The sequence below is a fragment of the Bufo gargarizans genome, chromosome 4 (assembly GCF_014858855.1).
Source record: "Bufo gargarizans isolate SCDJY-AF-19 chromosome 4, ASM1485885v1, whole genome shotgun sequence".
Classification (NCBI taxonomy): Eukaryota; Metazoa; Chordata; class Amphibia; order Anura; family Bufonidae; genus Bufo; species Bufo gargarizans.
Window position 1 is genome coordinate 77,635,732 of NC_058083.1, and position 576,716 is coordinate 78,212,447.

Here is a 576,716-nt window from a genome sequence, read left to right on the forward strand (position 1 = left end):
AAGAAGGGTTCGTATTAAACAGAAGTATCTTTGGCTGGCAGAGCCGGATGGTGGTCTTGTGCTGCATTTTTTCCAAGGATATTTTTTATGTGCAGTTGCAGTGGTGTATTAATGTTGCACCTAATTATTTGATGCAATCTCAGTATCACATTTAGTTTTTTTAGGGGAAAATATTTTCACTTTTTTGAGTTGGGACAGTTGCAGATAAAGGAGAAATGCCCCATGGGGAAGATGTTATTTAAAGTGTGGAATAAGGTCACATTTTTTTTATGCAGGCTACATCTGCTCTTCACTCCCCTCCCTTGTGGGATAATGCTTATTAAAACAAATTTTTGACGTTACCAGATAAGAATTACTGGATCCACAGGGATATCACGAAGGTAAATCACTTAACTAATTTAGGAGGATTTAAAAGGCATCACAGACTTTACAGGATTCAGAAATAATGTTTTTGGCCAGTGTTCATTATTTTCAATTAAGGCTCCATTCATACATCCGTAATGTGTTTCGCAGATCCACAAAACGCGGACAGCGGCAATGTGCATTCAGCATTTTGCAGACCGCACATTGCCAGCAGTAATAGAAATACCTATTCTTGTCCGCAATTGCACAATTTGCGGGTCCACAATTCCATATCTGGGCAGCACATCATGCTGCCCCATAGAAATGAATTGACCCACAATTCCGAACAAAATTTCACATCAGTAGGTACTAGTCTTAAACTTTCACTTATTTATGCACAATTTCATCAATTTTTAGGTAGTATAACCACGTTAAAGGGAACCTGTCACCTGGATTTTGTGTATAGAGCTGAGGACATGGGTTAATAGATGGCCACTAGCACATCCACAATACCCAGTCCCCATAGCTCTGTGTGCTTTTATTGTGTGTAAAAAAAAACAAAACATACATATGCAAGTTAACAAGTCATATCTTACTTGTGTGACCAAAGTGTCATATTTTCAAGCTCTGACTCCCTTTAAATAATGGAAAAAAAGTGGCAGATTGAACTGGGGAAGTTAGACCCATTACCTTGGGGTGGGATTTATTGCAACATTGTGAAGGCCTCATTAGTTACTCAACATCAGTTGATTCAATTTAAAGTTGTACATCAACTTTATTACACTCGCAGATGTTTGTCTAGGATATAGCCTGGAGAGAGGAGCAAACTGTTGTTGGACGTGCAGTTCTCCTGATGCAGGCTATGTTCATTGCTTCTGGAGTGCAGTGTTAGAACTAGAGAGGAAAAACTATAGATAACCCTTCACTCGAAGCAGTTTTCTGATTTTCCTATGTATGTTGGAAAGTCAAATAAACCAATACATCCTCTTTGTAATAAAAAAAAAATTATATATATATAAAAAAAAGGGGGGGTATGTTAGGTAAAGTATTGATTGTGAGAAAATGGGGCTCGGCAACCTGCCCCGCTCTGTTGGAATGGAAGAATTTTATGACTATGAAGCTATTAGGGCGAGAAGTGGAGGTGGCTCTGGGAGTTGACCTGGGGGTGACTGGTAGGGGAGGCTTTCCCCTCTCCTGCCAGACTGTGGTGCCCTACTCTGACAGCCTGGGGTTGGGAGGGTATTAAAGACATTTGTGTTTTAAATGTGTTATATTTTGTTATATCATATTACAGAAATGTTTGTATGAATATAAAAAAAAACAACATGATGGTGATGATCATGTGATGAGTGCAGTGATGTCACCACAGGTCCTTTTCCTCCCGGGCATCAAAGACGACAAAAGGGAAGCCGGGCTGCATGAACAAGTGTATGAGGAGAGTTAATTTTATTTTTTTAACCCCCTCCATCCCCATTTTACTAAGCATTCTGTATTAAGAATGCTATTATTTTCCCTTATAACCATGGCATAAGGCAAATAGAATCTACAGAACACCTAACCCAATCTTCTGTGAAGTCCAGGTTTGGGTACCAAACATGCCAATTTTTCTTTTTTGGCTAGTTTCACACTAGCTATACACCTGCCAGGCCGTTTCAGCAGGGAACAGCTTGTCAGATGTCTTTGCATTCTGGCATTACCAGAAGTTTGGAAATCTCCGTCCGGCCTCATTAAACTACACTGGGGAACAGCAGAGATTAAGCCGTATTCCAGCAAATATGCTGAGAATCGGACAGAATAAAAACAGATGTGATGTAGGTTGTGGCTAGATCTCAGTTAATGGGGCCAAGAGAGGATTTACAAACTTCCGGCAATGCAAAGACATCCGGCAGGCTGTTCCCTGCAGGATGGATAGGCTAGCCTTACTGAAAAGGACCTGGAGACAGTAGAAGTGTCTTAACAATTACACTATAGAACCAGAGGAATAGACCTGCCGACTTATGCCAAAAAAACAAAAACAAAAAAACAACTCATGACCATGTACAAAGTAACGTGTTTTATTCAAACCTGCAATTTTATTTTTTTATTTTTGAAGTCTTCATTTTTAGGTTTGTAAATTCTTAAACCACTGAAGCAAAAGGAACTCAAATCAGTGCAGCCAACAAGAACAATTAGTATAACAGTGTCTTCAGAAAACATTACTACAAAAACATGGTTAACCATTGAACCACACAATGCAGAAATAAAGTGCTTATTTTCTTGACCCTTTTCTTGCTCCTCGCCTAGCCAGCCGGTCTGCCTTTTCATTTCCTGGGTTGCCACGGTGTCCTTGCACTTGTGTCTATGAAAAATTAAATAGTCTTTAACCCCTTCAGAACCTTGCCATTTTTCACCTTAAGGACCAGGGCATTTTTTGCATATCTGACATGTCACTATGTGGTAACTTTTAAAATCGCTTTTACTTATCCAGACCATTCTGAGAATGTTTTCTCGTCACATATTGTACTTTATTACATTGGTAAAATGTCAAAATATTTTATTTATAAATGCAAATTTTTCAAAGTTTTTGGTAAATTTGGTAATTTTCTAAACTTCAATTTCCCTGCTTTTAAAGGATAACTGTCACATTTAGACCCTAGTTTCAATTTTCATATATGTAGTTACTAACATGATATTCCAGAATCAGTTACTATTAGACGGACTTACCCCATATTTAATAAGATTCAGCCCTTAGCAACCAGTCTGCATAAAACTGCAATTTCACTATTCCGTTAAGATGGCCGCCACTGCCCTCACCCTGAGGCTAATCCCGCCTGCCCTCACTAGCCAGTAACAATAGCCCCCCAAAAGGTGTCAGTAACCAGAGCCCTCCCCCCCTAAAGGGTTAATCTCCTGCAGCACAAAGGGGTCCTCTTACCACATGTTGCTTTCATTTATACACTGAGCAGATGGCAGATCTCCCGTCCCTGTTGTGCACTGGTTTAACTCTGCATTGTCCAGCTCTGCCGAGTGAGGCAGCGTCTGCCAAGCGCAGGGACAGGGAGAAGTGCACACAGCCCAGGCACTGTTATCAGCTGCTGGGGAGGACCTGGCTTTACCGACAGCCAAGGACTGTAAGTAATGTGACCCTGCACGCAGAAGCATCTGCGTCCTCAGTCCTTCAGATAGACGGACCATGCCTAGCAACCCCATTTTAAGCACAGGTTAAAAAAAAAACAAAAAAAAACCCACACGTTATACTTTAAAACAGCTATTGATACCTCCTAAAATAATTACTCTACATTCCGCATAGGTCTACTTCATGTTGGGTCATTTTGTAAGTGACATTCTTATTTTGGGGACGTTAGAAGGCTTAAACATTTTAAGACTTGCTTCTAAACTTCTAAGGAGGTTTCCAAAACCCAATTTTTAAGAACCAGTTCAGGTCTAAAGTCACTTTGTGGGGCTTACATAATAAGCCCTATTTTAGAACCTACACCCTCAAGGTATTCAAAACGGATTTTACAAACTTTGGTAACCCTTTAGGTGTTCCACAAGAATTAAAGGAAAATGTAGATGAAATTTCCGAATCACTTTTTTGGCAGATTTTTCATTTTAATAAAAATGAAATTCCGCAAAAAAAAAAAAAAAAAAAAAAGCAAGGGTTAAGAGCCAAACTAAACAATATTTATTGCCCCGATTCTGTAGTTTACAGAAACACCCCATATGTGGTCAAAAACTGCACATGGCAGGGCGCAGAAGTAAAGGAATGCCATATGGTTTTGGGGGGCAGATTTCACTGGGATAATTTTAAGTTGCCATGTCACATTTGAAGACCCCCTGATGCACCCCTAGAGTAGAAACTTAAAAATAATGGAGTATTCTGAAAGCCATATTTTTATTTTATTTTTCATTTTTTGGGCGATTGTCTTATGTAGGGGCTCATTTTTTTTTTTTGCAGGATGAGATGATGTTTGATTGGTATTATTTTGGGGTGTGTACGACTGATCGCTTGGTAATACAGTTTGGGATGCAAGATGAAAAAATAAAATAAATTGTTTTAGCAGTTTATTTTTTCCTACGTGCTCAGGTGAGGGGGTGGATCATGTGATATTTTTGTAGAGCCGGTTGTTATGCGGATGCGGCAATACCAAATATATGCGTTTTAGTTTGGGAATTTTTCTCCTTTTTATTATAAAAAGCACTTTACTTTTTATTTTTGTCCCACTCTGGGACTTCAACTTCTGGGGTCTGATCTCCTCCGCTTATGCATTACAATACAACCTGTATTGTAACGCATTGGCTGTCAGCTTTAATGCCGAGAGCCTGCCTGTGAGACCCAGCCTAAAGGCTGGATCTCATAGGCTTCCGAACGCAAGCGTCGATGCCTATTGAAGGCATTGGGCTAGCCTTTTCCCATCGGGTCCCTGCCACTGTAGCGCGGGGACCCAATGGGGAAGGCACATGTACCTTCCCCTAACCCTCTGCATACCGCGGTCAGCTTTGACCACAGCATACAAGGGGTTAACACGCTGGCATCTGTGTTCACCGATACTGGCGTATGCATGTGCCCGATCAGCTGGCCCTACATGTATAGCACGGGCCCTTAAACTGTATAACTGTAAAACCATTGTTATAGAAGAAGCATCCAATGAAGTCTACATGTCCCTTGTGTCCACCATTCAATAAGTTCTTAGAGGGAGGAGGCCAGGCTCCTGTCTGTTTATTGCACATTTTGCAATAGGATTTCAAGTTCTTACTACATAATAAACCTACAGCTTCACTACTAAAGAGTTTGTCATGTAACTGGTGGTTGGCTGGCATCAGAGTATCACCTTCATAGAGGCCTTCATTCAACTTTAGGCTACTTTCACACTAGCGTTCGGGGCTCTTTTGTGAGTTCCGCTTGAAGGCCCTCACAAGCGGCCCCGAACGGATCCGTACAGCCCTAATGCATTGAGTGGATGCGGATCCGCTCAGAATGCCTCAGTCTGGCACCGTCTGTCCCCCAGCTCCGCTCAGCAGGCGCACACCTAAATGGATCTGTCCAGACTTACAATGCAAGTCAATGGGGGCGGATCCGTTTGAAGTTGACACAATATGGCTCTTTTTTTTAAACGGATCCGTCCCCCATTGACTTTCAATGTAAATTCTGGACGGATCCGTCTGAGCCACTTTTAACACTTAGATTTTTTTCTAAACTATAATGCAGACGGATCCGTTCTAAACGGATCCCATTGTCTGCATTATAGGAGCGGATCCGTCTGTGCAGACACCAGACGGATCCGCTCTGAACGCAAGAGTGAAAGTAGCCTTACAAAAAAAAAAAAAAAGGCAGATTATTTTTTTTCATAAACTACTAGTTATATAAATTCTTATATGTAATTGCAAATTTCCATGCACATTTAACATTGAGAACCTTGTAAGTTAATGTGACGAAGTGGGGCAGAAAATCCACATGAAGATTTCAAAGTCACATCGAGAAGGGAAATTGAGGTGGATATCCACATGCAGATTAAGCCACTATAGAACACACCACACCCTTTTAAAGGGAATGTCACCTACTTTTACCATTTTAAGCTGGCACCATCGCTATGTTGACTAAAGTACCTTATTTCTAGCAGTCTTTACTTAATTTCGTTTTGTAGTTTTGATATAAAAGCGATGTTTTTATGTTATGCTAATTAGGGTCCAAGGTGCCCAGAGGGGCATTTTTTTCACTCTGGTGCCCAGTGACTCCCCCCTGCAGTGCCCAAGATGCTCATCAAATAACCTCCCACAGCCCGGAAAACTGTTCCGCCCCCTCCCCACGTCATAGTCTACCTTATAGAAATGCCCCGTCCTCCTTCCTGTCTGCGGCTAGAAAACTTGCACAGGCGCAGTACCGCCTGCGCGATCATCAACGTCCTGAGGGCAACAGCGCTAAGGTCACATCACTGGGCTCGGCGCATGCCCAGTGAGACTTAAGGCTGTTGCCCTCAGGAGGTTGATGATCGCACAGGCGGTACTGCGCCTGCGCGAGTTTTCTGGCCGCAGACAGGAAGGAGGACGGGGCATTTCTATAAGGTAGACTATGATGTGGGGAGAGGGCGGAACAGTTTGTCGGGCTGTGGGAGGTTATTTGATGATCAGGAGGCATTCTTGGGCACTGCACGGAGGTGTCACTGGGCACCGGAGAGTGTAAGGGGAAAAAAAAAAAAAAACCCTGGGCACCTTGGACCTTAATTAGCATAACAAAAATTAAAAAAAACAAAGAAAAAAATAAAAATCGCTTTTATATCAAAACAAAAATAAGTAGAAAGATTACTGCTGGAAAGCAGGTACTTTAGTCAACATGGCGATGGTGCCAGCTTAAAATGGTAAAAGCAGGTGACAGATTCCCCTATCCAGCTAAGGCAGGGATGTCAAACTCGTGGCCCTCCAGCTGTTGCAAAACTACAACTCCCATCATGCCTGGGCATACTACAGCTATCAGGGAATGATGGGAGTTGTAGTTTTGCAACATCTGGAGGGCCACGAGTTTGACATCCATGAGCTAAGGGCTCTTTCACTTGTGTGGTCCGGATCTGTCGTGTACTCCATTTGCCGGAAGTGCCTGCCGGATCCATAACACTGCAAGTGAACTGAAAGCATTTGAATACTGATCAGTCTTCAAAATGCGTTCAGTGTTACTATGGCAGCCAGGACGCTATTAAAGTCCTGGTTGCCATAGTAGTAGTGGGGAGCAGAATACTCTATGCGATCACGTCATCCATGCGCGTGAGGCACCCTGGCGTCACTCTGGAGCTGCACGGACGGTAAGTAGACTGCTCCCCCGCTCCCCACTACACTTTACCATGGCAAACAGAACTTTAGCGTCCTGGCAGCCATGGTAACCATTCAGAAAAAGCTAAACGTCGAATCCGGTAATGCGCCGAAACAACGTTTAGCTTAAGGCTTGATCCGGATTAATGCCTTTCAATAGGCAAGTGGCAAGTGTTCAAGATTTTTGACCTGAGCAAAAAGTGCAGCATTCTGCGGCATTTTCTCCGGCCAAAAAACTTTCCGGTCCTGAACTGAAGACATCCTGAACGGATTTCTCCATTCAGAACGCATGGGGATAATCCTGATCAGGATTCTTCCGGCAGAGCCTCGACGACGGAACTCTATGCCGGAAAAGAACGCAAGTGTGAAAGAGCCCTAAACTCAGCTCCATCTGTTACAACATATTCCCATCACAGCATTTGCCTACAACCAGGTGACTACTAGATGCAACGGCCCCATATTTACTAATGAAATTAAGCCTAGACCTGGTTGTAAAATTTGTAGATCCAGTGTAAAAAAAATCCACTACATCTAGTTCACGAAGGGGACATCACTTAGTTGGAAAGAGGTGGTCAAAGACACCATTTTGGCACTGAATTCGGTCGCAAAGTAAGGCCTCCGGCACACAACTGTTTTGTTTCTTTTTAAGCCTTTTTTTTTTTACCATAAAGCCCATAACTCTCCCAAATGTCACTTACCCATTGGACATCAAGTTCTTTACACAGATTATCAAGACTTTCAAATTCTTGCTTGTTGACAACTTCTTCTCCATACAAGGTCATCCAGTCATTTTTCTTCCACCTCGGGACCCATTCTGTCATTCCTAAATAGAAGACTGACATTCTGACAAATGCTCAAACTGATGATTTCCATCATAAGTGTAGAGCAGGCAGCAGCAGATATTCTGTGTTACAACATTAAAAAATATAACACTTGCAACGTATTGTCAGAAAAGGACAGGACCAGGCCAATTTTCATTTTTACCTCCCCACCTTTCAAGAGCCATAATTGTAATTTTGCCCATACATTTTGAATGTAACGGGGGCCACAGCACAATGGAGCGGCACCCAGAAATAGTAATAAGTGCAGGGATATCCCCCATGTATGCCCTACATGTCCTGCTACTTAGTTAAAGTATGAACCCATGAATGTGGCAGCGGCACTTGTGTTCTCCCAACCTGATGATCCAGGAGTCGGCAGCATTTCACACTGGCCAATCAGCTTTTCGCAGCGCAAAGATCCTGCTGCTGATTGGCCAGTGTGTAGCTGAAAGGCAGCAGGAGCAGACGCCGCACAAGTTCACACACACCATGGCTACTAGCATTCTCTCAGTCCCTGCGCTCAAGTCTGCCGCCAGGGGACAGAGTGCTTTTCTTAGACAACCCTTTTCACTCCTTGCTGCTGAGTGTGCACAAAGCCACCAATCATATGACACAGGCAGGGGGAGCGATGTGTATGCGGGCTCCTGCCCTGCACTCGTTCAGCTGTGCTAGCATACATATTGTGCCCCGTGTCCACTGTCACGTGCCCACTCTGCTAAAGCCTGATATTGCCCATCTATCCCGGCTTTACCAAAGCAGACAGGCAGGAGCAGTGATGTGTGCTGTGATCGTATTTATTCTATGTATGTGTATGTCACCATGCCCACAGTGTTCCTGTCTTGACCCAGCTGCATCAGGACATTCTGTGCGGGGGAAGGAGGAGGCAGCGCCACCAGCATGTAGTCCCGTGGGAGAGAGACAGGGAGGCACACTAACCACATGATCTACACTAGTGTTATCTGTGGTTTTACATAGGACAGCAGGTAACACCACTACATTTTTGGTAATCACAGAGCTATCACTGTTATCTGTATTCAGAGTTACTGTTATTTGTAATGTTACATAGGACTGCAGATAAAACTTATGCAATATCCACAGGACTCCCATAGATTCAGATACCACAGGGTTTTGTTCCTAGGGCATTCCCTTTGCCACAAAACTGCCCCTTGCCTTTCATTCTCCGGGTCAGTACGAACGCACATAAATTACTTTATTAGAAAATGGGTGTGTGGCAGGGGAGGAGCCAGGACAGGAGGTGGGGTGGACCAGGGGTGTGTAGTGGGCCCAATTCAGATTCTTGCTATGGGGCCCGGTGATTTATATGTATGACCCTGGCTTGGAGCATTATGTGCCTTTGCTGGCTCTCCATCTTCTCACCTCCAATGACAGTTATTGGGCTTTGCCTACTGTGCCAGACTTCATGCAGACCTGCCCATATTCCTACTTCCAACTAGGACCATTATAGGGATTTCCAGTTGTGCCATACCACCATAGACCACACACAGTGTAGCTTGGCCCATTTTCTCACTCAATTAGGAGCATTATGGACCTTTGCTGGCCGCCCCTCTTCTGACCTGAAACTAGAATCATTGGGCTTTGCTTGACTGCCAGACCCAAGTTCCCAGGAGCACTGTAGGCCTTGCTGGAGTGCCAGACATACTGCCCATCTTCCATAGTATGGACGTTAGCTAAGGGGCCGACTTTAGAACAGAATTGTATGCTTCTAACTCTCAACTAGAAGCAACACTAGCCTTTTTCAGCATCCAAATCCAGCATAAAAAAGTGGACAGACAGGAAACGCAGTCAAACACACAACCACAGGCAGAGGAACAAGCAGGCAGAAATTAGGCTGGGTCCACAAAGTTTATTGAATACAAAACATATATGATTTACTCACAAGAGCAGGCTATGTAGTCACTTACATAGCTTGTTCTTGTGAGATGTACCAAGAACAGCATGTCTTCTCCCTGGCTGTGGAGCGGTCCCCTGCAATTGGACAGTAACAGCCAGGGAGAAGGAGACACCCACTGAAGTCTCCTACTCCCTGTACCAGTGATACTAATTTACATATTTGATACCAGCAGGCAGATGTCATAAGGTAGTAGGCTTTATATAATATAAAAAAACGAGATTTTTGTATAACTTACCAGTAAAATCTCTTTCTCGCTCTTTCCTTGGGGGACACAGAAGACCTTGGGTATAGCTCATCTCCATAGGAGGCGTGACACTAAGTGAAAACTGTTAAGCCCCTCCTCCACAGCTATACCCTCAGCCTGGAGAGAGAGAGACTGCCAGTTGCGTGTCCAAGCAGTGAGAAAAGGCAAAGACCAACAAGGAACCAAAAAGCCAACTACCCAACGGGTAACAAAAACTCGGAAAACGCACAGAGAAAAAACAATGAATGGGTGGGTGCTGTGTCCCCCAAGGAAAGAGCGAGAAAGATTTTACTGGTAAGTTATACAAAAATCTAGTTTTCTCGCCCAGTTTCCTTGGGGGACACAGAAGACCTTGGGACGTTCAAAAGCAGTCCAAAAGGGGGAGGGACCACAGCACCAAGGTGAAGCACCCGAAAGGCATCAATGAACCGCCGCCTGTAAACCCAGGCGGGGTAAGGCAGCATCCGCCAAGTCAGAGTATGCACCCTGTAGAAACTCAGTAAGGCGTGCAAGGCAGACCTGTGGCCGCCGTGCCCAAATGCCCAGCCGAAGCCCAATGCCTCCGGCCCAGGAGGCACCGACCGCTCTGGTGAAAGGCAACGGTGACACCAAAGACAGAATCCTGCCCTAGGTGCGGTAACCTCAGCAATAGCCAATCTGATCAAGCGGAGGAAAACCACCCTGGAGTCTGTCAACCCTATGCACAGACCTCCTGGAAACCCAAGAGGCCGAACGTCTGCAAGAGTCGGAGATCTCCAAGTAAAAACGGCAAGGCCCAAACAACGTCCAAATAGGTGAGGTGATGAAGCGAAAGGCAAACACCACCTTCGGAAGGAAGGAAGGAAGGAAGAAACGGGATGCAGAACAGCTCTGTCCTGGAAAAGACAGAAAGCTCGTAACAAAAAAAGGGGCCATTCCGGCACCCGTCAGAGACACGACTGATACGGAACACAACCGTACAGGACAGAAGGGAGAGAGAGAACTCCTGTAACGGCTCCAAGGACAAGATTGGAGCGCCGAGAGCTCAGAATACAGTCCCCAGGGCGGTACCGAAGGACAGCACAGAGGAACCAAAGAGCCACTCCGAGGAAGAAGGTCTTGGCAGGCCAGAGGGCCGGGAACGCTGGAAGAGGAAGAACAGCGCCGACACTTGACACCTCAAGGAAAAGACAGAACCTGGGGGAAAGAACTTCAGAGTGGGGAATGCACAGCTTCCCACAGAACCCCAGACAAAAAACCCTAAGTCTTACGACAGATCCTGGACGAAACACAGCCAGGAGTGGACAGTCGCCTGGCAAGCAGGCGAAAACCCAATGTGATCAGGCGCAGACCAGTAACACGGGCAGAAGGGTCGACAAAACTAGCCCCGCCGGCCCTCGAACAACGTTGTCCCGTATCCACCCGAGTGGAGGAGCAGAGGACAGAGGGAAAGAACCCAAAGGATCCGCCAGACGCCAGGGGAAGGCAGGCTAAAGTCCATGCTGATGCAACCACGTTGTACAGTCCCGGTGAGGGAGATCAAAGGACAATCTGGACCGAGGTAGTCCCCCCAAGTTATCGAGAAAAGCAAGTCTACATCAGGACCATCGTCTTAGAACGGGCCACGCAATCTGCACTCAGTGGGGGGACAGAACGCGGTAGACTCGGTAAATAGGCACACAGCTAATACAGCCAGCGTGAACAAGGGAGACGGTACGAGGCCAAAAGGAACACCGGAACCATCCACATGAACAATCATGCTCTCCCCAGAGGGGAGGACAGTGAAAATACAGCCTCCGAAGGCTGGCGAGAAGCCACATCGGAGTGATTCGTATAGAGCGGGAGCCGAACAAAGCCGGCGAGATAAGGCCGTCGAGACAGAGGCCGACAAAACACCCTCCAACCGAAAGGAGGAGGAGTGGGCAACAGGGAAGCCATAGGACTCAAAAGCAGAACCCGCTACACTGTGAGACGCCCGGTCCACCGTCTCGCAGAAGGCGAATACCTTGAAGAACCCAAGGCGGAGGTCCCCGGACCTGGGTAATCCAGCACCCAAGAGAAGTCGGGTGACCTTCCCGAGAAGAGCAGCCCGAACCCGGTAGCAGATCAGACAGAAGCGTAGAGGCGCCAAGAGGACGGACTCATACCACACTGCATCCGAAGAGGAGGAAATTGCAGCAGGCAAGGGAACCGCAGTCCTGCCAGAGCCAACGAAGAATTCGAGAGGCGCTGCAGACCACAGCACTCTCGACCATGTGACCACTAGCGCAGGGAAGTAATGCCGCAGATGGACGCATGGGCATGCATCTAGGACCCACGAACACTCCCTGGCAGCTCGGTGCAGCAGAGAGCAAAAGAGTCTGTCCGGTCAGGAGGACAGAATGAACTCCCTAGGGACGAGTGCAAGGCTGGCGGCAAGCATAGTCTCCCAAGAAACAGATATGCCGCAGGAAGCAGGTGAGGCATACGTACGAGCAGCCCCGTAAGCAGCGAGAAGGCCAACCCACCTAGAAAAAAGGGGGGGGGCTCGTCCCAGAGTGCCACAGCATGTACGGAATTGCAAAGTGCAACCTGAAAGGGAGTTATGCACAAACCTAGCATAGCATGCGAAGGAACGCAATCAGTCCACCCTGAAAGGGGGGAAATTGTACCTGGCCAACAGCAGTTGGCAAGAGTGCAAAGACCCATCCCAAAAGGGAGTGATGCCTAAGGCCGTACCTACTTCAGAGAAGCAGGACATTACCCTATAAACCAGCAGGAACGCAGGAGGTCCACCTAGCGAAAGGGGAACATGCACAGGGATATCCTAGCATTAAATGAGTGTGCAACAATACACCCAACACTGAACTCACTGAGAGTGCAACTACTCTGCCAACGAAGGGGGACATGTACAAGTCCAGCACAGCCATATAAGGACAGCCGTGAATCTCATGAGCGTGCCAAATTCTGCCCTTGAAGTGAGAGGAGGTCACGCACAAGGCCAGCACCGTAACCAATGGAAGTGCAAGCGTTCCACCCATGTTAGAGGGCCATTCTCATGGCCAGCAATGTATCCGGTGAGAGTGTAGCACAACGCCCAGAAAAAGGGAGGGTAAAGCACATGGCCAGCATCTCATCCAGGGAGAGTGCGAGCACACTGCCATGCATGGGAGTCATACACATGGCCAGCAATGTATCGGCAAGAGACAAACACAGTCACTAAGGATGCGTGCATGTCGCCTGAGGAAGGAAGGCATGTCCCGGGCCGGCAGAGAATCCAGCAAGAGTGCGTACACCGCCTACGGAAGAGGGGCCATGCATATGGCCGACAGCGGATCCAGCGAGAGTGCAAGCACCCTGCCATGTATGGGGTACATGCACGTGGCCAGCAACGTACCTGCGAGGAAACAACCAACGACAGAGGGATGTATGTATGCTGCCTGAGGGAAGGAGGCATACCTAAGGCCGGCAGGGAATCCAACAAGGGTGCAGCATACCGCCTAAGAAATGGCCGGCAGCGAAACCAGTGAGAGTGCAGCACAATAACATAGTACATAAGTACATCATAGCACATCAGCGAGAGTGCAGCATCCCGCCAATGGAAGGGGGACGTGCACATAGCCAGTACCGTATCCGGTGAGAGTGCAGTATTCCGCCTAAAAAAGGGGGTCATGCACATGATCGGCAACAGATCCAGTGAGAGTGCTGCGTTCCGCCCAGGAAGGGGGTCACGCACATGGCCGGCAGCGAATCCAGTGAGTGCTGCGTTCCGCCCAGGAAGGGGGTCCCGCACATGGCCGGCAGCAAATCCAGAGAGTGCAGCGTTCCGCTTATGGAAGGGGGTCATGCACATGGCCAGCCAGGGAGAGTGCAGTAGCCCGCCTAGGAGGGGGGGGAATGCACATGGCAGGCACCATAACTGGAGAGACGATGAATGCTGCCTACAGAAGGTCCGAATGCACTTGGCCAGCGCCGTATCCTGGAAGAGGCAAGAAAAAACCGCCTAAAAGGGGAAATGCCCTAGCAGCGACGCAGGCTCGGAGCGCAACACCATGCCGCCTGTGGAAAGAGGTCATGCAGACATGCAGCATTACTGATGAGGCTGCAGCGTCCTGCGCAGCCCAATAGAAATCATGATGTATTATTAATTATTTTATCATTATAAAAAAAAATAATTTTTTTTTTTTTTTTAAATTTCATTTAAACCCAGCTTCTGAGGCTAAAGGGGAGCCACTATATAGGAGCCCCGAGAGACCAGGAGAAAAAAAGGGGGGCCAACTACACAGACCCATTTGTGGGAGCCGGCCTGCACCCAAAGGGTTAACAGGGATCCGGCCTGGAGGGCGGCGTGCGATCCCCTGAGGGCGGAGGAACCTCCAGGCGGGAAAAAAATCGCGCCTGGAGAAGTTCCCGCCCCCTCCACCAGAGACCGGAAAATTGCGGCCTAGTAGGCCGCGAAGCCGGGGGCTAAATTTGCGGAGTCCGGCCCGTCATACCGCCGGGACCTGAGGCGGAATGGCGGTTCAAACCGGCCGCGGGAGCCCACCCCGCGGGCCGGTCGGGATTGCGGCCCAGCAGGCCGCGAAGCCTGGGACCAATTAGCGGAGCCCCGCCGACCGGCACCTGCTGGGGCATAGTCAAGCCCAATGCCGGCCGCGGGAGCCCACCCCGCCGGCCGAAAGAGACAGGGGCCCGGAGTGGCGGTTTTGCCGGCCGCGGAGCCCACCCGGCCGGCCGAGGCAGGGGCCGGAATGCGGTTTTGCCGGTCGCGGGAGCCCACCCCGCCGGCCGGAAGATACAGGGGCCCGGAGTGGCGGTTCTGCCGGCCGCGAGAGCCCACCCGGCCGGCCGGAAAAGACAGGGGCCGGAATGCAGTTTTGCCGGCCGCGGGAGCCCACCCCGCCGCCAGAAGAGACAGGAGGGCCGGAATGGCGGCTCGCTGGCCGCGGGAGCCCACCCCGCCGGCCGGAAGAGTAAGGGGTCCTCCTTACTCCACTGCAGCGTCCTGCCCCTCCGGTAAGCCCAATGTGATTAGGCGAGAAGGGGGGAAGCGCAGATGCCAGGGGGGGACCCATCAGGATATAGTCCCCTCACTAGCAGCATGTCCTATGAGGCCAGGAGAAAAGGGGAGCAGATTGCCGCACAGCGGCACCCCAGGGGCCAGCCTATGTCCAGCAGGGGAAGGGTCCAGAGGCCCAGTATGGGGGTCAGGCACGCAGGAGACCATTGGGTGGGGGACGTAGGGCTGGAGAAGCCACTCTTACCACAGCCGTCTTCACCCTCGGTCCATTCCAGCAGGGTTGGCCCTTCAGCTACTGGCACCGTAGTGGCAGGACGCTGGAAGAGGGGCTTGGCGTGCGGGCGACCCTTGCGCTGGCGGGATGCAGGGGAGCTGGGCTGCCCTGATCCACCTTGCCTTCTGTGGGGGAGGCAGCAGTGCGGTGACCGGCACTGGCGCAGCTCAACCCCGGGAGAAACAGAGGTCTAGTGCGTCTCTGTTGTCCCTGATGATCTGGAACAAAAAAGAAAGAAAAAAGTAAAAATCTAAAATTTAAACAAGGAGAAAACAGCCCTGCAGAGCAGGGAGTGTCTTGCCTCCTTGGACACTAAGCTAAAAACTGGCAGTCTCTCTCTCCAGGCTGAGGGTATAGCTGTGGAGGAGGGGCTTAACAGTTTTCACTTAGTGTCACGCCTCCTATGGAGATGAGCTATACCCAAGGTCTTCTGTGTCCCCCAAGGAAACTGGGCGAGAAATAAAAAAAAATAAGAAAAAAGTGATGTGAACCCAACCCTAGAATGTCCAAAAACCCTCTTCCCTGTAATAATCTTGTCTACAATCAAAGTTTGTAACAAGCGGTGCAACAGCTGTCTAGCCCTTTCAAAATCTTCTCCTGCATTAAGGATTGGTTGAGTAGGGTCCAAATGTTTAGGAAGTTCTGGACCTGTAAACATGTAGGTCTTTACTTTTTCTGGAAGAATAACCAACCAACCTTGTCTAGAATTGCCCCAACTCTGGCCACCACTCAAGCAACCAGCTTCTGAGCCTGCGATAATTAGAAGTCTTCTACACATGGTAAAGAGAAAATCCTTGAAGATATGAGGGGCCATGGAGAGCTTGAAACTAAAGATGTGAGAGCACTCCCTGCACATTCATGGCTACTTTGAGAAGCTTTTGATCTCCACGAATAGGCATGTGATCATATGCAACTTGGAGATTACTCACTGACAAAACACTGGGTAAATTCACGTTTGACGTTATAGTCAAAGTCTTGAATTTTTTCAGAACTAAGCCAATTTAATATCTTTATATTTGTAATGGAGTAGAAGGAACCCTCCAGCTTCTTTACCAGAAACAGATGGAAGTACAATCCTCTCTCTATTTAGACTTACGGGTAATTCTGTTTCCTTGAATCCACCATGACGGCCACAATGAGAGAACCCTTGACTTCTGTAGGAGCAGGAATACACACAGTTTAAATTGCTCCCACCCATCCTCCCCCCCTCAGTGCTTTTACAAATTACCCTGTAGGAGAGCAATATTGTGTGTCCCCTTTGAGTATTACTTCATACCAAAATAGAGACTTATATTTGATATATATGCAAAAAAGGGGAAGGGACTATATGGACCGTCACGGTGGATTCAAGGAAACAGAATTATCGGTAAGTCTAATTATGGTTTTCCATTCCATCTACCATGAGAACTAAAATCCTTTAAATCGGGTGGGAAGCCGCCTGCAGAATCTTTCGGCCAAAAACTAAATCTGCAGAGGTGGTAAGATTAAGGCAATAATGTTTTACAAAGCCGTTTAGACTTGACCAGGTAGCCAATCTGATCTAGAGAGACACCAGCTCTTTCTGCCCAAGAAGAGGCAGTAGCCCTGGTAGAATGGGCTTTTATACCTTCCGGACAAGGTTTGTTCTGAAGAGAATTGATTATATGAGACGCACAAAAGTGGATGAGACTACAGACGGAGGTGCTCATAGTAAAGAGGATTCGCCCCTCTAACAAATATAAATAATGAGATAAAAATACTGGGCACGCTATAAGTAGGACCATGCAAAAGACGTGTGCAAAAGGGTGATATTTAATTTATTAACATATAAAAATTACCATTGGATTTATTGACTTATAAAATATTAGCTTAACATATGCAATAGCCTATTTAATACATATAAGATAGTGGAACAACCTAAAAATTGATTCTAGACAAGATATAAAAGACCATGAGTAAACATTAGTGCAACAATGTAGTACTATCCATATATATTTGAGAATGAAACAACCTAAAACTTGAAATTGCAGGACAAAGTATACGTGGCCATGAATAATTGAACGTCAGTGCAACAATATAGTGCTATCCAATCTGCAACTTGTGGCAGTTGGATCTCAATTGCAACTAAAATATTGAGAAAGCCGTTGGACGTTCTTGGGGTCTGATTGTATCCCCTGTATTCACTTCAGAAGTGTGTCTTAATCTCCTGTTAGAAGCAAAGTTCCTGGATCTTTAGGCCTCGTTCACACTTCAGTGTTTGGTCAGTGATTTCCATCAGTGATTTGTGAGCCAAAACCAGAAGTGGAGCCTCCATAGACATTAGGTAGAAGGGAAAGATCTGCTCCTGTTCTATGTTTAGAGCTGCACCTGGTTTTGTCTCACAAATCACTGATGGAAATCACTGACCAAACACTGAAGTGTGAACTAGGCCTTAAACAGATAATTCACGGTGAGTTTTTAGAGCGGCGTCCCGCTATTACTCACTGCTCGATGCTTGCTGTTGACTGCTGAAGATCCGGTCCACTGTAATTGTAGGACTGGAGTAAAGTCCTACAATTACAGTGGACCGGATCTTCATCTTATATGTATTAAATAGGCTATTGCATATTTTAAGCTAATATTTTATATTTTATAAGTCAATAAAGCCAATGGTAATTTTTATATGTAAATTAAATATTAATCACCCTTTTGCACACGTCTTTTGCATGGTCCTACTTATAGAGAGTGCCCAGTATTTTTTACCTCATTGTTCTGAAGAGAGTAGCTACATTCTATAGTGGATCTGATCCACCTAGCGAAAGTTTTTTCCCCTTATTCCAGCCAAACTGGATTAGGAGATTACAGTCTATTCAGAATTTTTTTGTTGTTGCGTCTAGATACCATATTATGGTGTTTCTAACATCCAAGAGTTGCATCTTCTCCTGGGTGGCTGGTGACAGATGGTAATACTATCTCTTGTTCATGATGAAAATTTGAAACCACCTTGGAGAGAAGACCTGGCTCTAGTCTTGGCACAATGCGATCCTTGAAAATTCTAAGATATGGTTCTTTACAGGAGAGTGCTTGCATCTCACTTAGACATCTTGCAGAAGTGATGGCCATCAGGAAAGCGGTTTTGAGAAACATATGTTAGAGATTTCAGATGAGAGAGAAAGGGGGGTTAGTTAGCCCCTCCAATACTGTATTAAAAGGTCCCACTGAGGAATCCTAGATCTTAAGGTTGGCCTTAACCTAGAAGGTGCTCTAATAAATCTCCTTATCCATCTGTGCTCTGCGAAACTAGTATCATAAAAAGGCGCTTAAGGCCGGTATTTGGACTTTAAGGGTACTTGGCCTTAGGCCCATTTTGCAGAAATTCTAGTATTTTATTATTCGGCTGCAAAGTTTTCAGGTGCTCCTCCCCCAGCCAACTGCAAAATCTTTTCCAGACCAAGATAAATGGCCGATGTAATTTTATTCCTACTAGCTTTAAGAGTAAGGATTACTTTGTCTGAAAGGCCTTGTCTTAGTGATTCACCCTCAGGATCCAGACAGCCAAAATTGTAGATCTAGGGGTTTGGGTGGTTTATCGGGCCCTGATGGAGCATATTTTCCATGTAGGGTATTTGCCATGGTTCTTCTAATGCCCACTGTCTTAGGATTGAGAACCAGCTTCTTTTTGGCCAGTGTGGAGCTACCAAGATCATTGTTGTTTCTTTCTGCAGTAAGCGAGGAATCAGCGCAAAGGGTGGAAACGCATAGACTAGGTCCCACTCCCATCTTATTGATAAAGCATCTCTTGGATTTATTAAGCAGAAGCATCGGATTTCCCTGGAGGCAAACAGGTCTTTGGTAGACCCCACCTGGCAGTGATCTCATGAAATATGTTGTTTAATGTCCATTCTCCTGGATCAATTTTTTTTCCCCGACTTAGGAAATCCACCTCTAGGTTCTGACCCTTTTAGATGGACTGCTGTTAAGGAGAGAATATTTGTTTCTGCCCAGGAAAATATGCTTTTTGCTACCTTGTGCCCCTTTGGTGTTTCAGGTACACCACTGTAGTGATGTTGTCCGAGAGGACCTTCAGATGCCTGTTCTTTAATAGGTCTACTGCTTCTGTGAGTGTCATAAGTACTGCATTCAGTTCTCATCTTCCTTTTAGGCTGTTTAGCCAGTCTCCCTGGAAAAAATGGTTGCCTATCTTTGCACCCCAGCCTGAAGAGCTGGCATCGGTTATGAGCCTCCGGGATCTTGAGACATTTTATGCCTTGGAGCAGCTTTTTCCCCTCTTCCTTCCACCAGTTCAGATCTATTTTGACTGTTGATGGTACCTGTATCATCCTGTCTAAGGACATCTGCTTCCTGTCCCATTCTTTCAAGAGCCATGACTGCATGATTCTTATATGGGCCTGACTCCATGGAACAGAGTTTATGCGAGGCTCATTGCCCCCTGAATGGCACACCTGTGGGATTTTTGAAAGCGACTTATTTTGTTTGAGAGATTTTACTTTGTCTTGGGGTAGATAGATTCTGTATCCCAAACAACCTAACTATGCCCAGGAACCTTATTTTTGTAGATGGCGAGTATTGATTTTTTCCCGATTTATCACCCACCCTAAATTTGAAAGGGTACTTAGAACTTCTGTAGTCCTGAAGGTTTCTTCTTTTGAATTGCCACTTATTAGGAAATTGTCTAGGTAGGGTAGGATATTGGTTCCCTTCCTGCGCAGAAAAGCCATCATTTCCACCACCAGTTTGGTAAATGTTCTAGGAGCGGATGAGATACCAAAGGGGAGGGCTATGTACTGAACGTGATGGAGGAGTCTCCCAGGATCTCCTATTGCAAATCTTAGATATTTCTGGGAGGCCTGATGAATTGGTATGGTGATAAAAGTCTTTTAGATCTACTGACGTCATAAAGGCACCCTTTGGAATCAGCTGAATCGTAGATGGGATTGACTCCATCTTGAATCTTTTGTATATTATGGATCTGTTTAAGGGCTTTAGGTTTATTGTGCGGAATGTATTGTCAGGTTTTTTGACTAGAAAGAGACCCAAGTAGAATCCCTTTCTGGAGTCTGGCACTTTTATTACTACTCCTGATCACCCTGACAAAATTGTTTCCCTTACACTTCTGTTTTGGGTGGTAATGGAGAATTTTTCTGGAGGTGTTGAAGAGAATTCTATTCTGTATCCCTGAGCCATGATATTTAGAGCCCATGGGTTTGACGTAACCAGATTCCACTGGGTTAAAAAAAAAAAAAAAAAAAAAAAAAAAAAAACTCTTCAAACTGCCTCCCACTTTGGCATCATTGTTTATTGCTCTGTTTGTTTTGGGGATCAAGAAAGAATCTTCTACCCCTTCCACCTTTTGGGCAACTCCAGCGACCAGTTTTACCTTTACCCCTGTACGGCCTGGATTGTAAAGGGAATTGACGAAAGGGCCTTTATTTCTTTTTCCTCCAGAAACCCCTTTTTAATCAGCCGTCTTTCAGTATTTTATCCAACACTGTCCCAAAAAAAAAATTCCCCTGAGAAGGGAATAGAGCATAGTTTAGACTTGGACGTTTTATCCCCTGACCATGCCTTCATCCATAAAGCTCTTCTAGCTGCATTGGAAAGGGCTGCATCTCTTGCAGCAAAGTGTACCGATTCAGCAAAGGCATCTGATAAAAAAAAAAGCAGTTGCAGATTTTAACAATGGTAAGGAATTTATGATATCTTCTCTGGGGGTTTTGTTCTTTAGGTGATCTTCTAATTCTGATAACCAGAAGTACATGACCCTTGCCACGGATGTAGCAGCAATGTTGTTTACCCCAAATAGATGCCTCCCAAGCCTTCCCTTAGTAACAAATCTGCTTTGCACTCCATTGGATCACTGAGTTGTGATACATCTTCGAATGGTAAGGCAGTCTTTTTGACTACCTTTGCCACCTGAATATCAATTTTAGGTATTGCAAAGATCTTACATTCAGCTTGATCGAATCGTAGTCTGTTCCTGAATTCTTTAGACACCCCTAATCTTTTTTCAGGATCAATCCACTCATCCAATATCATTTCTTTGATATTTTCATTGATGGGAAAAACCCTCGAACATCTCGTCCTGTACTGTACAAGGTTTGGGATTATCCTCTATGCCCATGGTAGACCTAACTGCTTTCAGTAATTCTTCCATTTCATCCGAGGAAAAAAGTATTTTTTTTATCTATAAAACTTCACCCTCAAGTACTCATCTAGAGGCCGAGGTATCCTCAATGTCCTCGGCCTCCGGGGGAGGATTGAATGGATAACCTAGCTTTTCTGGCAGGCAGGATAGGCATACTAAAAGTAGTCAGATGCTAGGGACAATTTAATCTCATCCTGGATAAACGATTTAATCTCGACAGGATAGATGGTTGCCCCTCTTTTAAGACATCAGAAATGCATTGTTTGCACAACTTTTTATAGTTATCAGGAAGTCTACTGGCAGAGGTTGCGCACTTTAGGGATTCAGACTTAGACTTAGTATCTCTTGTTCCCTGATGAGTAAAGGAGAGCAACAAAATATCAGCATATTTATAACATAATATAGAAATAACCATACTCCCCTTAGGCCTCTTTCACACTTGCGTTGTCCGGATCCGGCGTGTACTCCACTTGCCGGAATTACACGCCGGATCCGGAAAAACGCAAGTGTACTGAAAGCATTTGAAGACGGATCCGTCTTCAAAATGCTTTCAGTGTTACTATGGCACCCAGGACGCTATTAAAGTCCTGGTTGCCATAGTAGTAGTGGGGAGCGGGGGAGCTGTATACTTAGTCCGTGCGGCTCCCGGGGCGCTCCAGAATGACGTCAGAGCGCCCCATGCGCATGGATCATGTGATCCATGCGCTTGGGGCGCCCTGACGTCACTCTGGAGCGCCCCGGGAGCCGCACGGACGGTAAGTATACTGCTCCCCCGCTCCCCACTAGTTTACCATGGCTGCCAGGACTTTAGCGTCCCAGCAGCCATGGTAACCATTGAGAAAAAGCTTAACGTCGCATCCGGCAATGCGCCGAAACGACGTTTAGCTTAAGGCCGGATCCGGATCAATGCCTTTCATTCCGGATCCGGCCTTGCGGCAAGTGTTCCGGATTTTTGGCCGGAGCAAAAAGCGCAGCATGCTGCGCTATTTGCTGCGGCCAAAAAACGTTCCGTTACGGAAGACATCCTGATGCATCCTGAAGGACGGACTGTCCATTCAGAATGCATTAGGAAAATCCTGATCAGTATTCTTCCGGCATAGAGCCCCGACGACAGAACTCTATGCCGGAAGACTATAACGCAGGTGTGAAAGAGCCCTTAGGGGAACTCTGAGTAGGAGCAACCGGAGAGGGGTAGGAACCCTCCTGACAGGATGCTGGAGTCTCAGGAGTGGACATAGTTGCGGTGATGCACAGCTCCATGCTGCATGAGCGCCACTTTTTAAACACTTCCTGGTTCATTACATCATCTTGGCACATAATCGGCTCTGCGCCCAGGCTCCGCCTCCCCCCCGCCTGCCAGCCGTAAGATCAGAGAGACGCCCCACATGGATCCGGCATCAGCAGTCTGCTTCCGACACAAAGTGGAAGGGAGACCGTGAAACAGAAAGGAGCATGGGTCCCAGCTTAAGCAGTTGGACTCTTACCTAACCCCATAGTGGCAGAAAAAACACTGAGGGGCATGAGGGGTGGGTGCAATTTAAACGCTGTAATCCTGCTCCTACAGAGGTCAAGGGTTCTCATTGTGGCAGTCATGGTGGATGGAATGGAAAAATAGAACCTGTCCTATTCTGGTCAGTTTTGCAGACAAGAATAGGCATTGTTACAATCAATCCGCTTTTTTTTGCGGATCCACAAAACACATACAGTTGTGTGAATGTAGCCTAATACACTGGTAGTTTGCCTATGAGACCCATAGCCTCATAGGCATCCGTCGCTGCTGGGCCCCAAGGCTGCAGTGACAGGGACTTGATGGATCAGGAGAGGGAGGTTGAATCTTATGAGGGGTTAAATCCACCTGCATTGGTGTTATCAACTATGCTGATGCATGTAGCAGGGGCCTGGCTGTCAGTAACAGCCAGGCCCCTGACACCGCATGTAGGGCAGGAGAAGGACCACAGGACCAGAATGCTCATCCTGGAGCACAAAGTACCGACAATTTAAGACTACCATTCTCATCCTGGGTACTTAAGGTGTTAACTTGGTGAAGGATGGGTCAAAGCAACATGTCAACCAGAAACTGAATAGAAAAAAATAAATAAAAATTAACTGGCATAGCCTTACATCAACTACAGTGATTCCTCAAGATACAATATATTCAACATACAATGGTCTTTTCTGACCCGTCACAAGTTAAAACTACACTCAACATACAAATAGCTGTATTAGTTGCTAGTTAGTAGCTATTCTTGACTGTTATGTTAGGACTTTATTTATCTGTCTTAGTTATCTGTTTATTTTTCTTAAAATATTCATTTTCTCTCATCTTGGATGACATTTTGGGGCTTTGGAAACCATTACTCAACTTACAATGGTTTCAACATTCAATATAAATTGGTTCCAGGACAACAATTGTATCTTGAGGGAGCAATCTTCTTTTAACATTTATAAGTTTAATAAGCTATTAAAAAAAAAAAAGATTATGAATAGCTTGAGAACTTACCCTTTACAGTATACTCGCTGTCAGTACAAACATTAAGTCTGGTAACATTGTGATCCCTGGCCTGCTCTACTGCTCTGCTGGCTGCCTGGTAGTGAAGAGGAGGCGAGTCATTTAGAAATATTAAGCACACTTGTACTTGTTAGGACATTTTTGGATATGGCAACACCAATTCTGCTCATTTTTATTTGTAAAGTTGAGAAAGGGGGACCATTTGAAATATTTTTTTAAATTTTAAAAATGTACTAAATTTTAGCACCCTTAAAGGGAATTGTGCACCTTTGGGGAGGGGATAGTTGGCAAATCAATGACCTGCTCCCTTTGCAACATGTCAAATGGCCACATGATGCAAGGGGGATCAGGTCACCAGTGAGGGCAGCAATTGGCTGCAGCAACACAGATGCCTTCAGCGGCCAAAACACACATGCAACAGGTCAGCTTCATAAATAAAAATCTGCTGACAGATGACCTTTAAAATGAATGAGATGAATAGAAGTGCACATGTGCGACCTGTCACTTCATTCATTCATTGTGAGGATTAAATTGGATTAATAGCATATGCCATATTCTGACATAGTATTTGTCTATTCTGCACCATTGTACCCCATACAAATTCATGTAAAGTAACAGGATTGTTAGTGCTATGAAAAAACGACTACCTCAATTTCAGCCCTCTGATTGGTCTGTCTTCCATACAGTCTTTCTGAAACATTCCTGCAAAAGTAAATCTAATTTAATCAATTTATCCAAATCAATACGAGTCATCAACTGCACACAGCACAAACTAAATGTGCAATAAATGCTGAGAAAGAGGCCACTTCTGTGTATGATGCTATGTATATGTTGTGAGATTCTGTATACTGTATGCCACCATTCTTAAATATGGTCTGTACGTTGGTGCTCAGTCTAACCTTGTGTGTGGAATATGCATCCCCTTGGACGAAATCAAATCACCTGACTGCTAAAAACTGACTTTTTGGGAAGTGGTAATGAGAGGTTTCCTATATTGTACCCGCAAGCCCCATGGAAATGCATGGAAGGGAGACTCCTCAACTCCACCCACTGCAGAAGGGAGATAAAAATTAGGGATTTTGAACTTTGTTGACAATTTGGGAATCCAATACTGATTGGGGTTATATTCCATGTTCTCCTATCCCCGGAACCAGAACAGCTTCTTATCAAGCAATCTGCCAAACCTTTGTTTTTATCCACTTTTAGGGGGGGTCCCCTTATGCCCAGCTCCTCACATTGAATCTGCTTACCTCGCTTCCTGCATGCTCCTGGTCCCTGCACCTCCGCTGCCATTTCGCCCCCGTGCATGGATGAAGACATCCAATTTCCCACAATATCCGGGAGGCTCATCCCAGTCACCGCCTGCCATTGCCCCCCCACCCCCGTTTTCATCCACACATGGGAAGCAGCAGCAAAGGCAGTGCGGATGAAAACAGTTGGGAGGGAGCGAGGCAAGTAGATTCAGTATGAGGGGCCCAGGCACGTGGCCGAATTTTTTTTTTGTCTCGGATAACCCAGTTAATATATTAATGGGGCAGCGTGTTGGGGTGCATGAAGGGCTGTGTCATCTATGTTCAATCTGAGACTTGTGTGTAGGGGCGTGAAATAAATCAACCCTTGGCACTCACACTGGGTCATGTGACAGCAGTCCATGAAAGTGACAAATGCCATCAGTACTTACAATGGATGATTCGGACCCCAATAAACCCCAATGCCGGCTTGGGCTCCATATCTGCCATTGCGAGAACAGCATCCATCTGTATAGACTGTGGCCGATCTTTCTGCTAAGAGAAAACGTTAAACTGCAACTGAAAAAGCACAAAATATAGAATACAAAATAAAATTATACTAAAATGGCCACAGACATGTCCTTAAACAGTACACCTTGCTTTTGCACAAGAGCCCAGAAGCTATTGACATGTTGCAAGAAAAAAGGTGAACCTTTTGGAGCTCCCTGGGTTTCTGCATTGATTAATAAAAAGAATGGTCTCATTGTTGTACAGTCATTATAAGTATAGCTGTGGAAAAAAGGAGATTTTTTTTGTGAAACTCACCTGTAAAGTCTTTTTCTCGTCTTTTCCATTGGGGGACACAGACCATGGGTATAGCTTAGAGGTATTAGTAGGAAGGACACTATGCAAATACAAAAGAGCTCCTCCTTGGGCGCAAATTCCAGTGGAAGAGCGGGCCTTGAGACAGTAGGTCCTCTGTCGGCAAAAGGCTATGGGGCGTCCGTCCGCATCCAAGCCACGTTCGAGAACCATGCGCGGTGAGGCCAATCAGTGACGAGAGCGGTTGGAATCCCTTCTGGCGCGACCCTGCGTAGATGCCTTCGGATCTCGTACGCAAGCCAGGAACTTGCTGTGGAGCCTAGATGCCATTCAGACCACGTCCGGATGGCCCTCATCTGTGGCGGACGACTTAGAAGACATCCAGATGCAGAGACCACTCGCCTGGATCCACCTAGATGCAGCTTAAAAAGTCCACCATCCAGTTGTCTATTCCTGGAATGAACACTGCCGACAATATCGGAACGTGCAACTCTGCCTACAGCAGAATTTCCTTCACCTCCTGCATCACCCTCCAGCTGCGGGTCCCGCCTTGATTAATGATGTAAGCCACAGCCGTGGCATTGTCTGACTGAATCCTCCCCTGGGAGAGGGAGAGGAAAATCGCCCTCAGCTCCAGAATGCTGATCGGTAGGCGGAATTCCGGCGTCGACCGAACCCCTTGACCCGTGCGTGCTTTGAGAACGCCGCCCCAACTCAGAAGGCTGGCATCGGTGGAGACGACCGTCCAGGAGAACAGGAGGAAGGACCTTCGACCTCAGGTTCAACGGGAACAGCCACAAGGAGAGAACTGTCCGAACCCGCAGACAGGCGGGAGCGATCGTCCAGACCCCTAGAGGTCTTGTCCCAGAGGGAAAGTATCTACTGTTGCAGCAACCGAGTGTGAAGCTAGGCATATGGAACGGCCTCGAAGGAGACTACCATAAGATCCAGGATCTGCATGTACTCCCGGATGTAAAGACCCGAAGGGCGGTTGCTAATACGAAATGAAGGGCGATGAACTGATAGAGTCGAGCACCCCCAGCGAAGTGCAGGAATCACTGGTGAAATTCTGTGATCGGGACATGCAGATAGGCATCCTGTGTTGACAGTTTTAGATCCAGGATCTGACGCACCGACCCTTCCTTCTTTGGGACTACAAACAGGTTAGACCAGAACCTGTGCCCTGTTCCCTTGGGGCAACTGGGGAAATAACCCCCAGGTCCAGAAGGGAATAAACTGCCATCAAGAAGACCCCTTCATGCGGAGCACTGCTTAGGAGCAGCTGGGCGGGCTGACTGGGCCTTATAGCGCGAGAAAGGCTGGGGTGTGAAGGAGGACCACTTGCACGAAAGGACTGGTACAGAAGCCAGATGACCTGGTCTGAAAAGTGCTCTTGGACCTTGGTTGGGGGAAGACGAGTGCCCTTGCCCCCAGTGGCGGCAGAGAGGAACCCGTCCAGCAGAGCCCCAGAAGGACTGGAACCCCAAAAGGGAGACCAGACCTCTTTGCGCTGAATGACCAAGATGGCCAACACGTGGGCAAAGAGGGAAGCAATGTCCATAGAAACTTCGCAAAGGAGCTTAGAAGCCTGAGACATCTGGAGAACCATATCCAATGTGTCAGTAGACGCATCTTGTTCTGCCAGATCTTGGTGGTGGCGCTGTAACCACACCGAGAGGGCTCTGGCCACCCCAGCTGAGGCAAAGGCAGGTCGCCGGGACACACCTGCCAGTGAAAAATGGACTTGGAAAGAGAGCCTATGCGCCTGTCTACAGCATCCTGCAAGAAGGAGCTGTCTAAGACAGGGCGAACCATATAATTGGCTAGTCTGGTCACTGGGGGATCCACCTTCGGGGGAGAAGACACCACTCCTCACCGTCAGCAGGGAAAGGATAAAGGTATATCCATGGAGAACCCTGTTAGGACGGCCCCTGATATGACCGTGGAAAATAGACCTCATAGACCGGAAACGCGGTAGCCTTCCGGCTTCCAGGACGGAAAAAGGGAAGAACTCCCGACCAGTGGAAGGAGAATCCCCTTGGAGATTAAAGGTGTCTCAGATAGTCACCACCAAGTCAGCCACATGGTGGAGAGCTTAGGCGAGAGGTCCCTGCTCCATGACCTGGTCCAAGCCGGACAATTCCTCTTCAGACTTGCGCTCCTCTTTTGGGGCAAGAGTCATCCGAGGCTCTTAGTAGCCGGGTGTCCTTTGTGGAAACCACAGAAAAATCTCAAGCCCGAACTGAGATTGAGTGGCTAATTCCCCTTAATTGCCGCCACACACTGTAGTACTTCAGGCCTCCACCAGGAGGCAGACATCCCAGTGACATGGACATCAAGAGGTCAAAAGCCTCTCTGCCTCGCTAACAGGTCCCACCGTTCAGCAATAGCACTGACATCCACCCGAGGCAGAGAGCAGCTCAGAGCTTCACAGGAAGCATGGGGGGAAAAACGCACTAGAGCGAAGCACGAGGCTCTGCCCCCTGGATGAGTCATAGAAGCGCGAAAAAGAGCAAGCCCGCTCCTACTGAAAAAATGCCATCTGGCGCCGGGGGTAAATAAATGTGTCCCCGGTGGAAGACGGCAGCGCCGGCGGCCCTTAGAGTAAAATAGAGGGCCCGCCGCTGGTTGGGAGCTGCATAGGGAAGACTCCGCCCTGACAAGAGGGTTGGAGCTGCAGGTACCAACATAGCAGTGCCGGCGGCCCCTCAGAAGAAAAAGAGGGCCCTCGTTGGTCGGGAGCTGACAGGACCTGAGGATAACTAGTAGCCGCCCAGAGAGGGATCCCAAGGGCCTTCTCTAATCCGGTATAGTGCCTCCAAATGCCCTGACACGTCCATCACCCAACACTCAGTCAGCACATACATTCCCTTATCAGAAAGATCAGCCAGCCGCCGCCAAATCCCATAGGGAGGGAGAGGAGGGCATGGGGAGGGAGGTAAGAGGGGAAGCCATACACTTCTGCAGTCTTCTCCCTCTGTCCTGTACCAGCAGGGTTCACCTCTTCAGACATCCGTCTCACCTGAGATCAGTGCTCTGGATGGAGGGCAGCAGCAGGTGACCCAGGGGCTGGTGGGATGCCAGAGCTAACAGGTCGAGCCCGGATCCACTTGCCTTCTTTGGGGGATAATGGAGGCAGCCAGGCAGCGTCCAAATGACGGCGGCGGGCACTCCAAGGGGAACCAGGAAGGCGCCATGTCGACCTGCGTCCCCATCTAGAAGAAAATAACAAAAAAGGAGACAAATCAGGGAGTCAACCTCCTTCACCAGACACTAAGCAAAGACAGTTCCTCCTGGAGGAGTCGGGGGTATAGCCCGAGGAGGAGCTCTTTTGTATTTGCATAGTGTCCCTCCTACCAATACCTCTACGCTATACCCATCGTCTGTGTCCCCCAATGGAAAAAAAGTACGAGAAAGATAATTCAAGCAGTGATCACCTGCGTTCGGCCACGTCCCGGACCCGGCTGACCTGAATTGTAGACAGAAAATAAGAAATCCAACTTCTGAAAAATGTCACTTCCCCCAATGTTAAAGGTGTTCTGCACTTTCATTTAACAGATTATCTATCCTCTGGATAGATCAGCTTCTGATCAGCAGGGGTCTGACACCCAGGACCCCCGCCGATCAGCTGTTTGAGAAGGCAGCGGCGCTCCAGCAGCGCCGCGGCCTTCTCACCGTTTACTGCCCAGTGACGTCATAACTAGTATCAACTAGCATGGGCGGGGCTAAACTGTTCACTTGAATGGAGCTTAGCCCCGCCCACGCTAGTTGATACTAGTCGTGACGTCACTGGGCCGGCAGTAAACAATGATAAGGCCACGGTGCTGATGCCGCCTTCTCAAACAGCTGATCGGCGGGGTTCCCGGGTGTCAGACCCCAGCTGTTTAGAAGCTGATGATCTATCCAAAGAATAGATCAGTTAAATGCAAGTGCAGAACCCCTTTAAAATCTCCACATACGGTTCTATGTGTTTCAGACCTAAATAAACCTTAAGTATAGCTAGACTGTCTATATAAAATAGTTATACCCGACACCTAGTTTACTGAACAGACTGAATAAACACCTATAGTGCAGAGAAAACATGAGTGAGCCTTCTATCCCCTTCCAGACCTCCTCAGTCTTAGACCTTTTGCACACAGCCATTGTGCTCCCGTGGCCATATGGCGGGCCACATACATGGGGCACCAGCCATGTGCATTCCGCATCATGGATGCGGACCCATTCACTTGAATTGGTCCACAAATCCGGAGATGCAGTGTGGAGCGGAAGCACTACAGAGTGCTTCCATGGGGTTCTGATCTGTGCTTTCGTTCTACAAGAGAAAAAAAATTATATGGAATGGACTGGTCACGGACCCATTCAAGTTGAATGGGTCTGGATCCTACCTGGCCGCTGCATTGGGGACCGGGCAAGTTGCGGTCCCCCAATGCACAGAACGGAACCACAACGGCCGTGTGCAAGAGGCCTTAGGGCTACTTCACACCAGGGTGTATCTTGCAGGAATCAAGCGCCATGTGAGGGATTCTGGGGTCTAGACTACAGAAGAGCACAGTATTATGATAATGCTGTATGCCTCTGCCTGATCTTTCTGTAACAAAACATATGGCAGCACATTATACATGCAAACAGAACTAAGCATTAGGGATTATTCTGGATTTAAGTGGTACTGTACCTACTATGCATGAAAAATTGAATCTCTTTACGCTCATTTGTGACTAAACATGTGTCAGGCCCATCTACAGGCATCAAGGTGGCTTCTCTTGGGCCCTACCTAAGCCTACAATGTTCAGGGTGGTGTAGGAATCAGCTATATTTATACTCTGCTCAGACTCTGCTAGAGTAATTCAGTTAAGTCACTTTGTGGGGCTTACATAATAGAAATCCCTCATTTTAGAAACTACACCCCAAGTTATTCAAATATGATAAAAATGTTTGGGTGTTCAACAAGAATTAAAGTGATAAATTCAAAATTTAACTTTTTGCTGATTTTAATCCATGTTCCCTGCAAGGCAGCAAGGGTTAAAACAGCAAAACCAAACTCAATATATATTACCCTGATTCTGGAGTTCACCTCATATGGGGTTGTAACAAACACCTCATATGGGGTTGTAAACTGCTGTATGGGTACATGGTAGGGCGCAGAAGGGAATGCGCACCATATGGATTGGAGAGCAGAATTTTAAATTGCATCTGAAGACCACCTTGATGCACCAATACAGTAGAAACTCCCAAAGAGTAACTCCATATTGAAAACTATGGGAGCCAAAACTGTTTGGGGAGCTGTGTGACCAGTGAATGTAATTTACAAAATGATCTAAACATGAAGTAGACATATGGGAAATGTAAAGTAAACTATTTTAGGAGGTATCACCATCCGTTTTAAAAGCAGAGAAATGGAAATTTAGAAAATGAATTTTTCAAATTTTGGTAAATTTGGTATTTTTTGTAAATAAATGAAATATTTTGACTCAAATTTACCACTGTCATGAAGTACAATGTGTGATGAGAAAATCTCAGAATGGCCTGGATAAGTGAAAACGTTCCAAAGTTATTACCATATAAAAGGGACACGTCAGATTTGCAAAAAAATGGCCAGGTCCTTAAGGTGAAAAATGGCAGGATCCTTAAGGTTAATAGTTGCCCATTCCCTCTATGCATGTACAGTGTAGTTCATACATCATATGACTGGATATTTTTAATAGGTTCTCTTGTTTTGTCAATTTGACAAAGCATATAAAAAAAATTAAAAAAAAAAAAAGTTAAGTCGTTGTAGAATCCTGAATATAATGGTCTCCATCAAGACTGTCAGACATTCACACACCACATTCACTCGGGCAGCGACCTAAAGACAGTTATGTCTACGGAGTTATTCCGATACAGAGTTTGCACTCAACCACAGGCCCCAAATCTCTTCAAACCTGTCTGGTCTGGCTTCAAAGGTCAATTTGTACATGGGTAAAGTTGCATTGATGAGTTGAGTCCAGTGGGATAAGGAAGGATTCTTTGGAGGTTTTCAATTTAGCAGGATGGACTTCCTAGATTAGAATAGTAGTAACCTGTAAAGAATTGTAGTGCATTTGGTAGGAATAATGTCGTTGACAAGGCTCAGTAAACTAACTTCTGGAGATTTAACTGCCGGGAGACTCAGTCTGGAATTGAGATATCTGTGCACGTTTTCCCAAAAGTCTGCAATAACTGGACACTCCCAATTCATATGCATCAACATTCCCTTGCCAATGCCACATCTAGTACAGATATCTGATAGGAGTTTATATGCAAGCTAGACGCACAGGAGTGAAATACATTGAGTATCCACTTAGCCTGAATCAGCTGATCCCACGGACAAAGTGGGAGTGCAGGCAGCCTTAAGGAAAGCAAGTAGTTGTGCTGAGGGTTTTGCAAGTGATGTAGCTTCAGATAACAGATATAGGGCTCCAGCGATCTGTAATTATGAGGAACAGAGATCCAAGATGGCGTCAACAGATCTCTATGAGAGAGGGAGCTAGATAGAGCAGCCCAGTAGGGACATTTGGTATGGTTGCCAGGTTCTGAGACCAACTGCCCCTTTATCTTAGTCAGGTCCATGTGCTGGCAAGATGGCCACCGCCTGTCTCGGGGCTCCATTGCAGAGTCTGTTTTGACTGGAGCTGCTCCTTCAGAGGTGTCCCTTTCAGCTCTCCAGCAGCGCGACGAGAGGCTTAGCGCAGACAGTGGGAGGTGCACTGTGAGGGTCTGGAATCGCCAACTCACCACTCTCAGCGGGAAAGATGGCCACCCTCTCTGCTGCGTGAGGAAGGAGCATGATTCACCACAGCTGCCGACGCAGGGGGAAGAGCCGCTGGCAGCGGACCAGAGGAGGGCAGACCCTCACGCAGTGCAACACATCTCCGTTGCATAGAGTAGATCAGGTTGTTGATTGTGGCCTGTGGAATGTTGGTCCACTCCTCTTCAATAGCTGCACGAAGTTGCTGAATATTAGCAGGAACTGGAACACTCCATCGTATATGCCGACCCAGAGCATCCCAAACATGCTCAGTGGGCAACATGTAAGATGCCTTTATTGTCACTGTACAATACAATGAAATGTTGTTTGGAGCAATCCTAGATGCCATGGACAGAGGAACAAGAACTGACATTTAAACTAAACCATTACACTAGTAAAAAAAATAATTGCACTAGAAGACATTACTATTCACAGTTCACAGCATATATATAGTAAGAGCAAAGTAGGAAGTGCTTGTGAGTATATATACACACCGATTCAGACACCACTGCAGACAAGAGATCATCATGGGGTCATGAATGCAGCAGTCACTTTCAGTCTGTGGTAGTTTCTATCCTAGGAAGGGGCAATAATCTCCGAGCATTTAGGAGACTGCTTTAGGGTAAAAGCTGTTCTTCAGTCTAGTGGTGCGGGCATGTAGGGCTCTAAGACACCCACCGGGGGGTAGGGGAGTGAAAAGGCTGTGGCCGGGGTGAGTTGGATCCCCGCAGATAATTCTTGCCCTGCTGCTGCAGCGAGCAGTGAAGATGTCATCCAGCGATGGTAACTGAGTACCAGTGATTCTGATGATGCGCTTGAGGGTCTTGTCCTCAGAAGAGCAGCCGGAGTACCACACCGTAATGCAGTATGTGATAACAGATTCTATGGTGCACCTGTAAAAATGGACTAGCAGCTGTTTTGGGAGTTGTGCTTTCTTCAGACTCCTCAGAAAATAAAGCCTCTGAAGGCCTTTCTTGGTAATTTCTGTTGTGTTTTTTATCCATGACAGGTCCTGACTAATATGAACTCCCAAGAATCTGAAACTTTGAACTATCTCCACGTTTCCACCATTAATGCTAATGGAATAGTGTCCATTTCGTTTCTTCTTCCTAAAATCCAGAATTAGCTCCTTTGTTTTCTTAGTATTGAGTAGGAGGTTGTTGTTCTTACTCCATCTCTCTAGGTTCTCAACCCATTTCCTATAGGCTGTTTCAACATTGTTGGAGATTAGGCCTATCACAGTCGTGCCATCTGCAAATTTTATAATGGTATTGGTATTGTGACTAGGTTTAGTCATTTGTGAAGAGGGAGTAAAGGAGAGGGCTCAACACAGCCTTGCGGTACCCCAGTGTTTAGGATGAAGAAAAGTGCTTGCCCATGCGTACGATTTGTGGTCTTTTTGTAAGAAAATCCAGTATCCAGTTGCACAGGTGTGAGCTGAGACCCAAGTTGTTCAGTTTTGTTGCCAACTTGTTGGGAGGGATGGTGTTAAAGGCCGAGCTGTAATCAATGAACAGCATCTGCACATAGCTGTCAGGCGAGTATGCTGGCCATGCAAGAACTGGGATGTTTTCAGCTTCCAGGAATTGTGTACAGATCCAATATGGGGCCATGCATCATCATGCCGCAACATGAGGTGATGGTCGTGGATGAATGGCACAACAATGGGCCTCAGGATCTTGTCATGGTATCTGTGCATTCAAAATGCCATCAATAAAAATGCACCTGTGTTTATTGTCCATAACATACACCTGACCATACCATAACCCCACCGACAACATGGGCCACTTGATCCACAACGTTGACAGCAAGCCGCTCACCCACGCCCTGGTCCAGACCGTGATGAGGACGATGAGCATGCAGATGAGCTTCCCTGAGGTGGTTTCTGACAGTTTGTGCAGAAATTCTTTGGTTATACAAACAGATTGTTGCTGCAGCTGTCCGGGTGGCTGGTCTCAGACAATCATGAAGGTGAAACATGCTGGATGTGGAGGTCCTGGGCTGGTGTGGTTACAAGTGGTCTCCGGTTGGATGTACTGCCAAATTCTCTGAAATGCCTTTGGAGACTGCTTATGGTTTAAAAAAAAAAATTCGAAGTCAAGTTTGCCTTTGAAAGGATAGGAAAAAAAACGGACACGGACGACAATCTTGTGTGCAGCCGTGATTTTTCACTGACCCATTGACTTGAATGGTCCATGAAAAAAATAAAATAACATTTTCAAGGGCTGGAAACACTGATCGCGGATGCCAAACGGAGCATTTTCCGATTTTTCCACTGACCCATTAAAAGTCGGTCGTGTGCATGAGGCCTTACTAATTTTTCTTAAAGGGGTTCTCTGGGAATTAAGAAAATTAAAATACTTAAAATATTAATTTATGATAAATATATTCCCAAATACAGCTGATAAGATCTTCAGCTTAATCTCTGTAAGAACGAAGTTCATGAGGAGACATGAAGTACAGAGAGGAGGGTGTGAATAATGAGAAGCAGCTATTATGTGCAGTCTCCATTACCACAGCCTGTCCTCTGCACTTCATGATCTCCATTCCTACAGAGATTCAGCATAAGATCTCATCTTTGTTCAGGATCATAATCCAACAAGCAGAGTGATTTGAAGCAACTTGTCCTGCTGTTTGACTAGGACAGATTTTGTGTGTTCTAACAGGACGGTGGCCATTTTGTTTCCCTTGATTGCTCCCCAGACAACATGAGCCATTATAAATAGAGGTATTTGGGAATATATTTATTATAAAGTAATATTTAACCACCTCCGGACCGCCTAACGCACATGTGCGTTCCGGAGGTGGCAGGCTGGCGCACAGTCACGCATATATGCGTCATCTCGCGAGACGCGAGATTTCCTGTGAACGCGCGCACGCTCACAGGAACGGAAGGTAAGCGAGTGGATCTCCAGCATGCCAGCGGCGATCGTTCGCTGGCAGGCTGGAGATCCGAATTTTTTAACCCCTAACAGGTATATTAGACGCTGTTTTCATAACAGCGTCTAATATACCTCCTACCTGGTCCTCTGGTGGTCCCTTTTGTTAGGATCGACCACCAGAGGACTCAGGTAGGTCAGTACAGTCGCACCAAACACTACACTACACTACACCCCCCCCCCCCCCCCCGTCACTTATTAACCCCTTATAAACCCATGATCACCCCCGTCAGGCTCCGTTCAGACGTCCGTATGATTTTTACGGATCCACGGATCGGATCCGCAAAAAGCATACGGACGTCTGAATGGAGCCTTACAGGGGGGTGATCAATGACAGGCGGGTGATCACCCATATACACTCCCTGATCACCCCCTGTCATTGATCACTCCCCTGTAAGGCTCCATTCAGACGTCCGCATGCGTTCTGTGGATCCGATACATGTATCCATGGATCCGTAAAAAATCATGCGGATGTCTGAATGGAGCCTTACAGGGGGGGGGTGATCAGTGACAGGGGGGTGATCAGTGACAGGGGGGTGATCACCCTGATTACCCCCTGTCATTGATAACCCCCCTGTAAGGCTCCATTCAGACGTCCGCATGTGTTTTGTGGATCCGATCCATGTATCCATGGATCCGTAAAAAATCATGCGGATGTCTGAATGGAGCCTTACAGGGGGGGGTGATCAATGACAGGGGGGTGATCAGGGAGTCTATATGGGTGATCACCCCCTGTCATTGATCATGATTTTTACGGATCCACGGATACATGGATCGGATCCGCAAAAAGCATACGGACGTCTGAATGGAGCCTTACAGGGGGGTGATCAATGACAGGCGGGTGATCACCCATATACACTCCCTGATCACCCCCTGTCATTGATCACTCCCCTGTAAGGCTCCATTCAGACGTCCGCATGCGTTCTGTGGATCCGATACATGTATCCATGGATCCGTAAAAAATCATGCGGATGTCTGAATGGAGCCTTACAGGGGGGGGTGATCAGTGACAGGGGGGTGATCACCCTGATTACCCCCTGTCATTGATAACCCCCCTGTAAGGCTCCATTCAGACGTCCGCATGTGTTTTGTGGATCCGATCCATGTATCCATGGATCCGTAAAAAATCATGCGGATGTCTGAATGGAGCCTTACAGGGGGGGGTGATCAATGACAGGGGGGTGATCAGGGAGTCTATATGGGTGATCACCCCCCTGTCATTGATCATCTCCTCTCCTCCCCCCCCCCCCGGTAAGGCTCCATTCAGACATTTTTGGCACAAGTTAGCGGAAATTTTTTGTTTGTTTTTGTTTTTTCTTACCAAGTCTCATATTCCACTAACTTGTGTCAAAAAATAAAATCTCACATGGACTCACCATACCCCTCACGGAATCCAAATGCGTAAACATTTTTAGACATTTATATTCCAGACGACTTCTCACGCTTTAGGGCCCCTAAAAAGCCAGGGCAGTATAAATACCCCACATGTGACCCCATTTCGGAAAGAAGACACCCCAAGGTATTCCGTGAGGGGCATATTGAGTCCATGAAAGATTGAGATTTTTGGCCTAAGTTAGCGGAAAGTGAGACTTTGTGAGAAAAAAACAAAAAAAAAAAAATCAATATCCGCTAACTTATGCAAAAAAAAATAAAAAATCTAGGAACTCGCCATGCCCCTCATTGAATACCTTGGGGTGTCTTCTTTCCAAAGTGGGGTCACATGTGGGGTATTTATACTGCCCTGGCTTTTTTAGGGGCCCGAAAGCGTGAGAAGAAGTCTGGGATCCAAATGTCTAAAAATGCCCTCCTAAAAGGAATTTGGGCCCCTTTGCGCATCTAGGCTGCAAAAAAGTGTCACATGTGGTATCGCCGTACTCAGGAGAAGTTGGGGAATGTGTTTTGGGGTGTCATTTTACATATACCCATGCTGGGTGAGAAAAATATCTTGGTCAAATGCCAACTTTGTATAAAAAAAATGGGAAAAGTTGTCTTTTGCCAAGATATTTCTCTCACCCAGCATGGGTATATGTAAAATGACACCCCAAAACACATTGCCCAACTTCTCCTGAGTACGGCGATACCAGATGTGACACTTTTTTGCAGCCAAGGTGGGCAAAGGGGCACATATTCCAAAGTGCACCTTTCGGATTTCGCAGGCCATTTTTTACACATTTTGATTGCAAGGTACTTCTTACACATTTGGGCCCCTAAATTGCCAGGGCAGTATAACTGCCCCACAAGTGACCCCATTTTGGAAAGAAGACACCCCAAGGTATTCCGTGAGGGGCACGGCGAGTTCCTAGAATTTTTTATTTTTTGTCACAAGTTAGCGGAAAATGATGATTTTTCTTTTTTCCTTACAAAGTCTCATATTCCACTAACTTGCGACAAAAAATAAAAAATTCTAGGAACTCGCCATGCCCCTCACGGAATACCTTGGGGTGTCTTCTTTCCAAAATGGGGTCACATGTGGCGTAGTTATACTGCCCTGGCAATTTAGGGGCCCAAATGTGTGAGAAGTACCTTGCAATCAAAATGTGTAAAAAATGGCCTGCAAAATCTGAAAGGTGCACTTTGGAATATGTGCCCCTTTGCCCACCTTGGCAGCAAAAAAGTGTGACACATCTGGTATCGCCGTACTCAGGAGAAGTTGGGGAATGTGTTTTGGGGTGTCATTTTACATATACCCATGCTGGGTGAGAGAAATATCTTGGCAAAAGACAACTTTTCCCATTTTTTTTATACAAAGTTGGCATTTGACCAAGATATTTTTCTCACCCAGCATGGGTATATGTAAAATGACACCCCAAAACACATTCCCCAACTTCTCCTGAGTACGGCGATACCAGATGTGTCACACTTTTTTGCTGCCAAGGTGGGCAAAGGGGCACATATTCCAAAGTGCACCTTTTGGATTTCACCGGTCATTTTTTACACATTTTGATTGCAAGGTACTTCTCACACATTTGGGCCCCTAAATTGCCAGGGCAGTATAACTACCCCACAAGTGACCCCATTTTGGAAAGAAGACACCCCAAGGTATTCCGTGAGGGGCATGGCAAGTTTTTAGAATTTTTTATCGCAAGTTAGTGGAATATGAGACTTTGTAAGAAAAAAAAAAAAAATCAATCATCATCATTTTCCGCTAACTTGTGACAAAAAATAAAAAGTTCTATGAACTCACTATGCCCATCAGCGAATACCTTAGGGTGTCTACTTTCCGAAATGGGGTCATTTGTGGGGGTTTTCTACTGTTTGGGCATTGTAGAACTTCAGGAATCATGACAGGTGCTCAGAAAGTCAGAGCTGTTTCAAAAAGCGGAAATTCACATTTTTGTACCATAGTTTGTAAACGCTATAACTTTTACCCAAACCATTTTTTTTTTTTTTGCCCAAACATTTTTTTTTTATCAAAGACATGTAGAACAATAAATTTGGCGAAAATGTATATATGGATGTCTTTTTTTGCAAAATTTTACAGCTGAAAGTGAAAAATGTCATTTTTTTGCAAAAAAAATAGTTACATTTTGATTAATAACAAAAAAAGTAAAAGTGTCAGCAGCAATAAAATACCACCAAATGAAAGCTCTATTAGTGAGAAGAAAAGGAGGTAAAATTCATTTGGGTGGTAAGTTGCATGACCGAGCGATAAACGGTGAAAGGAGTGTAGTGCCGAAGTGTAAAAAGTGCTCTGGTCATGAAGGGGGTTTCACCTAGCGGGGCTGAAGTGGTTAAGTATTTTCATTTTCTTAATTCCCAGAAAACCCCTTTAAGCAGATCTGCCTGGTTTCCTTGTTATTGGAAGCCACGTCCCCTCCTGTCCTGCTCTCGCAGCAGCCTCCCTCGTCCATCCCTGCACCTGCCATGGAGGAGCTGCCTCATCCATGCCTGAAGCCTGTGCTGCTGTCTGGGTCCTAGAAGCTCTCTGCTTGTATCAGAGGTGTCTTCTGGCACTCATTGCTGGGCAGGGCTGGAGGGGCAGTGATGTATCTCCTGTACCAAGAGGATCCTGCTGTATGTAAGGATGTAGCAGAGCCAGGTGCTGTGGACCAGAAACTGAGGAATTATTATTATTATTATTATTATTTATTATTTAAGCGCCATTCATTCCATAGCGCTGTACATATGATAAGGGGTGCACATACATAATACAGACAATTGCACTAATCAAACAAAATTAGTTACAAACTGGTACAGAAGGAGAGAGGGCCCTGCCCGTGAGGGCTTACAATCTACATGGTATGGGAGAAGGACACAGTAGGTGCGGGTTAAGTTGGTCATGGCGGTATAGAGGCAGCAGGGTCACTGGTTGTAGGCTTGTCTGAAGAGGTGGGTTTTCAGGTTTCTTTTGAAGGATTCCACTGTCGGTGAGAGTCTGATATGTTGGGGTAGCGAGTTCCAGAGTATGGGGGATGCACGGGAGAAATCCTGGAGTCGATTGTGGGAAGAGGCAATAAGAGGAGAGGAGAGAAGGAGGTCTTGTGAGGATCGGAGAGTGCGTGTGGGGGTGTATCGGGAAATTAGCTCAGAGATGTAGGGAGGGGACAGGTTATGGACGGCCTTGTATGTATTTGTAAGTACTTTGAAGTGAATTCGTTGGGCAATGGGGAGCCAGTGAAGGGATTGGCAAAGGGGAGAGGCAGAGGAATAATAGGGTGAGAGGTGGATTAGTCGGGCAGCAGAGTTGAGGATAGATTGGAGGGGTGCGAGAGTGCTAGATGGAAGGCCACAGAGGAGAATGTTGCAGTAGTCTAGGCGGGAGATAATGAGGGCATGTACAAGTATTTTCGCAGATTCAAAGTTAAGGAAAGCGCGGATGCGGGAGATGTTTTTGAGTTGGAGACGGCAGGTGGTGGAAAGGGCTTGGATGTGCGGTCGGAAGGAAAGGGCAGAATCCAAGATCACTCCAAGGCAGCGGGCTTTGTTGACTGGGGATAATGTGCAGCCATTGATCGTGATAGATAGGTCTGTAGGGGGGGTTGAACAAGATGGGGGAAAGATTATGAATTCTGTCTTATCCATGTTAAGTTTAAGAAAGCGAGAGGCGAAGAAGGATGATATAGAAGATAGACATTGTGGGATTCTAGATCGTAAGGTGGTGATGTCTGGACCAGAGAGGTAGATTTGTGTGTGCATAAACAGGAATCAAAGTGTCTGTCCTGTTTATGCCCCCTCTGCTCTGTGGTCTTATCACAGACATGTTTATTACAGCCAGACCAACAGTTCAATATGGCCGAGGTCAGTGATATCAGCTGCATTCACTTGTCTCCCCATCTGTAAATGTGTGCCCTCTCCTTCCTGTACACAGTGTATAGTGATATGTGACTTCCACCACTGTATACAGAGATGTGACCCCCCTGTAGATACCGATATGTGATGCTCACCACTGCATAGAGATCCGTGACCCCATCTATAAATGTGTGACCCCGCCCCCAATTTATTCATTAGAGTCTCCGATCACCCCCTCCCCCAGCTGCCCCTCCCACACAGCCTTTAAGGGAGCTCCTCCAGGGACATGTCATGGTGAACAGGTTAGAAAAATGATATATAGGGACTTCCGGCGCCATCGAGTGAGCAGCATGTGCTAGGAGCTCCGGCACTCGGGGCATAGAGGACACTGAATCGGCACATTACTGGCTGTCGAATTTAAACGGGCGGCCAGGACAATCACCCGGATAGGGAAGAGTCCCAGTATATGGACCGCTTCCTCATACGCATGGGGAACAAATCGAAGAAAAAAAAAAAAAAAAAAAAAAAAAAAAAAAAAAACAGCGAAACCCTGCGCTGATCCCGAGGAGGACAAGATGGCGCTTGCGGCAACGTCCGATCAACAGCTTAACTCCCGAGCGAGTGATGACGGCCCAGAACGTTCGCTGCCTCAGGAGCTGGAAGCACCAGATCTGGACTATAAGCATCTAGCGATTGAGGTGGCTACACGCATTCTCCCGGACCTGCAGGAGTCACTGTCGTCCACTATTGCCCAATCATTTGCTGCAGTACAGGCGGAGGTGTCACTCCACCCCACCAAGATTGGGGAGATAGAGCTAAGAGTCCAGGAGATTGATACTCGGACTTCATCCCTGCAGGCGCAATTGCAGGAATCCATAGCAGAGAATAAAAGGCTATGGGACAAGCTGGATGACCTCGAAAACAGGTCGAGACGCAGCAACTTGCGGATTATTGGTCTCCCTGAGTCTATCCCAGCTAAAGACTTAATTGAGTTATGTGAATTTGAAATTCCTGGGGCTCTAGGCATAAATGGCCGTTGCAAAGTGGAAAGAGCTCACAGAGTGGGCGCGAGCTCTCCCCTCATATCTGACTCTAAACGGTCCTACAGTGCTGTATTGCAGGAGCTGAAGAAAACTAGGCCAAGGCAAGTTATTGTCAAGTACCTTGACTATTCAGAAAAGATGGCTATATTAAGGGCCTATAAACAAAATGGCGGCCAACTCTCTATAAGAAATCAACGCATCCTTATATTTGGAGACTTTTCCGCGGAGGTGGCTCGTCACAGACGAACCTTCGTACCCATTTGCTCCGTCCTGGTCAAGCAAGGGACCCGCTTTGCGCTAATGTTCCCGGCTGTCCTGAAAATCTTCAATCAAGATGGGTCAACCACCACATACCTCGATCCGGAAGAGGCGGCGAAAGAATTGAAGATTTTTTACCCTAAAGCTTCACATTTGCCGGCGCTGACTTTCGGGGAGGCTCCGGAGGCTCCAAGGGAGGCTATGCCTCAACGCAGAGGACCAGATCTTCGCCCAAGACCTCCTAGATCCCCTCGCCCAACGGACAGATTCGCCGCGTCCGCACTGGATAATGCAGTGGGCTGAGGGTTCTACAGCGTGATTTGGATAAGTACTCTGCTATTTTCGCTAGCATTTGAGGGGTGGTAGGGTCTTTATTCCATCTATAGATCCCCCCCTGGTATTGCAGTAGATGTTGACAAGGGATCTTGATCCTTTTATTTGCTACCTTATATGTACCATGACATGGTTTATTAGATTATTGTTCTGATGTTATAACTGTCAATGTACTTTATCAGGGGATAGTGATAAATATAGGGAAGTTGACGCCGGCGGGAAAACTGTATTTGCATTGTAATTCCATACCCTCCTTGCCATCTCCTTAACTCAGCAGTTTCTGTAGAGGTCGGGGGTAGGGGAACAGATGGAATTGGCGCCGGCGGGAAACCGCACCCGCTTTGACGTAGCCTATACTTAACGATTTCTCAGTATGCATACATTGGCAGTGGATTTAATTATCTATCATCTGACTTGATGCAGGTTATTATATTATAATATGCCAGTTATATGTGCTGTTATTTGCTGTGGTCACACTGTATTTGCCGGGGATCTGGGAGATGCGGCTGCCCCTGGCCATGGTTTGGTTTTGACCTGGTGGGGGGCCGTGTGCGTGTCTCGGACCCTCGGGAAACTGGGGTTCCCTCTTCCGGGGATGGGATCTGAGTAATAGTGTCTGATGCCCACGAGTACTGACACACTGTCGAATGAAATATGCGCTCTGAGATGGAAAAAAGTGAAGTAAGAGCTCATTATGATTTGTTCGTGTATTTGGATAGGAGGGTTGTGGTGAAAACTACTACCTCTTCTGCTTCCATTAAGTTAGAGTTTGAGGTTATTGTTCAGGGGTTGGGAGGGGAAGGGTGGGTGGGTTTTTCCTTCAGTGTACCGGGTTATTACGACATATCTCTCTTGAGTACTGGGGATGGCTGACAAAATTAAGGTTGTTTCATGGAATGTCAAGGGCCTCAGATCTCCATGCAAAAGGATGATGATCCTGAAACACCTAAAACGTCTGCATACAGATATTGCGTTATTACAGGAGACCCATTTAACTCTCGCTGACTTTCCATGAATGAAACGTTTATGGGTAGGGGAAGTTTTGGGTTCTCCCGCTGATGGGAAAAAAGCAGGGGTTATTTTACTGAAAAAGGGTCTCACTTATACAGTGGTGAGTCACGATTCTAAAGAGAAGTGTCGGATTTTACATGTACATCTCACATCCCCTACTGGTGACCTGAGTATTTACAATATATATGGCCCAAACACTGTTGATACTGGCTTTTTCTCGGCCATTTCACACCAGATTTTACAAGACCCAATCGCTCTAAAAATTATTGGAGGGGACATGAACACAGTCAAACTATTTGGAAGATAGACAGAGGGGAGGCATCTCTAGCCAAGGAGCAGCTCCTCCAGGAGATGGATGGTTAGCTACTCTTTTGAGCGATACAGGTCTACAGGACCTTTGGAGGTCGTTCCACCCTGAAGGCAGGGAGTATGCCCACGGTTCGTGGTCTCGCATAGATTATATTTTAACAAGTAGGGAACTTGCAGGTCTGTGTTCCCAGCCCAACATAGAGGAGATGGTGATCTCTGATCACACGCCAATCTCGCTTTTAATTCATAAGAGATCCCTTAAAGGCACGGATTTCATCTGGAGATTCCCCTCCTCATTATTCCAGGACGAAAACTTTAGAGATCTTCTTAGGGGATGGTGGCTCGAGTACAAATCGGAGAATGAAACTTCCATTAGCCCACAGCTGCTATGGGATGCAGGAAAAGCGGTTATTAGAGGCCGTATCATGGCATATATGTATAATAAAAAGGCAACCCTGAAAAAAAAAGATCAACCAGTTAAGCGATAATCTTAGCTCAGCATACACAATGTTTAGACACTCCCCCTCACAGCTCTTACTTAAGAACTGGCAAGCAGCCAAGACGGAATATGAAAGTACCCTTAGGAGCTGGGAAATAATAGCCCAATCTAAATGGGAGGCTCATTTATTTAGGCATGGAAATAAATCTGGTAAACTACTAGCCTCCTTGGCAAAAGGGCATAGGCCAGTGACTAATATCACCACTCTTAGAGATAACTCAGGCTTTCTATGTTCGGAACCCAAAGGGATTAACACCATATTGAAGAACTTTTTTTTTAAACTCGTTTTATTGAAGTTTAACAAGAAAGGCATGCTACAATATCACAAGCATAGAGGTAGCAAATCCAGGTTCAATCCCGCGCAGGGGATACAGTACAAGCACAGTAGTACAAGATGGTATTGCATTAGATCCAGTACAGCAAGGAAGTGTACAAGTCAGGTGACGTTTATAGACCATGAGATAGAAGAGGCTAGCACCTCAATAGATATAAACAATATATCACACATCAGCAGCTGAAAACATACAAGCGTTGTGCACAGTCAAAGGAGACGCACACCATTCACCCCACACTTTGTCAAACTTTTGCGGACACTTCCTGTGAATATAGACAACCTTTTCCATGCCTACCGCCTGATTGACCAGCGCCTTCCATTGACCTAGTGTAGGCGCCCTGTCATCCATCCATCTCAGGGCGACGGTCTTTCTGGCAAAAAATAGGGTTTCGCTCAGAAAAATCCTATGATGATGACCCCAAACCTCCTCATCTAGGATGCCGAGTAGGCAGCTCTTAGGGCATAGCGGAACTGTATTTGGAACTATTGCAGATAGCACCCCAACCACAGCTTCCCAGAAGCTCTTTAAGTACGAGCAGTCCCATATGAGATGCCAGAAGTCTGCCCCGTCTTGATGACATCTGTGGCACCTACTATGTGACAATCTGCCCATTTTATGCAATCGGACAGGTGTAAGATAGCTTCTATGCAAAATAAACAGTTGAATCAGCCTATTAGTGACCGACGGGGATACCCGTGTTGGAGACAGCAGTGCCTCATTCCAATCATCCGCTGATAGGGAGGGGATGGAGATTTTCCATTTCCCTTCAACAGCAAGGGGGTTCATCAGCGTCCGGTTGTTGAGCAGGTGCGTATAGAGAACAGAGATGATACCTCTCGGTCCCTGCGACCTGAGGACACCTATCAGGGGATAATTAGAGATTTTGCGACCCCCCGACCCAAACTGTGCCGCCAGCGCGTGCCTTAGCTGTAAATATCTGAAAAGGAAGGAGCGAGGCAATTCAAACTTTTCTTGCAGTTGAGAGGAGGAGCACAAGCTGCCATTAGTGTATAAATCGCTCAATTTGTTAACGCCCTGAAGCTTCCACCATCTGGCTCCCTCCAGATCTTTCAAATGGGCAAACATGGGATTGTCCCACAGAGGAATGTCATCCGGAATGTCTCTGAACGATCTCAGCTTCGCAGCTGACCATACCTGATGGGCCATTCTATGTATGGGAAGCAAGCGCATGGATATGAAACGCGGCCCTTCCAAAACCGGCCACAGAGAGGAAAGGCCCAAGTACTCCCTGAGATAGTGTTCTGCATTGGGCAAGTCCAGCTGCTGAACCCAAGGTATTAGGAACCTCAGCTGCCCAGCCAGGTAATAGAGGAAGAAGTCAGGTAAAGCAGCGCCACCTTCTAGCTTGGGCCTCTGGAGAACCTGAAGAGACAGCTTCCGTCTGGCCCCCCCCCACACAAATTTAGCCACAGACGAATGGATGCGAGCAAAAAAGCCCTGCGGTACCGGGGTGCACGCATGCGCCAGCAGATACAGCCCTTTGGGCAAAAGTGTCATCTTAACCAGATTTAATCTACCCATAATGGAGAGCGGTAGGTTCTGCCATGTCCTGAATTTATCCATAAACAGGGTCTCCAGAGGAGCAATGTTCAGGGAGTACGCCAACTGGGGATCCCTGGTGATCACAATACCTAAATATTTGAAGGAGTCCACAACTGGCAGATTACAATACTGAGGAGGCCACGTGTGCGACCACAGGGGCATGAGTGCCGATTTCGTCCAATTTATGTGCAAGCCCGAGAACCTTCCAAATTCGCCAATTATATCAATCGCTCTAGGGAGTGTCGTCTCGGGCTCGTCCATAAAAAGGAGGAGATCATCCGCATAGAGTCCGACCTTGTCCGTTCTGTCGCCCATAGAGATCCCTTTAAAGACCTGATCCTGCCGAGTTCTCAATATTGAAGAACTTTTATGAAACTTTATATGAGAGTCCGGGCCAGTCAAATGGTAATCCGAGGGGTTGGCTGAATGACATTAATCTCCCCATGCTCTCTGACCAAGACAGAGACTCACTTAATGCCTGCATATCGGTAGAAGAAGTCACCACGGCTATAAAAAAAAAAAAAAAAAAAAAAAACACTTATCCTTGGGTAAGGCTCCCGGACCGGATGGGTACACTGGGGAATTCTTCAGAATTCTATCATTAGATATAGCCCCAATACTATCTCAGGTTTACACGGGATACTTGCAGGGATCCGTTATACCTTTACATACGAACACTGCTCACATAAAGGTATTGCCGAAACCAGGCAAGGATCCTCTCTCAGCGTCGTCGTACCGACCAATATCACTGATTAATGTAGACTTAAAATTAGTATCCAAAATATTGGCTGACCGATTAGCACGTATTATGCCTGCGCTGATTTCTCCAGCTCAGGTGGGTTTTGTACAGGGGAGAGCGGCAGTAACTAATCTGCGTAAGGTATTAGCGGTGTTAGATGAGGTTAAGATGCGTCCCCTAGCGCACCCCTTGGCGGCTATTGTTTCCATAGACGCGGAAAAAGCATTTGACAATGTGAGCTGGGGGTGGCTGGGGGTCGTATTAGACCACATGGGGTTCCGTGGCTCCTTTCGCAATTATATATCAGCGTTATATACGGACCCGCAAGCTAGAATTTACACTCCAGGCTTCCTTTCTCCACCGTTTAGGCTACATAAAAGGGACTAGGCAGGGCTGCCCGCTCTCCCCTTTACTGTTTAACCTTGCTATTGAACCCCTGTCGCGTAAAATCAGTAAGTGCCAAAATATAGAAGGTATCAAGATAGGTAATACATCCATTAAACATTCGCTTTTTGCAGACGATCTATTGATCTTTCTAGAAAAAACGGAAAGGGACTTGGTCAGAGTATTCGAGGTGTTGGAGGATTTCGGAGTAGTATCAGGTTATAAAGTAAATGCCACTAAATCAGAAATCCTCTTAGGAAATAAACATTGTAAGAGAAGTTCCCAACAGCTTGGTGTACCCATTCAAGTAGCCCCTATTTCCATTAAATATTTAGGGATCCATATCGGTAAACAGCCAGAATCTTTGTACCACCTAAATTATCCGTCACTCTTTAAAAAGATACTCTCAGACATTGAGAGGTGGATAAATCTCCCCCTGTCCCTGGGAGGCCAGTGTCAACTTTTAAAAATGATTGCCATTCCAAAACTTTTATACCCTATGCAGACTGTCCCTCTCCTTCTTAAGCATAAGGACATTAAATTTCTGGAAAAAGCTTTTACCAGCTTTTTATGGGGGGGGGAAGAGACCCAGAATAGCACTTTCAAAATTGCAGGTGCCTAAGTTGAAGGGAGGTATGGCGTTCCCAAATCTGCAGTTATATAACCTGGCGAGCCTCATGCGCCACTGCATTGACTGGTTGTTTGATACCAACTTTTACACTAATAGATCACTAGAATCCCAACTTGCGAAACCTTGGTGTTTGAAGGCCCTTTTACACACTAAGTATGCAGCCCAACCTCCATTGATAAGAACAAGCCTGGTAGTTAGAGATACCATTGCAACGTGGAAAGAGATCCGTAAAATTTTCAAACTACCCTTTTCCCTTTCTAAGCTTATGCCTTTGTGGGGTCACCCAGAGTTCCCAGCGGGTATTCACCTCAAGCACTTCAATGCCTGGAGAACGGCGGGTATCGTCAAGACAGCTGATTTGTGGCACCCGCAAGATCAGCGTTTTTATACATACCCTGAATTAAAAGAGAAGTTTCTCTTAAGCAGCCCACAGCATGTTTTTGCTTTTCTCCAGGTCAAAAGCTTTCTATACACTAGGATTCAGAACCCTAAATCAGTGTTCGTCGCGAGCGGTTTTGATAGTCTATTGGGACAGGGGTCAGTTAAAAAAAAAATCATTATCTGAATTACCGTATTTTTCGCCGTATAAGACGCACTTTTTCTTCCCCCAAAATGCGTCTTATACGGCGAATGCAGTCAGTTTTACATCGCTGGCAGCGATTTAAAGAGAGCGAGGACTCGGGGAGGGACTGGGAGGAGGAGCTGGGGCCGGCAATAGCGGCGGGGCGGTGCAGTCACTGTACTAAAGGCCCGCCCCGCCGCTCCGGTGTACTAATAAAATATGTCATATTCAATGAATGGTTATTAAATATGCCCCTTTATGCCTAATAGTACCTTAAATCCTTAGCGCTTCAGTAGTATGCAGGCTGGGCGGGCGGCAGCGTAACTCCCTGATGTCACGTGCCTGCGCCGCCTACTTTATGAATGAAGCAGGCGGCGCAGGCAAGTGACGTCAGTGAGTGACGCGCCGCGCCGGCTGCCCGGCCTGCCGGCATTGTACTGAAGCGCTTCGGATTTAAGGTACTTTTAGGAATAAAGAGGCATATTTAAAAACTATTAATTGAATAAGACATATGATATTAGTATACAGGAGCGGCGGGGGATCTGTGGATGGCACAGTTATGGGCTGGGAGGGTCTGTGGATGACACATGTATAACAGTGCCATCCACAGATCCCCCCCCTGTAACAGTGCCAGCCACAGATCCCCCTGTAACAGTGAAAGCCACAGATCCCCCCATAACAGTGTCTGTCATCCACAGTTCCCCCCTAACAGTGTCCGTCATCCACAGTTCCCCCCTAACAGTGTCCGTCATCCACAGTTCCCCCCCATAACAGTGTCCGTCATCCACAGTTCCCCCCCATAACAGTGTCCGTCATCCACAGATCCCCCCATAACAGTGTCAGTCATCCACAGATCCCCCCATAACAGTGTCAGTCATCCACAGATCCCCCCATAACAGTGTCAGTCATCCACAGATCCCCAGTAATAGTGCCATCCACAGACCACCTAGTTCCAAACCCACAGCACACCTTTTGGTTAAAAATATTTTTTTTCTTATTTTCCTCCCCAAAAACCTAGGTGCGTCTTATACGCCGGTGCGTCTTATACGGCGAAAAATACGGTATATCAGGGAATCTGTGAAACCAGGTATAAACCCCTTGTGGATACTCTCTTCTCATCCTGGAAGAAAGACTTCCCTGAAGTAGATGTACAACTGATAATACAGAAGGGCTGGGAGAAGGTTAGAAGGATAATTTTCAATGAAGGTTGGAGAGAAACGCAGTTTCGTCTATTACACAAAGCAATTTACGGTTTTCGCTTCTCTCCTCAATCTCAAAGGCAAGATAGATTGACAAGCTGCCCAAAATGTCAACTACAGGGTTCAAATATGCTCCACGGGATTTGGTCATGCCCAAATTCGACTAATTTTTGGCACCTAGTGAGACAACAAATTAAAAGACATCTGAATGTCGCCATCCCTGGTACTCCCGAGTGCATCCTGTTTCATGCTCCCCCAGAAAATAAGCACATGCAACCATTAGTTCATATCATTATTCTGGCAGCTAAACGATGTTTGTTAAATAACTGGCTTAGACCTCAGGTACCCTCAATGACAGGTTCTAGAACATGTCAAAAAATGTTTTGATATGGAGAGGATAGAAGCGAATTCCATTAGGGGTAAATGTATCGATAAATTTTTCAAACGATGGGAAGATTTTATGATAATAGTATATTCAGATCTGGAGCTGAAGAACTTGATGACACCATTTGTGTCCTCAGAATGGTATCTGAAACGAAAAATTGCTGGGACATTAGGGAGACTATTGTCTGATTAATGTACACATTGTATGGCGATCCGGTACGCTGAAGGAAAAAGCTCGGGGAGGGGGGAATGAGGGGGTTACCCTTGGTAGGGGGTCTGTTAACTAGCTTTCCAGATCAGAACTAGCAGACGTTAAATATTGGGAATAGAATGATGGCTAGGGTTTAGCTTTTTTCATGACCTTTGTGCAGTATGTGACAGATGTGATGTGTCTATGTCAAACCTTGTCAATTTTTCATGACTCTGACATGCTTTTGGAATGAAAATGGATAAAAGTTAATAAAGATTATATTTAAAAATAAAAAATGATATATAGCCAGTACATGTCACATTATAAAAAAATAAATAAATTATACTCCAGGTGGCCAACCCAAAATTTTGGATACTCAGGGTGGCCAACCCCTTTAAAAAAATAAAAATTCCAGCCTGTGGCAACCAATTTCAGCTCAGTTTTTTCATTCAAACTGTTTTGTATAATTGCAGCCAGTTTAATACGCAAGCATCCTGCATAGGTTGTTTAACCCATAGGATCCCAACGCTGTACATGTGCGGCGCTCTGATCGAGTAGGTGCAGGAGCTGCGCCCGATCGATCAGCAGCAGGATTCCAGCTGTTCCCAACCCGTATATTAGGGCCCCGCTGTTTGCAGGCCACAATACGGGCACACACGCTCACATACATGAGCCCTAACAGCAATTCCATACCTTGTCCACGGGATGAGTTGGAGGGGTAGTCAGCGGCACGTATAAAATGTTGTGCTTGCTCATAAGTTGGGAACTTTTTGTACCTTGCTGACGGATAGCGGTTCACCTGTGTTCTGCATTCATCCCTGCATCAAATAATAAGTTATAAATTAATAAAATAAATGACGTTTTAAATAAGTTCCGAAGTTTCTTATACAGAATTTTTCTAAATCTTACCTTCTCCCAGTTCATGTTCAAATACAGTTAAACAAAATATCCTCACAAAACAGTTTTCACTGGCAGCCTGAGCCAATTCAATACTTCAGACTACAACTAACATTCCCTATACAAAAACTGTTTCCAATTAACATGCGCTCCTTGTGGGTGGAGTTGAGGAAGGATCATGCTAAATACTCTGAATGCCAATTATCTCGAATGGCTCACATCTAAACAGTCAGAAATGCTCTTACTACCCCAAAGTTCTTTACATCCTTAAATGCCTTACTTTTTCTTCTGGGCAGCTGGTGCATCACAATGCCTAAACCGCAAGATGCCAGCAGAGTTGTATCTAACCTCCGATGCACTTTCACATTCTATTCCGGGCTACTCTCCAAATTGCTTGGAGAGGTTTACAGTCAGCCTGGAACAGCAGCAGACGTGTGGTACTGCCAATTGGGTGCTCCATTATGGGCACAGGTTTCACACATGAGGCTTCAGCTTCCCACCGACCACTTAGTTTCTTCCCCCTGGCCTAGCCATTTTGGGTATTTGTATTGCTGCAATCTCTCCCTGTACCAGATGGATTTGGGCACACGTTTTGACTGCCACTTGTAAGGTCATATCTAGGCACTGAAACAGTACTACACTCCAGCCCAGCGACAGCCCTTTTACATTGTACATTGGTTTTGTACTGCTGTCTGAGAAGGTATCAGCACTCCTCACAGTGCTGTACATTGTATAATGGCTGTGCTTGGTATTGCAGCCAAGGTCCATTCACTTTAATGGAGCTAAGCTGCGCCTAGGCCATTTGACCGATCAACACATCATTACTGACCTAGAGAAAGCAGGGAGACTGCCTTGGCGCTTGAGTGCAGCTGATCAGAGGGGGTCCCAGGTGTCAGACCCCCAACGATCCAAAACATGGCAATCTTATTCTGTGGGACAGCACGATCACAGCAATATCAAGTTTATAGTTTTAAAGTGTCTTTTCCATGCCATATTCAGATGCCCATGACCTCTTTCTATTGCCCTCTATAGAGCTGGCTTTTTGAAGGCTGGACTACAGTTTTTCTTGGCACCCTTTTAGGGTACATACAACTTTTCAATCACTTTTTTTTTTAGGGGGTGGGGTGACAAAACAAATCATCTAATTTTACTTCATTAATTTATTCAGGATATTTTTACATTTTAACAGTGCAGACATTTTAGGACAGAACACCAATTTTGAACTGCTGCCTTCACTGCCATACTAACCAATCAGAACCCCTCCCTTTTAGCCGCAGGTGCTCCGACTAGAGGACAGAGGGAGCCCCCTCTTTACGTCTGTATGGCTGACAGCAGATCATTTGTGTGATCAGCCGTGACTATTAAGGATTGGGCCATCAGGTACATGGACGGAATTTCTCTAGGATACGCTGTGTGCACAATGGACAGATGTGTGATCCTAGCACCAACTTCTCATCGGCAGGGGTGCGGGGTGTCAGACCACTCATTCATGTCCTATCCTCAGGCTAGTCAAAGGGGTTGTCTCATCTCGCTGTTACTAAGGTGTGATGAGATAGTCCTGACCACCAGCAGAGTGTTCCATGGCCGTGCACAAGAACTGCGGAAAAAGTAGCACAGCAGGCTAAACAGCTTCCCTTAGGCTACTTCCACACTAGCGTTAATATTTTCTGGTATTGAGATCCATCATAGGGTCTCAATACTGGGGGGGGTTAGGGTGGGGCTCCATTTTGTCCCCATTCATGGTCAATGGGGACAAAACGTAATAGGAGGGAATGCTCAAAAATGCATTCTGCTCAGTTATCATATCGTAGAGCAAACCGCAGCAAAGCAAATCTGTCATCACCCACAATGCAAGTCAATGGGGACGGATCAGTTTTCTCTAACGCAATAGAAAACTGATTCGTCCCCATTGACTTTTAATGGAGTTCATGACGGAGCCATCTTAGCAATGTTAAAGGGGTTCTGCACTTTCATTTAACTGATGATCTATCCTCTGGATAGATCAGCTTTTGATCGGCGGGGGTCCGACACCCAGAACCCCTGCCGATCAGCTGTTTGAGAAGGCAGCAGGGCTGCAGCCTTCTCACTGTTTACGGCCGGCCCAGTGACATCTGACATCACGACTAGTATCAACTAGCGTGGGCGGGGCCAAGTTCTGTTCACTTGAATGGAGCTTAACCCTGCCCAGGATAGTTGATATTAGTCGTGACGTCAGTGGGCCGGCGGTAAACAGTGAGAAGGCCGTGGCACTGCTGCCATCTCAAACAGCAGATCGGCGGGGGTCCCAGGTGTCTGACCCCCCTGATCAGAAGCTGATCTATCCAGAGGATAGATCAGTTAAATTAAAGTGCAGAACCCCTTTAAAAGATTACAACCGGATAACGGATGCAGATGGTTGTATTATCAGTAACGGAGCCAGCAAAAACACTAGTGTGAAAGTAGCCTACTCAGAAACTACTGTGCAATGAGAGCTACTGAAACAGCAAGCACCGGCTGGTGGTCAGGACGGTGTATCAGCGATAAGACAACCCCTTTCATAAATAAAATTAAAAAATCCCTTTAATTTCCCTAGTGATGCAAGTGCCCAGGCATTCACTGCTCACCACTGACGGCTTCAGTGTACAGGACAGCTATACATCAGTATGTAAACACTGGCAGTCTGGGATTTTCAATGAAGAATACAACTACAGCTTGTTAGGTTTGCAATTAGGTTGATTCAAGTTTTTATTTGACTTGCGGCAATATTTATATTGTATAACGTTTCGTCTCACAGGCCTTCTTCAGATACTATGCCGCAGGATAGGAGGAGGAGAATAGGCAGCAGGAAAGCAGACGGAAACCCATGTGTGTAAGGCTACATTCACACGACCGTTGAGTTTTTGCGGTCAGCAAAAAAACATAAGCCGCCCGTGTGCCTTCTGCAATTTGCGGAACGGAAGGCCCATTGTAGAAATGCCTATTCTTGTCAGCAAAACGGACAAGAATAGGACAGGTTATATTTTTTTGGCAGGGCTATGGAACGGAGCAATGGATGCGGACAGCACACGGAGTGCTGTCTGCATGTTTTGCAGCCCCATTGAAGTGAATAGGTCCACACCCGAGCCACAGATACAGACCAAAACAACGGTCGTGTGCATGAGGCCTAAACCACACTAAGGCCTCATGCACACGACCGTTGTGTGCATTCGTGGCCGTTGTGCCGTGTTTTTTTTTCGCGGACTCATTGACTTTCAATGGGTCTGTGGGTGGGAGAAAAAAAATAAAAATAATAAAATCGGAAAATGCACCGTTTTGCAGCCGATACCGCGATCCGTGTATCCTGTCCGTCAAAAAAATACGACCTGTCCTATTTTGTTGACTGACAACGGTTCACGGACCCATTCAAGTCAATGGGTCCGTGAAAGAACACGGATGCACACAAGATTGGAGTCTATGGCCGTAGGTTACTTTCATACAGACGGATCCGAAGATCCGTCTGCATAAAAGCTTTTCAGAGCTGAGTTTTCACTTCGTGAAAACTCAGATCCGACAGTATATGCTAACACAGGCGTTCCCATGGTGATGGGGACGCTTCAGGCAGCAGGGGGCAGTCATGCACGCAGTTTTTTAGTATATTCTAATCTGAAGCATCCCCATCACCATGGGAACGCCTCTGTTAGAATATACTGTCGGATCTGAGTTTCACAATCTAACTCATATCCGACAGTATATTCTAACAGAGGCGTTCCCATGGTGATGGGGACTCTTCAAGTTAAAATATACCATCGGATTGGAGAAAACTCCGATCCGATGGTATAAAAGGGACTCTTGACTTTACATTAAAAGTCAATGGGGGACGAATCCGTTTGCAATTGCACCATATTGTGTCAACGTCAAACGGATCTGTCCCCATTGACTTGCATTCTAATTCAGGACGGATCCGTTTGGCTCCGCACGGCCAGGCGGACACCAAAACGACTTTTTCATGTCCGTGGATCCTCCAAAAATCAATCACGGACCTACGGATCACAGACCCCGTTTTTGCGGACCGTGAAAAAATACTGTCGTGTGCATGAGGCCTCAAGGGAATGAGGAGGCGCCTCACTCACTTTAGTGTGGTTTACACAGTTTCCGTCTGCCTATTCTCCCTCCTCCTATCCTGCGGCATAGTATCTGAAGAAGGCCTGCGTGCCGAAACGTTATACGATATAAATATTGCTACAAGTCAAATAAAGACTTGAATGAACCTAATTGCAAACCTAATAAGCTGTAGTTGTATTCTTTATGGAAAACGGGGTAGGAACCCTACTTACAGTTCCCAACAGTGCGACAGATTTATCTGAGTCTATGGGATTTTGACCGGCACCCTGAGAAAACAGTTTTGGGCTACTTTCACATCTGCGTCAGGGCTCCAGACTAAAAAAATATATGAAGGAGCCATTGGCTCCTAACCTGAAAAATTTAGGAGCCAAATGAAAACTTTAGTCGCCAAATTTAAAATATATATAATATAGCTGGGATGCTTAGGAGCATATAAGCCATCTAATGCCTCATGCACACGAACGTGAATATTCATTCCATGTCCATTCCAGGTTTTTTTTGCGGGCCGTATACGGAACCATTCATTATAATGGGTCCGCAAAATAAGCGGAAGTTACTCCGTGTGCATTCTGTTTCTGCATGTCCGTACTTCTGTTCCGCAAAAAAAAAAAAATATAGAACATGTCCTATTATTGTCCGCATTATGGACAAGGATAGTACTGTTCTATTACAGGCCAGCTGTTACGTTCCGCAAAATACAGACTGCACACGGACGTCATCCATATTTTATGCAGAACCATTTTTTGCAGACCGCACAATGCATACTGTTGTGTGCAAGAGGCCTAAGTCTGAGAGGACACAATAACGCCTTTAAGCAGTGCATGTTGATTAAGTCAGCTGGCACATGCCCAATGAGGCAGGTCTGTGAACAGTACCATACCAGGAGGCCATCAGCACCTGCAATGACTGAAAATAATCTAACACAGCAATCTAACTCCTGTTATAGGTGCCAGAAAAAAAAAAAAAAGTGTCAAGACTGTCCATTAGTGCATGGACAGCTTAAAGGGGACCTTTCACTTGTATAAACTATGTGAACTGAGTATGCTGCCATATAGAGCGGCGCCCGGGGATCTCACTGCACTTACTATTATCCCCGGGCGCCGCTCCGTTCTCCCGTTATAGGCTCCGGTACCGTTGCTCCTTAAGTTATAGTAGGCAGGTCTTCCCTTGTCCTGTGGGCGTCTCCTTCTCCTAGGCTGCAGCGCTGGCCAATCGCAGCGCACAGCTCACAGCCTGGGAGTTTTTTTTCTCTCTATATGGCAGCATACTCCGTTCACATAGTTTATACAAGTGAAAGGTCCTCTTTAAACCAGGAACACACTTGAAATCAGACAGCAACTGTACCGTATGTCATTTAGTGCCGATTTGGAAAAATATTAAAGGAGTTGACAAGGGAGGTAAATTATTTAGTTCAGTGCTCAGGGTGGTTTAAAAATAATCAATACTCACCACCACTGATCCCCTGCCACTCCTATTCCAATGCTTAATGGGTCCCCACTGGTCTCGGCACACAGGAAATGCCAGCTCAGTCAATCACTGGCCGAGAAAAGTATAGCGCCATGGCTAGTGATTGGCTGAGCAGGCTTCTCCTGGCATTTCCTGCTTGTAGACACTGGACCATTAAGTAGAGACCAGTGGAAACCCAGTTGGACCAGGAACATCAGGGATTGAGGGATGGAGAGTTTTGAGTCTTTAAAGGGAACCTGTCACCTGGATTTTGGGTATAGAGTGAGGACATGGGTTGCTAGATGGCCGCTAGCACATCCGCAATACCCAGTCCCCATAGCTCTGTGTGCTTTAATACATATGCAAATTAACCTGAGAAGAGTCCTGTCCCTGACTCATCTCATGTACAGGACTTTACTAAAATTTTGCACTGCACTGGACAATCCCTTTAAACATGTTGTACTCAGTACTTAAAGGGACAGCAATAGATTAGATAATATTTAAACTCTCACTAGTTGAATCCCACATCACTCCTGCACTGATCCTTCCTTATTTTCTGGTGCTGTACATTCACATGATGCGAGTCTATGGTCACCTGCTGCACATGCTGGCATCACCAATGAGGCTAGTAATTGTCTGCAATGGTCACATGGACTTATTCCATGTCATCACTTCAGGAAAGAAAAAAACTGCTGGGGACAACAGCATCAGTCCTGGAGTGGCCGGGAATTAACCAGCGAGCGAGTTTTTTTTTATATTTCCTGCACTTCATTTCTTTAGAATTAAATTTCTTGAAAATCCCTTTAATTACTAATTAACCTGATTTATTTATGCAGTCATGATGGTCCCGAGTACTGATCATGTGCAATCAGCACATCCACCTCCCTTGGCTGTTATCCTTTCTCATGCCAATGGAGGGATTCCCAGCACTGGTTGTGCGATTTCTTGGCTTTGTCCTGCTTCCTCTCCATCATTCTGTGAGGTATCTTCCCCATTATATCTCCAGTAAGAGGTGATCCAGCTCCAGACACTATCACCACGTGACCTACGACTATAAGGTCTCTCAGCCCGAAAGTGACCATTGAACCTGTAGCCCTGTTATTTGCCCTTGGAAAGATCCATTGATTCAGGGTGATTTACTTTGCTGGATGGGTGGGGGAGCCCATCCAGGGGAGAATGTTTGGAGAAGCTCCATTAGGGATCCCAGAGGGAATGTTAGGAGTCTGCACTTTTCAGTGGAGATGCCTCTGGTTCTGTTTGAGGCAGAAGGGTCAATTGATTGAGATAATTTGTCTGTTCTTGGGGGATCAGAAGGTGTGTCTAGAGGAAGGTCAGTATGGACTGGTCCCTAAAAAGGGGGGGCTTTGGGGATGGGGCTGGATTCAAAGGCACTTGAGGTGTTGGAAACCAAGGAACCAGGCAGCGAGGGGATAAGCGGCAAAGTTTGAGACTTGTTAGTCACATCAGTTCATTGTGAGGGAAAACTGGAGTCCAAGGTCTGCTGGGAACTTGACGGGATTTGCGATGTAGGAGTGAGGGTGGGCGTGGCTTGGTTTCCCACATCTTGTGCTTCCAGCAGTCTGCTTCTGAATTCACACGTCCGTGAGATCCCAGCTCGGAGTCCTGCTGAGTGCAGGAGCGCACAGTGTCATTGGTTGCTCTGACGCCGTGCGCTTCCTGCTGCCGCAGTACAGTAATACGGGAACCCAAGCCACGCCCACCCTCTATGCCGAGTAGTGTGAGCGAGCGGATCTTCACCCAGCAGACGGCTGCAGCGTGCGTCTGCTGGATGAAAACCTTTTTTCTTAGAGGCAGAGCAGCGGAGGGTTTAGGCGCAAATGGCGACCATTTTGCAATTCCAAGTCGCATTGGCGACCATTTTGGTCGCCATCTGGAGCCCTGTGCGTTTTTGCTGGATCCGTCATGCATCAGCAAAAACCCTTCTGTCATGATCATACAACCGTCGGCATCCATTCTGAACGGATCCGGTTGTATTATGTCTAAAATGGCCATGACAGATCTGTCTCTAAAAACCTTGTAAGGCTACTTTCACACTTGCGTTCGGGGTTCCGTTTGAAGGCTCTCACAAGCGGCCCCGAATGGATCCGTACAGCCCCAATGCATTCTGAGTGGATGCAGATCCGCTCAGAATGCATCAGTATGGCTCTGTTTCGCCTCCGTCCAGGAGGTGGACACTCGAACGCCGCTTGCAGCGTTTTCGTGTCCGCCTGGCGCCAAACGGATCCGTCCAGACTTACATTGTAAGTCAATGGGGACGGATCCGTTTGACGTTGACACAATATGGTGCAATTTCAAACGGATCCGTCCCCCATTGACTTTCAATGTAAAGTCTGGACGGATCCGTCTGACTAACAATTAGGCTTAGATTTTTTTCAGAAATATAATGCAGACGGATCCGTTCTGAACAGATACCATCGTTTGCATTATAGGAGCGGATCCGTCTGTGCAGACACCAGACGGACCCGCTCCAAACGCAAGTGTGAAAGTAGCCTTAACCGCCTAACGCAGATGTGCGGTCCGGAGGCGGCAGCGCTGCGCACAGTCACGCATATACGCGTCATCTCACGAGACGCGAGATGACGCGAATATGCGCCCGCGCAGTTCCCGCCGGCATTTCGTTCAGGACTATTTCTTCAGCAAACTGCCAGCCGTGATCATTGGCTGGCAGGTTGCTGATTTAAAAAAAACAATCAGAAGCCACATAGCAGATCATATTAGTAAATATGATCTGTTATATGGCTGCCTGCTCCTCTGCTGGTTCTTTTCGTCGGTTGGATCCAGCAGAGGAGCAGGCTACACTGAGTACACCAAACACTACACTTTAGCCCCTGATCACCCCCCTGAACCCCAATTAACCCTTTGATCACCCCTTTGTCAATCACTAGTGAAAGGAAAAAAGTGATCAGTGTAAACTGTCACTTTTTTTCACTGGTATTGACCGTTAGGTTTTAGGTATAGTTTAGGTCCCTTGGTTAGGTAGTTAGCAATCAGTTAGCGCCCAGCCCACCGCACCGCAGTCTGTTATTCGCTGATTAGCGTATCGCTAATCAGCATTTGTACTTTTATAGTATCTGGAAGTGATCAAAACTGATCACGGTCAGATCTATAATAGTACTAGTGTCACTTTAGCTCGCCCTCCACCCAAAACGCAGTGTTTGCCCGATCAGGCCTGATCGGTCGCCCACACGTGCGTTCGCCCACACCCGCCCCACCGCAGTGACAAAAAAAAAATTTTTTTTTGGTTCACTGCACATTCACTTTACACGCACTGCGGCGATAAAAAATAAAATAAAATCAGTTTTGATATTTTTTATCAACCGCAGCGGCCTCCGGTACTTCGCTAGCCTCCCCTTTGTAAGACAGGCTTGCTTTTTTTTTCTTGGGTAGTCTCAGGGAATACCCCTAAATTTAGTTGCCCACATGTCTAACAGGGGGTATTCCTCTGAAGAGGCCTACAGGCTTCTGACCCAGTCGGATGAGGAGTGGGAACCCTCATCTGATGAATCCAGCGGGTCAGAATAAGAACCTGTAGAAAGCAGTGGCTCTCTGACCCAAAGTTCGGACGAGGAGGCTGAGGTCCCCGATACCACCAGGCGTACCCGGCCCGTGTCGCTAGACCGCAGGTTGCGCAGGATCCGCTTCAAGAGCAGCAGTGGGGATGGTGCTGTCGGATTACGTGGTGAGGCATACACCAGCAGCCCAGCCCTTCCTGGACCTAGTACCAGCACTGCCGTACAACCTGGTGAAGTAGCGAGCACCAGAAGGGCAGTTGAAGCTGGTACGGTGGCACGTGCAGTAGTGACCCCGTCGCAGCCACCGCAAAGACGTGCTCGTAGAGCCCCTAGAATCCCAGAGGTGCTGGCGAACCCTGATTGGCAGTCCACAACTTCAGCCGCACCTGTAGTTTTCCCTTTCACTGCCCAGTCTGGAGTTCGGGTTGAGACGGCTCAGATCGGTTCGGCCCTGGGATTTTTTGAGCTGTTCTTGACTGCGGAGCTCTTAGACTTAGTTGTGGCAGAGACAAACCGGTATGCCACACAATTTATCACCGCTAACCCGGGAAGCTTTTATGCCCAGCCTTTCCGGTGGAAACCAGTCCAAGTTTCCGAAATTAACTTTTCTGGGCCTCCTCCTCAACATGGGCCTGACAAAAAAGCATGAATTGCGGTCATATTGGTCCACGAACGCGATTCATCACATGACCATGTTCTCTGCTGCTATGTCCAGGACACGATTTGAGGTCATCCTGCGTTTCCTGCACTTTAGTGACAACACCGCCTCCCGTCCTAGGGGCCACCCTGCTTTTGACCGGCTCCACAAAATTCGGCCCCTCATAGACCATTTCAACCAGAAATTTGCAGATATTTATACCCCAGAGCAAAACATCTGCGTAGACGAGTCCCTTATACATTTTACCGGGCGCCTTGGCTTCAAACAATACATCCCAAGCAAGCACGCCCGGTATGGGGTCAAATTGTATAAGCTCTGTGAAAGGGCCACAGGCTATACCCACAAATTTCGGATCTATGAGGGAAAAGATCAGACCCTGGAGCCGGTCGGTTGCCCTGACTACCTGGGGAGCAGTGGGAAGAGTTTGGGACTTGGTGTCACCCTTATTCGGCAAGGGGTACCATCTTTATGTGGACAATTTTTACACAAGTGTGGCCCTCTTTAGGCATTTGTTTCTAGAACGGATTGGCGCCTGTGGTACCGCGCGAACTAGTCGGGCGGGCTTCCCCCAACGGCTCGTTACCACCCGTCTTGCAAGGGGGCAGAGGGCCGCACTGTGTAACGAAGAACTGCTCACGGTGAAATGGAGAGACAAGCGTGACGTTTACATGCTCTCCTCCATTCACGCAGACACGACAATACAAATTGAGCGAGCAACCCGTGTCATTGAAAAGCCCCTCTCAGTCCACGACTATAACCTCCACATGGGAGGGGTCGACTTCAATGACCAGATGTTGTCTCCGTATTTAGTTTCCCGCAGAACCAGACGCTGGTATAAGAAGGTGTCTGTATATTTAATTCAATTGGCTCTGTACAATAGTTTTGTTCTCTACAGTAAGGCTGGGAGAACTGGATCCTTCCTCAAATTTCAGGAAGAGATCATCGAGAACCTCCTGTACCCAGGAGGTTCCGTGGCCCCATCCACCAGTGTAGTTAGCCGTCTACACGAGCGACATTTCCCCAATGTCGTTCCTGGTACCTCAACCCAACCGTCACCCCGAAAAAGATGTTGTGTCTGTAGCAGGAGTGGAATAAGGCGTGACACCCGCTATTTCTGTCCTGACCACCCTGCCCTATGCTTTGGAGAGTGTTTCCGGAAGTACCACTCACAGGTACACTATTAGCATAGGGATCATCTCACCAGGATAGGCACACAGGGCTATTAGGGCCCATTCACTCACTGCTGCTGCAAATGTCTCCTTTCACATGGGACAAAGTGCATAATGCACTTCGCCACATCTTTGGGCGATTTGCGCTTTGCACATTGACCCATGGGGAAGGAGAGGTTTGTTCTATAAAGGTAAAAAAAAAACAAAAAACACCAGTAAGCAAAAAGGTTAATGTTCAGTTAAAAAGTTAAAGTTACATGTTCTGTTGCAAAGTTAATAAAATTATTGCGTTGCGGCCTGGTTTTTTCTTTTTATTTTTTTGTCTTTTTACCTTCCAGGTGGACCAACCGATCGACCAGCTGCAGCACCGATGTGCATTCTGACAGAAGCATTGCGCTGCTGTCAGATTACACGCAAGTCGGTGTATGCGGCGCTGCAAGACGGGATTTTCTCCTCTGCAGTAACAGATATGTTTGCCGAGGCATACGAGCTGAGGAGGAGGCGGCGTTCCTATGCTTTGGCACATACATACATACTACATAAAAATTCCGGCAATGATTTATTCATCCACATCGATTGATGTGAATGGAGAAATCTGGTTTGCCAGGGCATACGAGCTAAGTGGGTATGGATGTAGGGCGGAGCTCCTATGTCCTGGCAGACGCCTTTCCCCTCCATTTTTTTTGGCAGAGATTTTTTCATCCACATTGATCGATGCGAATGAAGAAATCTGTGCCGTTCATTTTTTTTCATTACCTGTATGCTCAATATAAGGAGAATAGCAGAAACTCCTAATGCTGGCCATACATGTAATGATTGCGGAGACCCTCAAATGCCAGTGCAGTACAAACACCCCACAACTGACCCCATTTTGGAAAGAAGACACCCCAAGGTATTTGCTGAGGGGCATATTGAGTCCATGAAAGATTTAAATTTTTGTCCTAAGTTAAAGGAAAGTGAGACTTTGTGAGAAAAAAATAAAAATAAAAAACAATTTCCGCTAACTTATGCGAAAAAAAAAAAATTCTATGAACTTGCCAGGCCCCTCATTGGATACCTTGGGGTGTCTTCTTTCCAAAGTGGGGTCACATGTGGGGTATTTATACTGCCCTGGCTTTTTAGGGGCCCTAAAGTGTGAGAAGAAGTCTGGGATCCAAATGTCTAAAAGTGCCCTCCTAAAAGGAATTTGGGCACCTTTGCGCATCTAGGCTGCAAAAAAGTGTGACACATCTGGTATCGCCGTACTCAGAAGAAGTTGGGGAATGTGTTTTGGGATGTCATTTTACATATACCCATGCTGGATGAGAGAAATATCTTGGCAAAAGACAACTTTTCCCATTTTTTATACAAAGTTGGCATTTGACCAAGATATTTTTCTCACCCAGCATGGGTATATGTAAAATGACACCCCAAAACACATTCCCCAACTTCTCCTGAGTACGGCGATACCAGATGTGTCACACTTTTTTGCTGCCAAGGTGGGCAAAGGGGCACATATTCCAAAGTGCACCTTTCGGATTTCACCGGTTATTTTTTACACATTTTGATTGCAAAGTTCTTCTCACACATTTGGGCCCCTAAATTGCCAGGGCAGTATAACTACGCCACAAGTGACCCCATTTTGGAAAGAAGACACCCCAAGGTATTCTGTGAGGGGCATGGCGAGTTCCTAGAATTTTTTATCGCAAGTTAGTGGAATATGAGACTTTGTAAGAAAAAAAAAAAACATTTTCCGCTAACTTGTGACAAAAAATAAAAAGTTCTATGAACTCACTATGCCCATCAGCGAATACCTTAGGGTGTCTACTTTCCAAAATGGGGTCATTTGTGGGGGTTTTCTACTGTTTGGGCATTGTAGAACCTCAGGAATCATGACAGGTGCTCAGAAAGTCAGAGCTGTTTCAAAAAGCGGAAATTCACATTTTTGTACCATAGTTTGTAAATGCTATAACTTACCTAAACCATTTTTTTTTGCCCAAATTTATTTTTTTTAATCAGACATGTAGAATAAATTTGGCGAAAAATGTATATATGGATGTCGTTTTTTTGCAAAATTTTACAGCTGAAAGTGAAAAATGTCATTTTTTTGCAAAAAAATCGTTACATTTTGATTAATAAAAAAAGTAAAAACGTCAGCAGCAATAAAATACCACCAAATGAAAGCTCCATTAGTGAGAAGAAAAGGAGGTAAAATTAATTTGGGTGGTAAGTTGCATGACCGAGCGATAAACGGTGAAAGTAGTGTAGTGCCGAAGTGTAAAAAGTGCTCTGGTCATGAAGGGGGTTTCACCTAGCGGGGCTGAAGTGGTTAATCAATGGGGGACAGATCAGATTTTTTTGTGTGTCAAAAAAACAGATCGTCACCATTGAGTTACATAGCTTGTCAAGACTGATCCGTCTTGCTCTACATCCCAGGACGCACTCAAAAACGATGCCTGCCACGTGTTTCTGTCCGGTATTAAAACGCAATAAAACGGAATGCATTCTGGTACACTACGTTCTGTCCCCATTGACAATGAATGGGGACAAAACTGAAGCGTTTTTCCTCCAATACAGAGATCCTATGACAGTTCTCAATAGCGGAAAGCGCATGTGTGACGCTAGCCTTAGTTACCCATAGCAACCAACACACCCACCTTCCATTTTTCAGAGCTCATTTGGGAAATTAAAGGATCAACCTGATGGGTTGCAATGGGCAACTCCTCTATTCCTCACAGTCTACTGGATTTCTCACATGCGGCCATGTGAAACCAGCTGCGCCATTCATTTCAGAGGGTACAGGGCCTCCATTCTCGTGATCAATGGGGCGGAATACCCCTTTAATATATGTAACAGGCAGAATACCGCTTTAATATTGGACTAATTATGTGGGATCACAAGGATTTAAACAGCATGCCATGGGCAGTTTCCCATAGCTTTCTCTATAGGACTGTAAGAATGCCACACAAAAAAAAATTATAAATTATATATGGCTTTATATTTTCTGGCCAGTGTCCTATAGAGATTTCCCTCGAGGATGCCTCTTGCCTCACCCAGCTTGATGCCCAGGACCATCCCGCCATCTTTTCTCCACCAAAACATCCCCCTTTGAGTTTCTCATTACAAGTAGTCTGTGACTGAGAAGCCGGTAACAAACACCAGAAGCCTCATCTCTAAATGGCCGGCGCCCAGCAAGCCCTGCAGCTATAGATTTCCCTGACTCCTCACAGCCCCGGATTACGACACAACTTTCAGAGCCGCCATCTTCCCACTACGCTCACAACATGGCCGCCATGCTCAGCGCGGGCGTTCCTCTGGCTTCCCGCCAAACTGACACAGTTGTAGATTACACGTCCGTGCATTGCCTCAGAGACCAAGGTATATAATAAATGTCCTATGTACGATTCTAGCCGGTATAATACAGACATATACTGCTGCCCCATCTAGAGAACATAACATGGCCTCTCCTCACCAGCTGTAGTAGACGCCGGGCTGGCGGCCGCTGCGCACCGCGTAGTACATGGCGCCTGAGACTAGAGAGGCTTTCTCCTGGCTCCTCAGTGGAGAACACGAGCTCTGGGGAGGAGGCCGCTATTAATACAGTGTGGAGGCGGGAAGTGAGGACACGTGTGGGGGAGGTCTCTCCTAATCCAGCCCCAGTGTAATGTGCGGGTAATGACGCATGAAGAAGCGGTGCGCCGCCATTTTTTTCTCCCCTGTACTTATAGAAATGCACAAAAATAAAATGGGTGAAACTGAGGTGTTATCTTTATAAAACCTTGTCCCCTTTTCCAAGGAGTGCGACAAAATGGTGGACATACATAATGTGGGTGAAAATTAGGTTGGAAATGTATGGCTGCTGGTGAAGCAGGTGTTGTGTCAGTGTCTCTGCGCCATATTCATCAGAAGGTGCACTTTTGTAAACCAAGTATGAAGTCGCATACAATCCCATAGGAAACAGCTTCATAAATCTGTCAGGGCAAAGTGTCATGCAGGATTTAGTGTAATAGTAGTCAATGGCTAATTTTCAGTGTTTTGCCGTTTGTCCGTTTTTCACGGATCCGTTGTTCCGTTTTTTTTTGTTTTCTGTGTATGGCGTATACAGTAATTACATAGAAAAAATTGGGCTGCGCATAACATTTTCAATAGCTGGTTCTGCAAAAACAGAATAGATACGGAAGACATACGGAGTACATTCAGTATGTGTTCCGTTTTTTTGCGGACCCATTGACTTGAATGGAGCCACGGAACGTGATTCGTGGGCAATAATAGGACGTGTTCTATCTTGGAACGGAAATACGTAAACGGAATGCATACGGAGTACATTCCGAACCATTGAAATGAATGGTTCTGTATACAGACCGTATACGGAACGCAAAAAATGGCGCATAAACGGAAAAAAATGGTCGTGTGAAAGAGGCCTTAATGCTCAGCTGGAGGAACCAAGAATAGTGGGGCACAGAGGCCCCGTTCAGATTTCCGTTTTTCACGGACGTGCTGTCCACATTTTCTGTGGACAGCACATGTGCCCACTGATTTCAATGTGTCCGCATATCAGTAGTTTTCTACCGACCGTGGAAAAGTCACAGAGACATGCACTACTGTGGTCCATGATGCCAACCAAACACGCCTGTTATAGACTATGGGTCTGTGAAAAAACATGGAACAACACGGATAACATGCGTGTTCCTTGGTTCGTTGCTAGGAGATGCTCTTGAAGTTAATGTTCAACTGATTTTTAATTTTATTTTTGCATTGCCATATTCTCACCCCCACAACTTTTTTATATATATATTTAGGTCCACAGAACTGTGTGGGAACAAATTTTTATAGGGGGCACTCACATGTCCTATCTTTTTGCGGAACGGGCAGATTGCGGACCCATTAAAGTGAATGGGTCCGCGATCCGCTGCGGCTGCCCCACGTTTGGTGTTCGTGCATTTTACGGGCCACAGCACAACCACGGGGCGCACACGTTCGTGTGCAAGAGGCCTAAGGACCAGACTGATTTTTGCTAATCTGACCAGTGTCACTTTATGTGGTAATAACGTTAAAAAGCTTTTACTTATCCAGGCCATTCTGAGATTATTTTCTTGTCACATATTGTACTTCATGACAGTGGTAAATTTGAGTCAAAATATTTCATTTTTATTTATAAAAAAAAAAAGACCAAATTTACCAAAAATTTGGAAAAATTAGCAAATTTCAATTTCTTTACTTTTATAGTAATAACTCCAAAGTAGTTACTACATTTCCCATATGTCCACTTTATGTTTGGATCATTTTGTGAATGCCATTTTATTTTTGGGGGTTGTTACAAAGCTTAGAAGTTTAGAAGCAAATCTTGAAATTTTTCAGAAAATTTCCAAAACCCACTTTTTAAGGACCAGTTCAGGTCTGAAGTCACTTTGTGAGGCTTACATAATAGAAACCACCCAAATGTAACCCCATTTACCCTGGGTTCACACCTGAGCGTTCTGAAAGGAGCGCTCTGTATGTGCGATTGTACGGGCGTTTGCAATCGCGCATACAGAGACAAGCGAACGCCCATTATCACGCGTTCCCGAAAGTCTATGTACGGGAACGCGCGACAAGACGCCCCAAAGAAGCTCAAGAACTTTTTTGAGCGTAGGGCGGTTTTCAGCGCGTTCAAACGCGCTGTAAAACGCTCAAGTGTGAACCAGGGCCATAGGGAAGCATTGGTTTTCATGTGTTGAGCGTTTTACAGCGCGTTTGAACGCGCTGTAAAACGCTCAGGTGTGAACCCAGCGTTAGTCTACTTTCACACTGGCGTTTTGGCTTTCAGTTTGTGAGATCCGTTCAGGGCTCTCACACGGGGTCCAAAACGGATCAGTTTCCATTCTAATGCATTCTGAATGGAAAAGGATGCGCTCAGAATGCATCAGTTCAGTCTCCATTCCGCTTTGGAGACTTGGTGCCCGTCTGATGAAACTGATCCAAACAGATCCGTCCTGGCACACAATGTAATGGGGGCGGATCTGTTTTCTATGACACAATCTGGCACAATAGAAAACTGATCCGTCCTCCGTTGACTTTCAATGGTGTTCAAGTCGGATCCGTCTTGGCTATGGTAAATATAATACAAACTGATCCATTCTGAACAGATGCAGACGGTTGTATTATCTGAACGGATCTGTCTAAGACGGATCCGCACAAAACGCGATTCTGAAAGTAGCCTTAGAAACTACACCCCTCAAGGTATTAAAAACTGATTTTACAAACGTTGTTAACCCTTTAGGTGTTCCACAAGAATTAATGGAAAATGGAGATGAAATTTCCGAATTTAAAATTTTTGGTAGATTTTCCATTTTAATCATTTTTTTCCCACTAACAAAGCAAAGTTTAACAGCTAAACAAAACTCAATATTTATACAAAAAAAAGAAAAGAAAAGAATCGCACATGCTTTGATCTAATCCTTGCTACTTTAGCAGAAAATAGCGCTAAATATCGCTGTGTACTGCCTCCTATGCTGCATGCTAAATGAGGCATTAGTGTACATTTTGATTTTAATCAGCAGGGTATTTTGCATAAGGGTTTAAATGAACCTACCATGCTCTCAGTTGGAGTTCTTGAGGAGCTTCAGGTAAGGTGAGGTTTGACAACTGTTCACATGGTGTGGTGCTGTTTCTGGCGGGTTGGTGGGGCCCAGTGCTAGGTATGGCATAGTCGGGCAGCAGTGGTGCTGTTTGACTACTGGGTCCCGGCGCCTGCCGGATTGACGCCACAGCGTTGGTGGTCGCCGTGCAGCGTCATGCCAATTTTAGAGTAGGACCCACTTATAGAGGCAACCTTGGCGTGGTGAGTGGGCTTATGTCTTTTGATCAAAATGTACACTAATGCCTCATTTAGCATGTAGCATAGGAGGCGGTACAGATGTGCTATTTAATTTTCTGCTAAAGCAGCAGGGATTAGATCAAAGCATAGCAGCTGGATGCGCAATTCATTTCTTTTCTTTTTTGTATATGTACAGAAAAACTCAATATTTATGGCCCTGATTCTGTTGTTTACAGAAACACCCCATATGTGGTCGTAAACTGCTGTATGGCCACACGGCAGGGCGCAGAAGTAAAAGAACGCCATATGGTTTTTGGAAGGCAGATTTTGATGGACTGTTTTTTTGACGCCATGTCCCATTTGAAGCCCCCCCTGATGCACCCCTAGAGTAGAAACTCCAAAAGGAAAGAAATGCCATAAGGTTTTTGGAAGGCAGATTTCACTGGGATAATTTTAAGTTGCCATGTCACATTTGAAGACCCCCTGATGCTCCCCTAGAGTAGAAACTCCCCAAAAGTGACCCCATTTTGGAAACTACGGGATAAGATGGCAGTTTTGTTGGTACTATTTTAGGGTACAGATGATTTTTGGTTGCTCTATATTTTTATGAGGCAAGGTAAAGAAAAAATAGCTGTTTTGGCACTGTTTTTATTTTTTGTTATTTACAAGGTTCATCTGACAGGTTAGATCATGAGCTATTTTTATAGAGAAGGTTGTTATGGATGCAGCAATACATAAAAGGTATACTTTTTTTTATTTATTTAAAGGGTTTGTCCAGGTTCAGAGCTGAACCCAGACATACCACCGTTTTGATCTTGGCACCCCCCCCCCCCCCCCCTGACATGAGCATCGAGCAGTTTATGCTCCGATGCTCTCCTTTTTTGCGGGTTGGGATGATGGTTTGATTGGTACAATTTTGGGGTGCATATGAAATTTTGATCACTTGCTATTACACTTTTTGTGATGTAAGGTGACAAAATGGCTTTTTGACACCGTTTTTATTTAATTTTTTTACGGTTTTCACCTAATGGGTAAAATCATGTGATATTTTTATAGAGAAGGTTGTTATGGATGCGGCAATACATAAAAGGTATACTTTTTTTTATTTATATAAAGGGTTTGTCCAGGTTCAGAGCTGAACCCGGACATACCACTGTTTTGATCTTGGCACTCCCCCCCCCCCCCCCGACATGAGCATCGAGCAGTTTATGCTCTGATGCTCTCCTTTGCCCTGCGCTAAATCACGCAGGGCAAAGGCATTTTTTGGAGATCCGGTGACGTACCGGGGCTCTCCATGTGGCTGCCAGGAAGCCCAGTCACTTCACCGGCACTGATGGGTGAGATTTAGCGCTGCCCTAGCCAGTAAAACGGCTAGGGCAGCACTAAAGCCCGCCCATCAGAGCCGGTGACGAGCCTGTGCCCTGCGCAATTTAGCGCAGGGCAAGGGAGCGCATCCGAGCATGAGATGCTCCGATGCTAGCCTCAGGGGGGCTGCCTGGGTGAAAATAAAGGTATGTCCGGGTTCGGCCGATTGTCAGGTAGGGTATCGATTTTGCGGGATGAGATTACGGTTTGATTGGAGCTATTTTGGGGTGCATATGACTTTTTGATCGCTTTCTATTATACTTTTTGTGATGCAAGGTGACAAATGGCATTTTTGACCCTTTTTTTTTGTAGTAGTGTTCATCTGAGGGGTTAGGTCATGTAGTATTTGTATACAACAGGTTGTTCCGGACGCGGCGATACCTAATATGTATGATTTTTTTTTTATTTTTTTTACATTTAACACAATAAAAGCATTTTTAAACAAAAAAAAATCATGTTTTAGTGTCTCCATAGTCTGAGAGCCATAGTTTTTTTTATTTTTGGGCGATTGTCCTATGTAGGGTCTCATTTTTTGCGGGATGAGGTGACGGTTAGATTGGTACTATTTTGGGGGGCATATGCCTTTTTGATCACTTGGTGTTGCACTTTTAGTGATGTAAGATGACAATAATGGCTTTTTTTTTTTCCCCATGGTGTCTATCGGATGGGGTGGATCATGTGATATATTTATAGAGCCAGAACGTTACAGACGCGATGATACCCAATATGTGTGTTTTTTTATTTTTATTTTCTATTTTTTATTATAAAATCAGGGAAAAGGGGCGTTTTTTTAATTTTTTAACTTAAAACTTTATTTTGTTTATTGAAAACACTTTCTTTTTTTTTACTTTACATCTGTCCCACTCTGGGACTTTACTTTTGGGGGTCTGATCCCCTCTGCAATGCATTGCAATACATCTGTATTGTAATTCATCGCCTGTTAGTGGATTACACTAAGGCTATATGCACACGAACGTGCCATTTTTTGCAGTCCGCAAACCGCGGATCTGCAAAAAACGGAAGCCGTCCATGTGCCTTCCGCAATTTGCAGAACGGAATGGGTGGCCCATTGTAGAAATGGCTATTCTTGTCTGCAAAATGGACCAGAATAGGACATGTTATATATTTTTTCTGCGGGGCCACGGAACGGCGCAATGGATGCAGACAGCAGACAGAGTGCTGTCCGCATCTATGGCGGCCCCATTGAAGTGAATGGGTCTGCATCCGAGCTGCAAAAACTGCGGTCGTGTGCATGAGGCCTTATACACTAACAGGTTGCCTAGGAGACCAAGTCAGAGGCTGGATCTCCTGGGCACCTGTAGAAGGCCTGCACGGCATCCGGCTGCCTTCTCACACATCGGGTCCCACGCCACAGCAGGGGACCCGATGTGCTCCTTCACCCGCCGCAAACCACTTCTATGTCGTGTTCAGCGCTGACTGCGGCATAGAAGGGATTAATCTGCTGGCATCTCTGTAAACAGCGATGTCGGCGGATACAGCAGGGGCCCGGCTACCAGGGACTGCCGGACCCCTGCAGTGATCGGCCCAGTACAGCTCCTGTACCCGCCCGATCAGCCCACGGTACATGTACGGCGGAATGCGTTCTGGCACAGCTTCCCTTGCTGTACATGCACGGGATTTTGCGTTAAGGAGTTAAACATGTGATTGTCTGACTGCTTCTTCCATAGAGTTATGACTGTGAGAATACAGTGATGCAAAAATAAAGTATTAAAACATAATAGAATGGCTATGCCATCAGTATCCCAGATGGGAAAACCCCAGTATTCTGACTTCCGGTTCGGCGCGCACATGTGAAGACGCGCGGCGGAGGAGCTCCGTATACCCAGCTACATACCAGGGCATTGCTGGGACCAGGGGCCTTACCTCCCCGACCGCTGCCACATGGACAAGTTTTTAGTTCGCAGCGGCTCCCCACAGACGGACTCTCCTCTCCCGCTACGGGATCTGGATCAGCCGCAAGCAGGCAAGATGGCAGGGGGGAAGTGGAGAGCGACTCGCTCCTCTTCTCAGCCCCCCTTCCACCCGATGCTGAAAACTCCAGGGGTGTGCAGGCATCACAGACTCAGCAGCTGCAACAGCTCCAGGAGATGGAGCTCCCAAATAAGGAAATTGCACTGGCAGTCGCACAGATACTAGCCCCTGATATAAAGGCCATGCTAAAATCTACTATTACTGCTACCAAGAAGCAGTTACAACAGGACATCGCACAGAATTCTTCTCACATTCGTGAATTAGAGCAAAGAACAGGGGCCCTGGAAGATGAACTGGGGAAAACTCAAACCCAGGTCAGAGAAATTATGCGCATTAATCAGGCCCTGCAAGAAAAAATGGAGGACCAGGGAGAATTGCTCCCGGAGGAGTAATATCCGGATTATAGGTCTTTCCGAGGACATTCCGGCACATCAGTTGGCTCATTTTTGTTCCTCAGAGCTTCCACAATCGTTGGGGTTTGAATTACCACTTACTGTGGAAAGAGCCCATAGAATCGGCCCGCCCAGAGAGGCATGCTTTGAAGGTCAAACGTCCAGACCGATGCCGGTTATAGCAAAATTCCTAAATTACGCAGATAAGGAATCTATCCTGCTGAAGTACAGACGTTTAAACCAGCCACTTAAAGTAAGAGGACATAAACTTCTGCTGTTTGGAGATTATTCTGTGGAAGTGGCCAAGAAGAGGAGAGCCTTCTCTCAGATATGCACACAGCTGGTGCAAAAGAAAATCCGGTTCACCCTCATTTACCCAGCCATCCAGCGTGTCTTTAGACAAAATGGGAGGACTGACACTTATCTGTCACCAAGAGATGCGATGGCTGCTCTGGAAGACGCATCTCCACGCCGGTCCGGAGAGGCTCTCAGTCAAACATCCAACTCGGACTGGGACTGACTTCCTTTATTTGAGACTACTCAGGCTGGAAGACATTCTTATTGACGGTACCAGGATTTTGTGGATCCTTTGCTGATCTCTGGGACTCCCACAGTCCTTCAAGCCGACTTGTACTATGCTGGTATTTTTGGGACAGTGGGTCGTGCTGGTCTTCCGGGGGAGTGTACAGGTGCGAGTACCTTCTTGTTTAGAGACGGGGGAGCGGGTGGGCGATGGGAGTAATCACTGCTAGGTATCTATGGGTAATAGGGGCAGAAGAAGGATGGGACCGCGTTGGAGGAAATCTGGCGAGGCCAAGTCCGGCTACTCTCGCCAGTTTAGTGCGAAAAAAGTGAAGTCTAGAAAGCCACTGCATGGATCGGCACGATCTACACAGGCGAGACAATTTGTTTTTGTTATTGTTCAAAGGTTGGGGTAAAAGTTGTTAGTTACATGTTCGGTCATGATTCGCAGATGTACTGCTCCTATTGCATGTGATGTGAACAAATGAAAGATGCTTCCTCCTGGTGGCGCTCCCTGTAGGACCCTCTTATTCTTTATTTTATGAAAATAATTACCTGGAATGTAAGGGGTCTCAGGGCCCCGCAGAAAAGATTAATGGTACTTAAACACCTTAAAAAATTAAATGCCAATATTGCATTGCTTCAGGAGACGCACCTGGAGGAAGCTGATCTGTGGCGTATACAACACCTCTGGGTAGGGCGTGTTTTAGGCTCCCCCTCGAGAAGTAGGAAAGCAGGGGTACTGGTTCTCATTCACAAGCGGTGAGACATGATGTCATCTCGGCGGTCTGTGATGATGAAGGCAGAATTTTGAACCTTAAGCTAAACACTGATGTGGGATTATTTAACGTCTTTAATGTTTACGGGCCCAACTCCGGTCAAGCCTCTTTTTTTAGGGACCTGGAAATCGAGATTTAACGGGGTGCGGGTGGCCAGACTCTGTAAATGGGAGACCTTAATGCAAGTGCATGATCTGGCGGAAGACCGTAAGCAATCTCAACCCGCACATCAGACTCAGCAGTCCACTGGAGGGGGGAGGTATTCCTTGGGATCGTTTTTGAGTTTCACAGGGCTGACAGACATATGGAGGTTCTTGAACCCGGTAGAGAGGGAGTTTACTCACTTCTCTCATGCGCACCTGTCGTGGTCTAGGTTGGATTATGCCTTGACCTCGCCGCAGCTCTCAGAGAAAGTTCTGCTGGCAGAGATCACAGACATGGTGGTATCAGACCACGCTCCTGTGTGCATTACACTTGCTGAAAATGCCCCTAGAGGTACTGACCCAATGTGGCGCATGCCTAGCTACCTGATGTCGGATGATGATTTTATAGACAGGTTGAGGGGATGGTGGTGGGAGTTCCTGGATAACAATGCAGTTCATAAAGATAATCACTGCCTTCTCTGGGACACGGCGAAGGCGGTCATCAGAGAGAACATAATTTTCGGCGGCTAAGAAGAGGAAGGTGTGGCTTGGGCTTCAGCGAGCTACGGAAGTAGTTCATGGTGCATACACCTCTTTTCTAGTGAACCCTACTGACCTAAATAAGGTCAAATGGGTCACGGCGAAACACAATTACGATCACAATTTAGAACAACAGATAAAGCTGTACTTGGACTACCACTCAGCTAAATTGTTTAAGTATGGCAATAAAGCAGGGAGAATGCTGGCCAATCTGATAAAAACACAGCGTTATAGCCCTGCCATTAAGGCGATAGTAGATGGGTCGGGGAAAAAACTCACAAATCCGAAGGATATTGTGGAATGCTTTGGGAAATACTATGCAGCGTTGTACTCCCAGGACGGGTATAACCAGGCTAGAGCTGAGGAACTTCTGGCTAAGGTCTCCCTCCCAAAACTCACAGAAGACATGTTGAGTCATCTCAGTAAACCAATTTCAGTTGAGGAGGTCCAAAGTTCTATAAAATCACTTAGAAATGGGAAAGCGCCGGGCCCGGATGGGTTCCCAGCGGAGTTCTTTAAGGCCCAAACAGAGGAAATGTCCCCAACTCTAACAGAGCTATTTAACTCCTGCTTAGCTGGGGGAGATATTATGTCGTCAGGGACATTAGCGCACATAAAGCTTATCCCTAAACCGGGTAAGGATATTGCCCAGATGGGCTCCTACCGTCTGATCTCCCTGATTAATCAGGATTTGAAAATCATGATCAAACTGATGACGAATAGATTAGTGGACTTTATGCCATCCCTGATTGGCCCTCATCAGGTGGGGTTTACTAAGGGGAGAGCGGCTGTCACTAATATTAGGACGGTTTTGGCGGTGCAGGATTACTTTTTCCATGGACAGGACGGGACTGATTGCCCTGCCTTGCTGTCTGTGGATGAGGAAAAAGCCTTTGATAACGTAAACTGGAGGTGGCTCCAGAAGGCACTGGAGGCCTTTGGTCTCAGTGGACCGTTTCGGGCATTCCTTGACGGTGTGTATGCTAGTCCAAGAGCGCAGGTTCATTTACCGGGATTTTTGTTGGCGCCTTTCCGCGTCCACAGGGGCACGAGGCAGGGTTGTCCTCTATCCCCTCTCCTTTTTAATCTGGCCCTGGAGCCATTGGTCCGATTTTTGATACAATCAGATCTGTATCAAGGCATAAAGGTCGGGACTAAAGAAATTAAACTTCAGACGACATTCTGCTTTTAATTAATTCCCCGGCCGCAGATCTAAGAAAAGTTCTGGACTCCTTACTCTACTTTGGGGATGCGACAGGTTACCGAATTAATGTGAGTAAAAGCCAACTGCTATATTTAAGAGGTTTTGCCCGGGATCTTTGTTTACCGCCTATGCCCCAAGCTGTGGAAGTGGTTCCTCAATATTTGACATATCTCGGCATTAAAATAGGCAGAAGCCCGCTATCTCTCTACAAGTTAAACTTTGACCCATTAATCAGGAAGATAGAGGAAGAACTTGAGAAGTGGTTGCATTTACCGCTGTCACTATTTGGGAGAGCCCATCTGTTAAAGATGGTTAGCTTTGCCAGACTGCTTTATCCTATCCAAACCATCCGTCTCCTGTTAAAACATGTAGATGTCAACAGGATTCATGGTGCTTTCTCGCGTTTTCTATGGCGGGGGAAGAGGCCGCGGATTGTGTGCGCCAAATTATGTTTACTTAAGTGGGAGGGTGGACTGCAGATGCCCAATGTCAGGAATTACAATTTGGCATCCCTATGTAGACATCAGGGATTGGCTGAAAGGGTCATCGAATTTCTCAAATACGCCATTAGAAAAGGAACTGACTGCTCCATGGGATCTAGTGGCAATCTTGCATACTAGACTTCAAGACATCCCTCCTCTTTTGCGAAAATATACATTATTGAAAGATACTTTGGCGACACGGAGAGGGATCTGTAAACTCTACCAGTTGCCCATGTATCTCTCTCCGTATATGCCGCTTTGAACCCCCCCCCCCTCCCCCGGCCTTCCCGGCAGGGAGACAATCTGTGATGTTTACCCGATGGAGGGAGAAGGGGATAACCTCCTTGAAACAGCTACTTACCCCCACAGGGACCGAGCTCCAATCATGGCAGGAACTCCAGTCACAGCTCCAATTGCCTCTCTCACACTTTATGCCCTACAATCAATTAAGATCGTTTTGTAGAGCACAAGCCATACAAATGGGACATCAGGAGAGGCTAGCTTGGTTTGATGCCCTGTTAGGAGTCCCGAGCTTTTCCTTGTTAGACTTATACCGGAAAATTCAAAATACTCACTCAATTTCTTTGGAAGCCAAAGTCTTCCAGAAATGGGAAGTTGAGCTCGACGATGGGTCGTTAACCACCAAATTGAGAGAGGGGATGGAGCGAGTGAGGCAGGCTATTAGCAATGAGACATGGAGGGAAATGCATTTTAAAATATTACACAAGGCAACATATGCATTCGACTTATCTTATAAAGATGCCCCAGCGCATTATCTTAGGTGGTGCCCGAAATGTCAATTACAGAAAGCCAATTTGCTACATGGGTTGTGGAACTGCCCTTCCCTGAAACCCCTATGAAAGGGGGTGTTGGAGTACATGAAGCAGATTTGGGGAATAGATGTTCAACTAACCCTGTATTTTTCATTATATTCCTTTTGATGCCAAGGGGGAAATAACCCAGTCCACACAAGTCAAAGGCATTCATTTGTTTTTATTGGCAGTCAAAAAAACTATACTGAGACATTGGATATATCCCACCATCCCAACACTGGAAGAAGTTGTAGGTACACTAAAACAGGTCCTTTATATGGATAGGTTAGAATCGGAGCAAAACAAGGAAAAGTCTACGAAGCCCTTTTTTAGTAAGTGGGGGAAGTTTATTGTTCATGCTCTGACTTCGGTTAAAATACAGGAGCTGATGACACCGTTCTGCCACACTAAGTGGTATCTGGAAGAACAGATAAGAGGGATGTTAGGGAAACTGGGATTGGAGGACATGTGAATGTGAGTTTATATCAGCAGATTAAGAATATAGGGAGCTACATACCTGTCAATAGATGTATAGACCGATAGGATATACAGTCAGGTCCATAAATATTGGGACATCAACACAATTCTAACATTTTTGGCTCTATACACCACCACAATGGATTTGAAATTAAACAAACAAGATGTGCTTTTACTGCAGATTTTATTACAACCAACCCCTTCCCACTGTGCCAGTATAACAGTCCTGGTCTCTGTCAACTCCTCCTCTTTCTTTTGCTCTTCTCACAGATAAGTACAGTTGTCCTTCTTATATCTGTGGGCAGAGGTTTCTGTATTATTACATTAGATTATTATATTGTTTGTTGGTTTAGATTAGTTTCTTTATTGTAGGTTTGAGTGGGGTGTTCCCCCCCCTTTTTTTCGTATTTGATTTATTTTTCTCCCCAGGTATTTTTTCCTTAGGTTTTTCTCCTTAGGTATTCTTTTTCCTTCCTGGGACCTTCCTTGTCTTAGCGCCGCTTATATTAGCTCTTTTCCCCCCTTTTTTCGGGCATTCCGCTGCTTCCTCTGTTAGGTTCTACCTCTTATCTTCCCTCGGCTCTGCTCCGTTCGTCTCCTCATCTTGGCGGCCGAGATCTCGCGTGATTTCGGCCGCCATTTTCCAGTCAGGTCTCCAGTTGTTTCGCGCGTCTCCCTGCTCTCTCCGCTCTGCGCTCGGCGAGATCTCGCGGTAATTCGTGAGATTTCGTCCTTTTCCCCTCAGAGAGCTGCCGGAGTCTCCCCTGCATCCCGCTCGTTACCTGCGGTATCTACCCTCTAGTTTTTTGCCCCACATTCCTGTTTTCTCATCTTCGGGGGTCGATTATTGTTATTATAGGTTCCACTGGCTCATAGGCAGTTTAGGTGTTCTTAAAGTTTAATACTGCCCAATAGATCACTATGTCCAAGGGCAGTATGCGTGGGGGTGAGTCTGCCCCTGAGACTACGGAGGTGCCCTCTAATGCCCTGGAGTCTGGTGCCATGTCTATTGATGCCCAGACTTCAGCGATTCATCGCTCAGTAGCTGCAGCAATCCAAGCTGCTATTGGATCCATGTCCTCAGCCATATCTAATTCTATTTCTGAGGCCCTTATGGCTGGTCCTTCCTCCTCCAAACCTTCGGGGTCCCAGCCATCTGAAAATGTATCATCTGCCTCCAGAACCGTTATGACTGGTGGAGCTGTAGCCACCCAAGATGGCGCGCATCGTTCGCGCAAACGAGCCTACGCCCTCCAGGCAGAAAAGGCGAGGCAATGGAAATGCGCCAGAGCGCAGCATGATAGCGTTTCGAGTTCTGAACTCGACTCAGATGAGGAGGCTCAGTATCGTTCTGTAGATTTTGTGGACTTGGAGGAGGACGATCCTTTGGATTCGGACCTTCCGGGTCCATCCTCAGCATCTGTCGCACCACTTTCTGCATCCATTGAGATTCCTTTGGAATCCTCAGCGATTTTGGATCCTGATGCACTCCATCATCCTAGGTCTGCGGAGTGGCTCCCGTCCTCACATGTAGCAAAATTCCTGGAGGCCCGTGTGCGCCAACCCCTTTCTAAGGAGGCACGTAATAAGCTGAAGGCTGAGTGCCCCAGACCTATTATCCCCAACAAGGTCTGTGAGACACCCATAGTTGACCCGAAGATGTGTCAATTTCTGTCAAAAATCGGGCTGGAACCCTAGAAAGGGCCTTGAGTCGGCCTTAAAGTCCTGTCAGGACAAACTTTTAGACCTGTTGGGCCCACTGACAATTTTTTTTTAACTGGCTGAGTCAGCCAGAACCCAGAATACGCTGGTGGATCCAGAGGAGCTCCGGGGATGGGTTCAACGTGCCGTGTGTATCACGGACAACGTTAATACTTCGCTCTCTATTGAGAGGCGGAATGCAATTCTCTTTAAAATTGAGCCCAAGCTCTCTAATTTAGCCCTGACGGAGGCAGGCAAAGAGGCCCAAGGGTTACTATTCGGAGATTCTTTCATAAAGGACCTGTCACGGTTTGTAGGAGCCTTCACTGCCCTTGAGAAGGCTCAGACATCAATGAAACGTGTCTTCCAGGGACGGGTCTCTAACAGGGCCTGCAGCTCTAGGGGCCGCCTGTCCGGCCGGTCATCCTACCAGACCCGTGGATCGGGTCGAGGCTCCTTCCCTCATCGTTCCTCCATCCAGGAGTTCCGGCAGCCGCCCGCCTTCTTCCCCACCCGCAGATCTTCATGACGTTCACGTGGAGCCAGAGGTTCATCATCCAGACGCCCTTTCGGTAAGTCGAATACCAACGTCTTCTTTGATTCCTTGGGTAGGGGGCAGGCTCCGTCTTTTTTACCATGTTTGGTCAACCATCACTGCCGACCCATGGGTTCTTTCTACTGTACAGGGGTTCCACATAGAACTGATTTGCTCTCAGGTCCAGATCCCTCCCCCTCATCCTGTAGTTCTCCCGTCCTCATCGCGCCTTTTGTTACAATAGGAGTTGACAGCGCTATGTCAGAAGGGTGCCATAGAGTAGGCTCCCTCTTCCTCGGAGGGTATCATAAGCAGTATGTTCCTGGTGGCCAAAAAAGGAGGCCAGATGCGACCCGTGATCAACCTCTGGGCTCTAAACGCCTTCGTGCAGTATCGGCACTTCAAGATGGAGGGCATCCACCTCCTCAGGGATCTGCTCCTCCACGGGGACTGGATGGTCAAACTAGACCTGAAAGATGCCTACCTGACAGTACCGGTGATCGAGTCATCCAGGGATCTCCTTCGTTTCCTCTGGGACTCGGAGGTGTGGAGGTTCACATGTCTACCCTTCGGACTCTCTTCGGCCCCTTGGTGCTTCACCAAGCTTCTGCGACCAGTCATTTCATGTCTCCGCAGTCAGGGGATTCGCCTGATTATCTATCTGTCGGCACCCTTTCCGACCTGTCACCACGATCACTCTGGCCCGCTGGGTGAAGTGGATTATGTCCTTGGCAGGTGTGGATACTGCGGTTTTCACAGCTCATTCCGCTAGAGGGGCTTCGGCGACCTCCATGGCGGTGGCAGGAGCCCGTTTGGAGGACATTAGAATACTAGCGGATTGATCATGTGTATCTACATTTCGTGAATTTTATTTCCGGCCTACGGTCCATGTTTTTTCCTCTGTGGTAAGTCACCTTTTAACTCGCAATAGGAGCCTCCGTGTCATGTAATAAAATTGCATGATTTTCCTATCTTGTGACGTAAAGTCATGATTTTATTAAAGACACGGAGGCGAGTATTGCCCCTCCCATTATTATTGTTCCCCCCCTAGAATTGGGATTTGGTTTACTATTGGTTTAGTAGATTTAGTTTGCATTCGATTGTTATTTTACTATATGTACACTGCAATGGATTACTGAAGATCGTTTTACTTCATTACTTGGACGTTTTCTACCTTTTGTCTTGTTTTATTTTCATAGGATGAATTGCGTTTGAATTCCCAGCTTCGTTCTTCGGTTGAAGAGTCGTGTTCGGTTTCAGTTGTATTTCGGTTTCGGTGGCTGGAGTGTTTTGGTTTTCACACTCAGAGTTCCAGTAGACTGTCATCATCAAAGAAAGAGGAGGAGTTGACAGAGACCAGGACTGTTATACTGGCACAGTGGGGAGGGGTTGGTTGCCATGGTTATCATTTTGATTGCAACGTTTGTTCTTTGCTGCTATATGATTTTAGTAAAGAAAGAGATAGCAATACTCGCCTCCATGTCTTTAATAAAATCATGACTTTACGTCACAAGATAGGAAAATCATGCAATTGTCGGCTTTAATTTGAGGGTATTTACATACAAATCAGGTGAATGGTGTAGGAATTACAACAGTTTGAATATTTGCCTCCTAATTGTTAAGGAACCAAAAGTAATTGGACAATTGGCTTCTCAGCTGTTCCATGGCAAGCTGTGTGTTATTCCCTCCTTATCCCAATTACAATAAGCAGATAAAAGATCCAGAGTTCATTTCAAGTGTGCTATTTGCATTTGGAATCTGTTGCTGTCAACTCTTAAGATGAGATCCAAAGAGCTGTCACTATCAGTGAAGCAAGCCATCATTAGGCTGAAAAAACGAAATAAACCCATCAGAGAGATAGCAAAAACATTAGGCGTGGCCAAAACAACAGTTTGGAACATTCTTGAAAAGAAGGAGCGCATCGGTGAGTTCAGCAACACCAAATGACCCGGAAGACCATGGAAAACAACTGTGGTGGGTGACCGAAGAATTCTTTCCCTGGTGAAGAAAACACCCTTCACAACAGTTGGCCAGATCAATAACACTCTCCAGGAGGTAGGTGTATGTGTGTCTAAGTCAACAATCAAGAGAAGACTTCACCAGAGTAAATACAGAGGGTTCACCACAAGATGCGAACCATTGGTGAGCCTCAAAAACAGGAAGGCCAGATTAGAGTGTGCAAAACGACATCTAAAAAAGCCTTCATAGTTCTGGAACTACATCCTATGGACAGATGAGACCAAGATCAACTTGTACCAGAGTGATGGGAAGAGAAGAGGATGGAGAAGGAAAGGAACTGCTCATGATCCTAAGCATACCACCTCTTCAGTGAAGCATGGTGATGGTAGTGTCATGGCGTGGGCATGTATGGCTGCCAATGGAACTGGTTCTCTTGTATTTATTGATGATGTGACTGCTGACAAAAGCAGCAGGATGAATTCGCAAGTGTTTCGGGCAATATTATCTGCTCATATTCGGCCAAATGCTTCAGAACTCATTGGACGGCGCTTCACAGTGCAGATGGACATTGACCCAAAGCATACTGCAAAAACAACCAAAGGGTTTTTTAAGGGAAAGAAATGGAATGTTATGCAATGGCCAAGTCAATCACCGGACCTGAATCCGATTGAGCATGAATTTCACTTGCTGAAGACAAAACTGAAGGGAAAATGCCCTAAGAACAAGCAGTAACTGAAGACAGTTGCAGTAGAGGCCTGGCAGAGCATCACCAGGGATGAAACCCAGCGTCTGGTGATGTCTATGCTTTCCAGATCTCAGGCTGTAATTGACTGCAAAGGATTTTCAACCAAGTATTAAAAAGTGAAAGTTTGATTTATGATTATTATTCTGTCCCATTACTTTTGTCCCTTAACAAGTGGGAGACAGATATGTAAACTGTTGTAATTAATACACCGTTCACCTGATTTGGATGTAAATACCCTCAAATTAAAGCTGACAGTCTGCAGTTAAAGCACATCTTGTTCGCTTCATTTCAAATACATTGTGGAAGTATATAGAGCCCAAAAATTTTGAATTGTGTCGGTGTCCCAATATTTATGGACCTGACTGTATGTGCGCAGGCATCTTCAATGATGGGGTTGTGACCGATAGTTTTGTTTGTGTTTGGGAAAATTGGTTATAAGTGGGAGGGGGGGGGGGGGGAATGGAAAATGGGGGCTATACCTGTTTTGTGATTAATTCGATATACTACCTGATTCTTTATGATCTCATGTATGTTTATGATGACATCTGTGTCTGCTGTGTATCGCCAACGGCTTTGTATACTGACAAATTGTATTTTCCCTGAATAAAAGTGTGTTTAAAAAATAAGAAAATTCCAGTATTCTGTTCCAGCATAGAAACAGAATGCTGGAATTGCTGGGTAAGGCTACTTTCTCAATAGCGGAAAGGGAAAGCGCAAGTGTGAAAGTAGGCTCAGGTATATGCGTAACACATAATTATCTAAATAATAGACGACAATGGCAATATAAAATCAGCAACAATGAAACAAACAACAATAAACAATGTGTCATAGAAGCATAAAATGGTAGTCAATATATATAATCTAAAAGTGTTGTAAAAAAAAAAGGGGGTGTTCCGATTAAAATGTCCAGTACCACAAAAAACACAAGTTAACACCACATCCAGATTAGGTTCCTAAATCTGCAGGTGTGAGGACTTTCAATAATATCGTGGTGAATAATCGTATAATCTGAGGCCGTCTATGTTAAAACCATTTTGTGGCGTCCCACATTTTAAAATGGTGATAAAAAATCTGCACAGCAGCAATATTCGATGAGTTAGATATAGGAATCTTTACTTATCTTTTACATATAGGAGCTTGTTTGAGGCTTTCTGCTGGTAATCGCTGTAGCAGTGGTCAGGCTGTACACTGTAGGGTATGAAGATTTTGTGTTCGGCGTCCCACGTGTATCAGACTTAACTTTCGGCGTCCCACGTGTCACTACCTTCGGACACGGATTCAGTAATTATCAACCCAGGCACTACGATAATCGAGTCCCCCACATTCGAGGGATCTTTTTCGGGTACAGCAAAAGTAAGTGCTTGCCTCTTCCTCGATCCTGTGAGCGTTCCTCTCCAGGTACTGTGTCTTTCGGGTGATTAAAGTTCGTACTCCGTAGTCTTTTTTCTTCAAATAGATAAGCAAAGTCCAGTTAGTGTGGATTATGATGATATCCCCAGTATGCAAGTCAATAAGTTGAGCACCAAACGCGTTTCGGAGTGTTACTTTACTCCTTCCTCAGTGGTAATGCTTGCATAGGGTGTTCACTGCCTTTATATCCCTCCTTCCTGAGTTCCTTACAAGACGTGGACTGGATTCCAATTCAAAAACGCTTATAGATGAGGTTGCGCTTTTTATGTGTTTTTTTTGTTCAATGCGTTTTTTGGTTGTATGGCCCATAATTGTCCTGTACATCATAACTGATGGGTCATTTTCTATTGCTAATATTGCTTTCACTAAATATAATAAAATTTATAATAAAAATTACATAAAAATATGCTGGAATTAAAGCAAAATACAAATGCACAAAATCTAAGAATATAATACAGATGCACAAAATCTAAGAACATGAAGTATACTTTAATCTTCGACTAATAGTTGGCTTAAATTGTGTTGAGTGCCCTTCTATATATTCCAATCCTGCAACATTCCTAATCTCTTGATTTGGGTGCATCAACTTGAGTTGGAGCACCGTAGAAATCCTAAATCAGGGTGAGCCGCCCCATATACTCTATATTTTTCAATATCACTGCCATTCGCTATAATGGGGTCCAGACACTAATACCAGCATTTGGCTGCCTACTATGGTATTTCATCCCTTTTATCCACTTATAAGTCTGGAGAGTGGGAGAGACCGCAGAGGAAGACTGATAGACTGAATATATAAAAACGACACCATCAGTGGTGTATCTTGGTTTTGTGCTGCCCTAGGCGAGACTAAACTCGGGCACCCCCTAATATAAATTTGACCCACCCCTTCCTGTGAAGGCCAAACCCCTTCCTCTGTAAACCCCACCCCTTCCTCTTTACAATACATTTGTGTTAGAAGTTACGCTTTTTTAATTTTTAGAATAATGATACAGGCAGCCATTTTATTTAATACATTGGTGCTAATTTCTGTGTTGGTTGGAGGGGGGTGAGGAGCAATATTACACAATCTGTATATGTATAAAAAAATATTAAGATTGTGTAATACTGCCCCTCACCCCCCCCCCCCCCAACAGCACAGAAATTAGCACAAATACATTAAATAAAATGGCTGTATCATTATTCTTTTCTTTTTTTAAACTTTCAAGTTTTATTGATTTTCCAACATAAGAATATCAGAAAGTAAATATGTCACTTGTATAAGCCAATATCAATGTTAACATATGTAAAGTACATCCATGACATATTTTTACATGGTCAATCCAAAAACATACTAATACATTTCAATCCAGAACTTGTGATCCTTCTATGAGATATAAATTATTCCAATATCCTAAAATCCAGGTGTGAGTAGTCGTATAGTCGGAATATAGTTCTAAAACGTGTCATTATATAGTTGTTCATTATATAGTTGTTCATCCAACGCTCTCTCCCACTATTGATACTATGCCATCAGTCACTATAGAGCCAAAGAGGAAATTTTTGCTGCTGTATCATTATTCTAAAAATTTTAAAAAGCATAACTTCTGCCTTTGCCTTTGCTATGGAAAGACACACAGCCCTAACTGCCCCCTGTGATCATCCAGTCGCCATATTTATTGCCAATTTAGTATTTATGGGACTCCCATAAATACTAAGTTGGCGATAAATATGGCGACTGGATGATCACAGGGGGCAGTTAGGGCTGTGTGTCTTTCCATAGCAAAGGCAGATTCACAGGCTACCACCCATAAAAGGCCACCCATACACTGCAGGGGGCAGACAGGGCATGATCCACTGTAATGTACGGGCACCCACCTATGTGGTCCATACACTGCAGGGGGCAGACAGGGCATTACCACCACCACTCACCGACTCAGGGCAGCAGGTAGATGAACACGAACAGGATCAGGTCAAACAGGAGGAAGACCCAGATGTTGAACCAGTAAGAGTGCTGAGACAGCGTCAGCATGCAGCCCCGAGCCTCCCTCCTCTGCTCCGCCAGCTCTGCGGACACCGTCTCCTGCCTGCCTTCATTTTGCCGCTGTGCCCACTGTCGAGTGTCCATGCTGTGCTGCATCCGTGTCTCACAGGGCGACGGCGAGTCTTGAGGACAGGGAGGGGTCATGTGACAGAAAGAGGTTACGTTGTCTCTATGGTGAGAACGAGGAGAGTCGCACGTACTGGGCGCGGCATCCTCTCATGCTGCCGCCCCATTGGCAAGTGCCGTCCTAGGCAAATGCCTTGTTTGCCTCGTGATAGATACACCTCTGGACACCATACTGACAATAGTGAAACACAGCTATAATCATGGTGTCTCTCACTAAGGGCGCATTCATGCCACTGCACCGTGTTTTGTGGTCCACAAATTGCATATCCCCAAAACACGGATGCCGCCCATGTGCGTTCTGCAATTTGTGGGACGGAACGAGCGGCCCATTATAGAAATGCCTTTTCTTGTCTGCGATTGCGGACAAGAATAGGACATGCTCTATCTTTCTTGCGGGACAACTATTGCAGAACGGATGCGGACCCTTTCATACAGTCATGTGAACGAGCCCTTGCTTAAAAAGGGCAACATAAACCTTGTATCAGATTCCCTTTAAAGATTACCTTTCACCTGTCCTGACATTACAATATAAGTGCCTGGCACTGTAGGGCATTATCAGTAGATTTCATCGCTGTCATTTTTTTAGATCGGCTGCTGTGTTGCCCCGGTGTGCCCCCCGTTCTGGTTTCGCGCCCTGTTTGCTAATAGACAGCATCTGTATATGGAGGAGCAGACACCAGCTTTTCTCAGGGGGCGTCTCTTTGAAAGAGAAGCCCCCTGAGAAAAGCTGGCGTCTGCTCCTCCCTGTACCGATGCTGTCTATCAGCATACAGTTTAACTCCACTTAGTCCCTTGACTATAGGACGTCTCCGTACACTTGTCAAATAAATTAAGACAACTTTTATTTATGTATTTCTTTTAAACCTTAAACCAACATACTCTGTGAGACTTATTAAAACTCTCAGTCAGTGACAGTATTTTTCCACTAATTATCTGTAATATTTGTGCTGTTGAAATAATTGTCTGTCTCTCACCGTTAGTGATAAAGCAACAAAGTGGCCAGGCCAGCTTGTTGTGTACCATCATTAGTTATAATTGTATCTTATTTACTGATCTTTCCCTGTACTTTCATAATCAGGCTACACTCTGTCTCCTACTGCGCTAAAAACACACACACACATCCTCTGCCTCCCGACATGTTTCGCTGGTAAACCGGCATCTTCAGGGGAGCGGGCAGGTATGACTGTGGGGGTTGGGACCACCTTTTATTAAATAGGTTGGTGATGTAAACCTATGAGGGACCTATGTAAGAGGATCTTTTATCTATCTATAGCGCAGGTGAATGTGCGGCTAGTGTTGATTCGCCACCTCCTCTCTCTGCGCCACCCAACTCACCGCCCGTAGTAACATAACTCCGGCCCTCAGTAGCTGTGCCAGGATCTGGCGCATGCGCCCCAACTTAGACATTTACTTCAGGACTCCGTTGGTACTGCGCATGTCCTAGAACTTGATATTTCTTCTTCATTACTACCCTTATAGGATGATAACAATAACAACTATTTCATATCCATCTACAGCATTACTACTTTTCTTTAAAGGGGTTGTCCGGGATACCATTTTTTTTGTGTACTCACTGTTAACAGGTGATTCTAGGTCCCCCCATATGTTTTAAGGTATTTTCGCCATTTCTACATGGCTCTGACAGTCCCCCACGTGCTGTTTATATCTCTGTTTATTTTTGTCTAACTTCCTGCCGCTCTGCACTGTGGGTTACAGCGCAGCACGGCATCACGTGCTTTCAGATGACTCATCTCCGCCGTGACTCCACCCCCTCATTGTTATTCCGCCTCCTGCCGCACATCCCCACATCCTCCATGCATCCACCCCCCTTGAATCATATTCCGCCTCCTGCCGCACATTTTCCTCCCCTTTAGGTCCGAGTATTGCATTGGAGGCGTTTACTATGCTAATTAGCATAGTTCCCTTGCCTCCTTCATTGTGAACAATACGCCCTGCCCGGTGACATCACTGGAGGGGCGTGGCTTAGTGTGATCTGTTGCTGCCGAGGTACCGCCCCTCCAGGCGCTCTGCATATTTCCTGCGGCTGATGGTGAGGTCACTGGGCTCCCTGCGAAGCGGAAGAAGCGGCTTCGCTCTGCAGAAGGGACCGGTACGTCACTGAATGTGAGAAAAGACTCACTTCCGTCTGAGAATTTGTGTAATGAATACGGGGCATCAGAAAAGTATGGGAAAGGTAGGACAGTCATGTAGGAGATATTTATGTCCTTGTTAGACAATTAAACTAATGTCCCCAATCCCGGACAACCCCTTTAATTATTATTTTTTATTATCTAATGAATGCTATGATCATGATTCTGGCAAGTTAACTTCTATTTAATAATTAACATTAATTGAGAATCTATAATATCATGATTATCTTAATATTAATATATAGTGCCTAATACTACAAATAAAGATAAGTATTAGATTAAATAGAAAATAAAAAATAAGTGAAAGATAATAAATAAATAATAGATAGATAAAGGATAAGAAAATGAAAAATAAATAGAATATAAAAAATAAATAATAAATGGAAAATGAAATAAAATAACAATATTTGTGATAAATGTATTATCTTAAATTAAGTGATGCCCTTATTATATTCTAATTGCTAGAGTTTGATAAATTTAATATTATAGACCATTGGAAAACAAACTTTGTGCTGAAAGTCGTGATACTAATAGCTTCCTATCTATCCACTGAATTCATCAAACCTAGTAAATTGCCAACATTATCAAATTATCCATTAGTATGTCATTATTTCTTAATAGTTTATTTTTATAAATTAATTCAGTTGTAGTAGGGGTCTAAATAGCTAGTAGAAGTCAATTGTTCTGTCCCAGCATCGGGAGATTCATTTCAGTATCATTACAGATCACATCTGCTGTATTTCTGTAGTTATTAGGTTATAGCACCATCTAGCGGTTTTAAAAATATAATACACTTTGTTTTTCTGTTAGTAAAGATTATTGTATTGTCGGAGTGTAATGCATTTTGGGAAAGAGAAGCCCAGTCTCCATGTCATCAGGACACAGTGCAGAGCTGTCCTCCTGCATATCTCCTTAAAGGGACACTGACAGGCCCAAAAAGCATATTTAGGGGTATATATGACAGTATAGGTCTTATAAAGGGTATTAGAATCATCTAAGTATCCCCCCTGTCCACCTCATAAATACAGTAAAAAGAAGTTTTATAACCTGCTTTCCTGGTGTTCAATCTGCCCAAGGGGCGGTGCTTCATATCAACTTGCGCCCAGCCAGCCTCGCCACAAGTTCACAACTGCCGTTTGAAGCGCCGCCCAGCTCATCAATATTCACTGAGCTGGGCGGCTACTCTGAAGCGCTGTACTAGTGTCCCCGGCCATCTTCAGCGCATGCGCCCGGCACCCTCACTGGCCGGGATCGCATCGCGCGTCTGCTTTATGCGCATGCGGGGCGCTGCTGTGCCCGGCGCATGCGCATAAAGCAGACACGCAATGCGATCCCGGCCAGTGAGGGTGCCGGGCGCATGCGCTGAAGATGGCCGGGGACACTAGTACAACGCTTCAGAGTAGCCGCCCAGCTCAGTGAATATTGATGAGCTGGGCGGCGCTTCAAACGGCAGTTGTGGCGAGGCTGGCTGGGCGCAAGTTGATATGAAGCACCGCCCCTTGGGCAGATTGAACACCAGGAAAGCAGGTTATAAAACTTCAGATTACTGTATTTATGAGGTGGACAGGGGGGATACTTAGATGATTCTAATACCTTTTATAAGACCTATACTGTCATATATACCCCTAAATATGCTTTTTGGGCCTGTCAGTGTCCCTTTAAACTCCACAATCCTGGTAAAATCATATCTGGTGAGACAGCTACCTTTGTTTCAGGGACATTATGTTATGCAGAGCTGTTTAGTCAGTTGTAAATGTGTTACTCAGGGAAGCTGTTATTTCTGCTAGTTAGACATGTAGTCTTATGACAGGCAGCCATTTTAGCATGTGCTTCAGTGTTATGCAAATGTTACTGTACATGCCATTCTATATGTATTCTTGTAGTTTTACCAATCGAATACTCCTGTTTTACCAATCAATCAAATAATCATATTCTGCCAATCAAACAACCTGTTGACCAATAAACAAGTTAGATTACTAAGAACAGTCCCCTTATTTGGAAGACTGGAATGGTTTATGTTGAATGTCAGAGTGCACACTGTGTGAATGTGTATGAAAATAGAACATCAATGGTATACAAAAATAGATTTCTATAGGGGTAATATTATTTTTAATTTATATTATTTACAAACCAACATTTTATAATTGTAAGTACCCTCCTATTAATTACATCACTTTTTTTTATTGCATAACACGTGACCTAAAATCTGATTTTAATTATGTTTATATATATTTATTATATATATATTTATTTATTATGGGTTCTTTCAATCTTATAGGTCACATAAACAATATTTTTATTAACATTTTAAAGGTAGTATTCTTCTCACTACAATATTTTTCTGGTATCACTGTTCTAAATTATTCTCATTTCTTTATAAGGGTACTTTCACACTAGCATGTTTCTTTTCCGGTATCGAGTTCCGTCACAGGAGCTCAATACCGCAAAAAAACTGATCAGTTTTATCCTAATGCATTCTGAATGGAGAGCATTCCGTCCAGGATGCATCAGTTCAGTCCCTCTTACGTTTTTTGGCCGGAGAATATACCGCAGCATGCTGCAGTTTTCTCTCTGGCCAAAAATCCTGAACACTTGGCAGGCATTAATTTCCATTGAAATGTATTAGTGCCGGATCCGTAGTTAAGTGTTCTGGCAAAACAGATCCAGTTTTCCGGTCTGCATATGCGCAGACCTTTAAAAATGCAAAAAAAATAAATACCGGATCCGTTTTTCCGGATGACACCAGAGAGACGGATCTGGTATTTCAATGCATTTGTCAGACAGATCCGCATTCGGATCCATCTGACAAATGTCATTCGTTTGCGTCCGGATTGCCATCCTGCCGGAATCCTCTGCTGCAAATGTGAAAGTACCCTAACAACTAAAGTTACCCTAACAACTAAAGTTGCTGTATGACTAATACGTAAAAAAAAACCCAATAATAGAAAACTAAAAAAGATGAAAATGTAAAGCCTTCATTGAGTCCTGACGGTGACGGGGATTTCAGGCGATAAATCCATTTAGTTTCCTCTTGTTTTTTTTTATCAATGTCTCCTTGTCTTGGGCCTGTTTTATCTCGTTGTATTCCCCATACCTTCAAAATAGAGAGATTACCTTGGTGATAGTTCCTTACATGTTTAGAGAGGGGGGTATCATCTTTGGTATTTATACTACTCAGATGTTTCGAGATGTGTCTCCTTAGTTCTTGAACTGTTTTTCCGATATACAATTTGGGGCAGTTACATTAAATGGCGTATACTACACTCATGGTTTTACAATTGATGAAATCTCTTATCTCATATCTTTTCCCATCAACTAGGTTTCTAAATGCTTTTGTAGGACTCATGAGTAGGGTATGACCCCTTGATGGTTAACCATGTCTCAGCTGTTCTTTTCTGTTGGAAGTGACTATGTACCAGCATCTCTTTTAGATTTCTCCCTCTCCTATAGGTGATTGTAGGGTTAGTAGAAATCATTTCTTTCAAATCTCCATCTGATCGCAGGACATGCCAGTGTCATTTCAAAATACTGTAAATCCTTTCATGCTGTACATCATATGTTCATGTATATGGAGACTATTAATTGAGAATAATGAGGAAATGTATATAATTAAACATGCATGATTCAATAATCAACAACATGATCTGCAAACTGTATTTAATAAGGAAAATCGAGAATTTATGGATAAGATTGAGTTTTATAGAATAACTAAATAAAGATAAATAAATTAATGGCCAACTCAGCAGTCTCTAATAGTGTACTAATATTCCCTAATATAAATATATCATGATCAAATCAATAACTGAGTTAAAAACTATAAAAATAAAAACTATAAGTGGACAGATGTTAGTAATAGTGGACAACTTTCCATATTATCTACAATGACCTTCATAGATAAAAAGTAGCAATAAAGAAATTCCTAGACAGGCCGCAGAATAGTTGGTAAATCTAGAGAAAAAAGTCTAGTGACATGCGCAGTGAGTACTAATGAAACGATCTATGCTAAAGTCTGGGATATGTGCAGAGTAAACCTAGAGTGAAGAAACCTAAGTCCAGTGACATGCGCCGTGAGCATTAAGAAAACGATCTATGAAGAAGTCCGGGTTCATGCGTGGGAGCCTGTGGGAGGAAAGAGGCAGTACGTCAGCTGTAAGGAGGGGAGCGAAGGACGGGACCGCTACAATCAGGGCTCCCGTAACTAGCCCCAGGAGTCTACATAAAAACATTGAGGCCAGCGATATGGTGACAATGCAAGTGACGTTAGGATTTAAAAGACCGTTCCCGCCCCTTTCAAACACACTCTGCCCAAATCCCCTGAGGATGCCAGGTTAGGAGCTGGTGAAACATGTCGGGGGGGCAGCGTTTGAACTATTTTAGACAGCAGGTGCACATAGATACAAGAACTTACTAAATCATCTATGAGATTGTCTATTTAGCGCAGGGATAGAAGAAGAGTGAGCATGCAGCAGTGCGCTGAAATGGCTCCCTATATCCCCTCACACTGCGATGTAATACAGATAGACAGAATAACAAAAGTAACTATTTTTTAATAAATGTGCCCTAACATGCCTAGTATCCTACACCATATAATGGAGGCAGTGGCCGTTTCTTGTTTTCAGCAGACGCATGTGGCAGGACACCGGTCCTAGAAATGAAATGGCGGACCACCTGGCAAGGAGTGGAGCAAGAAAATAAGGGTTTTATCTTCTGTTACTAGAGTTCATCTTTATCTCTCTGGTTGCTGATATAATACTAGCAATGCTGTGCTGAAGGCTCATGTCCTGGGCTCACATGCTCGAAGCATTTCAATGTACAACCAAAGCATCTGAGGGGAAAAAAAACTATTTGTATTGTATTTTGTATTTGATTTTTATTTATTTATTTATAACGTTTGTGTTAATAAATGTAAAAAGCACATGACGTGATCCCTCCTTTTGTTCCGCTGTGAACGAAATAGAAATGGTCATATCATAAGAAGAATACACCTGTGTACTAATGATCAGCATGGTCATGGCCCACACAGACTGATGGCTTATCATATGGATTAGGCCATCAATGTAAATGGTATATAACCTAAAATAGTGCAAAAAACCCCCACTAGAATAGGGGTCCCCTGTGTGTGGAGCAGTAACTATGGTGTAACTAGCAGATTTAAATAAAAAATAAATCTGCCTGCATCCACCTGAAAAAAGCTGTGAAGTCCTCCTGTTCACCAAGGGCTTCACTTCCATCTAATTTGCAGTCGACTGCACGTTTCAGGCAAAATCCATCCCTAGTAACAGACACAGAAGACGGCTGAGAGGAAGTGGGAGCGTGTCAGAGGTAGCGGAGATCCTGACAAACTAACTGCTTCTGAAGATCACAGGACCTACTGCCTTTCTGTAAATGTGATTTATCCCTCCTTATACAGTACAGACCAAAAGCTTGGACACACCTTCTCATTCAAAGAGTTTTCTTTATTTTCATGACTATGAAAATTGTAGATTCACACTGAAGGCATCAAAACTATGAATTAACACATGTGGAATTATATACATAACAAAAAAGTGTGAAACAACTGAAAATATGTCATATTCTAGGTTCTTCAAAGTAGCCACCTTTTGCTTTGATTACTGCTTTGCACACTCTTGGCATTCTCTTGATGAGCTTCAAGAGGTAGTCACCTGAAATGTATGTTCTGTGCACTCCGGAGCTGAAAACAAACCTAATGGGAACTGGAAAGCAAGGGAAAGGATGTCACAGCAGTACAGTGCTGGCAGATTTCACAGAAGGGACACAACCCCCCTGCTTGTGAGAGAAATGCATCTAGCTGTGCAGCTGAAGAGGGGGATAATTAGGCATTAAAAAAAGCCCAAAATAGACCTACTCCTTCACCGTTATGATTGTACATAGAAACACAACTATTATACAAACTACAAACAATACACTTGTACAACTGTATATATAGACAAATGGTTACAATCACTGAAAGGAGCACACAAAGTACATGAACGTGTCCCAACTTCTGGTTAGACCAACAGAACCTTCAACATGGTATTGATAATATGTCATTACTACAGGAACATGTACCTATAATGGTACACAGTGATTTTGGGCACTGCCAAGTATCACAGTGTAGCAGGGCAGCCAAAGAAATGAGTGAGGTTGCAGTGTGACTTGAATGTTTGCCGCAACCTCGGAATTACCCAAAATCCAACAGTGTTGTATTTTTTTTAGCGATTCTGAGGTCGCAGCAAGTTCTGTAAATCACTGAAAACTGTTGCACCACAATAATATGCGACTGACCATACTGGCCAGACCCTCACGCTGATGTTAAAAGCTGAGACTTTAGCCAATATCTTCCAGTCAGGAACATATCGGAGCCCTGCGCACACCGTCAAGGTATCTCAGTGTGGCGTGGGTTCCTACCATTAGACTACCTATTGTGTGTGAACACATTCTGATAGGTGCTAAGGACCGACTCACAGCCAAGCTACTACATACCTCCTACTTATCCTAAAAGTGCCAGCACAATATACAACCTGTATACAGAGTATCAATACTGGGGGTACAATACTTCCCAAGGAGCTCCAGGACATTGGAGGAAACATTAAGCTCCTGTGCTTGTTATCTAGTGTTAAAATGCCTGATTTTTGTGCAAGTTCCATTTTCTTGTGCTAAGAATGTGCAACTTTTAGCGGGTCATATATCTGGCACAGATCCTGTCTTACGCCATGGTGCGGCAGAATCTGCGACTTCTTTCCTGCTCATGTCAGGTCTAAAAAAGGGGGTGGGCCAGCAGGACCGTCTCATTTACCATTTTCTACGCCTGGTTTCATTCAGATGAAAAAGTGATTATTCTGATATGCTAATTAAGTCTCAAGGTGCCCAGAGGGGCGTTATTACTCTGCTCTGGTGCCCAGTAACGCCCCCCTGCAGTGTCCAGCCCGCCCTTCTTCCAAGCCCAGCATGCCTCCTAAGAAATAAATGTCCTCCCACATACTTGCCGAACGGTGCTGCCCCCTCCACTACGTCATTTAATTTATTCACCCCACCATCCTTGCGTCCTCCTCTCTTGGCCTCCGAAATCCGGTATCGTTGACTGCCTTCGCCTGTATGATGCTCCTGGGTCCTGAGGCAACAGCGCTCTGATTAAGTCACTGGGCTCGGTGCATGCCCAGTGACACTATTGAGGCTGTTGCCCTCAGGACCAGGAGTATCGTACAGGCGAAGGCAGTCAGCGATAATGCGGATGCGCGGGATTTCGGAGGCCAAGAGAGGAGGACGCAAGGATGGTGGGGTGAATAAATTACATGACGTAGTGGAGGGGGCGGCGCCGTTCGGCAAGGATGTGGGAGGACATTTATTTCTTAGGAGGCATGCTGGGCTTGGAAGAAAGGCGGGCTGGGCACTGCAGGGGGGCGTTACTGGGCACCAACCAGAGCAGAGCAATTACGCCCATCTGGGCACCTGGAGACCTAATTAGCATATCAGAAAAATCGCTTTTTCATCTGAATGAAAAGTTGAATAAAAGAAACAGGACACATGCAGGAATGAAGGTACTTTATTGAACATTGCTATGTTAACAGTTTTATATGCTCAAAATAGGTGACAGATTCCCTTTAATGACCTCCTGGGGGACATATTATGTGCCAAAAATAAATTTAAATCTAAGTTAAAAAAAATAAATAATGTTTTAAAAAAAAAAAGCGAAAATGCTGTTAACCGTCACCATAGTCTAAACCCATTGCATCAATACATTTTTGTGTCAGTATGAAGTAGTGACAGAAATGCAGATGTCAGCGATGTGTCACTCATGAGCTAAAAGTAAGTGGTTGCTGAGAACCAGCATCATAATCATTGCAGCCCAGACCTGGAAAAGAGTCACATCTACCTGAGAAGAGTCCTGGTTATCCATAATCTGCTCTCCCCATCCATCTGCTGATGATTGGCAGTTCTCTCCTAGAGAGAAAGGGAGACAACTAGGTAGAAGACTGTCAGACATCAGCAGGATGTTGGTTCTCAGGAACCACTTATTTTTAACTTTTAAATGACAAACCGCTAAAATCAACTCGCCTGTCACTACTTTATTCTGCCGTTAGAATGGACAGCATAAAGGTAATGACAGGTTCCCTTTAAGAAATAAGCTATAATTAAAATAATGATTTTTTAAATAAGAATTAGCGGTTTTCACCCCAAAATTAAACCTAAAAAAAAACCTATGCTAATAAAAAGTCCTAAGTGTCAAGTAAAAAACATTGCAAACATTATTTTGGTAGTCAAATAAAAAAGTTTGGGTCACTAAACCACCAGGTGCATAAAATCACAAAAATGTGCCTGGTCATGAAAGAGTTAAGACTGTGCCCCTTAGTTTTCTTGTTACAGTCTTCCCAGAATGAGAGCCATTAGGGATATACAAGTGATGTACTGGAGAGAGAACTGCAGGCAGCCTGCTAACACGATAGTAATTGATTCACACGAACCAAGATAACCCATATAATGGCCGTGTAGCTCCTGCACGGCGACACTTCAAAGCACAGCAAGCTGGTAGCCAACAAAATGGCGCCTCCGATCATGAGCGGCGACACTTCCGCTATTACAGTGATTGGAGCTAGTGAAGGGGGCGGGGCGGGTCTCTGAGCCGCTTGTTCTGACTCCCTCCCGGGATCTTCTGTGTGCGACTGGAATTGGATCTGGGGCAAAATGGTGCAGGCCTGGTACATGGATGACTCTGCGGAGGACCAGAGGAAGCCGCACCAGCTGCAGCCGAACCGGCCGGTGTCAGAGCAGGAGCTGCAGCGGCTGGGGGTGCACGCCTACAAGGTGAGAGCTGCGATTGTAGCCCCTAGGGACCCCTGTATGACAAGCGGCTGGTCCGCGGCGACCAATCAGCGCATGATTCGTACACTGTACGAGAAGCACTAAAGCTGACCTCTGATTGGCTGCCTTCTCTGGAAAGGTCCTCATTGGGAAGATTTAGCAAAGAAAAAGAGGCGTTACCCCTAGGAACCAATCAGATTGAGTCTCTCATTCATTCCAAGGCCATTTGGAAAATGAAAGCAATAACTTTATTGGTTGCTATGGGTAATGCCTATGTTTTTTGTCTTCTATGAGCCCCAAACTAATACGTGTGGCGGTCACCTTGTGTCCTATGCAGTATGGGGATTCACTGAGTGATAGCACCCTCCTCAACCATAGTTTCACCTGTTCAGTGGACGGAGCAGGTGGCAGCACCCCTGAATTAAAGTGGGGGGAAGTACTGGGGGTGGTGGACTCTTAGGCTGCTGCCACATGGTCAGTTTTCTTGATATAGTTTTTAAAGCAAAAATCAGAAGTGGATCATAAAAGAAGAAGACGTCCTTCGCTCCTCATTTTGACTTCCAAAACTAAATGTGTGGCAGCACCCTCAAAGGCATTACCTGACATGGGCCGCAATCTTGCGTGGCCGACACTTCCGAGATTATGTGCCGTACATAGGGCACGTGATCCCAGCCTGGGATTACAACCTGCAGCGCAAGCGGGAGTCTGAATCTGTCGCCAAAGCGCTTGCAAGAGATTCAGACTCTCGCGTGCACTGTGGGCTCTAACCCCAGGCTGGGTTCATGTCCCCAATGTACGGCACTGCATCTCCGGTAACCCCTTTAAATATTTTGTAGACACCTGCAGCAGATATCCATTATCTACCAGTTAGACGAGTGGGGGGGTCTGATGGCGGTGACTGCCACCAATTACAATAACAGGGTTTCCGTGACCTCTATTTGAATGGCGCGATGGATGGGCATGCCGGCATAAGCAAGCGCTAGCCGATAGAAGTGATTGGCCATGCTCCACTGCGGGCTCCGTTCATATTGGGGTATTTTGGGGAGGGACATTACAATCATTATGGCAGTGTACGTTGTTCCCAGTACATATGGCAGAACATTGTTACTGGACTGTCCACTCTAAGGGGGTTAATCAGAGGTTTGTGGATTTATCCCTAAAATCATAATCTTGTAAGATACAAAAAAAAAGTGCTGAAAGTTCACTTTCTAATCTACTTGTTAGGGTGGGTTCACGTCACGTTTTATGCCTCCGTTTGACGTACACGTTAGGGGGAAAAAAAGTTACAATGGTAAAAAAAAATATATAGTATAGTTTTTTTTACAATGGAACTCTATGGGGAACGGATGCCATTGTATGTTTTTTGTATATGTTTAACCGACAGGAAAAACATGATGTGAACCCTTAAAGAGTTAAGTCTTAATTTCCCCGCAGCTGCAGTGGCCATAGTACTCACTAGGATGTAGGGCACATACAGCGGGTCTGCAATACACGGGTACCGGCCGTGTGCACCCCGCACCACGGATGCAGACCCATTCAAGTGATCTGGGACAGGCGGTGCGGAACAGAGGCACGGATTGGAAGCCGCGCTTCTGTGGGGTCTCAGTCTGTGCCTCTGCACCGTAAGTGTAGACCGTCGGATGCGGATCGCAGACCTCATTCAAGTGAATGGTTCCGCATGCGGCTGCCCCATGGTCGGTGCCCGTGCAGCACACGGTCGTGTGCCTGAGCCCTAGCAGTCAATTTCCATAAGATTGCATTGTGTTACATAGGATGCCTTGTGGATGAGAGTTCTATAGAGAAAAAAGGGGGATTAAAGTGACGTTTTCTGGCTTGTAATGTGTGATTACAACACACCCCACAGAGATTTCATGGTCTCCCTGTCTGAAGAGACAGCCTTGACCCTTGTCATGTGCTTTAGCTCCAAGCAACATTTTAGTTTAAAAAAAAAAAAAATGCTAAAAGAGCACTGACCTAGAAATGTGCAATGGGGAAAAAAATGCCTAAACGTTACACAACTGCAGCAAAGCAAATCTGTACCTTCATTACGTAGATATATCCAACCTGCCCTATCCTTCTGTCCCCACAGGGCAGAGTCAGGGGCCCGCAGGAACTTTGGATCAGTAGGATAGATGAACTAGAACTAAACAACCACTTTGGCCCCGAGAAGCCGGCACTAGAGCCTCGTGATCTGACTTATTTCCGCTAGGAACCAGCAATGACTGCAGACCCGGTCAGGCCTCATGCACATGACTGTATTATAGCTTTAGGATGTATGGAGCTTTACCAGGATTCCCTTAGGCTACTTTAACATCTGCGTTTTCCTTTTCCGGTATTGGGATCAGTCTTAGGGCTTATTCGGACGGCCGTACGAACGAGTCCGCATCCGTTCTGCAATTTTGTGGAACGGGTGCGGACCCATTCATTTCAATGGGGCTGCAAAAGATGTGGACAGCACAGTCCGCGGCTCCGTGGAAAAGATAGAACATGTCCTGTTCTTGTCTGCAAGCGGACATGAATAGGCATTTTCTATTATGGTTGCAGCCATGTGCAGTTCGCAAATTGCAGAACGCACACTGCCAGTGTCCGTGTTTTGCGGCTATCTCAAAACCTGAGGAAAAACGCTTCAGTCTTGTCCCGATTAATTGTCAATGGGGACGGAATGGAACGGAGTCCACCAGAATGCTTTCCGTTCAGTTTTGTTGAGTTCCCATGGCGGACAGAAAAAAGCTGCAAGCAGTATTTTTGTGTGCGTCATGGGTTACTGATCATGACGGATCTGGCATGAAACACAATGTAAGTCAATAGTGCCGAATCCGTTTTCTTGAACACGAAAAAAAAAACTGGATCCGGCGCCTATTGACTTACAATGAAAGTAGCCTTAGGCCCGTGCAAATTGCGGTCCACAATGCATAGGCACCTACCGTGGGCCAGCCGCATGCGGATCGTGATCTGTCCGTTACGCAAAAAGATAGGACAAGTTCCGTGATTCCATTCTGTTCCACACCACATCTCTGGATTTGCGGACCCGTTCAAGTGAATGTGTCTGCATCTGTGATGTGGAATGCACACGGCCGGTGTCCCGTGTATTGTGGACCCGCCATATGCTGGCCGCAATGCGGCCACGAGGGACACGCGGTCGTGTGCAAGAGACCTTAAGGCCTCTTTCACACTTGCGTTGTCCGGATCCGGCGTGTACTCCACTTGCCGGAATTACACGCCGGATCCGGAAAAACGCAAGTGTACTGAAAGCATTTGAAGACTGATCCGTCTTCAAAATGCTTTCAGTGTTACTATGGCACCCAGGACGCTATTAAAGTCCTGGTTGCCATAGTAGGAGCGGGGAGCGGGGGTGCAGTATACTTACAGTCCGTGCGGCTCCCGGGGCGCTCCAGAGTGACGTCAGAGCGCCCCATGCGCATGATGACGTGCCATGCGATCACGTCATCCATGCGCGTGGGGCGCTCTGACGTCACTCTGGAGCGCCCCGGGAGCCGCACGGACGGTAAGTATGCTGCTCCCCCGCTCCCCGCTACACTTTACCATGGCTACCAGGACTTTAGCGTCCCGGCAGCCATGGTAACCATTGAGAAAAAGCTAAACATCGGATCCGGCAATGCGCCGAAACGACGTTTAGCTTAAGGCCGGATCCGGATCAATGCCTTTCAATGGGCATTAATTCCGGATCTGGCCTTGCGGCAAGTGTTCAGGATTTTTGGCCGGAGCAAAAAGCGCAGCATGCTGCGGTATTTTCTCCGGCCAAAAAACGTTCCGTTCCGGAACTGAAGACATCCTGATGCATCCTGAACGGATTTCACTCCATTCAGAATGCATTAGGATAAAACTGATCAGGATTCTTCCGGCATAGAGCCCCGACGACGGAACTCTATGCCGGAAGAAAAGAACGCAGGTGTGAAAGAGCCGTAAGAAAGTTGCAGTGTATGTTGGAGGTTTAAAGGGAGTCTGTCACCAAAATAGGACATTGTACACCACTTACATGGCTCTCTAGCACACCTATCCATGATTCAAATGGTACCTTCATAATTGTCTTCTGAGTTTCACCAGCAGGAAAAACGCACTTTAATTCATATGCAAATGAGGGTTCGCAAGTGCCCAGGGGCGGAGTTCAGTGTGTAGGTGCCCAGGCTGCTCTGCCTTCTTTTTACATTACTCCTCCCCAGCCTCTTCCTTGGCCCGCCCTGCAAGTCCCTTGCGTCATCCACAGGACCGGCCGATATACCGTGCATGCGCCAGCACAGGCATGAAATCAGTGACTAGAGGGCGGACCAGAAGCAAACAGGACTGGAGGCCGGCGCATGCGCGCTCCATGTAGCGATGCCGTGCCCACAATGGGCATCACAGTGCTCATGCTCGCGCCGGCGGGTAATTGCGCACGCACGGGATATCGGCCGGTCCTGTGGATGACTGCAGTGGTGCGTGACGCCTGTCCTTTCTTGTACCTGCAATCTATTCCTTATACCTTTATGTCTGTAGAGGCTCCAATCCTGGTTTTTGCTCACAGTGATTGATGGAGATCACTGACCAAAACACTGACGTGTGAATGAGGCTTTACTTAGACAGGGTATGTGCACAGAGGGAATCCCAATGTATACCTTTGCGGATGTCTGCCACGTATAGGCATACAGTGGCATGTGTCACCCATAGTCTCCTATGTTAAAAATGTATACTGCAGGATCCAGCTGCCTGCATACAGATCTGATGTAACCCAGCTGTCCCCCTCCCCCAGTAGTCACAGCGGAGTCCTCCATTCCTTTATATAGCAGTAGTAAATGTACGGTCTCTCCCCCATTACACATGAACTAGCAGCAGACCCCCCCTCCCCCTTCTCTCTAATAATAATAGCAGCCCCCTCCCATTTTGCTCAAGACGTTGTGGTGGCATGGTCACCCCTCTTACAGTAATAGTAGTAACCTCAGGGACCTCCCTCTTTATCCCTGGCAGTGTAGTGGTGACAGCATTGTCCCCCTGGTATTATCCTCTGGGACCCCCCTTTCCCCCAGTAGTTGTAGTAGAAGTAACTGCAAACAGCATGATTCCCCACTTCTCCCCCAATGGCCATATATCCCTGTGCTACAAGTGTCGCTCAGTTTCATTGGAGGCCAAATTGATGTAGAAAACCTGAGTAAGGCTACAAACACACAACCGTATATCTGTTTTGCTGTCCGCTAATTGTGGATCCACAAAATAAGGATACATCCGCGTTCTGTCCGCGTTTCTTGAGGCCCCATGGAAAAGAATGGGTCCACACGTGATCAACAAAAGAAATTGGGAAAATTATGTTCATGTCAATGAGGCCTAATAATAATAATAATAATAACAATAATTAATAAAAATAATAATAATAGTCCCACATAAGTGATAAGGGCTTAATATGGAAACAAGAGAATCTGCTTCCAGGTCGGAGAGAGAATCCTTCGTGGAGCGTCTCGGTGATTTATAACGACCGTCTTATTTCAGCCTCAGGATGCAGAGTAATTGACTGTGAACGACCACATTTAATAAATGAATTTGCCTTTGATGCCTCATTAGCTGGAGATACCTGGCATTGTGGTACTGTCGTCATTTACTGCCCAAGTTTTCTCAGCATTTTATGCCCCTTAGGGCTGCAGCTAACAATTATTTGAATAATCGATTAGTTGTCGATAATTTAATCGGTAAAAAAACACCAAAATTACAAAACAAAGAGGTTTATATGATTTTACTTGAAAAATTATGTTCAAAGGCCATATTAAAACAAATTGTGGATGACACTATTGGGGGGGGGATCTGTGGATGACACTATTGGGGGGGGATCTGTGGATGACACTATTGGGGGGGGATCTGTGGATGACACTATTGGGGGGGGGGGATCTGTGGATGACACTATTGGGGGAGGGGGGGGGATCTGTGGATGACACTATTGGGGGGGGGATCTGTGGATGACACTATTGGGGGGGGATCTGTGGATGACACTATTGGGGGGGGGAAATCTGTGGATGACACTATTGGGGGGGAATCTGTGGATGACACTATTGGGGGGGGATCTGTGGATGACACTATTGGGGGGGGGATCTGTGGATGGCGCTGTTATGGGGGGGGATCTGTGGATGGCGCTGTTATGGGGGGGATCTGTGGATGGTGCTGTTATGTGGGGGGGATCTGTGGATGGTGCTGTTATGTGGGGGGGATCTGTGGATGGCGCTGTTATGTGGGGGGGATCTGTGGATGGCGCTGTTATGTGGGGGGGATCTGTGGATGGCGCTGTTATGTGGGGGGGATCTGTGGATGGCGCTGTTATGTGGGGGGGATCTGTGGGTGGCGCTGTTATGTGGGGGGGATCTGTGGGTGGCGCTGTTATGTGGGGGGGATCTGTGGGTGGCGCTGTTATGTGGGGGGGATCTGTGGGTGGCGCTGTTATGTGGGGGGGATCTGTGGGTGGCGCTGTTATGTGGGGGGGATCTGTGGGTGGCGCTGTTATGTGGGGGGGGATCTGTGGGTGGCGCTGTTATGTGGGGGGGGATCTGTGGGTGGCGCTGTTATGTGGGGGGGGATCTGTGGGTGGCGCTGTTATGTGGGGGGGGATCTGTGGGTGGCGCTGTTATGTGGGGGGGGATCTGTGGGTGGCGCTGTTATGTGGGGGGGGATCTGTGGGTGGCGCTGTTATGTGGGGGGGGATCTGTGGGTGGCGCTGTTATGTGGGGGGGGATCTGTGGGTGGCGCTGTTATGTGGGGGGGGATCTGTGGGTGGCGCTGTTATGTGGGGGGGGATCTGTGGGTGCGCTGTTATGTGGGGGGGGATCTGTGGGTGGCGCTGTTATGTGGGGGGGGATCTGTGGGTGGCGCTGTTATGTGGGGGGGGATCTGTGGGTGGCGCTGTTATGTGGGGGGGGATCTGTGGGTGGCGCTGTTATGTGGGGGGGGATCTGTGGGTGGCGCTGTTATGTGGGGGGGGATCTGTGGGTGGCGCTGTTATGTGGGGGGGGATCTGTGGGTGGCGCTGTTATGTGGGGGGGGATCTGTGGGTGGCGCTGTTATGTGGGGGGGGATCTGTGGGTGGCGCTGTTATGTGGGGGGGGATCTGTGGGTGGCGCTGTTATGTGGGGGGGGATCTGTGGGTGGCGCTGTTATGTGGGGGGGGATCTGTGGGTGGCGCTGTTATGTGGGGGGGGATCTGTGGGTGGCGCTGTTATGTGGGGGGGGATCTGTGGGTGGCGCTGTTATGTGGGGGGGGATCTGTGGGTGGCGCTGTTATGTGGGGGGGGATCTGTGGGTGGCGCTGTTATGTGGGGGGGGATCTGTGGGTGGCGCTGTTATGTGGGGGGGGATCTGTGGGTGGCGCTGTTATGTGGGGGGGGATCTGTGGGTGGCGCTGTTATGTGGGGGGGGATCTGTGGGTGGCGCTGTTATGTGGGGGGGATCTGTGGGTGGCGCTGTTATGTGGGGGGGGATCTGTGGGTGGCGCTGTTATGTGGGGGGGGATCTGTGGGTGGCGCTGTTATGTGGGGGGGGATCTGTGGGTGGCGCTGTTATGTGGGGGGGGATCTGTGGGTGGCGCTGTTATGTGGGGGGGGGATCTGTGGGTGGCGCTGTTATGTGGGGGGGGGATCTGTGGGTGGCGCTGTTATGTGGGGGGGGGATCTGTGGGTGGCGCTGTTATGTGGGGGGGGATCTGTGGGTGGCGCTGTTATGTGGGGGGGGATCTGTGGGTGGCGCTGTTATGTGGGGGGGGATCTGTGGGTGGCGCTGTTATGTGGGGGGGGATCTGTGGGTGGCGCTGTTATGTGGGGGGGGGATCTGTGGGTGGCGCTGTTATGTGGGGGGGGGATCTGTGGGTGGCGCTGTTATGTGGGGGGGGGATCTGTGGGTGGCGCTGTTATGTGGGGGGGGGATCTGTGGGTGGCGCTGTTATGTGGGGGGGGATCTATGGATGACACTATTGGGGGGGGAATCTGTGGATGACACTATTGGGGGGGGGAATCTGTGGATGACACTATTGGGGGGGGAATCTGTGGATGACACTATTGGGGGGGGGAATCTGTGGATGACACTATTGGGGGGGGAATCTGTGGATGACACTATTGGGGGGGGGAATCTGTGGATGACACTATTGGGGGGGGGAATCTGTGGATGACACTATTGGGGGGGGGAATCTGTGGATGACACTATTGGGGGGGGAATCTGTGGATGACACTATTGGGGGGGGGAATCTGTGGATGACACTATTGGGGGGGGGAATCTGTGGATGACACTATTGGGGGGGGAATCTGTGGATGACACTATTGGGGGGGGGAATCTGTGGATGACACTATTGGGGGGGGGAATCTGTGGATGACACTATTGGGGGGGGGAATCTGTGGATGACACTATTGGGGGGGGGAATCTGTGGATGACACTATTGGGGGGGGAATCTGTGGATGACACTATTGGGGGGGGAATCTGTGGATGACACTATTGGGGGGGGGGATCTGTGGATGACACTATTGGGGGGGGGGGATCTGTGGATGACACTATTGGGGGGGGGGATCTGTGGATGACACTATTGGGGGGGATCTGTGGATGGCGCTGTTATGGGGGGGATCTGTGGATGGCGCTGTTATGGGGGGGGTCCTGTGGGTGGCACTGTTATGGGCATAACAGTGCACAGGTCCCCCTCCCCATAGCAGTGCCATGCACAGATCCCCCTCCCCATAGCAGCCCCGGCCCCGCTGCTCACAGCAGACTAATCCGGCAGTAACTTTTACTCAGCGTCAGTACATCTTTATTACCTTACATTGAAGCTCAGGTAACAGGCAGAGCAGACGGCAGCATAACGTCACTCACTTACGTGGTGCACCTGCTCCGCCCACTTTATGAATGAAGGAGGCGGAGCAGGCGCATCACATGAGTAAGTGACGTTACGCCGCCATCCGCTCTGCCTGTTACTGGAGCGTCATTGTAAGGTAAAATAAAGATGCAGTGATTTAAAGTAAACCGCCCCCCTGCATAGGGACGATTATTCGATAACTGGATTCGTCGGCAACGAATCCAGGTATCTATTATTATCGATTAATTGTTGCAGCCCTAATGCACCTCCCTCCGGCTGGTTGCTGCCCTTTGTTGAGATGCCAGACTTTTTGGAAACAATAGTTTTGCCCCCCTTCCCCCGCGGTTCTGGTGCAACTGTGGTACGAGAAATTTGCTGTAGTAGTAAATTGCCAAGGACTTATTGAAGGCAACTTTTTTAATTTTTTTTTAAGGCCCTGTTTTCTGAACTCCCAGGGAATTTACACCATGCAGAGTGGGCGCTTATTTTTCCCTCGCTTATGTAGCGAGAAAAATGAAATTTGTATAAAGTAGGTGCTATAAACGTGTACGGCATTGGGACCCAGGCTCGTCAGAGGAGACCTAGACACACGGCACGACCTCTGCTGTTTTTAGGCCTCATGCACATGACTGTATTTTGTATCCGATCCACGTTTTTTTGTGGACTGTACATGGCCCCATTCATTTCCATAGGTCCACAACATCTACAAAAGAATAGCAATTTCTAGTAATGGGAGTTGGAAAATACAGATTGCACACAGAAGGTGTCTGTATTCTGCAGATCCAGGGTTGTCGGACCGTGGACATGTTCACGAGTTATGATACCTTTTCCTAATATGCATATTTAGCCCCAAGCTCCGCTCATTTCTGTGGCTAGGCCCTCCTTCGCTACTTTCATTGAGAGGGTAAGCAACGGATGTTCTGGCAGTAGAAAAGAGTGGAGATTGGGGGCTACAAGAGCAAAGGTGAGGCCCTTGTGACGAAACCAACCTCGCCACTCTGGTGGTGGAGAAGCCTGGCTACCAGCCTCTTGCCCCAGGATTATGGGCCCTCTCATCAGCCAGGCTTCCTTTGTTTACAAAGGACTTTTACTAACGTTTGAACCCCTGGTCTAATTCGTGCCATTTTGGGATATGTTAAATGTCTATGTGTACTGTAAAGGGTGGGACATTGTATATTTGAGTGGTGATGTCTGTCCTATTGTCCCCACATGTGTATTGGCGATTTCCCTTTGTCCTGAGAGATAATTGAATTACGCCTCGGTTGTCTCCAGGACAGAAGGCACTGTGTATTCTCCTGCCTGTGATACAATTGCATCAACCCATTGTGCGGGGTAATTGTTTCACAGGCAGAGGGGAGGATTTTCTGTGGGAGTGTCTGAGTGTATTGTACGTGTTTATTGGTTGTTTTTACAAAACAAGTCAATGCTTGTGTGCTAAATAAAGAGTTTCTGTTTTACCCTTCATCATGTTGAGGCTGGTTTTTGGGTAACTGATCGACACTGGGGATTGCTATACGCTGAAGATTTGCTATACTCCCCGGGCTATACTATTAGCTATTGTAAGAGCTGTTCCTGCTCTCTGGATTTAGGAGAGGTTCACCCACTGGAGCCTGGAGCCTTGGAGGTCCAGGGTGGGTAGGAGACGGCGAGACCTCAACCAAGCTTCGGCGGTTCGTGGGGTCAGCAGCGCTTACGCTGTCAAGTGGAGTGCTTGGAGTCCTCGGGAAGCGCTAGGAGCATCATTCGACGGAGGTACCCGGTCGGGGTGCTAGGAGATCCGTTACAGCCCTCATTGCACCAAACGTCAAATTTGCATATTAAGATATACAGCTATGTGTCTATGCAAAAAATTTGATAGGGAGGTCGCTGGTGACAGATTCCCTTTAAACAGTATATATTCACATGGTCTTTATTTCTGTGCTGATTTCAAAATAGTTTTCTGGGGTTGTTTCTTAAAGCCCCTTTACACTGGTATATTTAGCAGACGATTGTCGGTAGGGAAGTGTTCCTTGCCAACAATTGCCTGCTCGTCGGTGAAGGAGACGTCTGCATTTACAAGCAGTGATCTCCACCACAGTATGGGGAGGATAGATCACTAATGCCATCACTTGTCCCCAAATAGAATCATTATTTGCCGGCAGCAAGGCTGTTTAGACTGCCTGGTCTGCTGCCGGCAAACATAGATTTTGGTGACCGCACTAATGATCTCTTACCGGATGAACGAGTGTTTCGCTCCTTCAACGGGTAATTGGTGGCACCTTTACATATAATCAATAAGGAGCGCTCTGACGAATGCTTGTTAGCAATTATCTGCCCGATTCTTGACCAGTGTAAAAGGACCTTTAGATATGGATGACCTAACCTCCAGATAGGTTATCGGTAACAGATCGATGGGGGTCCAACAACCAGCTGTATTGGGCAGTCGCCAGCACCAGACACTATACAGAGGACAGAGCCCGAAGCAGAAAGCTCCATCCATTGGCGCCAGTGTATTGCAGCTCAGCTGCCATTTACTTGAATGTGAGCTGTGCTGCAGGACCATGGCGCCACATTTCGGGCTCATGCACACAGCCGTATGCAGATCTCTAAAACACGGATGCCGGCTGTGTGCCTTCCACATTTTGTCTGTCCCATAATAGAGCTGTCCTACCCTTGTCCGTAAAACAATTTTTTGTGGGTGCCGTGGAACGAACATACGGATGCGGACAGCACACAGTGTGCTGTCCACCTCTTTTGCGGCCCTATTGAAATGAATTGGTCTGCATCCGACCGGCACAAAATCTGGGTTGGATGCGGGCCAAAAATGTTCATGTGCCTGAGCCCTTACACCGTTGACGGGTCCTCCTGTTTCTGGTGCCGGAGGCCGTCTTGAACAGCTCATCCGTGGAGGTTCTGGGTGTCACTCCCCACTGATCTGATAATGATGACATATCCTGAGAATTGATCATCAATATCTCAGTTCCAGAAAATATAGAATTTGTATGCAGTGTACTATGCTTTTGTTCACGCAAGAATTTGCGGTTGTGCACTTGTTTTACGCTTATTCTAAGCACAGGTGTAGGGGTGTTTGATTGCTGGTGCATGTTTAAAAGTCTTTCAGATAGTTTGAGCCAAAGGGCTATGAGTAAAGGCCAAAGTTAGATCTGAAACGTGTCAGCCAGTGTGTGTTTTTCCATATCATCACCATGACGGCCACAAGGAGATTGACCCATGACCTCTGTGGGGGCAGGAAACAGAGAAGAGGTTAAATTGCCCCCTCCCACCACCACACCTCAGTGTTCCTGTCCCCACTGTGGCCAGGGTCAGAGAAGAGTCTCCCTGCAGACGGGCAGGGAGATGAAGATGGGGAAATCGTCTCCTACACCCTTTTTTATTTTTCCCTTCTCCAGGAGGGTCCGAGGACTGTCTCCAGGAGGGTCCGAGGACGGTCTCCTGGTTACCTGAAGCTCATCGGAGCTCCCCCAGTCCGCCGGCGGCCGCGTTCTTATGCTGGGCTGGGGGGTATCGGGAGGACTCGCTCTGGCTGGTCTGGAGCCTGCTCCCAGGCCGAAAACTTCCTCCTCCTCCTCCCCAGTCGGTCGGGCTGGTAGCGGCCGGCGTGTGCGCACGCCGACGTCTGTGACGTCAGTTCCGGGTTCGGTCATGTGACGCAACCCGGAAGTAAAGCGCAGAAGGCAGAGCAGTTTGAATAAAAGGCGGGACGCTGATCTGAGGTCTTTAAGTACTGTGTATGCGGTTCTACTTCCAGAATATGTCAGGTCCCGAATTGCAAACTGTTATAGAGTCTGATGCTCCCTCTCTGCCTCCTGTAAGTATCCCTCTGGGGGTCCGCTTATTGATAGTACAGAATTTTCTGCTAGGCATATTTTCTGATGCCTCTATTCCATATTTATTTATTTATTTATTTATTTATTTATTTATTTATTTTCAGACTAAAGAGGCTCAAAAAAAGGTTAAAAAAAAATCCTCGCTGCATCTCTTGTGCTAAAAGATTGCCTGATGAATATGGAAAGAAGCTTTGTAAGGAGTGTATTTCTGATGTGATCCAGCAGGAACAATCCTCTCTTATGGATATCAGATCTTTGGTTAAGGAAGAACTTAGGGCCGCTAGAGCTGCTCCATCTGATTCCCAGGGCGAGCCCTCTCGCAAGCGTCCGCGTTCTAAGATCATTACCTCAGGATCTGATGACGCTGACGATAAAGCTTCTACTTCCATGCAAACGAACATATAAGAGAGATGATTTTGGAAGAGTGGTCAGAACCAGAAAAACGACTTGGAGTATCCAAGGAATTTAAAAATCGACTATTGTTCGACCCTTCTCAGTCTAAATTGTTCGACGAGACCCCTAAAATAGACGTGCAGGTGGTGAAAGTTAACAAAAAAACTGCCCTGCCGTTTGAGGATGCCGCTCAATTGAGAGATGCTATGGAGCGGAAGGCAGATACCCTTTTAAGAAAATCTTGGGAGGCCTCAATGTATAACATTAAGACCAACATTGCAGCAACGTCTGTTGCTAGGTCTATGTACTTATGGTTAGGAGAGCTTGAAAACCACCTAAGTAGTAAGACTTCTAGGGAAGAAATCCTGCAGTCCATCCCGCTGCTTAAGTCGGCTACAGGATTCCTGGCAGATGCATCAGCTGAATCTATTAGATTCTGTGCTAAGGAGGCTGGACTTTCCAATGCGGCTCATCAGGCTTTATGGATGAAGTCATGGTCGGGTGATAGATACTAACTTCTGTTTAGAAATTCTATCTCCTTTTCAGGAGAGTATGTATTCGGGCCGGTCCTAGACAAGATACTTGAGAAAGCGGCTGATAAGAAAAAAGGATTCCCTGAGGAAAAGTCCTTTCGAAGGAACCAGTCCTTTCGGTCATACAGTGGACAAAATAAGGCTGTTAGGGGGAAAGGCAAGTCAGGCCGCTGGGCTTATCCCAAGGGGGGTAAAGGAAGAGGTTTCCTTCTTAAGCCCCAATCTAAATTTGAAGATAAACAGTGACGCCATTGTAGGGGGGAGACTGAAGGATTTCCTAGGTCCATGGGCACTAACATCAAAAAATCCTTGGGCCTTGGATATCATTCGGCAAGGTTACAGGATCGAGTTCACCTCTCTCCTCTCTCTAAGATTTGTCGTCAAAAAAGATGCCCGCCAGATCTTCCAACCTGAATATTTTCCAGAGAGTCCAGGACCTGGTGAAGAAGGGAGCAGTAATCCCAGTTCCTGCGTCTCAAAGAGGTCGAGGGTACTATTCAACCCTATTTTTAGTAAGAAGGAAGGAGACTTTCGGACTATTATAAACCTGAAACAACTGAACAAGTTTATTCTTTACAGGAAGTTCAAGATGGAGTCTCTGAAATCCATAGTACCTCTGATAAAGCTAGGAGCATTTATGTGCTCGGTTGACCTGAAAGACGCTTATCTGCATGTCCCCATTCACCCAGATCACCAGAGATACCTAAGGTTTGCGATCCTAGACCCTTCCAATCGGATTCTCCATTTCCAATTCGTAGAGTTACCCTTCAGGATTTCAGCCGCACCAAGGCTGTTCACCAAACTGGTGATAGAAATGATAGCCCCACTCAGACAAGAAGGGTTAAATATAGTGCCGTACCTGGACGACTTTTTAATTATAGCAGACTCAAAAGAGCTCCTACTGTCGGACTTGGAAATATTTTTATCCCGTCTGTCACAGCTAGGATGGATAGTGAACGAGCCCAAGTCAATGTTAGTACCATCCACGAAGGTGAGGTTCCTAGGAGTTACACTAGACTCCGTAACACAGTCGACCTTCCTACCACAGATCAAGATCCAGTCCCTGGTAAACAAGGTGAGGCACTTCCAACACCGGAAGAAATTCTCAGTGAGGGAAGCAATGAGCCTTCTCGGCCTCCTAACCTCCTGTATACCTTCTGTCGAGTGGGTGCAGGCTCACTGTCGAGTAATACAGAACTGGCTATTGTCCCACTGGAACAAGAAGAAAGGCTCTCTGGACTCCAAGCTTTGGATTCCAGGGTCAGTAAAGATATCTCTCTCATGGTGGACGAAGGAGAAGAATCTTTCTTTCCCAGGGGGTTCCATGGATCAAATCGCCTTCAATTACGATCTTCACGGATGCCAGCAAATCTGGATGGGGAGCGAAAATCGACAGAGCTTATTTCCAGGGAACTTGGAAGCATCTCATATCTGTCCAAAATTCAGGGAGCTGTATGCGGTAAGAGAAGCTCTACTTTCAGCCAAACATCTGATAAGAAAACAGCACGTGAAGGTCCTATCGGACAACACGACTGGTCTCCTACTTGAAACACCAGGGAGGTACTCGATCAAGGAGACTCCAGAATATCTCAGAGGAAATTTTCTCCTTTGCAGAGAAAGAGCTAAGATCCATCTCAGCAATGCACCTGAAGGGATCCCAAAATCTAGAAGCGGACTTTTTAAGCAGACAAGTAATAGATCACACAGAGTGGCCACTGAATCTAGAGGTCTTCAATATTCTAACCCAGAAATGGGGGCTTCCTACAATAGACCTGTTTGCATCAAAAAAGAATACGAAAGTACAAACATTCTGCTCCCTAAATGCGGGAGATCATCCCTGGAGAATAGATGCCTTCTCCCTAAAATGGTGTTGAGATCTAGTGTACGCATTCCCTCCATTGCCTCTCATCCCGAGGGTCATTCAGAAGATTCTGGAAGAAAGAACCACAGTAATATTGATCACCCCGTTCTGGCCAAAAAGGAGTTGGTTCGCTCCGCTCCTAAAACTGGCAATAGACGAACCAGTGAGACTCCCACTCAGAGGGGACATCCTATACCAGGGTCCTTTCCTTTGCTACAGCCTCATCCGGAGTTCCTGAAACTCACGGCTTGGATCCTGAGGTCTCCCTCTTAAAATCTTAAGGCCTGTCGGACAAGGTTATAGCCACCTTGAGATGCTCTAGGAAAAAAGTGACATCTGCGATATACCTGAAGATCTGGAAAAGGTTCTGTTCATGGTCAGGTGAAAATAATCCAAATCTTGAAGGGCCTAACATTCAAAAGATTCTGGAATTTCTACAAAAGGGTCTGGATATAGGCCTCTCTCCATCTACCTTAAAGGTTCAAATTTCTGCATTAAGCGCCTTCTTTGATGCCGACCTGGCAGACCATAGATGGATTAAACAATTTATAAGAGCTGCCCGTAGACTTAGACCCACCCTAAGATCCCACACCCCGACCTGGGACTTAAATCTAGTACTCAACAACCTTATGTGTTCCCCATTTGAGCCGTTGGAGAACTGTTAAATTAAATTGCTAACGGCTCAAATGGGGAACACATAAGGTTGTTGAGTACTAGATTTAAGTCCCAGGTCGGGGTGTGGGATCTTAGGGTGGGTCTAAGTCTACGGGCAGCTCTTATAAATTGTTTAATCCATCTATGGTCTGCCAGGTCGGCATCAAAGAAGGCGCTTAATGCAGAAATTTGAACCTTTTAAGGTAGATGGAGAGAGGCCTATATCCAGAATCTTTTGAATGTTAGGCCCTTCAAGATTTGGATTATTTTCACCTGACCATGAACAGAACCTTTTCCAGATCTTCAGGTATATCGCAGATGTCACTTTTTTCCTAGAGCATCTCAAGGTGGCTATAACCTTGTCTGACAGGCCTTAAGATTTTAAGAGGGAGACCTCAGGATCCAAGCCGTGAGTTTCAGGAACTCCGGATGAGGATGTAGCAAAGGAAAGGACCCTGGTATAGGATGTCCCCTCTGAGTGGGAGTCTCACTGGTTCGTCTATTGCCAGTTTTAGGAGCGGAGCGAACCAACTCCTTTTTGTTTTCCAATTTAGATTTTATTGAAATTTTTGGTACAACAAAAATAGAGACGTGTGCACATTCAAACAATGTTAACAGTTCAAACACGATGTCCACAGAACTGTGTTGGGCATACACCCATCATCACACAGTACAGCTCATGAAAGAATATGAGGTAGACATATCCAATGAACACGTAAAATTTCAGTAACATCTAAACATACAAGACGCTGGACAAGGAGGTAGGGGGAAGGAAAGGGGGGGGGGGAGGGTACAATTTCTGCTGAAGCTGCTAAACCTGCGCATCACGAAATGCGGCTGAAGAGCGAAAGGTTTCCCACGGGCCCCAAATCCTCACATATCGTGCAGTGTCTGCGGGCGAAAAGCTAATGAGATCTTCCAACCTCTGATACAGAGAAATTTCGTCAAACCACTCCTCAGGCGAAGGGGGAGAAGGGGATTTCCAATGCCTGGGGATCACCGCCTTTGCCGCCTGAACCATATATTTTAGGAGGGATTTCTTATATGCCGGGACATTCAGGACACTATCGAATAACAAAAGAGCTTCTGGGGCGTTTTGGATAGGGACACCTGTGACCTCTTTAATTATTCTATGAACGAAGTTCCTGAAGGGCCGCAAGCCGCTACAGTTCCACCACACATGGATCATCGTGCCTTCCTCTTTAAGACATCTCCAGCAACGGTCCGATACCGTTGGGAACCATTTGGAACCAACTCCTTTTTGGCCAGAACGGGGTGATCAATATTACTGTGGTTCTTTCTTCCAGAATCTTCTGAATGACCCTCGGGATGAGAGGGATCTATTGTGATCTATTACTTGTCTGCTTAAAAAGTCCGCTTCTAGATTTTGGGATCCCTTCGGGTGCATTGCTGAGATGGATCTTAGCTCTTTCTCTGCAAAGGAGAAAATTTCCTCTGAGATATTCTGGAGTCTCCTTGATCGAGTACCTCCCTGGTGTTTCAAGTAGGAGACCAGAATAGCCCTCTCTATTCGGGAACCATACCTTGCCATCACTGATAAGATTGTGCTTAAATTAGACCCAGGTTTCCTGCCAAAGGTAGCCTCAGACCGCGACAGAGGCCAAGAGATCTTCCTTCCATCTTTTTTCAACAATCCTAAGGATCAGGAGGAGGAGAAATTTCATTCCCTTGATGTTAGGTGTACAGTCCTTAGATACTTAGAAGCCACTAGGGACTTCAGGAAGTCTGACAGCCTGCTTGTCCAATTTGCTGGAAAAAATAAGGGGTCCAGGGTCTCAAAATCCTCCATTGCAAGATGGATAAAGGACACCATTACCCAATGCTATAAGAATCAAAATCTGGAGCCTCCTTCCAATATTAGGGCACATTCTACCAGAGCTGTCTCCACTACTTTTGCTGAAAGAGCAGGGGCCTCCCTGGATGATATATGCAGGGCCGCCTCCTGGTCTAGTATTCACACATTTGTGAAACATTACCGCTTAGATTTATCTGGAACCTCTGGCCTCTCCTTTGGTCGGAAAGTTCTTTAAGCGGTTGCCCCCACCCACAAGAAATAATTTTATAACTCTCTCCTTGTGGCCGTCATGGTGATGATATGGGAAAACCGGAACTAGACTTACCGGTAATTCAGTTTCCTTGAAATCACCATGACGGCCCATATATTCCCTCCCTTTCTTTTGTTTGAAGTTTTTTCACTGGTATTTTTCTGGTATGATGTAATACTGGGAAATACTAATACACTTCTGGCACTTGATATCTTTGGAACACTGAGGTGTGGTGGTGGGAGGGGGAAATTTAACCTCTTCTCTGTTTCCTGCCCCCACAGAGGTCATGGGTCAATCTCCTTGTGGCCGTCATGGTGATTTCATGGAAACGGAATAACCGGTAAGTCTAATTCCGGTTTTTACATCTACCTGTGTGTATGCCATTCCGTTTTTTTTTTTTAAGTTTGGAAGAACAGTAAAGTCTTGAAGTATGGTGCCGGCCTCCGTGCTGCTTTTGGAATCTATATAGACTTGGAGATTGCCAAAGTGATTTGGTAGTAGAAATAATCTTTCGGGTATGGCCTTGATACAAATTCTTTCGGGCTATTGTAAATCTCTTTATCAGACACATCTGCTTAAAAATAAGTGGCCACACACATTAGATAAATGCCACCTGAACCTGCTGATCTAATGTGAGGGGGTTTCCCAACTCTACAGACGGCAGATATAGGGGGAATAATGGAGTCGGCAGTTGAATTTCAATATTCCCAATCCATTTGTTCTCAAGAGAGATAAGGCACCGCCAGTTGTCTGGCAGCCACTTACTCCCCTCTCCATATTGCCAACACAAATGCATAAATACCTGATGCTCCTTACATTAATTAATGGCCGGTCCACCCTGGCGGCTTATCTTCTAGGAAAACAAAAGGATCGGGCTAAAAGATTGTTTGCTCGATCCTTCTGTTCCCAGACATTGTCAGCCAACAATGTACTAAGGCCTCATGCACACGACCGTTGTGTGTTTTGCAGTCCGCAAAACACGGATGGCGTCCATGTGCGTTCTGCAGTTTGCGGGACGGCACGGACAGCCGTTGATAAAGCTGCCTATTCTTGTCCACAAAACGCGGACAAGAATAGGACCGGTTATATTTTTTTGGGCGGCCCCATTGAAGTGAATGGGTCTTCAGCCAAAACTGCGGTTCGGATAACAGTGTATGGGAGCGTTTTCACGTTCATTCTTTCCACAAAAATGAGAAATCCTTATTGTACCAATAAACCTTTGAGCAGTCACAGTGCCAGCCTGATGCAACTATGGAGAAGATGTAATCAGATCCTTGTGATAAAAACAGAGCTGTCTGATCAACCCTAGCAAAACCAGGGGAAAGGCCAAGGAGGTATCTGTGTCTTCCTTGAATATATACAGTATATAAATAAATAAATCCCTGATATAGATAACCTTATATTTAGGCAAATGCAGGAAGAACACATATTGTAATTCCTGTCTGCCTTCACAATTGCCCTAAAAAAAAAAAACTATTCTGTGGATTGTAGCCAAGTGCAGGTATTACATGCTAGCTGAGGTGGAAGAAAGTGCATTAAGATGGAGACCATCACACATTATAGCTTCATCATATTTTAGATAGAGCTGACCTATTTGGGATCAAGATACGCAGGTGTATTAGAGTATGTTCACACGGTGGGGAATACCCTCGTGTTTCAGCTGAGGAAATTCAATTTGTTTGCTTGCTGCTCATCCATCCACGGATTTAGCCACATTCCACGGATCTAATCACCCCTATCACTGTTGATCTTGAGCATTCTTACTCTCCCCCCCCCCCCTCCCCCCTACAATATGGATAAAATCTCCACCGTATGAATTCCCATTTATACTCAATGGGCAGATAATGTTAAGTGTTTTGTGAATTTCAGCATGGAAAAGGCCTCATGACAGTTCCATCTTTTGCAGTCCGCAAATTGCAGATTTGAAAAAACACTGAAGCCGTCCGTGTGCCTTTCGTAATTTGCGGAACGGGCGGCCCATTGTAGAAATTCCTACTCTTGTCCGCAAAACGGACAAGAATAGGACATGTTATATTTTTTGGGCAGGGCCACGGAACGGAGCAACGGATGCGGACAGCACACGGAGTGCTGTCCGCATCTTTTGCGGCCCCATTGAAGTGAATGGGTCCGCACCTGAGCCACAAAAACTGCAGCTCTGGTGCGGACCAAAACAACGGTCGTGTGGATGAGGCCAAAACTTGTCAAACTCCACAGCAAAAAAGCTGCGTGTGAACATACCTTATATAATGCTTACCAGAACATTATATTATGAGAAAATGTAGAAAATCTGGAACTGTACATTAAATCCAGATTTAACAGAATTGGAAAGAAATGTGACAATTCAATCAATGTTTGTGGGGTTTTTGTGTTACTTCTAGAATGGAGATTCCTTTATCATGTTCTTTCTTTGCTCATTTGCCCCCTTCCCCGTAACATCTGTCACCGAGCCGGTTTTTGGACGCGGCGCTCGGTTATGCTCACAGCAGTACATATGTTTGCACTTCTTTTTTCATCTTTTTTTATTTTTTTTCCCCTCTTCTCTTTTTCCACACCAGTTGGATGCTGATAATTATGAGACGGATCCAGAGCTGGCCAAGATTCGCAAAGAAAATAATTACTCTTGGATGGATATAATCACCATACATAAAGACACGCTGCCCAATTATGAGCAGAAGGTAAATTGTTGTCCTTGGCTTCAGTGGAGAGGATGCAGCTTGCAGGTGCAGTGACAACGTGACGCTTCCCGTGCAGCAGACATTAAGGACGAGCCTCAGTTCTTCTGAATCGTTGGCTGTTTTTCTATGTTCTCCATGAGAATAATGACTGATAGATGACTGTGAAGCTGGGGGTAGAACCGCATTATTATCTGAAGCAACATCTTGGAAAGCTGAGTATTTGAGCGCACATCCCTTTAAAATTGAAGAGTCCACAGTAAATATGACCCCGAGATGTTTTCTTCTATTGAGTTGTTGCACATTTATCATAGTGTTATATCAGTACCTGGGAAAGCTGTGTGACAACCAGTAAGGTCACCATTACAGCTGCAGCAAATGTTGTCATCCATCTTTTTCATGGCTCCTGCAGGGTAAACCAACTTTACGTGGTGGCACCGAGGTACCACTGTATAAGCCTTTTGACAAAATGAATGGGGGCCATAATGTTACCCAGTTTGCTGAAATTTCAGTCCATTGTCTTCTGTCAGAGGTTACGTCAGGAGGATATAACCAAGTATGGCAAAAGACTGACACCTTTGCTACTGTATTGGCATACCTTGAAATTAATTGCCTATAGGATCCCATAGAGTAAGACGGAAAAAAAACAACCCCCCTCCCCTAAAATGTATACTGCATGATATATGTTCTTTACTCTTTACTGTATGCTTCTGCTTGGAAAAACATAGGTTGAGGCAGTGTGTATATATGTGTGTATATATGTGTGTGTGTATGTGTATATATATGTGTATGTGTATATATATATATATATATATATATATATATATATATATATATATATATATATATATATATATATATATATAAAGAAAAATGTGTGGCAGCACCAATCTGTACCAAAGAGAGAAAATAGGGTGCTAGGTCCAGGGAATTCACTGCTTACCCTTGTATTTAGACGAAAACGGACAGCAACTCCAGGTAGTACAAAAATGTATAATTTATTGGGCCACAGTGGCACAGAGGCGACGTTTCGGCTCAAAATCCAGAGCCTTTCTCAAGCATCACAATACAAAGGTGAGTGCACATATAAATAGGTGTACACAATTATAACATCACAATCAATTAGATTTCACAATTAATATCAAAAATAACCAATACATCAACGAATAGTGTTAAAAAATATAATGACATACAGAGATGAATCTGGTAATACATGGTAGTGGATGTGATTCATAATAAGTACATGGAAAAAATATAATTCATAGTGTAAACATAAGTGGCTCCAATGTAAATCATCTGTTTCACATCATCTTTAATGAACTATGATTAAAAACAAGGAGGTGCCAGAGAGATAAGGGTGACGTACCACAGAGTTCGCTTGTATCCACATCCTGTTCGCCAGTATCCGTCCCTACAGTATCGCGTCATGTTACGTCCTGCTACGGCGCGCCCGCATCACACCGTACGTCATCAACTACACGTCACTAGCTCAACATCAGTGCGCATGCTCCAGGCGTTCTATGCCGCGCCATATTTGGTTCTGGACGGGTTGCCCATAGTTCCTAAATCTATACTTGAGATGGCTAATGGGAGGCGAGAGTAGGGAAACCATAACCCTCTGTCAGGGGATCATGGTAATCCCATGTAGGGCATGCTTTATGGTCCCGACCGGCACCCCAGTATCGGTCGTGTACCAAGTGCCGCCTCTATCTCGTCACTCATAACCACTCATAAGGGTTCTCCTTGATGTTACATATTCCTAAAGGAAACAGGTATATATAATATGTCGGAACATAATCCGACACCAACACGCAATCCAATCCAGATCAGCCCAACAATGTGGATATCATCGGACGTAGGATATAGCACACTTCTATGTGGAAAAACGACACCCAAAACTTCATGGCTCCTTTCTTTCTATGTTCATTGATCATCTGTAATATAATGACAATGACAATTAATAATATTCAATTGAGAAAGAACAAAGAAAGTTAAATCTCATAATGACCTTTGTATAGGATCGCCACCTACAATACGATGAAAAACATATAACAAATAACACAAGATCTGCCAGGGGCAAACCACCTCTTCAAGTACATACCCCTAAATTAAAATCTACATTAAGACCATTTGGTCTTAAGGTATTTAACCTATGTATCCATAATAATTCTCTCCTTTTTAACAATAAATTCCTATTGCCCCCCCCGTCTGGGCATGGGAATGTGATCAATAATCCAGCATTTAAGTTGGTATTCCGTATGATCCATCTCAACAAAATGTTTAGGGATGGGTAAATCCCGACGTTTTTTTCTTATGGTGGAGCGGTGATTGTTTAGTCTGGTTTTCAGATCAGTGGAAGTCTCACCTATATATAATAAATTACAAGGGCAACTCAAAATGTAAATCACATAGTTGGAACTACAGGTGAGGTAAAAAGGAATAGGGATATTTCACATTGGTCACTGGGTGTATGAAGGTTTTTCCTTTGCAGATATATTTACAATTCACACAGCAGAGACATGGGAAACATCCCATGCTCTGCTGTGTCAATGTTCTCTGTGTTAGACCAGGTCCTGCACCTATATCCGCATGTACCAATTGGTCACGTAAATTTTTAGATCTTTTGTAAGAAAACAATGGGGGGGATTTAAATTCAGGTATTTGACTGAGGCATCCCCCCAAGATGCCCCAGTGTTTGACAATAATACGGTTGATGATACTACTATGTTCTGTGTATTTTGTGATAAAAGGGATTCTATTGTGAGGACCCTTTCTTATCTTCCTCACCAAAGTGTCATCTCTATTTAAGTCATGGACCCGATCTATCTGGGATACTAATAGTTCAGTCGGATAACCCCTATGTTTAAATTTGTCTACCATAGTATCCAATGTTTTCTCTAGTACATCAGGGTCAGAGGTAATCCTCTTGGCCCTGAGGAACTGCGAATAAGGAAGAAATTTCACCATGTTACGTGGATGGCTACTCTGGTAGTGTAAAAGGGTATTCTTATCCGTAGGTTTGGTGAATAACCTAGTTGCTAGACCTCTTTCATCAAACATAACAGTGGTGTCCAAAAATTGGATTTCAGTGTTAGAGTGCACAAGGGTAAATTGTAGTTCTTTATTAACACTGTTCAGATACTCCTGAAACTCCAACAGTTCCAGGCAGTCACCAGTCCATATGAGGAAGATGTCGTCGATGTATCTCCACCACCTCAAGATTTTGTTGCTGTGGTGGGATACATGGACGACATCTTCCTCAAAACACCTCATAAAAATATTTGCGTATGTGGGGGCCACGTGGGACCCCATCGCTACTCCTCTGATTTGTTTATAGAATGTGTCCTGAAACAGAAAATAGTTCTGTCTCAGGATGACATTCAAAAGATCAATCACGAATTCACATGCCTCTATAGTGAGAGGTGACTTCTCCAACATGTGTCTAACTGCTCTAATCCCTAGGTCATGATTAATTGAAGTGTAAAGCGATGTCACATCAAACGACGCCAATATCAGATTGTCATATCCCTCACATTCCACCTCTCGCAGTTTACACAGAAAATCTGTGGTATCCTGGATATAGGATTTCGCTCCACAGGCATAGCTATTCAAAAGTTTGTCTAGAAAGATGGAAATGTTGCTGAATATGGAATCTGAGCCTGACACTATTGGACGACCAGGAGGGTCGACCAAAGATTTGTGTACTTTAGGCAGTACGTAAAGTACCGGTGTTACCGGATGACTCACAGTACAGAAGTCAGCAAGATCACTGTCAATGATGCCAGCCATAACAGCATTATTTAAACACTTTTGGATGATCCTGGCAATATCAAACTTTGGATCAGATTGAAGTGCTAGATACACTTCAGTATCGCTCAGTTGTCGTCTGATCTCCGCAATGTATTTAGCGGTATCTAAGAAGACTATACCACCCCCCTTGTCTGCAGGTTTTACTGTGAGGAGGGGGTCATCCCTCAATTGTTCAATCGCCTCAATTTCCAAGCGAGTGAGATTGGGGTTCTTGAACACATTCACATTACAAGATTGTTTATATTGTAGTATTTCAGATTTTACAGCTGTTATGTATGCATCAACGGCAGACTCGCCAATCACAGGGGTAAAATTACTCTTGAGGTGCAGATCAAAACTACCCAGCGTAAGCTCACTATAGCAATACTAAGTCAAAAAGGCCACTTTACACTGGGTGAATGTGAGCCTGTTCATACAGTTGGTGTATCTGCTGGATGCTTTTCTGGCTCATACACAGAAACAATGTGCGTGGTATAAGAAATTAACGTACGAGCAGTGCCGCAAGTAATGTTATTCCGTGGTGGGTGCTGGTGGACAGGTCTTGTCACATGCCCCTCCATCAGCAGCCATGATGGGACTGGAGTCCCACAAAATTAATCGAGAAGAGCATACTAACAATTGTACGTATGCACACCCTTTGGGGGCATTTTTATTTTAGTATCGCATTCTATGCATTTTGGGCTGCAAATCAATTTTTCAGTTGGTGTTTATTCAAAATTTTCTCTAAAGCTGCTCTGATGACTCAATATGTAGCCCTTATCTCTGAACTCCTGACAGATCATAAACACTTATTTAAAAGGGTTGTCCGGGTTCAGAGCTGAACCCGGACATATCCCCATTTTCAACCGGGCAGTCCCCCTGACTTAAGCATCGGAGCAGTTCGTGCTCCGTTGCTCTCCTTTGCCCTGCGCTGAATCGCGCAGGGCAAAGGCATTTTCTGGATTTCTGGTGACTAACCGGGCTCTCCTTAGGGCTGCCAGGAAGAGTCTTCCGCCCAGCAGTGAGCCCAGTGACATCCCCGGTAAAATGGCTAGGGCAGCGCTAAAGCCTACCCATCAGGGCCTGTGATCTCACTGAACACACTGCTGGGCGGAAGCCTCTGCCAGGCATTGTATTCTTGTAAATAAAAGAGCCCTTGCTCTGCGCTATCCAGCGCAGGGCAAGGGAGAGCATTGGAGCATGAAATGCTCCAATGCTCTTGTCAGGGGGGCTGCCTGGGTAAAATTATGGGTATGTCTGGGTCCAGATCAGAGCTGAACCCGGACATACCCTTATTTTCACCCAGGCAGCCCCCCTGAGGCTAGCATCGGAGCATCTCATGCTCCGATGCGCTCCCTTGCCCTGCGCTAAATCGCGCAGGGCAAGGTCTCTCTCTTGTTTTCAATAACACACTGCCAGGTGTAAACTTCCGCCCGGCAGTGTGTTCGGTGACGTCACTGGCTCTGATGGGCGGGCTTTAGCGCTGCCCTAGCAGTTTTACTGGCTAGGGCAGTGCTTAATCCCGCCCATCAGTGCCAGTGAAGTCACCGGGCTTCCTGGCAGCCCCATGGAGAGCCCCGGTAAGTCACCGGATCTCCAAGAAATGCCTTTGCCCTGAGCGATTTAGCGCAGGGCAAAGAAGAGCATCATAGCATGAACTGCTCCGATGCTCCTATCAGGGGGGCTGCCGGGGTGAAAATGGAGGTATGTCCGGGTTCAGCTCTGAAAGTGGACAACCCCTTTAAGCTAAATTTGTATCAAGCATTAGCTGTAAAGAGTGTTTATGAGCTGTTAGGACCCTATTACCAAGAGCACGAGTGGACTATAAACTTTTCCATTTGCGGATGTTTGTATCAGCCTATTACACAGTCCGATGTAAAGCGAATATGGGTGGATTGATCGCTCCTCCCTTATTCATTTCTAATGATTATTGACAGCTCATCCTTCATTACACATGGAGACATGCTTGCTTGCAATAATCGTGCATCTTTCATCCTGTCATCAGATGACAAACAAGCATTTACTCATTTATCAACTGATTAACCGGCCGGTATAATCGTGCCACCAATGGAAACGAGCATTCCTATGAACACTTGTTCCCGATAATTGGCCTGAAAATTGTGTGTTCAGAACAGCTGTCTGCCAGATTGTGTTAGGCAGAGAGCAACAGCCTGCAAATACACACTGAAAGTGAAATGTGTAGAGGAAAAACTGTTAAAAAAAATATTATTTTTAGCCCAAAATGAGTAGCATGCAATCATAAAAGTCTTTAAAGGGGTTATCCAAGGATTAATGTAAAAAAAAACAACAAAAAAAACAAAAAAAAAAACAAATCAGATCTCATATAGTACATGACAATCTCTAACAAAGCTGGAACCATCCCTGTACCTTACAGCATTGCTCTGCTAGATTTATATAAAGTGACAGCTCAGGGGAGTGTCTTTCCTGCTGCAGCTCAGGGGGCGTGTCCATGCTCTGCCTATTACAGCTCAGGAGGCAGCTGAAGGATGAAACTGAGCATGTGCGGCCTTCTTAGTAAGCAGGTCAAAGAAATCAGAAAAAAGCGCTATACAGATACATTTTATAGAATAACTCACTGGCTGTACTAAATGTTTAATTAAATGCAATTACAAAAGTATTCAGATCCAGGTGTTGGTTTTAAAACTGTAGAAGATTTTTCATGGGACAACCCCTTTAATAAAAAAAAAAAAATGTAAGAAAAAAATTAAAACATCAACAATAGTTTTCTGTTTTGATGCAGCTTGTGTAGGTGTCGAGTGCGAGAAACATTTTCTCTTTCTCCTGTGGTGTTGTGATTGAGCGGTTATAACTGATGGCCTTCCGCTACTGGGGAAGGGGCAAAAAGGGATAATTATTGGCTTTCGTGCCAAGGGTGGCAGTATTTCTGCATTCCCAAACTGTATAAACAACCCAAAAACTTGAACTTCAAGGGGCTATCCGCTTTGAGCAACCTCTTCTTGTTAGTAATGTTTCCAGCTGCTATCACAGTGTTCTGTAACTGGGAACACCAGTAAGGAGCATAATCTGTGAGGGAACCTGTCTGCATGCGCTGCCTGAGGGGACAGGAGGCATTACACGGTTCTTATTGCAGGTCAGTGTAGTACAGGGCCGCGCTGGGGTTCCTTGGCCCCACCAGAGGAAAATCTCTGGGCCCAATCCCTATATCAGTAATAATGTCTAATAGTAACAGACCCTAGTGGTGAGTAATTATCTTCAAAAGCAGCTCCACTTTTTTTATTTTTTTATTTAGAATGTTATCTATACAGAAGAGTAAGGCTACTTTCACATCTGCGCTTTCCCTTTCCGCTATTGAGATGCGTCATAGGATCTCAGTAGCGGGGGAAAACACTTCCATTTTGTCCCCATTCATTGTCAATGGGGACGAAACTGAATGCACCAGAATGCATTCCGTTCTGTTTGGTTGTGTCCCCATCGCGGACAGAATAACGCTCCAAGCAGCATCTTTCTGTCCGTAATCCGTGATCCGTCCCCATTGGATTACAATGGTTTTAGAGACTGATCCGTCTTGGCTATTTTAAGGCTACTTTCACACTGGCGTTTTGGCTTTCCGTTTGTGAGATCCTTTCAGGGCTCTCCCAAGCCGTCCAAAACGGATCGGTTTTGCCCTAATGCATTCTGAATGGATAAGGATCCGCTCAGAATGCATCAGTTTGCCTTCGTTCCACCTCTATTCCGCTTTGGTGTCCGTCTGACGAAACTGAGCCAAACGGATCCGTTCTGAAACACAACGTAAGTCAATGGGGAGGGATCTGTTTTCACTGACACAATTGAAAACTGATCCGTCCTCCACTGACTTTCAATGGTGTTCAAGACTGATCCGTCTTGGCTATGTTAAATATAATACAAACGGATCCATTCTGAACAGATGCAGACGGTTGTATTATCTGAACGGATCCGTCCATGACAGATCCACACCAAATGCGAGTGTGAAAGTAGCCTAAAGATAATACAACCAGATCCGTTCATAACTGATGCAGACGGTTGTATTATCATGACGCATCCAGCAAAAACGCTGGCGTGAAAGTAGCCTTACTTGTCATTGTAATTCTGCTTCTGGTGATGATAATGGCTACTGAGAAGTTACCTATACAGAACAGGAAACCATGACGTATTAGACCTAGTGGCCAGTGCGAAAATTGCAGGATTATCTACATTTTTTAAAATAATAGAATTTTTTATTTTTCCATGTCACTATCTAAAAAATTTTTAGCCTAAAAATGTGATTTAAACGATAGGTCATTTTCTGATGACGCGTTCCCTTTTAAGGCCTCTTGCACACAAACGCAATACACGGGTGCCGTTCTGTGGGCATTCCGCATCACGGATGCGGACCCATTCACTACAGTGGGTCCGCAAAACCGGAGATGCGGAACGGAAGCACGGAATGGAACCCTACGGAAGCACTACGGAGTGCTTCCGTGGGGTTTCGTCCCGTACTTCCGTTTTGGAAAAAGATAGAACATTTCCTATATTTTTGTGAAATGAGTGGATCGCGGACCCATTAAAGTGAATGGGTCCGCGATCTGCTGCAGCTGCCCCACGGACTGTGTTTGTGCATTGCGGCCCGCATTTTGTGGGCCGCAGCACGACCATGGGGCGCACACGTTCGTGTGCAAGAGGCCTAAGGGCTGTTTCACACGAGCGGATGCCGTGCGTGACATCTGCTGCGTGAATGACAGCCAAGACCCGATGCGGATAGCAGAAGCACGGAGCAGAAACATGATTGATGCAGTCTGCATCGGGTCTTGGCTGTCATTCACGCAGCGGATGTCACACACGGCATCCGCTCGTGTGAAACAGCCCTAAGGATGTATAACTTTGCTTTTATCTTCCAGCTGAAGATATTTTATGAAGAACACTTGCACCTGGATGATGAGATCCGCTACATCCTGGAGGGAAGTGGTTACTTTGATGTGCGAGACGAGCAGGAGGGATGGATCAGGATCTCCATGGAGAAGGGAGACATGATCACACTTCCTGCCGGCATCTACCACCGCTTTACATTGGATGAGAAGGTGCGGAGTACTGCTTTATTTTGATGTGTAGTACCTGGAGCAGGGGTCTGCAACCTTCGGCGCTCCATTTAATTCCATGAGAGTTCCGAGAAGAGCATAGGAAGTACACATTCTGGGAGTTGTAGTTTCACAACTGCTGGAGTGCCAGAGGTTGCCTACCCCTGACCTAGAGGCAGGTGCTACTTCATGGTTGGTCGGAACAGGATAGCGCCCGATCCCCAGGTTACTGCTCAGTGTGAAGGTCATGATGCTGTCTTTTGAGTCCTGCTCGTCTGCCTCACTTAAAGGTCCATTACTTGTAGTGAATGAAGTGGTGCATGGTATTAGCCGATCCTTATAGTAAGGCCTTGTCCACATTTCAGTTTTTCACTGACGGCACACGTACCCATTGATTTAAATGTGTCTGTTCATATTTCAGTATTTTTTTATTGACAGTGGGTCAGTAAAAAAATAAATAAAAATCGGACGTGCACTACTTTGATCCGTGATGTGGACCAAGCACCATAGAAGTCTATGGGTTCGTGAAAATCATGGACACAACGCGGATGCTGCGGTGTTGCGTCGGTTTTTCACTGAAGACTGATAGGAGGTTCTTTCGAAATTAAAAGGACACAAGGACCAACCACGGATCCTTCATGGACAACTTCAAGGATGAAACAAGTACGCTCTTCTTCTTTTTTTTTTTTTTTTATATGGTGGTGTCACTGACACGGAAATGTGGACGAGGCCTAACACAAAGATGGAAAGTCTTTTTGGTATCAGTTCTCTATATATACACTGATCAGGGATAGTATGAGTCATGTGCAGTATAGCAGCTCAGACCCATTCAGTGGAAAAAAACTGTTAAAGGGGTTGTCCGGGTTCAGAGCCCGGACATACCTCCATTTTCACCCCGGCAGCCCCCCTTACTTGAGCATTGGAGCAGTTCATGCGCCGATGCTCTCCTTTGCCCTACACTAAATCGCGCAGGGCAAAGGCATTTTTCTGAGATCCGGTGATGTACCGGGGCTCTCAATGAGGAAGCCTGGTGACGTCACCGGCACTGATGGGTGGGATTTAGCGCTGCCCTAGCCAGTAAAACGGCTAGGGCAGCGCTAAAGCCCGCCCATCAGAGCCGGTGACGTCACCAAACACACTGCCGGGTGCAAGTTTCCACCCGGCAGTGTGTTATTGAAAACAAAAGAACCCTTGCCCCGCGCGCGCAGTCCCTGCAAATTCGGAACAGTTGGCAACGATGGTACTCTGACATCTTTATTCTCTTCTTTCTAGAACTACGTGAAAGCCATGAGACTATTCGTCGGAGAACCTGTGTGGACCCCGTATAACCGGCCCGCGGATGACTTTGAGGCTCGCACCAAATATCTTGCATTTTTGTCTCAGACAGCATAACATCTTTGTATAATACGTTTTATATGACTGAGATTGTAAGAATCTTCTTTTTAATCTGAAAATCATAAATGTAAATGCGCTACCTTTCCAGTGCCTTGCCTTTAGGGTTATACTAGTCCTGCAGACAGTATATTTTCTTGTGCTGTGTGCCTTAAAGGGGACATGTCCTCTAAGTGCAGTTCATCTCACTAATGACATGCCTAGGTGATGTGACCGCTTATACACTGGACCATACTGAACGCTAGATCCATGTATCATGTCATCAGGATATGGTGTTAGGAATCGTGTAGAATCGAGGTGACGGCGATATCAGCGGAGGCAGCCATTGGGTGGACCGAATCCATATTGTGAGCAAGCAGTTGGAAACCCATGACGTCACAGGATAAGTGTTTCTTCGACCTATCAGAATCCAGTCCGCATTAAAGGGCAATGGTTCAACAGACTTTGACTGCATAGATTCACCATTGAAATGGAATGGTGTAGCAGAGCTGAGTTTGGCTGATGTATAATAGTGTAAGTGTATGGGCATGACATTCATTCATTAGTAATGGTGGCTGCAGAGAAAGTCTGCAGCTTTTAATGGTCAGCAAGGCAGGCAAGCCATTTTCTCAGAAAAGTACAGTGCCCACCAAAAGACACGTATACATGACCCCCTTTGTGATTTATGTGATTTTATATAACATTAAACCTATTGTGTTAACTCATTCACTAGTCACAATACACAAAAGTGGTTCAAAAACAAATTGTCTCTGCTGCGTTATTAGTACTGGGAAATAAAGCCTGGAAAGGGTTTTTGGCATCAGTTCCCTATATGTACTGTGATCAGGGATAGTATGTCATGTGCAGTATTGCAGCTCAGACCCATTCAGTGGAAAAAACTGTTAAAGGGGTTGTCTCATCACAGACGGTGGAAGCATATCACTAGGATATCGAGAACGGAGCCCCGTAAGTGGTGGAGGGCGCACTGTGGATGCGCAGCCGTCCTCCATTAATTTTCTATGAGGCCACTAAAAATAGCCGAGCACTGGCTCGGCTATTTCCGTCGGACCCATAGAAGTGAATCGGAGCGGTGGCCGCTCATGCGCGGTGTGCTCCCATTCACTTCTATGGGGAGAGCACTTGGTGGTGGGCGGAACGGTGTTCTCCAGCCACCACCTTGCGTGGCTCAGTTCCCGATATAGGCCAGTCCCAGTGGTGGGACCTGCACCTGTAAGACAATGGGGATATGTCCCTATTGTCTGAGATGAGACAACCCCTTTAATTTGTATAATCCCATTCCACACTGTAAAGCAGGAATGCAAAAAATTTCCCTTAAAACATAACATTTATTTATTCTTATTTCTAAAATCCCACTATAACTATAATATATTCAAATCAGATCAAAATATAGGTAGATCGCCCCCATGTGGTTACTCACGGTACTGTTGACCAAGTAATGTCTGCATCAACAGGAATACAGGTCCCAGAGTATGACGGTCTCTCCTTGCAGGATAATGGGTGCAGGACAGGTGTCTGATTTGTTTCTCCTGACTAGTCACACTGGATCTTTATATAGCCAGGCCAGATCAGCTTGTCTTCACATGGGGGTGATATACCTAGATTTTGATCTGATTTAAATATATTATAGTTATAGTGGGATTTTAGTAAGAAGCATAAATGTTATGTTTTAAGGGGAATTTTTTGGCTCAGTGATTTGGTTTTTGATAAACCCCACCAGTATCTTTACTTTGTCAGTGATTTGTAAAGCAGGGTTGCCCAACATGCGGCCCTCCAGCTGCTGTAAAACTACAACTCCCAGCATGCCTGGAAAGCCTACAGCAGGGCATGATGGGAGTTGTAGTTTTACAACAGCTGGAGGGCCACAGGTTGAGCATTCCTGCTGTTAAGCATACCCATTGATTTAAGGGTTTATCCCATAATTAATGTAAAAAGTGCATGTACATTACAGTTGCTTTTTAACCAACTTAGAACCAGTCATATGTACCTATTCATTGCTCTGCTAGATTTATTTCAAGATGGCAGCTTAGTGGGCGTGTCTTTTCTCAGAGGGCGTGTCCTGTCTGCTGCAGCTAGTGGCAGTTGAAGGGTGGAACTGAGCTTGTGCGTCCATCTCAGTGACCAGGACAGAGAAATTAGAAAAACAGCAGGTGTTGCTATACAGACTCATTTTATTGAATTACTCATAGTAAGTTTTTCATTACATGCAGTAACAAAAGTATTCAGATCCATGTGCTACTTTGAAAAAATGTAGATTATTTTTCGTGGGGCATCCCCTTTAAACGGGTTGGCCCATCTCATACATTGAGGGCATATCGCTAGGATATGCTCCCAATGTCTGATAGGTGCAGGTCCTATCTTTAAAACGGAGCCCGCAAATTGAAGGAGAACAGAACGCGCATGCGCAGCCACTCTCCGTTCATTTCTATGGGACTGCTTAGCTATTTTTCGCAAGTCCCATAGAAATGAGAAGTGTACCATGCAAGTGTGGCCATCGCTCCATTCACTTCTATGTGACGGAAATAGCCGAGCCAGTGCTTGGAAGAGGAGCCTGAAAATTTGTGGATCTGAAAATACAAAGATGAAAAGGAGGTCCCCAGGTAAGTGTTCGTTTCTTTCTTCAGTTAATGTGCATTTCATTTCTTGAACTGGAACGTCGCTTTAAAGTGAAGGAGGCTGACATGGTGCTCTTCCTGGTTAAAAGCAGATCCCTTTCCTGATCTTGGACATACCTTTTTCTAGGACACCTGTGATCTCCTCTTGGAAGAGCCAGGATCCTGTTGGCTGTTGACATAAAACGCAAGATGGGATCGTGTGTGCGTAAAGCAGCATGTCGATGGGCCAAATGTGCAGCTCTTGTCAGACAAGTGTTCGATATTTCCTTAAGGCCTCCTTCACACGACCGTATGGCTTTTTCAGTGTTTTACGGTCCGTTTTTCACGGATCCGTTGTGCCATTTTTTGTTTCCGTTGTGTTTCTGTTCCATTTTTCCGTATGGCGTATACAGTAAGTACATCGAAAAAATTGGGCCGGGCATAACATTTTCAATAGATGGTTCCGCAAAAAAACGGAACGGATACGGATGCATTTCCGTACGTGTTCCGTTTTTTGCTGACCCATTGACTTGAATGGAGCCACGGAACGTAATTTGCGGGCGATAATAGGACATGTTCTATCTTTTAACGGAAACGGAATGCATATGGAGTACATTCTGTTTTTTTTGCGGAACCATTGAAATGAATGGTTCTGTATATGGAACGCAAAAAACGGCCCGTAAACGGGAAAAAAAACGGTTGTGTGAAAGAGGCCTAAGGCTAGGCTTGAGCATTAGTTCTGCTAATTTTTCATCTGTTATCAATTTCCATCTGAGATCCGTTATTTGAGGTGGGAAAAAAAGTACTCGACAAAGTATTTATTTATTTTTTGTCCTAAATAATAGATCTCAGGCGGAAATGGTTAAAACAGATACAGAAGGAGCATAACTGAGCTCAAAATAAAGGATCATTTATTTATTTTTTTGGTTTTCTCTTCTGACAGATCAGAAGAACGGAAAATGAAATGGTGATGTGTACACAGTCTAACCCAGATATCAAAGATACGAAGAACAAATCCTAGCTCTTCTGTGCACAGGGACGTGCTTCAGATACTGTTATGGATATAGGATCCTCACCAATTTCTGCAAATAGGAATCTATAAAACCGGGAGAAACCGCTTATTATGATCTGTTCATTATCCAGACACTACTATGCAAGAGAGATCAAGAACTGCAACCGCTTGCCATAGGCTGTAGAGCTCAATCTGCCGTAAATTGCTCTACTCTGTGATGAATCCTCACTTTCCTATACGTCTGTGTTGCAATCAATATCAATTCCCTGACGCTGCATCGGTAGCGGACCGGGCAACTAATCCTGCTGTGATTTGCTAACCACAAAATGATTATAATAAAGGTTATTTTTTTGTCATGTTCATCCATGTTATGGGTATATTCGTTAGTTAAAATGATAAAAAAACACTTCAGTGTTTGAGTGGTGATGCTGGTAGTACGTGAGGCCACTGATTGGCTGCAGCAGCCGCATATGTGAGGAATAGTGTGTTTTTATTACTTTATAACATTTGTGGCTTATTTTTTTTATCTTTATCAACTCCTTTAATCCTGATTGCCTCAGTAAGGCCTCCTACACGAACGTGTGCGCTCCGTGGCCGTATTGCGGATCCGCAAACGACGGGCACCGTTCCGTGTGCATTTCGCATCACGGATGCGGACCCATTCACTTCAGTGGGTCTGCAAATCCCGAGATGCCGAATGGTGTGGAACGGAAGCATTACGGAGTGCTTCCGTGGGGTTTCGTCCCGTACTTCCGTTCTGCAAATAGATAGAACATGTCCTATCTTCTTGCGGAACGGCCAGATCGCGAATCCATTAAAGTGAATGGGTCCGCGATCCTCTGCGGCTGCCCCACGGTGGGTGTTTGTGCATTGTGGCCCGCAGCACGGCCACGGGGCGCACACATTCGTGCACAAGAGGCCTAATGAAGTACAAGGTTTTATATTTTATTCACCAGGAGAGGTTCGGGTCCCATTTTGGCACTAGATACTGTATATCGGTGTCCCTATAACCTGTATTATACATTTGTGTATGCAGCCTTATAGGAAAAGGCCACTTGCAGATGGCCGTAATAATTGGACCTCCTGCGGTTCTGCTAAACCACTCTTGAAGGGATTCTCAGGGCCTGTAACTAAAAAGCAGTTTTCAGCTAACCTGTGAAGATGAAACACTTTGAGCAGCACTTACCCTTCTGTCACTCTGTGATCCCATTAGCACCTGGCTGGCTGCAGGCTCTTCCTCTGATGGTGTGAGCGGATATACTAAATCTCTACCCTACATGAATTTAAAAGAGTTCTCTGACCTTTTACCTAAATAGCCTCTTTCAGCAAACCTGTGGAGCGAATTTTGCGCAGTACTTACCCTTCAGTTGATCTGCTGATTCCTCAATCCTGGCTGGGATCACATGGCCATCCGCCTGCGGGCCTTTCCTCATGACCGGATGTGCTGCTCTTCTTCCTGTTCAGCTGTGTAATGTAGATGTACAGTAGCTGAACAGGAAGAAGGAGGAGTAATCCCAGAAAGACTCAATGATGTTGAGATCAGGGCTCTGTGGACATATTATCACTTCCCATACTCCTCCTTCTTTACAGGGAATCTAGTTATTAACCCATTCCTGATTGCCCGCTGTGTATATACAGTTGCAAGAAAAAGTATGTGAACCCTTTGGAATAATATGGATTTCTGCACAAATTGGTCATAAAATGTGATCTGATCTTCATCACAACAATAGACAATCACAGTCTGCTTAAACTAATAACACACAAATAATTAAATGTTACCATGTTTTTATTGAACACGCCATGTAAACATTCACAGTGCAGGTGGAAAAAGTATGTGAACCCCTAGACTAATGACATCTCCAAGAGCTAATTGGAGTGAGGTGTCAGCCAACTGGAGTCCAATCAATGAGATTAGATTGGAGGTGATGGTTATAGCTGCCCTGCCCTATAAAAAAAAATACCAGTTTTGGGTTTGCTTTTCACAAGAAGCATTGCTTTACATGAATGATGCCCCGCACAAAAGAGCTCTCAGAAGACCTACGATTAAGAATTGTTAACTTGCATAAAGCTGGAAAGAGTTATAAAAGTATCTCCAAAAGCCTTGCTGTTCATCAGTCCACGGTAAGACAAATTGTCTATAAATGGAAAAAGTTCTGCACTGCTGCTACTCTCCCTAGGAGTGGCCGTCCTGTAAAGATGACTGCAAGAGCACAGCGCAGATTGCTCAATGAGGTGAAGAAGAATCCTAGAGTGTCAGCTAAAGACTTACAAAAGTCTCTGGCATATGCTAACATCCCTGTTAGCAAATCTTCGATACGTAAAACACTAAACAAGAATGGATTTCATGGGAGGATACCACAGAGGAAGCCACTGCTGTCCCAAAAAAACAACAACATTGCTGCATGTTTACAGTTTGCACAAGAGCACCTAGATGTTCCACAGAAGTACTGGCAAAATATTCTGTGGACAGATGAAACCAAAGTTGAGTTGTTTGGAAAAAAACACACAACACTATGTGTGGAGAAAAAGAGGCACAGCACCACCATCAAAACCTCATCCCAACTGTGAAGTATAGTGGTGGGAGCATGTTTGGGGATGCTTTGCTGCATCAGGGCCTGGACGGATTGCTATCATCGAAGGAAAAATGAATTCCCAAGTTTATCAAGACATTTTGCAGGAGAACTTAAGGCCATCTTTCCACCAGCTAAAGCTCAACAGAAGATGGGTGTTGCGACAGGACAACGACCCAAAGCATATAAGTAAATCAACAACAGAATGGCTTAAACAGAAGAAAATACACCTTCTGGAGTGGCCCAGTCAGAGTCCTGACCTCAAGAAAGTGATTCACACCAGACATCCCAAGAATATTGCTGAACTGAAACAGTTCTGTAAAGAGGAATAGTCAAGAATTACTCCTGACCGTTGTGCACGTCTGATCTGCAACTACAGGAAACGTTTGGTTGAAGTTATTGCTGCCAAAGGAGGTTCAACCAGTTATTAAATCCAAGGGTTCACATACTTATTCCACCTGCACTGTGAATGTTTACATGGTGTGTTCAATAAAAACATGGTAACATTTAATTCTTTGTGTGTTATTAGTTTAAGCAGACTGTGGTTGTCTATTGTGACTTAGATGAAGATCAGATCACATTTTATGACCAATTTGTGCAGAAATCCATATCATTCCAAAGGGTTCACATACTTTTTCTTGCAATTATATGTCCTATCTGCACATGCTCCGTGCAGATAGCACATATATACACATGCAGGCAGCGCTTTAATCCCAGCGCTGGGATTAAAGCTCCTGCAATCTAGTAGGAGCAGGTCGGGTCCCTGGCTGACAGACACAGCGGGAACCCTGAAGACTTTATTACCGCTTCTGCCTTCTCCTGTGTAGGCACGAAAGCAGTACGCTTCCTCTGTAAGTCCCGGCGGTCACGTGACCGCCGGGGGTGTCTGGGCAGGGCAGGGGCAGAGCTGCAGGGTTGAAGACCCTGATCAGCTCTGCCTGTTTGTCATGCCCCCGCAGTGTGAAGATGAGTCGGTCAGCACTCGCTTGATGCGCAGGATAGGACCGGTTCCACGTGTAGTTGAATGGAAAATCCCAGCAGACGTGACTTAGATGCTCATAGAATTTTATTGCCATATAACAATATGTCCCATATTTTAGGACGCGTTTCGGCTAGACAGCCTTTTTCAACAAGTGTTGAAAAAGGCTGTCTAGCCGAAACGAGTCCTAAAATATGGGACATATTGTTATATGGCAATAAAATTTCTATGAGCATCTAAGTCACGTCTGCTGGGATTTTCCATTCAAATGCCCCCACAGTGGGCTGTTTTCCCCTGTAATGAGCTCCTGTGGATGCCCCAGTTACAGTGGAAACAGTGGGGAAAAAAAAAAAAAAGTCTGTATCCTCCAGAGGTATTTTTAATTACTTCCTGGTGGATATATTGTGTGCCAAAAATAAATTAAAATAGAAGTAAAAAAATAAATATGCAGTCACTAACAAAAACCGTCACCATACTCGCCCTTTTCGCTTAAACCTATACATGTTACATATGAAAACGATCGTCACAAAATAGCGAACCCATTGCAATAATTAATTGTGTCATTTTTAATATTTAAGAAATAAAAAGCTATAATTAAAATAAATACTTTTTAATAATAATTAGCGGTTTTCCTCTAAATTAAACCTAAAAATGGGGAAAAAAAAAATCTTTAAAAAAGACCATTCTAATAAAAAGTCACAATAATTATTTTGGTAGTCAAACAAAAAAAAGCTATGGTCACTAAACCACCACGTGCACAAAATCACAAAAAGTTGCTTGGACATTCAATCCTTTTTTTGGGCCCGGTCATGAAAGGGTTAATGACATTGGCTGTATGTTGTCCTGCTGCAGAATACAGTTGGAACTAATCAGACTCCTCCCTGATGGATAAGTATCTGCCTGTATTTCACAGCATTGAGGACACCATTAATCCTCCTGACCAAATCCCCAACTCTATTTGCTTAAATGTGGCCCCAAACTTGCAAGGTATCTCCATGCTTCACTGCAGACACTCATTATTGTATCACTCTCCAGCCCTTGGGTGAACAAACTTTGTTACAGCCACATATTTACATTTTGACTCATCAGTCCACAACAACTGCTATGTCTTCATGAATAGTTGAGTCGCTTGGCCTTGTTTACATGTTGAAGGTATGGCTTTTCAGCTGCAATTCTTCCATAAAGACCAGACTTCTCTGAACAGTAGTGGGATGTACCTGGGTTCCACTGGTTTCTGCCAATTCTGAGCTGATGGCCCTGCTGGATATCTTTCAATTTCAAAGGGAAGTAAGCATGATGTATCTTCTATCTGCTGTTTTCTTGGCCAAGCACTGTACCTATGGTCCTCAAGGTTGCCCGTTTCTTTGTGCCTATTCAAAAGAGCTTAATACAGTCAGATACAGTGCTGCCCATAATTATTCATACCCCTGGCAAATTTTGACTTAAAGTTACTTTTATTCAAACAGCAAGTAATTTTTTGATAGGAAATTACATAGGTGTTTCCCAAAAGATAATAAGACGATGTACAAGAGGCATTATTGTGGAAAAAAAACAACATTTTTCAGCTTTTATTTACATTTGAGCAAAAAGTGTCCAGTCCAAAATTATTCATACCCTTCACAAACTGTCACAGTCTGTGGGAAAATCAAAAGTTCTATACCATTCCATATAGTCCAAGCTGTTCTAAAGCATCCTAATTACCCTGATTAATTGGGAACAGCTGTTTTAATCAACTCAACCGGTGAAAAACAGCAGCTCTCTGCAGTTGGTTTGTGGACAGTCATGGCTAAGACAAAGGAGCTCAGTGAGGACCTGCGGCTGCGCATTGTGGCAGCTCACAAGTCAGGAAAGGGCTAACAGGCCATTTCTAAATGTTTTCAAGTTCCAGTGGCTACAGTGCAAAGTATTATTAAAAAATACAAGCTTTTCCGCACTGTGGAAAATCTCAGAGGACGTGGTCGGAAGCCAAAAGTGACACCTGTGCTGGCCAGGAGGATAGTTAGAGGTTTGAAAAAGCTCTGCTGGTGGCAATGTCTCAAGGCGGACAATCCAACGGACACTGCACACTGCTGGGTTCCACGGATGCAGACCAAGGAGGACGCCACTTCTCCAGATAAGGCACACAAAAGCTCGCTTAGCCTTTGCAAAAGCTCATCTGGACAAAGAAGACGACTTCTGGTCTTCTGTGTTAGGGTCAGATGAAACAAAAATTGAATTGTTTGGTCACAGATTCCTTCATTTGGCGTAAAAAAGGAGACGCCTTCAACCCAAAGAACACCATCCCCACTGTCAAACAAGGTGGTGGGAACATAATGCTTTGGAGGTGTTTTTCAGCCAATGGACCAGGGAACCTAATCACAGTAAAAGGCACAATGAAAAAAGAGCAATACATGAGGATTCTCAACGACATCAGGCAGTCTGCAGAGAAACTTGGCCTTGGGCACCAGTGGATAATTTCAGCATGACAATGACCCAAAACACATAGCAAAAGTGGTGAAGAAGTGGTTAACAAACAACATTAACGTTTTGGAGTCGCCCAGCCAGAGTCCAGACTTGAATCCAATTGAGAATCTGTGGAGGGAGCTAAAGATCAGGGTGACGACAAGAAGACCCTCCAACCTGAAAGATTTGGAGCTCATTGCTAAAGATGAATGGGCAAAAATACCTGTGGAGACATGCAAAATGCTGGTCTGCAATTATAGGAATTGTTTGATTGCTGTAATAGCCAATAAAGGTTTTTCTATTGACTATTGAGAAGGGTATAAATAATTTTGGACTGGACACTTTTTGCTCAGTAATGCCTCTTGTACATTGTCTTATCTTTTGGGAGACACCTATGTCATTTCCCGTCAAAAAATTACTTGCTGGTTGAATAAAAGTAACTTTAAGTCAAAATTTGCCAGGGGTATGAATAATTATGGGCAGCACTGTACTTATCCATCAAGCAATACCAGCAGGGAAGCGTCTGACTGGCTCCAAATTTTTTCTGCAGCAGGACAGAGACCCCAAACATACAGCCAATGCCATTAAAGAACTAACTTCACTATAAAGAGTCCTTGAAGTGATGATATGGCCCCCACAGCACCCTGATCTCAACATCACCAGCAAGCCTACATCCAAGATCTGTGGTTAGTTCTCCAACATGTCTGGAACAACCTCCCTACCAAGCTCCTCCAAAACTGTGTGCACGTGTACCTTGAAGAATTGATGCTGTTTTGAAGGCAAACGGTGGTCACACCAAATATTGATTGGATTTATATTTCTTGTTTGTTCTTTCACTTTGTATTTTGTTAATTGATAAAGTGTAAACTAACAACACTTCTATTTTTTTAAAAATAATTCTTTCCGCGCCTGCCTACAACTTTTGCACAATACTGTATATCTAGCTTTAAGTGGCAATTAGGTTTTGCATTATATTAGTGCAAATGCATGTCCTTTGTCATCTTGGTTACTATCACAGTAATGCCTCATGCACACGACCGTTGTTTTGGTCCGCATCCGAGCCGATTTTGGAATCCAACGGTATCATACAGTGCAAATCTTTGCAGATAGCGGTGTATGGATATATGCAAGGTTGTAGTACTCCTTTCCTCTATCTTTCCCAAGTCTTTCTTTCTGCAAAATCTAAGGCTGGCAATAAGGTACTTGCAAATTTGTCTGTACAGGGTGAAGATATGACTGGCCAGGACAGTGTCAAAGTGTGGAAGGGTTTTTGCCATTTCATACAGCAGACACCCGAGATTAATGTTTGTGATCGGTGATAACTTCAATTGCAGGCATGTAACCCCTCACATGCAGGGGTCAAATGTGTGAAAAACCTGGAAGTGCTGTACTTCCGGGCCTGGAATGGCTCCCCCACATGGCAATTAGGGAAGCTGTTTGTTAGTTGAAGTCTGGGGCCTGCTAGAGGCTCCAACACCTTTCACAGGTATATTCCAATGTAGGCCTGCAGGTGGCAGCACTACATTGTAACATACTAAATCTTCTATTTATAAATGGATTTGATTCCATTGATAAATAGAATCGGAAATCTGACGATGGCATGCAGTTAGGCCTAAAAAAAAGTTGTAAATGTAAAAAGTTTATAAAAATATATAAAATTCAAAATCACCCCTTCACCAAAATGACAATAATAAAAAAATAAACATCATAGGCATTGCAGCATCTGAAAACGCCTGTACTATTAAAATCTAAAAATATTTATTCCATATGGCGAATTTGGTAATGAAAAAAATATATAAAAATGGCCGATGTAATTTTTTTTGTCACCTCATCTCAAAAAGATTGAAAATAAGTGACAAATTGAATAAAATGTGATCAAAAAGTCATACACACCCCAAATTGGTATCAATAAAAAATACAGATAATTCCACAAAAAATAAGCCCCCCCACACAGCTCTGTAGACATAACTATATAAAAATTATGGGGGTCAGAAAATGGAAAATAAAAAAAAAACATTTTTTCCAATTTTTTATTTTTTCGGTATTAAAACACAAGAAAATATAGATGTGGTATCGTTGTAATTGTACTGACACAGAGAACGAGAGGCAAGTGCCAGTTTTACTGCATACGGAACGATGTTAAAACAAAACCCATACAACTGGCAGAAAATTTTTTTTGTTCCAATTCCATGCATTTGGATTTTTTTTCGTTTTCTCAAGACATCATATGTACTAGTAAATTAGAAAATGCAACTTGTCCTACAAAAATAAGCCTCAGATGGCCATGAAATGCAAAAATAAAAAAGTTATGGCTCCAGGAAGGCAGGGAGTATTAAACGAAAACTAAAAATAAAGTCTTGAAAGGATCAAACCGCAAATACCCTAATGACTGACTCCAGTGCTCGGCCGCCCAGATTCTGGACCTTTTAGTTCTTTCTCTTTGTTTAGTACTGTAGAGATGGTTTTCTCTCTGTGGATCTCTCAGGGATAGTGATTCTCTGGGGTGTAGGCCTAGTCCTCTTAAGGGGAGTTCAAGAGGGGCCTGGGTAATAATATTACAGGTTATAGTTGCTAGATTTCTGGAGAAGGCTCAAATGTTGTTGTTTTTTTTTGTCTTCCTCTGGATCAGCTTGCAGGCTAACAGGCTGAACTGGATGGGCAGGTGTCTTTTTCAGCCTTACAAACTATTGGGGTCATTTATCAAACTGGTGTACAGTAGAACTGGCTTAGTTGCCCATAGCAACCAATCAGATTCCACCTTTCATTTTCCAAAGGAGTGGCTATAGGAAACTAAGCCAGTTTTACTTTACACCCCTCTGATAAATAACCCCCTATGTTTCTATGAGTAAGCACATGTAGCTTTTCTCACTTCCTCAAACTGGCGACGAAAGTCCAACTCCCAGCTTCCTATAGGGACTGAGTCAGAGTTGTTAACCCCAACTAATTCATACAAAGCTATGCAGGTGCAATACAATGCATTGGAACATTAAATAACCTTCAAATGACAAGAACAATTTGCAGATACCCTGTTCTGGGGTACTGCCGCAGCACAACTTCATAATACATGGCACATGGTTTTAATGTTATGACTGACTGATATGGACCTTCGATATAGTGATGTACTTGAAGGCTTATAAATGGAAACATTAGGTTCACTTTTTGGTGTAGAATAGTACAGCACGTGCTATCCTGCAAACATCAGCAAAGTCCTGAGGGTGTCCTCCACACACACAGTGGTACAGTGCCATGTGGCACACTAGTGCTTCATGTATTGGCAGCCTAACACCAGTGTGAACAGCTTCTAACCAATATGCATTACAAATAAAAACTAAATATTTGGGGACAGCTTTTCACTAATGATGGAATAGTTCTGGGATGAAACTGGTAATTATTCTTCACATTGCAATGATCTGGGTAAGGCTGAATCTTAGAGGAGGCAGCTGCTATCTCCTCTGTGGTGCAGCACACACATATATTTGCAGAGGTACAGACACATTTATCAGAACCTTCTGCTGTGATTACTGGCTTTCTCGGCAGGAAACAATGGTGTAATACATCCAGGGATCGTGTGCACACCTGGAAGCGAGCAGGCCGCTGAACTAGAGAGGGAATAATCCATGAATTATAGAAAACGCACTGGGCCCCAGAAGCACAACGTGAAAAAGTCTTCAATATGGAAGCTGCAGTGGGAACATAATCTGTATTCCACCAGCGCACAAGGTGCGAGGATCTCTGAAGTATAGCTTACTAGTCTGATGTATTAATGTGATGTAAGATGCTTCATGTTCAGTGCACAGAGGACGTCGTAGAGGTGGAAGATTTAGACGTTCCTTTGCCAGATAAAAATAAACCTGTTCATGAGCTCATTCAGATATGATCTTCACTACTCTCGTGTAATCCACCTTTAAGGAAGTGATAACCGGGGACAAAAACAAGATGCAATGGGTGTGCCGCTAAGGAGCTATTCTGCAAGGTCCCGTAGATCACAAGCAGATAGTAAACTTTAAAAGAACATGTTCATCTTCCCTTACCATGTCCTCTCAATACCATGTATTTCAGCACTTAAAAACATTAGGACAGGAGAAAAAAGACCACATTGTCCATCCAGTCTGCTGTCCTATTATTTCCTTTTTATTTTTCTGTTAGGATAGACATGTTTATCCCAGTCTACATTCATTTACAGTGATCCTTCAAAGATACAAAGGCCTCAGAATACAATATTTTCAACATACAATGTTCCTTTCTGACCCATCGCAAGTTGAAACTAGACTCAACATACAATGTCTCCAACTCAGATCCAACCAATCAAGGACTCTTCTCCGATATAATAGCTGGATTAGTGGCTAGTTAGCAGCTATTCCTGGACTGTTATATGTAAGGTCTTAGTTATCTGCTTATTTTTATTAAATCTTCATTTTCTCTTATCTCGGATGACATTTTTGGGCTTTGGAACCGATTACTCAACTTACAATGGTTTCAACATACAATGGTCGCCCTGGAACCAATTAATACTTGAGGGACCACTGTACTGTTGACTTTTTCTTGGGTTCTTTCTGGAACAGAATACCAAAACTACAGATTCCTGACACAAGAAGCAGTGGAAGAGAGGAAGGAGGGAGGTAGAGCTCCTGCATAATGAATTAAAATTTCTATGCCGCTCAGTGACAAGCCTCTACAATGTAGTGTCAGCCATAAGTGGTGCTCTCCTAACATCCACTAGAATAAGGGTACATCCACATGGTCAGGATTCCACAACTGCATTTTGGCTTCCACAACTGCACCAGGAAACCTGACCGTGTGGCTGTATCCTAGGGCCTCTTTCACACAATCTTTCTGTCCAGATGCGATACATGTAATGAACGTATAGCATCCAGACTAAATCCTGACCCATTCATTTTAGTTGTTTGGGTCATTTTTTATGCATCATCCTTGCATTCAGGAGAAGAAAAAAAATAAAATAAAAATCGCAGCATATTCTATACTGTGCGCTTTTCAAACAGCTCTGGAAATGAATGGGGCTTGCATGAAAAACTGAAGGGTTCCAGATGCAATGGGTTTTCCACTGATGTAGATTGTTTTCCTTCAGTTTGTCTTCACACACATGAAAAACGCATCTGCCACTTCTCTGCCCAAGCCTGCAATCTATCCAGATCCCTCTGTAATAGTATACTGTCCTCTTCAGTGTAAATTACTTTACACAGTTTAGTGTCATCTGCAAAAATTTATATTTTACTATGCAAGCCTTCTACAAGATCATTAATAAATATATTGAAGAGAATAGGGCCCAATACTGACCACTTAGGTACCCAACTAGTGACAGTGACCCAATCTGAGTGTGTACCACTAATAACCACCCTCTGTTTTCTATCACTCAGCCAGTTACTTACCCACATACAGATGTTTTCTCCCAGTCCGAGCAGTCTCATTTTATATACTAACCTTTTATGTGGTACAGTGTCAAATGCTTTGGAGAAGTCCAGATATACGACATCCATTGATTCGCCGCTGTCAAGTCTAGAACTTACCTCCTCATAGAAACTGATTAATTTAGTTTGGCATGACCGATCCCTCATGAAGCCATGCTGATATGGCGTTATTTGCCTTTTTCCGTTGAGATGCTCTAAGATAGCATCCTTCAAACCGTTTACCCACAACAGATGTTAAAGGGATTCTGTCACCAGGTTTCACCCCTGTCAGCTAAACATATGCTGATGTTCAGGGCCTCATCAGGATTCCTAATGTGGGCTTCTAAATGTGATCCGTAGCCTTATTTTGCTAAGGGGACGTCAAGGGATGCAAGGTGCTGGCCGCACCCACCGCCGTTCGTGCCCATGGCCTCCTAATCCTCTGTGCCGCCTCTCGCTCGCTCTCCCTCCCCCTTCTCCTCCTCCTGCAAGATCTCGCGTGCGCACTTCTCGATTTGGCTTCTTAAAGCGAAGTGCGCATGCGCCGGCACTTCGCTCAACCCAGGTATGACCTGCACTCTGGCGCCAGCCTCTCAGAGCCCTGTGCGAACGCGCACACCTTATTTCTTTGAGTGACAGGTTAATAAAACCTGTTTATTTTTTTTTTAGCAAAAAAGGGCTACGGCTCACATTTAGAAGCCCACATTAGGAATCCTGATGAGGCCCTGAACATCAGCATATGTTTAGCTGACAGGGGTGAAACCTGGCGACAGAATCCCTTTAAACTTACCGGCCTATAGTTTCCAGGCTCTGTTTTTAGACCCTTTTTGAATATTGGCACCACATTTGCTATGCGCCAATCCTGTGGGACATTCCCTGTCAGTATAGAGTCTGCAAATATCAGAAATAAGGGTCTGGCTATGACATTACTTAATTCCCTTAGGATATGGAGGTGTATGCCATCAGGTCCTGGCGATTTGTCTATTTTAATCTGTTTAAGTCGCTGTTGTACTTCTTCCTGGGTCAGACAGGACACTTTTAATGGGGAATTTATTTTTACATTCAGCATTTCATCTGACAGTTTATTTTCCTCAGTGAATACATAAAAAAAATTTAACAGCTTTGCTTTCTCTGTCGCTCTCTGCAACACCCCCCTCATTACGCTTTAAAGGGCCGACACATTCAGATTTATACTTTTTAACATTTATATAATTGAAGAACATTTTAGGGTTAGTTTTACTCTCTTTGGCAATTAATCGCTCGGTCTCTAGTTTGGCCGCTTTTATTTGTTTTTTACATGTTCTATTTTTTTCCTTTTTTTAGTGCTTCCGCGCTACCCTGCTGTTTTAGTGATTTATATGCCTTATTTTTGTTATTTATTGCTCTCTTTACAGTTCTATGATATTTTTGTTCCTCCCTGTAGAAACGCTCTTTTGAATGATAATTGGAAGGTTATTACTTTATGGTCACTATTGCCCAGGTGTCCCCCAACCTGCACGTCTGTTGTTCTGTCAGGCCTATTGGTTAATACTAAGTCAAGTATAGCAGTCCCTCTAGTCGGGTCCTGAACCAGTTGGCAATAACCAAAGACAATTACCTCTCCCAAGAACCTGTTTGTAATGGCTCGGGGGCCCAGTGCAGTCATTGTATTCTATTGCACAGAGCCCCGCTCACTGTACTAATCGTATCTACGGTAACTGCAGGCAATGTTTACCAATAGAATATGTTCGATCCAGCAGGCTGTACTTATGACCATAGCAGGCAGGAGGCTGGCACTGGCAGCGTAACTCACTACGTCACGTGCCCACGCCGCCTGCTTCATTCATAAAGTGGGCGGAGCGGGCACATGATGTAGGAAGTTACGCTGCCAGTGCACGCCCAGCCTCCTGCGGTCGTAAGTACAGGCTGCTGGATCAAACATATTCTATAGTTAAACATTGCCTTGCCTTACCGTAGATACGATTAGTACAGTGAGCGGTGCCCGATGCAATAGAATACAGTGACTGCACAGGGCCCCGCTGCCATTACAAAATTAGATGCCGGCCCCCAGCCCCACCTAGCTGATACACACGACAGCCGTGCCATTTAGACCTGGCGCTTGGGTATTTGTCAGCCCGTTTTCAAAGGTGCCCGGGTGATGGGTGCGGAGCTGCCGCTCTGTCCGGAGGCAGCACAGTTTGAAACAGCTCCGTCACAGCACACAATAGCAGAGCCGCTGGCAGCAGGAAGGGGAGGGGCTCGGGAGGAGTGTAATCTGATCCTAGAGTGGAAGCCGCTTCTGCCAGCCCCTCTCCTCCCCGCCCACCAACCAATCAGAGCTGAGGCAAGGCAAGCACTAGCAGCTTTGAGTCTGAGTCACTGACAAGTACAGGGAGTCTGAGAATCGAATGAGTCACAGGTTAAAAGAATCTAAAGATGTGACTCATTCGATTCTTTGAGTTAAAAGAGCCATGAGTCACTAGAACAGTTCACACTGAGGCTGATGCTTTTGCAGCAGTGATAAGATTAAGGGACTGGAGCAGAGAGACAAGAGAAGGGACAGGACAGTTTAGATTACAGTTTGATCTAACCCTTTAGGATCAAATTGGCTTCTTAAGGAGAGATATATATGTTAAAGGCATCCCTTCTTCTGTCTCATTCAGTAGCTATATAACGAAGGGTACTTTTACACTTGCGGCAGGACGGATCCGGCAGGCTTTTCACCCTGTCGGATCCGTCCTTCCGATGTTTCGCCGGACCACCGCTCCGTCCCCATTGACTATAATAGGGGCGGAGCTCCAGCGCAGCATGGCAGTGCATGGTGAAAGGCCGCCGGACTAAAAGTACTGCATGTCCAACTTTTTAGTCCGGCGGCCTCTCACCGGGAACTGCCGTGCTGCAACGGAGCTCCGCCCCGTTCCCATTATAGTCAATAGGGGACGGAGCGGCGGTATATGCAACATGGTATACAGCATTATTGGGGGGGCTCTATGGAAAAGTGGGGGGGGGGGAGCACTATGGGGGAACCTACTAGGGGCTTTATGACGCGGCTCCGCCTGGATCCTAACTTTTTTAGCTGGCTCCTAGATTCCAAGGAAATTTGTCAAGCCCTGCCCTAGTGGAGATTCTTCTAGCGTAATTATTGTCTGAAGATCTCCAGCTTTTTTAACTTGTTGGTTTCCAATAAAGATTTATATATATTAATCTGTTATTTTTGGTGTGGGTCTATTTGGGAATGCACTTTTTGGTTCTCTTGCTACAAAGGAAACACTGAATGCAATTCCCAGACAAAAAAGTATTCAACTTGTGTGCAAAACAATCAGTTTTATCCTGAACAGATCCTGACAATATTTGTAATCGCTCATGTGAAAGAGGACTAGGAAATATCAAGGCTATGTTCACATGTGACAAATTAGCTGCGGATTTACCATCATGGATGGATCTTTATGGGGCAAAACTGTAGTGTTAAACAGTACCAGCAAAGTGGCATGCTGAGATTCTACCAATTTCAGGAACAAATATGTCTCAGACAGAAGTAAAAATAGAATCATAAATGCAATTTATAATACAGGAGTGGATACTTTTCCATTTGCTGGATTCTCAAAAAACTACCACAAAAATTGCTTGTGTGATTCCAGCCTTGGGTCTTTTTTGATCTTTGCACGTAGGGAACATTTTTTTTTTTACACAAAATTTCTTCCATCCGTTGATCCTTTGTTACAAGATTGCATCCTCTTATTGGTACACCAAAAAAAAAAAAAAAAAGGGGGGAGCATATCTTCTGAACATGATGTATAAGGGTCCCAACTGTGAAGTTGGCACTACAAGGTACATCTCAAGAAGTGTCCGTGTCGGAGATTTTGATGGCTGGTACTGTACCAAGCTTGGCAGCCTCTTCGTTCTAAGAATGATATTCTAAATGTAACTCACGCAGATGAATAATTATTTGCTGCACTAATGGTTTAAAACATGACCCGCTCTGTTTAACCCTTAACCAGAAGGGCTACAAGACAAAACCGCTTAGCACGCAAACACACAAAGACGACATGGTGCAATGTTTATTGAGAAGATTCAGAGTGTAGAAGAAAATCTGAACGTTCATTTACATTCTAGTATTTAACCTCAGAATAACATTTACATTTTCAAGCTGAAATATGTACACGGAATTATTTTGCAGTCTCTTCGCACTGTGAGGAGATGTAGCAGTAAAGGAATTATAGCAGCTTCAGACACTGAGTGTTAAAGCTGTCACCTTCCTTGACAGCTACCGCCTCCAGCAGAGCTTGCTTCTTCTGCATACTGCGGGAGGACTCCAGCTCATACATAGTTGTCAAATTGAAGAGAACACTCTCGTGGAGATAGTGTTTGGGGTCCTGCTGAACCAATCCTTCCAGATGCCTGAGGGAATCCTTTAATTTGCCCAAATAAAGCAGACAGACGGCTGCATTGTTATTTGCCTGGAAAACAACAGTTTGGGAATGAGAGGCAACAATAAAGCAAAGATCGATACCCTCATCAATGATGCTGACTGCAGCACAAGGCTAGATGTCCTTGCTGGCTTTTTCTTCCCACAAAATGATACTTTTTTCCCCTCCATTTATAAAAAGCAAGAAAATTAATAAGGGGATATAAAAAATTCAAAAAATCAACAATAAGAAGGTGCCAAAATAAATTTGCACTGTTCTTCAGGTAATAAAAAATGAAACCAGAACAATAAAAGATGGGATATTTGTGGGCTGCAATACCACCATCTTCCTAAAATAGGCAGTAAAAATTATAGCGCTGCTGCTCAGCTCCGTACAGTATTGAAACAAAGTTTTATGTCAATCGACTTTGGATGTTTCATCCAAAGTTGATTCACTCATCCCTAGTCGTGTACATGAGGCATGATTCGAGTCAATCAGTGGTAAATTCAGTTGATTAGACATGATTTGTAAAGACACATCCTTATCTATATAAGGTCTCACAGCTGACAATGAATATCAAAGCTAAAACCAAGCCATGAGGAGGGAAGAGCTGCCTGTAGAGCTCAGAGACAGGATTGTGTGGAAGCAGGTCTGGAGAAGGGTACAAAAAATTTCTGCTCCACTGACAGTTCCCAAGAGCACACTGGTCTCCATAATTCTTAAAGGGTTTCTGTCATCAGAATTAACCCTATTAAGCTAGCTGACATTAGCGATGTGCTAATGTCAGCTAAACCTAACTAGCCTATTCCTACCTGTATCTATGCCCCCGTTACGCCAGATATCTAACTTTTATAATATGCTAATTAGCCTCTAGGAGCAGGGGGGGGGGGGGGGCGTTGCCCCTGCTCCTAGAAGCTCTGTTCTCCCACCTCTGGACGCGCCCCACTGCACTTAATTGACAGGGCCAGGCAGCCTTGGTCTCCTCCTGCTGGCCGTGTCTGCCTTGTATCTCGTGCCTGCGCCGTCACGTTCCGTGCTCTCTCACTGTGCCTGCGCCGAACACTAAACGGGACCGCGCAGGCGCGAGATACAAGGCAGACACGGTCGGCAGGAGGAGACCAAGGCTGCCTGGCCCTGTCAATCAAGTGCAGTGGGGCGCGTCCAGAGGTGGGAGAACGGTGCTTCTAGGAGCAGGGGCAATGCCCCCCCCCCTGCTCCTTGAAGCCAATTAGCATATTATAAAAGTTAGATTTCTGGCGTAACGGGGGCATAGATATAAGTAGGAATAGGCTAGTTAGGTTCAGCTGACATTAGCACATCGCTAATGTCAGCTAGTTTAATAGGGTTAATTCTGATGACAGAAACCCTTTAAATGGAAGAGGTTTGGAACAACAAGCACTCCTAATTGAGCTGGCCGCCACACCAAACTAAGTAATTAGGAAAAGGGACCTTGCTAAGAGAGGTTACTAAGAATCCAGTGGTCACTTTGCGTGAGCTCCAAAGGATCCTGTATTTGGGAGAAACTTACAGAAGGTCAACCATCACTGCAGATCTTCACCAATCTGGGCTTTATGGCAGAGTGACCGGAGAAAAAAAAACCTGTCTTAAGAAAAGACACATGAAAGCCCGCTAAAGGACTCTCAGACTATAAGAAACAATATTTTCTGGTCTGATGACACCAAGATTATACTTTTTTGCCTCAATTCTAAGCATCATGTCTGGAGGAAACCAGGCACTGTTTATCACCTGCCCAATAATATCCCTATAGTCAAGTATGGTGGTGGCAGCATCATGTTGTGGAGGTTTTTTGTAGCGGCTGGGACAAGTAAACTGGTCAGGGTTGAGGGAAAGCTGAACTGAGTAAAGTACAAAAGATATTCTTAATGAAAACCTGATCCAGAGAGCTCTGGACCTCAGCACACAGACCCTAAGCACACAGACAAGACAACACAACACAGGAGTGGCTTAAGGACAACTCTGTGAAGGTCCATAGCCCTGACTTGAACCCAGTCTAACATCTCTGGAGAGACCTGAAAATGGCTGTCAACCCAAAGTCTCCATCCAATCTGACAGAGCTTGAGAGGATCTGCACAGAAGAATGGCAGAAAAGCTCCAGGTGTGCAAGCTTCATCCCCAAGAAGACTGGAGGCTGTGATCACTGCTAAAAGTGCTTCAGTCGGAATACTTATGTCAATGCAAGATTTTAGTTTTACCTTTTCAATAAATTGGAAAAGATTTAGAACATTTTGGGGCAATTTATTAAGACCAGCGTTTTAGACGCTTTGTAGGCTCCGTTCTAGCGATATGCCCCCAATGTATGAAATGACACAACCCTTTTAATGACCTATGTTCATATACAGTATTGCCTAGAAGTCACTTACCACGGTATTTGTGGGGTCCAACTTCAGAACCTCTGTGAAGAATTTATGAGCTTCTGAAAAGTTATTCTGACCCAGATGTAGAAAAGCTCTGGAAAGGGAAACATATTGTGAACAAGCTGGGACACCGTGCAAATGGATGTGCAGCTATATTATACTCGTATTTCTTTTTAAATACAATGTTTTTTAAGATTTCATTTTTAAAGGGACACTGACAGGCCCAATCAGCATATTTAGGTATATATACGTCAGTACAGGTCTTAAAAAGTCTATTAAAATGATCTAAGTATCCCCCCTGTCCACCTTATAAATACCAAAATATAAAGTTATATAACCTGCTTGTCCGGTCACCAATCTGCCCAAGGGGCGGCGTTTCATCACAAAATGCGCCCAGCCAGCCGCTCCCAACTGCTGTTCTGAAGCCCCGCCCAGCTCATCAATATTCACTTTGCTGGGCGGCGGCTACAACTCTCCGGACTCAAGTGCTGCAGCCTCTGCTTTATGCGCCGGGCACTTGAGTCGGGACAGTTGTAGCCGCCGCCCAGCGAAGTGAATATTGATGAGCTGGGCGGGGCTTCAGAACGGCAGTTGGGAGCGGCTGGCTGGGCGCATTTTGTGATGAAACGCCGCCCCTTTGGCAGATTGGTGACCGGACAAGCAGGTTATATAACTTTATATTTTGGTATTTATAAGGTGGACAGGGGGGAGACTTAGATCATTTTAATAGACTTTATAAGACCTGTACTGACGTATATATACCTAAATATGCTAATTGGGCCTGTCAGTGTCCCTTTAAATACTATAAAAACCCCAGCCCCATCATCCCTTCTCACCGCCTTCCATGCAATATTCATTTCATACCATGCACACATACAGGTCCTTATAGAACATACACAGTGGCCACAGTTACTAACGGAGCTATGCTACTTTTTGTGCTAAAAAGTTGGTGCAAATGTTTTTAGAAACATTTACTAAAGTTCTGGAAGCAGCTGGTGATCCTGAAAATTGTAATCTATGGTGAAGCAGAAATGGACAAGATGTAGGTGCAGAGTGGAGCCGATTCATGGGCCAATGTATTACTTCCCACTATTTAAGGGGTTGTCCCATGATGGCACACTTATCTCCTATCCACAGGATAGGAGATAAGTGTTTTACCAGCAGGGTCTGACTGCTAGGCCCCCCATTACCCATTTTAAATGGAGGCAGACCCACATGTCTCGTGCGCCATTCAACTCTCTGCGATGTCCAAAAATAGCAGAGTACGAACACTTGGTTATCTCCGGCGGTACCATCGAATTGAATGAGGCAATATGGGCCCAGTTTTAGTGATTGGTGGGAAAACCCCAGCAGACGGACGCCCATTCATCAAATATTCCTGTGGACGGTATAAGTTGCTGTCATAGGACAACCCTATTGAAGGGGTTTTGCAGAAAAGAAAAAAAAAAATTGTGGCATTAGGTGAAGAGTGGGTTAAAAAGGAAGCAATACCTCAGCCGCTCCCCCCACCATTCTGTACTTAGCTGCCCAGGTCCCCACTGGTCTCTACTTCCTGGCCTCATTTGGACACACAGGAAATGCTTGGTAATGCTCACTCAGCCAATTACTAGCCAGATTGGAGACTGGCCTCAGCCAGTGACTGGGGAATTTCCTGTGTGCCGACACAGGACCCGGAAGTAGAGACCAGCGGGGACCTGGGCAGCACTGGAAAGGAAGTGGCAGGGGATGGGCAAGTTTCTAACCCACTCTAACCCCACTGTTGGCAATTTTTTATTTTCTGGACAACACCCTAAAGCGACCCTCCAGTTCAAGAAAAAAATAATAATCTTATTAATTGAGGAACGAACAGAACACTTACATGTGACCTCCTTTCCATCTTTTCAGATGAACAGATCCTGACAACATTTGTATCGCTCATGTGAAAGAGGACTAGGACATATCAAGGCTATGTCCACATGCGACAAATTAGCTGCGGATTTACCATCATGGATCTTTACGGGGCAAATCCGTAGTGTTGAACAGTACCAGCAAAGTGGATGAGAATTTAACAAAAAGCACAGTGTGAATTGACCAGCGGTGGATCAGAAATCTGCAGCATGTTAATTTAGGCAGATTTCACCCTTTCCAATGGAGAGGGTGATGTCCGCAGCAAAAAAATGCATGTTATACATGGCTGCACCGCTTCTCAGACTACCTGATGAACACCATTAGGGATGAGCGAATCGACTTCGGATGAAGCTCGCTCTGTACAGTATTAGAATGTATTGGCTCAGATGAGCCGAAGTTATTACTTCGCGAAGTCTCGAGTGACTTCTCGTAATAACTTCATAGATAAATTTTTACTGTAAAAAAACCTTTCCAGAACTCTGGAAACTTCACGAGACTTCACGAAGCAATCATTTTGGCTCATCTGAGTCAATACATTGTAATCCTGTACGGAGCAAGCTAGTATTGGACTGAAGTTTTATGCAAATCAACTTCGGATGTTCCATCCGAAGTCGATTCGCTCATCCCTAAACACTATGCATCGGCAGTCCAAGACTTTTCCTGCTATCCTCGGGTTAACTAGCACTGCTCATATGAGCAGGGCTGGACAAGCAGAAAATTGCCTGGATTATGAAATGCACAGGATGCATCGGGCAGTCTGAGAACCAGTGCGGCATCTTGGATGGCTTAAGAGAAGCCCAAGAATAGGCAGATCTATAAGGTCACCATGTAAGTAAGTGTTTGTTTCCCCAGTTAATATGATTTTTTTTTTTCTTGAACTGGGGGGGGGGGGGGGGGGTCGCTTTAAACATCATCTGCTACTACTGGTCCTACAGAGTCCCAACATCAAACGGAGAACAAGGGGAGAGTCCTGACTATCAAGTGGTAGAAAATCTAAACTAGTGAGAAGACCCCTTGGTTTAGATAACATGTAGAAAGTGGCACACCTGGAGTCAAACCATTTTTATACCCTGGTGAACCCTGTACACAACCCGCACCTACCTGTTCATCAGAATAATAATCTTATTGTGCGTTTCATCTTTATTTACGAGATTCTGGATCACGTTCTCTACATCTTGAAAATACTTCTCAGCAGTTTTTATGTCTCCAACCTGAAAAATGAAGGTCGTTTTAGCATATAAGAGGCCCCCTAATTTAGAAGGCCTTATTAGGGCATTCTGAGATAACAGAGAAGGTCTGCCTTTCAGGACAAACATCTAGTAGATTTGGCTGCAAAGAGCTCGGCCAAGAGAGGACCCAGCCTAGCTCTACAGGCTCTCCTCAAAGATTACAGCTGATTGCAGGAGGTCTCAAAAACCCATCCAGCAGGATTACGGTTTCCTCTGAAAGCAGTCTTTAGACTGGTTTGGGTTGAGGTTTGGTCGAAGCCCCACTGTCAGTGGATCCCATAGAAATTTGTGAAGTCCATATTTTATACCTATGAGCAACTTCAATCTCTCTATGGTGGATGGAGGAGCAGGAAAATCAAACCTCATTTATTTTATTTTAAAGGGAGTCAGTCACCTACTCTGAGTGTTTTAGACCGCTTAGATTGCGTTATAGAACATTTGCCCCCCATTAAATTAGTACATCCGTTGCGTCTGTCCCACGTAGAGATCTTGAAAAAAGTTAATTATAAAGTTATATAAATTGGCTGTCACAAGTGCCCAGGGGTGGAGTTACGGCTGCAAGTGCCCAGGCCCCTCAGCTATGTTCCCAGATAAGCACTCCCCTTGCAGTCCTTTGGCCCGACCTCCTCTTCTACTTCATCCTATTGCTCTGGCTCAGAGATCTCACATGCGCACTGCTCTGCCCACTATGGGCGGAGGCACTGATCTTAACAGTGCGCATGCACAGGTCTCATGGTGACCGGCGCTCGCACGAGGTCTCCAATCCAGAGGAGGATGACGTAGGAGAGGAGGGCGGGCCAATGACTGCAAGGGGAGCAGTTATCTGAGGGGCCTGGGCACTTGTGGCCGTAACTCCACCACTGGGCACTTGCAATAGCTAATTTGCATAACTTTATAAAATACTTTTTTCAGGCTCTGTACGTGGGACAGGCACAAGAGAGGTACTATTTTAATGGGGGGGGGGGGGCAAATGTTCTATAAGGTGATCTGAACGATCTAAGACGCTCAGAGTAGGTAACAGACTACCTTTAGGTTAGAATTTCAATTACCTACTACCTGTCAAATACAGACTCCCACACGGATTAGGGCTCATTAAATCTGGACTCCGATGTTTGATGAGAAATATTTTTGATCATAATCCATATTCATATACAATCGGGGAGAAGGGAGATTTCTACTTTTCTGCACGGTATCTATAATTATGGAGATTTTGAACTAATGCCAAATTACTTTCCCTTTTCCCCATCTAAATGCACAGGTTAACCCAGCAACGTTTAACACCCCTAGATCAAATATAGCAAACTATACAACATAAAAAGAAATTCTATAATTCATCCTGATCTTCCTGGTTCCCAAATACAAAAAAAGAAAAAGAAAACCGTGACCTATAATGCAGGTGTGAGATAGCCTACAGACATGCCGTCTGATTGGCCAGCTCTCTGACATGCCTGTTTTAATAAAGGTTTACATTCACCATGAAATAATGCTAGAGGAGCTTTCCTCAGAAATCTATGCTGCTGTAGCTCTCGGTTATGCCTCCTGGAAATTAATAAATCGAAAACTGGGCATTAGTTTTACCCTTGTCTTTGGGACATGTTCTTACAAAGTCTGACTCTGTGAGCAATGATTTGACACTATCAGGCTGACAGATAAGGAGAATATCAACACCAGGTAGGCTATCATACTATCATATATCTCCAGGAGGAATAACAGAGGAACAGCACAATGCAGAGTGGAATATAACTACCTACTGGATGGCACGCCTGTCTCCATTAAATTCACTGCTAACTGCTAAACAAGGTACAACGCCTTGTTGCTCAGCTACATCCTATTCTTCAGTCTAGCTCAGCTCATTCTGGAGAATAATTGTTTTAATCCATATGCAAATGAGCAGTTAAGTGCACTTAGGGCGGGCCCAAGCCTCTATTTGCACTTTTGCGCCTCCTGCCAACGCCTCCTTCTCCTTGACTGACAGGGCTAGGTTCCTGCATAGTGATCCCGCCTGGCCCTGTCAATCAAGAAAGAAAGAGGGGCTGGCAGAGGAAGTAGGAGGGGCAAGGGTGCACAAAAACGCTTGGGCCAGCCCTAGGTGCACTTAACTGCTCATTTGATTTGCATATGGATTAAATGTAATACGATAACAAAATAAAAGGTATCATTACATTCAGCTGAGCTAGCCCTACAATGCATTGTGCCTGGTTTAACACTCAATTTGCTGGTGACAGTTGGAAAGCTGGGTGATGTACACCATGGGTGCTGACAGTGCTCATCTCCTAAAAGAAATAAAGATGTCTGTGCTACTCCGTGTTTGGCCCTCTATAATGTAATGGCAGCAAGCAATGACCGCCCTGCACGCACATCCATGCATGTACTGCACACAGGTCACACGGCTATGGCAGGAGCTCACATGGAGGCTTCCGTTCAGGGTCTCTGTAATATACCGCCACACAGACTGTATGATTAGACGTCGGCTCTGCTTTCCTTTGGATGGCCAGAGGCCACGGGAGGGAGAAGAATGATTTTTTTTTTTAGACGTCTTTTTTCTTTCTAGCAAGCCAAATGAGATAAGAAATCAGCAATCCCGTTTTCTCTTTCAATCATTTTAGTCTGAATTAGAGAGCAGCAGGAGGGTTACCGCAGAACATCCAGGATTAATGAGCCAATAAGTAGTGCACAAAGTTCTTGTTTCTTCAGATTTCGTGAAAGCCGCAAGCTCAGGACAAGAAAACATGGCTAATAATGAAAGACACTGCGATGCTAGCAGATGGCGGACGCACAGAGTGCCCAAATGATTAGGTCTGATATGTTCCTCGACCCTAGGTGCACATTGTAAGGTAGTCTGATGCATCATCTGCTCGAGATCAATAATTCTGTGCTGAAATCAGCTTTATGATCCTTTGTGCAGAACAGGCTTACAGCTGCAGAGAGGCTTGGATACAACCTCTAACATTGTGTATCTAAACTGTGAAACCCAAAAATTGTGCACAACTTTTAACACAAACATCAGTCTTAAAGGGAACCTGTCGCCGGGATTTTGTGTATAGAGCTAAGGACATGAGTTGCTAGATGGCCGCTAGCACATCCGCAATACCCAGTCCCCATAGCTCTGTGTGCTTTTATTGTGTAAAAAAAACTATTTGATACATATGCAAATTACCCTGAGATGAGTCCTGTATGTGAGATGAGTCAGGGACAGGACTCATCTCAGGTTAATTTGCATATGTATCAAATCGGGTTTTTTTTACACAATAAAAGCACACCGAGCTATGGGGACGGGGTATTGCAGATGTGCTAGCGGCCATCTAGCAACCCATGTCCTTAGCTCTATACACAAAATCCCGGTGACAGGTTCCCTTTAAAGAAGTTGTCTCACTATATCAAACGGCATTTATCATGTAGAGAAAGTTAATACAAGGCACTTACTAATGTACTGTGATTGTCCATATTGCCTCCTTTGCTGGCTGGATTCATTTTTCCATGACAGCTATCCAGTAGCAGTGGTCCTGCTTGCACAGTATAAAAAGCGCGGGCCTCCTGGTGGCCAGGACCCTGGGAGCACACATAGACATGCATGCATGGCAGGTCCCATCCTGGCCACCTCGTATCTGCTCTGGAAATGTGCAGTGTATAATGTGATGGAAAAATGAATCCAGCCAGCAAAGAAGGCAATATGGACAATAACAATACATTATTAAGTGCCTTGTATTAACTTTCTCTACATGATACATGCCATTTGCTGAAGAGAGACGACCCCTTTAATGCTATGTTTTTACGTAGTAGTGAAAAAAAATTATCTATCTATTCTACACACAGCCAGGGCAGAGGGATATGCAGCTCCAGTGTGTTATACCACACCAGCAAAAAGCCCTGCAATTCAAAAAAGGTACGAAGAGAGAAAGCTGCATCTTTTAAAAGGAGGAGGGAGAGAGGGCTGTACTCCTATGCAGCTGATTGGATGCATATAATTCCACTGCTTGACAGTGTGCTAAGAATTCCTGCTGGGAGAAGGGAATAAAGAGCTGCCTCACATTCTGGTAAACTAAAAAGTAAAAAAAGAAAAGAAAAAAAAATGTCAATTTTGTAGGGGCTGATATGCAAAATTTTTTCACATATACATTTTTGGAAGGAGCAGCAGTTTTTATTTTTTTTATACACCCTTTCCTCATTTACCTTGTTAAAACGGGCTCATAGAGCACCATTCTGCAACAACAGTGGAATATATAATTTACAGAGCCAAAATGATAAAAAAAAAAAGCAAGTGATGATATCTACTGTACGAAAATAAAACAATTCTAAGCCGTATCCATCTCATCAGGTTTGGACTGATAGTGCTGACTAGCTGACAGACCTGTGACATATTGCAGTTCTTCCCTGCCAGAATGAGAGATGTGCCTATTTCATTGCAGGAGTTGTCAGCGCTGAAATCTCACAATCTTGTCAGGCTGAACCTGACCACATGCACAGATAGCATAGAACATCCTTTATCCAAGATCCCACAAACACATTCTGTATCTTTTATACAATCCTGATGTATTTTTTCACAATATTAAACTCATTGATGCTTTCAATTCACAGTACCAAACATCTTAAAGTACACTACCCCATAAGTTACTTAAAGGGGTTCTGTAGGATTTTCATATTGATGGTGGTCAGGCTCTAGGCACTCCCCACCGATCAGCAGTTTGAGGAGGCTCCTTCGAGTGCTGCGCCCCCCTCGCAGCTTACCAAGCACAGCGCTGCACATCGGATAGTGGCTGTACTTGGTATTGCAGCTCAAATGAATGGAGCTGCACTTACTCCATGTGACTGATGAACGTGGAGTTGTATGGCCTAGGAAGAGTCCCAGGCCCTGAGCCAAAAGGGGCCCATCCAGTAGGAGGAGGATTAAAGGATTTGGTCAGGGAGCCCTCAACAGTATTACACAATGAAATTATATAACAGTGACAGTATAGACAGTGTATAAAACGGATGGAACAGCTGCCGGGCCTGGTCTGAGAGAGCGATCTTTACTAGCCACAGGAATGGGGGCGGCATGAAAGAAAGGGGTTGCGAAAAAAATTACTGAGGGAGAAGGGCCCCATTCAAAAATTTGCTGTGGGGCCGTCATTTCTAGATACGCCACTGAAGAGTCCTAAGCGCTCATGGAGTGCCGCAGCCTGTTTGTACAGCTGATATCAGCGGGGGTGCCAGGAGTCTGCGGATCTCATATTGATGACCTATCCTGAAAATACCTCATCAGAATGTAAATCCCAGAGAGCTCCAGGATGTACTGGGACCCCAGCCTGACGCGGCAGCCCTATAACCTGCAATCACTAACAGAGAAGAGGTGTTCTCATATCCCAACAGGACATAGATCATGAAAATGTATGCAAGTTTCTACTATACATTAAGGGTATTTATTACACCCCTATGACAGTTTTCTGGTGTCACAAAGTCACTAGTTTTGGTGAAAAGCCCGCCCGCAGAAAAATCGGGTGACTTATTGGTGGTTGTGCCAAGCATGCCACTTTCAAAACAGTGGGTGGCATAGGGCCCAGCTTGGGTAGGCCCACATATTTGTTATTCCTCATTTTCAGGATACTGGTAAAAATCTACTTGAAATATACCGTACTTGAATGGCTGGCACAGATTACATTTTTGGTGCCCGGAAGGCCCAAGATATCCCACAATTATATAACGTGGCACATCTGACGCCAGCTGGACAGAGGTTAAAATACTACTCTTTATAAATGTCTCACTTTGAGTAACCATTTTTTAATTCAAGTAATGGGACACTGGACACATTAGGTGGAAGTTCACCAGGGGGTGCAATAACAGGAATGTATAAGCATTGACTCATTTTAAGGCCCCATGCACACAACCGTATCCGTTTTGTGGTCTGCAAAACACGGATACCAGCAGTGTGCGTTCCACATTTCTCAGTTCCCCACGTCCAGCCCTATGTTAAAAATAGAATAGGACATGTTCTCTCTTTTTTGCAGGATGGACATACCGATGCGGACAGCACACGGTGTGCTGTCTGTATTTTTTGTGTCCCCCTTGAAATGGATCCGCATCCAATCCTTAAAGGGGTTGTCCGGGTTTAGAGCTGAACCCGGACATCCCCTTATTTTCACCCAGGCAGCCCCTCTGAGGCCATCATCGGAGCATCTCATGCTCCGATGCGCTCCCTTGCCCTGCGCTAGATCGCGCAGGGCACGGGCTCTTTTGTTTATCATAACACACTGCTGGGTGGAAGCTTTGTGTTCGTTGACGTCACCGGCTCTGATGGACGGGCTTTAGCGCTGTTTTACTGGCTAGGGCAGCACTAAAGCCTGCCCATCAGTTCCGGTGACGTCACTAGGCTTCCTGGCAGCCCCATGGAGAGCCCTGGTTCGTCACTAGAACTCCTAAAAATGCCTTTGCCCTGTGCAATTTAGCGCAGGGCAAAGGAGAGCATCGGAGCATGAACTGCTCCGATGCTCCTGTCAGGGGGGCTGCCGGGGTGAAAATGGGGATATTTCCGGGGTTCAGCTCTGAACCCGGACAACCCCTTTAAAAAATGTGGATCGGATGCGGACCAAAACTACGGTTGTGTGCATGAGGCCTTAGACCATAGCAAATATGCATTTGGAATCACTTTAACATACACGTCATTCCTGTGCTTTTCTGGATTTTTTGGGGCTGAATTTTCTGCCACGCTTCAAAAACATCACTGATCAGTGATTCTATTACTAAGCCGGTGCTAAAGTATATGTAAGGAAATATGTAAAGAAATGGGCATAGAAAAACCAAAGCAAGTGATAATCCTGGCCAAGACGCAGAACCTGGACTCCTGGGCTGAAGACGGTGGCCTCGTATGGCCCAGTGCAGCCAAGAAGGTCACAGTCAGCTGAAGGCCTATTGCACTCACACGGGAATACGTGATATTCTGGACACCTGTCATGACTGATATGCCAACCAGTGTAAGAAACTAGAATAGCTCTGACAAGGGGATTATAGCGCAGTTTTCTAAGCCTTGGGCTCGCACTTTGCCTCCCCCTCCCCCATTCTCCAGAGGGAGGCTTCTCGCTCCCTACCTGCACAAGATTCTGGCATCCTCACATCATTTTCAGACACCGCTGATCATTACCTAATAATTCTCGTGTCCAGTTAACAGGATGAACACTAAAACAAATGAGGTCCCCTGAGGCTTCACTTTCCCAATATTTCATTTAATGATCTCATAACCAAAAGGAAGGAAAATACATTGGTCGGCTTGTCTGCAATTACCTGAAGAAAAATCCTCCCGATGCCGCTCAGCAACTGCGGCTCCTGCTCGGGATAATACTGGATGACGGTGTGATAGGCATCGACAGCGAGAACGTAGTCCTGGAAGAGGAAACAAGGCGTTAGCACATTACCTACCTCACAGAGGACATGTGCTGGGCAATCTATGGGGAGGCTCTGGAGCCAGCACTGCATCTGAACTCACCCTAAGGACTCATGCATGTGCCGCCTGTTCCGTGCATTGTGGACCGCAACGCACAGGCACAGTCTGCGTGGCTGGCGCAGACTGATGCAGACCCATTCATTCAATTTTTTGGGGCGGTGTGGAGGCATGGACCTAAATGCCACGGAAGCACTCTGTAGAGCTTTAGTGGCTTTCTGCTCCGTGCCACCGCATGGTATCATCCAGATTGCTAGAATGGGTCCGCAACTGTAATATGGAGCGCCCACCGGCTGACAACGGCTTTGTGCATGAGCCCTAAGAGAGTATTTTTCAGGCTCAGTTGATTGCTAAAAGAGGTTATACCAAATTTAAAATGATATAAGAGATAACTAATTTATTGGTAGACCACACTATGGGGCCTGGGAGGCCTACACACAACTTTTCTCTTCGCTGTGTGAAAACACTGAATTTCCACACAGCAGCCACTAGGTGGAGCTCAATGCAAAAAGATAATTACAACTTCCATGGTAGTAATAATTCCTAGTCACCCAGCTCCCTCTAGTGGTGGCTGCAGGCAGCTTTGTAATACAAGACAAAACATGGCGTTCAGAATGAGCACCATATATTTGAAAAACCTGTTCCATTTTTTCTGACACAAAAGTCAGATAAAGTGGGTGACGCCAAAGGCAACTTTTTTAAAATTACAATGTGTATTTAATAAAAATGTGGTCTGCAAAAATGCGGATCAGTTTTTTTGCGGATTAGATGCTGTCCCATTCACTTCTATGGAGCCCTTTTCTTCCATTGCACGGTTCAGCAAAAAACTTGTCAGTGAAAATCAGGACATGGCCCTATTGAACTCTATGGATCAGCAAAAAACGGAATGCAATATGTTTTTTTGCGGACATGATGAACTGTCCGCAAAAAGATGGATCCGCATTTTTGCGGACAGCATACGGCCATCTGAATGAGCCCTTATTGACGCATGTACACTGGGAAACTAGGTCCAGGGGGCACATACAAAGTTTTGCAATGAGATCTGTGTCCACCCCTGGGTGGGGTCTGACTGCTGGGAACTGTTTTTGGAAGACCGCTGTCATGTGTATCTAATCTTAGACAACCCCTTTAAAAGCAATCAGTGAGGCTTTATAAGACTGAATACATTGTAACAAACCTTCATCTGTGAGTACTAGGTCTACATGATTTTGCAGTACCTGGATGTGAATGAAAAATCACAGATCTCTAAAATGGTGAGGAATCGGAGCAAGGTATATTAGAAGGTTGTACAGACAGTATTTTCATTGTACAATGAGCTGGCCTTTTCTCCTGCAAAAACTATAAAGGACACGTTCCAAGGCTTGAAGAGGATGCAAAAGTATCAAGTACGTATATGCGCCAAAGCCATCACCGGCCTGGATCATAAGCTTCTTGGGAAATTGTCACTGGTTGCTTATTGCCCCTGCAGTGCCCACTACAGGGGAGGTGTAGTACTACATGCATACATTCAAATGAATGGCCAGAGTCCGCCAGAGCTTCTGCTTGTTGGTGGCTCACATAAAGGGGAATCCTGATCTGGGGACCCAATCTATAACAATGGATAGCAGTTGTCCTGATAGTACAAGCCTTTTTATGGCCCCATTCACATAAAAAAAAAACTAATATTAGTTCCTATGGAAAAAAAAGCATGCAGTTCCTTGTAAACCCTGACAGCTGCGACCCCCAAAACAATTTTGGTTCAGTGTTCTAAACCCAATACTAGTTATATACTACGCAGCTATTAACTCTACGTGCTGTTGAGCTGCTGTATATCCTTACTACGCATGGGTTGAAAGCGTCCTCAGCTACAACAGACTGAGAAATGTTCCACTGCTCCATAAAGTGTTAGTTAACACATTCAGAGCCAATACATAACCATTGCAGACCCGCATGAAGTGAACATCTGCAATACAACTAACGGCCTCTAGATGGCAACAAACGGCAGAAGTTCAGCAGCAGCAGCAATGCCATATCTGCCCAGACAACAAAAGCCTCCTCCCAGGCCTGCAACTGTCAGAGGAGACTTTCAACTAAACTCACCTTGACTATCACATTAGAGCAGGTCTGAGCTGGGGTGAACTGGACCCAGCACTTCCCAATTCTAAATGACTGGAGTTCAGCATACAAAAGGCTTGAATCCTTATCAGAGAGAATGGCGATCTGACCCTTTCTACTGAAAATGCACGGCTAGCTGTGCTTCCCATCTATTTCAAGCAGTCTCTTTAGGGGATAAAGATGCCATAGGGAACTTTCGATGGTACCGGCATGACACCGTCCCTACAGACCAGTGGCGGGGTAGAGGACTAGTACGTATATTACACTGGGGGTTATCATATAGGATAAGCTCAGTAAGCCATCGAATAGTTTCACACGGCTGTAATACTGCCCTCCTGTGGGTTTACTGAACCAAACCTGTATCAACCACAGGTGTTACCGCCATAAGGTTGCCCTGCACAGATTTCGTTGCAGAAAATTCCCACGACTGAATTCAGTTCCATTCATGTGAATGGGGTTGTTGCGGCAGGAAACGCATGGATTTCTGCAAGCCTCGTTCAGATGAAATGAAATTTTCTGCGACAAAATCTGCCACGTGTGAGGGCTCATGTACACCATTGCATTTTTGGGTCTGTGTCCAATCTGCACTTTTTGCGGCTTGTGCACAGACCCAGTCATTTCTGGGTCCGTTAAGATTAGGCTTTTTTACAGTGGGATGCACAAGGACCACATCTGTAATTTGCAGACCACAAAATCGATATGGTTGTGTACAGGAGGCCTAATACAGATGCTAAAATGCAACCTTATTTACCAGAGTGAGGGGCACATTAAAGGGGCTGTCTGACTTCAGCAAATGACATTTATCATGTAGGGAAAGTTAATACAAGGCACTTACTAATGTATTGTGATTGTCCATATTGCCTCCTTTGCTGGCTGGATTCATTTTTCCATCACATTATACACTGCTTGCATCCAGGGGTTATGACCACCCTGCAATCCATCAGCCGTGGCCGTGCTTGTACGCTATAGGAAAAAGTACCAGCCTATGCTTGCTCCCATGATCTCGGGCCCCCAGAGAGGTCAGCTGGATTGCACGGTGGTCGTAACCCCTGGAAACGAGTAGTGTATAATGATGGTAAAATGAATCCAGCCAGCAAAGGAGGCAATATGGACAATCACAGTACATTAGTAAGTGGCTTGTATTAACTTTCTCTACATGATAAATGCCACTTGCTGAAATGAGACATCTCTTTAAGGTCTTATTCACACAACCGTTGCTGTATTGCGGCACGCATACGGTGGGACCGCAATACACGGGGCACAGGCCGTGTGCATTCCACATCAAATCAGGAGATGCGGTGCGGAACGGAAGCACGGAATGGAACCCCACGGTTCCGTGCCTCCGCACTGCAAAAAGATAGAGCAAATTCTATCTTTCTGTGGAAATGACGGATCGCGGACCCATTCAAGTGAATGGGTCCGCGTTCCACATGCGGCTGGTCCGCGGTCGATTTTTGCGGTCCACAGCATGGAGGGGCAATGGTCGTGTGAACGAGCCATAATGCGGGCTCTTCCCTAGAGGAGCTTATCTGGTTCTAGGTGTACTTACAAAACACAAAGTCAACTTATAAAAAAACAATATGGGACACCACCATCTCTTTTCCTATTGGCAGAATAATCCTGACCACAATGGAGAGGACACGATAAGCCTTCATCCTCATACTCGGGAGCATACACTATCCAATGCTGCAAAACGTATAACAGACTGAAAATACTAAATCCCTGTTTCCAGTGGGTTTCCTCTACACCCCACCCCGTGTCCCTGGCCACCTGACTCCACGCTACCACAGACAGGGGAGGGAAAACCATTCTAGCCCTTTATTAACCACCAACACATCAGACTTTTGCTTCGCTTTTAGAACCACAAAGTAAAAAGAGGTTTCCTGTAAATGAGTGGCGGAATGTAATTTCCTTAGAGTGAACTGAAGATGGACCTCATATCAGGGGATAGCAACCGTCTGATATACACTTATTACAAGCTCGTGTGACAGGCAGATTTGCTGGGGATTTCAATGCCGATTTACGGATGTCCACTGCGGATTCTTCACACAGCATATGGATGAGATCTGTTTCAATCTCACGCACTATAAAATGCTGCGGGTTTTCCTCCTGCAATTGGAAATCTGTCATGGCTGTACGCTTAGGATGCCTGCACATGATCTCATGTACATCATCTGCGGTGTTCAGGAACCCTAACAGATAAGGCTTCAGGTAACATATGGTGAAGGGAATATAGATGTGAAGGTCCAGCTCTATTCTCTATGCTGGTGCCTGTATGAGGGGACTATAAGGCTGAGTTCACACGGGCGAGATTTCCGCGCGGGTGCAATGCAGTAGGTGAACGCATTGCACCTGCACTGAATCCTGACCCATTCATTTCAATGGGGCTGTGCACATGAGCATTTTTTTTCATGCATCACTTCTGCAATGCTTTAAAATCGCAGCATGTTCTATATTCAGCGTTTTTCACGCAGCCCTGGTTCCATAGAAGTGAATGGGGCTGCGTTAATAACGCATTGCATCTGCAAGCAAGTGCGGATGCAATGCGTTTTTCACTGATGGTTGCTAGGAGATGTTGTTTGTAAACCTTCAGTTTTTTATCACGCGCATCAAAACGCATTGCACCCGCGCGGAAAAAACTGAACAACTAAACGCAATTGCAGCCAAAACTGACTGAACTTGCTTGCAAAATGGTGCGAGTTTAACTGAACGCACCCTGAACGCATCCGGACCAAATCTGTCACGCTCGTGTGAACTCAGCCTAAACCATTACCTTCTTCAACTGAATGAACAGTTAGCCATGAATGGGAGACAACCCTATATTTTGAATTTGGGTGGTGTCCAACATGGCGGCTGCCACACTGCTGAGAGGCGGCCAAAACAAAGCCGTAAGTCCAAGTGATCTGCAAACAAAAGAAGTGCTAACTCGTTGCGATTTGTTAATGGCAACGCAGATCTAGGCAAGTTTTATGCTCATTAAACAGCAGCGAGTTAGCACTTCCTTAATCCGTGGGTTTTGACTGTAAGGCGACTGCAGTGTTATAGCTGCAATGACATCACCCTTATGCCTCATTCACATGGCCACATTTTTGGTCCGCATCCAAATTACACACGGATCTATTCATTTCTATCGGTCCGCAAAAAAAATTGATAACCCTGCGTTTGCTTTCCGCATCCCTATGTCCGTTCCCCAGTCGAGCAATAAAAGACAGAACATGTCCTATTCTTGTCCGTTTTGCGGACAAAAATAGGCATGGTTAGATTGGGTCCACCCAAAAAAAAAAAAAAATGGATGCAATTCAGACGTCATCCGTATATTTTGCGAATCCGCATTTTGCAGACCGCTAAATACATACGGTCGTGTGAATGCACCCTTAGACTGGGTTTCCAACCACAGCGGTTTAGAGTGAATTGTAGCGGCTTTGTGTCAAGCACCGGAGAGAATATGGTTTTTATGTACTTCACCTGTATTTGACCCAAAACCACGGCAAATGCCAGTAAACCGCTGCAGATCTGCCGCTCCCCACACTACCTGCCTGCAGCTTTAGAATAAATGCTCATTTATAATATATAATTTGATCTCAATGGCTCTAACGGGCTGTCTATAAGTCTACAGCCCGATTCAGACGGCAGTCATTTCCGTCCGTGTGCGATCCAGGCTGCACCACATAGGGCAAAGACCTACTAACCAGGTAAATGGTACAACTCACACTCCATCTGGGGCACGCACCGTTCTTCTCCGTTTTCCATCCAAGACTCATTCAAACAGATGAACCTCTGGGAAAAAAACCCGGAGACACCTGGAAGCCCAGATACGTCCATGTTTTGCAGATGGAAACCATGGTCGTCCTGGAACCAATTAATATTGCAACTTGAGGGACCACTCTGCACTGGACGTGAAGAACAGAACTTTCACTGTGCAGAATATATTCATCTTGAAACGTTTGTCCCAAAAACAGCAGCGAGCCTTACAGTTCCTAATATAGCAACTACCCAATCAGAGCCAAGCATAATTCCCACTTTTGGAATACATATTAGTGCTACCACAGCTGACCAGTAGAGGTCAGGACAGGATGAGGAAGATGCATATGACTGTCTGGAGGAAGAATACATGTGGAGAATGTGCATTTGGATACACAGAACATCCCATGCCCTCAACTCCTGCCTAAAACTGTTCTGTGTAAGCGGAGAATGGGGCAGGAGCTGTATAGTGCAGGTATACAGAACATAGATATACAAAATGACATGAGAATTGCTGTGGTGGTCACCTGGAAGGGAACACACCTGGTTGCTGAGTGACCAGATAAGTGTAAGGGTACTTTAACACTAGCGGTTTTCTTTTCCGGTGTTGAGATCAGTTTTATCCTAATGCATTCTGAATGGAAAGCAAGCCGTTCAGGATGCATCAGTTCAGTCCTGCTTACGTTTTTTGGCCGGAGAATATACCGCAGCATGCTGCAGTTTTCTCTTTTCTCTCCGGCCAAAAATCCTGAACACTTGCCAGAATGCCGGATCCGGCATTCATTTCCATTGAACTGTATTAGTGCCAGATCCGGCATTAAGTGGACTGGCAAAACGCACAGACCTTTAAAAATGCAAAAAAATAAATAAATACTGGATCGGTTTTTCCAGATAACACCGGAGAGACGGATCCGGTATTTCAATGCATTTGTCCGACGGATCCACATCCAGATCAGTCAGACAAATGCCATCCGTTTGCGTCAGGATTGCCGGATCCGGCAGGCAGTTCCGGCGACGAAACTGCCTGCTGGAATCCTCTGCTGCAAGTGTGAAAGTAGCCTATATTTAAAATATATGCCAAAAGCGGCAGATATGCAAAATCGGTGTCCTTGCTGCTACCAAAATCAAAGGGTCGTCTCACTTCAGCAAACGGCATTTATCATGTAGAGAAAGTTAATACAAGGCACTTACTAATGTATTGTGATTGTCCTTATTGCATCCTTTGCTGGCTGGATTCACTTTTCCATAGCATTATACACGGCTTGTTTCCAGGGGTTACACCCCTGGTACGAGGTGGCTGGGAAGGGAGCTGCTGCCTATGTGTGCTCCACGATCCCAACCACAAGAGAGGCTAGTGCTTTTTCCTATAGTGTGCAAGCACGGCCACTGCTGCTGCATTGCAGGGTGGGCATAACCCCTGGATACGAGCAGTGTATAAGGTGATGGAAAAATGAATCCAGCCAGCAAAGGAAGCAATATGGACAATCACAATACATTAGTAATAGCCTTGTATTAACTTCCTCTACATGATAAATGCCATTGGCTGAAGTGAGACAACCCCTTTAAATGAAAATACAATAGGCTTTCAATAAAAATATTCATTTGTCTCTTTGAAGGGCTCCTGGCCCATAACGGGTGCATGGTGCCCTTTTGTCAGTGCCCATGCCCTTGACTCTGCAGGCAGTGCCCACTGTTTTTGTGCTAAACTTTCCTTGATCTCTTTTTGTGCAGATCAGAATATTACTTTGACTTAAAGGAAACTGAATACAAAGAGCGTCAGATAAATGAAGAATACAAATTTAGCGGTGTACTAGCATAAGCTTAGACTAGATTATATTTTAAAAAAGCGAGTATACTAGGTATAATACAACAGACATAAATGAAGAGAGGAAATCATAGAGAACATTCCGGTTCTGTGCTGCCAGACGGCACCCGCTTGGCATTCTTCTCCGGTATATACGGTAACTCTGCAGTTTGCTGCCGCCCACGTACCTTCATCATTAGCAGACAGTTTGCCATGGAGTACATCACCCGGCCCAGACGTGACCTCCACAGCTGAACAGAGGCTGCAAAATAAGATCAGCTCGTGAATGTGCACAAATAAATTACAGGTTCTTCCTAGCCATCAATCATTGGTCCTATGAATTCTGATTTAAAAGATCCCCCTTGTTAACACTGCTGGGTTTCAGGCTAGAATTTTTAATACTCTGTAGACTGCAAGTCAAGACAAAAGGAGAAGGGGGGGGGGGGGGGTGGAACATTTTTTTTCACCCCGTTTTTCACTATGGGACTGGCTCGAACAGTTCACGGATTAGGAATTCTGCATAAATGACGCAGCCATGCAAAACAATCAGCAACCTTCCCGGCAGAAATGCTAATTATAATGACATTAACCATTATCATGCATATAAGGAAGTGTGCACCAGCTGATCTTCCGAGCATAACAGGATATGTGGATGCTGGTGGCATTTCTGAAGGATTGCAATGCCAGCGCAGACAGAGATGGGGGCGTCTGAGCCATATAGTTGTCAGCTATTGGCAGCGTGAAACCCAAGAGAAACCGCTGAGCTCAACTACATCCCCCTATTGTTCTGTAGCTGGCAGCCTACATACAGCTAAGCATCTGCCAATGGTACAAGATCAAAGAGGCTCACTAATCTTCCTGGTGCTGATGGGACCAGCAACGAACTGGTGCGCGGGATTACAGCGCATCCATCAGACCAGTCACGAGCACATACCTTCACCCCTCGCTGCAGGATCTCTCATTAGACTGGAAGCTCTTGGGGCAAGACGGCTTCCAATGTGTGATCTTATTTGTATCCCTAAGCAGCATTGTTACGGTATATTTTTACGTACACAGTTACTCTGTCAAAACACGGCTCAGGAATATGCATTACTTCGATTTTCACAGGTTTTTAATGTATATTTTAGTTAAGAAATGTGATGTAACCTATAGAAAATGTAAATGAAAACTGACAGGGATTGTATTACAATATCAATTTCCAACCTCTGCCTACAAGTCAAAAATATTAAATTATCTGAAAATTAAAATCCAGACTACAGACTGCTGTAAAAAGCCCAGCACCTACAATCAGAAGTGAGGAGGGGGGCAGGTCGCCTGATACAGCAGCTCAGCCCCATTCCGAGAAAACCAAGTATCAACATCTCATTACAAAGGGGCTTTAAGAAATTTCCTGGTATACAATAAAACAACCTGTAACAGGATTTTAAATAAATGACAGTTCCCCAAAACCAAAAAATATCTGCTTTATTCATAGAAGCGGAGCCATGGCGGTGCACCGGTTGTGCCTGTTCCTCCGGCTGAGCTACAATATCAGACACAGACCGTGGACAGACATGGAGCAGTTTGTGGGGAGAAAAATAGCAAATCCTTTTTTTCTAGTCCTGGATAACACATTTAAAATGGTAGCAAGAGATGTAGAAAGGTTTAAAGGCTTCCTAGATTTTAGACTATGGCTGCCAGGATTCACATCCGTTCAGTTAGGCTACTTTCACACCTGCGTTTACATTTTCCGGTATTGAGACCCGGCAGAGGATCTCAATACCTGAGAAGAACGATTTAGTTTTGTCCCCATTCATTGTCAATGGGGACAAAACTTAACTGAACAGAACGGAATGCACCAGAATACATTCCGTTCAGTTTGGTTGCGTTCCCATACCACTGTTTTCTTTCCGTCATGGGATGTGGAGCAAAACGGATCTGGAATCACCCACAATGCAAGTCAACGGGGACGGATCCATTTACTCTGACAATAGAAAACTGATCCGTCCCCCATTGACTTTCAATGGGGTTCATGATGGATCTGTCATGGCTATATAAGACATAATACAACCGGATCCGTTCATAACGGATGGTGCCGGTTGTATTATCAGTAACAGAAGCGTTTTTGCTGATCTATGAAGTGTGAAAGTAGCCGAGATCAAGGACTGATCTCACTGCTGGACAAAATGCTAAAGGAAAAGAACGTCTTACAAGAATGCCTGGAATATTAACATGTTCGTCTCAAGACACATAATATAGGGGGGAACTATCTGACTGACACTCCCATTCACCTATATGGAGAGAGAAAGTGGCTGAGAGCAAGAATTGAAACCCCCGGGTTATTGGCAATGGTGGGGCTCCCAGTGGTCTGACCCAGCCATCTAGCTTGAAAAGGGGTCATTATTGGACAACCCGCAATATGTGCTTCAAGAGCCTGGTTTTTGCTAGATATTCCCATACTGACAGTTTCCAGGATAATTCTAGCAAAAATGAAATTTGGTAAACCAACTTTTTGGAAAGGTGAAAGTCTCTGACAATGCCAGGCACAACATCCCAGAGCTCTGGCTTATGTTAGCCAATGGAGAATAGTTGTGATGCTTCCTTTTGTGTACTTGGTAGCAATGTCCCAACTCGCTAAAAGAAGAACGATCCACACACTTTTGGCCATGTGGTACATTTTTTGATCAGCAATGGAGTAGGTAACATCTGCAATATACATCTGTAATATTTACATGTACATCACTTTATGAGAATAAAAACCAAAGACAATGATTGCCGTACATTTCATGGAGTCGACACCACTGTCCCCATAAATTTACAGCAAATACAAGAATGGTATATTCACACGGTACAGTAAAAACCACAGCAGAAAGCGGGGTTCACTTCTTACCATTTGGATGTTGTTTTGGTGCATTTTTTGCTCTTGTAGTTTCTTTCTGCTTAGAAGAGTAAGAGTACTGAAAACTCAATTACCAAAAAAAACACACAACCAAACTGCATCCAAATTGTAAAAACTGCATTTTAACCACTTCAGCCCCGCTAGGTGAAACCCCCTTCATGACCAGAGCACTTTTTACACTTCGGCACTACACTACTTTCACCGTTTATCGCTCGGTCATGCAACTTACCACCCAAATGAATTTTACCTCCTTTTCTTCTCACTAATGGAGCTTTCATTTGGTGGTATTTCATTGCTGCTGGCATTTTTACTTTTTTTGTTATTAATCAAAATGTAACGATTTTTTTGCAAAAAAATGACATTTTTCACTTTCAGCTGTAAAATTTTGCAGAAAAAACGACATCCATATATAAATTTTTCGCCAAATTTATTGTTCTACATGTCTTTGATAAAAAAAAAATGTTTGGGCAAAAAAAAAAATGGTTTGGGTAAAAGTTATAGCATTTACAAACTATGGTGCAAAAATGTGAATTTCCGCTTTTTGAAACAGCTCTGACTTTCTGAGCACCTGTCATGTTTCCTGAGGTTCTACAATGCCCAAACAGTAGAAAAACCCCACAAATGACCCCATTTCGGAAAGTAGACACCCTAAGGTATTCGCTGATGGGCATAGCGAGTTCATAGAACTTTTTATTTTTTGTCACAAGTTAGCGGAAAATGATGATGATTTTATTTTTTTTATTTTTTCTTACAAAGTCTCATATTCCACTAACTTGCGACAAAAAATAAAAAATTCTAGGAACTCACCATGCCCCTCACAGAATACCTTGGGGTGTCTTCTTTCCAAAATGGGGTCACTTGTGGGGTAGTTATACTGCCCTGGCAATTTAGGGGCCCAAATGTGTGAGAAGAACTTTGCAATCAAAATGTGTAAAAAATGACCGGTGAAATCCAAAAGGTGCACTTTGGAATATGTGCCCCTTTGCCCACCTTGGCAGCAAAAAAGTGTGACACATCTGGTATCGCCGTACTCAGGAGAAGTTGGGGAATGTGTTTTGGGGTGTCATTTTACATATACCCATGCTGGGTGAGAAAAATATCTTGGTCAAATGCCAACTTTGTATAAAAAAATGGGAAAAGTTGTCTTTTGCCAAGATATTTCTCTCATCCAGCATGGGTATATGTAAAATGACACCCCAAAACACATTCCCCAACTTCTCCTGAGTACGGCGATACCAGATGTGTCACACTTTTTTGCAGCCAAGGTGGGCAAAGGGGCACACATTCCAAAGTGCACCTTTCGGATTTTGCAGGCCATTTTTTACACATTTTGATTGCAAGGTACTTCTCACACATTTGGGCCCCTAAATTGCCAGGGCAGTATAACTACGCCACAAGTGACCCCATTTTGGAAAGAAGACACCCCAAGGTATTCCGTGGGGGGCACGGCGAGTTCCTAGAATTTTTTATTTTTTGTCACAATTTAGCGGAAAATGATGATTTTTCTTTTTTTTTCTTTTTTCCTTACAAAGTCTCATATTCCACTAACTTGCGACAAAAAATAAATTCTAGGAACTCGCCATGCCCCTCACGGAATACCTTGGGGTGTCTTCTTTCCAAAATGGGGTCACTTGTGGGGTAGTTATACTGCCCTGGCAATTTAGGGGCCCAAATGTGTGAGAAGAACTTTGCAATCAAAATGTGTAAAAAATGCCCTGCAAAATCCGAAAGGTGCACTTTGGAATATGTGCCCCTTTGCCCACCTTGGCAGCAAAAAAGTGTGACACATCTGGTATCGCCGTACTCAGGAGAAGTTGGGCAATGTGTTTTGGGGTGTCATTTTACATATACCCATGCTGGGTGAGAAAAATATCTTGGTCAAATGCCAACTTTGTATAAAAAAATGGGAAAAGTTGTCTTTTGCCAAGATATTTCTCTCACCCAGCATGGGTATATGTAAAATGACACCCCAAATCACATTCCCCAACTTCTTCTGAGTACGGCGATACCAGATGTGTGACACTTTTTTGATGCCAAGGTGGGCAAAGGGGCACATATTCCAAAGTGCACCTTTCGGATTTCACCGGTCATTTTTTACAGATTTTGATTGCAAAGTACTTCTCACACATATGGGCCCCTAAATTGCCAGGGCAGTATAACTACGCCACAAGTGACCCCATTTTGGAAAGAAGACACCCCAAGGTATTCCGTGGGGGGCACGGCGAGTTCCTAGAATTTTTTATTTTTTGTCACAAGTTAGCGGAAAATGATGATTTTTTTTTTTCCTCTTTTTTCCTTACAAAGTCTCATATTCCACTAACTTGCGACAAAAAATAAAAAATTCTAGGAACTCGCCATGCCCCTCACGGAATACCTTGGGGTGTCTTCTTTCCAAAATGGGGTCACTTGTGGCGTAGTTATACTGCCCTGGCAATTTAGGGGCCCAAATGTGTAAGAAGTACCTTGCAATCAAAATGTGTAAAAAATGGCCTGCGAAATCCGAAAGGTGCCCCTTTGCCCACCTTGGCTGCAAAAAAGTGTCACACATGTGGTATCGCCGTACTCAGGAGAAGTTGGGCAATGTGTTTTGGGGGGTCATTTTACATATACCCATGCTGGGTGAGAGAAATATCTTGGCAAAAGACAACTTTTCCCATTTTTTTTTATACAAAGTTGGCATTTGACCAAGATATTTCTCTCACCCAGCATGGGTATATGTAAAATGACACCCCAAAACACATTCCCCAACTTCCCCTGAGTACGGCGATACCAGACGTGTGACACTTTTTTGAAGCCTAGATGCGCAAAGGGGCCCAAATTCCTTTTAGGAGGGCATTTTTAGACATTTGGATCCCAGACTTCTTCTCACACTTTCGGGCCCCTAAAAAGCCAGGGCAGTATAAATACCCCACATGTGACCCCACTTTGGAAAGAAGACACCCCAAGGTATTCAATGAGGGGCCTGGCGAGTTCCTAGAAATTTTTTTTTTTTTGCATAAGTTAGCGGATATTGATTTTTTTTTTTGTTTTTTCCTCACAAAGTCTCACTTTCCGCTAACTTAGGACAAAAATTTCAATCTTTCATGGACTCAATATGCCCCTCACGGAATACCTTGGGGTGTCTTCTTTCCGAAATGGGGTCACATGTGGGGTATTTATACTGCCCTGGCTTTTTAGGGGCCCTAAAGCGTGAGAAGAAGTCTGGAATATAAATGTCTAAAAATGTTTACGCATTTGGATTCCGTGAGGGGTATGGTGCGTCCATGTGAGATTTTATTTTTTGACACAAGTTAGTGGAATATGAGACTTTGTAAGAAAAAACTAAAACAAACAAAAAATTTCCGCTAACTTGTGCCAAAAAAAATGTCTGAATGGAGCCTTACCAGGGGGGGGGTGATCAATGACAGGGGGGTGATCAATGACAGGGGGGTGATCACCCATATAGACTCCCTGATCACCCCCCTGTCATTGATCACCCCCCCTGTAAGGCTCCATTCAGACATCCGCATGATTTTTTACGGATCCATGGATACATGGATCGGATCCACAGAACGCATGCGGACGTCTGAATGGAGCCTTACAGGGGGGTGATCAATGACAGGGGGTGATCAGGGTAATCAGGGTGATCACCCCCCTGTCACTGATCACCCCCCCTGTAAGGCTCCATTCAGACATCAGCATGATTTTTTACGGATCCATGGATACATGGATCGGATCCACAGAACGCATGCGGACGTCTGAATGGAGCCTTACAGGGGGGTTATCAATGACAGGGGGTGATCAGGGTGATCACCCCCCTGTCACTGATCACCCCCCCTGTAAGGCTCCATGCAGACATCCGCATGATTTTTTACGGATCCATGGATACATGGATCGGATCCACAGAACGCATGCGGACGTCTGAATGGAGCCTTACAGGGGGGTTATCAATGACAGGGGGTGATCAGGGTAATCAGGGTGATCACCCCCCTGTCACTGATCACCCCCCCTGTAAGGCTCCATTCAGACGTCCGCATGATTTTTACGGATCCATGGATCGGATCCACAGAACGCATGCGGACGTCTGAATGGAGCCTTACAGGGGGGTTATCAATGACAGGGGGTGATCAGGGTAATCAGGGTGATCACCCCCCTGTCACTGATCACCCCCCCTGTAAGGCTCCATTCAGACGTCCGCATGATTTTTACGGATCCATGGATACATGGATCGGATCCGTAAAAATCATGCGGACGTCTAAATGGAGCCTTACAGGGGGGTGATCAATGACAGGGGGGTGATCAATGACAGGGGGTGATCAGGGAGTGTATATGGGTGATCACCCGCCTGTCATTGATCACCCCCCTGGAAGGCTCCATTCAGACGTCCGTATGCTTTTTGCGGATCCGATCCATGTATCCGTGGATCCGTAAAAATCATACGGACGTCTGAACGGAGCCTGACAGGGCGGTGATCAATGACAGGGCGGTGATCAATGACAGGGCGGTGATCAATGACAGGGCGGTGATCAGGGAGTTTATATGGGGTGATCATGGGTGATCAGGGGTTTATAAGGGGTTAATAAGTGACGGGGGGGGGGGGGGGGGTGTAGTGTAGTGTAGTCTGGTGTTTGGTGGGTCTGTACTGACCTTCCTGAGTCCTCTGGTGGTCGATCCTAACAAAAGGGACCACCAGAGGACCAGGTAGGAGGTATATTAGACGCTGTTATGAAAACAGCGTCTAATATACCTGTTAGGGGTTAAAAAATTCGGATCTCCAGCCTGCCAGCGAGCGATCGCCGCTGGCAGGCTGGAGATCCACTCGCTTACCTTCCGTTCCTGTGAGCGTGCGCGCCTGTGCGCGCGCGTTCACAGGAAATCTCGCGTCTCGCGAGAAGACGCGTATATGCGTCCAGGAGGAGTAAAGCAACCACCTCCCGGACGCATATACGCGTACAGCGGTCGGGAGGTGGTTAAAGGCTATGTACACCTTTGGAGGCAGTTTTTGTTCATGACTGCATTTTACTCATTTTTGTCTAAAAATCATATTTTCAATTGGCCTTTATTAAAAATATTGAGCCATTCTGTCACAAAGGGTTAACTGTTTTTCTAACTGTGAGACTGCTACTTTGACTTTCACTCTATGCCGGTTATCTAATAACCCTTATCTCTAAATTACTAAGAGGTCTAAACACTTATTTACTTCTTATCAGTAAGATAAGGATTGAGGCATAATGAGTGTTAATAATGTCAGAGAGCAGAGATAAGGAGCCCGTCAGCTCCCCAACTGACGGAAAAGACAGAAAATCCCCAGGCAGCTGCTAATTGAAAATATGATTTTTAGCTCAAAATAAGTACAATGGAATCATTTAAAAAATTCCCCCAAAGGTATACATAGCCTTTAAGGATAGAAATAAAGTGCTGTCCAATAGGTTTGGAAAAATGATATGAACTCTGTTTTGACTTGAGTGGAAACAGCGTGCTGCATTAGACACCCAATCTCTCGGTGTGTTCTAACATGGCAGACAAGCTGCAGATTATCCACCTAGTTTTCCAGTACTATTAAAGTAAAGACGTTCTCATCCACATGTAGTGACCTAGAGCAGGGAATACTTTGACATTTGCCAATATCCCCTAAGCAAAGTTAAAACTTCTTACTTTATTTCTCTTGAAAGGGTTAACTTATACTGTTTAATACTGTGTACCTGCATTTTATATGTTGTGATATATATCCTGTTCATTATAGCTGTATTTACATGACTCTGTGGAAAGGATTAATGAATACTAAGAGACTGTTAGGGCTTTGATTGAGAAGCTGGTAATTTTCCACAGCTGCCATAGGGTTTAAAGAAAACAATATTTTGGAGGGAAAAAACTCAGAAGATGTTTACCACCAAAAAGCAGACCTTTTAAATGTCCGGTTTACCTCTATTGTTATGTCTGGAAACTTGTTTTTGTCTGGAAAACCTGCTGTGTCATTGCCATTGAGTATCATTGAAGCTCTAATGTAAGTCTATACCAGAAGGGAACTGAAACAATGTCCCTGTTTGTGCTGAGTTTCCCCACTCCAGCCCTCCCACTAGAAGGTTCTAGTCTAGCAAAAACTGTATATAGGGAGAGCAGTCAGAGCCCCTAGGGTGCTGCAGTTAGGTGACAGTGCTTGGAAGAGGAGACTCTGCCAGACAACTGAGTGACCAGAAGAAGACGCTGAGACGGGGATACGCTGCCACAGACCCTGGTTTACCAGCCTTGGTCCAGGGTACCAGCCTTCTGAAGAGAGAGGGACAGCTAGTTCAGGCCTTTCCTTAGCATCAAACACTTCTTCTGCCAGGGAGGAGACTGGAGAAGCCAGCCCTATGCCTCACTTGTATTGTTTTGCACCTGAATCCCTCCAGTAAAGAAGCACCCCGGATTACTGCAGACCCTGACTCTCTGGACTTATTTCCCATTGGGGTGCACCACGCCTTACCATCCCTTCTGGAGAGCAGCAACACATGGTGACACCTCGATGGTGTCCAGGGGACCCAGCGTAGCGTTGGGGCCACCCCAAACCTGGCCACTGCACACACACTGTTGAAATTAAACCGTGCAGCATGTCAATATATGCAGCAGATTTTTATAGTGCATTTCACCCAACACAATGCAAAAGAATGAAATCTCTGTCAAATCAGCAACGTATGGTCCGCTTTTTTTCTGCTGCGGATTTCCTGCAGAAAATCTGCAGCATCTCCGTCACGTGTAGACTTAACCTTGCTGCCACACGGTCAGGTTTTTTTAATGCAGTTTTTGAAGCCAAAATCTGGAGTGGATCATAAAAGGGTAGAAACTATTAAGAACAGATATTATTCTCTATTTTGTAATCCTTTCCTCCTCAATGTTTGGCAGCTTCCTTCTTCCAAGGTCCAACTGCACCTGTTCATTTTCTAGCCAGAGATGAATGTGACAGACAAAACGTTATGGCTCATGCATACAACCGTATTTAGGGCCTGCATCCAATCTGGATTTTTGGTGGATCACACGCGGAACCATTTTCATGGGTCCGCATCCGTGTGATATCCATATTTTGGATATCTGCAGTTTGCAAATCACAAAATACGTATGGTTGTGTGCATGGGGCCTTACAGAAGGGACTACGAATTGACAATTGTGCTTTTACGTTTTGTTCTGGATTTTAGCTTTTTTTTTTTTTTTTGTGTAGCAGGCTATAGCATATGGACATAATTGCAGAGAACAGACTGCAAAAAAAATCCTACATTCTGTTGCTTTGAAAGCATGAACAATTCCATCAGTAAATGGCATGAAATGGTATAAAATAGAGAAATAATCAGTACTTACCCTTTAAATCCCCTGATGCTCCAGCTCTTGCCACTCCTATGGTGCCTGCCTTTCTTGCAGCAATGACGTCACGTACATCACTCACATGACTGCTGTGGTTAATCACCGTCCTCCGTAATCACACGCTGTACCTGCATGCGTCACCGCTGAGGTCACTGATTGGCTGCTGCAGTCACATGAGAGATGCTGGAATGATGGGGACCACAAGAGTGACAAGTGCTGGAACATTAGGGCATTTAACAGGTACTGGTTATTTATTTTATTTTATACTAATTCCTGCCCTTAGACAATTTTCATAAAATTCAGGACAACATAATCTTTCACTCTATCAAAGCAACAGACTGCGGGATGTTGTATGTCTTCCTGTGGTCGGCAACCTAGTCACAGAGTATAGTCTGTAAAAAAAAATTAAATAAATCCAGAACAAAATCTAAAAACACAATCCTCAGTTCTGCAGTCCCCTGTCTGCCATAGCCATGTCTGGCTGGAAAGTGTGAATGGGTGCGGTTCAGCTAATGGGTTGGTCCTTGGATTAGGGTTTCTGCCGCAGCAAGCTGTCTGTCAGCCGAGGTTAGGGTAGTTTCACATTACATCAATTTACAAAACCTCACCTTTCCGTGGTCCCCTCTGGACTGGAAGTGGCTAGGTCCCATGACATCTGCAGCCAATCACTGGCTTTAGCTGTCACATGTGCTATATACGGCGGGGTGGGCAGGTGAGTTATTTTTTTTTATTGACCACAAGTTACCACCATTAAGCCAGACAACCCCCTTAAGTTCTATTCACACTGGTATCATGGCCTCCTACTGTCTGTCGGAGTGAATAAAGTCTTACTGAGTTGAAGGGGCTATCTGGGAATTTGGTACTGATTGTCTACCATAAGGACAGGTCATCAATATCAGATTGGCGGGGATTCATCTCCCGGGACCTCCACTGATCAGCTGTTTGAAGAGGCCGCGGCACTCCTTGAGCGCTTAGACCTCTTCCTAGGCCAGTGACATCACTGTACTTCAGTCACGTGGCCTAGGCGCAGCTCAGTCCCTTACAAGTCTGCAATACCAAGCACAGCCGCTATACAATGTACAGCACTGTGCTTGGTAAGGTGTAAATTGACTGCAGAGCTCACTGGAGGTCTGATAAGAGCAGTGGCCTCTTCAAAAAGCTGATTGGTGGGGGTGCTGGCAATTGGACCTCTGCCGATCTGATACTGATGACCTATATTATGGAAGGGCCATCAATATCAAATTCCTAGATAAGCCCTTTAATTATATTAACGGGATTCCTCAGGACCTTTTAGTTGCTGTGGAAACGATGAAGGAACCTCAGCTCGCCTACGGTATGTATGCTGTGCCCCCTTCATTGTCAACACCGTGCCGAGGAGCTAAAGGGGGCCCAAAGACCCTTGTGGTGCATAAGAAGACACAGGTATTATAGACAGTGCATACAGGTCAAGTGACACCTCTGGCTGGACAAAAGGGGTCAGGACAAGAATTTGTCATGGGGGCAGTTTTAATTTTTGCCTGAGGCAGCATGAAGGCTATGTGCTATATGGGGGCCCAAGCTGAGCCTTCTGCTACGCCCCTGACTGGCACAGCAGTCCAGCCGTGCAGTCAGCCAATGCCTGGCAGCTCAGTCCTATTCAAATGAGCCCCGCAGGTGTGCTGAACAGCAGGATTTCAGGTGGTCACCTACGCAGAAAAAAAACAATAATTCAATGTTAAAACTGCGCGCGGTTTCGCAGTGCAGTTCTGTCAGGTCGGCATACTACTGTGCCTACAGGCGTACACCCAACTGCAAAGTATTTTACGTGAAACTAACACAACGCCAAATGATTGTCTAAGAAAATCAATTGCAGATCAGAACTGTAAAATCTGTATAATATATTGCATCATCCGGTCTGACATATATGCAATGAGTGCACCCGTCCACCGGAGACCCAGTACAAATAGGGGACCGTTTACTATCAAAGCCCGGATCTATATAAACCATAGCAACCAAATATTCCCATTCACTGTCTAAGCAGCTTCATGTCAATCACGGTTAATTACTTGCAGCGCATCTGCACTTTTGCCCGCTAAAATATCCCCCTATGTATTCACCTCCTTTCTCGGGCTCGCAGTGCATGAGGCATGTTGCGGTCAGAAGGCGCCCCGCCACCGGCTATGTCTAGACACTAGCTTATATCTGGAGTCAGGGCCGCGTGCAGATTCCAGGTGCAGGTGCTTGCAAGTAATTGCGAGTGTGACTCTTATCAAATGTTCCAGGCAACGCTGTCACTTTGCTTTTTCCTCTATTTCTACCTTCCCGTAAGGATCCAGGCAGCGGCTTTAACTCCTGCACTGCCTGACAAAACACAGAGAAGAACAGGAGAAGCAGATGCTATGTCGGACCATGGCAGAAATAGGATTTCTTTACCCTCCTGTACAGCTGCTCCATGGTCAGTTCCGATCATGGTTAAGCCGGAAAACCTTCACCATATGAGTTGGACAGGTTTACCGGCTTCCCCATGATAAGACCAAGTCTGTGTCAGCTTCAGAGACTATTTAAAGGGGATTTCTCACCTCACCCCATGAAATAACAATTCTGGAGGATCCTGTCTTAGAACTATGCCATGCTGCCCAATTGTTATTCCTCCTGGTAATTACACAAACGGGTGTTGCAATTCCCTTTGTCATTGACAATCACTGCTCACGGAAACTAAACGGTGCAGGACACCACCTAGGTTTTCAGAAATGGAGATCAGTGAGATATAGGGGATCAGCGTTGCAGTAACTAGGTACGACCACTATACAGTGTATGGTGTGGGAGTCGGATCCTGGCAATTTAAGGCCCCATATGGCTGCCGTGCATGTGTTGTGGACTGCAAACAGCGGGACCGCAATACACGGGGACCAGCAGTGTAAACTCCATGCTGTGGCGTGGACCCAATGACTTGAATGGGTCCAAGATCTGCAACATACGGGAAAGTAAAGCACATGTTCTATCTTTTGCAGTGCGTAGGCACGGACCCGGAAGCCCATGGAAGGGCTTCTGAGTGTTTCCGTGGACTTCCAATTTGTACCTATGCACCTCAAAACATAGGACATGTCCTATGTTTTGCCGTATGTTGCAGATGGCGGATCCATTCATGTCAATGGGCCAGTGCCCGTGTATTGCAGAACCGCTGTTTGCAGGTCGCAACATGGGCACAGCGGCCATACAGTTATCAATACAATGGGAGCAGTGCTGCAGCTACCAGCTCCCTCCATTACCTAATGGTGTGTAGTTCCGGCACAGAAGCGGGGTGCTGGGCCCCAGACGATCTGATATTGATATCCTATCCAGACGATAGGCCATCAATATCAAAATTCTGGACAGCTCCCTTTAGGATTTCAGATTAATTTGCATTATGGACACAGGACTCTGACAGCCAAGATCCGCTGCGGACAGCAGAAGCACGGAGCAGTAACATGATTGATAATGCTCTGTGCATCTCTGTGACCTTTTTACTACAAAATCATAATGACAACTTTATCTCACTGTGAATTTGTAGTAAAAAGATCAGAGAGGCACGGAGCGTTATCAATCATGTTACTGCTCCGTGCTTCTGTCCGCAGCAGGTCTTGGCTGTCATTCACGCAGCGGATGTCACACACGGCATCCGCTCGTGTGAAACAGCCCAAACTCTTTCCTATACACCACTTCTCTGTCTAGTGTCCGCTCCTGCACCAAAACTACACATGGCCTTACAATACTACACGTTCCAGCAACGCTGCTAAGAGCTCATGATAGAAAGACTGGAAATTGAAATGACAGAGACAAAGTGGCGGATTATTCCATAACGCGAAATGAAAAAAATGACATCATTAATGGCAGCTCGCTAAAATCAATTGAAATCTCAAGTGTGCGCCCGACAGCGAGGAGGAAGAACTCTAACAGCATTGATTTTAAATCTGCGGAGAGAGAAGAGAGAGAGGTCTGGAAACGTCCAAGCATTATGCAGAGAAAGCCGTTTCCCAGCCATCAGCTCAGAGGCAGCCAACTGTGCCGTGATGTGTCTGAGAGGTTCTGCCCTCAGCTGCCCCCTCCTTCAGCATGACCTTCCCATCACAGCGTCTCCCTGCAAAATGTCCCTGTCTCACCAGAAGACACTCCACCACTTCAAGCAGCCTTCTAATTAGGTCTATAGAAGAGGAATAGCACAGCAGATCTGGGGCACTGTGCATGCCAGCCACGCATCAACTGCGGAGGTATTTTTACCCGCTCCACACAAGCGCACTCATTCTATTGTTCTGTAATATGGCAAACACGGACCGAATTAAAGGACATCTCCGGGGTTTTATCTAATATAACACATTCCTAGTACAGTCCGGAGCCCAAGAACTGATCGAGCACTGCAGCGGTAGGGGTGAAGGGGGCACTATTTATTCACACAGCCTCAGGGTATTTTCACACTTGTGGCAGAGGATTCCGGCAGGCAGTTCCGGCGACGGAATTGCCTGCTGGATCCGGCAATCTGGACGCAAACTGATGGCATTTGTCCGACGGATCCGTGTGATAAATGCATTGAAATACCGGATCCGTCTCTCCAGTGTCATCCGGAAAAAACGGATCCGGTATAATTATTTTTCTTTGCATTTTTTAAGGTCTGTGCATGCGCAGACCGGAAAGCCAGGACAGTTTTGCCGGAACACTTAATGCTGGATCCGGCACTAATACACTTCAATGTAAATTAATGCCAGCATTCCAGCAAGTGATCAGTATTTTTGGCTGGAGAGAAAGCTGCAGCATGCTGCGGTATTTTCTCCATCCAAAAAACGTAAGAGGGGCTGAATTGATGCATCCTGAATGGAATGCTCTCCATTCAGAATGCATTAGGATAAAACTGATCAGTTTTTTCCGTTATCGAGCTCCTGTGACGGAACTCAATACCGGAAAACAAAAACGCTAGTGTGAAAGTACCCTCACTTGTAAGGGCTCATGCACACAACCGTCTGTGACCCATAAAATACAATGGGGCCATGCCTACATCTGTTTTTTTTTACAGCTCCTTGTGTCCGATCTGCAAAACTCATCGCAGGTCCTATTATCGTCTGTTTTTGAGGATGATGTCGAAGAATGTGGGATATGACTAGAAACATCATCTCCATGTAGGTTATATTTTCTAGCTGTGTCTGTATCAGGCCTCATGCACATGACCGTACGTGTTTTGTAGTCCACAAAACACAGATCCAGTCGTTTTTTTTTTTAACTCCTGTAGAAATTTCCTATCCTTGTATACAAAACAGATAATATTTTTTTTGTGGACTGGCAGAACAGATAAATAGATGCAGAAAGACCCCCCGGAAATGAATGGATGCAGATCAGAGGCGGACCGAAAATACGGTTATGTGCATGGGCCCCTAGAGGTCAGTGAATCGATCCTAATGGACTGAGTTCAGGCTCCTGGAGCACCGAGGGGCTGGTCTCGCTTCTCAAAAGACTACAACCCTTCCCTTAATTGACAGGGCCATACATTTCGCCTGGCCCGGTCAACCTCGTGCTGTCGCAGTTTCTCTGAATATCGTTGAAAGCCCAGAGGTTCTGTTGCTACCTGACAGAGCAGATACTGACTGCACATGCACCACTGACGTCTAGTTACACCCTGAAGCGGATGTGGCAGCTTCGGATGGAGGCGCGCCGCAACTTCCAGGTGTACCCAGATGTCAGTGGCACATACACAGTCGTTATCTGCTCTGTTCAAGTAGTAGCAGTAGATTATCTGAATTTATGCGGATAGTCAGAGCATCGAGACTGACCGGGCCAGAAAAGATGTCTGGCACTATCAATCAAGGAGAGGGGAGTCTCCTGAGTAGAGGGGACTGCCCCTCGCTGCTCCCAAAGGCTGATTTTGAATGAATTGGATACGTTAGAATCTATTTGCTCATCTCTAGTCTGTATCAGTTTGCTGCAGGTATTCCAGTTTTCCACTCACAATGCAAAAACATGTTGATAGGTTAACTGGCTTCCTATTAAACTGCCCTAGAGCGAATGGGGGGCCATTTATCATGAGGGTAATATTTGAAGTTAACTTTGTTTGAGTCTGCGTACGTGAACACAAAGCCCCTATTTTGCGACTTTTTGAAGCCAGAATTCTGGAGTGCAGGGCACGATAAATTTCCCCCATGGTGTTTGAGAAAAGGAAATTAGATTGTGTACCCTTCTACCCCCTAAGACGCATTATGTGAGCATCCAAGCTCACATAAGTTCCCCAAGTTGGACTAAAACAAAATGCTAACGTTTAAAAAAATGTTTAAAAGAGGAAAATGTAAAAAAAAAAAATCTCCAATAAAACTATTTATATCAAGAATATATAAAAAGAAAAACATATGCATAATTATTTTGCAGTTTCCAGAATGACCCAAACTACAAAATGATCACATTATTTAACCTGCACAGTGAGCAGCATTACTGTTTTTTGTTCACCATGTCTGCTAAAACATAAAAGTGATTAAAAAGTCTTAGTTACTCCAACATGGTATCACTAAAACCAGTCAAAAAAGTCATCCAGCAAAAAAAACAAAAAACAAAAAAAACAAGCTCTCAGAAGGCAGGGATGAAAAAAAAAAAAAATAGGCCAAAATATTCCCAAAACGGGAATGTTATCCAAAAGTGTAGAACGACAAGAACAGTACTGACTCCAGATCTCTCATTTATATTTCCATACTCCTCCTCATTCTCCTGGACCCTGCCCTGTAGACGTGATGTTAGTAATGACGCTGTGTGGGATTTTTCCAACAGGGCTTCAAGCAGGTTTGGGCCTGTGACGTTGGAGCTGGGAGGGGAAGGAGGGACCTGATGCTACAGAGACTCCCCCGTGAGTCTTACGCTGGGATAAAACAGGGTGCGGGTCACAGACTGCCATTAGGATGGAGGAGTCAAAATGCACTCAGAACTTCGTCAATCTGACATGTACAATGCAGTAAGGGTGTAAGGTGTTATTCTTTTTTTTTACCAGAAAACCCCTTTAAGATCTGACTTTTTTTTCTGCATGTACCACAGACGCTCGGTCAGATTGATATCTTATTGAATTTGTGGCCAAGTCTACACCTTGAAATTTTTGTTGCGTTTCTTGAGCAATGTTTGCAGTGTGTCAGGATGCATTAAACAGTATTTTCGGTCCGCATCTGATACACATCTTTTGTGCATGCGAACCCATTTGTTTCAATGTGGCTGCAATAGATGCGAACAGCACACCGTATGTCCATTCCATGGCTATGCAACACAGACAGAACATGTCCTATACTTGTCAGTTTTGAAGACAAGAATAGAACATTTCTACAGGAATTTGAACAAGAAAAAAATTAATAAATAGTGGCATGCACACGGCTGCGTTTTGCGGATCTGCGATTTGTGGACTACAAAACAGATACGGTTGTGTGCAGGAGCCCTTATCCTGCTGAAAGAGGACAATGCTGCCATGAAGGTAGGTTCAAACTAGAGATGAGCAAAACGGTTTGTCTCATCAACCAGCGTTCTACACCTTTGTGGGGGGTGTCCCTTCCGCCATGGGCGGACTTGGCCTTAGACCCTACAGGGAAATTTCCCGGTGGGCCGATGCCTCCTTTTGGCCACCAACCATAAAGATCTGATGCTCTCAGCATTGATTATTGCAGGAACATCAGGCACTTATGTACCTGGCCAGCGGCTGCAGGTGCCCTCCAGAATTCAACTGTATTGGTATCCCCTGGACAATGATACAGTTTCAGACGGTGGCGCAGGTGGCAGTAATTTGTGCTGCACTGTGATATCTGGTTCTGCTGGGGCAGTATTTTGTGCTGCACTGTGGTATTGCTGGCCCTGCCTACATCTGTTGTCCCACCTTTTGGCAATTTGGACCCGCCTAATCACGGCGCCACCTTTAGGTTTTTTTCTGGGCCACTTTAAATTCCCAGTCCGCCCCTGCCTGCAGCTAAAGACACTCCTTCTGCCTCTCGCATGTACGGCACATGGCTGCTGAAGCCACTGATTAGCTGCAGCGATGGCGTGGATGTACAGCATGGCACCATCGCAGAAAGTAAACCACCGCAGTCAGTTCAGTGGAGATCTAATAGCCGAGTGTTTTTATCTTATAGCATTTCCCACAGTTGCTTTATTGCTTAAAATTCTTTGACAACTCCTTTCATTTATATCCGAAGATTTTTTTCCCCAGTAAACTCTTGCCCCGCAAGCTGCATCGGTATGTAGCTGCAATCTAAGGAGGTTTGCAGGAACAGCTGAAGTCGGACAGGCCTGCAGTTTCTGATGTATCTCTCTTCGCCTGATATCAGTATGCCGATGGCGTCTCATACTGCGTATGATTTAGAACCCAGCCCAGTCGCTAATGCTCATGTTTCATTCAATAAATCACCTCTAAATTAAAATATCTTTTAGGCAGCCTTCCAACCATCAAATGTTCCCTAAAATGCAGGAGACAATTTTCCCAATTAGACAGAAGAGATATTTGGAAGCGGAAAACCCCAACTCCCTCTCCCCCCCATCCTGCCATTAAACTTTACTATGTTCCTCAGGGATGAGTTGTGAGGAATGATTTAAGTGACGGGTGGCCAAACTGGACCTCGGATAGAAGGATGCTTCAGAATTTATAACCAAACATCGGAGATATATATGCACCGCAGATTTCAATTTTGAAGCTACGCTAAGCCTCTGCTTTACAAGGGGAATACTTGCCTAGAGAATTTATTGACCTTCCATACTTGGCTGACCCAGAACTCATTTTCCGAATCCACAAGTCTTCCAAAATGACTTCCAATCTATTTTGTGACTCTCAGTGGGTGAGACTGTTATTGTAGTTGGCTCTCCGATCTATCATTCTGTGTGCCCTCTCTCGTCCCAGCAGTCCATCTGTATTACACGCTCGCACGGGGGCACGGCACTGTATTATAAATGGTTAATTTTTACCATCTTGTAATCTGCGAAACTACCTAAGAGTAAATGCATTAACAGCTCTGATGGGATTTTGGGGTTTTTGGAGAAACAGAGAGAAAAGTTAATCACAAAAAGGAACATTAAGGTCCTTGCGCTGAAATAACTTAAATGGTCAGAACAGCTCGCTAGAAAAATAAGTCTACAACAAACTGTGTAGCCGGGGACTCATTCTGTCCAAGGGGTTAGTAATAAAGCAAATTTGAGAAACACAAACTTTAAAATAGGTTACATATGTCTTTGTTAGCCTAAAAAAAATAGGGTTTAAGGCAATGATTCGTTGGTTATCTAAACCCGAGATAGAAAATTAGATTCTGAAACTATTTAAACAGGTACTAAAATACTAAAAACTGCTCCATGGTCCAGTTCTGATGCTCATGTGTCCTAGATAGGAACTGTCGGCAGTGGAGGGGTCAGCATGGGGACCCTGACTGGTCTACAACATACTGTGTAGGTAATGCGTCTGATTGATGGTGGTTGCCTGCTTGGGCCCCCAGTGATAACGAAAACTGGTCGTCCATTCTCATAGGGACTCCTGGAACTCCATTTTATTTTTCTGATCACTGAGGGTCCCAGTGGTTGGACCCCCATCGATCAGACGCATTTTCAGTACCCTGTAGATAGAGGATGTGTGGTTAATGGGATAATCCCTTTAAACTTTAGAGTAATTCGATCAGACCAGATGTGCTAGCTTTCGCTCCCCATAAGCATCAATGACCCCTGTGGTCCAATCAGAACAACCAACAACGTGATAACAGGGCCCTTTTGTTAAACACTAGCCACAGCATACCAGGAGTACCCTATAAGACCTTCCATTGACCCAGTCACAATTTGGTCCATGTCACAGTCACTAAGATCCTTATGCTTGCCCATATTTCCTGCTTCTAATACATCAACTTCAAGGACTGTTCCCTTTCTGCCTAATATGGCTCATGGGTAAAGAAGTCTCACTGGTCCCCAGAAAGACTGTACAAGTGCCATCGAGAAGCCCATTTTCTCTCCCCTCCTTTTTAGCAGACCCATTTCCGTATGGGAAGCAGGTTGTTACAGCAGAGATGTGCCCCTATCACAAATGGGAGGCAGACTAGACAAATTTAGGTCCACCCTTCTGGCTACACCCTACATGGAGGAGACGGACCCTTGATTTTAAAAAATAAAAAAATTGAAAAAGTTTACAAAATGTCTTGCAGACTGACAAATCGTCATCAAGATATTTTTGCATTTTTTTTATTTTATTTTTGCCAGCATTGTTTGCATAAAGGGAATCTGTCACCACAATATTGGACTAGTATCTGCAGTAGTATTGCAGATAAGAAATCCAGATCACCATTTTCTAAAAAATTTTCCTACTGCTCCCGTTCCCCCGCTGTCAGGACTGCTGTGCAGGCGCACAGGAGCCTCTCCATTATGATGGCACAGCAGTCTGGACTGAGTTTTTCAGCGCAGCTTTGAGATTTCTCAGCACTGGTACAGGGGGTTATCTGGACTCCTTACGTGCACTGCAATCTATGTAGTACCTCAGATAACAGTCCACAATCCGGGTGACAAATTCCCCTTAAAGGGGTTCTCCAGTACTGCATGATAAGCCATCAATGTTTAGATCGTTGGGGGGCAGACCTCAGGGACACAATGAAGGGGCTGTACAAGCAGCCATGTCAGACCCCCCCCCCCCCCACTTCCCATTCAAAACTCCATAAGCAATTATTACTGCAGCAGCAAAAGCGAAAATACACATACCGCTTCTCTCCCATTCTGTGTGAATATATCCTTATATACAGCACTGATTTAAACAAGTTCAATCAGAGCTAAATACATCCATTTTTTATTCTGCTCCCATGGGGACAAGTCTGTAGAAATTTATTTAACAAATCCATTCTCCACCATTCTAGCCTCAGCTGTCACAGGATCAAGCCACCTCCGGTCCAATGAGGAGCGGAAGTACCCGAAATGGGGCAGTAGTGTGGGAATGGTGAAACTGCAGGCAGGTCAGTGGTTTTATTTTAAATTAGGCACAGGTTCCGACAATTGGGCCATACAATCCCATTTAATAATGTTAATATTTTCTGAGTCACCTTTCCCAGACAAAGGGCCATAGTAAACAGGTCTACAGAGTGAAGATCCTAACAAACAGCACCTGAGATCTCAGCTTCCAGGATCCAGTTGATTATGACTGGGGAAGGGTTTAGTAAACTGAGAATTTTGTAGGTGCTTGAGTCTTCAAAATCACCGCTACCATAGCCTTTGGGGGAATGTCACGTTACAGTATACATATTAGACATATAAAAGGTGAAATCCTACACAATACACTTACCCTGACGGTTACTGCTGGTCAATGTGATCATGCTTCCATCTTCTGCAAAACCTTTTTCTAAATTGTCTAAAATCTGAAAGAGTCATTATACAGAAGAAAATCAACAAGTAGAAGGGATTTTTGTTTTATGAAAAGGGGTATTCTCACCGCAGCCATTTATGGTCCCCAAACCCATACAGACAGCGGCTGCAGCATCCGGCCTGTACTTGAAGGCAGAGGTGGCTGGAGTTATGGACAAAGCTCACCGAACTACGCTGTTGTGAAGTGAGTGGGTGATATGGACACAGAAGTGCACAGCTACCTCTGCTCTCAGCCACCTTCTGGACAGGGCTTACGGGGCCTCCGTTCTCGAGATTCACAGGTAAGACCCTCGTCTGTCAGACCATGTCCTGTCATAAATGTCTGCAGTGAGAATACTCCTTCAAGTAATTTCCTTTAAATATTCAGTCTCAGCCAAGTTCACCAGCTACAAGTTGTACTAACAAATGGCACACTCAAGGAGGCCTACCAGGGTAAAAGGCCTATTACCATGTATTCTAAGAATGAAAAGATTGATTACTAGATAGGTCTCTGTTTCTACATTTTTTTCTGGTAGGTCTACTTTAAAGGGTTATCCCACAAATTCTTTTTTTTACTCACTTTTCTTCCCTTTTCTGTGGGTGGGCAGCAGCTCACCAGACACCTGCATCTCCCAGGATGCACTGCACTTAGTTCTTGTTAAACCCTTCCTCCCCTTCTCAGAAAATAGTCCCTCACATGCAGCATATATACAGGAGATAGGATATGTAATGCCCCACAATTTCCTTCTCAACCGATATAGCTTCAAGGGGTTTTCTGGGATTTTAATATAGATGACCTACCCTCAGGATAGGTCATCAATATCAGATCAGCGGGGGTCCAACACCCGGCACCCCTGTCGATCAGCCGGTTGAAGAGAAGGCCGCACTCTGTGCGAGCGCAACCTTCCCTTCATTGTTTATCTGCTTGCCGTCAACATCTCAGTGGTGAGCAGGTGTAATTACAAGAAACCATCCCATTCATTTCAACGGGAAGGCTCCTTCCTATTCAAGTGTACACTACAGAGCCGTCCCATAGAAGTAATTACACCTGCTCACCGTTGTGCTGTTGACGGCAAGCAGGTAAACAATGAAGGGAAGGCTGCCCTCGCAGGGAAAGCCAGCTGATAATTATGCCCTATTCTGAGGATAATAACCCCTTCCCGACTGCCATACGGCTATATACGTCGTATCTGCACATGCCCCATGCAGATAGCACATATATAAACGTTATGGCAGCTCTTTAATTCAAGCGCTTGGATTAAAGCTTCTGTCCCTGAACTGCTACTGTCACGGACAGTGTACAGTCCAGTAATACCGTCAGAGTGGTCCCTTGCCGACGATCGATCCAATTGGTTAGTCTGTGTAGATTGACCAATCGGACCGCGGCAGTGTAAAAGTGCCTGTTTCAGACTCTGATCTGCACTCTGCAGATGAGAGCCTGAAATCAGGTAGTATGTGCTGTGTGCCCCCGAACTGTGGGCCCCATCTGTGCCCACTGCATTGATTGAAAAATTTTAAAAGTTATGGTTCTTCAATTTGGTGATGCAAAAAATAAAAATAAAAAAAAAGTTTAATAAATAAAAATCAATAAAAAAAAATCATTTTATGATATAAAAGTGGTAGAACATGAATAAAACAATATAAAATTTGGTATCACCTTATAAACCCACAGAATAAAATTATCAAATTTACCACATGGAGAACCTCAAAAAAATAAAAATAAAAAAACACTGGCAGAATTGCAATATTAGCCCATTTCACGTCATAAAAATAAATAAATGAAAAGCGATCAAAAAGTCATATGTACCCAAAAATTATACCATTAAAAATTACATCCCAACCCGCAAAAAATTAGCCCCCACACAGCTCAGTCAGCAATAAAATAAAAACGTTATGGGCCTTAAAATCTATTTCAGCAAATTCCATGTTAGAAAATGCAGATGCCGCTCCTTTCCTTTTGAATTCTGCCGTCTGCTCATACAGCAGTTTACTACCACATATGGGGTGTTGCCGTATTCAGGAGAAAATGGGTGACATCTTATGAGGTGGATTTTCTCCTGTTATCCCTTGTTGAAGTGAAAAATATGGGCTTAAGGGAATTTTTCTTATATAGATTATAAATTTTTCATTTTCACAGCCAAGTGTTTCTAAATATTAGGAAACGCCTCTGGAGGTAAAAGTGGTCATTACACACCTCACTAAATTCTTTCATGGGTGTAGTTTCCAAAATGGAGTCACTTTTTGGGGTTTCTACTGTAGGGGTGCCTATAAAAATATGACCCGACACCTAAGCCATTGCAGCGAAATCTGCCCCCAAAAAACCATGTTGCTTCTTTTCTTCTGAACCCTGCCGTGTGCCCATACAGCTGTTTACGAACATAAATGGGGTGTTTCTGTAAACTAGAATCAAGATAATAAATATTGAGTATTATTTTGCAGCTAACCCTTGCTATGTTATAGGAAAAGATGGATTAAAATTAAAAATCTGTACAAAACTGAAAATTTTAAATTTCCTCTCCATTTTCCTTAAATTCTTGTGGAACTCGGAAAGGGTCATCATAGTTTATATATAACCAGTTCTGAGTAATTTGAGGGGTGTAGTTTTTAAAATGGGGTCATTTATGGATGGTTTCTATTATGTAAGGACCTCAAAATGACTTCAGAACTGAATTGGTCCTTGAAAAAGTCGGCTTTGAAAATTTTATAGAAAATTTGAAAAATTGCTTCTCAAATTCTAAAACTTCTAACGTCCTAAAAAAAAAAAAAAAAAATTTGTAATTTTCAACATGATGCCAAAATAGACATATAGGGAATCTTAACCCCTTAAGGACTCAGCCCTATTTCACCTTAAGGACTTGGCCATTTTTTGCAAATCTGACCAGTGTCACTTTAAGTGCTGATAACTTTAAAACACTTTGACTTATCCAGGCCATTCTGAGATTGTTTTTTCGTCACATATTGTACTTCATGACACTGGTAAAATGAAGTCAAAAAAATTAATTTTTTTGCATAATAAAATAACCTAAATTTACCAAAAAATTTGGAAAAATTTGCAAATTTCAAAGTTTCAGTTTCTCTACTTCTGTAATACATAGTAATACACCCCAAAATTGTGATGACTTTACATTCCCCATATGTCTACTTCATGTTTGAATTATTTTGGGAATGATATTTTATTTTTTGGGGATGTTACAAGGCTTAGAAGTTTAGAAGCAAATCTTGAAATTTTTCTGAAATTTACAAAAACCCACTTTTTAGGGACCACTACAGGTCTGAAGTAACTTTGCGAGGCTTACATAATAGAAAACGCCCAAAAATGACCCCATTCTATAAACTACACCCCTCAAGGTATTCAAAACTGATTTTACAAACTTTGTTAACCCTTTAGGTGTTGCACAAGAGTTATTGGCAAATGGGGATGAAATTTAAGAATTTCATTTTTTTGCCTAATTTTCAATTTTAACCCATTTTTTCCACTAACAAAAGCAAGGGTTAACAGCCAAACAAGACTGTATCTTTATTGCCCTGACTCTGCCGTTTACAGAAACACCCCATATGTGGTCGTAAACTGCTGTACGGGCACACGGCAAGGCGCAGAAGGAAAGGAATGCCATACGGTTTTTGGAAGGCAGAGTTTGCTGGACTGGTTTTTTTGACACCATGTCCCATTTGAAGCCCCCCTGTTGCAACCCTAGAATAGAAACTCCAAAAAAGTGACCCCATTTTAGAAAGCACGGAATAGGGTGGCAGCTTTGTTGGTACTAGTTTAGGGTACATATGATTTTTGGTTGCTCTATATTACACTTTTTGTGCGGCAAGGTGACAAGAAATAGCTTTTTTGGCACGTATTTTTTTTTTGTTATTTACAACATTCATCTGACAGGTTAGATCATGTGGTAATTTTATAGAGCAGGTTGTCACGGACGTGGCGATACCTTATTTATGTAAGTTTTATACAATAACTTCATTTTTAAAACCCAAAAAATGTTTTAGTGTCTCCATAGTCTAAGAGCCATAGTTTTTTCAGTTTTTGGGCGATTATCTTGAGTAGGGTTTCATTTTTTGCGGGATGAGATGACGGTTTGATTGGCACTATTTTGGGGTGCATATGACTTTTTGATCGCTTGCTATTACACTTTTTGTGATCCAAGATGACAAAAAATTGCTTTTTTTACGCCTTTTTTTTTTTACGGTCGTCACCTGAGGGGTTAGGTCATGTGATATTTTTATAGAGCCGGTCGATACGGACGCGGCGATACCTAATATGTATACTTTATTTTTATTTATGTAAGTTTTACACAATGATTTCATTTTTGAAACAAAAAAAAATAATCATGTTTTAGTGTTTCCATAGTCTAAGAGCCATAGTTTTTTTCAGTTTTTGGGTGATTATCACCCAAGTCGAGTCTCATTTTTTGCGGGATGAGATGACGGTTTGATTGGTACTATTTTGGCGTACATGCGACTTTTTTGATCACTTTTATTACCTTTTTTGGGAAGTATGGTGGGCAAAATTTCAATTTTCTCATAGTTTTTATTTTTATGGCGTTCACCGTGCGGGGAAAGTAACATGACCGTTTTATAGATCAGGTCGTTACAGACGCGGCGATACCTAATATGTGTAGTGTATTTAATTTTTATTCAGTGATAAATGTTTTTTTTATTTTATCTTAACTTTTTTCACTTTTTTTTACATTTTTTTTTGACCCAGACCCACTTGGTTCTTGAAGATCCAGTGGGTCTGATGTCTGTATAATATAGTACAGTACAATATATATTGTACTGTATTGTATTTTACTTACACTTTGTCTGAACAGGTCTATGCCTTTAGCATTGATCTGTTAAGCACCATGGACAGCAGGACGCCTGAGAAGGAGTCCTGTTGCCATGGGAACCTTCCCCATCTGCCACAACTTCGCAGACGGGGAAGGGTAAGCACAGGGCTGAGGGGGGCTGTCGGGGGGCTCTCTCCCTCTCCATCGGGGGGCTGCAAAGGCACAGCAGCCCCCCGATGGAGAGAGCTCCCTGACCGATGACAGTTAACCTTTTCCATACCGCGGTCTGTACGGACCGCGGTATGGAAAGGGTTAAACGGCTGACATCTGCACAGATGTCAGCCGTTTATACCAGGGTGTCAGCAATGTGCTGACACTCTGGTATACCCACTAGAAGCCAACGAATTTTCAAGGGGAGGTGGGCGGGGGATCGCGATCCCGCCTGCCGCACCGCCCGCAACGCCCCCACCGCCTGCGACACCCCCCCCCCCCCACACCACACCACCCGCCAGGGGTGTCACATGACCCCCCCCCTGTCGTTGTGACAGGATGCCGGCTGAATGATTTCAGCCGGCATCCTGTTCAGATTAACCCCTGGGGCGCCGGAATCCCGATTTAAAGTTAGGACGTACCGGTACGCCCTGAGTCCTTAAGGACTCGGGAAATAGGGCGTACCGGTACGCCCTGCGTCCTTAAGGGGTTAACTAAAATCTATTTAATGAGGTATCACTGTCTGTCTTTAAGGCGTAGAAATTCAAATTTAGAAAATGAAATTTGTTTTCCAAAATTTTCTGTAAATTTGGGATATTTTATAAAATAAAGGCAAAACTTATCGACCCAAATTTACCCCTAACATCAAATACAAGATGTCACGAGAAAACAATGTCAGAATGGCTTGGATAAATAAAAGCATTCCAAAGTTATTAACGCATAAAATGACACGTCAGATTTGCAAAATTAAGCCTGGTCACGAAAGTGAAAAATGGCTTTGTCTTGAAAGGGTAAATCCCCATCAATATTAAAATCCTGGAAAACCACTTTCATATTTTTAGGAATTTAGAAGTAGGGATGAAATATAGGATAGGGGTCTGTTTGGCTTCATCATGAGAAGGGAAGGGGAAGAGATCAGGGAAGTCACTGAGCATATTAGCCCACCACTGAATGCAGGCAAAGGTGGACCAAAAGAATAAATAGCATGGGCGCTACCAAAGAGGAAAATGTAATGTACATAAAAAAAAACATTTGAAATGCTCCATTCTTTGCATAGTAATACTATTCCTAGAATATCCCCTTTAACATGCTGAATAAATCACTTTTTGGGCACATTAAGGCTCTGTTCACACAACCATTGTTCCCATTGTTGGTCGATAGCTAGTATAGTGCAGCATAGCATGTTGTGCCATTGTATCCAGTAAAACAAGATACCAATAAATATGATGGACCCACAATAAGTCAATGGAGTCTGCCAGTATCAGCTATAAGACAGCATAATGGCATGGCTCATGGGAACACACAATCAGCAACAGTCAATACTTTTCCAAAGGTAAATGGCACCGCTAAAAGTATAAAATGCGTAAATACGTGTACAGCATAGCCATTCTGCTAGGGTCCAGTGAAGGACCATCCCTTTGAGGAGTGGGAAAACTCATTGCGTTATTGGGTGGCACTTTTATATTTAATAGGGTCCTCTGTTATGGTGCAATTGTGCACAGCGGTTCAACATGGATATCTTAACTGCCGACTACAGAATGACAGACACTCCTTTTTCTACAGTAGAGCAGTGCTTGGCTCTTTCCATAAATCCCACAACTTCTATGGAGAGAGAAGGGGAGGCCACATCTCCATTGATTTCAATGGTAAAAGCAGCCACTGACGGATTCTTTGAAGTAAGGCCAAGAGACCCGCAATCTCATAATAGGCGAGGGACCCAGAGGTAGGCTGTACGTATGCTGGATATGCCATTAGATAGGAGCTGTGGCTATCCTGACATATTTATTTTATCTAAAAGGAGTTTTCAAGGACTCCAAAAAATATAGATCAAGCAGGGACTGTTATAAAATAATAAAAGAAGACTTGCTCACCCGTCTTCTCCCCTCTACTCCAACGCTGCTGCTCCAGGGCTTCTCGCTGGTCTTTGTAGTGATAAAATCCACGACTCAACCCCATGTGATCGCTACAGCCAATCACTTTTAAGCAGTCCCTGGCTACCCCATTTAAGCAGCAGTGCAGGAGTGGACAGGTGAGCAAGTCTTTTGTTATTTTAGAATAATCCATGCTTAAATCTAAGCTTTTTGGGGCCTCGGAAAACCCTTTAATTACTTGTATTCCCTATGAACTAACAATTCTGCAAATCCTTTTCTTAGAACTCTAAACTGTAACATCCAGGTGTCATCTAGTCATTGATATTTAAGAAGAATAAGGCCTCATTCACACGTTTGTGTCCATGATGACATCTGTGGCAAGATGGTCAGTGGTCCCTGAAGATGTCCGTGAAGGATCTGTGTTTGGTCCATGAGTCACTTTTCACTGCTAGGCTGAAAACTGGTTTCCAGAGCATCCCTTACCAACGGTCCGTGAAAACCATAGACCAAACATAAATAGCATCCATGTTGTGTCCGTGATTTTCACAGACCCATATAATGCGTGTGAGAGAGCTGTAATCACAAACAAAATAGGGCATACATCCGTGGTGTCACCATGGACCCATGGTCTGCAGAAAACCACTGAAGTGTGAATACACACATTAAAGTCAATGGATACGTATGCTGTCCGTGGAGCCCATGGCCAAAACACGTTCGTGATTCACTGACATGTAACATGTGAAAGAGGCCTAAGGGAGCAACTGTACAACACGAAGTTCTAAGAAAGGATACTCCAAACAGTCCCAATATATGGAACACAGTTATGTACTAAAACAGACAGCCCAGGAGTGACCAGTGCCCCAGAATACTCTAAATGGAAATATTAGAATATTTTTTGAGTTGAATTCCTCTATGCCAGGGATCAGCAACCTTCGGCACTCCAGCTGTTGTAAAACTACAATTCCCAGCACGCTCCATTGATTTCTGTGAGAGCTCTGAGAAGAGCAGAGGCAGTATGCATGCTGGTAGTTGTAGTTTTACAACAGCTGGTGTGCCAGGGGTTACCTACCCCTGCTCTATGCGGTCATGGATAGGGAGAAGCAATGCAACACTCCACAGGCCCCTTTATTTGGGTGCCTCTCCATCCTCCTGCCCACAAAAAGATATCCTACTTTTTCAATCCCAGATGATGAGTTTCATTTGGAATTAAGCAAAGCTAAAGCATTACCATCATGCTAGTGCGTTATCATAAGCACCTGGGGGGCTTTTCAGTCCCCCATTTGTTGTGAGCTCAAGTTGCTCACCTAAACACGTATACCTCTAGAAGACACATTATAGAACTTACCTTTAAACAAATGGTCTTCATACTGTGCAGTCGGTCAAGAGTCTCCTGAGGACACCCAAGGTACTGGCGCAGCTCTGCATGTAAAATCCTCATTGAGAAAGGAACCATGGAGCCTAGAGACAGAAAAATGAATGAATGATTTTTTTACTCAATGGAACGAAAATATAATCAGTTTACAATACTGATTTGTTAGTGTAAACCTTCTAGTTATTATCCTTCAAAGTACAATGTATGTATAACGTATATGGAGACTGACCTCATGGCACAGGCCAAGTCATACAGAGGCGTAAAAACAACTAAGAACTAAAACTGGCAAATGCACAAAAAAAACTTTTGGGCCAATAAGACAATCAGATTTGGGAGTGAGCCATGCGGGGGTGAGATAAATAGTTTACACTGACTCCCCATCTCACCTGTGGCATCAAACTAGGGCACCTCTGGCATGTGATGCAGCGTCACTCTGTCTTCCTGCTTGTGATAGGTTTCTCAATGTCAACTCTTAGAAGCAACAGGCAGGGGAAAGCAGTTGAAGCTGAATTTCATAGGATACACTGATGATTCTGCACACAGCATGCCCAGATAGTTTACAGAGGCGGTGTCAAGGGAGTTTTAGGGTGTCTAAACTTGGCAGATTTTGTTGCAGAAAATGTATGAGATTGGAAATCAGTTTCATGCATCCGAATGGGGTTTCTTTGACATCAAGCACATTGATTTCTGCAAGCCCCATTCAAGTGAACAAAACGGACTTTCAGTTTCAGAAATTTTTCTGCAACAAAATCTGCCACGTGTGAAGGCACCCTTATAACCCTGCAGTTAATCACTGTATATACTCAATATTTATCACAACGGAATAAGGAGGGCAGAGCCGAGTGGGACAGGGAGGTGACAGACCTGCCAGGAGGGACTGGATAAATGATGATGTAATTCTGCAGTTCATAGAAAGTCAGCTACACAGGAGAAAGTGGCATCCTATCACAACAGGAGAGCAAGCTCTGGACAGGTGGTCAGACTGGATTCACATTATTCAACTGCCCATAACGAAAGGGCTTGAAACGTAGGAATTCAACTAAGGCTACTTTCACATTAGCGTTTTTTTTTTTGCGGATCCGTCATGGATGTGCAAAAACGCTTCCGTCACAATAATACAACCGCATGTATCCGTCATGAATGGATCTGGTTGTATTATGTCTTCTATGGCAATGACGGATCCGTCATGAACACCATTGAAAGTCAATGGGAGACGGATCCGTTTTCTATTGCGTCAAATGTCCGCACCACATCGCGGACATAAAAATCCTTCTAGCAGCGTTATTTTGTCCGCGATGGGAGTGCAACCAAACAGAACAGAATGCATTTTGGTTCATTCAGTTCAGTTTTGTCCATATTGACAATGAATGGGGACAAAACTGAAGCGTTTTCTTCTGCTATTGAGATTCTATGACGGATCTCAATATCGGAATTGAAAACGCAGATGTGAAAGTAGCCTAAGCTGGAATGAAACCAATTATACTGCTCAAACACTAATGGAAAATTAGCAGTGAATGTAAAAATAAATAAACGACTGGAGTGCCACTTTAAAAGCGACATTCTCCTTTACAACCAATCTTTTACTTCAGTACATGTACAATAAAAAAAATGAAGTTCAGAAATAATTTCATTTTCATTTTCCCTTCCAATAAATGTATGTTAATAGGAAGTAGGAGACAGATGCAAGAGATTTACATGACTGCAGGATCAGCTGGAATGTTTGTGGTCTGTAACCATGGAGACATATAGGTTTTCATAAGAGTACAGAACTTGGCTATTTCCAGCAGGTCTCATATAGGTGAAAGGAGCAGCAGTGTGTATGCCCAACCTGCTCCAATCAGTTTGAGGGGCCCTGCAGGGTACAGGGACCCCGTTCTCATGATCGGTGGGGGTCCGAGCGGTGGTTATCCTCCACCCGGTGCAAAAGGAAAATCTGAAATATCCCTTTAAAAGGTTAAGCTGCTCTATGTCTTTAGCCCAGAGTAGTGTTCCTTGCTCTACAAACCTCAGGTGATGGCTTTCAGCCACTAGGGGCTGATCTATGCGGGTTGCCTTTTCAGGTCAATAAAAGTCATGTAGAGCCCCTAGTGGTGATAACGGAATTACAATACGGTCTCGTACTGACAAACGTTATGCTGGTAATATCTAGATGTAGTTTTTGTTTTTAAAGGTGACAACATTTAGCGGAGTTAGTTGCCAGTAGGCATAAAACTCCCTACTTCCCTTTGTCTTAACTAAGGAGTAAAACTACTTTTATTTATTTACTATAAATAATTATTGTGCTCATTAAAAAACTGGGCGACACTGGAGGTGCACCTCCGAGATCACCCCCATCTCCTATTTACTGGTTCCCTACCAGTTTATGGTCACTGGTTAGTATTAAGCGACATGCAGCAATGTTGGGTATTAAAATAAGATTACTCAATGCCCCCAACATATTGAGGGTCAGATTGGCAGAAACACGTGGAGGGAACAACATCGCTGCATGTAGATTAACACTAACCAGTGACAAACTGGTAAGTAATCAGTAAATAGGGGTAGGGGGTAATTGCGGGAACACACACCCAGTGATGCCTAGATCTCTCCGTTCATATTCAGACAGAATACAGCGATGTTTGGCTGGGTTTTTAAATGAGCACATACTTGTTTATAGTAAATAAGTAAAAGGGTTTTCTAATATTTTAATACTGATGACCTATTCTATCCCGATCAGCTGTTTGAGAAGGCACCAGCACTCCTGTGCGCGCCGCGGCCTTCTCCGTGCTCCCCAAGCGCAGCGCCGTACATTGTATAGCGGCTGTGCTTGGTATTGCAGATCAACCCCATTCACTACTATGGGGCTGAGCCGTGTCGTGTGACGAGTCGTCACTCATGTTAGGGAAAGCAGAGAGAAGGCCGCGGCGCTACTGCGAGTACTGCTGCCTTCTTGAAGAGCTGGTCGGTGGGGGTCCCGGGTGTCAGACCCCCACCAATCAGACGAGCATAGGTCATCAGTATTAAAAGCTCGGGAAACTCCTTTAAGTTTTACTCCTTGGTTAAAAGGACAAAGGCAAGTAGTGTTTTTTTTATGTCAACCGGCCACCAACAATGTATTAGTAGTCAGGGTCAGTATTTGTTCATAGTGTAAACATTTAATGGGGGGGGGGGGGGGAAGGGGGCATTTCTTAATATAGATGTCCAGACAAATAACAGCACCACCATTTGCTGCAGACACAGAGGATATCACAATCTCCTTGAAGAAGGCTGGAGATCTTATCATAGTCGGTCAGCGGTTAATTAGGGAGCAGCAGAAATCCAGCAGGCATGATAATAGCAGTTCACTTACAATTCAGAAAAAAAAAAAGAAGAATTATGAATAAAAAGCTGAATTTTTCTCGGGTTATTGTCTTACTCCATTTCATAGAGGCAGTGTTGCTACCATGTACCATCAGGTTTCCTTTTCTTACGAATACACATAAAAGGGCAACAGTGGAGACGGGATCGTTCCCCAGTACTCGGAAGATATATTTTTAGAGGCGGTCAGGATAATGCAGCGTGTGTTTAGGGCATGTGAACAGGCTACAAATGCCATCCTGATAAAATGAAGCACAATGGCCTTTCTTATACAAGTACAGAATCAGACCTAACCCAAGGCGGCTAGCAGTCCTGCCACAACCTAGGCATAGCACATCCTAATTAGTGCCCGCAGAAAGGAGCCTGCCATGCAGAACAAGGAGAGATGTGCCACGACAGCTTTATCATAAGAGCTTGTGTGGGACAAAGGTCAGTTTTACATGTCAACGCAGGGACCCTGAACTCAACAAGATGCGAGAACAAAGATACCAGAGGGAACAAAGCAGATGTAGCGGTGGTCTTCTAATCTGAAGTCAGAAAATCCTGCAATTGTTTAGAACTATCAGACACCATAAAATAAAATTCCATGTTTCCAGAAAGGAGACTGCTATAAACCCCTGAACATGCAAGTTTCTTTCAATGGGTGGAGAGGTGTAATCCACTGGCATTGCCTCTAGAAGGGGCCTACCTAGTGCTGAAGCCTAAAGCTTTTTCCAGATGGCAGCTCCTATAAAAACATGAATGATCCAGCTGAAATCAGCTCAAGAGGTTGAACGCTACTTCTTTCTGTCACAGCAGGAGTACATTAGAGATAAGCGGCCATTGCAGTGTCTAGCCATGCCAATTAATACACAGTGCAGTCACATTATTATGACCACCAGCTAATATCCAGCGTAAATCGCCATGTGTAGCACAGACAGCAGCTAGATGGGCTGGGGGTGACTCAATAAGGTCCTGGTAGGTTGTTATAGGTATCTGGAGCCATGATGACTCCCACCACCATGCTTGACTGTGGCCAAGACACACTTGTCTTTGTACTCCTCACCTTTTTGCCACCACACCCGCTTGACACCATCTGAACCAAATAAGTTTATTTTGGTGCATCCCACAGCTGCTGGTGGGTGCGTGGGGGAGGATCCACAGAGAAGAAGATGATCGAGGTGGTCCCACAGACGCTCAGTTGGGTTCGCATCTGGGGAATTAGGGGGCCAGAGTAGTACTTGGAAGTCTTGGTCAAATGTGAATTCGCTCATCCCTAATCATGTTGGATTATTGCCCTGCGGCCCAATTTCCGAAGGGAGGGGATCATGCTCTGCTTCAGTATATGTTGGCCTTCATGGTTCCCTCAATGAACTGTAGCCCCTTACAACTGGCAGAACTCATGCAGCCCCAAACCATGACACTCCCATCACCATGCTTGACTGTGGCCAAGACACACTTGTCTTAGTACTGCTCACCTGGTTGTCCGCCACACCCGCTTGACACCGTCTGAACCAAAAAAGTTTATTTTGGTCTCATCAGACCACAGGGCGCGGTTCCAGTAATCCATGTCCTTAGTCCGCTTGTTTTCAGCAAACTGTTTGCAGGCTTTCTTGTGCATCATGTTTAGAAGAAGCTTCCTTCTGGAACGACAGCCATGCAGACCTATTTGATGCAGTGCGCGTTGTATGGTCTGAGCACTGACAGGCTGACCCCCCACCTCTAACCTTTTCAGCAATGCTGGCAGCACTCATACGTCCATTTTGAAAAGACACCCTCTGGATATGACGCGGAGCTTGTGCATTAAACTTCTTTGGTCGACCATGGCAAGGCCGGTTTTGAGTGGAACCTGTCTTGTTAACCTGCTGTATAGTCTTGGCCACAGTGCTGCAGCTCAGTTTCAGGGTGTTGGCAATCCTATTATAGCTTAGGCCATCTTTATGTAGAGGAACAATTCCTTTTTTCAGATCCTCAGAGAAATCTTTGCCATGAGATGTCATGTTGAACTTCCGGTGACCAATATGAGAGAGTGTGAGAATGATGACACCAAATTTAACACATTTGACCCCCATTCACACCTGAGACCTTGTAACACGAAAGAATCACATGACACTGAGGAGGGAAAATGGCTAATTGGGCACAATTTGGCCATTTTTACTCAGGGGTTTACTCACTTTTGTTGCTAGTGGTTTAGACATGAATGGCTGTGTGTTGAGTTATACAAGCTGTACACTAACTACTTTACATTGTATCAGTGTCATATCTTGTCCCAGGAAAAGATATAATAAAACAATTACAAAAATTTGAGGGGTGTACTCACTTTTGTGAGATACTGTATATGGGTGCACGTGATCTGCAAGGATGGATTTATACCCAAATCAGTTACAAATGCCTTCCACATGGATGAGTGGGCCCAGAGAATGCCACGAAAAACATTCCCCAGACCATAACACTGCCATCAACTTGAGTTCTTCCAGCAATGGTTGCAGAGTGTTCGTTCTCTGATATTTCTTGCCTAACACGCCAATGTCCATCCATTCAATGAAGCAGAAAACGTAACTCAATGGAGAAGGCAACCCTTTGCCAATCAGCGCAGGTCCATTCTCAATAATGGCGCAAAAATGTAAGCCTTTTCTGCCAATGCAACTTCATTAGCAGAGGTGCAATGACCATCCGTCTGCTTCAGAGCCCCATACGCAGTAGGGTTCAGTGAACTGTTGTTTCAGGCACATGTCTAGTAGCCCCTGGTTCATTTTGGAGGTGTGCTGCTCCACTGTAGCGTGTTGGTGTACCTTTGTAGCTGATGTTTACTTCTCACATCAATGGCACAGTGCGATTTGCAGTTTCCATGTAATTTTTTGGGCAATCATGCAATTTGTCACGATACACTTTCTCCAAAGCACAACACGAACAGTTCACAAACTGCCCAGTTTCTGAAATACTGCCATTGACCTGAAAGCCAATAATCATCACTTTTTACACCAAAGATAAATTGTCCCTTTTACCCACGACAGCAACAAGGAATGTGTGTGGAGACAGGCTATCGCACACGTCATATACCCACCAAGCCAGGTCCCCAGCATGGGACTTCCTTCATGAACTACAGGCTACCGACCTCAAAATTAGGAAGTGGTCATAATAATAATAATCGCCTGTGTAGTATTAAATGGGCAATTCAACAAGCCCAATTTATTTCTCCCTCAGACCAGGCATGACAGTGTGTCAGAGAGCCCCTATATGCACATCGATTGTTGATGCGGTGCATGACAACCAAATTATGATCAGTCCCTCTAATTTAAAAGCTTCTCCCTTCACATGGGAAACCACCCTCCTCCAACAAATCTGTGGCTTACAATATATTTTTCTCGTCTATGGACAGTGTCTAATACTGTAGCACATTCTCACGGAGCTCCAACTCCAGACACAGCTCAAAGAAAAAGAGTAGCACGGTTTCGGCATCCTGTGCGTGCTCAGTGTGATTTTAATCAGATATATTTTCCTGTGAAAATTCAAAAAGAAAATTTCACTTTTCGTATTAGGTTCTATTTCAGCTGGAGTGTTGAAAAACCTGCTACTTTCACCTCCAAGACACAGGAAAAATACTAATTTAGGCACTAATTGATGTAACGTCAAAGGAGCTGCCAATAGTCATTGGTCTATCCTAAACTCTTATCCATAATGAATGTGGTTGTCAGTCATCCATCTTGTTCCCCACGGCTGCTGTTCTCTGCCAGTCTATATATTGACTTCCTATCTCCTACAGAACTCGATGCTAAGCTCTACTTTTGACATCGTGATCCGAACTGGAAAAATCGACATATAACCAGGCAGCACTTTCTTACAATAAAATCTCACTTTTAGGATGCAGATTGCACCCCGGCCCTGGTGCATGAGGGTCCCAAACAAATCTGCCATATAAGATGACACCAGATGGCACATGATAGGTGGCGGTGCAGTTACAGATTTTACATCGCGGCCAAGGAGGTTCAAGTTACGCCTCAGCAGAGAAGACATGATCTAAGGATTAGCCTGGAGTTATACACCTGCCATTTACTTATATCTGGGTCTGGGACTAGCCAACCACCAGGCACTATGGCAGCCATTAAAGCCGTCTTAGAGTCTGGCGTGTCATCTGCACCTAGTTACACAGAGGTGCACCCTCCATTCCTGCTATTATGACATCACAATAAACCCCCTCATTCATTAACCACTTAAGGACTGGGACAATTTAAATTTTTGCGTTTTTGTTTTTTCCTTCCCCCTTTTTGAGAGCCATAACTTTTAAAATTTTCTGTTCACGTAGACATATGAGGGCTTATTATTCTGGCACCCTTCAATTTACCATATCTTGCTTTGGTAAATGGGAAAGGAATTAATTTAACCATCTCAGCCCCCCTAGCTTAAACCCCCTTAATGACCAGACCACTTTTTACAATTCTGTACTACACTACTTTCACCGTTTATCGCTCGGTCATACAACTTACCACCCAAATGAATTTTACCTCCTTTTCTTCTCACTAACAGAGCTTTCATTTGGTGGTATTTCATTGCTGCTGACATTTTTACTATCGAAATTTACCGAAATTTTTGCAAAAAAAGAAATTTTTCACTTTCAGTTAGAAACTACATTTCTATCAAAATTTTTCTCTAAATGTATTGTTCTACATGTCTTTGATAAAAAAAAAAAAAATTAAAAAAAAAGAAAAAAGTGTATATTTCTTGGTTTGGGTAAAAGTTATAGCGTTTACAAACTATGGTACAAAAATTTGAATTTCCGCTTCTTGAAGCAGCTCTGACTTTCTGAGCACCTGTTTCCTGAGATTCTACAATGCCCAGACAGTAGTAGAACCCCACAGATGACCCCATTTCGAAAAGTAGACACCCTAAGGTATTCGCTGATGGGCATAGTGAGTTCATAGAACTTTTTATCACAAGTTAGCGGAAAATTATGATTTTTTTTATCTTTTTTTTTTTTTTCCTTACAAAGTCTCATATTCCACTAACTTGTGACAAAAAATAAAAACTTCCATGAACTCACTATGCCCATCACGAAATACCTTGGGGTTTCTTCTTTCCAAAATGCGCGAGAAGTAGTTTGAAATCAAAATGTGTAAAAAATGCCCTGTGAAATCCTAAAGGTGCTCTTTGGAATGTGGGCCCCTTTGCGCATCTAGGCTGCAAAAAAGTGTCACATGTGGTATCGCCGTACTCAGGAGAAGTTGGGCAATGTTTTTTGGGGTGTCTTTTTACACATGCCCATGCTGGGTGAGATAAATATCTCTGTCAAATGACAACTTTGTATAAAAAAAATGGGAAAAGTTGTCTTTTAGAGAGATATTTCTCTCATCCAGCATGGGTATATGTAAAAAAAGACACCCCAAAACACAAGTTAGCAGAAATTGATATTTTTTTGTTTTTTTCTCACAAAGTCTCCCTTTCCGCTAACTTGGGACAAAAAGTTCAATCTTTCATGGACTCAATATGCCCCTCAGCGAATACCTTGGGGTGTCTTCTTTCCGAAATGGGGAATATAAAGTGAGAAGAATTCTGGAATATAAATGTCTAAAAATTTTTACGCATTTAGATTCCGTGAGGGGTATGGTTCATGTGAGATTTTATTTTTTGTCACAAGTTGAGACTTTGTAAGAAAAAAAAAAAAAAAAAAAAAACAATTTCCGCTAACTTGTGCCAAAAAATTGTCTGAATGGAGCCTTACAGGTGGGTGATCAGGGAGTCTATATGGGGTGATCACCCCCCTGTCATTGATCACCCCCCTGTAAGGCTCCATTCAGACGTCCATACGCGCTATGCGGATCCACGGATCGGATCTGCAAAACACATACGGACGTCTGAATGGAGCCTTACAGGGGGGTGATCAATGACAGGGGGGTGATCAGGGAGTCTATATGGGGTGATCACCCCCCTGTAAGGCTCCATTGCAGCGCCTCAAATCCACTAAAGAGCAGGAGATTGCTGGGAAGGAACGCTTCCTTCCCGACAATAGTCTTCTCGTCACCCCCATGTAAATGCAGACTTTAAAAGACCTGCCATTAATTCTGACATGTTTTAGTAAGTACCTGCACTCCACATAAACTAATGCCGGGGCATTGCTTTCTTACGGCACATTTACACTGTGCAGATGAGCAGACAATTGTTGGGCGGGCAGGCAGCGTTCCTTCCCGAAAATTGCCTGCTTATCAGTGGAGGTGAAGAGCTGCATTAGAGGGAATTCACATGCCCATTATTTAAAAAAAATAAATAAAAATAAATGGATCCTGTAAAAAAAATAACGATCCTGCGCATCAGTTATGCACATTTGGCATCCATTTGAGCCATTTCCATGTGAGATCTGTTTTTTAGATCGAAAAAACTTCTGCATGCAATACATTTTTTTGTGTCTTAAAAAACGGATCTCAGACGGATGCCAAATGTGCATAACTGATGCACAGGATCCATATATAATTTTTTTTTTTTACAGGATCCTGTTATTTTCCCCTGTTCTTATGACGGATCAGAAGAATGGAAAATGAAATGGTGATGTGACTCTCCCTTACATCACCTCTTCTGTAGGAGGACAAGCTATGTCTACTGTCATCTCTTGTCCGCATACAAATTTGTTGTTTCTGGACAGCAGATCCCTGTTCACGCAGCACCATCTGCTGCCCAGAAACCATGACAGAGGTCGCTCATACAATCGGCTGATCTGCGGCTCATTTACACGGGCCGATTACCTGGAACATTGGGCCATGTAAACCTGCCTGAGTAACTGTGTTGTGCTATTCCCTGTTTCTCCTGAAAATTAAAGACAAAAATAAAAATAGATGCTGCAGAATAGTTATTTCATGAGGAATACAAGTAATTAAGGTTGTTTTCGATCCCAAAATTTTTATTTGGTTTCAATACCATAAAAAAGTATTGCGATACTCGATACCATGCGAAAAATATAAAACGCCAAAAAAGCTGCGTGCTATCCTACTTTTTGGGGGGACAAGGTGAATAAAAAAAAAAAGGGCGCACTGCACTACCAATGATAATTAACGTTTAATATAAAAATACAGCCGGCGGCCGTGCAGCACCTGTGGGGTTAATTGCCGCGGATCACAGCACCCCATCAGAGGCAGGGTGCCGGCAATGTGTTTCTGCCGCTTGTATTTGTATTAAACTTTAGTTATCACTGGTGGCGCAGTGGCCACAGCCCTCCTCCGCCCCTCTGCGCTCTCATTGGTGGCAGCAGCAGCGACACAGGGGGGAGGGGAGACAGCTTCCTTCTTCCCTGTGCTGCTGAGGGAACATGGCACACGCGGAGAGCCGAGCTCTCATGTTCTCTGACACTGGGCTGTGCAGTAGCACAGCCTAGTATCAATAAAAGGCAAAAGGCAAATCCCGGTATCATATCGATACCGGGACAAAAGTATCGACTTGGTATCGAAAGTTCGATACCCGAAACAACCCTACAAGTATTTACTAAAATGTTCTCTTTAAAGGGGTTATCTCACTTCAGCAAATGGCATTTATCATGGAGAGAAAGTTAAGACAAGGCACTTAACTAATGAATAGTTATTGCCCATTTTGCTGGCTTGATTAATTTTTCCATCGCATTATAACACTTCTTGTTGTCATGATTAGAACCACTATGTAATCCAGCAGTGGTTGTCGTGGTTTCACACTGTAGGAAAAAAACGCTGGCCTATGCTCACGATAGTGGGTCCGGCCACCAGAGAGGCCAGCAATTTTTCCTATAGTGTGCAAGCATGGCCACCTGTCACGGGTAATGGGGAGGGGAAAACACCAGATAACACAGAAGGAAGAAGAAGCTAAGGGAGAGGGATTGTGACCTCCTAGGAATCCCTAGACCTCTCCCCGACTCCTGCCAATATGAGTAGACTCTGAAGGTGGAAATACTCATACACCGGAACCTTAGCCCTAGAGGCCCTGGAAATCCCTAGGAGTGGTGGCAGGGAATGAGACTACTAGTTCCTTCCCAGATGAAGGAACCAGCGTCTCCCTGAGGCCTAGTAAACAACAAACAAAAGCGAACAACAAAATGCAAAACAAGATGCACTTAGCTTAGAAAAGAATGGCGGGACAGGAGATCCAAAGGATCATAACCAAACAACACCACTGCAAGGTGAAAACAGAGAGACTGTCAGATACCCTCACCTGCCGCCAGTCTTTCTGATCTTATCACCCCTGTCATAGGAGGGACAGTGACACAAACGTTGCTGGATTGCAGGGTGGTGGTAAACATGGAAACGAGCATTGTATAGTGTAAAAGGAAAAATGAACCAAGCCAGCAAAATGAACAACAATATTACATTAGTAAATGCCTTGTATTACCTTTCTCAACATAATAAATGCCATTTGCTGAAGAGAGACAACCCTTTTAAGAGAATTAGACACTGGACATCCCTTGCCATGGAGAGACACAACTTTACATGGAGAGAAGTCCACCTCCTGCACCATGTATTCTTCTTGCTGAATGTTTTTTTTTCCATTAACAAGTGATTTGATGTGTAAGTGGATAAATACCTGTGAACCATCAACATCTATATATTCTCCCGTTTAACAATTCCCTCTAATATAAATATAGATATAAAAATCATTAAAATCAAATATAATACTTTATTGTTACAGTAACACAAAAATCTATTAAAACCCATTAAAAACAATAACGGAATTAATGGATTTGTGTGTTATTGTAACAATTTTACACCAGTACGAGGGTTAGTAAGACCACAGAGTGCACCTGTCTTTGTTATAGTATTTTTACTGTTTATCAGATCCACACATTTGCTATTCTGTGTCGGATGTCCATTGTGGTACTTGTGGTCCACTGCAGGCATCCTCCATTGTATGCATTTTTGCTGGGGATTGCCATTAGTAGCGGGTCAGAAGTGCAGGATCTGCCCCCCCCGGTATAGATACATCACTGCATATGGTGTTGAGCACTTCCTGCTATTTAATATCACACCAATCTGTAGTTTGTATATTGAATTTTTTGGAGGTGTATAAACTCCTAGTCTGAATGTTCCTTTATTTCCATCCACAGGCAGCATTCTGGTGCACATGTGAGGCCTGGGCTATATCAGCCAGTCTTGGGTGGGGCTCAGAGCTCTCAACCTTCCTCCCATTGTATGCATGGTCTCATGCTGGAGGTTACTGGGAGATTGCTGCGAGCCCATACGGCCCAGGTAGGTTTAGCGTTAGGTCCCAAGCTACTTGAGGAACCTTGGCGCGGTGCTCGGGCTCAGACATGTCCTCCAAGCAGGATATGTTGGCCAATCTCTCAATTTTACACCAATACGAGGGTTAGTAAGACCGCAGAGTGCACCTGTCTTTGTTATAGTATTTTTATTGTAACAATACAATAATATATTTGATATTGATAACCACATTTTTCTTTCAGATATTAGAGGGATTGGGTATTCGTGAGAACATATAGGTGTCGATTATATTAAGAGTCTCTCTCTGAATAGGAGGGGCATCTGTTATATAGGTATTGACATGTGAACCATCATCTAGCAACAAAGCCCTCAGTCGGTGGGCGACTACCAGAACAGTCGCCGACTATACGCAAAAGCTCTGGATACAGGGGGATACAATTTTATTAAAAAATGTAAACTATATAACACAAACATTTGCTGGTAGCTGTGGCACCAGATAGTTCGCTCTGAAAAATGTCTAGGTCTTTAAAAAAACAAAACAAAAACGTGAGGCAGAAATGACCTGCTGTTTTACCACGCGGCAGGAATGCAGAGCCTTTCAATTGTCAGGAAGAGGAACAGCTGAAGGTTGCACATGAATGAGAAAGAGCAGAAAATCAAATGATTCTTGTGCAGAAGTCGGAAAAAGCAGACAGGGAAAACCAGTAATTATAAGGGAAGGAAGATGCAAATTGAACAAATGAAAAGGCAATGGCTCCCAGACGGGCACTTTAGGTGAAGGAGATTTTCCCCTGCAGTATCAAAGTGACAGAAAGAGGTCTCCCGCTATTATCGAGACTCTCTCACCCATCAGCGAGAGGAATGTGCTAGTGTGCGGAATGCACATTATTCATCTCTCATATCTGCACAGAGAGATGGATACTATGGCAGTTACCATCGTAGGCACACTGAAGGGTTAATTTAAAAAGTTAAACTAAACTGAGAAAAAAAAAAATGATAAAATGAATCGGGAATAAAACCAACTGGCTGTTAAAGGGGTTGTCTGACTTCAGCAAAAGGCATTTATCCTGTAGAGAAAGTTAAATGAAATGCGTTGCCAACATTTTTATCTCCCAGTTAGAACTAGATAGTTAAACATCTTTTTTTATTTACTGATTACACATTTATTTCTTCTATTTCCGGAACATGATTATGGGGTCGACCATCTTGCCTGAGCTGTTCTGAACAGCATTTAGAGAGCATTACAAAATTGCTTTACGGCAGCCCCATGGACCATAGACACAATGGTCTGGAGGGGACCTCACTGACTTCTATGGGGGAGTCTTCTAGGCATGCTCTGTGACCTGAGCAGAGGTCAGGAGGGAGGAGATAAGCTGCGATATCACCTACTGTGACTGGTGGACCCTGTGTTGTCTGTACACGGAGGGGATATAATGAGGCTGTAATGTTAACCAGGTAACTGCAGTAAAGTGATCTGTACAGACCCAGAAGTGGCGCCTAGTATTACGATTAGTGGCCAGGGAGAAAACTGCAGGGTTTTGAAAGCATATATATACCATCATCTTCAGATCAGTGGTGCCAAACGCCTGGGACCCACACGCTTCCGGGGCCACAGCCAGTGATTCCTGGCACAGAATACAGGTACAAGTCTGCACCTAGCCTAAGAAATTATCAGACTACAAAGACAGCAACTCCCTGATATCATTCTAAAATCAAACAAGCTATACTATAAAGGAAAGCTTACAGCAGCCTGTATTCTGTATCTTGCTCTGCACTGTCCTGGCTGAGTTACCACTGATTTGAATGGGCAATTGTAACTTGTATAAGATCTGGACAAAACATATGCTAGGCATGTCTTCTTTTGTATTTTAACGTCCCGTTTTGAGTGTTAAAAGGATTATGTTGGATAAGCTATCGATGACGTATCCTCAGGATAGGTCATCAATAGAGATGAGCGAACTTCTGTTTTAAGTTCGGCGTCTAAAATTCGGCTTCCGGTTAGCGGAGAATCCCGATATGGTTCCCGATATGGATTCCGACTTCCGTTGTGGTCCGTGGTAGCGGAATCAATAATCGTCCATTATTGATTCCGCTACCAGTGACCACAACTGTATTCGGAATCCATATCGGGATTCTCCGCTAACCGGAAGCCGGACTTTAGACGCCGAACATAAAACACAAGTTCGCTCATCTCTAGTCATCAATATCACATCAGCGGGGCTCTGACTCCTAGAACCCCTGCAAAATAGCCGTTTCGGGAAGCTGCGGCTCTGTGGCCTCCCAGCAGCTTACCAGGAACAAAGCCGTACATGGTATAGCCGCTGTGCTTGGTATTGCAGCTCAGCCCTATTGACTTTAATGGAGAGGAGCGGCAACTAGGCCAGGTGACCGATGTACGGTGATGTCACCTGGCCTAAAAAGCGGCTGCAGCAAGCATCTTCAAACAGTTGGTCGGCAGGGGTCCTGGGTGTACTGAGGATAGGTAGTCAATATCTTTTCCTGGATAACCCCTTTAATGTAGTATGAGGACGAGGATTAATAGTATATTGGATTAGAAGTGCTGGGCAGCTCTCCTCTGACTTCCTGTACATGACATTCCCTCACACCTTCCATAACTAACTCTAAGGTCTCGTTCACACTTCAGTAAGTCACAGACCTGTGCTGTTCATGTACTCCGCAGACAGCTCACCTACCCACTGATTTTTATTAGTAGTACCTCCGATTGTGGAGACATGCACTACTTTGGTCCGTGATGCAGACCCTTTTCACGAACCATAGGTAGGAGATGCCCTAGGAATTCATTTTCAGCCTAGCAGTGTCTGTGGAATATGGATGACACACGGAGGGGAAAAAACAGACACACAGATTATTCATCGACATCTTCACAGATGAAACACGGATGGATTTTCCAAGGATGTCATAACTGATACGTAAATGGAAATGAGGCCCAAGTTGACTCCATACTGGGCTCCGAACCAACATTCAGACTGGACAACTGAGAAATAACAAAGCGTCTTACCTCTGCGGCCCGGATAAATGTGAGGGTAATATTCATAGTAAAGATCTGGCTGGTCGAGGTTTTTAAATGGTTCAAACTCCATCTCTGCATTTTGAAAAAGTCCAAGCTTCACCAATAAGGACAACCGGAGAAACCAAAGCTGGAAGACACATCAATATAAGGTTGTCAGCCACTAGTTACTGATACTATGGCTTTACATGGCTGCTGGGTGGCATGTCTGCCCCAAGCCTGAAGGTAGGGCAATTGCCTGCTTGTTTTATGCTTTCCTCTTTTGCCCTGTACAATAATGGGTGTTCCTCCTCAGTCACCTTCTATTAAAAATTCAATTTTGTTACATGGACCATACCCCATACCAAGCTGGATCTATATTAATGGAGTATTAATGGAGTATTTCTGGAATTACTCAGAATTTTAACATATATGCTCATGTACATCTTCTCCGTGCTATTTCTTTTTAAATTTGGACTCTCCTGACCCGTTTCAACCATGTAGACAAAGCCCTTTATTTTCCATCCTGTATGTACCACTTCCTGTTGTTGTATCCAACCAAACCCATGATGCACTTCTCCTTTCTCTGCCACAGCTCCAGCCCGGCCCCCAACACCCAACTAGAGTATAGCTCCTCCCACCAGCTAGTTACAAAGACACTCCCTCATCACTGCCCCTAACACCCAGCTAGTTTATAGCTCCTCCCACCAGCTAGTTACATAGACACTCCCCTATCACTGCCCCTAACACCCAGCTAGTTACAAAGACACTCCCCTATCACTGCCCCTAACACCCAGCTAGTTACATAGACACTCCCCTATCACTGCCCCTAACACCCAGCTAGTTTATAGCTCCTCCCACCAGCTAGTTACATAGACACTCCCCTATTACTGCCCCTAACACCCAGCTAGTTACATAGACACTCCCCTATGACAGCCCCTATCACCCAGCTAGTTTATAGCTCCTCCCACCGGCTAGTTACATAGATACTCCCCTATCACAGCCCCTATCACCCAGCTAGTTTATAGCCCTTCCCACCCAGCTAGTTACATAGACACTCGCCTATCACTGCCCCTAACACCCAGCTAGTTACATAGACACTCCCCTATCACTGCCCCTAACACCCAGCTAGTTTATAGCTCCTCCCACCCAGCTAGTTACATAGATACTCCCCTATCACAGCCCCTATCACCCAGCTAGTTTATAGCTCCTCCCACCAGCTAGTTACATAGATACTCCCCTATCACAGCCCCCATCACCCAGCTAGTTACATAGACACTCCCCTATCACTGCCCCTAACACCCAGCTAGTTACATAGGGGCAGTGATAGGGGAGTGTCTATGTAACTAGCTGGGTGTTAGGGGCAGTGATAGGGGAGTATCTATGTAACTAGCTGGTGGGAGGAGCTATAAACTAGCTGGGTGTTAGGGGCAGTGATAGGGGAGTATCTAACACCCAGCTAGTTTATAGCTCCTCCCACCCAGCTAGTTACATAGACACTCCCCTATTACCCAGCTAGTTTATAGCTCCTCCCACCCAGCTAGTTACAGACACTCCCCTATCACCCAGCTAGTTTATAGCTCCTCCTACCCAGCTAGTTACATAGACACTCCCCTATCACTGCCCCTAACACCCAGCTAGTTTATAGCTCCTCCCACCAGCTAGTTACATAGATACTCCCCTATCACAGCCCCCATCACCCAGCTAGTTTATAGCCCTTCCCACCCAGCTAGTTACATAGACACTCCCCTATCACTGCCCCTAACACCCAGATAGTTACATAGACACTCCCCTATTACCCTAACACCCAGCTAGTTTATAGCTCCTCCCACACAGCTAGTTACATAGACACTCCCCTATCACCCAGCTAGTTTATAGCTCCTCCCACCCAGCTAGTTACATAGACACTCCCCTATCACCCAGCTAGTTTATAGCTCCTCCCACCAGCTAGTTACATATACCCCCCCCCCCCCCCCCATCACTGCCCCTGTTGCTGCTCTAACTGCCCATGGACATGATATCACAGGAAATAAGAAAGAGCTGCATAGACAGCCCAGAATGGAAGATAGGTGCAACAAAATGATGAGAGGATGAGAGATTTACTAACGTAGGTTTGAAAAATATTATAATTGCAGCTTTTTTCATTTTTGAAGGAAAATTAAAGGGGATTTTAGGCTGAGGCTACACAGCAACTTTGGCTGCGATACTTAAAGGGGTTATCCAAGACTATAAAAATGTCCCCCATGTGCCGGGCCCCTCACAATGAATATAATTTACCTGGCTCCCCTCACCACTGTTGGTGCTTCTCCCCGTGCGCGGATGTAAACATTCGGTGTTGGGGGGAGCAGCCAATGGCAGGCGGGGACAGGGAGGAGCCTAACTAGCATCACCTGCGATGCTAGGGAGACTCCTCCCCGCCCCCTCCTGCCATTGGCTGCTCCCCCCAACACCGAATGTTTTCATCCGCGCACGGGGAGAAGCAGCAGCAGCGATGCGGGGACCAGGAGCGGCGCAGGGAGCGAGGCAAGTAGATTCAATGTGAGGGGCCCGGCATATAGGGGACACACTTCATAGTCTAGGATAACCCCTGCAAGTAATTAACCTGATTGGGGTAGTGTTGCAACAAGAAAGTTGCTACAACCCAACACCAACCCCCGCAGGGTTGGATTTCTTGTGACTGTCAGCTTGTGGTAACGTGCTGTATCAATTCCACTGGGCTTTCAAGATCTCCGCTTGCTGTAAACAACCATCATTGTTTATTTCTCTGTGGATAATTATCTGTCTTGGTCAAGTGATTTTTATCCACAGATTCCTACTAAGTGACTGCAAGCAGAGGAGGGAAGAGACCTGTTAATCAAGCAGTGAGGAAAAGCAAGCGGGGAACGCCCAGTTGACACTTCTCCCCATGCCTGCCTCTAATAACAAAAACAAAACAAAAAATAAAATAAAATTCTCCCTCACTACAATCAACTACATTGTCATTCTAACTACACATTTTAAATCCACAGTATATTGATTCATGCTGCAGATTTCACCCTTTGCAATGCATACTGTGAAATTCAAGACAAATCCACATGTAACTATTGCAGATCTGGCCACGAATTTGTAGTGGATTTACACCCTGTGTGGCATGAGATCAGTGGCACTGGTACAATGTATACTGCTAGAAAGTACAAAGGGGTCTTGATCAGGTTTGACAAGGGTAGAGTCACTTAAGAGTATGTTAAAACGGTATTTCATTCTGCAAAATGCTGGTACTCACTCAGGAACCAGATAGACCCCATCATAGTAAATGGGATCTGGCAGACGCCAACGGTGTCTGGCATATGCTGGAACAGAATACCAGACTCAGGCGCCAGTCTGAATCTAGCCTAACACAAAGACAACAACTCCCTGTAATTCTACAATCAAACATCTCCTTCGGCTGTGCTAGCTGTACTATAAGGGAAGGTTACAGCAGCCTGTATTCTGCATGTAAGATATGCAAATTAGGGCTCGCAAGTGCCCAGGGGCGGCGTTACTCTCTTAGGTGCCCTGCTTGCTCAGCCTTTTCATTGCGTCCCCCCGCCCCTTCCTACCCTCCGCCCACCCATCCTTTCCCTCTGACCGCCTTTCTACTAACTCGTTATTCTGCCGATATCCCGCACCTGCGCACTCATTCCTTTGGCCGCTGCATGCGCACTGCGATGCCCATTCCTTGTACGGCATCACAGTAATTAATGCGCATGTGCCGATGGACCGCCTCCTTTGTTGTGTTTTGGCGTCGTTAGCCGGCCAAAGGAATGAGTGCGCAGGCGCGGGATATCGGCAGAATAACAAGTTAGTAGAAAGGCGGTCAGAGGGAAAGGATGGGTGGGCGGAGGGTAGGAAGGGGCGGGGGGGGAAGCAATGAAAAGGCTGAGCCAGCAGGGCACCTAAGAGAGTAATGCCGCCCTGGGCACTTGTGAGCCCTCATTTGCATATCCTATAAAGATCGTTTTTGATGGTTCTATAAGTCCAGGATTGATGCCAGAGGTAACGTTTTTATTAACTGTAAGCATGCTAGGGAGCTGTGGGAAGGGTTAAAAAAGTGAAATGCTGGTGACAGACTCCCTTTAAATCATAATTTTTCTCAGCACTACGAGCACATATGAACATGAGACCAACACAGAGGCCTTCAGCTGCCAAGCGCACATGTAACAGGTCGGCCAATTTCATAGGTACAAATCTGCTGACAGATGCCCTCTAAGTACACTGAGTTTCATGTACTCTGTCAAGGAATTTAGTATGGGGGGGGGGGGGGGGGGGGGGGGGGAGATCCCATATCTGCATCATAGTGGGAAGCGGCTGGTTACCAAGAGTGTCTCTTGCTCTGCAGGTCCTGTCCTGTGCTGTGTTACCATGGATTTGAATGGGCATTGTGTAATACTTTATTTCCACCTTGGTGGCACTTCAGGGAATCGGAGCACTTACTGTTTTCACCTGTTCGCTGGGGTCCCAACGTGAGGACACCTTGTGATCAACATATTGTTAAAGGACCAAAGCGGAGAGCCCCTTTCAGTTATCAGAAAGATAAAAACACTTACCAAGAACATGTCAGCACCATCAAAATGGACCTCATTTATGCAAACCAATGATGGAAAAAAGCCCACCACAAAAATATGACAGCTAAAGCCTAACCGGCTGCTGTAGACAACACCTCCATTATTCTTTGCACAATTAGCGCTTTCCTTCAAGCAATAAACAGCGTTCTCACCTGCAGCGAGTCGGTGGTGTGGTTGGTTGGCTGACCGCTCTTGCCATACCCTTGCCCGTGGGCATTCAGAAGCCTCCCACTCAGGTCAACTGCCGCCCGCCAATTCTTACTATTCTGTGGGAAGAGAACGGAAGATAGTAACTAATAAATGATGCGAATAAAATGCTCAGCTGCTTCATTTGCTTGAAGCGGCTCGATCTAGTCATCAGTAATGATGACAAGGTCAGTAAAGATGGCCAGGAAAGCCGCGATGTCATTTGTCAAAGCTGTACGTATAATTAGGCAGTAAGTGAAGCCAAGCATGAGGCGCTGTTTAGAGCGAGCAGAAGACACCAACAATATTACAAACAGTACACCCCCCTTCATTTTCAGAGCTGTTAATGTCCTACATTTTACCGAGGGTGAAATCAGGAGCAGGCTGCATATATTATGGGGGGGAGGCGCAGCATTTTTCATATGCCTCGGAATGAATTTAATAAAGGAACTGAGCGAACTTAAAGGATAACTATCATATTTTCATTAAAAAAAAAAACAATTTTAGCATATGTTACTGCAGCAGCAGCATTATGCATAAAGCAATCTTTAGTTTCTTCACTTACCACTGTTTTCCTTGAGTTTTCCCCTTCGTTATGGCTGTTTTGAATCCTACATTATGAGGATCTTCTCAAAATGTCTCCTCTGCCAGTTCTCTGAGGCCAAAACTGCATTCCCTCAGGTCACATACAAACTTGCTGTAGCCAGCAGCTTCCTGCCAGCCAATCAGATTGGATTACTGAGAGACACGCCTCCTCACTCTGAAGCCTAATGCAGGCATGCAGTGTGAAGGACCGCCCCTCTGTCTTCCTAGCCAGAGACAGATGAGCCATAGCAACCGTCTTTTAAGGGAGCAGTGGAAAGGGACAGGAGACATTATAGCTGTTATTATAAGGTAATTACAGATCTTTTGGCAATCACTGACAGACTAACTCAGGTATACATGCCTAGCTCTAATAAACTAGCAAAAAAAAAAAAAAAAAAGACAGTTATCCTTTAAGGCATTTTTACTCAATAAATAGCATTATAAATCACTGAGGGACATAACATGACTTTGAAAGACATTCCTCACATACACTGGCCAGCTGTAACCTTAAAGGGATCTCCAGAACTTAGATATTGATTGCCTACCATAGGATAAATGATCACTATCAGATGAGTGGGAGTTAGGCACCTAGTACCCCCACCGATCAAGGTGTTTTGGGCATCCGGAAACTGCAGAGTGGATGGAACCAGAAGGTGCTTCAAGTGAACGAGAGCATAGCTGCAGGAAATTACAGAGTGATTGAGTCTTCTGTCCACTATATACTTTCCAGCAATTGCCCGAAAGAGCTGATCGGTGAGTGAGGTGGACCCCCACCGATCTAATATTGATGACCCATCCTGAAGATAGGCTATCAATATTTAAAACCACTGAAGTGAAGTGAAAAACACTGAAACTTGTGACAATGGCATCTGAAGTGGGAAGGCTGCCTGTACATAATGTAGTCCAGCAGCAGCGCATTGTCTACGCCTACGGGTAGCATTTACAGGGACGGCACAGCAATTAGCAGTGATCTGCAAGCAGATCTTATCGTCTGAGGGCAGATTTCAACAGCAAGTGGACAGTCAATTCTTGAAGTTGATGTTCTGGGCCAAACAAGCAAGTATATGGATTACAGGGCTGAGTTCCAAATATTGATGCTTAGATAACTGGGTCACAGCATGTTTTGTGGGGTGTTCTCGGTATGCAGAGGTTAGTACCTACAAAAAGAAGCCCAAGGGAGGACAACTGGTGAAACGGGGACAGGATAACAGAAATGCTCAATTCCAAAAAGGTTGGGATGCCAAGTAAAAAAGTCTAAATAAAAACCCAATGATTTATAAATCTCATGGACCCATATTTTATTCACAATAGAACACATATCAAAATGCCCCAGCCTGGCTCTCACTTGGAGCCATGGAAGCCACTCCCTTGTCCATAGATTCAATCCCATTACTAAACACTCAAAATCTGGCCGCTAAATATTTGGCCCAATTGATTTCCCCACATCTTACCTTATTACCACTATTGAAAAACCCTCTACTTCCCCCAGGATATGACTCACCAGTATTGTTAAGGTTCAGGACAAATAATGGACTTACTAAGGTCTACCACCTCCTTTCCACTTTTAACCTTCCTACAGAGCTTATTTGAGCTCCCATCTAAGGCTATTTTCACACTTGCGGCAGAGTGATCCGGCAAGTACCCTTAAGAAACTCCCTTAGAACTTTCCTCTTCTGAATTGTACTGACTCTGCCACCCAGATGCTAGGGTCCTTATTACACAAATGTACTCGAACCTAGTGCACACCTCTTATAGAACCCAATTGTCCTATGTTTCCAACTGGGAATCAGATCTAGGCTTAACTCAATTGGATGAGCAATGGAAACAAATTTGGGAATCCACCAGTAGGAGTGCCCAAAACACTAATGCTCGGAGTAGCTTTTAAAGTGCTATTCCGCTGGGATTTAGACCCATCCAGGATAGCCTAATGCAGTACTGGGCTACTCCTCCAACTGTAGAGGCTGTCAATTATTAGGTGATAGGTAACATATATGGTGGGCCTGTCGCAGGTTAATAATACATTGGGGAGATTTATCAAATCTGGTGCAAAGGAAAACAGACTGAGTTGCCCATAGCAACCAGATTCTACCTTACATTTTTTAAAAGAGCTCTGAAAATTTAAAAGGTGGAATCTGATTGGTTGCAATAGACAACTAAGCCAGTTCTAATTTGTACCTTTGGATCTGGGGCTACCTTCTCATCAATTTAGTAACTGGTTATAATCTCTGGAAAGATCCATGGGAAACACTACTTAGGTAGGAGGATCCTGAGAATTCCTGGAGAGTGGGACTGATCGGCTTTTTGTTCCCGTCTACTAAACAGACCCTAGCAGCTGCCTAAAAGAAACACTCTAGATTTTTCAGAAGTTAAGATGATTAGACTTCTATATGATTAACGAAAAAGTAACCTGTATACTGGCAGATTGACAGAATACGATCTTGGAGGTTACTTTTTCGTTAATCATATCGAAGTCTAATCATCTTAACTTCTGAAAAGTGTGTTTCTAGACAGCTGCTATGGTCCGTTTAGTTCTTGGTTCAACTTATGTTTCGCAGACCAACAAAGTGGTTCTCTACTTTCTGTGGGTCGTACACTTATGCCATAGAATGACCAAGTACATCTGCCATCCTGTGAGAACTCCCCCCACCTTTTCTCCCTGGTTTACATTCTGTATAGGCCGTTCATGTTATCTGTCATTCCAGTCTTCCTGTTTTATCCATGTCTACTGGTGAAAGGTGGCCATCCCCCTCCTTACCATTCCTTTTAACACCTATTCTTCTAGTTGGCTGCACCAGCCTCTCTAGGAGGTCTCTACTCCGATTTCCATCATTACAAGACTCTTGCTTTGTACATTGTTTCTTTTACTTATTATGCTAAGACTGACTTACTTCCTGAGACTTGTTTCTTGTCCCTTTTCTCATTTAATACTGTGCTTAAAGGGGTTCGGCACTTTGTTTAAACTGATGATCTATCCTCTGGATAGATCATCAGCATCTGATCGGCGGGGGTCCTACACCTGGGACTCCCGCCGATCAGCTGTTTGAGAAGGCAGCGGCGCTGCTGGAACGCCGCTGCCTTCTCAAACAGCTGATCGGCGGCGGTCCTGGGTTTCGGACCCCCGCTGATCAGATGCGGATGAGGATTCTAGCTGCTGTGGGGTTTCGCTCTAGTAGAAAGGGTAAGCGGGCGCAGTACAGAGGCAAAGTACAAGTTCTTAACTCAAACATCAGTGTTTATTCACACTTAAGGCAATTGCACAAAACAGCACGTAGTTTTGCAGCCTTGGTGTTAATTCACACACAAGTCACTTTGCAGGCAGTTCTGCCTCCAGTAGTCCATGGCAGGCTTTAGGGGGCCTGTTTCTCCAGCATGCAGCTCTCGGCCCTCCAGCATGGCACAAAGCCTCAGATCCCAAAAACAGAGACATCTCTGCTGAGCCCAGCTACCTATTTAAGGACAGCCAGGTGCTGCCAAAACTCTGGTCTGGTATTTGACCTCACCTGGCTGGAAACCAGCCCAGCCACACATGCTGGGAGGAAAATACCTGCCTTGCCAGATACAACCCCTCACTGTGTCACACTGCTCAACAGTCCTGGGTTTTCTTTGACGTTTTTTTCGATACATGATGCACCAAATGTTTTCCGTTGGTGAAAGGTCTGGACTGCAGGCGAGTTTGGTTCAGCATCTGGACTCTTCTTCTGCATAGCCATGCTGTTGTGATGGATTAAGTATGTGGTTTAGTGTTGATAAAGTTGGGTGACACCCAATAATACCAGCTGTAATGCAGCAACAAGGCTGAGTTTACCAGTAGTTGTAGTAAGCCATGAGGCCAATTACCACTAAGTAAAGCCACACGAGTTTTACCATGAATTGCCACGGTTTTGCAATGTGGCTTCTACAGGTAAAACTTGAACGACAATAGGGGAGATTTAAAATTCAAAACGTGCCATAATTCTGGTGCAAATTGCGTAAAAAACGAAACAAAAAAACTAACACACACACATTTATCCGCTGTTGTAGACACTTATTTTTGTGGCTTGTCTGACAAGGGGGAGTGGAGTGGTGTAGCTGCAACATTTTGAGCCAAAATGTGGTGCATTGTTTAGGTAAACTAAGCCAGCAAATGTGTGGCTAGACAGACTAAATATGCCCCAGATTTATCATCCAGCCTCAGCCACTGGGATAAACCTGGCACAGGTTAAGATGGTCTGTCTAAGGCTAGGTTCCCATTGCGGGTTAAGCTCCAGTATTCTGTTCCTGCATGCAGCAGCATATTGTCCAGCAGAATGCAGGTACTAGTGCTGGACCCCTTTATAGTGAATGGGATCCGTTGGGCGCCGGCAGTGTCTAGCATATGCTGGAACCAGCAATTCCAGTATTCTGTTACTATGCTGGAACCAAATATTGGAATTTATACCCTGAACAGTGTTAGGAAATCTGTCCCACTGTACATACCATGTGGCCAAAAACAGTGGGGGTCCTGAATGGGCCCGAGTGGTGCCTAGGCCATGTGACCGATGAACATGGCATCACTCAGCCTAGCGAAAGCAGCGAAAAGACCGCAGCGCTACTGCAGGCGTTGCTGCCTTCTCAAACAGCTTATCGGCAGGGATTCTGGATATCGAACTTTAACCCCTTTAACACAGCGGTACAGAATTAAGAAATGGCTGAACAGACTTTACAGAAGAGGCTGATAAGTTTCCAGTATAGGTGGATCACAGCATGGGGAAGTAGAAATCCGCTATACAATGTACGGTGCTGTGCTTGGCGAGTTGAGAGAAGAACACAGTGCCTTCCCAAACAAGCTGAGCGGAGGAGGTCCCACGTGTCGGACCCCCACAGATCAGACACTGATGAGGATAGGTCATCAATAGTAAAGTCTCGGAAAACCCTTTTAAGCATCCACATGGTAGGTCATCAATATCTGATTGGTGGGGGTCAGAATCCCGGCACCCCTGTCGATCAGCTGACCTATGATGTCACATCCATCAGTCACATGACTTTTCTGCAGCTTAGTCTCATTCAAGCACAAAGGCCTGACCTGCAATAGCAAATACAGACACTATACAAAGTATGGCGCTGTGCTTGGCATGCTGTGAGGAGGCTGCATTGATTGTTTGGGGGAAAAGGAGGTGTCGGTAGTCTGACGCCCCCCAATCTGATACCAATGACCCATCATCAATATTGTACTTCCAGAAAACTGCACATGGCCGGCACTATGATAGAAATGCCTTTTCTTGTTCGTGGCTGCGGACAAGAATAGGACATGTTCTATTTTTTTGTGGGGCTGCGGAACGGAAGTGCGGATGCACAGTGTGCTGTCCAAATCTTTTGCAGGCCCAATTAAAAATGAACGGGTCCGCACCAGTTCCGCAAAATTGTGGAATGGATGCGGCCCATTTTGCAGACGTGTGAATGGACCCTAAAGGGCATCTGTCAGCAGATTTGCACCTATGACACTGGCTTACCTGTTACATGTGCACATGGCAGCTGAAGGCATCTGTGTTGGTCCCATGTTCATATGTGTCCGCATTGCTGAGAAAAGTTATGTTTTATTATGTGCAAATGAGACTCTAGGAGCAACGGGGGCGTTGTCATTACACCTAGAGGCTCTGCTCTCTCTGCAACTGCTGCGCCCTCTGCACTTTGATTGACTTTAGAAGAAGCCAGGGCCAGATGTGATGACATCTACACTGTCTAGCCCTGTCAATCAAAGAGCAGAGGGGGCAGCAGTTGCAGAGAGAGCAGAGCCTCTAGGTGTAACGGTAACGCCCCCGTTGCTCCTAGAGGTTCATTTGGATATATTCTAATATCTTTTTGGAGGTTAGGGTTAGTTTAATTTTACTTTATTTCATGATTATACGCTGGCACTACTATATTACCAGTTACAGAACATGTACGTCATTTTATGGCAGAAATCCTTTTTATTTTTAAATTAGGACAAATTCACATGTTGCATTGGTTTATGTAACGTTCTTTATGTCCCCTAAACGCCCCAACAAGACAAACCCCCCCCCCCGAAAAACATTTCTCGGTAAGGAATGAAAGGCAGAATTACAAACGGCGTTCATTTCTTCCGGCATGGGAACGGCGCATTTTCCACAGACGCTGCTAATAGTACCTGTGAGCTCTCCCTCCCCAGAAACAAAGACTCAAAGGGGGCCATTAACTCTACATGTGACACCATTAAGGTGATTAAAATGTCCTCCTCCAGCAGCCATGACATTCTTCTCCATCATAAATTACGCTTCTACAGCACGCTGGCACAGCTCTGGAAAGTGCATTTATTAACCCTTGCCGAGCTGTCCCTCTTCTACAGTAATGAGAGTGCAGAGATGCTCCATTATACCATTAAAAGCTTTTTAGCAGTCTGCTGCCGCCGTCTATTCCCTGCTCAGCTCCAGCCCGGTAATTGATCCTTCTAAGCTCGACAGATATGTCTACGGGTGATTAACACGTGATATGAAGACGTGTGCTACATCTAAAAGCTTTATAGTCAGGCGCCTCTGTACGAGACTCGAGCACAGGTAATCTCAGGACGTAATCTGAAGGCTCTCCTGCCTTACACCTTCACTCATATCTTAAGGAATGGCATTTACAGCTATTTACATATACTTAGTAGCCAAATGCCCACCAAAGTTATTTCTGCATCGCTAGAGAAGGGGGTGTCATTGCTATCCGACTCGCCTCTACCTTGTGATGACACTTTTGTTGGAGGAAAGCACTTTAAAGGGGTATTCCACCTTTGCTGTGTATTTTTTCAGCCCCCCCTCCCCCCACATGGCCAGTACTGCGGTGGTGAGCATATTTACCTCACTGGTTCCCGGCTCCAACACTTCCCCTTCGTTTGACGCTAGTCCCAGGAGTACCTGCGCCAACATCTGGTTTGACATGGGTCACATGACCACTGCAGCCAATGACTGGCTGCAGCAGTGACGCGTCACGTGACTTCTTTCTAGGCAAACCAGCTAGCTAGTAGGCTTTCATCCAGTTGATCTTAGTGGGGCTGTTCAGGAAACCGACTCCCCTAGACATAAAATACCCATCAGTTCAACAATCTGCCTTCAACTTCCATGTGGCGTTGTCAATAGGCATGTGACCACGAAGGGGAAGGGTAAGTGTCACGAGGGTGTCAAGACCCACGCCTGACTCCGTTATACCCGGGGTCAGGAAGTCGCAGCGGTTGGCTGCGCGCTCTATGTAAGATAGGGCTGTTTCCTTATGGTAGCTTTCTGGGTTTGCTTTGCAACCCTTTTTGGCTCACTCAGGGATCCGTAGCGCCTTCTCCTCAGCTGTTCCTTGTCCAGCACTCCCAACCTCCTTATATTCCCCTCTCACACTTCTCTGGTTGCCAGATATTGAGCTTTCTGCCTGGACTTCTATGCTGACCCACTGGAGCTGTGTTGCTGCGTTCTCTGGTTGTTGGTCCAGAACGTTTCCCTCCGGATCCCTGTTGGACCTTTGTGGTCTGCTGTGGTCGCCCACCTGGGTTTATGCGTTTGTCTGTAGTGTCTGTCCTCTCCCTGGTGTTTCCCTCTTCGTGTCAGTGGTGCGGACTAGCGATCCCACCGGCCCGTTCACTATCTAGGGCTCATTTTAGGGAAAGCCAGGGTTTAGGCACGTGATTGCCGCACGGGTGAGGAACACGTCTAGGGACGTCAGGGCAGTCAGGTGCCAGCCGCAAGGTGAGTCAGGGGTCACCACCTTTCCCTCTCCCTTGGGCAGGGCTTTCCCTTTTCCCTCCCTGTGCGTGACGCTGGTCATTACAGTAAGTCACCTGTCACATTTAACATGGTGTCTGGGCTCCAGGCAGTATGTTATTGAGCGGGAGGAGCTGAGCAGATTGATAGATAGTTTTAAGGGAAAAAGATTCAGTAAAACCTGTAATTCATACATGTAAATTCGTGCTCGTTCTGGGCTGTGAAGTCCAGGAGGCGGTCCTATCAGTGACTGACAGCTGTATACACAGTCATATAGGGGAGGCTGTCCGTGATAGGACCGCCTCCGGGACTTCACAGCCAGGAATTTACATGTATAAAGTACAAGTTTTATCCCAAAAACTGTAAATCAAACGACTTAGCTCCTCCTGCTCTATAACATGCTGCATGCGGATAACTTTGCATTTTCAGGGTGACATGTTCCCTTTAATAGAAAACCCTGCAGCAGGTTACAGAGCAGGAGTCGGTGCACAGTGCATGCTAAAGCTGAGCGGAGCGATATATAGTTTTGTGGGGAAATACTTATTAGGACTTCCTTTAAATCTCTGCCCGTTCTGGGCTTAGCAGTCCAGAATAAAATAAAGTAAAATAGAAAATGTCAGTCCTGTGTCCCAGAACAGGGACAGTTACTTTCGCTGCTGGTTCCGGTGTAGTGTGGTGGGTAATTCACACTCAAGAGTCATATAGTAAACGATTTGAAACCGCGCTGCTTATGATTCAGTCAAACGCTGCACCTGATTCTTTCACCTGTGCAGCGTTTGACTGAATCATAAGCAGTGCGGTTTCAAATCTTTTACTATTAGCAGTCCAGAAGGCGGTCCCACCAGTGACTGCTATGTACACTCATCAGGAAGAGACTGCCAGTCACTGATAGGACCACCAACTGGACTCCGCAGCCCAAAGTGAGCAGAGAGTTAAAGGAACAAATTACAAGTTCTAATAAACATTTTCCCACAAATCTGTATTACTAAATCACTCGGCTCTATGGTGCACTGTGCACAAACCTCACAGCGGTTCCCAGATGACAGGCTTTTTTTTAACCCTTTCCTGTAAAAGGAGATAATGCTACATCCAGATCACTACTAACTTGCCGCATGGTTACGTCATATGGATGGCACGGATTCAGGGCTCAATAGAATTATACAGTATTTATAAAAAAAAAACAAAAAAAAAAAACACATTTATGATAAAAGGCCATCACAAATACAAATGATAAAAATTGATAAAAAATTGATCAAATGGCAAATAAAAACAGTAAGCGATCTCCAAATAGATTAGGCCGTGCTTATATAGTTCTCTGATGGAGAATTACCACCATATATTGTACAGTGTCCTAGCGCATATATTATAGCTTATAATAGTTCATTAGGTGCAGTCTATTATGTGCAATTGATTTTAATATTCAAATGGACGACTGCTTACTGTCCATAATGCTGTAAATGATGTACAGAGTATTGAGATTGAATCACAATCTTAATGCAGGGTAATTGGATATATATCAAGCAGTGTCAAAGCAAAGGTTGGTTATTGTGACTGTTCCGCTTTGTATGATAGTCTCAGACCCCACTGTTCTTGTATATACAGTTAGATGTCCTTGATGGACCCCACTGTTGCGCAGTGTAACTATTACTCACCTCCGTGTCTTCTGCTAGCAACAAATGTTACAACCGCGCTGCTTCCCTGTATGAACCAGGGGATCGATCGGCGTCTCACGTGCTCAATGGGTCCGAAGCCGAACAGCCGGCTGCATGTGTATGTTCTTGGTAGTTGATGCTCCAGATTTTGGAGCGCTCCATTTATTTACACATCATATATGTCCTTATGAGGGTACTTGCATTGGAGGTATTCGCGACCAGACGCGTTTCGGAGCTTTAAACTTGCTTCCTCTTCAGTGGTTATTTCCCCTATGCTCCACATACCCTTAAATACCCTCTCATACGTATGTCATGAAGGTTACATCACAAAATTGGGGTGGCTCTTCCCCATCGACATGGTTCTTCATTTGTTCTATAGCAATCCCGTTATCCATTTCTCATTAATGATTGATGTGGTATTATTTGTAACAACACTATTAGAACAGATTTGTGGGCCAAGGTGGGCACGCAAACACATATTAATCGCATGCATTTTGTGTGCGATTTCTAGTAGAGACCTTTATTCAATAGATCTCTCAGTTATTATGTAGTTTCACAGCTTATATCCATCAGAAGTATTTACTACTGACTGACGCACCATAGACACCACTACTAAAAAATGAAAAATATGAGAAAAATGAATAATGAAAAAAAACAACAAAACAAAAACCATAAATGATAGAACATAATCATACTCATTGACTTCAATTTTATCCACATATATCATATATTATTTTTGCAATTTACATGCGGTATTTGGACGTCTTATGTTTTTCGAAGGGAGATTTTTTTTATTACTGGCAATTTTATGTTTTTGTTTCGTTCACCTATGCCATTTCAAATGATTTATTTATGTTTGTATTTATAGGGAGATCAGTATCAAGGACACTAAATGAGTGGGGGGCACCCACCAAGGAGAGATCAGTACACCAACTGGATAACCCAATATCTTGTTGGTGGAGGGCACCCACCCTTAATCTACAGGAATCCGAAGACTTCAGGTTCGGCATTGAGGCCTGCAGGTAAGAGGGCGTTGAATTCAAAAATCCTTCTAGATTCTAATCTAGACATTCTGATTATATGGTCCCTCCCTCAGTGTCTGTCTACTTTTTCAAGTGCTACAAAAATGAGACCTGTCGGATCTTGATTATGTGCTAATTTGAAATGGTTCGATAAAGTATGTTTGTCATATCCATTCTTGATGTTATTTATGTGTTCTGCAATCCTTTTCTGTCCTTTGTGGCAAGGACACTGAATGATGTGGATAACGTTCGTGGAGTTACACGTTAGGAACTCATTAATGTTTTGTGCATATGAATTAGTGGTTGATGTGATCTTCATAATTTTTCTTGGAAATGAAGTCGTTTTACCATTTTTACATACGCCACACCTATGGAAGCCAGTTAGTCCCACCCACTTTTGAATGCATTGGTCTCCCATTTTAAAAGAAGGTGCTACTTTAAGACCTAAATTGGGAGCCTTTGTGAAGGCCATTTGAGGCGTGGTAGGGACCAACCGGCCTATAGTTTTATCTTTTAAGATGTAGTGCCAGTGTTTTCTGATGATTTGTTGAATTTTTCTATATTAAGTATTAAATGGTAAAATTATTCGCATTGTATCATTTTTTAGATTCATTCGTTACTACAGAATCCTCATTAAAAAATGTTTTTCTGTCCATTCTGCGAACTTTCATTTGGGATCTTTCTACCAAGGTTACTGGATATTATTTCTTTAAAAATTGGTCCTTCATTTTTTGAGCCTCTTTAAATTTGTGTTCGTTGGTACAGTTGCGTTTAATTCGACGAAATTGTCCTAATAGTATGTTTAGAAGCCATCTAGGCAGATGACAGCTTGTATACAAAATGTAACTCTTTCTAGTAACAGGTTTATGATAGGCAATGCGTTTTGGGTAGGACTTCTCTGCTTCACATAAAAACATTATACTCACAAACACAAACTTGTGTACAGCATATCAGACATAGGAGAAAAGGTCATTTCATAGCCTGACCCGAGATCACCTCTGACGAAGCGTGAAAGCGAAACCTGTGTCGGGCTATGAAATGACCTTTTCTACTCTGTCTGATATGCTGTACACAAGTTTGTGAGTATAATGTTTTTATGTGAAGCGGAGAAGTCAGTACATCACTATCAGTGCAACCTTTTTGGTTTCCCATAGGCGGTGTTGGAGGAGGGAAGCCTATTGGTGGAGATCGATTATCCTCTACGTTTTACATCTGCTGTACAAGTTCTTGCTTGCCGTCTTGTAGGAAGGAAGCGTATTGGTGGAGAGTGTCTTCTATGTCCATATCGGCTGATGAAAAAATCCTGTGATATAAAGAAGGTGTCCGGTAATCTTGTAATAGCGTGGTCCTACCCAAAACGCATTATTTGACTGTGTGAACTTGACCCACGTCACCTTTTGGGACCTGCAGCTTTTGGAGTCCAGGCAACGTATGGGGGGTTGTATATATTATTTAGACTAGGTTTATGATAGGGTTTACAGACTAAATTATCTTTTTCTATAGTAATCTGAAGATCTAGGAATTCTATTGAGGAGTTGTAAATATTAGATGTGAATTGTAGAATATATGTGTTTCCTTTTTATATCCTCCAGGAATTGTTAAAGTTCCTTCACTTCATTTTTGCCACATGAAAATTACATCATCTATATAACATTGCCAGAGCACCAGGTCTGCCCCCAGCTTGGGAAGAATGAATTGGTATTTCCATTGTGCCATGAATAAATTGGCATAGCTTGGGGTAAACCTGGTGCCCATGGCAGTACCCTGCGTCTGCAAGTAAAACTCTTGATTCAAAGAAAAAATTATTGTGGGTTAAAATAAACAGAACAACCTCTGCCAAATAATAATTGATTATCCATTTGTAATTGTGCTTTCATTGCTTCTATTCCCCGTTGATGATTGATCATGGTGTATAAAGAATGTACATCTAGCGTACCTATGATCCAATGAGGTTTAAAATCTAAATCTTCCATTGGTCGAATGATTTGTGTAGTGTCTTTAATATATGTTGGTGTTCTTTTCACTGTAGGTTGCACTAATTTGTCTATGTATTGTGACAAATTTGAGGTGAGAGCCTATTCCTGAAATAATTGGATGGCCAGGCGGATCTTGTTGATTTTTACGTAATTTTAGTATACAATAAAAAACAGGTAGCCTTTGTTGTGTATGGAGTATAAACTTGTACTCCTGTTCTGATAAAATACCTTTTTGTAGACCTTTGTTACAATATTCAACCAATTTTAAATAGTATTCTTTAGTAGGATATTTTTTTTTATTTCTTATATGCCATTTCGTCTAATTGTCTTTTGCATTCTTTACTGCAGTGTTTCCCAACCAGTGTGCCTCCAGCTGTTGCAAAACTACAACTCCCAGCATGCCCGCACAACCAAAGGCTGTCCGGGCATGCTGGGAGGCACACTGGTTGGGAAACACTGCTTTACTGTATTTATCTGCTTCCAAAATGACAATTTCTCCGCTCTTATTGGCGGGACGGATGACTGTTTCTGTGTTTGGAGTTGTTTAATAGCTTCTATTTCTTGTTTAGTATTATTATTATTATTATTATTGTTAGGAAGGACCAATTTTTAAAGAAAAAAAATCTACAGTAACCTTGGTAGAAAGATCCCTAATGAAAGTTTGCAGCATGGACAGACAAACATTTTTTTAATGAGGATACTGTAGTAACAAAGGAGTCTAAAAATGATACAATGCAAATAATTTTACCGTTCAATACACAATATAGAAAAATTCAACAAATCATCAGAAAACACTGGGTCTATATCTTAAAAGATAAAACTATAGGCCTGTTGGTCCCTAACACACCTCAAATAGCCTTCACAAAGGCTCCCAATTTAGGTCTTAAAGACCAATCCATTCAAAAGTGGGTGGGGCCAACTGGCTTCTATAGGTGCGGCTTATGTAAAAATTGCTAAATTACTATTTCCAAGAAAAATTAAGAAGATAAAATTATGAAGATAACATCAACCACTATTTGATATACACTATTTTTTTTGGAGTTCCTAACGTGTAACTCCATGAACGTTATCTACATCATTCAGTGCCCTTGCCACAAACAGTATGTAGGCAGGACCAAGAGGACAGAAAAGGATTGCAGAACACGTAAATAACATTCAGAATGGATAGGACAAAAATACTTTCTCAAACCATTTCAAATTATCACAATCAAGATCCGACAGGTCTCATTTTTGTAGCGCTTGAAAAAGTAGACAGACACTGGAGGGAGGGGACCATATAAGCAGAATGTCTAGATTAGAATCTAGAAGGATTTTTTAATTCAACGCCCTCTTACCTGCAGGCCTCAATGCCGAACTTGAAGTCTTCGGATTCCTGTAGATAAAGGGTGGGTGCCCTCCACCGACGAGATATCGGGTCATCCAGTTGGTGTACGGATCTCTCCTCGGTGGGTGGCCCCCACTCATTAGCGTCCTCGATACTGACCTCCATATAAATACAAACATAAATAAATCATTTGAAATGGCGTAGGTGAACGAAACAATCTCTTTTATAGACAAGAAAAAGAAAATTTCCAGTAATAAAAGAATATCTCCCTTCGAAAAACATAAGACATCCAAATACCGCATGTAAATCGCAAATATAATACATGATATATGTGGATAAAATTGATGTCAATGAGTATGATATGTTCTATCATTTGTTTTTTGGATTTTTTCATTGTTTTTATTTTTTTCATTGTCACGATTCATTTTTCTCCTTTTTTAGTAGTGGTGTCTATGGTGCGTCAATCAGTAGTAAATACTTCTTGGATATAAGCTGTGAAACTACATAATAACTGAGAAATCTAACTACTGAATAAAGGTCTCTACTAGAAATCGCACACAAACCGCATGCGATTAATATGCGTTTGCGTGCCCACCTTGGCCCACAAATTAGTTCTAATAGTGTTGTTACAAATAATACCACATCAATCATTAATGAGAAATTGATAACGAGATTGCTATAGAACAAATGAAGAACCATGTGGATGGAGAAGAGCCACCACAATTTTGTGATGTAACCTTCATAATATACGTATGAGAGGGTATTTAAGGGTACGTGGAGCATAGGTGAAATAACCACTGAAGAATGAGCAAGTTCAAAGCTGCGAATACCTCCCAATGCAAGTACCCTCATAAGGACATATATGATGTGTAAATAAATGGAGCGCTCCAAAATCTACATGAACAGGATATGAAGGATCAACTACCAAGAACATAAGCATGTAGCAGGCTGTTCAGCTCCGGACCCATTGAGCATGCGAGACGCCGATCGATCCCCTGGTTCATACAGGGAAGCAGCGCGGTTGTAACATTTGTTACTAGCAGAAGACACGGAGGCAAGATCAGTTTGTGCCGAAAACCACGTGGGACTCCATGGACGGCAATTGACTATCTATTTTTATCTTTTGTATTTGTATTTGTGATGGCCTTTTATCATACATGTGGTTTTTTCCTACAACTACTGCCAGCTTGAGTTGATTCCAGATAGCGCGTGCCCATCATTTACTGTATAATTCTATTTATTAGTGATCGGGTGAGTCACAATTGATTGGTGCACCAGTTCCACATCAGTAGACAGGGGAACCATCTTGATATTAACACACCTATGGATTCAGGGCTCAGTTGCTGCAACTCATTGGAGACAGCAGCAATCCCAGCAGTTTAACCTGCTGGATGCCCAAGTCAATAGCAAATGTGGCATCTAAGTGAATTGACAAAGGAAGGGGGGTCCCTGTGATGTGATTGTGGGGTGCCGATGGTTGCTATAGTGGCCAGAAGCCACACAATGCCCCGGAGGATTTATTTCCTGAACGTGATTAAGGAGGCGGCCATCTTGCCTGAGGTGTTTCTAACAGCATTTAGAGATATGCTTAACAGAAGCCCCACGGGCCATACCATAGACACAATAGTCCAGGAGGGGACCTCATTGACTTCTATGGGAGAGTCTTCTAGGCATGCTCTGTGACCTGTGCAGAGGTCAGGAGGGAGGAGATAAGCTGCGATATCACCTACTGTGAATGGTGGACCATATACAGAAGTGTATAGGTAACACTCACTGATAGGACCACCTCCTGAACTTCAAAGGTCAGAATGAGCAGGAATTTACAGGAATAAAATATAAGTCATGCTGAATCTTTTCCTACTGAATCCATCAATCTGCTCAGCTCCCCCTGCTGGCAGATTTCATTACATCTGCATGGTGACAGATTCCCTTTAAAAACATGTGAGCCAGATAACGGGCACATCACCCCAGAAATCTACTCTCGTTCAGGATTTCAGTTTTAGTGCATAGGTTACCTGACAAGCACCACAATCATTAAAGAGGTGTGTGTCTCTTAATTATTGCGGCAAATCTCACGCCAGGGCAAATTCAAACCGCCATTATGTAATAAATCTCCCCCAACGTCACGACAAAAAAAATAAAAAAAAATATAATAATGAATCTCAGAATCACTTGAATAAATAAAAGCTTTCCAAAGTTTTTACCACATAAAATGACCCGTGTCAGATTTGAAAAATGGGGCTCAGGGTTTGATCCAAAATGGCTTTGGTGGGAAGAGGTTAAATAAAAATAGGTCCAGGTAGTTTTGATTATTTAGATAAAATGGGCAATTCTTGGGGATAGTGGGGGTCATTTATAAAAACTGGTTTTGATATCTCCCTGTGAAGCCTAAGGAGGCGCCATAATTTAAGAGCATCCTCCGGCTGCTCCAGATCATGTACATTTCTGTCATTTACGCCAAAATTAGGAAGATTTGCCTACAATTACCCCAGAACAAATGGCCAGTTTAGGAAATGTATTAAACAAAATCTGCTTCTTCTGTTAAAGGGGTTGTCCGGCAAAAAATATTCTACAGTTTTTAAACCAGCACCTGGATCTGAATACTTTTGTAATTACATGTAATTATAAATGTTGCATAGCCACTGAGTTACTCTATAAAATGTATCTGTAACCACCTAATGTTTTTTTTTTTCTTATTTCTTTGACCTGCTCACTGAGAAGGCCGCACATGCTCAGTTTCATCCTTCAACTGCCTCCTGAGCTGTGATAGGGAGAGCTGAGACACGCCTCCTGAGCTGTGATAGGGAGAGCTGAGACACGCCCCCTGAGCTTCAGCAGAAAAGACACTCCCCTTGAGCTGTCAGCTTGATATAAATCTAGCAGAGCAATGAATGGGGAGATCATACAGATACAGGGCTGGTTCTAGCTTTGTTAGAAAGAGATTGTCATGTACTATATGATGTCTGATTTTAATTTTTTACATTAGTCATGGGATAACCCCCTTTAAGAACAAATCTAAACCTGCTTATCCTTAAACATTACAATGGAAACCGGAACAAGAAAACAGAAAAGTCAAAGTAGCACACAAGTAGTAATGACGGCTGTATTTCAATACATGGTAGAGAAAACGCGGCAGCTGCCTGGGGATTATGGATGAGAGCATAAAACGCAGCGGGACTCGGTGCACACCAGACAAGAGGCGGAAAAATAGGGCAGAGAACAAATAAATGGATGATGTTTATGCACAGCGGTGAGCCTCACACTAATACAGCAAGCATCAAATCCAGGTCACCGTATACCCAGACGCCCTCATGACTCAAAGCAGATTTCTTAATATTTCATAACTCTCCTTATTGCATCCTGTATGTTTCTAGCCCTCTGCATAGCAGCTGAACTCCAGACTGCCTTGTGTGCAACAAAGGACTAAGGGAATAAAGAAATAAACAGTCAATTCCATCTAAAAATCATACAATAAAAAAATAAAAATAAAAAAATGCAAAAACAATGAAAGTCTAGCTTCACTGCAGTAGATGTTTATCTGCAGTCTAATAACCTCTGCTCATTAACCATGATTTCAGAGGGTTATCCTATTCCCTACAGATGGTGATCACCATGAGACTCTCCTGGTTAAAGCTTTACCAGGTCTACAAGACACATCGTAGGGTTGGGTTAGCTAATGGCGCACATCCACCGTATTTTTCAGACAATAAGACGCACAATTAAAAACATAAAAGTAAAAAATAAAATTTTTACAGTTTCTTTCCTATGGGTGAGACAGTCCAGACAGCACAAAAGGCAGTGCCTCATAACACTGCTAGCCAGTCTTCCCAGACACATTGCCCAATCACAGTAGCAGGAATAATGTCCGCTAACTATGCCAGTTGAAGTGCCTCCTGACTATGCCAGCCACAGTGCCAACTGATTATGACAGACACAGTGCCTCATCACGTTAGCATCCATAATGCCCCCCTGACTATGCCAGCCACAGTGTTTTATCACAGTGCTCCCTGACCGAAGGTCGCACTACATTTTTTCCAGAAGAGTAAAAATACTCCTCTTAACAATTTTGAGGAGTATTTTTAGCCGAGGAGGAGTACATATATAATGCATAGGCCCACATACTGTTATGAGGCGGATATCTCTGCAGAGAAACCATTGCTAGTCTCCCGTGCAGAAATAAATGTAGACAACTTTACATCTATCCATCGTAAGGTGTTACACTAAACATAAGACCACTGCTGCCATACACGGCGCCCGCCCGACACTGCCATACACAGCGCCCCCACCCCACAGTATTAACATCATGGGTGGCACAGTGTACCCTCAACCCCACCCCCCAGTATTAAAATCATTGGTGGCACAGTGCGCCCCCCCCCCCCCACTGTTAAAATCATTGGTGGCAGTGGCCACAGGGTCCCCTTCTCCTCATTGGTGGTGCAGTGGCAGCTTCCGATCGGAGTCCCAGCAGTGTAATCTTGGGGCTCCGATCGGTTACCATGTCAGCCAGGATGCTACTGAAGCCCTGGTTGCCATGGTAAGCTCCCTGCTGCTGTGTGTACTATGCACAGGGAGGCAGGGACAGTGTAAAGTCCTATTCACCCTGATAGAGCTCTCTATTAGGATGAATAGATCCCAGGTTCTGGCCCCTAAGGGGGGAAATAGTCATTAAATAAAAAGTACAAAAAAAAAGTTAACCCCCCCCCCCCCCAAAATATTAAGTATAGATCACCGCTTTTCCCAATTTTACATATAAAATATATAAGCAATAAATAAATAAACATATTGCCACGTCCGAAAAGTCCAAACTATAAAAAGATTAAAAAAATAAAATAAAAAAAAAAAAAAAATAAAAATCTCCTATGTGGTGAACACCGTAACAAAATGTGTCATTTTAACGTTATTTGTTGTATTACTGTAATGTCAAAATAATGGTGGCTACACCTGTAGCTCAGGTCCATCTGTGACTACCTACAGTGCAATGCCTACAGGAAGTCTGAGGTAGTCTGAGACACACCTGTCTCATCATTGGTTCAGGCTGCTGCCCCTCCCCTCCCCCTGCAGCTCTGCCTCTTCAGATAGTCTTTATATCCACTTCAGCCCCGCTAGCTAAAACCCCCTTAATGACCAGGCCACTTTTTACACTTCTGCACTACACTACTTTCACCGTTTATCGCTCGGTCATGCAACTTACCACCCAAATGAATTTTACCTCCTTTTCTTCTCACTAATAGAGCTTTCATTTGGTGGTATTTTATTGCTGCTGACATTTTTTTTTTTGTTATTAATCGAAATTTAACGATTTTTTGGCAAAAAAATGACATTTTTCACTTTCAGCTGTAAAATTTTGCAAAAATAACGACATCCATATATAAATTTTTCGCTAAATTTATTGTTCTACATGTCTTTGATAAAAAAAAGTTTGGGCAAAAAAAAATGGTTTGGGTAAAAGTTATAGCGTTTACAAACTATGGTACAAAAATGTGAATTTCCGCTTTTTGAAGCAGCTCTGACTTTCTGAGCACCTGTCATGATTCCTGAGGTTCTACAATGCCCAGACAGTAGAAAAACCCCACAAATGACCCCATTTCGGAAAGTAGACACCCTAAGGTATTCGCTGATGGGCATAGTGAGTTCATAGAACTTTTTATTTTTTGTCACAAGTTAGCGGAAAATGATGATTTTATTTTAATTTTTTTTTTTTCTTACAAAGTCTCATATTCCACTAACTTGCGACAAAAAAAAAAAAAATTCTAGGAACTCGCCATGCCCCTCACGGAATACCTTGGGGTATCTTCTTTCCAAAATGGGGTCACTTGTGGGGTAGTTATACTGCCCTGGCAATTTAGGGGCCCAAATGTGTGAGAAGTACTTTGCAATCAAAATGTGTAAAAAATGGCCTGCGAAATCCGAAAGGTGCACTTTGGAATATGTGCCCCTTTGCCCACCTTGGCTGCAAAAAAGTGTCACACATCTGGTATCGCCGTACTCAGGAGAAGTTGGGGAATGTGTTTTGGGGTGTCATTTTACATATACCCATGCTGGGTGAGAGAAATATCTTGGCAAAAGACAACTTTTCCCATTTTTTTATACAAAGTTGGCATTTGACCAAGATATTTATCTTGGTCAAAAATTTTTTTTTAGCAGAAATTGATTTTTTTTGTTTTTTTTTCTCACAAAGTCTCACTTTCCGCTAACTTAGGACAAAAATTTCAATCTTTCATGGACTCAATATACCCCTCACGGAATACCTTGGGGTGTCTTCTTTCCGAAATGGGGTCACATGTGGGGTATTTATACTGCCCTGGCTTTTTAGGGGCCCTAAAGCGTGAGAAGAAGTCTGGAATATAAATGTCTAAAAATGTTTACGCATTTGGATTCTGTGAGGGGTATGGCGAGTTCATGTGAGATTTTATTTTTTGACACAAGTTAGTGGAATATGAGACTTTGTAAGAAAAAACAAACAAAAAAATATATATATTTCCGCTAACTTGGGCCAAAAAGATGTCTGAATGGAGCCTGACAGGGGGGTGATCAATGACAGGGGGGTGATCAATGACAGGGGGGAGATCAGGGAGTTTAGATGGGGTGATCATGGGTTAATAAGGGGTTAATAAGTGACGGGGGGGGGGGGGGGGGGTGTAGTGTAGTGTTTGGTGCGACTTTACTGACCTACCTGTGTCCTCTGGTGGTCGATCGTAACAAAAGGGACCACCAGAGGACCAGGTAGCAGGTATATTAGACGCTGTTATCAAAACAGCGTCTAATATACCTGTTAGGGGTTAAAAAAAAAATCAGATCTCCAGCCTGCCAGCGAGCGATCGCCGCTGGCAGGCTGGAGATCCACTCGCTTACCTTCCGTTCCTGTGAGCGCGCGCGCCTGTGTGCGCGCGTTCACAGGAAATCCCGACCCTCGCGAGATGACGCATATATGCGTGACTCTGCGCAGGGCCGCCGCCTCCGGACCGCATGTCTGCGTTAGGCAGTCCGGAGGCGGATATACAGCAGCCAATCTCAGGGCCCCAAGGAAGTCACTGCATGGAGAGAGGATTTCTATGAGAACAGGGGCAGAATGATTGTAAAGTGCAGGCTAGTTAGCGATGGGTGAGAATAATACCATTATATAGTAACTGACATGTACAAAATGGAATGGGCTTTAGTATGGGGGAATTTGGAGGAATAAATACTCTGTGGAATCAGTCTTGACAGCTGAGCTGCAGTAACCCCGCATGGCCGCTTCACTTTGACAATAACAGTGTTTCCGAAGATATTGAAATTGCGAGGCTAGTGGGGTTTCCAGGATCAGATACTGATGACCTATCCTGAGGATAGATCCTCCATAACATGAGCCCAGAAAATGCCTTTAAAAATGGGGTTGCCACTTCATAACAATTTTTCATAAATGCCCATGAGCTAACCACACCTCAGTGGCTGGTCCCTGGCTGCCCGTGTATGTAAATATTTCAAAACTGTGGCCTACCCATAAATGGGAAGCAATATGGTGGCGGTCAAGTGATTTAGTCGCATGACCGCTTTCTCAGCTTACAGCATGAAAAGCCAAGAAAGTGCTCATGTGAGTAAATTACATGACAATCTTATTCTACTGCAATACAATCCCAACGTATTTGATACTGCCATAACAAGTATTTTACATGCATTTTGAAAAAATAAAAAAAATGAACAACGTAAAATAAAATGAATGTGAACGATGCAATTTTTTTTTAGTCTGCGTCCTTAAAATAAAATGGCACCATATACATATCCCAAAATGTAATTTTTCAAAAAAACAAAAACACAGGTATTTATTCTCTCCTAATCAGCATGCTTAGTCTTGTATATCAAACAGAGCTAGCACATGCCAGAGCCAGTTGCTGTCACAACCAGACAGATGAGAAGCTCTGACAGAAGCCTTTCAAAACCTCCTCGAGTTTTCTTTGTTGTGGTGTTCAGTTCCTCATCTCGTTAGCCTCTCTCAGCTGTCATGTAGTTGGACCGATTGCTTCCCTTTAAATTCCTCCCCATAATGCATTACTGGGCGGCTTATACTTCTTCCTGGAGTGTGTGTGCATGCTGATCCTATTTCCCAGTCTGCTACTAAGTTAAGTGCTGTATATTTATCTGTTATTTTCTGTTTGCTGGATCCCAGATGACCCTGACTCCCTCCGTGTCTGGTGTAGGTAGCCGGTGGTCGTGTCCCCTCACTATTGTAGGGTGTTCAGGGGTTATATAGTCGAGGTACGTGGATATGCAACCATCCACCTTTGGGATTTTTGCATAGGCTGAGCAGCCAGGGAAAGTGCCAGGTCTTGTGCAGGGGTCTCCCTTTTGGTTCCTTAGCTTTGGATCCAGTGAGTCATATATGCATGTTGCATTGTCTTGTTTCCTGTACACCGTCCGTGACATTATATGCATGTTGCATTGTCTTGTTTCCTGTACACCGTCCGTGACAGTTGCCTTACAATGAGAAATAGGTCTGACCTGATGTTTCCAAGAACATAGGGGCGGGGTAGATTAACTGAATAATCTTCAAGGATACATTATTTTTGTGAATAATAAAAAACGCTTTACGGTGGATTCTATGGTACGGGAATAAATAGGCTTAAACAATGGCTAAGTGAATAAAAGGTTTACTAAACAATGGTAGAAGACATAAAGATACAGATCACATACAACATGAGGGCTTATGCACACAAACGTATATTCTTTCTGTGCCCGTTACGTTTTTTGGGGAAGTTTTGGAAAACGGAAGTTACTCCGTGTGCATTCTGTTTCCGTTTGTCTGTATTTCCGTTCCGCAAAAGAAATAAAAAAATAGAACATGTCCTATTATTGTCTGCATTACGGACAAGGATAGTACTGTTCTATCAGGGGCCAGCTGCTCAGTTCCGCACAATATGGAATGCATCTGGACTTCATCCGTATTTTTTGCGGATCCGTTTTTTGCCGACCGCAAAATACATACGGTCGTGTGCATGAGGCCTAAGGCACATAAATAATAACTTAAGGCCCAGATCACACATTAGTTATTTTCAGCCAAAACCAGTACTGAAGCCTACTCAGAGATAAGGTTTAATGGAAAGATTTGCACCTGTTCTGCGTTTTTGACCTACCTGGTTTTGGATCACAATAACTGATGGAAAAAACTGACCAAGTGTGAACTCAGCCTAACCTGTAATTAATGTGCAAGAGATGAGTAGTTCTTACACAGACGTTTTGCAACTTCATCTCTGTTACATGTACAGATCTTATAAACCTAGACCAGTGCCCACCTAATAAGTCTCCAGGGTGAGTATGCATGTACAATGAGCTCCAGCGGCTGTATTATACCAGACGATTTTTCGGCAGATGATCGCTAACGAGCAAATGCTCATTCATCAGGAAATTTTGATTTTTAAGCATGCTTCAAATAGTTTGCTGACAGCAGATCGTGTTGTTTAATTCCGATCTGCCGCCGGCAATCCACTAGACAGCATGAGGACAAGCGATGGCATAACGATCGTTGCTCCCCATACTGCAGAGATTGCTGCATGTAATAGCAGTGGTCTACTTCGCTAGCTAGCAGATATTTAAAATGTTTCCCTCCCGACAATTGCTTGCTCAATCGGCCTGTGTAATTAAATACAGGCTTTAGGAGTGTGGCCCAGTTATCAGTCCTGGTAACTGTAGAACAATAGGGTCCTGAATCTGCTCACTACACTAACAAGAAATTATTAAAGGGAAAGAACAACGCTGTGGCCTCTTCTTATGCCATCAATGTCACACGTTAATTAGTTGCGTGGTCTGTGTGCAGTTCAGTCCCATTCAAGCGAATGGGGCTGAGCTGCAATACCAAGCACAGCCACTATCTGAAAGGACAACGCTGTGCTTGGTAAGCTGCAGTGCTCACTAGAGCAGCATGGCCTCCTCAAACAGCTGATCGGAGGGAGTGCCGGGTGTTCAACCCCCACCAATCTAATACTGATGACCTAACTAACACCTGGAAAAGTCCTTTACACCAGGCACAATGCCCTGTACGGCTAGCTCAGCTGAATGTGATGATACCATTGCTTCAACCTGGGACAAAAGTACTTTTAAGGGTACTTTTACACTAGTGGCAGGGGACTTCTGCATTCAGTGCTTTTAGTCCGGCCACCTCTCGACGCGTGCTGCCGTACTGCCGCCGGCACTCCGCCCCCATTATAGTCAATAGGGACGGAGCGGTAGTCCGGGGGCATGCGTGAACTAGCGGCAGGACAAAGCCGACAGGCTGTTCACCTGCCGGGACAGCCTGCCAGTCCCCTGCCGCTAATGTGAAACTAGCCTAATACATACGCAAACTCCACTGAGGGTGGGCCCAAGCCACTCTTTGCACCTTGCGCCTCACTCTTCTTGACCGACAGAGTCAGGACCCTGCATAGTCATCTCGCCCGGCCCGGCCCAGGAGGGGCTGGCAGAGAAAGTAGGAGGAGTAAGGGTGCAGAGAATGGCTTGGGTCCACCCCTGCTTAATGGGTCTCTAAATGAAAGCTACCATTACACTCAGCTGAGCAAGTCCTACAAGACATTAGACTTCACCCCGATACAAGCCCTGCCTTTCTGTCCGAGCTGTTCATAACAACAAGACCTACAGTATACTTACAAGAAGCTGTTTCAGTCCCAGGAAGGTCTGTTCTACCGAGTTGGAGGTGAAGACCTGTCTTTTCATGGCGGCTTGTTCACCCAGGAAGCGCAGCATAAGTTCCCTCACCGCATCCCCCTGAAACAGGTAAAGCATATTTAGTGTTCACATAACATAAAAAAACTGTAAGACCAAGCTCAAGAAACCACTTATCATGGGGCCAGTATACATGCTAGACGTATGTCACTGACCCAAAAGGCAGCAGAAAGGGTGCAAGAAGAAAGGGCCCCCAACTGGAGAAGAAGATGGGAGAAGAAGAGAGGAGAAGGAGCCCAGAGAAAAACGATATCCTATCGATTGTATTCTGAGAAAGGAGATGTGGAGACCAGACTTCATGGGTGTGGAAGAAAAGCTGCCAAACCTCTGAAAAGATGACTGACCTGTTCTGTGAAAGCCCCATATTTGGCTGCAGGTTGAAGCGTTCCTTCAGATCAAGAAAATAATTCATATTAGCTGAGGAACGAACAGAACATGTACAAAGTGACCCTCTTTTTCATCTTTTCAGCTGCAGACCCGCCAATTCCATGGCTCCTCTTCTACCATCCAAGATGGCCGCACTGCTTCTCAGACTGCCTGATGAACACTATGAATTTGGTAGCCTAGGACACTTCCTGCTGCCCTTGGATGGGCCAGCACTGCTCATGTGAGAAGTGCTGACCAATCCGAAAGCAGGGACTGATGGGCAGGAAGTGTATTGGACTGCCGATGCACAGTAAGCATCGGGTAGCCTGAGAAGAAGTGCGGCCATCTTGGATGGGCGAAGGAGTCCAGGAATCTGCAGTGGAAAGGATGAAAAGGAGGGCACTGTGTATGTGCTCTGCTTATTCCCCAGTTAAAAGGGTTCTCTGAGTTTTTACTACTGATGAGCTATCCTCTGGATAGGCCTTCTATCCAGCCTGCTCACCAAGCACAGCGCTGTCCATTTGGTAGTGGCTGTGATTGGTATTGCACTCAGCCTCATTCACGTCAATGGTACTTCACTGCGCCTAGGCCATGTGGCTGATCAATGCGTCACATGGCCTAGGAAAAGCTGAGATTAGGCTGCCCAGCTGCTTGCGTCCTATCGCTGCAATGTGTGGACCCTCATGGGGTCATCGCTGCAGTGGTCACTAGTAGCTGTCACACATGAGATGTTATGATGGCGACAAGGCTAAAAAGTCTTGTTACCAGCTGCAAAGTTTAAGGTGCATTGGCGACCGTTTTGGTCGCCAGCCATGGCCGCTTTCTTCCAGAAACAGTGCCACTCCTGTGAATAGGACGTGTCTGGTATTGCACTTGAGTCCTATTGAAGTGAATGGGGCTGAGCAGCAATACTACATACAAGCTGAGGACCAATCATCAACAGCAGATAAGGGTATCCCACTCCTAGGAAGCCTACTAATCAGCCGCTTAAAGGGGCGCATGAGTGCTGCAGCTTCTTCATAGTATGCCAAAGACAGTGCCATACATTATATAGTGGCTGTGCCTGGTAACGCAGCTCGAATCCATTCCATTGAATGGGACTGAGCTGCACAAAGTCCACGTGACCGGTGAATGCAATGTCTCAGGCCAACCCCTTCCGACAACTGATCAGCATGGCGCCGGGACTTGGACTCCCTCTCATCAGATATTGAATGGAGATAGCTCATCAGTATGTAAGTCCCAGAAAACTCCTTTACTTCTGAAGACCCTTTGAATGGCTCCCTAATCTATAGGTAGAGCAATAATAAGAAAATCTTTGGCGTCTTCACCAAAAATGCACAGATATATATGGAATTTCAGCAACTTCTTCCCCTAAATTAAGCAGAATTTCCTGCGAGCGTAGAGTTTGTGCTTTTTCAGTGACAGGTTGTATTGGAAGTTCTGCTGACAGGCACTTTCCTCTCGCTATATAAAGAGTTCAGAGTTTTCCGGTGACAGCATATGACAGGGCTGCAGGATTTCGGGAGGAACAGCTTGGGAAGTGTGAGACAGCCCCTGCCCCCATCAGTTTATCACCGTCACTCAGAATATTACACCTACACAGGGAACGTCTGCAGCCAAATTATCGCTCTAAAAGAGACTGTGAATGTGAATTTCACAAAAATCGGATTATGGTGGACCCCCACTGAGGTGAGGAATGATTGGGCCTGACTGCTGCCAATTGGATGAAGTTCCAAGTCTGAAAAGCAGAGTAAAAAAAGGGGGTTGTCATGTGGAATAATCCTGTATATAAACTAATACCCGCAGAAGTGCCTACAAATAATTACCTACCTCTCCGATCCCCTGACGCGGCTGCAGTCCTTACTGCCGGGCTCCACACACAGGAAACGGCTTGGACTACCCACACAGCTCCATGCAGCGATTGGCTGGGAGGGCAGTCCAATCCAGTTCCTGCGAGTCGAGCCCGGAACCAAGAAGTGGAGAGCAGTGGGGATCGGGGCAGCATCAGATCAGACGTGGTGGGGTGGTTGGTGAGGTGGATAATAAAATGGTACATATTCTATATGGGGTAAAGTCAGCAGCGGGTACCACGAGGATCTGTGCAACCCCAATTCTCTTTAAATGGTTTGTCCCATTTAGAAAACGTATCTCCTATCCACAGGATGGAGAATAAGGGGGAGATTTATCAAACTGGTGTAAAGTAGAACTGGCTTAGTTGCCCATAGCAACCAATCAGATTCCACCTTTCATTTTATGCAGCTCCCTTGGAAAATGAAAGGAAGAATCTGATTGGTTGCTATGGGCAACTAAGCCAGTTTTCCTTTACACCAGTTTGATAAATCTCTCCCTAAGGCTCCATTCACACGTCCGCAATACCGTTCCACATTTTGCGGAACGGAATTGCGGACCCATTTATTTCTATGGGGCCGCACTTCTGGGTCCGCAACTCAGATCCCACAAAAATAGAACATGTCCTATTCTTGTCTGCAATTGCGGACAAGAATAGGCATTTTCCATTAAGTGCCGGCGATGTGTGGTCCGTAAAATGCAGAACGCACATTGCCGGTGTCCGCAAAACACACACGGATGTGTGAATGGACCCTAAGTTTCTGATCGGTAGAGGTCCAACCGCTGGGGTCCCCCGCTCCTCGTTTGAATGTAGCAGCAGATACGACCACCAGTACAAGCGCTCGGCTATCTCCGGCATCATCATAGAGCTGAATGGAGCAGCAGTGCACATGTGTGACCACCACTCCATTCAAACAGAGGAGCAATGGACCCCTGTTCTCATGATAAGCGGGGGGCCCAGTGGTAGGACCTCCAACAATCAGACAAAGGAACAGTATGCAGCCCCTGTAACTGAATTGGGGGGGATGGAATTGTAGAAAGGATGCACTTACTCCGCTATGTCATAAGGAGACATAACATCTATGGTTGGGAACCATCATCCTCAGTCCCAACTAGAGTTGTTGCGATACCAAATTTTTGATTTGGTTTCGATACCATGAAAAAGTATTGCGATACTCGATACCATTCGATACCACACAAAAAAAATAAACAAAAAAAGCCACGTGCATTCCTCATTTTTTAAAAAGGCGAATCGCGCAGTTTTTATTTTATTTTTTCTGTTCCGGCATTCACCACCTAGATTTTTTTTTATATTTTAATAGTTTGGACTTTTCTGACGTGGCGACGTAATATGTTTATTATTTATATATTTTATATGTGAAATTGGGAAAAGGGGGTGATTTATACTTCATATTTTAGTGTTTTTTTTTTTTTTTTTTACACTTTTTATTTAATAACTATTTCCCCCCCTTAGGGGCTAGAACCTGGGATCTTTCATCCCTTTTCCTATTCAGCCTGATAGATCTCTATCAGGGTGAATAGGACTTCACACTGTCCCTGCTGCTCTGTGCTTTGTGCACACAGCATCAGGGATGTTACCATGGCAACCAGGGCTTCTGTAGCGTCCTGGCTGCCATGGTAACCGATCGGAGCCCCAGCATTACACTGCTGGGGCTCCGATCAGAAGCTGCCACTGCACCACCAATGAGGGGAGAGGTCCCTGATTTTAATACTGGGGGGTTGAGATGGGCCGGCGCACTGTGCCACCAATGATTTTAATGGGTTGGGGGGCACACTGCACCACCAATGATAATTACCCCTTTATACAGGAGGCGGGTACTGGCAGATCAGCGGCAGTTAACTGCCGCTGATCGCAGCTCCCTGTCAGGGGCAGGGTGCCGGCAATGCGATTCTGCTGCCAGCACCCGCCTCCTGTATGTGTTAAAGACTGACTACTATATGGGACTCCAGACTTTCACTATCAGGCCACACAGAGCGGCGCCCAGCGATGTCTCAGCACTCACCATTAGTCCTGGGCGCCGCTCCGTTCGCCTGCAGTGCTCCATTACTGTCTCCTCTCCTGCTCCACATGCTGCTGATTACTATTGGAGCGATGGGAGGAGACATCAGCTTCACTAGTGGGCGTTCCTTCTTCCTGGCTGTAGCGCTGTCCAATCGCAGCGCAGGGAGAAGGAACGCCCACTAGTGAAGCTGATGTCTCCTCCCATCGCTCCGATAGTAATCAGCAGCATGTGGAGCAGAAGAGGAGACAGTAATGGGGCACTGCGGGCGAACGGAACGGCGCCCAGGACTAATGGTGAGTGCAGAGACATCGCTGGGCGCCACTCTGTGTGGAAATAAACCTATCATTGGTGGCGCAGTGCGCCCGCCCCTCTCTTCTCATTGCCGCCTTTCCTCCGTGGTGCCGCCCCTCCTCCGCCCCTCTCTTCTCATTGCCGCCCCTCCTCCGCCCCTCTCTTCTCATTGGTGGCAGCGGCAGCAGCACAGGGGGGAGGGAGGACAGCTTCCTTCTCCCCGTGCTGCTGAGAGAACATGAGCGCGCCGATAGCAGCGCGCTCATGTTCAGAGATACTAGACTGCGCAGAAGCGCAGCCCAGTATCGAAAAAACGGAAATCCCGGTATCGTATCGATACCGGGACAAAAGTATCGATTGGGTATCGAAATTTCGATACCCGCAACAACCCTAGTCCCAACTCTCATACCCCGTACAGTCTCTAGACCCACAGCAGGGAGAACACTGCGCAGGACGCTTCCCCTCTATAGGGTGCAATCCCCGATTCTGCTGGTTCAATAACTCAGGAGGTCCAGTGTATAATGACGTATGGCAGCAGTGACAAAACGACTGTGGGGCATACACATATACCCACCTAAGCTGCAAATAGCCTGAGCAATACTCCTGGCGGGCCCGTGGTTACCGCAAGCTATATGACTTGTACAGTAATGACCATGATGAAATGTCCTGACACAATAGAATAATACTGCAGCAAAGGGTTCGGCACTACCATTAATACCTACTGGACCCATACAGGGCTGGCTCATATACAATAAATGGTCTCATCACAGCCCGACATGGCTTTCTCTCTAGTAACATGGTACATTTGTCCATCCAGTTCGACCTGTTATCCTGCAAGTTGACCCAGAGGAAGGCAAAAAAAAAAAAAACCTGTGAGGTAGAAGCCAATTTTCACCACTTTAGGGGAATAAAAAAATTCCTTCCCGACTCCAATCAGGCAATCAGAATAACTCCCTGGATCAGCGACCCCTCTCTAGTAGCTATAGCCTGTAATATTATTACGCTCCAGAAATACATCCAGGCCCCTCTTGAATTCCTTTATTGTACTCACCATCACCACCTCCTCAGGCAGAGAGTTCCATAGTCTCACTGCTCTTACCGAAAAGCAAAAATAATCCCAGCCACGGGGAGCCAGTCTAAAAAAGTATACGGTCTAAATTTGCACCAAATTGATCACATGCTAGGGCTGAATAATAGATTTAGTGCACAGCTAGACACTTTTGTTAAACTTTGGTTGCCTAACCTATTGGATGTTTTTTTTTTTTTGTGCCAAAATTTTGGTGCAATGCCCTCATCTTAGGCCTCATCCCTTTTCCCACAAGCCTACGCCACACTTGGCTATGCCCTTTTGTTGAGCTAAGTGCAGTGGATTTTTCTTTGTGCCGCATTTGATTCATAAATACACCAAAAACTAGATTTTCCAAAATGTGCACATTTTACCGCAAGGTTCAGGCGCAATCAATGTGGAATTGCGACACGACTTCTGCGTGTGCAGGTAATGCCAACCTTTCCCAATGGGTTAGACAGAGTGGAATTTGGTACTGATGCAACTTCAAAAAAGCTGCCGGGTGAATTTCGCAGAGTCCGCCTCCTGTCATTCACGTGGCTGCGTTTTTTTTGCCCTGTCTGCGCTAGAAAAAGGACAGAAAATAATGGGAGGCGGTTTCCGCTCAGCCGCCAGAACCCGAGCCAAATTCTGCCTGCAAAAGACGCCGTGTGAACGGTTCCTTAGACAGTAAGCTTATAGATAAGGAATTACACTACACAGCAACTAATAGTAGAAAACGAGTTTATTGTACAATTACAAAATATAATAAAATACATGTATCGGTGGCTATACAGACACAGGACAAAAAACAAGGACTACTCCCTTGAGGAAGTGACAGCGAAACGCGCGTCGGGGCCTGGACTACGCTGGTCTGTATACAAATGGCAGTTGATTGTCCCTTGGTTACTCTCTCCCTTATGCACTTTATATACCTGTATAGTGAGATTCTCTCTTGCAGGTAGCCTGGGAGTGTTTGGGATTATCTGCAATTATTTATTGACAGAGTTTATGTAGTCCTTGTTTTATGTCCTGTCTGTATAGCCACCTATACATGTATTTTATTATATTTGGTAATTGTACAATAAACTCATTTTCTACTATTAGTAGCGGTGTAGTGTATTTTTAGGGGTTATCTGCTTTGTAGCTACCTCACAGCCATGACTTTAGGGCCAGTGCTCCCATATTGGTGTTTTATACACAAACAGGATGCGCACAGGTCTGAAACATGTCAGAAGGCTGAGCTTCTCCAGGACTGATTTTTCCATATGGACATATAGATACTAGGGACGGAGTTGTGTCAGTGTTGGCTGTCTTATAACAGACTGCATAGCATCTTCTCCTGGTCACATATAGCTCAAAACCTAATGAAAATGGTTCTTTTAGGTTCACCCCTTTATTCTCCACCCTACAACACTGATATTTATTTATTTATTTTTTATCTAAACCCTCAGCATATATTTAAAGGGTAAGGGTAACTGTCATGTTTTCATCAAAAAAAAAACTATTTTAGCATATGCATAAAGCAATCTCTAGTTTCTTCACATACACTGTTTTCCTTGAGTTTTTCCCTTAGTTATGGCTGTTTAAACATTTACAATATGAGGACCTTCTCAAGATGGCTCCTCTGCCAGTTCTCTGAGGCCAAAACTGCTTTCCCTCACTTCCTATACACACTTGCTGTAGCCAGCAGCTCCCTGCCAGCCAATCAGATTGGATTACTGAGAGACACGCCTCTTTACTCTGAAGCCTAATGCAGGTGTTCCGTTAGATTTTTCTACCCCGTGATATTTCCCTACCCTTGTCACCTCCGGCCGCACCGGACATGACGTGAGGAGGTGTGCCGCGCAGGCGCACAACGGGGTAGAGAAATTTTACAGCAGAGTTAACTGGACACCGGCCGACACTGCGCATGCGCAGGGAGCCTCACCAGCGGTTAGGGTAGGGAAAAATTACGGGCCAGTGCGCAGGATGGATGTTCTCAGCTGGACACCGGACGACACTGCGCATGCGCTGGGAGCCTCCTCAGTGGTTAGGGTAGGGAAAAAGCACTGGCCCGTAATTTTTCCCTTCCCTAACGAGGGTAGGGAAATCTAACGGAACACAGGCATGCAGTGTGAAAGACAGACAAGCCCATAGCAACGGTCTTTAAAGTGAGCATTGAAAAGGGACAGGGGACATTAATGAAAGCTGTTATTATAAGGTAATTACCGATCTTTTGACAATCATTGACAGACTAACTCAGGTTTACATGCCTAGCTCTAATAAACTAGCAAATAAAAATAAATATGACAGTTATCCTTTAAAAGGGGTTTTCTGGGGTTTAATATTTATTTCCTATCCCCTGTTCCTAGGCCAGCAATGTCCCTTTCAGTCAAATGCCCTGTGTGCAGCTCAGTCCTATTCAAGAGAATCGGCCTGTGCTGCAGTACTAAATTCAGCCACTATACAATGTACGGCACTGTGCTTGGTAATCTGTGGGGTGGCCACAGCACTGACCGCGGCAATGCAGCCTCTTCAAACAGTTGGGCTGGGTGTCGGACCGCCACAGATGAGATATTAATCACAGGCCATCAAAATTAAACTCCCAGAAAACCATTTTAAAGGGGTTGTCTGGCTCATGCCTTTTCAATGCAAAGTTATAAAATAAATGAACTTACCACGTTACTTATCTCCTGTCTTTCCCACTGTGACACTCTGAGTACTTAGCCAGTCACAGCTAGTGATGGGGTGAACGGTTATTTCCTAAAAGTCGAGCGAGACCACTGAGTAGAAACCAGGGGACTTGAAAGCAGCAGGTCAAGGGACCCTTCTAACAAAAATGGCTCTGTCACCAAGATCAACCCTATTAAACCAGACATACTGCCTGGTAGGGCTCATCATGCTGATTAAAACAATACCTTTATTTTGTCTGTATGCTAAAGCACTGCCGAGATATCTGCTTTTGTATTCATATCAAAATTAGAAGTTAGAGCACCAGGAGGCAGGGCTGAATCCTTTGAGCACTGCTTTGTAACACCCCCTATGCTCTGTACACTCTCCCCTCCACTTGATTGACAGGGCTAAACAGCAGGCTGAGGGCAGAGCTATGTCCTAGAGCTGCCTCCTACTATGTAAATATCAGATCACTATGTACTATAGCTTCACCACACTGAGATCTGCTCAGAAAGCTAATCTATTATTAATATATATATATATATATATATATATATATATATATATATATATATATATATATATATATATATAGCCACCATATTCCACAGCGCTTTACAAATTCAATCTACATATTTACCGCTTGATTCACAGGCACAATATATGATTATAAAGACACCAGTAATATGGGTTGGATTATAAGCATAGAAAAAACATGTATCTCTATGTGGTAATGCTGTAGCTTGGTGGTAAGTGCTTAGCCTTTTATATAGAAATCCTAAATTCAAGTCCCAGGAGAAACTTACATAGACTTTTTTTCTCTCTTATTCAACCTGTAATAAAAGGCTATACTATAATAAAACAATATATAAACCCAAAACCTATTACTGCTTTATTAACAGACACAATATATGATTATAAAGAAACCTGTAATATAGGCTTGTTTCAGGTATCAAACTTTCGATACGATACTGGGATTTGTCTTTTATTGATACTAGGCTGTGCTAGTTCGCGCGCATGCGCACTTCGCTCAACGAGGCAGAATCTAAAAGTCCGCACTGGCGCATCAGGCACAGGCCTGTGCGCACGCACGGGATCTTTGAAAAGGAGGAGGGGGCACTGAGGAGAGCCGGAGGCGGATTTCTTTACATTCAGGCGGCGCTGAAAGGATCAGGGGAGGAGCTGGGCACCAACGGCGGCGGCGAGCGGCAGATTTAGAAACGCCCTGGGCACCTTATCCAGAAGATTGACAGGTTAGATAAAAGCTATTTTTATCAAAACTAGACGGCGGATTTATCTTATAACAACAGCTTTGTAATCACAAGGGCACCATGGAGAGAACAATAGTTTTAAAAGGGGGGGGGTTAGAAACTGGTGACAGAGTCCCTTTAAACCACAAGTTTGCTCAACACTAGTAGGGAATATATACACTCTACAATGTACTGTGCTTGGTAAGCTCACAGGAGCGCCACTGCCTTCTTGAAACAGCTGATTGTGGGGGTCCCGGATGTCGAACCCCCACCGATCAGATACGGATGACCTATCCCGAGGATAGGTCATCAGTATTGAAGTCTTGGAAAACCCTTTTAAATATATATATATATATATATATATATATATATAGAAAAAAGTCCTGAGGGAGCACCACCTTCAATATGGGTGCAAAATCCACAAGGGCAGTGGCAAAGACCCAATATTATAACTGAAGAAAGATTGGACTGCACTCCGGATAAAAGTGAAAATCTGTGAGGCTTTATTCACCCATGGTATGGCAACTTTGCGAAAGTTGCCATACCATGGGTGAATAAAGCCTCACAGATTTTCACTTTTATCCGGAGTGCAGTCCAATCTTTCTTCATATATATATATATATATATATATATATATATATATAGTCCAAAATGGTACCAGTATAAGAATACAACTTGCTCCACATAGAAAAAGCTACATGACTCACATGGCTGAAAAGTTAGGGAAATAGGAACGCATGGTGAAGAAACATAATACTGGGCCCTTATCGATGAGATACTGACAGCCTATCCTGTGTGTAGGCCACCAATATAAACAAAATGCAAACCCCCTTTAATGGACTGTTATTATAAATTTTGCTCAGGGCCACTGGTGTTGAAAACAGACGGCTGTATATAAAGTCTGAGTGCTTTCTGATCTTCTGAATTTTTTTTATAAAATGATGAACAAAAATAAATAAATACACTCCTCTCCAGTCACTTGCTGATCCAGATGTGACGACTGCTACTCACCAGTGGCCTCAGAGGTCATGTGCCTTTCTACTGACATGGCTGTCCTCTGCACAGCAGTGATGCCAGTAGTATAAATCATGTTTGCTGGATCTGCTGCAAGGGACTGGAGAGGTGAGAAATTTATTTATTTTTTTACATTTTCTGCTGTTTATATTTTTTCAAAGTTCAGACAACACTTCAACTGGTGGAGTGCGTTGACAACAGCAGTCAGCTTACCTGAATGTTATCAAATTTCAAGCCTGGCATAGTCAGTTTCTCCTTATCGATGAACACAGGGTTGTACTGCTGAGTAGCTACAGAAATAAGTATGTTCCTCGTCTCCTCCGAGGGCAGCCAAGCATCGTTTCTCCTGTCCATCTCACTCATGTTAAGAGCAGTGGCAAAGGGGTCATCACTTCCGGAAAACACACCATGGATCTGCGAGAACGGCTTAGGGGACTGGGGCACTTCCACTAAAGCCGACGACCCACTTGAATCAAGGGAATTGTTCCCCACAAAGAAGCCGACAGGGTCCTGGGAGGGGCTGGTGTCCGGAGTTATAGGAGCTGGGCTCCGTTCAGGGGCACCTGGGGCTGCATTTGGGTTACTGACAGAGATAAAGGTGGATGAAGTGGTGAAGGAATCGAAAAAGTCTGTTGCTGAAGAATTGTTATTGCCGTTATCTGAGAAGAAGTTGCTTCAGGCTCGGGCTGGGCTGGACGACTTGTGTCTGAGCTTTAACAGCACTTCTAATCTCTGCTCCAAAACTGGGCGATTTGACCAGCTGAGGTTCAAAGCCATCGTTGACTAAAAACGACTGCTGGGAACTGGACTGGCTGAAGATGGTGCAGACTGGAATGGTCTCTTCTGCTAGAAAGGACCTGCTCACTGGAGTAACTAGTTCTTCCTCGTGTTCTCCTTTGGATTGCAGCTTTACCTCCACCTTTTCTTTTTCTACCACCGGTAAATCCTGTTGCTGGAAAAAGTCATTGGTTATAATCAACGTCTCTTCGCCGGAGGCTTCAGGACTGATGTCACGCTCCGTACTGTTCCTACTGTCTGACTCTTCTTCGTACTCTTTATTGGTGACTTGTTCGAGTCCTAAAGTATCGCTGCTCTCTATTTCGTCCACACTGTCTTGTAAGCAGGCGACATCTCCGGCGTCATCTTCACTGATGTTGGGAGAGTCGGAGATGAGGACACTTTCCATCATTTGCTCATTTATTTTGTCTAGCAAGTTGCCCACGTCTTCGGAGAGGGTGACATTTTCCTCAGATTCAAAGGGGTCTTCATCAAGGTCAATGGTTTCATCCTGGAGGAGAATCTCTTCTTGCTCATCGCAGGGGTCGGTTGGTGGGAGCCCTACGACCGCGGTAGAGTCTGATTCGGCTGCATTACTGGAGGAAGTCTTCTCTTTTTCGGGGCTTGTATCAGGGGTTTCCATTTCTCCTGTTTAGGGCAAAACACACAATGATGAAAATGGCACTAAAGCAAGGTGCGTCTAACAAGAACATGTCCTTTTCTTGTCCAGACCTTCTGTTCCGCAAATTGTAGAATGCACACGACCGGTATCAATATTTTGCGGATCTGCAATTTGCGGACCGTAAAACACGGTATGGCCGTGGGCATGAGGACTTAATCTGAAAATACATTTACTACCTTCCTGAGTTTTCACCAAAGAAACTGCTGGCAAGTCCTCTTGACAAGTCTATCTTAGCAAATAATTGTGACAATTCTGGAGCATGCAGTCTCCATGTTGTGCCAATCCTCTATTAATCCTGCCAGAAGTTTATGAAAAAAAAAAAAAACAACAACTGAGAGTTAACATTTGTGGTGTGTCCTGCACAGTCTGACATTGTTCAATCAGTACTGCCAGCGTGAGACAGCGTAGGGCCACTCTCCACCCTTTTAACACCCAGTTGTACCCTTACTCATAACCTTCAAACAGGAATAACAGATGAATGTCCCAGAAATGTTACTGCATGGGAACGCGGGTAGTTACTAAAGCAGACATGTCAGGAGAGGTTACAGATCCTCTTTAAAGGAGTTGTCTCATCTGAGACACTGATGGCATATCACTAGGATATGCCATCAATGTCAGATAAGAGCCGGTCCAAGAGGTGGGACCAGCACCTATCGCCAGGACACGACCCCCGAAGTGAGCGCCAACAGCCTTGCCACCGTTCGTTTCTATTGCACTGCTGAAAATAGTCCCTTAAAAATGTGGGACCAGCACCCATCTGACATTGATGGCCTATCCTTGTGATAGGCCACCAGTGTCTCAGATGAGACAACCCCTTTAAGCGTTGCTGCTCATTCCCAGTTGTACGTGTGTGTACAGAAGAATTGTGTTATGTTTCTAGGTCCCTTCGTTCTAGGGAATGGCGGGGGTCCTGGAGGACCCTCAATAATCATAATGTAATAGCATATCCTAGTGACGAGTCTTCTACTCATTTTAAATCGCATCTCATTCTCTGCTTAACCAGAATTCTAAATTCAGAATTGTGGAGAATTCCCACAGCGCATTGTAAGAGTTCAGCTGTGGAGTACGAATCCGCATACAAATTCTGCATAGCTATAGAGCAGAAATTTTATTTCAATTTTGGGGGAAGAAAATTATGTTCAGTTCAAAATCAGTGCAGGATCAAAAAAAATATGTAATGCCCGGTCCTGTGGGGTCATTCCACCTCCAGCGTCCGATCGGTCAGAACGTTGTAGGCTTGGGTTAGGCAAGTTCTGTTAGTGTTAGGTACCCATCTGCAGAAGCCTCCTTGACGCTAGTAGATGCTTTGACGTTAGTAGAGCTTTGGTTTAGGGATGTTACAGATTTAGGCCTCATTCACACAAGCAGATATTTTCCCCAGGTACTATCTGCGGAGAGCACACTGACCCATTCATTTCTATGGGGCCATGCGCATATATGTATTTTGGGCAGAATATGTCCAATTCTTGGCCGTACTGTGAAATGCCCAGACACAAAACTCAGACATGTCCGTGTGCATATCACGTCTTGGGAGCTGCAGTCATCTAGAGCAGTGATGGCGAACCTATGGCATGGGTGCCAGAGGCGGCACTCAGAGCCCTCTCTGTGGGCACCCACACCCTGGAAAAAGTCTATGGTGTACCAATATGCCTTAGACTTTTCCTGCCATTCAGCAGCGCAGGCGCACTACGAACAGCACAGGCAGCGCATTGAATGTAGGCAGGTTATTATAGATAAATGATAAAGTACATGGAAGATATACTATATTGGACTGTAGTATTCAAGGTAAATTGCTGTGTTGGCACTTTGCGATAAATAAGTGGGTTTATGTTGCAGTTTGGGCACTCGATCTGTAAAAGGTTAGCCATCGCTGATCTAGAGCGTCCCCAGCACCTGTTATCATTGAGCAGGAGTCCAATAGTGATCAACTGGAAATCAAACCTAAAATTCACATCAAATTAAACTAAGATAGGACAGCGAAAAATGAATGACCCAACAGCACCAGGCAATGGTCACCTAGGGGCTGGCGTATATACAGCACCAGTGCCCTGCAGTGATACAGTCATGAGATGGCACGGCCCAGAAGTGTTCAGCTCCCGCTCTGGTGGACTAGTATTACATAGACAGCCGTTCATTTGCACGTCTGCCACATTATGCTCCATTCCCCCTGCGGAGGCCGCTACAGGAAAAATGCCCGACTGGCTGTTGTAAAATCACCTGGGTTTTTTTTTTTTTTTTTTTTTTACTGATGACCTCAATATAATCCTCAGGATACCTGATAGAGGTCCACAGAACAAATGGTGCATGCGGATGGGGACCCGGGCTTGGGGGCTCCCAGTCAATATAAAGCGATTAGAAGGGATCCACAGCACTCATCAATTTAGAATATCTTGTGGTTTATGTAGAAGGCAACAAACATGGCGACGTTTCGATGTGAAGTCTTTATCAAGCAGTCAGATAAAGACTACACGTCGAAACGTTTGTTGCCTTCTAAATAAACCACAAGATATTCTAAATTGACGAGTGCTGTGGATCCCTTTTAATCGCTATCCTCTAGATCAGTGTTTCCCAACCAGTGTGCCTCCAGCTGTTTCAAAACTACAACTCCCAGCATGCCCGCACAGACAAAGGCTGTCCGGGCATGCTGGGAGTTGTAGTTTTGCAACAGCTGGAGGCACACTGGTTGGGAAACACTGCTCTAGATAGGTCTCTGTATCTGATTGTTCAGGGTCCTACACCCGAGATCAGCTGTTTGAGAAGGCAGCGGCGCTCCAGCCTTCTCGCTGTTTACCGCAGGCCCAGTGACGTCACGACTAGTATCAACTAGCCTGGGCGCGGCTAAGCTCCATTCAAGAGAAAAGAGGTTAGCCCTGCCCAGGCCAGCTGATGCTAGTCGTGACGTCACTGGGCCTGCGGTAAACAGTGAGAAGGCCGCAGATGCTGATTATCATTATATTTTTTTTTTTACCGATTTCTCCTGTAACTGTCATATTAATAAGGGCTCCGCAGACTCCCAGCCCCTGGTGGTCACATGACCTCTGGGACTGAAGCCAGAAGCGGTGCTTCCTGATCTGTATGGATAGCGCTCAAGGAGCACTGTATATGCAGCGACCTGAAAGGCAGCGACCAGGGGCGTAGCGATAGGGGAAGTGCTGCTTTCGGGCCCAAGCTCAGAAGAGGCCCGCCTAGGAGTAGGACTAAAAGATTTTATTGTCAGTGCCCCTCAACAGTATTATACAATGACGTTAGATACAGTTACTGAATAACGTACACTATATACGTGTAGGAAATGGACAGAGCAGCTGCCAGACCTGGTCTGAAAGAGCAATCGCCACTAGCCGCAGGAGTGGGGTTTGCAGAAGAAGTTGCTGGGGGGGCTGGTAGGCCCATTCAAAAAGTTTCTGTGGGGCCCAGTCATTTCTAGTTACGCCAATGGCAGGGACGGTAAAAAAACCTCATCCCTGCCTTCTCTAAGGGGTGCCATGCAGTCACAGAGAGCAGGCTGCCAGTGTCCAGCTACGGTCTTTGTGAGGACGTTTTATAACATCCTCGCAGACACGTGTAGTCAAGGGGCAGTCAGCAAGTGGATATGCTATGGCTGATGTAAAAACAAAAATCAGACATCATATAGTCAGGTCAGGGCGCATGTCCTTTCTGCTGCAGCTCGCTCCCCGTCACAGGTCAGGGCGCATGTCCTTTCTGCTGCAGCTCGCTCCCCGTCACAGGTCAGGGCGCATGTCCTTTCTGCTGCAGCTCGCTCCCCGTCACAGGTCAGGGCGCATGTCCTTTCTGCTGCAGCTCGCTCCCCGTCACAGGTCAGGGCGCATGTCCTTTCTGCTGCAGCTCTCTCCCAGTCACAGGTCAGGGCGCATGTCCTTTCTGCTGCAGCTCTCTCCCAGTCACAGGTCAGGGCGCATGTCCTTTCTGCTGCAGCTCTCTCCCCGTCACAGGTCAGGGCGCATGTCCTTTCTGCTGCAGCTCGCTCTCCGTCACAGGTCAGGGCGCATGTCCTTTCTGATGTAGCTCTCTCCCTGTACCTGTCTCAGCTTCTAATAGTAGATATGGCTGCTGGCAGTTGAAGGATAGAACTGAGCATGTGCGACCACCTCATAGGCGGAAATGCACATTAAAGTAATAAGAACATCTCACAACTGGAGTATTTTTGTAAAAGTAACTGGTTTTTCATAGTGAATTCTATTAAAAAACAACACTTCCTGTGGCACAGTTCCATAAATGAAACCTATTAATTATGTAACGTATCAATCATTTTTATGATCTCTGCTTGCAGCCAGCAAACGTCAGAACATTTACAACCATAAACTCCCAACCAGCACACGGCTCCTCAGAATTCAGAGGTTCTATATCCTCAGGGTCCACGTACGGGAAATGGCCACCAGTGTGGGCCCTCTATGGCGGCACATGGAGTACCTACAGATCGCAATGAACTGTAGGTTCTCCATGTGCGGTAACAAGGCTTACATTGGAGCGTGTCACAACTTCTTTTCTCTATGACGTGAGGGGAGAAAAAATAAATCAGAAGCATACAGGGGGAGATTATGGGATGAAGTCAGTCCAATGTGCATGGGGTCTTACTGCCATCTGTCAGCAGATCTGTACCTATGACACTGGCTGACCTGTTACATGTGCTCTTGGCAGCTGAAGGCATCTGTGTTGGTCTCATGTCCATAAATGTCCGCATTGCTGAGAAAAATTATGTTTTACTATATGTAAATGAGCCTCTAGGAGCAACGGGGGCGTTACCATTACACCTAGAGGCTCCGCTCTCTCTGCACTTTGATAGGTGCGATTACAATTTCACTGCTTGGCCCTGTCAAAGTGCAGAAGGTGCGGCAGTTGCAGAGAGAGCAGAGCCTCTAGGTGTAATGGCAACGCCCCCGTTGCTCCCAGAGGCTCATTTACATATACTAAAACATCACTTTTCTCAGCAATGCGGACACATATGAACATGGGGCCAACACAGATGCCTTCAGCTGCCAAGCGCACATGTAACGGGTCAGCCAGTGTCATAGGTACAAATCTGCTGACAGATGCCCTCTAAAGGGGTTCTCCATCCTGTAGATATCCTCAGGATAAGGGCTTGTTCACACGACCGTATGGCTTTTTGAGTATTTTGCGGGCCGTTTTTAACAGATCCGTTTTTCAGTTTTTTTGTCTCCATATGTGTTCTGGTTTTTTTTTGCGGACCCATTCACGTGAATGGAGCCACAAAACGTGATTTGCGGGCAATAATAGGACATGTTCTATCTTTGAACGGAACACTGGAAACAGAACGCATACGGAGTACATTCCATTTTTTTGCTGAACCATTGAAATGAATGGTTCCTGTGAACGAGCCCTAAGTCATTAGTATCCACAGGATGGAAAGCAAGTTTTCAGCCTGTGAATGGAAACACTTCCATTCACTGACAGCAAGCAGACATCTTAACTCATAGTCAAGCATCTGATAGATACTCCACACATTCTACATACGTGTCACCTGAAGAAATCGTCCACACTACAAACACAGAACCCTTCGAGACAACAGACGAACCTGACACCCTGCACCGACCTCGGCCACCTCTGACACCCTCAGATGATACCGGCAATCAATACGCAGGCGTAAACACCTGACAAACCCTACAAGAGGAACGCGCATGCGTCAACTTTCAACCGAGCCCACTGTGCGCAAGCGCAGTGCTAGCAAAAGTCGATTTCACTCAGCTTTATTTACACAAATCAGTAGGTTAGGAAACAGGAAGATGAGTTAATACGTGAGCCGCAGTGAGTCAAAATAGATCATTTGAATGCAACGCAGAGGGGTCTGGTTGACACAGTTTTGACAAGTAGGAGCAGGATGGAGGACGATGCACCTGTTATCTACGGCCTGGAGTTCCAGGTGTGTAGTTCTCCCTTTTTCCATACGTTGTAATGGCGTCAGTTTGATGTGTTTGCTTCATATATGCTATTAGTAAGTCTATACAGTTTGCATACAGATATTTAATATTTAAATCTATGACATTGCATGTCTTTAGTTCATTTGCTGCATCCACAATTCTGCAGGTTGCAGTTGAAAACGTGTAGAGAACTACCATCAAAGAATGCAGGGGGATTTCAGCTCTGAGGGTACTTTCTGCTCACACTTGCAGCAGAGGATTCCGGCAGGCAGTTCCGTCGCCGGATCCGTCAAAACTGATGGCATTTGTCAAACGCATCAGGATCCGGATCCATAAACAAATGCATTGAAATGCCGGATCTGTCTCTCCAGTGTCATCCGGAAAAAAGGATCCGGCATTTTGTTCGGTCCAAGCATGCGCAGACCGCAATGGCGGATCCGTTTTGCCTAAACACTCGGGGCCGGATCCGGCATTAAAATATTTCAATGGGAAAAAATGCCGGATCCAGCATTCCGGAAAGTGTTCCGGAATTTTGGACGGAGATAAATGCAATGAACTGATGCATCCTGAACGGATTTCTCTCCGTTCAGAATGCATGGGGATAAAACTGAACTCTTTTCTGGTATTGAACCCCTAGGACGGAACTCAGTGCCGGAAAAGAACTGATCAGTTTCATCCTAATGCATTCTGAATGGAGAGAAATCCGTTCAGGATGTCTTCAGTTCAGTCTTTTTGCCTTTTCAGGACGGAGATAATACCGCGGTTTTATCGCCGTCTGAAATTCCGGAACACTTGCCGGCATTTTTTCCCATTTTCCCGAGTGTTCTGGCAAAATGGATCCGGCATTGCAGTCTGAGCATGCTCAGACCGCAAAAAATGTGAAAAAATAAATAAAATGCTGGATCCGTTTTTCCGGATGACACCGGAGAGACGGATCCGTCAATTCAATGCATTTGTCAGACGGATCAGAATCCTGATCTGTCTGACAAATGCCATCAGTTTGCATACGTTTTGACGGATCCGGCAGGCAGTTCAAGCGACGGAACTGCCTGCCGGAATCCTCTGCCGCAAGTGTGAAAGTAGCCTTAGGGCTCATGCACATTAATATATTTTTGTCCACATCCGATATGCATTTTTTGCGTGTTGTATGCAGCAGGCAAGCGTCCTTCACTCACTGCGCCTGCGCCTAATACTAAAATGGACAGCGCAGGATTTGCCGGCCACGGAGGAGACCGATGATGTCCCTAGAGGCTCATTTGCATATTATAAAAGTCATTATTTAGCGTGAACGGCGGCAGGGCGATATAAGTCATACAGTTATGTTCTGCTGACATTAGCACATCGCTAATGTCAGCCAGCTACATAACAATTTTTCTGATGACAGAAACCCTTTAAAAGGGTTCTTTAATAATGTTGACCTATCCTCAGGATCGGTCATCAATATCTGATGGACGGGGGTCTGACACCCCTCCGATCAGCTGTATGAAGGGAAGGCGCACACAGTGTGCATGTGCCGTCTTCCTTCTATGTCTATGGCAAAACAGCATTGAGCAGGAAGAGAGACAGGATGTAACAGCGGCTGCTGTGCGCCGCTGTGTTCTGCGGCCGGTGCTTCCCATTCACCGCTGCAGTCCTGGGCTCTGTCTGTGTGGGTGCTGTTGTTCTGGGATTCGCTCCACAGTTTGCTCTCAGTCCTGACCACAGCATGCTTGCTGTTTGTTTCCTGCAGAACTTCCTTAAAGGGATTCTGTCACCTCCCCTCAGCCAAAAAACGATTTAAAAGCAGCCATGCAGCACAGCTTACCTGGATTAGGCTGTGCTCTTTGATCTTGAAATCCGTCCAGCAGTTAGTGCAAAAAACGACTTTGATTGATATGTAAATGTGTCCTGAAGGTGCCCAGAGGGGCGTTTTTTTCTTCTTAGTGAGCCCAGTACCGCCCCTCTTTCAGTGCCCAGCCCGCCTTCCTTGTACTGTCTAACCGCCGCCCCCAGCCTGCCACAGCCTCTCCTCCCCCTCCCTCACGCCGAACGAAGTCTCGCACAGGCGCAGTACCCACTGAGGGCTGCGCCTGTGCGATCATCAGGAGACTGAGGGCGGCAGCTTCATCTTCGTCACTGGGCATGCGCCGAGCCCAGTGACGTCCGATGCTCGCTCTTTCCCTCAGTCAGCCTGGTAGGAAGCGCAGAGGATTGCCGATCGGCTGCTGCACCCTGCGCTTTCTCCAGTCTGCCTGCCTTTACTTAATATAATAATACCTAATTCGCCCCAACAAATACTTATTTCTTTCCTGAAGGGAGGGTGGGGAAAGAAATCGCTGGCCGTCTTCACTGTGGCAGGCAGACTGGAGAAAGCGCAGGGTGCAGCAGCCGATCGGCAATCCTCTGCGCTTCCTACCAGGCTGACTGAGGGAAAGAGCTAACATCGGACGTCACTGGGCTCGGCGCATGCCCAGTGACGAAGATGAAGCTGCCGCCCTCAGTCTCCTGATGATCGCACAGGCGCAGCCCTCAGTGGGTACTGCGCCTGTGCGAGACTTCGTTCGGCAAGAGGGAGGGGGAGGAGAGGAAGGGGAGGCTGTGGCAGGCTGGGGGCGGCGGTTAGGAAGTAAAAGGAAGGCGGGCTGGGCACTGAAAAAGGGGCGGGACTGGGCTCTCTCAGAAGAAAAAAACGCCCCTCTGGGCACCTTCAGGACGCATTTCCTCATTGATCAAACTCGTTTTTTGAACTAACTGCTGGACGGATTTCAAGATTGAACAGCACAGCCTAATCCAGGTAAGCTGTGCTGCATGGCTGCTTTTAAATCGTTTTTTGGCTGAGGGGAGGTGACAGAATCCCTTTAAGGGCCGTCGCACGTCACTTCCTGGGCTTTATGGGTTAGGTCATGTGACCTCACTGACTTATCCTAGTCCTCCTGCGCATATATAAGTGGCTCAGCCCCCTTCCCAGAGGCCTCAGTGTCAAGGTCCTTGTATCCTGTTAAGGTTCCTGGTTTCAGCTTGTGTTCTCGTGTTTCTGACTCTCCTGTTGCCGACTTGGATTGCCTGACCTGTACCTTTGCCTGTACCGCTGCCGCCTGCCCTGACCTTTTGCCTGTTTGACTACGCCTCCTGCCTCATCCTTCGGTCCTGCACCTCTGGTACCTTTCTCAGGTACCTCCTGGTCCAGCTGCCTCGTGAGCCTATCCTCCTCAAGAGGTAGCGACCTGGTGTTCCCCTCGGGAAAGTCTATCCCCACCATCAGGGGTACTGTGAAGATCCAGGGGTTCACTTAGACAACGTCCTTAGAGGAGGTAGGACACGTGGTACAGTGGGTTCACACCCGCTGGTTCGTGACACAGGAGACAGCACATGCACACTGTGCGTGACATCTCCTGCTGGACCGGCGCCGATCTGATATTGATGACCGATCCCGAAGAGAGGTCATCAATATTAAAAGCCTGGAAAACCCTTTTAGAGAGGTTGGCCGAGAAAATAACAAAATGTTATCCTATCCTTACCTTTTCACTGGAGCTGTTCTCTGCGCCGCTGGTCCGGTCCTGCTGCGTGTTTATAGATGTATAAACTATGGGGGTCATTTATCAACACTGGTGTTTAAGACGCTGGTCTTAATAACCCCTTTTGCTGGCGGAGGATCTGCCGAAGTTATGAATAGGTGCCGGCCTCTACATAACTCCAGCTTATCCAGTGTCATTCTAAATTAAAGGCAGCTTACGAGCTGTCTTACATTTAGACCATTAAAGCAGGCATGGAAAATGATGAATGAGACAGGCCTGCTTGTCTGTCCCCGCTCATGCCACGCCCACTTTTTTAGACCTGGCGTAAGCAGGGGAAAGTCGCAGATTGCATCGCAAGTGACCTTTGCGCCGCAATCTGCACCAGAAATACGCCTAATATAGGTGTGTTTCTGCATAGTAAATGACCCCCTATATGTCGGCTGCAGCCAATCGTTGTCCTCCGCGGTCTCACTGTCCTATTATTAGAGTGCTTTTCTGAGATTTTTGGACAACCCCTTTAAGTGCAGGTCTGAACTATAATACAGTTCTAAGGCTGCAACACATTTGGTCATTCTAAGGCCTCATGCACATGACCGTATGTGTTTTGCAAGCCACAAACTACGTATCCGCAAAACTGTCTGTCCCACTTTTTACCATCCCGCTCTATTGTAAAAATACGGACATCTGCATTGTTTGGGGTCTCAGAGAAATGAATGGGTCCGCATGAGTATCGGAAGTGAACCAAAGATATAGTTGTGTGCATGCGGCCTTCGTAAACAATTTTTCCTATATAAGCTGTAAAATGGCGAACTTGCAGGATCTATGCCAGTCACGATGCATTGTGGAAAGGGGACACTGGGGCCTCTTTCTGAAGATGCTGGGGATGGTAGGGATCCAAGTAGTTAAATTTATAAATCCACAAGATATGCCTTAAAGGAGCTGTCCCACAAAGAAGATTTTGTTGTTGAATCCATAATTATGACTACTCTACATTTCATAAAAAATAAAAAAGGGCTAATATCCGCAGATATTCCAGAAATAATGTTGGTATAGCGCGATCTGCAGTTTCTATTGAGCATCGGGTCACCAGACCAGGGATCCCACCACATGCCCGAAAGAGCAAGACTGAGCATGTGTGTCCACCTCAGCATGTTTACTTAGGTGGACAGAGAATGGCTGTTCAATAGAAACAGCAGGTGGCGTTATTTTAGTTTTACTCTCGGAATATCTAGGGATATAAGCACTATAAATAAATGTAACTGTAAGTGCAGAAATAGGTTTAGAATTATGAGCTGCATTTAAAGGGTGACCAACTTTGCATGAATCAATAGTGCAAGCGACTAGGGCTGCAACGATTACTCGATGTAATCGAGTAAAAAAAAAAAATCCTCGCTGCAATTTCCCTGCATCGAGGATTCATTTAAATCACGTGACCACGGACCGCGAAGTGAAGCCTCTCGCTCACCGCTCCGTTGCCTCTGCTGGAGTGTCTGTTGTGGCAGTACCGAGGCTCGGTCGTGGTGCGGGATGAAAAGCGCAGTGTGTGCTGCGATGCTCGGGCTGTAGCGGCTTCCTGTGCTGTGCGGGCACACATACTGTTGGCTCTGTCTGCCGGAGCACCAGGAGGCATTGGCCAGGATCCGCTGTCAGTTGACAGTTTCTATCTCAGCCTAAGTGCTTTATTTGCTACCATACAGGTCAGTACTTCTTTCCTATGTCCATGATCCTAGTGCTGCTCCTGTGAGTAAGGGAAGGTTAGGAAGCAGATTCTCCTCTACTTTCTGTGTATAGTGGATGGGAGGTAGCTAGGTGAATTGCAAGCTAGAGACTGCCTTCAGAAGGGAAACTAATTAAAATGGCAGATACAGGTCATATAATGAACAGAAATTATGTTATTCCTCATGTTCACACACTGTATTATTGAGTAAAGCAAAGTTTCTTGAAAGGTTAGCTAAGCTTTAACTACAATTTTCTTCATAGCACATCCCCTTTAATTTTTTATATATTTTTTATGTCTTCTATGTAGACCTCCGAGCTATATCAGTGGACTGACATCTTTTACAAATTTTTACCAGTTTTTATCATTCATTAATTTTATGTATGGCGTTTATTGCTTATATATTGCTAATAATAAATTAATATAGCTTGACTAACTTTGTGGTCCAGATATAAGAGTGCCCATTCTTTTCTATATTACATCCCCTTTAATTACCTGATAGGTGTAGGACTTTTCTACTTGTTTGAGTCTATCCACTTTTCCCATGGAGGTCAGTGTAGAAGTGGCCAAAGCACTTGCTGTAACTCCCATAGATTTTAATGGAGAGGACCAACTCTTCATAGACTTCTGTGGGCAAAATGTCCATTGCGATTTTTTGAATAGGATCCAATTGGCCACCATTCTCCTGATAGACGAGGACCCATTGCTGCTCAGCAGTTCTGCAGGACCTCCAGTGCCAGAACTACGTAGCTCTATCCATTGTGCTTGAAGCAGCGTCTGTCTGTACACTGCCCACGGTGGCACATGTCACTTTTTGGCGTGGTCGCAGCCCTAAACTGCCACCCGATGAACTGCAATGCTGCCTCCCAATGAAAACAATGGGAGGCAGAAACCAATGTAATTTTGGTGCGGTATCCGTGGCAGATTCCACCATGTGAACATCGGTGAGTTTTCCACGCGGATGCGATGCGTGAGTTGAACGCATTGCACCCACACTGAATCCCGACCCATTCATTTCTGTGGGGCTGTTCACATGAACGGTGATTTTCACGCATCACTTGTGCGTTGCGTGAAAATCGCAGCATGCTCTATTTTGTGCGTTTTTCATGTAGCGCAGGCCCCATAGAAATGAATGGGGTTGCATAAATTGAACTTGCCTTAATCCACTTGATCGCGTAGCCGGCATCTCCTTCTGGCTTCATCTTAGCTGTGTGCAGTAACAGGACCTGTGGTGACGTCACTCCGGTCATCACATGATCTTTTACCATGGTCACGGATCATGTGATGGACCATGTGATGACCGGAGTGATGTCACCACAGGTCCTGTTACTGCACACAGCTAAGAAAGAAGCCAGAAGAGATGCCGGCTGCACGATCAAGTGGATTAAGGCGAGTTAAATTATTATATTTTTTTTTATCCCCTCCAGCGCTATTTTACTATGCATTCTGTATTCAGAATGCTATTATTTTCCCTTATAACCATGTTAAAAGGGAAAATAATACAATCTACAGAACACCGATCTGCACTGTAGTTCACACTGAGCTTTTTTGTTGGTGACTGGTTGGTAATCTGCAGCACAGAGATAATACAGGTGAGGATTTTGCCTGGAAATTACAAGCCGATGCGAGGCCCTACAGCCACATGAAAATCTGCAGCCAAAGGCCTCATGCACACGGCCGTTGTGCGGCCATTCTGTGCATTGGGGACCGCAATTGTGGTCCTCAATGCACGGGCAGCATCCGTGCAGCGGGCCGGACCCATTCAACTTGAATGGGTCCGTGGTCTGTCCGCACTGCAAAAAAATATGACGTCATACTTATTTGCGGTGCGGAACAACGGAAAGAAACACCACAGAAGCACTCCGTACGTGTTCCATTCCGTGACTCCGTTCCGCATCTCCGGAATCAAGTGAATGGGTCCGCATCCGTAATGCGTGGAGCACACGGCCGGCGGCCGTGGATTGCCGACCCACCATTTGCGTGCTGCAATACGTCCACGGCCGCTCAACGGCCAAAACCGAATAGAAAACCGGTGCAGAAAGCATGTGGCACTGTAATGCAGATTCGGCGCTTGATTCATTTATTTATTCTTGCATGCTAATCCGAGAGTGTGCTTATACCCTAAATTGACATGCTGCAGCTTTTAAAGGGAGCCAAACACATCCAAAATTGGTTTCAAAGTAAGCATACTTCCACATAGCATAGCTGCCTCGAAACATAACCATGCCTTTCCAGTGAAAATCCAGTCCTGTAATCCGGAGAAATGCTTAAAATTTTTATGCAAATAAGGGTTTCAGTGCACCTTGGGGCCGCAGCATTTGGCACACAGTATGGCGGGGGCCGCACCATTTGGTGCACCGTCTGTCCCCCAGTAATACTGCCCGGTGCCTCCCCCTCTTATATGAGTGACATTTCCTGAGATTTCAGAGGCGGTAGCGATGACAAAGGGGAAGCCAGGCGCCTGTCCACGGTGCATTGAAAACCTTATTTGCATAAAACTAAAAAGAGGCTTTTTTTCATGACTTGAGGACAAGATTTTAACAAGAAAGGTATGGTTATGTTTCAGGGTACTTACCTTACATGGCAGTATGCTAAGGCAACTTTCACACTAGCGTTTTTGCTGGATCCGGCAGGGTTCAGGAAAAACGTTTCCATTAGGCTACTTTCACACTTGTGGAAGAATGATCCGGCAAGCAGTTCCGTCGCTGGAACTGCCTACCGGATCCGGCAAAACTAGGGCTGCAACGATTAATCGATGTAATCGATTATATTCGATAACTGGATTCGTTGTCGACGAATCCAGTTATCGAATAATCGCCGATTCGTTGCTATTCGGGCGGGCGGGCGGGCGGGCGCTGCATCTTTATTTTACCTTTTTACAATGACGCTCCCGCTCCTGTAACAGCCAGGCAGAGCGGACGGCGGCGTAACGTCACTCAATCACGTGACGCGCCTGCTCCGCCTCCTTCATTCATGAAGTGGGCGGAGCAGGCGCGTCACGTGATTGAGTGACGTTACGCCGCCGTCCGCTCTGCCTGGCTGTTACAGGAGCGGGAGCGTCATTGTAAAAAGGTAAAATAAAGATGCAAGCGCCGGGGCTGTTAGGGGGAAGGGGGGTCTGTGTATAGCACTGCTATGGGGAGGGGGGAGGATCTGTGTATAGCACTGCTATGGGGAGGAGGGGGGGTCTGTGTATGGCACTGCTATGGGAAGGGGGGTCTGTGCACTGTTATGAGGAAAGGGATCTGTGCACTGTTATGCCCATAACAGTGCACATATCCCCCTCTCCATAACTACGCCGTCCACAGATCCCCCATAATAGTGTCGTCCACAGATCCCCCATAAGTGTCGTCCACAGATCCCCCATAAACGCCGTCCACAGATCCCCCATAAACGCCGTCCACAGATCCCCCATAAACGCCGTCCACAGATCCCCCATAAACGCCGTCCACAGATCCCCCATAAACGCCGTCCACAGATCCCCCATAATAGTGTCGTCCACAGATCCCCCATAAACGCCGTCCACAGATCCCCCCATAAGTGTCGTCCACAGATCCCCCCCCATAAGTGTCGTCCACAGATCCCCCCCATAAGTGTCGTCCACAGATCCCCCCATAAGTGTCGTCCACAGATCCCCCCATAAGTGTCGTCCACAGATCCCCCCATAAGTGTCGTCCACAGATCCCCCATAAATGTCGTCCACAGATCCCCCCATAAATGTCGTCCACAGATCCCCCATAAGTGTCGTCCACAGATCCCCCATAAGTGTCGTCCACAGATCCCCCATAAGTGTCGTCCACAGATCCCCCATAAGTGTCGTCCACAGATCCCCCATAAGTGTCGTCCACAGATCCCCCATAAGTGTCGTCCACAGATCCCCCATAAGTGTCGTCCACAGATCCCCCATAAGTGTCGTCCACAGATCCCCCATAAGTGTCGTCCACAGATCCCCCATAAGTGTCGTCCACAGATCCCCCATAAGTGTCGTCCACAGATCCCCCATAAGTGTCGTCCACAGATCCCCCATAAGTGTCGTCCACAATTTGTTTTAATATGGCCTTTGAACATAATTTTTCAAGTAAGATCATATAAACCTCTGTTTTGTAATTTTGTCGTTTTTCCCGATTAATCGATTAATCGTAGAAATTAATCGGCAACTAATCGATTATTCAAATAATCGTTAGCTGCAGCCCTAGGCAAAACGTATGCAAACTGATGGCATTTGTAAGACTGATCAGGATCCAAATGCATTGAAATGCCGGATTCGTCTTTCTGGTGTCATCCGGCAAAACGGATCCGGCATTTTTTATTTATTTTTTTGGTCTGCGCATGACTGATCAGGTATTTTGAATGCCGGATCCGGCACTAATACATTTCTATGGAAAAAAATTCTGCATTCAGGCAAGTCTTCAGTTTTTTGGGCCGGAGATAAAACCGTAGCATGCTGCAGTTTTCTCTTTTGCCTGATCAGTCAAAAAGACTGAACTGAAGACATCCTGAACGTTTAAGGCTACTTTCACGTTTGCGGCAGGACCAATCTGAGGGGGTTAACTGCCACGGATTGCAGCTACCGCTCATAGAGGTCGGGAGCCGGCTATGTGATTCTGCAGCCAGCTCCTGCCTCCTGTATATGAATTAATGAGAGAGTTATCTTCATTATTCATCACGCAGTGCGCCCCCCCCCCCCCACCCAAGCCCCCCCAGTATTAATCATTGGTGGCAGTGGCCACAGGGTCCCCTCTCTCCTCCTCCTCCTCAGTGGCAGTCCCGGTCGGAGCCCCAGCAGTGTAAGCCTGGGGCTCCGATCGGTTACCATGGCAGCCAGGACGCTAGTAAGGCCCAGGCTGGCATGGTAAAGCTCCCTGCTGCTGTGTGCACAAAGCACAGGGCAGCAGGGACAGTGTGAGGTCCTATTCACCCTGATGGATCTCTATCAGGGTGAATAGGACAAGGGTTCTAGTCCCTAAGGGGGCTAATAGTTAGTGTAAAAATAACAAAACAAAAAAACACCAAAATATTAAGTATAAATGAAAAAGAAAGATTTACAAAAAAACTAAAACTACACGTTAACAATAAACATATTCATTTTCAGCAGATTTGTGTAGGAATTTAATTTAATTTTTTTTTTTCAAAAATGAAAATCCACAGAATATCAGTATAAATTATCGGCTATTGGCCTAAAAGTTCACAGATTATCGGTATCGGCTCAAAAAAATCTATATCGGTCGATCCCTAGAAAGTACCCTTACTGATTAACGGATCCAGTTGTTTGTCAGAGAAAACGGATCCGTCCCCGTTGACTTGCATTGTGGGTCATGACGGATCCATCTTGCTCCGCATGCCAGGAAGGAAAGCAAACCGCAGCGTGCTGCTCTCCGGTGTGAGAACGGAATGTTCGGTTCAGTTAGGTTTTGTCCCCATTGACAGAGTCGCATGATATGAGTATAATTACACCACTTCCGACAGGACCCTGCGTCTTCAACATGGCTACGCAAGCAACATGAAGACCAAGGAGCCTGAAGATGAAGCTGTGGAGACGTATAGAGCTGGGATGAGTTATATAAAATCTAGATCTCAGACCAGTGGATAAACTGTGGCATGACGAATGCTGTACACCAACACTACCCATCTAACGCCAAGGAGTTGGATCCGTTTTGCCTGGAACAATGAGCAATAACCCTAGTATCTATAACCCAAGAGACATACGTCTGTGATTGGAATTCCAATCAGCTGTTTTGAGAAGGCACCGGCACTCCTGTGAGCACGGCGGTATTCTCACAGCTCACCAAGCACAGTGCCGTACATTGTATAGCGCAGGGATCAGCAGCCTCTGCACTCCAGGTGTTGTGAAACTACATCTCCCATCATGCACACTTGCTTGGCTGTAATTTGAACTCCCACAGAAGTGAAAGGAGCATGCTGGGAGTTGTAGTTTCACAACAGGTGGAGTGCCGAAGGTTGCTGTTCCCTGGTATAGCGGTATGTATAGCTGCTCCTAGACCACATGACCGATGAACGTGTCGTCACTGGACTAGGAAAAGCTGTGAGAAGGCCGCAGTGCTCACAGGAGCGCCACTGCCTCCTCACACTGACCCCCACTGATCAGGTACTGATCACCCTAGCCAGAGGATAGGTCATCAGTATAAAAATACCAGAAAACCCCATTAATTTCTCCACTCCAGACCCATGTCAGAAGCCTGTCACTGTGCAAACCAGGTCTGTGCCCTGTCCTGATGAAGGGCTGAAGCCGCTGTCTTATGTTGTGGGAAAGACTCTGATTTTGGCTTTTAGCCTAAGTCAGGCATGCTCAACCTGCGGCCTCCAGCTGTTGCAAAACTACAACTCCCAGCATGCCTGAACAGCATACAGCTATCTGCGGAGCATTGTGGGAGTTGTAGTTTTACAACAGCTGGAGGGCCGCAGGTTGAGCATGCCTGGCCTAAGTCATTGTTTCCAGGCCTGTTTAATGGATCAGAGATGGACTTACAGGAGCATTGAAGACCCCGCTTGTGTCCTCTGGGTGAACGCATCTGGTGACCCCTCTACCATATGAGATGTGGCGCTGTGGTCAGAGGAGACTAAATTATTATTATTATTTTTTTTGTCACAACCTAAAATGCTAATGACAGCAGTGGCCCATATGGGTCTTCACCCTGAAAAGCATATGAGTAGTCCATTATTCTACAGTCACACCCCTGCCCCATCTGTTTTATGCTCATGTGAGGAAGCGGGGGCGTTGCACTACCGCGCCTAATAGCTGCCGCCTTTTACATGGGGTTATCGCTCTCCATCAGAGAGTCCGTGTCATTATATTACGGTCTTCAAGTGGTGCTGGACGTAGATCGCTGCAGTTCGTGGACCATATAGAGGAGTACAATCGGCTCTTAGGCCTGGTTCACACTTCAGCTATTTCCATCAGTTATTGTGAGTCAACAAAACAGAACAGGTGCAGATTTGTTCTTTATATCTTTGGGTAGCCTCCACTGGAAATAACTGATGTGTGAACTGGGCCTTACACAGCGGAACATGGCAGATTTTTTTTAATATCGTAAATTATCGGGTATGTTAAAAAAAAATAAAAAATTTTGTCATGCTCCGCTGTGTAAGAGCTGTTCGTATTGAGGAACGCGTGCTTCAGATGCTTCATCCTAAGTTGCTTTGTTCAAAACTTCAGAATAATACTTTGCGCAGATCCTTTTCTGTACAGTATTAGGGTCTATTCACATGTCTGCACTTTGGGTCCGGATCCGTTCCACAATTGGGTCCGCACCCATTCCGCATATTCATTTTCAAGGGGACGAAAAAGATGCGGACAGTGTGCTGTCCGCATCCGCATTTCCAGTCCACGGCCCCGAACTTCCGGTCCACGGCTCCCCAAAAAAATAAAACATGTCCTATTCTTGTCCGCAGCTACGGACAAGAATAGGCATTTCTATTGGGGTACCGGCCCGGTGTTTTGCGGATCCGCAAAACACTGTAGATGTGTGAACGGACCCTTAGAATGTATGGGCTCTGATGAGCCGAAGTTAGTTATAACTTTGGTAGTTGATTTTTAAAGTGGAAAACCACTTTAAAACTTGAAACCGAACTCAGCTGATCGGAGCCCATACATTTTTATCCGTCTCCGTACAGTATGATTCCGAAGTTTTGAACACAGCAAATTCGGATGTAGTATCTGAAGCTCGCTTTCGCTCATCGATAATCGTAATTTAGCTTTGTTGCCCAGAATACAGCTTACATTTTTAGAGTAGATCTAAAAATCAAAGAGGTGATCTGATTGCTAACGTACTTGTATTATACATCATACAACTTTAAATTTCTACGTTAAAGGGAAACGGTCACTGGTATTTTGGGTAAAGAGCTAAGGACATGGGTTGCTGGGCGGCCACTAGCACATCCGCAATACCCAGTCCCCATAGCTCTGTGTGCTTTTATTGTGGAAAAAAGACGATTTGATACATGTGCAAATTACCCTGAGATGAGTCCTGTCCCTGACTCATCTCATGTACAGGACTCACCTCAGGTTAATTTGCATATGTATCAAATAGTTTTTTTCCCATAATAAAAGCACACAGAGCAATGGGGACAGGGTATTGCGGATGTGCTAGCGGCCATCTAGCAACCCATGTCCTCAGCTCTATACCCAAAATCCCGGTGACAGGTTCCCTTTAAAGGGATTCTCCAGCTGTACCAAATTGATGGTCTCTCCCTAGGCCATCAATATCAAATTGATAAGGGTCTGACTCGGAGCATCCTCACCAATCTGCATACTTTTGAACAGGTATTCTGGCATTGAGGCTTTTTTTTTGCTTGAGATTTTTTTTACATTATATTAAATTGTTTTTTTATTTATTTTGTTCCACTATGGGACGGAAACATGTAACCCCTTGATCAATTACATACTAAACTGTGATATATCTGCTCTGCACTGTATTGTGCATGAGGACTATTGTTAGGCCCATTAGGTCACATTGGAGGAGCACTGATGGGGTTACAGAGGAAGCCTTTTCACTTGGTAAAACCACTTAGGTGCTGCAGTCTGCATTGTCTTGACATCTGTGTGGTTAACAGACATAACCGATGTTGGCTCTGTAATCTGTATGTTCCTGCATGTTACTGCTAACCTGCGGATAGCGTGGGCAACACTGAGCTTGTACCATATAAAGAAAAAAACACAGAAAAAACTAAGATAAAAACATCCTGCACGGTATGAGATACAAATCTGCAGATGTCCCTGGCCACATTCATGAAAAAGAAATCACAGAAATAAGATAATAATGCACTTAGTAAAGTAGATGCAAGCACTAAATATAGACCAAGCCCTCACTCTGATATGATAATATCTGAGACACTTAGCCAATATATTTTGATCAAAACACATCTGTGCCCGCCTACCGAACACCAAGGTGGTCTCGGGTCAGGCGGGTCCTACGCTAAACCTGCCTGAGCCGCTGGGCTTCTATGTTCAGGAGTGCAGACCCCGCACATATGGTGTGCTGCTCCTAGTCACCTTCATGTTCATCAAGCAACCAAGGGGAGGAGGAGCAAGCACACCTATATGTACCACCTAAGGCTACTTTCACACTAGCGTTTGGGGTTCCGCTTGTGAGTTCCGTTTGAAGGCTCTCACAAGCGGCCCCGAACGCATCCGTACTGCCCCAATGCATTCTGAGTGGATGCGGATCCGCTCAGAATGCCTCAGTCTGGCAGCGTTTGGCCTCCGCTCAGCAGGCGGACACCCGAACTCTGCTTGCAGCGTTCGGGTGTCCGCCTGGCCGTGCGGAGTCAAACGGATCCGTCCAGACTTACAATGTAAGTCAATAGGGACGGATCCGTTTGAAGTTGACACAATATGGCTCAATTTCAAACGGATCCGTCCCCCATTGACTTTCAATGTAAAGTCTGAACAGATCCGCTCAGGCTACTTTCACACTTAGAATTTTTTCTGAAATATAATGCAGACGGATCCGTTCTTAACGGATTCCATCGTCTGCATTATAGAAGCGGATCCGTCTGTGCAGACACCAGACGCATCCGCTCCGAACACAAGTGTGAAAGTAGCCTAATCAAGGCGCTCTATTGGATAGGAAGGGCAAAAGTGCAGAGGAGGACTTTGTCCATATCAAATGCTTGCATCTATTTTATTAAGTGCATTATTACCTTATTTCAGATTTATTTTATTTTTTTCATGAATGTGGCCAGGGACATCCGCACATTTATTTATCATACCGTGCAGGATGTTTTTATCTTTGTTTTTTCTGTGATTTTTTTTTTTCTGTTTATGTAGTATATGCTTGAGGGAGTGGCACCTTTAAGTGTGAATGCGCTCCTATTTTATCTTGGGAGTAGCATTCCTTTGTACTTTTGCCCTTCCTATCTCATAGAGCGCCTTGATTAGGTGGTACATATAGGTGTGCTTGCTCCTCCTCCCATTGGTTGCTTGATGCACATGGAGGTGACTAGGAGCAGCACACCATATGTGCGGGGTCTGCACTCCTGAACATAGAAGCCCAACGGCTTAGGTAGGTTTAGCGTAGGACCTGCCTGACCTGAGACCACCTTGTCGCTTGGTAGGCGGGCACAGATGTGTTTTGATCAAAATATATTGGCTAAGTGTCTCAGATTTTATTACATCAGAGTGAGGGCTTGGTCCATATATAGTGCTTGCATCTACTTTACTAAGTGCATTATTATGTTATTTCTGTGATTTTTTTTTTAATTTTATTTTTTAAAAATTCTTTTTTTCATCGTGCGTTTTTATTTTTTTCCGTTACGGTTGTATGGGAACCCTTGTCCCATACACCATAATAGAGAACTACTAGGGTGAATGAGATTCTGCTGCTCTGCCTGCTGAGCGGTGCCTCCTGCACTACTTTACAGGCAGATCACCATGACAGGCCTGGGAACCTTCAGCAGGCCCCAGGCTGTCATGGTAACTGATTTGGAGCGCCACAATTTCACTGCAGGGGCTCCGATCGGAAGGCAAGAGGGGAGCTGCCTCCCTCTGTCTAACTCCACAGAAGCTGCTATCGATATTGACCCCGGCATCTGAGGAGTTAAATAAACCGGGTTCGGCGTTATCGCGGCTGGGTGCCAGCTGTATTATCAGTGCAGCAGCCCGCTCCATACATTCCCTCAGCGACTATGACATACAGGTACATCTCGGTGGCTGAATGGGTTAAATATTCTTCTGCCAGTCTGCATTTACAGCCTTTTTGTCTCCATGGTTACAGACTACAAACCAACCCGGTGGGTAGTCTGATCCAGCATTCATGCTCCCCTCTTCTTGTTAACCTACAGAGAATAGAAGAGCTGGCAGATGGAAGAGAGTAAGACGTGACTGCAGGGTGAGACGGCGCACTGAGTTTGCCACCATGGAGACACGGGCAGATTTATCTCTATATGTATACCCCAATGCTATATTTATGAAGCCCCCGCCCCACTATTTCAAACACATGTGGATATGTTTGAGGCAGAGGGTGAGGAGTCCTTCTGAGCACGAGTCAGTTATCTCATTTTTCAATGCCAGGTCCAACCTGTCACAAATCATGATATCGTGCACCCCCATAGGCTTACATTAGAGGCACTGCGTGACCGTGATTGTGGACCGTCGTCCTCATTGTTGCAGTGAAGCCCTGGCCTAAGGTAAAGCTTCACTTTCTAAACCTCATGTTGGATACCATCACGTATGTGTTATATGTAAAGGTCTCTTTACACGGGACGATGCAGCAGGCAATTGTCGGGAAGGAAGCCTGCTCATCAGTGGAGGAGACCATTGTATTTGCATGCAGCGATCTCCTCCACAGTATGGTTAGGAGTGATCACTAATGTCATCGCTCGTCCCCATACAGACTCGTTGTTTGGCTGCACCAGAAAGCTAATTACACAGCACAATCTGCGGCACATTTACACCACCAGATAATCACTAACGAGCGCTCCTACCAACACTCGTTGGCGATTCTCGGCCTGTGAAAAGGGGCCTTAGGCTGCATGACGACATGTGTCGCGTGACAGTTTCTATAATGATGGTCTATGGTGTCGCACTGTGACATACTGCGACACGACAGTCTCAGAAAAATCCATCTTAGATGGATTTTTGCAATTGTCGTGTCGCAGTCACGGTGCGACCCTATGGACTATCATTATAAATATTGTTGCGTGACAGCTGTCACCGTATAGCCCTAGCCTTATGGCCAGGTTCACAGCACAGTTTATTTTTTCAGTTTTTCTGTTCTGTCAGAAGAACAGAATAATAGAGAAAAAATAAAAATAAAATAAATGGATCCTTTATTTTAAAGGGGTTGTCCCATCTAAGACAATGGGGGCATATCGCTAGGCTATGCCCCCATTGTCTGATAGGTGTGGGTCCCACCTCTGAGACCCGCACCTATATCGAGAACAGGGCCTCCGCAAGTGAAGGAGGGCGCACTGTGCATGTGCAGCTGCTCCCCATTTCTAAGGGGCCGCCAAAAATAGCAGAGCGCTGGCTCGGCTATTTCCATCGGCCTCATAGTAATGAATGGGAGCCTGGGCCGCGCATGCGCTGTACGCTCCCATTCACTTCTATGGGAGCAGCGCTTGGTGGTGGACGGACCCTGGGGAATCTGGGGTGCTCTGTTCTCGTTATAGGTGCAGGTCCCAGCGGTGGGACCCGCACCTCTCAGACAATGGGGGCATATTCTAGCGATATGCCCCCATTGTCTTTGATGGGAATACCCCTTTAAGCATCTGTTATGCTCATTTAGCATCCGTTTTAGCCATTTCTGTCTGAGATTCTGCATGTAAGACTTTCTTTTTTTTTTCTTTTTTCTCAGACAGACATGGAGAAAACGGATGTAAAATGTGCATAACAGATGCTTAAAATATAGGATGTATTTATTTTATTTTTTTTCTGTTCTTCTGACAGGGTGATGTGAACACGGCCTTACCTGTACGCCGCCTGCCTTTGTCTTTCCAGCAGAAGCTGTTCTCCTCCTCTCCATGTCACATCGCTCTCCCGACGCTTTAACAGTACTAATTAACTCCAGATTATGGGACCTGCTTGTTAGGCGTCTCACTATATCAAAATACACAGCTCAATGCGGATCAGCTGCTTTCTAAGCAATTATTTTCCCTGGATTCATGTAGGGAAGGCGAAATGATTTCAGGTGGTTTATTAGCATCTTCATTTTTACCTGTGAGATTAATTCTAGAACACCTAGGGTGTAATTTTATCAGTCCCATAACTAAGCCTGTAATAAAATCCCCTTCTCCGCACTGTTGTTTGTGCGTGGCGTGGAGAGGAGCTGTAAAGAAGCCAGACGCTTCCATGCATTAGAGCCTTGGATGGCGGCTTTTTTTAGACACACGATATCATTGTTTTCAATGTCTTGTTTACCGACGATTCCCACTTGACCTGTATCTTTGGGACTAACACTTGGACGGCTTTCTTGTTTAGCAAAGTAGAACTTCTCAAAGTTTGGGGCGATTAAATGTCTGCATCGGGTTCCCTAATTGCTGCCTTTAAAAGGATGAAATATGAAATTTTCTTTCCTTTTATGCCGCACTTGTGTGGCTTGTGTTGCTATATTTTTAATTTCAGTGTCTCATCGGTGACTGTGGGGGATAGGGCGAAATGCCCAGGGCTCCATATTTTGTCATTGATTTGACTTAGATGGTAGTAGAGGGACTGGATATTTTATACTACCGTATTGAACTCTTTGGGGCTGTTAGACCTGACACTATGAACGGGCAGAAGTATTATTTAAGTTAAAGTGGTAGCCGCTGCACTTAGTAAATTGCTCCCATTTGGGGGAGCAGCACGTAAGAATTGCACTTTTTATGGTAAACATCTGAGACGAAGCACAAGGAACAAGTTTTGTAAAGGATTTGTAGAGCCTTAGGATTAGGTCAGTGGTTGTGGACCCTAGGCAAGCCCAAGTCAACTAGAGACCCCACGGCAGAAGCCTAAACGGTTTTCCATATGGACTGTGCTTTGCCGATACATGATGTTCATGTCATCCATGGCGACATCACCTCTGTAGGCTGCAGTTGGTCACCATGGCCAGGTGTCGTCATCAGTATGGACAACACTTGAACCCTGATCCAAAAATGAAGGATGACTTAAACTTTTTTTATTGTTTTGGGGGTCTGTGGAATAAAACTAGCTTTTAAAAGGGTACCCCGGGAACGACTTAAAATGGCTGCCAGTAACCTGTCCTAGATTGTGAGCAGGACCTGTTTCCTCCAGAGCTCCCTGGTGTGTGGGGGGCAGTGAGGAGCAGAACCTTACTGTACTGTACTGTACTCTACACTGCTCTACAATCGATGGTAATGAAGTGATCCTGCCTACGATATGTCATCATGGCTGAGCAGCCTGACAGGAGCACCCACCAATATATAGTACATGCAAGTGCCAGAGCGTAGTGTGTAGTGATGCCCTACCCTTTCACCCCCACTTAGGCAGCTCTGCAAGCGAAGGCAACCAGTCTTGCTTACATTCTAGGATAGATTGTTGACGGCCATTCTAAATCATTCCATCCAAGTGTTCCTCCACACCCCCCCCCCCCATTGAGATTTCTGAAGAAATAAAAAAAAAATTGAGGAGAGAAAAAAAAGTTCATAAATATTGTGCTCATTTTGAGCAACCTGCATAAATACAGTATGTCTCCTGTAAGGGTCCATTCACACGTCCGTAGGTGTTTTGCGGTCCACAAAACATGGACACCGGCAATGTGCATTTGCGGACCGCACATTGCCGGCACTATAATAGGAAATGCCTTGTCTAGAAGACAAGAATAGGACATTGTGGCGAAACCAACCTCGCCACTGGGTTTTGGAGGGGCCTGTTTGCCAGCCTCTTTACCCAGGATTATGGCCCATACTAACTTTGAAGGAGAAGACACACCGGCCGCACAGCTTAAATCTGTGGAACTGTTTTGGGCAGGAAAGCCATGCTTGCGGCCGGCCAAATGTGACTTCCATGGAATTAGGGAACCCCTGCTCGGATCTGGGTGATTTTTGGATATGTTGTTCACCCAGATCAGAGCTATCCATGGATGTACATTATGGGGATATGTCGGGTTTTGAGGTGTTTTCTGTGTTTTGGGAAAAATGTGTGGTTTCTATCTGTGAGTGATTAAGTTAGCCCATTACGTTTGGTAATTTGGTTTTGTGTACAATTGCTGGGAAGGTGTCAATACTGTAAATGCATGTGATTGGCTGTTTTTACAAAACCCTGTGGGTGGTAACCTTGTTGGAAGATGTGTATAAATCAATGCTTGTGTGTCCAAATAAGGAGTTCCCGTTTTACCCTTCACCATGTTGAGGCTGGTGTTTGGGTAACTGATCGACACCGGGGGATTGCTATACGCTGAAGATTTGCTATACTCCCCTGGCATAACTACTAGCTCTTGTAAGAGCTGTTCCTGCTCTCTGGATGTAGGAGAGGTTCACCCACTGGAGCCTTGTCGTAGGTCCAGGGTGGGTAGGAGACGGTGAGACCTCAACCAAGCTTCGGCGGTTCGTGGGGTCTGCATCGCTTACGGTTCAAGTGGAGTGCTTGGAGTCCTCGGGAAGCGCTAGGAGCATCTATCGACAGAGGTACCCGGTCGGCAAAAAAAGGCAAAAATAAACCTGTCAGGTAGAAGTAATTTTTCCCCACTTTAGGCCTCATGCACACAACAGTATTTTTTCACTGTCCGCAAAACGGGGTTCCATTGGTCCGTGATCCGTGACCGTTTTTTTTCGTCCGTGGGTCTTCCTTGACTTTTGGAGGATCCACGGACATGATCGCCTGGCCGTGCGGAGCCAAATGGATCCGTCCTGAATTACAATGCAAGTCAATGGGGACGGATCCGTTTGACATTGACACAATATGGTGCAATTGCAAACGGATCCGTCCCCATTGACTTTCAATGTAAAGTCTGGAGTCCCTTTTAAACCATCGGATCGGAGTTTTCTCCAATCCGATGGTATATTTTACCTTGAAGCGTCCCCATCACCATGGGAACGCCTCTGTTAGAATATACTGTCGGATATGAGTTACATCGTGAAAACTCATATCCGACAGTATATTCTAACACAGAGGCGTTCCCATGGTGATGGGGAAGCTTCTAGTTAGAATATACTACAAACTGTGTGCATGACTGCCCCCTGCTGCGTGGCAGCCCCTGATCTCTTACAGGGGGCCATGATCAGCACAATTAACCCCTCAGGTGCCGCACCTGAAGGGGTTAATTGTGCGTATTATAGCCCCCTGTAAGAGATCAGGGGCTGCCAGGCAGCAGGGGGCAGACCCCCCTCCCCAGTTTGAATATCATTGGTGGCCAGTGTGCGGCCTCCCCCTGCCCCCCTCCCCAGTTTGAATATAATTGGTGGCACAGTGTGCCCGCCCCCCCTCCCTCCCTCCCTCCCTCTATTGCATTAATAACATTGGTGGCAGTGTGCGGCCTCCCCCGGCCCCCCCTCCCTCCCTCTATTGCATTATTAACATTGGTGGCAGTGTGCGGCCCCCCCCTAATGCAATAGAGGGAGGGAGGGGGGGCCGCACACTGCCACCAATGTTAATAATGCAATAGAGGGAGGGAGGGGGGCACACTGTGCCACCAACGTATTAATACAATAGAGGGGGGCGGGGGTGCACACTGTGCCACCAATGTTATTATTATAATAGAAGGAGGGAGGGAGGGGGGCCGCACTGGCCACCAATAAAATTTAAAAATTTAAACTGGGGAGGGAGGAGGGTCTGCCCCGGATCTCTTACAGGGGGCTATGATACGCACAATTAACCCCTTCAGGTGCAGCACCTGAGGGGTTAATTGTACGGATCACAGCCCCCTGTAAGAGATCAGTTTAAATTTCATTGGTGGCCAGTGCGGCCCCCCTCCCTCCCTCTATTATAATAATAACATTGGTGGCACAGTGTGCGCTGCCCCCCCCCCCCCCCCCCCCCCCCCCCCCTTCCTCCCTCTATTGTATTAATACCCATTGAAAGTCAATGGGTCCGCAAAAAAAACGGAAAACGGCACAACGGCCTCGGATGCACACAACGGTCGTGTGCATGAGGCCTTAGGCGAATAAAAAATTCCTTCCCGACTCCAATCAGGCAATCAGAATAACTCCCTGGATCAACGACCCCATCTCTAGTAGCTATAGCCTGTAATATTATTACACTCCAGAAATACATCCAGGCCCCTCTTGAATTCCTTTATTGTACTCACCATCACCACCTCCTCAGGCAGAGAGTTCCATAGTCTCACTGCTCTTACCGTAAAGAATCCTCTTCTATGTTTGTGTACAAACCTTCTTTCCTCCAGACGCAGAGGATGTCCCCTCGTCACAGTCACAGTCACAGTCCTGGGGATAAATAGCTGATGGGATAGATCTCTGTACTGACCCCTGATATATTCATACATAGTAATTAGATCTCCCCTCAGTCGTCTTTTTTCTAAAGTGAATAGCCCTAATTTTGACAATCTTTCATGGTACTGTAGTTGCCCCATTCCAGTTATTACTTTAGTTGCCCTCCTCTGGACCTTCTCCAGCTCTGCTATGTCTGCCTTGTTTACAGGAGCCCAGAACTGTGCACAGTACTCCATGTGTGGTCTGACTAGTGATTTGTAAAGTGGTAGGACTATGTTCTTATCACGGGCATCTATGCCCGTCCCATCTATGACATGTCCTATCATTTGTGGAGCGGAGGCACAGATCACTATGAAGCACTTCCATGCGCTTTCAGGTCCGTGCCTCTGCACCGCAAATGATAAGACATGTCCTATCTTTGGCCATATCTTGCGGACCCATTTAGGTATTTGTAGTCCGCAGCACGGGCATGGAGCCCTTACTTTCGTGTGCATGAGCCCTTATGGAGATTTGAAGGGAGTCTTTCAGCAGTTTTGACCATGCTAACTGCCGACAGCACTAGGTAAGGAGAGCAGTACAAAATACCATATGTGGATCTTTTATTATAAGGAGTGGTATGCATATGAAGGTTTATTTTGCTGTTGCAAATGCACTGGAGGCGGAGCTTCACTGCACTGAGTGCTTCGTAGCCCCTCCCCTCTGCCCTGAGTAACGACTGTAGCACCCAACCCAGAGACCTCTACAGCTGTACACCTGTTAATAAATACTCCACAAAAGCTATGTTTGTACTGCTCTCCCATGCCCCTTCTCAGTGCTGTCCGCACTCAGCATGGTCAAAACTGCTGACAGACTCCCTTTAAAGGATAACTGTCACATTTAGACCCTAATTTCAATTTTCATATATGTTGTTACTAATAACATGATATTCCAGAATCAGTTACTATTAGACTGACTTACCCCATATTTAATAAGATTCAGCCCTTAGCAACCAGTCTGCAAAAACTGCAATCTCACTATTCAGTTAAGATGGCCGCCACTGCCCTCACCCTGAGGCTAATCCCGCCTGCCCTCACTAGCCAGTAACAATAGTCCCCCAAATGTGTCAGTAACCAGAGCCCTCCCCCCTAAAGGGTCAATCTCCTGCAGCACAAAGGGGTCCTCTTACCACATGTTGCTTTCATTTATACACTGAGCAGACGGCAGATCTCCCTTCCCTGCTCTGCGCTGCTTCCACTCTGCATTGTCCCAGTCTGCTGAGTGAGGGAGCGTCTGCCAAGCGCAGGGACAGGGAGAAGTGCACACAGCCCAGGCACTGTTATCAGCTGCTGGGGAGGACCTGGCTTTAACCATTTACTTACAGTCCCTGTCAGTAATGTGACCTTGCACGCAGCGTCCTCCATCCTTCACACATAGACGGACCCTGCCTAGCAACCCTATTTTAAGCACAGGTAAAAGTAGGCAGTACAGAGAACAAAACTGTGGAATTAAGGGGTAATTGAATACACAGTGAAAAGTTGAAATAGGGCCACCAAGGAGATATTAATCGCCACAATCCAATACAGATGTGCAGTGATGTATTTTGGAAGGGATAATAATTCATATATAGCTTGTGTACCCTCCATATGTAGCTCTACTAATGTCTCTGTAAGGCTAGTTTCAGTTCTAGTTGCGGCAGAGGCTACGGCAGGCTGTTCCGGTAGAGAGCAGCCTGCCGGAGTTATCTGGATTGGCTTTGCCGGATAATACTGCCTGTCTGCCAGACCCCAGTGACTATAATGAGGCCTGGCAGAGAGATATATATATATATATATATATATATATATATATTATATAGCCGGTATCTGGCAAATATGGTGAGAATCTCCCGGACAAAAACTTCTGCACGCTGAGCCGGTTCCCTGCATTCTCTGTTGGACTCTGTAATTCCCATTCCACCTCTCTCTTATCCTTTGGTCTCTCTCGAACCCCATCGTAACTCCTACAGCCCTGCTCCATAGATTCCAAGCTACTCAAGTCTGCAGAGGTTTTTTTTTTCCTATTATAAAACATGATGGAGATATATGACTAGGTACCAACTGGATCAGCTGTGCGTGCTAATATATATCTACCCACACTGTACCTTCTGAGAAAAACCGAACCAACTGTAGATGGCTTGTAAATCATCTGTTTCTCTTTGTGGAGATCCAGCTGGTGATGGTGATCTTACAGGCAAGGCTTCCTGGGCAAAAGTATGAAAATTTGCTTTCCTGATCCTCAGCTCCAGTCCCAAGGGTCCACCTGCTGGTCATGTTTTCAGAATTTCTTTAGTATTGAGAGGGTGAATATGATTAGTGTCCATGCATTGGGACTTAACACAGGTATTCATTCTGTGGGAAACTCTCAAATCATGACCGGCAGGTGGGTCCTAAGGACTGGAGTTGAGGAGCTCTGGCCTAAAAGGAAGAAAACTGTCTCTCTAGGGTCACCTATAGAGATCTACCCTAGAAACAGGACTTGGAATATCAGTCCTACCAGAGATACCCTTCTATAGCTGGTCCTGTTTCCACCAGATCCCCACAAGGAGAATCAGTACCTTCCAGAAGCTGCTTCATAGGCCTCTCGCCCAGCCAACCAAGGTTCTACTTTGTTCTCACGAGGAGCACAAACTCCACAACACTGCTGTCTACAGATGAGCTTTTCCACTTTGGTTGACATCATTAGTTGTGTTTCAAGGCTTTTTAATAGGTTGAATATTGGCTTACAGGGTACATACCTGTAGGTGGCACTTTCTTTCAGGGTTTCTGGAATTCTTGACAGTATGCAGAATTATACTCGCAATGAAAAATACTATACCATGAATCAGTGGCGGCCCATCAAAATTTGTCTTCAGCCTTTTTGAAAAAGAACCCATCGGATCTATCACAGCTCTATTAGAAATGGAGGCCATGATGGTGTGAACAGAGCCTAAGATGTAGTAGCAGTTATTTTTCTATGCTGTCTATAACTTTAAAATCGGTAATTACACCATACAAAAAAAACATAACTCCTATAAAAAACGCTTGTGATCAATATTGAAGCAGCTTTCAGTGGAGACCCCTCACTGTGTCTCTGTTCTCTGTGTAGCGTCTGCTGGAGATGCGGACTGAATAATAACATTGAAATCAAGATTTCTCGCACTCCTCCTGCCCTCTGCCTCCAGCATAAACCCAGTGACCCATTAAAGAGAGCTTGCTCGTGTTATTTGTCAAAGAACCATCTATCTATTTGTCTATGGTGAAAACACTTGTTGATTAAGTAGATTTCATACGGTCGTGATTGTGCTGCTTGTGGAGAGGTCAGTGATGTGCCGGAGAATTGATTGAATGGCTTCTTTCCTTGATTAAATTGCATAACAGACTAATATTTGAGATGCTTGCAGGGTTATTGCCATCCCAAATAAAGTTTATGTTGATGGTTTTCCATTGCTATTCTTCAATCATGTTTTCTTGGCTTACTCTTAGTTCATGCTTGCCTCCTTGGCTGTCTTTGTAATCTCTTTTCTTTTAATTTTTCTCATGTTTTTATAGATTTTATTTTTTTTATTTTTTTTTATACACAGAGTAGTGTAGTTTGTGTTAGGTGAAAAGCTTTAGCTAAAAAAGAGTAGCTTGAGAGTATCGTTAAGTGTTCAAAATGGACTCAAATTCTTGGTCTCTGTGCTAGAGTAAAATTTGAAACTGATGACCTTCATTATAGAATACCAGTAAAACTTAAAGAGAACCTTTCATTGGTTTGTAGTGTGTGATATAAATATCTGGACCTGCGGGGTACCCCCCGCTGTGCTGCCACCCTGCCTTTTTTTTTTATAACGCTCCTGCGCCTCGTTATGGCCCCCTGCAAATATCGTGCTCGGTATGCTAATACTGAGCATCGGAACAGGGAGGAGGAGACACCAGGGTTTATCAATGGGCGTCTCCTTCTCCCCTGGCTGTAGCACTGTCCAATTGCAGCACAGAGCGTCACAGCCAGGGAGGTTTTTTCTATCTGGCTGTGACGCTCTGTGCTGTGATTGGACAGTTCTACAGCCAGGGGAGAAGGAGACGCCCATTGAGAAACCCTGGTGTCTCCTCCTCCCTGTTTCGATGCTCAGTATTCGCATACTGAGCGCAACATTTGCAGGGGGCCATAACTGAGCGCTATAAAAAAACAAAAAAAAAACAAAACAAAGAAACAGGCTGGGTGGCAGCACAGTGGTGGGGGGGTACCCCGCAGGTACAGATATTTATATCACACTACAAACCAATGAAAGGTCCTCTTTAACCACTTCAACCCCGCTAGCTAAAACCCCCTTCATGACCAGAGCACTTTTTACACTTCGGCACTACACTACTTTCACCGTTTATCGCTCGGTCATGCAACTTACCACCCAAATTAATTTTACCTCCTTTTCTTCTCGCTAATAGAGCTTTCATTGGGTGGTATTTTATTGCTGCTGACATTTTTACTTTTTTTGTTATTAATCGAAATGTAACGATTTTTTTGCAAAAAAATGACATTTTTCACTTTCAGCTGTAAAATTTTGCAAAAAAAACGACATCCATATATAAATTTTTCGCTAAATTTATAGTTCTACATGTCTTTGATAAAAAAAAAATGTTTGGGTAAAAGTTATAGCGTTTACAAACTATGGTACAAAAATGTGACTTTCCGCTTTTTGAAGCAGCTCTGACTTTCTGAGCACCTGTCATGTTTCCTGAGGTTCTACAATGCCCAGACAGTAGAAAAACTCCACAAATGACCCCATTTCGGAAAGTAGACACCCTAAGGTATTCTCTGATGGGCATAGTGAGTTCATAGAACTTTTTATTTTTTGTCACAAGTTAGCGGAAAATGATGATGATTTTTTATTTTTATTTTTTTCTTACAAAGTCTCATTCCACTAACTTGTGACAAAAAATAAAAAATTCTAGGAACTCGCCATGCCCCTCACGGAATACCTTGGGGTGTCTTCTTTCCAAAATGGGGTCACTTGTGGGGTAGTTATACTGCCCTGGCATTCTAGGGGCCCAGATGTGTGAGAAGAACTTTGCAATCGAAATGTGTAAAAAATGACCGGTGAAATCCGAAAGGTGCACTTTGGAATATGTGCCCCTTTTCCCACCTTGGCTGCAAAAAAGTGTCACACATCTGGTATTGCCGTACTCAGGAGAAGTTGGGGAATGTATTTTGGCGTGCCATTTTACATATAACCATGCTGGGTGAGAGAAATATCTTGGCAAAAGACAACTTTTCCTATTTTTTTTTATACAAAGTTGGCATTTGACCAAGATATTTTTCTCACCCAGCATGGGTATATGTAAAATTACACCCCAAAACACATTCCCCAACTTCTCCTGAGTACGGCGATACCACATGTGTGACACTTTTTTGCAGCCTAGATGCGCAAAGGGGCCCAAATTCCTTTTAGGAGGGCATTTTTAGACATTTGGATCCCAGACTTCTTCTCACACTTTCGGGCCCCTAAAAAGCCAGGGCAGTATAAATACCCCACATGTGACCCCACTTTGGAAAGAAGACACCCCAAGGTATTCAATGAGGGGCCTGGCGAGTTCCTCGAAATTTTTATTTTTTTTGCATAAGTTAGCGGATATTGATTTTTTTTTTGTTTTTTTCTCACAAAGTCTCACTTTCCGCTAACTTAGGACAAAAATTTCAATCTTTCATGGACTCAATATGCCCCTCAGCGAATACCTTGGGGTGTCTTCTTTCCGAAATGGGGTCACATGTGGGATATTTATACTGCCCTGGCTTTTTAGGGGCCCTAAAGCGTGAGAAGAAGTCTGGAATATAAATGTCTAAAAATGTTTACGCATTTGGATTCCGTGAGGGGTATGGTGAGTTCATGTGAGATTTTATTTTTTGACACAAGTTAGTGGAATATGAGACTTAGTAAGAAAAAACAAAAACAAACAAAAAATTTCCGCTAACTTGTGCCAAAAAAAATGTCTGAATGGAGCCTTACCAGGGGGGTGATCAATGACAGGGGGGTGATCACCCATATAGACTCCCTGATCACCCCCCTGTCATTGATCACCCCCCTGGTAAGGCTCCATTCAGACGTCCGTATAATTTTTACGGATCCATGGATCGGATCCGCAAAACACATGCGGACGTCTGAATGGAGCCTTACAGAGGGGTTATCAATGACAGGGGGTGATCACCCTGATCACCCCCCTGTCACTGATCACCCCCCCTGTAAGGCTCCATTCAGACATCCGCATGATTTTTACGGATCCATGGATACATGGATCGGATCCACAAAACACATGCGGACGTCTGAATGGAGCCTTACAGGGGGTGATCAATGACAGGGGGGTGATCAGGGAGTGTATATGGGTGATCACCCGCCTGTCATTGATCACCCCCTGTAAGGCTCCATTCAGACGTCCGCATGTGTTTTGCGGATCCGATCCATGTATCCATGGATCCGTAAAAATCATGCGGACGTCTGAATGGAGCCTGACAGGGGGGTGATCAATGACAGGGGGGTGATCAGGGAGTGTATATGGGTGATCACCCGCCTGTCATTGATCACCCCCCTGTAAGGATCCATTCAGACGTCCGCATGTGTTTTGCGGATCCGATCCATGTATCCGTGGATCCGTAAAAATCATACGGACGTCTGAACGGAGCCTGACAGGGGGGTGATCAATGACGGGGGGTGATCAATGACAGGGGAGTGATCAGGGAGTTTATATGGGGTGATCATGGGTGATCAGGGGTTCATAAAGGGTTAATAAGTGACGGGGGGGGGGGGTGTAGTGTAGTGTAGTGTTTGGTGCGACTTTACTGACCTACCTGTGTCCTCTGGTGGTCGATCCTAACAAAAGGGACCACCAGAGGACCAGGTAGGAGGTATATTAGACGCTGTTATGAAAACAGCGTCTAATATACCTGTTAGGGGTTAAAAAATTTGGATCTCCAGCCTGCCAGCGAGCGATCGCCGCTGGCAGGCTGGAGATCCACTCGCTTACCTTTCGTTCCTGTGAGCGCGCGCTCACAGGAAATCCCGGCCCTCGCGAGATGACGCATATATGCGTGACTCTGCGCAGGGCCGCCACCTCCGGACCGCACATCTGCGTTAGGCGGTCCGGAGGTGGTTAAAGGCTATGCACACCTTTTGGGGGGCATTTTTTATTTATTTTTGCATTGCACTCATTGAGCTAAAATATTTCTTTCAATTGGGCTATATTAAACATTTGGAGTCGTCTTCTCTGTACAGGGCTAAGATTCTCTAGTAGCAAGATCTGAATATTTACTCTGTTCCATCAGGCAGCTCAGCTGACAGCTCCTTATCTCTGGTCTGTGACCTTCTAAACACTTACTACAGCTCAATTCTTACCTTACTAATAAGAATGTGGCTTAAATAAGTGTTTATGACCTTCTTGTACATTATAAATAAGGGTTATTAGATAACCGGCACAAAGTGAAAGTACAATTCACACACCTAGACAAACAGTTAACCCTTTGTGACAGAGCGGCTCAATATTTTAAATAAAGAAATTAATTTAATAATAAAAAAATTCGGCCCAAAATAGATAAAATGCAATCATAAAATAATTGCCCCTGAAAGTGTACATAGCCTTTAAAGGGGTTGTGATTGTCCATATTGCCTCCTTTGCTGTCAGGATTCATTTTTCCATCACATTATACACTGTTTCCAGAGGTTACAACCACCCTGTAATTAAACAGCTGTGGTCATGCTTGTACATAATAGGAAAAAGCGCCAACCTCTCTGGTGGCCAGTACCATGGGAGTGTGAATAGGTGGGCGGTATTTCCTATAGTGTGCAAGCACGACCACTGTTACTGGATTGTGGGGTGGTCGTAACCCCTGGAAATGAGCAGTGTATAATGTGATGGAAAAATTAATCAAGCCAGCAAAGGAAGCAATATGAACAATCAAAGTACATTAGTAAATGCCTTGTATTAACTTTCTCTACATCAGGCATGCTCAACCTTCGCCCCTCCAGCTATGGCAAAACTACAACTCCCAGCATGCCAGAACAGCCTACAGCTATCAGCCTACAGCAGGGCATTGTGGGAGTTGTAGTTTTACAACAGCTGGAGGGCTGTAGGTTGAACATAGCTGCTCTACATGATAACTGCCATTTCTGAAGCGAGACAACCCCTTTAACCCCGGGCCTGTTTTCACCTTCCTGCCCAGGCCATTTTTTGCAAATCTGACGTGTCACTTTATGTGGTAATAACTTTGGAACACTTTTACCTATCAAAGCCATTCTGAGATTGTTTTCTCATGACACATTGTACTTCATGATAAAATATTTCACCTTTTATTTGTGAAAAAAATCCCAAATTTACAAAAAAAATTGAAAAATTCCCAGATTTTCACATTTCAACTTCTCTACTTTTATAATAGATAGTGATAACTATTATATAAGGTATTACTTTTCATTTCCCATATGTCTACTTCATGTTTGGATCATTTTGAAAATGACATTTTATTTTTTGGGGACATTAGAAGAACCCACTTTGTAAGGACCAGTTCAGATCTGAAATCACTTTGTGAGGCCTACATAATAGAAACCAGCCAAAAATGACTCCATTTTAAAAACTAAACCCCTCAAGGTATTCAAAACTGATTTTACAAACTTTGCTACCCTTTAGGTGTTCCACAACAATTAATGGAAAATGGAGATGAAATTTCAGAATTTCACTTTTTTGGCAGATTTTACATTTGAATCCAGCAAGGGTTAACAGCCAAATAAAACTCAATATTTATTACCCTGATTCTGCGGTTTACAGAAACACCCCATATGTGATCGTAAACTGCTGTATGGGTACACGGCAGGGCGCAGTAGGAAAGGAACGCAATATGGTTTTTGGAAGGCAGCTTTAGCTAAATTGGTTTTTAAGATGCCATGTCCCATTTGAAGCCCCCCTGATGCATCCCTACAGTAGAAACTCAAAAAAGTGACCACATTTTGGAAACTACGAGATAAGGTGCCAGTTTTGTTGGTACTATTTTGGGGTACATATGATTTTTAATTGCTCTCTATTACGTTTTTTGTGAGACAAGGTAATGAAAAAAATGGATGTTTTGGCACAGTTTTTATTTTTAACAACATTTATCTGACAGGTTAGATCATGTGCTATTTTTATAGAGCAGGTTGTTACGGACGCAATGATATCAAATATGTCTACATTCTATGATGTTTGTTTCAATTTTACATAATAAAGCCTTTTTGAAAACAAAAATTTGGTTTTTGTATCTCCATTTTCTGAATGCCCTATTTTTTTTTATTTTTCTGCCGATCATCTTGTGGAGGGGCTTGTTTTTTTGCAGGAAGAGTTGACGTTTTTGGGTACATATGATTTTTTGATCATTCATTATTACACTTTATGGGGCAACGGGACCAAAAAATTGGTTGTTTTGGAGCAGTTTCTATTTATTTATTTTTACAGAGCTTACCTGAGGGATTAGGATCAGGTCATGTGACTTTTTTTTATAGAGCAGATAGTTACTGATGTGGCATTACTTTTTCTTACTTATTTAAGTTTTACACAATAATAGCATTTTTGAAACCAAAATAATGATATTTTAGTGTATCCATAGTCTGAGAGCCATAGCTTTTTTATTTTTTGACCGATTTCTCTTAGGTAGGGTCTCATTTTTTGCGGGATGAGGTGACGGTCTGATTGGTACTATTTTGAGGGCATACGCCTATTTGATCACTTGCTGTTGCACTTTTTGTGATGTAAGGTGACAAAACTGGCTTTTTTTTTTACAACGTTTTAATTTATTATTATTTTTTATGGTGTTTATTGGACAGGGTGGATCATGTGATATATTTATAGAGCCGGTCATTACGGACGCAGCAATTGCCTGTATGACACTGAGTCATACACTAACAGGTTGCCTAGGAGACCCAGCCTGAGGCTGGATCTCCTTGGCCTCCGTAGAAGGCAGGTCCTGATGCCGTGCAAGGCATTGGGCAACCTCTGAACTGCATTGGGCTGCCTTGTCACGCATCGGGTCCCCGCCACAGCAGCGCAGTGACTCGATGCAGGCTCGGTCAGCGCGGACCGCGGCATAGAAGGGGTTAACCCGCCGGCATCGTCTTTTGCAGCGATGCTGGCGGATACAGCAGGGGCCTGGCTACCAGGGACTGCCGGGCCCCTGCAGTAATGGCGCGATCACCATGATGTACTATTACATCAAATTGCGGGAACGCAGTGGTTCCCATGACGTAGTAGTAAGTCATGTGTCTGGACGGGGTTATTGGTCTTTTCTGGAAATTAAATATTAATGACTTCTTGTTATGACATCAATATCGGATCAGTGGTGGTCCGACTCTGCTCATTCCCACAGATCAGCTGTTTAAAGGGGCCGCAGTGCTGCGGCCTCTTAATACTGTCCCAAGCATACCACAGTACATTGTATAGCGCCTGTGCTTGGTGTCGCAGCTCAGTCCCATTCACTTAAATGATGCTGAGCTGCACAAAGGCCATGTGATGTCACAAGCCTAGAGTGAACGCCACCGCCTCTTCAAATTGGTTGACAGACGCACTACCACTCTATTGAGACGGGACTTGGGGAACCACCATTCTCGGGATCAGTGGGTGTCTTAGCGGTCGGCAGTGGTGCCAGGAGTCGGACCCCAAAGATCGGGTAGGTCATGAATTATTTTAATCCCTCCTATACACATACGCGCTCGGTTCAGCTGAGCCTGGGCGTGTTTTCAGTTGAGAGAGGAGAAAGCCACTGCCAGTCACCTCTGGTGGCAGCTTGTCTCCGGGAAAGCAATAAGATCTGTTGTTAAAATTCAAAGCGCCCGACATCCTCTGTCAGGGGACGGTCTCGAGCTTCCTGTGTACATCATACGATTGGCAGGTTCTGCATAACTGAGGAACAGCACAACCTACATGCTCCAGAATTGTTATATTGCGACAATACAATTATCTAATAATGCTGTGAGTGAATTGATATGAAGGAATAATATGGTGCTGGTGGTTTGGCGTGCAAAATCCAGGTGACCTGTTCCCTTGAAGAGGTCTTCCAGAACCGCAACTGCAGAAAATACTGCAGCAGTCATTGTGATGTAGGTGCGATATCCGCCGTCTGCACCAATTTCTATTTGCTATAACTTAATGTTTATTATAAACATAAACTCAAAAACGGAGTTTAGCATCTATTAAAGGGGTTGTTCACCTTTTGGGGGTGTTTGGGCAGACTTCTCCTTTTCGCCACACTTGCCTGCTCCACACTACTGGGTCGCGACTCCTTCGCTCTGCCTCGCCCAGGTCCCCCTCTGTCAACACTTGCTTTGATGCCACTGCAGCCAATGCCTGGACGTAATGGTGATCTGCTCCCTTTGCGTCATGTCAATTGGTCACGTCATGCAAGACAACAGGTAACTACTTCAGCCAATCCTTGGCTGCAGCTGCATCAAAGCAAGTGTTGACAGCGGGGGACCTGAGTGAAGCAGCGGCAGCCAGGGCCCACCCATGGAAATACTGCATCTTAGGCCATACCCCAATCAAAGTAAGACACACCGCATTTATGTGAAGTCACACACCCTTCATTGAGAGAGACAGTGGATGTTTCTTTTTGGAGTATTGGTCCATCACATTAGTAAATGTTGCCCCCATTGATCACTACTTTGTCACATATTTACCACAAGGCCTTGGGTTACATGCTTCTTCTTCTTTTTCTGATATTTTTTCACCCGATCCTTTTCCTAAGCGATAAACCGCATTGACAGCGCAGACGTTCTAGCCGAACTAAACGTCTTTCTGTACAGGGAAGTTGGGAGAGAAAGCTGTCGGACGAACGATTGTTGGTCCGACAGCTATTGCATATGCATGACCAGCTTTTGGGACCTTTTTATCATTTTCTTTTACTCATTTTGAGATAAAAAATGTTAATTGGTCTTTATTAAAAATTTCCAACAGTTTTTGTTTTACAGGGTTTCACACTGAACCCAACAGGTTGCTGCTGTGACTTTTTATCAGTTTGATAAGAGTTTAGCTATAATGATTGTTTATGAGCTGTCAGGAATTCAGAGATAAGGGTTATGTGGAGCAGTCACAGCAGCAGCCTGATGGGTGCAGTGTGGACAGACTGAAATGTAACTCTGTAGACCAAAAACTGTTTGAAATTTTTAATAAAGATCCATTGAAAAAAATATATTTAACTATTAAAAATCATTAAAGAAAAATATATATATTAGCCCAAAATGAGTAAAATGCAATGATTAAAAAAAATAAAAATTGCCCCATAAGATGTTCATAGTTATTAAGCGCTGTTCATATCTCCTTCACACTCAATGTATGCTCTTGGAGCGCTCTTATCTCACATTCCTATGGATAGTTCCACAATAACGCTAAACAGCAAGCTGTTACGGTACGGAGTAGCCGGAAACTGCCGCAGCAGCTCCAGGCGACATTGACTACTATGGGATCTTGCCTGTTTCTAGCATTAGTGCTGAGATTCAGCCTGACAAATACCACTGCAAGAGGTGTTTTTTGTCCTGCCGAATCCCAGCACTAATACCGGAAGCTGGCCAGATTCCCAACCAGTCCCATCCATTATAGTCAATGGGCTCCGGTGGGGTCGGGTAGTATCCGGCTATGGTGGATACAATGAACTTCCGCAGGCTGTTCTTCTATTGAACAGCCTGCCGGAACTGTTTAGCGCTAACATCTATAGCCATATGTAAAAGACTTTGAAGGTAAATGTCTGATGGCGCCTAAAGAAATGTGAATGGAGCCTTATTCTTGTAATAAAAAAGTAAAGTGTAAACTTGATGGATCAGCTTTAAATCAATGGGATTCTCCGAAGTTGTCTTGGCTCTATTAATACTGTAATAGAATCCATGATGCTAATGTGAACACAGCCTACTAGTTTGCTTTTTTTTCTTTTTTCTTTTAAAGCCTGTGTGCCTGCTACCAGTTCTGAATTTCTGTGGCGACTGCTGCGATTAACATGCAAATGAAAGAACTCAATCACATCTGCTTAGTCTTTAGATGTCACACTTGACTTGGTAAACCGTTCTGTGAGCCAGTTTGTGAAGTCTCATGTGATTGCCAGGAGTCTGAGTTTGTGCATATTATGTGGAGATATATTTTTAAGTTATTCATTTGCACATGTTTTTCTATTGTCTAATAAAATGAAGAAAAAATAAAATAAAAGTAAAAGCCTTCTAGTGGACCCTTTTTGGTTCCGTTGGAGTTGTATTTATTAGTGTCACTATCTGCTTTCTTTTCTTCACCTTCACTTTTTGTGACGTAATGGTGTGTTGACTGCACAAATGGGGAGCACTGATCTCCATTCTCGTGATCAGCAGGGACCCTAGCGGTCAGACCCCCCTCCAGTCAGACACAGTATAGGGGATAAATTGCCCTAACGGGACAACCCATCGGGAATGATTGCCTTATGTAAACATGCCACCGATCACCCGATAAAGCTCGTTAGTTGGTTGATCTCATCTTTCAAACGGCACCACAATAATTTGTCCTCAGCACATTGTCCCATGTAAATAGGAGATGTGCCGTCAACAGTATGCAAACTGGAAGGAACGTGAACAATTGTGCACCCGAATTTAGTTTGCATCAGGCTTTATAAATCGAGCAGGGATCAACTGGTATATCGTTAATCGGTGCTCAGTCGGGGCAGAAATTTCCCAGTGTAAAAAATCCTTTAGGATTCTTTGTTTCTGGCTGAGAGGTGGAAGAAATCTCCTCCTGGTGCTCACACGCCGACTGATATCAAGCAGAACTATGCCATACCTAGCCCTTTAATTAAACCAAGCCATCATTTTATACATCAGCTGAAACATGGAAAAAGCCAAGGTAGAAAAGTTCCTTGTTTCTACAAGTCTTTTTTTTTTTTTTTTTAAACAACATTCATAAGTTATATGCAGACCATGAAATAGGCAAGTGCTTTCTTTATTTTCGCATTCCATTTTATTTCTAGATTTAGTTTTTTTTTTTCTTCCGTGAGTGCTGACGCATGGACTAGCATTGAATTGTCTGCTGTTCTGCTTTGGCTTCACCACTCTATTCATTTATTATTTTTATTTTATTTTTTAAATAGGGTTTCGAACAATGAAACTCCGTACTAGTTCTTTGCCTGTGACCTTGTGTTGAATAGGTTTACTATGTGTCAGTGATTTTGTGGAATTATTCCTGGTTCTTATCATTGACCTGAATAAACTTGCCTTGGAAAATAATCATTAGGCCACATTTATCATTAAAATACGCCACTTTTGTGGCATGAAAAAGTCACAAACTGCACCTTTTTGCTACTTTTTAAACGTCACTTGCGCAAAAACATTTGCTCAAGTGCTGTTTCTCCACCAGCCTTGCCACTTTCCCAAAATGGGGTGGGATCACATTTATTATCTCCTATACCATTTTTTGGGTGTAGAAGAATACTGAAATCTACCCCAGCCTCTGACTGACGGATGCTGCACATAATTAGGCGCTGCATCCAGCAGTGCGCCTGGTTATCATAGCACGGCGTACGCTTCCGGGCCATGAAAAATCTTCCCATGTCATATGTGACAAGTCCCCTTACCACATATGACATTATTGGTATAGCCTATTTACACATTTATGGTTGTTAGAAGGAGATTTCAAACTAGGCGCACAGACTGCCAAAGGATGCACCTAAAGTATTTTTTCGCTTTATAAGACACACCTAGGTTTTAGAGGGGGACAATAAGAAAAAATCAGACACCCAATGTTAATCAGACCTCATTTGACAGCCCCAATCAGACCCACAATGTTAATAAGACCCTCAATCAGACCCCCAATGTTAATAAGACCCCAGTAAGACCTCCGATCAGCCATTTATCAGCCGCCCCATGTCATCTATCAGCCGCCCCATGTCATCTATCAGCCCCCCCATGTCATCTATCAGCCCCCCCATGTCATCTATCAGCCCCCCCATGTCATCTATCAGCCCCCCCATGTCATCTATCAGCCCCCCCATGTCATCTATCAGCCCCCCCATGTCATCTATCAGCCCCAGTGCCATTTATGAGCCTCCATTATGAGCCCCCATGCAATTTATCAGCTTCCATTATGAGCTCCGCGCCATTTATAAGCCCCCATGCCATTTATGAGCCCCCATGCATCTATAAGCCCCAGTGCCATTTATGAGCCCCCATGCCACAGATCAAATAGCATTAAAAAAACACTTGCCTCTCCTGCTCTGGACTCCGCCGCTCCTTACCTCCAGCGCGCTCTGTCGTCTTCCTGCTGCGGCTGTGCTGTGACCTGACGCGCACAGCGTGAGGTCACAGAGCGCCCTTGCGCTGTGCGCTGCCACAGCACAGCCGAGGACCAGGAAGCGGTGAGTCCAGAGCGTTTACCGCTTCCCGATCCTCCGGTACTGATGAGCGCTTCCATGAAATTTTTATGTTAAATACGTTTTTAAAGAATTCTTGGTGATGTTGTTATATTTAATTTTCCATGCCAGTATCTATATTTAAACAAAAATAATAAAATCTTGCAGTTTTCTCACTGGCCACTAATCGTAATAATAGGCGCCACTTCTGGGTCTGTACAGATCACTTTACTGCAGTTACCTGGTTAACATTACAGCCTCATTATATCACCTCTGTGTACAGACAACACAGGGTCCACCAGTCACAGTAGGCGATATCGCAGCTTATCTCCTCCCTCCTGACCTGTGCTCTCCGCATTTCTGGAGTGCGGCCCTGATCTTCCGGTCCGCAGCTCCGGAAAAAAATAGAACCTGTCCTATTCTTGTCTGCAATTGCGGACAAGAATAGGCAGTTCTATGGGGGTACCGGCCGGGTGTATTGTTGATCCCCAATTTGCGGATCCGCAATACACCACGGATGTGTGAATGGACCCTAAGATGGCTGCCTCCATAATCATGTTCAGGAAATAGAATAAATAAATCTACAATTCACAGGGGCCTGATGGGATACACCCAGAGCTATTAAAAGAGCTCAGAGGTGAACTAGCAAAACCATTAACAGATTTATTTAACCAATGACTGGCAACAGGAGTTGTCCCAGAAGATTGGAAATTAGCAAATGTTGTGCCGATTCACAAGAAAGGTAGTAGGGAGGAATCGGGCAACTATAGGCCAGTAAGCCTGACATCAATAGTGGGGAAATTAATGGAAACCATAGTTAAGGAGAGGATTGTGGACCATCTAAAATCCTATGGATTGAAAGATGAAAAACAGCATGGGTTTACTTCAGGGAGATCATGTCAAACTAATCTTATCGATTTTTTTGATTGGGTGACTAAAACAATAGATGGCGGAGGTGCAGTAGACATCGCTTATCTAGATTTTAGTAAGGCTTTCGATACTGTCCCACATAGAAGGCTTATCAATAAATTGCAGTCTTTGGGCTTGGACTCCCATATTGTTGAATGGATTAGGCAGTGGCTGAGGGACAGGCAACAGAGGGTTGTAGTCAATGGAGTATATTCAGACCATGGTCTTGTTACCAGTGGGGTACCTCAGGGATCAGTTCTGGGACCCATATTGTTTAATATCTTTATCAGCGAAATTGCAGAAGGCCTCAATGGTAAGGTGTGTCTTTTTGCTGACGACACAAAGATTTGTAACAGGGTTGATGTTCCTGGAGGGATGCACCAAATGGAAAAGGATTTAGGAAAACGAGAGGAATGGTCAAAAATCTGGCAACTAAAATTGAATGTGGATAAGTGCAAAATAATGCACCTGGGGCGTAAAAACCCAAGAGCAGAATATAAAATCAGTGATACAGTCCTAACCTCAGTATCTGAGGAAAGGGATTTAGGGGTCATTATTTCAGAAGACTTAAAGGTAGGCAGACCATGTCATAGAGCAGCAGGAAATGCTAGCAGAATGCTTGGGTGTATAGGGAGAGGCATTACCAGTAGAAAGAGGGAGGTGCTCATGCCGCTCTACAGAGCACTAGTGAGACCTCATTTGGAGTATTGTGCTCAGTACTGGAGACCATATCTCCAGAAGGATATTGATACTTTGGAGAGAGTTCAGAGAAGAGCTACTAAACTGGTACATGGATTGCAGGATAAAACTTACCAGGAAAGATTAAAGGACCTTAACATGTATAGCTTGGAAGAAAGACGAGACAGAGGGGATATGATAGAAACTTTTAAATACATAAAGGGAATCAACAAGGTAGAAGAGGAGAGAATATTTAAAAGAAGAAAAACTGCTTCAAGAGGATATAGTTTTAAATTAGAGGGGCAAAGGTTTTTAAAGTAATATCAGGAAGTATTACTTTACTGAGAGAGTAGTGGATGCATGGAATAGCCTTCCTGCAGAAGTGGTAGCTGCAAATACAGTGAAGGAGTTTAAGCATGCATGGGATAGGCATAAGGCCATCATTCATATAAGATAGGGCCAGGGACTATCCATAGTATTCAGTATATTGGGCAGACTAGATGGGCCAAATGGTTCTTATCTGCCGACACATTCTATGTTTCTAAAACAAAAACAGATTAGAAAAATAAAGGGATGTATGTGTATTGCTCTCTCGTTAACTGGCAGATAAAAGTTTTGGTGACACTTTGGGGTGATGGGTAAATATGGCGCCCTCTCACACAAGCTGCGGGCGCCATGGCCAAACAGCAGAGCCCCGCGGCTAATGACCATGACTGGTAGTAATGCTGATCGCGGTCATTAACCACTTCAGCCCCGCTAGGTGAAACCCCCTTCATGACCAGAGCACTTTTTACACTTCGGCACTACACTCCTTTCACCGTTTATCGCTCGGTCATGCAACTTACCACCCAAATGAATTTTACCTCCTTTTCTTCTCACTAATGGAGCTTTCATTTGCTGGTATTTTATTGCTGCTGACATTTTTACTTTTTTTGTTATTAATCAAAATGTAACGATTTTTTTACAAAAAAATGACATTTTTCACTTTCAGCTGTAAAATTTTGCAAAAAAAACGACATCCATATATACATTTTTCACCAAATTTATTGTTCTACATGTCTTTGATAAAAAAAAAATGTTTGGGCAAAAAAAAAAAAAAAATGGTTTGGGTAAAAGTTATAGCATTTACAAACTATGGTACAAAAATGTGAATTTCCGCTTTTTGAAACAGCTCTGACTTTCTGAGCACCTGTCATGTTTCCTGAGGTTCTACAATGCCCAAACAGTAGAAAACCCCCACAAATGACCCCATTTCGGAAAGTAGACACCCTAAGGTATTCGCTGATGGGCATAGTGAGTTCATAGAACTTTTTATTTTTTGTCACAAGTTAGCGGAAAATGATGATGATGATTTTTTTTTTTTTTTTCTTACAAAGTCTCATATTCCACTAACTTGCGACAAAAAATAAAAAATTCTAGGAACTCGCCATGCCCCTCACGGAATACCTTGGGGTGTCTTCTTTCCAAAATGGGGTCACTTGTGGCGTAGTTATACTGCCCTGGCAATTTAGGGGCCCAAATGTGTGAGAAGTACTTTGCAATCAAAATCTGTAGAAAATGGCCTGCAAAATCTGAAAGGTGCACTTTGGAATATGTGCCCCTTTGCCCACCTTGGCAGCAAAAAAGTGTGACACATCTGGTATCGCCGTACTCAGGAGAAGTTGGGGAATGTGTTTTGGGGTGTCATTTTACATATACCCATGCTGGATGAGAGAAATATCTTGGCAAAAGACAACTTTTCCCATTTTTTTATACAAAGTTGGCATTTGACCAAGATATTTTTCTCACCCAGCATGGGTATATGTAAAATGACACCCCAAAACACATTCCCCAACTTCTCCTGAGTACGGCGATACCAGATGTGTCACACTTTTTTGCTGCCAAGGTGGGCAAAGGGGCACATATTCCAAAGTGCACCTTTCAGATTTCGCAGGCCATTTTTTACACATTTTGATTGCAAGGTACTTCTCACACATTTGGGCCCCTAAATTGCCAGGGCAGTATAACTACGCCACAAGTGACCCCATTTTGGAAAGAAGACACCCCAAGGTATTCCGTGAGGGGCATGGCGAGTTCCTAGAATTTTTTATTTTTTGTCACAAGTTAGCGGAAAATGATGATTTTTTTTTTTCTCTTTTTTTCTTACAAAGTCTCATATTCCACTAACTTGCGACAAAAAATAAAAAATTCTAGGAACTCGCCATGCCCCTCACGGAATACCTTGGGGTGTCTTTTTTCCAAAATGGGGTCACTTGTGGCGTAGTTATACTGCCCTGGCAATTTAGGGGCCCAAATGTGTGAGAAGAACTTTGCAATCAAAATGTGTAAAAAATGACCGGTGAAATCCAAAAGGTGCACTTTGGAATATGTGTCCCTTTGCCCACCTTGGCAGCAAAAAAGTGTCACACATCTGGTATCGCCGTACTCAGGAGAAGTTGGGGAATGTGTTTTGGGGTGTCATTTTACATATACCCATGCTGGGTGAGAAAAATATCTTGGTCAAATGCCAACTTTGTATAAAAAAATGGGAAAAGTTGTCTTTTGCCAAGATATTTCTCTCATCCAGCATGGGTATATGTAAAATGACACCCCAAAACACATTCCCCAACTTCTCCTGAGTACGGCGATACCAGATGTGTCACACTTTTTTGCTGCCAAGGTGGGCAAAGGGGCACATATTCCAAAGTGCACCTTTCAGATTTCGCAGGCCATTTTTTACACATTTTGATTGCAAGGTACTTCTCACACATTTGGGCCCCTAAATTGCCAGGGCAGTATAACTACGCCACAAGTGACCCCATTTTGGAAAAAAGACACCCCAAGGTATTCCGTGAGGGGCATGGCGAGTTCCTAGAATTTTTTATTTTTTGTCACAAGTTAGCGGAAAATGATGATTTTTTTTTTTCTCTTTTTTTCTTACAAAGTCTCATATTCCACTAACTTGCGACAAAAAATAAAAAATTCTAGGAACTCGCCATGCCCCTCACGGAATACCTTGGGGTGTCTTCTTTCCAAAATGGGGTCACTTGTGGCGTAGTTATACTGCCCTGGCAATTTAGGGGCCCAAATGTGTGAGAAGTACTTTGCAATCAAAATCTGTAGAAAATGGCCTGCAAAATCTGAAAGGTGCACTTTGGAATATGTGCCCCTTTGCCCACCTTGGCAGCAAAAAAGTGTAACACATCTGGTATCGCCGTACTCATAAGTTTTTGCATAAGTTAGCGGAAATTGATTTTTTTGGTTTTTTTCTCACAAAGTCTCACTTTCCGCTAACTTAGGACAAAAATTTCAATCTTTCATGGACTCAATATGCCCCTCAGCGAATACCTTGGGGTGTCTTCTTTCCGAAATGGGGTCACATGTGGGGTATTTATACTGCCCTGGCTTTTTAGGGGCCCTAAAGCGTGAGAAGAAGTCTGGAATATAAATGTCTAAAAATGTTTACGCATTTGGATTCCGTGAGGGGTATGGTGAGTTCATGGGAGATTTTATTTTTTGACACAAGTTAGTAGAATATGAGACTTAGTAAGAAAAAACAAAAAAAAAAAATAAATTTCCGCTAACTTGTGCCAAAAAAAATGTCTGAATGGAGCCTTACAGGGGGGGTGATAAATGACAGGGGGGTGATCAATGACAGGGGGGTAATCACCCATATAGACTCCCGGATCACCCCCCTGTCATTGATCACCCCCCTGGTAAGGCTCCATTCAGACGTCCGTATAATTTTTACGGATCCATGGATCGGATCCGCAAAACACATGCGGACGTCTGAATGGAGCCTTACAGGGGGGTTATCAATGACAGGGGGTGATCAGGGTGATCACCCCCCTGTCACTGATCACCCCCCCTGTAAGGCTCCATTCAGACATCCGCATGATTTTTTACGGATCCATCGATACATGGATCGGATCCACAAAACACATGCGGACGTCTGAATGGAGCCTTACAGGGGGGTTATCAATGACAGGGGGTGATCAGGGTGATCAGAGTGATCACCCCCCTGTCACTGATCACCCCCCCTGTAAGGCTCCATTCAGACATCCGCATGATTTTTTACGGATCCATGGATCGGATCCACAAAACACATGCGGACGTCTGAATGGAGCCTTACAGGGGGTGATCAGGGTGATCACCCCCCTGTCACTGATCACCCCCCCTGTAAGGCTCCATTCAGACATCCGCATGATTTTTTACGGATCCATGGATACATGGATCGGATCCACAAAACACATGCGGACGTCTGAATGGAGCCTTACAGGGGGGTTATCAATGACAGGGGGTGATCAGGGTGATCACCCCCCTGTCACTGATCACCCCCCCTGTAAGGCTCCATTCAGACATCCGCATGATAAGGCTCCATTCAGACATCCGCATGATTTTTTACGGATCCATGGATACATGGATCGGATCCACAAAACACATGCGGACGTCTGAATGGAGCCTTACAGGGGGGTGATCAATGACAGGGGGGTGATCAGGGCGTGTATATGGGTGATCACCCGCCTGTCATTGATCACCCCCTGTAAGGCTCCATTCAGACGTCCGCATGTGTTTTGCGGATCCGATCCATGTATCCATGGATCCGTAAAAATCATGCGGACGTCTGAATGGAGCCTTACAGGGGGGTGATCAATGACAGGGGGGTGATCAATGACAGGGGGTGATCAGGGAGTGTATATGGGTGATCACCCCCCTGTAAGGCTCCATTCAGACGTCCGCATGTGTTTTGCGGATCCGATCCATGTATCCATGGATCCGTAAAAATCATGCGGACGTCTGAATGGAGCCTTACAGGGGGGTGATCAATGACAGGGGGGTGATCAATGACAGGGGGTGATCACCCGCCTGTCATTGATCCCCCCCCCTGTAAGGCTCCATTTAGACGTCCGTATGCGTTTTGCGGATCCGATCCATGTATCCGTAAAAATCATACAGACGTCTGAACGGAGCCTGACAGGGGGGTGATCAATGACAGGGCGGTGATCAATGACAGGGGGGTGATCAGGGAGTTTATATGGGGTGATCATGGGTGATCAGGGGTTTATAAGGGGTTAATAAGTGACGGGGGGGGTGTAGTGTAGTGTAGTGTGGTGTTTGGTGCGACTGTACTGACCTACCTGAGTCCTCTGGTGGTCGATCCTAACAAAAGGGACCACCAGAGGACCAGGTAGGAGGTATATTAGACGCTGTTATGAAAACAGCATCTAATATACCTGTTAGGGGTTAAAAAATTCGGATCTCCAGCCTGCCAGCGAACGATCGCCGCTGGCATGCTGGAGATCCACTCGCTTACCTTCCGTTCCTGTGAGCGCGCGCGCCTGTGTGCGCGCGTTCACAGGAAATCTCGCGTCTCGCGAGATGACGCATATATGCGTGACTGTGCGCCAGCCTGCCACCTCCGGAACGCGAATCTGCGTTAGGCGGTCCGGAGGTGGTTAAAACCTTTAAATGCCGTGATCAAGTGCAGGGGCGTAGCTAGAAATTACTGGGCCCCATAGCAAAAAAATGTTATGGACCCACCCCCCCATATACCTCTCGGACGTCGCCACCACATCCGCAGCTCCTCATGCACTTGCGACGGCTACGCGTAGGAGTGAGCACAGACAGTTAGTCACTGGCAACGCATTTGTGTCAGTGTAGGAAATGTATGAATCTAAATGTCTGTGTATTAAAGAAGATTGTTAAATTGTACAGGGGTCTGTAACACAAGAAGGTGAAAGTACATATTGTGGTGTGTGTATGAGTATTAGACAGAAGGTAGGGATATGTATCTTGTGTAGTTTGGGTATTAGGGAGAGTAAGGGGTATATATCTAGTGCTGATACACGTGTAGATGAAGAGCCGCTCTGACATAATTTGTCTCTTTCATATTATAAGCTCCCCTTATATATAATTTACTTACAGTTCTGAAGACTCAGGGGTGCTGGCTGGCTTGGCCGGGCAGAAGGAGTGTGGGAGACTGAGGCCTTTTTTCTCCAAGCTGCTCCGGAAAAAAAAAAATTCATTACACCTCGGGTTAGACCCCCAATGTTAATCAGACCTCAGCTGACAGCCCCAATAAGATCCCCAATGTTAATAAGACCTCAGATCACACCTCAGCTCAGACCCCAATATGAATTACCTCCAATCAGACCTCAGAAAAGAGCCCCATGCCTCATCGCAGCCTTTAGTAGCCTCATAGTAGCCCCCAGTAGCCTCTCCATCAGCCCCCCCAGTACCCTCTCCCCGGTATTAAAATCATTGGTGGGCAGTGCACTCTCCCCCCACCCCCTCGGTATAGTAAAATCATTGGTGGGCAGTGCACCCCCTCCCTCGGTATTAAAATCATTGGTGGGCAGTGCACCCCCCGGTATTAAAATCATTGGTGGGCAGTGTGCCCTCCCCCCCTGTATTAAAATCATTGGTGGGCAGTGCGGTTCCGATCGGAGTCCCATCATTGTAATGCTGGGGCTCCGATCGGTTACCATGGCAGCCAGGACGCTACTGAAGTCCTGGCTGCCATGGTCAGTTACTCTGCAGCATACTTACATGCGCTGTGCCGCCTGTCGCTCCTTCTTGTAACTCGTCACAAATCTGTGCAGCGCATTGCTTATAGCAATGCGCCGCACAGACCTGTGACGAGTTACAAGAAGGAGGAGCGCCCGGCGGCCACAGCGCATGAAAGTATGCTGCAGAGTAACTGACCATGGCAGCAGGACTTCAGTAGCGTCCTGGCTGCCATGGTAACCGATCGGAGCCCCAGCATTACACTGCTGGGACTCCAATCGGAACTGCCGCTGCCACCAATGGCCCTAACGCACTGCCACTTGAATTTATTTATTTTTTTATCCTCAGCTGGCAGCCCGGGCCCCCAGTGGCGTAGAGCCCCATAGCCATTGCTATGGCGATCCCTACGCCACTGATCAAGTGTGATCACGGAATCTAAAAGCTCAAAAACCCAGAAGCGCAGGCTTCCGGGCTTCTTAACCGCATCCCCTGTGGCCAATGGGGATGACAGTAATTGACTTCAATACTCTGAAAAGACCCTGGGTATTGAAGCTGCAATTCTTTTGGTGGCCAGCAGGTGGCAGGCCAACATAAGAAATTAGCAATTCAGCAATTACCATGCTTCTCTATGAAACATAGTAATATTGAATAAAAAAAAAAAAGTTGTGAGTCTTGTAGCCTCAAATACTGGCTACAAAAACAATTAAAAAAAAAGTTGAAAAAAAATTGGAAAAAAAAAATTGAACGAATATAAAAATGTACCCCCTTTCCGTAAAATAACAAAATACATTAACATAATGGGCATTGCCACATGCGAAAAAAGCCTGTACTATTAAAAGTATGGCATAACGGAAAATAGTATTTTTCATCACTTCTCTTACCCCCAAAAATTTTATAAAATGTGTTTCACACACTCCAAAATGGTATCAATAAATACTACAAATCATCCCGCAAAAATTGATCCCCCACACATCTCAGTAGACATAGTCATAAAAAAGTAATGGGGGACAGAATATGGTGAAGTTTTAATTTAGTTTTACACTATTTAGACCTAAAAAAGCCATAAATATGTGGTATTGTTGTTATTGTAATGACCCAGAGAATGAAGGGCATAGGTCAGTTTTGCCGCAAAGAAATGGTAAAACGGTGGAGGATTTTTTATTTTTTTTTCCCATTCCACTCCATTTGGAAGTTTTCCCGCTTCCCACTACGTTGTATGCCATATTAAATGGTGGCATTAGAAAGTACAACTTGTCCCGCAAAAAAACTCATATGGGTATGTGAATGGAAAAATAAAAAAGTTGTGGCTCCAGGAAGATAGGAAAGATAAATTAAAGGCCTTTCACATAGGCGTCATGTTTTTTTCCACGGATAAGATGCACGCAAGTGCAAAACATTGTAATGCGCTTTGCACACGAGTGAGAAAAATCGGCATGTTTGGTGTTCTGTTGATTGTATTATTTTCCCTTATAACATGTTATAAGGGAAAATAATAGCATTCTTAATACAGACTGCATAGTACAATAGGGCTGGAGGGGTTAAAAAAAATAAAATAAAAATGTAACTCTCCTTAATCCACTTGATCGCGCAGCCTGGCTTCTCTTCTGTCTTCTTTCTTCAGGACCTGGGTAAAGGACCTGTGGTGATGTAATTGCGCTCATCACATGGTCCATCACATGATCTTTTACCATGGTGATGGATCATGTGACGGACCATGTGATGAGTGCAGTGACGTCATCACAGGTCCTTTACCCAGGTCCTGAAGAAAGAAGATAGAAGAGAAACCGGGCTGCGCGATCAAGTGGATTAAGGTGAGTTAAAAAAAAATTATATATTTTTTTTTTACCCCTTCAGCCCTATTGTACTATGCATTCTGTATTAAGAATGCTATTATTTTCCCTTATAACCATGTTATAAGGGAAAACAATAATGATCGGGTCTCCATCCAGATCGTCTCCTAGCAACCGTGCGTGAAAATTGCACCGCATCTGCACTTGCTTGCAATTTTCACGCAGTCCCATTCACTTCTATGGGGCCTGCATTGCGTGAAAAACGCACAATATAGAACATGCTGCGATTTTCACGCAACGCACAAGTGATGCGTGAAAATCACCGCTCATGTGCACAGTGAATGGTTCCGGATTCAGTGCGGGTGCAATGAGTTAATCTCACGCATTGCACCCCCGCAGAAAACTCGCCGTGTGAAAGGGGCCTAAGGGTTAAATGGGACACAAAAGTGTGTTATAGAGCAGTCAGAGTTGAGCAGATTGATAAGCATTTTATGGGAATAAATTCAGTAAAATGTTATCAGATGACAGCCATCTCTGTATACACACTTAGTGCTCATGCACACGACCGTATGTGTTTTGCAAAATATGGATGACATCAGTCTGCATTCTGTATTTTGCAGAACATAACAGCTGGCCCTTCATAAAACAGTACCATTCTTGTTCGTAATGCGGAACGGAAATGCGGACATACGAGAAAGGAATGCACACAGAGAGTAACTCTGGAAGGAATACGGAAAGAAAATAAGTTAGTTTGCATGAGCCCTTACACAGAGAATGCTATCAATCACTGATAACACCCCCCCATGAACAATAAAGTCAGAAAGAGGAGAGAGTTAAATATATATTGCATTCTCTATAAAATGCTGCCTGCAAATTGCATTGTATTTTGTGGTGTCAGGTTCTCTTTAAGGCTACTTTCACACTAGCGTTCGTCGGTCCGCTCGTGAGCTCCGTTTGAAGGAGCTCACGAGCGGACCCGAACGCCTCTGTCCAGCCCTGATGCAGTCTGAATGGAGCGGATCCGCTCAGACTGCATCAGTCTGGCGGCGTTCAGCCTCCGCTCCGCACGGCCAGGCGGACAGCTGAACGCTGCTTGCAGCGTTCAGCTGTCCGCCTGGCCGTGCGGAGGCGAGCGGATCCGTTCAGACTTACAATGTAAGTCAATGGGAACGGATCCGCTTGAAGATGACACCATATGGCTTAATCTTCAAGCGGATCCGTCCCCCATTGACTTTACATTGAAAGTCTGAACGGATCCGCTCAGGCATCTTGCGCACTTAGAAATTTTTCGAAGTTATTAATGCAGACGGATCCGTACTGAACGGAGCCTCCGTCTGCATTAATATGATCGGATCCGTTCAGAACGGATCCGATCAAGCGCAAGTGTGAAAGTAGCCTTAATAGAATCTGTGCAGTGTAATCTGCAGGCAGCGTGTTGTAGAGAAGGAGGAGCTGAGAGATTGATATATAGTTTTGTGGGGAAAAGATTCGGTATAACTTTACCAGGCTTTGACCTTCTGTATGGCAGGCAGATGAGCTACCATTACACTACAGACCTGGTATGTTAGACAGGCTTAATTTTCTGTGCTTAAAAAGCAATTTCCTTCACAGGGATAACACTAAATAAATAGTATATTACTGAAATGAAGGAAAAAAGGCACCATATACATATTACCATAAATAAACGATTTACTATATTTTACAGCTTATTATGATTATGGGGATATCAAATACTGTTTTGTGATATTTCATGCTAAATGTTACAAAAACTTTCATGGCTTTTGCAGGGTTTTTTTTTGTTTGTTTTGTAGTAACAATAACTTGAAAAGTAAAATTTCAGTTTTTCTGCTATAACTTTTACTATAAATATTCGTTTACAGGTCTCGGGGAGATTTAAACCCCAGACCTTCTGTACAGTGAACTTATTCTTACCCACTCCTTTATAGAAAAGCTGTGCTGTAAAGATGGGATTTTTTTTTATAACCTTATAGTATTATTTTATTAAATATCAACACAGTATTTGGTATCCCTGTAATCATAATAACCTGTGCAATATAGTGAACATATTATATATGGTGATACCTAAACAGCATAAAGAAATGGCACACAGTTTGCCAGTATGGAGCCCTGAAATTCCTAATGGCAGCCCTTGGTCCAAGCCTGCTGGAAAATCTCAGCCCTAAGACGCACTGCTGACATCACATCTATAGGGCAGGGGTCTGGAGAAGGAGCAGAACACTGATGTTGTGTTAAAAAGGCAAAGCCTTGCCATGCCCCAGATGTAGGTGTGATGTATTCGGGATAGGGAACCAACGCGGTGGAAAATGCCACATGACCACGATGGCGCGCAGGAGAACGGGGCATTACGCTGGGTTCACACCTGAGCGTTCCGAAAGGAGCGCTCTGTATGCGCGATTGTACCGGCGTTTACAATCGCGCATACAGAGACAAGCGAACGCTCATTGTCGCGCGTTCCCGAATGTCTATGTACGGGAACGCGCGACAAAACGCCCCAAAGAAGCTCATGTACTTTTTTGAGCGTAGGGCGTTTTACAGCGCGATCGTACGCGCTGTAAAACGCCCAGGTGTGAACCATTCCCATAGGGAATCATTGGTTTCTCCTTGTTGAGCGTTTTACAGCGCGTAGGAACGCGCTGTAAAACGCTCAGGTGTGAACCCAGCCTTACACATTAGTGATATAGTATGTGTTGTTTCCTGTCAATTGATGCTGAAAATTGCAAAACCGTAATGCTCCTTTAAATGAATAAATTACAACTTATACTGAATTTTTTTCCCCCAAAAATGAGTCATCAGCTGCTCTTGTTCTATAACATGCTGTCTGTAGATTGCACTGCATTTTTGTTGTCAGCTTCCATATAACAATATGGTGAGACTTTCTTCTGGTAAAACTTTGTTTGGAAGCTCTCACAACCAGAACGTCACATACACTTGGGGGATCCTCGCAGAACACAACTGATGCATAAAGCTTGGGGGCTTGCATGTATCTAAGCCCAACATGTGTCCACAAAGTCCATTACTACTTAGAACCCAGAATTCTCTAATGTAACAGAGGGCAACGCCGCTGGAACTTTCCCCTGCCTGTGGTCCATGGCTGCCTGGTCTCTTTCTCCCTTCCCAGCAGGTACGACCATATTGTTTGGCCTGTCCTCTACACGCTGGGGCTGTGTTTTTTCTCTTCTGTGTGTAATTTTCTCTGCCCATAGGGCATGCATACTCTTTCTGGCTCTTAAAGGGCCAGCTCGCACATGTCCCTTGCACATGTCCTATTCTGCATTCCCAGGCTACATAAGGCACCTTCCTTGTGGGAATGTGCCTGAGCAAAGCCTTTCCTTAGCTTGCTAGTCCCTATGAAGGTGGTGTTGCCATCTGATTGTGCCTGACTTCTGTCTGCTTCCTGTCTGTTCCACCTGTCCTGACCTCTGCCTGTTTATCATACTGACTCTGGGCTGTGTGCTCCTCCTTTGCCCTGTATGGTGATTTGAATAAATTATGGCAGCACAGTGGCTCAGTGATTAGCACTGGGGTCCTAGGTTCAAATCCAACCAAGGAAAACATCTTCATGGAGTTTCACTCCAAAGACATACTGATAGGAAACTTAGATTGGGAGCTTAGGGGTCCATTCACACGTCCGTTTGTGTTTTGCGGATCCACAAATTGCAAATCCGCAGAACACAGACACCGGCAATGTGCGTTCTGCATTTTGCGGACTGCACGTCGCTGGCACTTTCATAGAAAATGCCTTTTCTTGTCCGCAATTGCAGACAAGACTAGGACATGTTTCATTTTTTTGCGGAACGGAAGTGCGGATGCGGACAGCACATTCTGGTACCAATGAAAATTAATGGGTCTGCACCTGTTCCGCAAAATTGCGGAATGGATGTGGGCCCATTTTGCGGACGTGTGAATGGCACATTTATTAAGACTGACATTTTAGCACGGCCACCAATGATGGATTGCAGGGTGGTCGTAACCATGGAAACGATCAGTGTATAGTGATGGAAAAATGAATCCAGCCAGCAAAGGAGGCAAAGGTTCCCTTGGAACAATCACTAGTCAGCAGTATGGTCATGTTACTTCATGACACTGACTTGGCTCGCTAGGAACCCCCTCAGATCAAGTACCCAAGAAAACTACCATCCAGTACCATTTTCAACTTTGACCTAAAAGAAAATAAAAAAAAAAACAGAGTTGAGTCAAGTAAAGTCGAGTCGGTTCCCTGCAGTGGAAAAAGGGTTTTTATAAACCAATGGTATGTAATCACAACGAGAACCTCCAAACATGACAATCAGGGACACACTGACAGGCTCTAGCGAGCAGAACAATCACTCCTATTATGTCACTCATTGATGACTAATGTCCGTACATGCACCCTCAGAATTGTAATTGGGTGAAGAGTGTTTTCTTACCGTTTCCTATTTTTCCAGTTTATAGCGACACGACAGGGCATTGGAGGCATGAACATGGATGCAGGCATGTTTTAGTAAATTATAAAAGTACGTAAAAAAGTAGTAAAAAACCCAAATAGTTCTGGGCCCAGTGGATTAACACGCAACATGTGGAGAGCTTAATCACAAAATGAAAGGTAAGCATCCATGTGCAGAGCCTACATCTGTCTGTGTGAAGGTGTGTTTTAGCACCGTGCCTTTGAGGGCTGTAGTATTCTGCAGAGAACATTTACCGTGCAGTAAAATAGTAGATTTGACTTTCCTTCGTGCAGGCATTCCCTCCCATGGATTCTGCCATTATCAGCAAATCTGTTGCATTATGCTGGAAGTAACTTGGCCTTTGCTGGAATCTACTGTCTGGTGCGTACAGTCTACAGATGGAAATTTGGCTGACTAGAGATAATAACTTTTTGACTTGAACTTGTACAGATAACGCTGTATTATTGCTCTTTTGTGGATTAAGCAGGCCATATACATAAAATATATATATGGGGGTCCAGTGGGGGGGGTTAAGCTGCTTCTAGAGGAATCTTAGGACGGCTATACACATTCAGCATCTGTGGACCAAATGCTTGATCAGCCGACCGCTATCTCTCCCGACTCCCCCATACACATAGACGTTTGGCTGAGCTGAAGATGTATGTATCTGTAAAGAATAAATCAAGGCAACTGGACTTACTGTAGATTTCTTGATGTATGTGTATTTAATGAGGAGGGGCGAGAAGTCCGCCTCCAGTTGCTTCTGCCGGGAGCCTATCTCCCAGGAGAACAAAAGGAATGGTATTGGGAATACACCATTCTTGGCGGGTTTGGCCGACAATACACTAATGTGTATGGCAGCCTATATTTGGCGGCATTTACAGGGCACATGAATGCTCACCGACCTGAGAGCGCATGGAGGGTCCTGGAATGATAGCTGACAATCAAACGTGCATTCGCCTGGCCATGTTGAGATTTGAGCTATATATCTTGGCATACTTTATTAATTTGGTAATACAGAAAATTTTGTATAATTAAAAGAACATTAAAGCTCTGAACCCGGACATAACCTCTTCTTCACCCATTCAGCCCGTATGAGTGGCGCATCGGAGCATTTCACGCTCCGATGCTCTCCTTGCCCTTCCCTGTATCTGGCAGGGCAAGGGCTGTTTTGATTACATTCTCACACTGCTAGGTGGAGGCTTCCACCTAGCATTGATCCTGATTCATGACGAATGAGGGAAGAAGGGGACAACCCCTTTAAACATATAGCATGCGTCTAAAAAAAAAAAATCTCATAATTTCTACCTTAAATAGCAAGGACAACTTCAAGGAGTACTCTGGGCTACAGATATTGATGACCTATCCTCCAAATCAGTATAACATTGTTGGGGGTCTGTTACCCCATTCCGATCAGCTGCGACTGTTAGGGACTATGCCGTGTGCGAAGTTGGAGGCAGACAGCTCCATACACTGTGTAGTGGTCATGCTGAGGTACTGCAGCTCAGCGCCCATTCAAGTGAATGCAAGATGAGCTACAGTACTCCAGCGCCAGAAACTACACCGTGTCTGAAGCCTTCTGCTTCCACTCCTTCCATCTCTGTGACTGCCCTAAACAGCTGATCTGTGGGAATTCAGGGTGTGGGACCCCCACCGAGCTGGCCTTGATGACCTATCCTGAAGATTGGCGGACAGAAAAAAACAGAAGATAGCAGCATATCCAGATGAGGGTCCTTTATTCACGAACTTCCATGTACAAAAAAAGTGCAATGTTTTGGCTACACAGTAGCCTTTATCATGCTTGATAAAGGCTAATATGTAGCTAAAATATAGAGCACCTTATGTTACCGGAGGGAGAACTCAAGTGGGCCTCAATGCCTGAATAAACAGTTTGTAGTCTTGTGCAGAGATGATGTAGACATAGGGGGCCTTCCATGCACTCCGGGCCCTCGCTTCTGCGGGCCCCATAGCAACAGCGTGGTCTGCTTATATTGGCAGTACGCCACTGCTTTGAGATACTTACTTACTGCAGCTCCACATCCCTCACCCCCCCCCCCTCTTCAGTTCACTGTATTACTCTAGTGTCACGATCAGTGTGTGGGGGAAACTCCACACTGAACATGGGAGGGAAGGGGAACAGTAACTGGACCTGGAAATTAGGGAAGAAACAGGTCACCTCCTAGACAACCCTAATCCGGGCCCTAACTATCTATCAATATGAATAGACCCTGACGGTAGGAATATTCATATGCAGGATACCTAGGCCCTTATATCCCTATAAGGGCCTTGTAAAGGTTAGGACCAGAGACAACCCATTCCTCCCCAGATGGACGAATGGAAGTCTCTGTCTCAGGCCCAGATGCAACAACAGGGAATATAACAAATACAAACAAATGCAACACTTAACTTCTGTAGAGATGGCAGTGCAGGAACACCAGAGAGGATCTCGCACCAGCTCAGCCAAACCCAAATTAAGCTATGAACCGCATAGTCAGAAGGGTGGGGGTGAGACTATAAAGGGTAGAAGTGATGACCACTGAGCAACAGCTGAGAAAAGGGAAGCGGTCATTAACCCTATCAACACTGAATCAAGAGAAATCAAGGAGGCTGTTAGATTCCTCCATGCTCAGCCAATCTCCTTGATTTCCTGACATCAGTCACCTGAGGGGCCATGACATCTAGATGCTTGTGTTTTTTATGTGTTTCGGGACACTTACACAGAGCCTAGTGACAGGGAAAGGCTGCTGAAATGTGAGAAAGATGTTCCTTTAATTATATAATCATATAATATTCATGCAAAAAAGGAAAAGAAAAATGTATAACCCCAGGCACGCTACACAGAGGAGCTCGGACTTTAATTATATTAGAGTACTATATGACTAGCATTTTTCTTGATTTGCAAAACTCTCTTCAGATGGCCGTAGTGTTTTGAGGATCCGCAAAACACGGATACCGGTCGTGTACGTTCCACAATTTGTGGACAGCACATGGTCGCAACCATAATAGAGAGTGCCTACAGGACATGCTCTATCCTTTCTGCTGAGTCGTGGAACAGAACCACATATGTGGACAGCACACGGTGTGCTGTCTGCATCTTTTGCGGCCCCATTGAAATGAATGGGCCCGCACCCGTTCCACAAAATTACGGAACGGCTGCGGACCTGTTCATTAGGCTGTCTGAATGGGCCCTAAATTAGAGGTGATTGCAAATGATGTGCTGGAAATTTCCGATTCTCTTTGCTTGCAGATGACAGGCTGTTGTTTTATGGTAATCTGTAGTCTTTCAATGCACTGCAGACATTTTCTGATATGAACTGATGACCGCTCCTGCAAGACAGAATCTGATAGAAAAACCTGCATTTTTTTTGATTTTTTTTATTGGGGCTCTCCTGCTTGGAAGTGATTCCTATATTGAAGTACATTAGGGACTTTCTGTTTATACAATATGCTCTTTAATTTTTGGGTTGATTTATTACTGACGGCTACCTCAGATTGCAGCATCGTTATTCCCCGCTCATGCACGTTGTAACCCACTTGCTGCATCTGCGTGTTCATCAGCATGTGGCATCGGCCTCTGCACGTTAATATTCTGCCAGTGTTTGCTCTTAGCGTGTCATGATTTTGACGTGCGGTCTTAGGCTGTGCAGTAGGATTGCGGGCTGCTCCCCAATGCTTCAAGTCTGATACCTCTTACGTGTCTCAGTAGGGTTCAGACAGCTTCTGTTTTTCTGATCAGAGGCTGATGTACAAGGAGTGGGAGGGTGAGGCTTTGACAAGCCGTGTTGAGAGACAGCCTGTGCTGCCTCCCCTTCCCCCGTTTCTTCCTTACCCACAGATTCTATTCACTACCAGATGGAAAGGTTCCTTCCTGATCCCTGATTTATTTAACTTTTTTAATGACCTTTGCAGCAAGATTATAACATTAAGTGCCCATTCAGACTGTGTTGTGCGGTTCGCAAAACACGGATACTGCGGAACTCGCATGACCAGTCCTGCGGTAGAAATGCCTATTCTTGTCCTCAATTGGACATGTTCTATCTTCTTTGCGGGGCGGCGGAATGGAAGTACGGTTGCGCACATCACACGGGGGGGCTGTCCGCATCCTTTGCAGCCGCATTGAAATGAATGGGTCCGCATCCGTTCGGCAAAATTGTGGAACGATGCAGACCCATAAATACAGTCGTGTGAATGGGCGCTAAGAGCGAATTCCCACGATTGTATGTATTTTGCAGTCCGCAAAACATGGATTCGCAAAAAATATGAATGACATCCGTGTGATATCCTTGTTGCTCGGGGTTTTTTTTTTTTTTTTTGCGGATCCATTGTAACAATGCCTATTCTTGTCTGCAAGAATAGGACATGATCTATCTTTTTTGCTGGACTGCGGAACGGATATACAGATGCGGACAGCACAAGGTGTGCTTGTCTGCATTTTTTCCGGACCCATTGAAATGCGGATCGGACGTAAACCAAACCTACAGTCGTGTATAGGGCCTTATTCTGGATAAACGTTTATCTCGGGTTAATATAAATCAATGTGGAACAGTCAATGTAAAACTGTATTGCAGTAAGCAGAATGCACGCCATGCTTATGCTATAGCGATATGGCGAGTCAGAAGCTATGGACTGTGCAGAGGTTTCTGTCGCACCAGGACCAGAATGCTTTAAAGGGATTCTGTCAGCTAGGTTTAGCCTATAGAGCTGAGGACATGCGCTGCTAGATCGCGGCTAGCACTTCCACAATATACATTTCCCATAGCTCTCAATGCTTTTATTGTGTCAAAAAAAATTATGTTTTATATATATATATATATGCAAATGAGGCTAGGAAGGAGCCCATGGGGCTGTTACTAATGTTTCAGGAGCCCAGCCACGCCCACTGTGAAGGAGCCCAGCCACGCCCGCATCCTCCGAATCGCCTCCTTGCTCCCCGACGTCACACAGTTAGAACGCTGTAATTTCGCGCATGTGCAAGTACGCCGCATGTCAGTGCCGGCATAATGTTCCTTCCCTGTGCTGGCATCAGCCTCAGGGAACGAACTGCGCATGCATTAGGTGGCATGCGCAAGACTACGGCACTCTAACTGTGTGACGTTGGGGAGCAAGGAGGAGATTCGGAGGATGCGGGTGGTGCTGGTCTCCTTCACAGTGGGCATGACTGGGCTCCTGAAATGTTGGTAACAGCCCCTTGGGCACCTTACTAGCCTCATTTGCATGAATATAAAATAGTTTTGTTTTTTTTACTAAATAAAAGCATTGAGAGCTATGGGAAATGTATATGGTGGATGTGCTAGTGGCGATCTAGCAGCGCATGTCCGCAGCTCTATAGGCTAAACCTAGCTGACAGAATCCCTTTAAAGCAATGTTCTCCAGCCTGTGGCTCTCCAGCTGTTGTGAAACTACAAATCTCATCATGTCCTGACAGCCTTAGGGCATTATAGAAGTTGAAGTTTTTCAACAGCTGGAGAGCCACAGGTTGGTGATCACTGCATAAAAGGGAATCTGTCTGCATGAGGTATTAAACCAGGCATAATGCTTGGTAGTCCTGCCAGACATTGTGCATGGTTTGATAACAATTTTCATGCTGACATACTACCTTAAAAGAAGTATTCCGGCTTTTCAATTTTCATTATCAGTTTACAGGAAACAACAAGATATCTTGTACTATTAGTGATTTTTAATTTATCTGTAATGCCCCGTTTTCCTGCACTTCATTGCTGTCACGTGACATTTTATCTGTAATGCCCTGTTTTCCTGCACTCCATTGCGGTCACGTGACGTTTTATCTGTAATGCCCCGTTTTCCTGCACTCCATTGCCGTTCACGTGCCATTTTCCACTGTGTTGGTTACCTATCCCGATAACATCATGTCGACGTCTCAGGCATGACGAGGCTTGTAAAGCTCTATCCTGTTGACCTTGCTTCTGAGGGCGTTGTTCTGCTCAATCTCCTGAACCCTGTCCTGTAGATGCGATGTCAGATATGATGCTGTGTCTTAGGGTGGGAATTTTCCAGCAGGGCTTCAAGCAGGCTTGGATCTCTGACGTTCAATCTGGGAGGGGAAGGATAGGTAGAGACCTTAAAAGGGTTATCATAGATGCTCCGTGATCCCATGTGGTGCCACTTCCAGGATCACGTGCTGTACATTGGAAACGTGATCCTAGCCTGGGATTAGAACCTGTAGTGCATGTGTAAGTCTAAATCTCTTGCAAGCGCTTTGGTGAGAAAATCAGAGTCACGCTTGCGCTGCAGGTTGTAATGCCAGGCTGGGATCACGTGACCGATGTATAGCACGTCATCCCAGAAGAATTGCGCCGCATCTTGGATAACCCCTTTAAGCTACAGATACTCACAGTGAGTCTTGTGTTGGGATGTAAACACAGGGAGCGGATCACAGATCGCAATTACACTGGAGCCAAAATGCACTCAGAAATTCATCTGACTTATATAATGCAGTAAGATTGAATGCTGCTGTTATCTATATTTTGTGTGTAACCAGAAAACCCCTTAATTACCAACAATATGCCTTTTTTTGGTGGTCTCTAAAAGGCCTTAGACTGGGCCTCCTCCTTTTTACTGCGACCCAGTCTAATATTAGAGCCACACTCCTTCTCTAATGGCCCGGACCAGCAGGAGCTCTGATTTGGGCCGTTTAACCTCTTACGTTCCACAGGAAATAGCGCCCGTGACATGTATACGCTTACAGAGGGAGTGGACTCCATATGTCTCCCTTCAGCACTGTACAAATGAGATTGTGGGGTGCCGATGTCAGTGCAGGTAGGCCAGGGCCTAGTGAAGGCCCCAGGCTTTCCTCCTACATGTCCCAGCAGGTCGCTCCTCTCTAATGCAGTCTGCTGGTGATTGTCAGTATAGCACTGACATTAAAATACCTTGCACTACAGGAATAATGAACAAAGATGAGGGAAGGTCATACAGCTCACCACTTCACCACTTTGCAAGGTCCAAATCCCAGGAAGAGGTGACGGTGCACAGAAAAGCCACCCCAGTAATGGCTCAATACTGATAAGAGAAATCCAGCACTGCGTCTCGATAAAACAATTCTTTATTGGTTCCTTCTTAAAAAAGATCCTTAAAGTGCAAATTCACACGCTATGCATTTCAGATGAAAGCATGTTGTCCTTCATCATGGTATATAAACTTACAATGTGTAAACAGACTTTGGACATTGTAAGGACAGCGATACAATCTAAAAAAAATTGGATGTCCATGGATGTCAGTGTAAAGTCTGATATTTTTTGAAGCCACACTTACATTGAGTGCCCCCTGGCAAGAACAGCTGAACATGAGGACTCCCTACAGCAAGACACGAATCCTTGAGATCAGCTCCTGGCAGAGGGACCCACAAAGAAGTGCTTCTTCAATCAGTCTGCTTCTGGGTGTACATTTGGATGAAAACTATGGCAAAAAAAATCTTCTGTAGTTTAAAGAGCTTGGCCACCATATCGAAATGTTTTCAGAAGTGCTGGAAATGGCATTATAAGTGACTTACTCCTGTAACATTATTTATAGAATCTGCCTCCATGTCCTCATAAGGAAGTGTCCTCCCCCTGCCAGCTTTCAGGTTTTGGATGAGCGTGCCGTAAAGGGGCAGGACTTCCAATATAAGGGCAGCGGGGCAGATTGTTTGCAGCTTCTTGGAAAAATTTCCATAAGGTGGCCAACCTCTTTAGTGTATTCCTACGTGTGTACCGTACCTGCATTATAACATCTTATCTGACCACAAGGTGACCACTGTGGAAGATGCATGAGATATTGCTCTACTTTTACTCTACTTGCTCTACTGATTTTTGCAAGTAATTGGATTTTATAATAAAAAAGAGCAACTATTAAATAAAGACCTAATAAGCCGGTACCATAGATTGGTGGTTGATGACGCTCTGCTCGCTGAGACCCCCACTGATTGCCAGAATCAGGGGACTTTATCCCTGTTTGAATGGAGCTGTAGTTGAGTGCTCAATTCATAGTCCATAGTACTAACTGAGATAACCAAGTACAGCGTTCTTCGTCATTCCAGTTAAAGATTCTGGGGGAACTTCTCAGTGGGTTTAATTTCCATGCAGTGCCACCACAGGAGAAATGGACTGCTTGGGCAATGCATGGACATTCTCGGTCTGTGAGAGGGAGACACACTTTATGAAGCCACTTTCTGCATTGACTGGACGACTAGAGCCCCCCCCCCCACCCACCATTATCTCAGAATTCCTTGATAGGATGAACCCTTCCTAGAAGAGCCTCCTGTGATTGAACGCAGTGCAGCAGAGTAACATGCATCTTATCAGAAGTCTGGAGATCATGTCTAGCTCTGTTCACAGCAAATATCATGCTGCATGTGAACAGATATCAACCTTGAGCTTGAAGGAAAACTAAATCATCCATGCTGGTTAGGGCTCATGCACACTAACGTATTTTCTTTCTGTGTCTGTCCCTTTTTTTTTTGCGGACCGTATGTAGAACCATTCATTTCAGTGGGTCCCCCCCAAAAAACTGAAGTTACTCGCTGTGCATTCCGTTTGTGTGTCCGTTCCGCCAAAAAATAGAATATCTCCTATTATTGTCTGCATTACGGACAAGCATAGTATTGTTCTATTAGGGGCTAGCTGTTCCATCCCGCAAAATACGGAATGTACACGGACGTCATCTGTATTTTTTACGGATCGCAAAATACATATGGCCGTGTACATGAGCCCTTGTAGAAAAGGGGGCTGAAACCAGGGAGGGGGGCTGATGCGAGTGCAATTGTACTGGAGGGGCTGGGTCGAGGCTTGCCATGCTGGAATTGGGGGGGGGGGGGGGGGTCTGTTCAGAGGTTCGCCATGCTGGGGATGGGGGATTGGGGGGCTAAGGTGAGGGCTGCCATACTGGGAGGAGGTTATGCGAGGTAAACTGTACCAGGGCGCTGAGGCGAGGACTGTCATGGTGGGGGACTGTTGAGGCAAGGGCAGCCATGCCCGGGGGCGCTGAGGTGAAGGCAGCCATGACTGGCGGGAGCTTAGGAAAGGGCATCCAGGTTGGGGACTCATACAGAGACGGATACAGTACAGCACTGTGTTTTTCAACCTGGCTTTCTAGCTGTCACATCTCTAAAGCTCCCATATATACCGGTATATTGTTTTTAGAGGACCGCCCCCATTTGTGTGCAATTTTGGCTGGCCATTTTAAAGAAAAGAGTTTGACTATTCGAAAGTAGTCAAGAACCAGCATTGTAGTCATCACATTCCTTCCCTGGAAAAGAGTCATGGCTGCCTGAGAAGAGTCATAGTTATTCCAGAGCTTCTTCTGTCCCTGCCTGGCTACTAATGATTGGCCTAACCATGGAGAAAGTTCAGCAGATAGGTGGTGAAGGCACGACTCTTCTCGGGCAGCCATGAATCTTTTTTCCTGGCCCCGCTCCTTCCTTTGCACTGTAACCTCGGTGGCGGTGCATTTTACATACAGCACTTACTTAATATTGTATAACAAGGAGGCGTGTGTAGGGGGAGGGGTGACAGACTGGGGATGTTTTGCAGAAATGTTGGTTAATTAAGCCCAAAAAAAAAACACTACAAAGGAAAATATGAAATTGGTTGCAACTCTCTAGAGAGTTGAGAAAATCCTGCATCCTGTGATTATGTTTTTCTATGCTGAAATCTTTAATTGTAGGAATAACATCAGTAATGTGGAATATGTTTCTTTTTATATTGGTGCCAAGATGCATATATCTACATGAAGTAGCAATTAAAATGGGGTTAATCAGTTTTTAATAGAACGTTTCTCGCTGGAGGCATATAAGTTTTCTTAGCAAAACCCAAAAATGTTGAAATTGGAAAGGGTGAAGCAGATGTATGAGGAATATACTGAGCAGATATGATGGAGCTACGAATGACCCACTGTTGGCATATTGAATTTTTTTTAAACCTAAGGTCATAAAACATGGCCTCCTCTTTGAACATTATGTTATATCCTACTGAGTAAGATGAAAAATACATAAAAACTAGGTGATCATGCCTGGCCCCGAAGTCTCGAGCATGCACCTTCACGTCAGTGTTTAATTCTCCACTGCCTGGCTATGTCAGTCAAAATGTTGGGAGTATGGCCTGTAGGAGAGTAAGTGGAGCCTCTGGGTGCAACGGCAATGCCCTTACTGCGCCCATGGGCTAATTTGCATATTATTAAAATACAATCGGCCATGGAACAAGATGGAACCAACAGCATTAGATTCAGCTGACAAGAGCACATCTCCCATTTCGAGAGGGATACAGTGACAGATTTCCTTTAACCACTTCAACCCCGCTAGCTGAAACCCCCTTAATGACCAGGCCACTTTTTACACTTCTGCACTACACTACTTTCACCGTTTATTGCTCGGTCATGCAACTTACCACCCAAATGAATTTTACCTCCTTTTCTTCTCACTAATAGAGCTTTCATTTGGTGGTATTTCATTGCTGCTGACAGTTTTACTTTTTTTGTTATTAATCGAAATTTAACGATTTTTTTGCAAATAAATGACATTTTTCACTTTCAGTTGTAAAATTTTGCCAAAAAAAACGACATCCATAAATAAATTTTTTGCTAAATTTATTGTTCTACATGTCTTTGATAAAAAAAAAAAATTGTTTGGGTAAAAGTTATAGCGTTTACAAACTATGGTACAAAAATGTGAATTTCCGCTTTTTGAAGCAGCTCTGACTTTCTGAGCACCTGTCATGTTTCCTGAGGTTCAACAATGCCCAGACAGTACAAACACCCCACAAATGACCCCATTTCGGAAAGTAGACACCCTAAGGTATTCACTGATGGGCATAGTGAGTTCATAGAACTTTTTATTTTTTGTCACAAGTTAGTGGAAAATTATGATTTTTTTTTTTCTTACAAAGTCTCATATTCCACTAACTTGTGACAAAAAATAAAAACTTCCATGAACTCACTATGCCCATCACAAAATACTTTGGGGTGTCTTCTTTCCAAAATGGGGTCACTTGTGGGGTAGTTATACTGCCCTGGCATTCTAGGGGCCCAGATGTGTGAGAAGAAGTTTGCAATCAAAATCTGTAAAAAATGACCGGTGAAATCCGAAAGGTGCACTTTGGAATGTGTGCCCCTTTGCCCACCTAGGCTGCAAAAAAGTGTCACACATCTGGTATCGCCGTACTCAGGAGAAGTTGGGGAATGTATTTTGGGGTGTCATTTTACATATACCCATGCTGGCTGAGAGAAATATCTTGGCAAAAGACAACTTTTCCCATTTTTTTTATACAAAGTTGGCATTTGACCAAGATATTTATCTCGCCCAGCATGGGTATTTGTAAAATGACACCCCAAAACACATTCCCCAACTTCTCCTGAGTACGGCGATACCACATGTGTGACACTTTTTTGCAGCCTAGATGTGCAAAGCGGCCCAAATTCCTTTTAGGAGGGCATTTTTAGACATTTGGATCCCAGACTTCTTCTCACGCTTTCGGGCCCCTGAGGCGCATGGCGTGAGGCGCATGGCGAGTTCCTTATTATTTTTTGGCACAAGTTAGCGGAAATTGATTTTTTTGGTATTTTCTCACAAAGTCTCCCTTTCCGCTAACTTGGGACAACAATTTCAATCTTTCATGGACTCAATATGATCCTCACGGAATACCTTGGGGTGTCTTCTTTCCGAAATGGGGTCACATGTGGGGTATTTATACTGCCCTGGCATTTTAGGGGCCCTAAAGCGTGAGAAGAAGTCTGGAATATAAATGTCTAAAAAAGTTTACGCATTTGGATTCCGTGAGGGGTATAGTGAGTTCATGTGAGATTTAATTTTTTGACACAAGTTAGTGGAATATGAGACTTAGTAAGAAAAAACAAAAACAAAAAAAAAAAACAATTTCCGCTAACTTGGGCCAAAAAAAATGTCTGAATGGAGCCTTACAGGGGGTGATCAATGACAGGGGGGTGATCAGGAAGTCTATATGCGTGATCACCCCCTCCCCTTGTCATTGATCACCCCCCGTAAGACTCCATTCAGACGTCCGTATGTGTTTTGCGGATCCGATCCATGGATCCGTAAAAATCATACGGACGTCTGAATGGAGCCTTACAGGGGGGTGATCAATGACAGGGAAGTGCTCAGGAAGTCTATATGCATGATCACCCCCTTGTCATTGATCACCCCCCTGTAAGGCTCCATTCAGACGTCCGTATGTGTTTTGCGGATCCTATCCATGGATCCGTAAAAATCATACGGACGTCTGAATGGAGCCTTACAGGGGGGTAATCAATGACAGGGGGGTGATCAATGACAGGGAAGTGATCAGGAAGTCTATATCACCCCCCATGATCACCCCCTTGTCATTGATTACCCCCCTGTAAGGTTCCATTCAGACGTCCGTATGTGTTTTGCCGATCCGATCCATGGATCCGTACAAATCATACAGACGTCTGAATGGAGCCTTACAGGGGGGTGATCAATGACAGGGGGGTGATCAATGATGGGGGGGGGGGGTGATCAGGGAGTGTATATGAAGTGATCAGGGGTTCATAAGGGGTTAATAAGTGATGGGGGGGGTGTAGTGTAGTGTAGTGGTGTTTGGTGCTACTTTGCACAGCTACCTGTGTCCCCTGGTGGTCGATCCAAACAAAAGGGACCACCGGAGGACCAGGTAGCAGGTATATTAGACGCTGTTATCAAAACAGCGTCTAATATACCTGTTAGGGGTTAAAAAAAATCACATCTCCAGCCTGCCAGCGAACGATCACCGCTGGCAGGTTGGAGATCCACTCGCTTACCTTCCGTTCCTGTGAACGCGCGCGACTGTGTGCGCGCGTTCACAGGAAATATCGCGTCTCGTGAGATGACGCGTATATGCGTCGCTGAGCGCACAGCTGCCACCTCCGGACCGCAGATCTGCGTTAGGCGGTCTGGAGGTGGTTAAAGGAGTTATGGGGAGTGCGGTTTTTGACCCCCCCCCACCAAGCTGTCTGGACCTGTAAAAGAAAGCTTACTTACCTGCTTCTCGGCACTGGCTCCTTCTCCTTCAGGATTGCGATGCTCCACTGGGTTCCCGCTCTTAAAACATCCGGTTTGACATCGCCTACAGCCAATCACTGGCCACAGCGGTGACCAACTTCCCATACGTCATGACAAATGGTCACATGATGCAAGGGGTTCCGGTCACCAATCACTGACCGTGGCAGTGACCGGCTTCCCATACTTCATGACAAATGGTCACATGATGCAACGGCATCTGGTCACCAATCACTGACCGTGGCAGTGACCAGCTTCCCATACATCATGACAAATGGTCACATGATGCAAGGGGTTCCGGTCACCAATCACTGACCATGGCAGTGACCAGCTTCCCATACGTCATGACAAATGGTCACATGATGCAACGGCATCTGGTCACCAATCACTGACCGTGGCAGTGACCGGCTTCCCATACTTCATGACAAATGGTCACATGATGCAAGGGGATCCAATCACCATTCGCCGCAGCGGTGACCGGCTTCCCTTACGTCATGACAATTAGTTACATGATGTAAGGCGATTTGGAGCGGGGAGCCAGGCCAGGGAAGCAGGTAGGTAACCCCTTTAGTGCTCGATTTGTCTGTCTGTCGGTCATGTGATGCTGGCCACGTCACATGACCCTCACTCCCCACTATAAATACAGACGGCCTGCTGGCCACAGGTTGCCTGTTTAATTTTAGGTATCTGGTGATTGTTTTGTTCCTGCATACTTACCTGATCCTGTGTTCCCTGATGATTCCCTGCCTGCTCCTCCTGTACTGCGCATCTCTCCTGGTATCCCGACCCCTGCTTCCACCTGACGATTCTTTGCAGACTCCTGTTGTACTTCGTTTCTCTCCTGGTATTTGACCTCGGCTTTTCCTGACTATTCTCTGCTCATTCCTTAGTACTGCGCAGCTCTCTAGGTATTGACCCGGTCCGTTCACGTTCCGTTATTTGTCTTGTCTGTCTTCCCAGCACGTATTCTAAGATAGGGACTGCCGTCCAGTTGTCCCCTGTCATTAGGACTTGCAAGGCAAGTAGGCAGGGGTGAGGGTGGAGCGCAGTGGTCACTATCCTCCCCCCTGTGTGTAGTGTTCGTGACCGTCACAACAATGTAAGAAAACAGTTTTTGCCTCTCATTGGCTTCTCTTTCAGCTGCTACTGTATATGGGAGGCTTTCTTTTTCACCAGATTTGTGTTACTGTATTACCTCTACTTTGCTTAGCTTTTGTTTTAGTAACTATTGGTATTTTCTTTGTAGGCTCGGGCTCTCAGTGCCCAGACTGCAGAAACAGATGCTATCCGATTTCTAGTTGGAACACAATCTCTCCGCTATGATAACCAGGTCAGTTCCCAAAAAATAAATATTTCATATGTCTGGCATTTATTACATTAGATTTTTTTTCAACCTGTAGGATTCAGTAGTGTTGTCCATAGTTCTATAGACACTAGATAAATGTTGGCCATAGTCCCTGATTTTTAATCTTAGAATTGGTTGGCAGCTATTGATTGGTCATATTATTTTGCAGAGACACCATATCTGCCATAGACAATCCACCATAATGATCTGCTGTGTTGGATTCTTTTTGCCGTGGGAAGGTGCAGATCATAGTGCAGTTGGCAGATACAACTTTCTAAATATATATTTTTTCTCTTTTTCCTACTGTTTGATTTTAAATATTTTGCCAAATATCTGACGCCCAGTTTAAAGGATGTATTAGACACCCCGATCACACAGATCCCTCCTGGCAATCGCCTGCACGCTTGCTGAGAAGACCACTGCTTTTTCATGCAGCTATCTCCTCAGCAACATGGGGAGGATCAATCGCTATGCCATTGCTGGTTTTCATGCTGTCTAGTGGTTTGCCGTGATTAGGCAGGACGACCTGCCTCCAGCATGCTGAAAGATCTGGATTGCCCGATGAACAAGCGTGCAATTGGCGGCAGTATTACACTGCAGGATGATTGCTAACGAGCGTTCCTCCTAGAAACGCTTGTTAGCCATCATTGGACAGAAAATCTGCCCGTGCAATACACCCTTCGGTCTCTAGTTTGTGGCCAGCCCAAATGTGTGGCTATCTATGTGATCTGTAAGGCAAGGGCTACACGGCGACACTGGTCACGGCCAGGATCGCTGAGTAGTGGTGATCCCATAGAAATGAATGGGATCGCCGCAGCAGTTGCAAGAAATCCAACACGGCTGGATTTCTTGCGACTGCCACAGTAATCCCATTCATTTTTATGAGAGCACCGCTACTCAGCGATCCAGGGTGCAACAGGTGTCGTCGTGTAGCCCTTGCCTAAAGCTTCTGTCAGGATTCTTACAAATCCAATTTTTTGGCTCTCAGTTCATGGCTTTGAAGCAATAATAAGATATAATAACATTACAAAATAGGATATTTATTAAAGCCATAACCCAGCTATCAGTAGAACCTTCCAAGATCTACTTGTATTTTCTGTTTAAAATCCAGTCTGTCTGGTCGCTGAATCCTTGGGGACAGTCATATTGTACCCGTAAACGGTGCTTAGGCCCCACCAGTAAATTTCATTTTGGGGATGAACTGTAACGCTACATACCAATTTTACCGGCCCACATAGCGGCAGCCGGAAGATGCTACAAGATGATTATGGGGGCCCTGCAGCGACTTGTAGTGGGCAGGTCCCTGGGGAAAAAGGATATTGGCTGGCAGCCTCTGTTACCTACAAGTCATCTGAGCCACCTGATGTGTCTATATCAATGGTCTAGGTACTTTGTTAAATAATTTACCAGTTTTTTTTATATGGACCTGGGCTGAGTGAGATTCTGTATACTCCTTATCTATATGTAGTGCAGCCAGAGCCATGTGCCACTTGTGCAGGGGGTAGGGGACTAGGGGCCCACCTTGTTCAGGGGCCCACCAGGTTAAACACCAGTTCCTCTGTGGGCCAGCCTTACAGCTGGACTATATGTACATGTACAGTCGTGGCCAAAAGTTGCAAAAATATTAGTTTTCACAAAGTTTGCTGCTAAACTGCTTTTAGATCTTTGTTTCAGTTGTTTCTGTGATGTAGTGAAATATAATTACACGCACTTCATACGTTTCAAAGGCTTTTATCGACAATTACATGACATTTATGCAAAGAGTCAGTATTTGCAGTGTTGGCCCTTCTTTTTCAGGACCTCTGCAATTCGACTGGGCATGCTCTTAATCAACTTCTGGGCCAATTCCTGACTGATAGCAACCCATTCTTTCATAATCACTTCTTGGAGTTTGTCAGAATTAGTGGGTTTTTGTTTGTCCACCCGCCTCTTGAGGATTGACCACAAGTTCTCAATGGGATTAAGATCTGGGGAGTTTCCAGGCTATGGACCCAAAATGTCAACGTTTTGGTCCCCGAGCCACTTAGTTATCACTTTTGCCTTATAGCACGGTGCTCCATCGTGCTGGAAAATGCATTGTTCTTCACCAAACTGTTGTTGGATTGTTGGAAGAAGTTGCTGTTGGAGGGTGTTTTGGTACCATTTTTTTATTCATGGCTGTGTTTTTGGGCAAAATTGTGAGTGAGCCCACTCCCTTGGATGAGAAGCGACCCCACACATGAATGGTCTCAGGATGCTTTACTGTTGGCATGACACAGGACTGATGGTAGCGCTCACCTTTTCTTCTCCGGACAAGCCTTTTTCCTGATGCCCCAAACAATCGGAAAGAGGCTTCATCAGAGAATATGACTTTGCCCCAGTCCTCAGCAGTCCATTCACCATATTTTCTGCAGAAGATCAATCTGTCCCTGATGGGGTTTTTTGGAGAGAAGTGGCTTCTTTGCTGCCCTTCTTGACACCAGGCCATCTTCCAAAAGTCTTCGCCTCACTGTGCGTGCAGATGCGCTTACACCTGCCTGCTGCCATTCCTGAGCAAGCTCTGCACTGGCGGCACTCCGATCCCGCAGCTGAATTCTCTTTAAGAGACTATCCTGGCGCTTGCTGGACTTTCTTGGATGCCCTGAAGCCTTCTTAACAAGAATTGAACCTCTTTCCTTAAAGTTCTTGATGATCCTATAAATTGTTGATTGAGGTGCAATCTTAGTAGCCACAATATCCTTGCCTGTGAAGCCATTTTTATGCAACGCAATGATGGCTGCACGCGTTTCTTTGCAGGTCACCATGGTTAACAATGGAAGAACAATGATTTCAAGCATCACCCTCCTTTTAACAGGTCAAGTCTGCCATTTTAACCCAATCAGCCTGACATAATGATCTCCAGCCTTGTGCTCGTCAACATTCTCACCTGAGTTAACAAGACGATTACTGAAATGATCTCAGCAGGTCCTTTAATGACAGCAATGAAATGCAGTGGAAAGGTTTTTTGGGGATTAAGTTAATTTTTATGGCAAAGAAGGACTATGCAATTCATCTGATCACTCTTCATAACATTCTGGAGTATATGCAAATTGTTATTATAAAAACTTAAGCAGCAACTTTTCCAATTTCCAATATTTATGTAAGTCTCAAAACTTTTGGCCACGATTGTACTATTTTTTACATTTGTCATATGATATCCTATTTGAATATGTTTTTATAAAATAACAAAAAAAATCTCTTTTCCGCATTATAATGCAAAAAAATGGAAAATGTTTGTATAATTGGTTTTGCTTCATCTGTTATACCCTGAACTATAACATTATCACAATATTTCATTTGCACAGTGAACTGCATAAAAAATGCCAACGTTGCTGTTTTCTGTTCAGCAAAATTATACCAATGAAAATGTCAACTCATCCCACAAAAGCAAGCCCTCGCACAGCTCCCTCAACAGAAAAACAAAAAAATGGTGACTCTCAGAAAGTGGCAGCACAGAAAGAGTGGCCTAGATTTACCTGTAGATGACGTAAGCTTAGACAGACTGCACATCATAGGGTTCCCTTTCCTGCAGTGCTCCTTCCCTTTCCACTAAGCACCACCTCCTTCTCGAGCATGTCGGGAAAAGGAAAAAAGTTGTAGGAACCCTAGTTGCGCCGAAATTGTGCCACTTTATACGCAGATTTTTGGTGCACATTTTTTGTTTTTGCAGCTTTTTTTTTACCTTCTCCCCTGCATCTCCGAAAAAATTCGTCAATTTTTATTTTTTTTTCAGTGCATTATACTGTATATACTCCCGAAATAAATCATGAAATAAAACCTTAAAAGTAATAGACCCTCTTGGGGCTATGTCTATAAAAAATAAACTTGAAGGCCAAAATATGCTGTGTTCAAGGGGTTGAAGGTAATATTATAATTAGAGATGAGTGAATCAAAGTTGACGGCAGCGGTAGCAGGCAGTCAGTATTGGGAAAATGCCATACTCGGCAGTGTGACAATTTTTTTATTAGGACTACGGAGGAGGTGAACATGGCCATTTGCACACATATATAGAACAGAAGGTGGGACAGTCCTTGAGCCTGTCTGTGTTTGCCAAAGTGCACGCAGCACTGACGTGTGAAGCTGTAACTACGGTCAAGGACAAAATATGTCCTTTAAGGCCCACTGGGTAAATGTGGTTCCTGCCCAGCCACACCAGCAACTTGAGCAGGTGATGCCGCTTCCGCCTCCATGTTCTCACACCATTGGTCCTGCAACAGTGTCTGCCTCTGCCTCCTCATCCTCCACTGTGTCCTCAGCCTTCACTGCAGGGACAATTCACCGTGCCCCACCAGAATACCACATGTGCAGGGCACGACGGTTTCTTGCTGTTCTGCACCTATTTTGCCTGGGCTAACGGAGTCACACAGGGGAGGAACTGCTCCGCATCCTTCATCAAGAAATCGAATCCTGGCATTTTCCTCAACAACTCAAAATCGGAACCATGGTGACCGACAACAGGAAGAACATGGTGTCGGCGCTGCGTCAAGAAGGGCTGAGGCATGCGCCCTACATGGCGCACGTGTTTAATCTGGTTATAAAGTGGTTCCTGAAGTCTTCTGCTCATCTGCAAGACATCCTGAAAATGGCCAGGAAACTTTGCATGCACTTCAGCCACTCTCTCTGCGCTCACGTTCCATTGCCATGGCTGCTGGGGGGGGGGGGGGGCAGGAGCAGTACCAGCTCCATCAGCAGCAACTTAAGTCTAAAGTCCCTGGGTCACGGACTTTGCTGCCTGCGCCGTGACACTTGTGCCATGCTTGCGGTTACCGGTGGAAACGTGTTGCTGTTATGGCATGTGGTGGCAGTGTCTCTGCTTTGGATGTGTGCGCCGTGATACGGTTGCCATGCATGCTGTTGCTGGTAGCAACGTGTTAGCTGGTGTGTGCACTTCCCCTTTAAGTTGTAGCCTTCCCCTGTCTGGTGCTGTAAGGGTTAACTCCTTGACTGGGTGTGGTCACTTGGGTATTATCTCCTGTGGCTTCCTGGCTGGATTCAGTGGTACTCCAGCTGTCTTTGGTGCAGGAGCTCTGTGTGGGTTGTACCTCCGAAAGGGGGCTGGTTTCCTGAAGGGGTGAACCATAAGTCTGTATGCAGCGCTGCTTGGGGCTGCCATGCACTGTGTGAGCATGGGGGGCTTTGGCAGAGTTAGTATACTGGATTCCTGGGTCGGTTGTTTGTACTGTGACCTGCTGTGTGTTTGGGCTCCTGTACTTATGCACGGTTTCTAGTTGTGGAGGCTCCATCAGGTTAGCAAGTTGTCTTGTTGTTCTTACCTGCCGATCCTCTTGCTGCATATGGTCTACCCTTTTCCTGCTGCTTGGCCTTTAGAGACTCCTGTTCCTCCGTGTTGTGGATAAACAGGTCGTCTCTCCCCTGCCCCTAAGTTAGGGATTTCCAGGGTGACTCAGGATTTTAGGTATCCAGGATATGAGTCGTCCCACCATCAGGGTCCGCTCATACGGTTAGGAGTTAGGGAGAGGATTAGAAACGCAATAGGAGGTGACCTGCTCCCTGATCCCGGTGGCCTGGCCTAGTTGCTACCATTATCCCTTTAACATTGTACGGTGGGGGTTTTCCCCCCCACTCCCCCCCGTGACATCCTGATGAGCCGTTTTTGTTCACCCTCCTACTACTCACCAGCAGCAGCAGTTAGACATAGAGCAGAACCTGAACCAGCAGGTTGTGGCATACTTGGAGTGCACCCTGCCACCCCACATAGAAGATCCCCTGGACTACTGGGCAGCCAAACTAGATTTGTGAAATTACTGTTGACACCCTCTTCACTCTGTCAGGAGGGCTCTACTTGTATAAGCGTTTAATAGAACAGGTTCTGTAGACAGCTGACGATGGTGTAAAAGGAGTGCACTCTTTCACGCTATAATAGGATTTTGGGCCTCTGCACGGTTCTTTATACCTGGTGCTAACATTGACCTGTAAGGCCCCTTTCACACAAGCGAGTTTTCCGCTCGGGTGCAATGCGTGATGCGAACGCAATGGGGTTGTTTACATGTGCGTTGCTTTTCACGCATCATTTGTGCGTTGCGTGAAAATCGCAGCATGTTCTGTATTCTGCGATTTTCACACAATGCTGGCCCCATAGAAGTGAATGGAGCTGCGTGAAAATCGTATCCCAAACGCATTAAATCGCATTGCACCCGCGCAATAAAAACTGAACAACTGAACGCGATCGCAAACTAAACGGAATGGATTTGCTTGCAAAATTGCGCAGTTTTCACTGAAATGCATCCGGACCTAATCCGGACACGCTCGTCTGCAAGGGGCCTAAGGCTGAGTTAACAAGCTTTGAGTTATTTGGTCAGTTTTGGCCCCAAACTAATTCTAAGAGCGACGCCTATCATCTGCATGTCATACTGACTCACAGTATTGTTTCACTACCACAGCAGACTCCCTATGCGTGTTACTGCAAGGCACACTGTTCTACACCACTATACAGGCTCTCTGCAGCCAGGAAATAGCTGTTTTTTTAACGCGATTCGCCACGAATAAATTCGGATCGAATCTTTTCGGAAAATTCTGCGAACTGACCGAATCAAATTATGGAGAAATACGCTGATCTCTAATTATAATGGGCTGTATATTCTGCAGATCTGTAGTTGTTCGAGGCACAATTTTCATAGTTTGCAGACTTTTCTGTCCTTCCCATACACCTGGACGGCCCAATATGCTTGGCAGAAAGAGTAAGCAGAGGCATCTGGCAGTGGTTTATCTCCCTTCAGGCAAAAAGGGACCGAGTATCTGTCATGTTGGGACATTAGCATACACATTAGTTGGTCGGCCAGTCCTATCAAAATCGTTGCTTTCGCCTGACATTAAGGTAGTTGTATGAGTGTTTGAAAGTGATGACCTATCCTGAGGATTGGTCATCAGTATCTGATTGTGGTGGTCCACCTCCCGACATCCCCATCAATCAGCTGTTTGCATAGACGAGGCACTCCAGTGAGTGCCACGACCTCTTCCTAGGCCCTTGAGATCTGCATTTATCGGTCACATGGTCTACGCATAAGTGAATGGGGCTGATCTGCAATATCGAGTGCAGCCGCTATCCAGTGGACGGCGCTGTGCTCTGTGAGCTGCAGGTAGGCCTGGTGCTCCCCGGAGATCTGCAGCCTCTTGAGACCGCTGATTGGCAGGGGTGTCGAGGTTCAGACCCCAACTGATTAGAAACTTATGACCTATCCTGAGGGTAGGTCATCAGTATTACACACTCGGAAAACCCCTTTAATGTGTATGGCCACCTTCCGTTTTGAGTAAGCTGGGTGACCACAGGCTTTTCCAGTACATGTATAGACCGAGTTGTCACCGATATGTTAAAAAGTCATCAGAAAACGTATTGCTCTTATGCATTTTCATCACTTCCCCAGTTGGGACAAATTAATGAATTCAGTTTCTGTGTTCATCTGCTTTTCTTTTGTGTTCTTTTTATTTTCTGATGGGGGGAGTCTCATAAATTTATGCTTCCATATGTCTAGATTCACGTTATAGACTTTGACGATGAGAATAATATCATCAATAAGAATGTGCTACTGCACCATGCGGGGGAAATCTGGCAAATCTGCGCTAGCCCAGCAGACAAGAATGTGCTCGCAACCTGCTACAACAAGAGTAAGTCGATCTAATTTGCATTGTAATGAAACTGCAGATGATGAATAGTATTAATTTGGATTATTCCTAAACTGTATAAATGAGCGAATCCTGGAGCTGTGGAAGACGGCCTAAATATATATATGTCCTCGAAGCCCACTGACTCTAAAAGGGGTATTTCCATCTAGACATTTGCTATAAATGTCTGAAGAATGGGGCCTCGACAGGAATGGAGGGGAAGCTGCGCAGGTACATATTTCTCCATTCTCTAGTATAGGATTTCTGAAAATAGGCTTTTTTCTGACGTCCCATAGAGATGATTGGAGGGGTGGCCACACATGCGTGAGGTCCTCTCCATTCACTTCCATGGGACTTTTGAAAATTACTGAGCTGTTTTCAGAAGTCCTAATAGTGAACCAAGAGGATGTAGCACATGCGTGGCATAGTCTACATTCACAATGGAGCCCCATTCTTGAGGTTGTTGGGACTTGCTCCTATCGGCTGTTTATGGCATGTCCAATATGATACAAATGTCCACCTGGGACAACCGCTTTAAATGGGGTTCAAGTGTTAGAAAAACTTGGCTGCTTGATTAATAAAAACTGTTCCGCACCCATCCACTGGTTGTGTCTAGTATTGCAGCTCAGCCTCATTCACTTCACTGTTGCTGACCTGCAGTAGGAGACACAACCCGTACCAATGAAAAAACGGGCACACTTGTCAGTTTTTCAACTATTTTTTAATCCATTTTCTGACCATCTGGCCCTTTTTATTGGCCGTTTTGCAAATTTTTTTTAGCGACTGCTAAAAACGGACATTAAGAAAGGATGATTTTATTTGGCTTTTTTATTTAAATCCCAACACCGGCACTATACAGAATGTCCCCAATAGTGCCCTCATAGAAGTAATAATGTCCCCCAGCATTAATATTATTCCCCATAATGTCCCTCAGCATTAATAATGTGCCTAAAGGGCCTGTCTAACGGCATTGATTTCAATGGAGTCCGCCTGGTTGTGAACACTAGAGATGGGCGTACAGTAGTTCTCAGAACTTTGATTTGGCTGCTTCGCCGAAGCTCACAAAGAAATTTGCTTGTGATAAATAACTTTGTCACAAAGAGCATTTCTTTGTAATTAGTGGGCGCAATGACGGGGAATGGCGATGGTGTCTCCTCCACGTCATTTTCCCCCTCAGATGCCACGTTCATCGCTGATCGCGGCATCTGAGATGACCATTGAGGGCTGTCGGGGGTCAATCCATTTGCTTGTGAACAGTCCGCCACGGCCATCTTGATTTTGAGATTTTGCGCGGGATCTTCAATCAAGATGGCCGAGGCGGACTCTTCGTGTGCAAATTGATGAGGTGAGAATAAATTTGTATTTACCGCCATTTTAGGGAAAATTCATTTGTTACCACGAAGCACTTCGATTCACTTATCACTAGTGAATTCAGTCAAAAATAAGACCTGTCCGCTTTTTTACAGCCAGTGAATTTACTGGCCGTTAAAAAAAATGGCCATGTGAATAGCCCAATTGATTTCATTTTATTCTAAAAACTACCGTGTGACGGCCGTTACAAATATGGCCGTCACACAGCCGTTTTTCGCTGTGGTGTGAGCAAAGCCTTAGGCCCCTTTCTGACGAGTGGGTTCCACGCTCCGGACTTGCAGCGTTAGGGCTCATGCACACGACCGTATGCCCTCTGAGACATACGGTCCGTGAGCAGGCCATATGTCCCGGACGGCATACATTGTGCGCACAGGAGAGCACAGCATCATAGGTCACTATGATGCTGTACGCATCGTGCCGCCCGCATGGCTATTGTCCTGCACTCATAATATCATATGAGTGCGGAACAATAGTCCCGTGGGCGGCCCGATGTGCACAGCATCACAGTAACCTATGATGCTGTGCTCTCCTGTGCGCACGATGTATGCCGCTCCGGGACACGTGGCCCACTCACGGAACATATGTCTCGGAGGGAATACGGTCGTGTGCATGAGCCCTTAGTATGCAGCAGCTCCCATCCTGACCTCCCAGCACTGACGAGGTTGCATACATTTATAATGCTGTGTAACCCTTAGAGTTCTGGAATGTATTGGATCACACTGACAGCATTATGTAAGTGTTATCCAATACCTCCCAGAACTGTAAGGGTTACATAGCATCATAAATGAAATAATGTTATGTCAGTGCTGGGAGGTCAGGACGGGAGCCGCCGCATTCTCATGCTGCGAGTCCGGAGCATGGAACTCGCTCGTCTGAAAGGGGTCTTGAACGTATGATACTGAAGTGTCTGGTCTGTAATGAGGTCAAGGTTCACGGCTTCATTTTATTCTGATAAATTCAGCTCATGTTGAAAACAAGTCTAAAATTCTTCGTATCCAGTACCCCCAAAACCGTAATCTCTTTAGTCCATGTTTTATTTTCTTCTTGTATTGCTTTACTTTAATATACCGCTACAATTTGCTATAGATAAGTGTCATTAAGCTTTTAGGGGGTTTGCATCCATTCCTTTGCAGTAAGTTTACATGAGCGCCTCGAATACCCACTGCATAATGACGAGGAAACTTGTGGTGTAGACAAGAAGCGAGATGGCCCTAGTGAGTGCCGAAGAAGTTTTGTGACAGATGAGGTCAATTTTGCCAACAGCCTGAAAGAATATTTCACCTCAGTATTCATGAGGCAGGCTGGATTTAATATCCCACTGACTAGGATAAATTATTCAGTTGAGGAAGGTGAAATGCCAAAAGGACTGTAGATCATTCCAGAAGGGAGTATTTAGGAAATTAAACAATGAGACTCCGGCGACACCTCAAACCAGGAGAAACAAAAAAAAAAAAGTGCTTTTTTGTCATGGCTGTGAAATTGTACATTTAAAATGGGGTTTACCAGGTACACATTCTTCACAACACACCAGAAAGCATTCCTTCACAGGGAAAATTCATATCTTCATTTATTTTCATGTTTCTTAGGTAAAATATTACCCTCACTGGTCAGATGTTCCAGGCGCCGAATCAAGCACACTGAAAGGAACCAGAAGCTCAGCTCCATTTAAAGGGGTTATCTGAGACGAAAACATTTCCCTCATATGCCCGGGCCCCTCACACTGAATATCACCTGGTCCCCGCACCACTGCTGGTGCTTCTCCAAGTGCATGGATGAAAACATCTGATGTCGGGGGTTGGGTGAGCAGCTAATGGCAGGCGGGGACAAGGACAAGCCTCCCTAGTGTCACCTGCGATGTTGGGGAAGCTTGTCCCAGTCACCACCTGCAATTGGGTGCCCTCGTCCCCGACACCGGATGCTTTCATCTGCGCACAGGGAGAAGCTGCGGCGTGGGGAGCAAGTTAGGTAGATTTAGTGTGAGGGGCTGGAGCATATGGGGGACATTTTTTAGTCTCTGATGAGCCCTTTTAAAGCTTAGTGGCCAAGCCTGGTTACTGCTGTATTCCAGTGAATGGGAGCTGAGCCGCAGTAACCCAGCACGACCACTATACTTTGAATGGAGCTGTGATTCCTGCTTTATTCCAAGTTCTAGTTCCAGCATTAGCGGGTGCATGGAACACCCTATTGGAGATGGTGAATCCCCACCCATCAAGTAGCAGTTCCAAAATATATTATCTCACTTTTTTTTTTTATTCCCAAAACTGTAAATTAAATGAACTGAATGGATGAGAAATTTAAATGGTATACTAGCTACATCAGGTTCCATTTTTTTTTTTTACATTTTTTATATATATTTCACTTCTGTAAATTAGTACGTGCTCTCCCTGACGGCAAAATCTTTAGTAAACTCAAAGGTTTTTGTTTTGCAAAGTTTGTAGGGTGGTGACAATAATCTAACAATGGACTACTTGTGAGGTAGACATTCAACCATCTATTTTTCCTATAGTCATAGTGCTAAATGGTCCTATCCCCAATGATAGGCATCAGCCATTCCCATACCATGGTAGGGAAAATGTCTAACTTCATTGAGCAGTTTTAAAGGCTTCCTACAATAGTAAGTGGTTCCCATGATACTAGGTGTTTTAGGAATTGTGAGAACCACACAACTAATGAGGCCAGTGCACTGCATTCATAACTTCTGAGGCCAGTGAGTGGCTGCAGCGATCTCATTACCATGAACGGGTCAACTGGGAGTGGGGACTACTGGGAGCCCCACCACTGGAGTGGAGGATCTTTTAAAAGAGGAGTTTTTTTAAATATAATTTTAACACATTCCTGGCGGGCATTTGATTTAAAATTATGCCCGATGACCACTTTAAATGCTCTACCCCCCCAACAGAGCCTTGGCATGGTATTTGAAATGCCCTGCAGTGTTGCGTGCCTACTACTGGAACAGTATTGTAGGTGATAATTATCTATGCAATTCAAGGGCGGTACTGGTTCCGATTAAAAAGATCCAGTGTTGTATGCAGACTTGCGTACAGACAATGCTCCATAGGAATGTAGCATACAAATTAGCTCTGGTGTCCTCTTCCTTTTTGGGGAGTCTCTAGTTTGGCTGGTATAAGATAGTTTTCTGTCTTCTGGAAGAGAGCTAATTTATACATACACAATTCTCTAATATAAGGATACATTCTCCAAATGTAAATCTTCTTATTTCCTAAGTATAACCTACCTTTCTATCTATTTTCAATGCTACGAAGGATCGTACCCGTCCCCGTCTGCCATGGGTTGCTCCCCCCTGACACCGGATGTTTTCATCCGCGCACGGGGAGAAGCAGCAGCAGCGGTGGGGAGTCAGGTAAGTATATTCAGTGTGAGGGGCCCGGGCATATGCGATACATTTTTTGGACCCGGATAACCCCTTTAATAGTGTTGAGCGATGCAAGCTTCTGATAAAGCATCCAAAGTTGCTTCATTCAAAACTTCAGAATAATACTGCACGGAGATTGGGCTCCGTACAGTATTAGAATGTATGGGCTCCGATGAGCCGAAGTAAGTTATTCACAAAGTCGCGCGTGACTTAGTTGAATAACTTCGGTAATTGATTTTTGAAGTGGAAAACCACTTTAAAACTTGAAACCGAACTCTGCTTCGGTTCCGACTAATACCGGAGTTATTCAACAAAGTCGCGCGCAACTTCGCAAATAACTTGATTAGGCTCATCGGAGCCCATACAGTCTAATACTGTATGGAGACGGATCTCTGTACAGCAGGCATGTCCAAACTGCGGCCCTCCAGCTGTTGCAAAACTACAACTCCCAGCATGCCCTAATAGCTGTAAGCTATCCAGGCATGCTGGGAGTTGTAGTTTTGCAACAGCTGGAGGGCCACAGTTTGGACATGCCTGCTGTACAGTATTATTCTGAAGTTTTGAACGAAGCGACTTCAGATGCTTCCTCCAAAGCTCGCCTCGCACAACACAAAATGTTTAACTTCTAAAAGACATTCCTATAGAGCAGCAGTAACCTATACCCAATGTACTTCGATTCTGTTCATTGACTGATTCTATTACAGGTAGGTACTTTCTGAAATCACAAAACTGTGGCGTCTGAATCAAAAGGTGGAAGAGGGAAATAAGTATTGCCTTGTAGATGACAACACAGAAATACTTAACATCTGTCGGCAAATTACGTAAAAGAAAAAAATATCCTGATTTTAATTTTTTATATCAGTCATGGCCTTAAACCTTTTTAAAGGGGTTGTCCAGGATTTTGATATCGATGGCCTATCCTCAGGATAGACCACCAATATCAGATAATCAAGTATCCAACACCTCTGGAGCCCTATGGATCTCCTACTACCTTGTAACCAACCGCTGGAGATGATTGCTGGAATGCGCAGTCCCATCCACTACACAGTGGATGGAGCTGTGAAGTCCAGAGCTACAAGATAAGGGCTAACTGGCCAGAGCTAAACTTGGGATGCTGAAGGATACCACCCAGCGTATGGCAAAAGGACACACCTTTGTCATACACGTGGTGCATACAAGCTTATGGACGTGTTGGAGAATCCTCCCAACGTATACCTGTGAAAGTACAGAGAAACGAGGCACCAGCCTAACCTGGTGTCATCTGGACACTTTTTGGAGTTGAAAATCTTACAAATGCTTTGAAAAATGTTGGTGTCTGCTGACAATTAGATCTACAAACTGAAAGAGGAGAACACCTACCAAAAAACGTAGAACTAGGGAGCAAATTTATAATATTCCTTTCCTTAATACAATTGTTCATCCACCATTCACTTTTCATATTGTCGGCAGCACATAACCAGTTTACAAAGAACGATGTGCTGCCAACATAGAACAATTTTTGATGCTGCATCAAAGACGCGGTCACCCAGCAGAGGATCATAGGAATGAACACTTTCAGGAGCATTTGTTATAATTGCATTGGGCTAAAATCATTTTTTTCAATTGGTCTTTATGACAAAAACTGTTGAAGAGTTATAATAAACGGTTAAAGGGGTTATCCAGCCCCTATAATGACCCCCACCCTGATGCTTAAGCCTCTTATCTAGATGATATGTACCTGCTCCTCGGAATCCACGTTGCTCCGGATCCCTGCACGGCCGCCTCTGCATCTCCCCGTCGTGTGGATCAAAACATGTGGCGAAAGGGGGGAAGGGGAGCAGCAAATAGCAGGCCACGACGTGGATGAGCCTCGCTAGTGTCACTTACGATGATAGGAAGGCTCGTCCCCGTTGCGGCCCTCTATTGGCTGCTTCGGATGTTTTGATCCACGTTCCGGGGAGATGCAGCAGCCGTGTGGGGATCAGGAGCGACGCGGGTTCTGGGGGAGCAGGTAAGTATAATCTATATGAGGGGCCTGGGCATTGGGGGTCATTATTGGGGTTGGATAACCCCCTTAACTCTTTGCCTAGCTGTGAGCATCTTTCACTCGTTATCTGCCAGTTATGTATATCCCATGTCTCAGAACTACTAACAGCTCATAAACACTTTCTTTTCAGTTACATATGAATTGAGCTATAATGAGTGTTTATGAGGTCAGGAGATCAGAGATAAGGAGTTGTCAGCTGATCTGCCAGATGGGAAGCCGTATAAATGCAGAGCCTGGCACTTCTGACTTTCAAGGCTGAACGGAGGAAAGGGCTGAAATGTTTTTTTTTTAAATAAAGACCAATTAAAATAATGATTTCTAGCTCAAAATAAGTACAATGCAATAGTAAAAAAAATGCCCCCAAAGGTATCCATACCCTTTTAAAAGCCGTGTTCACTATACATCTGACATTGTATTCATGAACCAGAAATGTTATGATCATCAGACCTCAATGGAAAATAACCCGAAAGTCCAGCAGCAGAGTTCTAGGCATATTGATCTTCTGACTCCTCCTGAGATTTATACATTTTGCCTTTTTTCCATTTTGGACAATCCTTAGACTACAATCTTCCCTCTTACAATCTTGTTTTAGTATCTCTTATTCTCCTAGGCCTGAAAAATGTCTAGGGAAATCTGCCAGCGATGGGCTGGATGGTATTGTCAGGTAAGGGGGAAGACGGGACAGACCTTGACAGGGATCAAAATTTTGAAACACTCAGAAATGTACAAGTTAGAATTTCTGAACAGAAGATCACGACTGACATAGCCACTGGAGATCTTTGAACATATTGTCAAGGCGATAGACAAAGGAGAACCCATGGATATAATTTAAGTGGATTTCTAAAAAGCATTTGATATAATGAGCTGCACAAAGGGCTCATCTACAAAGTCAATGGTTGGAATGGAGGAAATTTGGCTCGAGAACAAAGAATTTTTGAAACCGAAGAGGGGTGCTAATGCTAAGTAAAGGCTTTTGTGCCGTTTTTTTGTGTTATTTTCACTTTTAAGATGCCTACCTACTGTGCCAACGTATGTAGAGGTAACAAGGCGCGGGCACAGCTCTTAGCAGTATGGATCTTCTTGGTGACTAAATTTAGCAAATATTACTTTGGGTTTTGAAGCCTTGTAATATGCACATCTGACTATACGGTGCAACGCCGGTGTAATTTCTTCTTCAAATCTTGGAGTATATAATTATAGTACAGTGATCGAATTTGCTCTCCAGAAAAACAATGTCAGAAATTCATTCAGACCTGTTCCCCAATTAATAGGAATCTAGATTGCCTAGATCATACAGATGGCATCTCCTGTTGAGAAGCAGAAATTAATTATAGTAGGAGAGTAGAATATTTTAGTAAGACTTGGATTTCAAGGGCTGTCATTGGGGGCTAGTATGTATCTGTCCTATGTTTTTCCCTTGTTTCGGGTTGATTGAACATCATTTATTAAAGGTTCACACACTTTTTAAGATTTAATCAAAGAATGGCTGTTCACACTCTGAAGTCTCGTAATACCTCTCAGCAATCTTTTCCAGCACATACCTAAACTCTGTGGGTTGTCTTAGGATTCCTTTTATTGTTCTTGTCTCTGCACTTATTCGTATGTGATTGCCAGCTGTATGAACCCCTGCATGTCTCGCTTTCAACTGTATCTCCGTCCTCAGGATTCGAATACAGTGGAGAAGCAGAGTGCTGTCAGCTTCCTGCTGCACCATTTTCCTGCTGTCCACTGTACAGTGCAAGCAGGTGTGATGTAGTGACATCATCGCGCCTGCTGCGCCAAACTACAATTAGCACAGCACAGAGCGGAGCAGAAGGGCTCCACTCTGTTCATATAGGGAATATTGGGTAGATGAGTATTTTAACTGGAAGCACTGTGTGCAGGGGTCATCTAAGGAGGCATAACTGTATGAGGGGGCAGCACTGTGGGGGTCACTTAACAGGGCATCATACTGTATAGTATCCATTCAAGGGGGCATCGTACTTTGTGAGGTAGCACTTAGAGGGCATCAGTCTGTGTGTGGAGGGGCACTTAAGGGAACATTATACTGTGTGGGTACCACTCAAGGGGGAATAATACTCTGCAGGAAGGGGGACACATAAGGGACAGCATACTGTCTGGAAGACATTTAAGGGGACGTCATACTGGGGAACACTTAGAGGGCCTCCGTTTGTGTTGGGGAATTTAATAGCACCTCATTCTGTGTGGGGGCACTTCAGGGATCATCCTACTGTAAAGGGGCACCTAACAGCATCATACTGTATGGGGAGGCAGTAAGGAGGCATTGCACTATGTCAAGGGGACTAAGGAAACCTAATACTGTGTGAGTGCACCAAGGGATGACCTAGGGGAAATCCTACTCTGTGTGCAGCAGTATTTGGCCAGCCTCCTCTCAGCATATTTGCTGTGCTGTGGCCGGATCTCCGCCGCTCCCCGTTATTTTGAATGGGGCCAGACAGACTTCCGGCAGCGCACGGCTGCTCACGGTAGTTATGGATCCGGCAGACTGCTCTCCTTCCGAAACCATTAATGCCAGTGTGAAACAGGCCTAACTGCTAACTCTGCTGTCCTTTCAGAGCTGGTGGCTGTGTCTATATGCAGGTAGTCTGCCAGTACTATACTGGTCTAGACTTTCTTTCACACACTTGTATCCAGCCTGAGGAGAGCAGAGAGCGTAACTCCCATGCGCACATGGTTCATAAATAAAGTACATTTCTTCTCTCCAGTGTATTTCAAATTTCTGATCAGCCCAAGTATTCATCCCTCTTTTTTGGTGTATGTTTGCATGTGTGTGAGGCTGGGCACACAATACCATACCTAAGGGAGGCATTCTAAATGTCAGGAGGGATCGGTTCATCTCTTCTCTCCAGTGTCTTAGATGATCAGTAGTTGGCAGCTCTGAGCTCTGGATCAAGAACGGATCCCTGCAAATATGCAGACTCTCACTGAGCTCACAAACAAGCCGGTGAAGAAAGACGCACCCATTTCAGTCTCTCTCTCTCTCTCTCTCTCTCTCTCTCTCTCGCTCTCTTTGTCTCTCTCTCTCTATTTCTGTCTCCTCCTAAGGATGGGATTCACTTACTGTAGTAACTGTGAGCGGACAGCAAAACTGCTAGAAGGGAGACCCTTAAACATGAAAATGTGCATATTTGTTCAGGTTCAACTAAACTGACCATTAAGAATAAGTTATTTGAAAAGTTAGTGCCCATTTAAATCTGATGTATTGTAAGCTGATAGTTATTCAGAAATGTTGAAAATTCTGAAGGGATCACCGACTTTTAAGCAACATTATATACTTCAGGCATCCTCAAACTGCGGCCCTTCAGCTGTTGTAAAACTACAACTCCCACAATGCCCTGCTGTAGGCTGATAGCTGTAGGCTGTTCGGGCATGCTGGGAGTTGTAGTTTTGTAACAGCTGGAGGGCCGCAGTTTGAGGATGCCTGATATGCTTAGTGGATGAATGGTAAAATATGTAGGGTGCGTGTTTCCAATATTCAGTTGCCATATACATAATGATCTGCATTCAGAATTCTGCTGGCTGACACTTGAAATCTGTTACAAATTTTTGCTAAGCCTTTGACTTCATTATCGGAAAATAACTGTTATGGCTCATGTACACGCCCATAGCCTGTATTGCTGTCTGCAAAACTCTGCTGCTGGACGCGTGTTCTGCATTTTGCGGAACAGAGCGTCCTGGGCTCTATAGAATAGTCTTATCCTTGTCCGTAAACATACAAGAATAGGACGTGTTCTATTTTGTTGCGGGTGCCATGGAGCGGACATACGGATGGTGCAATTCCACCATTATTGCCTATTGGTGGATTGTTATCTTAGCCCTCCCTTGACGTTTATGTTGGTGCTCTAACATAAACCCCCCCCCCCCCCAATTCTGCCAACATGGAGCTTATGTTTCCTGACTTGGACATTGTTAGGAGTTTTGTTAAGTTCTATATGGATAAAAGTAAAAAAGTTAAGTTTATTGGCTTTTCTGCTGGTCGTTGATAGAGGATTTTTTTGGTGGCTAAACTTTCATTTTCTGCCCAGTGATATGTAGTTAGTTATAAAGATTTTTACAGTATCATAATGGTTAGCTGTAGTTTCTGACACATGTCTTATGATATTAAGATGTAGTCAAAAGTGAGGTTATCCTTATGTCCACTAGACTTACAGAATTGAACAAGTGTAGGTAAGAGACATTTTCTGGGAATACTTTATTATTAGAACTAGCAGAAGGACCCGGCCTCACATGGGTATATTTAATCTATTTCATTTAATGTTTGTGTGTGTCGTTAAAAGATATTGACAATATCCAGTATAGCAGTGACATCTACAGCACCCCGCCCCTTTAACAGTGACCTCCACAGCGGCCTGCCCCCTTAACAGTAACATCCATAGCGCCCTACCCTTTAACAGTGACCTTCACAGCCCTGCCTCTTTATTAGTGACCTCCACAGTAACCCGTTTTGTTAACAGTGACCTCTACAGAGCTCTGCTCCCTTAAAATGGGACCTCCACAACACCCCGCCCCCTTAACAGTGACCTCTACAGCACCCCGCCCCTTTAACAGTGACCTCATAAGTGACCACGTATTCCCTGTTGGATAACATAAGACACATTATAAAGGAGGAAGTGAGCAGTGCGGTTGATCAAAAATTTGCTTCCACGTCTCAAAGACCCTCTACTTCCATGACCGAGTTGTCCGCTTCCTTAGAGACTGACGGTCAGGAATATGAATTAGATGAAGGCGAAATTCCCTCCGGGTCTGAGTCAGATTCCTCAGAGGATGAGTTTGGAAGGCCGCTTTGTTCCATAGAGAACACCGACGCATTATTAAAAACTATTAGAGCGACCCTAAACTTAGAAGAATCCAAATAACCAAAGACCGTGCAGGACTTATGTTCAAGGGCATAGGAGAAAAAAGGAAGAGAGTTTTTCCCCTTCACTCCAATATAACAGGATTAATTAATAAGGAATGGGTCGACCTAGAAAAAAGATCTGGAGTTTCTAGAGTCCTAAAAAGAAAATACCCTTTTGCAGAGGAAGATACAGCCTTTTGGGATAAGTGTCCAAAGGTAGATGCCCCAGTTGCAAAAATTACAAAAAAATCTGCGTTACCCTTTGAGGATTTAGGTCTGCTGAAAGACCCTATGGACAAAAAAGGTGAGGCGTTACTGAAAAAATCCTGGGAAGCCTCTATGTCCATCCTAAGGCCTAGTGTAGCTTCCACTTACACGGCCAGATCCATGTTAATCTGGATAAGCCAGTTAGAGGAACACCTAGTGGCAGGGACCCCCAGAGAAGATATCGTGGCCTCCTTACCAATGCTTAAGCAGGCAGCAAAGTTTTTAGCGGATGCCTCGGTAGATACGGTTAAACTGGCAGCCAGATTAGTGGTCCTCTCAAATGCCACCAGAAGAGCAGTGTGGCTGAGGTCTTGGGCAGGGGACACTGCATCTAAAAATAAGTTGTGCGGCATCCCCTGTGAGGGAGATAGATTGTTCGGATCGGTTCTGGATGACATTTTAGAAAAGGCCACGGATAAAAAGAAGGGTTTTCCCTCAGACCCGAGAAATTTTCGTCAAAAACGAAACTTTCCTGCGGCATCAAGAGGCAGGCAGGATCAGAAAAAAATAGATTTCTCGTCCCGATGGCGTTTGGGGAGGGGAAGAGGAAAAGGGTTTTTAGTCAACCCCTCAGATTCTTCCCAAAAATCATCTAAACAATGACGCCAGAGGCAAGGTAGGAGGAAGGTTAAAAGATTTCATCCAGGCCTGGAGAAATATTTCCAGCTCTCCGTGGGTGCTGGATGTAATTTCGTCAGGCCTAAGGCTAGAATTTTCCTCTCTACCCCAGGATGTTTTTCAGATTACCGAAAAGACCAGATCGGTCCAATCTTTGATCCTAGACCAGGTGAAGGGCCTTTTGCAGAAAGAAGCCATAGTCCCAGTTTCCCCGGGGGAAGAAGGAACCGGATATTATTCCCCTATATTCCTTGTAAAAAAGCCGAACGGCTCTTACAGAGCCATTATAAATCTAAAAGGGCTGAACCATCATCTGCTTTACAAGCGTTTCAAGATGGAGAGTATAAAATCCACAATCAGTCTGTTAAAAAGAAACATCTTTTTAGCAACTCTGGATCTCACCGATGCATATTACCACATTTCAACACATTCCAATTTGCAGAGATCACCAAAAATACCTCAGATTTGCAGTTTGGTCAGAGACGGTAGTACATCACTTCCAGTTCCAGGTCCTCCCATTTGGCCTTACATCAGGTAATGGCAGATGCGGTAGCGGTTCTACATCTGAAAGGAATATTAGTTGTCCCTTATTTAGACGACTTCCTTATTGCTGCAGAATCAGAACATCTACTTCTGGAACACATAGAATTGGTGAAGCGGAGTCTAACAGATCTAGAATGGTTAATAAATACGGAAAAGAAAAAAGTATTTTTAGGGATGATGTTGGACTCGGAACTCATGAAGACTTTTCTTCCACAAGAAAAGATCCAGAAGATCAGTCAGGAATTAACCCTGTTCCGCAGCAAATACAAGGTAACAATCCAATTGATAATGAAGATCTTGGGTCTGATATCCTCAACTATCCCAGCAGTAAAGTGGGCCCAAGCTCACTCTCGGACCCTCCAGTCATTCATGCTCAGGGCATGGAACAAGAGGGTAGACTCACTGGAGATGAAAGTGATACGTATCTTTCATCTCCAGTGATCTCACTGGAGATGAAAGATCAATACGTAAAGGACTCCTTAAGCTGGTGGCTGGTCAGAAAAAATTTAAGCAGGGGCGTTCCTTGGCAGCAAACAGACGTTGTGACAATAACTACAGATGCCAGTAGAAGAGGCTGGGGAGCCTTTTCAGATCAGTCCATAGTGCAAGGTACATGGCAGAAACACCTAAGCTTAGCTTCTTCCAACCTAAGGAAATTAACCTCAGTTTGGGAAGCATTAAAAGCCCTTCACCCAAAACTCAGGGGAAAGGAGATAAAAGTATTATCGGACAATACCGCAACTGTAGCATACTTGAACAAACAAGGGGGCACAGAGTTCAGCCCTAGCAAAAGTCGTAAAAGAAATATTCCAGTGGGCCGAAAGAAATGTACTATCAGTCTCAGCAGCTCACATAAGAGGAAAGAACAACGAGGTCGTGGATTTCCTCAGCAGAGATGTCTTGAAAGAGGGCGAGTGGTTCCTGAACCGGAAAATATTTCTTCAGATATCGAAAAAGTGGTTCTTTCCAGAAGTAGATCTATTCGCAACATGTCTAAACAGACAGTAAAGTTTGGTTCTCTATCCTACACGGATCACCAATTCATAGTCGACGCCCTCTCCCAACCTAATGGCCAGACGAAAACTTGTATGCCTTTCCTCCATTTGTGCTAATCCCCAAGGTTCTACAAAGAGTGCTACTGGGAAACCACAGGTTGCTTCGGATCGCACCTTATTGGCCCAGGAGATCATGGTTCCCACTACTACTGAAGATGTCAGCAGGGGACTTTTATCTACTACCGGATGTTCCGGATCTCCTTCCCCAGGGCCCAGTTTGGCATCCCAGGGCAGCCCGACTTAAGCTAGCAGCGTGGAACCTGAACGGAAATTATTAAGAGAGAAAGGCCTCTCCGATGTGGTAATTTCCACGATTCTCTATAGCCGCAAAAATGTGACATCAAAGATCTATAACAGAATCTGGCAGTTATTTTTAAAATTTACAGATGGTGATACCAGGGGCCCTTTTATGATCGCTAAGGTTCTGGAGTTTCTCCAGTCAGGTCTACAAAAGGGTCTAGAGTTAGCACAATTAAAGTCCAGATATCGAAGTGCCTTTCTGGACATTAAACTGGCAGAAGTGGATCTCATCAAGAGATTTGTTAAAGGGGCCCGAAGAAAACAACCCATGGTTAGGCCCACTGTTCCCCCTTGGGATTTAAACCTGGTACTATCTGCCTTAACAGACAGTCGCTTTGAGCCCTTATCTGAGATATCCTTAAAATTGCTTACTTTCAAAACAGTTTTTCTGGTGGCTATTACCACGGCTAGAAGGAAGGGGGAAATACAAGCCTCTTCGTGCAGACCTCCTTATCTAATCATCAGAGATGATAGAATAGTATTAAAACACTCTCCCTCTTTTTTGCACAAGGTGGTCTCTAAGTTCCATTGTCTACAGGAAGTGTCTTCCATTCTTTGGGTCTCCACCTGGCAGTCAAGAACAAAGATGCTTTCATAACCTAGATGTGAGAAGAGCAGTACTGACCCATCTTAAAGCCACAGAGGATTTCAGAAAAACGGACAGACTGTTTAGTTTTCAGGCCCGAACAGGGGCAACGCGGCAAGCAAAGCATCTATTAGCCGATGGATCAGATCTGCAATCTTGTGGTGTTATGACTCAAAAAAAAGTCGTTCCCCCCCCCCCCCCAGCAGGTCTTAAAGCCCATTCAACTCGGTCGGTAGCAGCATTTTGGGCTGAATCAACAGATGTTCCATTAGAGCAGATTTGCCAGGTAGCCATATGGTCCTCACCTTCCACTTTTAGGCATTATCAGTTGGATGTGTTATCCTTTGCTCGCAAAGTGTTATCTGCGGTAGTCCCATCCTAATTTAGAGCTTCTCTGTTATTCCTCCTGTTACGTGCTGCTGTGGGGGCGTTTGAAAAGATTTAAATTACTTACCGGTAATTGTTTTTTCCTCTAGCCCCCATAGCGGCACAGGGAATTTCCCCCCCATTATATTTTGCCTTTTTTCTATATTGAATTTTTTTTCTTTTTTTTAGAAAAATATCCTTGTTCATGTTTTGTTCAATTTGGAAAATACATAAATGTTAATATGTTGCATCCTTTCCAGAGTTTCTCGGTTATTTACTGGAGCAGGTAAGGGGAGGAGACTATTTAAAGATCTCCATGTTGTTTCCTGTCCCTGGGGAGGTGGGGTATCCTCCTGTTACGTGCCGCTGTGGGGGCTAGAGGAAAAAACAATTACCGGTAAGTAATTTAAATCTTCCACAACACCCCGTCCTCTTAACAGTGGCCTCTACAGCAATCTTCCCCTTAACACTGACCTCCATAGTGGACCACCCTCTTAACTGTGATATCCACAGCAGCCTGCCCCTAGGGTGGGCAGAGGTCCGGTTTTAGGCCAGACAGTCCGGCTTTCAGACTCCCTGTCCTCCGCTGGGCACAGGGCCTGGACGGACACAGGGATGTTCTTTTGAACAGCTCACTCTGACAGCAGGACCCTCCCTTCCACCCCTGCAGCTAACAGAAGTAGATTTTTACATTCATTTTTTTCAATCCCTGTCGGCTGCAGATTGGGAGGGTGTGTGGCCTAATCGGATCATGGGCGTGACTTAGCGGGACCTGGGGGCTGGGTTTTAAGTCTGTCTTTTGAGGGTGGCCTGAATGGCCACCCTATCTGCCTCTTAAATTGTGACTTCCACAGCACTCCGCTCCCTTAACAGTGTCATCCACAGTGCCCTGCCCCTTTAAAGCTGACCTGCAGCAGTGAAAAATGGCTGGGTTGTTATGGAAACCTGGTGTAAAACTCTGTGTATGTGGAGACTAAGGGGCTGCGAGCTTCTATTGGCTGATAAGGGACATGTGACCGTGTGTATGGCAGTTGGTATATGAAGAGAAAGACCTGCAGGCTTCTATTGGCTAATGTAGGTCATGTGATGTGCCATAGTTGCATTTTTTGGGAATATCTCATATGTAGCTGGGGTGTCTGAGAAACTCAAAAGGATTTTTAATAAACATCACATTCCTGTTTGCTTTAAACCCAGCAACACACTGAGGCAACAACTGGTTCACCCCAAAGACCCAACGCCTAAACACAAGATGGACAACATTCTGTACGCAGTCCAGTGCAATGAGGAATGCTTAGAACTGTATATCTGCGAAACAAAACAACAACTACATCAGCGTATGGCTCAGCATAGAAGAGCCAAAACCTCTGGTCAAGATTCAGCCGTGTACTTACATCTAAAAGGAACAGGTCACACCTTTGAAGACAGTAAAGTACGTGTTTTGGATAAGGAGGCCGATTGGTACAAACGAGGCGTGAAGGAGGCCATCTACGTAAAAATGGAGAAGCCAAGCTTGAATAGAGGCGGGGGGGTTAGACATCTATTGTCTGCCACATACAATGCTGTCTTGACACATTTATCTGGGAAGTCTTTATCACCTACTGACTCCAATTAGGATAATGAATCAACACCTTTGACCCAATGCTAGGTATAATGACCTCTGACCCCATGCTGGGTATAATTAGCAGATGTTGATTCAGTTACATATTTATTCCCAGAATTTTTGTACAATCACTGAGAATTGAGAAAGCTCGTTGGAAGAACGAGTGAAACGTTTTCAAGAAATCTACAGTACGTCCAGTTGCCTTGATTTATTCTTTACAGATATCTCAGGAACGGTACAGTCTAAAACCTTCCCGGACACCTGATGTACAGTACCTGTGTGAAATTTCATGATTGTAAATGCGACGGTGCGGATTCCTTTACCGTACATACATACACACACACACACACACACATACATACATACAGTCATCTTTATATATTAGATTATTGATGGGTTGTTTCAAGTATATTTGTATGTATATGTAAACATTACTCAACTCACTGATCCTGCACTGCTGCTATAACGATGCTGCTCCGGTCCCCACTGATATTGTAAGCCCTTGCGGGCAGGGTTCTCTCTGTACCAGTTTGTAACTCATCTTGCCATGGAATAAATGGCGCTTTAATAATTAATAATGCGTAATAATAATAATAATAATAATAATCTCCTGGTCTTGGCTTGACACACAGAAAAGAGTTGGAACTGCCTGCTCAGCCAGACACTGGGGAAAGGTCACCACTGCAGTAGAGAGTGTTATCTTTTATAACAGCAGCCGGGGATCAGTTAGGTGAGTAATGCTTTTTTATTTCAACTCTATCTAGCCCTTTTTTTTTTTTTTTTTTTTTTTTTAAAGTCCCTGAATCTTCATCAGACCCCCAATCTTCATTAGACCTCAGACCAGACTTCCCCATCTTCATCAGACCCTCAATCTTCATCAGACCTCAGATCAGACCCCCAGTCGTTATCAGACCTCAGATCAGACATAAAATAAATAATGTAACTTACCTCTCCTGCAAACAACGTCGCCACTTACTCTCCATGGTCCTACTGTCTACTAATGAGCGCTTCCATAATGGAAGACGCACTGCCGTTTTCTTCCTACTTTTGGGGAAAAAGTGTGTCTTATGGAGCGAAAAATGTGGAACATTTTATTTTGCAAAAATTCAGGTCCCAGATTAAATCATGCAGCCTGTATTATAGTTTAGAGCTGAATTCACAGTCACAGTTTTGCTGGTTATTTTTGGAAACTCCTGTCTGCTCTGTTTACATCTCGTTTTTGGCCACGTCAGATGTACTGTATATGTAGAGGTATTCTTTGGCATACACCTCCAACAGAAACCTATGATGTATGCCACTGTGTAGGTGTACAGGGCCATACTGTGTTTATTGACTGTTGATGGCAATAAAATGAAGATTTATTAGCATCAAAAAGAGTTCTGATCCACTTCTACATAGAAGCGTTTCTGAAGCTGGTGACTATACTGCTTTAGGAAAGTCTTCAGACCCTCTCACTTTCTTTCATTTTTTGTTATGTTGCGGCCTTGTTTAAAAATAAATAAATGTTTTCTGCCATCATTCCGCACTCAATACCCCTTAATAATGCCTCATTCACATGTCAGTGTTCGTCATTGCTTTCCATCAGTGATTTTGAGCCCAAACCGGATGCGGCTTTAAACACAGAACAGGAGCATATCTTTCTATTGTATCTCATGTCCGTGGAGGCTCCAATCCTGGTTTTGGCTCCCAATCACTAATGGAAATCACTGATAGATTTTTAGAAATGTTTTTAAAATTTCTTAAAAATTTACTAAAAAGATTTTTTTTTTTCCATGGACTTAAGTATTCAGACCCTTAGTTATAACATTTGAAATTTAGATCTGGGGGCCTCCTTCTTCCTCGTGATCATCTTTGAGACATTACTACACCTTGATTTGGAGTTCACCTGCTTTGAAAGGACACTCCCTTGTCTATATCTCGCCTCTTGATCTCGCGGCTGACAACACATTTCACAGCAAAAACCATGCCATGATGAGGAATAAACTCCCTGTAGAGCTCAGAGACAGGATTGTGTGGAGGCCCCACTGAAAGTTCCCAAGAGCACAGGAAGAAGGTTGGAACAACCAGGACTCTTAGAGCTGACCACCATGCATTAAAACGAAGCATGGACTTGCGGGACAGGAATGTAATACTACCACTTTACAAAGCGTTGGTGCGGCCTCATTTGGGATATGCAGTTCAATTCTGAGTACCAGTCCATAGAAAGGATGCTCTGCAGCTGGAAAAAGTACAGAGGAAAGCGACTAAACTAATAAGGGGCATGGAGGGTCTTAGTTATGAATAAAGATTTAAATAATTACATTTATTTAGTCTTGAGAAGAGACGTCTAAGGGGACTTTCACACTAGCGTTTTTCTTTTCCGACGCTAAGTTCCGGCCTAGGGGCTCAAATCCGGAAAAGAACTGATCAGGCATATACCCATGCATTCTGAATGGAGAGCAATTTAGGATCAGGCTTTTCAGAAAACCGTAGCATGTTGTATTTTTACCTCCGGCCAAAAATCTGGAACACTTTGACCGAACAGTTAAAGTATGTAACGGACCGTTTCAGCAGACAAGGGGTTAAAATCCGTTTAGGCAATATGCCCCTTTCTGAGAGACAGGCACAGCTACTGCAGAACACCAAACTCCCGAACTGGATACAAAATAGCACTCCAAACTGGAACCTCGCGGATAGCTGCTAGCAGACGAACAGGAAAAGCATACAATCAGCTTACACTCCTGGCAATCAGTCTCTAACAGCATACAGGGAATCCCCCCCAATAACGAGACAAGGCTCCGTGTTGAGGGTCAAGCAGTGGTCTGACTGTACTTCAGGTACAGCCTCTTTTATTCATAAAAAACAAACATAGTACTGCCCACAGGGTTTTGAAATCCAACCAATCAATATCTTACAACACACACAATGCAAGTACAGCAACCAATCGTTCACGCCCCCTAGAGGACCAGAAGGGAGACTGCGACACAGAACAGATACAACACATCCCCACAATGCATCATGGTTTCCTCCTCTCTGTCCCAGAGACAACCGAGGGCAATCCAATTATCTCTCAGGACAAAGGGAAATCGCCAATACACATGTGGAGACAACAGGACAGACATCACCATTTAAACACATAATGGGACAATAGAACCACACCCAGCATATTCCTCCAAAGCTGACAAGTTACACTTATTATAAATTGTTACAACTTTGTGAGGTTACATTGTCCATACATATAACTTACATCAATTTAAACAGTATAACTTGGGGACAAACCTATCCAAAATTCACTTGAATAGGTTCAGGGGTTTAAAAGTTAGCAAAACTATCTCAAAGGGCCGTAATCCTGGGGCAGGAGGCTGGCAAACAGCCCTCTCCAAAACACCGTGGCGAGGTTGGTTTCGCCACAAAGTACATAAATGGCGGATCAGTTTTTTTCAATGCATTTTTTTTATTGTGATCAAAATCCTGAACAGGATTCAAATGTAATCCATTTTCACACGTTTTTCCGGATCCGGCGGACAGTTCCGGCGACTGAATTGCACGCCAGATTCAAACAACGCTAGTGTGAAAGTAGCCTAAGGGGGAACGTGATTAACCTATACAAATATATAAATGGGCCATACAAAAAAATACTGTGAATAACTGTTCCATGTAAAATGCCCTTAAAAGACAAGGGGGCACACCTCTGACTGGAGAAGAAAAAGTTCAGTCTCCAGAAAAGTCAAACTTTCTTTATTGTAAGAACTGTGTATTTGTGGAATAGACTACTTCAGGACGTGGTCACAGCAGGAACAGCGGACAGTTTTAAAATGGGCTTAGATGAATTCTTAAAAGTAAATTACTTTAATGCTTGCGAAAATGTGTAGAAATCTGAGTCTCACTCTCTTCTGGGATTCACATCCCCCATCTATCCCTTGGTTGAACTTGATGGACTTAAAGAGCGTTGGTAAGAGAGGTGACCAAGAATCCAGTGGTCACAAAAATCCTGTGTGCAGATGTGAGAAACTTCCAGAAAGTCAACCATCACTGCAGCACTCCACCAACCTGGGCTTTATGGATATTTGTAATGAAGTCTCGATTCAGATTGCTCCAGACCTCACACTGGGTTTGCCGTCAACCAAGACAAGAACCCTAAGCACACAGCTACGACAACACAGGAGTGGCTAAGGGACAACTCTGTAAATATCCTTCAGTGGCCCAGTGTTAGCTCAGCGGTCCGTGCCGGTGCTGTTGCCCCTAACTGCAGGCATGGGCGCCAGGCTCCCTCTTTCCCTTATGTTGCCATGTGCACTGCTGACACGCGCGGGCAGCAGGTAGCTTAACTGTTGCATCTGTGCTCCATGACAGAGTTTACTTCCTGCTGGAGACCTGTACTGTAGTTAAGGCTTGCATGGGTGTTTCTCCCCCCACTTGTGAGGCAGCACATACACACCCTCTGTCTCACCAGCCTCTGGATGGATTGCTGGAAGTATTTAAAGGGGCTTCCTACCACAGGAAGATGCCAGAGCGACTCATGGTCACTAGCTTGCCTAGTTCCAAGTGTGAAGCTGTTTTTCAAGTTCTGTTTTGCTGTGTACCAGACCCTGCTTTTGGAATTGTCGGATGTTGCCTGTTTGCCGCCTGCCTCTGACCTCAGACTTCATTTACAGACTTTGCTTGTTTGCCGCCTGGCTCTGACCTCCAGACTTCGTTTACGGACCTTGCTTGATCTCTGCCTGCCCTGACCATGTACTTCCCCCTCGGTGCTTGCACCAGTATCTCTGACCCCCCTGGTCAGCTGCCACTGACTCAGGGACTGCTTTGAAGTGGCACCTGCCAACTACCCTATCATCCCAAGCCTATCCTCACCATCAGAGGCTCTAGTAAAGACCAGGTAGTTGCTTAGTCATGCCCCTCCAGAGTATAGCCAGTCAGTGGCGCAGTGGGTCCACACCCGCTTGCATAACACCCAGCCAGAGCCCTGAGTTGGACCCAATCGAATATCTCTGGAGAGACCTGAAAATGGCTGTCCACTGATGGTCCTCATCTAACCTGACAGAGCTTGAGAGAATTTGCAGTAAAGAATACCACAGAAAGTCCCCAAATCCAGATGTGCAAACCTTGTGGCATCACACCCAAGAAGACTGGAGGCTGTAATTACTCAACAAAGCAAGGGTCGGAATACTTATGTCATTGTAAGATTTTATTTTTTACTTTTCAAAAACTTAGCAGAGATTTCAGACATTCTGTTTTCACTCTGTCATTATGGGGTATTATGTATTTATTTTATTTTTTTAGTTTAGCACAGGGCTGCAACATAAAATGTGAAAGGGTCTGAAGGTTTTCCGAATGCACAGTATAATCCATTAAACTCCAAATACAATTTACAAGTCCTGTTTTTTTTTACTTTTTTTAGACCTATAAACCTTCTACAGTAAAAGAGGTTCTTAATGGGCCCATATCTCAGCATATAATCTACCGTACGAGGACAAATGTCTTATAAAATAGGATATTTTGCTGCTGCCAGTTTCATGGATATTAGTTTCCTCTGAAAATGTTGATGACGTGTTATTTAACCCCTTATGGAAGAAGCCTATTTTTAGCCTTTAAAGTCAAAGCACCATTTTTCAGCTTTGACTTGTCACTTTATGTGGTAATAACTTTGGCACGCTTCTATGTATCCAAGTGATTCCATTATAGAACTTGTCCTATTCTGGTCTGTATTGTGGATAAGAATCGTCATTTCTTTAATGGGCGCAAGAAGAATGCGGATTACATCCATATTTTGTGGATCCGTGGTTTGCAGACCACGATATGGGCACAGTCGTGTGCATGAGACGTAAGGCTGAGTTCCACGCACGCCACCACCGAAACTATATCAAGCTGCAGCAACCACAAGAGCCGCAAGATTTTGCAGGTATTACCTTCGAAATTGTGCATTGTGTCATTGGTGGGTTTTCACCCAAGGTCAGTTTCCATGCTGATAGCACACAGTTGCGGAGGTTTATCAAACTGGTGTAAAGTAGAACTGGCTTAGTTGTCCATAGTAACCAATCAGATTCCTCCTTTCATCTTCCAAATGAGCTCTGAAAAATGAAAGGTGGAATATGATTGGTTGGGATCGGTTTCCCTTAAACCGGCTTTGATAACTACTATGAGGCCCTGCGGGGCAGAAGCAGGAACGGAGCAGGCAGTGCAATAATGATTTTTACCGGGCTAGGCTTTCATCTAGGGCTGAAACGATTATTCGATTGAATCGAGTGACTCGACACAATAAAATCCACGATGCAAATTTTTTGCATCAAGGATTTGCTTGAGTCATATGACCTTGGAGCGTGAGCTGGTGGCACTGGGGGTGCAGCTGATGGGACTAGGGCGGGCAGCTGATGGCACTGGGGGTGGGCAGCTGATGGCACTGGGGGGGTTGATGAGTTTTTATAAAGAAAAAAGTTATTTTAATTAGTTTTTAATTTTAGTCATTGGATTAATTGGTAGAATACTCGATTACAAAAATAGTCGATAGCTACAGCCCTAGTGCCATCTTCTCGTTCTGCTATGAGGCGTTTGATTCCTATGCAGACCGGAGGTATGAATCTGACGCTCGGAGGAGGCCTGATGATGTAAATTAGCAGCAGCGCGTAAATAATGGTCCCCACTGCACTAAACATAATCCACATGAAATCCTGGTTACCAAATTTCCTCCGCTATAAATTCTTCCACATCTCATTTTAGTGATTGTTGTGTTTTGCTGATGAGAACGAAAAAAATAAATAAATAAATCAGGCAATCATGAAACCCTTTGCATTTTGCTATTTCAATCCGTCAGGCGTGGGGTTTGCTGCTCATTACAAGGAAAGGGGGGGTTGGGGGAGGGGGGTGGAATAATAAGCCCCTTGGTTTGTCAATGGAAAAGAATGAGCTTTTTAAAGCTGGCTGCCTGTTCCAGTCACACAGGGAGCATTAATGGGCACCAGCTGTGCTGCAGCTATAGCAGTTCCAGCACTTGAGCTCCTCACAGCGAGATGCCGTGTGGCGATGGTGCAGGAGTGCCTCCTGCGCCGTATCAGGAAGTATACACTTCACTTGTCGTTCCCTGGGCAACAGATTAACCGCAGCCAGCTGGCCACGCACCGCCATCGCAGATCAAAGACTGCGCGCTGCTCCTTATGGCTCCAGCCTGGATGTCTGCAGGCATCGGGATGTAGGAAGCATTGCAAGTTGAATTTCAAGGTTACAGACGGGTGGGTGGGTGATGGTGGGGGGAGGTCATGGCCTAAAATAGTCACTTGGTGTTCATTTTAGTGCAAGTCTTCTATGTGTTTTCTAGCATATTAGTCCTTTCATCAGTGGAGAAGCCAATGCCCGGTCACGGTGTACGGCTGGAGCCACCATTATCTGTACCTGTACTCACGCTCTGGATCAGCGTTCGAGATGCCCATAAATTACCGTCTATAGCTCCTGACCTTGTCTCCGGCAGTAACACAACCGTCCTTTATAACTAGCCATCCTATGGAGAAAATGTCCACTCTCCGCACGTGCCGCGCATCCTGCAACAAGTCTGCTCTTTAGCTGCGCGAAATTGTACAGGTTCATCCAGGACCTCTCCGAAGAGATGTTGCTGGGAGCGCACACATTATATAGCACTAGCAGAATTACCCCCCTCCTGATGGGACTATTGTCATTTGTTGGTTAAAAAACATCGGTGCCCCTATGACAATGACATCCACAGTGCCCCGATAAGTGACACGCACAGTGCGCCGATGCATGCACAGTGCCCCGATAAGTGACACGCACAGTGCCCCCATAAGTGACACGCACAGTGCCCCCATAAGTGACACGCACAGTGCCCCCATAAGAGACACGCACAGTGCCCCCATAAGAGTGACACGCACAGTGCCCCCATAAGAGTGACACGCACAGTGCCCCCATAAGAGTGACACGCACAGTGCCCCCATAAGAGTGACACGCACAGTGCCCCCATAACAGTGGGAAAATGGCTGGGTTATTATGAAAATCTGACGTAAAACTGTGTGTTTATGTCAGTGAGGCTATGAATGAAGGACCTGCAAGCTTCTGTTGATCAATAGGAGTCATGTGTGTATGTCACTAAGGCTAAGAATGAAGTCATCTGATAGCTTCTATTGGCTAATATGGGTCATGTGATGGTGGCATATTTGCTTTTGTATTATGACTTTTTGTGAATATGTCACGTTCGTTAGGTCCTAGCGAGCTAAAACCTTTCGAAGATTTACCTGTGTGGCAAATTTTGTGCAGAATGGTCAAGTTGTCTGGCCGTAAATAAAGAACAGAAAGACAACCGTCCAAAAATTCGTGTGTGTGTGTGTGTGTGTATATATATATAGTCCAAAAAAGTTGGGACACTATACAAATCGTGAATAAAAACTGAATGCAATGATGTGGAGGTGCCAACTTCTAATATTTTATTCAGAATAGAACATAAATCACGGAACAAAAGTTTAAACTGAGAAAATGTACAATTTTAAGGGAAAAATATGTTGAATCAGAATTTCATGGTGTCAACAAATCCCCAAAAAGTTGGGACAAGGCCATTTTCACCACTGTGTGGCATCTCCCCTTCTTCTTACAACACTCAACAGACGTCTGGGGACCGAGGAGACCAGTTTCTCAAGTTTAGAAATAGGAATGCTCTCCCATTCTTGTCTAATACAGGCCTCTAACTGTTCAATCGTCTTGGGCCTTCTTTGTTGCACCTTCCTCTTTATGATGCGCCAAATGTTCTCTATAGGTGAAAGATCTGGACTGCAGACTGGCCATTTCAGTACCCGGATCCTTCTCCTACGCAGCCATGATGTTGTGATTGATGCAGAATGTGGTCTGGCATTATCTTGTTGAAAAATGCAGGGTCTTCCCTGAAAGAGATGACGTCTGGATGGGAGCATATGTTGTTCTAGAACCTGAATATATTTTTCTGCATTGATGGTGCCTTTCCAGATATGCAAGCTGCCCATGCCACACGCACTCATGCAACCCCATACCATCAGAGATGCAGGCTTCTGAACTGAGCATTGATAACAACTTGGGTTGTCCTTGTCCTCTTTGGTCCGGATGACATGCCGTCCCAGATTTCCAAAAAGAACTTTGAATCGTGACTCGTCTGGCCACAAAACAGTGAAATGGCTTCTTCTTTGCACTGTAGAGTTTCAGCTGGCAACGGCGGATGGCACGGTGGATTGTGTTCACTGACAATGGTTTCTGGAAGTATTCCTGAGCCCATTCTGTGATTTCCTTTACAGTAGCATTCCTGTTTGTGGTGCAGTGTCGTTTAAGGGCCCGGAGATCACGGGCATCCAGTATGGTTTTACGGCCTTGACCCTTACGCACAGAGATTGTTCCAGATTCTCTGAATCTTCGGATGATGTTATGCACAGTTGATGATGATAGATGCAAAGTCTTTGCAATTTTTCGCTGGGTAACACCTTTCTGATATTGCTCCACTATCTTTCTGCGCAACATTGTGGGAATTGGTGATCCTCTACCCATCTTGGCTTCTGAGAGACACTGCCACTCTGAGAAGCTCTTTTTATACCCAATCATGTTGCCAATTGACCTAATTAGTGTTAGGCTACTTTCACACTTGCGCTTGATCGGATCCGTTCTGAACGGATCCGATCATGTTAATGCAGACGGAGGCTCCGTTCAGTACGGATCCGTCTGCATTAATAACTTAGAAAAATTTCTAAGTGCGAAAGTAGCCTGAGCGGATCCGTTCAGACTTTCAATGTAAAGTCAATGGGGACGGATCCGCTTGAAGATTGAGCCATATGGTGTCATCTTCAAGCGGATCTGTTCCCATTGACTTACATTGTAAGTCTGGACGGATCCGCACGCCTCCGCGCGGCCAGGCGGACAGCTGAACGCTGCAAGCAGCGTTCAACTGTCCACCTGGCCGTGCGGAAGCGAGCGGAGCGGAGGCTGAACGCCGCCAGACTGATGCAGTCTGAGCGGATCCGCATCCATTCAGACTGCATCAGGGCTGGACAGAAGCGTTCTGCTCCGCTCGTGAGCTCCTTCAAACGGAGCTCACGAGCGGACAGCAGAACGCTAGTGTGAAAGTAGCCTTAATTGGTCTTCCAGCTCTTCGTTATGCTCAAATTTACTTTTTCCAGCCTCTTATTGCTACTTGTCCCAACTTTTTGGGGATTTGTTGACACCGTGAAAATTTGAATCAATGTATTTTTCCTTTAAAATGATACATTTACTCGGATTAAACGTTTGATCTGTCATCTACGTTCTATTACAAATAAAATATTGACATTTGCCATCTCCACATCATTGCATTCAGTTTTTATTCACAATTTGTTTAGTGTCCCAACTTTTTGGGAGTCCGGTTTGTATGTGTATATATATGTATGTGTGTATATATATATATATATATATATATATATTATATAAAGCTGAGCGTGTGTGTGTATGTCCGCTAAAGGAAGCCGCACCGTCGCATTTACAATCGCGAAATTTGGCACACAGGTGCATCAGGTGTCCAGCGGTCTCTGCTCTCTAGGACGTACCGTTCCTGAGATATTCCCAAAAATGCATTAGCCAATAGAAGTCTGGTCATATGACCTTTATCAGCCAATAGAAGCTCGCAGGTCCTCCAGTAACCACATACACAGTTTTACTCCACGTTTCCATAACAACCCAGACATTTATCTTCACTGCTATAGGTGAGCTTTAAAATAAATCTGCCACAAGGAAAATCGCTATTGAAGTAAAGCCATGGCCTAATAGCACTTAGTACCTTATTTCAAGATGTGCCTTTGTTCCAGCAATAGATGGTTTTTATCCTCTGAAAATCCAGTTTATTTGGTATGCAAATGAGCCAGTAAGGTGCCCAGAGGGGCGTCACTCTTGCAGGAAGGAGCCCAGACACGCCCCCTGCCACAATGTGTCCACCCTCAAAAGACTTAAAACCACGCTTCTGATCTGGTTAGGCCACGCCCCTCCCACTCCTGAGCTAATGGGGATTGAAAAAAATGAAGGTAAAATCAACTTCTATCAGCTGCAGGGGTGGGAGGGAGGGTGACTTTCTCCCTGCAGCTTACACTCAGACAGCACAGGTGCTGCTGTCTTAGAATGAGCTGTTCAAAAGGACACACCCCCGATCCGGTTAGGCTATGCCCCCTCCCACTCCTCAGCCGACTGAGATTGAAAAAATTAAGTTACAAATTAGCTTCTAGTTCGCGCTAAGCCACGCCCTTATCTGGTCAGGCCATGCCCCTCCGGCCGATAGGGATTGAAAAAATGAAGGTAAAAATCAACTTCTGTCAGTTGCAGAGGTGGGAGGGAGGGTGACTTTCTTAGAGTTAGCTGTTCAAGAGGACACGCCCCCGATGCAGTAAAGGCCACTGTTAAGGGGGCGGGCTCCTGTGGAGGTCACTGTCAAGGGGGTGGTATACTGTGAAAGTCACTGTTAAAGGGGAAGGCTGCTGTAAATATACCCGAGCGAAGCCGGCTCCTTCAGCTAGTATATGTGTGTGTGTGTGTGTGTGTGTATATATATATATATATATATATATATATTAGATTATATTATATACTACACATTGCTAAATACAGGAAGTTAAAGTAAAGAGGCTGGAGGACTGTAGTGAAAGAGCAAGGAAATTAACAAGTAGAGGGTTAACAGCGTTTTTTATGCAGTTTTGGCCGAATGCAGACGGCCGTGAACAGTCCGTGGTATTCCGACCTGGATTCCTGCTGACAGCAGGAGCGCATGGCGTCATTGGTTGCTATGACGCCTTGCCCTTCATGCCGCCACTGCAATACAGTAATACACTCGTATTATCTATATAAGTGTATTACTGTAGTGCTGCGGCAGCATAGCAAACAATGTCAGCTGGAATCCAGGCCGGGTTACCACGGACCGTTAACGGCCATGTGCATTCGGCCTTTTAGTGCAGATTTTCTGTTCATTTCAAAAAACCCATTGAAGTCTGTACCGAATTGCAGAAACAATTGACGTGCTGTGGATTTCAAAATCCACACGGCAGGTGAATTTCTGCATGGAAGCGAAAAGCAAAGTGTAAATGTGATTACTCAAATCTCCTTTACTTTGCTGATTCTGTACTACACTGCGTTTTTTTGTGCACGAAAATCTGCTTGGAAAAAACACGTTTACGCTAAAGGTCATTTTATATGCACCAATGTGTCAGGCAATTATCAGGAAAGAACCAGACCAAAAAATAGGTTCTTTTTCCAGCCCTCCTTGCAGCATAGGGCCCACGATATACACATGTCCAAGTCTAGAGAGGATCGGAAAATCGGATATAATTACACAGGAGCAAGTACTGAGGGAGATTTCTCAAGACCGACGTTTTCTATACCGGATTTGATATCCCCTGTGTCGATTGATGATGCATGATTTATGCCGAAGTGAGGACCTTGTCATAAATGAAGCGCTTCCTCCAGCAGTTCATGCGCCTATAATGATTTCAGTCGTCGTAATGATGACGTAAATGATGATAAATCTGCTGGGGCTCATGGGCCCGCCCACAACATGCACCCTCTTCAAAAAGTGGTGAGGGCAGTGGTAAAATGCCATGCTACTATAGGGAGCATTATAAATGCTGAGGGCACTGTAGGGGGAATTTTACAACTATTGGGGATACCATGGAGGGCTTTACTACCACTGGAGGCTCTATAGAAGTGCCTTATAGATGGGCCTTATATCTAGTGGGGGTCCAAAGGGGAGAGGGAGCCTTATTACCTCAGGGGGCTCTATGGGGGCTTATTTCTACTTGGGGCTCTGTGGGGCATTATTGCTACTGGGGATTCTGTGGGGTTATTATGATTATTGGGCATAATATTGAGGACACTTCTACTAATGGATTACACTTGTGGAGCATTATCGCTATTGTGGGCACTATTACTAGTGATGGGACTCTGGGAGGGAATTACTATTGGTGCGACTTTGGGAGTGCCATTACTATTAAGAGTAGTCTAGGAGCACAATTACTATGGGGGACAATATGTATGGCACTATTATTTCCGCAGTGTAGTGTTTATGGGAATTGGGGAGCACAGGGGGCACAGTATTGGAGGTAGCAGCAGAATAACACTATTGGGGCACCAGGAGGAGGAGGAGAATGATGAAATGTTAGGAATCTAAGATGTCTGTATGGCAAACCCTGCAGAGATAAGATGCAGCTGACGGAAGTCGTCATGGTGGTCTGGGCCAGATGGAGAACATGAGGAAAAAGAATGTCTACATGAGAGAAGGAGACCACTGGATGCTATTTAGTGCAAAATTTTCCTGTATTTTTTGTAGCACTCTATGTAATTTACATCTAAATGTGTTTTTAGCATTAGGATAGTGTGTGGGGGGGGGGGGGGGGGGGGTTTGAGAATTAAGCACAGGAAGTTGGCGCCATTTCAGTTTTCAGTGTCAACAAGTCAGAGGAGGAGGAGAGAGAAGAGTAATTCTCCTCTGCACTCTAGTGCTAAATATTAAGCTGATTGATGGAGCTATAGTGAGTGGAAATTGCTGCTCCACCAATCAGCTCAGTCACACTCCGTGACAGACAACTGCATCGCCAGGGTGGAAGCAGGAGCTGCTGTGCCACTGACATGTCATCAGTGAGCAGATAGTTGCATGGACTGCCAAAAAAGGCACCTAATTTATTAAGATGTGTATGGCCAACTCTAGTGGGCTTCTTAGTAACAGTGGCGTAGAAAATTACAGCCTAAGGCTACATGAACACGACCGTATGTGTTTTGCGGTCCGCAAAAAAAAAGTATAGCATCCGTATGCCATTTTTTTTTTTTTTACAGATCCATTGTAACAATGCCTAAAATGGACAAGAATAGGACATGCTCTATTTTCTTTGCAGGGCTATGGAACGGACATACTGATGCGGACAGCACGAACGTATTTTGTTTCCGTGTCCGTTTTTTGCGGATAGGATGCGGACACATTTATTTTAATGGGTCCGCAAAAAATGCAGACAGCACACAGTGTGCTGTCCGCATCCGTATGTCTGTTCCGTAGCCTTGCAAAAAAAAATTGAACATGTCCTATTCTTGCCCGTTTTAGGCATTGTTACAATGGAACCACCAAAAAAAAAAAAAAAAAATGACAAACGGATGTCATCTGTTTTTTTTTTTTTTTTTTGGCGGACCGCAAAACACATACGGTCATGTGCCTGTAGCCTAAGTATAATCTTCCTCATGGTGTTTTGTAGATTTTATTATTATTATTATTATTATTATTTTTATTTTATTTTTTTACAGCATGGCTTTCAATTAATCAAAGACAAAAAAACTATGCAACTCTGCAAGCACAAATAATATACAATTATGCCATAGTTATATGAAAACTCTTGGTGCTAATTAGGGTTGTTTCGGGTATCGAACTTTCGATACCCAATCGATACTTTTATGCCAGTATTGATTCTGTATCAGGATGTTAATTTTTTTTTATTCGCCTTGCCCTCCCAAAAAATAGGATAGGACTGTTCAATTATGGGCTGGACGTTCCATAAAATGTGGAATGCATGCGTTTTATTTTTATTTTTATTTTGTACAAAATTATTTGTGCCTGTCTGCTGGCGTCAAGGCGATCTCTTTAGGACAGGAACCTAACACTAAATACTACCAGTTGAGTGCCATACTGACCGCCACAAAATACAGGGAATGCAATTTCCACATGTGTACTGGGTCCACTCTGCATTCATAGGAAGCCCTCTGGTTCCAGGGGAGGTAAGGTATAGAGTGGGCTTGGCATGCATGCTGATGCGTGCATTACCTGGATTTAATTAAGGCCATTATGGCACCAAAAGCAGTGAAAGGCAGAGTGGACCAGCATGCATGTGGGACCTGCATTCCCTGAATTTTATGGTGGCCAGTATGGCACCCAACAGGTAGTATTTAGTGTTAAGTTCCCGTCTTATAGAGATCGCCTTGACGACGGCGGACAGGCACAAATAATTTTGTACACAATGTATTTGCCAATAATCTCATATTTATAAAATAAGCGTATCATTAGCACCAAAATATTTCTCATAACTATGGCATTATTGTACTTTATTTGTGTTTTGAGGAGTGCTGTTGCATTGTTTTTTTTTTTGGTCTGTGTTTTCAGCCATGGTGATGTGCACCTGCACATTGGGATATGCTGACTGGACCCCCTTTTTATTTTTTGTTAGGTGTGCATGCATATGGGGGATTTTTGATGGGTAGCTGACTGCCTAGGGAATGTTTAGCTATCAGCATTTAGATTCTATGAACATTAGTGTGTGTGTGGGGGGGGGGGGGGGAGCAGCATGAATATGGCCCTGAATGAATGTTTACGTGCAGCAATCACCTCCACTGTATGGGGACAAGCAATAGACACAATGATCACTTGACACCACAGAAAATCATTTTTCCTGGGCAGCAGATCACTTTCTACACAGGACAATCTGGTACACAGGAACAATCATTTTTGGTGCTGACAGAACCACTGGGTCACCCGCTAACTTTGCTTGTTCATCAAGTGATCACTAGCACCATTTACCCAGGCCAACTGTTGGGAATGAGTATTTGTACAAACGCTCACCCCCTGTATGAAAGTGTTGCGCACCGTGCCCGTGAGGCGGACCGCAAATAGCCGTTCACTTGAATGGGTCTACGATACGCAAAAAATAGAGCATGTTTTAGTTTTGTGCGGTACAGAGGCACAGACCGAAATCCCATTGAAGTGTTCCTTAGTGCTTCCGCTCCGTGCCTCCGCACCGCTCCATATCTTGCGGATTGCGGACCCATTCAAGCGGGCACATTCGTGTGCATGAGCCCTAAGACATACACCCTTTTTTCTGTGGCGAATATTCTGTGTATGTCAGCCATGAGGTGGCTTAAGACAGATACCGTCCATGTCCATACCCTTTTTCCCCATTGTTAGATGGGGCTATTCTCATACGCAAAAACGGACAAGAATAAGATCTGCAATGAGATTCTTTGATTGGGCACACGGATCTGTGAACAACGTGAATGTGTGAATAGTCTTATTTATACTTGTAAGAGTCCGTATGCTATCCTTATTAAAAATGAGAGCACACTGAAGAACAATACGGTTGTGTGCATGAGGCCTAAGGAAGATAAAAGTTGTCTCATATGCCTCACAACTTCCGCTAGATGTATCCTACTGTCTGCACCATTTGTGATACATCTGGTGCTAATAAATGCATGCCTCCTACTATGGACCCAAATCTATTGCAGTTCTATCAAACTGGTAGATCACCATAGAATTGCTAATGGTCGGGTTATTGTGGCTATAATGTTTTTTTTTGTTTTTTTGCCTTTATTGTAGCACTTTTCACACCATCTTTTCCCACTGAAAAAAGCAAGCCAAAAAATTATGTAAAGGAGGCCTTATAAAGACACTAAAATGTGACCATATTACTATATAACCTGGTTGTTTTCACCCGAAAGCCACTTTCCTTGGGCTGATGATTGGGGCAATTATCGGGAAGGAGCTCAATATTTCTCTATGGAGAGGAGAAATTGCAGCAATGATCACATGACCCGATACAGAGGAGGCGATTACAGCATGTAAATGCAGTTCTCACCTCCTCTGACAAGCAAGCAATTATCAGGAATGAATAGCTCTTTCCCGATAATTGCCTGCTGAGTTGACCCCATAGAAAAAAAATATAAAAAATCTGAATTGGCCCCTGTAAAAAGGCCTTTTGATATACTTGCATAGATCCATGCTCCTGTATACATGACCCTTTCCACATTTCCGCAGTTGGGGCCCTACACACATGCATTTGGTCTTGCATGCTTTTGACCACAAAAAAAAAAAAAAAAGTAAAAAAAAAAATGCTTCCTTTTTTTCCATGCCTCATTCATTTTTGTTTCGTTAGTGCTCTTTTTTTCATGACTATTTTTTTGTTGTTTTTTTTCCAGTAGAGAGAGTTGAAAAACTGCCTGAAAAATAGCCATAGTTTCAGTATGCTACATTTTATTTTTATTGCCATAGAGACAAAAAATAAAATAAAAATTCTGCTAGCTTTTGTGTGCTGTATGTCATAATTACCATAGACTTTCAGCTAACATCTGGAGCTAGCAAGGGGGTGCAAGTGGGGGAATCGACTAATTGACTTAGGGTACCTTCACACTAGCGTTAAAGTTTTCCGGTATTGAGTTCCGTCATAGGGGCTCAATACCGGAACAAACGCATCAGTTTTGTCCTAAAGCATTCTGAATGGAACCCATTCTGTTCAGTATGCATCAGGATGCCTTCCTTTCTGTCCCTTTTACGGTATTAGGCCGGAGAAAATACCGCAGCATACTGCAGTATTTTCTCCGGCCAAAATTCTTGAACACATCCGGAATGCCGGATCCATTGAAATGTATTAATGCCGGATCCGGTACCAAGTGTCAGAACTGGTTTCCAGGTCTGCGCATGCGCAGACCTTTAAAAATGTGAGAGAAAAAAATACCTGATCCATTTTTCCGGATGACACCGGAGATATGGATCCGGTATTTCAATGCATTTGTCAGACGGATCCGGAAACAAATGGTATCCCTTTGCATACCGATTTCTGGATTTCCTGCCGGATTCTTCTAACGCTAGTGTGAAAGTACCCTTAACCCTTTGGGGCCCGCTGCTTCAAAATGCCGTCAACTCTACAACATGTAGATTAGAGATCCTCGTCATCCAAACTAATCTACATCTCAACATCTGGCAGAACGGCAGACGTCTGCTTCGTGAATAGGTCTCGGAACATTATGAAAATCCTTACCTGTCGCTCGTTATCGGTTTTTTTTCAGTTTTTTAACAGCACCAGTCTAGACGCTGCAGTATAAAAGGAATATGAAAATACTGTATGTTGTACCCGCTCTTTGTATAAACTGAAGTGCTGCTCTGCCCTCCACCCCTCACTGCTGTAATGTGGATAAGATTAGACGGCACTGACAGAAAATTGCTTCGCTCTTGCATTCTGCCACCCCGCCAGCTCCAGACCACAAATGCATGGAGCGGAGTGGCGTCTGGCAGTCATAGGGTTACCCAGCGTGTGGGGCTGTAAGGAACAAAAGGCGGATGATTGAACAGCTGTGAGTGGTAATGCCAGCTAACGAGTCCCCGCACAGCTATAATCAGAATCCAGGCCGGTTATCCAGCATATTCTTCATGTGGAATATTCAACACAAAACCCTTTAATCCTTTTTGCCGGAGCGAAAGAAATAAAGGGAGGGGGCAGTGTTACCACTGTATATTTGTCCAAGTCTTCCGTTTCCTATTCCTAATTCATTGTAGGAGCCAGCAATAAGCATTTTTCATAATTATAATTTTCAGCATTATTATAACGTACGTGCCTGGAGCTCTTAACACCGGCTATTGATGGCATTTGCGACGCTGCCTGCTAACACAAGGAGGTTTCACGATGGATGTATCGCTAGACGTAGGCTGAATGTGAAGACGGAAATCCACATACCGATAGTTCTCGTAACTTGGGGGTGTGGTGGGGCAGATTGAATATAGGGCAGGTCTATCAATACGGGTGACACTCACCAGATTTATGAAACGTTGTTGCATTATTTTAGATCGGAGACCCCCTGCAAGTTGTCTTTCAATGGGGGATTACAGGGGAGGCTTGAAGGTTCGAAAGAAGCCAAGAACTTATAACGCATACTAGAGTGTCACAGACGTACCGAAACATACAGACGTACCCACGACAGTGAGTGGCAGGAGATCTTTGAGACCGGCAACACGTTATTTGATTTGACAAGTTTACCCTGTGGATCAATAGCCGTCTGTGTTGTTTCTGGTACTGGCCATACCCTAAACCTTCAGGTGTTGCTACTGTGGTCATTTAACTTTCCCTATTTATAGTTGTCTCTCCCACAATGCTGTGCGGTTTATAGCTTCAATTGGACCTGTGGATAGCTGGTATTTGGATCTCGGCTGAGTTCCTGGTGCTGCCATAGCTTCTTGGAAGTTAAAGGGTTTCTACCACCTGATTTTGACCTAATTAGCTCTCAGACACTAGCGATCTGCTAGTGTCTGATCTACTTAACAATGCTATTTTCAGACCTTTGTGTGGATCCGTTTCACTAAAAAACTAACATTGATTGATATGCTAATGAGCCTCTAGGTGCTATGGGGGCGTCTTTTCAGCACTTAGAGGCTCGGTCTACTCACACTGTATGCAGCCCCGCTCGTCCGTCAAGCCCGCCCATCTCCTCTAGAATGCCATCCACCATCTCAGCCAGGGGACGAATTCTCGCGCCTGCGCTGTGTGTCTGTATTCTGCGCAGGCGCAGCGAATGTCTGACCGCTCCCTGCACAGACATCTCCACTACGCCTGCACCGATTTATGTCAGAGTGCTCCGAGGAACAGATGGCATAGTGGAGATGCCATCGCAGGGAGCGTTCAGACAGTCACTGCGCCTGCGCAGAATACAGACGCACACGGCGCAGGCGCGAGAATTCGGCCGATAAATGAGATGGAGGATGGCATTCTAGAGGAGATGGGCGGGCTTGACGGACGAGTGGGGCGGCATACAGTGTGAGTAGACCGAGCCTCTAGGTGCTGAAAAGACGCCCCCATAGCACCTGGAGGCTCATTAGCATATCAATAAAAGTTTGCTTTTTAGTGAAACGGATCCACACAAAGGTCTGAGAATAGCATTGTTAGGTGGATCAGACACTAGCAGATCGCTAGTGTCCGAGAGCTAATTAGGTCAAAATCAGGTGGTAGAAACCCTTTAAGTGTTACCTTTCCTTTTGTATTTAGGCTTTTGAGAGAGTAGTGGATGCATGGAATAGCCTTCCTGCAGAAGTGGTTGCTGCAAATACAGTGAAGGAGTTTAAGCATGCATGGGATAGGCATAACATCCTTCATATAAGATAGGGCCAGGGGCTATCCATAGTATTCAGTACATTGGGCAGACTAGATGGGCCAAATGGTTCTTATCTGCCGGCACATTCTATGTTTCTATGTTTCTTTTCTGTGTGTTGCATTTCTTTGTTGTTTTGTGTTAGGCCTTAGGGAGACTCCCGTTCATCCTTCCTTTTGGATGAACAGGATGTCTCATTCCTGTCATTAGTACAAGGGTCCTTTAGGGTTAGACAGGACTTTAGGTACTCCGGTGTATGAACACACCTACCTCTGGGGTCTGTTCAGTTGGTAGTCAGTCAGGACTTTGATTAGGGTTTTCATTAGGAGGTCTCCATCTTCCTTCCCTAGTTTTCAGGCCTTAGTTCCTTTTCCCTTTTCCCTTTCCCTCCTATGTTCGGTGTGGGGGCTTCCCTCCCACACTAGAGCGTGACATAGAGATTTTTTATTGGAGGTAAAGGTCTGCATAGTTTCTCTAGTTAATACATATCTGCTTGTTTGCTCCCGTGATAGCCTGCTGACAGCGTATTAGGCTTGCATGCATTCTCTTTTTCAAAAAGTTTTTCAGGGTTTGGGCCTGGGGAATGTAATTACTGTATTTTTCTGTTGTGGGGAGGAAAATAAGAAAAATATAATTTTCATCAGACTTCAGATCAGAACTCAGATCAGATCCCTGATCTTCATCAGATCTCAGATCAGGCGCCTAATCTTCATCAAGCCTCAGATAGGACCTCAGTTCAGACCCCAATCTTCATCAGACCTCAGATCAGACCTCGGTTCAGACCCCTAATCTTCATCAGATCTCAGGTCAGACCCCCAATCTTCATCAGACCTCAGATCAAACCACTAATCTTCATCAAACCTCAGATCAGACCCCCATCTTCATCAGACCTCAGATCAGACCTAGGTTCAGACCCCGATCTTCATCAGACCTCAGTTCAGAACCCGTAATCTTTATCAGATCTCAGATTAGACCCCTAATCTTCATCAGATCTCAGGTCAGACCACCAGTCTTCATTAGACCTCAGATCAAACCACTAATCTTTATCAGATCTCAGATCAGACCAATATTCTTCATCAAACCTCAGATCAGACCACTAATCTTCATCAGACCTCAGATCAGGCAAAAGAATCAACCTCTCCTGCTTTAGACAGCACAGCCACTTGGAACATCCAGCAGGACTCTTCCTGCTACACTGTACTATGATCTGACAAAGTGTCGGGTCATAGTGCACGCTTACACACTACATCCTGGCACTGTACACCATCCGGACACAGCACTGGGTGCTTGGCACCTGGAAAAGACCAGAGAGGTGACTAATACCAGTGCTACACTTACCGTTCATCTGTCGTACTGTACTAAGACTTCCATTATGGAACTGCTCATTAGTGTTTGCTTTATAAGACACACTGCCATTTTACCCCTCTTTTGGGGGGAAAAAGTGTGTCCTATACAACAAAAAATATGGTACTTTTTGAGTTAAAGGAATATTGTGTCAACTACTATTTGAAAAGGAATTGTTCAGCACTGAGGAATCTCTGCATTAGGCTAAATGCACATGATCATATTTTTCAACCTATTTTTGCACAGCGCTCACTGACCCATTCATTTCCATCGGGCCATGCACACATCCATATTTTTGTGCATCCGTTTGGCTGTTTTGTAGGCCTCAAATTATAGAACATGGCCTGTTCTGCTCCATATTGGTCTTTTCCTTCTGTATATAAAAATGCTTCTAGACGTCAGTAAATGTATAAAACATTCTAGGCTTATACCCAATATGGATGTTTATATATGTATATTATAGTTATTCGATGTATATTATAAAAAAGCAGGTAACAATAGTAGGGCACACCAGACACTTAATGCCACACGGAGGGTTAATTTGCACGTTATTTATTAAATGTAGTACATATGATAATTAACATATAATAATTAAGACACATTAGAATACACAGAAAACCTAAAAACTTGAAAGAATTAAAAATATATAAAATCCTTAAATATATCCAATGATGAATGAATGAAACGTTGTAACAGAAAGGAGTCTTTCTTGAGAGTTTTTGTAAACTCGCTTTTTTTGACCGGAATCAGTCAGGTCGGATCGTTAAGAGGATTAATTCCTCGAGTAGTAGTAGCGGTACCGCTAACTTTTTTCACTAGCTTTTTTACTGCCTGTTTACAAGATGGCCCGAAATGGTGTACTCACTGTTTCAGTTGATATCAGGCTTCTTAACCTCACTCGTGGCGTCCCACGTGCAGTGAAGATAATGTAGGCAGTAGTAGATGCGGTTTAGCTTGTTGCGGTAGATGTTAAAGTTTTTTCGGGATCCTCGGTGGTCAGATGTCAGCTGCGCTGTTTTTAAGATGCGCTGTTTGTGAGATGGTCTGGTCACTCTAATCTTCGGTGCAGTGACAGTCCAGATTTGCAGAGTTGCACCAGATTACCAATCTCGACAGCAAATATCCAGCTTTCCTGAGTGTCAGCATAAAAGAACACCGATCCCTCTCTTCAAGCGCTTTTTATCCCCGAGTGCCATATTTGTTTCTCATGGGACTATTTACACCTTGTAATTTGATTATGTTTAGATATCAACCATTGGAACCTGTGTATGCCAACAGATTTGGCTTAGTGCTACTTCTTTCACCTCTATACAGGGATCTGGACTCCGCTGCACCATGCTGCTATCTCTTGAACTAGTCCAGGTTCAACGATAACTGACTGAGGTGGGTCAAGACACACTGGTGTGTAGCACACAGGGGACAGACAATATCATAGTCAAAGGATAAGCCAAGGTCAGAACAAGCAGAGTTTGTTCAGTCAGGTTTTCTCTCTGGTAGTCGGGCCAGGCAGCATGGGGTCAACAAGAGAGTCAAGGAGCGGTCAAGTCATTCAGCTGAGAATCAGATCTGTCCGTTCCGTGATTTTTTTGCGGATAGGATGCAGACTTATTTATTTCAATGGGTCTGCAAAAAATGCGGACAGCACAACGTGTGCTGTCTGCCTCAGTATGTCCATTCCGTAGCCCCGCAAAAAAAATAGAACATGCCCTATTCTTGTCCGTTTTAGGCATTGTTACAATAGATCCGCAAAAAAAACAGATGGCATACGGATTTTATCCGTTTTTTTGGCGGATCCGCAATTTGCAAATCTTATGCGGTCGTGTGCATGTAGCCTAACGGTACTCCTGCAACCGTGCCCTACGGGAAGGAACAGGGAGACACAGATGGGCATAGCGTGCCGAAACAGTGGAGCGGGAAATGGGGTATGTGTTCTGGCAACCAGGGAAGGCAAGGACTGAAAGCATCACAGAATACTTCAGAACACCAGCATCACAGTATACCTCTGTGGGAATGAAAGACATTTATACTGTCCTACCATTATAAAACTAGACGGGCAGAAACTCCACCAAATGTATCACCATGGTGCATGCTCTGTGATAAATTTGGATACTTTTCTTTATCCTACCTTTGGGCTTCCGTGCCTTAGGCCGAGTTCACACGAACGTGTGTGACCCGTGCTTGTGCTGCGGCCGCAATGCACGATCGCCGGCCGTAGGTCAGCCGCATCGGATCGCGGACCCATTCACTTTAATGGGCCGTTCCGCGATTCCGGATTTGCGGACCCATTGAAGTGAATGGGTCCGCATCCATGATGCGGAATGCACACGGAAATGTGGCCGTGTATTGCGGCCCGCGATTTGCGGGCCGCAATATGGCCACAGATCACACACGTTCGTGTGAACTAAGCCTTACACTGAGATTTTGCACTAAAATAATTCCATTAATAAATGTGGTGCATTTTAAGACTCTTCTCCAATGCTCTCCTTTCTAGTCGCTTTTCAAAACTCTAGTCTAGTCTAGTGAGGCGTAAAAATTGTCTGAGCCCGTAATGAGTCTGGCACATGGTTTGAACACCAGTTTTTTGGCTGCATTTGAGATAGAACTTCTGGCACATTTTGCTTAGTGACTCTCCCCTGCTGTGTGAAGAGAGAATTACTTGGTATATTTGATCCTAAATCAGTAACTTGTGTTGTCTTCTCATATTTCTTTGATTCCGAAGGCCTCATGCACACGACCGTATTTTGTTTCCGTGTCCGATCCTTTTTTTTTTTTTTGCGGATAAAATGCGGACCCATTCATTTCAATGGGTCTGCAAAAACACGGACAGCACACCGTGTGCTGTCCGCATCAATATGTCCGTTCCGTTGCTCCTCAAAAAAAATAGTGCATCCTATTTTTTTCTAGTTTGCAGACAAGGATAGGCATTATTACAATGGATCCGCAAAAAAAAACGGATGCCATACGGAACGTCATACGTTTTATTTGCGAACCGCAAAACACATACGGTCATGTGCATGTAGCCTAACTAGGAGGGAACTGCAACAAGCTTGTGTAACATAGAGAGGCAGTGTATTGTATAGCAGACAGAACTTCCATTGATCCTTGCAGTGCATATGTCCACATGTAATCAAATTGAGGTCACCTAGGCTGGAAGACCTGATCTGAAACACTCTGCAGAATACAAAGACAAACAGGTTGTAAGAAGATAAGTTAAAATACATTTTACAAAGGTGCTACTACTACTAGGGGGTCATTGGAGGGAGTGCGGATGTTATGCAAGCGGGGGTGGATCCACTGGCTGGGTATACTCCGGAGGGGCGTAACTAAGCAGCTACCTGGTATTCACTAGAGCCCCTGATGGAGGGGATAGGCTTGGGGCGTAGGGTAGCTGCCCGGTGCCACTCCAGAGTAGTCCCCAAGTCAGTAGCAGCTGACCAGGGGTCAGGGTGTTCGGTGTAAGCACCAAGGGGACGTACGAGGCCTGGAGGTACGGGTCAGGACAGGCTGCAAAGTCAGCAAACAAGATCCGAGGTCAGAGGCAGGCGGCAGAAAGCAAAGTCCAGGAGTACAATAGCAGGATTCGGTACACAGGAAGGCAAACAAGATAAACACCTTTGCACAGGGACTAGACAGGCTAGACACTGAGGTTGCTCAGTAGTAGGAAATGCCTTTAAATACATGCTGCAATCGGGCCATTGGCTGCAGAGACAGAGGGCGTGTGTGTGTTGCCACATAGGAAAGAGAGACACACCCATGCAAGCTTCATCAGCAGTGCAAGTCTCCAGCAGCAAGGAAACACTGGCATGGATCACATGTAGCAGTTAAGTTAGTTGCTGCCTGTGTTTGTCAGCTGGGTGGCAGGAAGGAAAAGAGGGAGACCGGCTCCCATGCCTGCTGATAGGGGCAGCAGCGCCGACACAGGCCGCTGGGCTAACAACGGATTTCCAGTATAGGAAAGGATGGAACAAAAAGAGTAGCACTTCATGTGCAGGATCATATATAGTCTTTGAGACTGCTGCTGATAGTCCTCCTGGATAGCGGTTTGCATGAGTAAGCTATACAATGTGGAGTAGGGGAGAGAGAGAAATGGGACCCCTCGCAGAGCTGTCCTTAAATGTCCTCTGGCAAGATTTTTAATTAAAAGATAAATAAATAGAAAGTTATTTTATGATCTAAAAGTAGTAAAACATAAAAAAGCAATATAAATTGGGTATGTTCTTGTTAAAGTTTTCAATTGGGTATGGTCTTGTCAAAGTTATCATGCCACTTATATATACCACATGGTGAACCCCATAAAAAATACAAATAAATAACACAAAATAAAACACTAATAATAAAAACTACTGCCCTTGCATCCTACGGAAAAAAAATAAACCCTCACAAAAGAAAATCTAGTAAAATCCAGATGGCACTCCTTCATTTCTGAGCCCTGCTGTGTCCCAAGCAGAATATGACTATTTATGGGATATTGCCATACTTGGCAGATATTGCATCACAGTTTGTCGGGTATTTTTTCTCCTTTTAACCCTTAGTGAAAAAAATCTGGGGCTTGAGCGATGTACTATTGCAAAAAAATGAAATCTTCATTTTAACGGTCCAATTTTAATAATGTTTATAAAAGTACTGGGGGGTCAGAATCATCAGTACACCCCCAGCTGAATTCCTTGGGTGTATATTTACCAAAAAAGGGGTCATTTTATGGAGGTTTTCGCTCTACTGGTACCTCAACGGGTCTATAATTGTGACATGGTGCCCAAAGTCCCATTCCAGCAAAATCTGGGCTTCAGGAGTCAAGTGCCCCTTCTGTTTTGAGTCCTGCCATTTCCCCAAACAGCATTTTTGTACTTATTGTGTAACAAATTGTGTGGTGCATTTTCTCCTTTTTACACCTTTTGAAGGAAGATGAAAAAAGTTTGAATAAAGCAAATGTAATTCTTAATTTTCACAGTCCAATGGCACTGTGGGGAACTGATGTACTAGGGCTGATCGCACAGGGGGGAACGAAGGGTGTTGGGGGCTGATAGCAGGGGGTCTGATGAGTTTTTATTAAGAAAACCAGTCTATTAATTCATTTTTTCTTATTAGATTACTCGATTAATCATAAAAAATAATCAGTAGAATACTCGATTGCTAAAATAATCGTTTACTGCAGCCCTAGCTGTCAGTCACTGATAACTATACAAGGAGGAGGTGTTCTCATTCCCTGTGTAAGTGTGTATACAGAGATAGCTGTCAGTCACTGATGGTAGTGAAGGGGGGAGGTGTTATCAGTGATTGATAGTATTCCCTGTGTAAGTGTGTATACAGAGATCGCTGTCAGTCACTGATAGCTGTACATGGGGAGGTGTTATCAGTGATTGATAGTATTCTCTGTGTAAGAGTGTATACAGAGATAGAACTCAGTCAATGATAGCTGTACATGGGGGCGTCGGAAGTTCTGAAACAGCAGAGGTTTAAATGTATACGTTTTGTTGGGTCTTTATCCGTGAAACTATATATCAATCTGCTCGGTTCTTCCTGCTCTATAACACGCTATCTGCAGATTGCTCTGCATTTTGTGGTGACAGGTCCTCTTTTAAGGGGTTAACTAAGGAAGGTAGCGGTACAGGGCCAAAATACATTTTTGGGCACAAATAAAAGAAGGTTCTTTTAATCACTACTTTTTCTGGGCGCTTTTAATTTAGCCCAACGTGGAATCCATTTTTCTGTCTCTGCTATTACAACAAGGATAGAATGGCTGTAAACCAGTTTGAAAAAATGTATCTGTCACCGTTAATCTGTTCCTACACATTAGATAAATCTCTGCAACCCCTGTTGACCATCTAATGTATATTGGGACCTTTCGACTCTCTGTAGTGGCAGATGTAATGGGACATAAGGGTGGGACAGTTGGACTTTAATCTCTCAGGACGACTCTGGTGGTGGCTTACTCTCCTCTCCTCTATCACAACACATGCGTGAAGGGGATCGGGGAGAGCTCGTTCATCTCGTTCTTGGGAGGGAGCATGCATGGCAAGCTGTTCTGCTGAATATATACTAATGTGTGAATACATTTTTTTATTTTTATTTCTTTTACTACACAGGTAGTGATTGAGTTATAACTCTCATATACAAACCATTTGCTTGACAAGAGGCAATTTAGCATCCGTCTTCATTTGCATCACAAAAATAAGGACGCTGGTTGGGAATTCTGTTCCTGTTCTCCCCCCCAGAAGAATTAAAATTTCATCAAGACACGAGCACTGGTTTCAGAACATGGAGAAACTGGGTTAAACATATGCAAATTACGAGTTCTGCACAGAACTGATTGGCTTCTCCAGGCTTTTCCCCTCTATCTCCTCTCTGCATTCTGCTGCTTATTAAAATATAAGGCCTTAAATATTTCAAGCAACAGCTGTGCATGGATCCGTGCTTTGTGCGAGCGCCGTCCTTCCAAGTGTGCGCTACATCTACTGATCTGGTTTTTTTCTCTCTCTTTTTCTCAGCTTCAGACAGCAAAGTCACATCTTGTGGAGCAGTGTGGAGGATACCAAAGGAATTGCAGGCGGGTAGTCACGAAGTCCCCGATGATTCATCAAACAGCACCCAAACCTTGGAGCTAATGTGTCACCTTGACAGCGACGCCCAAAGCAATATGGCCTGGTAATGTTCTGCATGCATCAAACGGCATATCACTTGAAGGATGATCTGAGAGTCATGTGGAAGATGTGGATATCTAAATGGGTTGCTTCTCCAGTATTCCTGAAAACACTTCATGTTCCTTTGCTTGTAAAATGGCTGTCACTCACGAGTTGCACTTTTTTTTAGAGACACTCTAGGCAAAACTGGTATCATTGCTGGGAGGGGCATGACGCAGAAATTCTTGCTTCTCTGAACCCCTTTATCATGCACCCCCAATCAAGGAATTGCATGAACACAGTCAATATTGTAGTGTTTTTCTGCACAGCGGCAGTCCCGGCCACCCACAGTGCAACAGCACCCACTGGAATAATTTGCTGGTGATGGACTCCCTTTAAGGCTAGCTTCACACTTGGAATCCGGCGGTATCCTTCTGGCCAATTCTCTGCATATTTGAGATCCAGAAGGGTGTTTCCTGCTAGAACGGCCTGCCGGATCCCTATTGCTAATATGACACTAGCCTAAAGTGGGTCTATCATGAAAATATTCTTCTCTAGTTAGTTATTTTCCCATGAACACCATTTATCACCTATCCAGATGTATGATCACCAAGGGTCTGACCGCTAGGACCCTCACCCCAAGTTGCATGTTTGACTGGAGCGGTGTAAGGTTGCCACCTCTCCATTTACTTCTGTGGGACTGCCATCAACAGTGGGGTGCCGTTCTCAGCAATGCCATAAACAGTGAATGAAGTGGTAGTCGCACATGCGCACTGCCCCAGTGATCACACCCATAGTGATCACACATTTATCACCTTTCCTGTGGAAAACCCCTTTAAGGGCAGCATATTATAATGTCATGTCCACAGGGCTATTATGCCAAATAGTTTAAAGGGGTGTCCCATTTCAAATCATTTATCACCTGATTAGATGATGAATGTTAAATTGGGTGGGATGCCAACTGCTGGGACTGTTGTGGAAGTTATGAAAACAGCTATTTTTTCACTTTTATTTTAGGCAACATATTTTAATGACAAGTCTGCTTTAACAGTGCCCCAGCCAGCGAATGCCACCTAACTTTACCATACTGAAGGTTGATGGAGCTATGTAGTGTCTTCAACGACTTCTGTTGACGGAGCTACACCCAAACAGCTGATCAGCAAGGGTGCGGGGTGTCAGTATAGGCCGTGATGGGTAATCTCCGGCACTCCAGCTGTGCTGAAACTACGACTCCCAGCATGCTCCATTCATTTCTGTGGAGTTCAGAGAACATCCAAGCAAGTCTGCATCTTGGGAGTTGTAGTTTTACCACAGCTGGAGTGCCGGAGGTTACCCATCACAGGTATAGACCATTACTTAGTAAAGGCTGGACAACCCTGTTAAAGGGGTTATCCAACCCTTATAATGACCCACACAATTCCAGGGCCCCTCGTATACATTATACTTACCCTCTCCCTTGCTCCGGCATTGCTGCGAATCCCTGCACGGCCGTCGCTGCATCTCCTCGTTGTGCAGATCAAAACATCCGGCGACGAGGAGAGCAGCCAGTAGCAGACCGCGACGGGGACAAGCTCCCCTAGCGTCACCGGCTATGCTAGGGAGACTCGTCCCCATGGGGCCTGCTATTGGCTGCTCTCCTGATCTTCAGATGTTTTGATCCACACGACGGGGAGGTGCAGCGACGGCCATGCAGGGATCCGGAGCGACGCAGGTGCCAGGGAGCAGGTAAGTATAATGTATACGAGGGGCCCGGGCATTGGGGGGTCATTATAGGGGTTGGATAACCCCTTTAAGTGTAAACTTCCAATCAACGAGCATTCACATTATGTCCTGAGAAGGCAGAAAGAAGACAATTGAAAGCAACTGTGTCCAGCTGCCCTAGAAACATCTATGGCCACTGTGGGGATTCGCTCTGGTAGACAGGGTGTGCAGATGCAGTACAGAGGCAAATCACCAGTTCTTAAATCAAACTTCCGTGTTTTTTTACACATAAAGCAAAAACAAAATGTCACTTTGCAGTCTTGGTGTTAGTTCATACACAATGGAAAGTCCACATAGCAAAAATCACCTTGTTGTCAGTTCTGCCTCCAGCAGCCCATAGCAGGCTTTTAGGGGGCCCTGTTTCCCTTACAGACGGCTCTTAGCTCTCCAGCATGGCACAAGCCTCAGATCCCAGCACACACACCTCCTGAGCTCCACTGTCAGACTGAGGTAATCCTCCTCATCTGGCAGTGCTGGCTGGTTTTTAGGCCTGGAAAAACCCGGCCTGGAACATGGGGTGTAGTCACCCACCCAGCACTTTGACTACTCCCAGTAAGAGCCGTCCCAGATCAGCTATACAGCCATACTAAGTATTAAGGTGTCAAACAGCAACTGCTGCTGACACATAAAAACCGGCTCTTACTCCACCGAGGCCAGGAACCTCGGTGACACGTACCTATCATCCATGATGATTTCTTGTACCTTCTTACACCACCAAGATTTACACAGATTAACACCAATGGAGTGCCTTAATATAATATTAACTACTTCCCTACTACTGTATGACTATATAAAGGTTGGCAGTAGGATCTTTAAGGATGGCGGCCACTCCACCTCCGCACAGGCTCCATAGCCACTGGATGCCCACTGTGTCACACAGCAGACACCCAGGGATAATGTCTGTGATCAGCGACACCGATTGCAGATACTTAGCCCCTCAGATGCCGTGGTCAAATGTGACTATGACATCTGAAAGGTAAATAAACCCAGAAGCAAGTGCTTCCCAGGCAGGAATGTCTTCCCCTCGCTCAAATTGGGCAAGTCGTTCCTTAGTAGTAATCCTGTACAAGGCCTCTAGGCCTATTACTCGTATATTCCATTGCAGACCTGCAGGTGGCAGCACTACATTAGAATATACAGAATTTTGGATTCAGTAATGGATGAAATTATATTTCTGACTAGAAATCGCAATCTACTAATTGCATGTTGGGGGTCGTCCTGGGATCCCCCCAAAAAATTACAAAAATAAGTTAAAAAAAATGTAAAAAATATATAAAAAAATAAAATCACCCCCTTTCACCAAAATGAAAGTAAACAATAAAAAAAACATCATAGGCATCACACATCTGAAAATGTACTATTAAAATATAAAAAATATTTAAATATTTAAAAAAAAAAAGTAATAAGTTATGGCTCAGGAAAGGCAGGGAGTAAAATAAAAACGGAAAATCACCCAGTGATGAAGTAGTTAAAATACTTCCACTTGAAATATTCTAAATGCTTTGTAATTGGTGTACACCTACAGTAGGGGGCACCATGTGGGGTACACCATTTTTAATAACTTTATCACTCTAGTTAGGTGACAGATACCGTTGTGACTTGTAAAACCCTCCACACAATGAGTTGCAGCCTCCCTTTAGACTAGTGCTCTGTGTGGCCTCATTTCCTGCCTTAGACATTGCTTCTGATCTCTCTTGGCTTTGGCGCCAGTGCTGGAGCGGGGAAGAATAATGACACACGGATTTTGCTCTCGGAGTCCCAGGTGTATAGTGAGATCACGCAGAGACATACCTGGCGGTGACATTTTTTACCTGTTCTGTTTGAATTTCCCAACAAATAAAAGAAACCCTGCTCAGCGGGTAACAGGAAAATACCCAGCAGCAAAGTAATTGGCGAGAGCACATTGCTGTTCCTATGGTTTCCCTTTATTGCTGTCCTATTTTATTTTTAAAATATCTCATTCTCTTGTCACTGTTAATGGCCGGTACTAGAAACGGCAGCGCTCTGTTTACAGTGTGGCTTCCCAGCAGGGGAAGGATTGCACGGACCATTAACCCTTTCCACTTGTCACGGCAAATCTGATGTCCGTCCCGTTATTTATATTTTAATTCCTTTTAAACTGATCATTTCTATGCATTATTCCGGTGTATGTTCTACTCATTGATTATTATCAAACAGCTTATCGGCGGGGGTTCCTGGGTGTCAGACCCCCACGATCAGATTCTGATGGCCTATCCCATCAGTAAAAAAGTCTCGGAAAACCCCTTTAAGATGGCAACACGTTCATCTGAGAGCTGTGCCGCCTGATCCCACCATACACATGCATGCTTGACTCAGCATGCATTTGTTCTCACTAGGAAGAAGGGAATAAACTGCTGCCATACTCCTCTGGCAGCCCTGTGAGCAATACGATAGGCCACTTGATATCCATGATAACATGCCCGATCCTGATCTACCCAAAAGTTTGCATTCAAGGGAGAGCCGGGAGGCCCCATACACATTAAATGTTGGGCAGCTTCTGTCAACACACCTGTAAGGACCTTATAAACATCTCCATCAAGCAGATCAGGCTGCCATATCCGGCACCAATGCTGGCTGTCGGTTGGACCCAAAACCATTGCATGCAACAGTTTTTTTTTGGCCGAAACCCGGCATTTATGCCAGAAAGTGGCCAGATCACCGCCGGACCTCATTACAGTCAATAGGGATTTGGTGGTGAACTAGAGAATCTGTCAATGCCTGATTCAGCAGGATGTTCTCTGCCAGAACAGCCCGCCGTATCTGCTTGACGGAGCTGTGAAGAACGCTTAATGTGTATGGTCAGCTTATATCGGCAAAACAAATTGTTCTGTTAGCAGAATGCTGTAATGGGAGAATCCACCTTAAAGGGAACCAGTCATCTGATTCATGCTGCCATAACACCGGTTCCCTCATTACAGAGATTTTTTTTTTTACTTTGGAACACTATGGCGAGAAAAAATTGTGATTTACGAAAAACTGTCTTCGTTTCCCAAAGAAACCAATCACAGCGCAGCTTTCATTTCTCTTGGTACTCTTGAAAAATGCTACAGGTAACAAAGACAGCTTCATAAATCTCTTCCTACAATTTTAAAAAAATGAGTCCGGGACAGGGAGAAGTTTGTTGTGTGGTTTCTCCCCGCCCTGCTTGGCTTGATTGACTGGTCTCTCCCCATTTACATATACATTTTGGGAATCAACCAGCTGGCAGCTTGTCAGAGAAGGGGTTTGGGCCTTTCAGGCTGTGTTCACATTTTCCAGACATCTGTATAAAATTATAACCCTACTTATCCACCTATTCCACATTGGAAATCAAGTCACACGTAGATTTATTTTAATTTAAAGGGTTTCTGTCACCAGATTTAACCCTATTAAGCTAGCTGACATTAGTGATGTGCTAATGTCAGCGAAACCTAACTAGCCTATTCCTACTTTTATCCGTGCCCCCGTTACGCCAGAAATCAAACTTTTATAATATGTTAATTAGCCCCTGGGGGGGGGGGCGGCGTTGTTCCTGCTCCTAGAGGCTCTGTTCTCCCACCTTTGTCGCCTCCCTCCAAGTCCTGGTTGACAGGGCCCGGCAGTGCTCGCATCTGTCTGCCAGCCCTGTGCTCCGGTGAAACCTCGCGCCGTTCAGCATTCGGTGCAGGCACGGTGAGGTAGCTGGGAGCCTGCGATCGTCTTTCCCTCACCGCGCCTGCGATCGTCTTTCCCTCACCGCGCCTGCGTCGAATGCTAAATGGCGCAAGATTTCACCAGAGCACAGGGCTGGCAGACAGATGCGAGCGCTGCCTGGCCCTGTCAATCAATCAGGACTTGGAGGGAGGCGACAAAGTTGGGAGAACGGAGCCTCTAGAACAGGCATCCTCAAACTGCGGCCCTCCAGCTGTTGCAAAACTACAACTCCCAGCATGCCCGAACAGCCTACAGCAGGGCATTGTGGGAGTTGTAGTTTTACAACAGCTGGAGGGCCGCAGTTTGAGGATGCCTGCTCTAGAAGCAGGAACAAAGGAACAACCCCCCCCCCCCCCCCCCCCCTGCTCCTAGGGGCTAATTAACATATATTATATTGTAACGGGTGCATAGATAAAAGTAGGAAGAGGCTGGTTAGGTTCATCTGACATTAGCGCATCGCTAATGTCAGATAGCTTAATGGGGTTAAATCTAATCTGGTAACAGAAACTCTTTAATAGGTGAAATCTTCAAAAATCCGGTGTGATATCTATAATAGATGGGGTATGGTCTTTTTTCCTTTTCAGTTGTGGCCCTTTTAGGGAAGTAGACATCAGAGCACTCCAGCCCCTTTGTTCTCAATTTTGGTGACGGTCTCAACACCTTTAATTGTACCAAGGTCACTAGAAAAGGGCAGATCCACCTTCAAAGCATCTCCTAAAGCATTATGAAGTATCTGGGCATCAACTGGGGTGTTAGCTTTAAAAAAACTTGCCTACAGAAGGTGTATGAACCTTGTAGACTGTCTTCACAGTCTGCATTGTAAATTGATTTCCATGCAAATGCAAACTTACTCCATCTTGAGCTACCCCGTTGAATTGAAGTGGCTAATATCTACTAAATTTCTACAAGAACTTCACAATAGATAGGGCATGCTGCATTTCTTTTCTATATGACATATAGGTAGAGGGCTTCGCATGGGCCATATACAGTTCATGGCCTCACATTTGGCCATCCCAGAGGAGTCAAAGTGGCCAACAGTTGGCACAGTCTCAACACCAGATTACTCTCTGATTCCCACTTCTGACATCTCATGTGACATGTCAGAAGTTAGAGTTGAAATGAGACCCTTTAATCGGTGATAGGGGCACATGTGCATGTTAGACCAAGCACGTGATACCTGAATTACAGTGTGACCAAAATGCTAAAAGTGAACAAAGATTGGCTTGTCTTTATGACTTAATTGCTGCAGAACTAGCAATTTGGTTGCTAGGGTTAAGCTGCCTGACGACTATATTTGTGTATATGAGGCAATGAATCCCTAGCAACCAGTCTGTCAGATCTTCTCAGATCTTCAGTTCAATGCCAGATTGTCACTGCAATATTAATAACATTTTGAAAAACAAAAATGTTTTTGTATTCAGCAGTCAGGTTCATGTTCAGGGCAAGTGACATCTCTAAAAAAAATTCTACTGAAATAATTAAATATGCTGCTAGATAGATTCCACGTTCCCTGTACAAATTGTGGGTGACTGTTGGGGTTCAGGGGGGCAGCCTCAGGTTCTCTCTTGGTTAAGTTATTCCTACAGCTGCTCTGAATGTGGAAGGTTCGCAGGTAGATGTTTCCCAGGAGGGAGCCGGAGCATTTGTTCTTAGTTGGCATTTGAGTGTAGAGGAATTTCTTGCTCCCCCAAAGCTTTGGCTTTTTATAGTATTATGTAGTGCCAAGAAAATACAATCGAGGCACAAAATCCATGGCCACCTTAGGGATCTGTGTAGAAGCCATTTGCACAGGTGGCTCCTAGGAACTTCAGGGATACCATAATGTTCTGATAGTAAGCTCAAATTTACTTAATCTCGTGTGTGTGCACAGGGCAGTATGAGGAATACATAAATATATATTTAATCTCCATACAAAGCTGAGTGAATATTTAATACATCATATAACTTTCCCCTCACCCATGACGGCACCCTGTGCGACTCAGGACCTCCCATCAGGACAGGAAACCTGAGAAGATAAAAAGGACACACCTCCACCCAACACCAGTTCAGGTTTCCTGTCCTCCGAATGGGAGATCCTGAGAAGCAGCTGATGCTGAAGACGTACCTCCTAGACACCGGAGCTGGGGAAGGTCTGTGGCTGTATGCCGTGGGAAGGCCTATCCCTGGGGAGCGGTAGTTCTGTGGCCGTGCCGGAAGCCGTTCCCCATAAGTCTGCCTGCGCCTGCCCTCTCTCCGGCCCTGCGGGGAGCCGCTGTGGTCGTGTTCAGGTGGCTCCCCATGCTGTTCCTCGCTCTCCCCGGTCCAAGATGGCGCCCGCGCGTCAGTGCGCCTATGCGCATGCGCGGGGCCGTCTCCTGAGGTAAAGCGGCGGATTTTCTAACAGATGCTTCTACGGATGTTATGCGCTTTGCCGCCAAATCCTCAGCTATGACAAATGCGGCAAGAAGAGCTATTTGGCTTAAATCATGGAAGGGTGACCAGGGGTCTAAAGCCAGACTCTGTGCCCTTCCGTGTGAGGGCGATAGATTATTTGGGTCCTCCCTGGATGACATCTTGGAGAAGGCATCCGACAAGAAAAAAGGTTTTCCGGTCCCTCAGAAGACTCCCTTTTTTCGTAGACCCCAGCAGGGCTTTAGAAAACAGAGGGGTAAGCCATACGATAGGAAGGAAAGGGATAGATTTCCAAGAAAAACTTGCGGCTTCCTTTTTAAAACTCCAAAGGATCCTCTAAAGTCCACGGTTTTGGAAAAAGAGGTTCAGTTATTGTTGGACAAAGGGGTTGTTTGCCAAGTCCCAAAGAGGGAGGAGGGCAGGGGGTTCTACTCCCCACTCTTTTTAATAAAGAAACCCAACGGTTCTTTTCGGATGATTCGGAACCTAAAACGCCTAAACAAATTCCTGAGATACAAGAAGTTCCGAATGGAAACTATAAAGTCGACTTTAGACCTGTTATACCAAGGTTGCTGGATGACAAGTATAGACTTGGAGGATGCCTATTATCACATCCCAATTCACTCTTCCTCCCAAAAGTATTTAAGGACGGCTGTTCAAGTAAAGGGCCAACTTCTACACCTGCAATACAGGCCACTTCCGTTTGGGGTCTCTCAAGCCCCGAGAATTTTCACGAAGGTCGTGGCGGAGATGGTGGCATTCCTTCGATCGTCTGGGATAGTAGTTGTACCTTATCTGGACGATTTTTTGTTCGTGGCCCAAACAAGGGAGCAGCTACAAACAGAGCTCGTCCTGGTGTGCTCTCTGTTGAAGGATCTGGGATGGAAGATGAATCAGGAGAAATCCTGTCTAACCCCTTCTTAAATTTGCACCTTTTTAGGAATGCAGCTAGATTCCACGGCTCAGAAGACATTCCTCCCTCAGAAGAAAGTGTCCTCAACAATAGAGCATGTGTGGTTCCTTTTCCGGTCCTTCCGATGTTCCATCAGAGAGGCGATGGCAGTACTGGGGCACCTGACGGCTACAATTCCAGCCGTACCATTTGCGCAGATCCACACAAGAGCGTTACAGTCGGACATCTTGAAGAATTGGAATGGTCTTCCTCAAACACTAGAGGAAAAATGTAATCTCTCCTCCAGAGAAAGGTACTCCCTTCTGTGGTGGACGTCCGAGAAGAACCTCTCGGTAGGAATGCCTTGGTCCTTCATAGAACCCATGCTGATAACGACAGATGCCAGTCCGTGGGGTTGGGGAGCTCATTCAGGGGGAAAATACTGGCAGGGAAGATGGGACTTAAGAACCCGAGACTGCACGTCAAATTACAAGGAGCTCAAGGCGGTAGAAAGAGTACTAAAGGTGGCAGTTCCCGAGGTCTCCAACAGGAAGGTGGTCTTTTACTCAGACAATTCAACGACAGTGGCCTATGTAAATCATCAGGGCGGAACAAAAGTACCATCCCTAATCTTCCTCTGCCAGGAAATTTTCAAAATAGCGGAAGACGGGAACCTGACCTTATCCGCAATACATTTGAAAGGGAAAGAGAATACAGTGGCCGACTTTCTAAGCCGAGTACAGCTCAGTCAGGCAGAGTGGAGTCTGAACGAGGAGATTTTTTCCCAGATTGTAACAAAGTTTGGGACCCCATCTATAGACCTCTTTGCCACCCAGAAAAACAGGAAGACAAAGAGATTCTTCTCCCTAAATTATACAGAGAATCCTACAGCGGTAGACAGTCTGGCTCAGGATTGGAGCCAGGAACTCGGCTATGCCTTACCACCTATTTCCCTAATTCCGCAGGTTCTGAAGAAAGTGCGGAGGGAGGGAGCCACCATAATCATGGTAGCCCCCAAGTGGTCCAAGAGAGTTTGGTACTCCACCCTTTTAAGGCTACTTTCACACTAGCGTTCGGGCGGATCCGTTCTGAACGGATCCGCTCATAATAATGCAGACGGAGGCTCCGTTCAGAACGGATCCGTCTGCATTATTTTTAGCATATAACAGCTAAGTGTGAAAATAGCCTAGTACGGATCCGTCCAGACTTTCAATGTAAAGTCAATGGGGGACGGATCCGCTTGAAGATTGAGCCACATTGTGGCATCTTCAAACGGATCCGTCCCCATTGACTTACATTGAAAGTCTGGACGGATCCGCACGCCTCCGCACGGCCAGGCGGACACCCGAACGCTGCAAGCAGCGTTCAGCTGTCCGCCTGTCCGTGCGGAGGCGAGCGGAGCGGAGGCTGAACGCCGCCAGACTGATGCAGTCTGAGCGGATCCGCTCCATTCAGACTGCATCAGGGCTGGACGGCTGCGTTCGGGTCCGCTCGTGAGCTCCTTCAAACGGAGCTCACGAGCGGACCAGCGAACGCTAGTGTGAAAGCAGCCTAAGCCTAGCCAGAAGCCCTCCCTGGGTGATTCCTCCAAGGGAGGATCTACTCTCCCAGGGGTCCGTATGGCATCCCAATCCGGGGATTCTTCAATTGGCAGTATGGAGATTGACAGGGACATCTGGTTGAAGAGAGGGCTTTCTAGCAAAGTTGTTTCCACCCTTCTAGGTAGTAAAAAAACTTCAACAGCTAGGAAGTATAATAGGGTTTGGAATGTCTTTTCTTCCTTTCTAGGTTCCAGCCATGACCCATTTAGTCCTCCAGAAATCCCTAAGATTTTAGACTTTTTACAAGCGGGCTTAGACAAAGGGCTTAAGGCCTCCACCTTAAAAGTCCAGGTGTCGGCCATGAGCTACTTTTTTGACTCCCAATTAGCAATCCACCCGTGGGTCAAGCGTTTCCTTTCGGCCGCGGCCAGAATCTGTCCTTCTGTTAGACCTCTTTCCCCTCCTTGGGACCTGAACAGGGTCTTGACGGCCCTAACCGATAGACCCTTTGAGCCCTTATTAGAGGTCCCTATTGACATTTTATCCATTAAAATGGCTTTTCTCCTGGCTATTACCTCTGCTAGGAGGATCTCGGAGATCCAGGCCTTCTCGGCATTTCCGCCCTATACGATCATCCAGGATAACCAAATAGTTATCAGGCCCCTGCCTTCTTTCCTTCCCAAGGTTGTCTCCGATTTTCATAGGAGCCAAGACATTGTGTTGCCTGCCTTTTTTCCTAACCCCTCCAATAGCTTGGAGGAAAAGTTTCATTGCCTGGACGTTAAGAGATGCCTGTTAGTCTACTTAGATGTTACGGCTCCTTTTTTTAGGTTTTTAGGTGGAAATAAGGGGAAAAAAGCATCCCCCGGGGTTATTGCTAGATGGGTGAAGGCCATAGCTAGAGCTTATATTTCCCTGGGTCTCCCCCCTCCTTCAGGTTTTGGGGCCCACTCTACTAGGGCAGTGTCTACCTCGTGGGCTGAAAGAGCGGATGTATCATTAGCCCAGATTTGCAGGGCGGCTACCTGGAGCTCCCCGCATACCTTTCTTAAACATTACAGATTGCAGCTCCATTCTAACGCCTTTTTTGGGGAAAAGGTCCTTCAGGCTGTTGCGCCCCCCCCCCAGGTTCTACTTATAGTTTATCTCGCACAGGGTGCCGTCATGGGTGAGGGGAAAACAACATTGCTTACCGGTAATCGTTTTTCTCGATACCCATGACGGCACCTGGTATTTCCCTCCCCAGGTAGATATATATGGCATTTTGCCAGGTCTATATAAAGTAATATAGATATAAGCGCAAAAAAAAAAAAAAAAGGTCTTTAACCCTTTGCCACTTCTCTCCGGAGAACAATTTATTTCTTCCACTGGTGTTGGGTGGAGGTGTGTCCTTTTTATCTTCTCAGGTTTCCTGTCCTGATGGGAGGTCCTGAGTCGCACAGGGTGCCGTCATGGGTATCGAGAAAAACGATTACCGGTAAGCAATGTTGTTTTCTTGCACAGATCCTCACATTCAGCATGTATCATCTGTTCTCAGCAAGACTTTGGGTGTTAAATGGGTTATCCCAGGGAGAATAATAATAAAAAAAATATATATATATTTATATAAAATGTTATTAACTGATCTGCTTCAGTTCCGACGCTGGCCCGATCCCCATTGCCTTCTACTTCCTTTCCTGCCTCAATATCCCGTAAATGCTAAGACGGTCCTGCCCAGTCAATCACTGGCCTTAGAAATGGCTAGGTTGGGCTGCAAAGTCTAGTGTAGTGGTGGCGAACCTATGGCACAGGCGCCAAAGACGGCACAAAGAGCCCTCTCTGTGGGCACCTAAGCCCAGGAAAAGTCTATGGTGTACCAATATGCCTTAGACTCTTCCTGCCATTCATCAGCGCAGGATGCACTATGAACAGCTCAGGCAGAGCATTGAATGTAGGCAGGCTATTATAGCTAAATGATAAAGTACATGGACTATAAACTATATTGGACTATAGTATTGAGATTAAATTGCCGTGTTGGCACTGTGCGATAAGTAAGTGGGCTTTGGGTTGCAGTTTGGGAACTCCAGACTCTAAAAGGTTCACCATCACTGGTCTAGGGAATCCCCTGGTCTGTACCCTTAAGGACTGCAGGTTGCAGTCCCCTGAATAGCCATGGATTTGTGGTAGTAGATCAGAGTTCTCAGGATGAGACAAGAGCGAAGTTGGAAAGTGTAGCTAAAGGTCAGAACCAGGAGTAGACCTAGAGACTCCAGGCAGACAATCCGAAGAACACGGCAGAAGTCAGATCAGGAATAAAACTCGGGTCAGGATCAATCAGGCGTCAAATCAGTAACAGTAGCCCAAGGACTGAGAGCGAGCAGAGAAGTGAACCTCAGACACCATGCAAGGCTTGGCAGGATGATTTCCCTTTTAGATAGGCTTTCATCGGGCCCGATATCATTTTTGAGTGCCAGTGGCCCTTAGCAACCGGACTCTTAATTGGATCTCAAGCAGGTAAAGACTAAGGGGAGCGGAAAGCATCGGGCTGCAAAAGCAAGTTGTTTTGGCTGCTGACTGGACTAGGCAATGTGCATAACACGTTGTGTATGAGGGATTCTTTACTGTTCCATCAGCAGCTATAACATGTATATGACTAGCTTGTCACAGGGTATGGCAACACTCAATCACCATGATTGCAGGAAGAACTGTGCTAACACCCAATTTGTCAACAAGTCCAGGAGTTAAAGAGGTTGTCCGGTCCCAAAATCAAAATTCTGTTTTTGTGCTCCTAACACCCCTCCACATGCATACATATGCCCCCAATACCTGTTTTTCATTTTTGTGCTTTTCTTCCCCTGTTTGTGTAAAGCCTAAAATGTATTGGCTTCTTTGAGGCAGAGCTGTTTACTTTCTTCAGTTTCCTGTTTAGTTCTTTCCTAACTTTATTCATACTCCAGCATGGCTGCACTGCACAGAGATGAGTCCTAGGCTGTCCCTGCCCGCTACACATGTGGGCGAAAAAAACAAATCACTGCACACACCTTTTTGTAGCTACTCAGCCAAGTTTTCCAATTTGTCCAAATGCCTGCCGAAGTTGAAATGAAACAAAAGCACACAAGTAAAAGTTTATTAGTCCTTTATTTTCTACACTACTCAAATTGCTAATTATATTAGTAATTTGAGTAGTGTAGGACAATCCCAATAGAAAGCAGTTTCTGACTCTTCCCTCTCTGTAAACCTGTAAGTACGAGCCAGAGGAGATACCGGCACATGCGCAGTGCATGTGTGTACAGAGCCGGAGCAGAGATACCAGTGCATGCGCACTGTAGTTGTGAGTACTGCACATGCGTTAGGGAAGAAGACTAAGGCCGGCGCTTCCACTTGCAGGAGGCGGTGACGTCAATAGTGACGATCCGTCTCCTGCTCAAGGCAGGAAGAGAAGAGCGGAAGACTAGGGGACAGACTTTGCCCGGAAGCACAGAAAAGCCATCTGGAGGGACCACGTGACCGGGAGGCAAGAACGGCTGCACTGTGGAAGGTAAGTATGTGAGCAATAATCTTTCCTCCACAGGTTAGCTTTTCTTAGCCAAAAATGGGTTAAGCCCAGAGAACCCCTTTAAGTCAATACCAGACTTTGGATGTGCATGGAGAGGTTGGGAGAGATGGCTGTCGACCTATCATGCACTCATCTGACAGGTATCCAATATATTTGGTTACCCATACAGTGGAGAGTGGAGGGTATGTTTTTTTTTTATTTTTATAGATTATATTATGTCATTCTTGTATTTTAAATCAAAATGCTGAAGAATTATTATAGTGACTCATGCCCACCACCATCCTACTATCTGGGGCAGGTACAGGCGCCACATCACTCGCCTAGCTTCTGACTAAGGCCCCTTTCACACGGGCGAGTATTCCGCGTGGGTACAATGCGTGACATGAACGCATTGCACCAGCACTGAATGCTAACCCATTCATTTCAATGGGGCTGTGTACATGAGCGTTGTTTTTCACGCAGAACTTGTGCGTTATCGGGTCTGGGTACCACATTCAGTCTTTTATCACACGCGTGCAAAATGCATTGCACTTGCGCAGAAAAAACTGAACAACGGAACGCAATCACAGACAAAACTGACTAATATTGCGTGCCTACTTGGGCGGGTTTGCCACAATGCACCCGCAACGCTTCTGGAAAAAAAAAAAACATGATGCCCGTGTGCAAGGGGCCTAAAGCTGGCCACCAGACTCCTGTGTCCCATGCTGCAGGCTGGCTATTAGGTCTCTTTCTGTGTGTGTATTAGTGCCTATTCACTGAACTTCTCCCTGCAGCATAATTTGGTTAATTTTTATTTATTTTTTAATCGGTGTTCGGCTACATTTGTCTGTGTACCGACTTCTGCCTGTTTCCTGTCTCTCTGCCGCATGACCTGACCCTTGCTTGTTCACTGTACTGACCCTAAGCCACCTGCCCCGACCTCTGGACTGTTTCACATAATTTGCATATCTGTCGGTGCTTGGCACCAGTGTCTCTGACCCCAATAGGCCAGCAGCCAACCACACATGGACTATTTCAAGAGTTAACGGGCTGGTGGATCCCCTGCAGTAAAGGCCAGATCCCCGTATATAGGTTAAAGGGGAAAAACAGGTGACCACCAGGATAACACCCTGAAGACTAGCTCAAAGTAATACTTCTAATTCTTAAATTGACTTTAGTAAATCATTATATATATTATAAATATATATGTATTATATATAGCTTCCATGTAGTAGTGAAGCTGTTCGCAAAAGGTATTGGTGGAATCATTAACCTTAAATGCAGGTTACTTCACACACATCCTTATTTGCCATTCTGCATCAATGCCATTCAGCAGAAGATTGTCACAATTTAGTGAATTTCTGCCATCAGAGTTGATGGCACCGTTACTAATAGCCTAAGTTTCTGATTCTCCTTGAACAGCATTGTTCAGACGCTGCCATTTAAATCATCAGGTGGAAGGAAGTGGAAAAATAGGCTTTCTGCTGATTTAAGTTAAAAAAAGTCAAAGAAATGGATTTCTGCTCTTTTGATTCCAAAATAGTCAAGCAAGATAAATCCATTGTGTCTTCCTCCCATCTCCTGTGGTTTCATTCTGCTAAGTATTGTTGCATTGTAGATATAACCCCTTTTGAAATAAAGGGTCCCCCAAAGCCAAGCTGATCTCAGGAGGGTTTCCGCTACTGGGAGCCAATAGCCCCTCTTCAGCTGCTTATCACCAGGGAAACTGAACCTCAAGTTGTCAGCAAAAATGAAGCATTACACTGTCCATCAGAAGCAAGGATCGTCCACTGACTTAGCGGATGATCCTGCTGTTCTAAATAAAGGAAGGGACTCCTATTTGGAGGATTCCATTGTTTTTACAGTATTAACTTAATTAAAGGAACACTAAGAAAATAAAATGTACCAAAAGTAAAAAAAAAAATCCCTTATTCTCCCTGTTTGATCTCATTTATGTCATATTATAACTAATACTGACAAATACAAACTGGATTCCAAAAAAGTGCCAACTTCTAATATTTTATTCAGAATAGAACATAAATCACGGAACAAAAGTTTAAACTGAGAAAATGTATAATTTTAAGGGAAAAATATGTTGAATCAGAATTTCATGGTGTCAACAAATCCCCAAAAAGTTGGGACAAGGCCATTTTCACCACTGTGTGGCATCTCCCCTTCTTCTTACAACACTCAACAGACGTCTGGGGACCGAGGAGACCAGTTTCTCAAGTTTTGAAATAGGAATGCTCTCCCATTCTTGTCTAATACAGGCCTCTAACTGTTCAATCGTCTTGGGCCTTCTTTGTTGCACCTTCCTCTTTATGATGCGCCAAATGTTCTCTATAGGTGAAAGATCTGGACTGCAGACTGGCCATTTCAGTACCCGGATCCTTCTCCTACGCAGCCACGATGTTGTGATTGATGCAGAATGTGGTCTGGCATTATCTTGTTGAAAAATGCAGGGTCTTCCCTGAAAGAGATGACGTCTGGATGAGAGCATATGTTGTTCTAGAACCTGAATATATTTTTCTGCATTGATGGTACCTTTCCAGACATGCAAGCTGCCCATGCCACACGCACTCATGCAACCCCATACCATCAGAGATGCAGGCTTCTGAACTGAGCGTTGATAAGAACTTGGGTTGTCCTTGTCCTCTTTGGTCCGGATGACATGGCGTCCCAGATTTCCAAAAAGAACTTTGAATCGTGACTCGTCTGACCACAGAACAGTTTTCTATTTTGCCACACTCCATTTTAAATGATCCCTGGCCCAGTGAAAACGCCTGAGCTTGTGGATCTTGCTTAGAAATGGCTTCTTCTTTGCACTGTAGAGTTTCAGCTGGCAACGGCGGATGGCACGGTGGATTGTGTTCACTGACAATGGTTTCTGGAAGTATTCCTGAGCCCATTCTGTGATTTCCTTTACAGTAGCATTCCTGTTTGTGGTGCAGTGTCGTTTAAGGGCCCGGAGATCACGGGCATCCAGTATGGTTTTACGGCCTTGACCCTTACGCACAGAGATTGTTCCAGATTCTCTGAATCTTCGGATGACGTTATGCACAGTTGATGATGATAGATGCAAAGTCTTTGCAATTTTTCACTGGGTAACACCTTTCTGATATTGCTCCACTATCTTTCTGCGCAACATTGTGGGAATTGGTGATCCTCTACCCATCTTGGCTTCTAAGAGACACTGCCACTCTGAGAAGCTCTTTTTATACCCAATCATGTTGCCAATTGACCTAATTAGTGTTAATTGGTCTTCCAGCTCTTCGTTATGCTCAAATTTACTTTTTCCAGCCTCTTATTGCTACTTGTCCCAACTTTTTGGGGATTTGTTGACACCTTGAAAATTTGAGTCAACATATTTTTCCTTTAAAATGATACATTTACTCGGATTAAACGTTTGATCTGTCATCTACGTTCTATTACAAATAAAATATTGACATTTGCCATCTCCACATCATTGCATTCAGTTTTTATTCACAATTTGTTTAGTGTCCCAACTTTTTGGGAATCCGGTTTGTATGTAACAAAATCTTCCTGTGTGTATCGAGAGGAGGTCAGCCATGTCCGCTTCCTCCTCCTCCTGCAATAGGACAAAGTTTTAAGCCCTGCCCTCTTTGCTAAGACCTAACCTTCCGGCTGTCTCCAGCCAAGGATGGAAGAGAACACTGGAAGATTAACACTTATGTTCTTTGCAGGATTTCTACCAACTATGTTTGTTGTATATCTTTTTTCATTTGTATCTAGGTTTAGTTTCCATTAAGAGGAACTAGTAGAATAAAAGGGCAGTAACTATATATAGTAAAATAATAATGCTACTCATGGAAGGAGCGTTGCAATAATAAAAATTCCTAGAGTAATAATTCCAACTTTACTAATGTTGGGGAGCCCTAACAATTTTTTTCAATTTTAGGGACCATTTGTTATCATTTCTTCTTCAAAAAACCTGGTGTACAGAAGGATAAAGTTATATTTTGGCTAAGATTTTTAGTAGGCTTTGTGAGTATCTATGGCCAACTTTTGTGAGAAAGGTTGAGTTACTTCTGCTGTCTTATGGGTAATGCCTGAGCCGATTTCAAGGAATTTGAGCATTTGAGAAAAAAAAATTGTGCCCCTGTGTAAACTGGTGGTACTGTTTTCCCTCATTGAGGACTATTGGGAATCTCAAAAATGTGCATGAGGCATTTAAGGAGTTGTAAAGAACAATATGGTTTTGGAGCTCAGGTCCATTGAAGCAAATAAAACTGAGCTGCAATACCACATAACACCTATGGGCAGGTGTAGTGCAGCCTTTTTAATCTTCGAGAGGGTTCTCCAGTAGTGACAACCCCTTTAACACCATGACCATGATCCAGTTTAAGGGGTTTTGCGGGACCCAGTGGGTCCCGTAAACCTTCATTACACGTAACACCCCTGTAGAAGAAAGTTTGTAATATAGTTCTGAAGTTGTGTGGATTGGTCTCCTGGTAATTCCGAAATTTGATACTCTTCTTTTGAAAATCCAACTTCCGCTGATGTAACATCTTTTGCAAGTTTTCCAGCCTAATCTATGGACAGGAAGTCACTTCCACTGTGAACGGGGACAGAAATATCCCTCGCGCATGCACAGATTCAAGAGTTTGCACATGCATCGGAGATGAGAGCAGTTCTGTCCCCATCCACAGAAGGGATGTCCCCATCCATATCCCAGGCTAGAAAGGACGTGACGTTGACTGACGCTGGATTTTCTGAAAAGTAGCATCACATGGCCAGGTTCCCGTGAGGCTTATATATTGAACTTTGGAATGATGAGTATATATCCAACTTTCTCCTACAGGTACAGTATGTTATATGTAATTAAGGTGAATTTGCAGGACCTGCTGGGTCCCCAAAAAAGTATTTTAATAAAGCTGACGGAACACTTACAGGTAAGGACGTCTTAGGTTTCGTGTCTTAATGTTGCAGATTGCTGTTAGAGTGACAAATGTGGAGATGAATCCATTCACGTACTGACACCTCAACATTTGATATGACTTTGTAGGTTGCTTGAGTTTGGAATTAATGACTAGATTGGATGTATCTCTTTTATTAAAAGATGTTCTCCCTACTGTCACGGTAATTGAAGGCTACATAAGCCTTTATAATACAAGAACATTGGTCTTGCACTGATTGGTCCCATGATAAATTACATCTTAATAGGCAGCCGTGATGTTACATGCATCGACCGCACAAGGATTTTGCTCAGGACACTTTAAAAGAAATAGGCCAGATTATTTCTAGGGCTATCTGTAAGCGATGAAAGAAATAAAGTGGACTTATTTGATTGAGAATGAAGACTGTGAAATAAAAGGTGATAATTTAAGCATCTGGATACGAAATGAAAGTGGAGAGGTGAAAATGGTATGGACTTCAGCACATGGCAAATAGAACTAAGAAAAAAAAAAATGGAAGCAGGTCTTTGTTAATGTATGACATGTTCCTTTGGCCATGGGGTGTTTTGTATGGAGCAGCCCATCTGCAAGATCCCCGGATGGAACTGATCAATGCTGTTTGTCAGTACACATGTATTAGCGGTATCTCGTTCTGTTCATATTTATCGTAAATGTCCTAAAAAACAAACCGTTCATTACAAATTAGGTGTAAACATAACAGTGTTAAGTTCTGTTGTTCAGACACCTTCGAAATGTACGTGTTAATAGACTTAGAACTAGAATTTGTAGAAAATGTCGATCCCAGACAGTCTCAAGCAGAAATTTTACACAAGATTTGCTGTTTCTTGGTATTAATAGAAACATGCAGTTCTGTAAGTAAGATGTATTCTGAAACCCCTGTACTGTAACCCATATATATGGGCATTGGTTAGTGTGGTCTAAATGGGGAAATTGCATCAAACATGATCTCTTGATGTGTCAAGGAGATACATGTGAGAAGATCACCACTGATTTCAGGAACAAAAGAGTTCTGAGATATGTACATCGGTTGCTGGCAATCTGACAAAACACATGCCACTGATTATCATATCTGTGATAGGTCCGATCATTTTCCCAGGAAGTCTACTGTGTTTTAGCTAATGACTTAAGCAGTAACGTGTCTTCAAGCCGCACATGAACCAGCAGGAATATGCCACTTGGGCTCATCTTGCCGTTGAGCGGCGCACACAACAATATCCATACCCTGGCTTGAACTAAACAAGCCAGGGAACAGAAGATGGCCAAACAGGGGCCACACTTTGGGATTGGAGCAGCAGGAGGCAGGTGAGTATGACTTTCTTTAGGTCATATACATTATGAGGTATAACTAAAACAGTAGAATTCCTGGAAAATCCCTTGAAAGCTATACCCATATAGTGTATTCTGTAAAAGTAGACTGATGTGTCTCTCAGCATGGCGGTGACAAGTCAAAAGTGGTAGGTGGCAGAATTCACAGGTGTAAAGGACTTGATGTTAATTTAACATGTATCTGTCACCAGTTTTTGAAGTGTAATCAGTATTCTATTAAGATATACAATACTGTGCAAAAGTTTTAAGCAGTTGTGGAAAAATGCTGCAAAGTAAGACTGCTTTAAAAAAATAGAAGTAATGAAGAAAAGATAAATATAAACTAAATCAGTATTTGGCATGGCCACCTTTGCCTGATTTGGTTCTTCTAGATACTATGCACACAGTTTTTGAAGGAACTTGGCAGGGAGGTTGCACCAAACATCTTGGAGAACTAACCACACATCATCTGTGGATGTAGGCTTCCTCAAAACCTTCTGTCTCTTCTTCTAAACCCAGACATGAGACAAGGGCTCTGTGGGGGCCATATTATCACTTCCAGGACTCCTTCCTCTTCTTTATGCTGAAGATAGTTCTTAACGACTGTCTTTATGTTTGTGTTTGTTGTCCTGCTGCAGTATAAATTTGGAGCCAATGAGATGCCTCCCTTATGGTATTGCGTGTTGGATAAGTACAGTGGGATGCGAAAGTTTGGGCAACCTTGTTAATCGTCATGATTTTCCAGTATAAATCGTTGGTTGTTACGATAAAAAATGTCAGTTAAATATATCATATAGGAGACACACACAGTGATATTTGAGAAGTGAAATGAAGTTTATTGGATTTACAGAAAGTGTGCTATAATTGTTTAGACAAAATTAGGCAGGTGCAGAAATTTGGGCACTGTTGTCATTTTATTGATTCCAAAACCTTTAGAACTAATTATTGGAACTCAAATTGGCTTGGTAAGCTCAGTGACCCCTGACCTACATACACAGGTGAATCCAATTATGAGAAAGAATATTTAAGGGGGTCAATTGTAAGTTTCCCTCCTCTTTTAATTTTCTCTGAAGAGTAGCAACATGGGGGTCTGAAAACAACTCTCAAATGACCTGAAGACAAAGATTGTTCACCATCATGGTTTAGGGGAAGGATACAGAAAGCTGTCTCAGAGATTTCAGCTGTCTGTCTCCACAGTTAGGAACATATTGAGGAAATGGAAGACCACAGGCTCAGTTCAAGTTAAGGCTCGAAGTGGCAGACTAAGAAAAATCTGATAGACAGAAGCGACGAATGGTGAGAACAGTCAGAGTCAACCCACAGACCAGCACCAAAGACCTACAACATCATTGGATGGAGATGGAGTCACTGTCATTGTTCAACCATTCGGTGCACTTTACACAAGGAGATGCTGTATGCGAGAGTGATGCAGAGGAAGCCTTTTCTCCGCCCACAGCAAAAAAAGTGCCGCTTAAGGTGGGCTAAAGCACATTTGGACAAACCAGCTTCATTTTAGAATAACGTGCTGTGGACTGATGAAACTAAAATTGAGTTATTTAACCATAACAAGGGGCGTTATGCGTGGAGGAAAAAGAACACAGCATTCCAAGAAAAACACCTGCTACCTACTGTAAAATATGGTGGTGGTTCCATCATGCTGTGGGGCTGTGTGGCCAGTGCAGGGACTGGGAATCTTTTCAAAGGTGAGGGACGCATGGATTCCACTCAGTATCAGCAGATTCTGGAGACCAATGTCCAGGAATCATTGACAAAGCTAAAGCTGCACCGGGGCTGGATCTTTCAACAAGACAACGACCCTAAACACTGCTCAAAATCCACTAAGGCATTTATGCAGAGGAACAAGTACAACGTTCTGGAATGGCCTTCTCAGTCCCCAGACCGGAATATAATTGAAAATCTGTGGTGTGACTTAAAGAGAGCTGTCCGTGTTCGGAAGCCATCAAACCTGAATGAACTAAAGATGTTTTGTAAAGAGGAATGGTCCAAAATACCTTCAACCAGAATCCAGACTCTCATTGGAACCTACAGGAAGCGTTTAGAGGCTGTAATTTCTGCAAAAGGAGGATCTACTAAATATTGATTTCATTTCTTTTTTGTGGTGCCCAAATTTATGCACCTGCCTAATTTTGTTTAAACAATTATAGCACACTCTCTGTAAATCCAATAAACTTCATTTCACTTCTCAAATATCACTGTGTGTCTCCTATATGATATATTTAACTGACATTTTTTATCGTAACAACCAACGATTTATACAGGAAAATCATGACGATTAACAAGGTTGCCCAAACTTTCACATCCCACTGTATGTGCCTGTCTGGGATTACATGGAAAGACAGAAGGATTTGAGCAAGCCTACATCCACTGAAGATCTGTGGTTAGTTCTCTGAGATGTTTGGAACAGCCTCCCTTGCAAGTTCCTTTCAAAAACTGTGTGCATAGTACCTAAAAGAACTGAGCCTGTTTTGAAGGCAAAGGGTGTTCACACTAAATATGGATTTAATTTAGATTTCTCTTTTGTTCATTCACTTAGCATTTTGTTAATTGATAAAAATAAACTATTAAAACTTCTATTTTTCATGCATTCTTACTTTGCAACATTTCTTCTACACCACATATTATTATCTAGGACCTTGTGTGGAGGCGAATTAAAATATAACTTTTATTGGTTTATCAAGTAAAATTAAAGGGGTTGTCCGTGTTGAGAGCTGAACCCGGACATATCCCCATTTTCACCCAGGCAGCGCCCCTGACTTGAGCATCGGAGCAGTTCATGCTCTGATGCTCTCCTTTGCTCTGCGCTAAATCGCGCAGGGCAAAGGCATTTTTAGGAGTACCGGTGACGAACAGGCTCTCCAGTAAAACGGCTAGGGCAGCACTAAGGTCACCGAACACATTGCCGGGCAGAAGCTTTCGCCCGGCAGTATGTTATGATAAACAAAAGAGCCCGTGCCCTGCGCGATCTAGCGCAGAGCAAGGAAGCGCATTAGAGCATGAGATAGGGGGCTGCCTGGCTGAAAATAAAGGTATGTCTGGGTTCAGCTCTGAACCCGGACTACCCTTTAATAGAACAAAGGTCGTATAGTGCTTAGAGTTGCAGCATGCTGTCAGACGTAATCTAGATAATAGTGTTGCTGTTTTTTTTTTTTGTTTTTTTTTGTGAATGTATTAGCAGCGGGTTCCTAAGCTGTGTGTTATGGGGTTGATGAATGTTGTCATCTTCAAACAGAAAAATCTGCAGACTCCCCATCAAGGGGTTAATTGCATACTATCTACCCCATGACATTCATCTTCACACCTGGTATGCGTCTCCACTACAACCACTTCCCCTACTGCTATGGCTGTAGTCGGAGCACCCGCACTGAAAAGAGCGACCCTCAGCCTCTGGAACCTCAGGCCTGAACTAGCCCTCCTTCGGAGGGTCAGGGTAGAGATAGAGTGAGGCACAAGCTAGTTCAGGCCCGAGGTTCCAGAGGCTGATGGTCACTCTTTGCAGAGCGGGTGTTTCGACTACAGCTAGGGATAACCTCACATCTGCAACCATTAGCAGTAAAGGAAGTGGTTGTAGTAGAGACGCATACCAGATGCGAAGATGAATGTTATGGAGCAGATGGTGTGCAATTAACCCATTAATACCTTGGGAGTCTGCAGATTATTCTGTTATAAGCTGACAACATTCATTAACCCCGTAACGCACAGTTTAGGAACCCATTGCTGATACATTGGCACAAAACCCAGCACCCCTATTATCTGGATTGCGTCTGACAGCATGCCGCAACTCTAAGCACTATAGCACCTTTTCCCTATTGATTTTATTTGATAAACCAATAAAAGTTATATTTTAATTCACCTCCACACTAAATAGATGATATTAGATGTATGGACGAAATGTTGCAAAGTAAGAATGGATTAAAAATAGAAGTGGTAATAGTTTATTGTTATCAATTAACAAAATGCAAAGTGAATGAACAAAAGAGAAATCTAAATGATATCAATATTTGGTGTGACCAGCCTCCTGATACCTTCTACTATTACTATTTCTTCTACACCTGCCTAAAACTTTTCCATAGTACTATACGTTCAGAAATTTAGTTAAAGGCGATCTCATATTATTTAATGTCTCTTTATGTCAGACACTTTCACACTAACTTTCACGTACCAGAGAAGTAATCTGAAGGGTTTGTTTATGTCTAAATAAGTCTGAAGGCCGGAGCGGCAGTGAGGACTATGGCCAGTCAGATAGTATGTCAGGTGACATGGTCAACCTGTTAGCTGCTCACAGAGAGTTCTTTGAATTTACACAAGGGGTTCTGACCCAGAACTCAGGGCCAGTATCGAGTTTAGTTTGCTTGGTGGTTGGCGATATGGTTATTATATTCCTGGGGGATCCCTTGACTTTCCAGAAGACCTTAGTTGCTGTGTTACTCCACTCTTTTTATATCATAGAGGCTAACCGGATTAATAGACAACTGAGCTGCCAGTTATGTGGCTGCCTGCCCCAAAAAGGATGCTTTGAATACCTCTAATCGCTGGCTTGAGTGTGCTTTATAGAAAACAATATAGCACACTCCCAAAAATTTTATTCAACTTTGTATTTTATAGATTTTTTTGTTTTTGTTTTCAACCAATTAGAAAAGAACGAAAAAGGGGAGAAGGATGCTGAATGAGAAATGGGTAATGGGTAGGGAGGGAAACACAAATATAAATAGATATATAGTTGCAACAGATAAAAGAGAGAAAATATCTCTAACAATAGTAAAAAAATAAATAAATAAGGTAAGTAGATTGCTGCAGTAGAGAAGGATGACAGTCGCTCTTAAAGTTAGAGCCTGTCACAGTATAAATCCCAGGCTGTCCATATCATCAAAACTTTGTCAGTAGTATCATGCTTGAGAGCTGTTAGGTATTCTGTAGTGCGTTCTGAAATTCTTCAGAACTATTTACTATTTTCACATTTTGTTATGTTGCGGCCTTGTGGCTAAATAAAAAAAATAAACTTTTCACCCATCAATCTGCACTCAGTACCCCATAATGACAAAATGCAGAATGTAAGAAAACTTTACCAATTTATTGAAAGGGGGAAACTAAAATCTTGCATTGACATAAGTATTCAGACCCTTTACTCAGGACTTACTTGAAGCCCCTTTTGGCTGCGATTACACCCTCCAGTCTTTTGGGTGTGATGCCACAAGGTTTCCACATTTGGATTTCGTGATTTTCTGCCATTATTCTCTGCAGATCCCCTCAAGCTCTGTCAGGTTGAATGGGGACCATCTGTGGACAACCATTTTCAGGTCTCTCCAGAGATGTTTGATTGGGTTCAAGTCAGGGCTCTGGCTGGGCAATTCATGGGCATTCACAGAGTTGTCCCTAAGCTACTCCTGTATTGTCCAGGCTGTGTGCATTGGTCATTTTCTTGTAGGAAGGTGAACCTTCGGCCCATTCTGAGGTCCAGAGCACTTTGGATCAGATTTTCGTTATCAATATCTCTTTACTTTGCTCCACTCAACTTTCTTTCAACCCTGGCCAGTCTCCCTGCCCCAGCGACTGAAAAAGAACCCCACAGCATTAGGCCACCACCACCATGCTTCACTGTAGGGATGGTATTGGGCAATTGATAAGCAGTGCCTGGTTTCCTCCAGACATGACTGTTATAATTGAGGCCAAAAAGTTCAATCTTGGTTTCATCAGACCAGAGAATCTTGTTTCTCACTCTCTGAGAATCCTTTAGGTTCTTTTTTTTTTGTGCAGCGAGCTTTCATGTGTCTTTCACTGAGGAGAGGCCTCTTTCTGGCCACTGTGCCATAAAGTCCGGATTGATGAAGTGCTGCAGTGATGGTTGACCTTCTGGTAGATTCTCACATCTGCACATGGGATCTTTGGAGCTCAGCTAGAGTGACCATTGGGTTCTTTGTCACTTCTCTTACAAAGACCCTTCTCCCTTGATTATTTATTTTGGTGGGGAAGACAACTCTAAGAAGAGTCCTGGTTGTTCCAAACTTCTTCCATTTAAGAATTATAGAGGCCATTGTGCTCTTGGGAACTTTCAGTGGAGCAGAAACTTTTTGTACCCTTCTCCAGTTCTGTGCCTTCACACAATCCTGTCTCTGAGCTCTAGAAACAGTTCCTTCTTCTTCATAGCTAAGTTTTTTTCTCTAATATGCATTGTCAGCTGTGACACTTTCTGTAGACAGGGGTGTGTCATTTCTAAATCATGCCCAATCAACTGAATTTATCACTAGTGGACACCAATCAAAGTGTAGAAATATCTTATAGACGTTCAAAAGAAATTATCTAAATTTCAAGTGCCATAGTGAAGTTTCTAACTAAGGATAAGCAAACTTCAAGTTTTGAAGTTCGGGTATAGGCTGAATTGTGTTATGGATTCCGTTACCACGGACCATAACGCAATTCCATGACGCAATGCCTTTAGAGGACCTAATAAAACCTGAAGCGGTATCTCAGCTGGGCAACCTTAGATTTAAAAAAACTGGATGAATTGGAGTTAACCAATGCAGCTCCACTTCAGTCCATCAGTTGCAGGAGTTCAAAGTGGTCTATAGTACAATGTGCCTTAAGTGAGTAGCACAATAGTACAGCTGGATGTCTGGAGGAGTCAAACCCCTTCTGGAGGTGTCGACCGTCTCATCAGAATTTCAGATTCTATTTTCCTATGGACACTTTCAGAGTCGACCTTGTGCGCATATTCATCATAACAATCTGTGCCCTCCCTTTCCTTTTTTTTCCTTTTCTTCTCTCTCTGTTCTCTCCTTTTCTTAACTATACTCTTTCTTGTGCTTTCTTTTCTTGCTTCACTTTATTTTCCTTACACTACTTTTTTTCTAGTTGGTCTGTTCTGCGGTTATATTTGTATTTCCAGATTGCCCCCTTTTACACTTGATTTATATCAAGTCCCAGAATAGAGGATGTGTTCCTTCATTTACCATCCCATTTGCTCTTTATTTGCATGGCCTTGTTCAATAGGTCAACCATCACAACGTCTTATGGCAGAGAGTACCATAGTCTCATTGAACTTACAGTAAAGAATCCCTATATATGTCAATGATGAAACCGTCTTTCCCCTTGCAGCGATTATAGGCTTTAGTATAAACCAATCATTTGAAAGATCTCTGTATTTATTCATATTTTTGAACATGACGTCTGAGCCATCTCTTTTGCAAGCTGATAACCCGTCTTGGTACTGCAGTCCACCCAATCCCTTAATTACGTACCTTGGTTGCCCTCCTCTGCACCATCTGTATGGTATCTGTATCAGCTATGTTCTTTTACACCCAGAGTCTCTTTCAGTAAAGCTAAATTTTATAAATTTGCTGAAGTTGATCTATAGATCTAAAGTGTAAAATGATGTCTAAAGTTGAAGGTGTTGTAGCGCAGCCAATAGTAGGTATCTGATGCTATCATCCCATCATATCCTATACAATGGATGCAGTGACTGGACACACTGCGTTCTGTATATTCAATATGAGAGAGAATCTAAATCGCACATCCTCATTATACTTTTGATATATAAACGGTTTTACATTTCAGCATGATATGGCTATACAGCACTATAATCAATCTATTGCTGTGCCCTATTAGGAGGCATTAGTATAAAGTTTGATCAAAGAGCATAGGCCCACTTACCACGACAAGGTTGCCTCTTCAAGTGGGGACCTACTCTAGCTTTGGCGCGGCACCGTGCGGCGACTATCGCGCTCCCACACCGCTCCAGCAGGCAATGGGACCCAGCAGCCACACAGCGCCCTGACTGTGCAGCAAAGCCACCTAGGCCCTGGGCCCCATCACTCCACCAGCACAGCACAAAAGCAGCGACAGCCACCGTCCAGCACCGCATAATGTGAACAGGTGCAAAGAGCTCACCTGTTCACAGCCTCTCAGGAACACCAAAGCTAGAGTAGGTCCCCACTTGAAGAGGCAACCTTGTCGTGGTAAGTAGGCCTATGCTCTTTGATCAAACTGTATACTAATGCCTCCTAATAGTGCACAGCAATAGATTGATAATAGTGCTGTATAGCCATATCATGCTGAAATTTAAAACCGTTTATATATCAAAAGCCTAGTAATGAGGATGTACGATTTAGATTCTCTCTTATATTGAACACACTGCGTTCTGTGTTGCATTTTTATTTTTGTACAATAGGTCACATATGAACAAACAGTTATTACAGACAATACATATAATACAATGTGACCAACCCTCCTCCAAGTTTCATAAAGCATGTCCTTAAAAGGGTTGTCCAGCTTTAACCCCAGTTTTAGGTAGAACCAGGACAGCACTATACCTAAAGAAATAACGAAATCACAAATTTGCTCCCTGAACCCCATTCCAGTGCCAAGGGTCTGGTCCAGCTCCTTCTGGTCCCTGGCGTGTAAATTTCAGGACCGCATCTCTTTTGCTCCTGCAGCCAATTACTGGCCTCTGCTGTGACGCATTCCCAAGTGGCATGATACTGCTGGGTCACATGCCGCTTGGAAACCTATCACCGCTGAGGCCAGTAATTGTCTGCAACGGCACACGTGACCTCCCATCTGGAAGTGGACCCTTAGCGATGGAACGGAGCAGTCCGAATCGGGTGGGTGCCATTTTTACTTGCACATAAAGAAGTGGCACAAGGTACATGGAGCCCTTGGATGTTCCCCAATGCGGGTGACACATATCTGTCCGGGGGGAAACCATGGCCTTGCCACAGAGAACAAACACAGAAACTACCTTGTTCGGTATTATTGGGCCGTGTTGCTGATGCATCATGGTGGCTCAGTGGTTAGCACTGTTGTCTTGCACGGCTTTGGTCCTTGGTTTGAACCTGGCTTTGCTCCCTCACTCCAAAAAAACATACCGTTAGATAAATTTAGAGTTAGAACCACAGGGACCGATGTGAGTGATGACAATCTCTATTTAGTGTGTTGGAATATGTTGGCACTATGTACATGAATGAAATATATGAAATTAGGAGTCGGTTGCAAACTGCATATCAGGTGTCTGAAAGTAATGAAGGATGGAAGATTGCCGTCTGAAACTCGGAGCAACTTTTTCTAACTCCAGGTAACTACTAAAATATGTCTTTCGTATCAAAGCTGGGTTTGTCCATGGCCATAAGCTTTACAGGTAAAGCATGGTTACTTACGTGGTTTGAGCCCCCTTAACTAGTATTAAAGGCTATGCTTTACAGCTGTGCTGCAGAGGACTAACGTACGACCAAGTAGTCTACTGCCATACAGCTGGAGCAATACTGAGGAGATCAACAAGCTAGAAAATGAGGTCAATGATGGAGAATGTGCATTATCACCTTGTTTACAGTATATTTTATTGCTGGATTCATTCTACGAACGCCCCATCGCTGAACCAGGTGCAAGTCATTACAAAGTTTCCTATATCGCTCCTGGCAATCAAACAGGGCGCTGTGTACACTATGCTTTATGTTCACACATTAAAGCCGTGTACCAAGTGCTAGAAAGTTCCATTTCCATAGAGTGGAGAAGATAATGGTGCAGGTTATCTTTGCACCTGCTTTTAAAGGACAAACACAATTAACCTATAAACTGAGTAATAGCCTAACACCGGCTTAGAGAGCCTCTTTTTGTGAATCTAATCCTAAAATATCACTCAGATCCCACCTTCTGCATGCTCTGCATCTGTTAATGACTGCCTGTATTTATTTGACTCGCTTACATGGCGCTGACATATTCCGTAGCGTTTTATAGACATTATCATTGCAGTGGGGCTCACAATCTAAGTCATGTATGTCTTTGGAGTATGGGAGGGAAATGGAGGAAACCCACGCAAACAGCGGGAGAACATACAGACTCCATGCAGATGTTGTCCTTGGAAGCCAGGGCTGCTAGCCACCATTCTACCCTAATCTCATGTGCCAGAATGCTGCTCCTTTACTCCATCTCATTCTTCTCCCTTTCTGCTGACACAGACACTGATCCTGAGGAGTTCATGTGAGATCTTTCCCCCTCACCTACAGATTATCCAATGGGTTAATTTCCCTTATCTATACAGATGCTAACTTTGTGTGTGCTCTCGACCCCCTTTCTCATACGGATTCTGCTCTCTCTTTGTCTACACCCTTTTTGGTGCTCCCTTTATTTGTGATCTCTTCCCCATGCAAACTCTGCCATGTTTTTTTTAACCTTTCTGCACTTATACTGCCTGTGTGTCTGTGTGTTTACCACCACCCCTCCACCGCTGCAGAGTTCTCTTTTTTCCTCCCCACTACAGTTTACTACACCATTTACAAGGTCCTCCCTAGGGACCAACTGGGAACTTAAAGTTGTAAAAAAAAAACTAAGTGTCCCCACGTTATCAGATGGTCTGACAAAAATATACAGTGGAGCACAAAATGCTGCCATCCCCGCCGCAGAATTCAACTTTATCTCTGCCCTGAGGATGGCAATACAGTTGAATGCAGTTGAAGGCACTTTCTTCTGCCAGCCAGGTGCCTAAGTATCAGATGCTCCTATCATTAATTAATGCTAAGAGCTTCAGATCGCTAAGTACCCAACCAGCGGCCGTGAGGATGACTTGGTCAGCCCCCTGAGCATCAGCCCACTGGGAAGTTTCCCTGTAGGGTCTATGGCCAGTCCACCCCCTGGTCCTCCTCTTTTCTACCTGCTGGTATCTCTTACATTGAGAGGATGAAGAGAAAGAACAGAGAGAGTAGAACATGTCAGCCCTGAGCTGACAGATCTATGTTTGAAGCAGGAGAACAGCCGGATATGTAAAGGAATTACGCACACAACATTGGGGAGAAATGGTAGGAGATATTGATGTTTCTTGATTTTTGCAGTTAGGAAGTAAATTAAAATAAAATAGATTTGGGCTAAAAAAAAATGTAAAAACGAAGTAGAAATCAGGGAATAAAACCTTTAATTTTAGTGCTGACTTAGCGCCCATAATTAATTCAGACCCAAGAGTTAGATAAACCCTTTTATTATTTACCTACTGTAATTTTTCCCTCATGTTGGTGCAACAATTGTTATAGCCTTTCAGTAGAAGTTTATTCAAATCCACTGTATAGACGATTACTATTTGATCAGTGGCCATCTGATGCCTGAGACTCCCACCACGAAAACTGGTCCTGCGTTTGAGTGGAGTGGTGGCCAAGCATGCACACCACAGCTCTACTCAAAGTCTGTGGGACTGCATAAGTTATCAGAGTATCTTCAAACATAATGTAGCTTCTACAGTCCCATAGAGTTTGAATGGAACAGAAGTGCTTCTGTCATTGAGAGAAACACAACCCTATTGATATATGGGGATCCCAGTAGTCTCAAGACCACCAATTGAATAGTTATCCTCCTGTCCAGTGGATAGGGAATAACATTTTGTTACCCGTTACCAGAGTACCCCTTATATATGTCTATAATGTTTGTTGTAGGAAATTGCCTTAACTGTCAGCATGATCAACCATACTGCCTGGTAGATATCATCATTCTGATTAAAATGATAAATTTATTTTGTTTGTATACTAAACAGCTGCAGAGATATCTGTGTTTTTTTATTCATATGCAAAAGCAAGTTAAAACACCAGGGGATGGAGCTGAATCCTTGGAGCACTGCTTTTCTAGCACCCCCTTTTGCTCTGCACATCCCCCACGCCAGACATCAGCATGCTAATGGCAGAGCTGAGGCATAGCATGTATGTAGTAAATATAATATTTACTATAGACTTAACATAATGAGGAGTGGAATTCCATCATTTAGAAAGCTAATATACATATTATGGCTTTATTCACATGCACAATATATTATAATGAAACCAGTCATTTGTGTTGGCTTTCTAAGTATAGAAAAACCACAGTCTTCAATACGATAAGGCTGTAGTCTGGAGGTAAGTGGTCAGCCTTGCATGTAGACCTTAAAGGATTGAATATTGAGAGAGGCTTTCAGATTTTTTTATTTTTGATATTTTTTTTCTCTCCCTCATTTAGACAAAAATAAAAATGTATAGCTTTATCACATTGAAAATAATGTTTTTATGTTTAGAAAGCTAATACATTTTCCTGGTTTCTTTAAAATTATATATTGTGCCTGTGAATGAACCAGTAGTCTGTTTTAGGTTTCTAATCCTAAAAAACAATTCTCAATTGTAGTAGTACGGTGTTATTGTAACACACCGTACGTGTTGTCTTTGAACTAACTTTTCCAAACCTCTTAAGGACATTCCAACACACGGTGTGGGAAGGGGGTGGTGGGTTACAAGACTTTTTTAGATTGCCCAGGACTAAGGCCAGGCAAACCTTGTCCACACATTCCACCATAACTTGCACTGTCCTGACATGAGTCTATCATGCATTGTTTCTTCTAATCTGATTGGATCAGTTCTCTATACCATAAGCATCTGATTGGATTTGTATCTTTATGTATAAATAAACACTGTGAAAGGGGAAACCTGGACTGTACTGTACACCAACTCTGTGTGTGCTGTCTGTCCCCCATAAATTGCTTGATCCTTGGCAACTTCAGTTTTATTAGAGGAAACTACTCTAACAACAGCTATAGCCTTTCTTATGGATTATTATACACTTTAAAGAGCCTCTGTCAGAATGACCAACCCTATTAAACCAGGCATTCTGCCTGGTAGGACTGATCATGCTGATTAAAATGATACCTTTCTTTTGTCTGTATGTTACACAGCTGCAGAGACCTCTGCTTTGTTTTTATTCTTGCTAAAAAGCATGTTGGAGCATTGCTTTTGTGACACCCTTGTGCTCTGAGAATAGAGGTGTTTATCCTTAGAAAGCTAAAACATACTACCGGTTTATTCACAGTCATAATATCTTTCTAAGTATAGCAAACACTATTCTCAATTTGATAAGGCTACAGCCTTTTACTATTTGTTAAATTAGGGAGCAACAAAAATATCTGAAGAAAAAAAAAATCTCCACATACAATACTGACCACTTCCAGGTTACAGCCTTATTATATTGAGATTAGGAATTTTTCTGCCGATCAGCTGTTTGAGAAGGCAGCAGGTTAGGCCAGTGATGACACATTTTCTAGGCCAGTGATGACACATTCACGTGGCCTAGGTGCAGCTCAGCCCCATAGAAGTGAATGGGGCTGAGCACGATACCAAGAAAAGCCGTTATATAATGTACGGTGCTGTGCTTGGTAAAAACGAAGAATGCTGCCAGCGCCTACAGGAGCACTGGTTCCGTCGCACACAGCTGATTGGCTGAGTGTCGATGCAACTGATCAGATATTGATGACCTATCCTGAGGATAGATCAACAGTGTTAAAGTCTTGGAAACCTCTTTTAATTCGAGAACACATCACCGCTGAAGCCAGTTATTGACTACAGCGGCGGAGGTGACCATATCCATGCCCCCACAGGAAGAAAACAACCCGGGGACCAAAAGATGGAGGAATAAAAGCCAGCACACAGGACTGGAGCGGTGGGGAGCAGCTAAGTATAAATCTGTCTAGGCGATGCAGGTTAGGAAATAATAGGAAGTAGTTAATTATTCACAGAAAACCCCTTTAAGCTTGGACTGCTCAAAAGTGAGATACGAATGACATTTTTTGTTGAAAAAAGGTTCATATAATGCATGCCTCTGGTGGTAATGGGAATGCTGACTGAATTGCATCCTCACCCGTCTTCATTCTCTGCTATATTTCTTTAGAGCGCAGGGTGCTCCAGCATGGTAGACTTGTTGGTAATTTTCACTCAGGTTAACGACTGAAGGAATATGTGTGGCAGAGGAATACGTGTGATGGATCCAATCAGTATGCTTTTCATTCAGTCCTGAGGAGCAAACAGAACGGTGGTGCATTAAAGTGTCGTCTAAGGAAGAAACAGCTGGGAACCTGGTAAATTGCAGGTCCCCTGATAGGAACTGTGCGAGTGGAGCGACTGCTGCAAAATAATGTGTGCTGATGGCCATACACCGATACAAGGTGACCTCAGAGTGGATGTTTGACTTTCCAGACTTCTTCTTATGTTTCGTATATGTAGCCGTTGTGTAGAAGTAAAGTAAAATAATGTAAAAGGAACTACTGGACCAGTGAAAAGAACCTGTGAGGTAGTTACACGTACCGTTTTACATAACAGTGATGTGTAAGCTTACATTGATGCATCTGATTTAAAAAATAAATAAAAAAAAAAAAAATTCAAAATTGGTATTTCCCATTAAAGGGAACCTGTCACCGGGATTTTGGGTATAGAGCTGAGCACATGGGCTGCTAGATCGCCGCTAGCAAATCCGCGATATCTAGTCCCCATATCTCTCTGCTTTTATTGTGTCCATTTTTATATATATATATATATATATATATATATATCTATATCTAAATGAACCTTAGATGAGTCCTGTCTCCTCCATGCTTGAGAGATGAGTCCAGCGTTCTCTGACTCTGAGTCCAGCCACACCCACTGTGAAGGAGCCCAGCACCGCCCCGCATCCTCCGTCTCCTCCTTGCTCCCAGACGTCACAAAGCTAGAGTGCCATAATCTCGCGATGCGTGAGCTAGCGCATGCGCAGTTTGTTCCCTGAGGCTGATGCCAGCACAGGGAAGGAACACTATGTCGACACTGCGCATGCGCTAGCTTGCGCATCGCAAGATTACGGCGCTCTAGCTTTGTGACGTCGGGGAGCAAGGAGGAGATTCGGAGTATGCAGAGTGGTGCTGGGCTCCGGAAATGTTAGTAGCCTTATTTACACAGCACACCTTTGTAGGACACTAGTGGACTACAGCCTATTGCTCAGGCACCCTACCACAGGGGAAGATGCCTTAAGTACCACTGAGTAGCCGGCCATAGGCTGGGGAAGATTTTGTTGTGCACATACTAGCCTTTTAAGATTTGGAGGAAGCAAGAGCGTGCCCTACGGGCAGAGAGGGGGATTGCTGGCAAGAAACAGGCCACGGCCTGCACAGAAGAACAGCCAGGCAGCTCCAGTAGGCGGGCCTGCTTAGAAGGAGCAGAATAAGGCCCGGTGGGTCCAGGCCACCAGAGCAGGGAAGTTTAAGTGACAGGTGAGCAAAGCTGCGCCCATTCCCGCTAGAGATATTGAAGTGGCGCCGAGCACTGGCCACAGATATAACAGTTTCTCTGCTGTTCCGTCTGAAAGTATATGACAATTTGACAGCTAAGTATTACTAAGTTACTAAGTATTGTCTTCCTTGTCAATTAGCCATCTCCCTAGCCACTCTTAGGGCATCTGCACAGGTATTTGTGCAGCAAATCGCCAGCGTAATACAGTACCAGCTAAGTAGATGGAATTCAGAATCTCATCTACACGGTGTGGAAACTTTCAGCGCGTAATTGGACCTGTGGTGGAGATTTAGTTTTGGAGAGTAGTACAGCATGTCAGTTTGTTTGCACAGATAGCACATGCAGATTTTGCAGCAGATTTGTTACGGAAACGCAGTACAATAAACACTCAAAATTCACTTAAATTACACTGCCATGTGCATGTGGCATTACACTGTGCCATCGCCAGACATTGAGGACACACAGCCTAACGACAAGCAGAATTGGTAACACCCAGATGCCAATTTAGTTAAACATTTTCAGGACGAATCAAAGAATACTGTGACAACACAGACTTGTAAGAAAATATGCTCCAGCAATATGTAATGCAAAAAACATGTATGACCTCTTGGGTTTTCTGGCAGTTCATTATTAATGACTTATCCCCGGGGTAGGTCCTCAATATCAGATCGGTGGAGGTCCCTGCACCCCTGCTGATCAGCTGTTTGAAAAGGCTGTGGTGCTTCAGTGAGCGCTGTGGCCTCCTCACAGCTTACCACGCACAGCACCATACATTGGACCGCGCCTGTGCTTGGTATTGCAGCCCAGGCCCATTCTCTTGAGTTGTGCACAGACCATGTGACTGATGAACGTGAAGTCACTGGCCAAGAGAGAGGCCACTGCAGTCACCGGAACTCTGCGGCCTCTTCAGACATCTGATCGGAGTAGAACTCTCACCGATCAGATATTGATGACCTATTATGAGGATAGTCCATAAATATTCAACTCCTGGTAAACCCCTTTAAATAAGCATATTCAATTTTTAAACATATGTGTTTCAGGGAAAGCAACATGCCAAGCGATATATGAAAGTGTTGATCCCATCTCTGACTTTCATGGCTAAGATTAGAATAAATCTCATCCTAAGCGGAGGCCAGAGTTATGGAAACAATCGAGGAGGCTGTACTACTGTAACTCCCACGGCAGTGAATGAGAGCTGTGCAAACGGCATAGGATGACATAGGAATAACCCTTCAAAGAGATTTGTCATCAGTGATTGGTCATCAGTTTCTGATCACTTGGGGTCCAAACCTACACCAATGTCTAGAACTTTTGATTTTTCATGAAACCGCTTAATTTCCAGCCCATTGTCAGGTCTTGCATTAAAACCCTAATTAACTGAATAGATTTGTATTACAATTTCAGCAAAATGCTAGCCGTGGCGTGGACCTTTTCTAAAGTGGAGGTCTAGCCATCAGTTTTGATGAGGGAAACCCCATTAAAGGGCATCTGTCAGCAGTTTTGTACCTATGACACTGGCTGACCTGTTACATGTGCACTTGGCAGCTGAAGGCATCTGTGTTGGTCCTATGTTCATATGTGCCCGCATTGCTGAAACAAATGTTTTCCTATATGCAAATGAGACTCTAGGAGCAACGGGGGCGTTGCCATTACTCCTAGAGGCTCTGCTCTCTCTCTGCAACTGCCACGCCCTCTCCACTTTGATTGACAGGGCCAGGCAGTGTAAACCTCATCACGCCTGCCCTGTCAATCAAAGTGCAGAGAGAGCACATCCTGTTGCTTTCTAGAGGCTAATTTGCATATATTAACAGGGTTGTCTCACTTCAACAAATGCCATTTATCATGTACAGAAAGCTAATACAAAGCACTTACTAATGTATTGTGATTGTCCATATTGCTTTCTTTGCTGGCTGGATTCATTTTTCCATCTCATTATACACTGCTCGTTTTCATAGTTATGACCACCCTGCAATCCATCAGCGGTGGCTGTGCCTGCACACTACAGGAAAAAGTGCTGGCTTATATTTGTACTCCCGTGGTCCTGGCCACCAGAGAGGCCAGACCTTTTCCCTTTAGTGTGCAAGCATAACCGCCGCTGATGGATTTCAGGGTGGTCATAACAGTGGAAATGAGAAGTGTATAATGAGATGGAAAAATGAATCAAGGCAGCAAAGGAAGCAATATGGACAATCACAATACATTAGTAAGTGCCTTGTATTAACTTTCTCTACGTGATAAATGCCATTTCCTGACCCCTTTAAGACCCCTTTTTTTTGCAATACGGGCAAATATAAGCATGGGACCAACACAGATGTCTTTAGCTGCCAAGCGCACATACAACAGGTCAGCCAGTGTCATAGGTAGAAATCTGAGGACCGATGCCCTTTAAGCAGTGTAGAGGCTTACTGTACTGTGTTTCAAAGCGGTAACTAGCAGCCAGTCAAAGAAAATGTCTGCCACCATGGTGACTACCGTATGTCGGATATCTCCAGTTCGGACTGCCTTCAGAAATGCATATATACATATAAGTGAACGGTTTCATATACTACACTTTTTAGTAGCTTTATACTATAAGTTTTATAGCCCTTTAACCCCCTCATTACCTCTTCCAGACATTGCGTGCTGGTGACCTATATAAGGTTGGGGGTTGCGGGGGGGGGGGGGGAGGGGGGATAAAGCATTCATTTTCTGGCTGTAAGTACCCTAGTAAAATGAGCCAGCACATCAGCAGTGCTTTTCTCGCTGTGAAGTGTGGTAAAAACGGAGGCTGTTAAGGACAGAAGAAAGATGAAACCGTGTTCTGGTTATATGCACGGTGTAAGCACAGCAAGACCGAGAGAGACAGCAGGCACTAAAATCCTTTGCAGGAAGATAAATTAGAGCAAGAAAGCACTCAGTGGAAATCCTACGAACAGCATCAGCAGCATTTTCAGGAGAAAACAGCGGCAGCAAGAACAGCCTGGCGGGTTTTAAAGGTCACATCATCTTTCGCAAATTATAAATCAGTCAGAGAGAATTAGCCATCCAGGATGCTCTTGTCTTTCCACAAGAGTGCTTTCCTGCTGCAGTGCATTAAATAAAATAAAAATCCCCCGGTTGGCTGGATAGTCAACTGAAACGCTGACAGGAAGCAAGCTCAGAGGGGGGAATATGGATTGTTCTGTCTCCAGAGTGTACAGGTGGAGCACAAGCATTAGAAGGCCACCACCCATGAACCACAGCCCTGCCCAGTGCTCTACCAGGTCATATTGTATGTTTCATGATGTTATACTGCTCGGATCTAGCCGTCTGATGTCATCAATGCAAGGGAATTACCTCCTTGGTGGCAAATGGTCTTGCGGAGTTGAGTTGAAATGTTGGGTTCTGGTTTTAGAACAAGAACAATAGTCTGAACCCCTTCAAAACATAATTTAGTAGGTATACGTTTCTCGGCATATTCTTAGCCTTCTTTCAGGCTGTGGTTAGGCCATGTGACCTTTGAAGAGGCCACGGCCGATCAGCAGGGGTCCCGAGAGTTTTGACTCTCACCGATCTGATATTAATGACCTATTCTGAGGGTTGGCCATCAATATAGAAACTCACACAAGCCCTTTAAATTATTGATCTACGGTTTATGAGATTATATAATGCTACATCTGAAGTATCTTGTACCGGTTGTACAGCGGGTATTATATCAATGTTGGGGGTCTGTTTTTGCAAGAGACTTGGTAGGATTAATACCTAAGGCCTAGTCCACGTGTCAGTGATTGTTCAGTGATTTCCATCAGTGATTGTGAGCCAAAACCAGGAGAAGAGGCTACAAAGAGATGGGATATTATGGAAAGATTTGTACCTCTTCTGTGTTTAGAGCTGCATCTAGTTTTGGCTTACACTCACTGATGGACACCTCTGACCAAATCACTGAAGTGTGAACTACTGTAGGCCAGAGGCTGTGAAAACACAGTCAGTGTTAAATCAGTGATTTTCATGAGCAATTTTAAGCCAAAACCAGGTGCGGATCAAAAATACAGAACAGGTGCAAACGTTAAGCGGGTCTCCAATCCGCGCAATGGATAACTACGTGAGGCTCCTACAGTGGTTCTCGAACATCTTGATAGCTCACACTCTATAAGAAGCAATCCTCATCATCCATATTTTAACTTGTAACATTCAGGATGCATGGAAATGCTAGGGTTAACGGAAACTCTGGGAATATTATTACTAGAAGAGAGTTTTACTTTTTCTTGGCCTTGAAGACACAAATGCTATGGCTTGGAATATGAGAAGCTACTAAACCAACTTCCTAATGAGATATTTAGTTACATCCTAACCAAGATGTTCTTTTGGTCAGGGACAGATGAGATGACTATGGAGGAACCTGGTCTCGACAGTCAGAAGGAGAGGGAGGGGCTGGCAAAAGGAAGTAGGAGGAGCCACGGTGCACAGAGTGTCTTGGGCCTGCCCTCAGTGCACTTAACTGCTCATTTGCATGTGGATTACAAGTATTTTTTCCCCCCTCGCCTATGACAGCACCCATGGATAGCATCCGCCCCCTTCCTCAGGACAGGAAACAGGAAGCACAGCCTCTTCAAAAGGGAGGTACAACCCCCATCATGCCAGTTCTGTTTCCTGTCCTAAGGGACAGGGTGGATGCACAACCAGATTTGCAGAGCAGCTACTTGGAGTTCTGCTCATACCTTCTTTAAGCACTATAGGCTGCAGCTTCCTTCACAGGAGGGTTTGGGATTTGGGCGTAAAGTCCTCCAAGCAGTTGTCCCACCCTAGGTTGATCTCGCCTAGATATCCATGGGTGCTGTCATAGGCGAGGGGGGAAATATAGGATTACACTTACCGGTAATCATTTTTCCTTGAGCCTATGACAGCACCCGCCTAATTCCCTCCCTTACAATAAAAAAATAAATAAAAATAAATAAATAAAAATATATAATAAAAAAGAAAGAATTTTAGAATATATAGAGAGATGTATACGTGTGTTTGCACACAGAGATGAGCATTTGTTCTGTTGTGGATTTGTGGTGTAGTGTTTTTGTCTCCTTAGTTCTTGGAATAGGACTGGCATGATGGGGGTTGTACCTCCCTTTTGAAGAGGCTGTGCTTCCTGTTTCCTGTCCTGAGGAAGGGGGCGGATGCTATCCATGGGTGCTGTCATAGGCTCAAGGAAAAATGATTACCGGTAAGTGTAATCCTATATTTCTCCAGAAAGAAGCAACGCATCGCTAAGCGAAAGGTATCATTACATTCAGCTGAGCTAGCACCACAAGGCATTGTACCTAGCTTAACAGTGAATTTCCTGGTGGTAGATTCCCTTTAACAGCATTTAGAGATATGCTTTACAGCAGCCACATTTGCACAAGGGACAGTAGATGACTCATTTACTTCTGTGGGAGAGTTTTCTAGATATGCGCTGTGATCTGTGCAGAGAGGAAGAATATACAAGCTGTGATCATCACCTACAGTATTCATAATGGTGGCTCCTGTGTTATCTGTATATATAGGTTTTATCTTGCATTGTATTCCTGTCTGTAATAATGAGATGACTGCTGAAAAGCGATCTACACAAAACCAAAATTGTCAGATTTTTATTAGGCTTAAATGACTTGGGCTTAAATAGTGTGAAAACTGAATGACATATGATTCCTTTAAAATACAGAGTGACATGGAAAATTTAAAAGAACATTCACTAAAATTCTTAAATAATCGTTTTAACATAAAGACTTGATTTGAACAATATGTCATTTTCTGATGACACATTCCCTTTAACCCCTTGAGTACTGCTGTACATAGCTGGCGGGTCTCTGCTGCAGAGGCCCCGGTAAATGTCTGCGACCGGCAATAATGCCGATCACAGACATTTAACCCTTTAGAATTTAAAAGTGACCACGGCATCTAAAAGCCAAAAAAAGGGAAGTGCGCGCTTCCAGGTTAGGACCAGCTCCCCTATGCAGCGATCAGAGAAGGCATTCCTTGCAGGTGGCAGGCCTCCATAGGATAACAGAAATGAAGGTTAGACTGTAGATTTTTTGAACTACAGTCTAAGCTGAAATAAATCACAGTGTTGCATATTATAGCCTCCTTGGGGAGGGGGGGGGGGGGCTAAAAAAAAGTTAAAATAAAATGAAAATAAAAGTAAATAACATTTTGATCATAGGCATCACCGTGTTCCAAAATGCCCATATTATTAAAATATAAAAATATTTATCCCATACGGTGAATGGCGTAACAGAAATAAAACATAGCCGATTCACCATTTTTTAAATTGTATCACTTACCCAAAAAATTGGAATAAAATGTGATCAAAAGTCACACATACTCCAAAATGGTATAAATAAAAACTACCATTCTTCAGATCATTCTCCAGAAAATGACCCCCTACACAGCTCTGTAGACATAACTATAAAAAAAGATTACGGGGGTCAGAATATGGCTATGAAAAGAAAAAACTTTTTTTCAAAGTTATTTTTTTCTCCAGTTTTCTAAACACAAGAAAAACTATACAGGTGAAACTCGAAAAATTTGAATATTGTGCAAAGTTCATTTATTTCAGTAATGCAACTTAAAAGGTGAAACTAACATAAGAGACTCATTACATGCAAAGCGAGATATTTCAAGCCTTTATTTGTTATAATTTGGATGATTATGGCTTGTAGCTTATGAAACCCCAAAGTCACAATCTCAGGTCCCCTTTGCTCAGGGGGTATGGACTAATTAGCTGACTAGAGTGTGACACTTTGAGCCCAGAATATTGAACCTTTTCACAACATTCTAATTTTAACTTCAATAATGCAATTCCTTTTAATTCTGCATTACTGAAATAAATGGACTTTTGAACGATATTCTAATTTTTCGAGTTTCACCTGTATAAATGTTGTATCGTTGGAATCGTACTGACCCAGAGAATGAAGGGCAAAGGCCAGTTTTACCTCATAGGGAACGCTGTAGTGACAAAACCCATAAAACTGTGGCAGAATTGCATTTTTTTCCAGTTCCCATTTGGAATTTTTTTTTGTGCTTCTAACTACATTGTATGCCATATTAAATGGTGGCATTAAAAAGTACAATTTATACCTAAAAAAATCCCTCATACGGCTATGTGAACAGAAAAATAAAAGTTATGGCTCTGGTAAGACAAAAGAAAAATTAAAATGAAAAACGAAAAAAACCTCCGGTCTTCAAAGGGGTTAATGCATGCATAAACAAGGTGCACCAGGTTCCACTAGTAGTGGTACTATAATTTAATGCTATGTCTATGCAGAAGATTCAAAGCTCTGTGTCTGAAAACCCGAACTTGGACTGTTATAAAGAAATAATATAACAATGATAATCAGTACATACTATCGGACATTCACTTTAATATCTTTGTGTTATAATAACATTTTTAATATCCTTGTGTATGGAGGGATAAGGCTCAGAACAGCCCTCAAGCACATGTCGCTGCCTTACATATCTGTCTTTATTTCCTCTAGTGTCACTTGGGAACCACTGGGCGATGGAAAAAAAGTGATGTCTCTGGCCGACAACTACTTGATGATCTGGGATTTGCAGGAAAGCTCTACGAAAGCTGTGGTAAATAAGCGTTAGAAAGCTCGATTTCTAGATTCGGTTTGTGTTGCACTTGTCACTTTGCTTGAATCAAGGTGGGAGTCAGGAGAAGGGAGTCCTGGGGGATTCTAAACTCCACTTGAATCATTGTTAGTATTTGTAGCAGTTTTCTAATAAAAAGGAAGTCATTCCACCATTAACTTTGTAAGTAGGCTGAATCCACAAGAGATGAGCGGACTACCGGCTGCTGTCTACATTAGCCTGAATTTGGCCTGCTCATCCCAGCTATCATGACCTCTGAGTTGCAAAACTTTTCCTGCAGTCCCTTGAAAGCGTCCATGCTCCATAAGCTGCTCCTCCATTGCAAACTTGGAGGAAGTTACAAAAAATAACTTTTTATTATGATATTTTGATGCAGTTGATATTTGGCTTTCGGATGAAAGTTCACACTGCAGTGATAGTATATCATGAAAGGAGGGCATTTGGGTATGGTGCAGTGGTGATTTCCCTATCTTAAACAATTTATTGAAACAAAAGCCAACACCAGTGGTGGGTATATATACCCCCACAAAAAATGTCAGTGTCTCAATAATTTGTCTGTCACGGCCACGGTAATGGTCGTGACTCCTTAACTGCATGCTGTTGCCTGCGGTTTGTTTTTGGTTGTTCAACCACAGGTGAGGGCTGCTAGTGTGTTGCCTCACTTGTGGTTGCCGCGGGCAACAAGTGGTTGGAGATTGTCGCAGATAGCAGCCTGAGCTGGTGCTAGGCAGCTTGCGGCATCTTCATGCGGTTACACCTGACTACCTCTATGTTAGGTGTGTGTGTATGGTGTGCACTGTGTTTTATGTATTGTGTGCACTTCCCCTTTAAGTGGTGTTTTCCCTTCCCTGGTGGTGGAAGGGTTAACTCCCTTTCTGTGTGTGTGAGACACTGGGTGTGTCTGTGTGGGTGTGGCCACTTAGGCCTATAAAGCCTCTGTGTCTGGCATGTCTCAGTGGGTTGCTTCAGCCATGCTTAGCTGGAGCAGCCTCCTGTGCATTCCTTCTGCCAGTGGGGGCCGCCCTTGTGGTCATAAACAAACTAACTGTGACTCTTAAGTTTATGTTGATGTCCATTTAATGTTTTCCTCTGTTATATTATGCACCTATGGATCTGGGTTCCTGTGTGTTTGTGTGTGTGCTGTTTCCATTTGTGTTTGGGTGTGGAGACTTGCTGTCTTGCACGGGATCCAGTCTGAGTGTCTGTGGCAGGTAGGTGTGGAAGTGCTTTTCAGCCTCCTGCCATATCCATAGGCTGTTTATGTTCCTTTCCCTGCAGCTTGGCCAGTGAGACCCCTGTTGCTCCTTGTTACAGGGCAATCCTGAGGGCTAGTAGGGACCCCAAGGCATACGGTGTATGAGTCCTCCCACCTTCAGGGTTGACTCATATGGATAGGAGTCAGGGTCAGTTTAGGGACGCGATAGGAGGTGACCTGCTCCCTAATACTGTCGTCCTGGCCAAGCAGCGTGTAACATCTTCTGGCATCGCACGGCTGAGGATTTTCCCCATCCTCAGCCGTGACATTGTCATGTGGCCTTGAGCATCAATTACAGCTTGACAACGACGTCTCATGCTGTTCACAAGTCGCCTTATTGTCTGCTGAGGCATGGCATCCCACTCTTCTTGAAGGGATGGGATTCAGGCCTGGAGAAAGTGCAGGCCGCTCCATTTGAGGTACCCCAGTCTCAAGCAGCCATTCCCTCATGATGTGACCTCCATGAGCTGGTGCATTGTTGTCCATGAAGATCAAATTAGGCCTGTGTACTTCATGCAGAGGCACAATAACAGGATTAATGATGTTATTCCAGTACTATGGGCTTGTCACTGTATCATTTAACAAACTGAAAAGTTTCCCTATCTATAATACTTAACTTTTAATCGTTCGGAAAAAAAATAGCCCAGCAAAATAATTATTAAACAAAAATTGTAGCAAGTAGTGCAAGTAAACCAGTGCGCAATTTAAGAGAAGGAACGGTCTTACTGCTTTGTAGATTATCGTTAACAGGGGGTCTACCAATGCCGAGCCGGGTGTCTTGGCCTGAGCTACGCTTTACGCTCAGGTAACAGAGCACTCGCCCTGATAAGGACGACCCCTCTGAGCCGTCCCTCAAATCTGACTAGAGTTCCTTGCAGTACCCAGTAGAATGGTTTCCCGGCTCTGTGGAATGGAGAAATAGAAAACGCTGCAGGGAAGTTCTATGCCTTTCTGTGACTCTTCCAGTTTCTCTGATACAACCTGCTGATGCACATGGCCGTAGCAGGCCCGTGCCTGTATTGTGGCCTGCAAACAGCAGGTCCGCAATATACTGGCATCGGCCTTGTGCGCACTGTTTCACAGATGCGGACCCATTTACTTGAATGCGGACGCATGGAGCAGAAGATCACAAAGCACTACGGAGTGCTTCCGTGGCATTTCGGTCCGTGCCTGGCAACCACAAAACATTAGAACATTCAAGTTGAACGGGTCTGCATCCGTCAGTGCCGGCCTCAAAAACTGTGCCTGTGCATTGGGGGCTGCAATTTACGGTCCCCAATGTACGGCACATGTTCATGTGCACGAGCCCTAAAAGTGAGAGAAAAATGGTAGTGCGTGTTATAGTCTGAATGCTAATAACCGCTTCCCTTATACATGCAAGAGGCATGGGGAGTGGTGAAGGAAGCGCTACTCTGGCTCTTCTCACCCTCCATGGTCTTCTTCCGGGCCCCACTCTGCACTGTTTCCTGACTGTGTAATAACGTCAAGAAGTAGTGCATGTAAGTGCGTGTTATGACCTGAAGCTATGCTATGTCAGGTCGCAGTGCAGCGCGGACTGGAACAAGAATAGGGAGAAGGGAGCCCTGGATCTGCAGAGTGGTAGCACTGTCCGCAGTAAGCAAGGTAAGTTGGCTTATTTATTTTAATGTCTGATTGGAGGTCTGATCTGAGGCTGATGAAGGTTGGGGGGTCTGATCTGAGGCTGATGAAGATTGGGGGGGTCTGATCTGAGGCTGATGAAGATTTGGGGGGGTCTGATCTGAGGCTGATGAAGGTTGGGCGGGTCTGATCTGAGGCTGATGAAGGTTGGGGGGGGTCGGATCTGAGGCTGATGAAGGTTGGGGGGGGGGTCGGATCTGAGGCTGATGGAGCTTGGTGGTCTGATCTGACGTCTGTTAGGGCTTGGGGGTCTGATGAGGGTCCAATCTGAGGTCTGATTGGGCACGAATCCATCCGTCTCCAATAACAGAGAGAGACATCGCAAGGCCTACATTATTGTGCACATTACTCCTCATTCTAGAGTCTCTCCGTAATGAGGGAGAAGAACCCTTAGACAACTCATTTATAGACACCAGCTCTATCATACGACAGCTGATGGGACAACCACATGATCACCAGGACATTTTGCTGGCAGTGGCACTGTTGCTGCCTCTGGTGTATACACAATGCCCATTCAGTGATATTTATACACAGATCAAGAAGTAAAAAGTAGAAATGTTGGTCCGTGCAGCCACAGGATAATAAAACATGATGCGCGGTCATTAATAGGTCAAGTTCTGGCTGGAATTTGTTCAGCAACATTAATTTGTGCTTTGCACCCATCTACACACGTGTTGGGGAGAGGCGGCCTGTGATGTGAAGCAGATCATTGAAGCTTGGCAGTCCTGAGAAAATACAATCATTTTCTTACATATGTAAATCGAGGAAGGATTTTTCCCATGAATCTGAAATAATTTTTGGTGAGAATTCCTCATTAATTTTTCAAACCGACAAAAAATACTTTCATAGCAGAAGTGGAAACAGATTGAAATAAAATTAGCATTTTATAGCAGTCTGTCTGTGAGATGAGTGAAATGCATTTCCCCAGAGATGCTGGAGCAGTCAGCTGGTCTGCCGTGTGACAGTCACCACACTGTCTAAATACAATTGTACTACCAGCGCCGCAAGTCGCCGTATCAATCAAAACCTGAAGGCTTCTGCATGTTAATTGGATTTTAGATAATGTTTGTAAAATGTGGCATGGAGTATGAGGTCAAGAACCAGTAGGGCACTGGTAATGCTCTGCATTGTTTGATGTTACCTTAGGCTTTCCTCAACCTTTTATTTAAAGGGGTTGTGTCACTTCAGCAAATAGCATTTATTATGTAGACAAAGTTAAGCCACTTACTAATGTATTGTTATTATCCATATTGCTTACTTTGCTGGCTGGATTCATTTTTCCATCACATTATACATGTCTCATTTAGATGGTTACGTCCACCCTACAATCCATCAGTGGTGGTCGTACTTGCACACTATAGTACCAGCCAATGTGAACTCCCACTATAGTGTACAAGCACTGCCACTGCTGATGGGTTGCAGGGTGGTCGTAACCCTGGAAGCAAGCAGTGTAAAATGTAATGGTAAAATGAATGCAGCCAGCAAAGGAGGCAATATGGACAATCACAATACATTAGTAAGTGCCTTGTATTCACTTTCTCTACATGATAAATGCCATTTGCTGACGTTGTGAAGAAACCTCTTTAAGCCACTTGTGTTGTCTTGGCTGTGTGCTTAGGGTCATTGTTGGAAGGCGAATGTTCTTCCCATTCTGAGGTCCAGTGTACTCTGGATCCGGTTTTCATTAAGAATATCTCTGTACGTTGCTCCATTCAGCTTTCCCTCAATTCTGACCCAGCCACTGAAAAACACCCCACAGCATGATGCTGCCACCACCATGCTTCACTGTAGATATGGTACTGGTCAGATGATGAGCAGTGCCTGGTTTCCTCCAGGCATGATGCTTAGAATTGAGGCCAAAATGTTCAATCTTGGTTTCATCAGACCAGAGAATACTGTTTCTCATACTCTGAGAGTCCTTTAGATGTTTTTGTGCAAACTCCAGGTGAGCTTTTACGGTCACTTCTACTGAAGAGAGACTTCTTTCTAGCCACTCTTCCATAAAGCCCAGACTGGTGGAGTGCTGCAGCGATGGTTGACCTTGTAAGGCTTTACATCGCTTTTTGAAGTGTCCATCAGAACAAAAAACGAAAAACAATAAAGCCCCCCCCCCCCATGCACATTTCTCCAGTCCAAACAGAACCAGGGCGACCCCATGGCACATTTCTCCAGCAGTGCCAGCACATGCACAGACATCTCTCTCATGACTCCCCCGCGAGCTCGCGCATCGCGAGATTACGGCAATCTATAGTTGATGAAAGAAGGAGATTCGGAGGACATGGGCAGTGCTGGGCTCCTTCACAGGCGGGCGTGGCTGGGCTCCAGGAAGGTTAGTACAGCCCCTTGGACACATACAAGACTCATTTACATATCTATAAAATCCTTTTTTAAAGAAATTAAAACCAGACAGCCCTACAGGACAGATATATTGCGGACATGCTAGCGGCGATCTATCCGTGCATGTCCGTATCTCTATAGCCCCAAACCTGATGACAGAATCCCTTTAAAGGGGTTGTTTGAGATATCCGTATTGATGGGCTATCCTTAGGACACACTGTATATACTGTATAGTAGCGGCTGTTCGGTATATTACAGCATTGTTCTATTCTCTTGAGAGGGACAACGCTTCAATACACAGTTGTTCCTATAGGTGTACTGGCAGAAGTATCATTTAAAATGTTATATTGCCTAGACAACCCCTTAAGGCCTCATGCACACGACCGTGGGGTGTCTTGCTGTTCGCAAATTGCGGATCCGCAAGACACGGATGGCGTCCATGTGTGTTCCGCAATTTGCGGAACGGCACGGACAGCCATTAATATAACTGCCTATTCTTGTCCGCAAAACGCGGACAAGAATAGGACAGGTTATATTTTTTTTTGTGGACCACGGAACGGAGCAACCGATGCGGAAAGCACACACCATTGAAGCGAATGGATCCGCATCCGAGCCGCCAAAACTGCGGCTCGAATGTGGACCAAAACAACGGCCGTGTGCATGAGGACTCAAGTTCAGCCAATTGAAACTAGTGGTTCTTTTTAAGGTACAGTTAATTGCTGTGGCTGTGACTATTCATTCTAGAGAGAGATTGTGTTCCTCTGTTCTCAGCAGTTGTAACTTAGACTACATTCACACTCGCGTTTGGTTCAGATCCGTCATTGATCTGCACAGACGGATCTGTTCAGATAATACAAATGTCTGCATTCGTTCAGAATGGATCTGTTTCTATTATCTTTAACATAGCCAAGACGGATCCATCTTTAACACCATTGAAAGTCAATGGAGGACGGATCCGTTTTCTATTGTGCCAGATTGTGTCAGTGAAAACAGATCCGTCCCCATTGACTTACATTGTGTGTCAGAACGGCTCAGTTTCGTCAGACGGACACCAAAACACTGCATTTTTTCCCTCTCAGGGACGGCTGGCAGGCCCGTCTCATTCATAACTTTCTATGCCTGTTTTACATGTAGAAAATGGTCTAAATCTACGCCAGCAAGGGAGCTGCGACTCCCGACGCCCTGGTCACATTTGACCACGACATCTAAAGGATTAAAACTCTGCAATCTGTGTTACCGCCAGTCACAGACATGAGCCCCGGGTGCCTGCTGTTTCAAACAGCAGGCATCCGGCGACTATAGTAAGGTGGACGGGAATGGGTTAATATTGTATGTACATATTTTTGCACATAAGAAACCAGGGGACACCATTATAATGAAGCAAAAACAAGCTTGCAATAAATGTGTTTGAAAAGCTAACACCACAGAGAGTTTACAAAAAACATTCTCGCCTCTTGCCTCCCGATCTCCATAAACAGTGTAAAGCCAGAAATTTTAACTGCTGGTTCATGAATCTGCCTCTCTGCAGGGGTGATAACATCTAGAAACCTGCCATCAGGCCCCACAGGGTAGTGTCTATGTATAAAACGATATGTTCCAAAGTTCTTGAGGCAAAATTCAGCTCCCTACAATTTTCCACCAGTACTGCCCTTGTGTTGTGTTTAGAACTATGACGTAGTAGGCCGTTATGCCATAAACATATTATAAGGGTATATTTACACCTATCTGGTACCACCCAGCTTGTGATGGACCATGCAATAGATTTCTCTGGACTAGAAAGCTGATAGGTGTAAAGAAGTTCACACTTGTTAGTTACCCCAGTATGAGCTGTAAGAAGAAGTCCTCTGAGCCTCGCAGAGGCCATAATAGGTTTATTCCTTATGTCAGCATGCTCCACTGCTCATTGGGAAATGTGGATATTTCCTTTATATTGTAGAAAAAAATGCGCCAGGGGCCAGGGGATTAGTGCATCTAGAAATGTGCTGCTGGCTTGCTTCTCCTCCTAAGGTTACGTTTCCACTGGTGCCATCAAGCACAAAGATATTGTGAACAAGTCATTCTTGTCTGTGTATGTGCCATGAGGTCTATGCTCCCGCCACACTTGATGGTTATTACTCTAGTAAGACCCTTAAACTCTCCATAGAACCTCTTTTGGGGGTCTGTGTATGTGCCATGAGGTCTATGCTCCCACCACACTTGATGGGTTTTACTCTAGTAAGACCCTTAAACTCTCCATAGAACCTCTTTTGGGGGTTTGTGTATGTGCTATGATGTCTATGCCCCAACTACACATAATGGTTACCACTCTAGTGAGACCCTTGGACTCTCCATGTTTTCATAGAACCTCTTTTGGTCCCCAGAACAAAGCAGCTTCTAGACCTCATTATTTTACAGTAGTGAAGGAAAATTGCCGAAGCTACTCAATTACACTTGGCAAGAATTACATATTGCTTTATAAGCCCCTAAACCTCTTTTTCTCAAGAAGGCTTGCCTAGTACGTGGTCAGGGACTTATGAGAAGACAGCAGCATCAAGAGTCATCATTTTTCTGTGGTGATGTCAAAATGATTGGCACGTGGTAGAGAAAGACGCCTTCAACTAGCAGAATGTAGATTCTACACCAGGTTTCTTTGAGGTAAAAATCAAAGACACCACACAGATTTTTATTTATGAAGAATTTTGGAAACCTTGCATCATTTTCTTCTCACTTCACACTTACTTGCTACTTTGTGTTGATCTATCACATACAATCCCCATAAAATACATTTAAAGCTACTTTCACACCAGTATTTTTTCTGGATCTATCATGGATCAGCAAAAACCCTTTCTGATCATACGGATCCGGTTGTATTATCTTTAAAATAGCCAAGACAGATCCGTCATGAACTCCATTGAAAGTCAATGGAGGACAGATCAGTTTTCTATTGTGTCAGAGTAAACGGATCCATCCCCATTGACTTACATTATGATTTAGGACGGATCTGTCTTGTTCCCCACCACATTGCGGACAGAAAAACGCTGCTTGCAGAGTTATTCTGTCAGTGATGGGGACGCAACCAAACGGAACAGAATGCATTCTGGTACATTCTGTTTCGGTCAATTCAGCTTTGTCCCCATTGACAATGAATGGGGACAAAACAGAAGCGTTTTCCCCCACTATTGAGATCCTATGACGGATCTCAATACCGGAAAGGGAAAGTACAAGTATGAAAGTAGCCTAAGTGTGTGGGTGTAATGTGAAAAAATGTGGAAAAGTTCAAGGCATATGAATACTTTTTCAAGGCACTGTATAAAACTGTTTTGTTGTGTTTTGTTTGTTTTGCTCCTAGAAAAGTGCTGAACAATGTAAATAAATAGCGGCGATGTGAACAGCGCCTAAGGTGTACTCGCCTTATTGATCTCTTGCCACTCCCATTCAGATACTCTTCTGGCCCCTGCGGGTATCTACTTCCTGTTCCCTCCCAAGATACAGGACATGATTGGCTGATTTGTGATGTGCAGTGCGTTGAGAGGAACCAGGATGTAGAGACCGGGAGCTTTGGGAGTCATTGAAACCGGTGATGATAATGTATTTTTATGTTGTTACAATGTTCTGTCTTTTTTTTTAAACTGAATTTTAATTAGAAAGACAATGGCCCCCTAACCTACAGCCCCATAATAGTACAGTATGTGGCTGCAGGTAGGTAGTTAAAGGAGTTGTCCGAGTGTTTAAACCTGATGACCTGTCCGCAGGATATGTCATCAGTATGTGATGGGTGGGGGTCCAATGCTCAGCACCCCCACTGTTTGAAGAGGCTGCGGCACTCCAGTGAGTGCTTGATATTGCATTTCAGTCCCATTCCCTTGAATGAGACTGAGCTGTACCTAGGCCATGTAACTGATGATGGCCTAGTGAGCGGGAGTGCTAGGTGTCAGCCCCCACAGATCAGATACGGATGCCCTATCCTCAGGATAGGTCATCAGTGTTAAAAACTCTGACAACTCCTTTAAAGGGGTTCTCCCATGATTGATGTAAAAATGAAAATCAGACCTCATATAGGACATGACAATCTCTTTCTAAGAAAGCTAGAACCAGCCCTGTACCTCACATGGGTCCAGAGATCTCCCATTCTCTGCTAGTTTCTCTTCAGGCTGTTGGCTCAGGGGGCATGGCCTTTCTCCTGGGGTGTGAACTTTCTGCCACAGCTCTCTCCCTGGAGCTCATGTGCACAAATGTATTTTTTTTCCATGTCCATTCTGTTTTTGTTTTTTTTGGGCCCGTATGCGGAACCATTCACATCAATGGGTCAGCAAAAAAAGGAAATGACTCAGTGAGCATTTAATATCTGCTCCGCAAAAAAAAGAACATGTCCGATTATTGTCCCCATTACGAACAAGGATAGGGCTGTTCTATTAGGGGCCAGACGTTCTGTTCTGCAAAATGCAGAATGCACACAGCCGGTTGTGTGCATGAGCCCTAACTTTCACAGCTTCTAACAGTAGATATTAATGGTGGCAGTTGAAGGATGGAACTGAGCATGTGCGGCCTCCTCAGCAGGTGGACGTGCACATAAAAAAAACAAGGGGCACCATTATAATGAAGTAAAGAGAATAGCTGGAACATTTTTGTAACAGAAAGCAAAACAGCAAAAAGTGATTAGTTTTTCATGTTGGGTTATATTATAATAACATTTAATAGTGGCGCATCCCCTTTAAGTTTCAACAACTTACTATTATGTCGCTTTTAAAGTGGCTCTCCTCCTATTTTCTGTTGATGACCTATCCTCAGGATATACAATAACAGTATTAATACATAAAAATATAACGAAAAAAAGAAATATTTAAAAAAACTTACCTTTTCTAATATTTAAAAATTAATTTAAAAGCTTGTAAAACTATCATGTGTCTCAAAATGCTATAACGCAAAAAATAAAGAAGAAACCCCTTATTCATCTTTTAAATGTCCCGCTGCTCTCACTCTGCTGCTCCGATCCCTGCTCGGCCTGCAGCGGTCTTGTGCCGTTCATCATTCACATGACTGCCAGAGTAAGTCACAGGCCTCAGCAGTCATACTGTATGGCATTCAGGTACACACGACCGCTGAGGCCATTGGATGGCTGCAGCAGTCACATGAACCATGAATGGGGGGGGCCGGATTCGTGGTGGTGCTGGAGCAGGACATATTTTACACAGCTACATGCTCTCTTGACAAATTTTAAAAACTCCCTTTTAATGATGGGAGTCTTTGTACTGATCTGTTGTTATTATGTGGACTGTATGAGTAATGAGGATCCAGCTCATCCACTCATTTGGAACCAATTACATAGACCAGGCATGTCCAAACTGCGGCCCTCCAGCTGTTGCAAAACTACAACTCCCAGCATGCCTGGGTAGCTTACAGCTGGAGGGCCGCAGTTTGGACATGCCCGACATAGACATTTCTTAAGGCTTCCTTAACACATGTAGTCCCCAGGTCTTACAGCAAGCATTGCTCTCCTTGATTCTCCCAGAGGAAAAACGAAATCCCAATGATCTTGACGCCTCAGTAATAATTCACAGTACCTCCAAGCCGGCCTCCTGTAAGGCACATGTGCTTATTGGTGCCAGGTTCATAGCATCGTCAGTGTCTTTTTTGTGTTACCTATACCGTGAAAAACACTAAACACAAAGTAAACAAAAAAATTTAATTAAAAAAATTGGGACAATTTAGAAAATAACTGAATTTTTGTCGGACAAGCAGCTGTCAAAAGTGACAAGCCGGCATCGTGGTCTTCTGTGCAGACAGGGAGGGCTCCTATATGAAAGTGTCTAACCCAGCTCCTCCTGGACACATTTACAGCCCAGACGTCTAGTAATGAAGAGGGTGGGCAGTGTCAGAGCAAGCTGCATTTAATTAAGGCACAATGAATGCACTGGAAGCGAAATCCATTTAAACTAATGTCACATTATGTCAATTTACTTGATGAGGCATGGCAATCCTTCTTCGTAATGGCAGGTTGCAATGCTGCTTTGTATTATTAATGATAGACTGCAAATCATGAGTGTTTCGTATGGGGAGGGAAAAGAAGATTCTGGCTGGCGCCGCACACCGAGGGAGAACGTGTAGACACGCGTGCCTGGGTTTGAAGGAAAGCATATTTGTGCCTCGTAGATTGCTCAAGAACAGTTCATCCTTGTGAAAACATTACCCGAGTAACTCTGCCAAGATCACTGGATGCATGGGCTATCTGCTGGATGAGATTGGTGTTCATAAATCACTCTGACTGCCTCTTTTCTGTGCTCTCCGTTAGGTTTTAATTACTTTTTGCCCCAAATTTGACTTGTTTTCTACCTGTTTATACTACAGCACAAACCAGTCAATGGAAAATTCTAATTTTATGGTTTCTGAACGCTTATTAGCAACTTTAAAATTTTTGATAACTTAAAGGGGTTGTCTCATTTCAGCAAATGACATTTATCATGTAGACAAAGTTAATGTCTTGGGATTGTCCATATTGCCTCCTTTTGCTGGTTTGATTCATTTTTCAATCACATTATACACTGCTCGTTTCCAGGGGTTACGACCACCGCAAAGATATGAGGTGGTCAGGACGGGAGCTGCTGTGCACGCGTTCCTATGTGTGCTCCCGGGCCCTGGCCACCAGAGAGACACTATAGTGTTTAAGCACGGACACCGCGGCTGGTGGTCGTAACCATGGAAACGAGCAGTGCATAATGTGATTGAAAAATGAATCAAGCCAGCAAAGGAGGCAATTCGGACAATCACAATAGTACTTTATCTACATGATAAATGCCACTTGCTGAAGTGAGACATCCCCTTTAAGGGATCAATTTTTTTGCTCTTGTCTAAAATAAAATACAAAAATTAAGCCAAATCTTGATTGGTTTTGTGTCTACAACTCCTATGTAAACATTCGTGTCTCCAGTATTATAGACTTTGTACGCACCCTGGTCAAATATTCCCTATATTCAGTAGGTTAGCAATAAGTAGTAGAGAGAAGAGAATATGACTGGAGGTTCAGACTACACAAGGTTTGTTTGTAGTCTGTAACCATGGAGACAGAATCAGTAGACACAATATTTAGACATTGTAATCAAAGCCTTTGGCAAAGTTCCTTCATAATGTTTATTTGCTGAAACCTTTTGACAGAGTCTTGAGCCTGACTTGGTACATGGTCTTGTTTTTCCTTTTACAGCTCTCAAGTTCTGCTACATTGGAAGGTAAAGGGCAGCTGAAATTTACCTCTGGGCGATGGAGCCCTCACCACAATTGTACCCAGGTCGCCACAGCCAATGACACCGCCATCCGTGGCTGGGACGTAAGAAGTATGAGGTAATAAGTTGGTTGGTTGCTCATAAGAAGTAGTCGGGACATGAACTTGACAGTCAAGGAGCTGAAGGACAATTGCTATCATCCCCTTGCACTTTTATTAGATTTTTGTAATTCTTTTGTACCGCTAAGCTTTAACATTTCATTTAGCAATGAATGGAATAAAATGCACAACGAGGGTGCTTGCTGCATAAAAATGGAGCCTGTATCTCCGCTGATGATCTGGCAATTATCAACATTAAGGTTTGTTCCTGATAATTGCCTGGAATGTTGGCCTCTGTAAAAGGACCTTTAGAGAAAACCGTACACATAAACCTATAAAGGAAGGGAACTACAAGGAGAAAGGTGAAAAAAGAGAGAACCCCAAGCAAAAATTTTGTCTAGCAGAGAAGGGTCTTTCAACATCATTTAGAATAGTGAATAATTAAGACTAGAACATAAACAATACAAGGGCTCATGCACATGAACGTATCTTTGGTCCGCATCCGATCTGCATTTTTTGAGCATTTTGGCCGTGCTTGCACACTGCGCTTTCTTTTCATTTATATGAGACCTCTGAAAATAGCCTCAGCTATTTTGTTAATTCCCACAGAAGTTAATTGAGAGCATGCTGTGGATGCGCAGGACTCTCTTGCTCCGATCTAGAGGGGTCCCAGAGGGGGGACCTGAACCTCTCTGACATTGGTGCCATATCCTAGCGATATGCCACCAATATGTGAGGTGACACAACCCTTTTAATTAATACATGATCTCAATTGCATAATTGAACGTATCGAAACGCGTCACCTGTTTTTTCTTTTCACACTTGATTTTGTAGTATTAATTCTGGCAGTGCTCTGGCCTTAATTCACTATTTTAAGTACGTTTAAGAGCGGTGGTGTCCATACCATTTTCTGTGCGGTGAGCTGCAGCCAAGACTTGGTTTCCTGCGGCCTGGCACAGCAGTGGTACTCATGGTAAGAGACAACTCTGTGTTCTTATCCTTTGACGATATTGGGGTGAATGCGCTATGTGGTGTAGTAGCTCTTTTTTATCTTTTAGTATACCCAACATCAAAGGTTATTATGTCAGGTAAGATTAAATTCCAAAAGAGGTCTAAAAGCACAACGTTCTTAAAAAATTTAGAAGAGTCTCCAGAGTCTCACACGAATTCCGTAGTATTTTATATGTGAGTAGCACATAAGGCCGTGTTCACACTCGCGTTCAGAGCCTCCCTTGGGGTTTCTGTAACTTTGTAACAATTCACGTTACTAAAAATAAACACAAAAGAACAAGCAATGAGGCTGATATTTTTTGTTTATCACAATTGCCAAAAAATGCTACCATGTGTTTCGTGCTCTTTTTGTAAACATTTTTAGGATTCTCTCATAGCTTTTGTCTCGCTGTACCTGCCAGATGCTCTCATTTCTGTATGTGTGTAGGCCATCATAAGACACCATTCTTAGAGTATCTAATAAGGAAGATTTTATATACAGTATATATATATTTTTTTATTATTTCTCCAGTCCTGGTTGTGATTTTGATAAGAGCCGGAGTGGTGTTATACACATGCGTTGCTATAGCAACAGAGGTCTGTGCAAGCTTTTTTAAGATACCGATTATCCCCTTTGCACACAGTAATTTATCACTAAACTGAGGAGACAGATCTTTGCTATAGCGGCTGTTGCCTTAACAGTGGGGGGGGGGGGGGGATTTTTATATTCCTGTGTCCTGCTTTCACCTGAAATCCTGAATCACTGATATATTTGTTCTGGTACATATCCGCCTACAATGTATTTGCTTCTTTGTGTCCTGTCCTTGGCTTTAGGTTGTATAGATGCTGCAAACCAGTCAAGAAATAAGTATATAGTGCATATCATATACATTGGGTTCTGTATTTCATTCAAGTGCAGAAACATTTTTTTATAATGGCATTTTACTAATTTTGGGTGAAATTTTTTTTTTCACTTGGTCTTCTTAAAAATCATCTTCTTTTACAGCTTTCAGTATGTTTGCAGATTAACAGGCTCTCTTCTTCACACCAGATCCATCTGAGAACTCCTCTGTTGGCTCGATATGTAGCTCTTATTTCTGAACTCCTGACATCTCATAGACATTCATTTAAGCTAAGTTTTTTAACAATCTGATATGAATTGAGTTATAATGAGTGTTTATGACCGGTTAGGAAAGTACAGATAAGGGCTATAGTAACATAGTTTGTAAGGCTGAAAAAAGACATCTGTCCATCCAGGGCCGGCCTTAGGTGTTCAGGCGCCCTGTGCGAGCTAACCTTGTGGCGCCCCCCCCCCCCCCCCCAAAAAAAAAAACTGCTTGTTGCTGGCATCATGGCATAGGCTGGCTGACTATCCAACCAAGTAGTTACCAGCCCTCACACCCCAAAGGCCGGTGTAATGTTATACTTCCCTAGTTCGTGAGATTTCCCTACCCTCGTCACTTCCGGTCGCACCGGACATGACGTGAGGAGGTGTGCAGCGCCGCGCAGGCGCACAACGACAGGTTAGGGAAATTTCACAGCAGAATGCGCATGCGCCAGGAGCCTCGCCGGCGGTTAGGGTAGGGAAAAACTATGGGCCAATGCGCAGGCGCAGTGATCGGATGGATGTTTTCAGCTGAACACCGGCCGACACTGCGCATGCACTGGGAGCCTCACCAGCGGTTAGGGAAGGGAAAAATTTACGTACGGGCCAGTGCTTTTTCCCTACCCTAACCGCTGGTGAGGCTCCCAGCGCATGCGCAGTGTCGGCCGGTGTCCAGCTGAGAAAATTAGTTTCCAATGTAGTATTAATAACTAAACAATTAAATAATAAACATATTGCATTGTCTACTTACCACCAGGACAATAAGATGATCTGGACTCTGGCTGCAGTCTGGCTCTGGGGACTCTATTGTCACTCTCTCCCCCCCCCTTCCCTCGTCACTCTCATTATTCCCCCCCCCCCTCGTCACTCTCATTATCCCCCCCCCCATCACTCATTATTTCCCCCCCCATCACTCATTATTTCCCCCCCCATCACTCTCATTATTCCCCCCCCCCATCACTCTCATTATTCTCCCCCCCATCACTCTCATTATTCTCCCCCCCATCACTCGCATTATTCTCCCCCCCCATCACTCTCATTATTCTCCCCCCCCATCACTCTCATTATTCTCCCCCCCCGTCACTCTCATTATTCTCCCCCCCATCACTCTCATTATTCTCCCCCCATCACTCTCATTATTCTCCCCCCCATCACTCTCATTATTCTCCCCCCCATCACTCTCATTATTCTCCCCCCCATCACTCTCATTATTCTCCCCCCCCATCACTCTCATTATTCCCCCCCCATCACTCTCATTATTCCCCCCCCATCACTCTCATTATTCCCCCCCATCACTCTCATTATTCCCCCCCCATCACTCATTATTTCCTCCCCCCCATCACTCATTATTTCCTCCCCCCTCCCCCTTTTCACTCTCAGACTCATTCTACTCCCACCTCCACCTCTAGTGTAGCGTGGCCGAGCTCTGTTCGATCCGCGGTACAGGAGCATTTGTTTCCTGTACCCGGCCGGACTGACAGGAAGTGCACACTAAGTGAGCACTTCCTGTCAGTCCGGCCGGGTACAGGAAACAAAAGCTCCTGTACCGCGGATCGAACAGAGCTCGGCCACGCTACATTAACAGCAAGCGCAGGCAGGATTCTTTAGAGCGGCAAGTGCTCAGCCTCAGCCACTCAGGCAGCGCAGAATGAGGGGCGCCGCCAGCCGCCCAAACTTATATAAGCAAGTTTTGTTTTTTTTTTAAACCGCAACGGGCGCCGGGCGCCCCCTGCTGAATACAGGGGAGGGGGAGATGGAGGGGGCGGGGGGCCCGCCCCGTGGGAAAACATAAGTGCCGCCTCGCCTGCCCATATTACATTGCGAGCTGTCGGCCGCCCGGCGCCCCTGTTGCTATGGCGCCCTGTGCGGCCGCACAGCCCGCACACCCCAAAGGCCGGCCCTGTGTCCATCCAGTTCGGCCTGTTTTTCTGCAAGTTGATCCAGAGGAAGGGGGGGGAAAAAACTGTGAGGTAGAAGCCATTTTCCTTATTTTAGAGGAAAAAATTCCTTCCCGACTCCAATCAGGCAATCAGAATAACTCCCTGGATCAACGACCCCTCTCTAGTAGCTATAGCCTGTAATATTATTACACTCCAGAAATGCATCCAGGTAGGGGTGGGCGATATACGATATTATCAACATAAATTCGGGCAATGATATAGATTTTAGCTATATCGCCATATCGTGATAGATGACCACGGAGCGGTAGAGAATTGAAGAAGCTTCTCACTCACCACTCCGTGGCCTCCTGTCTCTGCACCGCGCTGCACTGGCCAGGGCCTTGCGTGCACACATCGTCAGCGTGCTGGCTGACGCTGTGTGTGATGTCAGGTCCCTCCCAGTGCATGCTGGGAAGAAGACACGGTCCGTCTCCTGCAGACTCCATCAGCCAGCCGCGCACCCTGCACGGAAGGTAAGTATATTAGCAGGGGCCCGAATCTACCAGGGGGTGGATGACAATGGCATGGGGCTGATGGCGCTGGCTGGGGGACATGGATGACGGCAAATAGCAATGGCATGGGGCTGATGGCACTGGCTGAGGGACATGGATGATGATGGCGATGTAATTTGTATACATACAGAAGAAAATATTTACGTATATCACAATATAGATTTTTGGCCATATCACCCAGCCCTACATCCAGGCCCTTCTTGAGCTCTTTTTGTGAACTCACCATCACCACCTCCTCAGGCAGAGAGTTCCATAGTCTCACTGCTCTTACCGTAAAGAAACCTTCTTTCCTCCAGATGCAGAGGATGTCCCCTCGTCACAGTTACAGTCCTGGGGATAAATAGATGATGGGATAGATCTCTGTACTGGCCCCTGATCTATTTATACATAGTAATCAGATCTCCCCTCAGTCGTCTTTTTTGAATAAAGTGATAATCTTTCAGGGTACTGTAGTTGACCCATTCCAGTTATTATTTTAGTTGCCCTTCTCTGGACCCTCTCCAACACTGCTATGTCTCCCTTGTTTACAGGAGCCCAGAACTGTACACAGTACTCCATGTGTGGTCTGACTAACGATTTGTAAAGTGGTAGGACTATGTTCTCATCACGGGGATCTATGCCCCTTTTGATGCAACCCATTATCTTATTGGCCTTGGCAGCAGCTGCCTGACACTGGTTTTTGCAGCTTAGTTTGCTGTTCACTAAAATTCCTAGATCCTTTTCCATGTCAGTGTTACCGAGTGTTTTACTATTTAGTATGTGCGGGTGACTTGCATTATTCCTTCCCATGTGCATAACTTTACATTTGTCAGTGTTAAACCCCATCTGCCACTTATCTGCCCAAGCCTGCAATCTATCCAGATCCCTCTGTAGTAGTATACTGTCCTCATCAGTGTTAATTACTTTACACAGTTTAGTGTCAACTGCAAAAAATGATACTTTACTATGCAAGCCTTCTACAAGATCATTAATAAATATATTGAAGAGAATAGGGCCCAATACTGACCCCTGAGGTACACCACTAGTGACAGTGACCCAATCTGAGTGTGTACCGTTAATAACCACCCCCTGTTTTCTATCACTGAGCCAGTTACTTACCCACATACAGACATTTTCTCCCAGTCCGAGCATTCTCATTTTATATACTAACCTTTTATGTGGTACAGTGTCAAATGCTTTGGAGAAGTCAAATATGTGATGTAGATCCTGCCGAGCAGTTCCCTGACTGGTTAGGTGTGAAGCAGAAAGCCTGCTAGTCTACAAATGCACTGAAACTGAAAGCTGTAGAAAATAATGAAAACTTTTAATAAAGAACAAGTGAAATGATTTTTTTTAAGCCCAAATTGAGTAAGATTCAACAATAAAAATTTCTCCCAATGGTGTCCACAGGTTTTAAATTCCACCCCCGGAGAGACACCGCCAGCATGCTAGACAGTACATTTACCGAGGTATTCGTATGACAGCGGGAAAGCCTTGTGCACAGGTCCAGTTAACTACAGTAAGACCTGTGACGGAGAATGATCGGGTAATGTATGGTTGCCTCAGCAGCTGTACCTCCCAGAGTATGATCTGCATTACTACAAAGCCCATGTCAGATTGGGGAAAATTGGGTAAATGTACTTTAAAGCCGAAACCCTCAACACAAACGGTAACCAGTAAGTGCTCCTAAGTCTTTATATGTAATAACTGTGTCTCACGGGACTGGTTTACATCTAAGGAGCTTGTAGGGAAAGATTTTCTAGTGATTTGGACTTCGCCTATTAAGTAGACATAACCTAGGGTCATGTTTGGCTCAAAAGGGTATTCTAGGATTTTGATATCAATGGTCTATCCACAGGATAGGCCACCCATATCAGATTGGCGGGGGTTCGATGCCCAACACCCTCACGGATCAGCTGGAATTGTGTAGAGGACATTGTTGGTAAATGCAGTGTTGCTTCCAGCCTTGTTGCACTTACCATAGCTCCATCCTCTACAGAATAGACAGAGTTGTGTAGCTCCAATGCCCACTGATCTGGTATAGATAGCCTATCCTGAGGTAGGTCATCAATATCAAGATCTTTAACTATCAATGCTTCTCTTACAACATTTTTCCTTCTCTCTTTTTTCAATACGTAAAGGGATTATGCTACGATTGATGTAAAAAATGAAAATAAAACATCATATAGTACATGGCAATCTGTTTCTAACAAAGCTAGAACCAGTCCGGTACCTCAAATGGATCCAGAGATCTCCCCATTCATTGCTCCAATTGCTATGGGGGTATGTCCTTTCTCAGGAGGGCATGCCCTTTCTGTTACAGCTCTCTCCCTGTAGCTGTCGCAACTTATAATACTAGATACAGGGCAGCCGTTAAATGATAGAACTGAGCATGTGCGTCCACCTGAGTGATGTCACTGAGGTGGACAGAGAAATATGGAAAAGAACAAACATGTGCATGGCTCATTTCTTTTCGGTGTTATGGAAGTGCTTGCCTGCTTCCATACCTTCCACCTCTCCAGTCACTCTCCACATGGATGCTGTTGGGAGTGGAGTCTCATTAGATGGGACAGGACACATATCTCTGTTGGCCACGCAGGTACCAGAGTAGGGGACCAGACGGTTTTAACACCTTACACATCTGCATTAGTAATAACCCTTTAATTGTATAATTATCATGTCCTGATATCATATTGAACCATAATTTACAGGTGACAAATGAATGTTAGCCCCTCGATCACTACCATAAGTTAGATATCTCCACTTCTGAGGACCCCCACGTATATTTACCGTACTTTACACAGGTTTAGTGCTCCTATAAGCCTTTCATAGTGAACGCCATGCGAGTTTGTTCCCTTTATTTCATTAGAAGCACAGGTTTGACCTTGTCTGGGAAATTCTGTCTGCGCTCACACTGAGCCGGGAATAGCCAGATTCTAAAATATCTTGCGCCTGTCTTATTTTCTGAGAAGAGACGGGGAAAACTATGCACTTAACCCCCTCCCGTCCACCCCAAGTATATAAACAGGTAAGTGAACCAGTCCCCGTGCAGTTAGCCAGGTAATCTATGTTCTCCTTGGGCTGGGCAAAAATGTTGCAAAAAAAAATTTGGTCATTTTTAAGAGAAAACAAAACGCAGCGTATATTTTGCAATGCGGTAATTGTTGAACGCACATCTTTACTGTATCACAAAAGCGCACTAAAAATGTATGCCTTTTTTTTTTTTTTTTTACTGCAAAATGACCGTTTTGGCCACAATGTGTGAACCTTATGGGCTGCGCACATGCCCATCTGCTGGATCGGGTTGTTACACGTCATCGCCACACGCGTGTGTTCTCTGTTCCTGAGTATAGAAGCCGTTGCTTCTTCATTCAAGTATCTTTTATAGAAACCCAATAACGTCAGCGAATCCCGCGTGGCGGTGGGGGCTGAAATGTTTCTGTACCTGGATGATCACCCATGTGCATAAATTGCACGTAAAGGGCAGAAATACACCTCATATTAATGTTCACGCCTGCAGTCGGCCCTTCTGTCAGGCTTCTGTTGAGGTTTCCATCACTTTTGGCATCATTCTTTATGCCATCAAATAGACATCACAATGGAACATGACAGTCCACGTTACAAGTCAATGGGGAGGATCAGGAGACAGTTCGATCCATCGATCAAGGCATCTGCACAGCTTTATGGGTTATGTTATAAAGAGAAGTCATAGCGCAAATGCGAACAAAAAAGAATGCTAAAATGTAATCTTTGTATTTGGTACTAAAGTGGCGGTATACATATACCCTGCTCTATGTCACCCACACTTCTTGTACATTGTTATATAGAAGACAACATAATCATTCATTTTTGGAGCCTAAGATGTATACATATGTGTATATACAGTGGTGCTTGGAAGTTTGTGGACTCTTCAGAATTTTCTAGATTTCTACATACATTGTCCGATTTTCACAAGAGTCCTAAAAGTAGACAAAGAAAAGCAAAATCAAACTTTCACCATTTATGTATTGAGAAAAAATATCCAATATCACATGTCTGTGAGAGGCAAAAGTATGTGAACCTTTGCTTTCAGTATCTGGTGTGACCTTCTTGTGCAACTAAGGCACACGAGCGTATTTTGTTTCCGTGTCTGTTCCGTTCTTTTTGTGGATAGGATGCGGACCCATTCATTTCAACGGGTGCTATCCGCATCTGTATATCCGTTCTGTAGCCCTGCAAAAAAATAAAAAATAATAGAACATGTCCTGTTCTTGTCCGTTTTATGCATTGTTACAATGGATCCGCAAAAAAAAAAAAAAAACGGATGGCATACGGATGTCATCTGTTTTTATTTGCGGATCCGCAATTTGCAAACCGCAAAGCATATACGGTAGTGTGCATGTAGCCTAAGGCTTACATTCACACAACCGTATGTGTTTTGCAGCCCGCAAATTGCGGATCCGCAAAAAAACTAATGACGTTCCGCAAAACGGACAAGAATAGGACATGTTTTATTTTTTTTGCGGGACTATGGAATGGACATATGGATGCGAATAGCACACGGTGTGCTGTCCGCATTTTTGTGGACCCATTGAAATGAATGGGTTTGCATCCTATCCGCAAAAAAAACAAAACAGAACAGACACGGAAACAAAAGACGTTCGTGTGAATGTAGCCTAAACGTTTGCAGTAATTGTTGATTGTTGCACATTGGCTTGGAGGAATTTTAGCCCATTCCTCCGCACAAAACAGCTTGAATTCTGTTATGTTGGGCCATAGATTTATGTCTGTCGCACGTCCAGTGGAAGGATGTGTCTGTACATAACTTTGGTGCATCCTTGGGCTGAGCAGGGGGACTCGAGACCGGCGGAAAAAAAACTCTGGTCTTGATAAATGTCCCCCAATGTGTCTCATTTAGTAAATGTTTGTAATCCCCATAAAGCAGCAAGTCAGCAGCGTAATTTGTCCCGTTCCTCCATTATTCTTCCTGGAAATGTCTGACTCAATTGACAACTGGGTATTTCCATTCGCCCTGTCAGCAGGGCATGCCCCAACACCAATACGATCTATCTGAAGGTCTGTTTAGAAACACTCCTCATTGAGTGGTAATGCCCAGCTGTAGATGTAGTCATACATTTCCAGGAGGAATAGTAAAGTAGTGAACAATGCAAAATTCTAAGGTGCCTCCCGCATGGTATTTTATAGGAAATTAAAATATTTCCTAATTTAGATATGTCATGAGCAATGGCAACTCCTCTTTAAAGGGAATCCGTCAGCAGGAAATTCACTGATAAACTAGGCACAATGCCTTGTAGGGCTAACATAGCGGAATGTAACAATATGGATAGGGGAAAAAGTACTGTTAGTCCACAAAAGAGTAGCTAAGTGCACCTAGGGCGGGTCCAAGCCACTCCGTGCACTGTTGCTCCCCCTGCTTACTCCCCCAGCCTATCCCTCTCTTTGCTGATTGACAGGATCAGGTTCTTGCATAGTCATCTCTCCTGGCCTTTTCAATCATGAAGGAGATGGAGGGACTGGAAGAGGAAGCAGGAGGAGCAAAGGTGCACTAATACCTCGTTTCCACTGAGCAGATCGGTTCGGGTCGGTATGGTACGGTTCACTATTGCCTCGTTTCCACTGAGAGGATCAGTTCGGGTCGGCACAGTTTGGAAGATTTTTAATGGTCCGGTCTATTTAGATGAGCGTTTCCACTGCAACTCGGGCCGCTGGGTCCATACGTGGTTTAGAAACAAAATGCGTAGCGTGACATCACACTAGTGCGACAATAAACGCGACGCTACAAACAACAAAGATGGAGGTCATCCAGCACTTACGTTTGACGTTATTCAGACTGCCAATCAGGAGAATGTATTGTGTGACGCAAGTAGCTCCGCTCTAACCGAACCGTTCCATTTTTCTATGGCCCTACATCTGAAGCAGGACCCTGAATGGTGCGGTACGGTTCGCTTGTATGGATCGCTTTCATAGTGGAAACACCCAAAATAGTGAACCGTACCGTACCGACCCGATCCGCTCAGTGGAAACGAGGTATTTTTTGGGTGTTTCCAATATGAAAGCGATCCATACAAGCGAACCGTACCGCACCATTCAGGGTCCTGCTTCAGATGTAGGGCCATAGAAAAATGGAACGGTTCGGTTAGAGCGGAGCTACTTGCGTCACACAATACATTCTCCTGATTGGCGGCCTGAATAACGTCAAACGTAAGTGCTGGATGACCTCCATCTTTGTTGTTTGTAGCGTCGCGTTTGTTGTCGCACTAGTGTGACGTCACGCTACGCATTTTGTTTCTAAACCACGTATGGACCCAGCGGCCCGAGTTGCAGTGGAAACGCTCACCTAAATAGACCGGACCATTAAAAATCTTCCAAACTGTGCCGACCCGAACCGATCCTCTCAGTGGAAACGAGGCATAAGGGTCTTGGACCCGCCCTTGGTGCATTTAACTGCTAATTTGTATATGTATTAAAGATATTTTTTCTCCAGAATGAAGCAGCAGATCTCTAAGTGAAATTATCATTACATTCTCCCGAGTCCTACAAGGCATTGTGCCTGGTGACAGATTCTTTTACAGAGGACCTGTCACCTCTCCTGATATGTCTGTTTTAGTACCTATGTAATAACCATTCTAGTCCATTCTTATGACTCTACATTGTACCATTCCTTTATTATTCCTGCTGAAAGTTATAAGTGAATGACTAGCAGTTTGTTATAACGTTTCAGATAGGCGTTACCAGTGTGTGGGGGGGGGGGGGGGGGGGGTCCCTGCACACTGTGACACAGGCAGCACTGATTGGACAGTGTCCGACTGTGTCGGGGGACACACCCCTGACCGGTAGAACCCAGATTGCAAACTACTTCATAAACTAGAAGGAATAATAGAGGAATGGTAAAGCATATTCACAAGAATAGAGGCTCCAGAATTGTTATTACATGGGGAATGCATGTAATTACTAAGACAGACATGTCAGGAGAGGGAACATGTGCTCTTTGGTGATACCTGATGGCAAGCAGTGGTAGCAGTGGGGAATTTCACTGCATTTACTCATCCACAGCAATATAGCTCAATAATTAAAATTTAACAATGGCTCGTATTCCAAAAAGACATTCTGCTTTGTTTATCCCTGGCTTAATCTCCGCACCGGCTGTGCCAGCTCCGTTTCCTGGAGACATTTCTTTGAGTATTGTCAGCGATGGCACAGGTTACACCAAGTGATTTGTCTTGTTTTTCTGTATTTTTTTTTGCAGACAGATCTACTGCATAGACAATGCCCACGGACAGCTGGTTCGAGACCTCGACTTCAATCCCAACAAACAGTACTACGTGGCCAGTTGTGGAGATGATTGCAAAGTGAGGTTCTGGGATACCAGGAATGTTAATGAGCCAGTGAAAACACTACAGGAACATTCCCATTGGTACGACTTGCGGGGCTTCTGTTTCACAGTGTTTATTTCTGTTGTATGCAAAGCAAGCTGTTCCATCTACATCACGCCGCTTAGACATGGGCACAGATGGCGGCACAGCAAACCCAACACGTATGTGTTTAAGCAAACAATAGACTAAACACACATCGAGACGGATAGCAGAAGGAGACATGGTGTGTGGACATGTCTCTTCAACTAACGTGTTACTTGCTACTGAGAAGTAATAAGAATGTGATACCGTTTTTACCTTTATGGACAACATTCAAAACACGGATTACTGTACATGTGATTTATGTTGTCTCTGTAGGGGAAGAGTTGGTGATCATGGTGATCAGGGTTTTTATACCTTGGTCTTATACCTTGCGTAATATCCCTAAAAATGTAGCCATTGGTGGAACATGACTACTTTAGCGCCTCAACTTCCTGAAGTATTGAGGATGGAGGGATTTATTAATCATGCTTGTGAAGGCCTCCAATGCAAACTATAACAGTGCCCCCCAACTAGTCACTTGTCATTTATAGTACTTGCCTGCTGTTGTGAGTCAAGAGGGAACTCTACACCGCCTATATCTACACTCATGGTATGTGCCCCTCATTCTAAACAGGTCTCTGTCCAGAGGTATAACTTGAAGCTCCAACCTGGCTCCAATGTAAACTGTATAACAGTGCCCCAAAATATCACTTGTTTTTTATAGTAGTTGCCTGCTTCTATGCGTCAGGAGGTAATTTTTGGGTCCCTTTTTGCTCAGTGGTCTGGGTGCAACCATGAAACATTTACACCTTTTATAGCTCCACCCGTGTTATGTTTTCCTCATTCTAAACATGCCTCCTCTCTGTCCAGAGGTATAACTTGAAGCTCCAACCAGTGACGTAACTAGAACTTACTGGGCCCCACACAAATTTTTGAACAAACTACCCCCCCCCCCCCCCCCCCCCTGTCCCCCTCCCTGGTTCCCTTATTGCAGACCTCAGACCAGACCAAAAAAAAGTACTTACCTCTTCTTCTTCTTCTGCAAGCACCTCATGGAGGACTGTGGCACGCACTACACCATGTCCTGATGTTGCACAGCATAAGGTCATAGTGCGTTCCTATGCACACTACATCCTGGCCTTAAGCTTTCCACTGTCAGGGACCCCGGATAAGAAGACGACCAGGGAGCAGTGAGTTATTCCAGTGCTGGGACTAGGAGCACCATACGCCCCACTCCCTGGTCCTTAAAAATAAATCTGTTTTTCTTCCTCCCGGGCCGCTTCCTCGGTTCAGGGCCCATACCGGCTGCTTCCCCTGCTTTCATGGTAGCTATGTCCCTGGCTCCAACTCTATAACAGTGCCGCCAACTATCACTTGTCATTTGTAGTACTTGCCTTCTGCTATGAGTCAAGAAGGAACTTTTTGGCCCCTTCATCCTTTAAGGTATGGGTGCAACCATGAAACCTTTGCATTCCTTATGGCTACACCCATGGTATGTTCCCATCATTCTAAACAGGCCTGGTCTATGTCCAGAGGTATAACTTGAAGCTCCAACCTGGCTCCAATGTAAACAGTGCCCCCAACTATCACTTGTCATTTATAATAGTTGCCTGCTCCTATGAGTCAAGAAGAAATTTTTAGGTCCCTACATGTTGCAGGGTCTGGATGCGACCATGAAACCTCTGCGTGTCCTATAGCTGAACCTATGGTATTTTCTCTTCGTTCTAAACATGATGAACAGGAAACAAAAAATAGGGGAATCCAGAATTGTCCATGAAGTTTATCATGGACATAATAGGGTTGATGTTTAGTGGATACAAGTGCTATCTGCCTGAGTATGTAGGAACATGCTTAGAGCAGGAGAAGAGAATTGACCGATTTGAAAACCCATTGTGGTAGGGTTAATATAACATTTTGATCAAATGCAGTATAGAAAATCTGTCCACGGCACTCACTGTGTGCAAAAAAGTCAATTTATTCATAGAAAAGTGCACGATATGCACGGTTGTATGTGCTGTACAGTCTCCCTGTATCGTGCACTTTTCAGTGAATAAATCGACTTTTTTGCAATTGGGTGAGTGCCGTGGACCGATTTTCTATACTGCATTTGATCTTGGTGTTTTTTCAACACTGAGCACCCCCCTATTTCATATATCACTCTCCCATAATCTGGATTCCAAGTGGACTTGAGTAGTGCTGGCCATGTACTTCTCGATTTGTGTTAGTTAACATTTCAGGTCACCTTGGGAAATAAATGTTTGGTACTGTTGCCGAAAATAAGACTCGGTAAAATTGTTGCATACTGGTTCTGCTCACATAAAGATGTCCACATTCATTGGGCAATACTTGGCCAAACCTGCAGATTTTGATCATGTAATGTATATGGAGGCCACCCAGCTGTCCCCCGACAACAGATGTCAGGGGAGGTTGGCGCATGTTATATTACAACATGCCTGACACTTTGTTCCCACTGAAGATAACCCTTGCTCCACTGAAATGTACATGGCCGGATGTGCCTATGTTTAAGTTAGTTAGAAAGATAACTGCCTGCCTAACGAGCGTTTGGCTGACAGTCTTCTAATGTGTGTGGCCTCCTTAATGTCTTTTAGATCTGAGATTTTTGTAGCCCATAAACGACTTGCCTGCACATTTAGCACTTACGAAAACCTTGAGAATTTGGCAGAGAGAGTGCTTTGGAGGAAATGACTCATATTGTCTGCAAACCATTTTTGACTGGATTTTTTTTTTTAAGATTTTTATCATGACAGCACCTGTGTTTTCTTTCTAGTTCCATTAGGTTAATATTTTCTCTCAAAAATAAAAATGTCGTCAGTTAAAGGAAATGTGCAACTTTTTTTTTTTTTACTAACTAAAACCGGATAGTGATACAGATTTATTTTTATTTTTTTCTACTTTGTTTTTATTTCTGATTGTAGATTTGTTTTATTCTATTTACTGCACATGACTGTGGGTGTGGCATTTAGAGATATGCTTTATCCTAGCTCTGTGGATGATCCAACCCAATCATTTCTGTTCTCTGAGTTCTAGTGATCCTATAGAAAGATTACCTGAGAAATAGAGCTATTACTAGAGCTAGTTTCGCACAAGTGTTATTGGTCTCCGGCAGGCTATTCTAGCTGGCCCGATAGTCTATAACGGAATCCGGCGGAGATCTGCTTGCACCCAACTGTTTTTGTCCAGCTGAATCCTGGCAAATTTGCCGGTTAGTGGCTGGATCTCTGCCAGATCTCATTATAGTCAAGGCAGCCGGCGGGCATCGTGGTAACATCTGACTATACCAGATTCAGAGAGCTCTGGCAGGCTGTTCACTGCTGGAAGAGCCTGGCGGAGAACTCTTAACGCAGAAGTGAAAGGAGACATTTTTTTTTTTTGAACCGAAACAAAATGTGATAAAGTGAACTTTTGAAGTCACAACCAATCATAACAATTTGTACTCAAATGCAGACTATATTTCTAATAGACATGCGAGTGGACAACATATATCCATTCTTCAATGGGTTGTTGTTACTTTCCATTTTCACTTTAAATATCATAAATAGCACATATCAGCATTAAAAGTAAAAGTACGTGACAATAAAAAAAAATCACCAAAATGGAGGATTGTCTTGTTTTAGAACATTTTAGGTACTTCTTGAAGATTTAGCGCTTCCTTCAGTAGATATTAGCAGATGATGTGCCTGTCTTGAAGGTCAAAGTGAACGACTCCCCAGAGCCCTGTACAGCCAGGGGTTTCTATGGAAACCTCACACATTTGAGTGTGAGAAAAATATTTTTAACACATGTCATACTATAGATTATTTTAAATTATTATTTCTACCTTGTATATATGAAGAATAGGGTTGCTATGAAGGGACATATAAGGGATGTTTCTGGATTAGACATAAAGATTTTATTTTTTTAATCATTGTATTTTTTATTATAGTTATTTATGACACTTATCAACTTTTGTACAGTGAATGTTTCACAAACTGCAATGTCCGTGTCCCTCGGGGGGCTCAAAATGTAATATCCTTATGCTTAAAAATCTTGTAAAATGTTTTATGGTAGAGATGGAGAATATGCAACCTTCATGCCCTTGTTGCCTTTGTTCGGTATACATTTAGGATCCCATTGCCAAGGCAACTGTACAATGCCCAGTGGATATTGTACTCGGGTCCTATTAAGTAGAATAAGACATGGGTGAAGTATTGTCGTCTCAGCAGCTGTACCATCATTCGTGCCATGTCGATTCTTCACGCCTCATGTTAGATGTGGCGGGAGAGTAATGCTGGAGGGCTCATTATGGTGTTAAGCTCATTATGGTGCCATATTTTCTACATCCTTCATCACTGTGGTTGCTATAAATGTGAATGGTCCATTGGTAATATTCCATTTTGACTGCCAAAACTTGGAAAATATTTTACTCTAATGAACTTCTTGTTGCAATTTTTAGGGTTTGGAGCGTCAGGTACAACCATTCCCATGATCAGCTGGTGTTGACAGGGAGCAGTGACAGTCGTGTAATCCTGTCAAACATGGTCTCCATTTCTTCTGAGCCATTTGGACACCTTGTTGATGATGAAGACTTAAGCGACCAAGAAGAAAATCAACGTGAAGAAAAGTAAGTTAAGGAAAAGGGTTACTAAATATTTGTGCATTACAAGTCTGATTGTTAGGCAGTTTTGTGACGGTTATGATGCTAAAGTAGAAGAACTTCCAACAGGATGTTTTAAGCAATTAGTCAAAAAAAATTAAAAAATCCCTAAAAACTGAAAACTGTTTGACACTTTTGGATTAAGGTCTTAATCACTTTGACTGTATTGTGTCAGTGGATTCTTATTTTACTGTACTGTCTATGCAACTTAAGACTGCTCTCCTCTGCCTTCTGCTTGTAAGAGATAACAAGGAGAAACCTATCACAAGCTGGAGGCAGGGGAAGCAGGCTGAAGCTACATCCTATCAGAATTCCATGAGACTCTGCAGTGTTAGGAGAGACCTATCACAAGCTGGAGGCAGGGGAAACAGGCTGAAGCTACATCCTATCAGAATTCCATGAGACTCTGCAGTGTTAGGAGAGACCTATCACAAGCTGGAGGCAGGGGAAACAGGCTGAAGCTACATCCTATCAGAATTCCATGAGACTCTGCAGTGTTAGGAGAGTTAGGAGACTGTTCTATCCGGGCGTGTTCATCAGCATTTTCAATTGAGTAATACTATTCACGGGACTGCAAAAGTGCTGGTGTCCCTTGCCTTGCACAGTATTATTCAGTGTATGAAGTCATTTGTGTTAACATTACAGTATATTAGTAAGTGAAAATAATGAAAAGCTAGACTATATACAAAGTGTTAAAACTCCTTGTAAGGCCAGTTTCAGACGTGTGTATTATGGTATGGGCACATGTTGGTGCTCCATGTTATTTCCACAAATGTCTGCAGGTCTAATGTCCAGAGTACCAAAATTATTTGGATTGATGTTACTGTTAGTTCACGTCATTTGATCAGCAAACAGACTGGGATTTGTGATTGAAAGAGAGGCTTAAGGAATGTGTCCATATTAAGATGGCCATACACCTTCCTCCGACACTCTCCTATACACATGTGCGTTAGGCTTGGCTCAACAGAGTGCGGGGAATAAGCCGCTGCCAGATACTGTAGATACTTAAAAACAAAAACATCAGATCTGTCAAAATGAGAAATGTCCAATCGTGTTTTCACACGATATCTGTTATCGTCAGGACACCCCCATACTCATCCAGCTCTGCTGATATTGGCAGGTTTGGATGATGATCCTATAATATGTATGGTCACTGCTATGCATGTCTAAGTATACACATGACAGCCATCACATAGATAGCAATCTATGGTTCTATTCACATGGCTGTTTTTAGTGGCAGACCCCCCCCCCATTGTCATGTGAATGTTGCCTTAGTGTATGTCGCGCCTTATTTTCTATTTTAGGGCTCATGAGCACGACCGTGATCGGCCCAGGAAACACGATCCTTGTGTTAGCTGCATCTCCCAGGCCGACCATGGCTCCCCTGACCCAAACTGAGTGCATCATTGTAATTGATGATAGAATCAGTCTCTATCTGATCGCGGAGCTATTGCAGTGTGCTCACGTCACAATATGTGTACACTGCAACAGCCCCCTGATCCAATACAAACTGACAGTGAGCCACGGTCAACACATGGACTGCGTTTCCTGGGCTGATCGTGGTCGTGTTAATCAGCCCTTATTCTTCTCATATCTGCTGATGTGCCACCATTAACTATTGCATTGAGGGAATCGACTGTATTTGCTTCTTATCATAACTAGCGCCAATTTTTGGGTCAGTCCCCAGCTCTAAACTACAACAGCTAGTTTAGCATTTGGAGCCCTTATTTACAGATGTATTTCTAAGTCACCACCCTTGATTAGCCAAATTGGAGCATCCTTTGCTCTGAAGGACCCATCATATCTGTACACAGACAGCCCAGTGAGTTTAATAGATAGCGTGTAATGCTTCATTTCACCTGTGGTGGCACTGCAGGGAAATTGAGCACTTGTTGCTAGTAGCCAATCACTAGAGGTTCCAGCAGTGGGACTCTCTGTGGTCAGTCTATCATTAGTGGGCACTGCTAACACAAAGAGACTGTCCAAAGTGGGCAACCCCTTTAACCAGTTCTGTTTGGGATTATGAAAGCTTCAATATATTAAAAGCAAAAAAGAAAAAGTAATCACCAGTTTAATTTTTTTTTTATGTAACACTGTAAGAAATATGTTTGACCTAACTTTGATATGTGCCGGTTAAACGCAACACCATTTGATATAAATCCGAATAAATGTGGCCTCAGACGTGAGGTAAATCCTGACACATAAAGGCTTTGATAATGCATTCTTTGAAAAGATTCAATCTCTGCTAATGTCAAGAGAAGCTGAGATTTAGGTACAAGCATGAGACGCGGCATATGTAGGTTTAATATCAGAACAGCTCTAAGCCACCATAAAACCTGATAACCAAAATGTTTTTACAAATGCTCGCGAAGGAAGGCATTGGAGACAAAGCATTTGGAACAATTTCACACTGTATTAACCACTCAAGTTTTACTATAATGCAAAGAGCCAAAATCAAATCAATGACAGCATGTTATAAATGGATTTATCTTGCTCTCCTCCACCGCTTCTCATGGTGAACCCTTCCTTAGTTATTTTGTTTGTGACAACATGACTGGCCATTTTGAAATGGCAAGGTCATGAGCCGTGTATATGGCATGGTGGCTTTTATTGCATTTTTTCTTATGCAAAGAAATTACATATATAAAACATAAACAGCAGATCTTCATTTAAGGGCTCTTTCACACCTGCGTTCTTTTCTTCCGGCATAGAGTTCCGTCGTCGGGGCTCTATGCCGGAAGAATCCTGATCAGTTTTATCCTAATGCATTCTGAATGGAGTGAAATCCGTTCAGGATGCATCAGGATGTCTTCAGTTCCGGACCGGAACGTTTTTTGGCCGGAGAAAATAGCGCAGCATGCTGCGCTTTTTGCTCCAGCCAAAAATCCTGAAGACTTGTCGCAAGGCCGGATCCGGAATTAATGCCCATTGAAAGGCATTGATCCGGATCCGACCTCCGGCGCATTGCCGGATCCGACGTTTAGCTTTATCGAAATGGTTACCATGGCTGCCGGGACGCTAAAGTCCTGGCAGCCATGGTAAAGTGTAGTGGGGAGCGGGGGAGCAGTATACTTACCGTCCGTGCGGCTCCCGGGGCGCTTCAGAGTGACGTCAGGGCGCCCCAAGAGCATGGATCACGTGATCGCATGGCACGTCATCCATGCGCATGGGGCGCTCTGACGTCATTCTGGAGCGCCTCGGGAGCCACACGGACTGTAAGTATACCGCTCCCCCGCTCCCCACTACTACTATGGCAACCAGGACTTTAATAGCGTCCTGGCTGCCATAGTAACACTGAAAGCATTTTGAAGACGGATCCGTCTTCAAATGCTTTCAGTCCACTTGCGTTTTTCCGGATCCGGCGTGTAATTCCGGCAAGTGGAGTATACGCCGGATCCGGACAACGCAAGTGTGAAAGAGGCCTAAGCCCCCCATTTAATCTCTACCCCCCCCCCCCACCCCCCACATCATTTACTGATGCACATCCCATCCTTCCATACAGTCGATGGATACGCACACCACACATCCCCTCGAATATCCGATCACAGATACCTGATGTCCATATCATGTGAAAAAAATCACTGATTGCCATGATTAGCTCTTGTATGGTCAAACATTTACAGATGGAGCAGGGGTAACACATACACGCTTAACTCAAATTTCTTAACTCATCGTGTTATCTTGAAACAAAAGCCTTTGAAAAGCAATTGCTTAACGCATTTAGTTGCATTTATGTATCGGAGATAAACCCAGATAATTGAGTCATAGAGCCCATAATGACTCACAACTCCTATATTGACCCCTTTTTAGATACACTGATCTTTCCAGATACAACATTTTATTGACCTTTTGAACAACCTATTTATGGAAAGGTGGATTCTCATTTATCCAATATTAAGCTATAAGTTTCCTCGCTTGATGGCCCCTTTCAGACGAGCAAGTTCCACACATCAGATTCGCAGTGTGAGTAGGCAGCTGTTCCCGTCCTGACCTCCCAGCACTGATAGGGTCGCACAGCATTATATTGATTTATGATGCGATGTAACCCTTACAGTTCTGAAATATATTGGATAACACTAACAGCATTAGGGCTGGTTCACATCACAGTTATGGATTCCGTTTTTTATTTTCCGTTATAACAGACGGACTTTTTTTCCGTTCTGCATAATGGAAACCAGACGGATCCGTTATGATTCCCATAGACTTCTATTAAGACGGAAAGCAAAACGGAATACCTTTTAAAGGCTCCTGAACATAGAAGCCCAACGTCTCAGGTAGGTTTAGCGTAGGACCCACCTGACCTGAGACCACCTTGGCGCTTGGTAGGCGGGCACAGATGTGTTTTGATCAAAATATATTGGCTAAGTGTCTCAGATTTTATTACATCAGAGTGAGGGCTTGGTCCATATATAATGCTTGCATCTATATTATTAAGTGCATTATTATCTTTTTTCTGAATTTTTTTCTCTCCTTCCTATACACTTGAATTGTAGTGAATGGGACAGCTTGTAATTACACCTGCTCATCGCGGCGCTGTAGGTGGCGAGCAGGAAAACAATGAAGGGACGTCTGCGCTGGCACGGCCTTCTCTTCAACCAGCTGATCAGAAGGGGTCGCGGGTGTCGGACCCCTGCCCATCTGATATTGATGACCTATGCTGTGGATAGGGCATCAATATTAAAATCCCGGAAAACCCCTTTAACTGGAGTTATCCGGTTTGAACCACACCTAACTAGTGTGAATGGCCGCCTTTGCATGGCAAGAAGACATTTTTACGAAGCTGATGGCAGAGATCAATGCGCACACCAAACCCGTCTCTCTCTCTCAGTCTTGTAAAGATATATCTACATGAAGAACATCATCTTCATAAGTAGACCTTTTTCATCTAAATATGAATTCTTCATATTATGCATGTAGCAAAATGGTTGGAGAGAGGGTTGTTCTTAGGAGAGTGAGTGGCACTGACAGAGTACCCTTTGATACTTTAGTCCATGATGATATTTTTGGAAAAATGTTTAAACAACAACACCCATCATCCTTTCTTCTAATAACCAAGTTACAGTGCCAAATGACAATGCTCCTCACACACACAAGACAATCGATATAAAATAGCTGCATGGTCTATGACCTGGATGTCCAGACAATGTTTGACACTTTCTGTCATTTTTGTTCCATGCTTATAATTACACATTCGATAAATATGTGACATTGTATTTTTCCCTTTCAGCTCATTATTTTTTTTTGTTTCTGTCTTAGAACAAAAGAGCCACTCCAGGACAGTATAATAGCTACCTATGAAGAGCATGAAGACAGTGTGTATGCTGTGGAATGGTCCTCTGCAGACCCTTGGCTCTTTGCTTCCTTAAGTTATGATGGAAGGCTGGTTATTAACCGAGTCCCAAGAGCACTCAAATATAACATACTGCTGTAATTTGTTCGTTTGTTTGAGCTGAAGTGATTGCGTGTCACTGACAGCTTATTTCCTGTAATTTGGAGACTCGAGAACCGAGGATCTGAGATATGTTATTATATTTGTTTATTGTAGAGCTTTGTCATAAATGACCAAATCTTGGGCAAGGCCTGACCTTTTTAGATTGTTGTATTCAGACCCTGGGAATCTGTCCTCTACTGAAATAGGCATCAGCTGAATCTGGATAGTTGTGTGTACTTCCATCCAAAACTGGAGTATTTCTGTAGGTCTAATGAAGCTGTGGAGCACGCATACACTAGTGGATGACTCCATGTTTCATTTACAACTCTGCTTGTGGCTAAATCACGGTCAAAAAAATATTCTAAACAATGTAAATGTCTATTTTTTAGGTCCAGGTCCAGTAATTTCTTAATATATCTAGGCAGCATTGGATTTTTTTTTACCGATACGGAACTCCCCTGCACAGAAAATGATTTAAAAAAAATAAAATGTTGACTACCTGAAGGGCAGGCTTAGGAGCTTACCACATACTTATTGAATGCCATGTATAAACGGTATACAGCTAGTGCCTAAGTTCCCTCTTATGGCGGCATGTTATCTTCTAAATCTATGAGTGTGTGCTTAAGCTTAGGCATTCATTTCCAAGTGAATTTCTGCCTTTAAATATTATTTTCAATCTCGAAAGGTTCCAAATTGCTCGCCAATTTATTTCTGATTATGTCTTTGTAGCAGTTGGAGGAACATTTTTGGGATACAGAGCCCTATAACGCCTGCATAGATATAGATTGAAAAGATAACATGCTGGTGGCCTCAAGGGAGGGAGCATGGAAGCTCTTTTTATTAGAGATGAGCGAATTGATTGTAACAGATTGATTCATCTCATCAGCAGGACTTCTTTACCTGTGAAAGCCTGTCCCAGCAGGAGAAGAAGCCCTGACCTATCACTAGATTGACAGGGCTGGACATTTTGCCTGATACCGATAATTTCCTGCAACCGCCACTGCTCACATTAGCAGAGCAAAGGCAGAGGCGCTGCTTCACAGCAGGAACTTATCAGGGCTGGGCTAAATGTCCGGCCTATCAATCTTGCGGCAGGTGGGTACTTCATCACCAGATGGAACAGCCCCTCACAGGTAAAGAAGTCCTGCTGGTGAGACAAATCGATTCGCTCATCTCCAGTGTGTAACAGTAATGCAAGAAATCCCTAAGTGCCCCCTAGTGTTGGCTGCAAACACCCTGGATGTTCTCTTTTCATTTTATGCATGAGACTTAGAGCTCTGTGGATTATGAAATTAATTAGCACAGATGTTAGGTCCGGAAATCAACATGATGATAGGTAGGTTCATTTCTTTAAGGTTGGAAGAAATGGGGACACTGGGAGTTGTGTTAACCCTTAAAATACATTTTGCAGGAATAATCTACAACTGGAGTAAATGTTCAAATGTGAGATCAAGCCATCATATTTAAAATATTCTCAATCATTTTTTACCCACAAGGTCCCATAATGTGATCTCGAAGGTCTTGTCAGTGGGCAAAATTATTCAGCTAGGGTAGAGTTTTTGCTTATGGTAGATAATACTACCAGTGCCTGAAATATGCCAAATTGTCAATTTATATGGAGACCTGGTCTTCATAGAGCTTTTTGGATAACTGTAAAACAATGTGGGGACATTGTATTTTAGTGAAGAAGTCTTAAAACTTAAAAAACAAATGGCCATAGATCATCAGAACTTAATGCTTCCTAGTGACACCTTGCTGAATATAGTTAAAGGGGTAGTCTCATCTTAACATTTTGGAGCCCCCTCACTTTAGCATGTCCCGAACCCATTTTAGTTAGGTATCCTTCAGTAATAGTATCCATCAATCTCATGTTTCATGCAAGTCCAAATATAATCACACACAGTTTGGACCAACAACTGGTGTACAAGTTCTGGACCGCATTTTTTAAATGCTTTAAATACTAGGAACTGGTGTAGATTTCTGGTGAAATTTACATCAGTTTTCTGGGAAAAGTACCGATAATATTTTATTTGCAGGCCACGTAGGGCCCTCTTTCTCCCATCCACAGCCCACTCAAGTTTGAGAAAAGTGGCCCGCATGGTGTAAATGGATGAAAAGTTGGAAATTCTTGCTCAAATCGGGGCTTGTGCAAAAAAATTTGCAACTTTAAAAACTGGTATAGAAGCCTTGATAAATTCCCCCCTTGGACTAGACCGTTTTAAGATGCTCCCAATCTGTCATCCAACATCAGACACTTTGATAAATGTGGTGCATTCTTAGACTGTCTAGTCTAGGTTTACACTGACCTTAATAACATAACATTAAATCTGTCCCAATGTGCGAGCTTGCACCCCAACAATGTCCTGTAAACATTCCCTGTGTAGCTCATCTGTTGCCATCTTGATTTTACTATTAAAATTGTGTTATTATATGTATATACAAAAAATAAAACTATTGGAATATGTTTATTCTTGGAGATGTCTCTCACTGTCAAATAAAATAAAACTGGTATAAAGAAATTGAACTCATTCCATCAGGGGCATACATAGAAATCATTGGGCCCCATAGCAAGAATCTGAATTGGGCCCCCTAATTCTGCCCACTACCCACCTCGTGGCCCATCCTACCTCTTGCCCTGACTCCTCCCCTGCCACACCCCCATTTGCCAATTCCACCTCATTTGGAATTTTTTGCCCACTACATTGTATGCCATATCAGTACAACTTGTCCTGCAAAAAGTAAGCCCTCATACAGCTATGCGAATGGACAAATGGAAAAGTTATGGGTCAAGGAAAATTAAAAAAACCTCCGGTATCCTAAGGATTAAAGGGGTAATCTAACCCTTATTATGCCTCCCAAAATGCCCGGGCACCGCATACAGATAATACTAATGTCGCGCGGGGAAGGGGAGGGGGGGGGGGGGAGGTAGTGTCGGAAATGAGCCTCCCTAGAGTCAACTGCGATGCTAGGGAGGCTTGTTATCATCTTGACCTGCTATTGACTGCCCCCCACGTTGCTGGATGTTTTCATTTGTGCGACAGTTTGGACGCAGTGGCAGCCGTGCGGGTATCAGGAGCGATGCGGGTGCCGAGGAGTGAGGTAAGGTATTTTTGGCATTATAGGGGGTTATCCTTTAACTCCTTGCTGATGATGCTTAGTGTGCATAGTCCTCCCCCACTGCAAGGTGACTGAGTGGGGATGTGCTGCTGGGTATACTGTCCTCTATCAGCGAGCAGAGTTCATGGGGGTGTTTATTCTGGGCTGGTTCTTCAGTCCAGGGGGTGGCTGATGAGGCAGACGGCAGGCAGCGCGTGAGCGCAGTGTATGACTGCTACGACAGGCACTCCGTCAAAATTCTGTGTCTGCTTGAGCCTGCTGCGCTGCTCCTTCTGCCAGTGATACTGGCCAATCAGCAGCAGGATCTTTGCACTGCTAAATGCTGATTGGCCAGTGTGCAGTGCAACAGACGCAGTGCCTAAGATCCTGGATCATGGACGGGTCAAGCAGGGAGGGGTCGAGACATTGGCGGCGCGCCGCGTGCTACATGTTCACACAAGGGGAGGGCTCTGACTGAGCATAGGAACGGAAGACAAATGAGCGGGCAGCGGGCTGTATATAAACTGGCTGAATGTGAAAAGTAGACATAGGGGGCGGGGCCTTCCATGTGCTTTGGGTCCCCCCCCATGCCACGGGCCCCATAGCAGCTGCGTGGTGTGCCTATATTGGCAGTACGCCACTGCATTCCATATTGTATGTATTATGTTCATGTACTTCTACAGTTTCCGCTCTTCTAACTGGAGTAAAATAAATGGTGACGAAATTCCATCAATGACTTTCAGCTGAAATGTGCCTTAAAAGGGTGGTTGTATCTTGGCCTTTCATGGCCTGAGATGGGAATATCCCACAGTAATTAGCGGCCTGCGATAGCTGGAATTATGGAAACATCCAGGTGTCTGTCCCTCCTCTGTTTCCGTAGTTCTCATAGCATTACATGGTAGTTAGGCCCACAGAGCAGCACGGAAAGCTATGATATTTCTGCAAATCGGGATCTTGCAGTTCTATGCTATTTGCGTAGCTCCTATTTACTGCTTATAGAAACGGCATAGTGCCGAACACTGCTGAGCACTTACAGTGGATTATTCCCATCTCGGCCATGAGAAAATGAGATGGGACAACCCCTTTAAGTGTATATTCACATGTTGTGGATACACTGAGGATTTTCTATCTGTTTTTTAAAATAATCGCAAAGTGCATGAAATTGTAATTCTTAAACTCCCAGCAGCGTACATTTATGGCGCTGGAAGGGTCTTGTGGCTAAATCACAGAAGCTTGTGAGTGCAGCGGGTGCCATAGCCAACGGGTCTCTTCGGTCTCAAACAGCCAGGGCCCGCAATTAATGTCTGTGACTGGCAATGATGCCGATCGTAGGCATTTAACCCTTTAGATACCGTGGTCGAACAGGAAAGCCGGTCCTTCATTCTAATGTGCTAAGTCTCTCAGAAGAGACCCAACATATTAGAGCTGCAGTTCCTACGAAGGCCTGCAGGTGGCAGGCTAACATAGGATAACTGCAAATTCAGCCTATACTGTAGTTCTGTGGAACTACAGTATAAGGTAAAATAAATCTAACTAGTAAATATTTTAGCCTCCTAGAGGGGCTAAAGGGGCTAAAGAAAGTAAAAAAAAAAGGTGAAAAACATAAATATAAAAAAAAAATTTAAATCACCTTTCCCTAGAATAAAAAAGAAATACATAAACAATAAAGAAAATGAACATTATGGTCATCACTGCATCCGAAAACACCTGTATTATTAAATGGTCATTCGCCGTGAATGGCAAAATCAAAATGGCAGATTCACTATTTTTTCCTTGCTTCATTTACCCCAAAAATTTAACAAAATGTGATCAAAAAGTCACACACTCCAAAATAGTATCAATAAAAAGTACAGATCATCTCGCAAAAAATAAACCCCCACACAGCTCTGTAGACATAACTATAAAAAGTTATGGGGTTCAGAATATGGCAATGTAAAAAAAAAAAAAAAAAATATTTCATTTTTTTTTCAAATTGTACTGATCCAGAGAATAAAGTGCGCAGGTAAGTTTAGCCGCATAGGGAACACTGTCGGGACAAAACCCATAAAATTGTGAGGATTTTTTTGCAATTATTTCACCCAATTTGTGAGGTTTTTTTGCAATTATTTCACCCCATTTGGAATAATTTATTTTTCCACTTCCCACTACATTGTATGTCATGTTAAATGATGGCATTAGAAAGTACAACTTGTATGTTATAGAGCAGATATTTTGTTTTACAGGAAGAGTTTAACCCCTTCCTGACATCTGGTGTAAATGTACGGCGGATTTCATGTCATTAAAGATGATGCCTGCTCAGGATGATAGGATATGGTGATGCAAATAAACTTTTTTCAAAGTTTTTTTTATTTTTATGGGTTTTTCCCATCTTAGACATTGATAGTGTATCGCTAGGATATGCCATCAATGTCAGATACAAGCGGGTCTTACCTCGGGGACCTGCTCTTATCTCCAGAAAGGGACTCCCGAAGTGATTGACAATACATCGCACAAACTGCTATGAAAGTTCTGAAAATAGGAAGTGAGTGCGCCTGGATATTTTTAGAAGTCCCATATTAATGAATAGAAAGCGCACTGTCACCCCTCCATTCACCTTTATGGTACTGCTGAAGCCTAAAGAGGCGCAAGCTGAAGGTTACCATGGTCCCCTGATCTGAATATCATTGAAAATCTGTGGATAGACCTCAAAAGAGAAGTGCCTGCAAGACGGCCCAGGAATCTCACAGACTTTTGCAAGGAAAAATGGATGAAAATCGCTCAAGCAAGAATTGAAAGACTCTTGGCTGACTATAAGAAGTGTTTATAAGCTACTAGGTACTAACCATGTAGAGTGCCTGAAGTTTTGCTTCAGGCTTTTTTCCTTTTTTGTTCTTTTAAAAATGTAAAAGATGAAAATAAAAATCAGTTTTTGCTTAAAATACAAATTGAATGTGTCATCTTTAAAGTATATGGACACCTTTGTTACACTAATTCATTATGTGGAGAAAATCATTTCTCCAATTGGTTGTATATATTTTTTGTTTTTGCTGTACAGACTGCTGTGCGTCCCAGGCTGCTCTCCAGGGTCGGTGCAAGGTTTTTTGCCAACACAAGCGAAGCTACATTTTGGCGCCCCCCCTCGCAGCTCACCTGCAGCAGCTGGCTTCTCATCTGTGTGGTCCTGGTATCTTCTCTCTGCTTCAGACAATCGCTGGTGTGAGGACCGTATTTTCCGCCCTCTAAGACGCACCTAGGTTTTAGAGGAGGATAATAAGAAAAAAATATTTTCCATTACACCTCAGGTCAGACCAGCAATCAGACCCCTAATGTTAATCAGACCTCAGCTCACAGCCCCAATCAGACCCCCAATGTTAATCAGACCTCAGATCAGACCCCCATGTCAGCCATTAGCCCCCATGTCAGCCATCAGCCCCCATCCATCATGCCCCCCATGTCACATTTCTCCCCCTCCATGTCAAATCACCCCGTCATCTGATGGATTTTCTGTAACTTCTCCTGTCTCCACATGGGAGCGCACACTGTCTCTCTCCCTACACCTCCCTTCCTCAACAGGATGACGAGGGTGCAGAGTGTCAGTAACACTCTGCTTGAAACAGCAGATATAACACCTTCCATGCTGTGGTCCTTAGGGACCACTGTATGGAAGGGGCTAACCATCCGCAACCCCCCACCCCAACGCTGCCGGACAGAACAGAACCCAAACTTGTACTTTATGGAGCAGGGAGACGTAACTTTTCATTGTGTTTGGTGCTGCTGCTGGCTGTCTTCCAGTGTGATCATCCCCTCAATGCACCATATACGGCAGACCACCGCTTGAAGCGTTAACCCCCAGTTCAGGATGGCTGATGCAGCGGTCCTCCCTCCTGCTCTCCACCCTCTCCCCTCTCAACGCTGCTGGACAGAACACTCCCTCCCTTTCCCATCAGGCCACGGCACTACCGTGGCAGTGTCCCGCCCGATGGTTACCATGGCAACCGGACGCCTTCACAGGCATCTGGATTGCTATGGTATATCTGAGCCTGATCAGGCCCCTTCTAAAGGCAGGCTAGTGTAAATAAAACAACACTGCAGTACACTATACAGTGTACTGCAGTGTATTGTAGAGGCATTAGACCCACTGGACCTTTAAGAACCAAATGGGTCTGGGGCAAAAAAAGTGAAAAAATAAACAAAACCTAACTTCTTCCTATATCCACACATATAATTGGTTAAAAATGTAAAAAATAAAAAACAGTAAACATTTTGGTATCACTGCATCCGTAATGATCTGATCTATAAAAGGATCACGTTACTTTTCCCACACGGTGAACGCTGTAAAAAAATAAAATATATATATATATATATATATATAAAAACTGTGCCAAAACACAATTTTTTATCATCTTGCATCAAAAAAAGTGTAATACCAAGCGGTAAAAAAGTCTTATGTGCCCCAAAATGGCACCAATTAAATGGGCATCTCATCCTACAAAAACTGACACCCTACCTAAGACAATCACCCAAATAATAAAAAAAAATACGCCTTTCAGAAAATGGAGACACAAAAAAACATGATTTATTTTCAAAAATGCTTTTATTGTGTAAAATAAAATTTTAAAAATGCACATATTAGGTATCGCCGTGTCTGTAGTGACCTGCTCTATAAAATTATCATGTGATCCAACTCGTCTGGTGAACCTGTAAAAAAATAAAATAAAAACTGTGCCAAAATGCAATTTTTTTTATCATCTTGCATCAAAAAGTGTAATACCAAGCGATAAAAAAGTCTTATGTGCCCCAAAATGGTACCAATCAAACAGTCATCTCATCCCACAAAAAATGAGACCCTACCTAAGAAAAAAAAAAGGGGACATCCGAACAGTGAGTGAATCTCATAGAAGAGCGTTTCTGAAAGCGTGTGAAGCAAAGCCGATACCAGAAAACAAACAAGTGCAGTTTTATTATGTGCTGAATTACGGTAAGATATGGGGTTATTGATTTTTAGTGCACAAAGGTGTCCAAAGCCTTTAACTTTATACCTTTTGGCACACGGTAACAGTCATTTTGACCAGGGGTGCCCAAACCTTTGCATGTCACTGTAGCTGTCCCAATATTGTTTTTCAGTATTCTAATGTGAACAGTGTTATGTTGTTATACTATTGCTGTATGCATTGAAGTTTTTATTCGGTGAGATGTCGGCTTCCTGTCGCCTACACTACAGTAATGGGCTCACTGGGACACTTAGCTCTACAGCGGAAGATACTGATAAAATAGTGGCTCCCCTGCATTTTTTTTCCAATTCTACCCCCCAACAAAAACACAGTGGCTTACATTTACTAATGTGAATACACTGTTGGGGTAGATGAATGCACTCTTAAAATAAAAACAAAAAATGACAGAAAGCATAAAACAGCAAACAGAAAGTAAAAAGGACAGGAGGTTCCTTGAAATACAATTCCAATTCCAATGGCTTGGGTCTCAATTAATAGCTGGACTATGTGGCCCCTATCCAACTGGGCATTAAAGGGGATTGTCTCACTTCAGCAAACGGCATTTATCATGTACAGAAAGTTAATACAAGGCACTTACTAATGTACTGTGATTGTCCATTGCTAGCTTTATTCATTTTTTCATCATATTATAAACTGCTTGTTTCCAGGGGTTATTACAACCCTGCAATCCAGTAGCCTGTTATAACCCTGCTTGCACACTTTAAGAAAAGTTGCCAGGCTCCCTGGTGGCTGGGAACATGGGAGTGCGCATAGGCACAGCAGCTTCTGTCCCAGCCACCTCGTGGTATTAACCCCTGAAAACCAGCAACGATGATGTGATGAAAAAATGAATAAAGCCAGTAATGGAGGCAATATGGACAATCACAGTACAATAGTAAGTGCCTTGTATTAACTTTCTCTACATGATAAATGCTATTTGCTGTAGTGAGACATCCCCTTTAATGCTCAATTGGATAGGGACCACCTGGTTCAGCTACATTAGAATTGTATGGCAAGGAACCTCCTGTTCTTTTTAACTACTGATTGCTGTTTCTATTTTATCCCTGCTGTCATTTTTTGTCTTTATTTTTAAAGTGCATTCATCTAACCCAACGGTGCATTCACATTACTAAATGTGAGCCACTGTGTTTTGTCCAATAACAGTATCTGGTCCTAGTATAGTGATATTATTTGATAATTATATGTCTAGGGCTGGACGATTAAATGAATGTACGACATTTCAGCTGATAAATAGATTTAGCTTTTTTTAACTTACCATAATCGTCAAATTGATATTAGCCTTTCCCTACAAGCAGGGGTGGACTAAGAACTTAAAGTGGCCCTGGAGAAAAAAAAAAAAACGAAAAAGTCACCCCATATTGTAGGTGGGTCCAAATTGACAGAAGATGGGTCAACACAAGTAGGCATGGACAACAGAAGTAGACGGGACATGTATTATCATAGTACAGAACAAAATACTGCTCCAGCAGAACCAAATATCACCGTGCAGCACAAAATACTGCCACCCTCACCGCAGTATTCAACTGTATCACCATCCTGAGGACAGTGATACAATTGAGTACCTGATGCTCCCAGCTTGGGCAGCCACCGTGGGCTTCGGCCCACTGGTAAATTTCCCTGTAGGGTCCATCGCTGCCTACAAGCTGGAATAATATCGGGCTTCACTAACGCCACAGGAGCCTGCCTCCGACTGTAATGGGCAGGCAGGGGTGGATTAAGTGCATGATAGGCCCGGGGCTGTCTACCCAACTTGGGCCCCTCCATCTATTTTATTTATATACTGTATTTTCCTGCGTATAAGACTACTTTTTAACACATGAAAATCTTCTCAAAAGTCGGGGGTCTTCTTATACGCCGGCTGTCGTCTTATATGCTGGTATACGGTGTGCTGAAACTTACTTCCTAGCCGGACTGGAGAAGCTGTCCTTCTCCAGCTTCAGGGACAGGCGCCCTCTAGCTGAGCCACCATGCGCTGCATCCCGGCCAGCTGCTCCTGAAGCAGCCCCATCTACCTGCTCTCAGTGGTTTTCTCATGCCGGCAGTATCACATTGCGTACTACCGCTCAGATCGTCTTGAAGACAGGGAGGGCTGGGCAGGCAGGGAGAGCCGACCCACCCAATTCAAGCAGGCTTTGTATGCAGTGTGCACAAAAAACACCAGTACCGGTGATTGGCTGGTTGTTGTATACTGGGTTGGATTGGCGATTCTGAGGGAAGGCGGGGGGGAGCAGGAGCATCTGCTCTTCAGCCAATTCTAATGTTGGAACGGCGGCTCTCTAATGAAGTTTGGTGTGCATCTTATCTGTAGTGAGTACACATACAGTACAGCACCAGTATCTGTACCGGTTCATACAGTACAGTATACAAATGGCTAACAGTCAAGACCCCATCATGGCTCTACCAGCAAGAAGAAAGAAATATGAAGCCAGTTTCAAACTTAAAGTTGTAAACTTTGCCATGGAACATAATAACTGCGCTCCTGCAAGACAATATAGAGTAACAGAAAATATGGTTCGGGACTGGAAAGCAAATGAAAAAACATTAAAGAGTATGCCAAGGGGTAAGTGTGCATTAAGGAGAGGCACCCCACATTGGCCAGAACTCGAAAAAAAATGTAGCAGACATGGTGAATGAGCATCGCCAAGACGGTTATGTAGTGACACAAAATAAAATATGTTTGTTTGCACTTCAGTGGCCAAATCTAACCCAGATCACAGCAACAGATTTAAGGCCACTGTATCCTGGTGTACTAGATTCTTGGAAAGGCATAATATGGTACTAAGGCAAAAGACGAAAATTGCACAACAATTACCTGCAGATCTTGATGCCAAAGTAAATAGCATTGGAGGGGTAGTCTTATACGGCGAGTATAGCCCAAACCTTATATTTTAACTGAAAAAGTTGGGGGTCGTCTTATACATCCAGTAGTCTTACACGCCGGAAAATACGGAATTAATTTTTTTGTATGAAGAGGCTGTAGTGCTTCGTGAGTACCACAATCTCTTCCTAGGCCATATGACATCTCCAGACTAAAAAACATACCCCAAATTGGCTCCTAAAACTGAAAAAGCTGGTCACCAAATTTAAAATAAATATAATTATAATAAAAAAGACTTGGAGGAGAATACAGCACCACATACCTCTTACAGACAGGGATATCTCCTGTCATGTACAGTGCTGCCCATAATTATTCATACCCCTGGCAAATTCTGACTTAAAGTTACTTTTATTCAACCAGCAAGACATTTTTTGACGGGAAATGACATAGGTGTCTCCCAAAACATAATAAGACGATGTACAAGAGGCATTATTGTGGAAAAAAAAAATATTTCTCAGCTTTTATTTACATTTGAGCAAAAAGTGTCCAGTCCAAAATTATTCATACCCTTCTCAATAATGAATAGAAAAGCCTTTATTGGCTATTACAGCAATCAAAAGCTTCCTATAATTGCAGACCAGCTTTTTGCAGGTCTCCACAGGTATTTCTGCCCATTCATCTTTAGCAATGAGCTCCAAATCTTTCAGGTTGGAGGGTCTTCTTGTCATCACCCTGATCTTTAGCTCCATCCACAGATTCTCAATTGGATTCAAGTCTGGACTCTGGCTGGGCCACTCCAAAACGTTAATGTTGTTGTCTGCTAACCATTTCTTCACCACTTTTGCTGTGTGTTTTGGGTCATTGTCATGCTGAAATGTCCACTGGTGCCCAAGGCCAAGTTTCTCTGCAGACTGCCTGATGTTGTCGTTGAGAATCCTCATGTATTGCTCTTTTTTCATGGTGCTGTTTACTGTGATTAGGTTCCCTGGTCCATTGACTGAAAAACACCCCCAAAGCATTAGGTTCCCACCACCATGTTTGATAGTGGTGATGGTGTTCTCCCTTTTTACACCAAATGGAGGAAACATCATTGTGACCAAACAATTCAATTTTTTTTTCATCTTACCTTGAAACACGTTGAGCCTGTATCGCCATAAAAGAGATCAAACTGAAGCCTTGGTCTACCTGCTGACGGCAACCTCTTAGATCTATTAAGCAATCCTGACCGGAGTTATTGTCACGGGCGTCTTGAGTTTAACCTGTGGACAACCCCCCAGTGAAGTGAGTGGAATATTAAATTGGTGTTACGGACTGTAACACCATATGATTATTTCTATTTCTTAATATGACTAACTTTTATTCTCTGTTCTAATAAGCCATTTCACTAGCATTTTATATATTCGTGTATTTATTATTTCATTTGGGACGTGGCGCTTTATACCGCTAGAGGAATATATACGCAGATATACATATCCTCCCCTTTTTTTGATCTCCTCCGTTTGACCCAGACACATTAGATTTCTCAATTTTTCCATCAACCTCCCCATCCTAGTGTCCCCACAGTGTCACCCTGCTGCCACTCCCTATACTGTGCCCGTTGTGCTCCCCAATGCCCCAAGTACTGAACTGCTGAAAAAATAGTGACCCTAATAGACATAATTGGGGTCATTTACTGTATCAAACTGGTGTAAAGTAGAACTGGATTTCCAAAGGAGCTATCAAAAATGAAAGGTGGAATCTATCTGGAGTCTATCTGCTATAGACAACTAAGCCAGTTCTACTTTACACTAGTTTGATAAATTACCCCAAATGTCCCTATAGTGTCTACAGCATTTATAATGTGACCCCCCCAGTAATAATAACCCCCTATATTGTGCTCCAGGTAATAATCCCTGTATAGTGTCACCAAAAATAATAGAATTGCCCCTACAGTGCCTCCCCAATAGCAACACCCCCCACACTGCCCTCACATAGTAATCCCCCATAGTAATTTGGCCCCACAGAGTAATTTCCTCCAAATAGTAATTTCCACCATACTGCCTCCATATAGTAATTTGCCCCCACATAGTAATTTGCTCCACACTGCCCCACAGAGTAATTTCCCCCACACTGCCCCTACACAGTAGTTTCCCACACACTGCCCCCACATAGTAATTTCCACCACACTGCCCCATATAGTAATTTGCCCCCACACAGTAATTTCCTCCACACTGCCCCCATATTGTAATTTGCCCCCATATTGTAATTTTCCTCAACATAGTAATCCCTCCCATAATAATTTGCCCCCACATAGTAATCCCACCTATAATAGTTTTCCCCCACAAAGCAATTTGCCCCCATACAGCCAGCCCCATTTAATTAATCTGCCCCCACACAGCCAGCCCCAATTAAGTAATTTCCCCCGATATACTGTCCCCTCACTAATATGTCCTCCTGTCCCCCCCCCCCCCCACATCCCCCAAAGTTGGCACGTAAAAAAAAAAAAAAAAAAAAAAGCTAAATACTCACTTATGTCCAGGCGCACACACGTAATCTACAATTGAGGCCAGGATCAGAGATAACTCTAATCCTGGCTGTTTAAACTGCTAGATGCCACCATCAATAGCAACTACAGCATCTAGGGGGGGTTCACTACGTCCTCATCATCCCCCAGAAAATGAAAGGAATGAGGGGGCTGCTGATGCGTTGCCAAGCCCCCCAGGCGTGCCATAACTCTTTGCTTATTAGAATATGCTACAGTGATATGTTAATATGTTACAGTGATAGGCTATAATATATTGGTATACCATTGCATTATAAAAGAGATATCCCTAGTGGAAAGAAATAATAATTAAAGGTTTGAAAAGTTTATAGTTTAAGTAGATTTTTTTATTTGAAAATATAAAATAAAACATTGTTCCATAAAAACGTGGATTTATTTTGTAAAAATAGTAAAAAATGCATATACATACATGATATATCCACATTTGTCACCACACATATGATACTGATAACATGCTATTTAAACTGCCAAGTGCACAACCTAAAAAAATGCAAAACTTATCGATCAAAAAATTATAGATATTAATCAATAAGTCCAATGTACCACAAAATGCTGTCACACAAAAAAATACAGTTCGGTTTGCAAAAAAAAAAACAACCCTTTATATGACTATGTCAATGAATAAATAAATAAATAAAAGGTTATGGCTAGAAAAAAAAAAGAAGGAAATGAAGATTAAAATTGATAATTGTCCTTACTTTGGTAATTAAATTGAGATTTTAGGTTATTACAAAAAAGTTATGTGTCAGTGTAATTAGTCTTTTGAGGCCAAATGAAAGCAACATAGACTACAATATGGAAACAAAAATGGAATGAATTGTAAGGAAAAAACAATCCAGTTGGTGCATCTGTATCTGATTTATATTTTCCATCTCTTGTGTTAATGAATAGTGACGATTAAGCATGCTCGGCCGAACACCAGTTCAGCTCGAGCATCTCGATGCTCGGCACATGGCGATATTCAGCCAAATACTGCATGTGCTCGAGCGCAATGCTTGAGTCTCCGCCCGCACGTTTCTTGGCTGCTAGGCAGCCAATAAATGTGCAGGTAACAACTGCCCTCACTGTAATGCCGTAGCCATGTTGGCGGCTGGCATTACAGTGATTGGCTGGCCGGGACGCGTCATCGACTGCTATAGAGCACCCAATGACGCATATTTGGCTCATTCTTAGGGTCCATTCACACGTCCACGTGTGTTTTGTGGATCCGCAAAACACTTACATCGGCGATGTGCGTTCCACATTTTGCGGACCGCACATCGCCGCACTTAATAGAAAATGCCTATTCTTGTCCGCAATTGCGGACAAGAATAGGACATGTTCGATTTTTTCGGGAACTGAATTGCGGACCCGGGAGTGCGGATCCGCAATTCCGGATCCGGGCAGCACATCGTGCTGCCCCATAGAAATGAACGGGTCTGCAATTCCGTTCCGCAAAATGCAGAACGAAATTGCGGACGTGTGAATGGACCCTTAGTCAGGGAGAGCTGTGCTGAGGAAGGGACAGACAGTGTAGGGAGTGATTTAAGAATATTTTTACCACCAAAAGGACTATTATGTGAGGCAGCAGCAATCTATATTTTTAGCGCAACCTGCGCTAAATTGCTAAAACTTTACAGACCCAAAAGTCCTTCTAAGGACTATTGTGTGTGGCAGCAATATCTATTTTTAGCACATCCTGCGCTAAATAGCGTACAATAGTTAGGCCACTGCAGACAGTGACATTAGCTACGCCACGTCTCCAGTGTAAAGTGTGCGCATCCAAAAAATATCTGTGACATCATGTGTACTGTGTTTCTGTCACGGTCCCTCAGGTGACTGATGTCAGGAAATCAAGGAGATTGGCTGAGCATGGAGGAATCTAACAGCCTCTTTGATTTCTCTTGATTCAGTGTTGATAGGGTTAATGACCAATTCCCCTTTCTCAGCTGTTGCTCAGTGGTCATCACTTATACCCTTTATAGTCTCACCCCACCCTTCTGACTATGCGGTAGATAGCTTCATTTGGGTTTGGCTGAGCTGGTGTGAGTTTGTCTCTAGTGTTCCTGCTCCTCCGTCTCTACAGAAGTTGTGTCGCATTTGTTTGTGTTTGTTATATTCCCTGTTGTTTGTATCTCGGCCTGAGACAGAGACTTCCATTCATCCATCTGGGAAGGAATGGGTTGTCTCTAGTCCTAACCTTTTCCAGGGCCTAATAGGGATATAAAGGCCTAGGTATCCTGCATATGAATATTCCTACCGTCAGGGTCTATTCATATTGATAGATAGTTAGGGCCCGGATTAGAGTTGTCTAGAAGGTGACCAGTTTTTTCCCTAGTTTCCAGGCCCAGTTACTGTTCCCCTTCCCTCCTGTGTTCACTGTGGAGTTTCCCCCCCACACTGATCGTGACAGCCGCATCTCCAGTGTAAAGTGTGCATCCCAAAAATATCTGACATCCAGTGTACTTTTTTAGTAGACGGTGTCCGCTGCGTACAGTGACATTAGCTGTGCCACATCTCCTGTGTAAAGTGTGCGCATCTAAAAACATCTGTGACATAAAGTGTACGTTTTCAATTGACGGTGTCCACTTCTAAAAATGACATAACTAGGGCCACATTTGCAGTGTAATGTGTGCGCTGAAAAAATGTATCTGTGACATACAGTGTCCTTTTTTCATAGACGGTATCCAATGCGGACAGTAACATTAGCTGCGCCACATCTCCAGTGTAAAGTGTGCACATCCAAAAAATATCTGTGACATCCAGTGTACTTTTTCCGTAGACGGTTTCCGCTGCGGACAGTGATATTAGCTGCGCCACATCTCCTGTGTAAAGTGTGCGCATCCAAAAAATAGCTGTGACATACAGTGTACTTTGTCAATAGACGGTGTCTGCTTCTGACAGTGATATTACCAGGGCCACATCTGCAGTGTAACGTGTGCGCTTAAAAAATGTATCTGTGACATACAGGGAGTGCAGAATTATTAGGCAAGTTGTATTTTTGAGGATAATTTTATTATTGAACAACAACCATGTTCTCAATGAACCCAAAAAACTCATTAATATCAAAGCTGAATATTTTTGGAAGTAGTTTTTAGTTTGTTTTTAGTTTTAGCTATTTTAGGGGGATATCTGTGTGTGCAGGTGACTATTACTGTGCATAATTATTAGGCAACTTAACAAAAAACAAATATATACCCATTTCAATTATTTATTTTTACCAGTGAAACCAATATAACATCTCAACATTCACAAATATACATTTCTGACATTCAAAAACAAAACAAAAACAAATCAGTGACCTCTTATAGATATGAACAAGGCCTGGATTGACCATGACTTCTCGATTTCACCAAAGGAAAGCGGCTGAACATAAAGACACTTTAAATGTGTTGTTTATAATGTACTGAATACACTGTATTCCCATGAACCCCTTCTACCACAAACAAGAGTATATGGTTGAATCTTCCTTTTCTCCTTCTCCTCTTCCATCATATCAACATGCTTATTCGTCGCATATAATGCCCTCGCATGTATTCCCTTTGCATATAATGTTTTACAGGGTCAGCTCAGCTGCAGGCCCTCATATATAATTTTTTAGAGTGTCAGCTCACCAGCAGGCCCTAACCAACGTTTTACAGGGTCAGCTCTCCAGCAGGCCTTCACCTACAATCTTTTACAGGGTCAGCTCACTTGAAGGCAATTCACTTCAATTGGGCTGAGCTGCGCCTAGGCCATGTGACCAATCAAAGCTTAGAGAAGGCTTTGGTGCTACTGCGAGTGCCAATGCTTTCTCAAACAGCTGATCAGCGGGAGTCCCGTGTGTCGGACCCGAACAAATCAGATACTATTGACCTATCCAGAAGATAAGTCTTGTAAAACCCCTTTAACCTTTATACATTTTATAAATTATTCCACTGTTGCGTTACCCCTGTACATTAGGGAAATCAAAATAATTGTAAACTTTAATGTTCTGCGTTTGCCCCTGAAGCAGATCATGGTGAAATGAGGGCCCATTCTTTTTGCCCCATGATAACTTTTTATGCCTTTGCCACCATCTTGGCTACAATTAATATCATATCTTAAAAATTGTGAGAAATTCAGTAAATGTCACCTTGTAAAGCAATCAGTGCCTGGTCTTTGCAGGCTTTTGGGATGACTTTGAAACTTTTTATTTCCTTACTAATTACATTCTTGACTTGTTGGACGTTATTTGCCAAGTACAGTACCTTAACTGATGTCCATTATTGGCCTAGCTTGACCATATATTTTTTTTTTTGCAACCTCAGCTTGACCAGCACAATGTCTCACACCTCCTCTACCACTACTGATATTGTCCATCTGTGTTGAGAATTTGACGTAGCCGACACCTCAAATTTTAGCCTACTGTATGAAATTGGCCTTCAGATTTTACATATGAACACCTACTAAGACAAGACATTCTAGAGATGTGATGACCACAACTGTGTGATGATTACACCTGATTTGACCCTTATAATGACAAAAAGGCTGTGTCTAATTTTCAGAACGTTGTTTATTATCTTTCCACCAGGTTTGATTTCCCCTTGATGCTTTGCATAGCTCATATATTAAGATGTTTTTCATTGATCATGCTCTGTAGGAGGCAATGGCATCTTCTGTTTCATTCCATAAGCATAAAGGTGCTTGTGCTCGAACATTAACTCCTATCTGGGACATATGTCTTGTTCTTGCCTCTTCATGTGTCATATATTATTTCATGCCTAATTTCTCAGGTTTTGTCTGAGAGCTGAATGTGCTTTATAGGCTACACACGTATAATTGAAGCGAGTGTGAAGGCTTCTTTGTGCTTTGACAGTCTTTCTGTTCTGTTATCTTCAGAAAACGGCACTTCTAGTGCAATTCTTCATATCCTCCAAAGTATACATTTAATTTGGATAGATTTGTCTCATATGTGCAATTTCCAAATAGCTCCAAGTATGTATGTGACATTACTTTTATCTTCTTGATTGTCTTGTACCAATGGATTGTTTACAGCTATTTTCCCTGGCACAGCATATTCTATTCCTAATTTCTATCATTTAACACTAAAGCAAATTGCAGGGAACTATAAGAAGCAGAGGGGTAAACATTGTATGCTGTCTCGTGTCTCATTCTAAAGCTCTGCTTCAGTTTTGGTCAAAATGTTCTAGATTTAGGACCAGCCCCATGATTTAAAGGGGGTGGCCTTCGGGGATATTTATGGCAGATAGGTGCGGGTCCCACCTCTGGGACCCTCTCCTATGTAGAGAACGGGGCCGCCTAAATGAAGGAGAACTCAAAATATGCATTGCGTGCTCTCCATTCATTGCTATGGGAGGTCTAAAAATAGCCAAGCAAGTGTGCCATAGCTGTGAATGGAGAGTACATGCACAGGCACCTCTTCATTCACTGCTATGGGACTGCCGGAAACAGCCGAGCCAGTGCTTGGCTATTTTCAGAACCTAACAGTGGTGAAAGGAGGATGGACTCATGTGTGCTGCTGCCTTCTGTTAATTTTGGAAAATCCTAGTAATATACCATCAATATCCCAGATGGGAATACCCCCTTAAAGAATCACTGTACTTTCACACAATTTCATTTAATAGAGAATAGTGTAACTAGCAAATTTCTAATCACTTCATAAAAAAAAATATACCTGCATCCACCTGAACAAATTCTCTAAAGTCATGGCCACTAAGGGTCTCACTTCCACCTAAGTTGCAGTCCACTGTCTGTTGTCAGGCAAGATCCGCCCCTGGTAACAGAGACTCAGGAGATGGCTGAAAGGAAGTGGGAGTGTGTCAGAGCTAGCTGAGATCCTGAGCCTGATAAAAGAACTGCTTCTACACTGCATTTGAACATTACCAGAGCTTCCTGCATGTCTGTAAGTGTGATTTATCCCTCCTTATCTGTTCTGTGAGTTCCGGAGCTAAAAACAAACCTAGTAGGAGGTAAGGAAAAGAATATCACAGCAGTACAGTGCTGTCAGAAGGGAGACACCCCCTGCTTCTGAGTGAAATGCATCTAGCTGTGCAGCTGAAACAGGGAATAATATGGCTGAAAAAGCCCAAACATAACTGTTCCTTCAGTTACGATTCTACAAAGAAGCAAATACATTATGCAAACTTTTTACGAAAACTCAGGTATGATTTAAAGTCTTTTACCTCTGTGATCCGATTCCTATACGTTCTGCTGCCCAGAACAAATGACTGCAATAATGTATCAAAACAGTGGACTGCAAATTAAAGGGGTGGTTTGTTTAGTGAGGGAAAATTCTTTGTAAGGAGCTCAAAGTGGGATTAAAAAAAATAAAAAGGTGACCTGACTCAACTAGTGATTAGCTGGTCAGGAAGCAGAGACCAGCTAGCATCTGGTAAGAGTTGGGATGGAGTGGCAGGAGACTGGTGAAGGGTAAGCATTTCTTCTTTTTTTATTGTTTCTGGACTTGTATCCTCCCTTTCCTTGACAACCTTTTAAGCTGAAAAAGGAATGCTACTTACCTGTTTTATGACCATTTAATGTTTACATCCAAAATTCAGTGCAGATTAATTATATAGTATATTATTCACTGGCTGGAGCTCAATGTTACTCTGGTATAGACAACATGTTGAATTATAAAGTTCTGTCATCCTGCAGCCACAATTGGGGGATTTTTGCGGCTAGATTTACTAATGAGTTCACTGTTACATACAGTTGCACGAAAAAGTTTGTGAACCCTTTGGAATTATATAGATTTCTGCACAAATCGGTCATAAAATGTAATCTGATCTTGATCTAAGTCACAACAATAGACAATCCCAGTCTGCCTAAACTAATAGCACACAAAGAATTGGATGTTGCCATGTTTTTATTGAACACACCATGTAAACATTCACAGTGCATGTGTAAAAAGTATGTGAACCCCTAGACTAATGACATCTCCAAGAGCTAATTGGAGTGAGGTGTCAGCCAACTGGAGTCCAATCAATGAGATGAGATTGGAGGTGTTGGTTACAGCTGCCCTGCCCTATAAAAAGCACACACCAGTTCTGGGTTTGCTTTTTACAAGAAGCATTGTCAGATGTGGATGATGGCTCGCATAAAAGAGCTCTCAGAAGATCTACCTTTAAGAATTGTTGACTTGCATAAAGCTGGAAAGGGTTATACAAGTATCTCCAAAAGCCTTGCTGTTCATCAGTCCATGGTAAGACAAATTGTCTATAAATGTAGAAAGTTCAGCACTGCTGCTACTCTCCCTAGGAGTGGCCGTCCTGTAAGGATGACTGCAAGAGCACAGCGCAGACTGCTCAATGAGGTGAAGAAGATTCCTAGTGTCAGCTAAAGACTTACAAAAGTCTCTGGCATATGCTAACATCCCTGTTAGCGAATCTACGATACGTAAAACACTAAACAAGAATGGATTTCTTGGGAGGATACCACAGAAGAAGCCACTGCTGTCCAAAAAAACATTGCTGCACGTTTATAGTTTGCACAAGAGCACCTGGATGTTCCACAGCAGTACTGGCAAAATATTCTGTGGACAGATGAAACAAAAGTTCAGTTGTTTGGAAGAAACACACAACACTATGTGTGGAGAAAAAGAGGCACAGCACACCAACATCAAAACCTTATCCCAACTGTGAAGTATGGTGGTGGGGCATCATGGTTTGGGGCTGCTTTGCTGCTTCAGGGACTGGACGGATTACTATCATTGAACGAAAAATGAGTTCCCAAGTTTATCAAGACATTTTGCAGGAGAACTTAAGGCCATCTGTCCACCAGCTGAAGCTGAAGATGGGTGTTGCAACAGGACAACGACCCAAAGCATAGAAGTAAATCAACAACAGAATGGCTTAAACAGAAGAAAATAAGCCTTCTGGAGTGGCCCAGTCAGAGTCCTGACCTGAACCCAATTGAGATGCTGTGGTATGACCTCAAGAAAACGATTCACACCAGACATCCCAAGAATATTGCTGAACTAAAACAGTTCTGTAAAGAGGAATGGTCAAGAATTACTCCTGACCGCTGTGCACGTCTGATCTGCAACTACAGGAAACGTTTGGTTGAAGTTATTGCTTCCAAAGGAGGTTCAACCAGTTATTAAATCCAAGGGTTCACATACTTTTTCCACCCGCACTGTGAATGTTTACATGGTGTGTTCAATAAAACCATGGTAACATGTAATTCTTTGTGTGTTATTAGTTTAAGCAGGCTGTGATTGTATATTGTTGTGACTTGTTGTGAAGATCAGATCACATTTTATGACCAAAGGGTCCACATACTTTTTCTTGTAACTGTATACCATATGTAGTAAGGTCCAGGTCATGGCAGGCTGATAGACTATTATCATTTGAAGGTGTTGTCTGAGGCTTGAAAAAAGGGTCTGCTTAGATTTAATTTAAAAACCAGCATCTCTCCTGACTAGTGTTGATCGAGCACCATAGTGCTCGGATGCTCGGGCCAAGCACCTCAGGATGCTCGGGTGCTCTTCAATGGAAGAACCCGAGCATTAAAACGGGCACCCCTGCTCTGTCAGAAATTGATGGAAACACCACTGAAATGGTTTGGGGACAGCATGGGGACGATGTCTGGATGCATCTTGGACTCCCAGGTCGCTGCTGGGAATGATGTTGTCCGAGTAGTACACCACTTTTACATACTGACAATAATACACACAAAACTGAAGATAAAATAGATTTTAGAGGAAAAATTGTTAGGAAACATTCTTTCCTGTACATTTATATACACTTGTATATAAAGTGCAAGTGCTGCCAAAAATTGAGGGCCTCATTCACATTGTGGTACAATTATTCAGGTAGTGGGACTCCTACACTCATAAAGCCTATACACTAAGTGAAAGGGCTGCCAAAAATTACAAGGAACAGGAACTCCAATACACCGTTTGTTACACATAAAGGAGGGAATCATAGACAGCCTTGAAAAATTATGATTGATGGCCTGCTGGTGACCCTCAAAAAACATTTAGAGCAAGGGCCTGCTGATCTGACCATCTAAAACATTATGGGCGAGGGTCTGCTGCCGCTTTGGTGACTCTAGATAACCTGGGGCCGATCGCACGTCCCTGTGACGGCGACGATCAATTCGGATGTCTGCCCTATCAACTTTCGATGTTATTTGCAGCTCAAACCATGGTGACCATGGGTAATGGTGAATCAGTGTTCGATTCCAGAGAGGGAGCCTGAGAAACTGCTATGTCTACCACATCCAAGCAAGGCAGCAAATTACCTATTAGGTATAATTAGGTGAGGGACTGCAGGTGAGCTGACCCTGTAAAAGATTTTAGGTATGGGCCTGCAGGTGAGCTGACACTGTAAAAGATTGTAGGTGAGGCCTGCAGGTGAGCTGACCCTGTAAAAAATTATATTCGAGGGCCTTCTGGAGAGCTGACCCTGTAAAATATTTTATGTGCGAGCCTGCAGGTGAGCTGACCCTGTAAAACATTGTAGGTGAGGGCCTGCTGTTGAGCTGACCCTCTAAAAAATGATATACAGTACGAGGGCCTGCAGCTGAGCTGACCCTGCAAAACATTATATGCGAGGGGCATATATGCGAGGGCATTATATGCGACAAATAAGTTGATATGATGGAAGAGGAGAAGGAGGATGAGAAAAGGAAGATTTTCATTTTAATAAGAGTCAACCTGTCAGCATTTTCAGTTGACAGGCGGATACGCTTAGGCTACTTTCACACTGGCGTTTCTGGGACCGCTTGTGAGATCCGTTTCAGGGCTCTCACAAGCGACCCAAAACGGATCAGTTCAGCCCCAATGCATTTTGAATGGATAAGGATCTATTCAAAATGCATCACTTTGGCTGCATTTGGTCTCCGTTGCATTTTTTAGACGGTCACTAAAACGCAGTTTGCAGTGTTTTGCTGACCATCTGACTATGCGAAGCCAAACGGATATGTCCTGACTTACAATGTAAGTAAATGGGGACGGATCCGTTTTTCACTGACACAATATGTTGTAATTGAAAACGGATCCATCCCCCATTGACTTTCAATGTAATTCAATACATTATTGAATGAATAATGAAAACGGATCCGTTATTAACGGATACAAGCGTTTGCATTATTGGTGCGGATACAAGACGGATCCGCACCAAACGCGAGTGTGAAAGTAACCTTATCTGTTATAATGCCACCAGCAGCACTAAATACCCACTCGGACAAAACGCTGGTGGCAAGGCAGGCCAGCACCTCCAAGGAGTAGAGCACCAGCACGTTGTAAGGCACTGAGGGATCATTAAGGACGCTGACACGTTCTGCTATGTACTCCTTCACCATCTTCCCAAATTTTTCCCTCCTTGTGACACTAGGCCGCGCATCAGGGTCAGGGTGCTGGCGGGGTGTCATGAAACTGTCCCAGACTATGGAGAGTGTTGCCCTGCCTCTGTTGGAACTGCTGTGTGTTCCCCTTGTCTCCCCTCCTCGGTTGGCCAAGGAACTACGGACTCTGCCGCTAGCATTGTCAGATGGAAATTTTTGAAGCAATTTTTCAACAATAATCTTCTGGTATTGCACCGTTTTGCTCATCCTCTCCACCAGAGGAATGAGAGATGAGAAGTTCTCTTTGTAGCGGGGGTCGAGAAAGGGGAACAACCAGTAATCTGTGTTGTCTAAAATGCATATAACGCGCGTGTCGCAGGAAAGGCAGCCTAACATGAAGTCAGCCATGTGTGCCAGAGTACCAACAGTCAAGACTTCGCTGATGTCATCAGGAGGATCACTCTCAATATCCTCATCCTCTTCCTCCTCTTCTGCCTACCCACGCAGAACAGGTGGAATTAAACTTCCATGGGTACTACTCTCTGTAGCAGAGGCAACCAACTCCTGATCCTCCTCCTCCTCTTCATCATCGTCCAATTCGCACTGAGAAGACGAACTGAGGGTGGTCTGGCTATCACCCTGTGTAATGTCTTCCCCATTCCCACCTCCTCCACATGCAAAGCGTTGTCCTTAATTGTGAGCAGCGAGCGTTTGAGTAGACACAGAAGTGGGATGGTGACGCTGATAATAGCGTTATCGCCGCTCACCATCTGTGTTGGTTCCTAAAAGTTTCTTAAAACCTCACAGAGGTCAGACATCTATGCCCACTCTTCGCTTGTGAATAGCGGAAGCTGACTGGAAAGGCGACGACCATGTTGTAGCTGGTATTCCACTACTGCACTCTGCTGCTCACAAAGCATGGCCAACACGTGGAACGTCGAGTTCCAGCGCGTGCTCACGTCGCACAACAGCCAGTGTGCTGGCAATTTCAAGCGCTGCTGCAGCGTAGACAGACCGGCTGAAGCTGTTGATGACTTGTGGAAATGTTCACACACGCGGCCAGTGGCGCACCTACAGGGGGGGTCCAGCGGGTCTGGACCCCCCCTAGAACAACCAGCCCAAATTTTTTTTTTTTCATCCTCCAGGGCCGCACCACAGGCGGCGCGGCCCTGGATGTAAATTGCGGGCATTTGCGGCGGCGGTGGTGGGGGGCCGTAGGAGATGAGCGCTTCCATTGTGGAAGCACTCATCTCCATATCTAATGCATCTATATCGCTGTCCTTAGGACAGCGATATAGATGGCTGTGCTGCGGCAGAGCAGGGGAGGGAGAGGCGTGTCCCTCCCCTGTTCTTCTGATAGGCCGCAGGCACTGATGCCTGCAGCCTATCAGAGGCCGGCTCTAGCAGCGCGATGACGTCATCATCGTGCTGCCTGAGCCGGGCAGCACACAGCAGGGACACAGACCGGAAGAGGCTGCTGGAGGTAAGTATCAGTGTATTTTTTGTTGTTGTTTTTTTGGAGGGGGGGAGCTGGCACTATGGGGGCACTAAAGGAGAGCTGGCACTATGGGGGCACTAAAGGGGAGAACGGCACTATGGGGGCACCAAAGGGGAGCTGGCACTATGGGGGCACCAAAGGGGAGCTGGCACTATGGGGGCACTAAAGGGGAGCTCGGCACTATGGGGGCACTAAAGGGGAGCTGGCACTATGGGGGCACTAAAGGGGAGAACGGCACTATGGGGGCACCAAAGGGGAGCTGGCACTATGGGGGCACTAAAGGGGAGAACGGCACTATGGGGGCACTAAAGGGGAGAACGGCACTATGGGGGCACAAAAGGGGAGAACGGCACTATGGGGGCACTGAAGGGGAGAACGGCACTATGGGGGCACTAAAGGGGAGAACGGCACTATGGGGGCACTAAAGGGGAGCTGGCACTATCGGGGCAGTAAAGGGGAGAACGGCACTATGGGGGCACTAAAGGGGAGAACGGCACTATGGGGGCACTAAAGGGGAGAACGGCACTATGGGGGCACTAAAGGGGAGCTGGCACTATGGGGGCACTAAAGGGGAGAACGGCACTATGGGGGCACTAAAGGGGAGAACGGCACTATGGGGGCACTAAAGGGGAGCTGGCACTATGGGGGCACTAAAGGGGAGCTGGCACTATGGGGGCACTAAAGGGGAGAACGGCACTATGGGGGCACCAAAGGGGAGCTGGCACTATGGGGGCACTAAAGGAGAGCTGGCACTATGGGGGCACTAAAGGGGAGAACGGCACTATGGGGGCACTAAAGGGGAGCTGGCACTATGGGGGCACTAAAGGGGAGAACGGCACTATGGGGGCACTAAAGGGGAGAACAGCACTATGGGGGCACTAAAGGGGAGAACAGCACTATGGGGGCACAAAAGGGGAGAACGGCACTATGGGGGCACTGAAGGGGAGCTGGCACTATGGGGGCACTAAAGGGGAGAACGGCACTATGGGGGCACTAAAGGGGAGCTGGCACTATGGGGGCACTAAAGGAGAGCTGGCACTATGGGGGCACTAAAGGGGAGAACGGCACTATGGGGGCACTAAAGGGGAGCTGGCACTATGGGGGCACTAAAGGGGAGAACGGCACTATGGGGGCACCAAAGGGGAGCTGGCACTATGGGGGCACTAAAGGAGAGCTGGCACTATGGGGGCACTAAAGGGGAGAACGGCACTATGGGGGCACTAAAGGGGAGCTGGCACTATGGGGGCACTAAAGGGGAGAACGGCACAATGGGGGCACTATGGGGGCACTAAAGGGGAGCTGGCACTATGGGGGCACTAAAGGGGAGAACAGCACTATGGGGGCACAAAAGGGGAGAACGGCACTATGGGGGCACTGAAGGGGAGCTGGCACTATGGGGGCACTAAAGGGGAGAACGGCACTATGGGGGCACTAAAGGGGATCTGGCACTATGGGGGCACTAAAGGGGAGCTGGCACTATGGGGGCACTAAAGGGGAGCTGGCACTATGGGGGCACTAAAGGGGAGCTGGCACTATGGGGGCACTAAAGGGGAGCTGGCACTATGGGGGCACTAAAGGGGAGAACGGCACTATGGGGGCACTAAAGGGGAGCTGGCACTAAAGGGGAGAACGGCACTATGGGGGCACTAAAGGGGAGCTGGCACTATGGGGGCACTAAAGGGGAGAACGGCACTATGGGGGCACTAAAGGGGAGAACGGCACTATGGAGCATCTGGTGGTACTTTTTTTTGGGTGGCACTTCTTACTGGCACATTATGGGGGAGAGGAGCACTATGGGGCATCTGGTGGCACTATAGGGGCATTATTTGGGGGCACTAAGGGGAAGTGGGGGCTCTAAAGGGGCCTTTATTCTTATTGGCACATTATGGGGGCATTATGGCATCTGGTGGCACTAAGGGGGCATTTTTTACTGGCACATTATGGTAGGCACTATGGGGGAGAGGAGCACTATTGGGGCATATGGTGGCACTTAGAAGGGGCATTTTTTACTGGCATATTATGGGGGACACTATGGGGAAGGGGGAGAGGAGCACTATGAGGGCATTTACTGGGGCACTATATAGGGGTATTTTATACTGGCATACATTATGGGGACATTAGCTCAACAGCGGGCACTAAGCGGGGGTATTTCATGTACTGTCATATTGTAGGGAGAATTATTAGTACTAGGAGGTATTATGCGGAGCTTTGCTAATACTGGGGGGCTATGAGGAACATGATTACTAGTATGGGCACTATAGGGGCATTATTACTACTAAGTGTGCTCTGGCAGAGAATTATTTCTATTTTGGGGAGCCCTGTTACTTTGGGGGCACCCTGCCACGTTTCAGCTTAGCACAATAATTTTTGGGGGACATTATCTTTATACTATTAGTGTCTGGGCGCAGTTATTTTTTTAGAGCACTGTGTGCCAATAATTGTTGAAGGGGGCACTATCTGTGTGGTAGTAGTATTTCCAGGGGGACTGTTTCTGCAGTATAGTATTGGGGGCACAGCGGGCACAGTATTGGGGGTGGCAGGAAAGGGTGTTCAGAAGATGATGGAAATGTGGGAAACTAATGTCTGTTTGTTAATCTCTGCAGAGACGGGAGATGGCTGAAAAATCCTCATGGCGGTCTGGTCTGAATGGAGAAGATGAGGAAAGAGAACGTCTACAACAAAGGTGACATCACTGGATGTAAGAGGTATGAGGCGCTATGTAGGAGATAAGATGCTCCGGGTCCTCCCCCTGCCATTTGCAGAAGGAGGATTCAGAGCTGGGTGAGGACGGCCAAAGGGGGCAGCAGGCCACGGGCGGGTGGTAGATGGTGGGGGGGGCCACAGGCCTTGAGCAGGGTCTGGGGAGGGAGGAGAGCGGAGGAGCTTCCTGGCTGTAGCCTGTTGTTTATTGTATAATGTGAAGCAGGCAGTGCAGCCAGGACAGACCCTCCCCCTCTCTCCATATGGTGTGTAGAGACAGGCTGCAACTATGTCAGCTGTACAGTGTTTGTTGGGAGTGGCCTATTATATGTAGGAGGGGCTTTTAATAATGGGCGGGGCCAAAAAATTATTGATTTCCTGCTGAGCTTTTAGGATCGCCAAGTAAAAGAATCAGCACAACACACTACACCCCCTCCCTGCAGTTTTAAATATAAAGGGGGCTTTGAAAAATTGAATTAGCACATCGCACTACCATGCCACATTTTTTTGCCTTTCGGACCCCCCCTAGACAAAATTCCTGGGTGCTCCCCTGCACGCGGCGCACCTTCACCAGTAGCTCAGGCAAATTGGGGTAGATTTTGAGAAACCGCTAAACCACTAAGTTTAAGACATGGTCTAGGTGTCACAGATGTAGTAGGGGAGAACACCAAAAGACAACAAGATGGAAGGGAAAAGACACTAGGCCTCACCGCTAGTGAAGGAAAATGGTCACCACCTATGAAACCCTGCTCCTGGCCCTTACTCCTATCCATATGGGCACCTCTCAATGGTAGAGATGCCCATACACAGGAACCTAGAAAACCCTGGTGGCCCTCAGATTCCCTAGACTTAATGACAAGGCAGAGACAACCCGCTCCTTCCCTGGTGAAGGAACCAGCGTCTCACTGAGGCCTAGTAAACAACAGGGGTGTGTGTGTGTGTGTGTGGGGGGGGGGGGGGTAGGAATACAAAACACAACAAGCGGAACACTTAACTTCTAAGGATGATGGATGATCAGGACTTCAACTAGAACCATACTCCAGCTCTCACAACACCAAATGAAGCTATCCAGAGCAAGAAGTGATGGGTGAAGTCAAACTAAATAGGGGGAGGTAAAGGTCACATGATCCACACCTTAACAGGAGGTGTGGACATACAAGCAACACACAGAAAAAGTAAAACCAAAAGATGCTGTCAGATCATTAATGAGCAGATAATCTTTCAGACCTTCTCAAACCTGTCACCGGTGTGACACTAGGCATGGGATGTGTGTTGCCGAGTTCCAAAGCCACCGAGCTATGGCCATTATCAGACACAACCATGCCTGGTTCTAGGTTGAGTGGCGAGAGCCACAGCTCAGTCTGGTCTCTTATCCCCTGCCCTTTTGAAGTGTATGCGCAAACAAATTTAAAAATGTCTTTGGGATGTGGAAACGTCACACAGGAGATATTCTGCAGGTAATGTCAATGCTATCACCAGCGGCTAATGAAAAAGTACAGGGAATGTCACAGGTATTTGGGATGAGGAAACGTTATACAGGAGATGTACCACCGGTAATGTCACTGTCCGCAAAAAAGTACACTGTATGTCAATGTATGATACATTTCTGAAGCGCACACGTTACACTGCAGATGTGGCCCTGGTAAGGTCACTGCCAGAAGCGGACACCGTCTATTGAAAAAGTACACTGTATGTCAGAGATATTTTTTGGATGCGCACACTTTACACTGGAGATGTGGCGCGGATAATTTAACTGTCCGCAGCGGCCTATTAGACCCTATTTAGAGCCTAATGCGCTAAAAATATATATTGCTGCTGTCACACAGAATAGTCCTTAGAAGGACTTTTGGGTCTCTGAAAAGTTTTTCTAATAAAAATCTTTCAATAACACTCCCTACACTCTGTCCCTTCCTATGCACAGCTCTCCCTAAGACTGAGCAATTTAGCGCAGGTAGCATTACAAACATACAGTGCTGCCCTTAATTATTCATACCCCTGGCTTATTTTGACTTAAAGTTACTTTTATTCAACCAGCAAGTAATTTTTTGACGGGAAATGACATAGGTGCCTCCCAAAAGATAATAAGACGATGTACAAGAGGCATTATTGTGGGGAATTTCTTTTTTATTTACATTTGAGCAAAAAGTGTCCAGTCCAAAATTATTCATACCCTTCTCAATAATGAATAGAAAAGCCTTTATTGGCTATTACAGCAATCAAACACTTCCTATAATTGCAGACCAGCTTTTTGCATGTCTCCACAGGTATTTTTGCCCATTCATCTTTAGCAATGAGCTCCAAATATTTCAGGTTGGAGGGTCTTCTTGCCATCACCCTGATCTTTAGCTCCCTCCACAGATTCTCAATTGGATTCAAGTCTGGACTCTGGCTGGGCGACTCCAAAACGTTAATGTTGTTGTCTGCTAACCATTTCTTCACCACTTTTGCTGTGTGTTTTGGGTCATTGTCATGCTGAAATGTCCACTGCAAGTTTCTCTGCAGACTGCCTGATGTTGTCGTTGAGAATCCTCATGTATTGCTCTTTTTTTTATTGTGCCGTTTCCTGTGATTAGGTTCCCTGGTCCATTGGCTGCAAAACACCCCCAAAGCATTAGGTTCCCACCACCATGTTTGACAGTGGGGATGGTGTTCTTTAGGTTGAAGGCTTGTCCTTTTTTACACCAATGAAGGAAACATCATTGTGACCAAACAATTAAATTTTTGTTTCATCTGACCATAACACAGAAGACCAGAAGTCTTCTTCTTTGTCCAGATGAGCTTTTGCAAAGGCCAAGTGAGCTTTTGTGTGCCTTATCTAGAGAAGTGGCATCCTCCTTGGTCTGCATCCATGGAACCCAGCAGTGTGCATTGTCTGTTGGATTGTCTGCCTTAAGACATTGCCACCAGGAGAGCCCAGATTCACCAGGATGGCCTTGGTGGTGATCTTTGGATTCTTTTTCACCTCTCTAACTATCCTCCTGGCCAGCACAGGTGTCACTTTTGGCTTCCGACCATGTTCTCTGAGATTTTCCACAGTGCGGAACTTTTTGCTCAAATGTAAATAAAAGCTGAAATTTTTTTTTCCCCCACAATAATGCCTATTGTACATCATCTTATTATCTTTTGGGAGACACCTATGTCATTTCCCGTATAAAAAATTACTTGCTGGTTGACAAATAAAGTAACTTTAAGTCAAAATTTCCCCGGGGTATGAATAATTAAGGGCAGCACTGTATATTGCTGCTGTCACACACAATAGTCCTTGCAAGGTCTTTTGGGTCTCTGAAAAGTTTTTCTATTAAAAATCTTCCAATAACACTCCGTACCCTGTCTTTCCCTTCCTATGCTCAGCTCTCCCTGACTAACTGCTTTATAGCACCCTATGACGTGTTCCGGTTTGCCAATCACTGTAATGCCAGTAGCCAACATGGCTACGGCATTACAGTGTGTGCCAGTACCTCTCTGCATGTTTATTGGCTGCGTAGCAGCCAAGAAACGTGCGGGGAGGGGACTTGAGCATTGCAGTCGAGCACATGCGGTACTCGGCCGAGTACCGCCATGTGCCGAGCATGCTCGATCATCACTACTCCTGACCATAGGCTGTGCTTTATACAGATACTTTTTTTCTAATCTCTTTTTTTCTACCCTGTTTGACTAAAGCAATAATGATATAGGAAAAAATATTTTAATATTGTGTTGTTATTAAAAAAAAAATTCAACCCAATGATACTATTGTCGAGGCCATTAGATAAAAGTTTTAAGAAAAGCACAAGTCCTCCAATAATATGATGTGAAGACTCATGTGCAAGTAAAGGGCCTCTTCGTTCCTTTGGACCCCAATAGATTGAATATTCCTGGCTAAACAGTTTGAGGGGCATGTGCTTCTAGCAATGGAGCACTCATGCAAAATGCTGTGGGGGTTGTGCATAGCTTAGGGCTTGGGTCCAGTATTCCTTTTTTCCTACTTGGCACACATAGCAGAAAGGGGCGGCTTTTTTTGCAGCTAGTTGTCTTACAGCCAGACCTATAAAGCCTCATGCACAGGACCGTTGTGTGTTTTGCGGTCCGCAAACCATGGATCCGCAAAACACGAATTTTGCCGAACAGCACGGACAGCCTTTAATATAACTGCCTATAGGTATTTAAAAAACAACAACATATACTTCCATTAAGCACAATGTATCTCCATTATATTCTTATACTAATGTCTTTGTGACGTAAAAGCGCGGACAAGAATAGGACATGTTATATTTTTTTTGCAGCCCATGGAACGGAATGCTGTCCGCATCTTTTGCAGCCCCATTGAAGTGAATGGGTCTGCATTTGTGCTGCCAAAACTGCGGACCAAAACAACGGCCGTGTGCATGAGGCCTATCTATCTATCTATCTATCTTTCTTTCTTTCTTTCTTTCTTTCTATCTATCCATCTCATTCTATCTATCTATCTATCTATCTATCTACCTACCTACATTCTATATTTAGTGTGCACAAACTTAGTGGACTGAGGACCATTGCCCATAGAACTGCCTATTCTTGTCCGCTATTGCGGACAAGAATAGGGTATATTCTATTTTTTCCGGAGCCGTGCTCCAGAAGTGCGGATGGGGACAGCACACTGTGTGCTGTCCGCATCCATTCCTGCCCCATAGAGAATGAATAGGTCCGCACCCGTTCCGGATGATTGTGGAACGGACACATTCTACGGACGTCTAAATGGAGCCTTAGTGCGCCAGAGACATACTGTTCCCCCATTACTGCCAGCACCACGACCCCTGTACTGTGGTCTGTTCCTGTTATCTGACATGGAGGATACTTAAAGGGGTTGTCCGGGTTCAGAGCTGAACCCGGACATACCGTTATTTTCACCCCGGCAGCCCCCCTGAGCCTAGCATCGGAGCATCTCATGCTCCGATGCGCTCCCGTGCCCTGCGCTAGATCGCGCAGGGCACAGGCTCTTGTGTTTTCAATAACACACTGCCGGGCGGTAACTTCCACCCAGCAGTGTGTTCGGTGATGTCACCGGCTCTGAGGGGCGGGCTTTAGCTCTGCCCTAGCCGTTTTACTGGCTAGGGCAGCGCTAAATCCCGCCCATCAGTGCTGGTGACATCACCGGGGTTCCTGTCAGCCCCATGGAGAGCCCCGGTACGTCACCGGAACTCTGAAAAATGCCTTTGCCCTGCGCGATTTAGCGCAGGGCAAAGCAGAGCATCGGAGCATGAACTGCTCCGATGCTCATGTCAGGGGGGCTGCTGGGGTGAAAATGGAGGTATGTCCAGGTTCAGCTCTGAACCTGGACAACCCCTTTAAGGCAAGTCACCACAGGATACTCACTTATAGAAACTGAACTATATAACAATAGGTGCCTCTCTTTTTTCCCCTAAATCAAAAGGCTATTAATATTTTTCCACAGGCGTGCCTTTCTGAGCGATCAGTGTCCAAATGCATAGGGTCCACACAGAATGACATCACGGGCTGCCTGAGGCCCCAGTGCTGCAGGTTGCGCGCCCCTGCTTTAAGGTACAGTATATATGGATATATACAGTATAACAGACATTTTTAGAAAACATATACTTCCATTAAGCACAATGCATCTCCATGATATTCTTATACTAATGTCTTTGTGACGTAAAAGCCTAATGCGGAGCCTCTGCATACGGCTAATGGACACTTGTGTATAGCACTACGGCACACGTGGGAGGGAGAAGCTGAGCCTGATGTGCAGAAACATTTTCTAAGACACATTTATTTTCCCATTGCTTCTTATGAAATAGAAACTTAAAATCACCATTAGTATTTTGCTGCCTTGACTAATTGAAAAATGTAAGAATTTTTACTGCTGATGATATCGGGTCTGAAGATCATGGGAAACGGTGGGGAGAGTGTGGAGTCCTATATGCATTAGTTTGGGAGATGTCTGTCTGCAGCAGGTGTTCCTGGGGTTTGTCCTTTTGCATGCCAAAGGCCATAAAGCTGGTAGCAGACTGTAGGTAAAGATAACCCGGTGCCTCTGTTATTAACCGCTGTGTGGAATATCTTCTAAAATGTTTTTAATCTTCTGCTGTAATTGATTTACCCTTCGTAGTCTGTAGTGATAGAAAGAAGAAGAACATTTACCATTTCCTTGATTTACATAGGCTACATTTACATGAACACGTGGACTCCCAGGTCCGTGCCTCCATGCCACAAAAAGATAGGACGCGCTATCTTTCAATGCATCTTGCCGATCGTGGACCCATTGAAGTCAGTGGGTCTGCACAGCGATGCGGAGTTCATACGTATGCCTGTGGCCAGTGTTTTGCGGACCTGCGGTTTGTGGTCTGTAACACGGGCATGGCGGCACCGGGGTCGTGTGAATGCCGCCTTGGGCTGTGTTCACACCTGACTGCGGATTTGCCATTGCAGATTTTCCTGTGGTAAATTAACAGCGTTGTACAGTACCAGCAAAGCGTAAATGAACCTGCAGTGTGGAATTAAAGTCTGTGGCTTGCCAATTTATGATGCGGTTCTCCCCAGCGGATTTCACCCTTTGCAATGGAGAGCGTGAGAGCGTGGTAAGTTACCAGGTTACCATAAATAACAGTTGCTACGGGGCCCCAACAATTAAAAGGGCCCATTTCCATTCAGACGTCAGGTGCAGTTAGTGAAGACTATGGATGATGGACACCGAGTGTGACCCCAAGTTTTCCTATGGAGCCTCTTCTGTGTGCATTATGCCCTTTCTACAGCATTACTTTTGCATTATTCCTGGTCTGTGACATCACTATACTATAAAGTCACAGGGCGATATTTATTAAGATCGTCATATTATACCCTGGTTTTCATCTATCCCCTGCTTGTATCAACGAGCTGCAATTATTGAAGGTGGACTTTATTTAAAAAAATGTATAACTGTGGCATGTCTGTGCAGGTCTTTGTGCCAAAGCAGAATTTATACTAGCAAGGCAATTGGTGTAGATTTCCAGTATAATCTATGCCAGTTTTCTATCGTAAATTACCATAAATGTACATATGGTTCTCCCCGCACCACCCACTTTCCACCCCCCACCCTCTTTTTATAAAATTGGCGATTGTCCCTCTATACCCCCAAAAAGTCACAAAATTGTGAGCAATCATGGCATGCACCAAACTTTGTGACTTTTTGATGCCAGTTTTCTGGCATACAGGGATTGATACATGTACCCCACAGTGCACAAACATGATGTCCTTTCTTTTGTCACTAATCCCTCAACTGTGACATTACTGTCTTTATTATCCCTGTTTTATACCTCCAAAAACAGCAACAACACATTTTTTTTTTACTCTGTACCAAACCTCTAACTCCACCCATTGTCTATCTATACAAGATCAATCCACTTTGTGCCCCCGCACAGCAGTTATTCCCCCTTTGTGCACCCACACAGTAGTTGATTCCCCTTACTGCTTTCCCTTACTGCCCCCTTCACAGTAGTTATGCCCCCTTACTTCCTCGAAACAGTAGTTATATCACCTCAGTAGTTATCCCCCAATACAGTAGTTATGCCTCCGTAGTGCCCCCACACAGTAGTTATCCCCCAGTACAGTAGTTATGAGCCCACAGCATATAATGCTTCTCTGGATGAGGGAACAGAAAAGGACAGAGGCAGGTTGAGGACAGGTGACGGCACAGGGCCTGCTCCCGGGTCATGCCAACTAAGGGCTGTGTCTGACGAACCTACTGACTCTTGGCTGGGGGTGTCTGATTTCACTTGCGACAAGTCGAAGATCGAGTTAACCATCAAGAACCGCTGGGTTGCTGGTCAAGACACAACCGCTAGCTGACACTGGGAGCTCAAGCCTCTCTAAGTGACCCCTGCTGCAATGGCCCTTTACTCTGCTGCGACCTCTGCCTGCGCCAGAAACATTTAGGCCTCTGCTGCTCCCCTGTGCAGGGCCTGGCACTTCTCTGCCTGACATACTGTTAGATCTAATAAATAAATACAAAGTAATTTAAAACACCCCAAAAAAGTATGCAATTTTCTCACTTCACCACACAACGGCTAATAAGCCCTTTTTTCACACTAATACACACAAAAAAGGGCATTAGAACATATAACTGCACCGCTGAACAGCAAATATATTTTTCTTTTGCCACTAATATATGCCACAAAAGGCTTTTGAACATATAACTGCGCCGCTCAGCAGCAAATATATTTTACTTTTGCCACTAATAAATGCCACAAAAGGCTTTAGAACATATAACTGCACCGTTGAACGGCAAATATATTTTCCTTTTGCCACTAATACACGACAAAAAGGTCTTTAGACCATATAACTGCACCGCTAAATGGCAAATATATTTTTCTTTTGCTACTTATGCAAGCCACAAAAGGCTTTAGAATATATAACTGTACCTCTGTTTGGCAAATATTTGTTTGTTTTGCCACTATTGCACGACAAAAAAGGCTTTATACAACTGCACCGCTGAGCGGCAAATATATTTTTCTTTTGCCACTAATACACGCCACAAAAGGCTTTAAAACATGTAACTACACCTCTGAACGGCAAGTAAATTTTTCTTTTGCCACTAATATACGACAAAAAGTGCTGTAATTTTAGCACTTCACCACACAACGGCTAATAAGCCCTTTTTTCCCACTAATACAAGCCAAAAAAATGCTTTAGAACATATAACTGCACCGCACAAGGGCAAATAGTACATAGAAATATTTCCTTGTAATAAACCATGTTACTGGCTATAACAAGAACGGTTTGCTGGAATTACAGAGCTGTATAATGGCAATTTTGGTCCCCAGTCAGTGCAGCAAGGTGTAATAGGATTGCTCCTATTACCCAGGCTGTAACCTCCCATACTGAACCCTGTTCAACATAAACGCTGTGGAATGATTCCTCGCTATCCTTTCCCTACGCTTCGAATAATCTTTCCCTGCACTTGTAAATCGTTTTTTTAGCACAATGTAGTTTTTCTTAGCACTGTCCATAGAACCTGCTGATGTTTCTCCCTGCACTAAGTACACTGGAAAATGGCAGAATCCAAGATGGCTGAGGCTATTTATAGGGCTGTGACATCACAGGGCTGGCTGGCTGCTGATTGGCTGCATGCATGGCATTATGGGTGATCCCACCTTTCCAGAGTTCCTTGCTCCATGTCCTCACACGTGCAGCAGCCATTTTATGAAAAAATGGGATTCGTTACCACGAAACGTAAGGAAATTCAGATTCGGTGCAAAAAAGAATTTTTCCTGAAATTTGGATCGAATTCCACTTCATCAACTTTGATTCGCTCTTCTCTATTTTTATCTCTGTACTTTGACATCACTGTGTTTATTTGAAGAGGTAAGTGTAAAAAATGTAGTAGGTGTAAAACTTCGGGCATTGCATTGGTGTCTTGTGAAATGGTATTTATTGGTAAAAACCATAACAAATATGAGATGAAATAGCCATGCATTTCCACCGCCTTCCTCAGGCTTATTATCCTTGTGCTGTGACATCACTGTGTTTATTATCCCTGCACTGTGACATCACTGTGTTTAATATGCCTGTATTGTGAAATCACTGTGTTTAATATGCCTGTATTGTGATATTACTGTTTTCACTATCTCTGTACTGTGACATCACTGTGGTTATTATCCCTGCACTGTGACATCACTGTGTTTATTATCCATGTGACATCACAGTGCTTTATTATTCCTGTACTGTGATATTACTGTTTTTATTATCCCTATTCTGTGACATCACTGGGTTTTATTATCCATGTGTAAGATTGTGAAACAGCTATTTCTGCATAATGTCTGTACTTGAACTGTCATTTGGCATTCCGGGCACTAGAGGCCACTGTTTTGAAGCTACAGCCTGCACACTCTGAGATTTTAATATGCAAAACAGATGATGATGACTCATGCTGCTGCCTGTGAGTGAACCAGGAAGTGTTGATCTGGCATGGTGGAAGGATTGTGCTGTGAGGGACTGAATCCGATTCCATCCTGGCTTACAGATGTCTGGCAGTTAATGGACACTCAGAAGAAGGATAGTAGCTGTTATATACTTTCTGTATCCAGCTCTTTTGAAAGAGATGTTGCCCCAGGAAGACCAGTTCAGTGTGTGGACAGAAGGCTTCATCATCAAGCAAGGCCGCACGGTTGCTGAGAAGTTGGTGGCCATCTCTGGTAGGCTACATCCTCGGGCCCAGAACGGACGCAGGTCAGTACACCTGGTTACTGATAGTTATATTGTGTGGCGCCTGAAGTTACAGAAACTAGCCTAGGCCTCGCATTAGTTAACTAGTTAGGGTTACATAGTTTTGCTAGGCTGTACTGTACTGACTGCAGCGCAGTTATTGACTTGCAGGCTCTGCTGCGTTTGCCACCGGCTAGGGGTGTCCTCTGTAGTGGCACAGCACGACTTGCAGGCTCTGCTGTGTCCGCCATCGGCTAGGCCTGACTAGTAGGCAGGGACATTGACTGTGGTCCGGGATATAGCGTTTCTATGCATGTTTAAATTGCTTTGGTGATGCTTATGTTATTACTTGTTGCCTAAGTAAAGTTTTTCTGTTCTTGCATATTAAGCTGGTGTAAGTGTTGCCTTCCTTGTCTGTGACTTCACTGTATTCTGGGGAGCCCGCCCCGGTACACGACTTACACATGCACTGTGACATCACTGTGTTTTGTATACCTTTACTTTGACATCACATTGCTTTATTATTCCTGTACTGTGATATCACTGTGTTTATTATCCCTATGCATTATCCTTGTGCATAAGGGAAGCCAAATAAAAACAGCTTTTCATGAACTGGCTGCTGAAAGTGGTCATGGTGGTTTGGAGCCCCAATACAAGTTATGCTATGGGGCCCTATGGTTACTTGTCCACCCTCAGCTGGGCAAATGGTCCCTGTGCTTTAAATCTCATGTACAGAAGTCAACCAATATAGCTCCTCTGTGATCCAGGTGATATTGTACATATTTATGTCAAATCAATAGAAAATCCTGTACATTGCTTCATGTTTCCTTAGTATTTCATTTCTGGTTCCTTATCCTTAACCCTTTGCTTGATTCCTGACAATGATCCTTTCATTGTCATTAAGACCTTATAGGGAACCTGTCACCTCCTAAATGCATGTAAACCCGCCAGCAGTACCTCAGGGTAGCCCGCAGTGTGATACTAATCACACTAGTCCGATGCTGCATAAGGTCAGAAAACAATCTTTTAATCCTCCGTCCGTGCTAATTTGCATGTCAGCTTAAAGTCAAGGGGGTAGCGGCCTCCTTGCTACAAGTCAAGGTAGCCACGCCCCCTCTTGCCTTTGAATGACAGCTCGCAATTCGGCTTTGCTTTCAGAAGTCTCGCAAAGTCTGTGCGGTGCCCTCTGTTTTACTGTGCGATCCCATGTCAGGGCATCTGTGCCGAGATAATCCGTCCCACCTCACAGGTGTGGCATATCAAGGTGCTGATTAGACAGCATGAATATTGCACAGGTGCGCCTAAGACTGTCCACAATAAAAGGACACTCTGAAATGTGCGCAGTTTTGCCTTACTGAGAAGGGGGGTGGGTGGCAGAAAACCAGTCAGTAGTATTGCAGTCACTCCTCTGCAATAGCTGTGTGAAGTTGCAGAATATTGGCAGGAACTAGAACATGCTGTCGTATACGCTGATCCAGATTATCCCAAACATGCTCAATGGGGGACATGTCCGGTGAGAATGCTGGTTATACAAGAACTGGGATGTTTTCAGCTTCCAGGAATTGTGTACAGATCCTTGCAATATGGGGCAGTGCATTATCATGCTGCAACATGAGGTGATGGCCGTGGATGAATGGCACAACAATGGTCCTCAGGATCTCGTCACAGTATCTCTGTGCATTCCAAATGCCATCAATAAAATACACCTGTGTTCGTTGTCCATATTATTGTCTTGTAGACATTCCTGCAGTCAGCATGCCAATTGCACGCTCCCTCAAATGTTGCGACATCAGTGGCATTGTGCTCTGTGATTAAACTGCACATTTCAGAGTGGCCTTTTATTGTGGGCAGTCTAAGGCACACCTGTGCAATATTCATGCTGTCTAATCAGCACCTTGATATGCCACACCTGTGAAGTCGTATGGATTATCTCGGCAAAGGAGAAGTGATCACTAACACAGATTTAGGGCTCACGACAGTATTTTGCTTTCAGTATACTGGTCGTTTTTTTTGTTCAGTATGCGGTACATATACTGAAACATTCATTTCAATGGATCAGCAAAAAAAACTGAAGTGTCTCCGTGTGCATTCTGTTTCAGTATTTCCGTGTTTCTGTACCGTGAAAAGATAGAACATGTCCTATTCTGGTCCGCAAATCACAATGCTTGGCTCCATTCAAGTCAATGGGTCCGCAAAAAAAACGGAACACATACGGAAATGTATCTGTATGTCTTCCGTATCTGTTCGGTTTTTGCGGAACCATCTATTGAAAATGTTATGCCCAGCCCAATTTTTTGTATGTAATTACTGTATAATGTATATGGCATACAGAAAAACTGAACGGAAAGGAAACAGAAAAACAACGGAAACAAAAACGGAACAACGGATCCGTAAAAAATGAACCGTAAAACACTGAAAAAGCCGTACGGTCGTGTGCATGAGCCCTTAGATTTGTGAACAATATTTGAGAGTAATAGGTCTTTTGTGTATGTGGAAAGTATTTCAGATCTGTGAGTTCAGCTCATGCAAAATGGGAGCAAAACCGAAAGTGTTGTGTTTATATTTTTGCTCAGTGTATATTAGACGGTCATTGGATATCAATTTTAATGCAGGCCAGTAGAGTACAGGCCCCCAAATCTATTAATTCACTGTACAGAAAAGAACAAGTGATTATGTGGCTGCAGGTATATTAGACCGTCATTGAATATCAATTTTACTGCAGGCCATTGGAGTACAATCCCCAAACATTAGGAATTCACCTGTCACCGCCAGATCTCTGAGAAGTTCTGATAGACGTTCTTCAGTACCTTCTGCATGATGTTCTGTTGTTTTGGTTTCACTTTGACATCTCTTCTCCCTCTCCCAGCTGTCATCTATTAGCAGTGATTGCCTCCCTTTATATCCCCTCCCATACTGCCTCACTTTGCGGTTTATACAACTTCCTGGATGGTGCTCACTGCTAGATGCGGCAACTGCTTGCTCTTCAGATAAGTCTGTTACTTTATTTGTGTTTTCCTGTTGACTTGATCCTAGGTGACCCTGACTCCCTCCATATTAAGTGCAGGGAGCCGGTGGTCGTATCCCCTCACTATTATAGGGGTTTCAGGTGTCACTCGGTCTAGGTACGTGGACATGCAACTTTCTATCACAGAGATCTTTGCATGGGCTGAGCAGTCAGGGAGAGCTATTGGGCTTTAATAGGGCTCACCCTTTTGTTCCTTAGTTTTGGGATCAAGTCAGTTGGATCTTTATTTGTTACTTCTTGTTTTCTGCAACACCATCTGTGACATCACCGTACAGAAAACATCAAGTGATTATGTGGCTAGAGGTATATTAGACGGTCATTGGATAACAATTTTACTTCAGGCCAGTGGAGTACAGGCCCCAAAAATTATTCATTCACCGTACAGAAAAGAACAAGTGATATCAATGGATATCAATTTTACTGCAGGCCAGTGGACAACAGGCCCCAAAAATTATTAATTCACCGGACAGAAAACATCAAGTGTTTATGTGGCTGGTGTTATATTAGACAGTCATTGGATATCAATTTTACTGCAGGCCAATGGACTACAGGCCCCAAAAATTATGCATTCATTGTACTGAAAAGAACAAGTGATTATGTGGCTGGAGGTACACTAGGCGGTCACCGTATAACAATTTTACTTTTGGCTAATTACATTACATGCCCCAAAAATTATGCATTCAACGTACAGAAAACATCAAGTCATTATGTGGCTGTAGGTACATTGGGCGGTCACCGTATAACAATTTTGCTGTTGGCCAGTTAGATTACAGGCCCCAAAAATTATGCATTCACCGTACAGAAAAGATCAAGTGATTATGTGGCTGGAGGTATTTTAGACGGTGTTTGTATATAAATTTTACTGCAGGCCAGTGGAGTACAGGCCCCAAACATTAGGGATTCACCGGACAGAAAACATCAAGTGATTATGTGGCTGGAGATATATTACACGGTCATTGGATATCAATTTTACTGCAGGCCAGTACAAATATATTTCAAATACATATACTTAAAAGAACTAAAAATATAAAATTGGATTAAAAACCCCCAATGGTAATAGGTGAAATTCAAATAAACGTGGTTGTCACAGGTGTTGAATTCCTCCGAAATCCATGCCTCATTCATTTTTAGAAATGTGAGGTAGTCCACACTGTTGTAAGCTAGGCTAGTGCGCTTATCGGTCATGATCCCCCCTGCTGCGCTGAGCGTACTTTTGGATAGGACACTTGACGAGGGGCAAGCTTAAGAGTTCCATGGCAAATTGTGCCAGGTCTGGCCACAGGTCAAGCCTGCACACCCAGTAGTCAAGGGGTTCTTCGCTTCTCAGAGAGTCCACATCGTCCGTTAACCCGATGTAGTCAGACACCTGTCAGTCTAGGCATTCCATGAGGCTGGATCCGGAGGGCGGCTGTCAATGGGTTGGCTGCAAAACTGATCTCATATACAAAGTGGCCAACATATCTTCAAACTGCCCTCTTCTTGCATGCGCGGTAGGATTGGTACCCACAACTGTTTCTCTTTGGGTGGAAATTCCTCTGCCAGCGCCCGCTACAGCAGAATGCAGCTTCTCTTGAAGCAAGGCCTAGAAATGCTGCATTCTGACAGCCCTCTGTGATGCTGGTAACATGTCCTCCATTTTGTGTTTGTATCGGGGGTCTAAGTACGTTGCCACCCAGTACTGGTCCTTGCCCTTTATTCTTTTCATACGGGGGTCCCTCTTCAAACACTGGAGCATGAAGGTCCCCATTTGCACTAAATTGGAAGCAGTGGAGCGCCCTGGCTCCAGCTCATCGCCCAGGAGAATGTCGTCCTCGGTATCTTCCCCCCATCCACGGACAACACCAGGGATCCCAGAAAAGCTTAAAGCCTGCTATTTTTAAACCTCCTCCCCCCCAGCCACCTTCCTCCTCTAACTCCTCTTCAGACTCCTGCTGACTTGTCTCAGATGGAGTAGCCCCCCCCCCCCCGAATTCATTCACCACTGACATTAGAGATCTCAGAGTAGGCAGCAACAGCGGGGACCACCCTCCTTGGGCTGATCTGGGTACTGTCATCAGACCGCTGGATAGCAGCCGTTGCTACCTCCTCTTCCTCATCCAATGCCAAGAATGGCTGTGCATCGGTAAGGTCTGGGAATGGATATGAAAATAATTCCTCTGACTCGAGTGGAGGGGCTATCGTGGTGGTGGTGTCTTTGGGGGTGCACACAGCAGTGAGTGAGGAGGGTGCAGAAGCGAAGGGCTGAGTGAGCCACTCAACCAACTCTAGTGCGCCCTTTGACGTAATCGCACGCACCTTCTCCAACTTCCCACTTAGGCTCCGACCGATTATTTGCTGGAAGCAGGTATAGCAAACCCCGTAATCAGTTTTTTACAAATACAAATGCACTATATAGAATGTATATTATAGGTATATCGGACCCCTGCCTCAATCAGTTTTTTTTGGGGGGGGGGGGCAACTGGTATATCACACCAGGTTCAATTAGTTGTTCCAATAGCGTTTGTCCCTCTGTATATCTGCGGTATCACAGCAGAACCGCACACAACTGCTGCACAATTCAAATGCACTATATAGAAAGTATATTATAGGTATATCACACCCCTGCCTCAATCAGTTTTTGGGGGGGTCAACCGGTATATCACACCAGTTGCACTTAGTTGTTCCAATAGCGTTTGTCCCTCTGTATAGCTGCGGTATCGCAGAAGAACCGCACACAGCTGCTGCACAATACAAATGCACTATATAGAAAGTATACTATAGGTATATCATACCCCTGCCTCAATCAGTTTTTCTGGGGGGAAACTGGTATATCACAGCAGTTACAATTAGTTGTTCCAGTAGCGTTTGTCCCTCTGTATAGCTGCAGTATCGCAGCAGAACCACACACAACTGCTGCACAATACAAATGCACTATATAGAAAGTATACTATAGGTTTGTCACACCCCTGCCTCAATCAGATAATAGATAATATATTATAGGTTTGTCACACCCCTGCCTCAATCAGTTTTTTTGGGGAGAGAACTGGTACATCACACCAATTGCAATTAGTTGTTCTAATAGCGTTTGTCCCTCTGTATAGCTGCAGTATCTCAGCAGAACCGCACACAGCTGCTGCACAATACAAATGCACTATATAGAAATTATACTATAGGTATATCACACCCCTGCCTCAATCAGTTTTTCTGGGGGGAAACTGGTATATCACAGCAGTTACAATTAGTTGTTCCAATAGCGTTTGTCCCTCTGTATAGCTGCGGTATCGCAGCAGAACCACACACAACTGCTGCACAATACAAATGCACTATATAGATAGTATATTTTAGGTATGTCACACCCCTGCTTCAATAAGTTTTTTGGGGGGGCAACTGGTATATCACACCAGTTGCACTTAGTTGTTCTAATAGCGTTTGTCCCTCTGTATAGCTGCAGTATCTCAGCAGAACCGCACACAGCTGCTGCACAATACAAATGCACTATATAGAAATTATACTATAGGTATATCACACCCCTGCCTCAATCAGTTTTTCTGGGGGGAAACTGGTATATCACAGCAGTTACAATTAGTTGTTCCAATAGCGTTTGTCCCTCTGTATAGCTGCGGTATCGCAGCAGAACCACACACAATTGCTGCACAATACAAATGCACTATATAGATAGTATATTTTAGGTATGTCACACCCCTGCTTCAATAAGTTTTTTGGGGGGGCAACTGGTATATCACACCAGTTGCACTTAGTTGTTCTAATAGCGTTTGTCCCTCTGTATAGCTGCGGTATCGCAGCAGAACCGCACACAGCTGCTATACAATACAAATGCACTATATGGAAAGTATATTATAGGTATATCACACCCCTGCCTCAATCAGTTTTTTGGGGGGGCAACTGGTATATCACACCAGTTGCAATTATTTGTTCTGTAGGAAGGCGCAAGGGTCCGTCGTTGACGGAAGGTATGTGTCACCAAGATTCCTGGCCTCTGTGAGGTAAGAGCCAGTAATTTTAAGTGTCAGCGGTAGTTAGTGCTGACTGACACTATTTGTTATTTAGTATGTCTGTAAAGCTGACCTGGGACGGCTCTTACTGGGAGCAGCCAAAGTGCAGGGTGGGTGGCTTCTCCTCACGCTCCAGGTCGGGTTTTGGCTGGGATATAAAAACCCAGCCAGCAGTCTCAGCTGTGGGGATTTTTACCTCCATCTGACAGTGAAGCTGTGGAGCCTCTGTGCTGAAGGCTGAAGACTGAAAACAGGCGTGCAGGCTGGCTGGAAGAGGCCAGTGAACTTTTCTGTGGCTGAGCATTCATCCGGGTGTGAACTAGCACCTAGGATTCCAGGTGAACAATGTGTTATTTTGCTGTGTGTGAACAAGCACCAAGACTGTTATGTTTTTGTTGAGTGTGAATAAAACACTGATGTTTGATTTACATCCTGGTTCCTTGCGTCTGCTAACCTGTCTACCAGAACAAATCCCCACATTTGGTGTTGGATGTGGGCAAACGCAGTGAGGCTGGCCTGAAGGCCGAAAAGTTTGTTTTTTCCCCGCGCAAGGGTGTATGTCTTTAATCAAGCCAGCAAAGTTACGACCCGTATCCCCTGACAAAATGGAGGCGGTCGCGAAAGCCCTCGTGGAGGCTAACTTGCAGCAGCGGGAGGCAAACAAGTAGCTGCAGGAAACCAACCAGCTGCTATTACAGCATGTGATGGCATTACAAGCGGCAGGAGCTTCCTAGAATGTCCACGATGCCTGGAAAGCTATTAGTGCGGTGATCCCTAAGATGACCCAATCGGACGACATAAAGACGTATCTGGCAGTGTTCGAAAAGGTGGCCATGCGGGAGAAGTTACCCCGAGACCAATGGACTGAGGTCATCGCCCCGTTCCTGGCATCTGGACCCCAGTAGGTGTTTTTCGACCTACTAGCTGACCAAGCGGCGACTACCTGACCATAAAAGGTGAGATTCTGGCAAGACTGGGGGTGAATGTATTGGTCCAGGCCCAGCGAGTGCGTCAGTGGAAATTTAACCCGGCTGAACCCGCCAGACCGCAGTATTATCAGTTGCTACACCGGCAGCAAGCAAAAATGGCTGCAGCCTGACGTACTGAGTCCCACTGCTATGCTGGACCGCCTATTGGCGGATGTGTTCTGGAGGGCTTTGCCGTACCCTCTCCAGCACTGGATTGGCCAGGTGTCTTCTGGAAATGCCCTAGAGATCGTCGACCTGGTGGAGCGCTAAGAGGCCACCATAAATCTGCAGGGGGGTTCTTTTGGGAGGGGGCCAGTTAAACCCCGAAAACCTCCACCCCAGGCCCGGCAACTGGTGCCAGCCAAACTCGCCTGGTTAGTACCCCCTGCAGACCCTGCCCCGGTGGTCTGCTGGCAGTGTCATGAGCCTGGACACATAAGGGCCGACTGTTCCCTTTCGGGGTGAACCAATGGACACTAACTTTGGTTACTACACCTCAATGTATGCCAGGAGGCTGTGTGCATCCGGTAACCTCAAGACAATAGACAATAGTCACCTGTGCCAGGTGCAAGTGGTAGATACCCTGGCAGTGGCGCTGCTGGACTGCCCTAGTGTGGCCACCGAGTATACTAGCCGAAAAGTAGGCATAGTGTGCATCCATAGAGACTTAAAGGACGACCACACCACCCTGGTGTCTCTATTCACAGTGGCCGGCACGTGGACTCATGAGGTGGCCGTCACCACAAAGTTGCACTATGAACTAATAATTGGGAGAGACTTCCCCGCTTTCCTGGCACTATGGCCGGATACGAAAGTTACCGATACCCGGGAGACAGATGTGACCCTAGCAGAGTGGCCTGGATCATGGGTGAGACCAGAAGCCTGGGAACCTGTCTGAAGGGCCAGCGATAGGGGTGACCGCCACTTCGGTGGAAGAGGGGGAGACAACCCCACTAAGGGTGATGGTGGGAGACGTGGAGGACTTGCCGCTGGGTACGGAGTTGGCAGACCTCAACGTCTCTGGAGGTAACTTTGGTACAGCACAGCACCAGGACCCGACTCTATCTTGAGCCTGGGAAAATGTGGTAGTAGTTGAGGGTGAGCCGCAACAACCGGGGGCCGAGTCTATGTTTCCCCGTTTTGTGGTTCAACAGGAGATGCTGTATCGGGTAAATCAACTTCGGGGTGAGCATATTGAACAGCTGGTGGTGCCCAAGGCGTATCGCAAGCTCGTGTTGAAGTTAGCCCACCAACATGTTCTTGGGGGTCACCTGGGCCAGCAGAAGACGCAGGACCAGATTCTACAGCGGTTCTACTTGCCCAGTGTGTTCAGAGAGGTGGAAGAGTATTGCCCAACTTGCCAGATTACCAGCCCCAAGCTGCATTTCCGTAGTCCCCTGGTCCCTCTCCCGATTATTGAGGTTCCATTCGAGCAGATCGCTATGGATCTTATAGGCCCAGTATCGAAGTCCGCTAGAGGGCACCAACACATCTTAGTCGTCCTCGACTACGCCACTTGGTACCCGGAGGAGGTGCCGCTGCGTCATACATCAGCCAAACTCATAGCTAAGGAGTTAATGGAGATGTTTTCTCGAGTGGGTCTTCCTAAGGAGGTTTTGACTGACCAAGGGACCACGTTTATGTCCAAGGTCATAAGTTGCTCCACATAAAACAGTTACGGACATCCGTGTATCATCCGCAAACGGTTGGCTTGGTAGAGAGGTTTAATCAAACACTAAAAAATATGTTAACAAGAGCGGTGTCTAAGGATGGGAGGGACTGGGACCTTCTTCTGTCCTATATCATGTTCGCAGTGGGAGAACACCTCGTGGTCTGTTGGACATGGCCACAGAGGCATGGGAACAACAGCCCACACTGCACAAAAGTGTTGTTGAGTATGTCACCCAGATGCAGGGACGGATGGAAACAGTGTTGCCTCTGGTTATGGAGCATATAGAGGTAGCACAGTGAGCCCAGAGTAGGGTCTATAATAGGCAGGCTCGTGTCCGGGTGATCGGGTGTTGGCTCTGGTACCTAGAGGTAGATTACAAGGTACACCAGCCAGGGAGGTGGAAGCAGGCGCAGGTGTACCATGTGAATCTGCTCAAACCCTGGAAGATAGGTGTAACGGACCGTTTCAGCAGACAAGGGGTTAAAATCCGTTTAGGCGATATGCCCCTTTCTGAGAGACAGGCACAGCTACTGCAGAACACCAACCTCCCAAACTGGATACAAAATAGCACTCCAAACTGGAACCTCACAAATAGCTGCCAGCAGACGAACAGGAAAAGCGTACAATCGGCTTACACTCCTGGCAATCAGTCTCTAACAGCATACATGGAATCCCCCCAATAACGAGACAAGGCTCCATCTTGAGGGTCAGCAGTGGTCTGACTGTACTTCAAGTACAGCCTCTTTTATTTATAAGAAACATACATAGTACTGCCCACAGGGTTTTGAAATCCAACCAATCGATATCTTACAACACACACAATGCAAGTACAGCAACCAATCGTTCCCGTCCCCTAGAGGACCAGAAGGGAGACTGCGACACAGAACAGATACAACATATCCACATAATGCATCATGGTTTCCTCCTCTCTGCCTGGGAGACAACCGAGGGCAATCCAATTATCTCTCAGGACAAAGGGAGGTCACCAATACACATGTGGAGACAACAGGACAGACATCACCATTTAAACACACAATGGGACAATGGGACAATAGAACCACACCCAGCATATTCCTCCCAAGCTGACAAGTTACACTTATTATAAATTGTTACAACTTTGTGAGGTTACATTGTCCATACATATAACTTACATCAATTTAAACAGTATAACTTGGGGGACAAACCTATCCAAAATTCACTTGAATAGGTTCAGGGGTTCAAAAGTTAGTATCGGCCATAATCCTGAGGCAAGAGGCTTTTAAACAGGCCTCTCCAAAACCCAGTGGCGAGGTTGGTTTCGCCACACATCTCCCCCCCCAGGGAAGACTAGCCAGATACCTGACCTCACGCCGGTCGGTACCTGAGTTAGTCTGGCAGCCCACCCACAACTCAATACTGGACCTGTTGACTTTAGTAGCCTGTCTCTGTCCAGTGAATCCACCAAGATTATATTGGTAGCCGGTACTCCCGGTCTCTGTGTTGCTCCCTGGCTTGGAGTGGAGGTTGCTTTGTGGGCAGGGATCAGCGGGACTCTGCCCTGGTACCAGCGCTACCACGGAAGAAGCCTGGTTGGAGTCTGGTTGTTGGAGGGGGAAACCGACTGTCTCCCCTTTGGCTAAACAGCCCTGTTGCTGGGGGACAGGACCGACTGTCCCTACCCCCTGTGCTGTAAGTGCAGAGACCACGGTCCCATCTGCACTGTTGTGGGGCTTACTGTCTCCCCCTGGTGCGTTAAGCTGCCGCTGGGGAGAGGGGGTAACGAGCTCCTCTCCCATACATACTTCCAGCCGCTGGGGAGGGCGACCGACCGCCTCCACTCCCAATACAGTGTCCTGCTGCTGGGGAAAGGAGACTGGGCTCTCTATTCCCTGTAGGACACTCTGCCGCTGGGGGACAGGGCCGACTGTCTCTGCCCCCTGTAACTTCGCCTGCCGCTGGGGAATGGAGACTGGGCTCCCAATTCCCTGTACATCACACGGCCGCTGGGGAATGGAGACTAGGCTCCCAATTCCCAAAAAATCGTGCTGCTGCTGGGGGGCAGGAACAACTACCTCTGCCCCCTGTAACTCGGCCTGCCGCTGGGGAGGGAGGCCACTGCTCTCCCCTCCCTGCACTTCACACTGCCGCTGGGGAATGGAGACTGGGCTCCCACTGTCCCGCAACTGTAACTTCCGATGGAGGTCCACCCAACGTGGCAGCTGACCGTCACCTTCTGCCCGGTATAGTAGGGTCTTGAACACTAGACTCCTCACGAACTTCACGTATTTCTCAGCTGGATTGGGTCCGAAGAAGTTCAGCCGCAACCACATCATACGGTCAAATTCCTCCACAGAGTATCTGTACTCCACTGCTGGTTCCATCCTGGTGCTTTTAGGGTCGCTGTACTGAGACATGCGTTGCCCTTAAATTGTAGAATCCACAGAAATGGTGTCTCCTGTAGCTGTCCTTCTGGCTGTAGGAACGATCCCGCTGCTTGCCACCAATGTAATGGACCGTTTCAGCAGTCAAGGGGTTAAAATCAGTTTAGGCGATATGCCCCTTTCTGAGAGACAGGCACAGCTACTGCAGAACACCAACCTCCCAAACTGGATACAAAATAGCACTCCAAACTGGAACCTCACAAATAGCTGCCAGCAGACGAACAGGAAAAGCGTACAATCGGCTTACACTCCTGGCAATCAGTCTCTAACAGCATACATGGAATCCCCCCAATAACGAGACAAGGCTCCATCTTGAGGGTCAGCAGTGGTCTGACTGTACTTCAAGTACAGCCTCTTTTATTCATAAGAAACATACATAGTACTGCCCACAGGGTTTTGAAATCCAACCAATCAATATCTTACAACACACACAATGCAAGTACAGCAACCAATCGTTCCCGCCCCCTAGAGGACCAGAAGGGAGACTGCGACACAGAACAGATACAACATATCCACACAATGCATCATGGTTTCCTCCTCTCTGCCTGGGAGACAACCGAGGGCAATCCAATTATCTCTCAGGACAAAGGGAGGTCACCAATACACATGTGGAGACAACAGGACAGACATCACCATTTAAACACACAATGGGACAATGGGACAATAGAACCACACCCAGCATATTCCTCCCAAGCTGACAAGTTACACTTATTATAAATTGTTACAACTTTGTGAGGTTACATTGTCCATACATATAACTTACATCAATTTAAACAGTATAACTTGGGGGACAAACCTATCCAAAATTCACTTGAATAGGTTCAGGGGTTCAAAAGTTAGTATGGGCCATAATCCTGAGGCAAGAGGCTTTTAAACAGGCCTCTCCAAAACCCAGTGGTGAGGTTGGTTTCGCCACAATAGGGAAACCTGTACGGAAGACAGCCCACGACCAGGGTTTCTAGGGGAAGCGGTTTTGGCCCCTCTATCTGAAGCAAGGGAAGTGGCTGTCACAGTGAAAATTGCTGACAGCCTCTCCTCTAAACAGGATCAGGAAGCCAGGGAGTTTATTTAGTGTTCTCGGACCTCCCTGGACGCACGTCCATAATCCGGCATGACATTGTCACTGAGCCTCAGGCAAAAGTCCGGTTAAAACCATACAGGATACTCAAGGCTCGGCGACAAGCCATCACGGAGGAAGTGCAGCTAATGCTCCAGCTAGGTATCATCGACATCGAGGAATCAAAAACTGAATGGGACAGTCTGATAAGCCGGAAGGGACATTGCGGTTCTGTAACGATTTCCGCAAACTGAATGAGGTGTCCAAGTTTGACGCATATCCCATGCCCCGAGTAGATGAGCTTATTGAAAAATTAGGCCAAGCCCGGTATTTTTCTGTATTGCACCTCACCAAAGGGTACTGGCAGGTACCCTTGACGGAGGCTGCCAAGGAAAAAATGGCTTCCATCACGCCAGAGGGGCTGTTTCAGTACAAGGTATTACCCTTTGGCTCCAGCCACGTTTCAAAGGCTAATGGACATTGTACTCCATCCACATCATCGCTTCGGCATACCTGGACAATATCGTTGTCCATAGCACCGACTGGGAAAGTCACCTACCTAAAGTGCAGGCTGTAGTTGACTTCCTTAGGAAGGCTGGCTTAACCGCTAACCCAAAAAAGTGTCCAATAGGGTTAGAAGAGACCAAGTACCTGGGGTATATAATTGGGCGCAGAATGATCAAACCTCAGGTGAACAAAATTTAAGCAATTGGGAATTGGCCCCGACCTGTCACTACTCGGCAAGTAAAGTCATTCCTGGGTATGGTGGGGTTGAGGTTTGTCCCCAATTTTGCTACAGTCGCCGCACCATTGACAGGCCATTTGAAGGGAAGCAGTCCAGTGGAATGAGCAGGCGATAAATGCTTTCTCCGCTTTGAAGTCGGCCCTGTGTGGGTCCCCGGTATTGGTGACGCCTGACTTCAAGAGGGAGTTTGTGGTACAGACCGATGCCTCTGAAGTAGGCCTCTGAGCTGTACTCTCTCAGGACATCAATGGGGAGGAACATCCTGTTGTTTTCCTGAGCTGAAAGCTTACCCCAGCTGAGACTAGGTACAGTATAGTGTAAAGAGTGCCTGGCCATCAAGTGGGCACTCAAGTCTCTCCTCTATTATCTGTTGGGGAGAAAGTTCCGTCTGGTGACCGACCACTCCCCTCTCAAGTGGATGATCCAAGCCAAAGAAAGGAATGCTCGGGTCACCAGGTGGTTCTTGTCTTTACAAAACTTTACATTTTCTGTTGAACATAGGGCAGGCATGTTACAGGGAAAAGCAGATGCCCTTTCCCTCGTAGACTGTCTGGCAAGCGTTCACCCCGTCAGCGTTGAACAAAGGGGGGAGGTATGTAGGAAGGCGCAAGGGTCCGTCATTGACGGAAGGTATATGTCACCGAGATTCCTGGCCTCTGTAAGGTAAGAGCCGGTCATTTTAAGTGTCAGCGGCAGTTAGTTCTGACTGACACTATTTGTTATTTAGTATGGCTGTAAAGCAGATCCAGGCCGGCTCTTACTAGAAGCAGCCAAAGTTCAGGGTGGGTGGCTTCTCCCCACACACCATACCGGGTTTTGGCTGGGATATAAAAACCCAGCCAGCAGTCTCAGCTGTGGGGATTTTACCTCCATCTGACAGTGAAGCTGTGGAGCCTCTGTGCTGAAGGCTGAAGACTGCAAACAGGCGTGCAGGCCGCCTGCAAGAGGCCAGTGAACTTTTCTGTGGCTGAGCATTCAGCCGGTGTGAACTAACATCTAGGATTCCAGGTGAACACTGTGTTATTTTGCTGTGTGTGAACAAGCACCAAGACTGTTATGTTTTTGTTGAATGTGAATAAAACACTGAAGTTTGATTTACATCCTGGTTCCTTGGCTCTATATTGCGTCTGCTAATCTGTCTACCAAAGCAAATCCCCACAGTTCTAATAGCGTTTGTCCCTCTGTATAGCTGTGGTATCGCAGCAGAACCGCACACAACTGCTGCACAATACAAATGCACTATATAGAAAGTATATTATAGGTATATCACACCCCTGCCTCAATCAGTTTTATTGTGGGGCAAATGGTATATCACACCAGTTGCAATTAGTTGTTCCAATAGCGTTTGTCCCTCTGTATAGCTGTGGTATCTCATTCGAACCGCACACAACTGCTGCACAATACAAAGCACTATATAGAAAGTATATTATTGGTATATCACACCCCTGCCTCAATCAGTTTTTTTTGGGGGGCAACTGGTATATCACACCAGTTGCAATTAGCTATTCCAATTGCTTTTGTCCCTCTGTATAGCTGCAGTATCTCAGCAGAACCGCACACAACTGCTGCACTACCCAAATGCACTATAATATACTTTCTATGTTAGAAAATATATTATAAGTATATCACACCCCCCGGTATGTCACACCTATCGATAGCACACCTATACCAGTCCTTAAAAAGACTTTTGTGGCCCTATTAGCTAGCGTTTGGTGTCCCTAACAGTCTGTCATCCCTGCGCCATACAGCAACCTCTCCCTACACTGGCAAAAGACTGAATATAAAATGGCGGCCAGATCGGGTTTATTTATAGGGTAGGGGGTGTGTCCATGTGCTGAAATGTCTCATTTGGCTTTCCTGTCCCACCTGATGGATGTGTCAAAGTTCTGCACAATGCATAGAATATGGCGCTGGCGGACATCGCAATATGTTCGCCTGTTCAGCGAACTGCGAACGAGCAAAGTTCACCGCGAAACGACCGCCGGGCGAACTGCAAGGCCATCTCTACTGGTAGCCAACAGAAATTCTGCTCAGAAGTGTTGACATTGGAAAGGACCTGCATCTCTGGTAAAGAGAGAGAATTTGGAGCAAACGTCATGGAAACTTTATATGGTGCCTTTGGCTTAGGCCTCAGAAATTCAAGAATTCTGCAAAACTCCTGGATAGACACGATCAAGCTCATTAGCAAATACCTTATACATTATAGTAGCACTCACTGTGAAAGCTTGATCTATGGAAAAAAAATTGATTTTATCCTTTTCAATGTTAGTAAGACCATAGCTTTCTAGACTTCTAGGTTCCTCACAAATGTATGTGTAAATACAGTGGTGCTTGAAACGTGGGCACTTCAGAATTTTCTATATTTCTGAATAGATATGCCCTACAAGCCTACATCACATTTTCAAAAGAAAAGGAGAGAACATGGATTGCACACCCCATGTTATGAATTGATCTATTGCACAGTGTAGGGACCCACTCGAATGAGGCAACCTTGACGTGGTGAGTGGGCTTATGCATTTTGATAAAAAACATATGCAAATAGGGTCGTATACAGTTTATGAATTATGGCGTTACATACAATTAATTGTGCTGAGAAGCAACAGATTCATACATAGCATGTGGATGTGCAATCCTTGTTTTCTCATTTCCTTTTGGAATTTTACATCCGATTATTACGATTATTAAGTTTTAAAAGTAGATAGAGATAACCAAATCAACCAAATGAGTCAAAATAATAGATCTGTTCATTTAGTTATTGAGTAAAGTGATTCAATATCACATGTCTGTGAGTGGCAAAAGTATGTGAACCTTTGCAATCAGTATCTGATGTGACCCCCATGGGCAGCAATAACTGCAACTAAACATTTCTGGTAATTGTTGGATTAGTTCTGCATATTAACTTGGAGACATTTTAGTCCATTCCTCCATACAAAACATCTTCAACTCTGTTTTGTTGGTGGGTTTCCTCCTATGAACTACTTGCTTCAGGTCCTTCCACAATATTTCTATTGGATTAAGTTTCAGGAGTTTGACTTAGGCATTTCAAAATTTTAAAAAGTGCCTAAACCTTTGGGAGAAAGCATGATCATGCAGCAGCACTTCTCAAAGCTCTCAGCTTTCATTGCTTCTGTTTGCCATACGTTTGAGTATAGAACCACATAAAGTATACGGGATCCATACTCCATAGGCTGGAAATGCCAAACAGAGCTGATGAAAGCTGACAGTGCCAAGTGCTTAAGAAGCGCTGCTGCACAATCGTGCTTCCTCCCAAAGATTTAGATACCCTTTAACTTTTCTAACTATTCTTTGATAGAAGGACTTGTATGCTTAGGTTTGTTGTCTTGCTGTATGAACCACGTTCTCTTGAGTTTCAGCTTATGGATAGATACATGTATCCTGATATTTTTCTTTAGAATTTGCTGTTTTAATTCAGAATTCATTGTCCCAAGATGCCCTGGCCAGATACAGCAAAACTGGCCAAACCATGACACTTTCACCACCATGTTTCACAGATGGGTTGAGTTTTTTTTTTTTTTTTTTCCTGGAATGCAGTGTTTTCCTTTCTCTAAACATAACGCTTCTAATTTAAACTAAAAAGTTCTATTTTGTTCTCATCCGTCCACAAACCATTGTACCAATAGCCTTCTGGCTTGTCCAGGTGATCTTTAGCAAACTTCAGATATGCAGCAATGTTCTCTTTGGAGAGTATTCTCCTTGCGGACCTTAATCATGACATACATAGTCAGACTATTACACACCCTGCTCTTGTTGTGATCTTGGTTGGGCAACCATATCTGGGGAGGGTAATTATGGTCTTGAATTTCATCCATTTGTAAACAATCTGTCTGACTGTGGATTGGTGGAATCTAAACTTTCCAGCCTGATATGTTCTTCTGACATCCTCAGAAATCTACTTTGTTCGTGTCATGATATACTGTAACTACAAACATGTGTTGTGAAGATCCGACTTTGATAGACACAAGTCACCCACTCACACCTGATTGTCATCCCATTTAGAGATGAGCGAAACAAAGTCGAATTCGATCCGAATTTCAGGAAAAATTGATTTGCACCGAAGCCAAATTACCTCGCGCTTCATGGTAACAAATCACATTGTTTCCTAAAATGGCTGCTGCATGTGTGAGGAGATGGAGAAAGGCACTCTGCGAAGGCGGGATCACCCATAATGCTGTGCATGCAGCCAGCCAGCCCTGTAATGTCACAGCCCTATAAATATTGTCAGCCATGTTAAATTCTGCCATTTACCAGTGTACTTAGAGCAGGTAGATACGTCTACAGGCGCTAGGGACAGTGTTAGAAAAAGACTTTGCGCTAAAAAAAACGATTTACAAGTGCAGGGAAAGATTATTTAAGGTGTAGGGAAGGGATAGGGAGGAATCATTCCACAGCTTTTATGTTGAACAGGGTTCAGTAGGGGAGGTTACAGCCGGGGTAACAGGAACATACCTATTACACCTTGCAGCACTGACTTGTGATCCCTTATACAGCTTTGTAATTCCAGAAAACCGTTCTTATTAGGGTGCAAGTGCTGATTGATACAGGTATTAACAGGATTTATTACAAGGCAATATTTCTACATCTTATTTGCCCTTATAAGGGGGAGTTATATGTTCTAAAGCAATTTTTTGGCTTCTATAATTGGTAAAAAAGGGCTTATTAGCCGTTGTGTGGTGAAGTGCTAAAATTACAGCCCTTTTTGTCGTGTATTAATGGAAAAAGTAAAATATATTTGCAGCTCAGCGGTGCAGTTATCTGTTTTAAAGCCTTTTGTAGCATGTATTAGTGAAAAAATATAAATTATATTTACCGCTCAGCGGTACAGTTATCTGTTCTAAAGCCTTTTGTGGCGTGTTTTAGCTGAAAAACTAAAAATATATTTGCCGCTCAGCAGCGCAGTTATTTGTTTTAAAGCCTCTTGTGGCGTGTATTAGTGGAAAAACAAAAAATATATTTGCCGCTCAATGGTGCAGTTATCTGTTTTAAAGCCTTTTGTGGCATGTATAAGTGGAAAAAAAGCCTACCTGCCTGGGAAGTAGCCGTGCAGGGGTTCACGGAGGCAGCGGCATTAGCAGTCAATCAGTTGGGGGTAAAATCACCTACTCAGTGGTGTGGAAGTTTTTTGTTAAGCCGCTGGAGGAGGTGAAAGTGGCCAGATGTAGAATCTGTGGGCAGAAGGTGAAGCGTGGCTAGGGTGCAAATGTTGGCACTACGGCCCTGCGTCAAGATATGCAGCATCGCCATAAAGTGGCCTGGGAGAACCGTGGCTTTGATGTGGTGGTCCAGCCTGCTGCAGTACCTACTACATCACCCAGTGGCACACAGCTGATTTCAGGCAGTCAAGGCTCCACCACCTCAGCTGAAGGGAGCTGTCTTTCCTTCCCATCATCTGCTGGTCCTGATGCTCCTGCTCCTCCTCCTTATCAGTAATTCCGTCAGCAATCGATCACCAAAGCGATTGCCAAGAGACAACAGTATGCGTGCACTCATCCAACTGTGCAGAAGCTGAATGTGCTCCTGTCCAAATTACTGGTGCTGAAGTCCCTCCCTTTCCAAGTGGTGGACTCTGCACTTTTCAGAGAACTGATGTCTTGTGCCGAGCCGAGGTGGAGAGTTCAAAGCCGTCATTTCTTTGCCAAAAAGGCAGTACCAGCCCTGCACACACATGTAGAACAGAAGGTGGGCCAGTCCTTGAGCAAGAAATCGAATCCTGGCTTTCTCCGTGACAACTGACAATGGGAACCATGGTGACTGACAACGGGAAGAACATTGTGTCGGCGCTGAGTCAAGGAGGGCTGATCCATGCGCCCCGCATGGCACACATGTTCAATCTGATTGTCAAGTGGTTCCTGAAGTCTTCCACCCATCTGCAAGACATCCTAAAAATGGCCAGGAAACTTTGCATGCACTTCAGCCACTCGTACACTGCAAAGCACACCCTCCTTGAGCTGCAGTGGCAGAACGGCATCCCCTAACATAGGCTGAGATGCGATGTTTCCACACATTGGAACTCCACCCTCCTGTCACGGCCATGGTCATGGTCGTGACTCTTGAACCACAGGCTGTTGCCTGCGGTTTGTATGTAGGTGTTCAACCACAGGTGAGGGCCACTAGGGTGCTGCCTCACTTGTGGTTGCAGCGGGCAACAAGTTATGTTGTACTGTTGCAGCATAGCAGCCTGAGCTGTTGCTAGGCAGCTTGCTGTAAGTGCATGCGGTTGTACTTGGCAACTTGGTTTGTATGTGTGCACTTTCCTTGTTTGGTGTGCACGGGGTTGTTTGTGTTCACTTCCCCTTTAAGTTGCTGTCTTCCCTTCCCTGGTGTTGGAAGGGTTAATACCCTTCTGTGTGTGTGAACACTGGGTGTGTCTCTATGTGGGTGTGACTACTTGGGCCTATAAAGCCTCAGTGTATAGTGCAGGTCAGAGAGGTGCTTCAGCCATGCTTTGCTGGAGACACTCTCCTGGTATTTACATCTGCCCGTGGGGGCCACCCTTGTGGTCATAAACTAATTGTTATTCTTAAGTTTATGTGATGTCCACTTGATGTTTTCCTTGTGATGTTATGCACCTATGGATCTGAGTTTGTGTGTGTGCTGTGTCCACTGGTGTTTGGGTGTGGACACTTGCTGTATTGCACGGGATCCAGTCTGTGTGTCTGTGGCAGGTAGGTGTGGAAGTGCTTTTCAGCCTCCTGCCATATCCATAGGCCGTTTATGTCCTCTTCCCTTTGCAGCTTGGCTAGTGAGACTCCTGTTCCTCCGTGCCTAGGAAGAACAGGTCGTCTTACCCTGCTCCTTGTTCCAGGGCAATCCTGAGGGCTAGCAGGGACCCCAAGGCATACGGTGTATGAGTCCTCCCACCTTCAGGGTTGACTTATATCATTAGGAGTCAGGGTCAGTTTAGGGATGCGATAGGAGGTGACCTGCTCCCTAATACTGTCGTCCTGGCCAAGCAGCGCTTAACATCTTCTGGCATTGCACGGCTGAGGGTTTTCCCCATCTTCAGCCGTGACACCTCCATATTTTGGACTGAACGAACTGTACGAACAGAGAATGGCCATAAACGATTTCCTTATGATCCAAGTGGACAGAAGTACTCCCCTGTGTAACTTCGATGTCAGCCAGTGGCAGCTCATACGTGACACCTGCCGTTTGCTCAGGCCCTTCGAGGAGGCCACGCTATTATTTTCCCAGACCTTACTGATGCACAGCCATTCTTGGCATCAGATGAGGAAGAGGAGGTAGCAATGGCCGCCCCCCAGCAGTCTGATGACAGTACCCAGACCAGCCCAAGCAGGGTGGTCCCCGCTGTTGCTGCCTACTCCGAGATCTCTAATGTTAGTGGTGGTGAAGGTGACGATGATGACGTATCGATGGATGTCACGTGGGTGTCCACAAGAGAGAAAGAGGAGGGGAGTTCAGAGGGGGAGACGGAGCAGCAGATAGGGAGGAGAAGCAGGAAGAACTCGCAGTGCACAGGAGGCAAAAAGCAGACTGCAAATGTATCTGGAACGAGCTATCCACCATGCACGGTCACAATTTGTGCTCCAAGGAAGCCGGCACATGGCTCCGCAGTGTGGGATTTTTTTTAAATGTCATCTGCAGCCTATGCTGTCAACGCATAAGTCGCGGTAAGCCCAACACTCACCTAGGGATGACTGCCTTAAGAAGGCACCTGGCCTCCCATCACCGAACACAGTGGGAGCAACGCCATCAGAACCCACAAAGCCACACTCCCGATGCTCCACGTCCTGCCTCTTCTCCTTCTTCTTATCCTCATTCCTCCCATTTTTCCTCCACTCCACCTTCCACCGTGCCATCGTCACGTTCATCTGGCACAAGGCACACTTCCGTGGCCCAAATGTTCGAGCGTAAAAAAATTATGGCACTGGATAAACCTCTTGCCCAACGGCTGACCGCTGGCTTGTCGATACTGCTAGCCTGCCAACTACTGCCATATAAATTGGTGGACTCGGAGGCCTTTAGAAGATTTGTGGCCATTGACATACCACAATGGAAGGTTCTCGGAAGGAAATATTTCTCCCAGAAGGGCATCCCTGAACTATATGGCCACGTTAAGCGGCAAGTTAATATATCTCTGGCACACAGTGTTGGTGCCAAGATGCATCTGACCACAGACACGTGGTCTAGCAAACACGGGCATGAAAGTACATAACTTTTACTGCCCACTGGGTGAACCTTCTGAAGGCCATCAAGCATGTAACCCATGGCACCCGTGTGGATTTGGTGTTACCGCTACGGATTGCATGCAGGCCTGCCTCTTCTTCTCCTCCTCCTACTCCATCCTCCATCTCCTCCTCAGCTGACTCCTCCTATTCCACTGCTACCTCCTCTTCCGCTGCACCCCCCAAGCTCCCCAGAACCTATTTGACATGCCAGGTAAGACATTGCCATGCTGTGCTGCAGCTGTTGTGCCTGGAAGCCAAGAGCCACACCGGTCCTGCACTCCTTTCAGCTCTGCGGTCGCAGGCTGATCAGTGGCTAACCCCGCTCAATTCGAAAGTTGGTAAAGTGGTGTGTGACAACGGTGCCAATCTGCTGAAGGCACTGAAACAGGGCAAAATGACACACGTGCCGTGCATGGCACACGTCCTGAACTTAGTCGTGCAACGATTCGTTGCCAAATACCGCAGGGTCTGTCTTGCGGCAGGCCAGGAAAATCTCTGGCCATTTTAGAAAATCTCACATGGCCATGGCTTGCCTTGCTGACGTTCAGCGGCGACACCACTTGCCCGTCAGACGTCTGATTTGTGACTGCCTGATGCGCTGGAACTCCACCTTTTATATGCTTGATAGACTGCTCCAGCAGAATTGTGCCGTTAACGACTACATGTACAAATTCTGCGGCAGGACAGGTTCTGGGGAGCTTTTTTTTTTTTTTCACACATGCAGACGTCTACGGCGATTTGATGAGATCACCAAACTGGTCAGTCGCAGCCAAGGCGACATCAGTGACATCGTACCTTACTCCTTCTTTCAACGCCTGCATTGCGTTGTGTCATTGATCAAGCCGTTGAGGAGCAGGAGCTGGAAGATGAGGAAGTTGCAATGCTGAATGAATTCCCAGGTGGGGCTACTCCATCTGAGGCAAGTCAGCAGGAGTCTGAAGAGGAGTCAGAGGAGGATGGTGGTTGGGGGGAGGAGGAGCAAGAAGAGCAGGCTTTAAAATTTTTGGGGATTCCTGGTGTTGTCCGTGGCTGGGGGTTGGAAGACTGAGGACGACATTCTCCTGGGCGATGAGCAGGAGCCCCGTATAAAAAGCATAAATGTCAAGGACCTATACTGGGTGGCAACGTACTTAGACATGTTACCAGCATCACAGAGTGCTGTCAGAATGCAGCATTTTCTAGGCCTTGCTGTGAGAGATGCTGCATTCTGCTGTTGCGGGCACTGGCAGAGGAATTTCTACCCACAGCAAAACAGGTGTGGATACCAATCCTACAGCGCCTGCAAAAAGAGGGCGGTTTGAAGATGTGTTGGTCACTTTGAATATGAGATCATTCTTGCAGCCAACCTATCGACAGCCGCCGTCCGGATCCAGCCTCAGGGAACGCCTAGACCAACAGGTGTCTGACTACATCGGGTTAACGGGCAATGTGGACGCTCTGAGAAGCGACGAACCCCTTGACTACTGGGTGTGCAGGCTTGACTGTGGAACTCTTGGCTTGCCCCTCATCGAGTGTCCTGTCCGAAAGGATGTTCAGCGCAGCAGGGGGGATCGTGACTGATAAGCGCACTCTCCTAGCTCACTACAGTGTGGACTATCTCACATTTTTTTAAATTAATGAGGTATGGCTCTTGGAGGAATTCAACACCTGTAATGACCACGTTTAATTGAATTTCCTCATGCCAGCCCACACATATCCACCATGACCCAGAACAAAGAATGGTCCTTGCCTTATGTATATACAGCGGCATAAAAGGCCTTTTATGTCAGGTAAATTCCTAATATTTGAGGCCTGTACTGGCCGACAGTTACATATTTATCCTGTGACCACCTAATGCACCTACAGCCACAGAATCCAAAGTTCTTTGCTGTCAGGTGTTATCCAGTCACTGTACAGAGGTGTTATCCGGTCAATGTGTGCCGGTGGTATCCAATAACTGGATGGCCATAACTGTATCCCTTTCCCTGCCCACGCCATCCTTTTTTAGACCTGGCATGAGCGGGAAAAATATGCAGATTGCGGTGCTAAGGACTTTTGCGCCACAATCTGTGTCAGAAATACGCCTAACATAGACACATTTCTATATAATAAATGACCACATAATTGTATTATTATTTGGGGATAGGGCTAATATCTTTATAGTATATAGATTCTAGTGTATTATACTGTGCCCTGTATTTCCCAGTAGAAAATGATTCTTGGGAAACACAGTCCTCATCCCTGACCACCAGGACCAGGTAGCGCTCTGTCAGTACATGCGGCCTCCCCTCTCCACCACGCTGCTCCGTTGTGTACTGGTGCTCCTTCTGACATTAGGGCTGGGTTCACATCCTATTTTTGCCATCCATTTAATGCATACCAAAAATGTATGCGTTAACAGATGCCTCAGACTGATGCCGTACAGTGGCGTCCATTCACCATACAGTTCCATGGTAGAAAAAAAAATTACGTTAACGTATGCATTTTTTTTATGGACTCTGCAGGATACAAAAACGTGGAGTGCTGCACATTTGTATACATCAAACCGATAGGGAATAAAAAATTTCTAGGCTCTAGCAGGGCACATTTTTGAGAGTTTCTCTTTAAAACACATACAAATGGTCCCTGATTAAAATGCATTTTTGGGTGGGAATTTTTGCCAATGATCCCCCTCTGGTATTTCACTGTCCATTTGTGGAACTATTTGTATACTTCTAGTAAGTGCTTGCTGGCTGCAAATATGACCTGAAGGTTTTTCAGGTTTGCCTGCTATTAAAGTGAAAAGGGCCCGCCACGAACGCGTGGTATGCGAACATTTGATGTTCGTCCATCACTACTCCCTATGTGTGTTACTGCAACGCACAGTGTTCTACACCACTATAAAGGCTCTCGGCAGCCTTTTTGTTACGAAATTCACCACTCATATATTCGGCAAACTGGCGAATCGAACTTTTGAAGAAATTGCTCACCTCTAATCCCATTGATTGAAAAAGCCAGATTCTAATTTCAACTTCACATTATCTGCTAATCTTAAAGATCCATATGGTTTGCATAAAAAGGGGCATAGATGCCCGTGATGAGAACATAGTCCTACCACTTTACAAATCACTAGTCAGACCACACATGGAGTACTGTGTACAGTTCTGGGCTCCTGTGAACAAGGCAGACATAGCAGAGCTGGAGACGGTCCAGAGGAGGGCAACTAAAGTAATAACTGGAATGGGGCAACTACAGTACCCTGAAAGATTATCAAAATTAGGGTTATTCACTTTAGAAAAAAGACAACTGAGGGGAGATCTAATTACTATGTATAAATATATCAGGGGTCAGTACAGAGATCTCTCCCATCATCTATTTATCCCCAGGACTGTGACTGTGACGAGGGGACATCCTCTGCGTCTGGAGGAAAGAAGGTTTGTACACAGACATAGAAGAGGATTCTTTACGGTAAGAGCAGTGAGACTATGGAACTCTTTGCCTGAGGAGGTGGTGATGGTGAGTACAATAAAGGAGTTCAAGAGGGACCTGGATGTATTTCTGGAGGGTAATAATATTACAGGCTATAGCTACTAGAGAGGGGTCGTTGATCCAGGGAGTCATTCTGATTGGGAAGGAATTTTTTATTCCCCTAAAGTGGGGAAAATTGGCTTCTACCTCACAGGTTTTTTTTTTTTTTTTGCCTTCCTCTGGATCAACTTGCAGGATGACACGCCGAACTGGATGGACAAATGTCTTTTTTCGGCCTTATGTACTATGTTACTATATGCTTTTGACACCCAGTTGATAATTTATTGGATCATTTTCTTATCTTATTGACTAATGTCTTTGATTTGGTTATCTTTATCTTCTTTTAGGACCAGTGTAAAAATGGGAAGTAATTTTAGGTCAGATTCACAAATTTAGAAAATTCTGAAGGGTTCATAAACTTTCAAGCACCACGGTATATAAAACTGTGAGAAATAATAAATTCTGCTCACATGTCTTTTCCTCCTTGGCTCACTACATATCGTGTGGAAGACGTTGCCATTGTCTAGTAGAAGTAATACTTTAATCCACAAAGGTGAATTCTTCCTTATCTCGTCTGCCAAGGACAGATTTTCACAGCACTGGGCCAATGAGTAATATGTTGAAGGTTTAGCTCCACTGATTTCTTGTACACCTGATAAAACTGAAAATTCACTATGTGGTTCTCGTCTTACGAGAAATGTCTAAATAAATACTCGCAACACACAATATGATAAAAAGATCTTTTATCAATAAAACAAAGGAACAGAAGCCGAGTTGCTACAGTGCAAGCACATATGCAGGTATTCCACAACCAGAAAGAATTCTTTGCTAAATTTGTTAAGTTTACTATTATTAAAGGGGTTGTGCCACAAACAATATTCTACAGTTTTCAAACTAGCACCTGGATCTGAATACTTTTGTAATTACAGGTAATTAAAAAATGCATTATAGCTACTGAGTTAATCATTGAAATTTATCTGTATAGCGCCACCTGCTGTTTACTCTTTTTGTAATTTCTCTGTCCTGCTCACGGAGATGGACACACATGCTCAGTTCCATCCTTCAACTGCCACTAGCTTCAGCAGACAGGACATGCCCTCTGAGAAAAGACATGCCCCCTAAGATGCCAGCTTGAAATAAATCTAGCAGAACAATTGGAGCAATGTATGCTGAGATCTCTGGATCCATGTGAAGTACAAGCCTGGTTCTAGCTTTGTTAGAAGGTAGCTGTTATGTACTCGATTATGTAGGATTTTATTTTCTTACATTAATCATGGGATACCCCTTTAAGCTTAAAGGGAATCTGTCAGCACATAGAGTACCTGTAAATGAAGCCAAACGACTTTGTAGACGTCCGCATTCTCCCTGAATCCAATGGACTTTCTACTTGATTAGTGGTCCCAATTTTAAGATTTTATTTTTTTCTAATGCTAATGAGTCCCTTGGTGTAAGGATGGCATTGCCGTTGGACTTCTTTGCACCCAGATGTTCTGCTCGCTTTCTTTGCGTCACCACCACTTTGACTAACAGGGCCAAGTCCTGAAATCTTGTGGTTGTGCGTTCAGCACACACGGAGTAGAGGGCTGGAGGCACTTTCTCCTATTGTATTCAAGGGGGGAGCACACGTCTACAAACTGGATCTGCCTCATTTACAGGTTTGTGCTGACAGATTCCCTTTAAGAATATTATTATTTTATTAATTTATGTAGTGTCACCATATTCCACAGTGCACAGAGATTGTCATCACTCACGTCTGTACCTGCCACCATTGGGGGTCAAAACCTAAATTCAAAATGAGTCTGTCACTATGTTTTTGGACTGTGGGAAGAACCTCATGTAAACATGGGTAAAGCCTACAAACTCCATGCCAATGTTGCCCTTGGTCATATTGTAGCCCCTGACCCCAGTGCTGCAAGTTTAAATATTGTCTTTAAGGCCTCATGCACACGACCGTTGTTTGGGTCCGCATCCGAGCTGCCGTTTTGGCGGCTTGGATGCGGACCCATTCACTTCAATGGCTCTTCTGTGGCCCCGTTAAAAAAATATAACATGTCCTATTCTTGTCCGCGCTTTGCGGACAAGAATAGGCATTTATATTGCCGGCGCCCCTTCCGTTCCGCAAATTGCGGAATGCAACAGGGACGGCTTCCGTTTTTTGCGTATCCGCGGTTTGGGGACCGCAAAAAACGGCACGGCTGTGTGCATGAGGCCTAAAAAAAACATTCCTGGGCAAAACTGTTTTTTAATTAGGCTACTTTCACACTGGCGTTTCTGGGTCCACTTGTGAGATCAGTTTCAGGGCTCTCACAAGCGGCCCAAAATGGATCAGTTTAGCCCCAATGCATTCTGAATGGATAAGGATCCGTTCAGAATACATCAATTTGGCTGTGTTCGGTCTCCGTTGCGTTTTTTTAGACGGTCAGCGTGTCAGCGTTTTGATGACCATTTGACTATGCGGAGCAAAAGTCAATGGGGACGGATACATTTTCACTGACACAATGTGGTGCAATTGAAAACGGATCCGTCCCCCATTGACTTACATTGTAAGTCAAGACGGATCCGTTTTGACTTAGACTTTTTTTTTTTTTATAAATAATGCAAACGGTCCGTTATGAACGGATACAAGCGTTTGCATTATCGGTGCGGATCCGTCTGTGCAGATACAAGACGGATCCGCACCAAACACAGGTGTGAAAGTAGCCTAAATATGCAATTTTCTGTTAATACATGTTCTTCAAGTGTGTTTTCTTCAAGTGTTAAAAGTGCTAATAGACCCTAGCTTTAGACAATGACAGAATATTCACAATAAACCAGAAGACAATCAAAATTTTATTTTTTGGTTTTACATAGTAACATCGTTTATAAGGCTGAAAAAAAGACATTTGTCCATCCAGTTTGGCCTGTTATCCTGCAAGTTGATCCAGAGAAATGCAAAAAAAAAACTGTGAGGTAGAAACTAATATTCTTCACTTTAGGGGAAAATAATTCCTTCCCGACTCCAATCAGGCAATCAGAATAACTCCCTGGATCAACGACCCCTCTCTAGTAGCTATAGCCTGTAATCAGGGCTGGACTGGCCATAGGGCAGACCGGGCATTTGCCCGGTGGGCCGGGCCGCCTCAGGGCTCGAGTGGATGTGCCGTGACTGCCGGGTATGGCCTAATCACACCCCTGTCACACTGTGACACAAAGAAGACAGACACATATGGAGATACTGACTGTGTGAGTCCACCCCCACGGCTCCGCCTCCTGTGCTCCGCCTCCGTGCTCTGCCTCCCATCTTCGGGCGGCCGGCAGCGTAACGCCGCTCACTCCGACGCCACGCGCCTGCTCCGCCTTCATCAATAAAGTGGGAGGAGCAGCGCGTGCGACATAACGTAGTGAGTGACGTCACGTCACGTTATGTTACGCTGCCGCCGGCCGCCTAGTTTTAATGTTGAAGAGCGGGACTGGAGCACTGCCACGCCACCAGCTTCTGCCTGCCCGCCCCTGCGCCCCAGTAGTGCCCAACTGGCTGTCGCTGCCGCCTGGCGCCTGCCCATGCCCACAGACAGTGAATGGATGTGGACGGACGGGTTGACTTGTGGTGAACCGTGAATGACAGGCAGTCTTTTGTGCACTGCAGCACACTGACTACTGTACTGTCTGTGAAAAACTGTGAATTGTACTTGTGAATACAATTTGGAGTCCTCCTGACTGTCCCAGCCAGTAAGTTAGTGATGATAGTGATAGATTATATTAGATAGTAACTTATGTAAGTGAGCTATTGAGCTTGTAAATAAACTTGTGCAAACTGCAAACTATATGAGTAGTTACTAACTACTCATATACTTTGCACAAGTTTATTTACAAGCTCAATGGCTCACTTACATAAGGAACGGACGTATTACAATAGGGTGGGACACTGTCAGGGACACTGTTATGGGGGGGAGAGATGTGATATGTGGATGATGACACATTTATATAGCACAAGATGCTTGCGCTGCCATACATGTGTGTCATCCACCGATCCCCCCCGGCCACCCATAACAGTGTCATAACAGATTCCATCATTCCACAATCCACACAGATGCCGCCATGCCAGTGTCATCCACAGATGCCCATACCAGTGTTTTATCCACAGATGCCCCCTTATAGTGTCATCCACAGATCCCCCATAACAGTGTGTCATCCACAGATGTCCCCATAAGTTCCATAACAGTGTCATCCACAGATGCCCCCATAACCATGTGTCATCCACTGATGCCCATAACAGTGTGTCATCCACAGGTCCCCCATAACAGTGTGTGTGTCATCCACAGATCCCCCCATAACAGTGCATCATCCACAGATGCCCATAACAGTGTATTATCCACAGGTCCCCCATAACAGTGTGTTATACTGTCATCCACAGGTCCCCCATAACAGTGTGTCATCCACAGGTCCCCCATAACAGTGTGTCATCCACAGGTCCCCCATAACAGTGTGTCATCCACAGGTCCCCCATAACAGTGTGTTATCCACAGGTCCCCCATAACAGTGTGTCATACTGTCATCCACAGGTCCCCCATAACAGTGCGTCATCCACAGGTCCCCCATAACAGTGCGTCGTCCACAGATCCCCCATAACAGTGCGCCTGCGCACTGACGAGAGACAGAAAGGAGGGCAAATAATCAGTGGAAGCAAGCAGAGGACGGCACAGCAGTCGACTGAATAGCTTCTTTTGTAAGTAAATTGTTTTATTATAAATGTAGTTTAATGTTTTTGTCTTTTATTATATTCTGTCTTTTGCTTGGTTATGTATGATGCTTTTTGATAATAAGTAAATGTAGTGGTGCTATAATGTGAACCCCAGGCCTCTCTGATGTCCTGCAGGCTGGCGCTGTGGCAGCATATGGTTGGTCAGGCAGCAGAAAGGCTCTGGGGCTGTCATTGTGCTCTGGAACTTTCCCCTTCACAGCCACTGCTATCTCTCTCTCGTACAGTGCAGACTCTGCAGGAGGCATTCCGTTTGCTCTACAGGTTGGCTGAAGCCTTCCTATCTTACTGGTGGCTGGCCCTGCCCCTCAATTGTGCTTCCGGTGTTGGCTCCGCCCCTAGACTGCAAGGGGGTGGGGCCTGTTGGGGGTCATGTGATTGGGCTGCGCAGTCAAAAATGCTCGGGCCTATTTTTTGTCCCAGTCCGGCCCTGCCTGTAATAATATTACACTACAGAAATACATCCAGGCCCCTCTTGAATTCCTTTATTGTACTCACCATCACCACCTCCTCAGGCAGAGAGCTCCATAGTCTCACTGCTCTTACCGTAAAGAATCCTCTTCTATGTTTGTGTATGTTTTTGAATTTGGAAAAAGTATATCTGGATATTTGTTTTCCATACGCTAAATCAGGAGGGGGTCCTCCGCTTAAGACATTCTTCTGTAGGCCTCGACAAAAGAACTAATGCCATGTAATGCTACCGATTGATGGGGCATCTTCATTCTGAAAAGTGGTTGTCGAAGTGGAGCAGTCATTTAAAAAAAACTCTTTGAAACATGGACTCATTTAATGATTCACAATATTTGTACCAGCATATGTGCTTTCTTCACCAAATTGATTAGCAAGCTTGTGTACATTTAGCTCAGTGTATAGAAAGACAGGATGAAAACCCCAATGTGTTTCTTAGGAGTAGCTTTCATGAGGTTGTCTAGGTGTGCAGGCCGTCCACTCTTTCCCATGCCCACTGTACAGCAACATGTATGCAGATTATATCTAGATATAATGACATTAGGGTTTTTTTCTGCTCTTTTGTTCAGTCTTGAAAAATTCATAATTCCATTTCTGTTTCCTATAACCATAGCAACCTCTGATGTCTTGTTAGGTGTGAACAGTGAATTCCATTTTTATAATGCAAGGATATAAGCTGGAGTTGTAATGGCAATGTTAAATTCACGCCAACTGGATGAGCAGAGGAATGTCAGACAAGAAAGAGAGAGAGAGAGAGAGAGGCCTGAAAGGAAGAGAGCAAATGTCCTGTAGGATATTTTACTGTATATTGAATATTTTACAGTAACAGGACACATTGCATAGGTTTAAATTCATGCAGATAGTCATTCTTCTGCTTGAAGAGAATCTGTCACCAGTTTTGACATGCTATACTGCTAATAGCACAAGGTAGGGGCTGGAGAGAACCATACAGATGTAGCCTTTGTGGAGTAGGATGAATATGAACTTTTATTCAGACAGATTCTGCCTTTGTATGTAGAGAGGCTGAGCACTCTCCCAATGGACCACACAGAAACTGTTCAAAAATTATTATATTTATTACACCAATATATAGATCTAAAATTCAAAACAAAATTACAATAAAACTGAATACACAATAAAAATACACTTTAAAAATATGATACAAGATTATACGGATTAAGAGCATAAATTATACGGATTAAGTAGCGTTGGCATACAAAAGGATGATATATGTAACTTTGAATAAAGAGGTATGTCCTGGTTATACAAGAAAATCGATGGTAATTCAATATTTAAATATTCGACAATATGAAGATAAATGATCAACTGTATGAAGATAATTTTCGAATAAATGTTCGAATGAATGTCCAGACTGAAATTCAATGTTTGCTTGCGATAATTATATAATATTCAGTCAGTGTTCCCTGTATGGCAATTTAAAAGAGACACTTACTCTTGCAGAAAGCCGTCTGACTATAGCACACGGTGTTGTCCCACGTGGCTAATGGAGTTGGATTTGGCGGTTCCTGTTAATTGCAGTTCAGCAGGAGCAGTGTGAGCGATGTGGCCCTCCGTATAGAGATTCTTTGCTGAAGAAGTTTTGATTGTAACTCTATTGCTTCAAGGGTCTGAATATTCGCTTTGTGCCATAAAATTCTGCAGCATACGGGTAGGCTACCCGACACTGCTAGATTTGAGTGTGTAGTTCCCTTTAAGCCAGTCAGGCCGGTTACCGGCAATCCTTATCACAGCCAGCAGAGGGAGCCCCCAGTTCAGTATAAATAGGCTAGGGCCTAGCTCAGGAAGTGAGAAGTTTCCAGACTCAGTGCAGAGAGGATTCCCTCCTGAGTCCATGCATAGAAGTCAGAAGGGCATAGCTAATCAGCCTGAAGACACAGAAGACCACAGAGGCCGATCAGATAAAGCAAGAGGTACTCAAGATAACAGAGGAGGTACTAGATAAGGACAGCTTCAAGGGTACGCCAGATAAAGGGCATTAGACCTTGGAGAGAAAGTCACATGTAGCAGGACCAGTCAGGAATAGTGAGTAAGCCGCCTGTACTGCATCTCCTGTAATCAACACTCTGTATAATACCTTGCTAAGACCGGCCATTCTGTAATTCCCAAGAACCACCTGTATTGCTACAAGAAACCAACCGTCTTTCATGGAACTGTGCTGTACCTGTGTCCATGTATTATCCTGACTGATATTCAGTAAAAGTTCCAGTTTTTGTTGGCTATCCTGTGCTTGCTTCATTCTTCCACCATACTTTACACGGCGTGTCACCGTTTAATTGACACTGGCGTCACGAACTTTTAACATCTGCCTGTTCCTGTATTTGCCCCAATTGAAGACGACAGTGGATCCCAGGTTAGTGGTCAATCTGCACTACAAAGCCCAGCATACACTACTGACCCCCTGGGACACTGCATCGCTCTTTTTGGCGTCACGAACAGGATCCGCATACTTCGACAGTGCAGAGAAGTGTGAACTGTGTGCTTTAACTATTCCACCACCGTATTGCGAGGACTGCACCCTTTATTTCCAAGCCGGTGGATTGAAATTGTGCCTGGGAGGAATCAGAGACGCTGTACTGTGTTGCGCTACCCCCAGAGAGAAAATTGTATTTGTGGACTGTGATTTATTGGACTTTGCAACACCCTGCTTGCTGTCAGGGAATCGTGATCAAGATGGCCACCGGCCGCCTGGAGTAAAGTTTCCCGCGCTGCTGAGGACCTCCGTGGGCGGATCCCTTCAAAGACACAGAGAATCCCGCCCCTCTTCATCATCGCACCGCCGCGGCCCTGCTTTTCCTGCTTCAGCAACGTCACCGCGTACACAGGACGTCCGGAGTCTCACGAGATTTGGCCTGCGCGAACCCGCCGATACCGGTAAGAACTTGTATCCGGAGGGAAGGGGATTGTTCCGGCCCCTTTAGTCACCAGCGGCCACCTCGTAATAAGTTAACATGTCAGATCCGGGAGTTGCCGAGCGGCCGGACCCGGGAGAGCTTGCGGCTCCTAATCATCCTATAGCCCCCAGCATGATGCCCTTTACCATGCCTTACTATTTTGGGGCCCCATGGTTTCCCCGCTATAACGGAGAGGCCCATACCCTAAGAGACTTTAAAGAAAAGTTGCTGGCCTTATTCAAACTGTACCCCATAAATGCCGATCAGCAAATGGAAATCTTGCTAGCGCAACTTGAGGGGGCTGCCCGCAGAGAGGTATTATCCTGGCCTGCTGCTGAAAGGAGTACTCTAGAGCAGATATTCACCCGCCTCAGGGCCACTTTTGAAACGAGGACTGCCTCAGAGATAAAGATGCACTTCTTTGGCAAGAAACAGAAGTCCGGTGAGTCCCTCCGTGACTATGCCCTATCACTTCAGGAGGCTTTGGGGGCTGTAATCCAGATAGATCCCAAGGAAGCTGATAACCAGGATCAGACCCTGAGGGAACAATTTATTACCGGAGTGTCTAGTGAGCAAATAAGGACCCAATTAAAGATGCTGTCCGCCCAACACCCTAACAGTACCTTTCTGGACTTTAAAGAACTGGCTATAAAAATTCTGGGGTCAGCAGTATCTACAGAGTTGAGCCCCCCACCTGAGTTATCAGCCTGCACGTCAAAACCGCTTATCATTAACCGAGCTGAGGCCGGTCAAGCTGTTCAAGCTACAGCTACCGATACTATCGCCATGCTGACAGAGCAAGTAAATCACCTCACTAAAAGCCTAGAGAGAGTGTGCAGAAAAATGGAGGAATGGGAAAAACCTATGATGTCAGAAGAGGAGTTCCTGTCACCCTCTAAGCCGTTCCCACCTCCATACCAAGAGACTCACCCCAGGGATCCTGGGAGGCGCACTAGGGGTCGCAAGCGGCCCGTGTGTACATACTGCAAAAAGATGGGACACACAGAATCCACTTGCTGGCAGTTAAACGGGCAACCCCTGAGGCTGAGGACCACCCCTCGGGAGGTAGAACACTAGGTCCAAAAGATCCAAATTGGATGCCACGGTATGTAGGATCCCATCCTAAAATCAATGTGGAGATTAACGGGGTCCCCTTTGAAGCCCTATTAGATACTGGGTCTCAGGTCACTACTATTCAGCTGCCCGCCTTTGAAAGATTCTGGGACACCAACCAATTGACCCAGCCGCCTGAATCCTGGGTAGAGATTATCGCCAGCAATGGCAAACCGGTAAAGATCCATGGATACTGGGAACCCACCCTGCAGGTGGGAGAAGTAACCTTGCCTCAACAGGGGGTGATAGTAGTACAGGCCGGCGACAGAGGAGGACATCCTGTCATTCTAGGCACCAATGTCTTCAAAAACTGTTATGCAGAAATCCTTGCCGTATTACACCAGACTCTGCCCACCGCTTCCTCTGCATCCAAGAGGGTGATTCAAAAGACTATCACTGTGTTAAGTGCCCAGCAGAGGTTTGCTAACGGGAAAGGAGAAATTTGTACTGCCAAGATTCGTGATAATAAGCCTGTGACTTTGCCTCCTAATTCCCAAACTCTCTTATGGTGTCGTGCTGTCCTGGGAGTCCAAGGCCAAGATTATCCAGCCCTGGTGGAACCTATCCAGATGGAGAACTACCCTTATGTGAGAGCTGCCAAGTGCCTGGTGAATGTCTCCCAAGGTAAAGTACCTGTCCGTCTGATTAACCTGAGTGACCATCCTGTTGCGCTTACTAAGCATTACCCTGTTGCCCAGCTTTCTCAGGTGTTCTTCCAAGACATCATCCGTCTTCCAGTGACAGAAAAGCCGCCAGCTGCAGTCAGCGGATGTCCGCCGGTGCCTCAGTCACAAGTACCCTGGTGGGAAGAGCTACATGTCGGGGACGAGACTACCCCCCAACATCAACAAGAAGGGATACTACGGCTTGTCAAAGAGCACCACCAGGCCTTCAGTAAACATGCTGCTGATTATGGAGAGGTTAGTGCCATACAACACACCATACCTACTGGCTCTCATCCTCCTATCAAGGAGAGATACCGACCCTTACCGCCTACTTCATATCAGACTGTAAAAGAAATGATCCAAGAGATGAAAGACTCTAATGTAATCCGGGACAGTCGTAGCCCGTGGGCGGCACCCCTGGTCCTTGTAAAGAAGAAGGATGGTGGTATCCGTTTCTGCGTGGACTATAGGAAGATTAACCAAATAACCCACAAAGACGCGTACCCACTGCCCCGCATTGAAGAGTCACTAACTGCTCTGGGCTCCGCTGCCTATTTCTCCACATTGGACTTGACCAGTGGCTACTGGCAAGTACCCATGGCCCCGGCAGATAGGGAAAAGACTGCTTTCACCACTCCCATGGGCCTGTTTGAATTTAATTGTATGCCGTTCGGGTTATGTAATGCCCCAGGAACTTTCCAGAGACTAATGGAGCGGTGTTTGGGTCACAAAAACTTCGAAACAGTGCTGCTGTATCTAGATGACGTCATTGTGTACTCAAAAACATATGAAGACCACCTGAAACACCTAGCAGAGGTCTTTGAAATCCTTGTCAAATATGGCCTGAAGGTAAAGCCATCTAAATGCCACTTGCTCAAACCTGCGGTAAAATACCTGGGGCATGTGGTAAGCGGAGAGGGCGTACAACCTGACCCTGATAAGTTAGCGGCTGTCCGTAACTGGCCGGTACCCACTACCGTCAAAGAGGTGAGGGGTTTCCTTGGTTTTGCCGGCTACTATAGACGTTTCATCCCCCATTTTGCTCAAATAGCCGATCCTATCCAGGAACTCTTGAGGGGGCAGCCCAAGAAAAGTCCTAGAACTCCAGTGCTCATTGAGTGGAATGAAGAAAGAGAGATAGCGTTCCAGTTGTTAAAAAAGAAACTGACCGAGCCTCCCGTGTTAGGTTATCCAGATTACAGCAAGCCCTTCCATCTGTATACTGATGCTAGCAAACGAGGCCTGGGGGCTGTGTTAGCCCAGATTCAAGAGGGAAAAGAAAGAGTGATAGCTTATGCAAGCCGCTCCCTGAAAGGAGCTGAGAAAAATGACCAGAATTATAGTTCCTTCAAACTAGAGTTCCTGGCATTAGTGTGGGCGGTGACGGAAAAATTCAAAGATTATCTAGCCGCTACCCCATTCATTGCATTCACTGATAATAACCCTCTGGCACATCTAAATACAGCTAAATTGGGGGCTTTGGAGCAAAGATGGGCCTCTCGCCTCGCCAACTATGATTTCTCTGTAAAATATCGTGCTGGACGTACTAATGACAATGCTGATGCTTTATCCAGACTTCCCACAGAGACAGCTCCTGATGATGTGCGAGATGCCTGGGAAGATGTAGAAATGCCGGCCTTCTACCATAAATTTGCTCAACAGGATCAGGCTCGGGCTACCAGTAACAGCGCTGCAGTTCCTTCACCCTCCAGTAGGCCGGAACTCAAAGAAGAAAGGTGGGTGAAACTACAGTCTGAAAGTAGAGTGCTGGGTGAATTGCTGGACTTCATTACCAGTGGCAGAACCCCTGAGAGGATTCGGCGTAAGAGTACAGATCCTGAGCTCATCAAACTGTGGAGACAGCGCCATCAACTCTTCATACAAAAGGGCCTGCTGCTACGGAGAAGCCTAGACCCAGTGTCCAACGAAAGAGTGCATCAAATTCTCATACCCCGACGAGATGCAGGTATGGTGTTGGAGATGTACCACAATCAATCCGGTCACTTTGGGGTCCAAAAGACTGAGGCAAATATCCGCCAGCGGTTTTACTGGGTGGGCATGAGAGAAGACATGGAGAAGTGGTGTCGGGAGTGTGTAGCCTGTGCCTTGAAACGAGGTGAACACCATGATCAGAGGGCACCACTGAGACCCATTGTAAGTACTCGTCCTCTTGAACTTGTCGCCATCGACCATGTGAAACTGGAGCCTAGTCGCTCAGGGTATGTGTACGCTATGACTATTATTGACCATTTCACTAAGTTTGTTGTAGCGGTGCCTGTGAGAGACCAGACGGCCAAGACTACAGCCGAACTGTTCTGGAAACACTTCCTCCTGCCCTACGGTTGTCCAGAGAAGATCCTCACTGATCAAGGTCCTGCTTTTGAGTCCCATCTGTTCCATGAACTGTGCCGCCTGCACAACTGTAAGAAGATCCGGACGACGGCCTACCATCCGCAAGGTAATGGATTATGTGAAAAAATGAATCAGACCTTGATAGAGATGCTGAGGACCGTGCCTCCTGAAACCAGGGGAGATTGGCCTAATCTGTTGCCACAGCTCATGTTCACATACAATCATACCATACACTGTTCCACCGGGTATACCCCCTTTTATTTGATGTTTGGGCGCCAAGGATTATTGCCTGCTGACCACTCCTTGGATGTACTCGTACCTGATTGCATCAACCCATTCCCTAATACCGACTGGGTTGCTGAACACCAAAGGCGATTGAATACGGCCCAAGCTATTGTTCAGGAACGTATGGACTATGCTAGAGACCGGCAGCAGAGAGACTATGACCAAGCAGCCCATGCAGAACCCTTGACAATAGGGGCTGTGGTATGGTTAAAAAATAACCGCCGTACCAGTAAACTGGACAGTAAATGGGAGCAAAGTCCTTATGTTGTCACTGCAATCCCAAATGTTGGAACTCACACTTATGAGATCACCCGGGAGGGCAGGGGATCCCAAATTGTACACCGAAACCGGTTAAAGCTCTGCCTGACACCAGGACCCAGTGCCGAGAGTTCTATATCTGAACCCCCTGTGTCAGAGTCATCGATACAGCCCGAGGATCCTATGCAGGCTGTCCGAAATCTAAGGTATGACGCCGATCCCATGCATTGGCTTCTGACACCATGGTTGAACTTGTTGGTGCCCGCTCCGGCACCTACTGTACCTTTACTTCCAGAAGAGCCGGTTCAAGATGCCCCGGATCCAGTTCCCCCTCCAGTGGATCCTGTTGTTCCTGACCAAGGTCTCACGGATGGAGATCCTCCTGTTGCTACTCCCTCTTCTACCTCGGTGCTAAGGGAAGAGGAAACCCCTGTGTTGAGAAGGTCCACCCGGATGACCAGGGGACGTCCGCCAGTCCATTTAAGAGACTTTGACTATGCTGGTGGTGTCTCCTCCCGAACAGTTACTATCGGAAATAGCCTGCTTGATGTTTGTGCGCAAGAATGGACTCCTCCACGTGAGCCCTTGCCTGTTCTACACCCACGGGGAAATCCTGTGTAGTTCCTTATTATACCTCAGTCAAGAAAAATAGACTAACCTGGTTCACCTTAAGTCCGCTGTGCCAGGTCAGCGGCCGTGCCTAAGGAGAAAGAAGACGCCCCTCTTTCTCGCGTCATTTATTGCAAATGTTATATTTTTGTGTGAAATAGTTGTTTATTATATTTATAATGCCATGTTTAACTTATGCATCAGCTTATGTTGGTTCAGGCATGTGTGTGAGTACGAGGCCTTACTCACGTTAAAGTCTGGGGGTGTGCAGCATACGGGTAGGCTACCCGACACTGCTAGATTTGAGTGTGTAGTTCCCTTTAAGCCAGTCAGGCCGGTTACCGGCAATCCTTATCACAGCCAGCAGAGGGAGCCCCCAGTTCAGTATAAATAGGCTAGGGCCTAGCTCAGGAAGTGAGAAGTTTCCAGACTCAGTGCAGAGAGGATTCCCTCCTGAGTCCATGCATAGAAGTCAGAAGGGCATAGCTAATCAGCCTGAAGACACAGAAGACCACAGAGGCCGATCAGATAAAGCAAGAGGTACTCAAGATAACAGAGGAGGTACTAGATAAGGACAGCTTCAAGGGTACGCCAGATAAAGGGCATTAGACCTTGGAGAGAAAGTCACATGTAGCAGGACCAGTCAGGAATAGTGAGTAAGCCGCCTGTACTGCATCTCCTGTAATCAACACTCTGTATAATACCTTGCTAAGACCGGCCATTCTGTAATTCCCAAGAACCACCTGTATTGCTACAAGAAACCAACCGTCTTTCATGGAACTGTGCTGTACCTGTGTCCATGTATTATCCTGACTGATATTCAGTAAAAGTTCCAGTTTTTGTTGGCTATCCTGTGCTTGCTTCATTCTTCCACCATACTTTACACGGCGTGTCACCGTTTAATTGACACTGGCGTCACGAACTTTTAACATCTGCCTGTTCCTGTATTTGCCCCAATTGAAGACGACAGTGGATCCCAGGTTAGTGGTCAATCTGCACTACAAAGCCCAGCATACACTACTGACCCCCTGGGACACTGCAATTCCTCAGGGTAAAAGGATCGATTCAAGTTGTTAAAATCAGGACGTCCATCAGCTGATGCCGGGGTCTTTTCCTAGCCCCTTCCTCAGTGGAAGGATTCTGCCTTTGCTACAGATCACAATGATCCGCTTTCCTTGCAGCATGAGTGCACTTGGGGAGACAGGTAGTGGGCTGAATGATAGCCCATCTGTCCTAATACCTTATGGTTTTGTGGTTGACCTATGGAGAGTCAAGTCTGGGGACCTAGTTCTCTATGTAAATCCTGTATTGTTATGGAACCAATGTGAGTGATAGTCCTTTGGCTCACTAGTGTTGTTACTGGTTCCCTGTTCCTGGTTTGCTGATTTATACTCTGTGCTTCTGATCCTAGCATTTCTTTTGACTATTCTTTGTGTCCCGGTTTTGGTACTGTGTAGTTCATTTGGTTCTAACCCATTTCTGTCAACTTGGCCTTTTTTGCCTGTATGTGTGTTTGTTGTTTGTCTCTGCACTTATATAGAGTAGGGACCATCATCCCGTTGCGGTTCTGCCATTTAAGGCTTATACTGCAAGTAGGTAGGGACAGTTGGGTAGATTTTGTTTAGGGACTCATTGTCTTTGTCTGTCCCTGCTCAGTGCTCTACAGAAATTACACCACCCATAAATGACCCAGGAGATGGAGCTTCACCACGAATATCTCTCTGTATTTACCTGCCTCAAAGCTTCCTCCCCTCTGCTCTGAGTGACAGCTGTAGAGGTCTCCTAGTTAGATGTTATAGCTGTCACTCAAAACGGTTGGGAAGGGCTGTGAAGAAGCTCAATGCAGAGAGCACTTGACAGTGAAGAGTAACCATGATCTATATGAAGCAGAAAGTAGTCCTCTTCATCACTGCCACTCAGCAGGAGCCTGCTGTGCAGACTTGTCGTGATCCATTGGGTTGAGTTTAAGGCTAGAACCAGAGCTCATCTCTACAGGAGAAGCAAGCTGGTAGTGTAACAGGGTTCTGAAGGCGCACTTGGTCTCCCATCAGCCGCAGAACTGCTGCTTAGCTTCGGGAGCGGGGATCTGTGTTTGACCTCGTTCCCAGGGCGGCTTTGCTAGCTGGGAGGCCCCCTGCTCCTAGGTCTGCCTTGAGCGCTGAGCTGATCACTCGGTGCTCGACTGGTCGGTCTGTCGGTCATGTGTCGCTGGCCACGTCATATGACCCTCACTCCCCACTATAAATACAGGCAGCCTGCTGGCCACAGGTTGCCTGTTAATTTAGGTTCCTGGCAGTTGTTGGATACCTGTGTACTTACCTGATCCTGTTCCCTGACGTTCCTTTGCCTGCTCCTCCTGTACTGCGCATCCTTCCTGGTATATTGACCTCGGCTTCCACCTGACTATTCTTTGCGGACTCCTTTGGTACTTCTCGACCCCCTTGGTATTTATGACCCCGGCTTCTCCTGACCTTTCTTTGCTTATCCCTCTGTACTGTGTTGTCCTCTTGGTTTTGACCTGGTCCGTTCACTATCCGTTATTTGTCTTGTCTGTCCTTCCCGCACGTATTCTAGGTTAAGGACTGCCGTCCAGTTGTCCCCTGTCATCAGGACTCGTGAGGCAAGTAGGCAGGGCCAGGGGTGAGGGTAGAGCGCAGTGGTCACTATCCTCCCCCCCTGTGTGTGTGTGTACGTGACCGTTACAGGTAGCCACCAATAGTGGCTGTTGAAACCATCAAGCCTGTTGCCCCAAAAGAGACTTTTTTTTTTTTTAACTATCAAGCCTGTTGCCTCAAAAAAAAATTGCTGTAACCATAAAGCCTGTTGCCTCTTGTGAGACACTTAAAAGTTGTGAGTTCGGCAAAAATGCTGTACCAAGTTAGAGTGGGGAGCCGAAGTACACCACTTATTGGCCATAAATATCCTGGGTAATGTCTAGACCACCTTTACATCTACATTTAATGATCTGTATTTTTTATTGGTGGTATCTTATTGGAAAATTTGGTGTGCAATTTAAAGGTAAAGATGAGGTATATAAGTTATTTGGAATGCACAGCCAATACAATAACTTAGACTGGTAAACAGGCAGAAGGTATTATGATGGTCAAACATGATACAGACAAAGCCTTAAGCAGTACAACTGGCTTTGTAAGCGTTAATCACAGCTGAGGAGACATTGACTGGGTTTGTTGATGCTAATGCATCACATAGAAGGCTGCTTGTCATAGCTGTAATGATAAAAGATATGACTAAGCCAATATTTCTTGCCTTTCCCAGTACAGCTGAAGCAATTTTATAGATGCGAACAGAAACATTATTTGCTAAGCCTTGGGGAAGGTGAAACCAGCTGGGATGCTTGAGTTACATGCAAATAGTAAAGCAATGCTTCTAGAGGATGCGGGAGAATATATCAGACCCTTATTGATCCCTTGGAGGCCGAATCTAAGCTTTGGACATATATTCTTATGCTTCCACCGCCAATGCAGGTTTTAAATCACGACTGGATGACTTGCAAGGCTCGCTCAGTGCCAGTGCTTGTAGTAATGTACAATGGGACATGTACGGATATCACTCACTACCGCAATACATTAAGGCAGTGGTGAGAGGGCACAGAGATGAAGGATGGGCCTGAGAGGGTTAAGGGAATGATAATGATCCCGTAGAAAATAGGATATTCTATAGCACAAGAAGCAAGATATTTTAGCTTCTTTATAACTGATGTCAAGTTTTGCTATACACAACGCTAACAACAAACTTTTCGCCACAATAAGTGTCCTTTGGTTGTGTTACATATGTTATATTGCTGTCTTTTTATATTCAGATGCTGTGTATACTACAAACATATTTCTATTTGCCTCTACAAGAAACTCCAGAAGAATAGTCCAGTAGTTTGATGATAAAGAATTCTGTACAACATATAAACCATAACTCATCATCATCATTAAGTGCCATCACGTTGGTTTCCACTCCTGGTGACCATATGAATAATGTTTCTCTACAATGTCTCGTCTTCTGTTGGCCCTTCAGGCTTCTCAATGACACATTGACGATTTATTTGACTGAACCATCCATCTTTTTGCTGGTCATCCTCTTCCTCTTTCTCCATCCATTCTTCAAGTCTTTGTTGTCTTTGTTGACTACTTTATCCATTTTTCCAGGCCATGGCTTTCTACTACTACAATGTTTTCACCATTAACGCTATTGCATTTGTCTTTCCTGTTGTCATGGCTCATATGTCATGTCTTTTCAGCTTCAGTTTAAATTTTTATTTTTAAAGGGGGTTATTTTCAGGTAGGGATTGGTTTGTCATAGTCAAGCCGTGTTTGTGTAGGTTTCCTCCGAGTACTCAGATTTTCCTCCTACACTCCAAAAGCATACAAATAGGCAAATTGACTTCATACAAAATTGACCCTAGTTTGCATTGAGAATTGGGATCTAGTTCCTATATGTTAGTCACTGACTTCCCAGGGAGTCACCTCAGCCACACAACTATCCCTGTGCTTTGAGTCCCTGTGAGAAAAGTGCATTACTAATTTTTGGCATATTGAAAGAATTGTTGATGTTTCTATTACCAATTTTGGCCAACAAATTCTACAGTTGCTTGTAATTTTCTTTTGCAATACTATCAATTTCTGTGGTTTCTAGCATGTTGGCAATTATCTCAGGGACAATCTTACTTTGTAATATAGTATTGCAGGCTCCTTGGTATAACTAAGAAAAGCATGTTATAGTAATGGCTTGCAAAAAAAAAAAGACTGAGCCATATGCCTTTTCCCAAACCCTTGGGCCTAGTATGGTATTGACCCAGTGGAGGACTGGAGGATCCTCTGGTAGGCCCCACCCCCCTTGACACTCACTGTATGGCTCTAGAATGCCAGTGGAACAGAGCAGTGAGATGCACTCCACCCACCAGTAAGGACCATTAATGGAGCAGCCTGGCTGCTTCACAGTGCAGCCAAGGCTCAGTACAGTGTGCTTTAGGAAGATAATGTCTCCCCTTCTGTACTATTAGTACAGTCCAACTTCCTGCTACAGAGACTACTCTGTAGTCTGCAAAAACAGGAGGGGAGACCGATCAATGACACAAGAAGTGCTGCAGGAAGAAGAGCCTGTGTCTGTCACTCTCAGGAGCCCATACATTCTAAAATTCACCCTGCCAGCACTAGCTGTCCTCCATCCAGGGGCGTACATAGAAATCATTTGGCCCCATAGCAAGAATATGAATTGGGCCCCCTAATTCCGCCCACTACCCACCCCTTGCCCATCCCACTTCTTGCCCTGGCTCCTCCCATTCTACACCCCCATTTGCCTATTCCACCTGTGAGATAGTGACAGATGTCACACAGGTTAGAGGCAAGAAAGGGGTGGATAGTGCAGTCCGCACCCCTATTCCACCACAGGTGAGACCAGCTTGAGGTACTCAGGCTGGCATAAAGCACCACCCAGGGTGTCAGTAAGGTGGCATTGTGTTACCTGTGGACAGAGTCCTGGGGGCTCTGGGAGTGTGGTCTCAACCAGACAAGGCTGAGGGGCCACGAGGCTGGGTGGTAGCCTTAGGTTGGGGGACGCAGCAACGCCTGGGAGGGTCACAGGGCTATAGTCAAGCAGACTACTGAGCCTTAATCCCCCAGAAGAGACATTGGACTTGAGACAGTGGGTGTACTGTGCTCTGTACAGCTAGGAGACTGTGGGACCTTGGCTGGGAAAGCTGCATCGGTTCACAGGGTGTTAACTGTACCTAATAGGTGAGTCAGGGACGTTAATGTATTAGTTAGAGCCTGGACGGGCGAGTGTTTATTGTTTTGTTGTTTTGCTTTTGCTAGTGTACAACAATAAATGCACTGTTTGGAGCTTAAACTTGGTGTCCTGAAGCTGTATCTGTGAGGATGATCCCCTAAAAGAAAGCTGCCCCTCACAATTGGTGGAGGATGCGGGCACAAGGGCACCTGTGGGCACCAGCAAGGGCCGTGTCTGTGCAAAAAGGCAACGGAAAAGTGAAGTGTTGCTAGGGGCAACGGAAAAGTGAAAGAGACTGACCTGGGAAAAAATTGTGTGGTCTCTGATTAAATGAACTTGCATGCTGAAAGTCTTTTGGCTCTCGTGGAGGAATATGCCAGACGGTGGTCGCATACAAAAAACGTCGAGAAACCCTGGCCAAGGAGATGGGATATGCCCCATGGAAATTGCTGTACTTGATTCTAGAACGGGAGGCTTTGGAGGCACAGCTGCAGATGGCGCTGGAGAGAGAGTCTTCAATGCTGAATGGACACTTTGTTAAAGTCCAAGGTGTCTGTGATGTACCTGGAGGTTTGGAGGAAAAGCTGATGTATGCCATTGCCCAGGGCAACCGATGGGAAGAAAGTGAGATGGAGAGTGGTGTGGCTCTCAAGAGTACAAGTGTTTGCGGCCAGTGTGCACCGAGTTCTGAAGAGGATGTGCAGAGGAGCCGTGATGTAGTTGCTAGGTGCGACCAACCACAACAGCATGCAGCTGTTCAGCAGTTATGGAGCGGTGAAAGTGTTTCATATTCTGCGGCTGGAGAACTCAAGGAAGGTCTCCAGAGAGTGTGACTCCCCGTCTGGAAGGAGGCCGGAATTGAGGCGTTTCTCATGGTAACCACTGCAGTGAGGAGTCTGCAGGTGATCGTGGGATGGAGGATCCTGGAGCGTCCTCATCTCCCGGGACTGCCGAACCCGTGACAACAATGGGTAAAAGCGTTCCAATTATTTTGTGTGTTGCAGAGGGTCAGATGATCCTGATTCTGACCAGCCCGGTGGCTGAGAACTATGTGCGAGACTTTCATGGGGATAGCATGTGTGAGACTCCAGTGGGAACTGGGACTAATGATATTTGTGATGTTAAAGTGCGCATACATGAGGTGAAGTGGGGCCGCGGTGTACTTTTGGCATGGGGACTGTGGGGAAATAGAAACCCTTCTGCAGCTAGTGATGAAACTCATGCAGAATCGGTACCGACCCCTTTAAGTGATGTGACTATTGAGAATGTAGTAACTAGTGGTGGCCGAACATCGGTGGGGACGATTTGCGAACGTGCGTTTGCAAACGCAATCAAATGTTCGCGAACCGTGCGTTTGCAGCCACAAACACTTGAAGTACAGTGATATACCAGAGGGGGATCATTGGCAAAAATTCCCATAAAAAATATGTATTTTAATCAGGGGCCATTTTTATGCGTTTAAAAGGGAAATTTTCAAAAATGTGCCCTGCTGGAGCGTAGAAAATGTTTATTTCCTATCGGTTTTATGTACACTAATGTGCAGCACTCCACGTTTTTGTATCCTGCAGAGTCCATTAAAAAAATGCATAAGTTAACGTATATTTTTTTGCTACCATGGAACTGTATGGTGAATGGACGTCACTGTACGGCATCAGTCTGAGGCATCTGTTAACACATACATTTTTGGTATGCATTAAATGGATGGCAAATATACGATGTGAACCCAGCCCTAATGTCAGAAGGAGCACCAGTACACAACGGAGCAGCGTGGTGGAAAGGGGAGGCCGCCATGTACTGACAGAGCGCTACCTGGTCCAGGGATGAGGACTGTGTTTCACAAGGATCATTTTCTACTAGGAAATACAGGGCACAGTATAATACACTAGAATCTATATAATATAAAGATTAGTCCAACCCCCGAATAATAATACAATTAGGTGGTCATTTGTTATATAGAAATACGTCTATGTTAGGCGTATTTCTGACACAGATTGTGGCGCAAAGGTCCTTGGCACCGCAATCTGCATATTTTTCACGCTCATGCCAGGTCTAAAAATGGATAGCGTGGGCAGGGAAAGGGATATGTAACACCCCAGAGTTGTGTTACTAATCCATAATAAATGTATATTGCTGTAATTTCCATGTTCACCAGCAGGTGGCAGCAATGTGTTAGCAAGGACTTAGCTACAGTTTAGTATATATAAGTTGGAATAGTTCGTTCCAGCTTAGCTCCCCCTCTGTGAGCAGAGGGGGCTGTGCCCACATCCTGCAGCATGGGGAGAGAAGGAAGTTAGAGTGAGTGTGCCAGCCACCCCTGCTAGGGGAAGGCTGTGTGTGTAGGAGCTACCAGATATAGATAAGGAAGCCAGGATCTTGTCTCGGCTGAGACATTGATCACCATACCCAGCCTGAGCCCTGCAGCCTCAGCTGGAAGAAGCAATCAGACAGCTCCAGTTCCAGGAAGAAATCATACCCTGTGAAGATAACTGTGAGTAAAGTCCAGATACCCAGGAGAAGCCAGATTCCTCCTCAGCTAGTCAGCCGAAGATAGAAAGTGCAGAAGCCAAATTCCTGCCATAGTATAGAGCTTCAAAGCAGATGTCTTTTCCTGCAAGCTCCAGGTACATGAAAGAGCAGAAGATAAATTCCTGCCAACCATTGCCAATAGCTGCTGGGACCTAAGACAAAAGCTGTATCTTGCTTGGATGAACGTTACAATCAGTAAAGACAAGTTTGAACTTCACCAAAGATCTGGATCTCAATTACTGCAGCAAAATCCCTCTATTACTCCTACTAGCACTACACTCAATTTATTGCAAGTGAGCCAGGATCCAGGAGTCCAGCCGTACCCAGGTAGGAGACAACGGTGACACAATTGCCACTACCATACAGAGACATTACACCACTCTGGCATTTCTAAACTGGGACGTGCATTATAACACCTTTAAAGGGCCCTTTGACAGTATCCTGCGCACGCTGCAATTGGCGTCACAAACAAAACTATAGACTATTACCTACACCTGACTCAGCCATTGCATAATTTTGCGTCAGAGTGCATACCCCTGTCCGGCTCATTGCAGATACAGTTATGGACATCCAGTTATTTGATACTGCAGTGGCCAGGTATGGGTGGATAATATTCTGTATTTGTCTTGACAACAATTGCAGCGTGTGCAGGGTACTATCCCAGGGCCTCTCCAAGGTGTTATAACGCACGTCCCAGATTAGGAATGGCAGAGTGGTGTAATGGCCTATAATGTCTCTATAGCTTGATGTTAGTTGTGTCACGGTGTCTCCTACCTTGGTACGGCCGGACTCCTGGCTTCCTGGCTCACTTGCAATAAATTTGAGTGTAGTGATAGTAGGAGTACTAGAGGAATTTGGCAGACTAAATGATGTCCAGACCTTTAGATGAAGTTCAAACGTTGCTTTATTTTAAATAACTTGCATCCAAGTGGTATACAGCTTTGGTCCCTTGGTCCCTGCAGGTTTTGGCAATCATTGGCAGGAATGAGTACTTCTGCTTTAAATGTGGAACTGGCAGGATAAACACCTGCTTAGTAGCTCTGTAACTGTGGCAGGATTAGCTTCTGCACTTATCTGGTACCTTATGCTGTGTGGGGACAGACTAGCTGAGGAGTAATTGGCTTCTCCTAGGCACTGGACTTATCTCACAGATGGATTCTCAGGTGATAGTTTCTTCCTGGAACTCTGGAGTTTAGCTGCAGTTTCTGTTCTCTTCCTCCAGTGGAGCTGAAGGTGCCCAGACTGGGTATATGGCCAAGTCTCAGCCGAGACTATTTCCTTGCTTTCTTCCCTATGCAGGAGAACTCCACACACACACACACACACACACCCTTCCCCTAGGAGAGGGTGGGCTACACTACTCCTAACTTCCTTCTCCACCCAAACTGCAGGATGTGGGTCCAGCCCATCTCTCCACAGAGGGGGAGCTAAGCTGGAATAATCCATTCCAGTTTAGATACACTAAACTGTAGCTTGTACCTGCCAATGGGTTACAACTAGTGATGTGCATAGTATGCTCGGCCGAATACCTGTTCGGCTCGAGCATTGCTATGCTCGGCACATGGTGGTACTCGGCCGAGTACCACATGTGCTCGAGCTCCATGCTCGAGTCTCCTCCCTGCACGTTTGGCGCCTGATTAGCAGCCAATAAACGTGCAGGTAAGTAATGCCTTTACTGTAATGCCAGTAGCCATGTTGGTTACTGGCATTACAGTGATTGGCTGGCCGGAACTCGTCATCGGGTGCCATATAGCACCCGGTCATGCGGGTTCGGCTCATTGCGAGTCAGAGAGAGCTGCTGTTAGGAAGGGACAGAGTGTGTAGGGAGAATTTGATAGCAAATTACTCATTTTAAAGACGTTTTAAAGACCAAAAAGTCATTTTAATGACTATTGTGTGTGTTGGCAACAATTTGAAAGTGCAAAGTTGCACTTTTTTATTTATTTTTTATAATTTACATATATTTCCCAGAATCTGACCACATTTTTACTGTCTGCAGTTTAATCCGTTAATGTCAGTGCTCTGCATTTGAACACCGCCTGTGGTTTTCAGGGGCATACAGTACAGACCAAAAGTTTGGACACACCTTCTTATTCAAAGAGTTTTCTTTATTTTCATGACTATGAAAATTGTAGATTCACACTGAAGGCATCAAAACTATGAATTAACACATGTGGAATTATATACATAACAAAAAAGTGTGAAACAACTGAAAATATGTCATATTCTAGGTTCTTCAAAGTAGCCACCTTTTGCTTTGATTACTGCTTTGCACACTCTTGGCATTCTCTTGATGAGCTTCAAGAGGTAGTCACCTGAAATGGTTTTCACTTCACAGGTGTGCCCTGTCAGGTTTAATAAGTGGGATTTCTTGCCTTATAAATGGGGTTGGGACCATCAGTTGAATTTGTATTATGGCAAGAAAAAAGCAGCTAAGTAAAGAAAAACGAGTGGCCATCATTACTTTAAGAAATGAAGGTTAGTCAGTCCGAAAAATTGGGAAAACTTTGAAAGTGTCCCCAAGTGCAGTCACAAAAACCATCAAGCGCTACAAAGAAACTGGCTCACATGCGGCCCGCCCCAGGAAAGGAAGACCAAGAGTCACCTCTGCTGCGGAGGATAAGTTCATCCGAGTCACCAGCCTCAGAAATCGCAGGTTAACAGCTGTCACGACTGTGACTGATCCAGACAGGTCTGGGAGGAGAAGGTCGCAGCGACTTGCTACTCGCGATAGCTTGTGAGTTTGCTCTGTGGTTCAGGGTATGTCATCAGGGTTTTGCCTTGTGAACCTTTTTGTCCTGACTGGGAGTTTGTAGGCATCCTTCTCAGGTGAGTCCTGTCTGCCACTCCCAGCTACTATATTAGTTTCAGTTTCACTTGCAGTCATTGCCAGATATAGTCCTTATTTCCAGTGCTATTCTGACTTTTGAAGGAGATCGTTTGATGGTATTGCTGTGGAGCTCTCGTCTGGTGTGGACTGTCGTTATTGGGATCACCTTCTCTGCTCGTGACTGGATAAGTCTATCTATGTTTGATTGTTTGTTTGTTTGTTGCTGTCTTCCCCTGTTGTTCTCCTAGACGTGAGTGATGGTGACTAGTGCTCCCATCTGCCTTTCCCCAGTCTAGTCTTGTTAGGGTGACTGAGGGTTTAGGCATCCTGCTCGCCGCACGGGTTCACACCCCGTCTAGGGTATCAGGGCAGACAGGTGCCAGCTTAGGGTTAGTCAGGGGTGACCGTTCTATTTCCCATCCGTAGATAAGGGTCCCCCTTCCCCTCCGTCTGGTGCGACACGACTGCTGCTGGGATAGCGGTCGTGACAACAGCAGCTCAGATTAGAGACCAGGTCAATGCCACACAGAGTTCTAGCAGCAGACACATCTCTAGAACAACTGTTAAGAGGAAACTGTGTGAATCAGGCCTTCATTGTAGAATATCTGCTAGGAAACCACTGCTAAGGACAGGCAACAAGCAGAAGAGACTTGTTTGGGCTAAAGAACACAAGGAATGATCATTAGACCAGTGGAAATCTGTGCTTTGGTCTGATGAGTCCAAATTTTAGATCTTTGGTTCCAACCACCGTGTCTTTGTGTGATGCAGAAAAGGTGAACGGATGGACTCTACATGCCTGGTTCCCACCTTGAAGCATGGAGGAGGAGGTGTGATGGTGTGGGGGTGCTTTGCTGGTGACACTTGGGGATTTATTCAAAATTGAAGGCATACTGAACCAGCATGGCTACCACAGCATCTTGCAGCAGCATGCTATTCCATCCCGTTTGCGTTTAGTTGGACCATCATTTATTTTTCAACAGGACAATGACCCCAAACACACCTCCAGGCTGTGTAAGGGCTATTTGACCACGAAGGAGAGTTATGGGGTGCTGCGCCAGATGACCTGGCCTCCACAGTCACCGGACCTGAACCCAATCGAGATGGTTTGGGGTGAGCTGGACCGCAGAGATAAGGCAAAAGGGCCAACAAGTGCTAAGTATCTCTGGGAACTCCTTCAAGACTGTTAGAAGACCATTTCAGGTGACTACCTCTTTAAGCTCATCAAGAGAATGCCAAGAGTGTGCCAAGCAGTAATCAAAGCAAAAGGTGGCTACTTTGAAGAACCTAGAATATGACATATTTTCAGTTGTTTCACACCTTTTTGTTATGTATATAATTCCACATGTGTTAATTCATACTTTTGATGCCTTCAGTGTGAATCTACAATTTTCATAGTAATGAAAATAAAGAAAACTCTTTGAATGAGAAGGTGTGTCCAAACTTTTGGTCTGTACTCTATATTGGGAAAAAGTATAAAAAAAATAATAATATATACATATTTTCCAGAATCTGACCACATTTTTGCTGTCTGCGGTTTAATCCGTTAATCTCAGTGCTCTGCATTTGAACACCGTCTGTGGTTTTCAGGGCCATATTGTAAGATCCTCACCTGCTTTGCACTCCAGGGGAACCAAGAGGGGTCCTCGTGGAGTTGCGGGACAGGTTATGCGTGTCTCTGATGCACCAGCGCTGACCCCTTTGCGAGCCAGTGCGGAGATGCGTTCGCGTGGACATCGGAGGGGAGGACCGTCGGAGTCCCGGGGACAGAGTGGCCAGGCGAGTGACAAGACGCCGCGGCCAGGGTTGTCTCCGGTGTCTCCTGCGACTTCCGTTTCCGCATCTGGGTCCACACGCTCGCATACTCGCGCTGAGTCAATCATGCGTCCGTGTGTACGCACGAGGGCAGGTTCGCAAAGGGATACACGGTCGCGAGTACGTGCTTCTTATGCACTTCGTCGACCAGTGGCGCATATTATACTGACTGACAAGAGCAAAGTGGATTAGGGAGCCAGCCATGGGTTAATCAACTTGTGATTGCCTTAGGCCTTGTACTCAGGTGCAGGGCAATTTGTTCACCTATGGTAGTGGACACTTGGCACCCTGGGATTGGTCAGCAGGCATTTAAAAGGAGGTCTCTCAGGGTGATCAGTGCCCACTGTTATTTTCCCTCAACCAGGTATAGGTCACAACTCCTAGTGACCGAAGACTGCCAGGAACTTTGTCCTTACAGCGGACCCAAGATCTGGAGTGACTCGACTGCCAAGTGCACAGCATCATTCAGCACTGGTTGGGACTATTCCTGGAATCTCCTTGCCTGGTTTTTTGTTATTATTCCTTGTTACCAGCAAGTGTCCTGGACGTTTATGTTTCTGGTGAATAAACACCTTTTTGCTTTCATCACTGGTCTGTTTGTTGGTGCCTTGCATTACACATATATTGGGAAAAAGTAAAAAAGAAAAAAACATATTTCCCAGAATCTGAATACATTTTTGCTGTCTGCAGTTGAATCCGTTAATCTCAGTTCTCTGCATTTGAACACCGTCTGTGGTTTGCTGGGCCATATATTGGAAAAAAGTGAAAAAAAAAAATATATATATTTCCCAGAATCTGAACAGATTTTTGCTGTCTGCGGTTTAATCCGTTAATCTCCATGCTCTGCATTTGAACACCGTCTGTGGTTTTCAGTGCCATATAATGGGAAAAAGTAAAAAAAAATATACAATTTTCCCAGAATCTGACCACATTTTTGCTGTCTACGGTGTAATGCGTTAATTGTGTGATCTATATTTCAAAGCATTTGCTGGTTGTCAGGGCCTTATCCAGGGCAAAAATAAACGTTGTCAGGGCCATATCCAGGCCAAAAATGTAAATACAGAAAAAAAATTTTTTTCCCAGAATCTGACATTTTTGCTGTCTACGGTGTAATGCGCTAATTGTGTGATCTGCATTTCAAAGCATTTGCTAGTTGTCAGGGCCTTATCCAGGGCAAAAATAAAGGTTGTCAGGACCATATCCAGGCCCAAAAATGTTATACAGAAAAAAGTATTTTTTCCCAGAATCTGACCACATTTTTGCTGTCTACGGTGTAATGCGTTAGGCCTCATGCACACAACAGTTTTTTTTCACGGTCCGCAAAATGGGGTCCGTGGGTCCGTGATCCGTGACCGTTTTTTCGTCCGTGGGTCTTCTTTGATTTTTGGAGGATCCACGGACATGAAAAAAAAGTCGTTTTGGTGTCCGCCTGGCCGTGCGGAGCCAAACGGATCCGTCCTGAATTACAATGCAAGTCAATGGGGACGGATCCGTTTGATGTTGACACAATATGGTGCCATTTCAAACGGATCCGTCCCCATTGACTTTCAATGTAAAGTCTGGAGTTCTTTTATACCATCGGATTGGAGTTTTTTCCAATCCAATGGTATATTTTAACTTGAAGCGTCCCCATCACCATGGGAACGCCTCTATGTTAGAATATACTGTCGGATATGAGCTACTTCGTGAACCTCAGATCCGACAGTATATTCTAACACAGAGGCGTTCCCATGGTGATGGGGACGCTTCAGGTTAGAATACACTACAAACTTTGTACAAGACTGCCCCCTGCTGCCTGGCAGCACCCGATCTCTTACTGGGGGATATGATAGCACAATTAACCCCTTTAGATCAGGGCTGCCAGGCAGCAGGGGGCAGCCCCCCCCCCTCCCCAGTTTGAATATCGTTGGTGGCACAGTGTGCCCCCACCATCGCCCCCCCCTCTATTGTATTAAATCGTTGGTGGCACAGTGTGCCAACCACCATCGGCCCCCCTCCCTCCCTCTATTGTATTAAATCGTTGGTGGCACAGTGTGCCAACCACCATCGGCCCCCCCCTCCCTCCCTCTATTGTATTAAATCGTTGGTGGCACAGTGTGCCAACCACCATCGGCCCCCCTCCCTCCCTCTATTGTATTAAATCGTTGGTGGCACAGTGTGCCAACCACCATCGCCCCCCCCCCCTCTATAGCAGTAACATTGGTGGCAGTGTGCGGTCTCAACAGTAGAAGATTCATACTTACCTGCTTGCTGCTGCGATGTCTGTGTCCGGCCGGGAGCTCCTCCTACTGGTAAGTGAAAGGTCTGTGCGGCGCATTGCTAAAGAACTGTCACTTACCAGTAGGAGGAGCTCCCGGCCGTTCACAGACATCGCAGCAGCAAGCAGGTAAGTATGAATCTTCTACTGTTGAGACCGCACACTGCCACCAATGTTACTGCTATAGAGGGAGGGTGGGGGGGGGGCGATGGTGGTTGGCACACTGTGCCACCAACGATTTAATACAATAGAGGGAGGGAGGGGGGCCGATGGTGGTTGGCACACTGTTCCACCAACGATTTAATACAATAGAGGGAGGGAGGGGGGCCGATGGTGGTTGGCACACTGTGCCACCAACGATTTAATACAATAGAGGGAGGGAGGGGGGGGGCGATGGTGGTTGGCACACTGTGCCACCAACGATATTCAAACTGGGGAGGGGGGGGGGTCTGCCCCCTGCTGCCTGGCAGCCCTGATCTCTTACAGGGGAATATGATAGTACAATTAACCCCTTTAGGTGCCACACCTGAAGGGGTTAATTGTGCTATCATATCCCCCTGTAAGAGATCGGGTGCTGCCAGGCAGGAGGGGGCAGTCTTGTACAAAGTTTGCAGTGTATTCTAACTAGAAGCGTCCCCATCACCATGGGAACGCTTCTGTGTTAGAATATACTGTCGGAAATGAGTTTTCACGAAGTGAAAACTTAGATCAGAAAAAGCTTTTATGCAGACGGATCTTCGGATCCGTCTGTATGAAAGCAACCTACGGCCACAGGATCACGGACACGGATGCCAATCTTGTGTGCATCCGTGTTCTTTCACGGACCCATTGACTTGAATGGGTCCGTGAACCGTTGTCCGTTAAAAAAATAGGACAGGTCATATTTTTTTGACGGACAGGATACACGGATCACGGCCTCGGCTGCAAAACGGTGCATTTTCCGATTTTTCCACGGACCCATTGAAAGTCAATGGGTCCGCGAAAAAAAGCGGAAAACGGCACAACGGCCACGGATGCACACAACGGTCGTGTGCATGAGGCCTTAATTGTGTGATCTGCATTTCAATGCATTTGCTGGTTGCTAGGGCCTTATGTAGGCCAATAAAATACAGAATTTTTTATTTTTTTTTCCATAATCTTAAGGGTGTAATCCCTGATTTGAGTCATCTGCAATTTAATACCTTTTGTGGTTGTCAGGTCCAGATTTTGACAAAAAATATAAAATACAGAAAACATGTTTTTCACATAATATATCCACAATTTTGATGTCAACGATGTCTGCCGTTAATTGTCACATCTGCACTGCAATACCTTTTGTGTTTGTATGGTACAACTATTTGAAAAATTTCAAAAAAGCTAACAAAAGCTTTTTAAAAGACCCCAAAGTCCTTTTAAGGACTACAGTGTGTGTGTTTGACAGCAGCAAGATATTTTTATTTAATACCTATTACTGACATATACTGTACATCATCCTCAGACTGTGTTTTTTTTTGCGTAAATTCAAAAAATCAGCTCCACATTTATTGTCTATAGTGTGTGCGTTTAATACACATCCTTGACATATACAGTACTCCATCCGAAAAGGGTTTCTTTAGGTATACTTTAACAAACTAATCTAATGTCCATAGTGTGTTGTTTTCTGTGACATACACAGTACGCCATCCGAAAAGGGTTTATTTTGTTAAAATTTTAGTAATCTGGGCATAATCTAGTGTCCATAGTGTGTTTTTTGTGACATATACAGTACACCATCTGAAACGGGTTTCTTTAGGTCAAATTTTAAAAATCTGGGCTTTATGTTATAGTTCATAGTGTTTGTCTTTCTGTGACCAATACTGTACTACATCAGAAGACTGCAGCGCTAATTTAAATAATTTGTGCCACATCTACTGTGTGTGTGTTTGATCCATATCAAAGACATAGGGCCAGATTTATCATTAGCTCAAGTCAGAATAATGGAGTGAAAAAGTCGCAAATTTTTGCGCAATCACTAAAACTGCGCAAAAATTTGTGACTTTTTTCTGCTCTGCACTATGCTCGCCAGTTTTCTGAAAGTGGGCGTGTTTTCTTATGTAAATTAATCTCTAGACAGATTTACTATTGCGACTATTTAAAAAGTCGCAAAAAATTGCGCAATTTTACTCCAGTAAGGACCATGCTTATCTTATGAGACTTTTTAATAGAACATGCAACTTTTTCGTAAAGACGTGCGACTTTTTCGTAAAGACGTGCGACTTTTGTAAAGCTGCTTACTGACGGATAAACTGCTACCGTCAAACCACATTTATTACAGTCTTAAAGGGCCGATCATAAATCTGACTTGGCTAAAACTGACTTTAGCCATATGTGAAAGTGGAGTGAGCTGTCCGAGTAATGATAAATCTGGCCCATATACTCTACTTTATCCATACACAGTGTATGCTAGTCTGTGACATTATCAGGGCTACATCTCCAGTGTAATGTGTGCTCACCCCAAATAGCTATTTTTATTTATTTGCACATACACTTACAAATCCTACGCTACTGTACGTGTGACATACTTTGAAGCTTATATAACATTTGATATTATGAAGGCGGAATGTACGTGCCATGTAAGTGGCCGTGTTGCTGATGGTGCACGCAGAGGCCCAGGTCCTGTGTGCAATTAAACTGAGTAAAAAATAATGTAGCAGAGGGCCTACAGGTACTCTAACACTCAAAAACATTATTTGAAATGGCCTTCTGGTCAGCTATCCTTAAAAAATATTCTTTTCTGGTCAGCTGACCCTCTAAAACATTAGATGTGAGGGCCTGTAGGTTAGCTGACCCTACAAATCATTATATGTGCGGGCCTGCAGGTGAGCTGATACTAAAAAATAATTATATGTGAGGGCCTGCAGGTGAGCTGACCTTCTAAAACATTAGGTGTGAGGGCCTGCAGGTGAGCTGACCCTACCAATCATATGTGAGGGCCTGCAGGAGAGCTGACCTTCTAAAACATTATATGTGAGGGCCTGCAGGTGAGCTGACCCTACCAATCATATGTGAGGGCCTGCAGGTGAGTTGACCCTACAAATCATTATGAGCGAGGGCTGCCTAAAACGCATGTTGATATGATGGATGATGAGAAGAAGGACAAGAAAAGGAAGATTGAACCATATAACCTTTTTGTGGTGGCAGAAGTGCATGTGAATACAGTGTATTTAGTACATTAAAAACATCACATTTAAATTGCCTTTATGTTCAGCCACTTTCATCTGGTGGAGTAGAGAAGCAGGGGAAATTCAGGCCTTGTTCATTTTTATAAGTCGACCTGTCAGCATTTTAAGTTGACAGACGGATGCGCTTATCAGTTATTATGCCCCCAGCAGCAACAAATACCCGCTTTGACACAAAGCTGGCGGCAGGGCAGGCCAGCACCTCTGAGGTGTAGAGTGCCAGTTTGTGTCACGTATCCAGCTTTGGACACCCAATAGTTGTAAGGCACAGAGGGATCACTGAGGACGCTGGCACGGTCTGCTATGCTCCTTCACCATCTTCAAAAAAATTTCCACACTTGTGACACTAGGCCGCGCATCAGGTTGAGGGTGCTGGCGGGCTGTCATAAAACTGTCCAAGGCCTTGGAGAGTGTTGTTCTGCCTCTGTTGGAACTGCTGTGTTTTTCCCATAATCTACCCTGCTTTGTTGGAACTACGTACTCTGCCGCCATCGTTGTCAGGTTCCAATTTTTGCGCAATTACATTTTATTCTATTATTATTATTGTTTTTGTTTGTATTATTGTTTGTTATTTATTGCATTGTTTTTATGGTTTATGGTTGAAAAAAGTATTGCTGTCATGGTTTATGGTTGAAAAAATTATAGTTTTTATGGTTTAGGGTTTAAAAATATGTTATGGTTATTTGGTTATTTTGAAGTTAATTAACAGGCCATCCCATTGGCTTACCTCCACTCTCGTGTATTATGTCTTTATTTATATTAATGTATAAGTTTGGAATGTTTGTTGTGCGTGGGACATATAAGCTGTATGATTGCCATGTGTGTGAGCTTGCCGAGCTGAAAAGATGCCAACTTGTTACGGCCATTATCAGACACAACAAACAACCATGCCTGGTTGTAGGTTGAGTGGCGAGAGCCACAGCTCAGTCTGGTCCCTTATACCCTGTCATAGCTCTGCGGCGGTGTTCTGTTTTTCACCTAAGAAAAATAATTTAAGCGAGGCCTTTTGCCGCCTCCCCACTGCCATGCTACACTGCTTACAGCTACTGACTGATGGCTGACTGGGGCTAAAAGATGATAATTCTGAGGTGGAAATGTAGTAGAGTAGGAGAAGGGGCAGGGCTCCAGATGGCGACCAAAACAGTCGCCAATGCGCCTTAAAATTTGCAGATGGCGACAAGACTTTTTAGTCTTGTCGCCATTTGCGACTGTACCGCCGCGATCCTGCGCAGCCTATGTTCTCTTCAGTAGCACAGCACAGTCAGTGGAGAAGGAAGGAGTCCCTCCCTATCCACTGTGACGCGGCCGCCACTACCACCAATGGGGAGAGAGCAGGGAGGAGGAGGGGAGGAGCTGTCGCCACTGCGCCACCAATGAATGTAAAACATAAGTATAGGCAGCGGTATAACAGACCCGGCACCCGGCCTCAATAACAGGGCATGCGATCTGCGGTAATTAACCCCTCAGGTGCCACAGATCGCATGTTCTGTTATTGAGGCCGGGTGCCGGGTCTGTTATACCGCTGCCGACAGGAGTTAAAAAGGACCTTTCATGGGTACAAAGAATATTAACTTATTAGTAGTAGGCTACATAGAGCGGCGCCCAGGGATCCAAGTGCACTTACTATTAGTCCTAGGCGCCGCTCAGTTCACCCGCTGTGGCCCCCGGTAATTTCAACATTCAGAGCAAGGAGGAGGAGACGCCAGTGTCTGTCCTTCCCCCTGACAGCAGCGCTGACCAATCACAGCGCAGAGAGAGGGAGTTGTTTTTTCTTCCTCTCTCTGCGCTGTGATTGGTCAGCGCTGCTGTCAGGGGGAAGGACAGACACTGGCGTCGTCTCCTCCTTGCTCTGAATGTTGAAATTACCGGGGGCCACAGCAGATGAACGGCGCCCAGGACTAATAGTAAGTGCATCTAGATCCCTGGGCGCCGCTCTATGCAGCCTACTACTAATAAGTTAATATTCTTTGGACCCACGAAAGGTCCTCTTTAATTACATTCATTGGTGATGCAGTGTGCCCCCCCAAAGCCTCATCCCCCCCATTATCACTGGCCACAAGCCCCCCCCCCATTATCACTGGCCACAAGTCCCCCCCCATTGTTATATGGTGGCCACAGGGCCCCATCCACTCCATTGGTGGCAGTGGCAGATTACACTGCTGGGGCTCAGATCGTTACCATGGCAGCCAGGACGCTACTGGAGCCCTGGCTGCCATGTTCAGCTCCCTGTTGCTGTGTGCACAGAGCACAGGGCAGCAGGGAGATGTGTGAGATCCTATTCACCCTGATAGAGATCTATCAGGGTGAATAGCACAAGGGATGAAAAGATCCAGGTTCTAGTCCTAAGGGAAGAAATGGTTATTAAATAAAAAGTTAAACAAAAAAAAAACACCAAAATACTAAAAGTTTAAATGGCCCCCTTCCCAGTTTTACATATAAAATTTACGAACAATAAAGAATTAACATATTACATATCGCCACGTCCCAAAAAGTGTGAGCTATTAAAATATAAAAAAATATTTCCGCTCGGTGAAGGCCGTAACAGAAAAAAAAAACTCTAAACCACGCAATTCGCCATTTTTAGTCACCTTGTCCCCCAGAAGATGTCCCTGGATGTGAGAGGTATGTGGTGCTGTTTTCTCCTATATGTAGTGCTGGCTCACTACTGTGACCTGCGTCTCATCTTCTCAAAGTCCTTTTTTTTTTATTATATGCATTTTAAATTTGGGGACTAAAAAATGTAATTTGGCTCCTAAATTCTTCAGTTTAGGAGCCAACGGCTCCTGGTCATTTTTTTGTCTGGAGCACTGAGGAGGGTTGCTTAAACTAATGTAGGTGGTGCTGGTGGTGAAAATCCTGATGGGAAGTGGGCCCGCAATCCTTGGCGTTAGTAGCACCTGTGCCATCCCAGGGTACGACTTGCTCCCGGCCTCCGCAAGGTTCACCCAGTGTGCCGCCACGGACATGTAGCATCCCTGGCCAAAAGCACTTGTACATGTGTCAGTTGTTAAGTGGACCTTCATAATAACTGCATTGGTCAGGGCACGGGTGATGTTAAGGGAGACAATTGATGATGTAATGCAGGGCTGGCACACCAAGATAAATAGTGGCGGCTGGGGACTGACGATGGAAGGCCGCTGCCATGAGGCTGAGGAAAGCCTCAGTGTCCACAGGCCTAAATGGCAACATGTCTCGGGCCACCTATTATTAAAGGTGTGCATTAAGTGCTATGGCCTGTGGGTGGGTGGCTGGGTATTTGCGCTTTGGTTCAAAGGCCTGGGTTAAGGACAACTGTATGAGGGCCTATTTGGTGTGGCCCGCCTTCTCCTTTTTCGCCATCCCACAGCCTCTTTTAGCCTGTTGCGGTGCTGTGGATCACTCCCCCTCTGTACTGCTGTCCTAGCTTGGCTTGCCACCTACCCAGGTTGGGTAAGTGATGTCATCGTCCAGCAACCCCTCTTCCACTTCCTCACTCGGGTCATCCTCCTGACTTGTGTTGTTAACCAAACAAGACCCTCACTTATTGAAAACTGTGTTGCACCCGCATCATCCACCTCATTAAACACTAATTGCCATTCCCCACCCTCATCTTCTTCTGACTGTGGATGCTGAGGAGTTTGAGAATCAGTGCACAAGATCTCCTCATGTCCCTCTTCAGGGAGGGTTAGCTCACCTGCAGGCCCAAACCTAAAATCTTTCACTGGGTCAGCCCACCTGCAGGCCCGCAACTCAATGTGAATGAGGCCCTCCTTTATGTGATATACAGGTTGTATAGGAGTGCCTCTTCCTTGTAATTTGTTGCTGCAATTACACTTCATATACAAGTAAATCTACAGTAATTTTTTATTTTTATTTTTTCATCAAAAATGTATTTTTGATTACAAATGTCGGTGTAAAAAATTACTTACATTGTGGTTCTGGTGATCAGTCTTAGGCCTTTTAGGCAGCATCAGCAGCAGCATGGTGATGAAAATGAGTGGCAAGGTGACATACTGTGGAGATGGCAGGATGAGGAGGACACATAGTGGCACAATGACTGGATGAAAGACTAAGGCCACAGATTGATTATAAAGATGCAGATGGCAAAGACATCTTTAATGCTGTATGACGGGCAATGCAGAATAATGCAGCCATCAAAATGAAGTTGGGTTTGTCGGTTCCACCGCAGCTCACCAGCAGGACTGCAAATCTAATCTTTAAAAGGGTCAGCTCACCTGCAGGCCCAAACGGAAAATCTTTTACAAGACTAAGGCCACAGATTGATTATAAAGATACAGATGGCAAAGGCATCTTTAGAGCTGTATGATGTGCACCTGCAGAATAATGCAGCCATCAAAATGAAGTTAGGTTTGTCAGTTCCACCGCAGCTCACCAGCAGGACCGAAAATCAAATCTTAAAAAGGGTCAGCTCACCTGCAGGACCAAATCTAAAATCTTTTACAGGGTCAGCTCACCTGCAGGCCCAAACCCAAAATCTTTTACGGGGTCAGCTCACCTGCAGGCCCAAACCTAAAATCTTTTACAGGGTCACCTCATGTGCAGGCCCAAACCTAAAATCTATTTACAGGGTTAGCTCAACAGCAGGCCCGCAACTCATGCTGCCTTGCTTTGAAATGGTAGCCATATTCGTTTCTCAGGCGCCCTCTCCGAAATCAAACAATGATACATCTTCACCCGTGGTCACCATGTTAGGCGCATAAAAGAACATCGAAAGTTGATAGGGAAGATATCAAAATGGATCGTGGACATGCAATCAGGCAGAAGTTATCTAGAGTCAACAAAGTGGCAGCAGGGCCTCTCCTGTATAACGTTTTCTTATCCAAAATACCACAGTGACATTCCCTGTAACTTTGTATTGCTAATTCCAATAACAGGGCATCTTAAGAGTTCTGTATTGTTGTTTATCGTCAATACCTCCCAGAGTCAGGAGAAATTTGTGCGCCCCCCGCTTGCCTTTCTTGGATGTGGTAGCCATTTGTCAGGCTACCTCTCCGGAATCAAACACTGATTCCCCGTTACCCATAGGTTGCAATTGTTTTGAGCTATTACATGGACAGTTGATAGGCCAGACATCCGAATGGATCGTCGCCGTCACGGGGACGTGCATCGACCCCAGGTTAACTAGAGTCACCAAATCGGCAGCAGGCCACTGCCCATAATGTTTTAGATGGTCAGATCAGCAGGCCAATGCGCCTAATATTTTTGAGGATCACTAGCAGGCCATCAATGATAATTTTTCAAGGGTGTGTATGATGCCCTCCTTTATGTGTAACAAAGGGTGTTTTGGAGTGCCGGTTCATTGTAATTTTTGGCAGCCCTGTCACTTAGTGCATAGGCTTTATGAGTGTAGGAGTCCCACTACCTGAACAATTGTAACACAATATGAATGAGGCCCTCCTTTATGTGATATACAGGCTGTTTCAGCGACCCGGGAGTCCAAGATGCATCCAGACATTATCCCCATGCTGTTCCAGATCCATTCCAGTGGTGTTTCTGTCATTTTCTGACATTTTCCAATGGACCAGGCACCCTCCCCTCTTCAAAGCAGGGGGGTGCCTGGTTGTCTCCCATTGACTTCCATTATACTCGGCTGGGCACACGAATATCGCGATGTGTTTGGGCCGAACACCCGAATACTTTGGTGCTTGCTCATGGCTACTTACTGGTAACCAGGCAAATTACATGAACAATTGCATTTAACATAAGATTTATATGCACATTTGTGGAAGACATGAGCAAAATCATATCTGATGAGAGTATAAAGGCTCCTAGGAGATATTAGCGGGGTATAGGCGTGTAGTGACACAACTCTGGGGTGTTACAATACCACTGCCATACAGCCGGATAACACCTCTGTACATTGACCGGATAACACCGCCATACCGTGATCGGATAAAAGGGTAAAGGATTGTACAGTACAGGGAATGACTAGGGGCACTGCATAGGGTGTGGTAAGAGGGCACAATGCAGGGTATAAGGGGTCACAGTATGGGGTGAGGGGCACAGTACAGGGTGGGGGGCACAGTCACATGACCCGGTGACATTAGAAGGTCCTTATGGTGAATGCGGTTCATACGCCACCATAATGAGGCAGAGAAGTGAGACAATGGTTTATGTGGCTAGAGATAAAAAATGTAACTGTCGGTCAGTACAGGCCCCAAAAATTATGAAATAGGCATTCACCTGACAGCAAAGAACTTTGGATTCTGTGGCTGGAGGTACATTAGGCGGTCACAGAATAAATATGTAACTGTCGGCCAGTACAGGCCCGAAAAATTAGGCATTCATCTGACTTGAAAGGCCTTTTATGCCTTTTATGTATTTACATAAGGTAAGGACCATTCTTTGTTCTGGGTGGTGGCGGATATGTGTAGGCTGGCATGAGGAAATTCAATTACATGTGGTCATCACAGGTGTTTAATTCCTCCGAGATCCATGCCTCATTCATTTAAAAAAATATGAGGTAGTCCACACTGAGCTAGACGAGTGTGCTTATAGGTCACGATCCTCCCTGCTGCACTGAATGTCCTTTCGGACAGGACACTCGACAAGGGGCAAGCCAAGAGTTCCAAGGCAAATTTTGCCAGCTCTGGCCACAGGTCAAGCCTGCACACCCAGTAGTCAAGGGGTTTCTCGCTTCTCAGAGCATCCACATTGGCCGTTAACCCGATGTAGTCGGATACCTTTTCGGTCTAGGCATTCCCTGAGGCTGGATCAAGAGGGCGGCTGTTGATGTGTTGGCTGCAAGAATGATTTCATATCCGAAGTGACCAACACATCTTCAAACCGCCCTCTTTTTGCAGGCGCTGTAGGATTGGTACCCGCACCTGTTTCTCTGTGGGTGGAAATTCCTCTGCCAGTGCCTGCAACAGCAGAATGCAGCATCTTTTTCAGCAAGGCCTGGAAATTCTGAATTCTGACAGCCCTCTGCGATGCTGGTAACATGTCCGCCATTTTGTGTTTGTACTGGGGGTCTAAGTACATTGCCACCCAGTACAGGTCCTTGACCTTTATGCTGTTTATAAGGGGGTCCCTCTTCAAACACTGGAGCATGAAGGCCCCCATTTGCACTAAATTGGAAGTGGTGGAGCGCCCTGGCTCATGCTCATCGCCCAGGAGAATGTCGTCCTCGGTGTCCTCCGCCCAGCCATGGACAACACCAGGGATCCCAGAAAAGTTTAAAGCCTGCTCTTCTTGCTCCTCCTCTTACCCCCAGGCACCATCCTCCTCTGACTCCTCTTCAGACTCCTGCTGACTTGTCTCAGATGGAGTAGCCCCCCCTGGGAATTCATTCAGCATTGCGACTTCCTCATCTTCCAGCTCCTGCTCCTCGATGGCTTGATCAATGACACGACGCAATGCACGCTCCAGAAAGAAGGCATAAGGTACGATGTCACTGATGGCGCCCTGGCTGCGACTGACCAGTTTGGTGATCTCATCAAATGGCCGCAGAAGTCTGCATGCGTCGCGCATGAGCAGCCACTGACACGGTAAAAAGAAGCCAAGCTCCCAGAACCTATCCTGCAGCAGAGTTTGTACAGGTAGTCATCAACAGCACATCTCTGCTGGAGCAGCCTATCAAGCAGATAAAAGGTGGAGTTCCAGCGCGTCGGGCAGTCACAAATCAGACGTCTGACGGGCAAGTGGTGTCGCCGCTGAACGTCAGCAAGGCGAGCCATGGCCGTGTAAGATCTTCTAAAATGCCCTATTTCAGCGCGCTCAGCAGATTGGCACCGTTGTCGCACACCACTTTACCAACTGTCAAATTGAGTGGGGTTAACCACTGATCGGCCTGTGACCGCAGAGCTGAAAGCAGTGCAGGATCGGTCTGGCTCTTGGCTTCCAGGCACAACAGCCACAGCACAGCACGGCAACATCTCATCTGGCATGTCAAATAGGTTCTGGGGAGATTGGGAGGTGCAGCGGAAGAGGCTGTAGCAGTGGAAAAGGAGGAGTCAGCTGAGGAGGAGACGGAGGATGGAGTAGGAGGAGGAGAAGAAGAGGCCGGTCTTCATGCAATCCGTGGTGGTAACACCAAATCCACACGGGTGCCATGGGTTACATGCTTGATGGCCGTCAGAAGGTTCACCCAGTGGGCAGTAAAAGTTATGTACCTTCCCTGCCCGTGTTTGCTAGACCACGTGTCTGTGGTCAGATGTATCTTGGTACCGACACTGTGCCAGAGATATATTCACTTGCCACTGAACATGGCCATATAGTTCAGGGATGCCCTCTTGGAGAAATATTTCCTTCTGGGGACCTTCCATTGCGGTGTGCCAATGGCCACAAATTTTCTAAAGACCACCAATTTATATGGCAGTAGTTGGTGGGCTAGCAGTTCCGACAAGCCAGCTGTCAGCCGCTGGGCATGTATTTAGAGACCCCCTCCTCTCAGCTCTCTCTCTGAGGCCCACTGTCCAGAGGAGCCAAGTGATCTTTTCCCAAGTTTTAGGCCAAGAAGCAAGGAGGACAAGTGAAAAATTGTGTTTTAACTACAGAAAAGACAAAGGAAGATAACAGCCATCTTGTCAAGCTTATAGGCACTTTTGAATTTGGTGTAGGACAATCTAGCTACAGGCAGCCTCACCGGTATATAGAAGACAGAAAGGCCAATCGGTTATGTCACTTAAGTGGAAGGAAGGATCAGACACCACCGTTATTGGGATTAGAATAAGGCAAGGAGCTAGATACAGCCAGTTGGATTTTCACTAACGTAACTGAACTTTAATCTGAAGTTTTTAGCTACAAAAAGCCTGTTACCTGGGATTACAATTTATTACCTCTGCATACAAGAGAGACTGTGCTATCTGTGAATGTCACTGCTACTGAGAACCAGCAAAACAGTAAAAGTTGTGAGTTGGATTCAACTGCTGTCTTACTCCTTAATTCAACTACTACTCTCACCATCGTTATTCCACAACGGTACTGGCGTCACGACTAAAGGGATCTAGCCATTAGCGCATAAAGCCAAGTTACCACCAAGGGCACCTCAGCCACCATCTGGCCTGTGTCCCTCATATCAGAGTGTGCCCCGGAGAATCCAGTGCTGTTCTCCCCTTCACTGCACCCCAGCCCACGGAGGCATCTACTAACCGCGAGTAGCCGATGATCTGTTTTACCCTTCGACCTACCGTGAACCTCATGTGTTCTCCCCTGCGGACCGGCACGTTGCACTAAGCTAAGGTGTGTATTATGATGTCCTGCGGCAGCTGAGGTGCGTATTATGAAGTTCTGCAGCAGCTGAGGTGTGTATTATAAGGTTGTGCAGCAGTTAAGGTGTGTATTATAAGGTTCTGCAGCTGCTGAGGTGTGCATTATAAGGTTCTGCAGCAGTTGAGGTGTGTATTATGATGTTCTGCAGCAGCTGACGTGTGTATTATGAGGTGCAACCGCAGCTGAGTTGTGTATCATGAGGTTCTGCAGAAGCTGAGGTGTGCATAATGAGGTGCGACAGAAGCTGAGTTGTGTATCATGAGGTTCTGTAACAGCTGAGGTGTGTATTATGATGTTCTGCAGCAGCTGAGGTGTGTATTATGATGTTCTGCAGCAGCTGAGGTGTGTATTATGATGTTCTGCAGCAGCTGAGGTGTGTATTATAAGGTTGTGCAGCAGTTAAGGTGTGTATTATAAGGTTGCGCAGCAGTTAAGGTGTGTATTATGATGTTCTGCAGCAGCCGAGGTGTGTATTATGATGTTCTGCAGCAGCTGAGGTGTGTATTATAAGGTTGTGCAGCAGTTAAGGTGTGTATTATGATGTTCTGCAGCAGCTGAGATGTGTATTATGATGTTCTGCAGCAGCTGAGGTGTGTATTATAAGATTGTGCAGCAGTTAAGCTGTGTATTATAATGTTCTGCAGCAGCTGAGCTGTGTATTTTGAGGTTCTGCAGCTGCTGAGGTTTGTATTATGTGTATTATAAGGTTCTGCAGCAGCTGAGATGTGTATTGTGTATTGTACAAGTTTAAAAAAACATTTTAATTGCATTAATCAACAGTATACATAAGAGTAAGCCAGGAGCAGAAGCAGAACTACCATAGCAGCAGACCATGCGACTGCTATGGGACCAAGGGCTAGAGGGGACCCAGTCTTAGGGTACTTTCACACTAGCGTTATTCATTTCCGGATTAAAATCCGGTAAAGGGTCTCAATACCGGGGAAAAAATGCATCAGTTTTGTCCTAATGCGTTCTGAATGGAAAGCAATCGGTTCAGTATGCATCAGGATGTCTTCTGTTCTGTCCCTTGTATGGCATTTGTATGGCCAAAATCCCGGAACAATATTCCACTGGTATACCGGCATTAATTTCCATAGAGATGTAATAATGCCGGATCCGGTACCAAGTGTTCGAGAAAATTGCTGCATCGCTGGATCTGGTTTTCCGGCCTGCGCATGCGCTGGGACATAGGAGGAGCTATTTTTGCTTTTGATCTTTAAATACAGGATCCGTTATTTCGGATGATACCGGTTTGCCGGGTCCGGCAGGCAGTTCTGTTCCCGGAACTGCCTGCCGGATCCGAACAAAGCTAGTGTGAAAGTACCCTTAGTTGGGAATATCTTCTCTTCTACTGGAGGTGAAAACTTGGTCAGGACTCTACCCTCTAAAGGAACGACTTTTGGCAAATGAGGCAGTGGAAAAATGGCCCAAGGGTCACTGAAAGGGGTTTAGGCAGACACCCTTCTGTCCTGTGTGGGGGACTGGTTTGATCCTTGCTATGGGGCCCTTACTTCTCTATGTACACCTCTGATCAGGAGAATCCCCCACATACCATACACCTCTGACCAAAGACTGTGAGATACTCCCTGGATAGGTATGTGGTCATTACGTCTTTTATATATACTTTTGTATGAAATAGCATAGTCTACACTATTTCATGCCACAACAAAAAGGTATTCTGATGTATACAGGTCCGATGGAGGCCAAAAACTCACTTCTTGGCCTCCACCAGATGAATGTAGCTCTGTAGATGTTTGGCATAGAAATATTAATGTACATTTTATAGCTGTATTATCTCTGTGTGTACAGTATATCTGCCACTGCAGGGTGGCGCTGTTATTTGCACTTTTTTGGTGCTCATATATACATTTACAAAGAAGAAAATGGTGCACTACAATGGAAAATGCAATTGACAATATATGGCTGATATATGACCCACACACTGATATTAAAATGAGACTTTCGCCAATATATTCTTATATCCAGAACATACTGGAGCCCGCGCACCCCATCAAGGTATCTCAAAGTGGCACAGGACCTAATGCTAACCTACTTGTGCCATATGGGCAATTACTGGAGCCGTATGGGCTATTACTGGGGCATAAGGTCCGACACACAGCGAACAACTCCCAGTTACCTCCAGTGTGAAATCACACATACAACAGGAGGAGGAAAGAGGCTATGAGTCCCACCTATTACTGACTCATGTGACGCAGTGGTGCACCTGAATGTTACCATTAAATCAAAATCAAAGCACTTTTAAACCTGGAGTTGCCACACCTCCAGGCATGCATGTACAGACAAAATAACGTGGTCATAAAAAGCAGAAAGATGCTCAAAACCCCATATGCTGTTGCGCATATATAATCGGGGGAGCAAACCCTGCAGATGTAAATGTTTGCTTTATATTGCCAATTACATCCACACATTTGGCTATCCTGTGTAGGATGTCCTTGTGGTACATGTGGTCCACTGCCGGCATCCTCCATTGTTTGCATTATTGCTGGGGATTGCTGTTAGCAACGGATCACATGTGCAGGATTTTCTCCCCCGATTATATATGTGCAACAGTGTTACGGTACCTTCACCCCCCCCCAATAACGAGACCAAGCTCCACCTTGAGGGTAAAACACGAACACTTTATTGAGGGCTACCCGCCCGTATTTATACAGGTCCCCATCTGGTGTACACGCCCCTAGGGGCCCAGAAGGGAGACTGTGACACAGGACAGATACGTAGCACTCAGGATACACAGATACAACATATCCCCAAAATGCATCATGGTTTCCTCCTCTCTGCCCCAGAGACACCCGAAGAGTAATTCAATTATCTCTCAGGACAAAGGGAGATCACCAATACACATGTGGGAACAACAGGACAGGAATCACCACCTAAACACACAATGTCACACCCTCCCAGCCAACACAGACATTTATCATATCCCCAGAAAGCTCAAGTCTGAGTGCATATCATTAGGTGAATTGCACTCAGAGTAAACAAATACAATAAAATTAGCTATCTGGGTACCATTTTGTAGTCCACACGGATGGGTCTGTCACACGGCTCCCCCCTTGTGGAACACTCCGGCAGACCCGGCTTGACCCTTTGGCGGGTCAACTTGGGGATGACCGGACTGGGACGGAGTAGGGACGTCTGTTTGCCGGGATAACCCATCCGCATTCCCATTCTGCTTACCGGGTCGGTAGCTGATAGTGAAGTTGTAAGGCTGCAGTGCCAGACTCCATCACAGCAGTCTGCCATTGTCTCTGGAGACCCGGTTAAGCCAGACAAGGGGATTGTGGTCTGTGATGAGGGAAAATTCTTGTCCATATAAATAAGGGCTCAACTTCTTCAGTGCCCAGACCAGGGCTAAACACTCTTACTCCACTGCCGCATAACTCACTTCCCGAGGTAGTAACTTTCTGCTGAGATATGCGACAGGGTGCTCTCCTCCATCTTCCCCGACCAGGTTCAGCACAGCCCCCAGTCCATACATGAAAGCATCTGTATGCACAAGAAAACGTCTGTTAGGGACTGGGGCAGCCAGGACAGGGGCATTCACAAGAGCTTGCTTCAGGGCCTGAAACGCGGCTTCACAAGCTGGAGACCACAGGACCTGCGTCAGGTCAGTCAAGGGCTTGGCAACCGTACTATAGTCGGGGACAAAACGTATGTAATACCCTGCCGTCCCCAGGAAGGCCAGCACTTGGGTCTTGGTGATAGGTGTGGGCCAGTTAGCTACAGCCTATACCTTGGCTGGCTCTGGTCGCTGGCTCCCACATCCTACCCAGTAACCCAAATACTGCACTTCTGCCATGCCTAAATGGCACTTGTCTGGCTTCAAGGTCAGGCCCGCAGCCCGAATCTTGTCCAGCACCACCCCCACGTGTACTAAATGGTCTTCCCAGGACTCACTGTAGACCGCAATGTCATCCAGGTATGCACATGCAAATTCCTGGAAGCCATCGAGGAGCCTATCCACCATACGCTGGAAGGTAGCCGGATCATTCTTCATCCCAAATGGCATAACCTTAAACTGGTACAGGCCAAATGGGGTGATGAATGCCGACTTAGGGATAGCATCCTCGGCCAGGGGGATCTGCCAATAACCTTTGCACAGGTCAATGGTGGTCAGATAGCGCCCCCTGGCAATGCGGTCTAATAACTCGTCTACCCGGGGCATCAGGTAGGCGTCAGTGGTGGTCCGCTCGTTGAGCCGCCTGTAATCCACACAGAACCGGGTGGTCCCATCTTTCTTAGGCACCAGGACTACAGGTGAGGCCCAAGGGCTGTCTGAGTGCTCGATAACCCCCAGCCTGGTCATCTCTTGTATCTCCTTCCGCATTCCTTCTCGGACTGCTTCAGGGATACGGTACGGGGGTTGTCGTAGGGGGTTCTGTCCGGGTGTCTCGACCTTGTGCACAGCTAGGGTGGTGTACCCGGGTTCTTGGGAGAATGTCGCCTGCTTCTCCCACAGAAGCTGTCTTGCCTGTACCTTCTCTGCCGGGTTTAGCCGGTCCCCTAGCTGCACAAGACTAGTAAGGTCAGTCTGGGGATCCTTCTCTAACAAGTCAGGTAAAGGTAAGTTCTCGGGGTCGTCAGTAGCTGGGGCACATACTGCCGCAACATCCTCTGGTCTCTCCTGATACTCCTTCAGCATGTTCACATGAAAGGATCGCTGAATCCTCTCATCTGCGCAGCTGGCTATAAGATAGGTAGTATCACATACCTGAGCTAACACTTTATACGGGCCCTGCCAAGATGCTTGCATCTTGTTTGTCTTCACAGGCTTGAGCACTAGAACCTTCTGCCCAACCTGGAAGACCCGCTGTCGGGCACCGCGATCGTACCACCGCTTCTGTCTCCCCTGGGCCGCCTGGAGATTCTCCCTTACCATCAAGGATAGTCTCTCCATGCGGTCCCGGAGTTCCAGGACATATGGCACTATGGGGGTCCCTTCTTGCTCTGTCTCCCCCTCCCAGTGTCCTCTAATGAGATCTAGGGGTCCACAGACCCTTCTCTCATAGAGTAACTCAAAGGGGGAGAACCCAGTAGATTCCTGGGGCACCTCTCTGTATGCAAATAGCAGATGAGGCAGGAATCGCTCCCAGTCTCTGCAAGTGTCAGTAAAGGTCCTCAGCATCTGTTTGAGGGTGCCGTTAAATCGTTCGCAGAGACCGTTCGTCTGTGGGTGGTAAGGTGAGCTCAGCAGCGGTTTAATGCCGCACACCTTCCACAGCTGCTGGGTAAGCACAGCGGTGAACTGAGTTCTCTGATCAGAGAGGATCTCCTGAGGGAACCTGACCCTAGTGAAAATTTTAACCAGGGCATCAGCAACCATCTCTGCCTCTATATTAGACAGCGCTACTGCCTCTGGATAATGTGTGGCATAGTCCACCACGGTAAGAATGTATTTCTTACCTGATGGGCTAGCCCTGGCCAGTGGACCCACAATGTCAACGGCTATGCGGGAAAGGGATTCTCCAATGATAGGCATCGACTGAAGCCTAGCCTTTGGGTGGTCCCCCCGCTTACCTACCCGTTGACAGGTGTCACACGTGCTACAATAAACCCGCACATCTCGGTTAAAATTGGGCCAGAAAAAGTTTTGGGTGATTCTATGAGCTGTGCGGCGGGAACCTAGATGGCCCGCTAACGGCACATCATGCCCAATCCGCAGAATCTCCTGCCGGTACTTTGCAGGTACCACTAGCTGTCGATTCTGCGGAGGGGTACTCGGTTTCTAGGGACGGTTTCGGGATCCTGTACAGCCTATCCCCCACCCACTTGTAGTGCTCCCCATCTACTCCTTCTCCCCCAGAGTCGGCCCTGGCCCTGTACTTCGCTACAGTCGGGTCTTCCTTAGTTTCCTTCCCGTACATATCTGGGGTATCCCAGCCTAAAGAGGCCTGATCTAAGGTACAAGTCGGGGTAGAGAGTCTTACCTGGGTCTCAGCAGCAGGTGGGCCAGCCTCGGCTGCACGGGTCTGGGCACGGGTCGTGACCGCGAAGGCTGAAATGAGGGGCGCCAAGTCATTGCCAAGGAGGACATCTGCGGGTAAATCCTTCATGACCCCCACATTTACATGTCCAGCGCCCACTCCCCAATCCAAATGTACCCGGGCAACGGGTAGACGAATCACGGCACCCCTGGCTACTCGCACTGCGACCGTGTCCCCGGTATGTTGGGCTTCGGATACCAGGTGCTTCTGGAGCAAAGTCATGGTTGCACCGGTATCCCGTAGACCACTGACCTCCTTCCCGTTGACCTTTACACATTGCCGGTGGTGCTGTCTGTTATCCCGGTGGGCAGCCTGAACGGGGTCTGCCTCATGCAGGATGCCCCAGCACTCCTCTTCCTCTACACAGTGAGCTGCTGGGAGAGGTGGTCGTGGATTGCCCCCTGCGGGTCTCCTCCAGGACTGGTTCTGGTTGGCACTGTTCATCGGGCACTCCGGTCGCTTGTGCCCTAGCTGCTTGCATAGGTAGCACCGAATGGGTTGGGAGTACTCCCGTGAGTTAAACCGGGGTGGCTGTTGATACTGGGCAGACGGAGGGGGTGCTGATGGCCGATTCATTAGAGGCTGATAGATGGTAGCTGCTGGCCTGTATTCCACTCTGGCGGGAGCCTTGCTGATGGAACTGTCCAGTTTGCGGGCATCTGTATACTCATCCGCCAGGCGAGCTGCTTCATGTAGAGTGGAGGGTTTACGGTCCCTTACCCACTCTCTGACCCCTGCTGGTAATTTTTCAAAACAATGTTCCAATAGAAACATCTGTAGCGCCTCTTCTCCGGACCCAGCCTGGCACCCCGCCATCCAGTGGGCGGCTGTGCGGTGCACCTTACAGGCCCATTCAACGAAAGAGTCCCCAGCTGTTTTAACAGTGTCTCGGAACCTCCTCCGATATGCTTCGGGTGTAACGGCATACCGGGAGAGTAAAGCTTCCCTGACGGCCACATAATCCCCGATCTCCTCATCAGGGATGGCCCGAAAAGCCTCGCTGGCCCGGCCGGATAACTTGCCGGACAATATAGTAACCCAGTCTTCCAGGGGTACCTTGTGTAGGGCACATTGCCGTTCAAAATCAGCAAGGTACCCATCAATCTCTCCTTCTGTCTCACTGAAGGCTTTAAATGCGGTAAACGGCACTTTCTTTCTTTCCCCCGGGTGTGCTGTGACTGGGGCTGCTGCAGCCCCTTTTTGGCGTAGCAGATTGGCTTCCACAGCGGCCATGACCTGGGTGATGATCTCTGCAGATGGGTTGGGACCATAATGGGCCAGCCTGATTCTTACCGCCCGGTCAAAGCTTGCCTCCTCGGGGGTTCTGTCAGCTGTGCTGGGTCCATTGGTTCCCTCTGCCGCTGGTACTCCATCCATTTCCAGCAATAACGCAATAATGTCCCTCTTCCTGAGGTTACTGGCCTGTCCGCCTCTTTGCTCTAATAAATCTTTTAGGGTAGCTCTTCTCAGGTTTTGGTATTGTAATTCCATTTGATCCTGGTTGTAGTGGTCTCTTTGGGCGCTGAGGATCATCCCGTCGCTTGCCACCAGTTGTTACGGTACCTGCACCCCCCCCAATAACGAGACCAAGCTCCACCTTGAGGGTAAAACACGAACACTTTATTGAGGGCTACCCGCCCGTATTTATACAGGTCCCCATCTGGTGTACACGCCCCTTGGGTCCCAGAAGGGAGACTGTGACACAGGACAGATACGTAGCACTCAGGATACACAGATACAACATATCCCCACAATGCATCATGGTTTCCTCCTCTCTGCCCCAGAGACACCCGAAGAGTAATTCAATTATCTCTCAGGACAAAGGGAGATCACCAATACACATGTGGGAACAACAGGACAGGAATCACCACCCAAACACACAATGTCACACATACCATATCCCCAGATAGCTCAAGTCTGAGTGCATATCATTAGGTGAATTGCACTCAGAGTAAACAAATACAATAAAATTAGCTATCTGGGTACCATTTTGTAGTCCACACGGATGGGTCTGTCACAAACAGCATATGGGGTTTTGAGCATCTTTCTGCCTTTTATGACCACGTTATTTAGTTATTTTGCTCTTATAGATACACCGCATAACACACAACGCATGGGGGTTGCACCTGCACAGTCAGACAGCCTTGGGTGCTGACACCAATATTTTTGTACCTATAGCATATAGACATGGAGCACACGTAAAAATGTAATCATAAGACCCCCCCTACATATGTCTTCATTTACCTGAAAGAGTCCAAAAGAGGGTCCCCTTGGCCTCTGTTAGGTTGGTATGCATCAGTTAAACTTGTCTAGTTCAGGATGAAATAGTGCTGTCTGCTGCGCTATTCAATACAGAGTCGTCTAGTAAAATACATATAATGTGCTGTTTCCTTTTTTAAAATGGGAGCCCATGGGTGATGGATGCCACTGTATGCCTGCTGCGAAACGCAATTTGACTTTGGGCTAGTCCTGAGGGAATTATCCTGGTGGTCCCCTGGCTTTCCACCCTTTAACCCCTATAAATGGATCTAGCTTTCACTGCAGAGGAGCCACCAGACTGCTACCTCTTGGAATAGTTTGTGTGGTTAGCTGGTGTCCCAATGGTGTCAGAGACACCAGGGATTCAGGTAATACACATAGTCAGGAAACAGGAGGAGGCCAGGGAAGAGTGGGCTCAAGGTCAGAACGGTGAACAGGCACAGGTCAGGTGGCAGAGGGTCAGGATCCAGGAATCAGTCTGAAGTCGATACACAGAGATACAAATGGATTATAGCTCTTTTGCAGGACCTAGCAAATAAGTGAAAAAAAAGGAATGTTATGGATTGCTTGGGCAAGGGGTGGAACAAACAGCCCAGCAGATATATATATATATATATATATATATATATATATAATTTTTTATTCCTGGAGGAGTGTCACTTTCAACTGCATCCGCAGCTTCAAGATGCAAATACAGTCAAAACTGATGGCATAGCAGGGAGCCATAGTACATTCCCTGGGCCACCCCATAACCAGAGATGATTATGGTTGATCTTCTGGACATGATCTTCTCCAAAGCCATAGCTCTTTTGCAGGGCCTAGCAAGCAAGTGAAAACAAAAGATATTTTAGCAACTAGCTGAAGGAGCCGGCTTCGCTCGGGTATATTTAATCTATTTCATTTAATGTTTGTGTGTGTCGTTAAGATATCAACACTATCCACTATAACAGTGACATCCACAGCACCCCGCCCCCAAAACAGTGACCTCTACAGCCCCCCACCCCTTAACACTGCCCCCCCCACAGGGCCCCGTCCCTTAAAATTGGACCTCCACAGCAGCCCACCCCCTTAACTTTGACCTTTATAGCAGCCTTCCTCCTTAATAGTGACTTTCACAGTATACCACCCCCTTGACAGTGACCTCCACAGGGGCCCGCCCCCTTAACAGTGGCCTTTACTGGATCGGGGGCATGTCCTTTTGAACAGCTCACTCTAAGGGCTCTTTCACACGGGCGTCATGTTTTTTAGCCGGATGCGTTCAGGGTGCGTTAAGTGAAAAGCTTGCGATTTTTCAGGCGAGTGCTGTCAGTTCATAATGCGATTGCCTCGCGTTCCGACGTTTTTCCCGTGCGTGTGACATCCGGATGGCATGTGTTTTTTTCCACGCGCGTTAAAAAAACTGATCAATCCACTACATTCACCTGTAACTGCAAACACAATATAAATACCCCCAGCATGCATTGTTTTGTTGGACAGCTCCATTTTTTGGTGGAGTGGTTTGTGTGTTGATTGGTGTGTGTGTTTGTTAGTGGATTATCCTTTGCAGGATGTCCACTTTCACCCTGTCATCCACTGACCATGTATTTTTGCACTGGCTGGTCTCCCGCTGTTTTGTAGAACAGCCAGAAATGATTGAGGAGGAGCCGTGGAGGAAGCGCATGTGGGTGCATCCTATACTTTAGCAGCGTGCCAGCAAAGGTATCTTTGTTGGCTTGTACGCTGAGCTCCGTGCGCACCCTCCAAAGTTCTTCAATTATTGCCGCATGTCGGTGTCTACGTTTGATTGTCTGTTGGAGGAGTTGAGGCCTTCCTTAACCACTTCAGCCCCGCTAGCTGAAACCCCCTTCATGACCAGAGCACTTTTTACACTTCTGCACTACACTACTTTCACCGTTTATCGCTCGGTCATGCAACTTACCACCCAAATGAATTTTACCTCCTTTTCTTCTCACTAATAGAGCTTTCATTGGGTGGTATTTTATTGCTGCTGACATTTTTACTTTTTTTGTTATTAATCAAAATGTAACGATTTTTTTGCAAAAAAATGACATTTTTCACTTTCAGCTGTAAAATTTTGCAAAAAAAACGACATCCATATATAAATTTTTGCTAAATTTATAGTTCTACATGTCTTTGATAACAAAAATATGTTTGGGCAAAAAAAATATGGTTTGGGTAAAAGTTATAGCGTTTACAAACTATGGTACAAAAATGTGAATTTCCGCTTTTTGAAGCAGCTCTGACTTTCTGAGCACCTGTCATGATTCCTGAGGTTCTACAATGCCCAAACAGTAGAAAAATCCCACAAATGACCCCATTTCGGAAAGTAGACACCCTAAGGTATTCGCTGATGGGCATAGTGAGTTCATAGAACTTTTTATTTTTTGTCACAAGTTAGCGGAAAATGATGATGATTTTTTCTTTTTTTCTTACAAAGTCTCATATTCCACTAACTTGCGACAAAAAATAAAAAATTCTAGGAACTCGCCATGCCCCTCACGGAATATCTTGGGGTGTCTTCTTTCCAAAATGGGGTCACTTGTGGCGTAGTTATACTGCCCTGGCAATTTAGGGGCCCAAATGTGTGAGAAGAACTTTGCAATCAAAATGTGTAAAAAATGGCCTGCGAAATCCGAAAGGTGCACTTTGGAATATGTGCCCCTTTGCCCACCTAGGGTGAAAAAAAGTGTGACACATCTGGTATCGCCGTACTCAGGAGAAGTTGGGGAATGTGTTTTGGGGTGTCATTTTACATATACCCATGCTGGGTGAGAGAAATATCTTGGCAAAAGACAACTTTTCCAATTTTTTTATACAAAGTTGGCATTTGACCAAGATATTTTTCTCACCCAGCATGGGTATATGTAAAATGACACCCCAAAACACATTGTCCAACTTCTCCTGAGTACGGCGATACCAGATGTGTGACACTTTTTTGCAGCCTAGATGCGCAAAGGGGCCCAAATTCCTTTTAGGAGGGCATTTTTAGACATTTGGATCCCAGACTTCTTCTCACACTTTCGGGCCCCTAAAAAGCCAGGGCAGTATAAATACCCCACATGTGACCCCACTTTGGAAAGAAGACACCCCAAGGTATTCAATGAGGGGCCTGGCGAGTTCATCGAAATTTTTTTTTTTTTGCACAAGTTAGCGGAAATTTTTTATTTTTTTTTCTCACAAAGTCTCACTTTCCGCTAACTTAGGACAAAAATTTCAATCTTTCATGGACTCAATATGCCCCTCACGGAATACCTTGCGGTGTCTTCTTTCCAAAATGGGGTCACATGTGGGGTATTTATACTGCCCTGGCTTTTTAGGGGCCCTAAAGCGTGAGAAGAAGTCTGGAATATAAATGTCTAAAAATGTTTACACATTTGGATTCCGTGAGGGGTATGGTGAGTTCATGTGAGATTTTTTTTTTTGACACAAGTTAGTGAAATATGAGACTTAGTAAGAAAAAACAAAAACAAACAAAAAATTTCCGCTAACTTGGGCCAAAAAAATGTCTGAATGGAGCCTTACAGGGGGGGGGGGGGTGATCAATGACAGGGGGGTGATCAATGACAGGGGGGTGATCACCCATATAGTCTCCCTGATCACCCCCCTGTCATTGATCACCCCCCTGGTAAGGCTCCATTCAGACGTCCGTATGATTTTTACGGATCCACTGATACATGGATCAGATCCGCAAAACACATGCGGACGTCTGAATGGAGCCTTACAGGGGGGTGATCAATGACAGGGGGTGATCAGGGTGATCACCCCCCTGTCACTGATCACCCCCCTGTAAGGCTCCATTCAGACGTCCGTATGATTTTTACGGATCCATGGATACATGGATCGGATCCGCAAAACACATGCGGACGTCTGAATGGAGCCTTACCAGGGGGTGATCAATGACAGGGGGTGATCAGGGTGATCACCCCCCTGTCACTGATCACCCCCCCTGTAAGGCTCCATTCAGACGTCCGTATGATTTTTACGGATCCATGGATACATGGATCGGATCCGCAAAACACATGCGGACGTCTGAATGGAGCCTTACAGGGGAGTGATCAATGACAGGGGGGTGATCAATGACAGGGGGGTGATCAGGGAGTGTATATGGGTGATCACCCGCCTGTCATTGATCACCCCCCTGTAAGGCTCCATTCAGACGTCCGCATGTGTTTTGCGGATCCGATCCATGTATCCATGGATCCGTAAAAATCATGCGGACGTCTGAATGGAGCCTTACAGGGGGGTGATCAATGACAGGGGGTGATCAGGGAGTGTATATGGGTGATCACCCTCCTGTCATTGATCACCCCCCTGTAAGGCTCCATTCAGACGTCCGTATGATTTTTACGGATCCATAGATACATGGATCGGATCCGCAAAACACATGCGGATGTCTGAATGGAGCCTTACAGGGGGTGATCAATGACAGGGGGGTGATCAATGACAGGGGGGTGATCAGGGAGTGTATATGGGTGATCACCCGCCTGTCATTGATCACCCCCCTGTAAGGCTCCATTCAGACGTCCGCATGTGTTTTGCGGATCCGGTCCATGTATCCATGGATCCGTAAAAATCATGCGGACGTCTGAATGGAGCCTTACAGGGGGGTGATCAATGACAGGGGGGTGATCAATGACAGGGGGTGATCAGGGAGTGTATATGCGTGATCACCTGCCTGTCATTGATCACCCCCCTGTAAGGCTCCATTCAGACGTCCGCATGTGTTTTGCGGATCCGATCCATGTATCCGTGGATCCGTAAAAATCATACGGACGTCTGAACGGAGCCTGACAGGGGGGTGATCAATGACAGGGGGGTGATCAATGACAGGGGGGTGATCAGGGAGTTTATATGGGGTGATCATCGGTTCATAAAGGGTTAATAAGTGACGGGGGGGATGTAGTGTAGTGTAGTGTTTGGTGCGACTTTACTGACCTACCTGTGTCCTCTGGTGGTCGATCCTAACAAAAGGGACCACCAGAGGACCAGGTAGCAGGTATATTAGATGCTGTTATCAAAACAGCGTCTAATATACCTGTTAGGGGTTAAAAAAATCAGATCTCCAGCCTGCCAGCGAGCGATTGCCGCTGGCAGGCTGGAGATCCACTCGCTTACCTTCCGTTCCTGTGAGCGCGCGCGCCTGTGTGCGCGCGTTCACAGGAAATCTCGGCTCTCGCGGGAGGACGCGTATATGCGTCCACCCAGAAGAGCAAGGCCGCCGGCAGGACGCATTCCTGCGTACGGCGGTCCTGCGGAGGTTAAAGAGGTTGTCCGGGTTCAGAGCTGAACCCGGACATACCCTTATTTTCACCCCGGCAGCCCCCCTGAGCCTAGCATCGGAGCATCTCATGCTCCGATGCGCTCCAGTGCCCTGCGCTAGATCGTGCAGGGCACGGGCTCTTTTGTTTTCAATAACACACTGCCGGGCGGTAACTTCCGCCCAGCAGTGTGTTCGGTGACGTCACCGGCTCTGAGGGGCGGGCTTTAGCTCTGCCCTAGCCGTTTTACTGGCTAGGGCAGAGCAAAATCCCGCCCATCAGTGCCGGTGACGTCACCGGGGTTCCTGTCAGCCCCATGGAGAGCCCCGGTACGTCACCGGAACTCTGAAAAATGCCTTTGCCCTGCGCGATTTAGCGCAGGGCAAAGGAGAGCATTGGAGCATGAACTGCTCCGATGCTCATGTCAGGGGGGCTGCCTGGGTGAAAATGGAGAGCTGTCCAGGTTCAGCTCTGAACCTGGACAACCCCTTTAACTTTTCAGGACACCAATATGCGGCGGAGTGTGTCACCTGAAGAACGGCTTATTATTACTTTAAGGTAAGACTATATATATTTTCAGACTAAATACTTAAATGCCACCCTGTTTTACAATACATAGTTGTTAGGTCAATGACCTATGTATTCTAAACTTTTAATATTATATGCCTTAGTGCGTAAATGAAGTAGACCTGTATTTAAACTCCCTTATTTTTAGTGAGAAACTGTGTGTGGTTAGATTAGTCACACCAGAATCCAGTTCCGCAGGGGTTAATTATTAAAATGCAGCATGTAATGATGAGGACACTTCACCTGTGTGTATATGTTAATTGTCTAGAACTTTATGAAGGTTTAAATGCTATTCCTTATTTAGTTTTATATCAGAATATAAATCATATGTTTTAAAAATATACCACTATGTGCTTGTTTCATTTATATTTACCAGCCACTTTTCCATTAAATAATGTCAAGTAATGTGCTAGATTTAAAAACATATGCTATGAAAGTATCTAATTCCATTATTTTTTTTTTCTTTTCAGATATCTGGCGACTGGTAATTCTTTTTCGTCTTTGCATTTTGTTTTTAGAATGGGCACTTCCACAATTGCTGGCGTGGTACGGGCTACATGTGCCGCCATTTGGTTGACACTGAAGGCTTCAGTGCTGCCACAACCAACCAGGCAGCAGTGGCTTGATATAGCCCATGGCTTCCAGGAAAGGGCTCAATTTCCTAATTGTATTGTGCCCTTGACGGGAAGCACATACGGGTTAAGAAGCCACCGAACTCAGGGTTCCAATACTATAATTATAAGCAGTTTTTCTCTGTAGTTTTGTTGGCCTTGGCTGACACAAACTACAGGTTTATAATTGATATTGGGTCCTATGGAAGTTCTGCAGATGCTCGCATCTTCAGGGCTTCCAGAATGGGTCGCTGGCTTCAGTCCAACCAACTGGACGTACCACAGCCAGCAAACCTTCCTGGCTCTACTGGGCCACCTGCTCCTTATGTGGTCGTAGGGGACGAGGGATTTGCCCTTTCTAGCCACCTGATGCGTCCTTATCCTCGACGCGGTTTGGATGCCAAGAAGCGAAATTTTAATTATCGGTTAAGTAGAGCCAGAAGGTTTGTGGAGTGCACATTCGGCATTTTTTCTAATAAATGGCGGGTTTTCCAGTCGTCAATACAGCTGGCACCACAAAATGTCAATGTGGTCATCAAGGCGTGTGTAGTGCTGCATAACTACATACGCACCTATGAGGCCACACCTGATGAAGACGCCCAAGTGTACAGTACACCATCACCAAGAGACACTTTACTACTTGGACGATCTGGATATGCTGGACTCAGAGTGCGGGAATTTTTTTCGGATTATTTTATGTCCCCTATCGGTTCTTTTCCTTTTCAACAGTAGTCCTCAATTCATGGACTTTTGTGTTTGCCAGTCTATTTTCATAACCAGGATGGTTTGAGTTTAGTTATTTGTTGCTTTTTTTATTGTTAGGGACTCGCAAGATAATGAGGACCCTTGACGTGGGTTGCGAGCTTACATATTTTGCAAATAAATAGTCTAATCTACATGGTATGTGAAATATGTACTAATACCTCATTTCTCTA

General features: G+C 45.0%; 4 protein-coding genes across 6 annotated transcripts; 2 read left to right on the plus strand and 2 right to left on the minus strand.

Moving 5' to 3' along the window:
* Positions 1-2,380: 2,380 nt before the first annotated feature.
* LOC122935621 (ribonuclease H1-like) lies at positions 2,381-65,757 on the minus strand. 2 transcript variants are annotated; one of them, XM_044291409.1, is made up of 7 exons: positions 65,641-65,757; positions 51,100-51,224; positions 25,666-25,765; positions 24,632-24,686; positions 23,976-24,060; positions 7,821-7,945; positions 2,381-2,680 (listed from the first exon to the last, which is right to left on the minus strand). In XM_044291409.1, exons 1-7 carry the CDS (start codon positions 65,688-65,690, stop codon positions 2,591-2,593), a joined length of 630 nt encoding a protein of 209 aa, XP_044147344.1. In that variant the 5' UTR covers positions 65,691-65,757; the 3' UTR covers positions 2,381-2,590. The 2 variants fall into 2 exon arrangements, with proteins under 2 accessions (XP_044147344.1, XP_044147343.1); XM_044291408.1 differs by having other exon boundaries at positions 25,666-25,768.
* Positions 65,758-96,930: 31,173 nt separating this feature from the next.
* On the plus strand, positions 96,931-128,254 carry ADI1 (acireductone dioxygenase 1). The gene is made up of 4 exons (XM_044290272.1): positions 96,931-97,120; positions 117,810-117,929; positions 126,593-126,772; positions 128,042-128,254. The coding sequence occupies exons 1-4, from the start codon at positions 97,001-97,003 to the stop codon at positions 128,159-128,161; spliced, it is 540 nt and encodes a 179-aa protein (XP_044146207.1). The 5' UTR covers positions 96,931-97,000; the 3' UTR covers positions 128,162-128,254.
* Positions 128,255-147,175: 18,921 nt separating this feature from the next.
* Positions 147,176-260,552, minus strand: TRAPPC12 (trafficking protein particle complex subunit 12). The gene is given in 13 exon segments (XM_044291251.1): positions 147,176-147,596; positions 149,927-150,014; positions 152,909-153,018; positions 160,288-160,386; positions 168,272-168,345; positions 189,527-189,599; positions 197,787-197,899; positions 213,309-213,447; positions 218,032-218,145; positions 242,939-243,055; positions 253,720-254,181; positions 254,183-254,931; positions 260,456-260,552. Coding segments are annotated over 12 exon segments (2,376 nt in total). The 5' UTR covers positions 254,927-254,931; positions 260,456-260,552; the 3' UTR covers positions 147,176-147,353.
* Positions 260,553-260,708: 156 nt separating this feature from the next.
* Positions 260,709-458,969, plus strand: EIPR1 (EARP complex and GARP complex interacting protein 1). Of its 2 annotated transcripts, none has more exons than XM_044292544.1 (9): positions 260,709-260,861; positions 326,803-326,886; positions 334,410-334,542; positions 379,159-379,315; positions 421,832-421,931; positions 434,375-434,511; positions 446,264-446,431; positions 450,865-451,032; positions 456,322-458,969. In XM_044292544.1, the coding sequence occupies exons 1-9, from the start codon at positions 260,820-260,822 to the stop codon at positions 456,494-456,496; spliced, it is 1,164 nt and encodes a 387-aa protein (XP_044148479.1). In that variant the 5' UTR covers positions 260,709-260,819; the 3' UTR covers positions 456,497-458,969. The 2 variants fall into 2 exon arrangements, with proteins under 2 accessions (XP_044148479.1, XP_044148480.1); XM_044292545.1 differs by having other exon boundaries at positions 450,865-451,036; positions 456,322-456,443.
* The last annotated feature ends 117,747 nt before the right edge of the window (positions 458,970-576,716 follow it).

Bases quoted from the DNA above. Each gene is read 5' to 3' on its own strand.
- EIPR1 (XM_044292544.1), top strand. From the start codon at position 260,820: ATGGAGGACGATGCACCTGTTATCTACGGCCTGGAGTTCCAG. The intron at 260,862-326,802 runs GTGTGTAGTTCT...TTTTCTTTGTAG, and splicing joins TCTACGGCCTGGAGTTCCAG to GCTCGGGCTCTCAGTGCCCA. The intron at 434,512-446,263 runs GTAATAAGTTGG...TTTTTTTTGCAG, and splicing joins TGGGACGTAAGAAGTATGAG to ACAGATCTACTGCATAGACA.
- LOC122935621 (XM_044291408.1), bottom strand. From the start codon at position 65,690: ATGTACTACGCGGTGCGCAGCGGCCGCCAGCCCGGCGTCTACTACAGC. The intron at 51,225-65,640 runs GTGAGGAGAGGC...TATTTGATGCAG, and splicing joins CCCGGCGTCTACTACAGCTG to GGATGAATGCAGAACACAGG. The intron at 2,681-7,820 runs GTAAGTGACATT...AATTTTTCATAG, and splicing joins AAGAACTTGATGTCCAATGG to ACACAAGTGCAAGGACACCG.
- ADI1 (XM_044290272.1), top strand. From the start codon at position 97,001: ATGGTGCAGGCCTGGTACATGGATGACTCTGCGGAGGACCAGAGGAAG. The intron at 97,121-117,809 runs GTGAGAGCTGCG...TTTCCACACCAG, and splicing joins TGGGGGTGCACGCCTACAAG to TTGGATGCTGATAATTATGA. The intron at 117,930-126,592 runs GTAAATTGTTGT...TTTATCTTCCAG, and splicing joins TGCCCAATTATGAGCAGAAG to CTGAAGATATTTTATGAAGA.